We start from the raw sequence: 576,716 nt of genomic DNA, 5'->3' as shown, positions 1-576,716 counted from the left end.
CTTACTGCTGTGGTGAGGTTATTATTTGTTTTAAGGCTCATCTCTTCCCTGGAAAGAAAAGGGCCCTAGTTCTTTCTCTGGTTCCCCTTGCCCACTCTGTCTCCATTTCCCATGCTCCAAATCCCCAACTTGGGGAAGCTGAAATAACCATTACACTCTGTTTCACTCCTATGTGTTCAGATCATAAAAGACAGACACACTGTAGCCTTTGATACTTGACCTTCATCATAGCCCTATCAAGTTACCTATTCCGCACAGCTTGATACAAAGCTAAACTGTGTGAACAAAAGAATGCAGAAACAAACAACTGTTATCAGGCCCGAGAAGTAAGCAAAGATAATATACATCATTGTAAAGACTCCCAGTTCTGTTTCCGTGGTAAAGATGTGCCTGAAGCTCTCAACCACCAGGTCCACTGGAACCTGAGGAAATGATCATGTTGACGCTTTCTGAACCTTGGGACTTTCAGTCAACTTAAAGCTTGGACTCTGTCAACCTTTGCCCCATTCTATGCTGAATTCTTCTCTGCTCAAGCTCCTTCATGAATATGCATGGACCCTTAGCTTAAAACTTCAGTTTTGCTGTTTGAGGAGAGACTGCTTTGGAAAAGATCCTCAGCATTCTCCTTACTTGCTGTAAGTAATAAATCCTTCCTTCTCCTGCTCTTTGGCTTGGCTGTGTCTTCTGGCTCGACACACACCAAGAGGCAAACCCAGTTTGGGGGGTAACACTCTCTCATGCTTGTGCTTATATAATGGAAATCTTGTATATGTATTTTGTATTGTGTAGTTTTTGCTTTGAAAACATAAGAAAGTTAAGTTAATCTTGCATGAAATATGATAAACAGAGTATCTGCCACAGCGAACACTCTGTCACTTGTCCTAACCATAATTGGTACAAATGGTATTTTACATTGCTCTCCTCATGCTACTATAAATGCCTATTTTATTTTAGACACGCTCAATAAATGTTTCTCTCGCTAACTCGATTACAGAACCCAGGTAAATGAAATCAAAAGCAACTTGGATTCATTGTTTTCCTAATAACTGTGTAGCAGGATCCTCTGATATTTGTAGGCTACACGTTTTTAATTAATTGCAATCAAGATACACAGAAAACTCAATCAGGAATCAGGCTCTAAGAACAAAACAGGAAGCTATTTGAGCTGCTGTGGATGACTGCATGGGTGGTCTGATGAAGCCATGTCCACAAATCCAACAGAAAACATTCAAAGGAAAATCAAGAATCAGTTTCAGAGGAGGCACGCACCTGCACTGTTATTTTGTCTACAAACTCCGAGAGAGCTGGGCATCTCCCAAAGCTTGTGTCAGAAGGAGAGTGAAGGGGAAACAGGAAATGCCAGAGGGAGATGGACCATTTCTCTGTGTCAGGGGTCATCTTAGCTGAATTCAGGAGGACACAGCAATTTTTTTTTCATATATAGCATTTTTTAATCTATTTATTCATTTATTTATTTTTGGCTGTGTTGGGTCTTGGTTTCTGCACACAGCCTTTCTCTAGTTGCTACGAGCGGGGGCTACTCTTCCTTGCAGTGTGTGGGCCTCTCAGTGTGTTGGCTTCTCTTATTGTGGAGCATGGGCTCTAGGCGCGCAGGATTCAGTAGTTGCGGTATGTGGGCTCAGTAGTTGTGGCCCGTGGGCTCTAGAGCACAGGCTCAGTAGTTGTGGCGCATGGGCTTACTTGCTCTGTGGCATGTGGGATCATCCTGGACCAGGGCTCGAACCCCTGTCCCCTGCATTGACAGGCAGATTCTTAACCACTGTGCTACCAGGGAAGTCCAGGACACAGCAATCTAAGAAAAAGAATCAGCAAAAATCAAATAGTTTAAAAAAGAAGAAGAAGAATTTCACCAGATTTTAATTTGCTCAGACAAGGTGTTCCTTCCTTTGCTCACTGCTCACTGGAACGGAACCTAAGGGGCCCATCTTGGAGCTTCCCTGTCTTCTTGTTTCTAATCCTTTATTCAGTTTGTAAATAGGACCATACTCCTCAAACACTATAGTTCTTCCCACTGAGACAGGAGGGAAGGGGCCGGGGCGCAACCATCAAAAAAATGACACAGGGCTTCCCTGGTGGCGCAGTGGTTGAGAGTCCGCCTGCCGATGCAGGGGACACGGGTTCGTGCCCAGGTCCGGGAGGATCCCACATGCCGCAGAGCGGCTGGGCCTGTGAGCCATGGCCGCTGAGCCTGCGCGTCCGGAGCCTGTGCTCCGCAGCGGGAGAGGCCACAGCAGTGAGAGGCCCGCATACCACAAAAAAAAGAAAAAAAAAGAATGACACAGCTGTTGAGGAGACAACAAAAACTGGTTAGAACCTACTAGACCCCATTCTCTCTCATGTCCCATTCTCCTGCAATGCCATTTGTCTTTTTTTAACCAAATTGAATTGTAAATTCATGAAATAAAAATTCGTTTTCTAAGGCAAGTCAAGGATAATTTGAACATAAAAATGTTTCTCTGCCCTTTGGCCTCCTCTCTCCCCTCTGCTGTGCATTGGGTATTTGCATTTTGCATCGACCAGACCTCCCCTTTGGCAGATATACCTGCTCAGCCATAAAGAACAACAGTTCTCCTAGCATCAACAAGATAACTCCTTAGGAGGTAACCTTCCTGCTTAATCTCGTAAGGGACCACAATGACCCATGACCCACTACTCGCTTTGTACAAATAGACCCGGACTGTGTAAACTGTCAATAATACATCACTGAACATACAGCCTAGTGTCTCAAAACCTTATATAACTGTGCTTTGACGTCTAACGGGTGGAACAGTTCTCAGAGCTTTCTGAGAGCCTCTTCCCGGGGTTATAATCCTCAATTTGGCTAGAATAAAATGTTCTATTTCTTTCTTAGATCAACTGATTCATTTTTTTGTACAAAATCAACTCAAATCTCCTATTAATAAGTAGCATCATATTAATAACCATGGAGGCTGCCCAGTGAACAGTGCTTCCCCAGCTCCAGCCAGCTCTCTGGCTGCTGCCTTTCTTCTGGTTCTGACAAAACAAGCCCCAGCCTATCAAAAGGACCTTTCCTCACCCTCAGTCCCCTGTACCCATTTGGTCCTATCTCTACCTCCCAAGGGACACAAGTCATCCCCCACAGGACCTCAAAATACTATTTTTTTTAGTGAATAGCAAATGGCAGAACGCTGTGTGTAGTATGACCTCATTTTCATAATAAATTTTTTTCAATAGATAATCAAGTATGTGTTAAAAAGTTGCAGGGCTTTTGTACAACGCAATGGGAAGGCGTGGTAACATGGGAAACTTTCACTTTCATTCGTGATATTTAAACTTCATATATATTTATACATCTGTCATCTTTAAAATAAAGATCAATTTTTTTCTAAGACAACCTCTTCTGATTACTCTTTTTTAACACTATTCACACTCCTCATTTCTGTAATGTTTTTGACAGCTGGATATTTTTGCCACTGTTTAAATGTATATGTATATATATATATATATATATATATATGTATATATATATGTATATATAGTTATGCATATATTTTTCCTTCTTTCTTTTTTCTATCTGTTATTGTCCTCTCTCCTCCCTTATATTAAAAATCTCCTTAAGATTAATGTAAATTTTATATCAGATAATAGACGAGATTGTCTACAATCAAGAGACATGAATGCCTCTTTTAATACTCCCTAGAGCCCAGTTCATGGTAGACACTCTGTTGAATAACTAAATGAGGAGTGAGTATGTATAGTAATGAAGGAATCACACCAGCTCTTGGACCTATGTAAAACCTGCTTTAATATTCATTTTTTTCCTCAGCAGTTGTATATTTTCTCCAAAATATATATAACATGTATTAAATTATATAAGCCCTAGTAATTCTCGAAAACCTCCTTCTCTTTGTTTACAGCTGCCAACAAATTTACCAAAGCCAGATTTTCTTACCAACAATTTCGGTCACTCCTGACGACTGGTCAAAAACCCAGGACCGGGCTTCCCTGGTGGCGCAGTGGTTGAGAGTCCGCCTGCCGATGCAGGGGACACTGGTTCGTGCCCCGGTCAGGGAAGATCCCACATGCCACGGAGCAGCTGGGTCCGTGAGCCTTGGCCGCTGAGCCTGTGCGTCCGGAGCCTGTGCTCCGCAACGGGAGAGGCCACAACAGTGAGAGGCCCGCGTACCGCAAAAAAAAAAAAAAAAAAAAAAACAACCCAGGACCCTTTTCAAACGATCAAGAGATGTGGCGATTTAAGAATTGCTGTGCTGGGCTTCCCTGGTGGCGCAATGGTTGAGAGTCCGCCTGCCTGATGCAGGAAACACGGGTTCATGCCCCGGTCTGGGAGGATCCCACATGCCATGGAGTGGCTGGGCCCGTGAGCCACGGCCGCTGAGCCTGCACGTCCGGACCCTGTGCTCTGCAACAGGAGAGGCCACAACAATGAGAGGCCCGGGTACCTCAAAAAAAAAAAAAAAAAAGAATTGCCATGCTAATGCAAACTCAGCCAGGGTCAATAGTGACGGATTCCACTTAGCTTTCTCAGGTTGGATGAAACAAGATTTTACAGCTTTTTATATCACCTGCTTTTCCAGCCTTGTGTTTCTCTATCAACATTTAATTGTACTTCCAATGGCTGGAGACAAACCATCTTTTCTTCTTTCCAAATGAGAATTTGTAGGTGTTTTCTAGTCCCATTTGCCACCAAGTGCTCATCAGAAGATGAACATCCTAGCGGGAGGTCAGTGATAACGAAGGAAAAAGAGAGTTCGGCTCCCAGGCCCAGTGATGGAACCAGCAGAGGGCCTTACCCAGCTCAAGTTGCCATGGCAAACCGCCTAATGAAAAAATGCTTCCATTCTGAACTCATCACCAGAGGGTGATTAGAATGTAAATAATGGTGAGATATGTAGGTGATAGCATGTTTCTATTAAAAGAAATACGATGCAAAGCACATTCCCTTTGATTAGTCACCTGCAGTAGGAGTGGCTACTGTTTATCCCACACTGAAGCCCTGAAGCCTTTTACAAAACCTACTGTTTTCCATCAGATCTTTCTGTAAACTCCCATTATACTGCATAAAAAATATGCAATAATTAAGGCAATTTAAAATTTAAATGGTTTTGGGGCAATTAGAGTGAAGTCTGTCATTTTTCTCACTGTAGGGTATGCATAGTGTATGGGTTAGCATCTGTTCTCAGTAATTCCTCCAATTCAATTACATCACATTTGGAAACTGCAGGCAGATGCAAGGCATCGCTTGAATCACAATTTACCTTTTTTAAAATTTTAATTTATTTATTCACATAAAATTCAGGATATGTATCCCTAACGAAAAGTGGGAATTTTACATTTTCCATTCTCATATATAAAATGCCCACAGTATTGAAAACCACACAGCCCACTGCGGTAACAGCCCTCTTGTTAAACACAGCTGTTGCCTTCTGGATTACCTGGACACCTACCACAGGAAGTCGTCTCCTGCATTGGGAAAAGTCACACTATTACTTCATTTTGGCATTGAGATGAGGTGAGCAGGGTGAACAGAGGCATCAGCATGCTGAATAATCCAAAGAAAAAGAGCTCGGTGTGTTTGGGGCACTCATTTATGTCTTTGTGCATGTGTTCATTTGATAAGCATTGCCTGAACACCTAGTATAACTGTCATCTGTAGAGTAGGACTGGGTGTGTCAATTAAGCCTTATACACTTGGCCAAAGGCAAGGGGCTACCTTCTCAAAGTTTATCACCATTCTCTTTGTCCATGACCTCACAACAGGTAATAAATCTCATCCTGTAACTCTACCTACATACCGCCACTGATGCTACAAAATAAAGTTTAGTTCAGTGACCTAATTCTCTCCAAGGTTGCAGCCGTGAGTCACTGCTAGCATTAAGTCACATTTGTGACAACTACAAAGTGGCACCCGCTGAATGAGTAAACTACAAAAGCCACTCCTTTCTCAGGATTTTAGCGCCCACCTTCCCCCTCCACCAAGCTACTTTGACCACGTGCTATCTGCATACTGCAGAGGGATGATGGTTCCTTCCCACTAGTCCAGATCTGGCCCCATCTGCCCCAGCAGAGGCCATTTCCTGCACATCCTGTGTCTCTGGGGACTAATGCTACCTTGACTGCTCTACCCAATCCCTGACTTCCTGTGGCTGCCACACCCCCTGCCTCCTTGGTCTAAAACTGTCCCTGGCTTCCCAGGTGTTTTCTGAAAGGCATCTTGGTTGATCCTTACAACTGTTCTCAGTGGATTCCTCCTCCTTTTTGAGAGACCCTCCATACCCCAAAATGCTTTGAGGTTTTGTTGCAGGGAAGAGAGTGGGGCGCGAGAGGATGGTCATAACCCAGGTCTCGGGCAAGTCCCTGGGACGGCTGCCTAGGGTGTGTTCTTGGCTTCGCACAGGAAAGGATTCAAGAGTGAGACATAGTAAAGAGAAAGAAGGTTTATTCAGGGAGAAACAGAGTGTGGGCCATCTCAGAAGGAGAGAGAGGCACCAGGGTAGGGGTGGTCAGTTTTAATAGGGGTGGGTAATTTCATAGGCTAATGAGTGGGAGGAGTATTCCAGCTATTTTGGGGAAGGGGTGGGGATTTCCAGGAATTGGGCCACTGCCCACTTTTTGGCCTTTTATGGTCCGCCTTGGAACTGTTATGGAACCTGTGGGTGTGTCATTTAGCTTGCTGATGTGTTACAATGAGCATATATTGAGGTTCAAGGTCTAGTGGAAGTCAATCGTCCGCCATCTTGGATCTAGTTGGTTCTAACCAGTTTATGTTGTGTTCTTAGGCTATGTCATTCTTTTAGAGGTTGGGCCCTGCTCCCTTCCTGTCTCAGTGTAACAGTGGAAGTGCCCTTGATTCTTTACATAGCTCACAGGATGCCTGCCTCACCCCAAACTTATACTTCTAACTCCATTGATGGAAGGTAGACCCATCAATAGGTAGACCCCATCTCCACACCTGACAGAAGTATGATACAAAACAAAACCCCACAGGAATTAGCCTATGGAGACCAGATGGTCATTGTGCTAAGAGCATGGGCTTGAGAAACCTGGAGGAAGATGGTGGTTTGAGTGTGGGTCTCAGATCCCTCTCCATCTCAACTCCAGAGCAACACAACACCAGTCAATCTGGAAGAGTCTGGAGGGTGCACTGGAGGCCATGGGTTCCCCCAACATCTCTGAAAAAGAGATGTCTCTTCTCCTCGGTGTCTGGGGAGAACCAAGGAGCCTGTAGCTGAATAGAAGGGGAGTTTAGCAACTCGAAGTGGGGTATTCCTTAGGCGCCAGAGCCTGGATTGTTTTCAGGGAAATTCTTTATCTGCCCATTTGTATCACAGGTTCTGGAAGAATGTGCACATTCCTGTTGACCATGAAAGCTGAGGTGATTTGCTAAGTCCTTTGCTGGGGAAGGCTGTCACTGGAATCACTCTCAGAGAGACATTCCAACATTCTAGTTTTGTTCATAGAGGGATCACCAGCTTGACACTGCTCAGGAGGCCTCGACATCCTGACCAGTGTGAGCGCTGAAGGAACAACCAAAGTGAGCAGGGTAAAAATATATAAATTTGTATCTAAAAGGACTCAGTAACCTAGGAAAGGGAGAGAGAAAGGCAGGGAAGAAGGCCAGGTCATGGAATATCTGGATAGTGGCTCCCACTGGAGGAGAACTAGGGAAGACCCACAGGATAACTTTGAACAGACGACTAATAAGAAGCCTAAGGAGATTTAAGTAGAATACCTGAAGTACATTCTGGAAGTTTAAGAGAGAAAAAAGAAAACTTGATGCTATGGACTGAATTGTACCTCTTCACAACCCCCCTCAAAAAAAATTTATGTTGAAGCCCTCACCCACAATGTGACAGTATTTGGAGATGGGGTCTTTGGGAGCTAATTAAGTTTAGATGAGATTATGAGGGTGGGGCCCTCATGATAGGAGTAGTGTCCTTAGAAGAAGAGATACCAGAGAGCTGAGCTCCCTCTCTCCCTCTCTCCCTCTCTCTCTCTCTTCCTCTCTCCTCCCCCACCCCCATGTGAGGACACAGAGAGAAGGCAGTCTTCTATAAGCCAGGAAGACAGCTCTCACCAGAACCCAACCATGCTGGCCCTTGATCTTGGACTTCCAGCCTCCCAGTGTGTGAGAAAATAAACTCCTTTTGTTTAACAGCCCCCCACCCACCCACCCAGCCTAAGGTATTTTGTTGTGGTAGCCTGAGCTAATTAAGACACTTGACATCTTTATTTTAAAATTCAATATATGAATTGGAAAAGAAGATGATCATGGCTGAGAACCAAATTAATGGTCCACAAGATCAAGAACTCATAACCCAAAGCAAAAACACAATGAGATGAGAATCCCAAGGGAAAATACAAGAGGTTCAGAGAAGCAATCAGGCCTTGATATCGCTCAGATTTCAGGGCAAATGTATATTTTCACACCTGCAAGGATATATACCATCAATGTTCCCTAGCCAAGGAAAATAGGAAGTACTTACCCAAATGCCAATTGACTGAGATCAGACACCCCAAGAGAGGAAAAGATGAGGGGAGAGGAAATGGTAGTGAGCAATGATTCTTTCAATTGATAGCTGCACTAAATGGATACTGCTAGTTTGTCAGGGAATCTATACTATGAACGGCATAGGAGAAAACTTCACATAGAAGGGATATGCTTAATGGAAATATAAGGACAACTTTTACAATACTGTAACAGGAGAGTGTAACATACATCTTTCAGTATTTGACAAATCAAGCAGAGAAAAATCAATAATAATAGAGAGGACTTGAAAAATATAATCACCAAGAACAATTTAATAAGTATAGAGAACTGTGCTTTCCAGAGAATACAACTTTCTCTTGTATCCGTGTTATAAAAATTAATCATGTGCTTAACCACAAAGAAAACCTCCCCAAAGTAGAAATCTCACAAGCCATATGCTTAGTTCCTACTCTAACAAAATGAGAAATAAGCAATAAGAAGATGATCCCAAAACTTACATTATTAGAATTAAGGAACACTCCCTTAATCAATCTTTTATCAAAAGCATATCAAAATTTGTTTGCAACTTACCTGAAAAGGCATCCAAAAACTAAGCAAGATTGATGGATGGACAGAGGAATGCGTAGTTGGGTGCATATGTGATCCAGTAAATAAAGGAAAATGTTCATTGTAGAATTTGGTCGTGATGTTCACTGTATGATTCTTTCAACTTCTCTGTATGTTTGAGCCATTCTGTAATAAAATATTGGAAGAAATGTATAAAAAACTAAAATAAACAATCATCTAGAAAGTACTGAAAGGAAGGTTTTATACCAAAACCATAGCTTAAAATGTTTTTTCTAAATAATGTGATCCCCTTATTTATTATTTAAAGGGGCTCATTTGTTTTCTTTCCAAATATTTTTATCAAGTAGGTACTATGTGCCAGGCACTTTCCTAAGAGCTTACATATATTAACTCATTTAATCTTCACAACAACCCATTTTACAGAGCAGAAAACTAAGGTACAGAGAGTTTAAGTAACTTGCCCAAGGTCACACAGCTTATAAATGGCAAAACCAGGCTTTGAACAAAAGCAGCTAGTGTTCAGTCCATGTACTTAATCACTGCATTAGATTGTCTCTTCTAAGTTTTTCAAATTAAGAAAATAGATGAAAATTGTTCAAAAACAGAGCTAAAAGGATTGATTTAAAAAGATAAAAGCTGGGGCTTCCCTGGTGGCGCAGTGGTTGAGAGTCCACCTGCCGATGCAGGGGACGCGGGTTTGGGCCCCGGTCTGAGAAGATCCCACATGCCGCGGAGCGGCTGGTCTCGTGAGCCGTGGCCGCTGAGCCTGCGTGTCCGGAGCCTGTGCTCCACAATGGGAGAGGCCACAACAGTGAGAGGTCCGTGTACAGCAAAAAAAAATAAAAATAAAAATAAAAGCTGAAATAAATCAACTATACTTCAATTAAAAAATAATAAAAATAAGGACATTTCATCAATTTTAAAAAGATAAAAGCTGAAATTAATTAAATAAATATTATGGAAAAAAGATAAAAACTAAAACTTGTCACTTAAATAGATTTCTAAGATAGAAAATCGCTAGAAAGCATAATTACCAAAAAAGAGAAAGCTAATATATAATTCTTATAAATGAATAAGTCAATTTTATTACAGGTGTGGAGTAAATTAAAATATCAGAAAATATTAGCTGCCCTTTAGTAATAAATTTGAATATCTAAAAGCAAATTAGTATAACAAAAGTCAATCAAGAATAAAGAGAACACCTAAACAGACCAATAATGAGAGATGACATGAGAATATTAAAGTGCTCCTATTTAGAAAGGCACTTGGTCCATTTGGTTTTCTTGCTGCTCTCAAACTTTTGAATAAAAGTAAATTTTTTCTGTTTTGGCCACGCTGTGCGGCTTGCAGTATGTTAGTTCCTCGACCAGGGACTGAACCTGGACCACGGCAGTGAAAGCACCGAGTCCTAACCACTGGACTGCCAAGGAACTCCCCAAAGTAAATTTTTATTTCTTAGTCTTTTCTAGGTCTTTGAAAAAGATGGAAGATAACCTTAATATAAGTTTCAGAGAACTATGCAAACAGTATGTTTGTTCCATTTTCATAAAAGTGAACAAAAATGTAAACATTACTCATGGGCATATATTTTGTTCAGGCATAAAAAGCATTGTGAACAGTGACAACCAGGTTGCCAGAGTTGTTTATTTCAAGAGGATGAAAATCGGGAGGGGTGGAAGTTAAACTGGGCTTTGAAGTCAGCCAGACCCGCATTTGGGTCCCAGCTCTGCCATCTACTCCTTGTGTGACCTCATTCATTTGTGTAACCTCTGTCTTCATAAAGGGCTTATAGTGATCAATCAACATAATGCATTTAAAAGCCTGATCCATATATGGTAGTAAAGAAACTCTGGCTATCAGAGCTAGAATTCCCTTTTCCTCCTAATGTGCTCGTCCATCGTAGCAGTAAGAAGTGAATGTCTGTGTCACCCAGGTTCACACCTCTAAATGTCAGCTATATCCTGAAATTCATATTCTGCATGTTTCAGAAGGCACATAGGCTTTCTAAAGTTTCCTACATGGTGCCATTAACTTGAAAATTTCCAAACCATGTCACTGAGACCCAAAACTAATGGGGGGTTGGTCCCACAAGATCTAAATGGGACTCATGGAGGAGGGTTGCCGTCAAACAGAATATGTCTGTTTCCAGTTCTGCAAAAATCCATCCCCATGAATCTGCAAAGAGAAAAAATCTGGTTAACTGCCCCCTTTCTACCATTTTTAGAGATGTGGGTACAAGTCCTGGCCTCCACAATCACAAGGTCTATTTAGGTATACTTCTTCCCCAGGGATGGACTGAATTTTGTTTCCCCCCCCAATTTTTTTTTTTTTTTTTTTGCGGTATGCGGGCCTCTCACTGTTGTGGCCTCTCCCGTTGCGGAGCACAGGCTCCGGATGCACAGGCTCAGCGGCCATGGCTCACGGGCCCAGCCGCTCCGTGGCATGTGGGATCTTCCCGGACTGGGGCATGAACCCGTGTCCCCTGCGTCAGCAGGCAGACTCTCAACCACTGCGCCACCAGGGAAGCCCCTCCCCAAAATTTTATATGTTGAAATCTTAATCTTCAGGGCGAGGTTTTAGGAGGTGGGGCCTTTGGGGAGTGATTAGATCGTGAGGGTGGAGTCTGCATGATGGGATTAGTCCTATAAAAGAGGTTCCCACAGAGCACTCTCGAAACTTCCGCCAGGTGAGGTTATAGCAAAAGACTGCCATCTAGGAAGCAGGCTCTCTTGCCAGACACCAAATAGGCTGGCGCTTTGATCTCAGACTTCTGAGCCTCCAGAACTGTGAGAAATATTGGGTTTTTGTTGTTCTTGTTGTTTGTTTGTTTATAGGCCACCAGTCTATGGGATTCCGTTAGAGCAGCCCAAACGGACAGAGGCACCCACTAAAGACCATGCCTCCACCCAGACATCAAAGGCCAGTGAGGCTTTACAAATACACCTTCACAACTCTCACCAAAGACAATCAAATGTGAAGCACAACTTAATTTTTGGTAGAACACAAATGCCTTGCATGCGTACGTACTTCTAACACACGATATATTGGAAACTCAGAGTGTAAAAGAACTGGAGGGAGTTGGTGATAAGCTAAAGGCACACCTTCTAGGGGAAATGCTTCTGGAAGCAGTTTTGTTCCGGAAATATGGGCCCTCTCTCCAAATGCCAAATAAACTGAGGAGATGAACCATATAATTCCAAGTTCCCAATTACTTTCACTAGAAGGAAATATCCTGCTGATCGGGCAAAAGTGTTTTCTGTGAGTTGAATAATGTGGGTAATTTCCTTAACTCTATTCCATTTTGCCCCTTTCCATGCCATCCAATCAGCAACATGTGATCTCACTAAAGCTTCAAGTCCATTGCAGCGCAAAGGTTGTCTTCTCTCCGCACAAATCAGCTCCAAATGACCATGAACGGCTCGTCGCTGCTGCGGGGAGCCTGCGGTACTGGAAAGCAGCCAGCAGCTGTCACAGATAGCACAACAGCTCGTGGTCCTCGGTCAATGCCTGTTCCACAGACCCTTAACTTCGGGGACGCGCCGTTCGTCCCGGCACCAGCTGGCACGGTGACAGGTCTGTCTGTGGAGGGGTCTTCGCTAGTGCCGTCCTCTCGGCAGGGTTTTGGAGGACGAGGTGCTGCAGACACTCATCTTTCAGTTCAGGACATGTCATCCTGCTAAATGAAGAAGCCCAACCCCCTTTGGGGTTCCCTGGATCTCCAGCACAGAGGGACACAGGTACCATCACCTTCAGCGGCTCCACCCGGCCTTGTGAACAGCTGCTGTCCAGCAGCAGAAGCAGCCTGACTGCCTGGCACCCCCCTCACGGTGGACGTAGGGGTCACGGCCCCCATGCCACTAGGTGAAAGGTTTTGTGACCCCCCTACAGCTTGAGACCATCAGCAAAGGCCGCGAGGAGATGGACGCCCGGTGAGGAAGCAAAGGGCGCAGCGCTGACATGAAGCACCGCTGAGGAAAATGAAAAACGATGTTTCGCTGACCTCAGCCCAACCCTCTGTCCATGGTCTTGGAAGCGTTCCAAGCTTGCAGGCTTCGGAGGAAGCTCCGGCAGACGCCCGATGTGCTCTGTGTGCTCAGAAGTTCATCAGGGTCTCTCCTTGCTGTCCCGGGCCCCCGGAAGGAGCGGTGGGGCTACAAGCAGGTTCCAGGGTGCGGGATGCAGGGGCCAGGGAGTGAGTGAGGGGAGAATGGAGATGTTTCAGGAAGGGGACCCCTTCCAGGCCCCGAGAGTGGGCGCTTGTCTAACACTCGGAAATGAACTGTCCGAGGAGGCACACGTGCTGACAAAGCAAGAGACTTTATGGGGAAGGGGCGCCTGGGGGCGGAGAGCAGGAGGGTGAGGAGACCCCAGGAGGACGGCTCTGCCATGTGGCGCGCAGTCTCGGGTTTTATGGTCACGGGGTTAGCTTCCGGTTGTCTCTGGCCAGTCACTCCGACTCAGGGTTCTTCCTTGGGGCCCGAGCATCACTCAGCCAAGATGGATTCCAGCGAGGAGGATTCTGGGACGTTGGTAAGACATATGGACTGGCGTCTCCTCTCTCCTTTTGACCTTTCCCGAATTCTTCTGGTTGGTGGTAGCTTGTTAGTTCCACATCCCTTACCAGGACCTCCTGTTTAAGATAACTCATGCAAGTGGTTACTATGGTGCCTGGCCAGGGTGGGCGGTTTTGGTCAGTGGTTCCCTAACAGAGTGGGGTGTAGGCTGAGAAGAGGCAGCGCGGTACCTTTTTAGACCCCCAGGGAGGCTGTAGATGGGGAGAGGGGGGCGGGTGACGTGCAGGACGACGGAAGCCAACGGAGAGTAAGAAAATAGGCTATGTGTCATTTATTTTTGCCCAAGTCCCAGCTGGGTAGCAGCCTAGAAGCTCACAGAGGGCTGCAGACTTGCTCCTTTGCAACAAAACCCAGTAGGGATGGCTTGATTTACAGTTGAAAAGGTAGCAGAAGAAAGGATTTGTCTTTTTTTTTTTTTAACAACAACAACAACAAGAGGTTTTCTAAATCACTGTTCAAAGCTAAGAGCCTGAGTCAGGGAATGAGAAACACATTGATCTGAAATCAAACCACCATAATGGCTATCTTTGGGCAGCAGTGTGTGAGTGTGTGTATATTTGTGAGTGTGTGTGTGTGTGTGAGTCTGTGTGTGTGTAGCCTGGAGGTAAGCAGGGACAGGATGTTATTTGTGTTGGATAAGATAATTTTCAGATATTCTTTGCAGGGGTAAGAGGGAATCTTTGTTTCACATGTGGGTGAATTTCTTGCTTTCATAACATGAAATGCCAGCACCTTGCTACCCAGATCCTGTAAATCTGAGCAAGATTCACTGACATGACCTATGAGGGCTACTCATAGGTAGTAGCCTCCCCTCCGCTCTCACCCCAGGCCACCCAGTCCCTGGCAGCACTGTGTTAAGAAAAACAAGCATAGACCTAAGAAGGTACACAGGCCAATTCATAACCACTGCAAAAGTTGGGTGATTAACCCAAACTCCTGGTCCTCACATAGAGTCTATTCACTGAAGTTTAGAAATGGGTCTAAAAATTGTACTCTGCACCGTGCTAGGCTCTAGATATATAATAGTAAACACGAGTGACGAGATGCTTCCCCCCATGCAGCCTGTGGTCTAGCTGGGGAGAAAGACTTTATACAAATGAATATGGAATTTAAAACGTGGATAGCCAAACAGAGAAAGATAAATACCATATGATATTACATATATGTGGAATATATGTGGAATCTTAAAAAAAAAAGATATAAATGAACTTATTTACAAAACAGAAACAGACCCACAGACACAGAAAACAAACTTATGGTTACCAAAGGGGAAAGGACGGTGGGAAGGATAAATTAGGAGGTCGGGATTAACAGATACACACTACTATATATAAAATAGATAAACAACAAGGACCTACTGTATAGCACAGGGAACTAGACTCAATATTTTGTAATAGTGTATAAGGGAAAAGAATCTGAACAAGAATATAAATATATATAACTGAATCACTGTGCTGTACACCAGAAACTAACACAACATTGTATTTCAACTATACATCAATAAAATAAAATTTTAAAATGTAATTAAAAAAAATTTTTTAATGTGATGAAGAAAAAGTGCAGGACATTTTGGGAAAGATTTGTATGAGAACTTTGTTTAGGTTGTGAGGCCCACAAAGGCTGAGGCCTAAATAATAGAGAGCCAGCCAGGCAAAGGGGGTGGGAAGGGTGGTCCCGGCAGAGGGCACAGCATGAGCAAAGGCCCTGAGGTAGGAAGGAGATTGGAGAATTTGAGGAACTGTAAGAAAGGAAGAGTAGAAGGAGATAGAGACGTAGAGGAAAAGAGAGGCCAGATCACATAGGGCCCTTTAGTCATGGTACCATTTTTGTATTTTGAAAATAGTAGCTTCACAGTGAAAAAACCTGACAGACACGGGTTCGAGCCCTGGTCCAGGAAGATCCCACATGCCACAGAGCAACTAAGCCTGTGCACCACAGTTACTGAGCCTGGGCTCTAGAGCCCACAAGCCACAACTACTGAGACCACATGCCACAGCTACTGGAGCCCGTGCTCTGCAACAAGAGAAGCTGCCACACTGAGAGGCCCGCACACTGCAGCAAAGAGTAGCTCCCGCTCGCCACAGCTAGAGAAAAGCCCGCATGCAGTAACGAAGACCCAACACAGCCAAAAATAAATAAATAAATAAATAAATAATTTTTTAAAAATTGGGGGAAGCTGGGAGAAGAGCCTATAGGAATTATTTGTATTATTTTTGCAAGTATTCTTTAAGTCTGAAATTATTTCAAAGTGAAAAGTTAAAAAATAAATTGAAAGAAACGTTAAATTAAAAAAAATTTTTTTAAGTTTTAGATTTCAAGGGAATGTTTAGGTTTTTAAACATCTGTCTGACCAGTGCATGGGAAATGGATTGGGGGCAGGACCACAAGGCGGTGGTCATGGTGCCAGGAGTTTTGAGTAAATGGCATCAATTTCCTCAGCTGTCAAATGAGAGGGTCCAGCTATCTGTATTTACAAGGCAGGTTCACGACTTACCTGCATTGGAGTCACCTGGGGAACTTCAGACCTTCCAATCCCTGGGACCCACCCCTTCATGCTGATCAGCAAGAGAATAGTGGTGTCTTGGTCAACTCCAGCTGCTGCAACAAACTACCACAGATGCAGGGGCTTAAACAACAGACGTTTACTTCTCATAGTTCTGAGGCCGAGAAGTCCAAGATCAAGGGTCCTGGTGAGAGCCCTCCTCCGGCTTGTAGACGGCCACCTTCTCACTGTGTCCTCACTTGGCAGAGAGAGAGTTCTGGAGCCCCTCCTCTTCTTATAAGGGCACCAGACCTATCAGGTTAGGGCCCCACCCTTATGTCCTCATTTAACCTTATCTCCTTATAAGCCCTATTGTTACCCAAGAACTGGGTTCCCCTCTTGGTGGGTGTCAAGCCAAAAGACACAACCAAGCCAAAGATCGGGAGAAGGATTTATTCCTTGCAGCAAGTAAGGAGAACACCGGGGATCTTTCCCAAAGCAGAATCTCCATGAACAGCGAAATTGGGGAAGTTTTAAGCTAAGGGTTCATGCATATTCATGAAAGGGCTTGAGCAGAGAAAAATTCAGCATAGCATTGGGGCAAAGGTCGACAGAGTCCAAGTCTTGGTTGATTGAAGTCAGGAGGGTCAACATCATCATTCCATCCTCCACGTGGGTGGGGGCCTGAATTCTGCAGAACTCAAAGATATATTAGTACGTCTAACCCTTGAGGAGGTACTAGACTCTGCTTTATCCCTGCACTGTTGTTTGACTGCCTTCTCTCCATTCCTGCATTCCTTCGTTCCCTCAAGTTCGTTGATTACTGAGACCTGTTCAAGGCCAAGCATTGTGGCCAGGCTTAGATCACAGAATGGCTTAGGACAAAATGGCTTCTCTTATGTCAAAGAAAGCCATTCCTGGTTCTCTTTCTCTGGGGACCCCCTGACCTATCTGCTTACTCTTATCTTCAAATACAGTCACATCGTAGGGGTTAGAGCTTCAACATATGAATTTGGGGGTAGGAGGGATACACTTCAGTCAATAGCACATGGAGCCTGGGAACCTGTCATCTTGTATTAGAAACTTTCCCAGGCAATTCTGATGTTCCGCTGAGATTGGCACCTGGTGGCTCCGGGTTGGGGAATTCTGTAATTCCCCACCTTCATCCCCACTGTGAGCGCTGCAGGCCCTTGAGGGCTGCTTGCTGTGCCTCATAACCCATCTTGCTCAGTCCGCTGCATTTCGTCAGAGCGCACAGTGTGGCTTCAGGCTCTGCCACCACCCTCCTGCTCACCAGCCGTGTGAACCCGGGAAGGTCACTACCTTCTCGTGGCCTCAGTTTCCTCATCTGAATAGTGAGGGGATTGCACAGATGATCTCTGCAAGATCCCTATGTGCTATAAAACTCTGATCCCTGAGACTAATGTTCCAGAGGCTTCCATTAGGCCCAATTCAGGGGTTAGCAGAGAATTTTAAAAAGCACTCAGGATCCCTCACCCCGTGGCAACTAAGAATATTCTATCTCCCATGCAAAATCCACCCCCTCAAAAAAAAAAAGGAGCCTCTGGCATATTACCACCTTGTAAAATCTAGGTATCAGGGAAACCTCAAAACAGAAGTTCTCCCCTTGTTTTGAAGTGCTACATGTCAGCTGTCCTTACCCAGAGTCAGAAATCCTCCTCTGCCTTGAGCTCAGGTCTTACGTTTCTCTGGCCTCCCAGGGCTCATGGATTTGCTGCCCTAAACAAAGAACGGTGCTTCTCCACAACACCCCACAGCCTACTGTGATGGACAGGGAACATGGGGAAGGATACTTAAGCATTTTAACAGCATGGATAAGCAATACCTAAGACATACAGTACCCACGTCAGAATGCCAAGAGGGGCTGAGCCGGGAGAGGAGCTAGTCTCTGCTTTTGCCGCCTCTGTCCAGCTTAAGTATCGCCCCATCCAGGAAAGCCTTCTCTGAACCACTCCTGTCTACACGATCTTCCCCTTCTATCAATTATTGTGGCATTTACGATCCCCGATCATCATCCCTCCTGTCTTCGAAGCCCAGAGAAGCTAAGACCGTGTGGGTTTTGCACAGCACTGAATCCCTGGTGTCCTACAGATTGCCTGGCCCAGAGCGAGTGCACAGTAAATATTTGTGAGATAAGTGGATGAGCCATTTTTAGCTGATGGACCTGCCTCCTGTTTCAGTCTGTTTCAGGGACCGTGTTTTCATGTCTCCTTCCTAAGACAGGCATAGTCCCTTCCCTTTTTTTTCTTTTTATCCCCAACACCTGCAAAGAGCCTGGTCCATTGGTAGCACTTCACAAACGCTCCCGTGAAGGAATGGAGACTTATGAGCAAACTAGGGGTTAGCACTGAAGGGGGACACCTCCGCGGAGGTCTCCGGCAGAAATGAGAAGAGGCGCTGGCGTGCGGAGAGCGGACACCCACCAACACGCAGCACCCAGACGGCCTGGGCTGGTGAGGGCTCAACGGCATGGCCAAGCTGGAGCTTCTAACAGAAGGGTTTATTGGACAGATTAAGCAGGTGCCTCTTGGGCCCGCGTCACCTCGGATTCCTGCTGCAGCTGCGGACAGCCGTTCTGAGTCCCTTCCACTCCATTTACTGTTTTCCCAGAGTCTTCAGTCTCACCCTACACCTCTCTGAGACCTGGAAAGGGGCCCACTTTGTCCACCTCCATGCAGAGCATATGGCAGTTCTGGGGAAAGTTCTATGCCTCCGGGGCAGCCCAGGATGGGAGCCGCAGAGAGATGCTTCTCCAAGACCATCCTCGGGTGGACAGTTTGCTCCAGGTCCTCGGAAGGGCTGGTAGGACTGCGTCCAGTTGCCCACAGCAGCGACCAGCCCAGTAATCTTCCCTTCCAATGACTTCTCCTCCTCTTTCACTCTCCCTGGCCCCTCACTTCTACTCTTTGACTTTGGAAAATGAGTAGGTTTAGACAGAGAGAAGAGAGCACATCTTAAGCAGAAAGAAAGGCAGAGCGGAGGCAAAAAGGGAGGGAGGCTAGAAAGACAAAGGACGAGAGACATCATGGTTTGCTGTAGTTACGTGCGAGATTCAGGGTGGAGCCTGTAACCCAGATCGTGGGACAAATGAATGCAGGTACCAGACCCACACTGGTTATCAAACGCTGTCAACGTGGCAGGAGAGGCGGGGGAGAGGAGGATCACAAAACAGCCTAGACACGTGTGTGTGAGGCCGCAACCCCGGCAGAGAAAGTCACCAACCTGGGTCCTCTCCTGTTTCAGAACGTGAAGCTGCATCGCCAGAGCTGTTCATTGCACAGCTTGCAGCTTTCCAATCAGCTCCACATGGGCTCCATCAGTCCCCAACAAGAAGACCACTGTGCCACTCTCATGTACCAGGACATAAATATGTAAGCAGTTCGATATTAGCATTCATTAGCAGGGAGAGCCTGGAAATGCTTCACCTAACGCCAGGAAGTGCTGATGGAACTGTGCATCTTGTTCCTGTCGCAGGAGTCGTCAAGAATCATGCATAATGTAAAAGCACAGAGTGCAGCTGTAGCAGCAGGCTGCATCACAGGAGGTTATTTCAACGTGTTTTTATGATCATGAAGAACTACCTTTCAATCAGGTGTCCCGAAGCGTATACTATCCTACAGCCCTGGGGTGGTACTGGGTGGTGCGGAATCGTAATACACAACAGTAAACACCCATCCCGCTCAGAGGCCCCAAAGCTGGCTCTTTATTGATGTTCAGTCCATATTTATAGAGTCTAGGAGTGCAGTGGTAGCAACATAAAGCAGGTGCCACCTGACCAGCTCTGAGGCTGATTCGGACGCATGGACGAGCCATCCTCTGGCAGAGAGCTGCTCAGCCCAGGAAAGCCGAAATTGTTCAGACTCGGAAACGATGAGCCACAGCTGAGGAAACCCTGTTTCATGGTGTCAGCTCACCTCCTGGTCCTAGAGCTTCTGTGGGTTAGAGCATCTCCGAGGAAAAGTGAGGAAAATCCCAAGGGGGCTGCTCAGTGTAGCCTGTTGTTTATTGCCCTCCTTTTCTCAACCACTATGGGTTTGGGGTTTTTTTTCCCCAACAGCTTTATTGGGATATAAATCACATCCCATACAACTCACACATTTAAAGTGTATAATTGAATGTGTTTTGGTATATTATTCATTTTTTAACTTGTGGTAAAATTTATATATAACAAAATCTGTCATTTTAATCATTTGGGGTAGAATAATTTTTATTGTGGTAAAATATACATAAAATTTGCTATTTTAACCATTTTCAGGCATACAGTTCCCTGCCATTAAGTACAATTCAAATCTTTTAACCATCACCACCATCCATCTCCAGAACTTTTCATCACCCCAGACATAAACTCTCTACTCATTAAACAATAACTCTGCATTCTCTCCTCTTCCCCCAGCCCCTGGTAACCTTGAATCTATTTTCTGTCTCTATGAATTTGGCTATTCTAGATATATCATGTGAGTGGAATCATGCAATATTTGTCTTTTCGTGCCTGGCTTATTTGACATAGCGTAATACCTTCAAGGTTCAGCCATGTTGTAGCATGAATTAAAATTTCATTCCTAATAATGCCATTTGCAGCACATGGATAGACCTAGAGATTATCATACTAAGTGAAGTAAATCAAACACAAATATCATATGACATCACTTATATGTGGAATCTAAAAAAATGATACAAATGAACTTATTTACAAAACAGAAACAGACTCACAGACATAGAAAACAAACTTACAGTTACCAAAGGGGAAAGGGGGGAGGGATAAATTAGGAATGTGGAATTAACAGGTACACACTACTATATATAAAATAGATAAACAACAAGGACCTACTCCGTAGCACAGGTAACTATATTCAATATCTTGTAGTAACCTATAAAGGAAAAGAATCTGAAAAAGAATATATATATGTATGTGTGTGTGTATCTGAAGCACTTTGCTGTACACTAACACAACATTGTAAATCAACTATACTTCAATTTTTAAAAATTCATTCCTCTTTATAGCTGAATAGCACTCCATAATATGTAGGTACCACATTTTGTTTATCCATTTATTTGTTGGTGGATACTTCAGTTATTTCCACCTTTTACCTGCTGTGAATATTGCTGCTATGAACACTGGCCTGCAAGAATCTGTGTGAGTCCCTTACCAATTATTTTGGGTATGTACCTAAAAGTGGAATTGCTGGATTATATGTTAATTTAGCTTTTTGAGAAACCACCAATCTGTTTTCATCCATAGCAGCCATTTTACATTCCCACCAGCAATATATGAGGGTTCCAATAGACTTCTTATTCTCCGTTTGTTTTTTTTTTAATTATAGCCATCCTAGTAGTTGTAAAGTGGTTTCTTGTGGTTTTGATTTTCATTTTTCTGATGACTGGTGATATTGACCATCTTTTCATGTACTTATTGGCCATTTGTATAGCTTTCTTTGGAAAAATGTGGTATTAGTTTGCTAGGACAGCCATAACCAAATGCCAAAGACAGGGTGGCTTAAACAACAGAAATTTATTCTCTCCCAGTTCTGGTGGCTGGAGGTTCAAGATCAGAGTGTCAGCAGGTTTCGTTTTTCTGAGGCCTCTCACTAAGCGTTGTAGACAGCCACCTTCTCCCTGTGTCTTCATATGGACTTTCTTATGTGCCTGTCTGTGGCCTAATCCTCTTGTAAGGACACCAGTCCTATTGCATTAGGGCTCACCCCGATGACCTCATTTAACCTTAATCACCTCTTTATAGACCCCTATCCCCAAATACTGTCACATTATGAGGAACTGGGAGTTACGCCAACATATTAATGTGGGAGAAGGGGGGACACAACTCAGCCCATAGCAGGTAACAAATGTCTACTTAAATCCTTTGCCCATTTTTAAAAATTGGGTTGTAACCACTGAGTTTCGATATTGAATGAGTGGTTTAATTTTTATCTTAGAGGGGTGAAGTTCAGGTTAGGAAAAGAGAGAGAAAGGTGATTACTAGGTTTTAATCTCAAAATTTTTTTCATTTGATCAGACCTAAGCACACTCACACTGTCCCAAAGGACATATGTCTCTTTCTCTCCATAGAGCTTCAACCATACTAGCACTAAAATAATACAATACTATCCATCAGCGGTAAGCAAAAAATCACTAGATTATGCCTCAGTCATATAGTAAATCAGTTTTCAAATGCCTGCTAGACTGTAAGTTACTTGAAGGCAAGCATTATTTTGTACTTAACTTTGATTCTGGCTCCATGTTTGTTGAGTAAGTCATAGTCCCAGGCCATAACAACATTTTTTTCATGTAGTAAACACAATAACCCATGTGGTAGGTATTATTATCCCCATTCCACAGATGATGAAATAGGGGCTCAGAGAAATCAAGAGGCTTGCCAAAGGACACACAGTAAGCAGCAGAAGGAAAATGTGTGCCTGGATCTAGCCAACTCTTCTTTCCACTCTACTATGATTCCTTTCTCCATAAAGGTGGAAATAAAATATAAGTGAACTGTAAGTGAGAAGCATTTATTCCAATGAGATTTCTGACTGAGCTGAGCCCATCTCCAAAAGGTAAATGTTTGCCTTTTAGAAGGTATCATTGTCTGTCTTCACAAAGGTTTTTCTTCCTTTCCTTACTTCCTAAATTTTTATTTTAGGCCTTGCTAAAATCCAGGAGAATCACATCTTTGGGCTAGATTTGCCTACCAAAGGGGCTTAACAAAATAATGGGTCCTAAATAGTTGTGCAGTGTGTTAAAAAATAGTCTCCTGTCTTCGGTGGTAGAAAAAAACAACTGTCTAATCAGGCCAATTTCTCCATATTGCTTCAATTTCATACATTCACTGACAAGAATCCTCTTAGTATTGATACCATAAGCCAAAATTATTTTTTGAACTAAAGTTTTCTAATGTCAATCATAAAGGAGTATGTTTTAATTTCTTATGTACGTATGAATTAAATAAATATTATATTAATAAACAAGAACTCAATTTCAATCAATATGCTTTATTCATGGTAAGTGTAATAAAGACAGAGGATTTTTTTTAATCAAAATTGATAGGATGGAGGGCAAAAGGTTATGAGATGAAATTTTAATACACCAAGAAATTGAAAATAGTCAACGATTATTGTACTTTTTAAGAAGTCTCAATCTAAGACAACAATAACATTCACAGATTATCCACACTGGTTTCAGCCCTCTGCTGGTGAGATGAATTTCTGTTTTTGCAAACATCCAAGTAGGCCTGGGCTTTTCTTGGTCATGGAATAAGAAGCTTTTGCAGGCAAGTCACAGCCCTCTCCCAGGGTGCTATGGAGCTGTTTCACACAGGGAAGTGTCTGACCTCTTTATGTCCCCCATGGTGGTAACTGGAGCCATGGTGAATCCAATCAACACTCTCACCTCATCTGATGAGGTCTAATGGACAACCCTTCTCCAATGGCTCCATTAACCATCAGTCACCAAAATTGTTAGACCAAGGAGAAATCCATCTAAGGAATTTTGCAAATGTTACGTGTTCTTCCCTTTCTGAGATAGTTATCTTGTGAGGAAGGGCATACAGAACCTTGTGGTCCCTTGTTTAATAGAGTTTGTTCATTCTATCTTTTTTTTCCTTAAGGGGAAGAAAATAATCGCATGTATAGAACATGTCAATGAAGTCCTTGGTTCCTAAAGAAGAATCTGACCAAGGAAATCCCAGAGCATCTTTTTATGTCTATATGTGTTTTTATTTTGTGCTTTGCTTTACTTTATGTTGCCAACACGCTAGCTGCTCCATGAGGCATAATCCACTATAGCACACAGTGGGGAATGTCAGGAAGACACATTACACTCTCAGTGCCAGAAAGATCTCTTGGTAGCATGTAGCCAGCTCTGATTGGTTGGGGTCATATACTCTGGTCATATACAGTTTTATAGACCAAATCACACATGCTCTATCAAAATCATCTGGTTGTTAGTTTTCTATAGTTCTTCTGGTGAGGGACAATTTGGGGGGGGGGGTTCAGTAACCAGCGGGGTAAGATTAACTTCTCTGATCCAGTTGGACAATTGCTCACAGTGCTAGATTCAAAGTCTGGCTTCATGTGTGGGCTTCTGAGAACAGGGATTCTAGAGCAATCCTAAAAGCTGGTTTGGGCTGGGCAGTCAAGCAGTCCCCGTGGTTCTTATTTTCTTACCCTAGTTCCCCCTTGACCCCACTCAACCAATGGTGTGCTGATAAATGTTCAACAGCTCTCAAAAAAACATCAGATATATGTACAAAAATCTACTGCCTTTTAAAAATGTATCTGTTTTTAAAAGATGTGTAACACACAATGTTCAAATGATAAAGTATACAGTATTCTTCATTGTAAATTCCATTTAGTCGACTGATTCTCAGAACGCTTTCCTTGATCTTTTTCCAAACTCTCGTATCTCTAGTCAACCCACGCTTGCAGCTGATAAATGATGTAATTTTGACAAGAATGTTGGTTGACATTTTTGTTTACATTAATGAGTAAGGTGAAACAATGAAGATGTCGAAGGTTCACCTGATCGTCAACAACACGATCAACTTCTTTGATGAATCAGATAATTTTCTAATGCTGGAAGAATAATAGTTCCTCAAATTTTTGAGCTATTCACAATGTAACAGTCATGGATGTGACAATCTTAAAGTTTACTCTGCATTATTAATATTTTCCCCATCTCATCCTAAGTCTAGACAGTCATTAAACTAACAAATCAAGCCCTACCTTGTAGCAGTTGTCAACTTCCACGGCAGATTTCAAGCTATGAAAGTGACATTGAACGTGGATTTGGGAAGAGAAGCACAGTATCACACGATCATATGCTACTTGCATCACATAAACACGATAGATGTCAATAACCTCAAACGTAAGGTAGTAAAATAAGTTGGAAGTGATGAGTTTTTCTTAATACAATTGATTTAATGATAAATATATATAATTTAATTTTTAATAATGGCTCTGTTTAACAACTGATTCCTGGGAATTCCCTGGTGGTGCCGTAGTTAGGGCTCCGCACTCCCACTGCAGGGGTACGGGTTCGATCCCTGGTTGGGGAAATAAGATCCCACATGCCACACAGCCCAGTCGAAAAAAAAAAAATGGTTCTCAAAATTTCTGAATTTAACAATCAGCTCCTGCAAACTGGTAGCAGCCAGATCCCTCACACCACTTCACCCAGCCCTCAAAAGATTAGGTTATAATACCAACACTGAGAATGCTTTAAACTACAGGTAACAGTATCTGGCTAATTGTGGCTAGCATGTAGCTCCATGAGGATAAGGATCTTTGTTCACTGATGTCTTTAAAGTACTTTAAAGTGCTGAGCATATTATAGATGCTCAATAAACATTACTGAGTTAAATTTATTGAAATAACAGAAGCATTTAGTTATCACACATAGTGAGAAGTCTAGATACGGGTGGTTCCAGAGCTGATCCATCCAGGGCACTGGGTCAACCACTCTGTGAGGTTCTGGTCTTTTCCTTATGGCTGGCAAGGTGGCTGCTACAGCCCATCAGACCCTCACAGCACAATGTTGAAGGAAGGAAGCAGCCCCAACCAGGCCATGAGAGACATCTCCTCCAGTGTTTTCCTGTTTTCTCAAGTAGGTAGAACACAATCTGCAGCAAGGAGGCTGGGAATGCCAACAACCCTCTTTTTAGACTCTGTGATGGCAGGTGGATAAAGAAAATTAAGGTCAGGTATCGTTATGACAGCCAAATAATTTCCTTGGTTTCCTGCCAGACCAATTCAATGCAAGGAATCAAGTAGTACAAATATCTACTTTGGTTCAGGTGTCTTGTGAATAAGGTATAATCATTGCTCTGGAACTTTCTGGATTTTTTTGTTTGTTTGTTTGGTTTTTGTGGTACGTGGGCCACTCACTGTTGTGGCCTCTCCCGTTGCGGAGCACAGGGTCCGGACGCGCAGGCTCAGCGGCCATGGCTCATGGGCCCAGCCACTCCGCGGCACGTGGGATCCTCCCGGACCGGGGCACGAACCCGCGTCCCCTGCATCGGCAGGCGGACTCTCAACCACTGCGCCACCGGGGAAGCCCTGGAACTTTCTGTTTTAATTGAGTTCCTTGAAGTATTGTTTTAAAGTAAAATCTATGATGATTCTTCCTTTTGAAGGACATTTAGGAAGACTAAGTTTTATGTCCAATTTGACTAAACAAGGTCTGTATCAGATTATCGCAAGTCAGATTCCTGGTATAATAAACACAACTACAAAGAAAAAAAACCTCCCTTGTGAAAATTCACTAGTCCATAGAACATTCCAACAAAATACAATAAAATTCCGCAGGGAATTTAGACAGTTCTTTGGAGCATATTTCCCTGGGTTTTGATCCACATTAGTATTACTAACAAAGAGAACAGCTGAAAACCATTCGCGCACAAAATGCTTGTATTCAAGCAATGCTCAAATATTTTGAGGAGCCTCCTTCCACCTAATGTTCAGAGTCCAAGGAAACAGAAGCAGCTGACTTGGGGCTCCCAAGGCTGTCGGGACAGATTCTGGTCACCGAAGAAGATTCTTTCCCATCTGTCACTGTCCAGACACATCTGTGGCAGGGAGAGTCCCTGAGTTCAGGGAAAGGCAGCAAATAAATGTCAGAAATAATAGTGTCTGGGGTTGACTCTTTTCAGACTCAGAAAAGAATCACAGGACTTAGAACTGCAGCAGACTCTAGGGAGTATGTTTTTCGCTGACACCTAAAACTGCGTTCTCCACGGTCATTCATTCTGGGAAATGGTTTTATACAGAAGAAATGGGGTTTTTTTAAATTGAGACCTTTCAGGGGACTTGTGTGCTGTAAATCTCAAAACAAAACAACCATAATGCCTAGATTTTCCAAACATGATGTAAGCATGGAACAATCTCCTTTTGTTTCGAAATGAGCATGTTTTTTTAAATTTTTAAAATTTAATTATGGTAAAATATATATAACAACATTTACCGTTTTAACCATTTCAAGTGTACAGTTCAGTATATTCACATTTTATGCAAATGACTTCCAGAACTTTTCCATCTCGCAAAACTGAAAGTTTATATCCACTAAACAGCAACTCCCTGCTTTCCCTCAACACCTGATAACCATCATTCTGCTTGGTTTCTATGAATTTGATTTTTCTAGGTACCTCATGTAAGTGAAATAGTACAGTATTTGTCCTTTTGTGTCTGGCTTACTTCACGTAACATAATGTCCTCAAGGTTCATCCATGTTGTAGCATGTGTCAGAATTTACTTCCTTTTTTTTTTCTTTTCTTTTTTTTTTCTGTACGCGGGCCTCTCACTGTTGTGGCCTCTCCCGTTGCGGAGCACAGGCTCCGGACGCGCAGGCTCAGCGGCCATGGCTCACGGGCCCAGCCGCTCCGCGGCATGTGGGATCTTCCCGGACCGGGGCACGAACCCACGTCCCCTGCATCAGCAGGCAGACTCTCAACCACTGCGCCACCAGGGAAGCCCAGAATTTACTTCCTTTTTCAGCCTGAATAATATTCTATTCTATGCATAGACCACATTTTGTTTATCCATTCAGCCATTGATGGACGACTGGTTTGTTGCCACCTCTTGCCTATTATGAATCATGCTACTAAGAACCAAGGTGTGCAAATACCCAAGAACCTGCTTTAAATTCTTTTGGATATATATCCAGAGTGGAAATTCTGGATGTCGAAGTTCTATTTTTAATTTTCTAAGGAGTTGTCATACTGTTTTCCATAGCAGCTTCACCATTTGACTTTCCACCAGCAATGCTCAAGGGTGGAACCCCTTTTTCAAAGAACTCTTAAGGTGGAACAAAGTTGGGAAACACCTGTCTCATCCAAAGCCATCATTTTGCAAATGAAGAAATGGAAACCCAAGAGGTAAAGGCTTTATGCAATAGGACACAACTCTGATAGTGAGTCAGCCAGAGGCTCAGCCAGAAACATGGAGTGCTCAGATGAAATTATGGAGAGCGTTTAATGTGAGAATTATTTACAGAGTTATGGGCATCCTTGAGGGACCAGTAATGAATAGGAAGACACCCAGGAGGAACAGTGAGAAGTAGTTCCCACCCCTCACCCACAGAGGAAGAGGGAGGAAATGATGTAACTGAGCCCAGGGAGACTTACCATCGTGAGGTACGGCAGTCACCTCCAGAGTCACGGCACCGACAGACAGGGAGAGAAATACCCCACCCACTCCCTCCTCCAGCCCATCATCTCCAGCCAGTTCCTGCACTGGCCAAACCCAAGCAGAAGCCAGATGGCAGGAGGACTGAATAGGTAGGGTCAGTCCTCAGGGCCAGGAGGGGAGCAGAGAAGAATAAGGAAGAAAAAGGGTAAAAGAAGGGAGGATGGGTATTGGGTAGAAAATCCATGGTGTTTGACACAGAGGGCATCACAGGTGACTTTTTTATTGTAGAAAATTGAAAGATTGGAACGTTCAGGCCATTATAAAAAATGAAAAAAAAGAAAAAACGACGACCAATAATCTCATTCCCCACAGATATCTAGGTTAACATTTTTGCCTCTAGTGTCTAGTGTATGGCAAGGTACTCGAGGTTTTAGGTTGGGTTTGTGGCAGCTCCAGAGCCTCTCCCCAGGAGGGGCCACATGGCTAAAGGGGGGCTAGGAATGAACCTCGATGCCATGCTTGCACCAAGCACGCTGGTTTTAATCAGATTGTATGCTTATTTGGGGGCCTTTCTGGGGCAGCTGATAGCTCTGTCTTTTTTCTACTACTCTGAAGACATTTCTAATACTTCTAGCATCTGCAGAGATGCTGATTTTACTTAGATGGCATGTTTATTTTGGGTAGGTCTCAGGAGGAAGATTATGATGTATGTGGTAGGCAAAACTCTCCTACTCAAGCCTCCTCTTGACAATGCTGTTGAAGACCTAATATAGGGGCTCCTGGGGAAGAGAGGGAATATATTTACATGTGGAAGGAAGATGAATTGTTGTGGCCAAAGGGCAGCCTCTGCCAGATGGTATTTTCCAAACATTGCCACCACAAAGTGTCTTATCCCATGTGTTCTTCGTACAATGTTTCCTCCCATGGTGGGTCGGTCCCCTCCCCTTTGACCACCTTTACCAATATAGTAAGTGCACCTTGTGACTTCCAAGGCTTGACAACGCCATACATTCCTGCCTTGAGAGGCTGGTACTTGGAACCCAGGCACCATGCTGTGAGGAAGCCCAAACTAGCCCATGCGGAGAGATGCTATGAAAAGGACAAGTATAGGTGTCTGTCCTAATAACTTAGCTGAGATCCTAAGCTAAGTTGATGGCCAGCACCAACAACCAAACATATTACTGAAGATGCTGCCACATGATCCTAGCCCCTGGCCTTGGATTACCTTATCGATAGCCTCCAATCTTCCCAGCTGAGCATCTAGGCGTCATGGAGCAAAGACAAGCCATCCCTGTTTTTCCTGTCCAAATTCCTGATCCACAGAATCTGTGAACACCACCGAGTTTTGTGGTTCGTTACAAGGCCATAGTAACTGGAACAAATAAGGTTGAAAACTATGTATTTTATTCTCTGGATTTTTCCTTGCCCACTCCAGGGAAGCCTTTGTGCTCCCTTTCCATAGAAGTAGACTTTTCTGGAACCCTATCACTCTTCTGCAGATTAGATCCTGAGTATGGAAAGGAAGGAAAATGAGTGTCTGGAGTGGGGGGGAGGGGCGGTTTTGTAGAAGGAATGAAAAAAAAAATAAGGGTGAGTCCCCTAAACTAGAAAACTAGAGCAGGGACAAAGGCTGGAGCTTACAGCCCAGCACCACCAAGTCCCCCATAATGACCACGGAAGGTGGCCAGACCTCGGGGGGAAGTCTGATGTCGTGCACGAAGAGACCGGGCCCCAGGCACAGGGCACAGCATTGGCAAGACCTCTGTCCACGGCGGCACAGAAGTAGCAGAAGGTGCAGTGGGCTTCTCAGGCATAGCCAGGGCAGGCCGAAGATCAGCTCCCGGAATAACTATCTCTGCATACGACACCCCCAGGACTTTGCTGTATAATGAAGTTACCCCAAAATGACTGAATGAGTTTTTTGCCTACCAGATAAGATGGTGGCTTGAAGTTCAATTTGATATCAAGAAAATGTTTTATGACAGACTGTCAATCCCTCCTATATGAAATTCATAGAAATTAGACATTAAAAAGTAAACAATACATAGTCATGATGGAAAAGAAAGGAAACTCCAGATCAACCAGAAACTGCGAAGAAAGTAGGCAAGAATAGATTAAAGAGGAAAAAGTACAGCCCAGGATGAAGGTGGAAGAGTTCTGCTAAAAGCCTGAAGGGTCCCCCAGACCGAGAGGGTGTGGAATCCAGCAGAAGGAAGAAGCAGCTCAGAGCCACCAAGATTTGCAGGGCAGGCAGGTCAGCCCTGAGCATCGTACCTCTTCCCTGGGCGGGGCAGCAGGCAGCAGTGTAGGGGGGTCCTCACCCCACAAGGCAGTGGGCACAGGAACTCTGGGAGCGAGAGAGGCATAGTGTCCGGTGTGTCTTAAAGACCATCTTATCCTGATGTATCCCAGAAGCCTCTGGCCCACTCACTAACAACAGTGCCTACAAGCCCAGTGACAGTCCCCGCACCCCTTCAGCCAACCTGCATGAATTGTTACAGATTTTGTAACAGGGAATCTTAACATTAAGGCACATCATCAAGAATCAACTATTTGGGGAGAACCAACATCATAGGATAGAGGCGGGGAAAATGAACAGAAAAAGGAAAACTAAAGAAGCAGACTGAATAGTGCCATCACAGAAGTTTGTTTGTTTGTTTGTTTTAGACAACTATATCAAGGTTGAAGGAAATAGTGCAGGTGAAAGAATACAGAAAGAACCAATAAAAGCTACTAGGCATTAAAATTATAGTTATTGGAGTTGAAAACTTAACATGATGGGTAACAAAACAAAAAACAAAACAGAATGGGCAACAGCTGAGGAGCAAATCAATCAGAAAATGGAGCCACAGAATTTGCTGAAAAGACAAGATTAAGGGGGTTGTTGAATAAATCTAGCTCCAACATCCATATAATAGGAATTACAAGAGCCTAGAGAAAATAAAATTTAAAGAAATAATTGATTAGAAATTTACAGAACTGAAGCAAGACATGAGGTCTCTGAAAAAAGCTCATTACCTAGCAGGATAATTTTTTAATTAATCCGACACAGCTGAGAATAGAGAACAGTTCATTGTATTTACATAGCTTAACTATTGGGACCAAGAACTAAGACCACCTGTTCCAGCATGACTTATTTGTTCCAGGAAATCCTTGCCCAGAAAGATAAGGCTGTAAATCAACAAATAATTGCTGTTTACCTCAGGAAGTTCCTGAAAACCAAATTGTCTGGGCAAATGGCTTGTACATCAGGGCAGACAGTTTTTCCTCTCTGGATAATATGTGTCTACACCTGAGCAAACAGCTCATTTACCAAACAGTTTACATGTCAATTCTTGCTTTGAGCTTCACTGTGTCTACCAAACCTAAACTAATAGTTAGGAGCTTTGCCCAGTCCCAATCAGTTCCCCACCTTGAAAGTCCTGACCTAAATCCCTAAATCACATGAACTCTGACCCCCCCAAATGCTGTAAATAAACTCCCCCTGACTGTCTCCTTCCAAGACATTGCTCAGATCCTCTCAAGGTGATGGTCTCTTACTGCAGTAGGTTTAATAACCATTTTTGCTTTATCAAAAAGTTACTTTCAATAGACAATTTGTGGGAGTTGGCAGTTGAAAATCCATGGAGAAACTTCATTAAAATAAAAGAGAACCCTAAAACCCTTCTAGAGAGGAATAAACTAGTTATCTGTAAGGAAAAAGAATCTGGTTTTTCTAGCAACAACAGTGGATACAGGGAGATATTGGAAGAATTCTCTTCAATTTCTAAAGGAAAATAACTCGGGACCTAAAATTCTGTATCCAGATTCTATATCCTTTAAAACTGAAGTCAGCAAACCATGGCTAGTGGACCAGACACCTGTTTTTATAAATAAACTTTTACTGGAACATGGCCATACCTATTCATTAATGTGTTGTCTTTATATATATAGTCTAGGGCTGCTTTTGCACTAAATGGCAGAGTTGAGTAGTTGTAACAGGCCTTATGGCCTGCAAACCTAAAGTACTTATTTGGACCATTAAAAAATGGTTCCTGAGGGGCTTCCCCGGTGGCACAGTGGTTGGGAGTCTGCCCGCCGATGCAGGGGACACGGGCTCGTGCCCCGGTCCGGGAGGATCCCACGTGCCGCGGAGTGGCTGGGCCCGTGAGCCATGGCCGCTGAGCCTGCGTGTCCGGAGCCTGTGCTCCGCAACAGGAGAGGCCACAACAGTGAGAGGCCCGCATACCGAAAAAAAAAAAAAAAAAAAAAAAAAAAAAGTTCCTGACAAATTCTTTAACATAAAGATATTTACAGATATAAGGTCTCAAAGTTTGCTACCCAGTGATCTTCCTTGGAAGAATCACTATGAAAATTATGGAGGTGGGGAGAAGGGAGGAAGAGGTGAGGTTTATAAAGGAACAAGTCACAAACACAGAAGTAAAATGTATTGTTACATTTTTTAAAGTATTAAAAAACCGTGAATTCCTTGGCGGTCTAGTGGTTAGGACTCTGAGCTTCCACTGCAGGGAGCACGGGTTCGATCCCTGGTCGGGGAACTAAGAACCCGCATGCTGTGCAGCACGGCCAAAAAAAAGAGTATTAAATAATTAAGTTTTAAATAGAATGTCCCATACAGCGTGACATTCCATGGAGGCAGGGGACATTGCAAGTAGGGAAACTAAAAAGGACAACAAAGTTCTTATCTTTTTGGTGGGAGGGAGGAGGGCAGAGGATAAATATAATTCCAAAGTTTATTAATTCTTGATTATTTCTAGATAATTATTCATTCTAGACAATGTTAAATACTTATGGATAAGTAGTAGAAGATTGGATGTGAGATGTATACATTTCCAAAAGGAAAAATGAAAAAAAAAAATGCTGATTAGCTCAGTTAAAGGCAACTAGACAGGGCTTCCCTGGTGGCGCAGTGGTTGAGAGTCCGCCTGCCGATGCAGGGGACACGGGTTCGTGCCCCGGTTCGGGAAGATCCCACATGCTGCGGAGCAGCTGGGCCTGTGAGCCATGGCCGCTGGGCCTGCGTGTCTGGAGCCTGTGCTCCGCAATGGAAGAGGCCACAACAGTGAGAGGCCCGCGTACCGCAAAAAAAAGAAAAAAAGGGGCAACTAGACAGCATAGTAAGAGAAACACAAGTTCAGACAGCAGGAATAAACCCAAACATATCAGTGAAATCAGTAAGTATTGATTACACTGGTGCTTTTAGTTCAACTTCCTATTTACTACATGCATAATTTGTGGCTGGTATTATTATAGACACTAGATAGACAAATAACAGCTCTCATGAAGCTTATGTTCCACTAAAGAAACAGACGGTAAACCACTACGTATGTAATATAATCTCAGATATAAGTGCTATTTTCAAAAGGAAATAAATCACAGTAAAGGGCTGGAGAGTGATTTAAGTTGGTCACCTTGGAGGCTACTGCATCAGTCCAGGCAGTATGTGATGGGGGCTCAATTAGGGTGGTATTTGTAGAAGCAACAGCAAGTGATAGAATGGGGGCAGGGGTGGTTAACGAGAAAGATGAGAGGATTTGCTGATGGAATCCATACGATGTGGGGGAGGAGTCAGGGTATATTACAAGGAACATTCAGTTTTGTGTTAAAACACATTCAGACAAGCATATACTCAACTATATCTAGTTTACAATAGAAATGCTGCAAATGCCAAGGGGATCTCACCCACACCTCTTTTCAGCTGGTGCGTCCACCCCACTGCTGTGAGTGTCGGTCCTCAGGCCGCCTCCCTTCCCTGAGGAACTGCTGATGGAAGATGCCTCACCTGGGTGGTTATCCAACCAAAAAACCCTCCAGGTGCCAAACAAAAGAGATTTCTCCAAAGATCAGATGCCACACATACATGCATACGTACACACACACACACACACACACACACACACACACGCACACCATAGAGCCCCCTGGCTTTCCTGCATTGTACACATTTCTGTTAACTGTTCTCTCGTAAGAAAGTAAGAATTTTGAGCCTAGTTGGGGCATTCTGAATTTAGATAGGGAGTGGACGGTCACCGTGAGAATAAAACATTTCCTATCTATGTTGCCTCTAATATCCCAGACCATCGTCAAAGGATGTATTGGGCTTGAAGGAGAGTTCTCAGGAAAGCAAAGCAGAGAGCTTTGTGAGAAATATTGCATGCAAAAAATGGCTTTTACTCTTATTTTTAAATGTAAGCATTTCCTTTCGGCTGCTCTCAATACCCGTGCCTAGGATATTTTAGTAGCTAGAAAGAAAAACATCCAAATAGTGAAAGCTGCAAGTGCTGTGATTTTTTTTAATGTAACTGGATTTTTTCTGGAAATACTACATTTTTCAACATGTTTCTGACAAAATTCACAAGTGAAGTTTTACGTGATTTCTTGCAGATCGAGGCAGTTACAAAATTTCATGAAATCACACTATGAAATTTTTATTCCAACTATAGTCACTCATGCTAGTTTATATTTAAAGTTTTCTTTAAAATTCTCTAGTTCCTATTAAAAGAAATAAAAATGAAATTGATGCCGCACCCTCTCTCATTTTAGCAATAGATTATATTCATCTATCAGATTCGCTTCCTATTGCTGCTGTAACAAATTTCCACAAATTTAGTAGCTTAAAACAAGGGCTCATGTCTCCTCCCTACAACGTGAACACCCATCTGAGAAGCTGGTTCTTCTCCCTGCTCCCAAGGAGCTTGCCTATAGGCTAGTGTTGTGCTACAGCTGAACAGCACTCCAGGAACTGACTGCCACCCCCTAAAATCTTCCTTCCTGGTCAATTGGCCTTTGCCATGCCCTGCCCCCAGGATCCGGTACCAACAATTGCCAGAATCATACCTCAGCCTCCATTCCCTCCCCACTACAGCCACAGCTGGTGGCAGAAGAACAGGAATAATTATGGGTAACAAAGTTTCGGGTCACCTATGTAAGGCATAAATCAGGACCAGTTAGTTTTTCTGTTGGAAATCCAATCCAATATTTTTCATGAAATCACATTTTGTAATTTGTAGATGTAGGTGATATGTTCCCCTAAATCTCGCCTGTTTTGCAACATCTGTCCCCCAAAAGAAATACGTTCTAGCTCTCTTTTCTCTAAGCCCAGGTAACATAAACACACCAAGAATTCCTGTAATAAAGATTTAATGTGTCCCCACCTCCTCATCATTTCTGCTTTGCTTCCTACTGCTACTCAATGCATTTCCCTGAGGAAACGTCTTACTTCTTATTTTTAACTTCTTACCCGATTCACAAACAGAATCTTGACACCAAGAACAGGTGCAAAATCTGTCATAAGAAAAAGGGAGAGAAAGAGCAAAGAAATCTGCCCACAACGGGAAACTGGTGTGCTTCTTGACACCACCTAGCACCTGGTGCCTAGATAATAGAACTATCTATCTCCCCTACTTGGTCTCCATCTGCCCAAGACATGAGTGTTTCCATACACACAGTCCACCCTGAACTTGTACACACACACAATGTGAGGTGACGTGTAAGTATTGATTCTATGGTCGTTTTGGTTTTGTTTACTTCATGTAAGTATCATGTTCATACATGAATCACAGTCCACAAACTCAGGTGCAAGAAACACCCCATCTAGATATAAATCAGCCTGATTTCTGATTCCAATGCCAACAATGCAAGGCTGGTAGAAAATGTAACATCAACCACTTTCAGAGTTTCCAGACGGTTCCCTGGAGCTATCAAAATGTTATAGAGGTTTGTCATGGTTCCGTGACCAGCCCTCTGTGCTAGCTTCGGGTGGTTCACACAGGTTATGGCTGAGACATCCTCTTCTCCCTGCAATGCCGGGCAGGTCCATGGGGCTCCGCTGCTGCTGTCCGCATGTGGGATTCCACCTGCCCACGTGAGCTGTGTAGCCACAGTCACTTCCCCCTTGGGTCCTCCAGTGCCTCCAGGTACTTCCAGGGAAGCTATACCCAGGACCCCCTCCTCAAAGCCCCCCAGGCTCCCCGCTCTTCTTACCAAACTCTTTCTAATCCATGGTGTGAAGTGTCTCAGGTGGACCGGGGGACCCTCCACCATACCTCTCCCTCCTGATTCTCCATAACATCAGATCTCCGAGCAGACCCCTCTTATTGGAGGTTCCCCCCAGGGATGGACAGCCTTATCTCCTCAATGAGTTTATGTTTTGGAAACAAATCAATCAGTCACAAGCCTGCTCTGGACAGGGAACATCAGCAACTACTGTCTGTTTGAATAAGGGGGATAAAGGGAAAAAATTGGTCTGAAAAACCATAATTATCTCAAAATGCCGTTTAGCCAATAGTAATGAAAACACTGTCCTTTTCACCCAAACAGAGTGACTCACCTCCAACAGAGAGTTTCTGAAGTCTATTGAGCCCCCGCCAGTTGCGGTGATTCAAGTTTGTCATCGAGTCCTGAGCTAGGAGGGTGGATCAAAGCCGTAGCCGCCAGGATTACTCTTTTCCTTTGGAGGTCAAACAGCATCTCTTCCCTTCGTGAAAAGTCTACAAGTTACTTTAGCATTAATGTCCAAGAATTTAAAAGAGAAATAATTTAGGAGTGTATGGGTGTTTCTCAGCTGGTTGCTGCAACTTTGCTTTCCCAACTTTCTCCACCAGGATGAATTACTCTTTCCTTTATTCCCACACAGTGTGAAATTTGTAGGTATTTTTGGCACTGACTTTATTCTGCCTTCTCTCTGTGGAAATAAATGAAGACCACCCAAATGGGAACAGGCAAAGACTGTTTATTCAGCACTTGCTGTAGCAGGAAGTCAGCCACCATCCCTTGTCTTTGGCAGAGACTCAAGGGCAGGCAGGGCAGGGGGAGAGCTTCATAAAGGTGAAAACAGAAGGCTCCACCTGGGCCCTGATTGGAGGCTATTGGCCTGAGGAAGCTGGGGGCGGGACAACTAGGAACAGGGCCTCTATGTGATTGGTTAGGTGATTATTTGGCTTTCTCTGATTGGTGGGGAGGTGGAAGCAGAGACAAAAAATAATTAGGGAAACTGTCAGATATTAATCAAGCCCTGGCCATTTGGGGCTGATCACTATAAGGGTTACTGTTTGGCTTCCTGGACTGGTTGCTAGGGATAGTGGTCTTACTTCCTACAAGTCTAACTTACAGATAGCAGCTGGCTTTCTGAGCCAGTCACTGTAGATAGTGGACTGGTTTCCTGGGCTGATTGCTACAGATTTGGGGTCAGAATGTTATCTTTATAAATTTTACACCATAGGTCTGGCCATTGTCCATTTGTATATTGTGTCTCATCTATTAGAGCTGGCTATTTCTATTCATGATGACAAGCTCCTTGAGGATAGAGATGAACTCTTTGTATTTCAATACACAGGGTCTATGACACACATATTTTGAAAATAAAATTGGACCCATACCTCTTTGTGGAAGTAAACTGAATACATTTCATTTTCCCAAGTACAGTCATTGGGTTTATTTTTCCCTTTAGCATGAAATTCTAAATAGACAGTATTGCACTAAATTCCATTTAAAGCAAGGATCCCCCCACAGGCTAAGTCTCCAAACTCCACTTATGACCAATCTGCCCTCAATTACATCTCTATCCTTTCATCAACTTCCCATGTCTTCCCTGGCCTGGATTCTGTCTAAATTAAGGCAACAGGCCATGAGATGTTGGGTGTGTCCATCAGCATTTTATTGTTGTTAGGAAATTGAAGTGTGTCTACCTTTCCCACATTGGCTTAAAAACGAGATGCATTTGTATTGAACCAACACTTTCCAGGTATAATTTTTTTCTGGAACATATTTTCATTAAACTATACATTTTCATGTTTCAGTTTTGACTGCCTATGTTGGACTTACGTACCCTCTCTGAGCAAAATAAGATAGGATGGTTTCAGGGACAGAAGAGGTGTTTCAGAGATTTTTAACATTTTTTCTCTTTATTTTTCCACATAGATATCCACGCCAGAAACCTGGGAGGAATCCTAGTCTCTCTCCCCTCCCTCATTACCCACATACAGGCATCAAATTCTGCCATGTTCACCTAAATATTTCAGACAGTTCCCTTCTCTTTCTTCCCACTGCCACGGCCTTAGCATGGCAGGCAGCCCTCAGCCTCATCCTAGACGGCTGTAAATGCATCCTGGCTGGCCCCCTGACTCCAATCTACTTGCCACACTGGCAAAGAGGATTTTTCTACAATGAAAATCTAGGGACATCACTACTCTGCCTATAGCCTATAGGGGTTCCCCACCACCTGCCAAATAAACCAAAATTTTGGCCATGGTCTTGGTGACTGGCACCCACTGACCCTTCTTTGGTCTCTTCACATCCCCAGAAGCACCCAACTTCAGCCACATGGGACTGAGTGCTGTTCTCTGAAAAGACACAGATTCTCTTGCTCACTTGCCTTTGTACATCACTTCTATTCTATTTCATAATTCAGATTAATGACTAGTCTTCCTGACCCCCCTTTCCCCAAGACTGAGTTCTATGTGTTTTTTAGTTCCTAGTGCTTTGCAAAGTCCCTAAGGCAGAAGAGGCAATCACTATATGTATTTCTTTGATATATAAATAATAAATGAATCCATAATTCACTATCATCTTATCACCTAAAGCAGGAACTCATTAGACATCTTTCCTCCGACTCCCCTAACTTTCTGATCCCCATCCAATCAAACCTCAAAAATTATGCCTGCCCTCGAAAGATCTGCCCTGATTTGTAGCATCTTCCAATTACTATAGTGTAAATTCTCTCACCCAGGACCAGCTACATAATTTCTAGGGCCCAGTACAAAATTAAAATGTAGGGTTACTTGTTTAAAAATGATTCAGAATTTCAAGACAGCAGCAAGAGAGCATTAAACCAAGCACAGGGCTCTGTGCAAATACCCAGGCTGTACGTCCATGAAGCCCCTGCTATGGCCAATTTCAAGGGACCAATGTGACATCACCGAACTCAGAGTTGGGAGATATGTACAATCAGCTTGTGCACAGGTGAGCTCTTTCTTGAACACCACTGCCTTCAGGATTCCTTAGCATCACATAAAAAGCCCTCCGTTCCTATCCCTACAGCCCCATCTTCCGGTCCCTGTCTCACCTTCTCATTCAGTCACAATCACCTGCTTGTGCCTCCTCCAATCCACCATGTTTGTGAGGAATCTTCTCTTTCAAAAGGAGTGCCCAATCCAGTTGAAACACGCAGGTAAGGAGGGAGACCTGGAATGGGCTTTCAAATGACCTCCGAGCGCTCCCTCCTCTCTGCAGCCGGGTGAGACCTCCGGGTACCCATTTCACGCTGTAACCTCGACCAGCCTACAAGTCCCTCTCGGGCAGGGGCCACACTTCATCATCTGTGTAAGCCGAGTGTTTAGTGTTTAGCGCTACGTCTAGCACATAAGGGTTGATGAGTCTAAATCAGTTCACGAATAATTAAACTAATTAAGGCATCATTCGATCCGAGGCTTGGTCCTCGTCTTCGAACACAAGACTGTTCCTCGGGTTTCCCACGGAGAGCTGCTGCTAGGGCACAGCACCATCATCCAACAGGAGGATCAAGTAAATCCGGATGGAAATAAACCCCGGATACCCTGACAATGATGGTGACGTCTCCACTCTGTACCTTTCACTTGGGTTTAAGTGAAAAGTGAACGCCTTTGAGAATTTCCCATTTCTTAGTACCAGAGCTCATCATCTTAAGCAAAATACAGCCTCAGATAACACTGACAGTACAGGGCAGTACTGTGTCTGTAAGAAAAATGATTCCAGTGATACACTGGTTATATTGTGTCTTTATTGCTCAGAATTTCTGGGTCTGCAAAGTCACCCATCCTGCTTCTGCAGAATGGTGAGTGTACCATAGGAGTGTGAAGGCCACAGTTAACTTTTTAAATATGCAGGAAACTCAGCTCTTCTGTTAACTGTAACCATTTAACAGCTCAGTTCTCACCGCTGACTGCTGGGCTGGCATTAGGTGTTATCTGAATGCCGTGCCTGCCACTCAAGAACCTAGAATAGAAGCCAACACACGGCTCTGTGTAACTTGCTGTCACTGCAGTGAGATCTCTCTTTTCCCCCCTGTAAACTCTCCCTTGATGTTGAAGAGCTGAGGCTAAAAATGATCGAACACCAATTAAACCATAGCGATCTAAGAATTAGGCAAGATGATGACTTGGAAAGGACTGTCTGCTCCTGAAAGATAAATCGAGAAGCACGCAAGGGAAAGAAATCTTAATTCCAGATTAAAACGTGTGACTTCAGTGTGGCAGACCATACTCAGAGACCAAATTCACCATTTCTTTCTAAGTCAGCCCTTCTTTCTGTGTTTCCCATCTCTGTACCTGGCGCCCCGTCTCCCCACACACCGAGACTCGGGACTCGGCATCAGTTTTGATGCCTTCGCCCCTCTTGTCCTCAGAGTCAGTTTCCGTATCGTGCCGATACAGCCTCCCAAATCGCGCCCGTGGGTCCCTATCCCTCACCTCCTGCTGCCGCATCCTACAAACCTATTTGAAGCCTTCGGTAACTCAGGATTATTAAAACAGCCTTCGAGCTGGCTTATTGCCTCCAAATTCCCTCCACTCTGACTTCTTTATTAATCCCCTTCACACACAGGCTGATTCAGAGCTGAGAAACTGCTAATGACCTCCCGTCTCCTGGGGGATAAACCACTCCTGCCTGGCCTGGCGTTCAAGGCTCTGTGCCCTGACTTACCTTTCTTCTCTGAAGTTAACGCAAGCTATTTCTCTTCCCCACACGCATTCCTACCATCTTAGGTGGGATTCCCCAGGGCCCTTGAGTTGAGAATTCATGTGCAGGCGACTTATTGAGGAAGCTAGACAGGGGAGGGGACAAAGTCAAGAACGGGGTTGATTTCTGACACAGGGGAGAAGAGGGAGCCCAGGCCTGACCTGGGCAGGGAAGTCTGGACTTTACACTAAGCCTCAGAGGCTAAGTTTGCTGGAGCCTCCGGCTCTCGTAGTAGCCAGCTGCTGGCGAAGGGCTGGGTGGGTGGGGAGGGAAGCTGAGTGCTGACCCCCACCCCCCCGCACCTGGCGCCTCGGGGAACTCTGTGTGAGGAAGCAACTCTGGCTCCAGCAGTCCGAAGGCAGCCTATCAGGGTCACAGGGGCAGAGCCGCTGGAAGCAAAGCACACCAAAGTGTGTATAGAGGGCGGGAGCGGGGTGGAAGAAGAGGAAAGGTAAAGGGACCGAGAGGACTTGGGTGAATGGTGACAGTCTGCCTCACCCACTTCCCTGGCTGGAGTCTCACTCAGGTCACCAGGAAAGACCTTCTCAACTCCACTTGCCCCAATCCTGACCAGTTTCACAGCCCAGCTCAAAAACATCAACAAGCCTTCCCCAGCTAACACACACACACACACACACACACACACACACACAGAAGGAGGTGGGCCCAGCCAACCCTGGTGTGTCAGCCAAGTAAACAAGGCACAGAGCATTCCCAGTCCCAGCCCAGAGATGGTGGGCGTCTGAGACATAAGGGGGAGCAGGCAGCCCAGCAGGTGTCCTTATAAGAAAAGGACACTTGGACACAAAAAGAGACACCACAGGGCAGAAATAAAGTCACGGATGTAGAGAATGGACTTGAGGACACGGGGTGGATGGGGAAGCTGGGACGAAGGAGAGAGTGGCATGGACTTATATACACTACCAAATGTAAAACAGATGACTAGTGGGAAGCAGCCACATAGCACAGGGAGATCAGCTCGGTGCTTTGTGACCACCCAGAGGGATGGGATAGGGAGGGTGGGAGGGAGACGCAAGAAGGAGGGGATGTGGGGATATATGTGTATGTATAGCTGATTCACTTTGTTCTAAAGCAGCAACTAACACAACAATGTAAAGCAATTATACTCCAATAAAGATACATTAAAGAAAAAAAAAAAAAAAAAAACGAGAGAGAGACACCAGAGCTGTGCACAAAGATCACAGGAGGACACAGCAATCTGCAGCCACAGAAAATGGTCTCAGAAGAAACCCAACAGGCGACACGGTGATCTCAGACTTCCAGCCTCCAGACCTGTGAGAAAATAAATGTCTGTTGCTTAACCCACCCAGCCTGTTGTATTTTGCTATGGCAGCGCCAGCAAACTAATGGACCAGCCTTTCTTACCCGCCTCAGAGTTGGCTCACAGCCTGCAGGAGTTGGTTTGAAATGTGTGCCCACAATATGACTGTCTTCATTTTCCCACCTAGGATGCCAGAAATCAGGGCGGTAAAGTCCACTAATATCCCTTTACATGGGAGAGGCACACGGGAGAACAGACCATCCGTGAACCACAGAGATAATACACTGGCGTCCATTAAGATCTGAGCCTAAGCCCCCCGCTCTTGTGTGATTGAGGGAAGACAGCAGATACCAGAGGCATTGGCTCTTCCAGATGAGAAGCTGGCTCTCCTTGATAAAGTATATACGTCAGCACTTAAACGCATCAGCCCTGATGGTTGATCTAATTGGAATCACACAAGTATTAGGCACCAGTGATGTACTGTCAGTTGCAAACCCCACCGTCGATAAAGGCAGGACCCACTGGAGGAAATATAAAATGGGTGAGATAGAGTTGGCAGATTTTATGTGAGTTTTGTTGCCAAAGTTAAGAGCTACAATCCTTTTCTACTTATTTGGAAATATACTGCTGCACGTTATGGAAACCTGATAACATTCTGGCAGGTCTTATGAAAGTGACTGAATAGTATTTGCTTCATTAGATTAATTGCCGGCTATAATTATCTGGAGAAAGTCTTCATCCTTATCTCCCTTCTTTCTTCTCATCTCTTTCCTTCCAGAGTGTTTACCAGTGGGTGGTATGTTCGAGATTACAGGATACTTGGAGACTGGGAGAGGGAAACAATTACTGAGACACTCGTCACTCTGAAGACATTTGCCTAAGCTCCTTCCCTTCCGCTGTACACCTCTGGGTCCCAGGGCTCCACCTCCAAGGAAGCCAGTATCACCTCTGGGAGAGACATAGGGTTTGATTTACAGCTGGAAATGAAGGGGAAGCCAGTCTGGGGTAGAGGTGCCTGAGGATGGAGGATACAGATGTGCGGACAAAAGGGGAAAGTTATGAATGGGGAGGAGAAGCTTAATCAGAGGGCAGGAGAAAGGAGAGTTGTGGGTTGAATTGTGACCACCCCCAAAAAACCCATGTTGAGGTCCTAACCCCCGTTCCTGTGAAGGTGACCTTATTTGGAAATAGGGTCTTTGCTGACATCATCAGGTAAAGACGAGGTTATACTGGAGTAGGGTGGGTCCTAATCCAACGTGACTGGTGTCCTTCTAAGAAGAGGAACATTTGGGTACAGATAGACACAGAGGGAAGACAGCCGTGAGAAGGTGGAGGCAGAGACTGGAGTGACGCTGCCACAAGCCGAGGAAAGCCTGGAGCCGCCAGAAGCTGGAAGAGGCAAGGATGGACTCTCCCCTAGAGGTTTCAGAAGGAGCACCATCTGCCAGGACCTTGATTTTGGACTTCTGGCCTCCAAAACTACAAGAGAATAAATTTCTGTTGTTTTTAGCCCCCAGTTTGTGGTACTTTGTTACCATGGCCCTAGGAAACAGATACAAGGAAAGAGTGTAAAGAAAGGAGTTTCCTAAAGGCACCTACTTCTATAGTGCCTGGTACACTGGGAAGGCTCAGGAAATGTGTTTGAATTAACAAAGTAGAACAAGAGTTACTGGGATTGTACACAGGGTGTTGAGAACAAACATGGGAGAGGAAATAAAGTGAGAACCAATTTCATATATATATATATATATATTTTTTTTTTTTTTTGCAGTTACGCGGGCCTCTCACTGTTGTGGCCTCTCCCGTTGCGGAGCACAGGCTCTGGACGCGCAGGCTTAGCGGCCATGGCTCACGGGCCCAGCCGCTCCGCGGCATGTGGGATCTTCCCGGACCGGGGCACGAACCCGTGTCCCCTGCATCGGCAGGTGGACTCTCAACCACTGCACCACCAGGGAAGCCCCAATTTCATATATCTTTTATTTCTTCCCCGTTGGCTAGCTCAGTGCCTTGCAGAAAATAGGTGTTTAACAAATGTGTTAATCCACTGATGAATTCATTTCCATCATCATCTAACACTTATTCATAGACTCTGTGTGCACAGTTCTGCAGTGAGGTCATTTGTTTTTTGGAATTAGAACAGTGATTGATCTGAAAAAAATGACTGGACATCTCATCATTGATAATTTTATCTCCTCAAGCTGTACAAAGGGATGAAAGAAAGGAGAACCAGGAGTCAGGAACAGAAGAAGAAGAAGAAGAGGAAAGAGACGGGAGAGGATGGAAAAGGAAAAGGAAGAGAAGAAGTTGTTTCAGCCTTGAATGTAGGAGAAGTGGTGAGTGTAGCTTACGCATGGTTCATTGGTAGAGAACATTTCACTCGCCACAATCTTCCTTCAAGTGAGAACTGAGTTTATTTGGAAGAATGCCTCAGTAGGTTCCTGCCCACTGAGAACCTGGCTCAGCAGACATCAAGTTTTCAGAGCAGGGAAAGATATTTTAAATGAGACCAGGGGAGGAATTGTGCCAGTTTGCCTCTTGAAAGGAAGAGAAGTGATGGTGGTGGTGGGGAGGAGGACTAGAGATGGGGAGAGGATGGGTGAGGGCCATGAGGGATGAGGGATAAACTCAGGGATTGGACGGCTGCTTCCAGTATGTATTGCTCTCTAACACTCCCCCCAAGTCTGGACTCACCTGAGAGTTTCTTTTGCCCCAGATGATGTGATCTGGGTCTGAAGGCATCTAGGAGTTCAACTGACATCTTAGCCAAATTCATAAGTTCATTAGATTTTTTTTTTCCATTTTCACATCATCACAGGCAGCTGGAGCTGCAAACATGTGGGTCCTCAACTAGACTGGAATGTCCAAGATGGCGCACTCACATGGCTGGCAGTGGATGCTGGTAGTTTGATTGGGGGTTCAAATGGGCACATGTTGCCTGGAGCTTCTCACATCATGGTGGCTGGGTTTCAAGAGGGGGCATCCCAAGGACAAGCATTCTAAGAGAGAGGAAGCAGAAGCTGCCAGTCCTCAGAGAAACCGACACTTCTTAATTTCTACTGCATTCTCTTGGTTAAACCATCACCAGGCCAGCCCAGATTCAAGGGGAGGAGAAATAAACCCCACCTTCTAACAGGATGGGAAATGACAAAGAATTTGTTGCCACCTTTAATTTTAACTGCAAGCAGCTGATGAGGCTTTTAAAAACAGGAACGCATTCTATGCCCATTAAACTTGTTTGCTTTGCTTCAATATGTATTTATCTCCAGTCTTCTTCAGGAATGTACATTGTTTATAAAAAACTGTGTGAGTGGATTTTTAAAAAATCTAAACATATATTGACTTCTACCTCTATATTAATGTGGGATAAAATAGATACAGCCAGAGTTAATGCAGAAAAACAGAGGCAGAAAGGACTATAAGAACATATGTCCCTCATAATTCAATGGAAGTTAATACGTTCTCTACCACTTAATAAATAAATATAGATATAACAGTATTATCTTAAGTCACAGAAGTAGTCATTATGAATAATAACAATAGAAATACTTGAAATAAGGGATCTTAGGGAGTAGAACTGGATCTCAAGATAAGACAGAAGACATATGAATTTAAAATTCTTAAATATTTAATGACAATATGACTGGAGTCCTAATAAGAGAGGACACCAGGGAAGACACACAGGGAAGAACACCGCATTATGACAGAGGCAGAGAGGTGATGTGCCTACAAGCCAAGCAACACCAAGCATTGCCAGCCATCACCAGCAGCTAGAGGAGAAGTGTGGATTCTCCCTCACAGCCTCCAGAAAGAACCAACGCTGGTGACACTTTGATTTCAGACTTCTATTCTCTTGAACTGTGAGAGAATAAATTTTATGTGGTTTTAAGCCACCCAGTTTGTGGTAATTTGTTACAGCAGCTCTAAGAAGCTAATACACTGGGGCATTGTTTAACAGGCTTGTCCACATATTAACTTTTTTAGAGGACTGTCACTGTATTTGCTTCTTCTACTTACTATTAGGTAAGGGCTCTAATCTCTGTGAAGTTACATGTTAACCTGTAGACCTTGTCCAGTGGAGATGCAAATCATTTCTGTCTGGTAAAAAAGATAACCCTAAAGGTTACAATTTTATTGCCTTGAGGGACATTAACTAGTTTCATCTCAAACTCAGCAAAGTTATATCAGAATGTTTTATATATATGTGTGTTGTATCTGGTGGAGATAATTCTTATTCCTCTAATTCTTACTGAACTGGTTTTACCATGTCTCTAGTTGCCTCATCGAAGGGTTGAATAAACCCTTTAACACTACTTCATTCTTTACATGTATGGGAGTCATGTTTTCAACTTTTGGGAAATTATTCTTTAACAGCACCAGAACTATTAAAATCAAAACACCCTTCAGAGGTCATCTGATTCAATATACTTCTGAATGCAGGAAAGAATTCCTCCCTCAGTACATTTGTCACAGACTTGTTCAGCCTATGCTTGAAAACTCTACTTGATGAGGAACTCATGACTGTTTTTAAGGTAACCTGTTCTATTATTAGATACTCACTATTAGAAAGTTAATTCTTAAACTGAGACAAAATGTCCTTCCAACTTTTACCCACTAGTTTACATTGTGCTTAACTGAGCACAGAATCTGACAGGCCTTGGGATATTTAAGCTCCTACCCTCCTTGGTATTTTCTTCCCCAGGCTAAACATACTTAGATCCCTATGTGCACTAGAGTATTCCTCACAGGTAATTCTACTGAATTTGGAAGTTAAGTTCAACAAACATTTCTGAGTTTCTACCGTGTTAGGCCTTGAGAACATAGAAAGGGAATCAGATACCATCCAACTCCTAGAGAAAACTCTACATTTATGAAGAACAAATAAAGAATTTGTAAGAACAATTAATAGGTTGGAAAGATTCTCACAACTTTGTGGAGGACATGATTCATTCTTCCTGGGGGTTTGAGAAAGGCAGGCTTCACAAAGAAAGTACTGCTTGAACTAGGTCCTGAAGGTTACGTGGGAAGTCTCCAGGAGGTCAAGATATGATGGACATCCCAGACGAAGGTACAAAGTAGTATGAACAGAAAAGCCAGGAGAAAATCTTCAAATAATCACAAGGTATTAGAGTGCCCTCCAAATTCCATGAGAGCTGCAAAAATATAAATGTAATTCATAAAAAATAAACAATAATCACAGAAACGTAGCCCATTACTAAAAATGTAGGCAGGAGGGTGGTGGTCTGCACAAGGACCATAAAACTTGAGCTAAAGAGCAAGAATTTGACAACCCAAAGAAAGGGGAGCAGATTGGGAAGATTCTAGTATTTTGGAGGGGAAAAGCAAAATATGAAGAAACAGTAACCAAATGGGAGGCAGTCCTGTGTAATGATTCAAAACATGGGATCTGGTGTCATGCTGTCCAGTGCAAATCTCAGCTCGACTCTTAATTTCCACGTGACTTTGAGCAAACTACTTAACATCTCTAAGATTCAACTTCCCCATCCATAAAATCGGTAATAATAGAACACTCCAAGGGGATACTAGGTTCATATAAAATAATCCATGAAAGCATGTATCATGGTCCTGACACATACTAGGCTGTCAGTGAGGATTAACTGTTATTATTATTAATTATTACTTTATCATAATATTTATTTTTTGTTGAATGAATAAAGAGGTGAATAAAGAGGTAAATAAATAATTAGCCCACTATTTAAGAAAATCTGATTTCACACAGACAAGAGTACTACACTCTTGGAATCTGCAAGGTAAAAAAAAAGAAAATTTATTTAAGCTTAAGAGTGAAATAAAGTCAAATAAAGGTGATTCATTAAAGAACACACCTGTTTTAAATATTGAAGCAATGCAATTTGCCACGACTTGAGCTGAAAGAAATTGCAGAGTTTATTCGTAGGAAAAGATGGTTGTGTTCATTACATTTTACTGAAGAACATGGAAATGTCAATGTAAAAAAATATGGTGTGGTTTCAAGTGACGAGGAGAGAGTTAGTGGGCAAAACATCCTAATATCTGGAAGTTCCAGGCTGCGGACGCACCACAAGTGAAGTACAGGATTACCTGTAGGATGCGATACAATGTGGTACAAGGCTTATTATAGGCGCCTGCCTGCCCGCACGTACTTTCTCCACCCACTCGCCAGGTGGCTCCACTCTCCTACTTGCCTTGAAATGCCCCCATTGGCCATCCTCTGCTTTCGGTGCGGCCATCACTGTCAAGTGCATGTATGTTACCCAGGGGTGGTGGGAACAGGCTGAGTTGGCTAAGAATGAAATGCCTTTGTCCCTTCTCAGTGCAAATGTCAAAAGGTGTTGGAGGGAGATGGGCCATTTGAGCCTTTTGGGAGGTAACTACTCTCAGCTGGTTTGGTAACGGATCGTGACGCGTGGGGCTGAGATGTTTTGGCTTCTGGGAAGTCTTGGGGCTCTGAAGTGTGTACACATGGGGTGCCTTGCCATTTGTGTCCACGGAGCCCTCTGGAGCTGTGCAGGGCACAGCTCTCACAGGTGTACACAGCCTCGTTTGATTTGGAGGACTCTTTTTTTTTTTTTTTTTTGCGGTATGTGGGCCTCTCACTGTTGTGGCCTCTCCCGTTGCGGAGCACAGGCTCCGGACGCGCAGGCTCAGCGCCCATGGCTCATGGGCCCAGCCGCTCTGCGGCACGTGGGATCTTCCTGGACCGAGGCACGAACCCGTGTCCCCTGCATCGGCAGGCGGACTCTCAACCACTGCGCCACCAGGGAAGCCCTGATTTGGGGGACCCTTGATGAGCTCCCCTTGACCCCGGAAAGAGCGTGTATGTCTATATATACACACGTGTGTATTATAAATATTACAAATGTTTATAAATGTTATAAACGACATACAGGATTTTAGTACACAGTTTACAAGTAACGATAAAATATGCAAATACTTTCCTGCAAATTCCACATGGTAGATGGATTCTCACGGGATGCTTTTGTTGATTTTTGTTAAAGGCTCATATCTGTATCCAACCGATGCTTGTAATGCAACCACGATTTCACAAATGGAATTGCATCTCAATCTGCCCTTTTCCCAATACATTTATTGTCATTAAATCTGATGTGTGAGGGACCTCCCTAGAAGTCCAGTGGTTAAGACTGCATGCTCCCAATGCAGGGGGCTTGGGTGTGATCCCTGGTCCAGGAACTAAGATCCCACGTGCCACGTGGCACAGCCAGGAAAAAAAAAAATGTGATGTGTGATGAGCTCGACTATTTTCCCCTCCGTCGTCAGATGATGAACTGGCACCTGACGCTGCAGCCTCGGCTTCCCCAGCGTGGTGCAGTCACAGGGATGGCAGGAGTGGACACCTGCGTCTGAAAGAGACGTGTCCAGGGGAGCCATTTCCAGGCCTGCTGGTCAGGAGCCCTCCCTGAGGATGTTGTCAGAGTGAACTCTGACTCCACAGCATAACAAACACCACAGATGTGGGAGGGGGAGGGGGAGGCTTAAAACCACAGAAACGTATTTCTCCCAGCTCTGGAGCTTCGAAATCCCAGTGTTGGCAGGCCTGGGCTCCCCCTTCCCAGCGTCTGGTGGTGGCTGGTGTTCCTTGGCTTGTAGCTACACCACTGCTACCCCTGCCTCCGTCACACGGCTGCCTTCTCCTGTGACTTCATGTTGTCTTCCCTCTGTCTGTTTGTGTCCAAATTCCCCCTTTTGATAAGAACACCAGCCGTATTAGATGCGGCCCACCAAATGACCTTATCTAAGCTTGATTATCCCTCTAAAGACCCTATTTCCAAATGAGGTGACCTTCTGATGTGCTGGGGGTTTGGACTTCAATATATCATAACTGATATGTGATCAGCTCAACTATGTCTCACCCTTGTACAAATTAAACCCATTAAACTAAAATCTTTTCATGTCAGCACTAAGTGCAGTAGTCTGTTCGTAAATTAAGTTTAAGTTTAATCTGCATTATTATTTCCTCCATCGCTTTCTTTCGTCTAGCAAAAAAGACAGTCAGCAAAACACCAAATCAAGCTCCGATTTGCATTTGCCAATTTCCACAGTGTAAATACTCCCACAGTGGCCAACTGCAATCTACCAATGTGACATCACTGAATGTGGGTTACCAAGACACACACAGCAGCACAGCACTGAATGCAGCAGCGGAAATGGAAAGAAGTGTTCACGTTTGACAGACATGTAGCAAGGAGAATCCTGGTGACTTGTTAACATGCCAAGGGTGAATGCAGAATTGGGGAACTACTGGACCCATCACTATGACAGGGAGACCTGAAGAGGAGCAAGCGGTGAGAGCACACGTCCCATTTTGCATGTGTTCCATGCGAGGTTCTTGTGACAACCAAGTGGAGAAGCTGAATAGGAAGCTAGATACTCGGGTTGGGTTTGGAGCTCAGAGAAGTCAGGATCCGAACTGCAAATTTGGAAGATATTCATTGAAATGTCGGAGGTGTGTTAAATCATGCAGGGAAAAGCTTTAGCTTGTGAGGAAAGGGCGAAGACCTTTAAAATATGTCATTTGGAGGTTATCAAGAAGCAGATAAGCAAGCCAAGGAGACTGGGGCAAAACAGGATGCAGAGTACCGCTGTCACCAAAAGTGTTCTAAGGAGGAAGAACGAACTTTGCTAAGAGATCAGGTAAAATGAAGTAGGAGAGTGTGCTTTGTATTTAGTGATTGGGGGTGTTTTTGGAGACGATAGCCAAGGCAGTTTCAGTGGAATGTGGAAAGCCAGTGAATGAGAGTTAGGAAGCTAGAAAAGTGTGGGCAACCTTTCAACAGCTTCAGCTGTGGAGAGTAGAAGTAAGGCAGGGGGGCAGCTGAAAGGGTACGTGGAGGAGAGAGGAAGGCTTGGGGCTGATAAATGCTGATGACACAGATCCAGTCGAGAGGGAGATACTGAGCTTAGATCGGACTCTGTGATACTGGGGGAAAAGGCGGGATGGGGGGAGGGTTCAGAATCCGTGTTTTTAGGAGTAGTTTTGTAGGTTTGGCGGTGGAAAGTGGGGAAAGTTTCTCTTATTCTTAAAGCAGGAGACAGAGTAATCTACTAAGAATGGGGGTTATGAAATGCGCGGAGTGGCAATGCAGTTGGGAGTGGAAGTTTAGGTCACAATGACTTGGTGAATGGCCGATGGATGGATGGCGGATCTGGCCAGGTGAAGGGCCACAGCAGGGTTCGTGGGTCAGCAGGAGAATAAAGACCAGGGCCGTGGAACAGGATCTGCTAAAAACAAAAGCCCGGGGGCTTCCCTGGTGGCGCAGTGGTTGAGAGTCCGCCTGCCGATGCAAGGGACATGGGTTCGTGCCCCGGTCCGGGAAGATCCCACATGCCGCGGAGCAGCTGGGCCCGTGAGCCATGGCCACTGAGCCTGCGCGTCCGCAGCCTGTGCTCCGCAACGGAGAGGCCAGAACAGTGAGAGGCCCGCGTATCGAAAAAAAAACAAAAACAAAAAAACCCCAAAAGCCCGGGCAGCAGGACCTTGGATGGAAGAACGCAGTTTCAGTTCTTTCCTGAGAGGCAGAAAGTGGAGACACACACTTGAAACAACTCCTCCCAGACAGGAAGAAGTCTAGAGTTCTGGTCGCTCCGACCCAGCTCCTTTTCCTGCAGGGACCCTGCAGTACCTCCGCCGAGCGCCACCGACAGCGAGAGGACCGCGAGACAGGCCAGGAATAGCCTCCTGCAAGGCGGACAGCAGAAAGGAGGGAGATATGCCTGCGGCGGCCGGCTCGGACCAGCTCCCGCAGTCCGCCTCCCGGGGCCAGGCGGGGGCCGCCCCTTCCCGCCCCGGCCCCGCCCCGGCCCCGCCCAAGCTCGGCGCCCAGAACTCCGCTTCCTCCTTGGCCACCTAGTCAGTCTGCCCCTGCGACTCCTCCGCCGCGACTAGGGCCCTCTGTCCTGACGTCACTGGCGCGTCCACCAGTGAGCTGAAGAGGGACCGGCGGCAGCGTGAAAGTGACGGCAGAAGCAGCCAGTGGCCGCGAGGAGGGGGCGGGCCGAGGCGGGAGCGAGAGAGTGATCGCCAGTACGCGTGGGGAGTTGAGGACTGTGCGGGAGGCGCGGGGCGCCGAGGGGGGGCGGGGGGCGGAGAGCGGGGAGCGGCGCGGGAGGCCCCTCCCCCTGCCCGGCTCCGGGCTGGTACCGAGAGCCGCCGGACTTTCAGCGCCCAGGAGGGAGATGTGGCCGCCGCTCGGGCTCCTTGCAGGTAACGGGCGGGGCGGCCCCTGCAGGGCCGAGCGCGGCCGAGCGCCGTGGCGCGAGCGGAGTTGGGTGCGGAGCGGACGCGGGGTCCTTCCTCATAGCCGCCGCGCCCCGAGCCCCGCGGAACGGCCCGGGCCGGGCGGCGGCGCTGCTGGAGGAGTTGGCTCCGGGACCCGGGCTGTGGCTGGGACAGGGGTCACCGGGGATGCGGGCCCCGTCGCCATGCGCCCGGGTGTAAGCAGCACGCGGGACAAAGGGCGCGGTGTGGAGGGTGCACGCTCCGCCTGCCCGCGCCCCTGCGCTCTCGTCGCCGCCCCTGCTCGCTCCAGCAGCGTGGCGCTCCGACGACCCCGGGTGCACGGGCGCCTTTGGCGTGTCCCCGGAGCGGCCACCGGGCCGCGGGGCCCGCGCCACCCCGCGCCTGGCCGCCAGCTGGCCGCACTGCGGGCGGTGGCTGGGCGCAGGCGGGCCGCTCGGCCTCCTGCTCTGGGTTAAAGGCGGCTCCCCTGCAGCGCCGCGAGTGCCAGCCACTCGGCGCTGGCTGCCGGGCAGAGCGGCGTGCCCTGGGTCGGGGCGCCCGGGACCACCGAGCTGCCACTTCTCTGCCCGGGCTTGGAGTTTGGGGAAGCAGAGCAGGTGGCGCAACCGCCGTCTCACCTCCAGCGAACTCCGCGGGGCTTCTGGTCTTGTTGATGTTATGACTGTAGGCTGTGTGTGTTTTCTTTTTTTTTTCACCACACACAAAAGAAGGGAGGAGTTAGAGGAAAGATCTAGCCAGAGCGCTGTGAATCGTCCCACACTGCTCTTTCTCTCGGAGAGAGATGGATGGGGAGAATTTCTTGAGAAACAATTAACAGTGAGGACTGACTGGATCCCCTCCCTGTCCCGTCTTCCCGCAGTCCCGACCGTGCCTGGCGCGCCCCAGATGGAGGTGGGGTAAAGTGATACCGGCCGACTTAGATGGGAAAATGGCTACAAGCTAGCAAGCTGGAAACTTTCTGGGACAGTGGAACTGTGAATGTCGAACCTCCGCAGTCATTTTTAGCTATTGGCAGGCATGGCCCTCATGTGTTACTGAATTAAGAAACTGGGAAGGCAAGCCCAAGAGGAAGATACCTCGAGTAGCATTGTGTTCAGCTCTGCGTGGTGGAGAGGTGGAGAGCGGTAGAGGTGATTGTCTCCCGTGCCTTGGGGGCCCCAAGAGAGGAGCAGCCAACTCAGGTCTCCACGTGCTGGGTCAGAAACGACTGTGTTCTTTATTCTGATTTCCAGAGGCACTGTCTCATCTCAGCCTGGCAGAGGGCAACTGGTGTGTGGATGGATTGTTACTGATGAGGTAGAAAGGCTAGCCTGATGCGAGAAGGCCCTTCAATGTAGGGGGAAGAATATTCTTTAGTAGGTGGTTGCTGCTGATTTTTCCATGGATCACTTAGGTTTGATCTGCCATCCTCTTTACTGCAGTCCAGGCTGCTGTGTCAGCTGTCACCAGGTCCCCAGGGTTCGCAGCTCAGTGACTGATGTTTGTTTGCTTTTGAGGGGTGGCGTGGGATCCCTGTTCGAGGTCTTTTTGACCTTTTCATTGATGATCGGTTAATTTGTTTTAACCCCTTGAAAATAGAGGCTTGATATAAGGAGTCTGAGAAATTGAGACTAAAGAGACTTCTGCTTCGTTCCAAATCCAACTACTCATAGGCGCCAGTCAATTCTCAACACAGTGGGAGATCGGCACAGGAGTCAGATAGGAATGGGAACACCAGCATTGTCACTGGTAAAACTGGCTGGAGCTCTGCTTGGGCTGAGCCTGAGGCCACTGTGTTGCTCCATTATTCTCAGTCCGTAAGGCAAACTTACTATCCAGCCATGGCCCAGGAGCCGGGGCTCCCAGGCAGGACATCCCCTGGAGAAGAGGAATGGCGCCATGCCTCCCAGGGCCCATCAAGAGAGAAACAGATCGTGTGCCTTCCTGGTTCATGGCCTGGATACAAAAAAGGTGGAGGGGACCCGTCTCCCTCCATGTACCACCTCATGCCGGCAGGGCTTCTTTTACCTGAGCACCAAGCCTGGCTGGGAACATTGCAGAAAAAAGGCCATCTACTGTTGGAGGAAGAGGATCAGAGTGTACAACCGTGCACTTTATGCAGGACATACAGATGCCTGGCCAGGGAAGCAGTGCACCGGGTCTGCCCAAAAGAAGGGTGCCCTTTTCTCAATTGCATCAGGTCACCTGATGGGCTACTGCTGGCCTTGGTTGGTTAGCGCAGCTTCAGAAATGGCAACACTGGTGATCCCAGGACAGGAGGTCAGGGGCTGGTCACTTGGTACTAATCTCTCCACAATGATTACAGACATGGGAGCTAACTGTTCCCATATATGCTCTTATTTAATCCTTAGCTGGAGTCAGTAGTGATACCCTATTGTGCTGATGAGGAATGGATCCTTAGAAAGACTAGGTAGCTCAAGGTCATGCCAGTAGCCAGTCCAAATCTGTGTGCCTCCAGAGCCTGTGCTCTTAACCACTGGGCTGGACCGAGGTTCCTAACGCACTCTACCTGTATCGCATTTGCTAATGCACAATATTTTCCGAACTATCCTCCGATACCCATTAACAATCACGCCTGAAGTGGAAAGGGCATTTGTGAGTGTTCTCTGGGGCAGCAGAGATGTGAGAATCTTGGCAACCAGGGGAGGGACGCAGCAATGAGGAGGGAAGAGCCAGCCGGGGTGGGGACGGGACCGATGCTAGGCTCCCTGATGTCCCTGCCAGAGAAGAGGGGGAGCTCATTCTGAGATTGCCTCACCCTCACCCATCCTGCTGACTCCCCCAGGAGTCCAGGCCTGGCCCCCCGGGCACCCCAGATGTTTGGGTCTGTAGTCTGCCTTCCGTCTGCCTTGGCTGTTGCCTGAGTACCAAAGTGATTGGTTTGTGTTACGAACAATCTGAGATGAAAAGGGAGGCTCAGCAACTCATTTAGGAGCACAGATTATTTCCTGACCCAGTATTCTTCCTGGAGGGCCATTTGAACCTCACAGACCGCTTGTGAAACACTATTCAAATATTTGGGCCTGAAGCAGATAACATCAAGACCAGTTATGGGGCCGTTTGTCAGCTCACAGCTCTATTTTGCATTTAAAATTGATAAAGAGTATTTGCTTTCCTTCACATTCACTTTGTAAATCAAAGAACGCTTTTATTCCCTCCATGTTAAGTCAGGGTAACTTCCTAACCCTTCAGTCCTTTTCACTTATTTATTTCATTTTTAGTAGCAGGGGTAATTTCTTTAGCTGAAATGTACACACAGTGGTTGGGGCCTGCGTGGTGACCTCTGTCAGTGTTTGCAACTGTGATTTGGATTTGACCAGTGGTTTATCCTTTGAGTGAAAACAAACAACAAAAAAGCAGCAGATAGTGGCTGGAATATTCCCTCCCCCACCCCCCGCACTTGCTGAGAGCATGAGTTACATCAGGTGGTCTGCTCTAGAGCCCAGTGCTGAGAGAATTGCAGAGCCTTTCATTTCCGGATTGTACACTTGAACCGCTTTCCAGCACCTGTGACCTTGGATGGCCTCTTGGGCTGACTTACTGATTCCATAACCTGGGGTATTTCCTTGGAGACCTGGAAACAAATACAGTTGACCCTTGAACAACACGGTGTGGGTGCACTTACATGCAGATTATTTTCTGTAGCAAAGACTACAGTACTAAAACAAAACAGAACTGCAGGGGGCGTGGGTTTGATCCCTGGTCTGGGAACTAAGATCCTGCATGCCCCATTTTTTAGCGAGGCTAAAAAATAAAAAAAAGACTACATTACTACAAGATCTGTGGTTAGTTGAGTCCCCGGATGGGGAGGCACCACAGATACGAACTTATAATAAGTTATACATAGATTTTCAACTGCGAGGAAGGTCAGTGCCCCTAACGCCTGAGTTGTTCAAGGGTCAGCTGTACATCTAAACTGCCTCTCCAGTCAAGGGGCCTGGGGTTTTCTTCCATCTCAGCATGAAGGAGTGGGGCCCTGCTCCCTTACTGGGGAGGACGAGAGCCTCAGTACCAGTACACCAAATCCTCCGGGGGATTCTCCAAAGAGAATAGTTCTGTGCCTGTGTTTTCTCCCTCTTTGAAAAAAGTACTAGTAATAACAGGTAACCTTCCCTCGGCGTTCATTAAACCCAGGCAGTGTTTTTAAGCACTTTAGGTGGGTGTGTTGCTTAACCTTCATGACGACCATGTAAGGTGGGCCCCGTTATCATCCCCATTTTAGAGGTGAGGAAACTGAGGCCCAGAGAGGTGAAGTAACTTGGCCAAAGTTACACAGGATTGGAACCTCTAAGCAGTTTGACCCAGACGTGATCCTGGTAGAACCAAAGGAAGTGCCTATTGAGGGTGTGGGGAATGGGGACAGATGCAGAGTGATTGGAGAGGAGGGGGAGTTTGATATTTGTTTGGGCAAATTCCGAGTCAGGAAGCTCTTAGGCACCTCTCGCTGCTGGAAAGTTCTTTTGGTTTGCAAAGTACACAAGAAGTGGACTCTTAAGGATAGGTGGCACACACAGGGCCACAGAACTAAGAAATGGCAAGGCTGAGAAACGAAATTTCTGGCTTTAACGTTTGCCCCTTTGAAAGAAAAGTTAAAAGACGTGTCTGTTGTTTTTTTTTTTTTTTTTTTTTTGCGGTACGTGGGCCTCTCACTGCTGTGGCCTCTCCCGTTGCGGAGCACAGGCTCCGGACGCACAGGCTCAGCGGCCATGGCTCACGGGCCCAGCCGCTCCGCGGCATGTGCGATCTTCCCAGACCGGGGCACGAACCTGTGTCCCCTGCATCGGCAGGCAGACCCTCAACCACTGCACCCCCAGGGAAGCCCTACGTGTCTGTTTTTAACTTGACTCCTTTACCACTATTGGAGGTCGTGTCCTCACCTGGAATAGCTCCCACTGTTCTCCTTTAGGGTACAGTTCCTCCTTCTGGAATGATGCCGTCCCCAGCCAGTCTGCAGTGTGCCCTCCTTCCCCTGTCTGTCCCCTGTGTGGGAACCACGGTCGTGTGCCTTGCGACCTCACCTCTATTAAACTGTCTCCCAGATTTTCATTTAACTGGCAGGAGTGTCTGTTCTGCAGATAGACTGTAAGCTCCTTCAGAATCAGGACCACGCTTCACGCACACACACGAACACACACAATATGCTAAGACCCAACAATGAATATTTATTGATTTTTCGTGGTTGGAAGAAGCAAGATGGTACCTGGTTTTTTTTTTTAACTTTGTAAACTGGTTCAAGGACTATAAAAATGATTTGCCTTATGGGGCTGATAAACATAGGATTCCCTTAAATCAATGTTTCTCAAGGATAATCCAGCATCAGAAGCCCAAGGACTTCTGACTTGGTAGGTTGCATTTGGGCCCAGGAGAATCTACATGTGTCCCACGTGATTTTTCTGTCCACTCGAGTTTTGAAACCACGATGTAAAGCTGTTAATGATCACATCCTATAAACTCACAGCATAAATGAATAAGACTATCTAGCTCTTTTTCACTTGAGGTAAACATGTCTACTGTATAAACATTCCTAACAAGGCATTGGTGAATATTTATGTCGTGTCACTTTTCTTGCAGGTTTCTAGCCAGCATAATGCTGGAGCAAGAGGCCGGCGGCCCGCAGTTTTCAGGATGGCCGAGTGGGATGCCGATCTGGATCACATCATCCCGTCTTCTGTTCTTCCTCCTCTCTGGGCTAAGTTACTTGTGGGATTTGCTTCCCTCGTGTGTTTCGCACGTAGCTACGATGGAGACTTTGTCTTTGACGACTCTGAAGCGATTGTTAACAATAAGGTTCGTATCTTAATGTCTCTTTGGTAAACTGACATTAACCACTTGCCTACGTCCCAGCGATGCTCTGCATCGGTGTTGAATTATTCTCTACTGAACTTCGGCTGAGCCTTTGCCTGGGCCCCCATCGTGCTCTGGATTTCCCATCTCTTTTAGAGAGCGTCTCCTTGATTTAGGGCCCCTTTTATCACTGGCAGCAGGGTCTCCAAGCCCTGCCTAACCTCAAGCTTTACCCTGGCTGTGTGCCCTACATGAGGCCCCAGTCCACGCACGTATCAGAGAGACCGTTATTCTAAGATGACAAGGCCAGGGTTTTGCAGGGCATTGCAGACTATTTCAGGTTTTGTGACAGATTTCCAGAACTCTAGGCCGGAACAGTCGCCCCTCACACACACACACACACACACACACACACACAGATCGTGCGTTTTTCCCCTGCCGAAGGGGCATCCTCAGCAGCAGGCAGCGAGCTGGCTTCTTTGTCCGTCGCTGAGAGCATCAGGACAGCCTGCTGACAGCTGCGGAGGACCAGGATTTTGCTGCCCGCAGAAGCTGCAGTTCCTGCTCATTTCATGTTTGGAGACTCAGGTTTGCGGAGTTTGCAAAATCCCAGCCAGTTTTTGCTCACCAGTAGGCGCGGGGAAAATGATATTCTCCTTCACTCGCTGACTAGAGGTAGGGAAGAAGAAATACGTTTGTGGGCAGGGAAGAAAAAAGGTCTCAGCGAGCTAAAAGAAAATCAGAACAAGAACCTTGGAGGCAGGGAGAGCCCAGAGGAGAAAGAACGTGGACGCAGCACAGGTTAGAGCCTTTGTGTGTCTCACCACTCAGCAGATACTCTGTGTGCGCCTTAAGGGGCGAAGAGAACCTGAAGGAATTTACTAATCTCTTTCTCTAGTAGATGAAATTGCAGCATCTTTTTGTAACACTGTCCTCAAATCCTCCTAAAAGTTTGAAGTCATGGATTTCCCAAATTCGGAAAGAGTCGTTTTCATATTGAAAGTGTTGAGAAAAATTCTCTATGTAACAAACAGGTATTCTGTGGGCCGGGGAAGAGAGGGTGAGGGGTAAGGAGATGACTGTTTTGCAGATATTTTATTTGTAACATATTCTAAATGATTTTCTGATTTTCTGGATTTCGACGGCAGACTCCAGCCTTGTTGATGTTTATTTTGAATCCAGGTTCTTCACCTGTAATTTCCCTCAAGTTCACCCAGCAGTTTACTGCAGATGTTTCTGTTTCAGTTCTTTTTGAAACAGTGCTTAAAACAAAAAGAAGTGTGTAGCTCTAAGCAACTATGTCACATGGGTGGCTTAATAGCTACAGAATTGCTTTTCTAACAGGCATATGAGGCTATGCCTTTATTTTTAAAATTCCATTTGTTGAGAGTTTCTTGACTCTTCCGCTCTTATAAAGTAGAGGATATATATAAAGTCTTAACTCAGGACCCATGTCAAAGAACTTTGGTGAGCGAGGCAGGGGAGACAGGAGCCGTGTTGTACATCAGATGCCCGGGTATGAGGTTGTAATTCTCTTTCCTTCCTGTGAGGAAAGGCAGATGAAGCCATTTTGTGGCCCTACATTGTCTTGGCAGTGTTTTCTAGAGCATCACACTGTGCCCCTTTGTTAACTTGCTAGCCCCCTTTCTTGCCTTTCCTGTTTAATGAAAGGCCCTCCTCTGTTCACTGGCACCATGCCTACAGTAATGTGAAACAGGCTGTTACTGGATTTTATTGGTGTTGAAGACTGTTTTCCAGATGCTTCCATGTAGTGTTGAGTTGCCTTTTTTCATTGAGATGATGATTTTCTTTGAGACCGTGGAGTTAGCAAGAATTTCAGACATGACACATCTTTTCCATAAATCATTAGGAGGAAGAATTAACCTTTCTTGCTGTGGCGTGCCCTGCTGTGTGTAGGCTACACCTAATCAAATATTTAGAGCTTTGCTGGTGTTCATTTTCTGCTCAAATGGAGGGAAAGATCTTCCGCTGAATTCCTTCACAACTGAGCAGGTACTTCTGGGACAATGCAAAAGTACATGGACTTCCAACATGGTAATGGAGTAAACTAAGTTAGTGGGTGGATCCCACGACCTTCATGAATTATCAAATCAACTCTTAGAGGGAGGTCCAGACACTCAAGGCCTCTGAAGCTGATACCCAATGGAAGTGAAATTCACCCTCAAAGTGGGTGTCAGGTGACCAGCTCACCTCTGCTGCCTGTCCCCAAGCTTTTCCCTTTGAGTCATTAAGCTCCTCAGTAACAAATACCCACTGAATGCCAGTGTGTGTCGGACACTGGTTGCTCTCTTAGGCTGCCCATGATGATGTGACACACTTCTTCCATTTGGGGCCTTCTCCATCTTCAAATACTTGTGAGCTGCAAAGACTGTCCAGTTTTTTTTTTTTTTTTTTTTTTTTTTTTTTTTTTTTTTTTTTTTTTTTTTTGCGGTACGCGGGCCTCCCACCGTTGTGGCCTCTCCCGTTGCGGAGCACAGGCTCCGGACACGCAGGCTCAGCGGCCATGGCTCACGGGCCCAGCCGCTCCGCAGCATATGGGATCCTCCCGGCCCGGGGCACGAACCCGTGTCCCCTGCATCGGCAGGCGGACTCCCAACCACTGCGCCACCAGGGAAGCCCCAGACTGTCCAGTTTGGATGCAGACCCAGGCAAAGGCGCTCCTATCAGATACGCCCACCTGTTGGAGCCAGGAGCTAGTCATACAGAGAAGAGGGGTCTGCGGGCAGCCAGGCAGCCTCAGCAAGATGTTCAGCGGTCTGATTTGTTGGTGCCCTTCTGGCTGCACAGCCCCAAACTAGGTTTTCCAGCCCACCTGGGAGTCGTTGGGCCTTGTGATCTTTTTTAAGGCATTCCTTTTTTCACTTAAGGTAATCAGGGTTGTTTTGGTTACTGTACTGAAGAATCTTGACTGCTACACCATGCAGTGCTTATTACATCATAATTTCTAGATCCTAAAATATTCCTGTTTAATTGTGCTGTGAAGAGAAAATTAACATTCAGTTTTGATACCTACTGCAAGTACCATTCTTCTTGTTAAACACAGTTTAAGTAATCTAGTTTCATATTTAAATGTAAAAAAAAAAAAGATTCATTTTAAAGTATCTGTAGTTCAGTACCAAGTTAAACTACCCTGTACGGTAGGTATCATTTTAACATATTTAGTAATTTTTATCCTTAAAAATTAGATGGAGGGCTTCCCTGGTGGCGCAGTGGTTGGGAGTCCGCCTGCCAATGCAGGGGACATGAGTTCGTGCCCCGGTCCGGGAGGATCCCACATGCCGCGGAGCGGCTGGGCACGTGAGCCGTGGCCGCTGAGCCTGCGCGTCCGGAGCCTGTGCTCCGCAGCGGGAGAGGCCACAGCAGTGAGGGGCCCGCGTACCATAAAAAAAAAAATTAGATGGAAATTGTTTTTTCTGTAATTTTACTATCTGCTTAGCTCATGATCAAAAATGGGAAACTTTAAAATCTATATGCTTACTCTTATGTTTGAACTGGGATGTTTTTGGTAAATTACCTTGTGTATTGGATATGAGAGAGGGTAATAGTGATCTCACTTAGCTATATGGTCCATTCATGCATTCCGCATGGATTGAGCACCTTCTGTGTACTCCCACCAAACGCAGGGAAGCCTAGGCCTCGAGGAGCCCCAGTCCAGTGGGGCAGACAGATAGGGGTCACATGATTATAAACTGCCCTGCAGCAGGTGCTGTGAGGACAGGCGCGAGATGCCCCAAAGGGAAGGGAATCGCATCAGCTCGAGAAGGTCGTAGCCCAGGGGCCGAGATCCGAAGAGCGGAAGCAGCTGAGGGGTGGCGGTCTGGGCAGAGACCTGCGCGCGCACAGCCTTGAGGTGGGCAGCAGCAGGAGTCGTGTGGGGACCCGACGAAGGCCAGGAGCACAGCACAGTCTGCGAGATGAGCCTGCAGAATTCAGCAGGAGCCAGGGCCCCGCACACTGGAGTCCGTGTCAGGACGTCAGCTTTGTCCTGGAAGGGGAGGGTGGGTGGGGTGACACGATTTGCATCTTGGAGGGATTACTGGAGAACAGGCAGAGGGCGCAGTGCACCCGCGAGGAGGCCTGTCTGGGTCCTGGGTGAGGGTGACGGTGGCTTGACCCAGGACTGGTGGGAGAGATGGAGAAGAGAGGACTTCCGCCCAGGGTGAGGGAGGAGCCCCGATCCCTCTTCTGGTGTGTTCCCGCAGGACCTCCGAGCAGAAACACCCCTCGGGGACCTGTGGCATCATGACTTCTGGGGCAATCGGCTGAGCAGCAACACCAGTCACAAGTCCTACCGACCCCTTACGGTGCTGATTTTCAGGTGAGGTGCTACAGGACGGCGGTATGGGAGGGGCACCCAAGGCTTGTGCGTGATGTTGTACCAGGTGGTATGTGACAAGGTTCCTGGGTCAGTGGTCCGGAGGGACGTATAAGCCACTCACTCCGTGGGTCTCCAAGAAGTACATGCTAATTGCAGCCCTTAGGAGTTAGGTTGCAGGAGCATGGAGAGAACATGCCTGAGGAAGCATCGCTTTAGGGTGATGCTGCTCTGCCGGTGCAGACACTGACAGTGGAACCACACCCAGAAGATTAGCCTGGGTCTGGGCAAGGATAACTTGGCGAAGTGGTCCGTGTTTTTGCACAGTTCTTGGAGGTGGGACCCTTTGTGAGTGAATACTGAGGAAACAATATGTCAAGGCAACATGTAGCATCTAATGAAATTGAGATTTTTTTTTTCATTATAAAAAACTAAGGTATAAATCCTCCTCCTGTGACCACATCAATATGCAAAAACAAAGTGAAGCTTAAAACAGTCTCCCCACCCCCCATTAATCAGGGAGCTATTTGCGTTAAATAGATTTGTTCGTCTCACAAAAGTTCCCACGCGTAGCTCTTTCTTGGATACGTTAGGTACCTGTGTGTAGATCTCTCAAAGAAGCATGGAAATGATGAATTGGAACCACTGGTGATTGACAAGCAACAGAAATAAGAATCCCTGACTGGGCTTCCCTGGTGGCACAGTGGTTGGGAGTCTGCCTGCCGATGCAGGGGACACGGGTTTGAGCCCTGGTCCGGGAGGATCCCGCGTGCCGCGGAGCGACTGGGCCCGTGAGCCACAACTACTGAGCCTGCGCGTCTGGAGCCTGTGCTCCACAACAAGAGAGGCCGTGATAGTGAGAAGCCCGTGCACCGCGATGAAGAGTGGTCCCCACTTGCCACAACTGGAGAAAGCCCTCACACAGAAACGAAGACCCAACACAGCCAAAAATAAATATACATTAAAAAAAGTGGTCCCCGACATTTAAAAAAAAAAAAAAAGTGTTTAAAAAAAAAAAAAGAATCCCTGACTATAAGGAAGTAGCTCCATTGTCTGGAAGGCTGGTGGACAAACTGTCAAGGAGTATTTGTGGGGGGTGGGGACCGGGTGGGGTGGGGGGAAATCAGCAAGTCACGTGACTATCTTAAATCCGGGTCCCTGTGGGGTAACCTGAGTAATGTGTGGTCTGTTACATCTTCCTGGGAGACAGTCTTGCCTTTATTGCACCTAAAAAACTGTCTAGCTTTCCTTTCGTATTTTCTGTCCCACTCCTCTGAGATGCCCTTACCTTACATTTTCCGCTCTGCAGTTAATTATGTTCTTACCTCTTCTCCAGCCTTCTTAGCTCGACAGGCATTATTTATCTTGACGCCACTTTTGTCAAGCTTGCACACTTTCTCTTCTCCCTTTAGTATTTTCACGCACCGGGGTTTTCCTTCAGCTGGCTCTCATTTTGTCGCGCGTGCTGCTGGACCTCTGGTGTGAACACCCTTCTTTCACTGCAGGATGAACTGCTATTTGTCGGGAGGCTTCCACCCCGTGAGTTTCCACGTGGTCAACATCCTCCTGCACGGCGGCATCTCCATCCTCTTGGTGGACGTCTTCTCCGTGCTGTTTGGGGGCCTGCAGTACACGAGTAAGGGCCGGAGGCTAAACCTGGCCCCCAGGTCGTCCCTGCTGGCTGCCCTGCTGTTTGCTGTGCACCCGGTGCACACCGAGTGTGTAAGTATCGTCCGCCCACCGCCTCTGCGCTGGTGTAAGGAGGACAGGCCGTCCCCGTATCGGCTCGTTCCCTAAAACAGGCTTCCCTCGGATACTCGTATGGCTGTAGAAAGCCCAAGCTTTCAGACATTTGGAACGATGATTTGTAGGGCTAACAGGTCTCTCTTAGGGCAAACACAGGGTCCCCTATGGGCGAAGACTGTATAATGATCATGTGGCATGATCTCTGGTGATACTTTCTGTTTCCTTATATGACTACATTGTGAAGGTATGAATGTTGAGTCTTGCCCAGCTTTGGGGTCTAAAAACCAGAGTCTGAGATTACTTTTCTTCCAGGTTGGGTCTGATTCAACTTTCAGATGTTAGCTGAGAGCTTTATAACTTCCTAAATACTTTCTTATACTTAATATGATTGTCACCAAAACTCCACGGAATCAGCTGGGGCGGCATAACAATTTCCACTTTACAGAAGAGGAAGCAGCCTGGGAGGACAAATTAAGGACTTACCAAGGTCAGTCACGTAGCTGGGTGATGCAGGGATAGAACTTAAGATCCGGTCATCCGAGCCTGAGCCCAGGAGAGACCAGCATGCTTTGAGTTGACCTGGAAAGCGGGTCCCCGCGTCCTGCTGGGACTTGCTCCTGGATTCTCCCCACCTGGCTTCTCAGCCCATGTAGTCAGGCAGCTCCTGCTTTTAATCCGTTGAGCTGCTGCTGAATGTGTTCGGTGCAAACTCCGTTGGGATTTAACCAAACACTTGTGAGGTTTTCAGGAACCACCCTACCCCACCGCCATGGAACCCTTTGAAAATGTAAGTCCGCATGTTTGACTTTAGTGATTCGTTCTGTAAGTGTGAAGTACCTAGTATAAAATAGCACATGGACCTTCTTGCTTCTCCACAATAGATTTCTGCATTCGGTATGTATTTAAGTACCTGCATTTTGACCAGTTGCATTGAGCATCTTGAAGTCAGTTTCAAAATATTGGGCGGAATTCCTGCCTTTAGCATCTGATTTTGTTAATATTATGAAACTCTCTGTTCTTTGGTATTAAAAAGATTGCAGGATTGTTCTCACAACCTCCTTCTAATATCTTACTACTTGAAAGCTTTTTTAAAAGTCTCATAATTTTTTTACTTCGGCAAATTCAGAGGACTTAAGGGATTGGGAACTATCGTAAGATAAATACCGATAGATAGATAGATAGATAGATAGATAGATTTGTGATCAAATTAGAATTTGTTTCCATGCAAGTTCTCTTTATGGTCTAAATAATAGTGTTGTGCACATTGATCAGAAATAAGGGAATTTCTGGCAAAAATACTGATTTACTGTTTCGGTCCTTGTCTAATTTTGTGTAATCTTAAAAAGCAAAATGAAATACTTGAATTGTTAACCAAAGAAATGTTTCTAAAATTCTGCTTTTAAATATGAGAAGTTAGTTGACAGAAAAACTTGAAGTGCTGACAAGTATAACTGGATGTGTGCAAACACACACACACACACACACACACACACACACACACACACACACACACACACACACCTCTAAATGCAATGTGGGAACATGTTAACCCAAGGGAGGTCCAGCTGTAGGAGAAAAGAGAATATCTGAAAAATGTCTTCATCTCTCCTCTCCCTCCTTTACATGAAAGCCATGCAAACTCAAATTGTAAGAAAAAGTTACGGGTCCTGGAACAATAGCATTTCTAAAACAGATCATTTGTATGTTCACCTTCCCTCGTTTTGGCAAATAGTCGGTATTCTGTTTTCACCCTCTCTATACCCTGCTGTTATTTCCCGCTCTACATTTAACCCACTTTAACAGTGAGCAAAAACCAGGCCCACCCAAGGAAACCCTGGAAGGAGAGTTCCTCAGAGCTTTCTGGGCCAGTACTGAGGAAGCGCCCTGTGCTCTGGGCTGTGGGTTGGATCACCAAGCGAGGGAGAAGAGCTAAGAGAGGGGGTTTCCTTCCCTCTTGTCTGTTTAGAGACCAGGATGGAGGCCCCAGGGAGTTCACACCAGTGTTATTGTAGGTTTTCCTTTTCCACCAAGCATTGGTGAAAATTTCCAATTACTTGAATTCGGGTATCAAAGAGGGAAGCTTGGGTCTCCTTAATAACCCTGCCCATCCAATAAACCCAGAGTTTAACACTGAAGGAATTAGATGGTGGAACATTCCCCCTTTCCCCTTCCCCTCATTCCTTCCATGGCCCCAGTGCAAATTGTTCCCTGTGGGGAAACTCCACCACCTCCTGCTGTATGGATTCGGGGAGTTGCAGTGACTTCTCTAGAAAACTCTCATGTGAGTGCTTCAGGTGATTTGTAAGAAAAAAAATTAGCCTTTGTAAATAACTTTGCCTGAAAAGACATACGCAAATATCTGAAAAGAAAAATAAAATCTCTCCGTACCCATGCCCATTCCCCAAACAGTTAAACTCAGTGCCTCCTTGGGTAGCCTTTAAAATTTTTTTTCTATGAAATCTCTCTTTAATTACTATGCCAAAAATTCACTGAAGGACTAAATACTCTTTACTCTGAAACACTTGCCATACTTTTTAAAACTTGTTTTTCTTCTGGTCAGACAATGTGACGTACATTGCTTAAGACTTGGGAGTATCTTCAGTGAGCCAAAGGCAGGCTGTTTGCTTTAAAGTGAGTTTATGAAGTTTAAAGTTCATTTTAGTGGGAGTCTTATTTTTTTTTCAGGTTTAGTTGATTTACAATATTATATACGTTAGTGGGAGTCTTTAATGTACCTCAGCCACTCAGATAACAAGTGGTTTAGGCTGGCCTTTTGGGCCCCTATTCCTGGTGTTTATCCAAACCACTTCCCTCCCCCTCACTCAGTTCAAGAAACCTTGTTCCCTGACCCTCCATATCCCCCAGCCCCTGCTTCCTCGACCCCCTTGCTCTAAGGACCTTTTTGGATACACTTCTCTGGGTTGGCTTTGCTCACTTTATCCTCTGAAAGGCTTTGGGGTTCCCCGCCATCCTCAGGCCCTGTAGACAGCCACAGCTCCCACCCGTCTCTGGTCCTGATGGGGGGCCCAGAGCACCAACCACTCTCTCCATCACTCACCCCGGAGCTGCAGAGCCCGTACCTGCTTCACCCTGAGCTGCTGTGTCCTCTGTCCGCTGCTTTCTGCCCCGCCTCTGCCACCCACCCCCCCACCCTCCCAGTGTTTACAGAAGCATCTTTGGGATTCACGCAGCAACGGACAGTGACCCAGCACCCACTGTGTGCCCGGCTCTGTGTTGGGTCTCGCTGCATCCCCGATTTCACGGTGTCTCTGAGTGAGTGAGTTACAGGCCAGAGGATTCCAGAAATCTTATTACATAGTCACTGCCTTCATGAAGTAATGTAACCCCTCTGGCATGCTGGCATACTTGGCATGAAGTAACCCTCTGGCATGCTGGCATACTTGGCCCAGATCTGTTGAACCTTTGTTTGCCCTTAGCTTCTTTCCCGGGAGGTTGTTTCACGTGCGTGGCATTCACAGGTTGGACTCATCTGTCAGTCTTCTTAGCGATCACGTGACCCCCTGGGCTGCCACGTGCCCCTCCATCAGCAGTTCACCATCGGAATGGATGATTGCCTCAGAATGTCATATCTAACCAGCGTAGCAGGAAACTGCTTCTAAAAGGCATTCCTTTTAGCTATTGCTTGTAGACGCACCTGGGAATCGTATGTAAATACAGTACTTTTCATATTCATTGTATACTCCCTCATCTCCATCTGTAGGATAGTCTTTACTCTGTGTCTGACTTATCATATATCTCACTTTAAGAAAAGATGAACTTCCCAGCCCTTAAAGTGATACCTAGAGAATCACAGTGAAAGGTTTGACGTATGTCCCATCCAGGTGCTAGTTAGTCAAGAACGCCATGTAAACTAAACTCATGAGCGGAATTCTGGGTCTTTCGTTGCCATGAAAATCTTTAAAGCAATTATTGGAATAATCAGCTTCAAAGAGATGAAGCACAGATTTTATATTGCTTCATTGTCACTAAGGTGGAGAAGGGAAGGACAGTCGTCAGATGTAGAAGATGCGGGGTGGGGAAGAAATGGTAGAAATTGCATTCTTTTTTTCATCTGGCTCATCAGCCACTTTTGAAGCGTTCTGCTTTCCAGGTTAACCCACTTCATTGGTTTTGGTCTGAAGGGAGGAAAACATGGCAGAGGCAGCTTTCAACGTTATCCCTGTGTCTTATTCTCTCTGCCTGATGACTTGTAACATGGACTTCCCACCTTTCCTTCATGTTTCCAATCAAGGTTTCTTTTTTAAATATCGTGCCCTTTGAGCTGATACCATTTTCCAGTTGAAAATTCGCCATGGGGACCTGATCAGAGCAGAGGCCTCTGGAGCTGTGGGCGCAGCGTGCTGAGTCCCGTGGGCATCGCTGGCTGTGTGTGGCCCACAAAAGAACCTTCCCTGGGTTCGAGCCAACCCAGCCTTCCTGTGGAAGCGGCTGACCCAAGTCCTAGACCAAAAGTGAAAAGAAAATCAGTTGTCAGATCAGACCCCAGGGAAGCGTCACAGTTGCGGGGATTGTTTCAATAGATGGCCGAGTCTGATAAGGTTTTTGTGTTCTATTTCTAAGGGGTTGTTTGTGTGTTTCCAAAGTTCTGTTTAAATGTTTTTTACAGACATCTTTTCTTCTGCCCTTTTTAAGGTTGCTGCTGTTGTCGGCTGTGCAGACCTCCTGGCTGCCCTGTTTTTTCTGTTATCTTTCCTTGGCTACTGTAAAGCACTTAGAGAAAGTAAGCATGACATTTTGCCTTCTTAATTTTGCATCTTCTTCGTGTTTCTGTCCTGCTGAGCGGTGTTCTAACAGATGGGGAAATGTCGGTTTATGTAAGTTTATCGCTTTGAAGGAATGTGGGTCAAAGATATCAGCTCTTTTTAGTGATGTCTGTAACTCCATTGCTTTTTTAATAATACGAAGGCTTGTGCTTCCATGGTCACAGTATTCAGGGAGCACCTTGTTGGGTCCTGAAACCCAGAGCTTCTGCTCTTGGTGCTGAAGCGGTTGTGATTGATTTTTGTGGTTTTTATTTCCAGCAAAATTGAAGGGGGAGGGAAGAAACTTAAGATTTTTTTAAAAATTAAAACCTGTTGGCGAAAAACCTTGAAAACTGGTAAAATGTGTAGCTATGAATATGCACCTGGACTGTGAGGTTCTTATTTTTTCATTGTTGCGTCATTGATACTTAAAGAGAAAGTCGTTGTTGGAAACAACAGAGTTGAAATGACCAGTTTGTATGTGTGTGGAGGGGAGAGGGGGAATTGCCTGGTTATTAGTAGCAGTGCAGCCGTGCACTGATAGAGTTCTAGGAGAATCCCTGTACAGCTCTACTCATCCGGGTTCTGATTCCCTCCAAGTCAGACCATACCTTCCAGATTGCTTTGTAGTGGCAATTGGATACAGTACATTCAGCTTACATAGCATTTATACGTGCCGGCCCCAGCAATGGTGTTATGCATTCAACTTCTGTTATAAAGTCAGTTCCTGAGCCTCCCTGGTGGCGCAGTGGTTAAGAGTCCGCCTGCTGATGCAGGGGATACGGGTTCGTGCCCCGGTCTGGGAGGATCCCATATGCCGCGGAGCGGCTGGGCCCGTGGGCCATGGCCGCTGGGCCTGCGCATCCGGAGCCTGTGCTCCGCAACGGGAGAGGCCACAACAGTGAGAGGCCCGCATACCGAAAAAAAAAAAGAAAAAAAAAAAAAAAAAAAAAAAAAAGTCAGTTCCTGACTGTAGAACTCTCCTTATATATCACAGTCAATTTATATTTGGGGGGAAGAGGGGAAGAAAAGGGAAGGTGAGAGGGATAATCCCTATGGAATGCTCAAGCAGGGCCGTTTCAGCTGACACTGATGTACCTGGGTTTCCTTGAGTCTCTTCCACAGTATTTCTCAAAGCTTAGGTTCAGTCCCCTGCCAGGCCTTAATGTTATTGTTCATGTACTAATGCTTGTACTTGGATTCCTCCGGTAAATTGCCGTCTTATTCATGAGGAAGGGCAGACCACTCCTTCAGGATTTTGTGTCCGCTGGGGCTGGTGAAGTGGGCTCACTCGGGGTTGGTAAACAGGGGCCCCTGAGCCAAATCCAGCCCCCAAGCTGACAATGATTTTTTCCGGTTTTAAATGATTGGGGGTAAAAATCCCACGAGAATAGTGTTTGGTGATGTATTAGAAGTTACATGAGGGCTTCCCTGGTGGCGCAGTGGTTGAGAGAGTGCCTGCTGATGCAGGGGACACCGGTTCGTGCCCCGATCCGGGAGGATTCCACATGCCGCAGAGCGGCTGGGCCCGTGAGCCGTGGCCGCTGAGCCTGCGCGTCCGGAGCCTGTGCTCCGCAACAGGAGAGGCCACAACAGTGAGAGGCCCGCGTACCGCAAAAAAAAAATAAAATAAAATAAAGTTACATGAAATTCACATTTCAGTGACTATATATGAAGTTTTATGGGAACATAGGCACATCCATTTGTTTTTGCAGAGTTAGGAGTTTCAGCAGAGGCCTCCTGGCCTGTAGAGCCTAACTGTCCTTTGCAAAGTTTGCCAACCCCTGGGACATGACAGACAGGTAACTGTCACCATCCTAGTGGTTCCAAAAGGTTTTTTAGTAAAGAGTAATAGGGAGTTCCCAGCAGGAAGTATTTTTACTTATGAAGGTAGATGTTTGCTGTTAATATAATAGTTGCCATTTATTGACTATCTACTGGCACATGTGTGCGTGTGCGTGTGTGTATATTTTTCTCATTTAATTATGTTACAGTCTTTAAGATAGGTTGACTTGCTTTCCCTGTTTTTCAGATGTAAGACTCAGAGTTTATGTAACTTACCCAGTATCACACAGCTATTTATGGCAGAACTGGGTTCACCTTTGAGTCTTAACTCACTTCAAAGCCAGCGCCAACTACATTGTGTTCTGCTTCCCTGTACTCAAGGGACCAGCGAGTCAAGCCTGTCAAAACAATCTTTAAAAATAAATAGGAGGTCCATTCAATTCTATTAATGAATTGTTAAAATGTTAGGTGTAATAGTGCATCGAAGGTATGTGTTAAAAACAATCCCTTTCTTGTAGAGACACATGCTCTGAAATATTTATGGATGAAATGGTATAAAGTCTGGGATTTGTCTCAAAATAATCTGAGAGGAAGCAGGAAGCATGTTGGCATTTAGTTGAAGCCAGACTGGTCAGGAGTCAATGTTGAAGCCAAGTGATGGAGACATGAGTTCCTGTATCAGCATCTCTACTTAAATATGTTTTTCGCTCTTTACAAAAGGTGTTTTTTAAAAAGAGCAATAGATAACTTTTAACCCTTTATGTTTTTTCTACAAAAAGACTTAGGCAGGGCTGCAAACTCTTCCAGGGCAGGCTATACTGTTTTGATGCTCTAGGTATTCATAGTTATATACCTAGAACATCTGTATGAAACTATCCATAGTTTCCAAGGGTCGATTGGGAAGGGCCTCTCCTCCATCCTGTCCTGGACAGCTGAACACAGGGCTCAGGTTGTATATCTCAAAGTACCTGTTCCCTCAAACCTGCGACTCTACTAAGACACAGTGCAAGGGTGACTCCAATGGGCCCACACCTCCATGCTCACTCAGGACTGGGTCATACCCACCCACTCCCCATCCTCTCTTATTATTATTATTTTATCATACCACCACTTTTTCCTGTGACTCATCATTTTTCTGATATGGCAGAGAGTTTGGGGACAGCTAAATAGAACAGCTTCAAGAACAGAAAATTGTGGGCGTAACTTTTCTTCCTGAGACTGAAAGTTAACTTAGCGATGAGGCATGTCCAGCTCTTCTGGGCTTGAAGCTCTTCTGGATCTCCCCACCTGTGATGATTGTAAAACTCCCAAGAGACACACAGCCCCCAGGGGTCTGGGGGTGGGAGATGGGGAATTGCACCAGCCCCAGCCGTTTCCATAGGTAATGGGAGAGGGAGCGGGTTCATTTACTTCTCACCATCGTAATCATTACAAACAGTGGTATTGTTTGCATTGTTACAGTTTTTTTTTTTTTTTTGCATTTTATGTATTTGTATTGTTATATTGTGTTCTTAAGATGGCAATTAAATCTGAATTTGCAGTTAGGTAGGATAACAACTTATCAGTAGTTGTATTTTTCTTGAAGAAAATTAAAAATTAAGTCTGTTGGCTTTTCTCCTAGACATCTCAAAAGTTTGGTGCAGTATCATTTTATTAATTTTAACATATCTTCCCTTAAAGTAACTACTCCCTTATTCTGAATGGATTTCAAAGAAATCAAAAGAGCTTTTTGAAGAACGTACTAAATGTTGATAGATTCAGCGTTCAAACACACATCATTTAGGAGATGTAATAAAATTTCTCACTACTTCTAAAGGTTGCTCTTATTGAAATGATGGAAAAATTATCAGAAGACTAAAAATTCTTCTAGCAAGTGAACTGATGCATTTATTGGCCTCCTTTAATGGAGTGTCCTCACAGGATGGCGAAACACTACAGACATGTTATATTCTTTCCCTGGATCCTTTTGCTAACCTTTTCTGTGTTCCAATTCACAAATGTACATATTCTGAACTATATGTCTTTTTTTCATTTGTTTGTAAATTATAAAATTATTTCCAAGAGCCATCCACACAAAAGATAGATTTTTAAAATAAGGCCTTTGGAAACTGATACCAAAGGAAAAAGTGCTTAATATATGATGTTTTTTCAGTTAATACTTTGATTCATGAGAAATTGATGAAGTATATTTTAGTACTAATGGAACTCTAGTATATTAACTCTTAGTAGTGATATAACTTTTCGTTTTTGGTCTGGTAGCATTCTTTTAACATTTGTAGCATGTTTACTTTTAAATTGGAAAGAGATTTTGTAAAGAGATTGTTATAGGCCTTTAATGTTAAGTATGTAAATGTTTTCGAGAAAGCTCACCTGGAAATACTTAATGTTCGCACACCTGTGGCCGTGGTAGGCATGGCTTTTGTGGAAAGCTTTTAAGAATATGAACAGATTTTCATTTGGTTGAGTTACTTGGAATGGTAAGAAGATGAATAGATCGATTAGGAAGCCTTTGAAGAAGACTCTCCGTTGACCTCTTGTTTACAGGCTGTCCCACCTTCCCATGCACCTGAACCCCCTTTAGGAAAAGGAAGGAGTCAATTAAAGTGGGACCAAGGGACCCACCTCCAGACTGGTACCACCCTTTGCCGTCCCCCGCAGCTTGTTTAGTCTTTGGAAAATGCAAAGCTACAGGAGGTTACCTGTCTGCACACAGCCAGACCTCAGTGTCTTGCCCCAGAAAGTTATTATTGGCCGTGGACTTTTGTGTCTTCTCTGTCCTCTGACTGTGCCCACCTGCCCACACAGGCTTTGAGTTGCAGATCATAATCGTTCTTTCTTGGGAGTTTAAAGTTGATGGAGGAGAACAGCCATCCCTCAACTGCACTCTCTAGCGTTTGAGTTGGTTTTCACTGTTATTTCCAGTGCCCACTCACTGTTTCCACATCACAGACTCTCAAAGGAATGGTTGAATTCTATCTCCCAAGTTCGTTGCTGGTCTTGAGGCACAGAGTGACCTGATTCTTTTTTTTTTTTTTTTTAATTAGGGTATAATCAATTTACAATGTTGTGTTAGTTTCAGGCATACAGCAAAGTTAATCCGTTATGCATATACATCTATCCACTCTTTTTTTGATTCTTTTCCCACATAGGCCATTACAGAGTACTGAGTAGAGTTTCCTGTGCTATACAGTAGGTCCTTATTAGTTACCTGTTTTATATATAGTAGTGTTTATATGTTGATCCCAGTTCTTCCAATTTACCCCTCCCCCCTTACCCCCTGGTAATCATAAGTTTATTTTCTACATCTGTAACTCTATTTCTGTTTTGTAGATAAGTTCATCTGCACCCTTTTTTTAGACTCCACATATAAGTGATATCGTATGGTATTTGTCTTTCTCTGTCTGACTTACTTCACTCAGTATGACAATCTCCAGGTCCATCCATGTTGCTGCAAATGACATTAGTTCCTTCTTTTTCATGGCTGAGTAATATTCCATTGTATATATGTACCACATCTTTATCCATTCCTCTATTAATGGACATTTAAGTTGCTTCCACGTCCTGCCTATTGTAAATAGTGCTGCAGTGAACATTGGGGTGCATGTATCTTTTCGAATTATGGTTTTCCCTGGATATATGCCCAGGAGTGGGATTGCTGGGTCATATGCCTGATTCTTGAGAGAGAGACTTACATTCAGTTACTAGCCAGCTTGGGGGAAGCCCTGTGTCCCACACCTCAAGCACTTCTCTGACCCCTCCTGACAAGGTCCTGTGCCCTGAGCCCCACCTGCTGTAACCTCAGGACTGCAGAGCAGGGCAGGACATTGGGACCTGATGCCCAGCCCTGTCCACCTTGCTCCGCTCGGCCGGGCAGCACCGAACAGCCCCTCCACTCTGCCAGCCTCCTCCCTCCGTTCCCCAACTCCAAAATCCCCCTTTGTCTCAATACCCTGGAACCACTGCTAAAGTCTGGTAGCACCTTTCTTGGTCTCTGTGGATAGTCACTGTTTTCAGCAACTCTTCTGTGTTTTAGATTTTCCATCCTTTTTCAACAGGCTTAGAACAGAGACTACTTGTTTTATAGAGAACAACTCTCTAGAATAATTCTTAAACATCATGTTAATGTTCAACTTCATAAATATGGGGGCTGAGAGTCCTTTTTTAAGCTGAGCAAGGGCTTCAAAACTAATAATACCTTTACAGAGAAGAAGCAGTAATATCCCTACCCATTCATGATAAGACACTGTTTCTGATTCTGTTCTAGAATCACGTAGAGGCTCATCAGTTTGGGTCATGCATTCGTTTACCAATGATTAATCAAACTTTAAGGGCATCCTGTACCAGGCCCTGTGTCAGAGACATAGTTTTTGCCCTCGAAGGGCTCAGAGCTCAGTGTATTTTGATTGAAAGGAAGTGTCCATTATTCAGAGTGCTCAAGAAGAGGGCTCTGGTTCTCCTTTCTCCCCTGTTCTCTTTTCCCCACTGTGACCACCTCAGAGCAAGCACTCCGTCAGTATCCCCTTCTTTTCTTAGTGCATTTATGCAGAATTGATGACTGTAACCTTGGGACTGCCGGTTTCTCTTTTTGTTTGTTTGCCGTGGAATGTACGTTTCATTATTTTTCTTTTTTATGAAGATATAATTGACATATAATATTGTATTAGTTTTAGGTATAAAACCTAATGATTTGATATATGTACATATTGTGAAATGGTCACCACAATAAGTCTAGCTAAGATCCATCACCACACAGAGTTACAGAATTTTTTGTCTTCTGATGAGAACTTTTAAGGTCTACTCTCTTAGCGTCTTTCATAGGTACAATACAGTATTGTTAACTATATAGTCACCATGCTGTACATTACATCCCCAGGACTCATTATTTATCATGTAACTGGAAGTTTATACCTTTTGACCATTTTCACCCATTTCATACTGCTCCCCCATCTGTTCTCTATCTATGAGTTCAGTTTTGTGGGTTTTTTTTTTTAAGATTCCACATATATGTTAGATCATACAGTATTTGTCTTTCTCTGTTTAACTTATCTCACGTAGCATAATGCCCTCAAGGTCTACCCATGTTGTCGCAAATGGCAAGGTTTCCTTCTTTTTATGGCTGAGTAATATTCCATTGTGTGTTGTTGTGTGTGTACATATTTTCTTTCTTTATTCATCTGTCTATAGAGACATTGTTTTTGTATCTTGCCTGTTGTAAATAATGCTGCAACGAACATGGGGATCCAGATATCTTTTTTTTTTTTAATTTAGTTGTTTTTGGCTGCGTTGGGTCTTCATTGCTGCGCACGGGCTTTCTCTAGTTGTGATGAGCGGGGGCTACTCTTCGTTGCGGTGTGCGAGCTTCTCATTGCGGTGGCTTCTCTTGTTGTGGAGCACGGGCTCTAGGTGCACGGGCTTCGGTAGTTGTATCATGTGGGCTCACTAGTTGGGGCTCGCGTGCTCTAGAGCACAGGCTCAGTAGTTGTGGCGCATGGGCTTAGTTGCTCCATGGCATGTGGGATCTTCCCAGACCAGGGCTCGAACCCGTGTCCCCTGCATTGGCAGGCAGATTCTTAACCACTGCTCCACCAGGGAAGCCCCAGATATCTTTTTGAAGTAGTGATTTCATTTCCTTAGGGTAAATACCCAGAAGTGGAATTGCTGGACCATATGGTAGTTCTGTATTAAAATGCTAATTTCTCTTATCCACTCTCTATTAAATTTCCTTCAGTGCAGTAAAGCAGGACCCTTGATACTAATGAACATTCAGGTGTGTATATTTTCATTTGGACTTTGCGATACCCTAAGAAATGGTCACACGTCTTTATTTTCTGCTGTCTTGTCAGCGTGGATTGTACAAAAAGCCAAGGGCAAACACGTGTCATGGTAGCAATGAGTCCTCGCCCCAGCGACTCAGGTCGCCCACATGTTTGTAAGTGTGCAGCTGAGAATCAAAACTTTTTTGTGGTAGAAGTTCAGTCCGGTACTTATTGGATACAAATAATAATAAACACTGTTTATTGTTTAAACTTAGTTTAAAGTGACCTGGTCTTTGTTCTATTTGGACCTGAACATAAATTCAAAGAAAGGTCTAGCATTCATTACTCATAAAATTGAAGTTTAAGAAAAGGGTTTTTACAGAAGAACAGATTTAATATTTTTTATAAGGGAACAAAAAATTGAGTGCTCTGAAATTAATGATTTAACTTGTTAGAAAACTCTTTCAGAGGATACATTTCTTTTTGATAACCCCATTAGCTTTCTTTATAGATGCAGTATCTTTATTATAAAGCTCTGGACAATTTTTAATTGCCTGAGTTTATTACCAAGCAATTCTGTGCTAACCTCTGGAATCCTAGCATTTTTAGAGAGTGAAAAAAAAAATCTCGTGTAGCATTTCTGTCAGCCTCTTTTTTTTTTCTTTTTTTTGATGCTTACATAGAATATCTCCAAGCAACATCTTTTGGAACAGAATCTTTTTTTAAATAAGAAAATATCCTTATAAAGAAAGGATAATTATTCTTTAAAAAAAATAAAGAAAGAAAAACGCTAAGTCAGATGAAGTTGATGGTGCACTGGTTATTTTTTCTGAATGCCCGAAACAACAAGTATTATTCTGATGATAAGACATCCTATCAACATTTCTCTCTGTTAAAGCCTAGTACATATTTTGGATTGGAAACAGGTAATCTCTTTGCACGATAAACTTGGTAGAATAGCCAGAAACAATTTCTTTTATAAACGAATACCTTAAAATATTGTTTCATGGGAGTTCAGACAAAGAAGAGAAATTTCATTAGTCTCATTTATAGTGGGAAGGAGAGAATCTTTTCAAGAGGTGAAGGAATTTGCTACAAACCTAGAATAACCATTTTAAATTCTAAACTATTATGAAACACAAGATCTCAGATCACTGTTCTAAGTTCTTAAACTTTATTTGTTGTGTTGCTCTCCTTACCATAGTTCAGGCAGCTAAAACAGGATAACTCTTGATTCTTGGGGTCTCATTTCCTCCTGCTTTCCACTGTGATTCAAGACATGTTTTTCTTTGACTTAGAATTACACTGCTTAAAAGAAATTCGGGCAATCGTGTAACTCACATAGTCTAGGACACTTGTTTTTAGATTTGGGGTCGTTGCCATCTGAATTGTGACATCAGTATTCATGTGTGTTCTCTTTTCTCTCTTTCGTGTTTCGTGGTTCGTACATTGCTCGATTCTCCCAAAACGGTCTTGTATTTTAGGACGGCAGCGTCTGACTTCTCTCATTCTGCGGGTGGAAGCACTGCTTGGTTGGCTCCCACTTCTGGAACGAGAATCTGATGCTCATTGTGTCGCTCTGGCAGAGGGAGTTGGGGCCACCTGTCAGGGTGGAGTGATTCCCACACACACACACCACGCCGTGCCAGTTTTAAGGCAGCAGAGATGCCAGGCGTCGAGTGGTGAAGAGGGTAGCTCCTACAATGTGATGCTTTTTTCTGAAAGAAGAGCCTCCCACTTGAAAGCAGTGCCAAATCCGAGGCGCAGCGCTTCATTAAATTGATCACATCTGTTGGCACTTGTGGGTGTTGGCACTGACAAGTGTCTTTCTGTTAGTGCGTGTGGGTGTTTTATTCCTGCCCCACCCCCCGCCCCGTGCTCCTTCCCCCACCCCCATCCCCACTGCCTATTAGCCTTTGCCTCCCTTTACCTAAGTGATTGGATTATCTCAGGTAACAGAGACATATACTGAAACAAAGAAAACACTTTCTAAACCAGTCTTTATTAAGTTCTGGATTATAAAGTGTTGATGTTTGCGAATGCTGCACAATTGTCCTAGTTGTGTTCTTAAGTGATGAGAGATGTTGCGTGGTGTAAGAATAGCTTTTTAGGGTTTTTAAAAAAATTTCCTCTCCTGGGTCATTGGTGCTTAAAATTTAGCAGACTGGATGGAGATGAGATGGAGAACTCTGTCTGAGCCTGAGATGCTTACACAGAGCTATGCACCAGTTAGAATTCCCTATTTGGGGAAGATATTTTTGAATAAAAATAATTCATAAATGCAACTGCACTGGAGGCGATATCTGCCTCTCAGGATATTTATTTTTACTGTTTTTAACAGTTAATTCTAAATTTAAAACTAAAATAATCAGTTTCTCTTATGCCTTTTTAATATTACTTATGTCATTTTTTAAAAATAATTTATTTTAGGGAATGCCCTGGCGGTCCAGTGGTTAGGACTCCGCACACTCACTGCCGAGGGCCCGGGTTCAATCCCTGGTCGGGGAACTAAGTTCCCACAAGCTGTGCAGTGCAGCCAAAAAAATTAAAGTAAAATAAATAAATTTTAAAAATAATAATTTATTTTGGGCCTCCCTGGTGGCGCAGTGGTTGGGAGTCCGCCTGCCGATGCAGGGGACGCGGGTTCGTGCCCCGGTCCCGGAGGATCCCACGTGCCGCGGAGCGGCTGGGCCCGCGAGCCATGGCCGCGGGGCCTGTGTGTCCGGAGCCTGTGCTCCGCAACGGGAGAGGCCACAGCAGTGAGAGGCCCGCGTACAGCAAAAAAAAAAAAAAAAAAAAAAAAAAAAAATAATAATTTATTTTGAAAAAGAGTCTCTTACATGATGGAGATTCTTTCCTTATGAGGGGGTTCAAAGACTAAATTAAAAGTGAAAAGACTTGGGCTTCCCTGGTGGCGCAGTGGTTGACAGTCCGCCTGCCGATGCAGGGGATGCGGGTTCGTGCCCCGGTCTGGGAGGATCCCACATGCCGCGGAGCGGCTGGGCCCGTGAGCCATGGCCGCTGAACCTGCGCGTCCGGAGCCTGTGCTCTGCAGTGGGAGAGGCCACAAGAGTGAGAGGCCCGTGTACCGCAAAAAAAAAAAAAAAAAAAAAAAAAAAAGTGAAAAGACTTGACTTCTGGCTGTATTTGTTCACATTAACAAATTAATAACTTTTTGGTATTAAATACCATCTCATAATTGCCTTCAAAATATAGTAATATAGTAAGGCTTCTAATAGACATGGAAATAAATGAAACCATTGACTCAACAAATATTTACTGAGTGCCAGCTGTATGCAAGGTGGCCTCCTGTTATCTGTTTCAGTTGCCTTATTAAAATGCTCAAAGTTGGAAATAAAAGAGTAGCTTGCATTAGTTATTAAGTAAAAACATATAAAAACACAAGTCCAAGTTTATCTAGATTAGCTGTATATATTGGCAATTATTAGCGTTAGTCACCTTGACAAATTAATACTCAAAGAAAATCTTAAATTGGGGAATTACATGGGTAAAACTGTGCTAGAGGAGGTCTTATTACCAGAAGTCTGCTAGGCTGGGCTGTCCCCAAACTCAGGACCACTTTCCCAGTTGATTAATTTTTATGAGGCCTTTCTTGATTGCCCCCAGTAGTAGAAACACTTTATCAATGCTGTGTAGGCTGGCCTTGGTTTATCATGCACCCATATACAACACATTCGTAAAGAGGACCCCTTTGATTTATATGAAATAGTTTAAAGCTACAGTTAGCTCTTGAACAGCATGGGTGTGAACTGCACGGGTGCACTTGTAGGCAGAGTTTTTTCAATACGCACTTCAGTACTACAGGACTGGAAGTTGGTTGAATCCGCGGATGTGGAACCTTGGATACCGAGGAACATGGGGCGCTGACTGTGAAGTTACACCGAGGTGTCGGGCCCTGAATCTCCAGTTCAAGAGTCAACTGTATTAGTTGCACCCAGCTTTCTAGTTTGGATTGTGGGAAAACTGAAGTGTATGTGCATGCTTAGTCTTATGACTCCTGATAACATATCAAGTGCTAATCTGGTAGGGATTGGGGAGAAATAATTGGATTTAAATAGGCAACGAATTTCGTATTTTCCGAGTTTTTCAAAGGCAGACTTGGAATACAAACACAGCTGTGCAGATCATTTCTTAAATGAGCTGGGTCTCAGCACATGGTGTAAATAGTGCTGTGCAATAGGAAATACAGTGTGAGCCATTCAGGTCATAACAAAATTTCTGCTGGCCACATGATAAAAAGAAACAGGTTAGATGAATTTTAACTATACATTTTTAGCCCGATATATCAAAAATATTATAATTTCAGCATGTAATCAGTGTACAAATGATGAAGTGTTTAACATTCTTTTTTTCATACGGAGTCTTCAAAATCAGGTGTGTGTTTGACCCTTCCAGCACATCTCAATAGGTTAAGAGGTAAATTTCAGGTGTTCAGTAACTGCCACACCTCCTCTTGGGCAGTGGCGGTCTAGAATTTGGTTTTCTGAATGTGAAGCCATCACTGGGTTTATAACTGGTCCCTGAAATTGCCACTGTTGAGAAGTGACACTCATATTTAATAAACACTGAAACGGAAGAAACTTCTTCAGCAAAGACTCATCTTCATCTTTCGCACGTTTCCACACTGGACATGTTTGAACAAAATCAGAAGTATAAGAGAAAAGTAAAGAGTAGGGCTGTCCCAGAGGAACTGTGAGAAAGATTGGAGAGTTGGAGGGAGTCTGAGTCCCTTGTGGTGAAATTATGGGGTGAGATTAGGGAGAAGGCTATCAGTGAACCTGAAGGTTGTGTTTTTTATACGTTATTTTTCTATATTCAGTGAAATCTCTGATTTAGCCAACTAAGGAAAAAATCCATTTTAAATTCCAGACAAGTGGAACGTGAGCCCATCACTTCCACAGCCCTGTAGTAATTTAACTTTGTGTTAATGCAGTACTTTCAAGAGCAGTCCTTTGGGTGTTTTAATGGAGGAACTGGGAATTTTTTTCCTATCCAAAACCACTGGTCCGTGGGGGGGAAATTAATCCCTGTTACAGTCAAGTAAAACACAAGCTAATTCAGTTTTTCTAGGAAGAAATATAAAATAATCAAGGGACTTGCTTTTAATGTTAAGAACAGGGAACATTACGTTGGGAAATCATATTCTGTTTCCTTAAGAGGTATGAACACAGATTGTGGGGGTAGAAGCTTAAAAAATCAAATCCAGGTAAAGGGGCGAGGAAGGGAGAAGTCCATTTGGTTTTTTTTTTTTGGTCGCACTGCACAGCTTGCAGGCTCTTAGTTCCCCGACCAGGGATCGAACCCATGCCCCCTGCAGTGGAAGCGCAGAGTCCCAACCACTGGACCACCAGGGAAGTCCCTCCATTTGGTATCTAGTGAACTACTGAACCTGATGCTTGGTGGACATGAAAACAAATGGCTGAGGTCAGCCTACACTGCCATCTCCCATGCAGGGAGGTGTGGAGCCGGTAGGGGCATAGGAGCTGGGGTTGGGGTGTCTTTTACCCTGTGGAAGAGACTCCATGGTAATTAATGGGTTCGTTTAAGGGTTCTATTTGCATATAAACTGCTGATACGAGAAAATCCTGGAAGTGGTTGGACGCAGACTCAGGACGACGTGTTACCAGAGGAAGGGCTAAGTGAACACACATATGCCAGGATGGAGAGGACAAGCCTTACACTGTCACCCTCCATCCATCACTGTCGTATGTCAGAAGGCATGGGCGTACCCATGCTCTGGCATGGAGCATTGTGAATGTCATCACCTCTGCTTTGCCAGCTGGACCCTTGTGCTCACCTGCTAAAACATGTGAGGCCTTTCTTTAAATCATATCCTAAAAGGAATTAACTAATACGTTAGCTTTAGGGTTATTTTGGCTTTTTTTTTTTTTTTTTTTTAAAGCCTTGGTGTCTGTGAACACTTGTCTGCTAATGATTGCTACCAAATGCCCAAAGAAAATAATAAATTCCTGGGGCTTCCCTGGCGGTCCAGGGGTTAAAACTCCACACTTCCAATGCGGGGAGTGCGGGTTCAACCCCTGGTTGGGGAACTAAGATCCCACATGCCAAGCGGCAGGGCCAAAAAACAATAATAAATTCCAATAAATATGTAAACACCCCAGTGCAGTCATGTCTAAGGTAACAAGGCTCTGTCGTTGTGGCTCGTAACTGTGATCTCTTGGTATTACATATAAAACGTAATTAATTTCTACAAGTGAAATTATCCATAGTTTGCTTGATGGAACTAAATATTCCGATATACAGTGGTTTGCGATAAAGAGAACTTGGCTCCCAGGCACTGTGCCACCTGGGCTACTGGAGAGGCACTGCTCTAGGGCAGCAGGAGGTGGGGGGAGGCTGGCGTGGGCTCGCTGTAAGAAAGCGTGTTACACGACCCAAAGTTAAAACCGAAATGGGCTGTCACGGAAAGTGACACCCATCACTGACGGTCCTGAAGTCAAGGCCCCGTGGCCCCCTGCTGGAAACATCTTGGAAGGGATTCCGGCCTTCCCATCACTGCAAGGGAGATTATAGGCACAGCCTCCAAAAGCGCTCCAGCTACTCCTACACTGTTGTTCTGTGATTCGTCAGCTCCTCGCCCCTTCCGGTAGATAATCAGGTGCTGCGGATTCTGGAGCTTGGAGGAGTTGCTCCAAAGAGCCAGGCCTGGTGCCCGGGATGCAGCGGTGAGCAAGCTTCCCACCTAGGGTGATGCTCCTTGACCTTTAGCATCAGAATCACCTTGGGGGCTGGTTCAAAGGCTTACAGCTGGGCTCCACCCTCGAGTTTCTGAGTCCGAGGTTCTGGGTGGGGCCTGAGAGTCTGCCTTCCTTACAAGATTCAGGGCGGGTCCATGGACCACACGCTGTGAGTGGCACTGGGTTAGTGCAGTGGTCTCAACTGGGCGTGATCCCCTCCCACCCCCCAGGACATCTGACAAAGTCTGACCTGCTTGCTGGTCACCACTGAGGGCCGGAACTGCTACTGACATCTCATGGGTAGAAACAAGGGAGGCTCTAAACATCCTACAATGCAGAGAACTGACCCACCCAAACATCAGCAGTGCCAAGGGTGAGAAACCCCATCTGGGGAAAATACAGAAAAATCAAGCATGTGCAATAAAATGTGAGGCGAACGTAGCGATTGATTGTGCTGAGGGCAGTTTAGGTGCTACGCTGGGCCTAACTTGATCTAGGGGGTCAGTTAGGGGCACCGGGGTGTGTGAGAGACAGACCCTGCCCTTGGGCAGTCAGGCGTGCACACAGTAGGACCACTTGCTGTTCTAACTGTGAATAAAGCCCAGTGAATTGGGAAGGGAGGCTGCCCGAGAGAGAGGGGGTGGGTCGCACAGCCTGAGTGACCTTTGGCAGCTGAATAAGACGGCAGGATTCTGCCGGGAACGTTCTAGCCTAAGAGAGTGGAATGTGCAAAGCCCAGTGAGCAGGTTGACCCGTGTGCCTGGAATATAGACCGAGGGAACCCGGAGAGAGGCTGTGTCGCCCAGCAGCAAGGCCTTAAATGCCATTCTCAGCATTGGGACCCTTTTATCATGTCAGCAGCAGGAAGGATTGGAAAGGCTTACAGCAAGAGTGTTCGTTGTGTTTTATGGGACAATGGATTCCAAATCGGTGAGGCTTTCTTCTTTGTTGATCATTTGGCCTGGTGAAAAGCCTTCTGATGCCTCAACTATACAGCCAAATAAAACTTTTCTGTATTCTATTAATTCTGCCTGTTTGTACATTAAATTAGGAAATTTGACATACGGAGAGTCCTAAGAAAAGCCGAAAGGGTCAGAAAATGTTGGCCTTTGTGTCCTTTTGCTTGACTTCCGAATCTCTCCAGCCATCATAGCCTGTTTGTGACTAGGACACTTTCCCCGCCAGCCTGCTGGGCCCTTGGCAGCATGGGGATCAGTCCTGTTCATGGTTTGTTGAGAGACCAGGGGGCTTGGCTGGATGCAGACCCTCGATATGTTGAGAGGAGTCTCCACCCACACGTAGAAAGTTCAAGGCTCGCAGCACTTCCCAACCCAGACCCCACAGCTGTTTCAGGACAGGGAGCCCAGGACTTTCATCCTGGGGTTTTGCTGATGATTCTTACATATTCACTTCACTCAGGATCTGCATCTCACACACACACACACACACACACCCCTTAATTGTTGGTTTCTTGCTCAAGCAGTTTAATGAGAACCAAGGTGCATCTTTTCACTGAACAACAAGCTTGGCACATTTTGGTGACAAGGTGAGAGATCAGCCACCCCCTTGCATCAAAGCCCCATTGGAAGACCCTCTCCCTCAAACCTGGGGTGGTTTTGCTGATTCATGTGCAACAAACACTGAATGCTTTCTGGGGTCCCGGCACTATACCAAGTGATTTCTCTTTTTTTTTTTTTTTTTTTTGCGGTACGCGGACCTCTCACCACTGTGGCCTCTCCCGTTGCGGAGCACAGGCTCCGGACGTGCAGGCCCAGCGGCCATGGCTCACGGGCCCAGCTGCTCCGCGGCATGTGGAATCTTCCCAAACCGGGGCACGAACCCGCGTCCCCTGCATCGGCAGGCGGACTCTCAACCACTGCGCCACCAGGGAAGCCCCCAAGTGATTTCTTTTAATGTGTAGTTTTTAGTATGGTTTTTAATACATGCACATAGTTAAGAAAATTTAGACAGTATAAAACATTACCCGGTGAAAAGTAAGACTTCCTCCCTTTAATTTTTCTTCTTAAAACTGTTCAGAAACTACTGTAGTTAGTTTCTTGTGTGTTCTCCAGAGATATGTTTTGCATTTACAAGCATAGTTATGTAACTTTTAACACAAGTGGCCAGGTATTTCTATATATTTTTTCTCTCTCAAGTAGGGAATATATAGGTAATGTTGCCCCCATTTTATTGATGAAGTCACTGAGACGGTTAGTAAAAGTAACTTGCCCAAGGTTACTTGGTAAATGGCAGAGCTGGAATTTAGACCAGGAGTTCTGGTTTTAAGCAGAGGTGACCCAAGATTAATGGGCACCTCCTCCAAGCAGGTTCACTTTGCCCGACCTCAAACTTAAGGGTGTTTTTAATTTTTATTTTATTTTTTTAATTAATTTTTTAAATTGAAGTATAGTTGATTTACAATGTTGTGTTGATTTCTGCTGTACAGCAAAGTGATTCAGTTATATATACGTTCTTTTTAAAATATTTTCCATTATGGTTTATCACAGGATATTGAATATAGTTCCCTGTGCTATAGAGTAGGACCTTGTTGTTTATCCATCCTATATATAAAAGCTCACATCTGCTCACCCCAACCTCCCCCTCCGTCCCTCCCCCAACCTCCTCTCCCTTGGCAACCACCAGTCTGTCCTCTATGTCCATGATTCTGTTTCTGTTTCATAGGTAGGTTCATTTGTGTCGTATTTTAAATTCCATATATAGGTGATAACATATGGTGTTTGTCTTTCTCTCTTTTTTTTTGTAAATTTATTTATTTATTTCTGGCTATGTTGGGTCTTCGTTGCTGCACGCGGGCTTTTCTCTAGTTGCGGCGAGCGGGGGCTACTCTTTGTAGCGGTGCGCGAGCTTCTCACTGCGGCAGCTTCTCGTTGCGGAGCACGGGCTCTAGGCATGCGGGCTTCAGTAGTTGTGGCACACGGGCTTAGTTGCTCCGCGGCATGTGGGATCTTCCCGGACCAGGGCTCGAACACGTGTCCCCTGCATTGGCAGGCAGATTCTTAACCACTGCGCCCCCAGGGAAGTCCCATGTCTTTCTCTTTCTGACTTACTTCACTTAGTATGATCATCTCTAGGTCCATCCATGTTGCTGCAAATGGCATTATTTCATTCTTTTTTATGGCTGAGTAATATTGTGTATATTACTCAAATACTGTATATATTGTGTATACACATCGTGTATATATACCACATCTTCTTTATCCATTCATCTGTCAGTGGACATTTAGCTTGTTTCCATGTCTTGGCTGTTGTGAACAGTGCTGCTGTGAACATAGGGGTGCTAAACTTAGGTCTTTTTTAAATGTTTGTTCACCATCTCCCTCAATGAGGAGGTGAGGGTATCACAGAGGAACAGAGAGGAGCATCACTGTGCCCTTTCTTCTCCGCCTGAGCAGTTCAGCTCTGGCCCCCAACTTGCATCCACCAGCCACCCGCCAGTGGATAGCAGACCCTCCCTCCTCAGAAGCCCATTTAGGGACCATCACTTATCACTGGAGCTCATCCCCACCCAAGCTGCTTACTACAGCAGTCACATTTCTGGTGATGCTTTGGCTTCCCATTGATGCTTGAGTGTCCATGCATGTGGGCTCACTGGTCCTGCATCCTGCATCCTTCAGAGCTATTCCACGATGGTAGCAGAGCAGAGGTTCCTAAGCCACCAGGTGTTCAGAGAGCCCAGACTCCACCTGGAAGGGGTGGACACTCTCAGAGCAGTGCTGGACTCCAACCCTGGGAGTGGTCGAGATTCTCAGAGCAGATTGGGGATTCCCGTCGCCCCCTGTTGGGACAGCAGCAGCGACTGCTGGGTCCTGTGCAACCAGATGCAGTGCATACACCCCCAATGGGAGTTCTCGGCACGCCCTGTCAGAATGGCCTGTTAGGTGACTGGCCAGGTGGGAAGAAGGAACTTGCCCCCTGGGGACTCTGCCTTGAGATGTCTTTGTGGCCAGGGCTGCATTACAGTGCCTCCCAAAGGCTCTGGGCACCTGCTGGGGTCCCCTTGAGAAGGGGATGTGTGTGCCATGTAGAGGGTGCTGTCTAACCAGAAATGGGGGTCTAACACACTCACCCACAGAGAAATGCTGTCCGAAGACCAAACTGTTTTTAAATTGTGGCTATTGAAGGTGCATGCTTAGAATTTTAGTTCCAGGTGTTAACAAGACTGAGCTATGTCGCATGACTTTTGTATTTGTGATTTCTCCTGACTGGCAGCTAACAAGGAGGGGACGCGTTCCACGTTCTGGGTGTTGCTAAGTATCCTTCTGGGAGCAGTGGCCATGCTGTGCAAAGAGCAAGGGATCACTGTGCTGGTAAGACCCGAGGTGCCGTCGGGGCCTGTCTCCCTACACCCCCTTTCCCTCCCGTAAGGACATTTGGGGCTGCCCTGCCCCTGTGACCTCCTCTACTGCACCCCGTTACCGGCCTTCAGTCCTACACCGTTCTGGACCAATTAATTACCTGTGCTGTCCTGCCCCTGGCGGTTTGCGTGGGAATTGACTGTCTCAGTTGCCTCTCATCAGAACTGGTGGACACGGAGTGGGGACAGTTCGTGAAAAGCGGTGATTAGCCCTCTTGGAGAGGTCCTAGGGAAAAGAGAAACAAGACTGCTGTGGCTTTTCTGGGGTGCTCTCGTGTTTCGGCAGTCCTAAATAAAGCAGTGTTCTAAATACAGCAGTGTTCTGACCCCACCTCTGCTCCTGGTCCCGATTAAACACGCATTGATGTGCGTTATGTTACACCCAGCTTCCCCCGGAGACATCAGAGGGGAGACGAGAGGGCTCCGAAGAGTCCAGGCATGCGCCTCCTATGTCCGATCTAAGTTGAAGCCCCAAAAAGAGAGAGGCATTGAAATGCACTCTCCTTTTTCTCCATTCCAGCCAGTTTCCCACCTTACATTATTACAGGGAAACTGAGACATTAGGGCTGTGCACGGATGTAGAGAAATGGAAAACAGAGATGTGGGGGGGGGGGGTGTGGCTCGTATCGGAAGCTGTGGGAAAGAAAGAGCGGTCCGAGCTCTTTGGGGTCTGACACCAGCCGAGGCAAAGATCAGTGGTTTTATTGGGCTTGGTCTGTAAGATTAAGGTTAGCCAGCTAGGAAATGGCATAGAATTACTGTGCAAAGATACCTGAATTTCATGAGTTATTTTTTTAAAGTTTGCTCTAAACCAGTGTCTCTCAACCTTGGCAGCGCCGGTATTTGGGGATGAATCATTCTTTCTTTGGGGCGTGTCCTGTGTGTCATAGGATATGTTCCTGGTCTCTACCCACTAGATGCCAGAAGGACACCCACCCTCAGTTGTGACAACCTAGCATGTCTCCAGACATTGCCAGCCACCCCCTGGTGGGAGGGGGAGGACGAAGTCAACCTGCGGGAAACACCGCCGTAAACCCGTGCTTGTCTCCAAGTGTGGGTTTTGAGGACCAGTAGCAGCTGCGCCACCTGGGAGGGTATTAGAAATTCATGATCTCAGACCCCACCCCAGGCCTGCTGAATCAGAATCTCCCCTTAACAAGGCCCCCAGGTGACTCCTACGTCCATCAATGTTTGAGAAGCACTACAAAATTAGGTTGAATTTACATGAATCAAGATACGGTGAAATTGAGCAGCTTTCAAAAATATCTGACTAGAATGTGGACATTTCAATGATGAATTTCCACGGGAAGGAGGAGGGAGTGCCAGACTCGTGTTTGGCTCAGTCCTCGTGACGACATGACCCCGTCATCCCTGGGTGACGGTCCTATAGCTCCCAGGCAGAAGAACAAACGGTATAAGAAGACAGCGCAGCTCAACAGGGAGCGTCTGCCTTCTAGAAAATGGTTCAGGCCCAGGCAGAAATGGCCCTCTGTGACCCACTAAAATCATTCATCCAATGGGTGGATAAAATCAGGATTCTATGAAGTGATTAACGCAGCACTGGCCTGTGTATTGGATCATTAATGGCTCCCAGCATTTGTGGGAGGGGGTTACGTAGGGAAGCCACCCTTGCTCTGAAAACCACAAATTACCACTGGCTTCTCATGATTTATGATCTTTGCCACGAAGCCCCATACTAAAAAGAGCCCCGTCATCGAGGGACAGCTTGAACCGTCTACGCAGTGTATGTTCTGACCACTTCACCTGCTTCCGGCAGGGAGTTCGGCCACATGACGTTGCTTGCGGTGGCCACGTTTGTAGGAAGTCCACTGCAGGGTAGAGAGTAGAGTCCAAGGCCAGATGAGCCTTCAGCCTGTGACTGTGGGTGTCGTAGCTTCAAGGGCAGCCATCACCTGCTAGAAAAGAACTATCGTGATGCTACTGGAAGCTGTTGGCCTCAGCGGAGCTGCAGTACCACACTCCCAAGGGCCAGTGGCTCCACGTAATTGGAGTTATTTGTCATCCCCCTAAAAGTTGTGGGCAGAGGTGGCTGTCCTCCACGCAGTGGGGTCAGGCTGGCCGAGGCTCTGCCGTCTTCAGGGTGTGGTTTCCAGTGTCACTCTGAATATCTCCATCATCTCTGCCACAGCAGGACAGGAAACCGAGGGGGTCGGGTGCCCCAGTCTATGCCCAAACCTCCAAGATGGCACGTTATCACTTCTGCCCGCATCCCATAGGCTGGAACTCAGTCACGTGACCGTGCCTTCCTGCAGGGCTGGCTGTGTGCCCGGCAGGAAGGGAGATCTAGCGGACAACCAGGAGTGTGAACCTGGGAGGTCTCCGGAGCCCCACCGGAGACTCTGCCTTCTGCTCCCTCTCTTCCGTGGCATTTGCCCAAATCAGGCAGCACCTGGGGTTCCTGAAGTGTAATTACTTACTTGGCTGGAGTTTCAAGCTTGATGACTGCCTTCATCTCCTTAGGCGTGACCACTACACAGGTGTTGGCTCTTACAACTAAGGGACTTTTATAGTAAAGAAAAAAATGGAAGAACTGCAGAACTTCTCCTGGGAACCCCAAAGGTCTAGCTCTCCTGCATCTTATAGTACTCAAATGTGCAGACTAACGGGGATTTACTGGATAATGAATTTGATATAATACATGAGCTCATTTCATAGGAGCGATAGGATTTTTTGGTTTTGTTTTTAGAGCTAAAGAGGTCATCTGTGATGATCTAATCCAGGACATTTCTTGTCTAGATTCAGCAATAAAATTGTGACGGATAATTGTTACCTAATCAGAGTTAGGCTGTCCCATCGCTGATTCCTTGCTTTGCTCTCTTAGGGTTTGAATGCCGTCTTTGACATCTTGGTGATAGGCAAATTAAATGTTCTGGAAATGGTCCGGAAGGTACTACATAAGGACAGATCATTAGAGGTGAGTATCTGCTTTGGTCTCCAGCCCAGATGTGTTAAATGTCAAGTACCAGCAGATTTAAAATGCCATTTTCAAAGTATTTCTTGCGACTTTGAATTCTAAAATAGCCAGCCCTTTAAAGCACGGTGTCGGTGCGGTTCAGCCAGAACTGCTGCACCTTTGTACCTGGCGTGGCCTGAAAGCTCTGAGACGTCAGGGGCCTTGCGGTGTCCTTCCAGAACACTGGCGTGCTCAGGACTGAGGGCCTCCTCTTCAGAATGAGTCTCCTGGCCTTGGGGGGAACAGGGGTGCTCTATGTGCGCTGGAAGATCATGGGCACCGGCCCTCCGGCCTTCACCGAAGTCGACAACCCTGCCTCCTTCGCCAGTAGCATGCTGGTCAGGGTGAGTCCTGAGTCTGCCCTCCGATGGGTCCTCTTCTTTGCCCACCAGATTCCCAGCTCTCCCCTCCCTCCCTCCCCAGCACCCACAAAAGCTCCCATAAGCAGAACACCTCCACGTGTGTTTCCTCTCCCCAAGGATGTTCTAGGATGAAACCAGGTTTTTATTAGGGCGTTGAGAAGGTATAAACCCTTTGTATTTCCTTTCTAAACGAAATTAAGGAGGAGCGGTTTAGAAAATGTCAGGTTTCTTGCCAGCCTCCTTAAATTGTCCCCTAACCCCATCACTTTGGTTATCAAGGAAATTGACATGGTGGGGTTAAGATAAAATATAACCAGATCGGCAGTATCTTTTTATTTTTATTTTTTTTGGCCACACCTCGCAGCATGTGGGATCTTAGTTCCCGACCAGGGATCAAACCCGTGCCCCCTGCAATGGAAGCATGGAGTCCTGACCACCCCCTGTGGTCTCTTTAAAAGTCTATGGTGTCCAGACTTTTTTGTAAAGGTTTGCTTTTTCTGAAGGCCAAGCTGTGCCTTCAGAGACAGAAATCAAGGACCGTAGGACCCTATACTTATGTTGTCAGGCACGTGGGTGACCCCTCGGCCTCAGATTTCCTGGGTCACAGACTTTGGGCATCAGTGAGTAATCAGGGCATAGTGTCACCAGAAATATAACAAATGTATAGCAGAGTCTGGTGGCTTTGCTGTATTTTTATCTATTAAAAATCTCAATGCATCGAGTAAACTGCACACTACAGCCCGTGCCCAGGTAGAACGTGGCAATATCTTATTTGATACAACTGCTCTCCTTGAGCAGAAACATGGATGCCTCCACAGTGAAGCTAGGATATATTTTTTTTCCAAGTTCAGTATCAAATAAATGTTTGTTTTTCTTTTGACTGACAGGCTGTAAACTATAATTACTACTATTCCTTGAATGCCTGGTTGCTGCTGTGCCCCTGGTGGCTGTGTTTTGATTGGTCAATGGGCTGCATCCCCCTCATTAAGTCAGTCGGGGACTGGAGGGTAATTGCTCTAGCAGCACTCTGGTTTTGCCTAATTGGCCTGATATGCCAAGCCCTGTGCTCTGAAGACAGCCACAAGAGACGGTAAGAGGCCGAGCTGAATTTTAACTTCCACCCTGGGTGGAGTCGGAGCATTTTGCTAAATCCAGCACTGATCATTTTAACGATTTTGTGGAAGTGATATCTAAGGACCTTTATTTCAAATACATGTTTATGGCCAGGATGAGTTCTATCCATTTGGAATCCATGGCTGGCTTCAACTAGTGGGGAGTGAACTTGGAGCGGGGGGTTGCAGATGACTGCTTTATCTCTCCCTCCCTCTTTCCCCGTGAAGCAGCATTTTGAGATCCTTTTCGCTGTAGGTGGTAAAGAGTAATTTATGGTCAGAACTGAGAGTGTAATTGATGTGTGTTGTGCCCATTATTTCACAATTCTGCTTCAGAAAACCCTAGTGGATGCTACAGTGATTCCTTTTCTTGTTATTTGGTACAAAATAAATTGCCACCCCAAAGAGCCTATTCTTTCTCACACCCAGAAAAGGGAAAAAAAGGTTATTGAGAAAATAATTGGGAGAAAAACAAATGTGTTTTATGAGGAAGAAAACTATTTAAGATGATTTCCTTTAAGCATAAGTGTTGATGGAATTAGATTAGTAATTTCTCAAAATAAATTCAGTTTTAAGTTTACCTGTGGCTTAAATTGGTACGTAATTCTAAAGGGCGACAAACCATAGTCCCAATCCACTATACACGTGCAATAGGATTTTTCTAGTACTACAGGCACAGGGTCTGGGAAGGAGCCACCAAATTTGACCTGCCTTCTTTTTTTTGTTTGTTTCTTAATTTTATTGAAGTATAGTTGAGTTACAATGTTATGTTAATTTCTGCTGTACAGCAGAGTGATTGAGTTATATTCATATTCTTTGCCATTATGGTTTATCACAGGATATTGAATATAGTTCCCTGTGCTGTACAGTAGGACCTTGTTGTTTGACCTTGCTTCTTAATTCATCCTCTTACATCTGTGGGAGATTGGGAATGATTGCCTACTTCCAGAAGTGTTCCATTGCTCTTGGCTTTCTTTTTACTTGACTGAAATTTATGCCATAGCACCCAAAAATGATACTAGTTTATTTCAGATTTCATGAAGTTTAAACCAGTTAAGTAGCATTACTTCTGTTAAGTTTGGTGGGGAGCGGGGACTAAATTGGTCTAATTGGGACCAATATCCATTGAGCTATTCAACGCCTACACAGTTTAAGGTATAGTTAGGGGCAGGTGCATTCATAGGCCTCGCAAAGTAATCATTCTAACTTTATTCATATGAATTTTGTGACTTGTAAGTTTAATCCTTATGCTTGACGCTAAGTGCCTTAGTAAGATTTTTATATCTTATCCTAATGCTGCCTGGTTAGACCCTCTCTACTGATGCCATTTCTCAGTTGCTGGCATGAAAAAAAAAGGGGAGGGGGACCTTTATTGTGAATTTAATGTTAAGGAGGACCTCTTTCTTGAACAGTCTAAAAGTAACCATTGTAATTCTCATCTTCCAGGATCCTCACACTGGGCCTGGGATTTCTCATTATCCCATTTCTTCCTGCGAGTAACCTGTTCTTCCGAGTGGGCTTCGTGGTGGCAGAGAGGGTCCTGTACCTCCCCAGCGCTGGGTACTGCATGCTGCTGACTTTCGGATTTGGAGTTCTCAGTAAACATACTAAGAAAAAGGTATTGGCCCAGAGCGGTGGTGCCATTCCTGACCAAGACGATGGGTGGATTTTACTAATGTCATTTCCCATGTCCCTCTCTTCTTAAGAAACTGATTGCTGCTTTCGTCCTGGGAATTTTATTCATAAACACGCTGAGATGCGTGATCCGCAGCGGCGAGTGGCGGAATGAGGAACAGCTTTTCAGAAGCGCCCTGTCTGTGTGTCCTCTCAATGCCAAGGTACGTTGGCTGCCATGTTTTAAGTTCGACAGCTGAGTGAGGAGAATGGTTACCTTCACACGGAATCCGGCACATGACCTTGATCATATACTTGGGGTTTTTCTTTTTTTTTTTTTTAAATGATTTTGACAAAATTTATTAAAATTGCACTTAGCCAAAATAATACAAAAGAAATCATTAAAACCAGACAATGTCAGTGAAACAGCAGATTACCTAAACAAGTTTTTACTCGTCTTCCAGTTGGTCCAAATCATGGATTAAAGTGGTGGCAGGGAAGGTAACTCCACATATCTAGTCTGGGGTCCGGGGAGGCCCACAGTCGAACCGTTTAGAGCACACTTTTCAAAACACGTGCTCCGGCCTCCTGAAATCTATAACTGGAAGATGATGATCCCTGTGAGTGGACAGCAGTTCAGTTCAGGAAGTTTAAAGGACCCTCTGGGGTGTTCAGGAGCACACATTTCTGTCACCTGTGGCTTCTCTACTTGGGATTCTTTTTGCCAGATTAGGTAAAAATAAATGTACAGACTTTAAAATTGGCAGTGTTTTTGTTGACACAGTCTGGTACGAGTTTGTTTCACTCGTATCCTTGATGAAGTCAGTCTCTTCACTTACCCAGCTGTGCCTCTTTGGGCAAAGGGGCGGGGGGATTGGTGGGGGTGGGACACGGGACGACAGTGCCTATCTCCTGGGTTTGTTGTGAGGCTTTAATGAAATGTGGCCTCTGAAGTGCCCTGACATGGTACTTAGAACATGGCAGGTGATCCAGAAATGTTTGCTTTCATAGGCTCCTTTTAGTTTTGGTTTTGGTTGTCCCATTAAATGAAAAGAAGGGAATACTTGCTCAAAATGGGAGGCCAAGGAGTTAGGTTAGAAGAATTCTCTGTTAGTATAGATCATTATTATTAAAGAACAGTCCCGTTCTCCTTTGGTGTCATCAGAGTTGGAGCTTCCTAGGATGCTTAATTGTGATGGGGGAGTGGGGGGGGATAAAAACTCCATGGAGTTCTGTCTCATTTCCACATTCTATATTTAAGAGAAAATGGTGATTTCAGGCAAAACTATATGAAGAAATCTAATGAATAGTTGATGTCTTATTGTGACCGTGGAGTGAGGGATAGTATAAAAGGTGCTGACTCCTTGTTTGTCTTTTCCTTGGATTAAAAAAAAACTTGTTCGTGTTTTATAGTTAGCGGCTGAGATTGAGTGAATTATTTCAAGCTTTTCTTGTTAATTTGATTTGCTGACCTAGCCATTTATTGTATGCTATTAAAAATAGATTGCCTGTGATTTAATTTCATAATGTTAATCGATTTGCTTTATTTTTACTTTTCTGTTTGAATGGCAGTAATTACCCCTTCTATTTATATAGTTCTTCCCCAGAAGGAACTCAAGATTTCTTCGTAGAGGCTCTATCACTAATCTCCATTATCCTCCCTCGAAGGTTGTCAGAGAGAGGTTATTTTCTTTAATTTTCCAAATGAAAGAAACTGAGGCATGGAAATATGGAGCTGACTTTATCTAAGTTAGTAACTTTGGTGGTAGATAGAGGCCTGGTATAGTGCTGTGCCCAGGTTACCCTAGTAAATGAGGGGGTTTAGGACATATGTGATGTTTGAGCCTATACATCTGCCTTATGATCTCATATGTTATAGGCTAGAAGACACAGGGGCTGTGCAGATGGTCATGCACATAATCATATGTCTGTGTGTGTGGTTTTCTCTTTTGAATTTACAACATACACACAAGACCTCATCTTCAGAATGGACCCAGTAATGATAAGCCTTTCCAAGAACATTTTTCAGTGCTGCTGTTCAGTATGAGCAAGATAGGTTTTTTTTCTTTTTTTTTTTTTTTTTTTTTTTTACTTCCCACTATAAACTGAAGTATAATAAAGTTCTCCTTTTTTGCGGGGGGTGGGGAGCTAGGTTGATTTCAGGGAAGAGATCTCATTTAGAAAGACTGGTTTCATTCAACTCTATTGCGGGAGATACATTTGATGCACTCATTTTCACTTTACATTCACTGACTATTAAGTAAGCTATTGGCACCTGGCTGTCAATTAGGCCCAGGTTTACAAATGAGACTCAGTGCTGTGCCTGGTCTGCATTTGAATTACCCACAGTCCCTTGCATATGGTAGGAACTCGGTCTTAGTGACTGAATGGAGACAATAGAAATTAAATTCCTACTATGGATGAGACACCAAGTATCTGATTGTATTTGCAGCCATTCTTAGTTTCCGAGGCTTGAAAGTGTGTGACACTTCGTATCAACCCTGGGATACAATTCTAAATTCTTTTAACAATGAAAGGGATCATATACCACAATGAGGTATTTCCTTAAGGATGAGCCAGGATGGGTTATAGGATTTTTATGTGTTTAAAACATTTTAAGTTTAACATGAAGTTTTAACAGGAAATTTGAAACAAACTGGTTTTAGCATTGCTGTTGAATGTACCTCCTTCCCTTATGGATGCTTTCGCTTCGTTTGCATTTACATATCCTTGGGTTGTAATGGTGGGTTTTCTCTGTGGCTTCTGTGCTGGTTCGTTGCCTCAGCGTATGAATCACAAAGGCAGGAGGGAAAGTTCAAGGATAAATAGGCTTTTTCAATCCTTTACATTCCCGGGAAACAAAAATCACTCATTCTTTAAACTCTAGTTTAGGTAAACTTTCATAGGGGTTTGCTTTGGTTTTTCACAATGGGTTATCTAGGCAGCTGTTTTCTATTCAAATACTTCCCTCCACGTCACCCATAGGATAAGGCTGGCCTCTGGGTAAACTTGTTTACCAGTCTTAATTATGGACAGCTTGTCTTCTAGGGGGCTATCCAGTTTTTAACTAGTTCCATTGAATTCACTGCAGTCTGATTTTGCGAAGCAACCCTCCTCCCTCCCCTGATCTCCTGGTCGGTGGCGTCGGGTCTAACAGAACAGCGGCTCTACTGCAGAGGGCATTTCAGCTCTTTGTCTGAGCTTTTTATTGAGAAAACAGAATTTCCCCGTAACAAAGGAAAGCAGCAGGAGCTCAGGGGCGGAAGAGGCAGGAGCTGTGTTAAAGTCTGCATAGAAGCTGTGTTTGTATTCTGGGGACCGCAGGCACATACGTCCTCACTCACAGGTTGGAGTCTCCAGATTCGGTCCCTTTGTGTGTGGGGCGTGAGGGAGTGGGTAAACACTTCCAGACTGGGGCTGGGGGAGGCACAAAATCAATCCACTTTGAGCCCACTTTTCAAAACCCACGATCGAGCCATAGCATTAACTAGTCTCCTGCAAGCTATAACATAAAGATGGTTGGGCTTCCCTGATGGCGCAGTGGTTGAGAGTCCGCCTGCCGATGCAGGGGACACGGGTTCGTGCCCCGGTCCGGGAGGATCCCACATGCCGCGGAGCGGCTGGGCCTGTGAGCCATGGCCGCTGAGCCTGCGTGTTCGGAGCCTGTGCTCTGCAACGGGAGAGGCCGCGACAGTGAGAGGCCCGCGTACCGCAAAAAAAAAAAAAAAAAAAAAAAGATGGTAACACCTACAGATGGACAGTAATTTGGTTTAGGAAGTTTAAATTATACGGGGTGTACTGCACAATATTATACATTTCTATCGCCTGTGATTTCCCCGTTTGTGATTCCTTTTGTCCGATGAGGTAAAAATAGATGTATAGAGTTTAAAATTGGCAGTTAAAAAACAAATCTTGGGCTTCCCTGGTGACGCAGTGGATAAGAATCCACCTGCCAATGCAGAGGACACGGGTTTGAGCCCTGGTCCGGGAAGATCCCACATGCCGCGGAGCAGCTAAGCCCGTGAGCCACAACTCCTGAGCCTGCACTCTAGAGCCCGCGAGCCACGACTGCTGAGCTCACGTGCCACAACTACTGAAGCCGGTGCATCTAGAGCCCGTGCACTGCAATAAGAGAAGGCACCACACCGCAATGAAGAGTAGCCCCCACTCGCCGCAACTGGAGAAAGCCCGGTGCAGCAACAAGGACCCAACGCAGCCAAAAATAAATAAATAAACTTATTTAAAAAAAAACATCTCTGGTACGTATGTGCTTAAAGAATGTCACAGTGCGCTATACCCTTCCAGAAATATCAGTATTTTTGAAGACGTGCTGTCACTAGGTTAAGATTGATAAGGCAGGATGTGATTATTCTTTTAAAAGGGGTTTTGAATGTTCAGATACAATGCTACTTGATTGTGCTCAAACCATTATTGTAATTCACCATGTATCAGTCTGCTAGGGTTGCCATAAGAAACTACAATGGACTGGGTGGCTTAAACAACAGAATTTTATTTTCTCCCAGCTCTGGAGGCCAGAAGTCCGGGATCAAGGCATCAGAAGAGCTGGTTTCTCCTGAGGCCTCTCTCCTTGGCTTGCAGATGGCCACCTTCTTGCTGTGTCCTCACACGGCCTTTCATCTGTGTGCAGGCATCTCTGGTGTTTTCTGTGTGTCCACATTTCCTTCTCTTCTGAGGCCATCAGTCAGATTGGATTAGGGCCCCGAAGAGCCTCATTTCAACTTAATGACCTCTTTAAAGACCCCCATCTTTCAATACAGTCACATTCTGGGGTGCTGGGGTCTAGGACTTCAACATATGAATTTTGGGGTCACAATGCAGCCCTTAACACCCAAAAGAAACTTCTTTTACCTTAAAAAATAATACATGGGGTAGATGAGTGGGTCTAGAAATTGTCTTGAGCAGCCCGGCCCCGTTTTCACCCAGCACCTTAACAAATGGGTGTGGTAAATGGGTGTGATATAATGAGAAGAAACACAGGCTTTGGAGCCTGGGTTCAAATCTAGTACCACAACCTAGGGCAAGACACTTAATGGTGCCAAAGCACCCCCTCAGTACCTGCCAGCCACTGCTGATAGTTATCATTAGTCACCCTGCACACACCCAGTTGAATGAATTTCTGTAGCATCATCTCCTCTGAGATTGCTGTTGGCCTAAAGGCCAACTGTAAGCCTCCAAAAGGAGCGTTTGACGATTGGTAAATACTTCTGGTAATAGTCCTCACGAGTCCATTTAGTTCTGCTGCCCTGGGCTCTTTGCTTCTTCAGTGTTCCTCAGACGCCCCCACTTTTTCACCACCTCCCAGCTCCGTCCGCCATCCTCGCTCTTGGGGCCCAGCTCTCCCTGGACCCCCAGCATTGGCTTTTCCCGGACTCACGTGAGTTTCCCAGTGTGACTTATTTTACATTAACCTAAGTCTGATTCTGACCTTCTGCCACCCTCCTACCCCTGGCTTTTGTTATGGGTTGAATTGTGCCCCCCCCCCCGCCGCCCTGCTCCCAAGATGTGTTCAAATCCTAGGCCCTGTTTATTTAGGAAGGGGGGGTCCTTGCCGATGTCATTCAGATGTAAGTTAAGATGAGGTTATACTGGAATAGGGTGGACCCTTAATCCACTATGACTGGTGTCCTTATAAGAGAAAGCAGAGACAAGGACACACAGCGGGGAGAGGGCCACGTGAACACAGAGGCAGAGATTCGAGTGCTGCAGCCGCAGAGCAAGGTACACCAAGGATGGCCGGCCATGGTCGGAAGACGAGACAAGTGTGGAAGTTTTCCTCAGAGCCTCCAGTGGGAACCAGCCTGGCTGCTGCTAGTTTCTGTCTCCAGAACTACGGCGGAATACATTTCTGTTGTCTCTAAGCCCCCAGCTTGTGGTCCTTTGTTACCGCAGCCCTAGGAAACTCAGGCACTTACGGACCCCGCACTGGCCTCCCACTTCTCTTGGGGCAAAGACTAAACGGGACCCAACGCCTCTCGGGGTTCCCTGTGTAGCCTGGTCTCCCCTGCCGTCTGCACTCAGCGACGCCAGGCTGCCTGTAGCTGCTCAGCCAAATGTACCAGGCTTCCTCTAGGCCGGGGACCCTGCCCCGTGCTGCTCCACCTTGGACGCTTGCTCCACGGCAGCCCCTTGACCGGGTGACCCCCATTCAGGTCTCTGCTGGAAGGCCCTTTATAGGACAGCCTTCCTGACACTCAACCAGGTGCCGTCCTCAGACTCACCTTCCTCCAGAGCCCCGGCCCCTTCGAGTGACACATTTACTAATGAGGGCATTTGACTCCCATCCAGGGCTCAGGAGGCAGGGGTCTGAATGGTTTGCCCACCATTGTATCTGTAGCTGCCGACATGGTGCCTGGGGTGCAGTCATTACCTAAAGGAACGAGGGAGGGGGAATTTGATTAGTGTCAAGTGGAATGCTAGTATTGCTACAGAAGAAAGGTGACATACAAGAAAGTGCTGTATTTGTTTAAAGTACAGAATCATCACTGTTTCCTCACATGCACGTGTGGTTGGACTTTGCAGCTCAGCCCTAGTGGGTGCAGGTGTGTGAGAAGGAGGGGCCGTCAGGGTTTCACAGTGAAACCAGCCCAGCTTCCTAACTTCCCAGTTTTCTCTGTTGAGTTCTTTAGTCAATATCCTGCTGTCACATTTTAGTGTTACCATCTGCTTGTCACCTCCCTTTCCTCGAATCTTTTCTTACAGGGCAGGGCACTAAAGCACCAGCAAGCTCGGCCCAGCCTCTGTAGGGGTTTAGCTAAAGTTCTGGTAAGGGCTTGTTTTTTTAATACCATTATCTTTTTTTTTTTTTTTTTTTTTTTTTTTTTGCCGTACGTACACGGGCCTCTCACTGTTGTGGCCTCTCCCGTTGCGGAGCACAGGCTCCGGACGTGCAGGCTCAGTGGCCATGGCTCACGGGCCTAGCCGCTCCGCGGCATGTGGGATCTTCCCGGACCGGGGCATGAACCCGCATCCCCTGCATCAGCAGGCGGACTCTCAACCACTGCGCCACCATGGAAGCCCAATACCATTATCTTTTGCTTTCATTTAGAAGGTATGATAGGCATCCCAGCTCTGAACAAAGAAGTCTGGCAGCTGATGGCCAATTTTTCTCTCTCTTTTCAGGTTCACTACAATGTGGGCAAAAACCTGGCTGATAAAGGCAATCAGACAGCTGCCATTAGATATTACCGGGAAGCTGTGAGGTACTGCAAGCATCCTGTCTCACAGAAGAAATGCCGTCTTTACAGTACACATGTCTTATTTTAACTTTCTAGCGTTAAACACCTGTCCCCATGAGGACCCCAGCTTTAAGACACATTTGCCAATTCCTGAGAGTTTAGTGAAGACTACAGGCTTGGTGTCTCTCTCCACTTCCAGATTAAATCCGAAGTACGTTCATGCCATGAATAATCTGGGAAATATCTTAAAAGAAAGGAATGAGCTCCAGGAAGCAGAGCGGCTGCTGTCCTTGGCTGTACAGATACAGTAAGCGCTGTTGTATCACCACGCTCAGGGCATGGAGATGCGCTCCAGCGTTCTGGGAGCTAAGCCCTTCTTTTCCTTGATTATCTTCCAGGCCAGACTTCGCTGCCGCGTGGATGAATTTAGGCATCGTGCAAAACAGCCTGAAACGGTTCCAGGCTGCAGAGCAAAGTTACCGGACGGCGATCAAGCACAGGAGGAAATACCCAGATTGTTACTACAACCTTGGGCGTATGGTAAGCACATGGTGCCCTGTGGCTGCGGAAGAAAAGCTTGCTTTTGTGTCCTTCTTTATAATAAAGTGAGAAGAGCAACACCCATTCTAACCCTCTACATCTTACGAAGCTCTTTCACGTACGTTTATCTCAGTTGAAGGTAGCTATTTGATTTCCTCATATGTAGGTTTTTTTAGCTCTAATTAGAGAGCAAGCCAACTTGAATTAGCCAAGTTTGAGAGATCATAAAGGCAACAGGTTAAACTAAGGAATAAATTACAATTTTTAGAGTCCCTTTGTGCCCTGTAAAACAGTATTCCAAGGGGTTACTTCCTGATAAACATTGGTCTCTCTGTTTTTAAAACACCAATTGAATAAAAACAAATTGAAAAAAAGCGAACCCATAATGTGACTTCTGAGCTTTCCTCTTCTGGTGCCTCAAGGGACTGTTCCTGCATTTTTACAGGTAACTATCCCCCCATAAAAGAAAGCTCAGGAGCCCACAAAAGGGCTTTGAGATTATTCAATGGAAGTAGAACATAATGTGTTCCGTAGAGACTTTCTCGTTTTGGTTACTAACAGGATATTTATAAAGCTGTTATTGTGCTTGACTTTCTTTTTTTAAATATAGTTTCTTTCTTCAAATAAATAATACAGCAGTAGCTCATACAGTAAGTTCAATAATCTTAAAATCTGAAAGCGTGGGGCTTCCCTGGTGGCACAGTGGTTAAGAATCTGCCTGCTAGTGCAGGGGACACAGATTTGAGCCCTGGTCCGGGAAGATCCAACAGGCTGCAGAGCAGCTAAGCCCATGCGCCACAACTACTGAGCCCACGTGCCACAACTACTGAAGCCCGTGCACCTAGAGCCCATGCTCCGCAACAAGAGAAGCCACCGCAGTGAGAAGCCCGCGCACCGCAATGAAGAGTAGCCCCGCTCACCACAACTAGAGAAAGCCCGTGGGCAGCAACAGAGACCCAATGCAGCCAAAAATAAGATTAATTAATTACTTTAAAAAAAATCTGAAAGCATATATTGCTAATGATAGTGAAATAGATTTTGTCATCATTTCTGAAAGGCCTCCATGAGGACGCACAGCTTAATTATTAAAGCTCTTGCTTTTCTTAATAAAGAAAATAAGCACACAACCAAAAGGTAGTTCTGTGAGGTGATTGAGGTGGTAACGAGAAAAACAGAGTTTATTACCGTGTTCAGCGGGCAGACAAGTGGGGTAACTCAAAGGGATGGTTAGAACTTGGGCTTATGTAGCATCTTAGCAGAGAACTATGTATTTGTAGAGAAATGACAAGACAAAGAAAGAGGTTTCAGGCTTCCAAGCTGACGAACTGTGGGAAGGTAAATATATGGGGGAAACCTCACATATATAATGAAGTGAGGTGTGTTTGTGTAGCTTTGTCTTCTCCATAGCCATAAACTTCCCCAGGAGGGGAGGCCGTCCTCCTTTCTCAGAAGTTTCTGCTTTTAGTCAGATCAGGGAAGCTCCAGGAAAGCTGCTTTCTGCATCTGTTGACTCTCAAATGCCTTCAGTGCAATAGTCTTTATGCCAAAATGGTATATTTGGGGTGGGATTTTCGGGTCCTCTATCTTGTTTTCTTGGAGTAGGGGAGAGACAGTAAAACTCCACTGTAATAATAGAGACCAGAAAATCCAGTCACACACAGAGCAGGGTGGGTCCTTGCAAAGTTAATGAAGTGAGAATGGGATCTGGGAACAAATTGGGTATTATCCAAATACTTGCATTGGTGGTTATTGCAGGGATGACTGTTTCTATTTACTGTGTCTACACTAGGACTTGCGTGACATATTATACTTGAGATGCACACGAATTCTTTCATTCTTTTTTTTTTTTCTTTTTTGGAGGCAGCTCTTTTTTCAGGGTATTGTTTGTGAAGTGAGTGTATCTGCCTGGAGCCCTCAGTTATACTTTAAAGCTCTAATACTTAGAGGTCTTCTTCCTTCCTCCAGTAGCTGCCTGTCACTGCAATTCCTTGGGGTTTGGAAAATTGAGAATTAATGCTAAATGAGCCAAGTTACGTCCAAAGAAAGGAAGACAGAATGCAAAATAGAAGATTTTAACATGTGCTCCAGGCCCTGGAACTCATCCCCACTCTCACATAGAAGAGCATCTGTAGTATTGACGATACTGAGCCCTTGTACTGTTCTCTGTGTACTGTTTACTAATTATGCTACCGTGAAGTAATCTTTCTGTGTTCCCTCCTGCCGACTGTTCCTGCTTATTTAAAGATTTTGCTCTCCTTTGTTGTTTAATTATCCAGCTTTTGCCTGCTTGACAGCTTAAAAACATTAAGAGCTTAATCTTTAACGGCTCAACCAGTATATTTTTATATCGGCAAATAATAGGAACTTAAAACTGAAGAGTTTCCTTTTTGAAAAAATCTTCCTCAGTCACTCTTCAGTAGTGGGAGACAGAAATGTGTTTTGATTTCTGGATACAGGAAAGAAGGGACTATAATGAACTTCTCTTGTGACGTAGGAAATTGGGAAGAGCTGGATTATTTGGGACACATTACTAACATTAGAAAATTACGGTAATAGTGACTGGAGACAGTTCATTTTGCAAGGACTCATTGCATCAGGCAGGATCCATTCATGAAAACCAAAACCATGCTAAGTATGTTTTTAAAAAATAATCTCTCTCTTTTTAAAACATATTTATTTGTTTATTTATTTTGGTTGCACTGGGTCTTAGTTGTGGCATGCGGGATCTTTAGTTGCGGCATGCAAACTCTTAGTTGCAGCATGCATGCATGTGGGATCTAGTTCCCCAACCAGTGATCGAACCCCGGCCCCCTGAATTGGGAGCACAGGGTCTTACCCACTGGACCACCAGGGAAGTCCCCATGCTAAGTATTTTAAATAGAGAAGATTCAATACAAGGAATGGGTTAGACAGTTGTTGGAAGAACACACATGGAAAGGTGACATTAACTCAGTAAAAGGAAACCCTGTAGGGTTAGGGGAACAAATGGAACGAAGGGATGCCACCAGAATTTAAGAGCTCAGAGAAGGCACCACATCTCAGGAGCTACCATCACCTGAAGGCTGAGATTGTGACAGAAGGACCACAGTCCAGCCCTGGGACTGTGGAGGGAGGGGACATGGCCACTGTAGAGACACTGCCAAGGACAAGGAAGGAGAGAGCGAGAATGGGGGGAAAGCGCTACTCCCTCTTCCGACTCTCTGATCATCACCTGTGACTTCTGTTGGCAGAGAGACTTGACGGGGGCCAAGTAGCAAAGCACCATGGGAAATGTAGTTTGCAGAGCATAGAAGGATGAGCATAGGACTAATAGGTAAATAACATACTTATTACCTGTCCACTTTCAGAATGGGTAGTTCTTGCTAAATCACCATTTTTCTCTGTTTCCCTTAAAGTGCTTGTTCACTTTGTATAGGTGGTATAAAAGGTAAAGTTCAAGGCAAAATAGGAGTAAGTGTTACCTGGTTCAGGCTGGTGGTGTTCTTCAATAAATAGTAATGAAAAAAAATAAAATAAAATATGTAAAGAATGTTTTTGTTGTGTCAACGAAGTTATGTTGGTTTACCTGGGTGCCTTTGAAAGAATGTCACCACAGATCATCTCCACGTGACTCAAATGCCTGTCACTTGCTGGAGAGAACTGGCTGAGAAATCAATGGAACATCAAATATAAAGAGAATTAAATGCTGGTATAATTAGGCATCCTAAATTATTTTAAGTCTTTGAACTTTACATAGTTCCTCATTTAAGGGCTAAAATATTGTAACTTGAGTTTCTGAGTCTCATGGGAAATTCCGACATCTTTAGCAAATGGATATTCACAAATGTTTCTGTAATTCCCTAAACCTTTCTTTTTCTTAGGTACTGTGCCACCTGTTTGCTGTGTGTGGGGTCATGGGGCAAGTCACAATGTTTCTGTTGTCTAATGAAAAGACAGACTTGACAGTAAATAAGGAAATAGCCTTAAACTCTGATAAATTGTAATCTTGTGTACTTTTTTGCAGAGTTAAGGGAACCATGTTCATTCAGATGAGTTGTGCATTTGAACTGAGTTAAAGAGGGCAAGAGGGTCACCTGTTAAACAATCCATCACTTTCCCCCTCTGCGTGCTTTTATTAACTATGCAGATTGACAGCCAGCCATTTCATATTGTTACCGATGTTAACATTCCCTCTCAAAAGAAAGCAACAGATCATTGTCTCCTTCCTGAAAGAGGCAAACAGGCTCCAAATTGGCCAAGAGGTTTACATTTACCGCTTAAGACTTTTCCAACCAGTTCATAAAGTATGTCTGATATACTCACACTTTTTTTTTTTTTTTTTTTTTTTTTTTTTTTTTTGCGGTATGCGGGCCTCTCACTGTCGTGGCCTCTCCCGTTGCGGAGCACAGGCTCCGGATGCGCAGGCCCAGCGGCCATGGCTCACGGGCCCAGCCGCTCCGCGGCATATGGGATCCTCCCAGATCGGGGCACGAACCCGTATCCCCTGCATCGGCAGGCGGACTCTCAATCACTGCGCCACCAGGGAGGCCCTATACTCACACTTTTATAGGAAGCTTAGATGTAGGCAGGAAGACCATTCTTCACAAGGTGAATTTGGCACATAGAGCTTTTAATCACATTAAATATTTTGTTGACCATTTTAAATAATACCTTATCAAAGATAGACTATGTGAAGTCTTTCTGGAAAAATACTAAGGATTAGGTTTTTTCCTTAACCTCTCTTCAGTAGTCTGAAACATGCTTTGACACCTGGAATCACTAAATTATGGGTTGTAGTTAAAAGGTTGTAGGCTCAGGAGCTAGACCACCTGGTCTCAGTCCCTGCTCTCCCATTTCTAGCTATGGCGCTTTGGGCACGTTACTTCCTTTCTCTGTGCCTCAGTTATTGACTTCGTCTGTAAAACGGGGATAGTCCTCTCCTTCACTGAGATTGTTTGGACGGCTAAATGAGTTAATATGAAAAATTAGAAGCTCGATAAATACAAGTTCGGTTCGGTTTGGTTTGGGGTTTGGTATGGTTATATCTTGGAGAAAGAAAGCAAAAAAAGAGAACTGGAGTATTGATTGGGGGTGTCCCTGCTTTCTGTTCAGTACGCAGATCTGAATCGTCACGTTGATGCGCTGAACGCGTGGAGGAACGCGACCGCACTGAAGCCAGAGCACAGCCTGGCCTGGAACAACATGATTATCCTCCTTGATAACACAGGTGTGGAGAAGCGATTTGGTCAGCCCACAGTGTAGTGCCGTCGGGTAATTAGGAAACAGATGCTTATGCTTTTTTTTTTCCTAGTGTGTGTGAGAGTTTTTTTTTTTTTTAATTAATATGGGCTTCAATATTTTACGTGACACATATGTGTGTACTTCTAGAATATGGAGTTTCCTTTGACATATTGCAATAGGAATGTTTGGGAAGGTGACACTTCACTTAGAGTTGGTGTTGAGTAATGGGGACAGGTGTGCACTCGCATCTGATTTCTCCTGAAGCCTGTCTTCTGGCAATGGCCGTCATCTAGGATGCTGGAGGTACCTGGAAGTAAGTAAGAATGGCTTCTGGGCTTATGAGATGGGTGGCGCTAGGTCCATGCTCTAAAGTTCATGAACGGTACTCAGAGGAGGTGCTCTCACACCTACACTCAGATTCTTATTTTCGATATAATGGTAATAAATTTGGTGACCTGGTTTCTTAGCCCGTGCGAGACTCAATCAATTAGAAGTTTCTCTGTTCCCCTACTTTTAAAAATCCAGCCATCCCATAGGAAATGATAGTTTTCATTTGGCAGAATTTAAAGCTAGTAAGCCATCTACTCAGTGTGGAGGGTGATAATGCATCTTGTTCCTAATGAAAGTGTAGAATGTGAGCTTCAATACTATAAATATTCAGTTATTAAACTGTTGCTGTGATATTCTTATTCTGCAGACTTGTTTTCTCTGATTTGGGTATAACTGGTATTGGGGGAAATTGAAATTAGATTTTACATGCTTTGACAGAATTTAATCAAAAGCTGTTGGTATGTTATGTCAGAATTGTGCTGGACTGCAGTGGCTTTGCAACTGATAGGTCGTGTGTGTGTGTTGAGTGTTGTATATGTGTGTGTGTATTACATTTTCTACATTGATCTTAAGTAGTTTATTCATAATCATTGTACATAATGCACATAAGCCCTGTTAATTAGAGAGAGAGACTAAAATACTAGTGCAATGCAAACATGTTTTTTAAGTTTTCCATTGTTCACCCACAGGTAATTTAGCCCAAGCTGAAGCTGTTGGAAGAGAGGCACTGGAATTAATACCTAATGACCACTCTCTGATGTTCTCCTTGGCAAACGTGCTGGGAAAGTCCCAGAAATACAAGGTGTGTGAACTGCAGGCCGTGATTTCTTGCAGTGAATGCCAGCATCTGACAGGAGCCATTGATGTAATGTCTGCCCAGTTAAATTCAGAATTAGGCCCAACCAGTGGTAGTTGTGTACCAGTGTGGCTCAGTCAGTTTGCTTTGAGAAGTTGCCCAAGAGATGAATTTGTGGACTCAGACTCCACATGCTTTCTGGTCAGAATTCACCAGCATTGCTCAAACGTGGGAGGGGAGGAGAAGCCAAAAAAATCCTAGCAGATGCCCCAGCTCCTGGCATGGAGCTATGATTCTGTCTCTGGTGCTGGGGCTTGTCCACTTCTGCACAAAGAGTACCAGCCCGTGGAGAATATAGGATGGGTTCTCGCTGCTTCCAAGTTTTTCATCACCTACAGGAAGTTACAGGTCATCTGCAAAGCCCTAGAAGTTTCTGACCAACGAAAACCACAAGATATTGCATCAGGCCTCTAACTAACTGGGGTCCCAGGGTGGGCCAGGAGTAGACCGTGAATCAGAAGGCACGTAACTCCCTGGATATTGAAGGGGACTCTGTTCCTAATAGCACTGATCTCAGGTTTTAGTTTTGTGTATCAGAACCACCGAGGGAGCCTGTGAGAATACAGATGCCCGTATTTCTCCCCGTGGCTCCGTTGGGTAAGGGTCAGGGAGTATGCATTCTAACCAGCATCCCGGCTTCCTAGCGCAGATGTTACAGAAAACACACTTTTAGAAGCAGTGTCTTCGTCCTTTCATGAGAGAAATATTTCCTTTTTGAATCAGGGGCCATATCTGATTTTGATCACACTCGGCCTAATGGTAGTGATTAATTCATACTTCTTCTGTTCGGCTCATTAGATACCATTATCGGTATAATTTTCTGTAACAATACAGTAGTAAGATGTCTCATGCATTTCTACCCTTTTTGAATTGAATAATCAGGGAGTTTAATAGCATCAGAATACATTTTTGAATTTCTAGATTTTGCCCCCAAATAACCTTTTGAGGGGTTTCGTTTTATTTTTTACAGACCTACTTGTGTAGAGGGGAGGGAGGTGAGGTGTGTAGGTTCCTTTCTAATGACTTTCCAGCCATCTGTCAGCCTGGGACGGGGTGGGAGTGTCCAGTGACCATCTTTGAGATGCAGCTTATGTAATCATGTGCTGATTTTTCTATCATCCCACAGCTTATAAACTGGAATTCCTAGTAAGGTGACAGACTTGGGGTTGATTTGGGTTCCGGTTCACAGTGGTGTTTTGTGTGGTTTTTTTTTCCAGATAAAGTAGAAAATACTCCATAAAGCGGAATGGAGAAATAGGTTTCCTGTTTCTCTACACATTTTGCATCCTAACTGTCTAGGCCAGGGTGCTGAGCCTAAGATAGGAAAACAGGATGAAATCTGAAATAAGGAACTGAACTTTGGGCACTGGGCGGGGACGCTTGGGTGAAGAGGTGACGTGGTGGTGACTTGCAGGGGTGGGGCAAGCAGACGTTGCAGCTGGGCCACCATCCCCATCAGGACAGGTGTCTGCGGTCTGTGCATCTCCCTTTCCACCTAGGCATTTGCTGTTGTAGATTATCACTAACTCCTGGTCAATGTCCATAGTGAGCCTGGAGGCTCCTTGAGGCTGGAGTCTTAAGTCCCATTTTTGTGTCTCCATTGCCGCTCCACCCCTCCCCCACCACTGGGCATTTTGTAAGTGCCCAGTGCACCATTGTGAAATGATGGAACACATCCCACGTTCGGTTCTGAAACGTTCAGGCTTCCGGAATCTATTTTGAGACTTTGATGTGAGCATTCTCATTACATCCACGTGATTATGGGGCACCTTTTTTTTTTTTTTGCGGTGCTCGGGCCTCTCACTCCTGTGGCTTCTCCCGCTGCGGAGCACAGGCTCCGGACGCACAGGCTCAGCGGCCATGGCTCACGGGCCCAGCCGCTCCGCGGCATGTGGGATCCTCCCAGACCGGGGCACGAACCCGTGTCCCCTGCATCAGCAGGCGGACTCTCAACCACTGCGCCACCAGGGAAGCCCATGGGGCACCTTTTTAATCCGAGCAGCGCTTTTACCCAACAGCCATCATTTAACCACTCCTCAGTTTATTCTTCTGTAAAATGGAGATGGTGCTAAGAAAGAAGTGCACAAGAAGGTAATTTATAACTATGAAACATTGTATACATGTATACATACACAGCAGTAATTTTAGTCTAGTGATTATTGAATGAAACTCGAAGGATCATGAAAATCCATTAGCATTTATAATGCCTATTGCCGTTTAATTTCCAAAAGTGATGTTTTTCAGTGGTGAACATTGCCTCTCGTGCTGATTCTCTCTCTGCATCACCTGTTCCCCGGGCCCTGAGTTTAAGAGCAGATTACGTTTAGAGAACAGTTTCCCCAACTCCAGACATTTATGTCATACCCTTGCGAATTTTCTTTTTTGCCCGCATCTAGATACTACTTATTATTCACTTGATCTATTTCTTTAAATAGATTTTAAACACAAATGGTAATTAAAGTGGACACATGCTATCTTTACTAGAAATATAAGGTAACTGAAAATAGCATAATTTTACTAAATCTCAGGTAGGTACTATTACTGGCCCAGGCTCTGAGCCTGAGGGTGAACCCTGGGTTAGCCTCAAAGGGAGATTGGAAGGTGTTGGGGGGTGACCCCAAACCACCACCAAACGGAGACTTTGTCTCAACTGAACTGGAAGAAAGGAAGGTGAATTGAAGAGGGAGCTATTCTTGCTATGTGACTCATGGTTTCAACTTCACGTTGGACCACCCGCATTCCCTTCCCAACCAGAGTGGTCTGCAGGGTGTTCCTCGTGAAAGGCTGTCTGGGGGAATAGACGTGGGTTTAAGATGCTGCTGAGATGCTGGTGGCACCCCGGCGGCCGGCGTGGCTGAAATGACCTCCGACTGCCCAGTCCTCGCCGCCTACACAGACAGACCCTCACTTGCTCCTTTGCAAGACCTTGCTCCGTCCCCGGTGTTACCCTAAACCTTGGTCTTACGCATTTTGTCTAACACACTTTAGAAAACAACACGTTACTTTACCTGTCTGTTGATGAAAAACAATCCCCGATTTTAAACGTGAGTTTCTTTATTAGTTCCTTGGCATAAGTCAGCTCGTTACCTGCGTCTTGAAGCATCCTTGAACCTCCACAGAAGGTCAGTCTGTGAATAGTTCATCCCTTCCCAGAGCAGGGCCATTAAAAAGCCTGATTTACTAGATGAGCCCTTCATGGGCTTTGAATACCTGCGGGCGTTCGTGTTCTAACGAGGCCTCCAGCCTGTCCTGCCTCCCAGGAGCCACTGAAGCATCCTCTCAGGACTGTCCCAACGTTACCCAAGATGGAGCATGTCTAACCCACACTCACGGTGCCCCACAAACCTGACGCCCCTTCTTTTTTCAACGTGCCATTGTTTTTCTGTCTTCCAGGCTTGGAAACTTTTTTTTTTTTTTTTTTGGCCACGCTTTGAGGCATATGGGATCTTAGTTCCCCGATCAGGGATCGAACCTGTGCCTCCAGCATTGGAAGCACGGAGTCTTAACCACTGGACCGCCAGGGAAGTCCCCAGGCTTGGAAACTTTGACTCCTTTTTTTCTTCCCCTATTACCTCCCTGAACGATGTCCGCACTTGTGGGCGCTTGAGAAATGAGTTGAATGAATCAAAACGTGAATCTAGCATCCCCTAGAGAACTCCTCACTTGCCTTTTATCTCTACGTCTGTCGTCTCCAAATAACACTGCTTCCTTTGCCTGTGGGGGAGCATTTTAAAGTAGATTGAGGTTCCTCAGCCTTTCCATTTCTTATATTTGAGGTTTTAAATGGAAACATTTGAAAATCATCAGAAAGAGCACAGCTACAGATCTACACAATCCATTTGATTTTGGGTTTGTTTGCATTGTTTTCACTTTTGTTTCCAGCATACCTAACATAGCGGGAAAACTTAGACTTCCTTGAAGGAGTTTCCTCTCCCCAAACTCGGAATGTAGACCCTGACTTTGAACTGAGTTCTGAGAGTGACGTTTGCTGACATCCTGCGTGTCATCCTGACATCTTCATTCATTACCTCACAGACCACATTTCTAAAGTACAGATTTTTCTCTGCCAGCTCTGTCTAAAAGGTGGTGTCAGAGATGTTTGCCCAGCCAGCACAAGGCAAAGGAAACTGGTCTCCCTGCACTTTATAAAACATGTGATCCTGGGTATGGGAGGCCCCCTGGGAGAAGCTCATGTAGGGCACAGATAGGAGGTAAAAACCTGTCCCCAAACCCCCAGCCTTGGTTGTTGAAGCTGAGCCTGTGACCCTGATTAAAGCATGAGTGGTCCTTTAGGGACACGAATGTAGATGGTGTGATAGTCACCCCCAGCAGCTGTTGCTAAGAACAATGGGGCATCTTTAATTTTTCAACATTCTGGTAAAAAGGGGCCATGCAGTCGGCCACGGTCCCACGATGAGCAGGCTAGAAAACACTTAGCCGTGTTTCTCTGGCTGGGTTGGAAGTGAATACCGTATGGGGGAAATGCAAGTCTCTCCGAGAATCGGTTCCGCACTTCAGGGGCATTTGGTCACACTCACATACAGTCCTGCAGTGGCTGAGGTGACAGGTGGCTGTTTGTCCCTCATTCTCTCTGCTCATCTCCTCCAGCTGAATGGGCTGCTTCTGGGTCGCTGAGGGGGGGTGTGCGTCCTTAGGGCAGGTTAAGCAGACTCCACCTCCTACCTTGAGAATCCTAGAAATGAGCTCGTCGATGCTGACCAGAAATGACATTTGCCTGGGTGTCCTCAGCAGCCCGGCACTTTCCTGCCTGACCTGTGCTCATCCTGCCCGACCTGTGCTCATCCTGCCCTGCACCCTGAACCAAGCTACTTGCTTAAGGTTGCAGAATTCCCGCCACTTCAGGGAGGCCGGTGGCAGAGTCATTAGCATATTCATCCTCTCTGCGGCCACCATCCCCTGACTACTGCCCTGTCACCTTTGCCCAGTCACACACTGCCCCAATGGATCATCCTTCCGAGCCTCTTCTCAACAGGGTGTGGCCCTGCTGGGCCTCCCAGATGTTTCCGGAAGAAGGATTTGGTGGAGCACAACAAACACGTTCAAAGTTTGAAACCCATAGATGATAAAACTGCATAAAACTTTTGCATCGTCTGGAGTACCTTATTTTTTATGTATTTCGTTTTTTAGGAATCTGAAGCTTTATTCCTCAAAGCAATTAAAGGTCATCCAAATACTGCAAGTTACCATGGCAATTTGGGTAAGGAAATTTTTCAATTTGAATCATATCGAAATTCTGTGTCATTTTAATGAAACAGGTGCATTTTTGGAAAATCACTGTTGGGAGAGTTGTTATTCAAATCTAACCTGTATTGGCCTTTATAATCTGGTTCTAAAATACGGCATTTTAGGGAAATTATCACATTAATAAGGTAGTTAAGTAACAGTCATATTTACAAATCTTAATTGCATGATCAGAACAACTCCTAAAATCCCCCACTAGTTAATCGCCTTCTGATGTTAAAACTCAGATTTTCTTTCTTTGAGTGAAGAGCCCTAGATAAACTGAGAAGTAGTTTGGAAGTTTGCCGTCTGACATGTGCCCTTTTGCCTCTTCTGTAGTGGACCTTCCTTATCTAGCCTGGTCTTCCCTGCATTCTTCTGTTCTGTGTCTTGGCTAAGAATGTATTCACAATGACTTATTCCCTAGAATTCCTTTCTTTCATTTTTACATCTCAATAATTCAGATTCTTAGAACATAGCATGTTGATGTTGGAAGGCTCAGTCATGTATTTTTCCACCAGATCTCTTCTCTATAGACTCTGTAGCTTCTCCTTGGAGAAGTGATGAAGCATCAGTGGTTGCTGTACTGCCCACGCAGAAAGATAGTTTTACTTAGAGAATCATTGTAATAGTCAGAGGCTTACCATTCTAATGAGTAGATTTCTTGGGACTTCCCATGTGGTCCAGTGGTAAAGAATCTGCCTTACAATGCAGGGGACTCGGGTTCGATCCCTGGTCAGGGAACTAGGATCCCACATGCCGCGGGGCAACGAGGTCTGCACCCCACAGCTACTGAGCTCGCACGCCTCAACTAGAGCCCACGCACACTGGAACCCGTGCGCCACAACTACAAAGCCCACGTGCCCTGGAGCCTGCACCCCACAGCTGCTGAGCTCACGCGCCTCAACTAGAGAGAAGCGCACACTCCGCAACAAAAGATCCCGTGTGCCTCAACGAAGATCCCGCGTGCCGCAACTAAGACCCGACGCAGCCAAAAAAAAAAAAAAAGTAGATTTCTTTAACTATCATTTTATGGTCAGATCTTGATGTTAGAGCCCTGAATTCCAGCTGGCAACAAACAAGCTATTATTTTGCCAAAAGGTATAGGAGACTCTTTGTTAAAGTAAACGGCTGGTCTTCTACATGGTCAGAGCGCTAAGCAGTGCTGGAGCCCAGCCCTGTGCAGCCTGGCTTTCGGGAAATTTCCTGGCAGCATCAAGAAACTTAGTGTACTCTTCCTTTTGCTTCTTTATGTAACAGTGTTGCTGTAGGGAGATGGATCACGCCTAACGATAAGAAGAGCCCTGGGAGTAACCGGGGGTGGTTAAACAGACAGTCACCAGGGAGTGTGATTACAATCAATAAAGTTGGCAGTACAAACAATATTGTTTTAAACAATGATTTTTGAAAACTGCTTGCAGAGGTTCTGTAATATTTCTTTGTACAAGTGGTTGGGAATCCTGCAAGTTATTCAGAAGCATTTCCAATGAAATTGATCTCTTGCTATTTCAGCTGTGCTTTATCATCGTTGGGGACATCTAGACTTGGCCAAAAAACACTATGAGATCTCTCTGCGGCTTGACCCAATGGCATCGGGAACTAAGGAGAATTATGGTCTTCTAAGAAGAAAGCTGGAACAAGTGCAAAAGAAAAACGTTTGAGCCTTTTTCCTTCATTTTTTGAGTGTGTGTGTGTGTGTGTGCATGAGGCAGATCATTAATATCATGTGCTTACGTTTAACCATTTAAAAGTCTTACATGTTGTTTATTTTATCATTTTTTTTCTATGAAAACAAAGACATGGCAAAAAGATTACAGCACCAGCAATATACTCTTGAATGCTTGATGTGGTTTTTGCATTGAAATTGTATTTTTTCAGACAACTCAAACATAAATTCTAAAATTCCAAGGATGAAGTCTTTTTTTAATTAAAAAGAAAAAAAGAAAAAAATTATCTTGAGTGACTTACAGCAGAATTAAACCTGCATTTGGGATGTGAGTCATGTTGTTGTAAAGAGTCATATTATTAAACATGGATTGTGAACAGGAAATGACAAACTGACTCCTACAATTTATATAAATATCTAATGTGTCTGTATATTAGAATTTTTATTTAATGACAAGAAAGAGTAAATTAAGATTTTTTTTAATCTTTTTTTTTTCCAAACAATGTGCTATGAACATCATTTGTAAGGAAATATTTATTTGTATTTTTTTTTGAATGGGGCAAATAATTGAATGAAGAGTGGAAATTTTAACATCTAGTGTATCTACATCTTTTCCGTAGGAAGAAATTCACTCCTGCAATATTTTTTGGATTCTTCGACTTGTGCTGTTTCATAACATAGGAAATTATGTAGTATCCTACATAAACTGTCACTATTGATAGAAAATTAAAGCCATGCTTTAGGCAAAAGCAGGCAGCCTGATGTCTTTATTTTTGTTACATCCAGTATTAAGAGGGCTACACACCTCTGTGTAAGTTGTTTTTTGTGTGTTTTTTGACTGGAAAGCAGTTTTCCATTTAGTTTCATGGAACCATAGTCATTACTAGATCCAAAAAATGCAAGAGGTAAATTTTCTCCCCAAAAGAACCACATTTGGGGAGTTTGTGGTATTTTTAAGAATTGGACTCTCCTGTTTTATTGGGTCAGAATCATCATGTTCGTTTTGTTTTATCCTCCTATGTGTGCTGTTGACCTATTGGTTTATGCAAAATCCCTGTCATTTCTTATGCAGTAAAATTATTACAGAAACTGGTATACAAGTGTCGTGGTGCCTCCTATTAACCATCTATTAAGATGATTTTCAAGTTATTTGACTCTCCTCTTTCCGTTAAAATGAAATCAAAGTGACTGATTCATCCTTGTAGAATGTGGCTTCGATTTGGTTTTAGGGACCATTTAATAGAATCGCACTGTGGAGTCCTCCAGGTTCTAAAATACAAGCTGAGTGGATCCCACATGGAGATGAATTTGATTCTCTACACTCACTTTGTGGGGGGCCGGGGGCAGACCTGCGTAGAGTTGTAAATCAGTAATTGTAACCTACAGTGGTTGAGATACTTCAGAAAAGAAAGTGCTGTGTTTCAAACATTTCAGAAATGGTCCCCAAACCACAGTAACAATTTATAGAGCTCTTAGGGGCAGGAGCTGCCTTGTTCTTTTATTTCTTTTTCTTTTTTTCGTTTGCGGTACGCAGGCCTCTCACTGTTGTGGCCTCTCCCGTTGCGGAGCACAGGCTCCGGACGCGCAGGCTCAGCGGCCATGGCTCACGGGCCCAGCCGCTCCGCGGCATGTGGGATCTTCCCGGACCGGGGCACGAACCCGTATCCCCTGCATCGGCAGGCAGGCTCTCAACCACTGCACCACCAGGGAAGCCCTGACTTGTTCTTATTTACGTCCCTATAGCACTTAGCTTGGCAGATAATAGAGGTACTATATGCTTGTTGACTTTTTTTTATTTAAGCAAATTTCTCTCTTTGAAACAGTGCTTATCTTTTGAGAATGAAGAAAAAAATATTTCTGGTAAAAGCCCCTTCAAGATTTTTTTTTTCTTTTTGTACTGATACTAAAACTTGAGTGTCAAATCAAGACATGCAAATCTGGGACCCCTGCCTACAGAACGAATCCCCTTAGCTTTCACTGCTCCATCTCAGGATTTCCATCGCAGCTGCCTTCCGTCCAGAGAAAACAGTCATTCATTTGACTGATATTTCAGGGAGTCTTTTATCTCGGCCGAGTTTGGAAGTACGCCGCGCTGTTCCTCTTTTCTTCCTTCTTTTTTCCATCTTAAGGCAGCCACCCTGTAATTTATTTCTTGGGTTTCCTTTCTAACAAGACTGAAGTGGAAATCTGTCTCCCAGTTCCCCTCTTATTTGGTATTTTTTTCTAAACTTTGTTTTTGTTGCTAATCACAGTAGGGGATTGGGTTTGGGGTGGGGTGTCAGAACAAACATAGGGATTGTTGCCATTTTGGGAAATCTGAGAGGCAGAATCATCCTCCTTCCCCTCCCTGATAGCGAACGTCACGAAATCCTGGAATGTGGTCTGGGGTTATTTTTTGTTTGTTTATCTGCTACATTTCTTCCCTGTTTAGATACCCTCTTACATTTCTTAAAAATTCCACCCTATAGATGTAGCCTACTGTGCCTTCACAGAGCTCTTTGGGGTTCTGATTCTATCACATTTCTTAAGCATGGTCTTTACATTTTATTTCAAATTACTGAGTTTAAATATCATACAGAATAGAAGACCAAGCCCCACAGCAGAGCATTGGACGTCTGTGTTCACATTCACACCTGTCAGCTTGGACTTTGGGGTGAGAAAACATAGGTTTGGGTCTTGGCTCTAGTGTTTTGATGTCATTGGCAGGTCATTTAGTATTGCGTAAGTTCCAGTTTCCCATCTGTAAAATGGACATGATAAGACATAAGACCGCCCTCTCAGTAATGAGGTACTTGGCTCAGTACTTGCCTCAGTAAACGATAGACTAGACTTCTGGAGTAAGGTGTAGATTTTGCAGCAGACAGGTGTGACCTTAAATGCATTCATTCCCTCATTCAACAAATACGAAGTGGCAGATACTCTCCCAGGCACTGGGAATACAGTGATGAGGGAAGTGGACATGGTCCCTGGCCCTCGTGCAGCAGACAGTGCAGTGAGAAACAGTAGTTGTCAGTCATATAATTAATAACCGAAGCGGGAGACTGGGTCTAGCCTGAAGTGTCAGGAAAGGGTTCCCTGAGAAGGTGACTTCTGAACTGAGATTTGATAACAGACAGGAAGATCACTCTAGGCCAGTGGTTCTCAACAGGGGAGATTTTGACCCCTAGGGGACAGTTGGCAATGCCTGGAGATGTTTTTGGCTGTCACAACTGATGGGGGTGGGAAGATGCTACTGTACACCTTACAAAGCACAGGACAAACCCCTACCAAAAAGAATGATCTGTCCCCAAATGCCAGTAGTGCTGTTGTTGAGAAAACCTGGACTGCACACAAAGAAGAAACAGCATATGCAAAGGGCCTGTGGTGAGAAAGCTAAAGTACTTGGTGAACAAAGTCCAAGGGAGAGGGGGAGGGGTGCTTGATGGAGTCGGTAAAGGTGACGAGGTCCAGGCTATGCCAGGGTTTGCAGACCACGCGGTCTTTATCTTAAGCCATGGGAGGATTCAAAACGAAGGAAATTATCAGATCTATGTTTTGAAAATATCACTTTGGCTGTTGGTAGAGAAGGAATTGGAGGGAGGCAAAGAAGACGTGAGCAGATCAGTAAACAGACCATTGCACGTATCCAGGGTAGAGATGAAGGTGGCTTGGTGTAGACAGGCCGTCAAGTTGATGAAATGTGGACTGACCTGAGAAATACATAGGAATCAATTGGTGCTGGATAGGAGGTGGATCGGTAAGGGGATGAGACCCATCGTTTCATCATCCAGATAGATCAGTGCCATTGAGAGGGAGAGGCTGGCTATAAACTAGAGAGGGAATAAGGTCCTTGAGAAGAAAGGAAGGGATGGGACCCCAAATCAAGTGGAATTTGACCCTAGCAAAGAGAAAATAAAGCCCCTGTATGTTACGAGGTCTAGATGGGGACAGATGTGGACATATTAGTCTTTACTTCTCATCTTTGTCCCTTAGGCTTTCCTAAGTGGACTAGTCAGATGCCCTTCTGAAGACTGGATACAGTATGCCTATCACAATTACATGGTTACCAAATAGCCATAGCTGATGAGGGAAAATAGTCTTCTCTATAGACTGATGAAAGCCAATAAATGTTGAAAGAATGGCAATCAGAAAATCATCCCTTTTTTTTTTCTCCAATGAATTAATTGATTCAGGCAAAGATCAGCAGTGAATAAAATTATTAGATGAAAGATCAGTGAAGAGCTTTTTAGTGGAAGGGATGGAATCTGTGCGATTTTGTCACATGTAGATTTGTGAGGTCACCACAGTCAAGATAAAGAGCAGTCCCATCCCAAGGATCCCTTGTACCACTTTTATGCTATTACCTTTTTCAAAATATCTCGAGGGGCACAGACTGTGCAATGGCAGTGTGCTAGCTGCTGGGGATATGATGAAAAATGAGAACAGATGATTCCTGCCCCGTGGAGCTTGCCATCCATGTTATCTCACCCTTGTTGTGTGCCCAGGTTGGGCATGCTGGTGTCGTCGACTCGGGGGCTGAGCACTGTTACCAGCCCCCATTTCCAGGGGACTCCTGGGGAGTCAGCAGGCCCCTCGTGACTCATTCACATCTTTATATTTGCAGCTGTTCCAGGGTCACAGGTTGTCAGGACATTTCTCCTGTGTTCAAAGTTCTCCATTAGTTGGTGAATCTCTTTTTTCCTGGAGGCAGTGAAACATCAAATCAAGTTGACTTTTCTATTTCATACGAACAGATATTGGTTCAATTGCCTCTACCTTCTCCTTTGGGCCTCATATTTATGGTAAAAACTTCACCAGGTATCCTGGGGAAATAAGTTATATTGAGACATAAACTCCATTGAAGAGTCAGCTGTATTGAATAAAGACAAGGGGACTCTGGGATGTTCTTGCCATGTTGACCCAAATAGAAGGATCCTAAGTGTTGAGTAACCCTGATTTTCAGTGAAGTGAGACATTTCATGTTACTTGAAATATTCATTAATAAATACCAAATATAATTATAGAACACTACAGCCTCATTTTAAAATCACACAGAGTCTTGTCTTAATCTCTCGTGCCTTTAAAATTCTACCAAGAAGATATTAATTTGGCTATGGCCTCTTTTCAGATAATGTTCCTCACAAAATGAAAATCAGAAGCTGGTTTCTAGTTCAAAGGAAGAGAAACAAAGGCCCCGTGTGGGACAGTTTGGTTGGGATGAAGGAGACAAGAAAATACAATGGAGGAGACAGGAGCCGAGGGAACGCTGTCAAATATTAAGGTGTTTCCCTTGTTCTCTCATATTCCAATCTCTTTTCTTTAAAGGTACAGGAATTACAGCTTATACTGATATTCACATGAGCTGTTTCTGAGCAAGAAGAAGTAAGGAGGAGAGAGACTCTTCACCTACTTTGTAAATCGCTGCATTATTTGAAATAATTTTTTTTTTCTAAAGCAAGGACCATGTGTGACATCACAGAGAAATCTTTCTTCAAGAGAGCCATGGATGGGTTCGTAATAAAGCTGTGATAAGGCACATTGGTGGAAAGGAGACGCCACGTGGGAAACTCAGGTAACCAAATGTAGTCACTAAATGGCTTTGCCCAGCAGGTGGGAGAGGCGCTGGGGAGCCTGTGTCTCCAGAGTCACGCTGAGTGAACAGAACTCGGGAGGCGTCATTGCTCAGATTGTTGGCTGAACTATGAGTGCGCAAGGCAGACTCCTTCCTGAAGCATGCCTTTCACTTCTCACGAAACTCTGTATGCTGGGTGACTCTCTTGGTGGTCGTCTGGAAATAACTGGCATTTGGGGGGACATAAAGCTTGAGTGTGAAAGGAAAATCTGCGTTACACTCAGGTTGGAACGTTGTTCTTCCTCCATTTACCAGACCTTAGGCAAGTGTAGTGGTTGGATAGTGTCCCCCCCAAAATTCGTGTCCACCCAGAACTTCAGAATGTGACTGTATTTTTGGAAATCAGGTCTTCAGATCTAATTAGTTAAGGATCTTGAGAGGAAACCGTCCTGGATTTAGGGTGGGCCGAAACCAATGATTGGTGTTTTCTAAAAAGAGGAGAGGATACATAGAGGCACACAGAGAAAAGAAGGCCATGAGGAGGTGGAGACAGAGACTGGAGTGATGCTGCTACAAGCCAAGGAACGCCAGGAGCCACCAGAAGCTGGAAGAGGCAAGGAAGAATCCTCCCCTAGAGCCTTCGAAGGAGTGTGGCCCTGCCAACACCCTGACTTCAGACCCCTGGCCTCCAGAACATTTCTGTTATTAAAGCCACCCGGTTTGTGGCCATGCCTGGCCCCCCTAGGAATCCAGTAGAGCAAGTAACTTAGTCTTTTAGCAGCTCAGAACCTCATCTGTAAAATGGGGGATAATACTACCTTTTTCACAGACTTATTGGAAAGTTTAAATGAGAAAAGGTAAGTAAAGCCCTAGACCCATGCTTGGCACATAATACTATTCAATAAATAATTGAAGGAGGAATAACCCTCACTTTTCTTGAGGTTTTTAATCCTGTAATTAAATGACCCAGAAACAGTCTCAGGTTTGTATTTTTATCACTTGTGTTCTAAGTCTGATTAGTTCTATCAATACAAGTACTTTAAATCTGTTACACTGTTTATCAAAACTGCCTTGAGTGTCCTGCATTTCTAATCATTTTGCTTTTAAATATGTGGTGTTTTTCCAGGGCCAATAAAGCTTTCTGCTTCCTACTTGTGTTTGAGGAAACGTTTTCCCTGTAGATTTAAATTGCAGTTTTATCCATCATTTAGAAACAGTTCTGTTTCAGCAGTTACGTTTCAATAGCATTCATTTTGCTGAATAGACTTGAGATGTGTCAAAACTGCTCATTTCTAGAACTTTCTGATAATGTATATGGATGACAGCTTTTACAGTACTTGGTCTAGGAATCTGCAGACATCAGCAAGCAAGGTGATAAGGTGGAAAGAACAGAGACCAGGAGTGTGAGATCTACCCTAGGGCCAGCTTCACTACCGTAAGTCATTTTTTTAAGCTTCCACAATTCAATTAGATAGAAACACTTCCAATCCTGTCATTAGTTACCAGGACCCTGGAATGAGTCACCTAATTACTGCATGCCTCAGTTGCTTCTAATGAAAATAATGGTGGTGGTGGTTGCTTTTGCTGTTAATTTCTCCTCCATGAAATGAGAGAGTTGGACAAAACCAGTGTTCTTCAAATAGCCTTAGATGCTTAACCTTTTTAAAAACAAAACACAAAAAACAAAAAAAACTAAATCTTGTACAGAAGTCCACTATAAAAATTTGCGAAGTGACCTTCTTTGGGTGCTTATGTAAACCCTCATTAAAAAAATCTGTTGTGTAATGTAAGAATGTTTGAAATTCCAGCGCTCTGTGGAAATAAAATATTGTGAAGCTTTCTAGTCCTGATACATTCGGGTAAGGTAAAAAGTCCCTCAGACTGAAAAAAGTCCAATTCTGCTCTGCCATTCATCAGGCTGACATAGCACAGATTAAGGCAGCTGGGAAGTGAGCAGGAAACCACATTTCTCCCATAGCCACAATGAAGTTGTAATGTGTCAAGGAACCCACTTCTAAGGGTGACTGCTGCTTTATTACTCTTGGAGAAACCTTCTGGGAGACCACTATCAGAAATGTTGCTGTTTGAAATCATCAGGAAGAATGAAACATCCTGCTCCACCTGGAGGGTCCAAGGCACTTTGACATGACAAGCAGCCTCAGTTTCCAACCCACGTGCAGAAGTTCATTTAAAGCATTTCTGGATACACCCGTTCACGTCTATCCAAACTTTTAGTCTCTAAGTACATAAGCCCCTGGGTCTGTTCTGCTGTCCACACCTGATACTGACCATTGGCACGCATCCCTCTTTTGCCTTCAGCCTGTAAAAACACTATTACCTTTAAGTTCCTCCCCCCGCCCAAACCGCCTAACTACTACATCTTTGTTTGGTGAGGCATCTCAGATCTCCATGGGTGTGTGGTCTCCCCCATGGCAACGAGCCAATAAGTCCAATGATGGTTTTGTACTGGAGATATTTGATTGGGCTAAGACAGGGCACAGTTAATCGTATGACCCTGGTCAGGCCATCCAACCTCTTTACCTCATCTGTAAAGTGGAGGAAATTCTCTACCTGGCCTTTATTGTGCAGTGCAGGGGTATGGATCAGATGGGATCATGTATGTGAAAGCTCTTCATGGGTAGAACCATATGTACAGCATTATCCATTGGAACTAGCACTTTGAACAGAGAGGTTCCAAAATAGAATTATTAGTGCAGATAACACACATTTCAGCACATATGACCCAGCTACCTTGTTTTCGCCCTTATGTTACAGAGCATGAGTTTCAGGTTCAGCTGGATATGGACACTCTTATTTCCTGGCAGCATGTCTTCGAGGGGGTTATTGAACCTCATGGAGCCGATTCATATGTAGACCAGGAATGATAATATCTGCTTCATACTATGGTTCAAAGGGTAATGTGAGGAAAGCGTCATACTGCACCAGGCACATAGGAGCACTCAATATGTGTTCATTTCCTGCATCGACGGCTCAAGGGAATCAAGCCACATTTCCCCTTTTAATGTCCACACTGCCGGGCACCAGACAACCATTATTTCCTTTAAAAAGTTGCTGTTTGGAGAACAGGACCAAATAACTTGATTCTGGCTTTAAGCAGGACAATGGCAGCAATGTTACAGGGTTAGAGATTGGTCTGTGGCCTCTTTGCAATGTAATTAGCTTCCTCCATGGTGGATGGCGTATCTGGTTGGTCAGATTACTTCCTTCTGGGAGTTCTTTCAGTTATCCTCCTATTTGTGATAAGGGATTTATTCACCAAAACAATCTCATATAGTGCTTTACTCTGGTCTTTGCTTGTTATCCCCAAAATTACAGAAGGTAAGCAAGAAGAGCATAAACCATCTGAACCGCAATTGCTTGGAAAATTCCGTCGCCTTTTTAGATAAGACATTGCCTATCTTTTGTGGAGAAAAGGTCAATGCCTTATTTTTAAATATCTGACAGCAGCGCACATCATCTTTAAAACAATAATTCCAGAAATACCAGGATTGCATTTAACGTGAATGAACTTAGCTTCATGAGGTTGGTTTTCTCCTCTCATTAATTTCTTTGCCGTGGAAATTGTTTAGCAATGAGACCTGTTGTACTAATTAAAATAACTCAACAGAATGACAAGGAAAACACAACTCTGCCACTTTCAAATTTAACAACAAATTTTTAAAACCTGGTTTAGAAAATGGAAGCAAGGAATCCCATTATTTGCAGAATTTTTAAATTCTATTTTGTTACATACAAATTTTCTAAATTATCCTGATTAATGGATCCTATGTTGATTTTTTTTGTCAAGTTCATATTGATTTACATAGGGGAAATGATCAAAAAATAAAGTTCAATGAAATAAATATTACTGAGTACCTACTCTGGGTACCATGGTGGGAAGTGCTGGAAACATCCACAGGAGACAGGTCTGACCTCATGGAACTCAGCCCAGGAGGGAGGTAGTCATAAACCAACTATCACAGAATGAAGAGGCAGGGATTATAATGGTGGCTGGAGCAAAAGACTATGGAGCAGTGTAGACAAACTTTTTCTGTGAAAGGACAGAGAGAAAATACTGTAGGCTTTGCAGGCCACCTTGTATCAGTGGTGGCTACTCAGCTCTGCTGCTATCACAAAAAAGCAGCCATAGAGGGACTTCCCTGGTGGCGCAGTGGTTAAGAATCTGCCTGCCAACACAGGGGACATGGGTTCGGGCCCTGGCCCGGGAAGATCCCACATGCCGCAGAGCAACTAAGCCCGTGCACCACAACTACTGAGCCTGCGCTCTAGAGCCTGCGAGCCACAACTACTGAGCCCACGAGCCACAACTACTGAAGCCTGCACTCTAGAGCCCGCGAGCCACAACTGCTGAGCCCGCGTGCCTAGAGCCTGTGCCTCACAACAAGAGAATCCACCGCAGTGAGAAGCCCACACACCATGACGAAGAGTAGCCCCCACTCACTGCAACTCGAGAGAGCCTGCTTGCAGCAACGAAGACCCAACACAACCAAAAATAAGTAAATAAATAAATACATTTTTTTAAAAGAAAAGTTTGTCATTTATTTTTTTAAAAAAAGCCATAGACAACCCATAAATGAGTCAGCATGACTGTGTTTTCAGTAAAACTCTATAGACACTGAAATTTGAATTTCATAATTTTCATGTGTCATGAAGTTTTATTTCTTCTTTGGATTTTTTTCAAGCACTTAAAAATGTAAAACTCATTCTTAGCTTACAAAAACAAGTGGTGGGCTGGATTTAGTCTGCAGGTTATTTAGGGCCAAAGATGATTATTTGTAATAATTTACTAGAATAATTTGATAATATTTCAGTAGATTTTATAGTGTTATCCAGTTAGACTTGAAGCTCTGTATATAGCACGCTGGTTCTGTTGCTTATTTCACATTATAAGCATCTTTTCAAGAGATGCAGAAGACATTTTCCCATCTATTGTGTGGTCCTTGCAATTCTGGAGACTTGTGGGAGGGGTAACAAGGAGATGAGGTTGACTTCTTTTGCATAATACTAAGTAGCAGTGCATTCAGTCAAATGTAAATTAGGCATCTAACACCAAAGTCTAGAAAACAGAGCTTGGCAATTACCTGCTGGTATTTAGAAAACAAAAATGGCCAAACTGGATAATTCCACTGAAAGACAATTTGTTAGTCTAAATCCTTTGAGTTGATAAAGGAAATGTTTGTGCCCGAGCTTTGAACCCGGGCATAGCATTTTGCCAGCTGCTTGACCTTGAGCCTGGAGGGTATAGGAGATTGTGGACCGCAGAGCAACAGACCAGAAAAACAGCTGATGGTGGGCTGAAAACTTTTCGGTGAGGGACTCACCTATACCATTTGCATGCAACTGACAGCCTCCATGAGTCAACTCAGTTCCTAAAACCCACCAGAGTAGTTGGCTTGCTAAGGGCTCCTGTGTAACCCACCAAACTTGTCTACACTGACCAGTTTCCTTGAGAAACTGTGACTTTTTTTCTAACACAGTTTTGTAGGTCAATTACACTTCAAAAACAAACAAAAGAACATACAAACAAACAGTGAAATATGGATCAGATTTGTAGTTACCGGGGGTGGAAGGTGGGGCGATTGGATGAAAGCAGTTAAAAGGTACTGCAAACTTCAGGTTGTAAGATAAGTACTAGGGATGTAATGGACAACATGATAAATATAATTAACACTGCTGTATGCTATATATGAAAGTTGTTAAGAAAGTAAATCCTAAGAGTTCTCATCACACAATAAATTTTTTTCTATTTAATTGTATCTATATAAGATGATGGATGTTCAGTAACATTTTTGTGATAATCATGTCATGATATATGTCAAATCATTATGCTGTACACCTTAAACTTATACAGTGCTTTAAGTCCATTATATCTCAATAAAACTGGGAAAAAATAAATTACCATTATAAAAAAAAAAGTACTTGTTAACGTGTATTTCTTTCACTGGGCCCACCCCCCAGAGTTGCTTATTCAGAAGGTCTGGGGTGTGGCCTGTGAGATCGCATTTCTAAATTTCCAGGTGCTGCTAATGCAGCCCATCTGGGACCACATTTTGAAAATTACTACTCTATTTGCCTATGGGTTATTTTTTGACAGTTAAGCTGAAGATCTCATCCCACAGAGTCTAATCTATGTTGGATCAGATTCTCCTAGCCTTATCTGGCACTAAATGCACTTTAACACTCACCTTGTTACCATCTTTAATTTTCCTTTATTGGAAGAATTATTCATGTATTTTCCTCACACTTTCTTTTGCTGACATGATCTTCCTCCCTCAAAGAAAAAGAATAAATAAATAAAATGGAACCATTCTGCCTTTTGAAAAAAATTAAGATGCTACTGTTACTCTTTAAAAATAGTATGTTAAAAATATACACCAGACCAGATTTTTAATAAATTTAAATTTAATCATGAGCTTCCCCAAACAAGAAAGAACTCTGTGAAAATTATAGCTTATGAATCTGATCTTTTAGATTTCTTTAGGAAAATCTGTTCAAAACACAACCACAGGGCTTCCCTGGTGGTGCAGTGGTTGAGAGTCTGCCTGCTGATGCAGGGGACACGGGTTCGTGCCCCGGTCCGGGAAGATCCCACATGCTGCGGAGCGGCTAGGCCCGTGAACCATGGCCACTGAGCCTGCGTGTCCGGAGCCTGTGCTCCGCAACGAGAGAGGCCACAACAGTGAGAGACCCGCGTACCGCAAAAAAAAAAAAAACACAACCACAGGGCTTCCCTGGTGGCGCAGTGGTTGAGAGTCTGCCTGCCGATGCAGGGGACGCGGGTTCGTGCCCCGGTCCGGGAAGATCCCACATGCCACGGAGCGGCTGGGCCCGTGAGCCATGGCCGCTGAGCCTGCGCGTCCGGAGCCTGTGCTCCGCAACGGGAGAGGCCACAACAGTGAGAGGCCCGCGTACCGCAAAAAAAAAAAAAAAAAAAAACCCACAACCACATCAGCATTACTGGAAATCTTTGAATAGAAACCAGACTGTAAAAACCACGTGGATCCAGCCCACCTACATGAGAAAGTGGAAAGGCAGACAGTGAGTTAGGGGGATTATTGCTCCTCCAACGACTAGTACTTGGGAGGGGGAGGAGCAGAAGGGGCCCCTTCTCTCTCGCTGTGCCATTCTTGTCATCTGGGTCCCCAAAGTAGCCTTGCTTAAGCCCAGAATGAACACAGTCTCTAGAAAAAATTCTCCTTCAGCTTTTGGTCTTCACTCCTCTAATTTCTGGGGCTCAAATTCAGTCCTAGGATCCAGGAACAGACGGTAAGTCATTACTTCCATTGTCCCCTACAACCACAGTTTTAACTGAAAATGGAGAATTGGTAAATAAGTGGCAGTATCAAGACTACATGATTATCTGTATCCAGTATGGTATCGGAGCTGAGTGGATGCCGGAGTGTGAGGCCTTGGTCATCACCTTGTGCATCTGCCCTACAAGATGCAGCCCCAGGTGTTGGCTCATTTCTAAGCGTGTGAGTGTGTACATCTGACGCGGTGTGTCCCCAGGTGTATCGGGGTCCAACATGGACGCAGAAGGCTGACCCTGGACGCCCCGGTGGGACGCGTTAGAGCGTGTGCGCCCGTCTGGTTCCCGGCGCGTGCCCAGGTGTGCGCGCGGCCCGCGCAGGCAGGTACACCGTCCCTCCTCCAGGGGGCGCCGCCGGGGGCGGCCTCCCGGGGCGGCCGCGCCAGCCTCGGCCAGGATTTCCGCTCCGCCTCCCGGGATCGCTCTCCCCGACGGCGCCGCGCTCCGAGGCAGGTGAGGCGCTGGGCTCGGGCCGAGCCGGGGTCCCTGTCCCCCCCCCCCCGCCGCGAGGGTGCCCTAGAGCCCCCGGGGACTCGGGGTGTTGCTGCCGGCGCGTCGCGCCAGGGCGGAGTCCGGGGCCCGCGTGAGTCGGGGAGGGAGGGTGGGGGATGGAGCGGGGAGGGACGGCGGTTGGGGGGCGAGGGGCGGAGGCAGAGCCTGGGCCGTGAAGGGACGCGGGCGCCTGCGGGACCCGCTGGAAATTCGGGGACACGGGGCCTCTATGCGCGTCCACACGTTGCTCCGCGCAGCGCGAGGCGGACGCCACTGCCAGAACGACTGGGGGCAGGAAGAGTTGGGAATTGCCTGCAGGTGTGCACGCTGCCCCTTCCTAGTAAGGAAGAAGCGATGACCATTTTAGGAGGTAGTTTTAAAAGAATCTCGCAGTATAATGAGGCCGACACTTTCGAGAAATTCTGTTTTTAACTGGAGATTCTTGTTTGCGAGGAGACCAGAAGCTGCAAAAGAAAAAAAACAAAACTTCTGGCGTTTGTCAGTTTCTGAGCTCAGGTTCCTTTGGAGCCGTTAGTGACACAGCTGAGTTTTTGGAGAATTTCTCTTACTGCCTTGATTACGAAATATGGTTACTGAGCTTTCACTCTGTTGGCCAAAGAGAGCACCGCAGCTGCCCTGGAAACCCTAAATAGGTGCAAGGTTATTTGAACACACCTTTCTGACTCCAGGCTGACTGTTAATATTGAACTGATAAGAAAATGAGACTTGTGGCCACGTCTTCTCAAAGCAGGTTATTAATTTTGCTCAATGTCCCAGGGAGAAATCCTGTATTAAAAACTAAAGTGTCTCTCTAAGGGTGTGGAGAAAAGGGAACCCTCTTGCACTGTTGGTGGGAATGTCAATTGATACAGCCACTATGGAGAACAGTATGGAGGTTCCTTAAAAAACTAAAAATAGAACTACCATACCACCCAGCAATCCCACTACTGGGCATATACCCTGAGGAAACCATTATTCAAAAAGAGTCATGTACCAAAATGTTCATTGCAGCTCTGTTTACAATAGCCAGAACATGGAAGCAACCTGTGTCCATTGACAGGTGAATGGATAAAGAAAATGTGGCACATATATACAATGGAATATTACTTAGCCATAAAAAGAAACGAAATTGAGTTATTTGTAGTGAGGTGGATGGACCTAGAGTCTGTCATACAGAGTGAAGTAAGTCAGAAAGAGAAAAACAAATACCATATGCTAACACATATATATGGAATCTAAGAAAAAAAATGCTTCTGAAGAACCTAGGGGCAGGACAGGAATAAAGAGACAGACGTAGAGAATGGACTTGAGGACACGGGGAGGGGGAAGGGTAAGCTGGGACGAAGTGAGAGAGTCACATGGACATATATACACTACGAAATGTAAAATAGATAGCTAGTGGGAAGCAGCCACATAGCACAGGGAGATCAGCTCAGTGCTTTGTGACCTCCTAGAGGGCTGGGATGGGGAGGGTGGGAGGGAGACGCAAGAGGGAGGAGATATGGGGATATATGTATATGCATAGATGATTCATTTTGTTATAAAGCAGAAACTAACACACCACTGTAAAGTAATTATATGCCAATAAAGATGTTAAAAAAAAAACCCCAAAAACTGAAGGGTCTCTTAAATCAGTTGGATTGACCCAATATAAAGAGTAGGTCTTTTTTTAATATATAATTTTATTTATTTATTTATTTTTGGCTGCGTTGGGTCTTCGTTGCTGCATGCAGGCTTTCTCTGGTTGTGGCAAGCGGGGGCTACTCTTCGTTGTGGTGTGTGGGCTTCTCATTGCGGTGGCTTATCTTGTTGCGGAGCATGGGCTCTAGGCGCGCGGGCTTCAGTAGTTGTGGCTCGCGGGCTCTAGAGCACAGGCTCAGTAGTTGTGGCGCACGGGCTTAGTTGCTCCGCGGCATGTGGGATCTTCCTGGACCAGGGCTCGAACCCGTGTCCCCTGCATTGGCATGTGTATTCTTAACCACTGCACCACCTGGTCTCACTCACTTAATTGAAATGCTAATATGGAGAGCCCCCGCAGGTTGCCCGCATTCTCCCAAAATGCCTTGTTTTCCTGAACTGACTCCCAGGAGACGCCAGAAGTCCCTGAATAAGCAGGCTGCCCGGGTAGAGAGCATTGTATTTCAAACGCTGAGTTTGCAAAGGTAAATTAATTTCTAATTGGTGGACCTTTGTACAGAAGTGTTTTGGACTAGCTGACCTCGAAAACAAGGGTGCTGACGATTAGCACTAGTCCTAGAGAAGGTGTTTATTCACGCTGGCCTTAGGTAGCCGGCAGCAGGAAGTATATAGAATAGAGCAGGGATAGAAACCGATACTGTTGAAGTTTTTTAATTACCTGTACATTTCCCTCTTAATTTATGTAGTAAGATCTCTTGAACGTTCCAATCTGGGTCAGCTCTTCCAAGTGGAGTCATTGAAGGGCTTTGTACCCACAGTCAGCCGGGCCTTTCCGAGGGGGTAGGGGAACCCCTGCAGGCCGGCGTGGAGGTGAGTGCTGCAGTGTTTGCAGACGGACTGGTCCCAAGGAAGGGTATAACAGGAGGACAAAATTCAAGTGATCTTAGCAGTCTTTTCTAGAACCTCCTCCATCCAGAGGGATTTTATTAAGAGAGTGTTGGTTAAACAGGGCCAGCATCTTGTTTAACAGGAATTTGGTCTTTAATTGAAGGTCTCTCGGTCGGTGAAACTGCTCAGGGCAAGTCAGCCTTGCCTCGGTTGGATCTGAGAGCTGTGTAGGCAGAGCTTACACTGTGAAAGGTGTTATTATTACCCTCCCCCCCCACACACACACAATGGGGTTTACAGAGAAGACCAAGTTACTAGAAGTCTCTGGGTTTGTATGGCATCATGAGGTAATAGACATGGTCAATAGCTAAAATGTTAAGGAGGATGAAGCATAATAAATGCCCAACGGCGGTTGGAGCCCAGGGAGATGAATTCCCTGCGGAGGACTCGGGGAGGTCACGTTTGGGCTTTACCTTGGGCCCAGAGTAGAATTTTTATAGGCAGAGGAGTGGAATGGGGGCGGGCATTCCTGGTGGTGGATGCCTGGAGCAAGATAAGAAGCTTAAAAGGTAGCCATTGTGAGAGAGATGGGCGAAACTCTGTAAGGAGGGTGGGAGGCCTGTCTAGAGAGAAAGGCTGTCTGGAGATAAATTCTACTTTTTGATCAAAGCTCTGATTTTTCCCCCCTTTTTATTAAAGCAAATATAAAAGTAAAGGGGATAGTATAATGAACTTCCATATATCCATCAAATAGATTTAACAGTTGGTTAAAACGATTTCTCTTTTTGGCCATATCTGCTTCATCTTCTTGTTGAAGCAGTTTAAATTGCAGATAACAATATTCACCCCTAAGCAGTGTGGTGTGCACCTCCAGAAAAGGGCATTTTCTTGTATAAGCATAATACCATTGTCACCTCCTAATCAAATTGAGGATAATTCCTTAATGTTTTCTAAAACCCAGTCCACAGATTTCCTTGATTGCCTCAGCAATGCACTTTTACTGTTGGTTTGTGTGAATCATAATGGGCCACACGTGGTGTTTTGTTGAGTATCTGTTGCCTCTTAATCTAGGACAGGGGGTTGGCAAATTTAATGAAAAGGGCCAGTTACTAACTCTTTAGGCTTTTCAGGCCATGTGGGCTCCATTGCAGCTACTCAGCTGTGCTGTCCTACAGAAGCAGCCATGGATGATACGAACATAAGTGAATGAGCATGGCTGTGTTCCAATAAAATTTTGTTTTCAAAGTTTTTTGTTTTAAACTCCACCAGCAGGCAGCAGTTATCCGAGGGCCAAAGTTTGCTGACCCTGGTCTAGAGCAGTCCTGTGGGCTTCTTTAATGCCAGTGATTTACTGGCATTGCTCGGTTGGCTATGGGTGGCTCTCATTCCGGATTTACTCAGCTTTCTGTGTAGTGTGTTCCTCTGGCCCCTGTATCTCCTGTAAACTGGAAGGTAGATCTAAAGGCTTAATTAGAGTCAGAGTCACCATTCACGGCAAGTATACTTCAGATGTGGTTTGGTGGTTCGAATTTTTTTTTTTTTTTTTTTTGCGGTACGCGGGCCTCCCACCGCCGCGGCCCCTCCCGCAGCGGAGCACAGGCTCCGGACGCACGCGCAGGCTCAGCGGCCATGGCTCACGGGCCCAGCCGCTCCGCGGCACGCGGGACCCTCCCGGACCGGGGCACGAACCTGCGCCCCCTAGCACAGGCAGGCGGACTCTCAACCACTGCGCCACCAGGGAAGCCCCGAATTTTTTTTTAAAATAAATTTATGGCTTCAAAAGACTCGGAAACCCCCATTCAGGAAGCTCCATATTCCTAAAATAAGCTTTGCCTGATGGCTGAAGATACACTTTTTTTCCGTTCTCATTTTCCTTACTTGAAGGAGAGGATGTAGCTGCTATTTCTCAAGAAAGTCCAGAACTTTGAACCCCTCTGCTAGGCCGGTGCGAGCTTCCTGCTCTTCTAGGCATCCTGCGGCCCCTTGGGCTGGTGGATCCCGTTTTTGCACTGAATGGCAGTTCCCTCCATGGCCCACCCCCAAGGTCTGAGACGCCATCCAGGGGGCTGGGTGAAGTGCTTTTGTCTTTTAAGCCCCTCGTCTCTTAAACTCTCAGGTTTCTTCACTCCCCTTCCTCTTCATCTCACCCCTGGCAGGACTGAGAACTGGATACTTGTCCATGGGCTCCTGGTCACGCTGTGAGGCGGGACGGCTTCTGGTGTCCTGTTCAGAAGGATTCTGCGGTCAAACGCTTTTCAGACTCCGACTCACTATGATGTGGGATTCCAGGGCAACACGGTTTTGAAGAAACAAGCTTACAGGTGAGAGTTGTTTTTTCCTCTGTTCTGGAGTGTTTGCTGTTCCTAAACTGTAGAACACCAGAGGAGGTATCTTGATAAGAGTGTCAGTTGGGAGTCCTGTCTTTTTGTCTTTTAGGAATAGTAGGGAAACTGTTCTTCCCTGAACACATGTTTCCAGATAATGTGCCTTTGGTCTTTTTCTTACTGATGTGTAAGAATTCTTTATACATTGAGGGTGCTAATCTTTTGTCATATATGTTACACCCCCCCCCTTTTTTTTTTACTTTGTTTACAGTACTTACACTCTGCAGAAACATTTAATTTTAACATAGGGAAAAAATGTCAATCTCCCCTTTACAGTTTCTTTGTTTTGCTTGGAAAGACCTGCCCATTTCAAGATCTTTTTTTAAAACTCTGTGTTAGGGCTTCCCTGGTGGTGCAGTGGTTGAGAGTCCGCCTGCCGATGCGGGGGACACGGGTTCGTGCCCCGGTCCGGGAGGATCCCACATGCCGCGGAGCGGCTGGGCCCATGAGCCATGGCCGCTGAGCCTGCGCGTCCGGAGCCTGTGCTCCTCAACGGGAGAGGCCACGACGGTGAGAGGCCCGGGTACCACAAAAAATAAATAAATAAAATAAAAATAAATAAAAGTCTGTGTTAACACAGATAAATGATGAAAACTAGGAACATGTGATTCTGATAAAGAAGAATACTGAAGGGGGCCCTTTCTACCAAAGAGTGTAATATTTTGGCTTTAAAATGGGCCCTACATGGATAAGTCTTGAAGTTGGGAGATGGGTATTTGGGGGAATCATGATATCATTATTTCTGTATATATTTGACTTCCCAAAGTAAAAAAGTTTCTGAAAAAAAAGAACAGTAGGCGGAAAAGCCGTTTTGTCCCATTCATTCACATTCAGCAACTGTTATCTACTGTGTGCTGAATACTGGGAGTATTTTGTCAATAAAGGCACCAGATCTCGGAACTTACATTTTTCACATAAGAGGCACATGTTAATGTCATGGCTGAGGACACCAACTCCTGCCTGGCTTCAACACCTGGCTCTGCCACATACTGGCTGGGTGATTTTGGACTTTTTAATTTAAAACATGTGGGATAATAACCGTGTCTACCTGATAGGGTTTTGGGGAGGCTTGAATGGGAAAACGCAGGAAAATTCCTTTGCGTGGTACTTAGCATTTTGTAAACGCTCAAGTGTAAACTCTGAGGAAGAGGATACAGTAACTTCAGTCAAGCCAGGGCCACGGGAGAGGAGCAGGTGCTGAGAGCTGTGTGGAGTGGGGTCATGACCTCGCCTGGGCTGCTTAAGTAGGGCTGGGAGAACTGGTCAGAGGAGCAGACTTCTGAGTGGAGATGTGAGACGTGGAAAACACGTCTCTTAATCAAAAGTGCCCTCCTTTGTGGCGAAATGAGGAGGGCAAGGTGACAGCAGAGAAAGGGCCCAGGTGAGGGCTTGGCGACTGGAGGAAGCAGGTTTGACTTTGTCTTAGTTTCCTGGTGCTGCCAGAGCAAGTGCCACCAACTCCGTGGCCAGAAACCACCCCGATTGGTTGTCCTGTTCTTCAGGCCAAGAGTCCAGCTGGGTGTCACTGGGCTGAAATTAGGGGCTGTGTCCCCCCTGGAGGCTCTAGAGGAGAATGTGTTTTCTTGACTCTGCATCTCCCGCTTGAGAGGGAGCAAGCACCGCTGCGTCCCTCGGACACCCCCTCCCGCCCCGGCCCCCGCCCGCTCACGGTTCCCTGCACCCAGCCAGGAAAGCGGCTGGGTAGTTCTGGTGATGGAACTGCTCTGTATGGTTACAGGAATCAGTCAACTGTAAAACTCATAGAATTATACAACAAAAAAGGTCATTTTACTTTATATAAATTCAAATAATAATAATAATACAGAATGAAAGCATGAGAGCATGCAACTATTGTAAAACACTGAGTTAAAAATAGAAGGTAGACATCAGAATAAGAGCATTCTGAATTAAGCTAAGATGGCACACATCCACTATTATTATTAAAGGAGACTTCAGCAAGATACAAACCAAAGACAATGAAAGAGCTTTGTTTTGACCTTGCTTTGAAAAAATCAGCCGCACAGGCTATTTTAGACAACTGGGGAAATATGAATACAGCATATTAAGGATTTTTTGTTCATTGTTAGGTAAGATTGTAGTTATTTAAAAACCTAAACTTTTGGGCTTCCCTGGTGGTGCAGTGGTTAACAATCCACCTGCCAATGCAAGGAAGCACAGGTTCAAACCCTGGTCCGGGAAGATCCCACATGCCACAGAGCAACTAAGCCCGTGCGCCACAACTACGGAGCCTGCACTCTAGAGCCCGCGAGCCACAACTACTGAGCCCACCTGCCGCAACTACTGAAGCCCACGCGCCTAGAGCCTGTGCTCCTCAACAAGAGAAGCCACTGCAATGAGAAGCCCACGCACCACAATGAAGAGTAGCCTCCGCTCGCCGCAACTAGAGAAAGCCCACGTGCAGCAACGAAGACCCAATGCAGCCAAAAATTAATAATAAATAAATAAATAAATTTATTTAAAAAATAAAAACTAAACTTTTAAGTAAAATTCAGTACCAAAATATTTAGGGGTGAAATGACATAGTTTCAGGTATTCAGAATTCTCCAGAAGCATGCAAATGGACAAAAACTCAAAAAACAAAGAAAGGAGGGCAAATGCAACAAGTATGGCAAACCCAGGATGGTGCATGGATCCTGATGCTGTGTGAGTACACGAGGGCTTACTGTGCTCTGCTTTTGAAAAGGGCTGGAAACGTTTATAATAAAATGACAAGAAAAAAGAAACCAGTGCCTTATTTTTCATAAATGCTCCGAAGAATGCCATCTAACTGTTCTTTATTCATTTAGAAGATATTCTAATTTCCCCTCACAGCTTTTATTAGGCTTTTATAATCTGCATCTAACTTTACAGAAAACCAAATCAAGGGAGAAAGAGTAATTCAAAGCAGTTGTGATTCTTCTCAAAAATAAGGGCTTAAAGAATGCTTTTCTTTCTTTTTTTTTTTTTTTTTTTTTTTTGGTGGCACGCGGGCCTCTCACTGTTGTGGCCTCTCCCGTTGCGGAGCACAGGCTCTGGACGCACAGGCTCAGCGGCCATGGCTCACGGGCCCAGCCGCTCTGCGGCATGTGGGATCCTCCCAGACCGGGGCACAAACCCACGTCCCCTGCATCGGCAGGCGGACTCCCAACCACTGCGCCACCAGGGAAGCCCAAGAATGCTTTTCAGAACTCATTTAATGCTCATAAATTATTAAGACCATCATGAGATATAGAAATATTAATAATTTTCATTAATTTATCTGCTATATCCTCCTAAGTGCAGATGACAATGGCAGGAAGGGGTAATTAACGCTCAAATATTTTAAATAAATTGAATGTTACTGAATTAAATTTATATATCTTATAAATATTTTTGGTTTTCTGGTGATGTTCTACATTTAAATATGTTAAATATTCTATATTGGGAAATAAGTAAATTAAAACCATATTATTTTATATAGATAAGGTCTTTCTTGACTCTCACCAGCTGACATATCATAGTTGGCAGAGGATTACAGAATAGTGTCTGGGTACACGATCCATTTTGCGGTGATCCATTGTATCACCGCGTACATATGTATTTTGTGCATGTCTCCTTCCTGTTTTACCGTTAGCACCGTGATTGCTCTTCCCGTCAGTTTTATGCTGGATTACATTGATGGGTGAATAGTTAATGACACGAGAGCAGATGGACATAAACAGAGAGTAATTTCTTTGAATGCCTGTTAGCTGTGGTGAACACTGTTGTAGTTTAAAAATGGACTGCTTCCATATGTCTGAGGCCGTAGGAAAAGCTTGCGTTTCAATCCCTTTTTCCTATTAAAGCATGTCGAGCTCAAGGAAGAAAACCATTTGAAATTTGTGAAATAAAGCTCATACATCTCCCTTTGGCTGATTTAGGGACCATGGTCACTGGTCACTGTTGCTTGAAAGTGTGGAGTTGACTCCTGGACTAATTTCCAGTATGTCCCTGCTGTTGTCGTCACCTCACCGCTAGCATTAGGTGAAACTGTGGAGTCTCAGCGTGGACAAGGCCATTGCTGAGGGAGGGCCTATCTTTAAATTCAAGTCTCGCCCATTAGCTGCTGTGGTTTGAGCTTCCAGTGGGTAGTATTATCGTTTAAAATGAGTGGACATTACTGTCATCTAATTGGAAGAATGGTGTCCATATAGGTTTTGCTTTGTGACTAGAACCTCTCTGCTTTTGCTTCTGAAAAGTTGCTGGAGGGTTAGGCCTATTGACAGACCTTCCCTTGTGACATAGGGCATCAGAAAGAAAAGCCGAGCCTGACAGACGAAGGGAGAGGTGGCCAGAGGGCTTGAGGACAGGTGGCCAGATGGGCTTGAGGTTGCTGTGGTCTAAAGCCTTGGAGGCCAAATACTAGGAAAATTCGGTTCAAAATGTAAACAAAAGGCATGGGTTTCTATGGTTAAGTCATTTTGGTTTAAAACTAGCATATGGGGACTTCCCTGGTGGCACAGTGGTTAAGAATCCGCCTGCCAATGCAGGGGACGCAAGTTTGATCCCTGGTCCGGGAAGATCCCACATGTCGTTGAGCAACTAAGCCCGTGTGCCACAACTACAGACCCCCGTGCACCACAACTACTGAAGCCCGTGCGCCTAGACCCCATGCTCCGCAACAAGAGAAGCTGTCGCAGTGAGAAGCCCGCGCACCACGACAAAGAGTAGCCCCCGCTCGCCACAACTAGAGAAAGCCTGCACGCAGCAACGAAGACCCAATGTAGCCCAAAAAACCCACAAAAAACTAATATGAATTGGCCCTTACATCAATTAGGATTGGAGTAAGTCAAAAATACTGAAGGATTAGTAAGGATGTTGCCTCCATTGGACCCAGGTCTTTGTTTTAAGAGTTGTTACGGATGTTCTTTAAATTTGATGCTTGTTGACATTCATTAAGTCTTAGGTATATTTTTTTTGGAGGAGGGTTGGAGGAAGGCATAATGGAAATGTATTGGGGCTTTAAGTCCAGGGTTTGGAACACCAGGCTAATACACCTCCTGCCCCCTGGTGGCAGCGTATTAAATAGTGCAGTTCAGAGGTGAGGAATTCTGGAGAGCTTAAGTCCACTGTATTGATAGAAGTGGATGGTAGAGGGAGCCAGGAGATGGTTTCTCTTTCCACCTCTTATAATTTCTACCTGTACTTATGATCTTAGGCAAATAATTTAGTTCGGTTAAGTCTAGATTTCACTTTATTCTACTTTAAAAAGTAATTTCTAAAGTTTCTTCCTATTTTAACGTCTTAAAATTCTCCAATGGTAATGACAAATAATATTTAGTGAAAGATATCAAGTTCCACTTTTTCCTTTACCAGCTGAATTTTTAAAAATCCAAGATATTTATTCAAGAAAGCGGACTCCAGAACAACTCCTGAGTACGGATTTGGCTCTGGACTGCAGGCTGCATAGATCTATCTGCAGCACAGTCCATAATGAATCAGCATGATGACCCTGTGTTATTATGAGCACCTACAAGGTGCATCATTTAAAAATTAATTTTCTTATATTTAATAGTGGTTAAAAAAACATAAAATTTACCATCATATTTAGTGTACAGTTCAGTAGTGTTAAGTATAGTCACGTTGTTGTACAACAGATCTCCGGAACTATTTCATCCTGCAAAACTGCAACTCTGTACCCACTAAATGACAACTCCCCGCTCCTTTCTCTCTGCAGCCCTCAGCAACCATCATTCTTCTTTGTCTCTATGTATTTGATGACTCTGGGTACCTGGTATAAGTGGAATCACACAGTATTTGTCTTCTTATGACTCACTTATTTCACTTAGTATAATGTCCTCAAGGTTCATCCATGTTGTAGCATGTGCCGGGAGTCCTTTCCGTTTTTATTCTTTTTTTTTTTTTTTTGCGGTACGCAGGCCTCTCACTGTTGTGGCCTCTCCCGTTGCGGAGCACAGGCTCTGGATGCGCAGGCTCAGCGGCCATGGCTCACGGGCCCAGCCGCTCCGCGACATGTGGGATCTTCCCGGACCGGGGCACGAACCCGTGTCCCCTGCATCGGCAGGTGGACTCTCAACCACTGCGCCACCAGGGAAGCCCAGTCCTTTTCTTTTTAAGGCTGAATATCATATGTAGAGACCACATTTGTTTATTTGTTCATCTGTTGATGAACACTTGGGTGGCTTCCACCTCTTAGCTATTATAATATTATTATAATTATCTTTATAATTATATATTATATTACTAATGCAGAGAGGTTTTATTTATACAATTTCTTTTCTGTGTATAAAAGGTCAAACTTCATTATAAAGAACACCATTCAACCACGCTAGATAACTAGGATATGGCTTTTTGTGTGGATAAGTTAAAAAGGAGCTAACGTCTGTTGGACACAAGCTCTGTGCCAGGCACTTATATATCTGTGATACATTCTGTTGTTTAGTCCTTATAATAATTCTGTAATTTACCCTCTCTCAGAAGGGGACCAATACTTATTAAAATCACCACGTGCCAGAATTTTGATATATATTACCTCATATAATCCTCATACGTCAGTCCTTGAGGTGGGCATTATTATCCCCTTTTTAAAAAGTATTTATTTATTTATTTGGTTGCACTGGGTCTTAGTTCCAGCAGGCGGGCTCCTTAGTTGTGGCTCCAGGGCTCCTTAGTTGCGGCAGGCCAGCTCCTTAGTTGCGGCTTGTGGGCTCCTTTATTGCAGCATGCAAGCTCTTAGTTGCAGCATGCATGTGGGATCTAGTTCCCTGACCAGGGATTGAACACGGGCCCCCGGCATTGGGAGCACGGAGTCTTATCCACTGCGCCACCAGGGAAGCCCTATCCCCATTTTTTAGGTGGCGTTAACTGAGGTTCAGAGGGATGGAACACCTTGAACGAGGTTTCACCACTAAAGGCAGCAGGGTTTCACCTGATTGGAAATGAAACATGTCCAGTTCAAAAGCATGTGTCCTTCAGCCTACACCCTGCTCCCCCGCTGCCTGGAGTAACACCTACACCTGTGATCCAAAGGATGTGGGAACAGTATCAAGAAATTACACTGCTGTCCGAATTTATAAGTAGAGAAACTTCTATAGTGTCTTCCCATTAAATAAACAGCCTTGGGCTTCCCTGGTGGCGCAGTGGTTGAGAGTCCGCCTGCCGAAGCAGGGGACACGGGTTCGTGCCCTGGTCCGGGAAGATCCCATATGCTGCAGAGCGACTGGGCCTGTGAGCCATGGCCGCTGAGCCTGCGCGTCCGGAGCCTGTGCTCCGCAACAGGAGAGGCCACAGCAGTGAGAGGCCCGTGTACCGCAAAAAGATAAAATAAAATAAAATAAAAATAAAATAAAATAAACAGCCCTTTGGGTTTTCCTTGCAGAGATTCAGATGAATCTGAATCTGAAACACAACAAGCCTGGCCTCCCGGCTGATTTTGCAGTCTGCCTAGTACTTCCAAAAGAGTGGTTCTCATGTCCAGTCCCCCCATTCCTGAGGTTATTTTTCGCTTTCTCCCTTTGGCTTGGTGGCGAGCCGGGACCGTTTTCGCTGCTGTGAGCTGCCACCTCTCTTGAATGCTGTGGTGTTTGGGGCCGGAGCTTTGATCTGCTCCCTGCATAGTGAGCAGGAGGGGGTCCTCAACTGTCCTTGTAGATGGTGGTTTTCTTGGGGACTCAGCAAGCTCTTGGAGAGGCCCAGTGCAACATTTCCTCACGTAGGGGAATACAGATACAGACGGATAATTGAACAACTGGCAAGCTTGATGGTAAATGAGATTTTTACCTAGTTTCAAAGTATCTCCTTATGAAATTTTCATCAACTTGTGTCAGGCGGGGCTTGGGGGAGAATAACTTCACCGTGAAGCTGGGAGCAGCCTGGCAGTCACCATTTTCGCTGGGTGACCGGAGTGAGTGTCATCAATGACGGGACAGATTGGAGTCATGTGCCATCCAATAGGCAGTGAGAAGAGCACAGCATCATTTCCAGAAGATTCCTGCTGAAGATGGGTGACCTGAATCTAACCATGAGGCAAAGCCGGAAAAAAACAAGTTGAGGAACAGAAACAGGTGGCCTGAAATCATTAAAAGAGCATGAAAATCAAAGTCAAAGAAAGACCGAGGGATCGTTTCAGGTTGGAGGAGATTGAAGGACAAGACGAGGAACGCATTTGGAATTCTGCACGGGGTCCTTCGCTGTAAAGAACATCACTGGACAAGTGACAGAACTTGACAGGGGTCTGAGAGAGGGTGGTCAAGTGCCTGCGCTGATGTCCTGCTGTTGAGGGCTGTGGCGTGGGTGTATGAGGGGGTCCTGGTGGGGAACGGACATGAACACATGGCGGGAGGGCCGTCAGGTTGGCAGCTCTCCTAGCAAACGTCTCCTGGATGCCCGCCCTGTCTCTTGTCCGAGGGCTGAAGGCTGAGTGTCTGGGCCTCCTAGCAGATGGGGAGACAGACCTGGTGGACCTGCGATGAAGGCAAAGGGGCTGCCTGTTCTGGGGTCAGTTCTGCCCCCGAGGGAGGGTGTTTGAGGTGACCTGGCAACCTTGCAGGCTGAGTGGAATTTTGCACACGGAGGCCTGAGGAGTGGCCGGAGGCAGTGGCAGCCTTGTGAGCAGAGCGGGGCACAGGTCGCACCCCCAGGGCAGTGTGAGGCCTGGCCTGGATGAGGCGGGGAGAGACGGGTCTGGACGGTGAGCCAGCGCGAAGAGCCTTGGACTTGACCCTTCGGACGTGTTACCTGTAGCTGCGGAACAGATGACCCCAGCATCGGTGGCTGCAAACAACAGACACCCTCCCACGGTTGGGGGTGAGACTCACTGGGTAGCTCCGGCCCTGCTGGTGGGGCTGGGGTCTCTGGGGGCTGACCTGGGCGCGTCTGAGCTCGCTCACGAGACAGCCAGCAGGCCTTGGGCCCTTTCCGTCTGTCTTGGGAGACCTCAGCTCCTCTCCACGTGGCAAGGGTCCCGCGTACTTCTGCGAATTTAACCTTGTGGTGGGGCCTGTGAGGCAGGCAAGATGGGAGTTTGCTCCCAGTGAGGCTGAGTGAGGTCACCCAGGGGCTGCCCCGGACCCAGTCCCTTTGAAGCCCGCTGCCGCATACGGCCAGGAAGACGCCCCAGGCAGCAAGGCTCCGTTTCCGCTGTCTTCTCAGGGCAGGGAGACTCTGGAGGGTGATCTTTTGAGCAGAACTAATAATTTTTTATTTGTTGTTTATGTCATTCAGAATAACTCTACTACCTGTGGCCTGAAGGTTTGTGTCCCCCCAAGGTTCATATGTTGAAATCCTAACCTCCAGTGCGTGTGATGGTTATTTGGATCTTGGGCCTTAGGGAGGTGATTATGTCACTAGGTTGGGGCCCTTATGTATGGGATTAGTGCCCTTATAAAGGGACCCCAGGGAGCTCCCTGGCCCCTTTTGCCAGGTGAGGACACAGTGAGAAGATGCCCTCTGTGAACCAGAAGGTGGGCCCTCACTAAACACTGAATCTGCAGGTGCCTTAATCTCAGACTTCTCAGCCTCCAGAGCTGTGAGAAATAAATGTTTGTGGTTTATAAGTCATTCCGTTCATGGTAATTTTGTTATAGCAGCCCGAGCAGACTCAGACAGACTCCATTTGCTGGGTGCCTGCACGTGGAAGGCTCCGAGCTGGATGCTCTCCCGTGCTGTCACCCTTCTCTGTGACGTACGGCTGAGCGATTGGGCAGAGAAGGAGGTGACAGAGGCCCAGAGGTTCTGTCATCTGCCAGCGTTGCTGCCTGGGCCTGTCTGATCCCGAAGCCAGTCCCCCCCACCCCGGCACCGCTTCTGCCACCTGGGGCCCCAGGTGGAGGTGTGAACAGCATCCTCGGGCAGCACCGTGGCTGAGTTCTTCTAAGTAAGGGGATGTTGACACACAGATTTGCTTTTCTTTTGACAATAGCAAAAGAGGACCACGTGGAGCCTGCACTGTGCACGTTTCAAAATCACATTGTTCGGGTGTTCGTATCACCCGGGAAGAGAGGCCTCGTGTCTCAGAAGAGCCCTCAGTGGCGAGACAGGCTCCCAACTGGGTCAGGAATGGGAGGAGTGAGGCAAGAGGTGGGTCTTACCTCTTAACAACAATCAGGAATGAGCAGCTCACTGGGGCAGCTTGTAACTAATAGGGAACTTTTGCGTGTATGAGAAAAAGAAAACCAGTAAAACAGAGTTCAAGGAAGTTTAGATAATTAATGGTGAGTTCAAGGAGGTTTAGATAAGCAATGGTGAGTTAATAAGAGAAATATAACTTGAAATACTGAAACTGAGAGATAAAAGTGTCCCAGGAATATTAACGTTTAATGAGACATAGGTGAGTATAGCCAAGGGCTCACCAATGAGTGTGGAGTCGAAAGTCAGGGAGGGAAGAGAGGACTGTTTCTTGGGACGGGGTAGATGAGACCGTGCATGACTGATGGGGTCTGGAGGCGTGTGCTTGGGATGAAATGACCCCCACGATGCCGAGCCCTGGAGGAGATGGGGGAGGGGTGCAGCCTGGGCCGTGGAGATATTCTGGATATCAAAGATTTCTCCACATACACATCAGTCTTGCTAGATCACATTTCCTGGTTCTTTAGAAAATAACTTCGTTGTACTTTAGGACACTCTGTCCCAGGACCACACTTAAACATAAACAGAAAACTTGGACAGGAGTCTAGCAAAACAAAGATCTATTATGTGAAATGGAAATGCCTATAACAAACAGAACCAAAAACGCAGGCAAGCCAAAGGGATCTAATGGGGTCAAGTGATGCTGGCAGGTGAAGTGGTTGTGAGTCTTTAACTGGGAGGGTCATCTGGGGAGAACAGTAGAGACAGGCATGGTCAGCAGGCCTTGCAGGTTCTTGCTTGATGTCCTGGGGACGTTTTCTTCCTGAGGGCCTGGCTGAGGAAGGGGTTTTCACCCAGCCGGGAAGTGCGATGCCGCACAGGCTGGAACTTGACTCCAGGGTGATTCACGTTGTCTCTGGAAATGGACTTCAGTGAAGCTCCCCTGGGTAGCAGCTAAAAGAGAAAAGGCTTCTCAGCCATCTTCATTCACATTGGAGCAGAGAGGAATGGGTGGGTCACTTTGGCAAAGAAAAGGCCTAAAGTTTATGGAGTACGAATGTTTTACAAGAAGCAAGTAAAATGGTGGATAAAAGGACTTTGTTCGGGCTTCCCTGGTGGCGCAGTGGTTGAGAGTCCGCCTGCCGATGCAGGGGACACGGGTTCGTGCCCCGGTCCGGGAAGATCCCACATGCCGTAGAGCGGCTGGGCCCGTGAGCCATGGCCGCTGAGCCTGTGCGTCCGGAGCCTGTGCTCCACAACGGGAGAGGCCACAACAGTGAGAGGCCCGCGTACCGCAAAAAAAAAAAAAAAAAAAAAAAAGGACTTTGTTCAAATGCTGATGTTTGATAGCCTTTAAAAAATAGATAGGCTTTATTGATTTGCATGTGATAAAATATACCCATTTAATATTTCAAGTTTAATGAATTTTTTAAAATTTCAATGAATGTTTATAAATGTATGTACTCATGGAATCACTACCATAATCAGATATGGAACATTTCCATCCACCCAGAAAGTACCTCATGCCCCTTTGCGTCAGTTTTCTCTCCCCTGTGCTCAGCCCCCAGCAGCCGCAGCTCTGTTTTCTGTCGCTGTGATTTGCTTTTTCCAGAACGTCACTGGAATCATATGGCACGTGGTCTTATGTGTCTGGCTTCTTTCACTCAGCATATGCGTTTCAGATTTATGCATATCATTATATCTACATCCCTCAATTTGTCTATGGATTCTCAAGTTTATGGACATTTGGGTTGTTTCTAACTATTGCCTATTATGAATAGAACTGCTATAAACATTTAGGTATAGGTCTTTATGTGAATATATGAAATCATTTATGGCAGGTGTATTCCCAGGAGTGAGATTGCTAGGTTATATGGTAAAAATATGTTTACTTTTAAGATTGTTTTCTAAAGTGGCTGCACCATTTTGATTCCCAGAAGCCACGTTATAAGAGTTTCAGTTACCCTACATCTTTGCCACCAATACTTGATATTAGCAGTGTTTTCAATTTTGCCCATTCTAGTAGGTGCATGATGGTATACTTTGTGGTTTTTATTTTCATTTCCCTAATGATGATGTTGAGCATCTTTTCGGGTGCTTACTTGAGATTCATGTATCGTTAGTAACGTGTCAGTTTAAATCTTTTGCCCATTTTTAATTGGGTTGTTTTGCTTCTTCCTGAGTTTTAGGAGTTCCTTGTATATTCTGGATACAAGTCATTTATCAGATATGTAGTATTTGTTTTGCAGATAGTTTCTCCCAGTCTGTGTTTGCCTTTTCATGTAATCATGGGTACCTTTTGAGAGCAAACATTTCTGATTTTGATGAAGTCCAGCTTATCCATGTTTTCTTTTTATTTACTTTTTGTTTCCTAATAAAAGGTTTTTCTTCTAGAATTTTAGCTCTTGCAATTGGATACATTTTGAGTTTATTGAAGTATATTTATGTGGTGTGAGATAAGAGTTGTAGTTCTTTTTTTTTTTTTTTGTATATGGGTATCCTATTTTTCAGCACCGTTTGTTTCAAAGACTGTCCATTCACCTTGAATTACCTTGGCACTTTTATCAGAAACAGTTGGCCATACAAGTGTGGGTCTACCTCTGGACTCTATTCTATTCTGATTTATTTTTACCAGTTATTTTTATTGAGATATAAATCACATACCATAAAATTTACCATATCAAAGTGTACAATTCATTGGTTTTTAGTATGTTCACAAAATTGTGCAACCACCAGCACTGTCTAATTTTACATATTCATCACCCCCAAAAGAATATTTCATTGATTTTTTTCCAGCTTTGTTGAGATATAATTGACATATAACATTTTATAAGTTTAAGGTATAATGTGTTGATCTGATACACTTATATATTGCAATATGACTACCATCTTAGTGTCAGCTAACACGTTTATCGTGTCACTTAATTACATTTCTTTTTTGTGGTGACAACATTTAAGATCTACTCTCTTAACAACTTTCAAGTATATAATACAGTATTGTTAACTATATTCACAATGCTGTGTGTTACATCTCCAGAACTTACTTGTCTTCTAACTGGATATTTATATCCTTTGACCAACATCTACCCATTTCCCCCAACCCCCCAGCCCCTGGTAACCACCATTCTACTCACTGTTTCTACAAGGTTGGCTTTTTAAAATTCCACATATAAGTGAGATCATACAATACTTGTCTTTCCTCTGTCTGACTTATTTCACTTAGCATAAGGTCCTTAAGGTCCATGCATGTTGTTGCAAATGGCAGGATTTCCTTCTTTCTCATGGCTAAATAATATTACACACACACACACACACACACACACACACACACACACACACACACACAAAACCTTCTTTATCTGTTCACGTGTTGACAGACACTTAGGTTGTTTCCATATCTTGGCTGTTGTGAAAAATGCTGCAATGAACATGGGAGTGCAGGTATTTCTTCGCTATCCTGTCTTCACTTCCTTTGCATATTTACCCAGAAGTGGAATTACTGGATCTTATGGTAGTTCTATTTTTGACTTTTTGAGGAGGCTCCATATTGTTTTCCATAGTGGCTGAACCAATGTACATTCCTACCAACAGTGTACAAGGGTTCCCTTCTCTCCACATCCTCACTTGTTATCTCTTCTTGATGATAGCCATTCTAACAGGTGTGAGGTGATATCTCATTATGGTTTTGATTTGCATTTCCCTGATGATGAGTGATGTTGAGCACCTTTTCATGTACCTGTTGGCCATCTGTATGCCTTTGGAAAAATGTCTATTCAGTTCCTCTGCCCATTTAAAAATTGGATTTTTGTTGTTGTTGAGTTGTATAAATTCTTTATATATTTTGGATATTAACCCCTTATCAGATATATAGTTTGCAAATATTTTCTCCCCTTCCGTAGGTTGCCTTTTCATTCTGTGGACTGTTTCCTTTGCTGTACAGAAGCTTTTTAGTTTGATGTAGTTCCACTTAACTGATTTTTTGCTTTTGTTGCTTTGTGCTTTTGGTATCATATCTAAAAAACTGTTGCCAAGACCAGCGTCAAGGAGTTTTTGCCCTGTGTTTTCTTGTAGGAGTTATACAGTTTTAGGTCTTATGTTTAAGTCTTTAATCCATTTCAAGTTGATTTTTGTGAGTAGTGTAAGATAAGGGTCCAATATTATTTTTCTGCTTGTGATTATCCAGTTTTCCTAACACCGTTTATTGAAGAGACTATCCTTTCCCAGTTGTGTATTCTTGGCTCCTTGTCAATATTACTTGACAGTATATGCTGGGATTTATTTCCGGGCTCTCAACTGTGTTCCATTTGTCTTTGTGCTTATTTTTATGCCACTACCATACTGTTTTAATTACTGTAGCTTTGTAGTATAGTTTGAAATCAGGCAGTATGATGCTCCCAGTTTTGTTTTTCTTTCTCAGGACAGCTTTGACTACTTGGGGTCTTTTGTGGTTCCATACAGGTTTTAGGATTTTTTTTTTCTATTTCTGTGAAAAATGCCATTGGGACTTTGATAGGGATTCCATTGAATCTACACATAGCTTTGGGAAGAGTGGACTCTTGTGATCCTGTGTATTTCTGTGGAATCAGTTATAATGTCTTTCATTTTATTTACTAGAGTCTTCTCTCTTTTTTTCTTAGTCCAACTAAAGGTTTGTCAATTTTATCTTTTAGAAAGACAGGTTTTAACTTTTGTTGTTCTATTATTTTTCTGGTATCTATTTTATTTATTTTTGCTCTGATCTTTGTTATTCCTTTTTTCTTCAAACTTTGGGTTTAATTTGTTTTTCTTTTCCACATTCCTTGAGGTGTAGAGTTAGTTGTTTGAGATCTTTCTTTTTTCTTACTATAGGCATTTATCACTGTAAACTTAAAACTGCTTTTGCAGTGTCCCATAGATTTTGGTATGTTGTGTTTCCATTTTCATTTATTTGCTTGAAGATTGAAAATTTTTTTCTTTGGATTTCTTTGACTAACTGGTTGTTCAAGAGGGTATTGCTTAATTTCCACATATTTATAAATTTTTCCAGGTTTTGTCTTGTTGTTGCTTTCTAGTTTCATACCACTGTGGTCAGAAAAGATACTTGCTATGATTTCAATCTTCTTAAATTTGTTAAGACTTGTTTTGTGACCTAACATATAATCTATCCTAAAGAAAGTTCCATGTGTGCTTGAGAAGATTGTATATTCTGCCACTGTTGGATGGAATGTTCTATATATGTTTGTTAGTCCATTTGGTCGAATCTGTGGTTCAAGTCCAATGCTTCTTTGTTGATTTTCTGTCTGCATGATCTATCCATTGACGAAAGTGGGGTATTGAAGTCACCTACTATTATTGTGGTTTTGTCTATTTCACCATTCAGATCTGTTCCTATTTGCTTAACATATTTAAGTGCTCCCATGTTGGGTGCATAATATCTTTTTCCATCCCTTCACTTTGAGCTTATGTGTGACCTTAAAGCTGAAGTGAATCTCTTGTAGGTGGCATATAGTTGGGTCTCGTTTTTTTTAATCCCATCCAGGCACTCCATGTCTTTTGATTGGAAAATGCAATCTACATTTTAGGTAATGGTTGGTAGGTAAGCAGTTACTAATGCCATCTTATTGTTTTCTGGCTGTTTTATAGTTCCCTTGTTTCTTTCTTCCTTTCTTGGTGCCTTTCTGTGGTGGTATGCTCCAATTCCTTTCTCTTTATATTTTGTGAATTTACTGTAGGCTTTTGCTTGTGGTTACCATGGGACTCACATAAAACATCTTATAGATGTAACTGTCTATTAGTACTCTGCCATTTAACCTTTGTACCACAGTTAAGTGGTTAACACACCATATTACAGTATTAGAGTGTTCTAAATTGGGCTATGTATTTACTTTTACCAGTGTATTGTATATTTTCATGTGTTTTCATGCTACTGATTAGAGTCTGTTCGTTTCAGCTTGAAGAACTAAAGCATTTCTAATAAGGCAGGTCTAGTGATGAATTCTCTCAGCTTTTGGCTGTTTGGATAATTCCTTATTTTCCCTTCATTTCTTTTTTTTTTTTTTTTAAGAATTTATTTATTTTAGGCTGCGTTGGGTCTTTGCTGCTGCATGTGGGCTTTCTCTAGTTGTAGTGAGCGGGGGCTACTCTTTGTTGTGGTGTTCATGTTTCTCATTGCGGTGGCTTCTCTTGTGGAGCACGGGCTCTAGGCATGCGGGCTTCAGTAGTTGTGGTACGCGGGCTCAGTAGTTGTGGCTCGCGGGCTCTAGAGCACAGGCTCAGTAGTTGTGGCACACGAGCTTAGCTGCTCCGTGGCATGTGGGATCTTCCCGGATCAGGGCTCAAACCCGTGTCCCCTGCATTGGCAAGCAGATTCTTAACCACTGCACCACCAGGGAAGTCCTCTCTTCAATTCTGAAGGATAACTTTGCCAGATAGGGTATTCTTCATTGGCAGGGTTTTTTTTTTTTCCTTTCATCACTTTGAATATATTATTCCACGCTCTCCTGGCCTGTAAGGTTTCTAATGAGAAATACATGATAGCTTATTTGGGTATCCCTTTATAGATTACAATCTCCTTTTCTCTTGCTGCTTTTAGGATTTTCACTTTGTCTTTGATTTTTGACAGTTTCATATAGCGTGTCTTAGAGAAGATCATTTTGGATTGAAATAATGGGGTGATCTATATCTTTATGAATGTGGATGTCCAGATTTTTCCCCCAGGTTTGGGAAGTTCTCAGCCATTATTTCTTTAAATAAGTTTTCTACCCCCTTCTCCCTCTCTTCTCTTTCTGGAACTCCAGTAATTCATATATCAGTCCTTTTGATGGTGTCCTACGATTCTCCTAGGCTCTCTTCTCTGTTTTTCATTCTTTCCTCTTCATTCTCTTCTCACTGGGTTATTTCAAAGTTCCTATCTCACTCACAGATTCTTTCTTCTCTGTGGTCTCTTCTGCTGTTGGTACTCTCTGTTGCAGTTTTCATTTCTTTCTTCGAGTTCTTCAGCTCCAGAATTTCTCTTTGGTTCTTTTTTATAATTTCTGTCTCTCTGTTAATTTTCTCATCTTGTTTGCATATTGTTTTTCTGATTTCAATTTTTTGAATTGCCCTTCTGGGTTTTCTTGTAGCTCACATTCCCTCAGAACAATTATTTTTCATTCTTTATTGAGTAAATTGTAGATCTCCATGTATTTGGATTTGGTTACTGGGAAATTATTGTGATCCTTTGGTGATGTCACATTTCCTTGATTTTTCATGTTCCTTAGAGTTTGTGTTCCTGTTTTCATATTTGGGGTAGCAGTCACCTCCTCCAGTCTTTCCTAACTGCCTTTAGGAGAGATTCTGAAGCTTCCTTACACCTTGTATGAATACACCTGCTCCACACCTCCCGCTTTCCTTTATGGCAGAATTCTTAGGCTTGTGTGTCTTCTCCTGATCTTACAAACAACGCACTAGGCTGGCTGTTGATAGCCTCTCGTTTTCACAAAATAGGTGCTGCAGCTCAAGTTTGTGGTTTCTCCCTAGCCTTCTACCACATCTCGTTCTCAGGAGGATGTAAAGGGAGCTAGCCTGAGAGTGGGAGGAGGTGTGGGTGAGGCACGCGGGGTGCTGGGGGTGCTCGCAGGCCAGTTGGGAGAATCCTTGAGTGAGGCTTCCCCAGGGCTTGTGGACAGGCTTCCTGATGGAGTCCATGATGTAGACAGCCATGAATGACCTCCGAGAATCTAAGCGGCTCTTCCTCCCATCTGCTCCCTGCCTCCAGTCATGGAGCCCCTGATTTAATACTCTGGATTCTGTGAGAGAGAAATGAGCCTCTTTGGCTGTGTCCCTACAGCTGGGGAAGCTGGGTGCTCACTCACCCTCTCCCTTTTCCCCAGGGGAGAAATCATGGGCTGAGAAGGTCTTGTTTAGCCATGAGTGTTCCACCTTGGGGGAGGGGTGATGCTGGCGTAGTCAAGCTGTTCCTCTGACGTGACCAGTGTGTCCAAACACATTGTTTTCTGCTCTGGTGGCGTGCTGGCACCTCTCCTCTGGGAACCTGGATTACACCAGGGCTCTCTCATCCGTGGGTGATTGCCCAGGTCAGTGTTCTCCAGGTGCTCCGAGATGGCGGCTGAGTGGGGCTGGAGCTACTCACAGGTTCCTGCTGGTTCCACAGCCCCTATTACCTGATGTGCAGGTGGGCAAGACTCCACCTGAGTCCCTTGGCGAATGGCGCTGGATCCCACAGCTCCCACAGAGGTGCTTTTGTTTGTGGATGGATGCTAATTTTTGTTGTTGGCGGGGGGGTGGGGTGGACAAAATTGAGGGACATCTTGTGACTCAGTACAACGTTGATCTTGATGTCTATAATTTCTCTAATTCCACAGTCTTCTGTGTACAGCTCTATAGTAAGTATTGAAATACAAGCTTTGTTCAGCTTTTTCAATATTGTTTTCGCTATTCTGTTTGCTACTTTGAGCTTTTATATACGTTTTAGAATCAGCTCATCAATTTCTACCAAAAAAAACCCAATAAAAAAACCCAGAACCTACTGTGACTTTCATTAAGATTATGTTGAATCTATAATTCAATTTGGGGAGAATTACCATTTTTACAATATTGAGTTCTGATCCATGAAAACATGGTATATCTCTCCACTTGCTATATATTTCTCTCAACAGTGTTTTAAATTTTTAGCTACAGGTCGTGCACATATTTTGTTAATCTCCATAAGTATTTCAGATTTTTTGGTGCTATTGCAAATGATACTGGATTTTAAAATTTCAAGTTCCCACTTTTTTGGGGAGGGGGCGGGTACACGGGCCTCTCACTGTTGTGGCCTCTCCCATTGCGGAGCACAGACTCCGGATGCGCAGGCTCAGCGGCCATGGCTCACAGGCCCAGCCGCTCCGCGGCATGTGGGATCTTCCCGGACGGGGGCACCAACCCATGTCCCCTGCATCGGCAGGCAGACTCTCAACCACTGCGCCACCAGGGAAGCCCCTCAAATTCCCACTTTTTAATATATTTTATATTTTAAAATATACTAGTTCTCTGGTAGTATACACAAATACAGTTGATTTTCACATATGGATCCTGTGGCCTAAGACTCTGCTAAATTCACTTATTAGTTCCAGTAGCTTTTTTGTCTGTTTTTAGGATTTTCTATACAATCATGTCAATTGCAAACAAAGGTAGTTTTATTTCTTCCTCAGGTGTATGCCTTTTATTCTTTTCTTCTTTATTACCCTGGCTAGGCTGCACTATCCCATGTTGAATAGAAGTAGGGAGAGTGGAATCACTGCCTTGTTTCCAATCTGAAGGGGGAAGTGTTTGATTATGCGCCATTAAAAAGGGTGTTAGCTGTAGGTTTTTCATAGATGCTGTTTATCAGATTGAGGAAGTTCTATTCCTAGTTTGCTGGTAATTTTTATCATGAATTGTTGAATTTTGTCAAATAACTTGTCCTGCATCTATTGAGATCATTGTAAGGTTTTTCTGTTCGAATCTGTTAATATGGTGATTCGTTGATTAGTTTTGAAATATTAAACTTACATTCCTTGGATGAAACAGTCCTTGGTACTGATGTATGATCCTTTTTATATATTGCTGGATTTGATTTGCTAATATTTATTTGTTCAGGACTTTTTTGCATTTATGTTCGTAAGAGGTATCTGGCCTGTAGTTTTCTTTTCTATGAATGTCTTTATTTGGTTTTGTTATTAGGGTAATATTGACCTCATAAAAGGAGTTGTGAAGTATTCCTTCCTCTTCTGTTCTCTGGAAAAGTTTATTTAATATTGGCATTATTTATTCCTTAAATGTTTGGTAGAATTCACCAGTGAAGCCATCTATCTCTCTGAGTAAAAGTTATAGAAAAGTTATAGTTATTTTTTCTTTAGTGAGCTTTGGTAGTTTGTGCCTTTAATGGAACTTTTCCACTTTAAGTTGTAAAACTTACTGGTATAAAGTTGTTCACTGTTTTCCCTTATTACCCTTTAATGTTTGTAATATGTATAGCGATGTCCTGTCTTTGATTTCTTATGTTGGCAATTCATATTTTCTCTCTATTTTGGCAAGGGGCATAAAGGTAGAGCAACTAGTACAATGATTCTCATATATCTATCACCCAGAGTCAATAATGATCAACATTTTGCCACATATGCTTCATTGATCCTTTTTTTTTAACTTGAATATTTTATTTATTTATTTTTAAAAGATGCTTTATTTTTTTCGTTTGTTTTTGTTTTTTTGGCTGCATTGGGTCTTTGTTGTGGTGCGTGGACTTCTCATTGCAGTGGCTTCTCTTGTTGTGGAGCATGGGCTCTAAGCATGTGGGCTTCAGTAGTTGCAGCACGTGGGCTCAGTAGTCGCGGCACGCAGGCCCTAGAGCGCACGGGCTTCATTAGTTGTGGCGCACGGGCTCAGTAGTTGGCGGCGTGCGGACTCTAGAGCGCAGGCTCAGTAGTTGTGGCGTATGGGCTTAGTTGCTCCATGGCAAGTGGGATCCTCCTGGACCAGGGATCCAATCCATGCCCACTCTATTGGCAGGTGGATTCTTAACCCCTGCACCACCAGGCAAGTCCCTACTTGAAGTGTTTTAAAGTCCTACACATTATGATATTTCACAACCCCCAGATACTTCCATATGCATCTCTTAAAAGTAAGTTTTTTTTTAATAGAACCATATGCCATTATCCATTCCTAAAAATATTAACTGTGATTCCTTGGTGTCATCTTTTACCTAGGCATATGCCTATAGGATTTTCCTGATTGTCTCAGAAATGTCATTTTATAGTTGATATGTTCAAATCAGAATCCAGACAAGGTCCACACCTTACCCAGGGCTGTTATGTATCTTAGGTCTCTTAATCCAGGGCAAATCACCCTTACTTTTATTTTTTATTTTTTTATTTTAATTAATTAATTAATTAATTAATTAATTTTGGCTGCGTTGGGTCTTCATTGCTGCGCACAGGCTTTCTCTAGTTGCGGTGAGCAGGGTCTACTCTTCGTCGTGGTGTGCGGGCTTCTCGTTCCAGTGGCTTCTCTTGTTGTGGAGCATGGGCTCTAGACACTCGGGCGTCAGTAGTTGCGGCACGTGGGCTCAGTAGTTGTGGCTTGCAGCCCTGGAACGTGGGCTCAGTAGTTGTGGCGCACGGGCTTAGTTGCTCTGCGGCATGTGGGATCTTCCCGGACCAGGGATGGAACCCATGTCCCCTGCATTGGCCGGTGGAATCTTAACCACTGCGCCACCAGGGAATTCCCACCCTTACTTTCAAAAAAATTTCTCCCACAGAATGTTTCACATTCTGGGTTTATCTGTTTGCTTCCAGTTGGTATCATTTGACTCTTCCATGATAGGAGTTTCTTCAAGCTGAGAGTAACTGTGATATGCCTTGGAGCCTCCGTTCCCCTGGGGATCCCTCCTTAGCTCTTATGCCCTGGAGGGGTGTGGAGTAGGGGCATCTCCCATTTCACGGCCTGGGGAACATCTGCTTCTCTGTCCAGCTCAGGCCAGGCCACTTCTATGAAGCCTGGGTCTCCCTCACCTCTGACCTCCACTAACTTACGTGTAGCACTTAATTATGTATCTTTGTTTTGTACGCTCTGGTTTTCCTGTGTGTTTTAAGTCTTGTCCTCACAAATCTGTTCTCTACTCTGTTACTGTATGTGTTCTTTAAATGTAATGTAATATTTTATGAAAGCATAACACACATCAGAGAAGTGTAGAAATCAGATAGCCTGATGGATTTTCATAACTGGAGCACACCCATGCACCCAGCCCCTAGATCAGGTGTCCTCATGACCTTCCAGGCATCGCTTTCCTCCTAGCGGTAACCTCTGTCCTGACATCCAGCAGCAGAGATTAGTCGGGCTGTGATTTACCTCTGTGTAAATACAATCATGGGAGTTCCCTGGCAGTCCAGTGGTTAGGACTTGGTGGTTTCACTGCCACGGGCCTGGGTTCAATCCCTGGTCAGGGAACTAAGATCCCGCAAGCCTCACGGTGCAGCCAAAAAAATGAATGAACTCATTCATTTTTTTTTTAAAGTAAATGTATAATCACTCAGTATGTGCTGTTTTTGTCTGCCTCTCACTCAGCATTGCTTTGAGGTTTATGCGTGTTACACAGAACAGCCTTGTCCGTTCTCATTGCTGTAGCATTTTTCTCAGTTTACCGCTGTTCATTAGCCCACTTTACTGTTGAGGGACATTTAGGTGGTGTCTGGTTTTGGGCCATTCTAAATGGTGCTGACCGGAATATTCTCGTGTCTTTCTGGTGAACGTGCGTCCGCCTTTCTGCGGCGCCTCTGCCTGGAGTGGAGCTGCCGGGCGGCTGGGTCTGCAGAGGCTTAGCTTCTACAGATGCCGCCGAATGGTCTCCCACTGCGGTGGCACTAGATCATTGTTTAAAACACAGAATCCTGCCCGGTCACTTCCCAGGCTTGCCTGCTGTCCGTCATTACCCCCATCACGTGGAGTGAAATCCAGAGCCCCAGCCTCCCTCCTTGGCCCCTTCTCCAGTGCTCCCGGGCCCCAGGGGTGCCCAGCTGTCCCCGCGACTCACACCACCCTGACCCGTGCCTGCCTGTTGCCTGTATCTCCTGGCAGCCTCTGCTCTTCAGGCAATGCTCTCCTTCAGGACATGCGCTGCCTGCTTCCCCGTACATGTCTCCTCCCTCCTCCCCCACCCCCTGCCCACAGTTTGTCTTATAATCATCTTTTAGTGTATCTGCCTCCTCAGGCCGCGGCTCCTTAAAGACAAGGGCTGTTTCGTTGATCATCGTGCTCCTGGCGCTTAGCACAAGGCCTGGCCCAAGCAGTTGCTCAGAAGCTACTGAATGAGTGGGTGAATGAATAACCTTCGACTAGCCTGGAAGTCCTGAACGCTGGGCAGGTGACAGTAACAGAAACTTGGCGGCTGGTGGATCACTCCTTGCCTTACGAAAACTTTAAACTTGGCTCTGGTCTGCCAGCTGAAAAGAGCAGGGCTTCAAGCCCAGCCCCTCCCCCAGGAGTGACAGGTGGGGAGTCGCCACGCAGTTGATCGTCTTTCACATTTCACAGCCGTCGTTTGCTATGGACACCCATGAGAGCGTCAGTATTTCTGCCTCTAAGAAACGGCAGCAGCGTGTGCTTCTCCTGGTTGACCGCAGCGTGTACTGGGAGGAGTTGTAGAGATTTGGCATTAAGCCTTGACCTGAAATCCAGGCCCTTCCGTTTAACAGCTGTGCTGTTCTGGTTAAATAACTCTTCTGAGCTTCAGTTTCTACGTGTGAAATGGGACAATAATATGTACCTTGTGGGGCTGCCGGAGGATTGGCGAGTTCTTGGAGATCCGTGGACAGTCCGCATAACGACAAAGTCTCTTCCCTTCTCCCAGGGCAGTAGGTGAAAGTAACAAACTGCGCTTCAGCCAGTTTCTGCTGGGCTGTGTCTTCCCTGAAGATCTGGGCGGAGCTGGATTGCACTGGCACCTCTCCTTTTCGTGGAGGAGAGGACGGTTCAGCCTGCAGCTCGGGTAGAGAGCGGATAGGAGGACAGGGCCCCTCAGCTGCGGGGGTGGGGGGGGCAAGCGGCTGCAGAGCTCGGTCTCAGGCCCCCAGGGGGACACCGGGCCAGGAAACATCTCCTTTCCTCTTGGGTGCTAGCACCTGGGGAGGAGATGTAGCCCCCTGGGCAGTGTGGTCCCTGTGAGTTAGGGACCAGTGCTCTGGAGAATTGTCGTTAGTCCAAGATGGGTGAGCAGGAGGGGAGAGAGAAATTCCTTAACTCAAAAATAATTGAAATCATTATTGTACTGAAACAGTTTACGTGGATTTTGAAGGATTAGCTCCCCGCTGCCTCTGCACTAGGTCCACACTGGACAGCAGAGCCCGGGTCCTGGTTCTTAGGGGCCCATTCAGAGGACCGGCAGAGAGTGCATTGTTTTTAGGGGCTTCAACTAGGACTTTGGTAACCCTTAGACAGTTTTGTGAAGCATGGCCCTCTGGGGGGAATTGCTTTTTTCCTCTTTTGGGAGGAATTCCTGAGATACCAGGGAAATCTAGTAATACCAGCACAGGAGGGGAAGAATATACAGCTCATCCCACTGACCACTGGCTGGACCCACGACAGATGAGAGCGCTGATTTTCTTGCCCTTGGCTGACATTGCTTTGTTTGGGTTTTTTTTTAAGGAAACTAACTTTCTTTCTTTCTTTCTTTCTTTCTTTCTTTCTTTTTCTTTCTTTATTGATTGATTGATTGATTGATTGATTGATTGATTGCTGCGTTGGGTCTTCGTTGCTGCACGCGGGCTTTCTCTAGTTGTGACGAGCCGGGGATACTCTTCATTGTGGTGCATGGGCTTCTCATTGCAGTGGCTTCTCTTATTGTGGAGCACAGGCTCTACGTGTGCAGGTTTCAGTAGTTGTGGCGTGTGGGCTCAGCAGTTGTGGCTTGCAGGCTTACTTGCTCTGTGGCATGTGGGATCTTCCCGGACCAGGGCTCGGACCTGTGTCCCCTGCATTGGCAGGTGGATTCTTAACCACTGCACCACCAGGGAAGCCTGCTTTGTTTGTTTTTTTATAAGAAAGTTGTTTGGTAACTAAAATGCTTGGGCTATTCGATTAGGAAGATGGCTGAATAAGCCCAGTGGAGGTTCCCTGAGTCCTTCTCTTTATTATGATCGAAAGAACACTGTAAACTTAATTAAAAAAAAGGAAAATCCCCATGATGAAAAACAGTTCTGTTGTTTTTGAAACAAGTTTGAAAAAGTGATTAAACTGAATGTAGCAGCGTCTCTTCTCTGATGACCACAGGGCGCTAACAAGGGCTTTTTACATTTTAACTGGATTTTGCTCTCCTAGGAGTAGACCGCGTGTTGTCTTTTAAGTGCTTTTCAGAAGCCAAGTATAGACCAAATTGGGCTTTTTAGTAATATTTCGGGTCCTGGGATACACCCCCAAACACCAGAGGCCGAGGTGTGTGAAGCCGGGGAAGGCTGGTGTCAGCCTCCAGCCAGTCCCAGTAGCTTTTAAGGTAGGGTTTTGCTTTGCTTGTTTGGGTGGGGATATAGTTTCTAAGAGGGTTGGATTCACTTGGTTTAGCGCATCCAGTTCCTTCAAAGCCCCAGTCACTCCAACTAAATATATTTTTCTGGGAATTTTGGACTCAAAGTATTCTGACTTCCATCAGCAAGCAGTGACCAGCTGCGTGTTCAGGACTCACGGGAATGTGAGTAAATGGATCCACTTTATGTAAAGTATTTAAAAGCATGTTCAACTGGAATATTACTCAGCCATAAAAAGAAGTAAAATTGAGTTATTTGTAGTGAGGTGGATGGACCTAGAGTGTCATACAGAGTGAAGTAAGTCGGAAAGAGAAAAACAAATACCGTATGCTAACACATATGTATGGAATCTAGGAAAAAAAATGGTTCTGAAGAACCTAGGGGTAGGACAGGAATAAAGATGCAGACGTAGAGAATGGACTTGAGGACACGGGGAGGGGGAAGGGTAAGCTGGGACGAAGTGAGAGAGTGGCATGGACATATATACACTACCAAATGTAAAATAGATGGCTAGTGGGAAGCAGCCGCATAGCACAGGGAGATCAGCTCGGTGCTTTGTGACCACCTAGAGGGGTGGGATAGGGAGGGTGGGAGGGAGGGAGATGCAAGAGGAAGGAGATATGGGAACATATATATATGTATAACTGATTCACTCTATTCTACAGCAGAAACTAACACACCACTGTAAAGCAATTATACTCCAATAAAGGTGTTAGAAAAATAAATAAAAAATAAAAGCATGTTCAGCAACATGCCCTTAAGTTCCTCCCTTACTCCCTTTTTACTTGTCATTCAGAGTTTCAACTTCTCTCTCAGCTGTTTTAGTTGAATTTTACTTGGGTTAGAAAAGCACTGAAAGGATTTGAATGCTTTGGGAACACTTAATTAATCAAAAAACCCATCAGGCTTAATTTTGAGTTCTGTGTTTTCATTTTTTAAAAGGCTTCTTTTTAAAAAAAGTCTTTAAAACTGGAGTTATGTGTGTGTTGGAAGTGGTTCCTCCTCCGGGCGCTCTGAGGAAGGTGTTGACTTTTCTCGGTTCGCACTCCTCTTGGCCACCTGACTGCCTCTAGGTAGCCAACATCTTGTTAGAGAACTTAAGCTGGTTTTTAATAGTAATCTTAGCAAAAGGTAATTCTGAAGGTGAATCTGTTATCGCTACTGCAAGCATTGAGTCCTGGACTCCAGAGGCCCTGGAAACGGAGTTCGGGTTGTTCCTGATTTGCTGGGGCCGGCAGTGCCAACCAGCTGGGGCCGCCGTGCTGGTGGTTTCTGAGCGGTGCTCGGGGTTCCCTTTGTAGTGGAGGTGCTGTCCCGGGGTTTGGGGTTTGACGTCTTGCAGTCGTACTTGGCGGTCATCTGCCAGAGCCTTCCCAACTCATTCATTTTGTCCCGTGGCGTTGGCCCCTGGAAGGCTCTCGACGGGAGCCGAGCTCCTGTTGCCCACATCTCCCACTGCCTGCTGTGGCCTTGCCCCCTTGGCCTGGGTGAGGCAGGCCCCTGCGAGGTGGGCAGTGGCCTGGCCTTGACCTTCGATCCCTCTTGTTCCTCCAAAGCTATGGAATGTTACATTAAATACAGGGGGCCTAGCCTAGCCGGGGCCTTACCTGCATTTGTAACTAGTTTATTCACTTTCGGGTAGGCCTGACTTCTAAAATGGTTGACTTCTAAAATGCTTATCTAGGAGTTGTTGAAATGGGTGTATTTCTCTTCTTTCTAGGACATTTTGTTAGCCAACGGCCTAGGAGGGAATGGCTTTGTGTGATATTTTCTAATTGTTCTTCTGTGCTGCTTCTAACTTAACGTTGCATTCCCAAACTCCCACTTCTCTCCTAAGAAAGCAAAAGAGTCAAATAAAACTCATTTTAAGTTACACATTTCAGTCTTAAAATGTTTCTGAAAGACAAAACCTTTTAAATTGTCCACTAATGGGTAGTCATTCCCGTTCCCTCCACTGCTTTCTGCCTGAGTTGTCTTCAAGAGGAAAAAGAAAGATCTTTGTGGGGCATACAACGTAGGGTGGGAGTTACCTGCCTTCACCCAGACCTGCTGGCCCTTCCGATGCCCTGCAGAGGGGTGGGGCTGGGGGCAGACCTAGACTCCTGGCTCTTCCCCGTTGACTTGCTCCAGGCAGAATAAACATGCTTTGAGCAACTGCCAGCAAGCAAGTTAAAAGCTGCTCCTCTAGCTGGCCTGCAAAAAATATTCTAAAAGGCAAAGCACTTGCAGCATTTCCTAGGCGGCAACTGTGGGAAGTCTCTGCTTGGTCAGCAGCCAGTGCAGACGGGCCCTGGGTGGCTAATGACAGCTGGCGAGGCCCGATCTTAATCCCATTCCCCACCCCTTGGAGGCCCCTGCATTCTGGGCCACACCTAGGAACCCAGGTAACAGTCACAGAGAAGTCTGTCTTGCTTCATTGTATGTTGGATTCCAGACAATAATTGAGTTTAAGGGAGGCCACTACAAAGCTGTTCTAGAAATACTTTGGAAACACTCAGATGATGGTGGAAATCGAAATGAAAGATGCTAAGTTTTTGCTGCTGATGAGGGATTGTGAAGTGTGTTGAACTCAGATAAAAATGTAAACTGGTAATAATTACGGAGTGAGTAGCCTACGGATTGCCTTCTTTCCGTGATCCCATTTAATCTTTTTTTTAGCTCAACTTTCTTTGATGTGTGATTTACACACAAGAAAACTCACATGAAGTACAGATGGATGATTCTGACAAATGTGTACGCCCATGGAACTACTGCCCTAATAGAGATAAGGAACCCCCCGACCCCACACTGGCTGGTCTGAGCACTGTCCCTAGAGGTTGGTTTTGCAGGTTCTGGATGATGGCCTTTTGCCGGGCATGGGTGTTTACAGCTGCCCTGCTCCCGGGAAGGCTGGGAGGCAGTGCCTGGCCCTGAGTCATAGTCCGAGTCCAGAGCACTCCACTCTCCCTGGCCCTTTGCATCCGTGTCTGGGCGTCTGAAGGAAGTGCTCGTGGAGCCACAGGACTGGATGTGACGTCCATCGATGTGCACCCTGAGCAGTAATCTGAACCTGTGGTTTCTGTGACAGAGAAATTGAGAGATTCCAAACAGGCTGAAGGCCTGCAGGACCTCTTTGGGAATCTGGACTGAGAGGGAAATCCCTTGGTTTACTGCAGCAAGTATTTATTAAGTGGCTACTGCATGCACTGAACTGTGCTGGCTGACGTGGAAGACGTGAAATGCAGTTTAGGCCCCCCACCCTTGAGGAGCTTTGTGGTTCCAAGAAACAGTTTAGAAAGAATGATTCCAGGCAAGACAGTGCAAAATGAAAATGCGGGGTCCCTTGTTCAGAAGGCAGGAGAAGGTACTGTTGAAGTTCCTAAAATAGGCAGCCTTTTCCTTTCTTCAGTCTCTCTTGACTTGTCACTGTGTTTTTCAGTTGCTATTTTATTATTTATTATTAATCTTTTATTTAATTATATATTATTTTATTATTTATTGTTATCCTACATTCTCAGCCTTGAGTTTTTCATTTATGTTGCACAACTTCAGTTTTAAGTTTAAATGCAAACATAGGAACACTGAACTCACATGTATGACAGTATTTTGTAACTTGTGCACGCCTATGTACTTTATTCTTACCAGAACTGGAAGCTCTGCTCAAAACTGTCTCAACGGTATTGATTTCCCTTCTTGACACGTGCCAACTCTACCAACGCTGTCTGCCTTCGGCGCCTGGTGCTGGAGCGGAGACTGAGGACGGGAACCCGGGGGCTCTGCGGGTCGCCCTTGCCCCCCATATGTGTCTCGTGTGTGTGGCTGGCCTGTTGGGAGAGGCACCCAAGGAAGGAAGGAGAGGGTAGAGTTTCTGGCCTGCTGGTGTTTCTATGAACGCGGTTGTTGCGTCTTTCTTGCGTTCAGAGCCGGTTCTGCTTGGAATGGAAAGGTGGCCTCTCCCGGCTGCGCCAGGCGTCGATGTCGCTCGCGCCTCAGCCTCGCTCGGAGTCTTGCTGATCCCACCGGTCGTGGGTCCGCCGGGATCCGGTGCTCCTGGGTCGTGGGGAACCCAGTGAGCCGCTGGGGCTGCACGGACCTCCTCTGCTGGCGAGTAGGCGCTCGTGCCCTCATCACTTACGCAACACACGTCCAGATACGATTGCTAACCGTCCTGGGATGGGGCCGCTTCTGGGTGCTCATTCCCCGGGCAGGCTACCCTGTTGTGTGCTCCGCGCCTGCGGAACACCTGCGGGCACCTTAGGGACGAGGATGAAAATGGAACCTGGTGGGGGGCGTTCCCGGGCCATGGCTGCCGGGAGCCCTTTGGGGGCTGGGAGTTGTTCCTGTTCTGCGTCTGCGCAGGAGGCAGGCGAGGACACCTCCTCCTGGAGCCGGCGGAGCCCCTGCGTGAAGGCAGGTCTTCAGCCTGGCCATCTGTGTACATCGTCTCATCTCCTAGTTTCCCCGTCTGTAAAGTGGACAGCGGTGGGGAGTGAGGCGATCTTGCTTTGAGTGTTAGCGTAAGCGAAGCATCTAGCATCTAACACGGTAAAAATGCCCTCAGTCCTGGGGGTGGTATTATTCAAATTTTCCCCTCTGAGCCTGAAGCCACGCCCACCGGGCAGGTGGGCTCTTGGTGATGATGACTGTACCGGGGGTCCGACTCGCCAGGACACGAGCGGTGGCGAGTCCTGGGAGCCCGCCGCGGGCAGCGCCTCCGCTCTAGCCGCCCGCTCCGCATCCCACCGTCCCCTGCGGCCCTTTCCCGGCGGCGCCGGGCCTGTCCAGCTGCTCCTGACGGGCCTCAGGGTGCGCCTGGCGGGGGCCGGCCATCACATCTCCCTTGTGGTCACTGTATATTTAAAAGATGTCAACACAGTGGCCTTTAAAATGGTGTGGCATTAAAAGTTTTCTTTTTCTTCAAAGAATTTCTGGCGTGGGCAAAGCGTAAAAGCCCGCGGGACGGTTGCCAGGCAGCACTCGGAGGCCCCGTGGGGCATCAGGACCGGGACGCGCCGCTTGTCATCACGGACCCGCGAAGGTTCGGAGTCTGGGGGGACTGCGAGTGTGAACCCAGCCTCTGGATTTCAGAGGCACTGCGTCGCCCGGGCCGCTGGGCTCACGTCAGGAGGGTGTCCTGCCATACACGTTTCTGGGGTCCCCAGCGGGGCGGCGGGCAGGAAGCCCTGGCGGCCGCTGCAAAGAAGGCAGCGTGAGGGGGCGAGGGGGGAGCATCAAAGCGGCCGCAGGACGCGCGGCCTCCCTGGCAGCGCCCGGCCCAGGAGAGGCTGACCGAGCTCCAGGGCAGAGGTCGAGGCGGCTTGTTTTTTCACCTGTTTCCTACAGCCCTAGAAACCTCTGAAGAATGACCGTGTAACTATAGCAGACACTGAGTCGTCTCTCCGGGGACAGGAACGTTACAGTAGGAAGGGAGGGCGGTTCCTATACAAGGAGAAGCGAGCACACATCACACGTGCCTTTACCGACGTTCGGCGGCCCTGAGTAACATCTGCTGAGGCCGTGCCCGGGCCCCTGGCCACACGAGGTCCGGGGCAGCGCGTGGCTTCGCTGAAGCTGGTCCTCGCTGTGACAGGGGCCGTCACGGGTTTGGTGGGAGCCAACTTTGACACACGATGGTGGACGAGAAAAGCTACTCATACAGCAGGCAGGTGGGGAGGCAGAGATGCGGGGCCGCTGGGCATCCAGCCAGGGGCGAGCGGCAGAGCCGTAACTTGGTGCGACCGAAGCCGTCGTTTCACCTGTCTTTTCTAGCACAGTCTGGCCTCTACAGCAGGCAGGCAGTGTTCACGGCTTAAGGATTTATCACTTAGAGAAAACAGTAAAATCTGTATGTCATCATTTCCAGCTGTCTAGCATTTCCTCCTGTCATTAAATATTAATACAGGATGAATATTTTTGTGGAGACACCTTTTTTCATTTTTAAAGGTTGTTTTCACGTTAGAAGCTGGTGTCCATTTAGATCCTCTGGCAGCTGGTATGTGTGTGTGTTTCTAAATATGGCCCCAGTGTGTGCAGTAGTTAATTTGTAAACCAGCAGATTAAACTCTGAAATGAAGTCCTGCCTTTTACACTCTTGCCACCAGGTGGCTAAGAAAAAATATTAAGCAGGAAAACCCCAATAATTATGCGAAGGACTCATAATGACTTTCAATTTCTGCTTCAGCGATGAAATATGAAACTCTAGATGGACTGTGTTTCAGTAAGAAAACTGCTGAATAAGTGACAGAGGCATTTCAAGCAGTGCCAGGCCAGATGGACATTTCCATGAGTGTTTTTGTTTTCTTAAATATTGACAATGTTAAACTAACCAAATTTTGCTGAAATAAAACTTTTTGAGACTCTCTCTGAGCCTCTTCCACCTCTGGGCTGACCCCTGGATGTCCACATTATTCCTAACTAGTTGGGTTTGAGACAAGGGTTCAGCTTTTGGGCTTTAAGACTCCCAAGGGGAGGGTGACTAAGTCCTGATCACAGCAGGGCCTCCCAATCAGGAAAGTTGCTTGCAAAGGCATTGCTTGAGTTCATTTAGAATCAGTTCTAAAACCCAAAAGTAAAATGCATCAAGTTGAATGTTAATATATCTTGTATGTCTCTTCCATAGTCTTTTATTAATGATAAGATATTATAGGGAAATCTATGCATGGGGGGGTGACATAATAGGGTGGAAACACCTTTAGGCTTCTCTTCATGGAATGCACCTATTAAAGGCAGCACCATGTGGCAGAAACTGTACCCCCCACCCCGTCCCACGTTGCTACGGCATCTTGAGACGGTGGATCTTGTCCAGTGAATTCAAAACCCAGTTTTGAATACAAAAACCAGTTTCCTCGCCGGTGCTCATGTGGCCACTCAACTTCTGTGCTTTCCACTTTGCCCTTCAGTTCTCTAATTTATTAACTTTGACAAGTAACCTCTTGGTTGTACATGATTTTATTCACAATTCATTTTTCTGACTCAAAGTGAACATGAGTGCCTTAATCCTCTAATGGGAATTAATTGCTTGTTTCAGTGCTTAACTCTGATCCTTTCTCAATCCCCACAGGGATGAGGCTCTTCCTGAAGGATCTGTGTTTGTTGTTCAAAACACAATCAGAAAGGTAATGATGTTTTTCTTGTGAAAGGAGCCAGAAATGCAGATTATTAGTTTTCTTTTTTATTACATAAGTAGTATTCTCAAACTAATATTATAAAGGATAAAATTCAGTAGATAAAATGTAGAAAACTATAATTTCATCATCATTCTGTGAGGCTACATTATTTCCTAGAAAAGTTTAAATTTTTATTGCCAGGTCTGTTTGTTTTTTTTTTAATGGAAATAAGCTATCATTGTCTGTGGAAGAAAGTTACTGAACTGATTTTCCACAGAGTTGGAATCAACACCCTGTGGCTTAACCATGATCATTTCTATGTAATATCAATCACCTTCCCAGGTATTTGCTTTGGCTCTGAAAAATTAAGGCCACAACTAATGCTTGATATGGCTTGATTCCCTCTCCCATTTACTATGTAGAATATTCTTTTTTGTTTTATTTATAAGGGGCTTCCTTGAGAAGAATATAAGCTAGTAGATATATAAGATCTTTATAAAGGAAGGCGTTGGGGTGGAGAACTTAGGCGGGAACAGGGTCAAGGGGAAAAGGGAATTAGTTAACCTTCATCGGGTCCTGAGGCCTGGCCCACAGTTGGCAGTCAGTAGTGATTAGCTCTTAGGGAGACAGGATGAATGCAGTTTTAAAGAACAGGCATAGAAGTTCAGAGAGTTTAAATAACTTGCCCAGAGACCCACAGTTGTTTGTTAGGTGGTGGAGGTGGGAATTTGATTCAGGCCTGTCACCGTACCACAGTGTCCTCCTTTACACTTACTGTGCGTGCATTGTGCCCCTTAATGGCCATCTGGCCCAATGATGTTCCCTGCAGGGGCTGGCCTGACCTGACCATCAGTGTCCTAGAACAGGCCTACCTGGGAGCATCTACTTCACATTAAAGCAGAGATGCAACCGCTCCTGATGGGCACTCTTCAAGTTGCTCTGGAAAAGCCCAGATGGCTCACCTACAGCTGTTTCTATCCATTATTTATTTAATCAAGTACTTGCATTTTATTCAGGACTCCAACCATACCCCATTGCCGTGGAAGGAACTACTACCTGGCAGGAGGAGAAGGGGGCAGCAGACAGACTGTAATGTATGAGCCTCAGAGGCAGCATCCCTTCTGCACTGGCAGTAGCTACCCTCTCGTAGCCTGGCCCAGAGGTGTTGTGTGTCAGGAGGGGCCCAGTGTGTTTGTTTCTGGCCTGAGTGAATCACAGGCCTATTTTGAGTTAGCCCTGGCTGTGGTCTGAGCGGATCTGGCCAATGCAATAGTCTTTTCGCATGTTCTGATGGCTGTGACCTTCACAGCAGCCCTTGGAAATCAGCTGAACATGACGTACAAGGAACCAGGAGTATAGGGCGATAAGGAACTCGAAAAAGAAAAACTAAACCCAAAGCTAGCAGAGGAAGGAAATAATACAGATGAGAACAGAGATGAATAGAGAAAAATCAATGAAAGCAAGAGTTGATTTTCTTAAGAGCAACAAACTTTTTTAGCTAGATTAACTAAGAAAAAGAAGATGCAAATAACTAAAATCAAAAAATGAAAGCAAGAACATTAAAACCCATTTTACAAAAATATAAAGGACTGTAAGAGAATACTGTGAACAACTGTATGGCAACAAATTGGTAACCTAAATGAAATGGATAAATTCCTAGAAACACACACCTTACTAAGACTGAATCATGATGAAATAGAAAATCTGAACAGACCTATAACTAGTAAGAAGATTGACTCAGTAATCAAAAGTCTCTCCACAATGAAAATTCCAGAACAAGATGGCTTCACTGGTGAAGTCTACCAAACATGTAAAGAGAATCAACATGAGTTCTCCTCAAACTCTTCCCAAAAATTTAAAAGGAAGGAACACTTCCAAACTCATTCAATGAGGCCAGCACAACCCCGATAACTGAAGCCAGAAGACACTATAAGAAAAGTACAGACTAATATCTCTGATGAAGATTGATGCAAAAATTCTAAACAAAATACTAGCAAAGAGAATTCAATAACACATTAAAAGGATTATACCATGACCAAGGGGGATTTATTCTTGGAATGCAAGGATGGTTCAACATATGAAAAGCAGTCAATATTGTACACTACTTTCACAGAATGAAGGAAAAAAAAACCTATCTCAATTGATACAGAAAATCATCTGACAAGATTCAACACCACTTCATGGTAAAAACAAACTAGGAATAGAAGGAAATTACCTCAACCTAATAAAGGCTGTATATGACAAGCCCATAGCTAACATCACACTTAATGGTGAAAAAGCTTTTTATAGATAGGGATGTTTGCTTTTACCACTTTTATCCAATATAGTGATAAAAGTTATACATGGATAATCAGGCAAGAAAAAGTAATAAAAGACATCCAAATTGGAAAGGAAGAAGTAGGATTCTGTCTGTTCACATGATCTTATGTAGAAAATCCTAACATTTCTATAAGAAAACTATTAAAACTAGTAAATGAATTCAGCAAAGTTGCAGGGTACAAAATCAGTGTACAAAAATCAGTTGCATTTCAATATGTTAATGATGAACAATCCAAAAAAAATTTTTAAACAATTCTACTTACAATAACATCAAAAAGAATAAAATACTTAGGAAACTTAACCAAGCAGATGAAAGACTTGTACACTGAAAACTACAAAACATTGTTGAAAGAAATTAAATAGAAAGACCTCTTCATGGATTGGAAGGCTTAATATTGTTAAGATGTCAGTACCACCTAAACAGATTTAATGCTATTCTTGTCAAAATTCCCAATAGTGTTTTTCTTTCAGGGAAAGAAAAAAAAAAAAAACCCATCCTGAAATTCATACGGAATTTCAAGGGACCCCAAGTGAGCAAAGCAATCTTGAGGGAAAAAAAAAAACAATAAAGCTGGAGATCTCATATGTCCTGATTTAAAAACATACTGCAAAGCTACAGCAATCCTACAGCAATCAAAACAGCATGATATTGACATTCAGACAGATATGTAGATCAATTGAACACAATAGAGAATGTAGAAATAACCCAGAAATAAATCCTTAGATATATGGTCAAATGATTTTTGAAAAAGGTGGAAAGACCAACAGGGAGGGAACAGACGTTCTTTTCAACAATTGGAAAACTAGATATTTATATGCAAAAGAATGAAGTTGGGGCCTTACTTTACACTGTATACAAAGATTAACTCAACATGGATAAAAGCGCTCAACATAAGAGCTAAAACTATAAAACTCTTAGGAGAAGACACAGGGCAAAAGCTTCATGACACTGGGCTTGGCAAGGGTTTCTTGGATATGACACCAGAATGACAGGCAATAAAAGCAAAAATTGGGTGACATCAAAATTTAAAACTTCTGTGCAGCAAAAAACACAATCAGCAGAGTAAAAAGGCAACCTCAACCTATGAAATGGGGGAAAATATTTGCAAATCATATATCTAATAAGAGGTTAATATCCAGAAGATACAGAGAACTGCAGTAACTCAACAAAGAAAAAAAATCTGATTAAAAAATAGGCAATGGGGCTTCCCTGGTGGCACAGTGTTTAAGAACCCTCCTCCCAATGCAGGGGACATGGGTTCTAGCCCTGGTCAGGGAACTAGATCCCACATGCATGCCACAACTAAGAGTTTGCATGCCACAACTAAGGAGCCAGTGAGCCGCAACTGAAGGAGCCAGCGAGCCGCAACTAAGGAGCCCCGCCTGCTGCAACTAAAACCCAGCACAACCAAAATAAATTTAAAAAAACAACAACAAAAGAAAAAACAGGCAAAGGACTTAAAGAGACATTTCTCCAAAGAAGATACACAATGGCCAACATGAAAAGATGTTCAACATCACTAATCACTACAGAAATGCAAATTAAGACTCACAATGAAACAAAATGAAAAGACAACCCACAGCATGGGAGAAAATATTTGCAAACGAAGTGACCAACAAGGGAATTAATCTCCAAAATATACAAACATGTCATGCAGCTCAATATCAAAAAAACAACCCGATCAAAAAATGGGCAGAAGACCTAAATAGACACTTCTCCAAAGGAGACATACAGGTGGCCAAAAAGCACATGAAACGATGCTCAACGTCGGTAATCATTAGAGAAAATGCAAATCAAAACTATCATGAGGTGTCACCTCACACAGGTCAGAATGGCCGTCATCAAAAAGTCTACAAATAATAAATGCTGGAGAGGGTGTGGAGAAAAGGGAACCCCCTTACACTGTTGGCAGGAATGTAAATTGGTACAACCACTATGGAGAACAGTATGGAGGTTCCTTAAAAGCTAAAAACAGTACTACCATATGATCCAGCAATCCCACTCCTGGGCATATATCCAAAGAAAACCGTAATTCGAAAAGATACATGCACCCCAATGTTCATTGCAGCACTATTTACAATAGCCAAGACATGAAAGCAACCTACATGTCCATCGACAGAGGAGTGGATAAAGAAGATGTGGTGTGTATATACAATGCAATATTACTCAGCCATAAAAAAAAGAATGAAATAATGCCATTTGCAGCAACAGGGATGGACCAAGATCATACTAAGTGAAGTAAATCAGAAAGAGAAAGACATATATAATATCGCTCATGTGGACTCTCATTTAAAAAAAGGATACAAATGAACTTATTTACAAAACAGAAACAGATTCACAGATTTCAAAAACATTATGGTTACCAAAGGGGAAACGGGTTGGGGGGTATAAATTAGGAGTTTGGGATTAACATACACACACTACTATATATAAAATAGATAACCAACAAGGACCTACTGTATAGCACAGGGAACTCTCCTCAGTATTCTGTAATAACCTATATGGGTAAAGAATCTGAAAAAGAATGAATATATGAATATGTATAACTGAATCACTTTGCTGTACACCTGAAACACACATTGTAAATCAACTATATACTCCAATAAAAAAATTTTTTTAAAAACGCCACAGTGAAATACCACCCCACACCCTTTAGGATGGCCATAAAAAAAAAGAGAGAAGGGAGGAAATAACAAGTAGCAGTGAGGATGTGGAGAAACTGGAACCCTTGTGCACTGTAGGTGGGAGTGTAAACTGGCCGTCACCAGCCTCTCTGGTCCCCAGAGTTGCTACATTACTGGCTTTCTCTTGGCGACACACTCCCGTCACCGGTACCCTAGTGAAGAACTCGTCTCACCACCCGTCTAAGCAAGCAGCTCCCGAGGCACTGCTGCTTCCTGTCCCACGTTGAGCCTCCAGAAGGACACAGTGGCCGAGCCGGGGGCCCCGTGAGGGAAGGCCCGGTGGTGCGGTGGTGCGAGGAACAGGCTCCTTTATCTCCGCTCTGTCCCCAAAGGCCACCCCCCGTGACCCATGAAGACAACAGATGGGAGAGGGCAACGAGATTCTGGAAGATAGAACAGAGAGACGAGCGCTGGCTGACTCAGCAGCCTCGAGACACCGGAAACCTAAATCCCTGCTGGGGAGCCCGCCAGCGGCGCCCCGGACGCCAGGGAAGCTCCCACTGCCGCCCTGTAGGCGTGTGAGGGCGGGGTGAGGGGTGGAAAAGGAGGCAGCGGCCGTCTGAGCGGGGAGCAGAGACCCCGACCGTCCCTCTGCCCAGCAGGGCAAGGGTGGGCTACTGTCCGGGGAGGCTTAGCGGGAAGCCTGGTGTCGGGAGGCCCAGGCCCAGCCGAGGGTGCGGGCGAGGGGCACCCCAAAGACGGGCAGGGAGGCGAGTCCACATTCCCGTGGATTCCGTTATCCAGCCCCCACGCCAGGCCGGCCAGTCGACAGGCTCCCACTCACTCACAGCTTCCTGCGTGGTGTCCCACTTTCCACATGAAAGGCCAGCCAAGGATACCGAGACGCTTGAAGAAAACCTCTTAAAGAAACATAAAACAAGGAGAAGAGAGGAATTCAGGAGAAGGAGAGGCAATACTGGGAAAGATAAAAACTTAAAACCCCTCCAGATTCATGATGAGGAGAGATGGGGTTATGCTGGGAAAGGACAGGATGCTAACGAAATGAGGGAACAGGGAGAAGATCTTGGAAATAAATACAGTGGCAAAAATATTTTTCAAAATAATAGAAGTGTTGGGAGATAAAGTAGGCTACAAAAAGAAAATTGGGAGATTAATCCAGGATATGCAACATCTGAGTTCTGGAGACCCAGAAGGAGAACAGGAAGGAAGGAGAGGGAAGAAAATTCCTAGGACCCACGATACTGAGTCTTCAGATGGAAGTTTCTGACACAGTGAATGAAACAGTCCCACATGGAGACTCCTCATCATAGACCCTCACAATCCAGGGGCGAAAAGAAGACCCTAGGAGCCTCCAGAGAAGAACCTGAGTCCCGTACAAAGGGCCGTGGGTCCCAATGGCCCTGGACGTCTCAGCATGAACAGGGGCACCAGAAGACAAGGGAGAAATGCCTTCAAAATTCTGGAAGAAGGCAGTGAGAAATCTCACCTAGTTACCCTGTTAATTGAGGTGGGGAAAGAACGAGCTTCAGTAAAATGAGGGAGTCAACCAAGAAGGGGCCGTGGGACGCAGGGCCGGGGCTCTGGGAGAAGCGTGGGAGGCACCGCAGACCAGGCTGGAGCACGAGGGCCGCCCGGAGCCACAGCTCCTGGGAGGAATGGAAGCCGCGGGGGGTCAGGGCCGGAAGGGTTCTTCAGGCGCCTTCAGAAGACATGAGGCCGGAGGGCTGTCAGAGGAACTGGAGCAAAGGGCAAAAAAGGGGGGAAAAAAGGCCGAAGCAACTTTCAATTCCAAAAAAAACAAGAAGTTGTCCAAGAAAGGAAATTAATCATAGTACACTATGTGCCTTATCTGAGAACAGTGTCTACATAGTTCTAATGCTGAACTGAATATGGATTTGACCAAAAATTGTGATGTGAGCCTATTGGAGGAATGTGGGGCGAGAGGCAGGCGCCAGGCTCTACAGCAGGAACATCTGACGCAGCCTTACCGAGCGGGCGGGACCGGCCCAGGCCTCAACTCCTGCACCACCACAGCAGTCCTCCAGGCAGGTGGCTGTCTGCCTCCTCTGACAGTCCAGGAAGCCGGGGCACAGAGAGGTTAAGTTGTTTGCCTAAAGCCACACAGCTAAGTGGCAGAGCCAGGATTTCAAGCCAGGGAAGTTGGTTCTAAAGTCCGTGCTTTAAACCGCTGTGCTCACCTGCTTTGGGTAGGAAGGCAGACAACTTAAAACATCGGGAAGCAGTGGTATAACCAACAACGTAGAGACAAATACCAAACGCAACAACAGTTCAGGGGCTTCAACGGGTCTCTTCAAGGGAGTGGGAATGGGTAGGGATTTTACTATCCTTGTAAAGTTACTTGACTTTACCTTATGGACACGTGTTGCTTTAAAACCTAATCAAAGGGCGGGGAGATGAGAGCACCAGCCATCAGGAGAGCAAAGACGACACCTCCAGTGTCAACTGGTCTGGCCCCAGCCCAGCTGTGCGGCCTCAGTCCTCACCGACCCGAGACTCGGCCTTGAGGGGCTGGGTGGTTTCGCTGCACTCTCTCAACTCTTCACGTTCTGGTAGCGAACAAGGCAAGCAGTGGTTTAGAGAACATGCGCTGCGAAGAGAGCCAACCAGGGTGACGGAGGCCAGAGGGCTGGGGTGGGTGCCGCTCAGGGAGGGTGTCACCTGGGCAGGGAGGCGATTGCTCATGGCCACAGGCCCCGACGGGCCGAGCCCTGGAGAGGGTGCGGCCAGGCCCCTGGGGGCTGCACGGGGACAGGCTGGAGGGACCAGGCAGCGGGCCCACCAGGGTTCTGGGGGACGGTCCCGGCGAGGGTGGGAGCCATGCATCCCGCTTCAACCTGGAGTTGTTATTGCCAGAACGTGCTGGAAGGCGGATGCAAGTGTGGGGGAGGGAAGGTGGGGCTGGCTGGGCTCCCGCCCGCCCTAGGCGCCCCCCCCCCACCCGTCTCTCCATCTTCCCAGGCACGCCCTCCCCCAGCAGCAGTGGGCCTGCCGCCTGCCCGGCCCCTCGGCCCCTGCGCTCTCCTCGTTCACAGCTGGACCTGCACACCTGGGCAGCCGCCGCTCAAGCCCCGCCCCTCCGGCCTGCCCTTCCTCCACTGTCCGTCCCTGCAATGACAGCTCCCATCCCGTCTCTGTCCTGCTCAAGGCTGGCGGCTGAGACCGAGGCGGCAGAGAGGAAGAGTGGGCAGCTGTGATGGCCTGTGGGCACCGCCTATCCTCCCCGGAGGAGGTGGGGCGAGGCCCAGACCCCCAGACCAGCCCGTGTTTGCTGGGAAGAAAGTCGAGTCCTGTGAGTTAAGTGTGACTTTTCCAAGGGCCACCTGGCCATGTGACTGGCGGCAGAGCCCTCTTGGCACACCGGGGCCATGTCCCTCGGTGTCTGAAGGGCTGGGGGCAAGCGGGGCAGCTAGATGCCAGGCTTGGAAGAGGGGCCCAGACATTTAACTTTCCGTTTCCATTTTTGTTTGAGTCCCTCTTACACAAATCACTTTGGTCGGTTATGTAATCATCTGTGGCCCAGACCCAGGAAGCGGGGTAAATATTTACCTTCTCTCTCACTGGAGCCATGGTCGGTCGCTGGGCTGAGTCACAGGGAGGCCGTGTCACCCTCTAGGACCTTGAAGAAAGAAGGGACACAGAAAGGTGCAGCTAACGTTTTGCTGCGTCTTGCCGGGGCCAGAATGTAAATGTAGTGCTGAAACCGGAATTCTCTTTGGTAGCTGATGACAGGTGATTATTCATGTATATAGATATACACGTATATATATATATATATATGTTTCTATTTGTTTATCGTTATTTTTACTTTTCTGTAATATTTACTGTTTAAAGTCCTCTTAAGAGATTGAAAACTAACTGCTCTACAAAACCGCGCTTCTACAGGGCTTGCCGCCACGACAGGCTGCCTCATCCGACACGAGTCGCTCTTCCTGGAACCCGGCCTGGTCGGGAGTGGAGGCCCCGGGCGAGGCCGCCCGTTTCCCCGCCGTGCGGGACCTGTGCGTCCGTCCTCGCTCGCTCGCAGCTCCCGGCCGCATGGCCCACGTGTTCGTGTACGGGACCCTGAAGACGGGCCAGCCCAACCACGGGGTCCTGCTGGAGGGCGCCCACGGCCGCGCGGCCTTCCGGGGCTGGGGTCGCACGGTCGAGCCGTACCCGCTGGTGATCGCGGGGCAGCGCAACATCCCGTGGCTGCTGAACCTGCCGGGCCGGGGGCGCCGAGTGTCTGGGGAGGTCTACGCCGTGGACGAGCAGATGCTGTGCTTCCTGGACGAGTTCGAAGGCTGCCCGGACATGTACCAGCGCACCCGGGTGACAGTCACTGTTGAGGGGGCGGGCGGGACCCTGCAGTGCTTCGTGTACAGCACGGCCACCTACCCGCCTGAGTGGGTCCACCTCCCGTACCACGACAATTACGACTCGCAGGGGGAGCACGGGCTTCGCTATAGTCCGCGGGAAAGCAGATGAGAAGTGCGAGGGGAGCGGCCGCCCGAGGACCAAGAGCCTGGTGGTTGGAGGATGGCCTCGCTGGGTCCGCACTCGCTGAATACAAAAGCCTGTGAACACCCTTTGAAACAAACATTTATAAATCTCTATGGGGGGGTGGGGGGGTGGGGAGGTGAGGGGGGAGTGTCTTCTTCAGTGGCAGCCGATTTCCCAAATAATTTTGACATGACTAATAACAAGATTGCTTCCTGAAATCTGTCTTGCTGATGCTGCTTTACTGCTTGCTGCTTAAACAGCATCATGGGCTTGAACGTCCTGGATGAGAAAAACTCAGGATTTTAATTCCCCTAAGTGACATTTTGAAAACTCATGTTATGCTTTTCTTATTATGTTGGTGTTTTTTGTTTTTTTCTTTGCTTCAGTCTGAAGATAACATTTAAAATGAATATAAAGACTTGTGTGTGGCAGCTGGATTTTAACAGCCCTGCTGTATCAGTTCTGTCTGACCTGTAGCACTGAGAAATTTTTTTAAAGCTGATTTTAGACGTCTCAATGTAATAAAAGAACCTCAAAAAAAACACGCTGTATTTTAGAGTACTTCTGAATATATATATAATATCATTCTTAATTTTCAGATCAGGCTTATTACAGAGATTATGTATTAAAGATCATTTAAAGTTAAACTAGATGTTTTGGGAAATCAAATATAAAAGTATTGGTGCTATTGTTGGCCTTTTTGAGTCTACTTATTTGGTAGAAGGTTCTTTTCATTCTCATCTAGCAAAATAGCAAGCGCCCACTTGTTGGCAGAGCAGCTGAACACCCCAGTTTCAGACGGAAGCTCACGGGAGCGCAGGGCAGGCGCGGTCCCTGCCCCCCACCCCCCACCAAGGGAGCAGCGTTTGGGGGCGGGCCTTTTGGAGAAGAACCAACACATTAGTCATTTGTTCTTCAGGCCTGACAGAAAGCTTCGCTTCCAAATACAAACAGCACCTACACTAATTTTAGCAAGGCACGAAGTGCCAATTACTACCCACCTCCGTCCGATAACCTGTCAGGGTCAGCGTCGGATCAGCGCACGACTCCGCCTCTGCTTCCTCACCAGCAAAGTACGAGGTGTATTCTGCGAATTTCAGAGCCAGGTGAAAACGCAGCTGCTGGTCCCAAGTAACCTCGTTCTCCGTTGGGAGAGCTCACTCGCTCTCCAACTTAACGGTAGACTGTGAGCTTTAACTGCATCTGGCACAAAAGCATGATTGTGATTTTTAGCCCTTTTTTCTTAATTGGAAACTTGCTTCACAAAAACACAGAAAGGCGGGTATGGATGTCAGCTATGGCAGCCCTGCCCACCACCACTGGGCCAGGGGAGCCCCGAGGGGTACCCGCGCTGGTGCCCTGGGATGGGTAAGGGGGTCGCCCCTGAGGACTCGGGGTCCGCACTCACCGTTAGAGCCACACAGGAGGGACTTCCAGGACCGTCATCGGCGCTGTCTGGGCTTCGGGAGGTTATGAACGACCGGAAGCAGGAGTTAGGTCCTCAAGCAGGATGAAGCAGGTAATCGGGTTACAAAGTGGCAAATGCTAACTTAACGAAACTGACGGCCAAGAACTGGTATTTCTATAAATGTTTAAAAAGGATCCCAATGAAACGCCAGTATTTAAAGTCTACTGGCACAGCCCATAGCCTCTTATGTACATTGTCTTCTTCGTTCAAAAAAAGGGCAAACTAATATTTAGACAAATGTTCAGTTTTATTGATTTAATTTTGACACTAGGAAATCTCACAGCAGAAGTACAAATCGTATGTACAAGTATTTATATCAATAAAAATTTCCATTGGTGATTTTTTGGCAGAATGTTGGTTTTGACTATATGTGGAATAAATATGACCATGTAAAATCTGCTACACAGGGGTGTTCCTGCAAAACGCTTGAATAAATTGAGTGTGCAAGAACAATAATACAAATGGCTAATTAAATCGGGTGATGACTGAAAGGCTATAAATACTTCATTCCAGTTCCACAAGCAGATCTCCTTCTCCAACTGTGTCTCCAGCTTTACAATGCACCGATTTCACCTTGAATTTAAAAAAAAAAAAAAAAAGGGTGGGGGGAGAGTAAGAATTATTAACTAGACCAGGAGGAAGCCATCTCGTCATCCATTTCTGGAAATGACGGGACAGCCTGGCGGGCTGTGGAGCACAGATAGAACATTCAGAGGTAGGGCGTCCACCAGAGGGGACCTCGGGCACAGGGGCGTCCTCGCCGCCGTGGGCTGTGAGCCGCCACCTTCCCCTCCTTCTCTTTGTCGGTCCTAAAAGCTGCTGGTCGCAGGGCCTCTGTGCTGTCCTTTGCACAGGTGCCCTCGGGGGTCTCAGCTGGCAGTGATTATGCTGGATGAGTCTCCACACCCGGGAGAGTTAATGGTGTACTTAGTGTTAAACAAACAAACAGACAGACCCACTCACAATTATACAAGAGTCAAAACAGGTACTAATTAACAGGAGAAATTCCCTAGCCTGACCAGAAGCTGCCTTCTGAAGGGAAATGAAATTCCTCAGAGAACGAGCGCTGCTCCTGGCGGTGCGACGTGCGGCAGGCACTGGGCTCCCGTGACGCTGCCGCCGTGCCCTTTCACCGCACTGATTTCTCCCGATTTTAGTCAGCTTTTGCTTTCCCAAATTTGTGTTCACTTTTAAAACTAGAGACAGTCATTTGACCTGGAAGTTCTTGCCGGGGCGTGAAGATGAATGATGGGTTGGAATTGGCCGTCTGGGCAAGCGGCAAACAGGAAAAGTGCCAGAGACGTGGGGCTGGGTGCCCTGGCCGGTGTCCCCGCGGCTCTGCCATGAGCCAGCAGCGGCAAGAAGGGCCTCCTTCTCCCTGGAGTTCCAGCCCGGGGTCTCTCGGGACGAAGAGAAGCTGTGCAGTGACACTTGAAAGGCCTCGTTCCGCAGGAGCTATTTGCCCTGAAGTGGCTGCTTTTCATCATCTGAAGCCGCTGGTGTCTTTCTAGGACGTATTGGTCATGACGCTGCGATTCCAGAGTGGAGGATCTGCTGCCACTGTGAACGGGCCCCCGGGAGGAAAACCGGCCTCTCAAAGCGAAACCTGCCAGCCCCAGGCTCAGGGGCCCGGTCCTCCTCGCCCTGTGGGGCAGGACTCGAGCTGACAGGGCAGGGCCAACGTGCGAGTTCACCCAGAGCCCATCACCACCCTGACAGCACCAGGGCCTCCCCAGGAGACCCAGGCCCCGAGGACACAGACCACGCAGACGGGCAGGCTCCTTGCTCCTTCAGGGAGCTCAGGCCACGTTCATTCTGGCGTCAGTGCCTCAGGCCAGCACACGGGCCGCTGGTGTGCATCTGATGTATATTCCGGGTCCCCCAAATGAGGCCAGGTGCTCATCACAGAGGGGAAAGCTCACGACAGTAATGCAGCGTAAATGTTGACTAATCCCAAGGGACAAATAGAACCATTTTTACAAGAGCAGAAACCAGCACTTTCCTGTTCACTTCTTTTTTTTTTTTTTTTTTTGCCGTACGCGGGCCTCTCACTGTTGTGGCCTCTCCCGTTGCGGAGCACAGGCTCCGGATGCGCAGGCTCAGCGGCCATGGCTCACGGGCCCAGCCGCTCCGCGGCATATGGGATCCTCCCAGACCGGGGCACGAACCCGTATCCCCTGCATCAGCAGGCGGACTCTCAATCACTGCGCCACCAGGGAGGCCCTCCTGTTCACTTCTTAAAGGGTCATCAGGTATGAGAAGCAGTATTCCCCCAAAGCCGCAGAGCGTGCCGATCTCCTCTCCCAGACCCCGAGGAGACTGGGTGCAGCCGTCCGATGCCCCTCCAGGCTGGTCACACGCTGGGCCTCTGCCCTCCTGGCTGGGGCTGGACCGGGGCGTCCCCCTCGGCCTGTTCTCTGAACATCAGTTCCATTTCCTTTGCGGGAGGCAACTGGAGGCTGTGTCTCTCTGATGCAGACTTCACTGGCAGCTGACAGTACCTTCTGCCAGGACACCCACTGTCCCCAAGGCTCAATCGCGCCTTCCAGGCATGGCCACAGTGCAGGACACAGCCAGCCTACACTGCTGTCCCCACCCCACCCGACCTGCCCCGCCTCTCCTCGCTCCACTGTGTGGTACTTTCAAACCAAACCATCCTTCAGAAAAGGATCATTCCGCTACAAGTAGTGCCTTTCTAGTCGCAGGAAGAATTATGAAGTTATTGCTTAAAAAAGCTTTTCTATTTTCTTCAATGAGAAAATTCAATTAAGAAGTTTTACTCTTAACAGATTTCAGTACTAATACATCTTTTTTTCTCCCTAAATCGTTAAGTCCCACGCGTGGATGTGGGTCTTTCAGCTTTTTCTTTTTTTAATTTATTACCTATTTACGTATTTTTGGCTGTGCCAGGTCTTCGTTGTGGTACGCGGGATCTTTAGTTGCAGTATGCGGGCTTAGTTGCAGCATGCGGACTCTTAGTTGTGGCACGCAAGCAGGATCTAGTTCCCCAACTGGGGATCGAACCCGGGCCTCCTGCACTGGGAGCACAGAGTCTTACCCACTGGACCACGAGGGAAGTCCCCCTTTCAGCTCATCTTGATCTAAAAGTGAATTGTTCTCTTTGTGGAGAAATTATCTTGAAGAGTTGCATGAATTTTTACAAAATCTCTAAAACCATTTCGTGCTGTGTCACCTGAGTCTCAGATAACTAACTGCCTCTAAGACAGATGTAAACATTAAAAGTTAAAGACCCCTTAATTCGAAAGACATTAAGGTGAAGAACAGTTGTTCTTCGACTCCCTGGATGTCACACAGGCTCTCCTGGAAGGCCTGCACGTCACATGGATGCAGAGCACAGGGAGCCCCGATCGCAGCGCCCTCGTCCGCAGGAGGGAGAGGCTGGGAGAGGCCCCGCCCGCCGTCCCCCGCAGGCCCCAACCGTCCAAGATTCCAAGGTGGAGGTTCTGCCTCCTGTCACAGCGGCCTGGGCTGGTGGGACCTTGGGGACATACCTTGCCAGTTTTCCCAGCTGTCATACTGTTCTGCATCTTCATGGCTTCAATCACACAAATTTCCTGACCTTCTGCTACCTGGGAAATGAACAATGTTCAAGAGTGAGGCCATTAAGAGAATCTTCTTGTCAAATGCTCTGAAATATAATCCAAACAGCAGCAATAGCCTCTAATACTTCATATTCCAAGTGCATCTTTGGGGACCGCAGAGAAAGGCCATTCCCTCTATCATCAAGTCCTTGTTAGAAAAACATCCCTGATATTGGAGGCTTTAGGTGCTGCTTGTGGGGCCTCCCCTGGGAATCTCTGAATCTGCCTCTGCCACAGAGCTGTGGCAGAAATGGAATGCCTTCCTTCCACTTACGTGAAACGTCCAGGATTAGCACGTCTCTACGGACAGAAAGATCTGTGGTTTCCAGGGGCGGAGGGGAAGGGGGAGTGCTTGCGGGTGGGTGCAGGGGTTCTGCAGGGGTGATGAAGTGCTCTAAGATTGACTGTGGCGATGGTTGCACAATTCTGTGAACAGACAAAAACCACTGAAGTGCACGCGTTAAAGGGGTGATTGTATTGTACTGTGAACTTTCTCTCAGTAAAGCTGTAAGCAAAAAATGGAGTTTCTGTCTGTAGCCCTGGGGGGCTGGGAACAACAGCCAAGCACCCAGGCCACGGGGGCCACTCTCCCAGCCTTTGCACGGCATGCCAAGGACTGACAACCAGGTGGCTCCCAGAAAGCGCCTTCAGGGAGTGATTTCTGGAGCTCCACCCATTCCTTGCAAGGAGGCCGGTAGCTCCCAGGGGCACTGACTCAAGCTTCGTGCTCAGCTGTTTGCCTTCTGGGGTGAGGGAAGTCCAGGCGGAGCTGGGTATAAATCCCTTGGGGTTAAACCTGGGACTCCCACCCAGGAGTCAGCTGTGACTAAAGGCCCTTCTATCTATTCTCCTTTCTCCGCCCTTGATGGGTAAGCACCAGGGAGCTGGGCTGGCATTTTTCTCCTATCTTTGTGAAAAGGGCCTTGAAGTCTTTGAAATGGGAAAGTTGAATTTCCTGGGGCACCCGGCTGTGTGGGGTGCTGGTGGGCATCCTGGCGTGGGGCTCCTGGACCCTTGTGCTCAGCCAGCGTTGCAGAAGTGCCTGGAGAATGTTCTTTCCTGAAATCCCCAGATTATCTCCAAGCCCCCCTCCCGGCCCCCTGTGGGGCACAAGCTGTCTCGCTGGCATCGGGACCGCCGGAGCCCTACGCGTTCCTCTCCTCTGCTGGTCAGGTGGTGGGCTGCTTTTTCCTGGCACAGAAATATAGGAAGAGAGGGGATGCCAAAGCTCTGGTGCTGGCACGGAGGCGACACTGCGCTGGAGAGCTGGGCACACGCGCCGCGCTCGCGGCCCTTTGTGACTCCCCGTCCCCTGGCACCTGCATTCCAGAGAGCGGAGAACTCACTTTAGGGTCGCTCTTCAACACGCAGGAGGAGAGCAGTGAGGGAGGCTCCCGGGCAACGCGGGACCCGGTTGGGGGTCAGAACAGCCAGCCCTCAAGGCGTCCTTTCCGAGCCTTTTTCTCCCTTTTTCAAAGGCAGGCAGGGACCAGGCAAGATGGGAGGAGGGCCCGTCCCAGAAGTAGCGCCTGCCGTGTACCTCCACACACAAAATGCTGGCGGGCCCGGGGCACGGCTCTCAGGCAGAGGCTGAGGGTCCAGAGCTGGCCTCACGCAGCAGCATCCCCACTCAGAGACGGGGCATCCCGGCATCAGGGCCCGTGGCTTTCTGGGAGATGGATCTGATATTCAGCCACGGAAATTCCATCCAACAATCAGTGATCGGCTCTGGGAACTCCTTCCTCCCCGATGGACCAGTGCCCGCAGTGGGCGGCTGCGTGCATTCGCCTCGCCCCCTCCCCCAGCCGGGCTTCCTGTGCTGGCGTCTGAGCGCCCGGGGCCCGTCTGACCAGCCCCAGCCCCACGGGCTTCTCTTGGGCGGGCGAGAGCTTGCCCTCCTGCAGCTGCTCGGCCCACTGCTCAGCGCCGCTGGCCAGAATGCTCTGTGGGATCTTTAAGTAAGTGAATTCGCAGTTAACGAGACTATGAAAAAGAAACGAATGAAGCTGGGAGATTTCCAGCGGTCACTAAGGGGGCGGAGACCAAACTGACAGTGATGCCCGTAAGAAACACGCAGGATGGCCGGGCCCCGGGCCACAGCCCCACTCCAGGCTCGAGCTGGCCAGGCTGGAGGTGAGTGAGAGCAGGGCCCGAGAGCCTGGGAGCCGTGGGAGACACACGTGAAGTTTCTGGGGCTCCACTGTCGCTGTCCACTGACCGCCTTTCCTGGCAGCTCTGCGTGCTTGTGGCGAGGGTGATCTGCAAAGAGGTGACTTGCAGGCAACTGCGGGTGGTCGGTCCCCAATCATCCATCAGAAAAACAAAACCTCTGATTTAGCCGGAGACAATCCGGGAGACGTGGGAAAGTCCCCCAGGTAAAAACACCCCCTTCTCTCAGATTGTGTCACTCTGGCAATTTGATTAAAAGGGCTTCAGAGAAAGTGCCTGCGGATTGGAAGTGCCAATCTGCTGCCAGACGGGCAGCGCTGGCTGCCCTGAATCTGGAACCATCCTCACGGCTCTGTCGGCCTTTCCTTTCCTGTTTCCTCTCCCTAGTTTCTTTCCCTGTTTCTGCTGGTCTCTACTTATATTATTTGGTGGAAATTTAAGTAACGTGTTTCTCTTTCTCCGTTCACTCACAGCAATCCGCTTTGTCGTTTGTTTTTGTTCATTCATCCCTAAAAGAGAAACAACTCTTGGAAGTTGATCCTTGATGTTCCACCAAATAGTGAAACACATTTCGGTCAGCAGAAACATGTTATACGTGCACGCACGCAAACACACATACACACATGAACTTGACCTAAATTCAAGCTATTTCATCCCTCAAAAACCCAAGTCAGGGAAGCAAATACAGTAAAACCGTACGTCAAAGAACACAGACGGGGCTGTAACTGGGGGCTGCTCCACCAACCTGCTGGGCCCCCAAGGGCCGCAGTTCCAACAATAGCCCGGACAAAATGACACAGGCCTCTCACCTCAACAATCTGGAAGCCTCCTTGTCCAGAGGTGCCTGCCCCCATCCCCTGCCCTCCCCGAGCTCCGGAAGGCACTGGAAACACCGCCTGGATTCCCCTGTGTGCTCAGAAAGTGGGGACATTAACTGGGTGAGCAGAGAGGGCGCCTCCCCGGCCAAGTCTCCCTCGGACAGCGCGCACGCGGGGTGCAGCCACTGCAGGGTTTGTGGGCGCACACTTCCCCAACACTCTCGTGAATCACTGCATAACAACTTAATGATTGTGACAGGATGTCTCCAACATCGGGCTTACAAAATGGTCACAAGCCTCGCAAGTCTCTTTGATAAACCTACTCAGCCTGATGTACTTCTCCGCTCCCTGTCTAATTGGTGTAAAGTTTGGAGGTCTGAATCCTGTATCTTTCATCCGGCTTATTGCGTCCTCTCCTTTGACATGGGGTCAAGGTTCACATTCGCATCTGATTATCGGAGCGCACTCATTAAGCGGGAGCCTGCCTTGCCCCAAAATGAGTAAAGCTGGGGAGAAACCTCAGCCCATTTACTCAGCAGATTTGAGCATGCTTGGGAGGCCTGAATGTCACCCGGCACAGCTCTGTGCTGCAGAGTTTCAGACATCTCCAGCTGATGATTAATTGTGAGTGACGGGAAATAAAATCCAGTAAAGCCAGCTGCTTGCCACGGTCGGCAAAATGGCTCTGATGGATACAGGCTGCCAATTTTCCAGTTTTACTGGCAAGTCTTGCAAGTGTAATTAAGGGAAGTTATAAATGATATGGAAATCTATCAAGTTCCATTTATTTTCAGAGGACTCTTTCCCCAGAGACTTTCATCTTCAAGCTTATAGTCCGCTTTGTTGTGCTAATGATTTAAACCACTTCTTATTTCTGACTAAAGCCCCCAATATCCTCTACCAAGTTTGCTTTACTCCTTCCCCAGAGATTAAAAGACACAGAACCTTCTCCAGCACATGTCCCTCTGGGACAACATGCTAAGGCTGGGACACATTTGGCAACTTGTATAGTTCAAACTGCAAATGCGTGAAGAAAGCCCCAAGAAGGTGCACGAAGAGGAAGAGAAGAGAAGGGGGGAGGAAGATCTCCACCAAACATAAAAGGAAGTCCCCAAAGTACAGACTTGAAAGCTGTGCTCAGGACCAGATATTCATCAGAAGGTGGTGTAGCTCACTAATGTTATTTGATTTGGAATAAAAGCATGAAAATGATGGCAAAGGCCTAAAATTGGAGATGTAAAGGATGACTGCACAGTATTCCATTTCTCAATTTCATCCTTCAGAGCCACAAAATGGGGGTGATACAGTGACGGGATGAGATTTACAGTAACAGCTGTGGTCTTCCCACACAAGGGAGGCCCTTCTAATGGGCTAAGGTCTGTTTTGAACAGACGGGGAGGAACAAAACAAGGTTCCCTATTAAGAGTGTACAGTCATATTTCTGATAAAGAAAATGATTATGGGAGTCAGATTTCCTCCAAGACAGTCCCTAACCCTCTTTTGTCGTCCACAACCAGGGCTGTTTTAAAGGTGTTATCATTTAGATATAGGAAAGAGGCCGTAAACGGCGTGGAGGGTTTTTCCCCTGTAAGCCTACTCTCTAGCAACTGTAAAGGATGCATAGGAAACTGTGCCAGTGGCATATGGCTTTCTACTGTGCTAAACATTCATACAAAAGACAGGTTCATCAGTCATTGGAGTATCTGGGTAAAAAATTAGCTCCTGATGGATGGAATTTTGAGCTTACCTGCTGCTAGTACATTACCAGAGAAACACAGATTTTGAAACCCACATGACATTAGAAACTGCAGACCATGAAATACGACACGTGCAGGAGCACATAATGTACGCCAGATTATACAAAATAATAAATAAGCTATTTAAACCCTCTGCCTAAAATTGGGCCCACTGCAAGGAACCCTGGGTCACTTCTACACAGGCCAATTAATGCACAGCATCTGCTGTATAGAAGCCGGGCATGAAGCACTTCCGAATGATTTCAGCAATTAAAAGAGAACTGTTTCCTGCCTGTTCAGACAGCAACTGTTTCAATGCAAGAGTGAGCACCAAATCACTGTGTGCAGCTGAAAAATTAAGTCCCCTCTTTTGGGGAAGAGGGGTGGGTGGGAGGAAGAATTTTTATGGAAAAAGGAGCCTCCTTTTGTTGTCCTACATTCTGTGTTTTCTGCCAGATTAGACAGAAGGCTCGGCGGGCGCAGCGGCCCGCCGCAGTCTCCCCTTCTGCTGCATCGGCCACCCGAAAGCAGGGATCAATATCAACCCTGCTGCCGACTCCACAAAAGTGAAAATCCTTCAATTACGTTTTTTAAGGTTGTGCTACTTAGAACACAGGTGCCTGAATGAAATGCATTTTAAGGCCCTTAGATCTGAAGAAAGACGCAGTTAACAGCCACAAGGAAAAGGCATCTCAGATTTGGTTAAAAGGCACTGCGAGGGGCTTCCCTGGTGGCGCAGTGGTTGAGAGTCCGCCTGCCGATGCAGGGGACACAGGTTCGTGCCCCGGTCCGGGAAGATCCCACGTGCCGTGGAGCGGCTGGGCCCGTGAGCCATGGCCGCTGAGCCTGCGCGTCCGGAGCCTGTGCTCCGCAACAGGAGGGGCCACAGCAGTGAGAGGCCCACGTACCACAAAAAAAAAAAAAAAAAAAAGGCACTGGGAGGATTGAGTATAATAACTTCCTCTTTCTGAGCCGGTAAGATAGGCTGGTTAACATCTCCTGACATTTCGTGAAGAAGAAACATGCGTTCCCATCCCAAGATCTTCGCGTAAAGAGGCGGGGAGAAGAGACCCGGGGAGACGGCAGTATGTAAGCAGTGAGGGAAGGAACCATCATTGAATGACAGAGAAACGCGAGGGCAGGTGATAGCAGCGCTGCCAAGCCCCGGGTCTGCGGTGTAAGGCCTCCCCGCACGGGTCTCATCACCAGCAACTCACTCGGGAGGGTGCTGCTGGGGCTTCCTCCCTGGATGGGCCTGGGCGTCAGAGCGGGAGCCCAGAGGCTGGGGACGGAACACAGGGAGGCGGCCAGTATACAACGAGCCCAGTTTTCCCTAAAATTCCTTAAAATGAAGAAAATGACGACTCCCTTCCACCCTCTAAGTTAGCTCAAAACTGGAGCCAGAACCTCTAAGTTACAAAGAGAACCAGTTAAAATTGATGTCATTTATAGTACTTTTAACAAATCAGTCTGGATCCTCGACCTCTGTGAAGTAGGCTGCTTTAAAGGACTCAGTGAAATAATGATTTTTTAAATTTGTTAATTTTTTTTTTTTGTTTTTTTTAGCAAGAAGGTGAGAGGAGATATTTTGAACCTTGTTAAGGTTGGGGACTGTCATCTTCAACAGTGTTTAAAACAAAGATAACATACCCTCTAATTCCAAGTAGATCCTCCCTTGAAAAATAAAATCAAATGCCAAACTTGTAGAAGACTTGTCTACAATATTTATTGATTGATCTATAAAAATATTTTATCTTATATTGATAATTATCATTAAGTTAAACTGTAAAAATTCCCAAATTGTTACCACCAACAAAAATTTATCATAACATTCAAAAATAAATGTCATCTGGAAAAGATAAAAAGGCCAAATTCAGGATAGCCATTACCTCTGAAGAGGGCAGGACAGGATTTCTCCTGGGGAGAGGCCACGGGGCAAGTTCACCATATAAGCAATGTTTTATTGTTAAATAAAATCTGAAGCAAATATGGTAAACGTGAGCAGAGAGCATATGAGTACTTGTATTATTCTCTACAACTTTCTGTATGTTTGTAATATTTCATAACTTAAAGTTTAAAAATGTTACATAATGAATGCATGAAGCTATATACCTGCTTTGGAATACAATCTGAGGTGTGGGTGAAAAACTGGCACCTTGTCAAATAAACCATTTGAATAACCACTGCTATAAAATATGGAAGTTTAATCACTGCAATTACTCCACGAGTGTAAATCAACATCCAGAAACTGGAAAATCTATCAAACAGCGGAGCCAGGACCTCTGCCAGGGAAAGATGCAGCTACCGATACTGGGCCGCGTGAAGCCCACGGGTCACTGCCAGACAGGCACGTCAGGAAGGCCCCACCCGGCCCTTCCCATGGGGAAGACCTAAGGCCAAGGGAGGCTTCAAATGCTGCTTCTTCCAGAAATGAAAAGAAAGGTCTCATGCCAAGTTTATTCTCAATTTCCCCTACATCAGCTGTAAGCTCAGTTACAGATGGTTTAGGGACAAAGGGCAGGTGTGAATATCGTTCTCTGAAACAGGGCACCTGTGTCTCCAAAGCGGTGGTGTCCCCCTGCCTGGAGGCCTCTCCCCAAAGGAGCACATGCACGGAGGAATATCAATCAGGGCGAGATCTGGGTGGTTCTCCCAGGAATCATTACACAGCTTCTGTTCTCCTTGGCGCATTTTTATAGTATATACCACTTTTGCCTAAGACATTGTTCATGAGAACAGCAATCTCGAACAGCTAATTACCCTTCTGCTGCTAAAGGTCAATTCCATCATCAGGCAGATCTTCCTCATCTTAGCCCTGCAAAAATACTCCAAATTCTGTCTTACTAATATCAAACAGACTAAGTGGTAAGAAAAAGCAGCAACAGGTGCTTAATCTCCATCTATTATTTTACCTGGTCTTACAAACTAATAACTCACAATATAATAATTAAGAAAGAAGGAAATGTAAACGGGTATACAGCCTGCTTCTGGTTCATGTCTCACTTAATTTGTGATGTTATTAAATAAGATGAATATTTCTGATGCAAAGCTGAGATGACTGCAGAATCTAAACGTAACTAGAAACCATCTTAATTAAATGCAATATTAAAATATCCCCATGGGTTGCCTCATTTTTATTTTTTGTTTTGTTTCGGATATCAAAGTCAAAATGAAAATTGTGCCACAAACTCAGCAGCTGTAAGTCTAATGCTGGGAAAAAAATGTATTCAGCATTATTCTGAAAGAATATATATTTTTAATATTTTTGTTCAAGGAATCATAAAGATAGAAGTTTAAAAACTTAATACAAGTTATTTTTTAAATGCTTTGATTATAGAAGTGCCCCTGGTTTATATTATTAAATGTACAGAAAAATAGGTATTTTTCAAACTGAAATGAAAATCAGTTATTGTAGAAATATTTTCAGAAGGCAGGCAAAAAAGGCACATAGGAAAGGCATATAAAAGTCATTCTTGGCAACTGTTTCCTCAATTACATGTGTGATTCTAGATGTTCTCAATCCACTCCGACGTCATTTCTTTCTGGTTTGCGTGCTTGTATGCAATTTACTGCTTATGAACTGGCATCCCTTCCCGACATACTCAAAGAGGTTATTATACAATCATTTCAGAAATGATTTTCCTACCACATTTAATGTTAAATAGCAGGCAACAGACACTGAAAAAGTATTAGCGACGTTTGCTGGGTGAACTTGAAACAAGCACTTAGAGTAAAACCCAGCTCCTGAGCTGAGAGGGAGGGGGACCTCTCCCCAGAAAGTCTCTGAGCACACTGACCGCTTCCAAATGGCCACCTCGGATTATTTCGTCCTGAGCTTCTTAAGCTCTGTGAACGCTATTTACTTCACAGGGCAGATCTGTCCCTTTATTGTCTATGACACTTTTGTGGAGCAGGTTATTGCCAGGCTCACCATTGTAAGATTTGTCAAGTTTTACTTATGCTAAATATAAAAATTACAGACAACTGGGATTTAAACTATAAAAAATAACATGACAAAGAAAAATAGAATACTTGTAGGCCCTTAGCTGTGTTTTTGGTCCTTGTTTTCCTTGAAAATACATAGAGATGACTGATTCTGTTATCTTCCTACTGATAAGAGTGGAACCTGGCTCAGCTAGTGTTATTGCTAAGGACAAGACAACACGTCCTACAGTGTTAAAATAATCTTCAACCGCAAAACTTAAAAGCTACAAGTGTTATTTTCTTATAATGGCCTCAAGTATGTGCCGCGCCTTAGGTCCAAGGAAATTCTCGACTGTTTTAATTACACAAAGCAGATTTAACTCTAGAAGTTGTTATAAGAGCCGACGATTAAACATCCCACCCCCTGCTTTTGGTTTAGCTATTAGCAGTTTGGGACACTTTTCACAAATAATAACTCAAGGGAAAATACTGTCTTATGAAAACACAAGGGTACAGAATATGGAAGGAAGTTCGGCCAGGACCAAAAGTGGCCCTGGAAGCCGGAGAGAGGGATGAAAGCAGGCCTTCCGTGACCAGCCCAGGCACATGCGTGTGCAGAGCATTTATTTACAAGGAAGGGGACCCGGAGACCAGGAGGCGGTTCAGCAACCCACCCCCGCAACCCCCCACAGTGTGCTCTGACTTTAGAGAAATACATAAAATAGAGGCCCCAGGTCCTTCTCAAACCAAACCAGTCTTGAATACCCACGTTTAATTAACAGTGGTGGTTTCCAATGTCTGAGCTCCCCCCACGAACCAAGGACCCACACCACACTGTTCCATGTCACCAAAACGCCTAGCTTTCCCACGTTAACCTATTAAGCAGGAAATGGAAAATACGAAGGCTAAGCCCTTCTGGTGTCTGGAGCAGCTGCTGGCAGCAAGGAGTCTGCAGGCCCCCTGCTCTCCGGGGAGGGGGGCCGACGGCCTGAACTGCGCCCCCCCAGGCTCCCAGCAGGGGCTGCCACCCCCTCCTCCTCCCTCCTCTCAGGGTCTGACTCAGGTGTTGGAAAAGTGAGGATTGCAGTGAAATGTGTATTTTTCTTTTTCTAAGCACAAATGTGATTTTATAATTAAAGCCACACAGTTAGGACCAACAAGCTCAGGATGGCTGTACACAGCCTCTGTGGCTTGCAGAATAAGCTTAAGGAGGAAAATGGAAAAAACAACAAAAACCCCTCCCGCTGTTTACCAACCTACACTTCTAGTCACTAGGAGATTGTCCTGACTGCCCTGGTCATGTAGTGAGCGTAGACATTCTTAACGTCAAGGCCAAGGGGCTGTCATCTCAGGGCCCTAATCCTTCAGAACCAACAGAAACAAGACAAACCCCTCCCCGACATTCAACACGGAATCTGCATTAAGCATCGCCTCTCCCAAATCCTTAACACTAGCGTGTTTGACAATCTTAATGAGTGTTTTCTTCCAGCAATGTCAATGCTTTCAAAGTAAGCCTAACAATTCACAGCTCCTGAACCTCTTTTATGCTCTTCTAGAAAACCTGGTAGTTGTTCCGTTTCTATATCATCAGGTAAAGCAACTGTTGAGTCAGTTTTCCAACTTCACATATCAGTTTCAGGGCTAATCATTTAAACAGCTGAAATGGATCATTTTTTCTTAATATTCATCTACTGTAAATACTTTTCTAGAAGCTAATGCCAACCAACTACATGAGTTTTCCTCAACTTTATTTTACTTACGTTAATAAAGAAATACAAGGCAGTTTTAATGTAATCTTTATAGGAGAATATATAAACTCCTGTGACATAACAAATACAAAATGGAATCACCGTATCATCCATTAAAGACTGTCATGTTTGGTTGTTATCTTCCGGCACATAAACAAAAATGTGGGGACTTAAGCGCTCCCTAGAAACCTTCTGGTTGCATCTTTGTCTTCTATTTACTTTTGCTGCTGATCAGTAGATTTCTATCTATGCGCTGCTACTGTGAATGTATCCTTTTGTCCATAGCATGCTACCTTGAGACTGAACATGTGAGGAAATATTAACATAGCTTTGATTTGTGCCTTGATGTCACAAGGTCAAGATGAAAAAATTCAAACTGTGATCCTAAATTTTATTTCGGAAGTGCTCTGGTACTATACAGATTACGGAATTAACTTTCCTTAGTACCCTTCCTATTTATTCCAGAATATGTGCAAAAAATTCCCCCATCGGGGGATCATTTCTTGGCATGACTTCTCTAAGGATGCTTAAACCACAGAGAGCTAGAGAGTAAACAGAAATTTTAAATGAAACGCTTCCTGAAACACTAAATTTGCCAAAAAAACAATGAATCTGGCCTTATTTCTGTTCCAGTCCCCGGCCATTTGGGAGGAGAGGCACTCAGAGATATTGTTACTAACCTAATTCAGATGTGAAACTGTTGGACAAAGAATGCACAAAAGCTCCTCTGCTGTTTTGTGGGGTAGTATGACTCAAGAACGAGATCCTGCTTCAGTCCGCAACAGCCCCGAGACACACACACAGACACACAGACACACACAGAAGTACGGTCCTTACCAGGTCCCCAGGCTTGACAGAGACGGCCACCACCACGCCAGGCATTGGGGTGCGCAGAATACTGCTTGTGTCCTCAGCCGCTTTTTCCAGCATAAATTTGTTCAATTCTGCGGCGAGTTTGGTTAGGATATGCATCTTGTACTTAAAGGGAAAAGAAAGTGAGATTAAATGATGAACTTTTCCTCCAATGTAGCATTCATTCAAAATCAGCTTTTAGCTTTTAAATTACACCATCTCTCAAGTCAAGTGGTTTTTCACGACTGAACACAAAAGCAAAATATATTGGTTTGTTCCTGCCATATGTTGCGAGCCGGTTGTTTAAGAAATTTCTTGGAAGTAGAACTACTCCAGTAATTAATTAGTGATAAATAGTAATCACCCTGTATCTTTTAAGAAAAACACCTCAAAACTTTATAAAGAAAACAGTGAGAATTTCCTTGTATTCCCTTCACCACTTACAAACTTATCCCAATTGACACAAATACCACGGCTGGGCCAGCCCACGGGAGCAAGGGGTGCTGCCCGCAGACACCAGTAGGTGGCAGCAGACAGCCGTGTCACACTGCCTGCCCCCCCAAGACAGCGGCTGGACTGTGTACCAGTAAAGTAAGACAAAGGGTTTGGGGGTCCATTTTGGGCAAAATAATACTTAAAAATGCACATTTTTTCCAGTGACATAAAATGTTATGTTCACGATTGAAAAAGTTAGAAAAGCTTTTTAGGCACAACACTACGTGGTCTTTCCAATGTAACATGACGGTTAGAGTTGATAGAGATGAAATATAATGTGAATATCCTCTGCACTAAGAGGCAATAATTCTAGATTTTAAAACCACGGACAGAAACATGATCTGCGGGGCTTCCCTGGTGGCGCAGTGGTTAAGAATCCGCCTGCCAACGCAGGGGACACGGGTTCGAGCCCTGGTCCGGGAAGATCCCACATGCCGCGGATCAACTAAGCCTGTGCGCCACAACTACTGAGCCTGCGCTCTAGAGCCCACGAGCCACAACTACTGAGCCCACGCGCCTAGAGCCTGTGCTCCGCAACAAGAGAAGCCACCACCGCAATGAGAAGTCCCTGCTCGCCGCAACTAGAGAAAGCCCGTGTATGGCAAAGACCCAACGCAGCCAAAAATAAATAAATTTTAAAAATAAAAATAAATAAATAAATAAAAGATCTGCACAGCCCAGTACTCTAATGGCACGTTTTGTAGGTGGCTCTCAAATAATGAGGGGTACGTTAAAGGCAGTTCAGTCAAACAGAACATTTCTAATAAAGGGAATTTCTGCCTGGCGGGAAAAATCCTAGATCTCTGTGAATAAACACATGAGCCACAGTTTGCTCTGTTCAAACAGAAACAAAATAACCTGGCCGGAGGAAGTGTTACTTGGTGAACGTGGAACCACCACCTGAAGATTTTCAAATTTCTACCAAAGTGCATTTCCCTGGGGGAAGACAGATGCAGTATCCAGGCAGCTCCATTTTGTTCGGAAAAAGCTGCTGTAACTCAAAGCCTCCTGTGGGCATCGTGATGGCAGGGAGGCACAAGCAAAATGGAATCACCCTTAACTCTGTCCAGGGGCGATGAAATCTCTTAAGTGTGCTCTCTCCGGGGCCTGGTTTCAAAAGGCGTGGCGGGAGGGCCCACAGAAGAGCTTCGATGGCCTCAGTTCCAAGCAGGTTTGCGACACTGTGACAGGTTGAATAATAACATCTTTTGCATGTTTCTTTACTCCTGAGTGTGTGTTTTGCAATCAAGAGGTACAAGTGTCTGCCAGTTTTGGAAGGATATGATCCTTGAGTGAAATTACAGTGCAAATAAAAGCTTTTTGCTCCTATTAAAATTCATCTGAGTCATAAGTGGTGAGGGAAAAAAGCAAGGAGAGTGCATTCTGCTGTCAGTCTAATATTAAACATTCTGGGCAGAGGGGCTATTTATCAACGACAAATTGTACCTCAAAGTCCTTCATTCAATCTACGGGAGGGGGGCTACGGGGAGAGGGGAGAATATAATCGTACCAAATTGCACAGTTTTCGTATCTGTGCTCAGTCAGTCTGCCTTGGAGAAGAAACTCCAACATCACCAGAAGCATCGGGGTCAACAAAAAAAAGTTCCTTTCCTGGCTGGCACCACCCTGTGCAGCTCCTCCTCGTGACTGCTCAGCATTGGGCCCAGTTGGCTGGTTTTCCCCGGAGCGTACAGATCTTTTTTCTTCTTGTTTTTCGCACAACTTGACTTCAAAATGCGAACTCAGGGAAAGTATCTTTCTACACTGAGGACAATATGACTTATCACATTTCACCACAGTGGATATATACCCTTAAAAACTAATTTTAGCTATATCACAAACGAGCCTTAATATAAATAAAATGCTAAGACTGTCCCAAGCTCCATGTCTCCCCAGAAATGACAAGATCCTGACTAAAACTGGATCCTTTTACTATTTTTATAATTTTCATATCTTTGGATTCCTTTCTCTGTAGGACTCCTGCTTTGCTTGGAAAGAGATGTAAAAGAGTCACAAAACTCAATGCCTTTAGATGCAGTCTTTGTTATTGATGAGATGTTCCTTTTCCTTTTGTATTTGTTTATTGTTCTTAAATCTGTTTGGGGGATAAGCGACTTATTGTAATCACAAGTAAAAAATAACAACGGCCTAAGTGCCTCAGGAGAGGCCCTGTTGCACATAGTTGGCTGAGACATGACCTTTCTGAATATAAAAAGCGGCGGCAGAGAGAAGGTTCTCTTTTTAAGACTACCTTTGATGTTGCCCTGACCTTCAGCGTGCCCACACAAACACGGCTTCTGGAAACAACCCCTTGGCTGGCGCTGCAGCGGGGCACGGGGCGCAGGCCAGGATGGGAGCTGAGCGGAGAGCAGCATATGGGCCCATCAGAATGAACTGCCTGGTGAGAACCGTAAAAGCTTTTCGATGCCTCAGAAAAGAAGTCATTTAAGAATGTACACTAGGGCTTTCAGAGCTTGTGATCAAAACTGCTATTTATTGGTTCCTCTGAATTCTTCGGGGGCACAAGCAGAGCAGCCAACGGGGTGAGAGATTTCAGGAAAATGCCCCATGACCTGTGCAGACTTTGATTTGATGCTAAGTATTTGAATATTCCTCATGGGCTCCGTAGAACTTTCCTGGAGAGTTTTGATTTTCAGTTGTTGTTGTTACTGTTTTCAAGCAGAGAGACCACCAACTCGATGTTTTGGGGGTGGGAGGCCAAGATGTTAAAGGCTCGTTGACAGGACAGAGAAGCACAGTCCTGGCAGAAGCCAGAAGGTTCTCCCCTCTGCGAGGTCGGGAGAGATGTCAGCAATCAGGGTTCGAGCCTGCCTGCTGGTGGGGCCGGAAGCTGAGCTGCTCCCGGGCTCATGAGGATGGAACCCCATCCCGGGGGCGGGGGGGTAGGGAGGTACTCTCCAAACCACAGTCAAATGATTAAGTTCTTGAAAACACACCTCGCAATGTAAGCTGGAGCAGAGAACAGGTGCTCCCGGGCTCCGGCTCCCCGACCCACAGGGCACCAACAGGTGGGAAAGAGGCCTTACCTAATAACCTAGCTATGGTCAAATAACCCCAGGCCCGGCTTCTAAGCAAATTAATTTTGTGGTGTCTGCAATGTAAAACCATGTCTAACAAGAAAATTTCTCCCAAAAAGTTCAAAAGAAAGAGAGAAAAATCATACCAGACGTAAACAGAATCAGGAAGAAAACTGCAAGAGATGGACAATTAAAAGGAACACAATGGAATTGTTACAAAAATGAACATACAGCTCTTAACAGGGAACCTGACCACGGGGAAAAGGTGGGGGTCAGAGCCAGGCAGCTGCTGGCGGAGGAGAGGGCCAGTCCTGGCTTTGGGGTGAGAGACGGCTTCTGAACCAGGCTTGGTTAACGAAAAAGTCCTGTCAATGGGCATGCCCAGCCGTGCCCTGCACACACCCCACTCGGCGCCCTCATGGTGGACACGCTGCCCTCAGATGGTCGCACGACACACCGTCCTGCTGGTGTCCGTGTTAGTTTAGCACATGCATCTCCTCATGGGGCTTAAACCCCTGCTCTCCCCAAGGCCTCCAGATCTACCGGCGGTGTAACACATCCCACGTGCTCACGTGCTTGTCAGGCTCAGGGGTCTGGGGGCCCCTCCAAGAGGAGTGCGTCCAGTTTGTTTATGTATTTTTTCAGTCGTGATTTCAGAGCCTCTCCTGTCTTTCCTCGTAAAGTAGGCTCAGCTCCGGTTTTCTTCCCTACGTCATTCTCCCCATAATGAGGAGCGTACACATGTACAGCTGATGCACTGCTCATGCTTTTTCACATCGACTGTGGGCCCGCTCAGCCAACACGGACTCAAGATAAATGACGAAGCTTCACTGTCAATTACTTTTCATCAATTATCTTAACATCCTGAAGCACTGGCCCTAGACTGTACATCGATCCTCACTAAGTAAGGTGGCAAAAACATTTCTTCAAATACAAGGATCTCCAACCCTTAAGCTGTGTCTTCATTTCCACCGCGTGGCAGGGAGAGCTAACGCTCAAATGCTCCTCTAAAAGTCTACTTTCCTAACTCTGAGCCAGAGGTAAACTGTCAATGTTTTTAAAGTGACAGAAATGACTAGATGCAAAAATGAGGATGCATCTTTGAAAACATCGGTGTTTCAGAAAAATAGGGGAAAAAAACCCACAAGATATAAAGCATTTAGGTGGAACTAGAACTGTAATTCAACCTTGTTTTCCTTTCCTACAGTCTTCGTGGGATACATAATGAACACTGGCAGAAGAACAAAGCGAGGGTTCCAAGCCAGGCAAAATACATTCCCCCTCTGCTTCATTCAGCATCGGGCCCCGCAAAACCAAACCAACAAAAATGTTCATGCAACAATACTGAAAGCACACAGAATTAAAGCTGGAGCTGTCCTGCTGGAGGTACACCCAGGCAAAGAAGGGGGAATGAAGAGACGGCAGTTAGAGAGCCTGGCACCGCCGCAGTCACCGGGCCGGCCTGTTAGCATAACGCCGTGACAGCTCCATCGGGACGGTCTCAAGGTAGCTGTCAATCAAGGATGCATCATTTAATCCAGCAGCACTCGGAGGACTTTCTCCGACAACCCACATGACAGCATATCTACAGCTCTATTTATATCAGCACCCAGTTGTGTTTACAATGCTGCTGTAATTAGAAAAGATGCAACAGGCAGCAATAGTACTGAGATCCCCATTTTGCAGTACTGCCCTGTAAAGTGTGATCTTGCTTCACAGAGTCACGCTAAATGACAAAAGGCTATTTTCTTCAATCTCCCGGCTCAGACAGCACTTCATTTGCAGCTATCTATAATTAGATTAATGGTGTAGTGCAGTACAAAGCAGGCCCACTTCACATCAGATAGCATATGAATTAGGACAAACACTTATTTCAATTCCAGGCAGAGAAAGCAATGACTGGGGTATTTAGCATACCCTTTATGGTGGAATGAGATGTTAATTGTGTACCATTACCTCTAAACTGCTTGCTTGTTGTATAAATCACTGTGCTAATTGATGCAGAGATAGAAATGTAGCCACAGGCAAGAAAGCAAAGGAATGAGGGCTGAAGATGGTGGATAAAGGATTATCGAGTAAAACCATATGGAGATGAGGTTCCTTTGAAACCTCTCCTTTCTGCCCATGAACAGGATCTCTTAAAAATACAGAAGAACTCTTGAATCAGGAAAGAAAATTTAATTTTTCGCATTTCTTTTTAAAAACACAAATTTCTTTTAAAAGTTCCTAGCTGCCAGAAATCCAAATAAGAGGCAGGTGGAATTAATCTGAATATACGCTTATAAAAATACGGAACGTGTAGTTTTCAAATAGTTGGAGCACCTTAACAGGGTTTTTGGATCATAGGTTACTAAGTAACACTTGGAAACTACCTGAAGCAGATGTTTCTGACACATCCACAGGGCAAAAATAAGTTTTTCCCAAGACTTGAGGTTGTCCTTACAGACCAAAGCAAAATACAAAACAAACCTGTGCTGGTTTAGGAGTGTGAAAATGAAACCGCACAACTCAGATGGGACTTGAAACCATGGTTTTTTAATTGAGATCACACATCTCGTCTCAGGACTTAATGAAGCTCAGGTTCTTTAAGTCTCATCGCAGAAAGAATTCAGTGAGAGACAGAGTGATAGGTAAGAAGTGGATTTATTACATTATAAAGAAAATACTCCAATAAAGATGTTAAAGAAAAAAAAGAGAGAGGTGGATTTATTTAGAGAGATACACATTCCATAGACAGAATGCAGTCTGTCTCAAAAGGCAAGAATGGCCTTGGGAGAAACACACTCCACAGACAGAGTGTGAGCCATCTCAGAAGGAGAAAGGCCCCGAAATATGGGGTGGTTAGTTTTTATGGGCTGGGTAATCTCATAGGCTAATGAGTGGGAGGATTATTCAGGGAGGGGCGGAGATTTCCAGGAGGTGGGCCACTGCCCACTTTTTGATCTTTGATGGTGGGCCTCGAAACTGCCATGGTGCTGGTGGGCGTGTGGTTTAGCATGCTAATGTATTACGATGAGCGTATAATGAGGTTTAAGGATTTACTGGAAGTCCAATCTCCCGCCATCTTGGACCTAGTTGGTTCTAACCAGTTTTTGTCATGTCCTGTGTCTATGTCTCACTCTTCTGAAGGTTGTACCCTGCCCCCTTCCCTCCCATTTCAATAAGATTTTAATGATGTAGAAGCATTTACTGAGGATGTGAAGCCAACAGAAGAGAACCATTTTTATCTGCCATTGAAACAATGGCAATGCCATCACCAAAACACTCAAATCCGACTACTGCAGTTTGTGATTTCACATCGATAGGGAGGAACGAGAAAGGAGATCTTTATTCTTGTTTTTCCCTAAAACTAGCAAAAAATAATAAACAAAAGCACACAGTGATTTAAAATGCTGCTCCTTCCTTGTTAAAATCCCCATTCAGCACGCAACAGCTCTTATCAGGGTAAAATGAGCGTCTCAGAAGCACAAATACAGACACCAAATGCTATACTCAAGAAGTCCAGCTGTTAAAGATCCATACATAAACGTGCTCTTCAGAAGCTCATGTGTTCACAATTTTTTTTAATAGCAAAGCAACAATAAGGTGCAAATTACTGCTGTGCACTTTTTCACAAATGCAGCTGCTTAGTAATTAGCACCGTTATAACAAAACTTTATTACAGTAAAGTTAATAGTTCAAACTCTCCACTTGATAGTAACAGTTAATATATCCATCTATTGCAAATGCACATCTAAGAAATACTATATACGGTTTAGCCTTGTGAAATACAAATACCATATTAACGTGCAAGACAATAAAACAAGGTCCAAAGAAACTAGAACGTCTCATTCAAGTTATCACCTCTGCAACTTGGGGGGGAAAGTCTGGCAGCTCCTTGGTTGGGGGCAACAGAACACCTGTATTGCAACTGCAAAGTCAACAGTTTAAGGTCTGGGTCATGATGCTAAATACTACTTAAAAAAAAAAAAAAGGCAACTCTGAAGAAACATCAAGGGCTCTTGAAATGGAAACAAATGCCAGCAAAGTAAAGAGTGTAAGCTACTCTGACATAAGGCCTCCCAAGTGGGCAGCAAGGTGACAGAAATGGAAACGCACTGAAGGAAAGCTCTGGAAGCAGGGTAAGGGCCCGCTCCTGATCATTAATCACTTGTTTAGACCACTTAAACTAGAGCAGCCCAGCCTACAGCAAAACTCCAACACACCCCTCACTTGTGGGTCAGCAACGCTGGTGTTAACAGGAGAAAATATATGGCTTCTGATATTGCGTCCCAGTTCCTCAGCATTTGCTCCCTTTAATCGAAAAACGCAGTTAAACACAAAGTAAATCATTCAGTTAGGTTAGCTGTTTAAGGACATGCAATTGACACTGTCAATATGCTGCAGTGACATAATGTGTCACTTTCAACACGTCCAGCTACATCTATGAATCAATCTAGCCTCAAGGTTTCATTTTTTAACTTCTAAGTTGGTTCTTGAACTTCAATGCGCCACAAGGAGCCTCGACAGCAGTAAGCAACAATCTCATTAAGGGCAGCGTTTGAGGTAAGAATTACAAAAATAGAGACGGGAGGAACATTCTAACAAAATAAGACAACAAAAATGCATGAAGTCCATTTCAGCAACTCACCTTTCAAAATGCTGGCTAAAAAGGGAAAGGTTTCCAGAAAAAAACTTAAGGCTAATAACAAAACCTTCGATGAAATGAGTTAGTAAGTTTGTGTACATCTCCAGCTAGTTCCTAAAACACAACGTCCTCTGGAGAGGGGATGTTGGTCAACAGTGCAAAAATCTAACCTCATTTTTCTTATTGTGTGTTTTAATCACAAGGGTCCTTCCAATTCTAATATCCTAAGGTAAGCAACTTTCCTTTTTTAACAATAGTGCTGAAAATTAAACTGAAATTAATTAAACATTAAACATGAAATCCAGCACTTAATAATAGGATTTATTTCCTCAGTTGGGCTCCACTGAGGTTACTTTCCTTGTAATTTGAAACACTTGTGTCTTAATACGAACCCCAAAATGATGGAAAAGAGAAAAAGCTACTGTCCGGGGAGCCAGCCCCATTCCCGGTCTGCAGGGCAGGGGAGCTTGGAACGCAAGTCATCAGCGGGTTCCTGAAGGAGTCTGTTAATGGGACAACTTCCCTGGAGCTGGGCGCCGTGGGACGCTGTGTGCGGGTGCGCCCTGATAAAGGCGCCCAGCCTCTGCTTCGCCCAGGTGCCCACACGCTAACAGATGCCACAAAGGTCATTTGCTGGGATAAGTGGCACCTTCCCATCCACAAAGGCAAGTCCATTGACAATGCACTGTACAGAACCCACAAAACAGAACATGTGCGTTCTGTTTGAGCAGGAGCCTCCGTGACACGTTATGACTATAATGAGTCATTTCTTTCTATTCTACACAAGAAAAATATTATAGATCTTTGAAAGCCTTGTACCCAAATAGTACCAGCTAACATCTGTTAACATTACAGGCTGTTTCTATTCTGCATCCCGAATTGCTTTATGTAATTACGAGTTTATAAGGTATTTGGTAAACCAGTTAAAGAAGGTGCCTTTTTAAAGCACTGTATAATTTGGGGTACAACGAAACGTTCTCTTGAAAATCTATAATTAGGGCAGCATCAGCTTACAGGAAATGTTATAAAAACACAACTATGTAAAGAAGCACACAGGTGGGGAAGTGGACCATTTTGCTATGTCCCCACGTTTCTCTTCTCTGTGAATTATTCTTTGCTCATCTCAAGTTAAAGTAATGCCGTCTACAGGGTGCAGAATAAGCAAACTTTGGGGAAAAGACTTTGGGGAGCTTGGCCTTCCCTTGCAAGTTCTTCAGTGCTGAGTCGGAGCACCAGAGGCCTGGGAAGTGTGCCAATGCCGGGCCCTCTTGAACAATGCTTTGACTTTACAAGGATTTTTTAAATGATAAAATATTTTTGCTATTACACATTCACTGAAGAAACTCAGAATCTAATACACCAAAATGCTGGCTTATATGGGTCAGAAATGCAGAAACTAAAACATGTAAAGATAAAGCAAACAAAGCTCAAGATGACAGTACTACCATGTAGTAAACTGCTGACCTAGAAGATCAAAGCAGAAAACAACGAAAGAGAATTATAGCATGCCTCCCCAAGATATGCCCCTTTTGGTAAAAGGACTGTTTTGAGCTGAAAGCAATTAGCTCTCTATCCTCCCCTTCCTGTCTAAAAGTTGGACATAAATGTCCTTTGTAAAGGTGTCTCCCTCTCCCACACTGGGAGAACCACCACTCCAAAGACAACTCTTATCACCGGAGAGGACTCTTTGTATAATAAACCTGACTAAACGGCCTCTTTAAAATCACACATTTCCTAGTTATCTTCTCACAACTTACCCTACCCCAGAAGCCCCAAACCCCTGTGTCCAACCTCTTCTCCACACTGTATTGCCCTTTGTTGAGATGGTATACAGCCCCAAATTCTCACTGCCTCAAGCGACATTTCTTTATGAACTCCCGTGTACACGTAATATAATCTACTTTTTCCCCTCTTGTTAATCTGCCTTGTTAGTTTAAGTTACAAGGCTCTAGGCACTGAATGTAAGAAGACAGAAGAGAAAGTTTTCCTTCCCTACACAGCCCAGCAACCACGGGTCCAAACTACTGGGAATGATCTCTATCAGGGGATCTCTACTGCTTAGCAATTTTACAGCTTAGAATTCTGACATATCTTAGAAAATTTAACCAGGGCTACTAAATGGACTTCTGATATGCTACATATTGTGCATTACAAAGAACATACAACACTGAAGGTAGATGAGACCTGAAAAGCCATGTGCCAATCGAGGGAACAGGAGGTATGGCTGTCGCACTGGAAATGGCAAAAGTGAAAAACACAAGTCTCTGAAGCCAAATGACCTGAGTCTGACATCACCTTTTGGTCTACTGACCTAACTCCTCAGAACAAATTTCTTCATTTCTAAAATCAAGATAATAATTAAATGATTAAATCAACAAAGATTTGCAAAGTAACTAGGAAATGCCTGACAGTAACTATTCACCAAATATTATTTCCTGTCTCCTTCTCAAACATCTCAGATTGTCATCGTGGATCAGTAACTTCTAACTGTTATAGTTCTAGCTCTGTGGTTCCACATTTGGGAACAAACAGATTCAATTTTGCAAACACCACATCTGACTCTAAGATCAAAGAAAGTAAGTTGGGTTTGGTATTAAGAGACCTTCTAGATAAGGCAGTGCAGGGCTCTGTGGTTCTCCTCGCCTTCGAGACTTAAAGAGGTGCGTGGTGAACTAGAGAAACAGTTTGGTTCATTCACTCAAAAACATTTATTAAGCATACCTGGGCAACCTGAGTATACAAAATCAACAGGGGAAAAAGTGGCTCCTGACCTCAAACACCATAATCTGGCCAGACAGAAAAGACATTCATGAATGACACAATATAAATATAAACACAAATATAAGTATAAATGAGTCCTACAAAGGATGTGATCAGTATGAGGTAGGCTTTTTGATTTTAGTGCCGCTCTTAAAGACATCCTCCCAGGTTGGGATTCAGGGGAGAACAATGATTTAACTTTTAGGATCTGGAGTCAGATACTTAAAACTTCTAACTCCCCCACCTAGGAGCCTGGAAACAGAACTTAAACTTCCAAATCTTGAATTCCTTGTTTATAAACTGCGGATCTTAATGGTGCCTACTACAAAAGGTTGTTGTGAGAAACAACCAACGGATCACTGAAGAAATCAAACAAGAAACCAAAAAGTACCTAGAGACACGTGAAAATTAAAACACGATGATCTAAAACCTATGGAACACAGCAAAAAGCAGTTCTAAGAGGGAAGTTTATAGCAATACAAGCTTACCTCAGGAAACAAGAAGAATCGCAAACAACCTAACCTTACACCCAAAGGAACTAGAGTAAGAAGAGCAAACAAACCCAAAGTTAGTAGGAGGAAAGAAATCATAAAGATCAGAGCAGAAATAAATGAAATAGAAACTAAAAAATAATAGGGAAGATCAATAAAACTAAAAGCTGGTTCTTTGAAAAGATAAACAAAATGGATAAACCTTTAGCCAGACCCACCAAGAAAAAAGGGGGAGGGCCCAAATCAATAAAATCATAAACGAAAAAGGAGAAGTTACAACCAACACCACAGAAATGCAAAGGATCGTAAGAGGATATGACGAATAACTATCAATATATGCCAATAAAATGGACAACCTAGAAGAAATGGACATATTCTTAGAAAGGGACAAGACTGAACCAGGAAGAAATAGAAAATATGAGCATACCAGGCACAAGGAATGAAACTGAATCAGTCATTTTAAAACTCTCAACAAGCAAAAGTTCAAGACCAGATGGTTTCACAGAAGAATTCTACCAAACATTTAGGGCAGAGTTAACACCTATCCTTTTCAAACTCTTCCAAAAGGCTGTTATGAGGATTAAGTGAATTGTCTTATGAGGAATGCTCAAATCACAGGAAATGCCACATTAGTATTTAACAGCCATTATTACTACTGTTTTTGTTGTTTTTATTATTAATACATGTCTACAGATAGTGGGGAATTTAAGTAAAAGGGAAAAGAACCCACTTCTTTTTCATACTCTACTCAGAATATTTCTGGCCACTGAATGTGTGGGCATCCCCACCCCGCCCCACCCCCACCCCACCCCCACCCCTGGCAAAGCAATTCTCCAGCTCTCTTTGAATGTCAACTGGGTGTCCCTACAATTCAATTCAGTTCTGATGCTATGATTCCGCACGTTAAGGGCTCAGTCTCACGAGCCTGCCCCCCACTTCAGACGCCAATTGCAAGTCCAGGTTGTCACCTGTGCTTCTGACAGACTGGCTATAAACTGGAGGTTCCCACAACCCTCTCCTTTGTTTCGATAATTTGTCAGAATGGCCCACCGAACTCAAAATCAGTTTACTTCCTGGATTACTGGTTTATTATAAAAAGGTTATAAAGGAACAGCCAGATATGAGATGCCTAGGACAAAGCAGGGGGAAGAGGTACAGCACGTCCATGCCTCTGCAGGTGTGTCCCCTCCTGGCACCTCCACGTGTTCACCAATCCAGAAGCTCTCCAAACCCCTTCGGTTAAGAGAGTTTTTAAACGGAGGCTTCATTACACAGAAACGGGTGGATTAAATCACTGGACATTAGTGATAACGTCAACTTCCAGCCTCTCTCCCCTCCCCGAGGCTGGGGGTGAGGCTCAGAGCTCCAACTCTTCAATCGCCCGGTTGGTTCCCTGCCTACCAGCCCTCCACCTCAGGGGCATTAACCTAAGCTCCCGTGTGGTTGAGAGGGGCTCCTTATAAATCACAAAAGACACTCCTTTTACCTTTATCACTCACTTCACTTAGGAAATTCCAAGGGTTTTAGGAGCTCTGTGCCAGGAATGGGACAAAGACCAAACACATACTTCTTATTTATATCACAATATCTCAAAAGTCAGAACTCAGACGCCAGAATTCTTGGGCGTGTTCCCTGGGAAGACACTGGAGGCTGCTCTGGGTAGGTCTAGAATTAATGAAAACACAAGGACCTAAATCTCTCTCAAAGAGCACATATCTCACAGATACATAGCTTATTAATCCTTCACGGAAATTCACTTGGAATTTCCTCTGATAAAATTGTCAGCCTAATAATTTGGCCTTCTATTCAATCCTCCTGAGTTCTCTCCTGACCAGAAACTTTACCCTACCTATGCTGATCCGACTACCAAAATCTTTCCCCAGACTTTGGGTCTGTGTTTCTAATTCCGCATGGCAGGAGAAGTCATATTTGAGGAACTTGAGATTTACTAGGAAAAGAGAACTGGGGACTCAGTGAACCTTGAAAGCTCTTATAAAATTTAAGATGTATTTTATGGACTTAACAACAGTTACAGGCTGGCTGTACAAGTCCTACAATATAAGAGGTGTGCAGAACAAGCTAACAATCCCCTCTCTCCTCCAATCTCACTCCCCAGAAGTCACAGTAATCATTTGTATTGAGAAATCTACTCACATAAATCTATAAAAACATAAACACTCACATCCATGTTTATAAATGCTTTTACACTGGGCAGAATACAACAATGATGTCAGCCTATCTGAGAAGGGGGAAATCCATGATGTTTTGCCATTTGCCATCCTTGACTCACTCTGTAAACTTTTAAACACAAGGATGTTTAAGACAGAAAGAACTTTAGGTCACTTTTTTCTTTTCACAGGCTTAGCTCATCTGAAGCAGAGGGAAAATCCCCAGCCCCCTCTGTAACACACAGACTCGGCCCTGGACAACTCCAGAATGTCGCCGAAGAGCCCCAACTGGCCCCGCCAGGCCCTCGTCCCCAGGGCTCCGCTCCCTTGTCCCCAGGTGTTATAAGCCCAGTTGTAAATATGACCTGAAGGCCCTGGGGGTGCTCCCGGCTCAGCTCCTCCAACCCTTCCCAACGCTGCATGGACACGTCACGCATTCTGCCATCTGTTCTACCTCCCTCTCCTTTTCTCAAATTTGTTTCCTTTTTTCCTAATGATCCCCGACAGCGTGACTTGTTATCTGTATATAACAGATAACTCTGCCTGGTTGCAATGACTCCACGATAATTTCTCGCAAGTCTCTGTCCTTCACCCGCATAAAGGTGCATATTGTGTCAAATACTAATGCTCATACCAATCATCATAAAGTTCTCTTAAATTTACAAATGGTCACCACTCAGTGCTTTAGAGTCTGGAAGGCCAGAGATGCCAAAAGCAATCACCAAGACCTTCAGTCACAGAAGTTAAGATCTTTTCCCTGTGGACTAATTTGTAAGTGATAGCTGTCTAATCAAGTTGAAAAAAGGTCTACCTAACTTTTAGCATTACTGTTAAATAATGCTACACAGTAGCTGTGAAATAACGCTAGAAATATTTCACTTGTATAATCTGGAGACCAGGAGTACTGAATCTCAGATATTCTTTGCTGACCTGCAGTTCTTTGCTCTGGGTTGCAAATACTGGAAAGAGAGAGTCCCATGAAGACGGGACGGGACGGCTGCCGTCGAGCAGCCTCACTCCACGGCATCCACCTTAGTGAAGCCATCCTGAATCAGGTTCTGGGCCTCCGTTACACAGGCTTAGAAACCACACTTCCTCCAATAAGCTTAGAATGGATCATTCTCAGCTAGACGGATTCACTGTCAAGCTCACGAGGAACTGATGTGTAAACCATCTTATGAATTTACAACCTGAAATATATTCATAAAGGGAACTAGCACACCCCCTAACTGTAGTGTGGGTCCATAAATTATGGTCAGTGGTTGTTTGATAAATATGGAATGAGCAGAAGGGGCATCAGTGGATCAAAGGCAATGCCTTCCACTAAGTTAGCTTGAGCAGTGGTTTTCAAATGAGAAGCATCAAGACTCGCCTGGAGGGCTCGTTAAAACCCAGAGTGCTGGGCCCCACCTCCAGAGTTTCCGATGCAGGACTGGGTTGGAGCCTGCATTTCTAACAGGTTCCCAGGAGCCACACTTGGAGAAGCATGGACGCAAGACACCCTTCTCCACTACTGGAACAGCCTTTCTAATGGGACTATCTTAGACCATTTGGGCTGCTGTAACAGAATACTATAGACTCATGGCTCATAAACGATAGACACTGTCCTGGGGGTTGGGAATCCAAGATCAAGGCACTGGCAGATCTGGGGTCTGGTGAGACCCACTTCCTGGTTCACAGATGGCCGTCTTTTTGCTGTGTCCTCATAATGGTAGAAGGGGCAAGGGATCCCTCTGGGGTCCCTTTTATAAAGCACTAATCCCATTCATGTCCTAGTCAACTCCAAAATGCTCCACTTCCAAATACCATCACATTGGAAGTTAGGTTTCAACATATGAACTTGGGTGGGGAGGCAATCATTCTGTTTATAGCAAGGACCCTAGCTCATGTCCACTGAGAAGCCTTTCTCTCTCTAGACTCAGCTGAACTAGGGAGAACTACACTGCTATGACTCTTGTTCTAGCTAGACTTTGACTCTTTGACTCTTGTTCTAGCTAGAAAAATCTTCTAACATATTCTTTCTTCATAAAACTGGGGTTCAGTTTCTGACTTTGTGTGGCCTATGATTGTCACCTCACTTTCTAGTCTCATTTCCTCAACCAACAGAAGCGGGAGAATATTGCTTGTCTTATAGAATTTTTTTTTAAATTGTGTAAGAAAACTTACAGATCTATTTTAAGATTTGAATGAGATAACGTATGTGAATTATCTGGCACAATTTCCAGCACACAAAGTGCCCCGTGAATGGTAAATACTGCCATGACTCTTGTCATGAAGTGAACTGTGTCTCCCCAAATTCTACATGTTGAAGTCCCTAACCCCCAATGTGATTATATGTGGAGACAGGGCCTTTAAGGAGGTAATTAAGGTTAAATGAGGTCATAAGGGTGGGGCTCAATGCAGTAGGACTGGTGCCCTTATAAGAAGAGGAAGAAACACAAGGAGTGCACCCACACAGAGGAAAGACCATGTGAGGACACAGGGAAAACGACAGCCATCTGCAAGCCAAGGAGAGAGGCCTCAGAAGAAACTGAAACCCAGCAGGACCCTGCAGGGCCCTCCTGAGTACAAAAGCCCCTCTGTGTTCCCTGTTTCTTGTCTGTAGAAAAAGGCTTTAGGGACTTCCCTGGCAGTCCAGTGGTTAAGACTCCATGCTTCCAATGCAAGGGGACTGGGTTTGATCCCTGGTGGGGGAACTAAGATCCCACATGCTGCGCGGTGGCCAAGAAAATTAAAAAAAAAAAAAAAAGAAAAAGGAAAAGGTTTTAGTCTCCTACAACTTCCCTGAGTTCCAAAGAACAGACTCAGTTACTCATAAGGGAAGCGAGGGAATGCAGAAACAAAGGAAAAGCAGTCAAGCAAAAAAAGTAATGAGAGCTTAAACAATAGTTCAGCAATAAAACAGAGTCCTAGCTCCTCCTCAAGGGATACACACAACAATCTGATGCATATCTTTGAGCTGTTCTGCAAAAACTAAGACTCCCCCCCCCACCCAGGTGGAGGACAGTGACTACCTGCTGACCTAGACCCCAGGCTGATGGAAACCAGAAGGTTGATTAGTAAGATTCCTGAAACATCACCCTGTTACCTCATCACCAACCAATCAAAAAAAAAAGTCCACAAGCTTCAACCCTCACCCCAAGTGTTGCCTTTAAAAACCCTCCCCTGAGGGCCTCCCTGGTGGCGCAGTGGTTGAGAGTCCGCCTGCCGATGCAGGGGATGCGGGTTCGTGCCCCGGTCTGGGAGGATCCCATATGCCGCGGAGCGGCTGGGCCCGTGAGCCATGGCCGCTGGGCCTGCGCGTCCGGAGCCTGTGCTCCGCAATGGGAGAGGCCACAACAGTGAGAGGCCCGCATACCGCAAAAAAAAAAAAAAAAACCTCCCCTGAAAGCCACCGAGGAGTTCAGGTCTTTGGAACATTAGCTGCCCATTCTCCTTGCTCGGCACGGTGCAATAAACACTGCACTTTCCTTCACCACAACCCGGTGTCAGTAGACTGGCTTTGCTGTGTGGTGGGGGAGTGGACCCGAGTCCAGTTTGGTAACAGAAACAAACCTGCTGACACCCTGATCTTGGACTTCCAGTCTCCACAACTGTGGGAAAATAAATTTCTGCTATTTAAGCCACCCGGTCTGTGGTCCTTGGTTATTGCAGTCTGAGCTGACTAATAACCCTGTTCACGGAAGGAACATCTTTAATGTATCTTTTGCATGTATTCAGTCTTGCCTATTTGATGTTTCAAAGTTTTGGTGTCTACAGTTCCTCTCTCTCGTTAATTTTTCTTTGACCTCAGTGTTGCTGTCCCTGAGTTAGACCGCATACATTATTAGAAGGGTGAGATGAGGAAAAGAAACACGTTTGGATAGGTGGAAGGACTCTCTGGTTCCATAAGTAACCTTCTGAGGTTGGAGAACAGCACTGGGCTCAAAGTGTCTCCTGGAGAGGGGTTCTCTTTAAATGCGTACACATTTTAGATGGACTGAAACCAGGCCTAACTGCCCAATATCTGGGCAACTGGGGCAGTGTTCATTTGATCTCTTGGTTTTTTAAAAACTATGGCGAAGCTAAAAAGTCCTAGAAAAGTTGGCAAGGTAACTTCAAATGCAATGCATATGTTATTGAACAAACTTATTAAGTACAAAACCCTTGAAAAGAAACCTTAATATTAAAAAAATTATAATACACCCGAAGAAGAATTCTATCTAGTCTCAACAAATGACAACAAATGTAGCGCTAGGTCGCTATTGCCTTTGGTCTGGCATCTGCAAGAGAAAGTTATACACTGAACAAGTTTGACTTTTAACTTTCCACCTTTCTACAACCTTACTAGAATATGGAGAGTCCAGTAACTCCATTTGTTTTAAAATTAATCACCTCAATCTGAAAAAGTCCCCAGGAGAAAATGGATTGAACCAGACTGTTTAGATCCTCTCCTGGGCAGGACTCCATTCTTACCCAATGTCTTACTTCGGTTAACTTCAGAGGTGATTTGAGACCTAGAGTAATCTGAAGATGGGTTTCAAATATTGTCTATCTTATTTTTTAAAAATGAATCTGTTATTCATTCCCCCTGAATGACAGAAGCATGATTTAAATGAATATTCCTTCAAAACTCTTCATTAGAGACTCTTAACTTGGGGAGACAATAAAATACTAGCACCTCCAGTAAACTCTCAGGCCACCTGTGATTCAGAAACACACAAAATATTTTTTCCTGGCTTCTTCTGTTTTGTTTTGAAAATCATCTTCTGTGAAAGAAAAGACTTGTTGAAAACGTCAAATATATTTAAAATTTGTTTACGTCAGGAAGTATGACAAAGTTCCCATGAGCTCTGGTCTTACCTTTGTCAACATGATGGGCCAATGTGCTACTCTGTGGCAAAGTGCTCGGCAGTGGAAGTGTGGAAGCCGGAGCGTCAGCCCCCTCGGGAACACTGGCCACTGCGCTCTCCCGGGAGAAAGCACAGCACAAAAGGCTGGAGCCAACTCTACTAAAATGTTACTTGTCCCAACATGAAAGTCTGTCTTGAGGCATCCTGGATGCCTTGCCTATCATCCTGCCAAATAAAAGAGGTCACCTAGTACTAGAGAGCTGAGGATAAAGCTGAGTGGCCTAGAAATAGTGATGCCTGGGCCAGGAAACAAAAAAAAAAAAAAAAAAGGAACAGTTTCTCTGTCAAACATTGGAAGTCATCATTATCAGAATTACAACTATTTTACTAATATCTTATATCGCAAGGAATGGATAGATAAGCCATTTATTTCAGCCCAACATCCCAATAGGACGACGACCATCTCCCAGGGCGATAAGCTCTAGTGTCTCCAGTACGTGAACACTGATGCTGACAAAGGAAAAAGTCTTATTTTCTAAGCCTTTTTTGGGAAGAGCAAAGGCTACTGATATTTTAGAACCGGTGAAGCAGTTCCAAGCTGAGCAATGGAAGCAAACTCAGTGTTCTATGCACAGACTTTGCACCTCTAGTTTCTACCTGTGACGAGTGGAGGCCTCCCCGTCATCCCAACTCGTGGTTTTCCACATGTCATGAAGTGACAGCAATCACTTTGCCCACAGTGCCGGTGGAAGCCTTGCTGGCTGTCGCTGCCGAGTTCTCAGAAGCAGAGAAGTGAGTCAGCGCCTTGTTGAAAGGTTTCAGCAAGGTGTGGGGCAAAAGACATTTTTCTCTACCGCAAAGAAGTGTGCGACATCACGGAGCTGGGTCTTCAAACTGCTCCCACCCCAGAAACACCACTGTGAAAAACAGTTCAACAGGGAGGAGTTAATTTTCAAACGTACTTAAAGAATACAGCTGGCGATGGAACATTACTCAGCCATAAACAGGAGCGCTGCTACATGGCACAACACGCGAACCGCAAAAACGATTATGCCAAGGGAAGGAAACCCAGCACAAAAAGTCACATATTATATGATTCCCTTTACATGAAACATCTGGAGTAGGGTGATCCAGAGAGAGAAGGCAGACTAGTGGTCACCAGAGTCAGGGGAGAGAGGGAAATGAGGAGTGACTGCTTAGAGGGTACTGAGTACCCTTTGGGAGTACTTTGGGACAAAAATGCACCGGGAATAGAGACAACAACACTGCTCGTGTGCTAAACGCCACAGAACAGTACATTTTTCAATGGTTAATTTTACGTTACGTGAATTTGAACTCAATGTTTAAAACAGAATACATCTGGCCACATGAACATTGTAACACTTTCCTTTTAAGGCTCTTTAGTTATGAGTATGGATGCTGCTGATTTGTGGCTGGCCCCCCTCTTTTTTTTTTTTTTTTTTTTTTTTTTGCGATACGCGGGCCTCTCACTGCTGTGGCCTCTCCCCGTTGCGGAGCACAGGCTCCGGACGCGCAGGCTCAGCGGCCATGGCTCACGGGCCCAGCCGCTCCGCGGCATGTGGGATCTTCCCGGACCGGGGCACGAACCCGTGTCCCCTGCATCAGCAGGCGGACTCTCAACCACTGCGCCACCAGGGAAGCCCTGGCCCCCCTCTTTTTTAGTGTCTTCTCCAATAGACAGTAATAACCTCCAGAAGGTAGAGATCACAGTGTCTGGTACATAGAAGACACTCAATTTTGCAGATGAAAAAGGAAGAGAATCTATCATCTTTGGGCCAAGCTACACACGAGTCCACACGGGCCAGAGGAGGCAAAAAGTGGCCGCTGTGAGAAGTCCCAATGCTGAAGAATCAAATGCCATGAGCCTCAGACCTGACAATTTCCCTACAGAGAAATTTATGGGGTCTTGGAAACCTCAAGGAATTCTTTTGAAAATTTATTTCTGCCTAGACATCACTGAAATTTAGACAGAGGTTCATACTCTTTTTCTTGCCGACAGTATCACTAATGTTCACCTTGCAAAGATGACCTCACTGATAGGAGAACAAAGGAAACGTCTTGGTATGAATTTAATTTGAAGACTCTTAGAGAGTCAGTTTGTTGACAGGAGCCTGGAAAAGTCCTGGCCGCTTTCACTCTATCTGCTGCCCCTTGCCTGGGTAAGTCAGCATGTGTTGCCACTAAAGTTTAAAAAAAAAAAAGAAAAAATTTTAATAGACTGAGTGTCAGAGAAGAGAGAGAGGCTACACTGCTTTACCATTTCACCATTTTAACTTCTTATTCAAGCTAAAGGATAGCCAGCTTCTCAGATATATACTTCAAAGCCAAAATCAGGTTAATTTTTTGTTTCATTTGCACAATTTTTCATATTTTTATTTTCATTAATTTTTACACTCAAAAAATGAGAGGAAAAAGTGACAATTCTTGGCAAAGATAATGTTTATCTTCTATGAAAAGAAAATTGATTTCAAGGGCAATAAAATAAAATGTACATCTGAATGATATAACTTCTGTGACTATCAAATACTGTGATTCCTCCCCCCACCCCCAAACCCCCATCTTTCTGCTATTTTTGGCTCTGTGTAAATTAGGGGAGAGAGGACTATGAAATTCAGAGACAAAAGAGACCCCACAAATCCTGAGAGACAAAGAGCACCGCCTCTGCTTCCAGCTTCCCATGAGACCTTGTGCCCTCAGATTTCCATCCTGGGAATTCCATGGTTTGAGAATTAAATCCTAGAACTCAAGTTGCCAACCCTTGTAGTTTCCTGAACACACTATGCAGTTTCATGGCTCGATGGCTGTGTTTGTAGTATCATATCCTTCTAGAATATTCTCCCCATTTTCCTTTGCTTGCCTGACTCACAATCATTTCTTAAGTCTCAGTCAAGGTGTCATCAAGTCAGGAGCCTTCCCCAAATTCCACTTATTGGCTCCTATGGCACCCTGGCTAACTGTCGGTCTTATCTACCATATTATGTTGAAATTACCAGTTTAGGTGTCTATCTCCTTTACCAGACAAACAGAAAAAGGAAAAGCAGTAACTTTCCAGTGGAGAAACCAAACACCACCTTAACCAAGTAATCAGCGTAATGGCACCAGTAACGGGGAAAACAGAAACATACTCCTTCTCCTGATGTGATATGCTGAGAAGGACACAGCATCTCTTCCATGCTATCCCTGCCAAAAATGTGTAACTTAATGTGATGATGAGGGAACACCAGACAAATCTAAATTGAGGGACATGTGACAGAATAACTGGCCTGTCTTTAAAAATGTAAAGATCATCAAAGACAAAGAAAGACTCTAGAACTGTTCCAGACTAAAGGAGACTAAAAGGACATGAAAACTAAATGCAACGTGATTCTGAATTAGATCCTGGACCAGGAAAAAAAATTTTTTTTCTCTTGCTATAAAAGACATCAGTAGGAAAACCAGAAAAAATTTGAAAGGCTTATAGGTTAGACAATGGTACTGTAGCAATGTTAATTCCTGCTCTGTGATTATATAAGGGAATAGTTGTCTTCTCATTAGAAAATACCCACTTAAGTGTTGTTAGCAACTTACTGAAATGGTTCAGAGAAAAACAATCATACAGAGAGAGTGAGAGAACACGATAAAGCAACCATGGTAACATGTTAACACTTAAATTGATGAAATTATATGGACATTCTTTGGACTATTTTCGCAACTTTTTCCAGAAGTCTTAAGTTATATCAAGGTAAGTTAAAATTTTTTTAAAGCATAAAAATCTAAAGAGGGCCTCCCTGGTGGCGCAGTGGTTGAGAGTCCGCCTGCCGATGCAGGGGATACGGGTTCGTGCCCCGGTCTGGGAGGATCCCATATGCCGCGGAGCGGCTGGGCCCGTGAGCCATGGCCGCTGGGCCTGCGCGTCCGGAGCCTGTGCTCCGCAACGGGAGAGGCCACAACAGTGAGAGGCCCACATAACGCAAAAAAAAAAAAAAAATCTAAAGAAAATTTTCCTTTTAGATGAGAAGAATAAACTATGGGATTAGAAAAGTATATGTTATGTTCACGGTGGGTAAGAAAACCTGCAGTAATTACTTTTAAAGTGAAAGCAGTGGTTACACAGGGTGCTAATTGGAAGTTGGCACAATTCCAGGTCACTGACACTATCTCCCAAATTAACCCAACAAACTGGACAGCAGAGCAGTAAAAGATATTATCTACCTGCTTTACAAATAAAGATTTTTCTCAGAGACTCAACAAACTAAAAAACCCATCTCTGCCTTAAAAGGCAACCATCCTACAAACACCCTACACAAAATATAAGGGACAACACGTTGTACCAGGATTACCACTGGTGTAATGTAATGTAATACAATGTCTGTGGATGCTCTCTGCCAGCAGTGGTACCATCTCTAGGGGGCTGGTCATTTTAGAGAGTTAGCATTTTCTACCACAAGATGAACTGTACTAGCTACAGGGCTGTGAAACATGGAAGAGTAAGACTTCCATGAAGAGTAAGACTTTGTATCTGCCATCAGGAAGTTTGCCCTGACATTTGGGGAAGATGCACCAGTAGAGGTAGGTTGTGGAACCAGGCATAACGTAGAGACGAGGGAGGGACGTGGGAACTGCCAGGAATCACAAGGGGGCTCTCTATAAACACCCCAAGGAAGGGAAAGAAATCGATTTATTGGCCCAGACCAGACACAGAAGACAGATTCCAACCCAACAGAGGGAAACAATTTCTAACGGAGTTCTCCAACAACTGAATGGGTGGCTTGTGAAGCAGCGAGCCTTTTCACCACTGACTATATTCAAGTATACCCAGGATTTCCTCTTCAGGCACTACAAGGATATAGATTCTTACGTCATCTAGGCCCAATCTAGCAACACTGAAGGTCGGGTTTCTCAATGGCAGCATGCCTGGCCTACCCACCAGATGTCACAGGTCCCACCTCCAGGTCTGACCACCAAAACTGTCTCCAGACATTGCCACGTGTCCCGGGAGTAAAACTGCCCCCAGCGGAGGCGCTCCTAACAGCAAACTTCTCTGCGTCTGTGTGTTAAGAAAATGAAATACTACAGAATTTCAGAGGGAAGGGCCTAAGGTAGTCCGAGGAAGACTCGTGGAGAAGATCGGATTTGCGATAAGCCTTGGAGTAAAAGAATTCCAAAGCAAGGCAGAGGTAACAAGTGAGCTTTCTTGGACAGGGAAGGTATGATTCAGGTGTGCAGGAGGTCGGAGAGGGCAGACTGTCATGGGATCATTAAGAAGCCAGTTGGCCAAGTAGAAAAGTTCACCAGCAGGTAAGGCTAGAAGTATCCGTCATGTCGTGATGCGTTGAAGGAATTTCCAATCTAAAGTCAAGGTTGCTTAGGTTGGCATCTTGACCTGTCCACGTCATAGGCAAGTCAACGCTGAACGCAGCCCTGGAAGAGGCAATGCTCTGAGAGAAGGCTGGGGTTCTGGAGAGTCAGGGACGCACCATATCACCTACTCCTGTTTAACGTTTGCTTTCTCACCTGCCACTGCTCTCTGAATGACCGGGAACTGACTCTCATTTTAAAGTCTCCTTTGAAGAGAAGCTGAAAGCAAGCAAGTGGGGGGCTGGGGGAGGAGGAGAATAGCACTCTCCAGGCACGGGACCGAAGGGCATGTTTCCTGAAAGACGGAGGACTGGGTAACATCCTGCAATATTCAAGCAGCACTCACGCCCAGGAGGTTGGGGTTTGCACACGTGTGGATGACCAATACCTTCAGCTTTTACTCCGACTGGTTCTAAATATCCAAACCCGGACCACAGGAGAGTTTTCCCAAGTTACACCGGGAGTGTGAGACAGCGGAGGTTCTGGTACTGACCCACAGAGTTAACGGAAGCTGAAGGCTAACGGGGACTCGAGCTTGTCTTGCACAGCAACAGATAGGGGAACGGCTTCTTGAAACCCACCTGCCTGTAAACTGCCTTCACTGAGGAGGTTCACTCTAGTTACTTTTTCTTTCTTTTTTTCCCTCTCTTTCGTCGCATACCTTCCCAGCTTCAGGGAGCCCACGTGTTTTACAGGAACTGGGAGGCAGCTCGCCTTTCCCCGCCTCCCCTCCCCTTTCTCCAGGCCTACAACCACCCTGCTTACCCCATAAACGTCCCAACCTCCTCGCCTTCAGGGAGGCGGATCTGAGACTTGTTCTCCTGTCTCCTCGCTTGGCTGCCTTGTGACTAAACTCTTTCTGGGCTGCAAACCCGGGGGTCTCAGCATTTGGCTTGCTGTGCGTCGGGCAGACACACCTGGTTCGGTAACAGCATCTGTAGGGGTGGCCGGGTTTGACCAAGGCGAGCGTTAGCCTTAAGAACCACGTTACCTTTGAGTGGCTTAGTTCTCTCCTTGGTCTGTGGCTCTCATGTACTGAGAAGGGCTCTGGAAAGGCTCTGTTCTGAGGGGCTCTGAAGGCTCCAAAAGGGGTATTTCTAGTCTACCGCCTCTGGACAGGCGCTGGCTGGCGGCGCAGCAGGGCAGGCCTCCAAGGCACCCTGTGTCCATCCAAGAGGCCTCTGGAGGTCCGAGAATGCCAGGAGAGTCCCCACCCACGGTCAGAAGTTCAAGGGGGCCGGGCCTAGGGCCACTTCAGTTGTGCACGCCACCGCGCGAGACAGCCGACACCCTTCTGCTGACTCCACCGTTTTGGGCTGTTTAGAAAAATGACGGTCTGTGTGAGCCGTTACTAAGGAGCGGGAAGCTGCTGGCTTCTTGTGAGAACATATCGGACCCCCTCCTCTCCCAGCAAGTGAACCTTTTCTAAGTAAGTCTTCCCCTGCATTCCTAAAAACTTCTGAAGTGCGACCTCCAATTGACCTTTGCCCAGGTCCTTGATGGGTTCTAATTCCGCATCCCTCTGTGGTGTCATCTACTGCTTCCGCTTCGTCTTTTAGGAGGGACGAGAAGCCACCAACTCACCTTTATGTAGACTCATATTCACTAACATATTTTGATTTTAAAAAACAGAGAAAAAGACACCAAAATATTTACATTTAGATTAGAGGAGATTTAAAATGAAAGTGTTACAAATGCAAACGAGTCTGTACCAACGGAGACCTTTCGATTGGGCCTCCGGCTCAGCCAGCTGCTGAACTGCAGGCATCTCGCGTCGAAGGGAGGAGCCTTCTCCAGGGCTAAGGAAAGTTACGAGGAGGGTAAGCGTTGGCCGTTATTTCACAACTGAGTGAACCTCTATCCCAAGGGCAACACTTTGCAGCTGTCTGCAGTGGGTCAGTACTTTCTTTTCAGTCTTTCTTTTTTCTTGTATTTGGGTAAATTACCCTTTCCATTTTTGCCTGTGACTAGAGGCATAAGGACAAAGCTTGGGTCTGCTTCTTGGCTGTTGTGATAGCTGCCTACTTTTTAAAAGGCAGAAATGGAAATAGCAGAGTCACGTGATGTTCATTCATTCGAACTAAAAGTTACAAAATGATCGACAAATAAGGTGCACGCACACAAAACAGGCCGCGATGCCACTGCAAAGGTGATTGCAAACCTCAATTTTCGGACGGTAGTTAGTGGTTATGATTATAATTTACTCTCATAGCATACATTTCCTTCCCCTAGAACTAGGGATATTTGCTTGCCAAGAATACTTTGGTACAGACTGGGCCAAGCATACAAAACAGACCCATCGCAAGGGTGATTATTTCTCACGATGTTTGAGGTTGTATAGACAAGTGGTTCTCAAAGCAGGGTCCCCTGACCAGCAGCACCAGCAAGAACTTGTTGTAAGTGCAGATTTGGGGGCTTCACCCCAGTCAGAAGGAACCAGGAATTCTGAGGGCGGCCCGGCTGTCTGTGTCCTAGCAAGCCCTCAGGTGATTCTCATGTGCGTGTGCGCAGGTCTGGGGCGGCTCAGAGGGCTCGGGCTCCTCCTGACAGCCTGGGCTCTCCCTGCCTCACTTTCTTCCCCAGTAAAACCGAGATGATGATAGTAACCTATCTTACAGGATTGCCACGAGGAGTAAAGTAGTTAATAAATATAAAATGTTTATAGTGATTGCCTGGGGCTGGCGGTGGGAGCAGAGAGTGGCTGCAAACAGGCAGAAAGGAACTTTGGGGTGATGGAAACCTTCTAAAACTAGATTGTGGTGACAGCTGCACGACTCTATAAATTTACTAAAAATCAATAGCTTGTAACTCACAAGGGTAAAGGGTAAATGTTATTGCCTGTGAAGTGTACTTCGAAAAAACTTTAAAATGTTTAGAAGAGTACCTAGTTCCTAGTAATCGGATGACGGCTCTTATCATTTAAGCTATTCCAACAGACTTATCATATACATGTTCTACACCAAGGGAGGAAAGCAGCGCAAGGTGGGAGGGAGATTGGGATTGACATATAGACACTAATATGTATGAAATGGATAACTAATAAGAACCTGCTGTATAAAAAAATAAATAAAATAAAATTCAAGAAAAAAATTATACATGTTCTAAAAGGCACTAACCTCCCTTCAAAGTGTGAGGGTCTTATTCTGCCTTAATGTCTTGTAAGGGATCTGTGCTGTTGCCTGTGACTGATTCAAAAAGTGAATTAGGCCTATGGCAATCATGCTTATTATGAAGATTTTACAGATGGATAAAATGATAGTAATATCACAGAAATATATCAATGGCAAACTGATATGTAACCAATCCCACTATATTACTCCACAGATATCACTTTCCTTTTAAAAAAAATTGGAAGTATATATTTGCTCTAATTCATAATTGCTATCTCTATTTCAATAAACAATGACTTATAAACTGTACTGACTATGATACAGGCAAGAGAAGTGATGGAAGGCAAAATACAGAAAGAGACAGAAGTGGCCTTGGATAAGACCTTAGAAAACAACCATATTTTAGTGCCCAAACTACATATAAGCGGGTATTCAATAGTATTTACTGATTTGGTTAACAACTGACAATGCTGAATTTTCCCCGAGCCCTGTGCCTCTGGAAGAGAAGAACAGTTACAGAAGCCTCCACTCCTCTGCATCTGAGAAACGGCTGAGGGCAAAGAGCCACTCTCCCCAAACAAAGTCATGCAAGACCCACGGTTCACTCTTCCTTGTGAATCCCACGAGGCTTGCAATGCCCCTCGTGTAACTGCCTCTGTACCACACAAGCCCTTCCTTTCCTTTGAGACATTCCTCATTAATAACCATTCTCCCTCTTGCAATTGCCTGAATAAAATTATCTTCTTGATTGTCCGGTGCATTTTGTTTTGACACAATAAATATAATGAACAAGTCCGGCTGTTGGTTAACAATGTTATTTGACACTTGATGTTTTACAATATTTTAAAATATATACAATATGCACACGCATACATGTACCTATATTAGCTTTTTAATTGCATGTATTAACGCTAGAGTACAAAACGGAGAGAGTAAAATTAATCTGCACATACACCTACCTACAACTAATCATCTAGGGCAGAGACGGACACACTTTTTCTATAAAGGGCCAGACAGATAGTAAATATTTTAGGCTTTGCATGTCATACTGTGTCTGTCTAAACTACTCAGCTCTGCCACAGTGTGAAAGCAGCCACAGAGAAATCATAAATGAATGGCTGTGACGATGTTCCAGTAGAACTTTATTTACAAAAGCAAGTGGTAGGCTGTAGTTTGCTCCCATCTAGAGCAGTGCCTCCCGAAGGTATTCCAAGGAATACTACTTTTAGGGCTTGGTAATAGGTAATATGAAAAAAATTAAAGATGGGGATAAGGAAGTCACGCATGGCAAAACAGATTTGGGAAAATCTGGGAAGCAGGTTTCTTTACTACAGCACTTTTCAACGACTTAAAAATGCTAATGTGCACTGTGAATCCCCAGAAAGATCCCTCGCAAAAGTTTTCCAAACCTTAACTCAGAGTTATTATTTCCTTTTTTTTTTTTTTTTTTGCGGTACGCGGGCCTCTCACTGTTGTGGCCTCTTCCGCCGCGGAGTACAGGCTCCGGATTCACAGGCTCAGCGGCCATGGCTCACGGGCCCAGCCGCTCCACGGCACGTGGGATCTTCCCGGACTGGGGCACGAACCCGTGTCCCCTGCATCGGCAGGCGGACTCAACCACTGCGCCACCAGGGAAGCCCCAGAGTTATTACGTCTTAAGAGTATTTTTAAAAATCTATAGAATCATTAGTAAGCCAATACATATACATATGTATTTTTTCAAATACTAATTATATTTTTAAAGTACTTACATATTTGAAACATTTGGGTGGGGTCACCTTTCTGCAATGTATTATATAATTTCTACTTATAGAAGTATCAATATAATATAGAGAACATAGTTTATTCTAATTGAGACAAGTTCCCATAAATCCTGCTACTGTACTTCCTATAAGATTATACTGTAGTTTTGTGGGGGGCTTTTTGGTGGGGAGAGGGGTCTCTTTTTCCAAGTCATTGGAGTTTCAGCTATAATTTCTGTTCTCAGTCCTTTCTGCCATCCTGATTCCTTCAATTCCTAATTTAAAAGGTCCCAAGGCAGCATCTCCTATGTTTTCTACAAAACTAGTTTTAGGAAAGGGCTAATACACACCCAATGAATAAAAGGATTCAGTGGACGAAATAAGTTTGAGAAATACTGCATTCCATATTCCCTTCTGGAGACTCAAACTGATTATCAGTTTAGTACTGAGAAGTCCTGAAGTAAAAAACATTGTTCAACTGACCTAGCATTTCCCAAATTTATCTGAAATAGAATATCTATTTTTGGAGTGCTACTACTATTTACACTGCTTGGCAAAAATTGTCCTAAACACACACAGACCGATCAGCTAATGGAAATTCTTAGAATTCTAGGTAAGAGTCGATAAAGTGATGAACTAAATGACACCTCATCCAGTGATTCTCAAGTTTTTTCCAGTTATTCCCAGTAAGAAAAAAATCCATGGTGAGATACTTCCAGATACCAGAAATCTGGAATGTTACTGTATTAAAGAAATGTGTTTTCCTTTTATCTCCTTAGTAATAACACTGCCTTTTAACTAAGTTCACACGTTTATGCCCCCTTAATTTATTCTATTATATGGGTAAACATAATTATTTGTAGTTTGTAGCCTCTTTGTCTTATTTTCATTGTTTTCTTCCTCAAAAATCAGTATTTTTCATGTCAGCTACTTTTCATCATAGGATTTCTGTACCTTGAAATGTCTGTCGAACATGCTGAACATATAAGCAATATATGTTCATTATTTTTTAAAAAACAAATGTTCCCAGAAGAGTGTGATAAAGATTCTATCCAAACTGAACAACTCTTAGTATTCCTGGATTCAATCTTCCAAGTTTGGGTTTTCAAAACAAAATATCCGACACATATCATTTTAACCCTTTTTTTCTATGTCATAGTCTAGTTCATATTGTATCTTTCCACGTTAATAAATATTGACCTACTCATAATCTTAATGGCTACGTATTAGTATTCTACCATATGGAATACCATAATTTCTTTAATCAAACCCCTGTTGATGGACAGTCTGATAGTTTGTAATGATTTTGCTAATGTAAGTATCACAGACAAATAGCTTTGGGAACTCATCCAATTAGTTCTCATGGTGGGCTTCACTCTTGGGACCTTTCCCATCAGTCGTCCTAGGTGGCAGCCCACAGCATCACGTAAGCCTCACCTCCTATCCCTGGTATTGGCTGATGGGATTAAAAGTCAGCCAACCTTGGCTTATCCACTGATCCACCAAACATCTAGGTGAGAAAAGATGAGATGGGCCAATCAGAGTCTCTCTCTCAGGAATGAAGCAGTTTCCAGGGAGTGCATGACTTAGAGGACGGCTGATGAGGCTATGACAGGGGGTGATCTGCCATACGCAGTCCTCAGTTAAAAGGCAGAAACCGTAGCCAGTAGAGGAAGGGAAAGCCACGGGTGGATGGAGGCAGACCTGGGGTCGGGGGGAACTGTCACATTAATGGTGGTGCAGAGTGAGAAGATTTAGGAGCTGCGTTTTCTTTTTTTTTTTTTTTTAACATCCTTATTGGAGTATAACTGCTTTACAATGCTGTGTCAGTTTCTGCTGTATAACAAAGTGAATCAGCTGTATGTATACATCTATCCCCATATCCCCTCCCACCTTCGTCTCCCTCCCACCCTCTCTATCCCACCCCTCTGGGTGGTCACAAAGCACCGAGCTGGTCTCCCTGTGCTATGCGGCTGCTTCCCACTAGCTATCTGTTTGACATTTGGTAGTGTGTATACATCCATGCCACTCTCTCACTTTGTCCCAGCTTCCCCTCCCCCCTCCCCGTGTCCTTAAGTCCATGCTCTACGTCTGCGTCCTTATTCCAGGAGCTGCTCTTGATGAGCTTCTGGATCCCAGCTTTGCCATTGGAGAGCCCTCAGGCCAAGTCCTGTTTGCGGTACAGGCTATGTGACCCTGGAAGGCTACTTAACATCTGTACGTTTCAAGTCCTTCATTTCAAAAGCAAATAGTAACAGTATTTACCTCACGAGAAGATTAAATGAGGAGGCAATCCAAAATGCCTCATATATATGCTGTGCTCAATATATGTCAGCGCTCATGATTACAGTATTATTATCTGATCTGAGAAAACCACAAGTGAATGCATTCCCTTGGGCCTGGACGACCGGCCTTTTCCAAAGGTCTCTGTACACAAACCCTGGTAATAAGTTTAGGAAACCTGAATGAATCTCCTGAAAGCCAAAGAACCTAACTAAAACAATTCCTGAAGATAAATTCCTAGAGCTGGGATTGTCAGGTTGAAGAGGAGTATAACTGTCTTGGATAAACTCCTATTACAAGTTACTCTCATGCTGGACAGTGGTGTGGGCTGCCCCTCTGAAGGACTGACCCACGGATTACTAACTAGTAATGCTTGAACCCAGGACTTGAAGATTTGTAAACGACTGTTGTTACCATATGGTTACCTGTGTTCAAGTTCAATATGGGGCTCAGGAGCCACAACTAGAAACAAACAGAGCACCCCACCTCCCCACCAGAGGGGCCACAGAGAGCTGGTTCTGGGTAAGGACTCAAGGATACAAAGGATGGGGGGAAAAGAGGTGGCTCCGTTAGCCAGGGCTTTAAAGAACAACGTGGCTAATGCAGAAACACAGGCCCAATCCATAAACCCCTTCCACTACCGAGTGAGCGCAATGGGGTGGGGCGGTTTCTCCCTCCCACACACTCCCTCCCTCCCTCCCCCACCACCCCCATTCACCCCTTAGCCCCTCTGCTTAGAGGGCTAGATCTTAGAGCAATGCGTTCTCTTCAGTTTTGAGCAGAGAGAGAGAGAGCGCGCGCTCGAGTAAGAGGAAAGAATAGGAATGGAAGGGGGAGTAAGCCGGTGTGAAACTGTCTCAAGTCTACGTATCTTAGAATGGCCCTAGGTCCTATCACTGAGCCAATGCTGAGCGATAAAAAATAAACAAAACAAGATCATACCCAACAAGAAGTTACAGGAGTGATTTTACAGAGATATTCACCAGAATCACTGGGGGAGCCTCTTCAAAACGGATTCAGCCAGGTTCCACCCAGACCCAAAATACTGCTGGGTTAAAATTTATAGAGAAAAGAAACAATAGTGTTTTCTGAGTTCCTGTAGTTTATTTTGAGTTCCATCTGTCTATCTGCTATCTGGTAATATCTGGAAGAAACTGATATAATAGTGGACTCTCAAATTCTACATATGCCAAATATACCTACAGGAAGAAAAAGAAAAATTCAAACATCTCCAGTGATCTTTGTAACCTCAGGCTTTTATCTCAAGGATATTGAACATGGTGTTTAGAAGTTTAGAATGGGAGTACGGGAGGGATCACAATACATCAAAAACTTTACGTACATTTTGATGCGTTTTTCTAGTCCTTCCTTAGTAAGTTTAGTTTTCTATTTTTGGAGGACATGATCACGTGCATACTGCTTACAGCGTCTGAGCACTTTCCTTAAGATGTGTCAAAGTGTCAAGGGCTTCGGGAGAGCCTCGATCAGTTCCTGCAGACCACTGTGTACTTGCTATTGACTTAAAATAGGGCCACAGTTCTTACAGTTTCAGCGTTAGGATCATAAACACAAATGACCACCTGAGACCACAGAGGACCGGATATGAGCTACTTAGAGTAAAACTGAACCAGAAACAAGAATAGCAGGAAAGCTGCCTATTTTCTTGTAGTGAAGCCCTTTGAAGTAAACTATTTATTAAACATCACATCACAGTGTTCAGGACAAAAATCTTTGAAGGCAGGCTATCCTACTCTGCACAGTGGCCCACTGCTAACGAATTGCTTCCTTTTCCTTTTAGATTTTGTTTTTCCATTTGTGAAACTGAAACTTGGATTGTTTTCTTCCATCTATGAAACTAGCTGGCACCAAGCACCACTTCTGGCAATGATGTCAATCTATAGAAAGGGCATTAAAAACATACACCAACCCGTCACCTTCTCACCATCACAATGTAAGAAGATGTGCTCATCAAGAAGTTGTTATATAAGTATAAAATAGGTAACTAGTAATACTCTGTAATGACTATATGGGAAAAGAATCTAAAAAAAGAGTGTATATATGTATACGTATAACTGATTCACTTTGCTGTACACCTGAAACTAACACAACATTGGAAGTCAACTGTACTCCAATCAAAAAATTTTTTAGAAGATTAAATATGAGGAAGAAAATAACAGAAGAAAACCAAAACAACAAAAAAGTTGTTACACAAAGTTCAGCACCCTAACATAAAGCTAGGTTACAAGAAATGATGAAATAAAAGGAATAAAAATGGCAAGAATTCAAACAATAGGATTTTTTTAATTTAAAAGCAAAACTTATCTACTGCATTTCATATTTCAAAACTACAGATGAATATGACTTTTTTCAACTAGCATTTTTCTACTTCTCAATAAAGCCCCCTAGATATACCAATGACAGTTGCATCTTAAAGAAATATTCAAAAGAAGAGCAAAAGGGCAATATAGTTTATTTTTCCAAACCAATCATTAACTTAAGAATCTTTGCCCTTAATCAACTATACTCCAATATAAAATGAAATTTTAAAAAAAAAGAATCTTTGCCTGGAGAAGGAGTACTGGGCAGTGAAACTCCCATTGGGCCAACACCTGTGGAAATACATCCCGGATGCAATGGTCCAGCCCTGGCCGTTCGTGGACAGTGTCTCTAGCTCAGCACGTGCTAAGGAGAAAAGGACAGCGGCATTGCTGGACACGTGACTGGGTCTGTCTCAACGTGGCGGGAACAACGGGAAGCTTTGTAAAATCTAGAAATACATCAAAGGGCTCATGCAGATTAAGCCCTGCTCCGTTCTTTCCTGAAAGGCTCACTTTTGTTCCTAATATAAAGACTTAGATGGTATTTCTTTAGATCATAAAGCAAGTTGTACTTTTAATGATGGATTAAAAATTATAAAAGTAAAAGATGGCTTGTTCTCCTCTGTTCTTTCTTTTTTTTTTCTTTTTTTCCCCCCCTTTTTAAGTGATGAATGCAGAAAAAGACCAGTCTGGGCCAAATTTATCTCTTGCTGACCTTCAGGGATGTTGAGTAAGCCAAGCATGATGTTAGTACAAAGTCAAATTTGGATAATTTAGTCACCTTTTTGTTAATTCCATTATTAGACACATTAGGTAATAAATAAAAAATAGCACCTATGGTATATTTAGCTTTAAAAATAGTATGAATCTTCACTCTAAATTAGTGTAAAGTAAAATACACTGTGCTTACACTGGTCTTTTAAAATAGAAAAGCTTGTTATAGCAATAGAATAACTATTACTAAATGGATTAACACTTTCACAAAGGAGAATAGAGCCCGCTGGGCTCCCTACACAGCCTGCTGCCCTACAAACTTCCCTAGATCCGCACCCATTGCCAGCCAGAGAGGGAGCACTCTTCCTGTTCGCCTTGGGCACTCAGGACGCCTGGCCTGTCCCTCCCCCCTTCACTGGGACCCTGCTTCATCAGCTGTACTCTTTCTTCCTCCCAACTGGCTCCTCCTCCTCAGCCTGAGAACAAGCTTGGGTCTCCCCTGACTCCTCGTCCCTTCCGGTCCCCCCCTTCCCTGCGGCAGGCCTGCCCTAGTCGTCACCAGTACCCTCCACTCTCGCCAAGTCTGCTGCAGGGCGCTGTCACCCCGCCACTCTACCCAGCTGACGACCTAGCTGAGGCATCCACACACTAGATATTCAGGGGAAAAGACTGTGTTATAGAAATGTTCATATTAGAAAGAAGAAACAGAAAACAAGTCACACTGAGTGAGTTACAGGCTGTAGGTCTAAATTAGTTGCCCTTGGGAAACAGCTGTGGCAACTAGAAAGTTCCCAGGATCATGTTTCATAAAGGCGAATAAAACTTTATTCCTGGGTATGAACTATATTTCCACAATACTAGTTAAATTTACTGAGTGATTACTTTGTGCCAGGAACTACACTAAGTGCCTCGCCCGCATTCTCTCACTTAATTCTCACAACAGCCAATGAAGGAGATGCTGTCATTATGACTCTTATTTTACAGACCAGGAAACTGGTCTTAGAGGGAGTAAATAAAGCTAAGATCAAATAGCCAATCAATAAGTGTCCGTCCGCCTGACTTTAAAACGTAAGTGCCCTCAATCACCACCCGGTAAATTACATTTTAAAAACCAGACTTTTAGAACAGTTTTTTAGGTTTAAGCAAAATTAAGCAAAAGATACAATTTCCTATATACCCCTTGCCCCACACATGTATAACCTCCCTTGTTATCAACGTGTAAATTACTTTTTGTGCACAAACAGAAGGGGTATACATAATTGAAGTAACAGATATAGAAGCCAACATGAAATTTAAGAAAGGAAGCAAGATCTTTACATTTGTGGAAAGAGACTTAGGACAACAGAATGAAAAAATGGCTCTTAACTTTAAAAAGGGAGAATAACGTGACAAACATCAGAGTCCAAAGGCTTCACTCCCCCTATTTTGGGACTTCCCTGCCCCACCCTAACAGGGTACTCTGAGAACTGACCTCAGTGTCCTCCAGTTTTGCTACGAGGAGCTACGAAAGGTGATTTTTGTGGACATGCCAATATTCACTTACTACGCTGTATACACCAGCTGGTTGCCACTGGATACCTATTTGTGATTCACACTTCTGTCCTATTGAAATTGGTCCACTTCCCTAGTAACTAGAACATGGTTTGGCACATAATAGCACCCAACAAAAACTTGTTGAGTGAAAGAATGAATGAACGAGGAAATGGATCACAAATTTCCACAGCTGTGCAAAATAACAGTGCAACATAGACAAGGACTTTTTCCTCCAAGCTTCTGCTAATTTCGAACTAGTGACTTGGAAAGATACTTAATATGTTTTTTCCTTCTACACAATATTAGTGCTAATTAAATACAGTGTCAGTTATTACAGCCCTTACAAACACATGTAGGTGGTCTACAGAACAAGATTAATACCTAAATGACTAAAGAATTAAAGCACTGGTATTTGAAGTGTTGACAAATATTTTCACTATCTGAGTTTCCAAAGCAAAACATCAGCTCACAGGCAACAAGAGGGGAATGCTCAGGAGTGTGCAAAAAATATTATTAGTTGGTTTAAATCTCAAAACGTTACAAGATGCCTATTAAAAAATTATACGAACAGCATTAACTTTCTCTTTGATGCTGGATATTCTTTTTTCCTCTCTTTATGTAATGACCTTCCTGCACAGTATGTGCTACCATTAAAAAAAAAAAAAAAAAAAAAAGCCTAGGGAAATAAAAGGAACTGCTTGCTTAGTATAAAAAACATTTTATTTGAGGAACAGTCAGCAATGTAACAGAAAACATATAATAATTAAAATTATATGCTTTGTTGTTTTGTTAGGGGTTAATTTGTTTTAATAAACAAAACAACTAATACACACTTTTGGATACTCTTGCATTTATCATGAGTTCTAGGAAAAAGGAGGAACCCTGCATAGAAAATATTTTAAAATGAGTCCTGTCCTCATACCTACTAGGTGGCTAGAATCAAAAAGACATTAGATGTCAACTAGACTTACTGTGGTGACCATTTAACAATACGTACCAAAACTGAATCATTACGCTGTACACCTGAAACTAGTATAATATTATATATCAATTATATTCCAAAAACCACAAAAAGACAGCAACACATGTTGGCAAGGATGTGGAGAAATTAAATAACTCATACATCGCTGAGGGGAATGTAAAATTCCCCTCAGCAATGTATGGGTGTAGCTGCTTTGGAAAAGTCTAGCAGTTCCTCAAAAAGTGAAACACAGCAGTGCCACATGACCCAGAAATCCCACTGGTAGGTATACACTCAAGAAAAATGAAAACATATATCCACACAAAAACATATATAAAGGAATGTTCACAGCAGCATAATGGGTTGGCCAAAAATTTCGTTCAGGTTTTTCGACGTCACGAACTTTTTGGCCAATGCGATATATAATAGCTTTTAAGACAAACAATGCAGATGTCCATTCTGAAGGAAAAATTGTGGTATATCCATAAACTGGAATATTATTTGGCAAAAAAAAAAATGAAGTACTGATGCTACAACATGTATGAATCTTTGAAAACATGCTAAGTGAAAGAAGCCAGTCACAAAAGACCACATATTGAATGATTTTGTTTATATGAAATGTCCAGAACAGGTAAATATATATAGACAGAGAGTAAATTAGTGGCTGCCAGGGGTTGACAGGGTTGAAGGAAATGGGGAATGCCTGCTAATGGGTTTGGGGCTTCTTTTTGGGGTGATGAAAGTGCTCTAAAACTGACTGTGGTGATGGGTGCACAGCTCTGTGAATAGACTAAAACATACTGAATTGTACTCTTGGAACAATGGGTAAGTTGTGTGGAATGGGAATTATAGCTCAATAAAACCATTTTGTGTGTGTGTGTGCGTGTGTGTGTGTGTGTGTGTGTGTGTGTGTTTTAAAGGCTTCAGACGCAGCCATTTGAAAATTCTCTATAAATCAAGCACCTACATTCCAGCCAGAGGCAAAAGGTACAATTGGACACACAGGAGAAGAAAATAGTAAACATGCAAAATATCTACAAGAGCAACAACAAAAATAGCAATGTTGTAAAAAATGTAAGTATTTGCTCCTAAGGGCAAATACTTAGAATTATGTAGTAAGCAGAATGTTGACAATTCCAGTCAAAAATAACTACTTTTTACACATATAAAAGAACAATGTGGGCCTCCCTGGTGGCGCAGTGGTTGAGAGTCCGCCTGCCGATGCAGGGGATACGGGTTCGTGCCCCGGGCTGGGAGGATCCCATATGCCGCGGAGCGGCTGGGCCCGTGAGCCATGGCCGCTGGGCCTGCGCGTCCGGAGCCTGTGCTCCGCAACGGGGGAGGCCACAACAGTGAGAGGCCCACATACCGCAAAAAAAATAATAATAATAAAAAAATAATAAAAAAATTAAAAAAAAAAAAGAACAATGTGAGTCTGTACCTTGGAAATTCCACTTAGAAGTCAAATGAACTTATTTGCATTTGAAATTGAAGAACAAAAGAGGTTTAGTTTCTAACAGTTTTGACCTATTTTAGAGAGATATTTATTAAATATTTATTAAAATGCTTTAGCTTGAAATACTATAGGCACCAGAAAGCAAACAAATATGAGCAATTCAATTCTATACCTTCTGTTCAATAAAACTCGCTTCTCCATGGCAGGTGGTACAGAGAACACTACCCAGGGGGTTAATCAAAATTCCCTTAGAATCACTGAAAAGCATCTGCATTTTTTTCCCCCAGAAACCACAAAAACAAAAGTCACAGTAAGCAGAACATATAATCTTGATTATTAGCACTAAGCCTGTAGCAGCACAATGTGCTGTCCCCAGAAATCAAGTGACAGGACACAAGAGCAGTATGTGAGAAGCCAGTGATGTCTGCCCGCATGAGACTCAAGGAAATTTTTTAAAAATCAAAATCAAAAGATAGACAATGATAATAAGTTGCGCATGTGATGTTCTGCTACTGCTGCAAAGCCAACTGCGCATTGTGACAAATGTAATCATTCTCAGAGCAGGAACGGTGCCAGGAAAGACCTTGGAGGTCACCGACCTCGACCTTTCATTTTACAACAAAGAAAACAGGTTTAGGAAGGTCACACAACCAGTTTAAAAGCATTACCGGGGCTAGAAATGAGATCTTTCAGGGCTCTTTCCGTAAAAAAAAAAGAAAGAAAAGAAAAGAAAAGAAATTTTCTGAGTATATATACTGCAGAGGGTGTTACCAAAGAAATGGAAGATTCTTAGGAACTTCTGAGAGCCGTGCTGGTCAAACTCCACACAGAAGTGCTACACTAACCACTGATGAAAGTGCACGACCATAGAGTTTTGGGGACACTCAAAATTTCAATCCAAGGGATGTGCACATCAGCCCGAGGGAAGGAGAACTACGTTCTATGCCGTATAGGTCCGTGATGGTTTGGGTAGCTGCAGCCTGACTGACTGCGCGGGTCCTTTCTGCAGGAAGATGACAGTAACGCTAAGGCATAGAAAAGGGAGAAGGCAAGGAGGTGGGCCCCAGAGGGTGTCCTGGGCGAAGGTTAGAAGTGATCTGCAGGTTTCAGCACAGCATAGGTACACTCAGTCTCCCTTCGCTCTTGTTAGCATGTAACCCAGACCAGCTCTAAAATTATTCTGACTAACTAGCTTCCTAATTATTCTAGTACCGCCACTCAGTCAACATTCTGGAGGGCAGATTTAAAGATCTGGTCACTGGAAGAAATCTTCCTCACCTCAAATCAATATAAACGCATTCTGGTTTAGACATCAGTCTTCGTGAGTTTAGTTACTGGACCTCAGTTCCCCCGATTCTGTTACCAGGTTCTCTGTGTATTAATCATGGTTTTTTTAAATTTTCTGTATATCTCGGGGGTCTTACAGGCCTGAGAGCGCCTGCCCCCCCACAGGGTCGGCTAACTCCTAAAGACAGTGAGGTTCTCATATGCAACCAGCCACCCCCTTTATCTAACTCACACACCAAGACACAGTTTCCTGCCCCAAATCACCCTAAGGCCAGGGACCAGACAACTGGAGACCACCCCTGGAGCCCAAAGCCTACCGACATTATTCAAACCAGCCAATCCTAAACGGTTTACCCTCCACTACTTGGCCTTTCCTGCAGAAACCCCAGTAAAGGCTCCCACCCATGCTTTCTCCTCATTCCTTTTTTGTTTCCTGACCAGCCTGAGGCTTTCCCAGTGGCCCTGTGTGGCATGGGAGACCTCCTTCTCTTAGGAGATGTAAGTAATAAATTCTTTCAGTAGCATTAACCTCTCTGTGCTGGCACTAAGTCACCTTTATAAATTAAAATCCTGCAGGTACATTTCAGAACCCCCTGCCAAGTGAAGACCAGGCCAGCAGACCCACTGAGGGCCAGGATGCAGACTGCACGGAGTGGAGGTGGGGGGAAGTTATCAATGAGCAGTGAGGCCACCACTCTCACCTCCTCACAAGCTGGCCTTCAAACCCCAAGAGCTGCCAGTTGGAAGATACAGGCTTTGTCAAAAGCTCAGACATGCTGTGTGCACACGTGGATCCCACAGCATGTATTTATATAGGTTTATTTTCAACAAATTGATAAACTGATACAACAATATCTAATTGATCTTTTACTCTAAGTAGCTGTGGCATTAACAAAGATGATCCAACAAGAAAACTCTACTGATGGGCGAGCGTGAACTATAAAAACTTTGTTCTTTTTGAAAAGAAATGTAGGTACAATCAAGAATATAAAAAACCAATGTCAAAGCCCTTTGGATCATAACTGCAGACACTGATTAAGAGAAAACTTCATTTATAAAATTGATATATTGGTCAAAGTTTTGTGAAGACACAAATGCACACAAAAGAGAGTCATCAATATTAGGAAAAAATAGTAAAACATTATATATGACACACATGTACATGGGGCCCAGCTCTTCCTCTAGTATAATCAAGACGCCTGCAGTTCTTTCGATTTACAAAGTAAGGCTTCATGAGATAACACAGAATGGACAGGGTGGAATGGCTGTGGACTCCTCATCCAGGGGCATGTTAAGGGTAAGTTTGCAGAGCGCTAGGGAGCTCTGTGAAGGGCTGAGGAGATGGTCACAGACGTTTACAGGTCCTTCCATAATTACTGTCTGGACGCAGACCCTTTGGCACTACCGACATTTTAAGTCAGATAATTCTTTTGCAGGGGGCTGTCTTATTTACCGTAGGATGTTTCAGAAGCCTCCTTGGTTGGTGATGCTCGCAATAAACTTAACGACATTTGCCTGTTAGATTCCAGTAGCAGCCCAGCACTTGTAACAACCAAAATGTCTCCAGACACTGCCAAAGGTCCCCCAGGGGGCAGAATCAGCCGGGCTGAGAACCACTGGTTTAGACTTGCAATTCTGCAAAATATCGCCAGGCATCTATATTTCAAAACCCACCTGCGTTATTCCTAAAACCCTTCAAGGGGACTCAGAGTTTGGTTGAATAAAGTAGCAGAGGGTAGAGAATCAGAGGTTAAATACTTAAACTAGAACAATTGATCTTTCACGACACATGTTAACATGTATTCCACACCCCAATCACCTTAAGTGTCAGCTGAGGTCGTCTTACATTCTCACTGAAAGGCTTTATATCAAATGTATATCAAATTACCATTTTAATTTATTTTTAATATCTACAATAACTACTTGGATAGAGATCACCTTTTCTAAGAGAAAGCGCCCGCCCTCGGCCCCAGTGTGAAAGTAATTCACAAGGGGAAGCTGAAGGACACAGATCTTCAACACTAGCTGTTAAGTGGCTGGGCTCTAAGTTCAAACACAGAGGAAGAGGAGGGTGAGTCCCCCGACCTCCGCACAAGCTGCTCTCCACCAGGTGGTCAGGAATCATACGGAAGTGCGGAGGGCCACGGAAGGACCTAAATCCCAGCCACGCACGTGCTGGTGTGAGGAAGCCAAGGTCTGTCGCCCGGTCCAGGTACGACACTATGGCTGCTCACCGTACGAGCCATTCTGACAAATCACAGCAGAGGCATCGCTTCATCTGTGAGGTGGGAGGCATGCTGATGATCTCAACGGTTGTGGGAAGCGAACGAGGTGACCAGCCGAAAGCAGCAGGCTTACTGCAGGTGCTCAGGGCACACTGTCTCCCGGCCACCCCTGTTTTAAAAGGCCACTCTGCCGAGCAGCTGAGACAGGAAAGGGGTGGTCTGAGCTCTAGGACACAGTGGACTCCAAGGGTGACTGTTAGAACTTACACATGAATTATCTCCCCACCCTTAAATTAGGCAGGGCTTCCATTTCACACAAGGTCACTGGGCAGTTTCACATGTCCCCTGATCCCTGGTAATTACCTACGTGATTAACACTGATACCTTAGTCATTACCTCAGCTGTCCCCCACAATCTTGAGAATTTACACCAAACAAAACATATGCCAGCCTGGGAAAGCTACCTCTCAGAATACATACCTGAGCCACTAATGACTACTGGACTTTGCCATGCCTTGCCAGGCATCCTGCCATAAACTTTCCACACACAGGGCAAGTGCCACAGAATACTACAGAGCTAGGCAACTAAATGCTAGCTGAAAAAGCACAGAAAAGTACTTCTTCACCGATGCCACTGTGAGGGGATGCATGTAACGTACTCTACTTGATGCATCTCACTAGGATGATGACAGGCAAAGTGGAGCCCATGGAAGAGCAGTGGCTTCTACCATCAGGTGGTAACTGTACACTCTCGCTGTGGACTCAGGATGGGAGGGTCTCAAGTGAACAGTAACAGTACGACTATTCCAACGGTTAAAAGGATCCGAATAAACAGAATGCAATTACACAAACTAGAACTTGGCCTGCCTTTCAGGAATGGCTGTCCAGGACAGATCTGGTTTACGATCCAATATGAGGAAGACTAAGAACAAGTAACCCACACAGCCAGTAGTCAAGCATGTTCCTAAGTCAAATCAAGCATCAGGCTAGCTAAAGTTCACTGTTATTTTCTTTGCATAAGGCATTTGAGTAGGTCAGGATGTATAAGCATGTATATATAAGACCTTGTAAGCTTCAGGCCACTGAGAAGTATCACATTTGTTCTAGAGAACTCAGCTCTAGAACATTATATTTATTAGTGAAATGAGAAAAGAAAACTCTGAAATCCCAACTACTACATAGAGTCTAGGCCAATGGTTCTCACCTAGGGATGATTTTGCCCCCTCCCTATTCCCAGGGCCATTTGGCAATGTCTGGAGACAATTTTGGTTGTTCTATCTGGGGAGGTGTTCTGGCCTCTAGTGGGCAGAAGCCAGGGAGGCTGCTAAACATCTCACAGTGCACAGAGCAGTCGCCCACAACAAAAAATTATCCATTTCAGAATGTCATTATTGACAAGACTGAAAAACCCTGATCTAGGCCAAAAATAAAAATTGTCACTGTCCTGTGGGTCTAACTAAGACTTGGAATAATTCAGACTAAATCTAAAAGACTGCAGCTGATAAGTAAACTTAAAAGATACAGTTGATGATACTATGGATTTAATTATACTTTAGGTCCTATCATGTCCCTACCTGATTAAAAAATATGTATTATGAACACATAATCAATTGTTTCAAATAATCAACTGCTTGTCCTATCCCCTTACTATAACAAGAAACAACCAGAACATTGTTCCTATGCTCGACTCATAAGACCAGTAATACAATGTAGTTTTTGGTATCAATTTTCTAAACTAGATACTAATTCTACATTAAGTGTGAAAATAGGCCCTACTCAAAGCTAGAGAATCAGCTTCACTGGAACCTGGGGATTTGCATTCTCAGCAAGTTTTCCAGGTGATTCTTACACATGCTCAAGTTTGAGAACCACTGTCTCTGACTTGGCTTCCATGAGAAAGAGCTGCCATTTCCACATCATTCCCACCATAAGGTAAATAACAACAATCAATTAATTTTATGTATGAAAGATCAGCAATACGTAGGCCATTGTGGTGTACCACAATGGCCTTAAATGGTTTTCCTAAACTAAAATCCTTTCGAAGTGAGGCTGGTTTATGAAGTCCCATAAGCACCATCATAACAGGTCCTATATCAAAAGTACATTGCCTTTCAAACGCAAGACACCAAAGCCAAGGCTGTTCTTGGTGAACTTCATTACGCTTCAAGGAAGCAGATGTTCTTAAGCATCTTGCTGCCACAGGTGCAGGTTTAAATACGTGCTTCATATTTAGCATTCAATGACAAATGGTATGCTAACTGTGTGAGGCGGTCAGAAATCACAGGATGAACAAAAATCAGACTTTCCAAATAAAACAGAAGTATTTTCCTTCTGAATATTTTGATAGATTGCCTACCAAGTGTGATCTCAGTTGAGATTACAATTTCAGATGACAGCATGTCTCCAAAGCAAGCAAGAAAAAGGAGGGAAAAAAGCGAGGTAAAATGACTGCAAAGGGAGAGTGTATTCCATATTTTCAGGGGCTATAAAAATAGTTGAGCCACTATATGCTAAGTTCCTACTATTTTCAAACATTTTACCAATATTTTCTTATTCAACCATTACCAATTCCATGAAAGTAGATATTTTGCTGATGAGAAAACTGAGGACCAGAAAGGTTAAGTAACTTGTTCAAACTCACAAAGCTGGTAAGTGGGAGATATGAGATTCAAACACAAGAAATCAAGCTTTATTTAGTATACTTTCCCCAAACCCCTCACCTCAAAATTCACTAACATCCTGGTAGTTTACAGAAATTTCTTGTGAACATATAACTGAGTAACTGCAAATATTTTAAATTGACAACATTTCAAAGAGTGTTGTGTGTAATTTTTACTACTAACTCTAAGGTGCTATATGGCCGATCTTGGAAACTGAATGCAATCAAACAAGCATTCTAAAATCCTAAAGCGTCGCACAAATATAAGGCATTCTGTTATTCATTGAAATCAATTTTAGTTTGAGGATCTTTGGCAGACAGCAGCAGGATTTTGAGATACTATGAAATAATTAGAGACACCCTAGGATACTGTGAAATCAGGCTTGAGGTGGCACTAAATTGGCTTCAATAGCCACACATAATAGAAATGATTTGGACAATAGATAATGTCATTTTAAAATGATTATATTAGAGATGCTAGATGCCTCCCCCGGGTGTGGGCATTGCCCAGGGGTCCATTCTGGGCCGGTCCCTTCACCATCCCCTCAGGCGACATCACCTACTGCAGGCTTCAGATTATCACCTCTTCATGCCCACAAAGCACCCACTGACATGCTCACCCTTCATCATTTTCCCTGTCTTTCCCTTACATCATCGAGGTCCCTCTGGCATTTCAAACTTAAGATGGTCAAAAACCCAATTCATTATCTATTCCACCTTTCCTCTTGTGTAATCCTTCCTTCGCTTCCTCCTCTTTTGCTCCCACAGTTAATTGCATCTAGAAACCTCAGCATCATCTTCAGTTCTGCCTAATACATAAAACTAGACTCTGGATCCTTAAGAGGAGACTCTCAAATGGATCTCTTCTTTTTTTTTTTTTTTTTTTTTGGCGGTACGTGGGCCTCTCACTGTTGTGGCCTCTCCCGTTGCGGAGCACAGGCTCCAGACGCACAGGCTCAGTGGCCATGGCTCACGGGCCCAGCCGCTCCACGGCATGTGGGATCCTCCCAGACCGGGGCACGAACCCGTGCCCCCTGCATCGGCAGGTAGACTCCCAACCACTGCGCCACCAGGGAAGCCCATGGACCTCTTCTTTATTTGCTCACTCTCTCAAAATCTCTTTAAAATCAAGACAAAACAAAATACACCTCAGGTGATACTGAGATTCTCTTCTTTCAAAGTCTAAAGAGTAGAGTCCAATCTCCTTAGCATGGTCCTGCAACACCCAGCTCCTGCCATTCTAGTTTCATCTCCCACACAGACCTTTGCCACCTGCCTGCCACCCTCACTAGCCAACCTGCTCTTCCTTAAACCCACAGGCAACCTCATGCTTCTCAACTTTCATTTATTCCCTGTGCTTTCTCCACCATCATCACAGAGCAGTTTCTGAACATGCTGTCTCAGGGACTTTGCAGATGCTGTTCCCTTTTATCTGAAATGCCCTTCCCTGCCTGCAAATTCTGTTCATCCTTAGAGTCTAAGCATGAGCTGGACATATTCACTGGGGAGCTTTTCGCAATTCCCCATTTCCTTTTTCCAAGCCCCAGAATACCTCTCCTTCATACAAACGCCTATCATCACTCTCATCACACTCCTATTTCTATATCCTCAGCTGACAGTGGGTCACTGCTGGCAGAGGTGTCTTTTTCCTGTGGATTGCCAGAACTCAATGTCATCACATAATAGATGCTCAATCGATGTGAGATGACCGACTACCATGACTACCAATAAATGCCAGGCTTTATGTATGCTCATTAAAAAATGTAATGACTAACAGGATATGAAATGTAGATTCTTATTCAAAGAGCTATGCCCTATGGTCTATACTTTATCTACTGATACAAATAGTTTTTCTATCAGAAGGGAGAAAGTAAAGCTAAGAGATCTATAATTTTCTCTGTCAGCACATTAGCCTCTGTATAACCCATCTCAGCATTTACCGTGTACTCATGATACTGGTTTGTCTGTGTTTCCCTGCAGCCAGTGTGCTATTGAAGAACAGAGGCCAAGTCGTGTTCATCTGTCACACTTCCTAGCATGTAGCGGAGCAGGCAGTCCACAATTTCTTTTAAATTTGTATTCAAAATGCATCACACAATGGGATATTAACAACTGCACTTTCAAATTATATTCAGCCTATTTCAAAAGGCTAGAAAGTAAACTTATAGTCTAAAAGTTAATGCTTAAGTTGGTCACAGGATACACAGAACATATGTTACCACGAAAACAATATTCAAGATTAAGATTGCATACAGAGCCCATCTCATAAAATCTTATTTTACCCATATTTTTAGCTGAAATTTTGAATATTGGAGGGAAATGCTGGATGGGATGCTACAGATTTGTTTTCTTCTTAGCATTATAAAATGCATTAAAAAAAAACTAGAGAGACTTCATCAACCCTCCACAAAACGTCTAGCCTGTGGCCACCACCTGCTTTCTATGGCTGGAGGGGAAGAGGGTCAGGAATAAGGACAGCTTGACCCAGTGGGGATGGAGCCCTGTGTATACAGGGTGGACGTGGCTGTCTGATGAAGGGTCTGGGGTTCTATGCTAGACACTTCCCAGTCCCCTCTCTTTTCCCCATCCAAGGAAATTGGGACCAGTGCAGCTTAGGTTAAGTGGGGCAAGTCCCAGGGTTAATTCAGTCAGATGTCCTGCAGAGGGGTAAGCACACAGGGAAATAGGCCTCCGGGTAGCTGCAAAGGCTAGGACACGGGACCACCATGCAAGAAATCCCAATAAGCCATCGTGCCCCTCCTGAAACCCCAGGGATACAGAGAAAGGGATGGAACAGAGAAGGGATAAAAAGGCAAATGAAGACTAGAGATGAGTCAGACATGTAAAGAGAGGGATTTATAAGGTACAGAAGACCAAAGAAGTTCTCTGGATGTTTATTTTTCGAAGACAATAATAAGCGAAAACGCATGACATAATTTACTTCTCTAAAGAGTACTGGTAAAGAAAAACAATAATAAACCTAGTTCATTTTCCAATTATTTGGATTTTAAACAAGTGGGAGTTTACTCTATTAAAATTCCATATCCATAAGTGAGTTTGCGGAAAAAGTAAAACTTTTTGATGGTGTTCCTATATCTATATATATGAATGATGCAGATTTGGGGTCCTATGATATCAGATGACAAGATTCAGCCCAAGCTTCAGCTCTTGCTAATTAAACAAATCAATTAAGAGACTACAGTTGCAACTGTGTAGCTGCTGTTCTACAGTGGCAATAACAACCCCAGGGGGAGGTCTTTCACTACATTAAAATGCTGTCCTCCACAACTCCATCTGATATTATTAGAAACAGTTATTTGTGTCTTGCTGTCATATTAGTAGCAAAGGCAAATTATGGAAATATGCAGACCAGAATGGTCCCAGTATGAGATCAGGTTGGGTTTTCAGCCTCCAAGGGAACAATTGCTGAAATTCCGAAGCTCCCCAAAGTTCTTTAATGGAACTGATAAATCTATCAGCACAGCATCCACTTAGAAACTAGGTAAGGGTCACGTATTTACATACTTCCCTGCTAAGCTGATACAATTCAACCAGATGAATTATCATATTAAGTTTACCCTCCTGAGTTAAACTGATGGAGTTCAAAATTGTTTTCGATGGTTGTCATTAATCGCTGTTACTTCGTGAATGCTTACTTTGAAATCTTATTGTGCTAGTGTAACAAGGGTCATATTAATACCATTCTTCATGGTAAATCTTTGTAAAACATGTTTATTCTACAGATATTGTTACTCAAGCTTTCAAGGCTAATAAGAAATAAAGTATATTTATTATCAATAAAAACTTAATTTAAAATGTACAATCTGAGATTTAAACTAGCCTTAAGAACTTCAGCATGGTTTAGTTTCATTAAGATCTCTGGCTAAGCTTCAAGACGTATAATTTGATAGCTCCTCAAGAGTCCTTGGGTAAATGCCAAAAGCACAGCTATGAAGAAGCTGCTCAGTGTAGGCTAAGCTTATTCTCTCTTTCGGGCAATACGTATTGTTTTCACAAGAAAAAAAATTCCATCTTACTGAGATATATGTTTGTCTTAATATTACGGCGTTTTAAAGATAATGGAACTTTAAAAAAATTAAATATAAACTGATTGCAATACAAGATTTGGAATAAAACAGTAACTTCTGCATTCTTCAAGTCATAACAAAATATTCTTCCTTATTGTGAAGCACAGTTCAAGTAAGGAAGTCAGGTTACATAAAATACTGGACCTTTTCCACTTCTCTGTGAGCTTATACTATCTGACATACACAAACTCACAGCTTCACCAAAAAACATGCAAACAAAACAAACCCAGACAATTTACTATTTGAAATAGGCTCAGACATCCTGGAAGAGTTCTGGGGTATGTAGCTCTACCAAGTGTATACTGTGAACTAAATGTTTGTGTCCCCCCCAAATTCATACGTTTAACTACAATCCCCAATATCACGGTATCTGGAGGTGCCACCTTTGGGAGGTAATGAGGCTTGGGTGAGGCCATGAGTGAGGCAAATGACGAAGCCCTGGCACCTGTGCCCGACACCTTTCAAGAAGAGCAACAGGTCGGCTAAGTTGATGTATATTTTAGAAGGATCACTTTAACTGCTATATTAATGATAAAGCAGGGAGCAGGGGTGGAGGTGGGAAGACTGGCTGCTGCAAGAATCTGGACAGGAGATGAGGAAGACTGTGGTCAGGATGGAGGGCAGTGGGAGTGGTGGACGAAAGAGGGGAATCAAGGAAAAGACAAGGTTTTAGCTTAAGCTGCCATTTTCTGAGACAGGAAAAACTGCCTGGAGAAACTTTATGTTGGTTTGGTTTCTTTGCAGGTTGTGGCTATCAAGAAGTCAGTTTTCAGTATCTGAGCCCTGAGAAATCTATTGGAATCCAAGGAGAGATATCAAGCAGCAGAGACAGCATAAGTGCCCTTTCTAGCATGAGCACAGAGGTACAGAAAAACCTTCACATAATATAATTCCAGGTAGCTGTGAAAAAGAATGACATGGATCTTTATGTAATGACTTAGAAAGATATCCACAATTTATTCTTGCATGAAAAGATGTATAAATCTATTTCTGGAAGCATATGTCTATTGTTAAAAACTTAAATACCTCTAGGGAATAAAATGAATACTTCCGTGATGGTTAATTTTATGTGTCAACTTGGCTAGGCAACAGTATTCAAATATTTGGCCAAACATTATTCTAGATGTTTCTACGAAGGTATTTTTTTAGATGAGATTAACACTTAAATCAGTAGACTTTGAGTAAAGCAGATGACCCTCTAATAATATCGGTGGGCTCATTCACTCAGTTGAAGAAAAAGGACTGAGCTCCCAAGCAAGAGGGAATCCTTCAAGCACACTGACTTTGGACTTGAACTGCAACTCTCCCCTGGTCTACCCTGCAGGTTTTGGACTTGCATCCACAATCTCGTGAACCAACTGCTTAAAATCAATCACTCACTCAATCAATCTCTCTCTCTGTAATACATAAAAATATAACACACACACACATCATGTTGGTTCTGTTTCTTTGGAGAACCCTAATACAATTTTTTATGACATGCATTTAAATAATATTTAAATTTTCTAATTAAAAAAATAAGCATGTGTAGTACTTATTAATCAGAAAAACAAGGATAACCACAAGTCTTAGGAGCAATACTAAAAGTTTACATCACGTCGGGCAGGTGCCTATACATATACTTGAATATGTAAACTTTACTACACCTCTATACATATACAAAGCACACAGTAAATGCACATTAGTACTAATATCCTTCCTATCTCAATAGCTGCAAAATCACTCTTCTTTTGATCTAAGCCACAGGTCTGTCCTCTGATATTCTCAACACACGGACCTAACAGAAATACCCAGTGTGAATTTACAACCTGAACAAGGTACCCAAAGGACATGAACAGACATTTTACAGATTATAAATGATACCTAGCAAGTGAATACATGGAGAAATATTCAAATATAGCAATAAGCAGAGAAAGGCTAATTAAAACAATAAGGTACCTTTTTCAACAAATTATTTTGAAAATTATAACTAATACTACTAATATGATCATTATAAACCTATAAGTAAAAATAATAACTATAAATTAAATTTATTTTCACCAGGTAGAGTTAAATAGGGATCTTAGTTCCCTGAAGAGGGATGGCACCCCGGCCCTCGGCAGTGAGAGCACGGAGTCTTAACCACTGGACTGCCAGGGAATTCCCAAGGTCACTATTTTCAAAAGCATCTTTTTAAAATATGTTCTTATTTTTATTAAAAATGGGGAGAAAGTCCCCAGTGAAAAAAGTACTTTAAAGACTCAACAAACTACAGATAATTTAAAAAACTATTTTGTCTCTCATAAGAAATAGCTAAAATTACTCTATCATGGAATCTTTTCCCACGCATTAAAGAACCCATTTCTTATACAAAGACATCTCATTTAACGGCAAAACAAACCCATGATGAAGCCAAGTTCAAACACATGGGCTATAACTACTAGTCAATCACGTTTTCTCTCTGTAAATTAAGAGAATATACAAAATAATAATTCTTTCAGACTTACCACAGTACCAAGAAACTGAATGCTCATGTTGCCACCTGCTTCTCGAGAAAGACACTGGGGGAAAAAAAAGAGAGGTATAAAATGAATTTTCATCCATACAAAAACATGTACATGAATTTTCAGAGCAGCATTATTCCTAATAGCTGAATAACCCAAATGTCCATCAACTGATAAATGGATAAACAAAATATGGTATATTCATACAATGGAATATTATTTGGCCATAAAAAGGAACGAGGTACTGATACATGCTACAACAGCAGTCAGTCACAAAGGAGCACATATTATATGATTCCATTTAACATGAAATGTCCAGAAGAGGCAAATCCATAGGGACAGGAAGTAGACTGCTGTAGTTTGGCTCTTCTTTGCAGGAAAACTCTCAGCCACCTGGAAGATTTCCAGGTTGTCAATAACTCCTCAGGCCCCAGCTAGCACAGGTTACAGGTATTTTCTTAGTCTGCTGCCTAAGAATATACCATATAACACATCTTTTCACCAGTATAGATTACTTTATATCACTTTGTCAAAGAAAGGACTAGAAGAATTTTCTGATGACCCAAAGAGTTAGGGGGAATAAAAATCGAAAGTTGGAGCTTCATGGGCCTGTTGGCAATTAAGGAATGGAAGTAATGAAGGTGTACATAAACTCTGGTGTGTCCTACTGAAAAAAGAAACATGTTCCTAACTCTAGAGCAGGAGGACGGGTGGGAGAGACTGCCAATGCCAAGTTCAGAACGGTTAGAAAAGGTAGTGGATTCCATGGATGCATTTTTTTTTTTTTTTAAACGTTTGGCTGTGTTGGGTCCTTATTGCTACACATGGCTTTCTCTAGTTGCAGCGAGCGGGGGCTACTCTTCGTTGTGGTGCGCAGGCTTCCCATTGTGGTGGCTTCTCTTGTTGTGGAGCTTGGGCTCTAGGTGCGTGGGCTTAAGTAGTTGTGGCACGCAGGCTCAGCAGCTCTGGCTCACGGGCTCTAGAGCGCAGGCTCAGTAGTTGTGGCACATGGGCTTAGTTGCTCCGCGGCATGTGGTATCTTAGTTGCCCGACGAGGGATCGAACCCGAGTCCCCTGCATTGGAAGGCCGATTCTCAACCACTGGACCAGCAGGGAAGTTCCCATGGATGCATTTAAGTTGTCCAGGGAAGAGAAGATGCCCTAAGCCTTTTTCAGATTGCTCAGGGAAAAGCTAGACCTGGTGCCTGGATAAAAGACATCAGTGGGGGAACTGCCTGGTGGTCCAGTGGTTAGGACTCGGGGAGGGGAGGGGAGGGAAGGGAAGGATTTGAATGGTGGTTGATTGGGGAAAGGACGGTTGGGAGGATATGGGGAATGATTTGCTAATTCGTATGAGGTTTCTTTTGGGGGGCATGAAAATGTTCTAAAATTGACTGTGGTGATGACTGCACAACTCTGTGAAGAGACTAAAAAACACTGAATTGTACACTTTGGGTGAATTGTATGATATGTGAATTATATCTCAATAAAGTTGTTATAAAAATGAGTTAGCATTTGTTTAAAATAACAATAAGGGGCTTCCCTGATGGCGCAGTGGTTGAGAGTCCACCTGCCGATGCAGGGGACATGGGTTCGTGCCCCGGTCCGGGAAAATCCCATATGCCACGGAGCGGCTGGGCCCGTGAGCCATGGCCGCTGAGCCTGCGCGTCCGGAGCCTGTGCTCCACAACGGGAGAGGCCCGCCTACCACAAAAAAACAAACAAACAAAAAACAATAAGAACAATGCAATTCTTCTATGTCCAGAGAGTAGTAAAAAAAAGAAATAACCTCGGGCTTCCCTGGTGGCGCAGTGGTTGAGAGTCCGCCTGCCAATGCAGGGGACACGGGTTCGTGCCCCGGTCCGGAAAGATCCCACATGCCGCGGAGTGGCTGGGCCCGTGAGCCATGGCTGCTGAGCCTGTGCATCCGGAGCCTGTGCTCCGCAATGGGAGAGGCCACAACGGTGAGAGGCCCGCGTACCGCAAAAAAAAAAAAAAAAAAAAAGAAAGAAAGAAATAACCTCTGTGTTATGCATTTATTTGTAAATAAATTATGTTCAAAGTGAATACAATATTATTTATGCATATCTTCCTTGTTTGAATTTTACTTTACTAAAAATGGATGATTAAATAGTACACTGGAAGTAAATTATACTTTTTCAGATAATTCTCACTTATAAAATTGTTCTCGTTATTCCTAACCTGTTCTTCAAAATTCTTCCTCTCCTGTGCTAATCAGAGAGGGCTCAGTGGCTTCAAAGACTACACAGATAAATCAAGCAGTTCTAACGAAGCAGCTATGATTTTTTTTTGTAAGTTCTCCGACGTAGCCCTGGAGAAAGTATTAGTAGTCTCCACTCTACTGCATGCCATGAACTAATTCTAGACATATTCTAACTGTATTCCTTTTAAAGAAGTGGAGGTTTACCAACTCTGATCTTTATGATCACTAAAGTCACAGAACCCAGACTAAACCTCTAGAATTCAGGCTGAACCCCTGGTTCCTTGACTGAGGGAAGTCAAATCAATAAGAAGAAAAGCAGTTTAATGCACAATGATACCAAAATGTTTACCCCTACCTGCAAATACTGCCAAGTGACTTGAGTAACCTGACTGGCATACTCAAGGTAGTGTGGTATAGAGTAGAAAATTCAGAGTCAGTATTTTTATCCAATAATTTCACTTCTAAGAATTTATCTTAAGGAAAAAAGTCATGAGTGGGTAGAAAAATAAAGCTATGAAAATGTCATCACAGTGTAGTTTACAGAATCTAAAAATTTCAAGCAATCTAAATGATGAAGAAAAGTGGGACTTCCCTGGTGGTCCAGCTGTTAAGTGGGTTAATCCTCACTCCCAATGCAGGGGGCGCGGGTTCGATCCCTGGTCAGAGAACTAGATCCTGCATGCCACAACAAAAAAAGATCCTGCACATGGCAACGAAGATTGCACATGCTGCAACTAAGGCCCGGCGCAGCCAATAAGTAAACAAATATTTTTTAAAAAGTAAATAAATGATGAAGAAAAGAAATCAGTTAAATAAATTATGGTATACCCATATAGCCATTTAAAAATTTTAGCAACATGAAAAATGTGTATTGTATACTTCTAAATGCAAAAAGAACAGTATGTTCAGAATAAATCTTGTTTAAAAATTCTATACATTACAGATAAAACTCTAGAATAAATAATGCACATTAAACAGTTAACTTATTTCTGGAAGATACTGGTTGACTTTTCATTTTAGCCTATCTGTTATTCCTATTATGGACATGTATAACTTAATAAGGCAAAAAGAGATATAACACAGGATGGAATAAAATCTCTTCCCCTCAGTGGGGAAGAGATTAACAATTGAGGCTTGAATCCTAGGTTCTGATGCTGGCACTTGTACTTTAAGTCATCCAGCTAGCCAACCATCTGTCCAACAGCTATGTATTGAGCACTGCTAGCTGAATTAAGACCCACCTTTCAGGAGACCAAAGGAAAGAACGGAATTCTAAAATAAGTTATAATTCAATATGATAAATCCATAGTACAAAACGTACAGTGTTACAGGATAAGAGGCCAGACCAGCTAAATGTCCAGAAAGATTAAGGAAGATGTGAGGTTAACAGAAGAGATGGGTATTAAAAAATGAGCGGGAATTCTCCAAATGGGAAGTAAAAGAGAAACTTTAGGTCTGATGGGACAGTTTGTGCAAATTTCAGATTAAGAAAATGCATGGTGAGTTTAAGGAATGGTAAGTAGTTCAGCATGGCCAGAGATAGGTTTGGCTGATGGAGGGAAGTAGCAAGAAAGGAAACTGAGAAGTAATTACAGAGCCAGGTCACATCTTGCCCAGAGGGAGTGCCAACTTTACAAAGTTCTTATAGTTAAGAATGGGGAGTGACATGTTTATGTTTTAGAACGACTGACGGCCTGAGTTAAGGTTGAAGCTATACAGAAATGTGGGAGGGACTGGACTGGGAGGACAAGGAAATGCTACTGCAATCACTCAGGGAGGAGGGCTCAAGGACTAAGCGAACACAACAGTAGAACTAAACCTGATTCAGTGACAGAACTTTAGAATTTGGAGGGCAAACAGATCTGAAGATCTACATTTTGTTTATGAGGAAACTAAAGGTGCAGGAATGTAAAATGCAATTTGCCTACCTCGCAGGGGGAGAGCAAGAATCCCAACCCAAGTACTTTGACTGTACAGGATAGAGTATCTCCACACTGTCTTAGACTAGGTCATCAATTAGATGGTGAGTTCCTTAAGGGCAAGGACCATTCCTTGTACTTCCTCCTTAATCCCACAAACATATAAGTCAGTGCTGCAGAAATGGAAATGTAAGGTCAGTCTTCACCAAGAATTCTTAAGTTTTCCATATTATGAAAGATAAGAGTGACTTTCTTATTTCTCACTCTTTGCCTAGCAGAAGTTTTAGCTGGGGGAGAATTCGTAGTGTAGCTGTCGAGAAACCAGGGAAAGGAACAGTGCAGAACAATTCAGATTGTGGGTAGGCAGCCCAACAACCTGGTGGATTCTACGCGGCTGAGGTTTTCAGAGTCGTGAGGAGGAAACCTCCCCTGAAGCATCCCCGTGACCACCAGACCAGGACCTCATGCCAGTGGTTAAACGTTCCCTCCTCAGAAGCCTGTCGCAGGAGAGCCACAGGGTCCAGGCCGTACTTCCCAGTAAAGACTCAGCAGAGTCAATCACCTTTATACGACAGCGGTGGACCCAATCACAGCAATTCTTCAGAATGAGAAAACTTCTCATTGCAAAGTGAGGCTAGGGCTTCCCTGCTGGCGCAGCGGTTGAGAGTCCGCCTGCCGAGGCAGGGGACACGGGTTCGTGCCCCGGTCCGGGAAGATCCCACATGCCGCGGAGCGGCTGGGCCCGTGAGCCATGGCCGCTGAGCCTGCACGTCCGTAGCCTGTGCTCCACGACGGGAGAGGCCACAGCAGTGAGAGGCCCGCGTACGCAAAAAAAAAAAACAAAAAAGAAAAGTGAGGCTACTGGATTCTGGTAACATGTCAGTGGTGGCGTAGTGTCTGAACCCTCCCCAGAAACAATGAAAAGGCCTCACAGCAACAAGCACCCCCGGCACCCCAACTGTTATCTACAAATACCATTTCCGCCTCAAAGAAGTCAAGGCTTCTTGGGAAAATGGCTGAACCCAGGTCTGGGGCGGAAACGAGGCTTCTCTATCTTGTCATATCAGAAAGCAAGGGAGCTATCAAAGACAGTGGTCAGGTCAAAAAGACTCAGGAACCAACCTGAAGAAACTCCCTCTGGACAAAGATGGGATACTTTGACAATCAGTAAGGATGTGAACTGCAATGGAATAAAACATATCAAGTATGTTTAAACCTGGTGAGTGCAAAATGGAGACCAAAAGCAAAAACAACACCCCAACTGAGTCACTTTTGAAGAATGACAGGGAAGCCACTCTTTGAGAACTGGTAAATAAAAGGAGAGGGTCAAACATTAATTTTATCTTTCCTAGGCAAAGACTCCTGGGTAACCTAAGAAGTAGCTGAGGTGGAGTTTCTCTTTAAAGAATTGTTCCAGGTAATAAATGACGAGAAAGAATGGCAAAATTAGAATATTATCATTTTGTAAACCTTGATGAATGTATTGACCTAAACTTGAACATCAACAGGATGACCCGATAGTAGGGCCTCTTCGGGAGGCACTCCGTACCACTCATGGTTCGGTCCTGCCAAAGATAATGGCACCTGAATCTGATTACATCTTTAAGCTCCAAGTATCAGATTACAGGAAACAGAGGAGGAAGCACATGTTGAACGACACTACTGGGATGCCATCAGCTACGTCCTGGCAACACACAACTCCACAGGGCAAATGACTCAGTTTCTTCAATAAACAAAACACAAAGAATAAAAAAAGTTTCCACAGACATTTCTCTCAAGCTAGCCCATTTCTGCTCCTTCAAAGCAAGATACCTTGAAAAGCTGTCTATCTTCACGGTCTCCACTTCTTCACTTTTCATTCACGTTTAAACCTACACCCATCTGGCTTTTGTCCCCGCTAATCTTCTGTAGCCATTCTTGTCAAGGTCATCTACAATTTCCATCTTGCCGTATCTACTGGTCAGCTGTCATCTTATTCACCTACACTATAGACGGGTGACAATGCCCTTTCCCAAACACCTCTTTCACAGGCTTCATGGACATCTCATGCGCCGTGTTCTTCTCCCGCCTCCTTGGCAGCTCTTTCTTAGCCTCGTTTGCCAGCTTTGCCTCTGCATTCAATTTCTAACTGCTGGAGCGCCCCAGGACCCAGGCCTCAGGGTCCTTTACCACTTTACCACTTTAACCATTTAACCTCTTCTCTTTCCATCTATGTTCTTCCTCTGTGTGCTCTCATCCAGATCCATGCTTCTCTCTCCCTCCCCTGATACTTACTTTTAAAAAGTGTACTTCATGGAAGTCTAATTTATGTACCAAAACCCCAGCATTCTATTTAAAGTATAGAATTCTATAACTTTTGATGGCTGTACAAAACCACCACCACAATCAAGATACAGAACATTTCCATCACCTCCAAAAGATGCTTCCTACTCTTTTGCAGGCCAACCCCGGTCCCCGCCTAGAGGCAACCACTGACCTGCTAATAAATGTGTTCCTCTTTTCCCCAAATGGATATTTACTTCTTCCAGCACCATTTGTTTCAGAGCATTTTCTACTGAATTCCTTGGTGCTTTTGCCAAACACCAACTGACCATTCTCATCTGGATCTTCTTCTAGACTCTCTGCTGTTCGGCTGATGTGCATGTCTACCTACCAATACCACACTGTCTGGATACTCCTGTCTCATAGTCTTGAAATCAGGTGGTATAAACCCTCCAACTTTGTGTTTCTGTTTAAAAAGTGCTTTGGCTCTTACGATTTTCAATTAATGGAGCTTTTATTGTGTTAAAAAATAACAAACTTTACCACTTTAACCATTTTAAGTATATCGTTCAGTACTGTTAAGTGTACTTACATTGCTGTGAAATAGATCTCCAGAACTTTCTTCATCTTGCAGATCTGAAACTCCACACCCACTGAACAAAAACACCCCTCCTTCCCCTCCCCCAAGGCCCTAGTCACTACCATTCTACTTTCTATTCCTATTAATTCGACGACTTTAGTAGGTGCTTTAGATACCTCATACAACGGGATTCATATAGTATTTGTCTTTTGGGGACTGGCTTATTTCACTTAGCACAATGTCCTCAAGGTTCATCCATGTTGTAGCATGTGACAGGATTTCTTGACTTTTTACGGCTGAATAATATTTCACTGTATGTATGTACCACAGTTTGTTTACTCATCCATCCATCAATGGACATTTTGGTTGCTTGGCTCCTGTGAATAGTGCTGCAATGAACATGGGTGCACAAATATCTCTTCAAGACCCTACTTTTAATTCCTTTGGATATATATTGCAATATCTAGAAGTGGGATTGCTGGATCATATGGTAGTACTATTGATTTTTTTTTAATTTTTTATTTATTTATTTTATTTTTGGCTGCGTTGGGTCTTTGTTGCTGCGCGCCGGCTTTTCTCTAGTTGCGGCGAGCGGGGGTTACTCTTCATTGTGGTGCGCCAGCTTCTCATTGCGGTGGCTTCTCTTGTTGCAGAGCACGGGCTCTAAGCACGTGGGCTTCAGTAGTTGTGGCTTGCGCGCTCTAGAGTGCAGGCTCAGTAGTTGTGGCTCACGGGCTTAGTTGCTCCGTGGCATGTGGGATCTTCCCGGACCAGGGCCCGAACCTGTGTTCCCTGCATTGGCAGGCGGATTGTTAACCACTGAGCCACCATGGAGGCCCTATTCTTGATTTTTTGAGGACCCTCCATGCTGTTTTCCATAGCAGGTGCACCATTTTGTAATTCTACCAAAAGGGCACACAGGTTCCAGTTTTTCCACATTCTCACCAACAGTTGTTATTTTCTTTTTTTGATAGTACCCATCCTAACGGGTATGAGGTGATATCTCACTGTGGTTTTGACTTGCACTTCTCTTTCGATTAGTGATGTCAAGCATCTTTTCATATGCGTGCTGCACATTTGTGTATCATCATTGGAGAAGTGTCTATTCAAGGCCTTTGTCCACTTCTTAATCAGGTTATTTAATTTTTTGTTGTTAAGGTACAAGAGTTCTTTATATATTCTGGATATTAACCCCTTGTTAGATGTATGACTTCCACATAGTTCTCCCATTTCACAGGATGCCTCTTCACTCCACTGTGTCCTTTGATACACAAAGTTTTTAAGTTTGATGTAGTCCAATTTGTCTATGTTTGCTTTTGTGCCTATGATTTTGGTGTTATATCCAAGAAATCGCTGTCAAGTCCAAAGTCATGAAGCTTTTTGCTTACATTTTCTTTTAGAAGTTTTATAGTTTTAGGTGTTACATTTAGGTCTTTAATCCACTTTGAGTTAATTTTTGTATCTAGTTTAAGATAAGGGTCCAACTTTAACCGTTTGTATGTGGCAGACCCATGCTTAAAGAGAAAATCTACATGAATACGACTATCAAATTTATGTTTTCAACTCCCATTTGTCTTCTGAGTTCAAAACTCATATAGTCAACTGTTAACTGGACATCAACACTCGGATATCTAATGCACATATTAAACCTACCAAGTCCAAACAGAATTCTTGATCTGCATCCCCAAACCTGCTTCTCCCCTAGCCTTCTCATCTCAGTAAATATCACCATCATTCACTCACCTTTAATTCTTTAACTTCCTTCATACCCAGTATCTAATCCACCTGCCATTCTTTTCTGCCTTCCCTCAAAAATATATGTCAAGTTGTTAGGGGAACCACTGACCAAAACTCCCCGCCCTGGCCAGGCAAGATAGTAACCACTTGCATGAGTTATCTTACAACAGGAGGTCCTGGTAAGAAATATGGAACTGACAAGCTACCACCAACCAGAAGAATTCGGGAAAGGTCAAAAGGAGAGAGGAGACGCCAGTCCATATGTCTTACCAACGTCCCAGAATCCTCCTTGCTGGAATCCATCTTGGCTGAGTGATGCTCGGGCCCCAAGGAAGGACCCTGAGTCAGAGTGATTGGCCAGAGACAACCGGAAGCTAACCCCGTGACCATAAAACCCGAGACTGCGAGCCACGTAGCAGAGCAGTTCTCCTGGGCTCCCTCACCCTCCTGCTCTCTGCCCAGGCGCCCCTTCCCCATAAAGTCTCTTGCTTTGTCAGCACGTGTGCCTCCTCGGACAATTCATTTCCAGGTGTTAGACAAGAGCCCGCTCTCGGGCCCTGGAAGGGGTCCCCTTCCTGCAACGAAATTAGTTCACTTCAAGCCATCTCCATTGCTACCATCTTAGTCTAAGCCAAGGGTTGGCCATTTTTTTCCCCCGAAGGGCCAGATTTTGCTAGATTCTTCTCTTGATATTTGCCTTTAGCATAACATATTGTAGTTTAATCACTTCCAGTTGAAGGTTGAGTGGAAGATTCTCAATTGCACAGTTATACAGACTTTGAAATATGGAAATTTCTTTTGCTTTTGTAAAAATGCTGCTGGAACTGTAGTCCACTTCTTGCTTTAATCTTCTGACAGCCTAGGAAGTAAAAAAGCAGCTTGCCATCAGTTGCAACTCAAATATTATTTGTCAAAATGACTTTACCACAGTATGCATCTTGCATGTAAATGCTGTTTTGCCTTGCAATTTCCGGTTGACTTCATTAAGAAACATTATCAAGTCTGCAACACAAGCTAATTTTCAAAGCCATTCAATGTTTGACGTTCCGTAATAGTGGTTGAGGACAGTTCTTTTTTGTTCAGAAAAATTTCAATCTTGGTCCTGCGTCAAAAAAAATCTCAACAAACTCCTAAGCTACTGAACTGCTGTGTGATAGAGGCAAATCAGGGCATTAAGCTTCTATGTAAAATAACAACTCCAAAAGCAGCCACGGACAGATGAAAATGAATAAATGCGGCTGTGTTCTGGTAAAACTCCATTTACGGACCTGAAATTTGAATCTCATATACTTTTCATGTGCCATGAAACATTCTTCTTCTTTTAATTTTTTCCAACCATTTAAAATGTAATGCTTGCAAACTTTAAAAAACCAGTCAACTTGTGAGCAGTACAAAGACTGGCAGTGGGCTGGGTTTGGCCAGCTCCTTGTCTAAACCATCATCAGCACCTCTCGTGTGGATGACTGCAATGATCATACAAGGGACTTCCCTGTCTCCACCACTGGTCCCCTGTGGTCCATCCCTCCTCACAGCAGTAACTTTAAATCACATCATACCATTCTTCTACTCTAACCCTTCAAAAGCTTCGCAATAGGAATCGAATAAAAACCAAATTCCCTGGCCTATATGACCTGGTCCCGGCCTATCTTTGTCCACTCTCCTTGAGTGTCCACTCAAGGAGGCACTGGCCTTCCTCCTGGCTTCCAGACAAACCAAATGTGTTCCTATCTCAGGGCCTTTGCACGTGCCATTCCTTCTACTTGAGACTTTCCTCCCCCAGATTTTTGCATGGCTTCCTCCTACTCCTCACAGGTTGCAACTCAATGTTAATTATTCAGAGAGGACTTCCTAACCCTACCTAAAGCTACTTCCTCCTAATTGCCTTCTATGAATTATCCTGTTACCTTTTTAACGTGGTCATCAAGTGTTTGGTATCTACATCCCCCTGCTGCAGTGTAAGTCTTGGTCATTGCTGTATCTCCAGAGTCTAGAACACTGCCTAGGTCGTATCAGAATTGCCTTCTATGTAAGGGATGTTAAAAAAATGTAACAGTTCCTTTTCCTTACCCTACGTGGGTTGGACTGATTCCCAGGCAAACAGAAGTAATTCTGCAGTATGTAAAATGGAAACAGGTTTAGAAACTTTTTTTTCACATTAAAGATACAACTAAAGTGTAACAATGAATACGGAAACCACAGATATAAGTACCAGTAAGTTACCCTTAACTTTGCATTCAATTTAAAGGTTAAAATTACGTACATAATGAGTATCAGATATTCCCCCACCACAGCTACCACAGTCTGTTTTTGTGCACTGAAAGAAAGAACCCAAACCTGACATATCTCAGCAATAAGGATTGATGTAACAGAAAATAGGGAAATAAGATTTCATTCAAAACTGGAATTTACTTCTACACAGGAAACAGGAATACACACTTTTCCCACAGTCTAGGATTAAGACAATTCAGTTTTAGAATCCACGAAGAACAAAGTACTCAATGCCTACAATCAATCTGAGGTATGCCAGAAACAAATACGAACTGGCCCCTTGGTAAGCTAAGAGAAAAAAGCAAAATAAAATAAAAATGAAAACTTTCATCTTCATGAAACATATTCTGTCCTAAAATATTTTACCCCCTTTTCTATTTTAAGTGGCACTTCACAGCTAAATTACAACGTCCTTCTTTTCTTATTCTGATAGTCTGCTCCAACATTTACAAAACATACTCCTTTTTTTCTTTCTTTAAGGAAAAAAGTACTTAGGAAGACTTTGTTAACAAAATAATGTCAACATTTGTTAGAATCAAATTCATACAAAATTAGCAAGATTGCTCACTCAAAAAAAGCAAAAACATTCACAAAATTTTAAAATGTTCCAAAAATATCTTCCTAAGATAATAAAATCAAAGGCAATTTCACCTTTAAAAGTAATCTCACTGAACAGTATGGGGAAGAAACAGTAATAGTTTTCTTTTTTCCCTCACTGATTTCCAACTTGATAATATGTTTTAAAGGCCATTACTATGGGATTTGTCTTATCAGACTGCAGTGCAGCTGCTTGTATTATTTTCCATGTTTTCCATAATCAGTGTTTATACTATTCAAAATCCTCTTCTTCTGGCAGCTACTAAAACATAATTTTCTAGTTAACAGAGAGTAGAAGAGAAAAAGTATGTGTGTGTGGGGAGGGGATACAGAAAGACATTCTCCCATTAAATTTTTAAAAGCAACTCCAAATCATAAAACGCATGCCACTAGAGACAAGAAAATGGCTAAGCTTCTAGACTACACTACAAAAGCAGGTAGACTTGCATCAAAATTAATATTTTAAATTATAGTTGTAAATACATCCCAGCTGTTAAACAGTGATTAGATTTTTTGGAGCATAGTGAAAGGAGTTATTTCTGTTCTACTGGTGGGCTTGTTTCTAAGATGTGTGACTGTAATTGATGTTTTCAGGAATGTGAAAAGGAGTGGTTAATAATTACTCTTTCATTTTCTACTTCATTAGGAAAAAATACCATCCTCTACTTCTTCTAAGTTATATATTTATATATCCTATATATCCTAAATAGATGGTTTCCTATTACATTTGATGAGTCTAGGGTAATCACATGAATATAGGACAAAACAGCTAGTTACTGCTAAGGGGGTGGGGGGGTGTGGAGAAACATCAAAAAAACATGGGATACATTTATTTGGGGACTGAAAACTAAGATGATTACTTCCAAATCCACTTTTTTTTTTTTTTTGTACTGGCAAAGTATAAGCAAAAATGTAAGTCGCTTCATTTAATTTTCTAATTAAAATATTATTAACATTTATTTTAGCATCTATACACATACATTTATTAGGATTAAAACTAAAGTTTGTTCTCGGAAGTTGTGGGAGTTATTTTAATCTGAAAAACAGAAAAAAGAAAATAACATTTTAAACTTCTCTCCTGAAGTGGTGAAAAAATCCATTCATTTTTTTCAAAAACAGAAAATCAAGGTTAAATTTTTAAAATCTATTCAAATTCCGTGTGGACAAGAATTTGCAAATATATCACAGATACACATTCTACAAACATAACATCTCTTCTATTACATTCATGTGCTTGTGTAATATTCTATTTTACAAAGGTCCACTGAGCATTTTAAGTTATCATGTTATATAATCTATTTAACACTGCAATCAATTCACAAGTAATCCATTTAATCTGGTATTCTGTAGTAAATAACATGAGATTCATGTGACACTATTCCAAATTTGTCTGCTTTAACAAAGAAAATTAGTTCCACTTAGTTGAATATCAATGACCTATTCAATGCAGAATGCGATAGTGCTGCAATCAGCTTTGTACTGTTATTTATAATAAATTTATCTTCTCTTGAAAATATTTAAGCAAGAATATGAGAAATAAAAAGAAAAAAGCCTTCAAAGGTACACCATGAATAGCTTCACATCACACAAATGCGGAAATTGTTAGACGTTCGCAGGATCTCAAGATATTTTCAAAAGTATTTAGCTACTCTTCAGGCCTGTGGACAACCTGCTGTGAGCAGGTGGAGAGAAGAAATCGTGCCACACAAAGAAACAGGCCAATAGCAGTTAGTCGGCTCTGCTTGCAAATGTTCAAACAACGTGACTATGCAAAATGAAAATCCAGCACGTAAAACACTAACGAGAAACAGTATATTAAATCCCAGCAGACAAATTACCTTGTAAGAAACCGAAATCTATTTGAGTTGTTCAGAGTAAAATTAAAGAGTCTCTTCCAGGTTAAAAAAAATTTACTTCACAGGAATACAGTCATAGGAATAATAAAAAAGTTCTATTCATCCAAGCACGTTCCATAGTCGGAAGGTGCTTGGATGTGTGAAGAAAGCAGTGTTAAGAAAGCAGTGAGCTTAACACATATAGAACAGCAAAACCTTTTGTTTTGTTTCAACACTTTAGTTACATGCTCCAGATAGGAAATCATTCCACTTTTTAAAAATAGTTCTAATTTTTGTTAAGCTTCTAAATTAAAATTTTAAAAGGTTGTCACCTAGATGAGAAATTCACCTTCTGTTTTAAAATGAATTTAATTCATCTATTTCTAACTTTAAATGATAAAAACCAAAACTGTGGTTGACACATGGGGGGAGCCCTTTACAAAAATGTGTTTTTTCTTCTGTAAACACTGTCTGACTTACAAAAGGTTCTGTTTCTGAGCTATCTAACTAGCCACACATGGCCATTAAGAACTTGAAATGTGACTAGTGCAACTGAGAAACTAAATTTATAACTTTATTTAATTTTAAATACAGAAGTAGTATGATGTATTTTCCCTTTTAAACACAACTTCACTGTTTCAGTACATTCCACTTTAATCGTTCCACTACTTATGTTATTGTTGTCATATACGCGTCAGGAGTATGTTTCATTTCCAGTATCCCACTAATAATTTGTGTTTCATGTAGAAATGCTAACAGTTTGGATATAGTGGGTTAAATAAACTGGATTATAAAAATGAACCTCACTTGTGCTTACTTTCTTAACGTGGCTACTAAGAAACTTAAACTGCAAATATGGCTCGTATTAGATTTCTACTGGACAATCTGTTTCATTCCACAACTTTTTAAATTGGTAATTTGGAAATCAGAATATATCTTTCCACAAAAGAATGAGAAAAGATTGTTAGTTTCTCAGATTATACCATTAAGACATATTTAATAAGTGCCATTACTGAGGGACTCTACATATGCAATGAAAACAGTAGGAATGTGCTGGTATATAACCAACAATAAAAAAATAAATAAATATAAAATACTATCATTTTATTTTCCTTGAATGATAATATCTGAGGGGAAATGGTTTCATTGTTCGATGAAGAAACAGATTAAAAACTTTAAAAAATTCTAAAGGCGGCCTTTTAGTATCTTCAAGAGTTTTCAAGGTTTATATTCCCAGTTCTTTATTATAAATTATTTCATTTCAAAATATATGACCTCTTCCCCCAGTCAGATAAATACATCACTAGCTCTATACTTAAAGTTATTAATAATGACTAGAATTTGTGTCCAAGAGCATGATTTTCTTGAAGAGAAAAAGACGTAAAGCAGCTCGCACATATACTGGAGTAAGAGATGGTGTGAAGTAGACTCAACTGAGCCGTGAATAATCAGTGCCACTGGGGGAAAGAGAGTGCAAACAAGGTGTGCACACACCTTGCGAAGGCGGAAATGACGAACAGCCTGAGGTGGACCCTTTTCAATACCTACCAATACCTATCAATACGTGGTACTGTTAGCCTTCAGCAGCTCAGGGGCTCCCACAGCAAATGAAGGCAAACAGGAAAGCCACATGCTTGACTGGAAAGAGTCGTGCTACATAAGCAAGAGACTTCTGTGGGCAGGTCCTCGGGAGCCCTCTTGTCTCTCTTTGCTCTCAAAGGAGCTGCAGTGATTCTGTATGGGCAGAGATCAACCAGTCATGTTACCTAATAGAGCATGGATTTTGCGAATGTTGGAAAATCAGGAATTAAAGAGAACTGATAAAATGGCTAGGAAGGCTATCTGATAAACATAGCTTAGTATGACGATGGCTTAGAACAAACAAAATCTAAATCTTAAAATGAAAGTATAGATAAGGCAGATTTATTTCTGAGATTACAAAAACACAAGATGACTATCCATTCATCCACCCACTTAGCCATTCATCCAGTTACTGAGCTTCCACATGGGCCAGGAACTCAGCAAGACAGTGGAAATCCAAGGTCAAATAAAAACGGAAACAGGTAATTTACATCAATTAAAAGAATTTAGTAATTTATAAAATTCATTATCCAAATAATGTACATGCCAAAATATCATTTATTTTTAAAGAAATTAATGGATAATATTAAGCTCATGAGGTTTACCAATGAAAACTGGGAAAGTGAACAGACAAATGTAATCTGATTGGATAAACAGGGAGCTAATTACTAAAACAAAGGTAATGCTTCCTCCCCAAGTAATTTCGTCTAATCAGATAAAGGTTTTAAGTGCTACTTTCCGTGTAGTCACAGGGATTCAGCAATAAAACTAAATAGGAACTAAATACCCACATATCCTTAAGTAAGATGCTAGACCAAGCCACCTACTAGGACATGCTAAGAAACTATGAAACCAGCAAGAGAATATGAAGGACATTAAAAACTAATTAGAGGGGCCTCCCTGGTGGCGCAAGTGGTTGAGAGTCCGCCTGCCGATGCAGGGGATGCGGGTTCGTGCCCCGGTCTGGGAGGATCCCATATGCCGCGGAGCGGCTGGGCCCGTGAGCCATGGCCGCTGAGCCTGCGCGTCCGGAGCCTGTGCTCCGCAACGGGGGAGGCCACAACAGTGAGAGGCCCGCATACCGCAAAAAAAAAAAAAAAAAAACTAATTAGAGGAGGTGGAATTCTTAAGCTAAGAAATCAAGGTTGAACACTTTACGCCAAGTGAAAGGAATTCATGAGAATGATTTGATTTTCTGTATCTCCTGGATCGTGAGGGACACCTAGGGAAGATAAGCAATGCTTCTGGTGACAGAGAAAGAAGACTTTGGGGAGGCAAGGATTTATAACTATTTCTTGTGGCCCAGATGTGGATCATGGAAAAGAGACCCAGGCTGGGTCATTATGGGAAACCCTGCCTATCGAGAGGAATAGGAATCAGGAAAAGACAGAGCAGGCATTAAGGGTTCTACAGGTGAGGAATTCTCCCAAACCCACAAAAATGTCCTAGAAGATGCCAGCCAGCTTTGGACATCTGTCATTCCCCAAAAGAATGAATACCAGATTGTATCTGCCCTGGTCAACCTAGCTCCTCCAGCCGTGTGCCACTCATTCTTACACCATACTGCAACTCTGGAGAGACCCCAGGTAACAGGTGGGAAGTGGAAGAGGACATAAAGCAAGAAAGAAAAAAGCAACACTCTCATCTTCCCTATAAACATTTCTCAGTCTGAGAAATTTTACCAGTTTTTACCAGGAGAGGTTTTACCAGTCTTGACATTACAATGAACTAGACTTTTAAACACACTCTCTGCCAAATAGACTATGACTTGCTTACTACCTGGTAGCAAGTTTACAAACTGTGAGAATTGTACATGAGTTTATGCAGGGGAGGAAAGAACTGTAAAGCAATTACACTCCCCCCACCCCCCCCCACCTCCGGCAAAAAAAAGAATAAGTTGAGAGAATGAGTTTGAAAGAACAGTTGTAAGAAAGTTGCTTCTATTGGCACTAAAAAAGCTCCATTTATCAGTTTTACACAGTAAAACTGATAAAGAAATGGCAAGTATTGGGAAGTACCCTGAGTGCTTTCTCAATAATTATCCCACAAAATCCTGTTCCACAATGAGATACCACTTCATATCCATTAGGTTAGCTACTACAAAAACGAGAGCAGTAACCAGAAAATATCAAGTGTTGGTGAAAATGTGGAGAAATTAGAATCCTTGTGTGTTGCTGGTAGGAATGTAAAACGGTGCAGCTGCTGTTAAAAACAAAATGGAGGTTCTTCAAAAAATTAAACTAGAATTACTGTATGATCCGGCAATTCCACTCGTGTGTATACACCCCAAAGAACTAAAAGCAGGGACTAGAAGAGGTATTTGCACACCCATGTTCATAGCAACATTAGTCACAACAGCCAAAAGGTAGAAACAACCCAAATGTCCATCAACAGATGAATGGATAAATAAAAGGAAAGAAATTTTGACACATGCCACAACACAGATAAACCTTAAAGATATTACGCTAAGTGAAATAAGCCAGTCGCAAACATATAAATACTATATGAATCCACTTACATGAGGTACCTAGAGTAGTCAAATTCATAGGGACAGTTGCCAAGCAGTGCTGGGAGGGGGGAATAGGGAGTTAGTGTTAAATGGGAACCGAGTACCAGTTTGGGATGACAAAAAAGTTCTAGAGATGGACAGGGGTGATGGCTGCACAACAGTGTGAATGTACTTAATGTCACTGAACTATACACCTAAAATTGGTTAAAATGGTAAATTTCGTATTTTTTAATTTATGTAGATTTTACCACAATTTAAAAAATTCTGTTAAGGTTTCAAAATAGTGTTGAAGGAAGAAAAATCTAATTAAAGTGCAGCAGATTTAATCCCAGATTGGCATAGAACTCTGAATTTCTATCCTTTTTTCCCTGCTTTTAGAAATTGGTAGATGATGGGTGGCTTGGTATGTAAAAGCACAGAATGCAGGGTTCACTTTCAAAACCTTGCTTTTAAGAGGATAACCACCTAACGATAGGGAAGGCCATAAAAACCTATTAGAAAAAAAATTTTTAATGGTCAAAGCAGAGGACCAGTGTTCGTTGGAGACAGAATTTTGAGGTCGCTATGGTACCCCACTGTACGCATAGAGAATTCAACAAATTGTGTCAAGTTTAATCAGCAACTTCTCCCAAACCCAACCCCCTCATTTCTGTGCACTGCCAGCACCCCAGTTTAGGGTCCATTACCTCATGAGTGAAGTAATAGGAAATATCTTCTAAATGAACTCCTTTCCCACTTCCCCCTTCAATTCCTTAACCCCTCTTTTATTATAAAGACACCCTAACCTCCCACAACAGCATTTTTTTTTCTTGGCTCAACAGCGTTTTGATGGACATTACTTCCCTCTACAAAAAGTTTCAATAACATCTCCACTGGTGATTGAAAAGCATAGGCTCCTTAGCCTCCCATTCATAACTTGGCTCCTCCAATCTGTTTTCCACGCTTAGCTCACATTACTTCCCTATTTGAATGATTCCCAATCTACCTCCCATTTCATGAACATGCTTTTCTAAGGTGTATCTCAAATATCATCTGAGACCCTGGTCCTGCAAAACACCCACCCACACACCCACACCCACACCCTCTTTAAGTGGCTAGGGATTCCCCAGAGATAAATGACAAATGAAAGTAATCGACAGAGAGCTCATGAAAGCATATAGAGTGACCAGAACTTCATATTAAGGAAAAAGTCACCTTTTTGTTTACAATTAATTGAGAAATATTTCACAGAAACAATAAGCCTTTTAAAGAATTTTGGGGTTGGAAAGGTGAGAAGGTGGCAAACTAGTTAGGGAAAGAAAAGCAGGTTTGTAAGTAGTGCTGGCGCAACTGGTTATCTATATTTTAAAAACTAAACCTGGACCTTTCTTAACTCACACCATATGTAATATTCAATCCCAGAAGGATTAACAGTTTAAATATGAAAAAGCACAACATAAAAGGTTTAAAAGAAAATAGAGCCAAGTATCTTTATGAGCTTGAGAGTAGAAGAGGATTGTTTAAACAAATACAAAATACACAAACCATAAAGGAAAAGACTGAAAATTCTCATATGAAATCTCAGATTTAAAACTTCACTCATGTAAATTAAAAAGGGAAAAATACAAGCTACAAACTGGGAGAAGTTGTTTGTAACACATATAACTGACAGAGGGTCAGGACACACAATATGAAGAACATTTATGAACCAGTAAGAAAAAGACAAACAATCCAATAAAAAATTGGGCAAAAGCCATGAACAGGTATTTTGCAGAAGAGAAAACAGGACTGTCAATAAATATATTTTTTAAATGCTCACTGTCATTACTAATCAGGGAAATATAGTATACATTAAAACCACTGAGAGATTATTTAAACCCACCAGTCAGGAAAAACTTAAGTCATTTGGATACCAAGGGTTCATAGGACATGAAGAAAAACTGTTAAGGGCACAGATTCCTGGCTTCAAATTCTGGCTCTTCCATTTACTAGCAGAATGCCTTGGGCAAGCAATTTAGCCTCTGTAAGCCTCAGTTTCTCCAACTACAAAATGAGAAATAATACTAGCACATACTTTATTTACTTGCTGTGAGGATTAAATAAATTAATGCAAAGAAGTGCTTAGAAAAGTCAGTGCCCAGCATAGCAAGAATACAATAAAGTCAGCTTGTTGTTCATACTGCTAATGTCACCGTCTTCATCACTACTGTTAGCATGTAAATTGGTACAACCGCATAGGGAAAACCATTCGGCAACACCGTGTCGGGTTAAGGGTGCATATTCCCTAAACCCAGCCATTCTACTGGCATATTCCTTGAAGAAACACTTATTTCAAGAGGAAATACGTAGTAGAAAAATGTTCACAGAAGCATTGTTTGTGATAACAAAATAAATAATACAAATGTCTACCTAGGGGAAAAAGAATAAACAAACTGTGGTAATTAACATGATTTAATAACATATAGCATGGAAATAAACTAAACTACATTCATTAACATAGACCAAACTCACAAATATAACACTGAGGAAAAAGCAACTTAGAGAAGCATAGAGAGTATGATCCCATTTATATCAAGTTCAAGAACACGAGTAACTAAATAATACATTGTTTACAGTTTTACTCTATATGTAAATATCCATAAAGGAAAGGAAGTGCTAAGTTTAAAAATCGGGATGGTGGTTACCTCTGGGGCAGGAGGAAGGAGGATTTACTCAGGGGATGCACAGAGGAAAGTCGATAGCATTGGTAAGGTTTCCTTATTTAATCTGGATGGTGGGTAAACAGACTCATTAAGCTATTCTTTACCTCTTATACGACTAATACGTGTTACTTTGTGTATATAAACTGTTTCAATAATAAAAAGTTTAAATGTATATACAAAAATCCAAGGAAAAAAGAACAGCAGTTATTACTATAAAATCGCTTTTGAAAAACACCTGTGGTAATATCCATCCCACAGTTCTTCTCTGAATTTACCATAAACAAGGGCAACAGAAATACAAACAAACACATTTTCATAGCTATTTGCTTGGAGGTAATGAGCTCAAACTCTTGGGCAATGCAGCCCAGGAAGTCAGCATAGAGACAAAAGGAGTTAGGAATAAACACTGAAGATCTAACCATGCTTCAGGGCAGGTGCAAGAGAAATCAACAAAGATCACGGTGAGGCCACCGGTTCTTTCTGTCCTGTGGTTCTTTCAGACCCCTTCCTCATACAGTGCTCTCCATCCTGACTGTTGCTAATATTTTCCAGGCAGAATGATTTCCCATTTTTCTGATACCTCCTAATTCCTCTCTTTGCCTCCAATCTCACTCTTCTTCGATCCATTCTCCACAATGTAACCCAAAAAAGCTCTTTCCAAACTCCAATTCTGTTCACACCATCACTTCCTTAGTTATAACTCTTTCATGGGTCCCGCTGGCCTAAGAACACAGCAGAATCTATACTATGTAAATGACAAGTCTTCAAACGACTTGGCTCCTACGTAAGTCACTTTGCTCATCACTCTCAGCTTATCTTCTGATTACAAAAGGTTAAAGCAGTGGTTCTCAAACTCTGGCCCCTACAGCATCAGCAGTACCTAGGAACTTAGAAATGCATGCCTAGCCCAGACCTACTAAATCAGAGTAAACTCTGTAGGTGGGTCCAACAATCTGAGTTTTAACAAATCTTTTAGTTGATTCTGAAGCACACTAAATAAAGTCTGAGCAGCACTGGTTTACAGCACAAATGAGAGGTAAATTAGTATCTGAAGAACTCTATGGGAAAATTGAAAAGTACCGTACAGGGGCTTCCCTGGTGGCGCAGTGGTTGAGAGTCCGCCTGCCGATGCAGGGGACACGGGTTCGTGCCCCGGTCTGGGAAGATCCCACATGCCGCAGAGCAGCTGGGTCCGTGAGCCATGGCCGCTGAGCCTGCGCATCCGGAGCCTGTGCCCCACAATGGGAGAGGCCACGGCAGTGAGAAGCCCGCGGACCACACACACACACACACAAAAAAGTACCGTACAGCATAGTGGTTAGAAGCACACAACCTGGGGTCACAGTGCCAGGGTTCACATTTCTGCTCAGCTTCTGCCTGGTTTTGTAATCACAGGGAAATTACGTGGCCTGCCTTAGCATAGTGTGGTGGCTGACGGATCCTACAGCCAGGCTGCTCGGATTTCAATCTTGGCTCCATCCCCCATTAGCTATGTGACCCTGAGCAAGTCACCTACTATCTCTGAGCCTCAGCTACCTCATTTACAAAAGCATAAATAATAGCACCTGCTTCATATAGTTGTTGTGAAGATGAAATGAGTTAATATACGTACTATGCTTAGAACTGTACCTGATACACATTAAGCACTATTTATTATTATTATAATTATTATTAATTTCACAGGGACCACATTATATTTTGGAGATAGAGAGTCAACACTGAGTGCTAATGCCCACAGAAAGTAAGTAAAACTCACCTGTTCTGATGAGGAAAAATTTTCCTCATCTTTTCTTATGGAAGAGACTTTTTCTCTTTTTTTCCCCCAGTATACCATCCATCTCTCTGAGTTTGTTTTTTCCAATGACAGAGCAGTTAATTGGAAGCAATGACCTCCTCCAAAGAGTCACGGGGTCTGCCTTGAGGGCCATTTGTTTCACAATAATACTTCTTTTTTTAAGCAAAGCACTTACAAGAATGAAAAGGGATTTACTGAGCATTATCCCTATGCTAGTGAAAATACTTCTGGGGATAATTCCAAATACATACCCAGTGTTAATTTACCTGGAAACTCTACATGTAAAAGTGCTACTAAGACACTCATCTGCACAGTCATTAAGAACACTGAAAATAACATAATATACAAAGATTTGGAAAGCAGAACTTTGTATCTCTCTCTCCTCACTACCAAGAGGTCCTACTATGTCCCCCAGACCAAAACACATGAATGTCAGCCACAGTACGTCCAGTGCAGAGTATATTCTATTAACATAAACAAGTGTAACAAAACCATGTTTTCTGAAGACATAATAACTGGATCTCAGTGATATGAAATTATGCAGTGAAATTTTTCCAAGGGTCTCCAAGTGTTTAACCTCATACTTAGAACATGAAAGAAAATATGAGAGAGAGAAAATATACTGGAGCAAGTCACAAAACCAAAGTCAAAATAAAGGGTTCATTGCTGAGAGTTCAATGCTTCTTGTGACCATAAAGGTAATATACTAATTGATACTGAAAATTAGTTTAGTCATTAATATTTACTGAGATTCTGGAATCCTCCATCCCACGGTTTCTAACAGAAGTATATATGAACCTGGTGTACAGTCATCTTTAGATGTGATTTTCCTGATTTCTCTAGGGTTACAAATTCAGTTTCCCGTGTCAAATCAACATAAGGGAATGTGAAAAGATTTCCATAGAAAAGAAAAAAGAATGAGCATTTAATGCTATGGAGAGTTTAGGATTTTTATCTGCATGTGATAGCCACATGTTCTGTGCTGTTTTGTTTTGCTTTTCCTGGACCTCAACTATGTGGTGAGGTAAAGGAATTTTGGCAGAACCTCTTTTCATGATTTTCTACTTTCAAATGAAGGACACTGCTTACAAAGAACATTCAATCAACTCTGGATTTCAAGGCACCTCCTCAATACAACAGATTTTATATTGGGGGGAAAAAGAAAGGTTAACAAATTAAGATTACTTAATTTTTAAAAGGCATTGAGGGACCTCCCTGGTGGCGCAGTGGTTAAGAATCCGCCTTCCAATGCAGGGGACACGGGTTCGAGTCCTGGTCCAGGAAGATCCCACATGCCACAGAGCAATGAAGCCTGTGCGCCACAACTACTGAGCCTGTGCTCTAGAGCCCGTGAGCCACAACTGCTGAGCCCGTGTGCCACAACTACTGCAGCCCACACGCCTAGAGCCTGTACTGCAGAACAAGAGAAGCCACCACGAGAAGCCCACGCGCCGCAACTAGAGAAAGCCCGTGCGCAGCAACGAAGATCCAACACAGCCCAAAACTAACTAACTAACTAAATTAATTAATTAATTTAAAAAGGCATCGATGTGCTATGGCAAGTCAACCTGAACAGCTCTGCTTCTGCTAACTTAATACCACACAATTTCAATTACAGAGGAAAGAAAGGTAATGAAGTCAGTCATATTTTACAACTAAAAACCCACAACGGCAAAGAAAACTGCTAATCTTCCGATATTTTTAGAAAAGCACGCAGGATGCTTTATAACAAAGTATAATACATAACTTTCCCAGACTGCCTGAAAAAGGAACACATTGATTCCTCAGAATAGGACTTAACTCAAGATCCTCTAAAATAAGAAAAAACGTTTTCAACTATAAAATGTATGAGGTGGATAAAATGTAGGTTTTCCATACTCTATCTGTAAGTATTAACCACACAGGTATTGGTAACGATTCTGGACTTGGTGGAGCCCTCTAAGTACCTCACCAGAACATTTACCTGTATCATCCTTGGAGTGCCATCAACGTTGACAGACAATAAGGGTGAAGCCAGGTTCCACGCGCTGGTCACATTTAGTTTCGACTCATCAACTTCCACCTGTTGTGACACCAAATAAGACTGTTACCATGAAGAAAGACAGAAAACTGATCTCAAGTTCACTGCTGCATACAAAGCAGCAGCCATTTTAAACAGATGGCTCCCCAAACAACCTGTCATGTTTACTGCTCTCACCATGAAAGACAGGGTCCAACGAGAGTCTTCTCAGCCATCTCTGGGGAGAGGTGAGGACCTGGGCACAGCTGCCTCTGGGTACTAAGGTTTCAAGTGATTTCCAGTAAGTAACAAGCAGCCTTCTAAGTCTAACCCTATCCGGCATGCTACATTTACTGCAATTAGACGAGTAATGCATATAAATGCCAGTGACATTTTGCGACCCACACAACAGGACTTGCACATAATATCCTCTCCAAGGACCAACAAAGAACTTTTTCTGTGTTAATTTTAATGAAGGACTATGCATTGTTATCTTAATTAAACAGAAGCTTTAATTAGGCAGAAGTTTTTGGCGTTGAAATCAAAAGTCTATTTGAACTTTGCAACTTCTGTCCTATTTTTTTTTTTTTTTCTTTTTGCGGTATGTGGGCCTCTCACTGTTGTGGCCTCTCCCGTTGCGGAGCACAGGCTCCGGATGCGCAGGCCCAGCGGCCATGGCTCACGGGCCCAGCCGCTCCGCGGCATATGGGATCCTCCCAGACCGGGGCACGAACCCGTATCCCCTGCATCGGCAGGCGGACTCTCAACCACTTGCGCCACCAGGGAGGCCCCCTTCTGTCCTATTTTTGTCCATCATAAATGACTGATTTCATCCAGGCATCATTCATGAAGTTACCCCCAAAAGCCCATAATCTTTTAAAACAGATATTCTTAACAGAAAAATTTTATTATCCAAATAAATAAAAGTAATTGAAAGAGAAAAACCCTCAAAGCTAACTTAAAAGTACCATTCCTTACTTCTTCCATTTCATTCACTCATTTGCTAACTCTTCAATACGAGAGGTAAGCGAAAATAACACTACTTTAAGTCTACAGTAAACAACCTAACAAAGAGAGATTTAAGTTTGCTGAAGTTTCAAAATAAGCCTGTGGCACAGCCAATATACATGATCCTTAACAATTCTTTCACTATCAATTCTCTTAAAAGATACTCACTCACTAAAATCAAAGTCACACAGACTTAACACTGTTTAGAAGAATACATGTGTACCTATATATTTAGATGTATATGTTTGGATAGGTATTTATGTATATATATTTCCGCAAAGATATGTTATTGGCTATGTACTGAAATATCAGTAGGACATATATCACACACTGGCTTGCGTTTCTGGGTTTAGTGGCCTCTCTGTACTCACAGTACAATCCAGTTACAGGGAAGAAAAAACAATGGCTTTGGGGGCTTCCCTGGTGGCGCAGTGGTTGAGAGTCCGCCTGCTGATGCAGGGGACGCGGGTTCGTGCCCCGGTCCGGGAGGATCCCACGTGCCGCGGAGCGGCTGGGCCCGTGAGCCATGGCCGCTGAGCCTGTGCATCCGGAGCCTGTGCTCCGCAACAGGAGAGGCCACAACAGTGAGAGGCCTGCGTACAGCAAAAAAAAAAAAAAAAAAAAAACAATGGCTTTGGAATCACTCTGACTTGGGTCTCACTTGACACTGCTGCTTTATCAAGTGAAAGGTGTTTACTAACTTGGAGTATTTAACCTCTCTGAGCTTCAGTTTCCAAACCATAACACAGTAAAAATAGCTATCTGAGAGGGGGGTGCTCTAAAGATTAAATAAGTTAACATATGAAAGTCTCTACCAATATGCTTGTCATGGTAGGTCCTAAATATTTTCTCTCTTCCCCTGTCTCTAGTAATTTTACTGTCTTACCTTTAAACTAGTTTTAACAATAAGGTCAGATAACCATACTATCTCATAGATTACTTACTATTAAAATACTACATGATAAAGATCTGAGAAGCAGAAAAGGTTATAGTTTTGATTAAAGCAGCACTGATACATTTTAAATGATCTTATTTAGCCCTTGCCCCCCAAATTAAGTATCTCCTTAGGCAATGAAAGATTTCCAAAAGAAGCTCTTAGCAGGTAGAGTTTTACAAATATTAAATGCTAAAAAGATCTTCTAAAACTGAAATATTGCTTTAAAATGTTTCTAAGTTTAAAAAAGCTCAATAATCAATTATAAAAGTTTTATTTGTTAAAAAAAGTTAGAGGTTAAAAAGAAATATTTTGAATGATAATCACTTAAAATTTGTTATTTGATATTAATTTCCAATCAACAGGGCTGACAATGAAACCGTAATTGCTATCTTTGGGGCACATGAAGGGGAACTGAGGAAAGAATCTAATCTACTCAAATCACGTTAGAGGAAGAACCAAGTTGTTACACCCTGAAATAAACCATTTTTATGAATGTCAAAACAAAATGTGATATATCCATATGGTGGAATATTATTTGGCAATTTAAAAAGGATGAAATACTAACACATGCTACAACACAGATGAACCCTGAAAACATAGTAACTGCAAGAAGACAGTCACAGAGGACCACAAATTATATAGTTCCACTTACAGGAAATCCAGAATAGAAAAATCTGGAAGAGACAGGAAGCAAACCAGCAGCTGTGGTAAGCAGGAGTCGGGAGGGGAATGGACTGGGGCGGGGAGGTTGAGGGGTGATGGCTATGGGTAACAGGCTTTCTTGTTGGACATGATGAAACTGTTCTAAAATTGACTGGTGATGGTGGCACAACTCCATGAATATACTACACTCTACTGAATTATACTCAAATGGGTAAATTACACGGTATGTGAATTATATCTCAATAAAGCTGTTAAAAAACAAGTAACAAATGAAAACATGGGGGGTGGACTTTATTTTTTCAAAAACCAGAAGCATTACTTTATGAGAAATTAAAGAAGACCTAAAAAATGGAGACATATATCATGTTCATGAATTAGAAGAGTTTTAGTGTCTATTAAGATACAATTTCTCTCCCAAATTGATCCATATATTCAATGTAATTCCAATCGAAATCACAGTAGACTTTTTTTTTTGGTAGAATTGATAAGCTGATTCTAAAATATATACAGAAAAGCAAAGGATATAGGATAGTGAAGACAATTTTGAAAAATAAGCAAATGTGGAGAACTCATGCCACTTGATTTTAAGACTTCCCATAAAGCTACAGTAATCAAGACACTGGTGTAAGAACAGACATATTCATTAATAGAACAAAATTGAGAGTTCAGAGACCCACATATAAATGCCTAGTTGATTTTCAAAAAAGGTGCCAAGATATTAAATAAAGTATAGTTTATCAACAACAATTGAACATTCATATTTTGAAAAATAAACCCTGGTCCTTAGCCCATACCATTAAAAAGAAAAATCAATTCAAAACAATTAAAACTAAATGCAGGGCTTCCCTGGTGGCGCAGTGGTTGGGAGTCCGCCTGCCGATGCAGGGGACACGGGTTCGTGCCCCAGTCCGGGAGGATCCCACATGCCGCGGAGCGGCTAAGCCCATGAGCCATGGCCGCTGAGCCTGCACGTAGAGAAGCCACAACTGTGAGAGGCCCACATACTGCAAAAAAAAAAAAAAAAAACTAAATGCAAAGCCTAAAACTATAAAACTTTTGGAAAACATGAGAGAAAATCTTTATGACTTGGGGCCAGGCAAAGATTTCTTAGGATACAAAAAATGCAAATCTTATGAGAAAAAACAGACGAATTTAACTTCATCAAAATTAAAAACTTCTGTTTGAAAGACACTTCTAAGAAAAGGAAAGTCAAGCCACAGGTTGTGAAAAAATATATGCAAAATAATGGACTTGTATCCAAAATATATAAAGAACTTATAACGCAAAAACAAAACCAACTCATTTTGTTTTTAATGGACGAAAGATTTGAATAGACACTTCATCAAAGGAGACGGATGACAAGCACATGAAAAGATGCTCAAAATAATGAAATGGTCATTAGGGAAAGGCAAAATAAAGTTATAATGAAACAGTGTTCCACATCCACTAGAGTGGCTAAAATTAAACAGAGTGGTAATACTAGGAGCTGGTATACACATGGAGCAATTGAAACTTTCATACATTGCTGGCAGGAATGCAAAATAGTAGACCCACTTTAGGAACCCCCAGAGAATTGAAAGGCTATGTACACACAAAGACCTATCCATGAAAGCTCATAGAAGCTTGTTTATGATAGCAGAATATATATAGCAGAATGTTTACATCAGCCTCAAACTGGAAAAACCCTAGAAGTCCAAATGAACTGAACAATGGATAAACAAATATGGTATATCCACACAATGATCTGTAACTAGCAATAAGCATTTCAAAAACATTACGCTAAGTGAAAGAAGGCTGACACAAAAGAATACACACTGTGTGATCCCATGTATATGACATTATATGGCAGAAATCAGACCAGTGGTTGGTAGGAGCCAAGGGTAGGAGGGTGACTGACTAGGAAGGGGCATGAGGGAAATTTTTGTCCTAAATCTTGATATTGGCGCTGATTACACAACTATATATTTTGTCAAAACTCAACCAAACCACATAATTAAAAAGAGTAAATTTTATACAGATTATACCTCAATAAATCTGACTCTTAAAAAATGAAAACCTAAGGAAAAAACATACCTCTTCAAAAACTGAAAACAGTATTTTTGAACTACCTTTATCTTCCCTTTCTGATAAGTCGACTTCTCTCCCTGTATCCTCTGCTACTGGATGAGTGGATGTGAATGTTACCTTGGCGAGAAGGACAGAACGCAAGCTCCTTCCAGACACAAACATGAAAATTAAATTATATGAAGGAAAGACAGAAGACGGAGAGATCACAGCAGCCCCATTTCCTCTTTGTCATGGATCCTTGGGAACAGGCATGGGGTGGCAGTAGAGAGAGATGGTATTCTGACTGGTATCAAGTACCCTAAAAATATCTGGGCTAGAGGTCTACTTCTGGAACATACTGGGAATAACAATATAGCACTGATGGAGACACAGGCTGGAAGGATGATCCCAGTACATCATAGTAGTAGGAATCTAAAAGTTTCTACCTGTCCTACTGAGATGACTAGAGAGAGCCTGGGTCAGGATAAAGACCACATAGAACTGGGGACTCCATGACTGAACACAAACAGTAACCAGGACCACGGGGAGCAGAAGCCTCTTTGATGACAAATAGGATCAACAGTCACCGGTCCAGGTCCTCGCAGCAAAGCCTCACAAGGACACTGTGGGTCTGAGTTCTCTGTCCCACCTCCGTGGTTATGAGACCAACGTGACTGCATCCCCAGAGGCCCCTCTCACATTCACCCGGAATCCACACCTTAGTGGAAGGGGGAGGGAGAGGAAGAAACCTGAAGTACTATAGTACCTGAAAGAAACTAGTTAAACCAAAAGAGACCAAGATCCTGCTTATTAGCGCGTTTTTCTTCCCCCTCGCCCCCTACTAAAGATCATATGTGATTAAAAAAAAAAAAACTACATTTCCTTATACACCTGGTAAGTAATGAGTCTGAATTTGCAGCTTCACTATATAACTGAAGGGATAAGCTCTAAATCCTAAGCTATGAAACATATCAGCAAATTTTAAATGAGGGAAGAGAACATGCTGAAAGCCATCACATGCCTTGTCAGGCCTCAAGCAATAAACAGATTTCTAAACAACAAAAACAACCAACAAAACAAAACTCCCATAGTTCTGAACAGTAGATGCAATGATTCTACTGATGCTATCATTAGGTGAGTGGAAGCTAGATGTGAGTATAAGCCGTAGGAGAGGTAGGGAATGTCTCTTTAAACCACAGTGTAATACCATAAAAAGATGGAGGCAGACCACTGAAGAATTCTTGTTACTGTGCCGTACATATTGTTCACACCTAACTCTTCAGCCAAGGGGACTGAAGCAGCAGATGCAGAGTGTACGTGGCATCTCACTGTCACGACACTGAGAACCTGACACAAAGAACCACCCTCTCTTTTCAGTGCCAAAACGAATGGGAAATGAAATCTAGGGCAAAGGAAATAACAGAGATGGTGAGAGGGTTATGAGGGTAACAAGCCTGACAAGGAAAAGCTGTAGGCTGCCCATGCTTATAACCAACCACTTACCTTACTGCAACATAAATAATAATCAGAAAACAATCAATACTGAATCTTTGCATACAATTCTCAAAAAAAAATTGTAAAAAGAAAAAGGTAAATAAAGAGCATGTAACACAAGAACTCCTCAAAGAAACACAGGAAGAGTTCAGATAAATAATTCTCCAAAGTCTCAAAGACAACCATAGGAAACGTGACCCTTCTTTAAAAAAAATGAGCTCAAAGAAGAAAAACAAAGGTTCAAAGAAGAGATTGAACAACAACAGAAGGAAATGAAAATCAAGCTGGCAGAACTCAGAAAAAAATGAAGAGAAAAATAACATTATAGAGATAAAAGCCACATTAAGAAGCACTAAAAATAGAATAAATGTGACTAAAAAGAAAGCAAAGGACATACAGAAATCATATAAAACAAAGTGGAAAAGACCAACAATATAAAAACAATTTATAAAGAAGACAATAGATATGGAGGAGGGAGAAATGGGATCCAAAGTATATACAAATTCTCCTTCGAAAATGCTATAAAGAAAGAACAGGGAATTTCCTGGCAGTCCAGAGGTTAGGACTCAGCGCTTTCACTGGTGAGGGCCTGGGTTCAATCCCTGGTTGGGAGAACTAAGATCCCACAAGCTGCGTGGCATGGCCCCCCCAAAAAAAAGGAAAGAAAGAAAGAAGAGTAAATGTAGATTAATTTAGGGTAAAGCTTTGCAAAATAAATAAAACCTTGAATTTGTAGATCAATGATGATATGGAACTTTAAGAATAAAGAAAGAATTAAGTGGCTATTTAGGCAAAAATAAGAAATCATGCACAAGCAAGGAAAAAACTCAGGTCAGCCTAACTTCTCAAGAGCAACACTGATACAGAAGACCACAGAGCAATGTGGTATAAGTACAAAAAAAATGTTGCCCCTCAACATTCTCTTTTTATACCCAGCCAAGCTGTCCTTAAAGTGTATCATATAAACATAACCTGCAGCATATAAGGACCTAGTGCGCCTTCTTTAAAAATGAGGCATCTCTATACATACTGATATGAAACCATCCCCAAGAAAATAGAGAATACTATATAAAATATGGTATCATTTATTAAGGAAAAACCTTTTAAGTGTGTGTTTTAAATGCATAGAATATCGCTGGACAAATGTATACGAGGAGCAGAGTGTCTGAGGGACAGGGATGGAAGGGAAGCTTGCTTTTCACTGCAAACCCACTCACACTGTTTGAATTTTATATATGTATAAAATTGTGTATGGGGCTTCCCTGGTGGCGCAGTGGTTGAGAGTCCGCCTGCCGATGCAGGGGACACGGGTTCGTGCCCCGGTCTGGGAAGATCCCACATGCCGTGGAGCGGCCAGGCCCGTGAGCCATGGCTGCTGAGCCTGCGCGTCCGGAGCCTGTGCTGCACTACGGGAGAGGCCACAACAGTGAGAGGCCCGCGTGCCGCAAAAAAAAAAAAAAAAAAAAAAAAAAAAATTGTGTGTATATATATGTATTTTATAAAAAATTTTTAAGTGAGGAGAAGTGTAAGTGCCTAATTCCTCTTTCATTATAGCATACAATCAATACCTACATTAGATCTTTCACTACCAGCACACAGTAAATAGTAGCTGTTGTTTTAAAACTTCATTTTGGTTAACAGAGCAATACTCTTTTCAATTTCTCTGGTTGTAGATTTACTGATTTCATCTACAACACCCAAGTTGACAACACATTTCAGACAATCTCTCTTTCTCAACTCTCATTCTCATCTGAAAATGAGGGAGTTAAACCAGCAATGGTGAAGATCTCTTCTAGGTCTCAAATTCTACAGTTTGATGGCTGCAAAGCCCTTTTATTTAAGATATATTTAGAGAGTTAATTTCTGATATGGCAAATTCTAATACAGGAAAGGGCTTTTTGTTTTGCTCAAAGACCTCTGTTTGCGGTTGGAAGTTTTTAAGATCCTTCCTTTAATAGGCAATAAAAGTTAACAAATTAAGTAAAATTCAGTGTGGGGATAAGAGAGACCAAGAGTGAAGTGACAAATGACATAAAACTCTGGGGCTCAAATAAAATTTCACACCTTTCAAGGCAGACAATATTGTTGAATTGTCCTAGCACCATGAAAACACTATAATATTTTAAATTATTTTAAAACTCTGTATTTAAAAAACAATCCAAAGACTCAACACCTCTATTTAGAAACACTAACTCAAACATAAAGATTTTATGTCTTTAAACAGGCATAGGACTCAAATGCACAACTTTACATTAATTATCATCTAATACTGACCCACACTCTTGGCAGATGACCTCCTCTTCTCTTTGCCAAAACTGAAGCCATGAGACATAAGTCCTGTTACTTTCATGCATCATCAACCATCTTCTTTCCTCTACTGACATTCACACACTGGCCGCTTCCCCTGTTTTCAAGCACACACAGGATTCCCATATTTTCAAAACACGTGCACTTGGCCCACTATGCCCTCCAGCCACCAAACTATTTATTCTCCTCTTCTCTCTGACAGGTTCTAGAATAAGTTGCTCTGTATCTACTTTCTTACCACATACCTTTTCCCTTAACCTTCTACAATCTGGCTGCTAAAACTGTATTCTGAAAGGTCACAAATCTTCTTCAGCAATTTTTATACTCTCTTCTTATCCTCATTACTCTTCACTTCTCAGCAGGAAGGAAGACCTCTCTAAGGAGGTGATCTTTAAGCTAAGATCTGAAGAGTGAGTGGGAGTTAATGTGGTAGTGGTAGGTGGGAATATCCAGAGAGAATATCATGTAGAAGAAAAATCCCTGAGGCAAGAAAGAGCTTAGCTTATTTGAAACCAGTGTGTAGAAGACAGGAAACCAAGGAGAACATGGCACCCAGAGAGAGAATGGAACAGTGGGAAACACTAAAGGATTCCAACTGGAGAGTGACATCATTAGCTTTGTATTTTTAAAGGATCATTCTGGCTACAGCTTGGAGAATGCATTAGATGAAACAAAAATAAAAATTATAGGGACCAGGTCTAGACTATTGGTCATGGAGAGAAGTAGGATATTCAGGAGTAATATAAACTGGGGAAGGAAACTGGGAACTGGGAACACAGAGGTCAAGGTATGAAATAGTCACTGAGGAAAAGGGAGAAGAGTGACCTTCTGGAAAAACAGCAAAAGGGCCACACGGGGTTCAAAGCGCAGCTGCAGTGAGACACTGTGCCCAGGTAACGGTATGGACCATCCTCCAGCAATGCTCAGGGACCTTGTTTGAGATGGGCATAAAGAAAGCAAGAGGTTGAGTTCATTTGAGGTTGGTACTGATGGAAGCATGACGGGGTTGAAGAAGTTAAGGGTATTTGTTAAGTGAATGACTACAATTATAGGCCAGGGAATCTAAGCTGGATAAATGACAGAAAAACGGGAGTGGATTCATGAATGGAGGGAAAACGTAAGGACTAATGGTTGTGTTGAGGCAGAGAGACAGACCATGAACTGGTTGCTACTCTTCAGTTGCAGGGGGAGGGATGCAGGGGAGGCAACGTGAAGGTTGACAAGAGGAAGGGGAGGTGGTGATGTAGACCAATGAAAGTGAGCTTCAAAGAACAAGGGTTTTATAAGAGGGAGGGGAACAGTTATCTAGAGTGACACCAGGAGGAAAACATTCCCAACTCCCATCTCTGAGGTGCATGCAGTATGAGAGCAAATCTCCCGCCAGGTTTCTTTCTGTTTCTTTCTGTTAAGGCGGAACATTCAGAGAAAAGGCTGAGAATCCAGGGGACTTGGTTGATGACAAAGCAAGAGATACAGAAGGCACAGTGGAAAAAAGGTTGAGAGCAAGTAGAGAGATTATGCCGAAGAGCATAGGAAATAGGTTTAGGAGTAACAGATGACTCAGAAGGCTTTCAAACTGCCCAGCTTCTCTGCATCTGCACCACTACCGCCTTACCCAAACCTGCCACCAACTCGCACTTGGATTACTGAGAAAGACACATCTTCCCACATATATTCTTCCATATCTACAATTGGTTCCCCTCACCATAAGCAGAATAATCATAAAACTAATCATTTACAACAACAGAGATAAAGGGGAAATAAAGATAATGTGAGAACATCCAAATGGAGGTCCTGCCAGCTTTCGAAAAGTGTAAACTCTAAAAAGACATGTAACACTGTAATCTTTAGTATAAGGACACCACATTTCACACCATTCTGTAATCATTTCAAGATTAAATTCTATTTAAAATATTGACGTTCTAAATTTAAATTAATCAGAGTAAGGCTATGGTGGGTGGAATTCACGAAATTCATCTCAACAGACTCTATTTTCTGATAACTTTCCCCTGGCTTAATCAAAGAGATCAGTGTAGATGAAAATTATTCATAATAACAATATTTATGATGTTTGAAACAACTGTTCAAAAACACAATTTCCTTCCTATTTCAAGAAAGCATTTTCTCATATTTAACAATCTACCTGTAACTTTGTATTCCATTAAAAGCATTTAACTGCATTTGTGGTACAAACAATGTTGATGTGGAATATTTTCCATGAGTTGTTTGGAACATTCAATTTTCCTACCTACGTAATCATAAGGGAAAAAGAAAGTACACACCCTAAATTAATCTGACATTTGAGAGAGATTACTTACATCCTTTACCATTAAAAAACAAAAAAGGCACTTCCTCAGAGATACCTCATGACACAGTTATAGCTTCTATTGGAGCAGGCACCTGCTAAACAATTTTTTTCAACATTAGGAATGTAAAACTTACAAAACAAAATATTTGCCAAAAGGCATTTCCAAAAATAATAAAAATTGGGGACAATGCAGGCTGTAAGAAGTATTTTTGATTCACCATACGAGTCTTCTTTTTTGTCATACACAAATTCTAAATTCTTTTTTTTATCATCAAATGTTAAGATGATTAGCATTACTTAGAATTAAATCTAAGATAAAAATCAAGGTATTCCACCAGTTTAAAAAGACTCTGATTGAATATCTTGCTTCTATTTCTGAAAACAATACCAAGGATGAAAAAGACTTGCTTGTTAATCAAGCCATAACTAATTTTCAGAAATGAATAATTAGTTCCTGCACCTTTAATAGGCTTTCAGAGTTTACCTTAAAAATAATTAATCTGCATAAAAAATGGAAAAAGAGCTGCAGTTTTCTGATTTGACTATAAAGCTGGAAAGGATCTTGGAAATAATATACTGCAGCCCAACCCTCTCTTCCTTCTATTTCATATATAAGGAAATTATAGAGCCATATAAATTATGTAAGTTATAGAAGCAATTATCTTGCAATTCTCCTCAGAGTATATCACTTAAATCCACATGTCAAAAGCAAAAGTAACAAATGTAAATCTAAATACTAAGATAAAGTGCTTGTACAGAGTAGTCACTCAGTGCATATTTTACCTTGAAAGAAAAGAAGACTGTTTTAGAGATAAAGATATTTATTGGATCTTTTGGTTCTTATCTCTTTAACTATTGCTAACAAAAATATGATTATTAGCTGTATATCAAACAGATGAGGTATATTCACACTCCCCAGTAACAAAGGAATCTGTATGTCATGCAGTTAATTAGAGTGGGATATTACCACCACCCAACATTACCATAGTTCACTGGCTTCTACATAAACTGCTGTTGGATATGTAGAATACAAATATACTTCTTAAAAAAATTCTAAAAGTTAAGATATTGACAATAAGAAGCACATAATTTTCCTATTATTTATATCTAATAATTTTGCTAAGTTATTTGCCTCAACATTTACTTCTCAGGTAAACTATAAGAAAAATAACTCAAATATTTTATTCTATTATAATAATGAATAATTCTTAATATTTTAATATGAACTATAACACAGTCTTATATCTTAATATAACACAAAGAGAGCAGGTTTTCTTTATCCTGTTCTTCTATTTACTAAAATACTTTATTATTCCAGAATATAGTTAGGATACCTCTCGTGCCCTTCTAGAGGGAAATGAGAAAACTTGTTTTCTGAAAACAAAAGGAGACGACCATTTTTCATAAGTTTCTTCTTTATCACTATCACCTTGGAAACAGTCTTTTATTTCTCTCCCAAATATATATGTAATAATGACAAAAACATCAAGAGGAATTAGACATAAGGATGGTGAAGGTCTGTTAATCTGTCACAAAAGATTGTATTAAGTATGCATGTGTTATAAATGTAATTAAATATATCTCAAAGGATGTGAAATGCAAAGACAAATTTTAGGTACTGATCTACAATCAGCCATGTTGACTAGTTTCTGTTTAATTATCGCCTCATTAATTGATCAATAACAACTTGGATTTCAGTTGGATGGTTTTTTAAAAATTCTACATTATTTTGCCCACAGTTTAATTATAGTAGTACTTTCTTTTGGATTGGTGTGAAAAGGTCATTCTCTGCAGATAATACTGTAAATTATATCAGCTGAATGAGTAACTCTAGGTGGATGAGCTTAACATAAGGAGCAACTGAAGCTGCCTTTACTTCACCTACCAAATCTGCCAAATCATGGTGGAATCCTGTTTTTTTTACGTAGTATTGTCGATAGTCAGAATGCTTGCATCTGAACCTCAGCTCCACACAAGTTACCCAAGTATTCATGTCTGTTTCTTCATATGTAAAATCTATTCTCATAGAGTGGTTGAGGAAAGAAGCCAAGCACTTAGAACAGTATCTGGCACACAATAAGTCCTAAATAAATTCTATTTGTTGTTGGTAGTTCAATTTACTGGTACCATGTGCTCTTCCCACAATAATGATTATTCTCAATCTATTTTTCTCCTTTTCCAAGCATACCTGCTTTTGCTTGTTCTTCCATTAATTCCTCCTCCATTATTTAGCCTTTTAATTTCAGCTGATTTCTATCAGCATTTATTTTGCATTTCATATGTATTTTGCTACCACAGACGTCCCCGATAAAATCCCATTATCTAAGCTGGTCGTTCACCACCACAGAACCCACGCATGAACTAAGCAGGCTATGGGACTTTACGGCAATGTCTAAGTCTTCCCACCCCTAAATTCCTATACACTGCAATTGTGACGTGCTATTTCTTTATCTTACCTACATTATGTAATATCTATCTGTGACTGTTTAACATTCTAGTACTATCCTTAGACACACAGTTTGTCCTAATATACTCTTTCCCCTGGCCCAAAACAAACGTATTTGATATTCTGTTTTCCATGTTCCCACCTACCAAAGAGTATTCAGCAATTCTGTCTTCTCTTCTCAGCCTCTGCGGCCTTCAGTGACATTATTCCTAATAGATATACTGAGATATTTTTATCTCTTTTTTTACAGTGTAATACCAGTAACATATATTTGATAGTTTTATGTTTGTATCTTAAAATTATAGTAGCAAATTTACTCCCCCAAAATTAGTATACATTTTATGTCCTTAAAATGTTTCATGAGGTACAAATCTAATAACAGAATGTTTTATAAGGATGAACAATAAAATAACTTCTCTCCTTTTTTTTCCTATCATGGTTTATACCAGTTTCTTTGATAGGTAAAGGTCAGATTCATGAACTGACACCCAAGACCAACACATCAAACCCATTCAGTGAATAATCTAACAATCAGCCTTTTACTCTGCAAGTATCCGTTATATCTCAAGGAAGACCCTGGTAAAAATCTGTCTATTAAATTGATTGTAATAAACAATGCACTTGCAAAGAGTCAATAACGCAGCTTATCAGCTCTATAAACCATTGGCATAACCCTACCGGTAAGTAAGGTTAACAGAGTTACCAATATTCCTTCATTGGTCCTAAAAGGAAATAGGAAAAAGGTGCAATCAAGTTCTACCATTCTAATGAATGGCCTGGGAAAGTATTTTTTATGTTGTTCCTTTTCTGTGAAATAAGTTCAAATATACATAATAATTATAGCAATAGTATATCAAGCTTAGATTTCCCAGTTGTTAATTATTTTGTCAGTAAAGAATAAGTGTTATGATGTTTCATTGCCCTTTAATTCTCCTAAGTAGGAGGATGCTCTCTGTACACAGCACAGTACAACCAGCAAAATCAAGAAGCTAATATGGATCCAATATTACTACTGAATCCACAAACCCTATTCAAATATTGCCAATTGCCCCAATAATGACCTTTATGGTATGTCCAGTTTCTAATTTAGGTTCCTGCATTTAGTTGTCAAGTCTCTCTCTCTCTCTCTCTCTCTCTCTCTCTCTCTCCCCTCTCTCTCTCTCTCTCTTCTCTCTCTCTCTCTCTCTCTCCCCCACCCCCGCCGCTCCCCACCCAGCCTTTTTTTTTTTTTTTTTTGCAGGTTTTAAAAATAACATTCATTTTTGTCAGGTCTCTTTGGTCTCTGTCCATCTGGAACATTTCCTTGAATTTGGTTTGTCTTTCATGAGCTTGAACTTTTTGAAGAATAGGGACCAGTTACTTGGCAGAGCATCTCTCCATTTGGGAGAATGCTTCCTCATGTTAATTAATTTTTACCAGGACCACTACAGAAGTGATGTTGTGTTTTATTTAGCATCATACCAGGAGACACATGATGTCAACCTGTCCCATTACCAATGAGGTGACTTTGTCACTGATTGAGATGGTTTCTGCCAAGTTTGTGCACTGTAACATTAAGCACTTAGTAAAGGCACCTAGGTCTGTTTTTACATCTACCTATAAAAACATCCTGAGTTCACACTGATCCCTCTGATTCCAGTCCTAGTCTCCCCAATTCTACGTTTGCATCTCTCTTCTCTGACAGTGAAAACCAGCTTTCTATTATCCACCTAACAATAAGTTTGCTACTTTTGTCTTTCTCAGTTTGTCCAACATACACATGTATCTTCTTCCCTAAATATATTTCAGGTGCTTCAACTTTTAAACGGTCAACTGATTTAATACTGATGTGAAATTTAAAAAGAAATAGGTTTCCCTTTGGATAAAAAAGGAACAGTGTACTAGATGCCGATACAGGTTTGCAAATTTAGGACACTGGAAGATCTTCTGCAACACAACAACCCCCTCCCCAAAAAAAGCATCGATTTGTAGAATATGCGATATCTGCCTTAAAATACTCCAGGTAAATTTTTAAAAGGTGAGCAAAGCTAGGTAAAACAAAAATGGTGCATGGTACTCATTGTACTATTCTCTCAATTTTGTGATACTTCTAATTTTCCATAAAAAGTTAAAGAAAATAGATCTTCGGGTCAGGCCAACTATTTGGACAGCCCTGCTTGGTACCAAAGAATTCCAGTCCACACTGTCAATTAATCAAGCCAACGTGGCCACAGGGAGAGACGGTTTACAGACTGAGTCATGTCACAAGTGGGGCTGACAAAAGCTGACTCATCCTGAAAATTACTCCATCCACTAAGTCTGACTTGCTTGGCCCTTTCTCCTCCCACTACTGCTGACATCCCACTAGTCTACTCCTCCCCAAATTCTGTTATCAACCACTAGGCTAAATACAAACTCTCTTCCTTTCTTTCTTTTCCTGCTCTCAACCCATCCAAACAGAAAACCTTCCCAAAGCCCTATCACCCGTCTTCTACAATTCTATTTACTTCCACTAACCAGTCAATAATGTGGCTTTATTGTGTCTTATGAGTTTTCTCAGCTCAAAATCTTTCTTGGCTTCTGGTTGCTTAATAAATACAATTTTAACTTCTCAACGTGGCCCTCAAGGTCTTGTGTACTAATGGTCTCCATCTAGTGACCTATCGTTCCAATTTTTCTCCCCTCTTTCTCTTACATTCAACAAACGTGCACAGACCCTATACCCTGATCTTTATTCCCACTATTTCCTAAACTTGGAACAGTCAGCTCAGCCTAACAGATGTCTACCGTCCGTTCATTACCTATGATATTAAGTTCTTTATTGTGTCCGTTTGCCCTTGACTTTCTGCTCCATCCCCCCTGAAGCCAGTTACGTCATCTGTAGTCCTCTGCTAGACTGGACAGTATTTTTCCTTTTTTTCTTTTTGAATTTCTATAACACTTTGTATCTCTATGCACTTATCAGATTATGCCTTATATCACAATCATTAGTGCACTGACCCCAACACCTCCCAAGCAACCTCACGAAGGCTGGTTGATGTCTTGTTCCTTTATGTCCCTCATGAAGAGCCTAGCACAGTGCTTTGATGGTGAAGATCGGTGTGTCCTAGATGAGTACCTGTTGTATTAAAAATTATCTAATTCTGGGAGACAGAAAATCTTTTATTTTCATGATTACAGAATTACTGGAAAGGTCCCAAAGCTATGTTTTTAACTTAAATAGCACAACATAAAGCAGATAAAAGCATAATGACTTGCTTTCATACTCTTACTACATGTCATACAGATAAGTGGCTTTTATTATAGACTGTTGACCACTGACAATATAGTTCTGATTCAAAACACCCAAGACAGCTTTTGGTAAGACCAATAAAGTAACTTCTAAGTAAAAATATGTTTAGTCACAATGTCCTATAAACTGTTGTTAATACCTGTATTTTAAAAATCCATATGTGCTTATAATAGCAGATTACAGTTATCCAACAACATAAAGGACTCCATCAGCCCTCTGATGAAACAAAATCTACAAAGGATGTAGTATTTCAGAGGTGAACACCCCAAACCTTACTCGCAGGTACGCATCCAAGCACATTTAACAGAGGTCATTTAGAGGCAGACAGACAAGAGTTTCAAAACAAATTTTAAATGCTATTTAAAATTCTATCCCATTCACTTTCATGTCCACACAAATAAAATCATCCATTCAAATTGTTAGATAAATCCTTTTAATTCTGATGATTACAAAGTAAGACCATTCTATTATTTGTAAAGCTATGCTCCCAAACAGAAAGGAGAATAAGCCTGGCACTTTTCCAGGAGCCTTGACAAAAGGCCAGGGCTAATATAACACATCAGTTCTGATAGCAGTTACTAGACATAATACACCTATCATGGCTATACTAAAAGCTAACAAGAAAAGGGATGAATGGAGAACAATCGAGAATAGTACAGGAGATTAATGAGCAAACAACATTCATTCCTCCAGAGCTACAAACTAAAAAAGAAATAGTGAAATTGTTTTTACATTTCAGTTCCTTAGAAAGCTATTAAAAATCTAAAATATTTCAAGCAATGCTACTTTGAAATAAGGATCAACCCAAATCAATCCTCTGGACAGCCCAAAAGCATGGAAAAAGCAGCAAGAGCCTAAAAATTTATCTTGGCTTCTCCACTTCTTACTAGTCAAGAATTAACATCTTAAACACCTTCTAAAAAGTTTATGTTTACTTGATTGTAATAAATCTCAAGGGAACTTTGATTAGAAGCAGAGTACAAAATTTATCTAAACTACTCATCTACGTAATAACCAGCAGACAGAAGGAAGGGTGACAGTGACTGTTTTCAGCCCTTAACTTTCAAGCTGAAGCCTCTAGCAAGCTTCTCCCCCTAGATACTCCTTTGCAAAAGGGACCTCTGAGTGAATGAAACAAGACTCAACTCTACTTTTTAACACAGGTAATTCTAAATCATTTGGAGGAGGTGGAGAGGGGACAAAAAACACATAGAAATACCTACAGGAGCAAACATAAGGCAAACAAGAGTCACACCATCTCCTAACTCACATAAAGAAAAACACTCTCTTTATGGAAAGTATTTCTACTGAAGGAAAATACATCATTATCTCTAGGACAAAAATGCTAAGAACAAGCATTATACAACCTTACAATTGTTAATACTCTGTGAGGGGTGGTCCTCATACAGACAGAACAGGCACAAAGACCCACCCCAGTGATTAAAAATTCCATCCGGGAGTCATTCCTTTCGATTAAGGAAGTGTCTTTAGAAAGCTCCTGTTATAATCACACTGCCTAGAAATTAACTCATTTGTGCATGAGCACACAGATTAGTTTATTAGGTTATGTAGCTCTCTCTTTAGATGAGTCATTTTTGATAAAAAGAATCAGGAAAAAATTTTAAAACACATACCGGGATGGAACTGGCCAAATACAGAAGACCTTATAATAGTAGGGGGTAAGGTCAGTGAGCATATGAAACCAACCAACAAACAAGCACCCTTCTGTAGCGGAAAATTTCAAACATATGCAGAAACAGCTAGAATAGCTTAATAAACCTCTGTGGTTCCATCACCCAAGTTCAGAACTTACCCACTTAAAGCCAATCTTGTTTCATCTATATCCCCACTGATTTGCCCACCTGCTCCAAGACCATTTAGAAGCAAATCCCAGACTTCTTGTTTCATCCATAAACTCAACGAATATGTTTTATTAAGTTTAGCCTAAAGTACTGACACTCATCCAGCTTTTGGCAAAAAAAAAAAAAAATCAATCAAAAAATTACTTTAATATTCAGTCATAATAGTTATCTCCTTTTTATTCCACACATATCCTTTGGTTTCTTTGAGCCCTGGAAGGCGGGTGGGGAGAGGTGGGAAGTGGGTAATAGAGCAAAGAACTGTAAAAGGTTACCTGAAAAACCATCAGTAATCACACACACACACTGCATATTATGCTTTCTATAATTTCTGTTCATTGAAGGATGAGGTCAGAATTAAGTGTTCCTGTTAGTCTGGGTCACAAAAGTAATTCAAGATGCATATAAAAATGCTTATTATCATTCAAGTTCTCTAAATCCATTCAACCATTCAGCCCTTTGCTTTCTGATAAGACTGCCAACAACTATGCCAATTAGTGTCAATTGCGATGTTAGATTTTGTAATATTTGCACCTGCCTACCAGTTGGTTTAGTGGGCAGAAAGGACTGATGGTTACAAGTTTCAGCAACACCAAACCCTAACTGTTTTTGTGTTAACATTTGCAAGTCTACAAATTCACCAATCCGCTTTTTAAAAAAAACATTTTGCATATTAGTTTCAATAGAGGATTTCTTCTATTACAGGGAGAGGGCATGTTTAGCCACTATATTATGAACTATAAGAGTAATAATAATTTTTAAAATCCTAAAGTTTTATAAGTAGGGACAATGTAATTTATAAGAAACTTAGTGAATTATACATTTACTTCAAAGTTTCACTAATGCTAAATTCACGGATTTCATTTGAACACATGATTAATTTTTTAAAAACCACCTATTCATATTTTGAATGAGATGTTTCTCACTTTAGAACAAGATTTTTGGTTAAAACTTCTCTTTTAGAATTTGTAAGCCAAAAATTAAAGCACATATAAAAGAGCAAAGTATATTTAACATAGAAGAAATCATGAACATCTGGAATTTCATCTTAATGTCTTCCTACTAATTAATGTGTATATTTCATCCTTACTTTTAAAATTTTAAGTAATTGTCCCTAATTTAAAAACATGAAATACTTTGGAAATACCCGAAGCAAAATACAGTTGTTAACTTATCCTCAGATCAAAATGCTTCACTTTGGTTTATTATAATTAATAACACCATATTTTTTTCAATTTCACAATTGAAGGAAATTGCCTGTAGCTAATGAAAGCTACTGGAAGTAATATAGTGGTTAAAGGCAAAGTGCATTACTAAAGAGAAATAAAAATTGCATGGCAATATCTATAAGTATGGGAGATGTATACAACGTACCACATTCTACCTAGTGTCATTACTTAAACTGCTGCTTTTCCTCAGCAATCTATTCTCCAGCTCTAGCAAGCAGAATAAACGGTCATTTTACCTGCCAAATTTGGCACAAAAAAGGACAAGCAACTTCATGAACAGAACAATGCTTTCAATATGATGTTTTTCCTTCTTCCACCCAGTGCCAAGTAGCAGAACAATTCAAATCAAGAAATCTAAGCAAAATTACCTCCTCTTGTTGAAGTTTTACTGCTTGAATAAGCAAATGATACATACGGAGTGCTAGCAAGAGTATCCTCCTGGTAAATTAGTATATTTCTTGTATTGAGGCTTAACTCCAAGCTGGTATGCTGAACTCAACAAAAAAGAAACACCTCTCCGCTGAGGTAAAGTTCTTAATGTATGGTGTGGCGTAGTGTGGATATGTAATTTAAAACCCAACGGAAAAATGAAACCTAAAAGACTTGATTTAGATCAAACTTTAGGTTGCAACATCCATCAGTGTACCTAAAGCAGTATGTGGAATGAAATGAAAGAGATCTTTCTTCAATCTTTGATAAGTTAAACTAATGGAAAACAACACCCACCACCAGCAACCTTGCCAGTCACCACTGCTCTCACACTTCACTGGTGTTTTCGGTAGCTGGCTATAAACAAAATCATAAATTCTTCTAAACTCGCTTCCAAATCTGATCATAAAAACAATAAGCAACAACAATTCCTCTATTAATCAAGCTGAACCTGTATGATTAAAGAGATACATTTAAGTTAGTTCTCAAGTAGCCATCATTAGATTTTAAAAGCTAAACATAAGTACTTTTTGTCTAATTGGGTGAATTTGCTAGCCACTCACAAGTTTGTCCATGGCTATTTACAACAGAGGATTGTGCTATGTTTAATCTCCAGCTGCTTTCCTTACTCTTGTTCCATAAGAAACTGTACATTGCACATCTAAACATACTCAGCATGTTTTATAAAAAGCCAGGTAAAAAAAATAGGCAAGCACAGTATAAACCCATCATCATGCTGGCATGGCAATAGGCTAAGAGCAAATCTATCCACACAAAATGTACCCAAAGTCATTTGCACTAAATCTTAATATTTCAAGCAATATCTACCTTTGTGAGATTTAAACACTGAGAAACAAGAGGCATGATTTATTTTGTAATTCTACCTTAGAAATAAACTGCCTTTAAAAAAGAAAACAATAAACAGAAAATCCTAAAGATGCCACCAGAAAACTACCAGAACTAATCAATGAATTTGGTAAAGTTGCAGGATACAAAATCAATGCAGAGAAATCTCTTGCATTCCTATACACTAACAGTGAAAGATCAGAAAGAGAAATTAAGGAAATAATCCCATTTACCATCGCAGCAAAAAGAATAAAATACCTAGGAATAAACCCACCTAAGGAGGCAAAAGACCTGTACTCAGAAAACTATAAAACACTGATGAAAGAAATCAAAGATAACATAAACAGATGGAGAGATATACCATGCTCCCGGATTGGATGAATCAATATTGTAAAAATGACTATACTACCCACAGCAATCTACAGGTTCAATGCAATCCCTATCAAATTACCAAAGGCACTTTTCACAGAACTAGAACAAGAAATTTTACAATTTGTATGGAAACACAAAAGACTCTGAAGAGCCAAAGCAATATTAAGAAAAATGGAGCTGGAGGAATCAGGCTCCCTGACTTCAGACTATACTACAGAGCTACAGTAATCAGAACAGTATGGTACTGGCACAAAAACAGAAATATAGATCAATGAAAAAGGACATAAAGCCCAGAGATAAACCCACGCACCTTATCTTTGACAAAGGAGGCAAGAATATACAATGGAGAAAAGACAGCCTCTTCAGTGAGTGGTGCTGGGAAAAATGGATAGATACATGTAAAAGAATGAAATTAGAACACACCCTAACAGCATACACAAAAATACACTTCTAAATAACATAAACAATACATAACATACACAATAATAAATTCCTTAAAGACCTAAATGTAAGGCCAGACACTATAAAACTCTTAAGAGGAAAACGTAGGGAGAACACTCTATGACATAAATCACAGCAAGATCCCTTCTGACCCACCTCCTAGAGTAAGGGAAATAAAAACAAAAATAAACAAATGGGACCTAATGAAACTTCAAAGCTTTTGCACAGCAAAGGAAACCATAAACACAACGAAAAGACAACCCTTAGAATGGGAGAAAATATTTGCAAATGAATATTCTGCAACTGACAAAGGATTAATCTCCCAAATAGACAAGTAGCTCATGCAGCTCAATATCAAAAAAACAAACAACCCAATCCAAAAATGGGCAGAAGACCTAAACAGACATTTCTCCAAAGAAGACATACAGATGGCCAACAAATACATGAAAAGATGCTCAATATCACTGATCATTAGAGAAATGCAAATCAAAACCACAATGAGGTATCACCTCACACCGTTCAGAATGGCCATCGTCAAAAAATCTAGAAACAATAAATGCTGGAGAGAGTGTGGAGAAAAGGGAAACCCTCCCGCACTGTTGGTGGGAATGTAAATTGATAGAGCCACTATGGAGAACAGTATGGAGGTTCCTTAAAAAACTAAAAAGAGAACTACCAGATGACCCAGCAATGCCACTACTGGGCATATACCCTGAGAAAACCATAATTCAAACAGACACATGCACCCCAGTGTTCACTGCAGCACTATTTACAATAGCCAGGACATGGAAGTAACCTAAATGTCCATCAACAGATGAATGGATACAGAAGATGTGGCACATATATACAATGGAATATCAATCAGCCATAAAAAGGAACGAAATTGAGTTACTTGCAGTGAGGTGGATGGACCTAGAGTCTGTCATACAGAGCGAAGTAAGTCAGAAAAGAGAAAAGCAAATACCGTATGCTAACACATATATATGGAATCTTCAAAAGCGGTACTGATGAACCTAGTGGCAGGGCAGGAATAAAGATGCAGACGTAGAGAACAGACTTGAGGGCACAGGCAGGGAGGGGAGGCTGGGATGAAGTGAGAGAGTAGCACTGACATGTATACACGACCAAGTGTAAAATGGACGGCTAGTGGGAAGCTGCTGCATAGCACAGGGAGATCAACTCGATGCTTTGTGACGACCTAGAGGGGTGGGATAGGGAGGGTGGGAGGGAGGCTCAAGAGGGAGGGGATATGGGGATAGATGTATACATATAGCTGATTCACTTTGTTGTACAGCAGAAAGTAACACACCATTGTAAAGCATTTACACTCCAATAAAGATGTGAAAAAGAAAGAAAGAAAGGAAAGAGAGGAGAGGAAGGAGAGGAAGGAAGGGAGGGAGGGAGGGAGGGAGGGAGGAAGAGAAAACAACACTGAAACAGACTAGAAACTCCTAATGGTAATATCCAGATTATGAATGCCCCTTGGTGTTCTTTGCAGCCAAGTTTTTGTCACTTGTTCAGAAAAATGAGTCAAAATCAAAGAAAGGGAACACTTAGCACTGAGTGGGCTAACATCTAGCAGATATTTTAATAAACATTAAACTCACTGAATCCTCAGAGTAATCCTACAACGGGGATGTTATTAACCACATTTTATAGATGCCAAATCTGAGGTTCAGGGAAGTTAAAACAACTGCACAAAGTCCCACGGTAGCAAAGGAGCACATCCAGCCCTGGGTCGGTCTGATTACCTCAACTGAGCCAGTTCACATATCTGTTGGTAAATTCATCTGGAGGGAAAATACAGTAACAAAGGTCAATATTTTATTGCAAAGCATGGTCACTGTAATACTTGGTGTGGTAATTCCATGATGCCTGGAGTTTTTAACAACGGGCGGAGTATCCATGGATAAGAGAAAGGCTTTGGAAGAAGGGAAAGATCCCCCATCGAGCCTGATCCCGCCAGCCCCGCACTTCGAACAGTGAAGACGTGCCTGATAGCGGGGGAAGGAGGAAGTGCAGACCCCGTGGGATCTGAAACCACAGCCGGGTCCCAAGGGCAGCAAGAGGGAGGGGAAGGCAACCGCAGTGATTGGCTCACTGAACAAAATTTCCCAGAGTGAAAGGCGAGAGGCGAAGACTACCTCTGTAACTACTCTCCAGGTATTCTGCGGTGGCCTCAAAAAGGGCTTCATAAGATAAATGAAGAATGTAATTCTAAGCAAAGAATATTAGAATCTTAGAATATTAATTGATACCCACAAGCCTCGCCAAAGTACGTGTGTACGTTTTTAGTCTTATTTTTTAAACTTTCCACAAATTTTTCACAGAAGAGAAAGCACTGCTTGCAAAGTAAAAGCTACTTTAGATTCTTTTGAAAAGCAAAATGTCAATATTTAAGGGGGAAGGGAGATGGTTTCTTGAGTACCTACTACATGCCAGCCACTGTACTAGAGACTTTACATACATTATCTTATTTGATTTTAACAAAACCCTGGAGACTATTATCCCTATGTTATAGATGAGGAAAATGAAGACTCAGAAAAGATAACTAACTGCTACTGCTTTGACAGTCAGCAGTCTCAGGGCTGGTATTTACACTCAAGTCCATTTGACTCAAGGCCTTTATGCTTTCCTCTGTACCAGCATTTATACAAAATACTATTACTGCAATGGCTCAGAGAGGTTAAGTAACTTTTCCAAAGGTTAAGGACTGTATGTCTTCAAAAACTGTTCTTTTAAATACAATGTTACATTATTGTTTCTCTACCACCCCCTTACCTAGCCCCAAACAAAACCCTGTTAGTAAATGCAGACAGTTAATTTTTACATCATTTTTAAAACTGAAGATAATGGAGGAAGAATATGATTGCCTATGTCCCTGTATCCAATGTGATAGGTGTTTCTTTTTTATAAGACAGCCCAGTCTGAAGAATAGAAAATGGTATAACTGTAATATGTTACTTACCATCTTCAAATACTAGAAGTAAGGTTCCCTAACAAATGGTCTTGCAAATTTATATAAAAAACAATTCACAAATGTTCTGTCTTTTGTATTTGAGATTTTCTATTTCCACCAAGATTTGTAAGAAATAAAAACACTGCAAAACTACGTAACACTGTACGAAAGATGGAACTATTAAAAGAACTCCTGGAGTAAATCACATCCATAAAATTGTTTAAAATTATAATATTTACATAAATGTAACAAGATATTCCTGAGCCACATGTCCATAATTCTCCCAACACGAGGATTTCCACAATATAGTCACAAGTCACAAAACATATATAATCAAGAACACAGATCAATTCCCAACAGTATGTTGGCCCTTTCAGTGAAATCTCTTTCTGACTTATTGTGAGCACGGATCAAAATATTTTTTTTTAAGAACTGGTTTTAAGCCTTTGTCTATCTTTTTCACATATCTTCAATGGTGGAACATGCCTGACCTTTGAGTTTTAGAAACTGGCACAGTTATATAGAACTGAATCTGGTGAATAAGATGGGAAAGATCACTTATGGCTTTCACAAGGCAGAAACATAAGCCTAAGACTCTACAGATTCTTGGATGGAATACTGAAACAAGACACCAAAAGAATTTGTGGGATATGTATTTTTCAGTGTGATGTATGGCTCTGGGACAATTTTAAGCTTCAACAGTCTAATTTAACTTGGTCTTTCCATTCAAAGGAAAGAGGAATAAGAAGTTAAAGAGTATCTTTTAGGATTTTTATACAAATCAGGATGTTGGAGCAAGAGAAGCTTTTAGAGATGCAAAACCTGTGCCCATGAGCGAATAGCCCCCAAACCCCCTGAAGCACTTCATCCTAAATACCATGAATGACCAGGATTGTGGGAGAGATTACAACCCCCTAAAATGTAGTTAGAATTGTGGGCATGGGCGATAAAAGCTGCCTTGATGATGAAGCATGCCAGACCCTCAGAGGACACACTAACTGGAAAACAGAAGAAAGTGCATTATTTTCAGAGTAAATTCAAGTAGCTCTTCTAATAAAATGTGAAGCTTTATGGATAATTTTTTAGAAAATAGTAGTAGTAGGATACATGTTTTTTAAATATATAATTTTACTGTAGAGAATACGTTTTCATTCTTTCAACATATTTACTGAAAGCATACCATGAGCTTACACTGCAGGCAGAGTAAATCAAAATTACAATTACTATGAATTACGGCAACTCTAGTTAGTTGATTAGCTCTGCTTTTGTGGTTAATATTATAAGCTTCTAAATCAAACAACTGCCCTATTAACATATTCAGTACTGGTTTTCACCTTACACTGCATTCAGACTTCGGGTTTAGAGAAATTATTTCACAAGTTTATGCCACATTTTCACTTCATACCTCTCCTAAGCAAAATATGCAAACACACAGCTGCTCTAATAGTCTGACAGAGCAAGATCTACTCCACAGATCTCTGACTTCCACCAATAACCAGCAATGATACAAAAGGACCCTCGTGAAGAAAGCTATGTTTTCTTAATAATAACAGTTGTATAAACATAAGGTCTTCTCAGTTAAAGGGAAACCAACATCAAAAAGCAGTAAAACATAGAACCCTAAACCCTTCTTTCTTTGAAGAAACCCGTTTGAAGCGAGGTGTTTCTAGTTATGGGTGAATGAAATGAGAATTCAGCTGCAACAAACGGACATCCAGTCCTATGAAGGACTAATTAAATCCATCTGAGAAGCTGCATCTAAAACTGCCTCACATGTTTCAAAGTACGCACCAGTCTGCCTTTTGCAAAGCCATCAAAACCTTCAGCCACAAATGACGCACATCGAGGCTCTACAACAATGCTGTTTTTATGGACTACAAAGCTCCATAAAAGGAATGTTAAGAGTTTACACTATTTCATTACTGAAAAATCAGAGTTAGGGCAGAACATGTTTACTTATCACTATCTGAAATTTCTCTCCGGCTTCCATCTCTAGTTTTGTGGATCTTCTCCAAGACCTCGAAAATAAAACAGGAGATGCATCAGTGTTTAAAGTGCTTCATATACTTGTTGACCAGAAGTGGTTAAAAAAATTAATACAAGAATTAACCACAGCTGCACAGTTACCTTTTTCTTTCTGATACATAAAACCAGGATTTTGATGTTCTGTTCAGATCTTGAGTAGTTAATAAAAGCCAGCAGAAGGAGCACAAAACTTAAAAAACTCATTGGTTTGACAAAATATTCCATTTAGTAACCATTATTTGGCCTATGAAGTGGTAGAAAAAAAGTTACATTCAGAATTTGGAATGTTATCCCAACAGAATGAAACAGTCTCAGTGTCTATGTCTATCTTACCAAGCCTTTCAAACCTTCTATAATTGGTTTTGGGGAGCTCATATAATCATACTGAGGAGTCACATTTTTTTAAGTAGTATCATAAATACATATATATATTCTTTTTTCTTAAGGAACACTATTAGACGTGACAGTAGGCAACAAGCTCCCTAAATAGGACAAAGTCAATACTTCAATTTTTTTCAATATATTATAGAGATAAAACTAACACCATGCGCCTAATTGCTAAACTCAGAGTTTCTTCCCATTGCAGAGAGCTCAATATAAAGAGACGGGACTAGCCATCAGGAGACCCAGGGCTTCTGGCTTTGCTCTCTTTGATCACTGAGCCACCATGGATGAGGCACTCAATCCCCCAGGCCTAGTGTGTTCTCTGCTTTTCCACAAGGAGTTGGCCTAGGGGAGCCAAATTCTAATCACTCCTAAAATTCTGTAATTTTTCTTTTTTCTTCAAACATGAACTCATGAAAATACTAAATAGATTCTGTTTGGAATCCTATGTACAGTTATTCACACCACAGAAACATACTAACCCCCCAGTTCTCTGCTACCTTCTTTGTCCCAAGAAAATTCTGGGCATACCATAGCAATTTAGAAAATTAACTCCAACTCAAAGATGTCAGTTCAGAGGAAATTTCATAGCAGAGAAAAAATTCCTGGAAACAAATACACACTGCTATATTACTGACAGAGAAAAAAAACAGCTTAAAAAGAAATACATCTTTTTTTCCCTAAATACTGGTAATATGAAGTGGGTTTTTTTTTTCTAGGTAGCAACAAAAAAATTGTAAAGGCATTTTCTCTCTACCAAGAAGAACATGATTTCAACCTCTTAGAGGGTAAATTTAAGGAGCATAGCCAATCTGATTAGTTTCAATTGTGCTCTTAGAAAAAGTTAACCATTAAAGCAAACTCAATATTACACTTGGTCATAGGTAAAAATCAGCACCTTGAATCATACCAAGAGATTAATCAACAGTGGAAACTACAGGTGTAATGACTTCCTGTGAGAAAAAGGAAATAGTGTTAATATGGCATATTATTGTAACAGGAGGGCAACTGGTCCATTCAAATATGTTACCTGCCTACTTAAATTCTGTAACCTATTATTCATATTAGCATTTTACTTTGTCTTTTACTAAGAGTGAGGAAATCTGAAGTACTGTAAGAATGTATCATTCAACACCTTCTTGTATCCTAACAAATGTTAGCAGTTTTACAAATCTAAATGTATTTCAGTTTTTGGTTTTTCCTCAAAAATGATTAGGTAACATTCTCTAAAAATGTACTTCACACTGATAAAGTTAGAATATAACTCTTATCAAAACAAGTTAACCTCTTAAGTTCAAGTGAACTTTACTAATAACTTCATTGAAAATTTAATAAAATATAAAATTCAAAGAAATATGTTTCAGTGTAAAGATTTTCAAAACTTTCAAACAAAATATGCAGCGGATATTTATCCTGCATTTAACCTACTCATAAAAGTGTTTTGTTTCTTCAAAAGCACACTACTGGTATATTAAGCAACTTTCTTTTTAACAAAAATTAGTGTTTTTCAAACCAACTGGTCTCTTGCAAGGAGGTGCACAATAAGACTGCCATCTCCCATCCTCTAAAGGAGGGGCACAGTCACATGACCTGCTTTCACCACTGGAACGCGAGCGGAAGGGTGCTGGCTGAAGCTCTAAGAACCAGTCATGACTCCCTATGCTCATTCTTTTCCTTTGTCAGGGCGACTAGCAACAAGGCAGCCTGAGCCTCCTAGTAAGGATGCACCCCAGCAGACACGCAAAGGACATCTAACATGTGTAACAAACAAACTTTTGTTGTTTTAAGCCCCTGCAATATTAGGGTGACTGTTACTTGCAGGATATCCTAGCCAACTCCGAACGATAAATGAAGCTGTGTGTTGAGTCACGTTACATCAGTAATGTGGGTTTTTCTTCTTTCCACCAAAGTCCTATGCGAGGAAAAAAACCAAAAACTAATGGTATATGAAGATTCATTTGAATCTGTACCTAATGTCAGTAATGTTAAATTGATCCTTTAGAAAATGATCTTTTACAAAACATCTGATCTGCTCATTCCTAGCTCTAGTGGCAGACTAAAGCTTGGCAATTAAAACTCAGTTTGCAAATCAAAAATTGACTTTTACTGCTAATAACATTTAATTAACCAAAAAGATTTTTCAACCTATTTACTGCACAGATGAGTACTGTATTTACAAAAAGAATAAAACTGATTATTTTTTAAGGTCAAACCCAACTTTCTGCACTGTGTTCAAGTTCTAGAGTGTGGAGGACACCACATTCACTGCAAGCAAGCTGTCACCACTCAGCTCATTGTCCCATCCGTCCCACAGTCCCACCGTCCCACCGTCCCACCGTAGGAGGCATTCCTCCCTCTCCCTTTTCCTCCCTTCTCCTCCCTCCCTCCCTTTCTTCTTCCCCTCTTCCCACCCCCCTCACTCAGCAAATACTTGCTGAGAAGTACAAGGCATAAACAACAAGACAAGGCCCCCATCCTTATAAAGCTTATATTTTAGTGTGAAGAGATGGAAATTAATCAAGTGGGCAAAGAAATAAAGAAAATATAAAGTTTATGATAAATGCAATGAAGGAATTAAACACTGTCATATGATAGCAAGTAACTAAGGGGTCACTTTAGAGACCTAAGACCTGTTCCTGCTCCTCAGGTAAAAACAACAATGAAGACAAAACAAAACAGTAACCATAACCAAAAAACCTCTCAACTTCCCCAGAAGCAGTAAGAGAATCTGATTTCAAACACGAGTTTACTAAAACTATGACACAAATTTATTCATTCATAACAGTGATCAAGGAACAGAGTCCATTAATTCTCACAAGATATCAATTTAAGCACAATTTAGGCTTTCTAAAAATCTGTCAATCAACAGTATTCTCTAGACCACACTTGTAAACTGCTCTGATAAGAGGTGGCTAGAACAACAAACAACTCAGAGCATTATTACCACACACTAAATGCTGTGTAGCTGACTACATTTTAACTCTGCTATCCATCCATTTTCTCCCACTGCCATAAGAACCACAGTTGAGGTCACTAGTACCTCCTACTTGCATTCTGCCTCAGTAGATGCTAACAGGCCTCCTTCACTCTGCACTCCTCCAAGCTATTCTGCATAATGCAGGCAGATTGATCTTTCTCGCAGGCAACTCTCATCAGTTTCCTGAGGGAAGGCCTTCTCTGGTTCTCCCTGCCCTCCAGATAAATCCAGACCATTGAACATGGCTCACAGATGTCCACATCGTCAGGTCTCTGCTTGCTTCATTACGGCCTTTTCCTTCACATAGCTCCTCTCACCACCCTCCCTCCCTGCCACCAGGTCCCCTACCTTCAAGCTTTCCACATCCCAGCCGCATATCAATGCTTCCAGTTCCTCAGATACCTCACACAATCTTTTAGCCCTTTTTATACTTTGTACATCTGTTTTCAAACTCTGACCCCCGCCTAGCCCACCCTCCCCCCGCCTTCTGTAGGCCTCAGCTTGGCCTTTCTTTCTGCCCTAAGGCTGCACACAGCCACCTCCACTTCCAGGTTGGGGCTCCCCCAGCTGTTCTCCGCAGTGCCCGCCTCCCCGTCATCACTCACTCATGGCTCTACCTGACACAGCCTTGGTCCTTGCCACCCTCCACAGATGACAAACTCTACAAGGAGTCAGATGTCATCTCTCCTGATTACTATTTATTCTCCAGGACCTATGTCATTTGAGGTACTTAATAAACAGCTATTAAACTATGTTACAACTAAATGATAAACGTAGAGTGGCTACAAATACATTGAAATTCATCTAATGGTCGAGTCACTCAGCAAAGGCACTTTAACTGTTTGCTTCACCATTCACTGTATTCATAAATAAGTTTGAGGGGCCAATAATATTATGCCAAAATGAATAAAATAACTTCCAATAAATTTCTGTGGTAGAAATTTTACCAGTGCCCATAACAGACTACTAGACTACTATGGATTATTTATAAGGGCTTATAAAATTGAACTGAACTCAACCTGAATATCTGGTGTCAACATTGAAAGTTCTATTCCAAATAAAATTCTTCAGAAAGTAGCTGAAACCAGGCGATAATACTAAAAATCACTTGAAGTCTTAATTACAGTATTTGCCAACCCTAATATGATAACAACTGATACCATTTAGTGATTTTCATTTCCAAAGTAGCTGGCTTTTATAACTTATTTTTTTCTTCATTTAGTCACATAAGAAGTTACTTGACTCTTGGGCACACCATGACTGAGTCATTCAAGAGGGTCCAGGTACAACTGTGCACCCAATCAGACAAGCAGTTTTCCAGATTACATAAGCAGGAGCCTCACCTCTTTATGAAATGCAGTCCTATGGTTCAAAAGAGCATTACCAGACCCACTGAACAAGGTGGCATTTAAAAAGTAAACAGATCAAGCTGTGCAAGGTTACTCTTCAGACCTGATTCTTCTACAACCTCATTTATCTGAACCCTTCCTATCAGACATCAAGCTGATCTGGATGAGTTCGCTTTGAAAGGATATTCTTGGGAGTTCCCTGGTGGTCTAGTGGTTGGGATTTGCTACTTTCAATCCCTGGTTGGGGAACTGAGATCCCGCAAGCCACGCAGAGCAGCCCACACCGCACCCCCGCCCCCGCCAAAAAAAAAAGGATATTCTTTAGCCTGAAGTAAAGAAGTCACATTGAAAAGCAAGTTAGTTTTGGACCTTCTTCCTGAAAACAAGAGGAAGGGAGAATAATTCCATTCTACCAGTGATGTTTCAGGACCAATGAAGTTACTATGAATTCTGGGACACGGAGCAAAACTTCTGGAATGAGCTCTCACTACCTTTTGCTATTTAGCAAAACATACACGTCTCTAACTCTGCTATGTAGTCATCTCTCTGGCTAGTTTATAGACCTAAAGAAGGAAAAATGAGAGGCTACTGGAGGGGTGTCCAAGTCTACTCTGACTCAACTTCTTTTGTCTCACCCATGGTACAGACCTTTCTTTGCTTTTTCCAGTGTCTTAATTCAGATGAGATCAACCTCTTGACACAGCCTAGTAAGTGATCTCCAGCAACTACCTCCAAGTTCAGTGCGCTAGCAGAAGGAGTTGCAGTAACTGCACTTGAGGTACTTACATGTGTAACACCAGAGTTCTTTATTCAATGAGCCGGTTGTTCATCTACTTCCCCGGATGGCCCAAGCACTGCAGAAGTTTCGTGGTAGGTGACTAAAATTCCATTATTTCAACAGTCTCCTATCTTCCAGACCCTTCCACTGCAAACTCTTGAAACCTCTTTTTTTTGGGGGGGAGTGGGTATTCGGTAATACATATACAGGGTTCAAAATTCAAAAAGTACTAACAAGACTTCTATTAATAGTATATGGTATGTATCCTTCTTACTTCTGTCACGGGGTCAGCCATCCAGATCCCAATTCAAAGGCAACCACAATTACTAGTTTCTTGTGGTTCCTTCCAAAGATACTTTATACACATAAGAAGCATAAATATATACATTGTTTTTTACACAAATAAAAGTATACTGCTTCTGTCACTTAATATATCAGCACATACGGAACATTCAGATCCTTTTTAATGGCTATACAGTAGTTCAAGAATATGGATGTACTTACACACACTGTAATTATGTACTATACTTATTTAATTATCCCATTTTTATGGGGATTTCAGTTGTCTCCAGCCTTCTGCTGTTACACACAATATACGCTATGAACATACTTGTGTATCTCTCACGTGTGAACATATCCTGTAGTATAAATTCACTGTCAAATTGTTCTCCATGGAGGCTTTTATCAATTTATATGTCTACCAATAATATATGTGGGCCTATTTTCCTACAACCTAATAAAATCAGAAATTATCAAAATTTTCATGTTTGTCAAAATGTAGCTGGAAAATAGTATTTTAACTTGAATTTCTCTGTATAGTTTAGCACATTCTGTCATTGTCCAGGAGCCATTTATATTTCCTTTGCTACAAATCATCTTTGAACATTTTTTGCCTGGGTGGTTCGTCTTTTTCATATTGATTTGTAAGAGTTCTTTATACACTAAGAACATTCCCCCTTTGTCACTAAAATAAGCTACAAACTTTCCCTCTGGCCTGCTGACTTCTGTATTGGCTTTACTTTTATGATGGTTTTATATTTTTAGCAGAAAAATTTAACTTTTTTTTAGCATTACCTTGACTTATCTTCTCAGTAATTTTTTTCTCAAATGGACAAGTAATCTTATCAGGAGAACAAATGTTTTTGCCAAAGTGAAAGAATTCCATTTTCATATAATACTATGTGTTTCCATTAAAAAAATCCATTAACAGAAAATATTTTCCTCAAATAGGATAATATTTTTTGTTGCTTTGTCTAGGACAGCTTTAAAAACTGGGGGGGGAAAGGTCCAAGTGAAAAAATTACCTAATAAGAGAAGTAGTTTACATGATCATAACACTGGATTACTGTCACAAGAAAAAAAAAATGAAATGTTTTAAATATAAAATATTGCATAACTTTGAAAACTTGCTTCAATTTGCTATCATTTATCATGCACTATAAGTAAATTTTCTAAATAGGATTATAGTCTTTTATTATAAGCCTCTAACAGTGCTATGGTATTCATTTTATTATTATTATTTTTGCTGCTCCGTGTGGCATGTGGGATATTAGTTTCCCAACCAAGGATTGAACCCTTGCCTCCTGCAGTAGAAGTGTGGAGTCCTAACCACTGGACCGTCAGGGAATTCCCCACTCTGGTATTCATTTTAAAATGCTACTACAAAAATGTTCTTTTCTTTTTCTGTTTGCCTACTGTACACTTAAGCCATAGATAAATTTTTATTAAAAAGTCTACCATAGATATAAATGTAATAGTTATCTGACTTTGTTTGCTATTGTCCTTTTTATGTTCAAGAATAAGAGTCTATTCTAAAAATTGACCATAGAGGCAAAGGGACAGATATAATAATGGTTTTTCCCTAAGAAGGGTATTTGAAAATTATTTCTTTAAAAGAACAACCATGATTCTTACCATGTCCCTATACAAATTCCAGTAACTGCATGATTTAGCATTACTCTCTACAAATGGGATAAAAGAAACAGATTATGACGTACAACGCAGGTATAAACTCTACTGAAGATACATTTAAGGTTCTTTTCATTAATATTTGAAAACATAAAGAAAATGTTAATTTGTGCACAAGATTATTTATTGGTATACGCTAAGTTCATTTAATTCTTCATCTTTATGAAAATGTTACATAAAAAATACTTAAATAGCTTTACTTAAAACCACAATTTCAAAATGCTCTCTGAATATCAAAACAAACTGGTGGAATGTTTTCTTAGTCAAGAAATCTAGAACAAAATGCACGGTGGTAGAACAAATGGGAAAGGGTTGGCTATATTAGAGAAAGAAAAACCTCAAACAATGCGTATATAATTATTTCTTATTATGCATCCGTATGTAATTATTATTTTTTATTCTTATGTTCATCACCATATTCTTTCTTTGAGAAGAAAAATATAGGTTGGTAATTTCAATGATATGACTACTACAAAACATTTCCCTCCCTCCACCACAAGCATCTAAAGTTGAGACAATTTTACATCAAGCAAAATGAACATTATTAAAACAAAATCTTTTAGATGCAAAAAATCTTACCTATTTCAAACCTTGTATGGCTCTAAAAATTTATTACTTACTTGGACAAGACTGTAAAATCACCACTAAAAATCAATATTTTGAATTTTAACATAATTTGAAAAATACGTTAACATCTACAAGAGGTAATAAGATATTAAAAATGCTTTCTGACAGTTACTCTTAACCAGTATCTCTAATTGTATATTTTGTAAAACTGTACACTGTGTGTGTAATACTGTGTGATTCATTCATGTCCTTGCAATGCCTTCTATGCTTCCTTTAAATGGTATGACTTGAGCCTCAATGTTCAACAATCACAAAGAAAATTCCTCTTATCATGTGACAAAACTGTTGTGGCTAGAAGTAAGTGTATTATTCCTTATATTAACAAAGATTTATCCACAGTCTGACAGAGCTAATTTTCCATGTCAGTGCTACTATTTCTCAGAATTTTCTCTAGCAAAACTACTTTGTAAGGTTAGATACAGAGAAGTACTAGTTCACAGGCCTTGGAATCATACTGACCTGCGTTTAATCTTAGATTCTACACTCCCAAGCTGTGTCACTTCAGCTACCTTACTTAGTATTTCTGAACCTCAGTTTCCAACTCTTCTGTAAACTAAGGCTAATAACATCTACCTTGTGGCTTACCACCATCTCATTTAGAACAACATATGTAAAGTGTTTACCACAGTGCTTGAGACAAGGAACATACTCAATAGAATAGACCAGAGTAATCAGTTGCCTCATGAAAATGCCTTTGAATAGGCTAAAATATGAATCAAAAACAATAATACAGGGGGCTTCCCTGGTGGCGCAGTGGTTGAGAGTCCGCCTGCTGATGCAGGGGACGCGGGTTCGTGCCCTGGTCCAGGAGGATCCAACATGCTGTGGAGCGGCTGGGCCCGTGAGCCATGGCCGCTGAGCCTGCGTGTCCAGGGCCTGTGCTCCGCAACGGGAGAGGCCACAGCAGTGAGATGCCCGCATACCGCAAAAAAAATAAAAAATAAAAAAAAATCACTTGATTATAGGGACTTCCCTGGTGGTACAGTGGTTAAGAATCCGCCTGCCAATGCAGGGGACAAGGGTTCAAGCCCTGGTCTGGGAAGATCCCACATGCCGCAGAGCAACTAAGCCTGTGCTCCACAACAAAAGAAGCCACCACAATGAGAAGCCCTCGCACCGCAACAAAGAGTAGCCCCTGCTCGCTGCAACTAGAGAAAAGCCCGCACACAGCAACAAAAACCCAATGCAGCCAAAAATAATAAATAATAAATTTATTTTTTAAAAATCACTTGATTATATATCCAAGGGTTTATTTTTGGCTCTCAATTCTATTCTGTTGGTCTATGTGTCTGTCTTACTAGTGTACCAGTTTTGATTACTGCAGTTTTGTAATAAATCTTGAAATCAGGAAGTGTGAGCTCTCCAACTTTGTTCTTCTTTTTCAAAATTGTTTTAACTATTTGGGGTCCCTTGAGATTCCATATGAATTTCTGGATTTTTTTCCATTTCTGCAAAAACTCAGTTGGGATTTTGATAGGGATGACACTGAATCTGTAGATCGCTTTGGATAATATTAACATTTATAGCAACATTAAGTCTCCAATACATGAACATGAGATGGATTTCCATTTATTTGTGTCCTCTTTAATTTCTTTCAGCAACATTTTTGTTGTTTCCAGTGTACAAGTCTTTGTCCTCTACGTCTTAAGTTTATTCCTAAGTAATCTTATTCTTTTTGGTGCTATTGTAAATTGAACTGTTTTTGCTTTGTGTGTTTTTAAATCTTACATAAATGGTATCATTAAATATATATATTTTTCACAATTTTCTTTTTCACTATGATTATGGTACATGAAATGTTTCACTATTATTATGGCACAATGAAGTGTAACAACATGTACAAGAAAGACACATGATACCTTAAGGACAGCTGTCATCGCTAGGCAGGAAGAGGCAGATGGGATGATGTAAAGAAGAGATTTCGCTGTATCTAGGGGTGTTTTTCTGTTGTAATAGTAGACTCTATATAGCAGATTTGTACATTTGCTATATTTTCCTCACTTGAAATACCTTATAATTTTTTAAAAGTTTTTAATAAAAGAACTTTAGAAAACGTGAACACATTACTGTGAGGTAAACAAGTATGTACTACCTCTTGGGTCATTAACCTGGACTGTCACCTCTAGGCTGATTAATTTTCTGTTGATGTGGCAGAGGGTGACACTATTCAGCTTGTCTCCTTTCATAATACTGATGTCAAATGAAGCTCAGTCCAAATACAGTTAGGAAAAAGGGATATACTATCAGTAATAATCCATTTTTATTAGGTTTGATGCTTCTGATAGTAGCTAAGCCAATACATACAGGAAGTAGTTTTTTTTTTTTTTTTTTTTTTTTGTGGTATGCGGGCCTCTCACTGTTGTGGCCTCCCCCGTTGCGGAGCACAGGCTCCGGACGCGCAGGCTCCGGACGCGCAGGCTCAGCGGCCATGGCTCACGGGCCCAGCCGCTCCGCGGCATATGGGATCCTCCCAGACCGGGGCACGAACCCGTATCCCCTGCATCGGCAGGCGGACTCTCAACCACTTGCGCCACCAGGGAGGCCCAGGAAGTAGTTTTTGATACTATATATCAAGGTGGATATTTTCCAGGGAAATTTTTAATGCATTAATTTTGATGTGTTTTTTGAATAAACCTACTTTCTTCATGAGCTAAAAAGTAAAACAGGGGGTAATTCTACAGGAAAAATTCAAAAGACACCACTTGAGCTGTCAAGCCAATGGCCTCTAGCTTTCCAACACAGAATCTGAAACAAGCCCAAAGAAATAACAGCTCTAAGAAGTAATCTAGGCAGTTTTCTTATTAAGGCAAGGCACTGCTTAGAGAAACATTGTATCAGAGTATCAGATTAAGAATAACACTTCAGTGGTGACTCAGTACAGAACTGAAAATTATGCTAAAGTCTACATTTTTGTAGAGTTAACCTTCCCTGAGGAAAATGCTACACTATAATATTTTTTACTATTCAATACATGTAACTTGTTACTCAACCTGGTGTACAGTTAAGTGTCCACTTACAAAGCTATTTTTAAAAATAATCAGATAGAAAGGAGGAACATAAAGAATCACATAAATTCATACAAAATATATTATAAGACCACTGTTTAACTCTATCATAGTTTTCGTTTTAAGACAGCTAAGCGAAATATCTTTTAGTAACAAATGCTTTAGCAATTTTGGCATACAGAATGAATCACAAAATTTAAAGACAACCAAGGAGACCACCCTTAATTCAGGAATTAATCTCATTTACTTGTGACTCTGATGATCACAGAGAATGTCACCTTCTCCAGTGTAACAGCCTCATACTTACCTAGCACACGGTAGGCATGTAATAAGTATTTGCTGAATAAATGAATTCTCATTAAATCTTTTTTTTTTTTTTTTTTTTTTTTGCGGTACGCGGGCCTCTCACTGCTGTGGCCTCTCCCATTGCGGAGCGCAGGCTCAGTGGCCATGGCTCACCGGCCTAGCCGCTCCGCGGCATGTGGGATCTTCCCGGACCGGGGCACGAACCCAGGTCCCCTGCATCGGCAGGCGGACTCTCAACCACTGCGCCACCAGGGAACCCCAATTCTCATTAATTCTCGATGCAGTATTTTCTACCTGGGATCAAGAATCTGCCAAATACTTCAAGCCTCTCCAGGTGTTGTTTCAGTGAAATTATATTACTTTGATTTTCATATCCTGTTTAAATCTTTTGATGAAAAGTCATTTTCCCCCCAATAAAATGACATTTCAATGCAACTTAGCCATGAGGAGAAATGTAGATTAATATTCATTATACTAACTTATATACTACATATAATGAACATATAATATTCATTAATACTAACTATATAACTATATAACAGCTTCTGTGGGTTCATGCTCAAAGTATAAAAGGACCCAAGTTATAACAGTAACTCTTGGGAATTCCCTGGCGATCCAGTGGTTAGGACTCGGCACTTTCACTGCTGGGGCCTGGGTTCAATCCCTGTGGGGAACTAATATCCCACAAGCCATGTGGCATGCATGCATGCATGCATGAATGAATGAATAAATAAATAAAGCAGTAACTCTTCATGGTATTTTTCTGGCAATCTTAAACCATAGAATTTAAACATGTCATTCATATCACAGAAGATCAATATTAAACTAAAGCAGTTCTGTCATGGATACTATCCAAGGCGTTTAAGTTCTTCTAAACAAAAGGAACGTCACTGTCAGGTAAATTTAGCCTAAAGAATGTCTCACAACATGAAATCTCAAGAAAATGTTATATGAGGCTTCAGATTACTTGTTTTAAAAGAAACACAGCTATCATACATTTGGAATTATCATTAAAGATGCTCTTCTCTATAACAAAAGCAAAAGTATTACTTTTCAATAACAAAAGAAAAATGAAGCAGGTGTCAGGAAGCGGGTTTAGAATGTGGCTAAGTCTGGGAATATATTTTCTCTTTAACATAAGAGACAAAAATTTCCATTTACATTCAGCTTCCTAAAGAAGATGAAACAGATACATAGCTATGTCGTAGATTCAAAAGATGAGACTCATGGAATGTGTTAAAAATTGTTTTAAATATTCACAGGTAATTTCAAGATTATCAAAAATAAAAAAATAAAACTCACAGAGAATGTTGGCCCACTGTTGGACGCTACCACAGTATAAACTTCATCATGCAATTTTACTGAGAGCTCCCAGTTGGCCACTTGTGGTTTTACAATAGGCACTCTGAAGTAGAAAGAAAAGAAAAAGAGTTAATAATTTTATATTATTCTCTCTCAGTAAACTGATTTTCCTTTGACATTAAGTGTGCAAAGTAAAACCACCAAACCCTGCATTTCAGAACACTTTATTTCACAAGGTTCTATCCTTGGAAAAAAGCTTTAAGATGGAAACTAGAGAGATTAAAACCGAAAAAGAACACAGACACACATACACACATACACACACACTCCAAAGACAACAGCATTCTGAAATAATTGTGGTACCATCACCTTGCCTATGAATTTGAGCTGCTTAATTTTGACAGTCCTTCAAAAATTAACCTCCTTTAAGCAATGTTAATTTCTTTTCAATATTTGGTCATTATTCAAGACTGTTTTTAAAACCTTACAATGCTAATCTTTTCTTTTTTTCAGGTTGAGTTATAATTCGTATGCAGAAAGCTGCACATGTATACAATTTGATGCAGTTGGACATATTTATTCACTCATGTTAACATCACCACAATCAAGGTAATAAACATATCCATCACCTCCAAAAGTTTCCTTGTGTCTAAATGTTTTGTTTCAGTTTCTTGTTTGTTTGTTTGTTTGTCTGGGTGAGAAAACAACATCAGTGATGCTAGTCTTAACACACAGGTCTTTTCCTGTGAGTGATCGATATTACGTGCTCCAGAAAAACTGGGACAAGCAGCCAGAGACAAAAAACATTTTTGGAATACAAATGTTTCTCCCCAATTTTTAAAGTAACAAAATTTTAATGATTTCTGAATTAACCTAATTTAAGTATGGCATATTTACATTATTTATAGTTGTGAAGTAATATTGACTAAGCACTAAACGTGTAGTATCAAGACTCTGGCTCAATTCTTAGTTCTAAAAAAATGTTGCAGGCTACGTTTTAATATAACACCCTCCTGAATTTCAAAGGAGTCTCTGTGTAGTCAATAAAAAAAGTCATAGTCAAAAAAATTATGATTAGAATCAAATCACCTCTAGTCACGATGTCTAACGGAGGATGATTAATAAATTTAGGTGAATATTTGTATTCAGCACACTACTTATTGAATTATTTTCTGAAGATGAAGAAACTGTTTTTAATACTACACAGATAAAAATTAAAGTTAAAAAATGCATAAACAGGGCCTCCCTGGTGGCGCAGTGGTTAAGAGTCCGCCTGCCGATGCAGGGGATACGGGTTCGTGCCCCGGTCTGGGAGGATCCCATATGCCGCGGAGCGGCTGGGCCCGTGAGCCATGGCCGCTGGGCCTGCGCATCCGGAGCCTGTGCTTCGCAATGGGAGAGGCCACAACAGTGAGAGGCCCGCATACCGCAAAAAGAAAAAAAGAAAAAAAAAAAATGCATAAACAAATCAAGACTAATGCACACTGTAGGTCTGGAAGATTCTTTTTTGGCAATTTGAAGAGGATTGTTTCAGAGGACAGAGCTTCACGCATGAGAGCTTGAAAAAACAACAGGGAGGAGAGAGGAGGGACAGGAGGCGGGGGGGTGGGGAGAGAGAGAGAGAAGGCATATGGGGCAGAGAGGAGGGAAAGGAGGAGGGTGACTCTGTGATCCAGGCTGGCCTCTGTTGGCATCTTGTCCACAGGGCATTTGTTTGTTCATGTTAGTCTCCCCCATTGGCCTGTGAGCTCCTAAAAGCCCAAGATCATGCCTTATTTTATATCCCCAAACCTCAGCACAGGCTGGGGAGAAAGGGCTGAGGGGGAAAGTGGGAAAGAAGCAGTGGAGCATCTACTAGGTGCCAAGCCCCTCACAGGAGACACCGTGTCTCCCCAGGGACACATCATGAGCCACTGAAGGAGAGCGGGCTCCCCCGGGCTGCCTGGGACTGTGTGGATGACCTCACTAGGCTCACCTGGTTCAACTTCAAATGAGGTTAACACCCCATCCTCTCAGGAGTACTGCGATGACAGAAACAACCTCACAGCTAGATTACTGTGCAGCCTGGCTTTCTGGACTCTGCTATCCTCGATAATTAGATCACTTTCCTGTTCAAGACTGTTCCGTGGTTTTCTATTTTACAACAGGTTAAACCTTAACTAATCAACCTATCATTCAAGTTTCTTAAAAAATAAGTCCCCACTCTTTGCATTTCATTTTATTTCTGATTATTCTCTGACTTGTATATCCGGCTGGGCCAAGGCCTGAAATTCCTTCACAAACCGAACTGAGCCAAGCTGACATAAGCGGGGGAACAAAGCACAGTGGCTACAAGCTCAGGCACCAGTGACTTGCCGAAGTTGGCAGAAAACCCAGCTCTGTCATTAATCAGCTCTGACCTTGAGCAAAAGTCTGTTTCCTTATGTATAAAATTAAGGTATAATAGCGTCTGCATCATAGTGATGTATTGAGGATAAAATTAAATAATGCATATAAGTGTTCATTTTTATTATGATGATTAGTCCCAACTCTAGGCCTATACTCTTGTTTTCCCCCATAACTGAAATCCCATTAAGGAAACTTTAGATTCCTTCTCTCTGCTTCTCAAACTAACAGATTTTTCAAAAAGAATATTTATCTTCCTCACCTAATTATAGTACAAACTTCAGTGATCCCCCTTCTACTTAACCTCTAGTATACGCCTAATACTTTTCACAATTCAGTGGCCCAATAAGTTTTTCAAGTAAATGTGGAGCCCAATTTCCCAAGAGGCTTCTTGGGAAGTTGTTGATCCTGACATCCTGTTCAAAAGCAGAACACATTTTCCCACAGAAAGCAATCTTACAGATGGTGGCGAGATGTAGTCGCCACTCTTTGGAACCTAACTACTATTTATTTTTCCACTGTTTTATTTTGATCCACATCTGTTTCATATGTGTTAGAACCTGCCCCAAGAGGACCTGTAGAGAGAGCATAGGCTCTTCTGAGTTGAAAGGCTGAGGTCTAATCTCAGCCCATTCTCTTACTAGCATTGTACCAGGAGCTCATTCAATCCTTTTGAACCAAAATTTCCACACCTGTAAAATAAGGATCGGAGCAGAGTTGGTGAGGTAACAGGGGAAAGCTGCTGCTGCTTCTGAGCACATGACTCCTGAAGCAGCACTTTTCTAACCATATAGAAAGAGGCTTCTCTGTGAAAGCAAGACCTTGAGACACCAAGAAAAGAGGGACAAACTGTGGAATCTCTTTATATGAGTTCACTCTTCTACGAACAAAGTTTGCTAAGATTCCTTCTGGCCTTACATAAGTTTGAAAGTAGTTTGTTTTGTTTTGTTTTTGAATAAAATGGATGGGGTTGGGCATATATGCCCAATATAAATATCAATAAGCTCTACAATAGAAATAAACTGTAACTATAAATAAAGATAATAATACATATCAACCTGAAAGTATATGTGCTCTATTTCTGCAAAATTATTGAACCAGATTAACAAGAATTATTTCGAAACAATGAAATTAACTCCACCAGCACAAACATGTCTATAATGATAATAATTACCTAAAGTTATATTTTAAATTTTAAAAAACAATTATATTTATTCACTAAATCCAAAATAGTCTCAAAGAAGATTTTATGAACAACTCTCTGAAGGGGGGGAGGGGCGGGAGTCTTGGAGCTTTACTCAACTCACTGTAGTAATGATATACAGAAAACAGCCCCCTCTACTGAAGTGTCTGTCTAGTGAAAGAGGCTGCCATCTGATCAAAAATTTCATCTATGTGACTTACTAGTTAACTGGAAAGCTGATACCATTTAAGCTACTACTTCAAAAACAAACAAACAAACCAGTAAAAAGGAATTCACATAAACAGCTACTCACAAAGCAAATCAAATAACAGCTCTTACCCAGACCTGTCCACTTTGATTATCATCAGTCAGCCAAAATGAATATGCTCAATTAAACTAAATTTTTCTACATTTTATGGTAAAAAGCTGTCAGCTGACTGTCACAAATGTTAATGCTAATATATTTAAACTTACTGGAACATTTTACTCAAAAAGGTGCAAGGAATACTAACTCAAGTATGTTGCTATTGCATGTCATTTGTTAAAGCAGATTTTGTGTAAACATAACTAACAGCATCTTTAGTTATCAAGGATTATAAGCATCTCAAAACCATAGTATCAGACACTCAGAAATGCTGGTTTACAATTGTGCCATTACCTATTTAGGAGTGAAATACTGAGTTAAAACAATGTTAGTGGTCAAAGAATCATTAAGCAATCCTTCATCATAACTTTCACAGTGGGTGGTCTGTAAAATGATCAAGAATAATATGCTGCATTCCACGGCTGCAGAGGTCAGCTTCTGCATACAAATCTTTGCAGGAAGAAAAAGGCCTTCAGAAAAGTGGGCCATTCATCTGCACCAAGTTCAGAGAATTTCCAGCATGGTGAAAAGATATGTTATGCAAGCACATAGATGTATTCAGTGGGGGTAGACAGACCCAGCTACATGGAGACTACAAAGGAGCCCTCCCATGGCTCATGAATAAGTCGAGGAAATGATCAGAAAAAAAAGGAGAGAGATGTTTAGACAGATGGCCCACTTAAAATGCCTGAGACAGGGTATAAGCAATTTTAATGAAACTTTAGATCTAGCGTATGAATTGTGTCTTACTTCCTCCAGAAAAAAAAAAAAAAACCCAAAGAAGACAAAAATTCAACAATTCGCTGAAAACCTCACTTTTAGCAAGTTGGGATGGAGGAAGAGTTTTATTAGTGTGATAAATTCACATAAAATTCTTCACAGAGCCATCAGCTATCAAAATGAATACACAAAGCATGGAATGAACAGATTAAAAGAATTTTAAACAGAAGTCTACTGCCAAACCAAACAAAAATCTAAGCCTTATTATGTGAGAACTTACAACACTCCAACATTAAAGTTCATCACTGCAGAAGAAAGATAAAAGCAGCATTTTCAGAGAACCTCTTCAAAGCTAGAACTTGTCATAGTGGAGGAACAGACTTCTGACTGTATGCAGTTTAAAATATGTACATTAGAATGTAGGAGACTGTGTAGAAGAATGTGTATCACAAAATAGTGCTAGAAAGAGTTAAGGAACATTACCAAGTCTGGAGTCTTAGCATTACACAAATGACACCTGAATCTAGAAGTGGATAGTATGACTTATAATCTTAAACACATTTTAATATTATGCAAACCCTATTTTCTTCTTCCACCAGTAAGGGTTTATGGTTCTCAATTTGAACTTCGGGCACAACTAGTGAAGGAAGGCAATGATGGTGGTGATTAACCATCACCCCTGCAGGCCCTGGTGTCTGACTGATCACTGACCACAAAAGCTACATGACCTTGACAAGTTACTGTACTCCTTGTGCCTCAGCTTCCTTATCAGTAAGACAAAGACAATAAGAATACTTAATTCACATGTTGATTAAATGAAATAAAAGGTATAAAATGGTTAGACTGGTGCTTGGCACATAAAGGCTAAATAAGAGACACTATCATCATTATCATAATTTGGTGCAATAATATCCGAAGTCTGCCTCTATTATTTCAACAACCTGTTATTCAATATTAATATACAATTTACATACAGTGAAATTCAAAAACCTTAAGTTCCATCATTTATCTTCCCCACAACAGTTCAACAAAAGTGTCACATAAACAAACTTCAAAAATATGCACTCTCGTGTGTGGTTTTTGCCCACTATAATTCTTCTGAGGTTCATTCAAGTTGAATCATTCATTCTTTTTCGATTGCGGAGTAGTACTCCACTGTATAATACAAGCATACTAAAATGCGTTCACCCTTTTGTTGACGGCCATTTGGGTTGTTTCCAGTTTGGGACTTATGAACAAAGCCGCTATAAACATTCTTTGTACAAGTCTTTTTTGAGGACTTAGGTTTTCATTTCTTGTGGGTAAAAAATCTAAGAGTGGAAATTCTACGGTGAATGTATGTTTAATTTTACAAAAACTGCCAAACTGTTTTCCAAAGTATTAAAACATACCTATACTCCCATCAGCAATGGGGTTTGCTCCACAGCCTTGCCACCATTTGCTGGTGTTAGTCCTTCTACTTCTAGCCAGACTGGAGGCTGAGAAACCACAACTCTTCATAGTTTAATATGCATTTCCCTTAGGACTAATAATGTTGAACACCTACACATTAGTGCTTATTGGCCACTTGTATTCAAGTTTTTGCCCATTTTGTATTAGGATGTTGGCCTTATTATTACTGATTTGCAGGAGTTCTTTACTTCAGATAGAAAGCCTTTGTGAGATTTATGTATTATTAATATGTTCTCCCCCTCTGTGGCTTGCTTATTAATTTTCTTTAAAAATCTCACCTTCAGGAGATTTTTTAATTAAAAAATTAATTTTTAATCTTTTACAGCAGTTTAAGGTTTTCAGAAAACGTCAGCAGGAAGTACAAAGATTTTCCTAAACATACCCTCACTCACCCCACCCGACACAGTATCCCTGTTAATTAACATCCTGCATTAGTGCAGTACATCTGTTACAACTGATGAACCGAAGCTGATACATTATTATTATTAACTAATGTCCATAGGGATCACTGTTTGTGTCGTACATTCTAGGGTCTGAACAACTGTATAAGGACATGTATCTACCATTAAAGTATCATAGAGGATAGTTTCACTGCCCTACAAAATCCCGTGGCCCTACCTATTCAACCTCCCGTCCTCACCCCCGCCGAATCCCTGACAACCACTGATCTTTACTGTCTCCACAATTCTGCCTTTTCCAGAATGTTGTACAGCTAGAATCATACGGAACGTAGCCTTTTCAGATTGGCTTCTTTTCATTTAGTATTATGCATTTAAGGTTCCTCCATGTCTTTTGTAATTACAGAAGAAATATTCTTAAAGAAAACGCCATCATGCTAGAAGATACAATGATGTCTCATTTTAATTCCTAAAATTTGAACTTCTATTACACCATCAGGAAAATAAATTCTTAAATATAAAATATATAATAATTTTTAAACATCGTAAACAGCTTTAGTGACATAAAATTCACACATCATAAACTGAACTCACCTGAAGTGTACAATGCATTGGTGTTTAGTATATTCACAGAGTTGTGTATCCATCACCACAACCAATTTTAAAACATTTTCGTAACCCCAAAAGGAAACTTTGGACCCATTAGCGGTCATTTCACATTTCCCCCTCTGGCCTATGCAGCCCTATGCAGCTACTAATGTACACTCTATTTCTACACTTTGCTTATTCTAGACATTTCATATATAATGAATCATAAAATTTGCAGTCTCTTGTGTCTGCCTTATTTCATTTAGCATAGTGTTTTCAAATTTCACTCATGTTGCATGAAGTATCTCTTTTATTTTTATTACTGAATAATATTCCATTCTATAAATACACATTTTATTGAACATTATATATCTATTAATCACTTCATGGACGTTTCCACTGCCTGCTTATTATGAAAAATGCCCACTATGAACATTTGTATACAACATTCGTGTGGACATATGGGTTAATCTCCCTTGGGTATATATAGCTGAGAGTGGAATAGCTGGGTCATGGGATGCTGTCTTACATTTTGAGAAACTGCCGAATTATTTCCAGGTTTGCATAATTTTACTCATAAATTTGCACCAGGAATGTATAAGTGTCCCAATTTCTCCACATGATCAGCAACACTTTGTTATTGTCTTTTTGATTACAGTCAGCCTAGTGTATGTAAGTGGTATCTCATTTTGATTTTGATTTGCATTTCCCTAATAACTAGTGATGCTGAGCATCTTTTCATGGGCTTGTTGACCATCTGTGTATCTCCGCTGGAAAAATTTCTATTCATTCCTTTGCCCATTTTTTAATTGGGTTGTCTTTTTTATTATTGAGTTATAAGAATTCTTTATATATTCTAGACACAAATCTCTTATCAAATATATGATTTGCAAGTATTTTCCTCCAATCTGTAGGCCGTCTTTTCACTTACTGTCCTTTAAAACACAAAAACTCTTAATTTTGATGAAATACAATTTATCTATTTTTTTCTTTTGTTGCTTATGCATTTGGCTCTTACATAAGAAATCACTGACTAACCAAAAGTAACGAAGATTAACTCCTATGTTTCCTTCTAAGAGTTTTGTAGTTTCGCTCTTTGTTTCATGCTTTTTTTTAAAGTTCATTTTTGTGCACAGTGTAGGGAGGGATCCAACTTCAATTTTTGACATGGAGATATCCAGCTACCCCAGCAGCATTTATTGAAAACAATTATTCTTTACCCATTGGATTGTCTTCATAACACTTGTTGAAATCAACTGATCATACTGTAACAATTTATTTCTGGACTCTTAGTTCTACTCCATTGATCAACACATCTACTATTCCTCTGCCAGTACCACACTGTCTTGATTATTGTAACTTTGTACTAAGTTTTGAAATTGGGAAGTATGAGTCCCCCAGGTTTGTTCTTCGTTTTTGAGATTGTTTTGGTTATGCTGAGTCTCTTGCATTTTTGTACAAATTTTGGAATATGATTATTTCCGCAGAAAAACACAGCTGGGGTTTAATAGGGATTGCATCAAATCTGTATGTCATTAATATTAGGTCCTCTGATCTGTGAATGTGGGATGCTAACCCATTTATTTAAATTGTCTTTATTTCAACCATTGTTTTGTAGCTTTCGGTACACAAGTCTTACACTTCTTTTTAAAAAAATTTGTGCTTAAGTATTGTATTCTTTTTGGTGCTTCTGTAAAATAAAATTGTTTTGTTAATTTTATTTTTGGTTTGTAACACTGCTATTGCATAAAAATAAAATTGATATTTATATATCATTCTTATATTCCACAACCTTGCAAAAGTCATTTATTAGTTCTAATAGGATTTTTTGTGAATTCCTTAAGATTTTCTACATACAAGATCATGTCACCTGCGAACAGAGATAGTTTTACTTCTCCCCATTTGATACTTTTAATTCTTCTTGACAAACTGCCCAAGCTAGAACTCTAGTACAATGTTGAAAAAAGTAACAGCAAACTTCCTTGTCTTGTTCCTGACCTTAGCAGAAAAAACATTCAGTTTTATACCATTAAATATGATGTTAGCTGTGGATTTTTCGTAGATGGACTTCATTAGGTTGAGGAAGTTCCCTTCTATTTCTAATTGGTTTTGGGTGTTTTTTTTTTTTTTAAACTAGATTTATTTATTTATTTTGGCTGCATTGGGTCTTCGCTGTTGCATACAGGCTTTCTCTCTAGTTGTGGCGAGCGGAGGCTACTCTTCGTTGCGGTGCACGGGCTTCTCATTGCAGTAGCTTCTCTTGCTGTGGAGCACGGGCTCTAGGCACACGGGCTTCAGTAGTTGTGGCACGTGGGCTCAGTAGTTGTGGCTTGCAGGCTCTAGAGTGGAGGCTCAGTAGTTGTGACGCACGGGCTTCACTGCTCCGCGGCACGTGGGGTCTTCCCGGACCAGGGCTCGAACCCGTGTCCCCTGTATTGGCAGGCGGATTCTTAACCACTGCACCACCAGGAAAATTCCTGGTTGAGTGTTTTTATCATGAAAGGCTGCTGGATTTTGCCAAACGTTTTTCCTGCATTTATTGAGATAATTCTGTGATTTTTCCCCTTTACTCTATTAACATGATTTATCACATTGATTGGTTTTTGGATGTTAAACCAACTGTGTATACGTAGGATAAAACTCACTTGGTTATGGCATATATTCGTTTTATATATTCATGAAGTTTGCTAGTATTTTGTTGAGGATTTTTTGCATTAATATATATGAGGGATATTGGTCTTCAGCTTTCTTTTAACATCTTTATCTGGATTTGGTATCATGGTAATACTGGCCATGGAGAATGAGTTGCAAATTTTATCCTTCTTTTCTATTTTTGGAAGAGTCTGTGAAAGATTAGTATTAATTTCTTTCTAAATACTTCACTGAATTCACCAGTGAAGCCATCTAATCCTGGGTTCTTCTTTCTGGGAAGTTTTGTGATGACTAATTCAATCTCTTTCAGGTCTATTCAGATTTTCTATTTCCTCTTGAGTTAGTGTCAGTAGCTTGCATCTTTCTCCAAATTTCTCCATTTTATCTAAGTTGGCATGCAATTGTTCACATTATTTCCTTATAATCCTTTTAATTTCTGTAAGGTCTGTATGTATAATCCCTATTTCATTACTGATTTTAGCTATTTGAGTCTCTTTCTCTCTTGGCCAGTCTACCTAAAAGTTTGTCATTTCTGCTGATCTTCCCAAGGACAAAATTCTGCTTTTACTGATCTCTTCTATTGTTGTTCTATTCTCTATTTCATTTATTTCCTCTCTGATCTTTAGTATTTTCTTCCCTCTGCTTGCTTTGGGTTTAGTTTGCTCTTCTTTTCCTATTTTCCTAAAGTGGAAGGAGAGGTGACTGATATGAGATCTTCTTTTTTAATATGTGTTTACAGCTCTAAATTTCCCTCTAACCACTGCTTTAGATGCATCCCTTAAGTTTTTGAATGTTCTGATCTTGTTTTAATTCATTTCAAAGTATTTTACAATTTCTTTGTGATTTCTTCTTCATTCTATTAGTTATTTAGGAGTGAATTATTTAATTTCCACAAATTTGTGAATTTCCAAAAATTTCCTTTTTTGTTGATTTCTAATTTCATTCAACTGTGGTTGGAGAACATCTGTAAGATTTCAATCTCATTGAATTTATCAAGGCTTGTTCTGTGGCCTAGCATATGACATGGTTTCTCTTGGAAAATGTTACCCATGTACTTGAGAAGTTGCATGTTCTCCAGTTGAATGTACTGTTCTAAATAGACAACTATTAGATCTATTTGGTTTATAGTGTTGTACAAGTCTTCTACTTCCTTGTTGATGATCGTATCTAGTTGTTCTGTCCATTATTGAAAGTGGAGTATTAAAGTCTCCAACTATTATTGTTGAATCGTTAATCTCTCCTTTCAGTTGTCTCAGTTTTGCTTCATATATTTGGGGATGGCATTATTGGGTAACATATATGCTCAAAATCGTTATAGCTTTCTCAAGGATTGATTGTTTTGTCATTATAAAATATCCCTCTGTCTCCAGTAACAATTTTTGTCTTAAAATTATGTTGACTGATATTAGTATTATTAATAATAATTATACTAGTATTACAAACATAGTATGTCTGATAACTCTCTCCTTTTACCTTCAGCCTACTGTGTCTTTGAGTCAAAGTATATCTATTGATGAAAGCATATAATTTGATCTTTTTTTTTAACATCTTTATTGGAATATAATTGCTTTACAATGGTGTGTTAGTTTCTGCTTTATAACAAAGTGAATCAGCTACTGATCTTGTTTTTTATCCCCTATACCAATATCTGCCCTTGACTGGGGTGCTTATTCTATTTATTGATACGTTAAATATACTTCCTCATTAAGCAGGATTTATTTTTTGCTTTTACATTTACTTCTTGCTTTCTATCTCACATCTTTTTTATTCTTCTATTCCTCCATCACTGCCTTCTTTTGTTTAAATAGATATTTCCTAGTGTACCAATTTAATTCCCTTGATGGTTCATATACTATTTTCAAAAGCTATTTTCTTAGTGGTTACCTTAGGGATTACAATTAGCATCTTATATTTAGCCACCATAGTTTGGATTAATGCTAACTTAATTGCAAAAGGATATAGAAAATTTGCTCCGATATAGCTTTGTTTTCTCTACCGTTTGTCTTCCTGTTGTCATACAAATTATATCTGTACATATTGTGCACCTATCAACTTAGAATTATAATTACTGCATTATGCAGTTGTCTTTTAAATCAGATAGAAAACAAAAAGATATTACAAAGTAAAAATACATTTATATTGTCTTTTATATTTACTGGTGTAGTAATCTTTAACCAGTGCTCTTTTTTTTTTTTTTGGAGGGTTTTCATTTTTGTTTTTAATGATTAATCTTCTTTTTGTCACTTGGTAACCAGTGCTCTTTTTAATTCACATGTATTTAACAGTTTCTGTTTAATGTCTTTTCATTTCACCCTGAAGAACTTCCTTTCGTATTTCTTGTTGGATAGGTCTGCTAGCATTGGATTCTCTTGGGTTTTGTTCAGAATGTCTTAATGTCTCCTTCATGTTTAAAAGATAGTTTTGCTGGATATAGTGTTTGTTATTGACATTCCTTTTTTTTTTTTTTTTTTAATTCTTCAGCACTTTATATGTACCATCCCATTCTCTTCTGGACAACCTGGTGATGTCCAGAAGAGAATGGGAGCTCTTAACCTTATTGAGGATCTCGTTTACATGATGAGCCATTTTTCTCATGCTGCTTTTAACATTCTTTTTGGGTTTTGACAGTTTGACTATGCTGTGTGTAGGTGTAGATATCTTTGAGCTTATTCTACCTTGGAGCTTACTAAGCTTCTTGAATGTGCAGATTAATGTTTTCCATCAAATTTGGGATGTTTTCAGTCACGCTTTCTTTTTTTTTTTTTAATAATTCTACAGCATTTCTATTGATTGACTGATTGATTGATTGGCTGTGTTGGGTCTTCGTTTCTGTGCGAGGGCTTTCTCTAGTTGTGGCGAGCGGGGGCCACTCTTCATCGCGGTGCACGGGCCTCTCACTGTCACGGCCTCTCTTGTTGCGGAGCACAGGCTCCAGACGCACCGGCTCAGCAGTTGTGGCTCACAGGCCTAGTTGCTCCGCGGCATGTGGGATCTTCCCAGACCAGGAACCCACGTCCCCTGCACCGGCCGGCAGACTCTCAACCACTGTGCCAACAGGGAAGCCCTCAGTCACACTTTCTTTAAATATTCTTTCTCCTCCTTTATCTTTCTTCTCTTCTGCTTCTGGGACTCTCAGCATGTATGTTGGTATATCTGATGGTGTCCTAAAGATCTCTGAGGCTCTGTTCATTTTTCTTCAGTTTTCTTTCTGTTCCTCACACTGGATAATCTCAATTGATATGTCTTCAAATTTGCTGATTGCTTCTTCTGCCACTCAAATCTACTGTTGAGTTCCTCAGTGCATTTTTTCACTGTGGGCACTGTACTTTCATCTCTAGAATTTTTATTTGCTTTAAAAAAAAATCATTTCTATCTTTTATTGATATTTTCTATTTGGTGAGATATGATTGCCCTACTTTCCCTTAATTCTTCATATCGGATTTCCTTCAGTTCTTTCAACATTTTTTTTTTTTTTGCAGTATGCGGGCCTCTAACTGTTGTGGCCACTCCCGTTGTGGAGCACAGGCTCAGCGGCCGTGGCTCACGGGCCTAGCTGCTCCGCGGCATGTGGGATCTTCCGGGACCAGGGCACAAACCCGTGTGCCCTGCAATCAGCAGGCAGACTCTCAACCACTGCGCCACCAGGGAAGCCCCTTCAACATATTTTTAACAGGTTATTAAAGATCACTGTATAATAAGTACAACATTTGGGCCCGTCTCGGGCAGTTTCTATTGACTTTTTATCCTGTGAATGGGCCATACTTGCATGTTTCTTCACGTCTTGTAATTTTTTTTTATTGAAAATGGGCCATTTAGATAATGTGACACACCTGCAAATGATATTCTTGTCCCCTCACCAGGACAATCTGGACTTTTCCTCTAGCCGTCTTCAGAGTTGATAATTATCTGTTTAATGTCTACATATCACATTCTATTTTAAGCTTCCTAAAGGGCAGAAACTGTTTTATTATTACTCTAAGCCCAAGCATCTTATCACAAGGAGTACTATTTGTTATCTTTGGAACAATCTAATAACTCTAATTCTAAAGGTAGAAAGTTATCATTGTAATACATATTCAGGAAATTACTCTAATGACAGAAAGTGACCTTTGTAAAGTAGATGATCAGGATATTGGTCATCTAAACCAATGTTATCTAGATTCAGGGCTGTTAGTTACATATGAACATTCAAGGTATGAAATTAGTCTGACACTCTGAGAAAATAGAAATCCCAAAGAGCACGAAATCATAAACAACTTTTTAAAAGAAAAAAATAGGCAGCTTAATTCTGAGTTTATCCTACAGATTAATGTGAAAACTTCAGTGATTGTAATAATGGAATATAAGGATACTTAAATAGCTACTATGCTAACATCTTTTAAAAATAACAATGTTTTCAAACAACATGGGTTACTAGTCTCTGCCTTTCCTTTTCTTACACATTTCTTTATATTTCTCAGAATATTCCAAATTTCATAAAATTTATTCACAGAACAAATTTTACTGAAACTATTATTTGGGATAAAGATGTAAAGGTAGCTCTGTAAGTAGAAATTCAAATCTATTCAAATCAAAGAATCAAGATGTAAACATAATGCATTTTCAATGTTCAGTAATACATAATACACACGCAGAAAAAAACATTTTACTGAAAAATCATGTAATGTCTTCAAGAGATATATTTCTCCATTTGCACCAATTCCATTACTCTTGCATTTTTACTTAACTCAAAATCTCTCTAAACCACCTTTAAAGCTTTTTTTGAAACAAGGCTGAACATAAATATACAAATATTCCTCCATTACCTACAGCAAATTGCCTTACACAGATCAGCTCACTTGGATTTTTAATAATAATTTTTGAATTATGTAAATTAATCATTTGACATTTTACTATGAATGCAGTGATAGTGTTGATTTAGTTTCAATTCCAAAATCAAGGATTTCATTATCCTATAAAACATATCCAGAGTTCAAAGTATTTAAGGGGGGTTAAACAAAATGCAAACATTTAATGCAATATTAAGCATGTGAAATAAAAACTTGATGGCCTAAAGAAAGCATGCTATGCTGTTACCCTGGTGACAGGTTAAAAAAGGGATTGTGAGCTGAATAGCTGTATGATATGAAATTAAAATGTTTCACATTGAACAATCCAAAATGAATTGGGAAAGGTTAGAGTAAAGGAGAGAGAAATCAATTCTCCAATGGCAATGGGTGAATGGGAAAGAAGTATGAATAGGATTTGCCAGTGGGGTGCAACAGCTGCCAAATATCCTGCAGCCAAAGAATTACAATAATAGTGATGAAGTGTGCAAGAGCTTTTGGAATCATTGCAGGGAACAGAGAAATTCTCCTTCAACAATGAGGCTATTCAGTCTTCCATTCAGCTCTTATAGTAGAATTTTTAAAAAAAGAAAGAAAAATATTTTAAAATGTAATATTTAGCAAAAAGTGTGTAAATATGACATCCACTTAATATTTTGCGCTTAGTCTCAGATAGGTTTCTAAATCGTCCAAGACACAGTCATATTAAGTAACTGAAAATACTGCAACAGAGATATTAAAAAGTAAGGCTAGCGTAAAGGATGATGATTGAATTGACATTTTTTTCCCTCTTGGAGCTTTTAGGGGACTTATTTGCTTAAATGAAAGTAGATATTTCCAGAAGCACAGTATAGCTATGTATGTTCGTGAGCATACACCCAAAGTACTGTTGTTAATTATATACTTAGTTATCAGAACACCAATTTCATTGTCATAATGAAGTAGCTTATCTGAGAACATAAATGAAACAAGTATGATATAAAAGTTGTCATTTGTTGTCACAGATGGTATAAATGTGTTAATAATTTGATATGTCCTTTTAAATTCAGAAATACTTAAGTAAAAGAATCAATATGCACTGTCCACAGTACTTGCTCTTCCTTGGGAATTACTTTCACATGGCTATTTTTTTCTGTTTCTTTCCCCAGTTATATTTCATTGATTATGATCATATTTCAAAACCTTAAACTTTTATCATCTAACTGAAAACTTAATAATGGGTGAATGAATTATAAATCTAAAACCAGGAAACAACATTCTTTTTTAACAGCAGGGGAAAAAAAAAACACACAGATAATTGCATCTGTCAGGTAAAAATCAGTAAAAAATTGATTCTCCATTTTATCAGGAAGCCAGATGAGGAAAGAAAATACCATACAAATGTAGACACAATGACTGCAATTCAAGTGACTGTACTTTCCCATTATGCTACTGTGACTAAAAGAGTTAAACTGATGACAGGCTATGTAGCCAGTCAAGATACTAGATAATATATATGTTCTACTCAGTAAGAGCTCAAAGTGGTGGTTGTACACTGACTCCATATACCCAAAGTAATCCTCCACAAAAGAGAACGCTACATTTTTAAAAACCTTTCAGACTGAAGTCTTTTCATCAGTATTATCACAGGCCATAGTGAAGGTGTTCCATTTCCTAAGTCTTTAACTTCTGCTCAAATATCAAGAGAGAAAATAGAGGGTTTAAGTAGAAACCAGAAAGTAAAAGGGTCAGCCTCATGCAATCCAATTAGGATCAGAGCTGAAAAAGATTTCAGGAGGACTCAACCAATCCAACACTGCCATTTCTCAGAGGAGGAAACTGAAGTCAAAAGTTGAAGCATTTTGCACAAAGACTTTTACCACCTTGATACTCAGTAGTGGTGCTGGGACCAAAATCCTGACTCCTGACACCTTACTCGGTGCTGGTCCCACTACACCACACCAAATACTGTGACATTTCAGTGCCAGATGAAGGAGCCAAAAGAACCAAAGATGATACAATTTTCCTAGCCTGAATGACTGAATAGAAGGACTGCCATAAATAAAAGAAGCTACACAGAATTCTGTGTACATATCTACAGTGTTGAATAGACGTGGGGTGCACCATCACACTCTGCACTGCCAGGGACCACCAATATCACATAGCCTAATGCAAATTAATTCGCAGATTCATCACTGCTATATGAGCAAGATTTTCCATTGTATGTTAATTTTTTTTAAAGTACTAATGTTGCACAGTCCTGGAAAACCACTTTTCCAAAAACCAATACAGAGGAATGTGGACAACATAACAGTATGTAAAAAAAAAAAGACACTCTTTCAAAGAGAATGGTCCATTTTCTGTAAAATCTAAATAATACATTAACTACATGTACATAAATATAGAAACCCTAAGAGTTGCCAGTACTTGCAGTCTCCAATTTCTCTCTTCCCATGTTTTCTTGAACCCTCATCAACTCAACTTTAACGACCACGTCCCACTCAACATTCCTGAAAACTGCTTGTCAAGGTCTCCTATGACCCCCACATTGAGAAATTCAATGGTCAATAGTCATTCTCGTATGTGACATATTTCAGTTGAACACTCTTTTCTTCTCTTGGTTCTCTGAACTCCACCTCCGCCTACTTTTCTATCTATCTCCTCTGCCGTTCCTTCTCAGTCTCCTTTGCTGGATATGCCTGATCTTCCTGACTTGTTAATGTGGGGTATCCCAGGGCAGGCCCAGGACCTCTGCTCCCAACTGGTCTCCCAGCTTCCGCTGTTACCCCTTTTGAGGCATTTACAGCAATGCAGGCACAATGATCTTGTTATTACATATGTCACATCAAGCTCTGCTTTGCTGAAGACCCTGCAAGGGCTCCCCGTTCCTAGAAGACCACCCAACACAACTCCATCTCTACTACTCTATGGCTTCCTCCCTCCTCTCAAATTGCATTTGCCTCCTTGCCATTTCTCAAACAGGCCGACATACTTGACCTCAGGTGCTTTTTACATTAGCTGTCTCCTCTGATCAGAAGGTCCTTCCTCCAGATATTCACATGACTCACTCCTTTCCTCCTTCACGTCTTTGATCTAATGTGAACCTTCCCATCCTGCTAATCCATCCTGCCATCCACTTCCCTGCCATCCAAAGTAAAACTACAACTAGCCCACCATCCACCCCAGGATGTTCTATATCCCTTCCCTGTTTTGTTTTTCACCAAAGTATTTATCATCATTTGAGGTATTGCTACATCTGTTTTGTCTATCTTCTACTTAAATGTAAGCTCTATGGGGGCAGGATTTTTTTTTAATCATTTTGTTCCCTGCTAATTTCTCTAAATTTTCTAACTCAATTCTTATAATGATCAATAGGTAATTTTAAAAGACGTGATTATATTTAATACCCATATCTGACTTTCTTATTCAGTAAGGAATGGAAGGCTACATCTTTAATGTAAGAAGAAAGATTTCAAACCAATAGCTAATGTACCCGTTGATGTTGAAACACTCAAAGCATTCGAGTGACTCAGGAATAAAACGAGTATATATCACTGCCACTACCCTTGCAATAGAATCTTTGTCATCAGAGATTTTAGAAAAAGAAAATTACGGCGGGACAACTAAAACTTAGTGAGCATCATGTTAAGTATTTTATATCTCATCTGACATCGACAAACCCTCTTTCTTTAAGAACTGCTATGATCTCCATATTACAGGTGAGGAAACTAAGTCCAAGAGAGGCAAAATAATTTATCCTAAAATAGTAGCTAGGGATCAGCAAAACCAGGGAGAAATCCAAGTCTCTGGAACAAAAGCCTGTGCCCTTAAACATGAAACTATACTGGTAGTTCTAGCCAGTAGAACACGACAAGAAAAATAAATACTGGGTTGGCCAAAAAGTTCGCTCAGGTTTTTCCATAAGCTCTTATGGAAAAACCCGAACAAACTTTTTCGCCAACCCAATATTACATCCCATACAAAGGAAGGCAGGGAGTTATTCTTAGAAAATGTACTGGTCACTTTACTTGATTCCTCAACATCTATTTCACACCAGAAAATGGGTCCCAGACAAACACGACAATCCAATTCCCTTTGCAGCGACTGGTTTAGGAATGGGATGAGTTCTCTCTGGTCAATGAGAACTGAGAAGCAGCTGGTTGGGTAACACTTGGGAGAGATTTCCTCACTTCTTAGGGACAGACACAGTCTGGATTTGACTCCTGAAACTTCTACAGCTATCCTGCTATCACAGCCTTATGATAAAGCACAGAAGAAAGCAAGGCTAAGGAACTACAGAGAAGCAACATCAGCAGATGCACTTCCTGAGCCTTGTCCTTGCCGTTCTCTGAGCCTCCTGTTCAACAAAGATGTGTCAGTTTGAATAAGGGTTAATGTTACTTGTACCCAAAAGCACCCCAAGTGATTCAGGAGGTTTTACGATTGCCCTTTTTGAAATCAAGTAATAAGTTATTACAATGGCAGAGGTGGACCTGAACCAGAGTAAAGTAAGAGGAGGGTCGAAGATCAGAAAGGTGAATCCTGACCAGTGAACAACATTTGGATCTAAGGAAAACAGGCATTTTGACCAAACCTAAATGAAAGATTACTGAAAGAAACTAAATTTTTTTCTTTACTAGATTTTCCTCCAATCATTAGCAGTTAGTGAAACAAATTATTATACCAAACCACAATGCCAACAAAATAATTTTAGCTTCAAATAACATGAAGCAGTTGTTTAACACAACTTTTAATGATTCATTTCTGTCAATAAAAGTGTTTAGGAAAAGAATGATTACAAAGAAAAATAACTCCATGCTAAGACAGTATGTATTTATGTAAAAACTTAATTCACTTCATTTACAGTCAAAGAAAAATTGTTATTGTTTCTGACATTAACTGTTCTCTTTTTCTAAAATACACTATCTTTTTACTATCCAAATACTATGGGTACATATTATTAAAGTTTTTTCCAAGTCATAAATGATGAAAGCGTAAAACCCATGGAGAAATTGGGAAAATAAGACCAGCAGCCAAAACAAGCAGCACAAAGGAAGTGCTGCAGGCTACTGGGTTGGGAAGCAGAACGGTACATGAGCACACCCATGACACAGCAACATGCAGCCACACCCGGAGGCTGACTTTGGACTCCATTCCCCAGGCAATAATGAAAACACGACTGTGAAGCCAAAATGTGAAGAGCTAACCACTTTACACCATTTCTGGTGTCAGGGACCTCTTCAGCAAATAAGCAAAAATAGCTTCGGTTCACCTGTGCCTAAACAAGATTACGCTTTGTTGAAAAAGACCAGTATATTTTGTTAAACGTTATAGGTCTCTGGTGGTAGCAACTTTACGGTAAACTGGCCTACTAGATAAACGATAAGTTCAATAGAAAATAAATGTACCAAAAATAAAATAATTGTTTGTTATATAGGTAATACGTGCACAATTATCTACATAACTGAACTTCTGGCCGACATATTTTATGAATCTAACTTCTTCCCAAGTTCTAAAGGGTAATGAATTCAACAGTAATATACGAGGAGGGGGATTCTAGGAAGATGACAGAATAGGAAGCACCAAGAATCTCTCTCCCCACCTAGACAACAGTCACACTGGCAGAATCTGTCTGATATAACTCTTGTGGAACCTTCAGAAGAAGGCTTGGGGGTAACTGTGTTAACTTGTGGTCAACTTCAGCTTTAGCACAGCAGCAGATCCCCATCCCCCACTCCTAGCCTCCTGGGCGCAACTGTGGGTGTGTTCACTGGAGCAGCCTGCACACAGCTTGTGGAAGCCAGGGTGGGCAGAACAGAACCCTGTCCTCCAAATACTAAGGATCTGTGCTCCGACTGCTAGCTGCTGCTTCTGATCACAAAGGTGCAGACAGAAAGGCAGGCAGCCAGCTACTGCACCTCCCTCACTGCTGCAAGCCCCTCCCCCTCTGACCTGAGTGACTTCCAGGAGATTTAAGGGTCTAGTGCTTCCCTAACCACCCTCCCACCTTCACTTCCCCCACCCCCTTTCAGGAGCTAGGCCTTAAAGGCTAAGACATTCAGAAACAACTACATATACAAGGAAAATTGGAAAGTGACTGCACATGCCCAGGGAAAGTCTAGGAAAAGACCAGAAAACACCTTAAGTTTACACCTCAGGCTGATGATTGGCACAGAGGCAGCCTACGATAATCAGAAAAACAAAAACGATAAACAAAGACAGTAACATAAACCACTAAACCCTGGGGAAGGAGGAGAATCTGATTTCCAAAGTTACCACATCATTGGGCTTCCCTGGTGGCGCAGTGGTTGAGAGTCCGCCTGCTGGTGCAGGGGACACGGGTTCGTGCCCCGGTCCGGGAAGATCCCACATGCCACGGAGCGGCTAGGCCCGTGAGCCATGGCCGCTGAGCCTGTGCGTCCGGAGCCTGTGCTCCGCAGCGGGAGAGGCCACAACAGTGAGAGGCCCGTGTACCGCAAAAAAAAAAAAAAAACAACAACAAAGTTACCACATCATTGGATTGAAATGTCCGGTGTTCAACCAAAAATTCGGAAGTCATACAAATAAACAAGAAAGTATGGCCTACTCAAAGGAAAAAAAAAAAATCAACAGAACATATCCCTGAAAAAGACCTAATGGCAGATATATCAGACAAAGACTTTAAAACAACTATCTTAAAGATGCTAAAAGAACTAAAGGAAGATGTGGAGAAAGTCAAGAAAACAATGTGTAAACAAAATAAAAATATCAATAAAAAGACAGAAAACCTAAAAAGAAATGAAATTCTGGAGCTGAAAAGCACAATAATTGAAATGAAAAACTCACTAGAGTAATTCAAAGGCAGATCTGACCAGACAGAAGGAAAAAATCAGTCAACATGAAGACAGGACAATAGAATTATCAAGTCTGAAGAACAGAAAGAAAAAATATCAAAGTAAAGTGAACAGACCCTAAGGGTCCTGTGGGGATACCATCAAGTAGACCAATGTATACATCATGAAAGTCCCAGAAGGAGAAAGAGAAAGGGGCAAAGAGGATATTTGAAGAAATAACAACCAAAAACTTCCCAAATTTGATGATAGACATGAACATAAACATTCAAAAAGCTCAACAAACTCCAGATAAGATGAACTCAAAGACCCAGACCAAGACACATAGTCAAACCTTCAAAAGCTGAAGACAGAATCTTGAAAGAGAGGAACGAATTTTCAAGTACAAATAAGATTATCAGCAGATTTCTCATCAGAAACTCTGCAGGCCAGAGGCAGTGGGCTGATATATTCAAAGTGCTAAAAGAAAAAAAAACCATCAACCAAGAATCCTAAATCCAGCAAAAACGTCCTTCAAAACTGAGGCAGAAGTTAACACCTTCCCAGATAAACAAAAGCTGAAGGAGTTTGTGACTAGACCTGCCCTACAAAAAATTCTAAAGGAAGTCCAGCAGGGTGGAATGAAAGGACACTAGACAGTACTAAGAAACCACATGAAGAAATAAGTATCTCACTAAAGACAAATACATGGACAATCATAAAAGCTAGTATTATTGTAACAATAGCTTGTAACTCCACTTTTTGTTCTCTATATGATTTAAGGATCTAATGCATTTTAAAAATTATTAAAGTGAAAGCTAGTATCATCTTAACTTTGTTTTGTTTTCTACATAATTTAAGAGACTAATGCATTTAAAATAATTATTGGTTTATAGTTTTGGACATAGACTGTATAAAGGTGTAATTCTGTGATGTCAACACCTGCACCCAGGCAATCACTGATCTTTTTTCTGTCTTTTATACTTCCATCCTTCCTAGAAATTCCAAATAAATGAAACTGTACATTATATAGTCTTCTCTAACTGGTTTCTTCCTCTTAGCATGATTTTCTTTTTAGGTTTATGCATGTATCAGTACTGCATTTCTTTTTATTGCTAAATAGTATTCCATTGTATGGATATACCACATTTATTTTTCTACTCACCACTTGATGTACACTATTCTCCCAGGTGTGTGGTGGTGTACCACTGTGATTTTAGTTTGTATTTTTCTAATGATTAATGATGTTAAACATATTTTCATGGACTTATTTGCCATTCATATAACTTCTTTGTAAAAGAGGCCATGCCAAATCTTCTATTTTTTTTTAATTCAGTTGTTTGGCTCATTTTTTAGTTGTAAGAATTATTTATACATTATAGATTCAAGTCCTTTATTGGACATGTATCTCTGAATACGTTCTGTTTTATAATATTCTTGATGGTGTTTTTAAGAGCAGTTATTTTGCATATATTTTAAATTCACTATAATAGAAATTTTAAATGTGCTTTCAAAGACTAGTGAATAAAGAGAAGAAATAGTCACAATATAATATGAAATTTTAAAAAGTAAAATTCAAATGACATTTCCAGTATGACTCTAATTATGTAGACTATATACACTACAAGTATGGATATGTATAAACATACACACGTATACACTTGGAAAGGAATATATTAAAATATTAAAAGTGGTTATTGTGGGATTACAGGAAATTTTTATCCTTTTATTTATTTATTTATTTTTTCTTCTTTTATTTTTTAAAACTTCTTCAGATTCTTACCAATGTTAAGTCAGCACACTCTGAAAATAACTAGAATACACTGCTTAAAGATCAAACCAGTTCATCATTAGCTATACTCAGGACTTGTAAAATAGTCAAGATCCAAGTAATACCTGAAGCTAAAGGAATAAAGATATGCATATTGTATTTACCAAAAAAATAATAAGAATATTATTCATACAAGGTATGATTCTGGCTTTAAAGCAAAAGCTTAGATCTCTCCTACACACACATCACTCCAAAACAGCACAGTCCAACAAAACTTGACAGAAATACAACAGCGATGATGGAAAGGTTCTTTCTGTTACCTGATACGGTAGCCACTGACCACGGTACAGTAGTGGCTATGGAGCACTGCAACTGTGGGTAGTGACTATACTGACATTGACATGTGACTGAGAAACTGAGTTTTTAATTTAATTTTAATTCAAATAGGCACACATGGCTAGTGGCTTCCACACTGGGGAGCACGACTTTAGGGGGAAAACAAACGAACCAACCAGATTCCTGGCTCTACTGACCATTTTCCTCCTTCCATTCATTCAGTAATTTACAGAAATTCAATATCCTCTCATCTCTCCCTAGACAGTCACCAAATTCACTTCAAAAAAAGATCGTACATTAAGCTTTTTGTACTTTCCCTTGAGGATAAGAACAAATGAAAAGTACCGGTTACTTGGGATTCGTCCCAAGTTCACAAGAATGGTTCAACATATGCAAATCAATCAATGTGATACACCACATAAAAAAAAGACAAAAAACACGTGATCATCTCAATAGATACAGAAAAAGCATTTGACAAAATTCAACATCCATTCATGATAAAAACTCTTACCAAAATGGGTAGAGATGGAACATATCTCAACATAATAAAAGCTATTTATGACAAACCCACAGCCAATATAGTACTCAATGGTGAAAAGCTTAAGGCGTTCCCACTAAAATCTGGAATAAGACAAGGATGCCCACTCTCGCCTCTTCTATTCAACATAGAATCGGAAGCCCTAGCCACAGCAATCAGACAAGAAAAAGAAACAGAACGTATCCAAATTGGAAGGGAAGAGGTAACACTGTCATTATATGCAGATGACATGATACTATTATAAATATAGGAAACCCTAAAGACTCCACACAAAAACTACTAGAACTGATAAACGAATTCAGCAAGGAAACAGGATACAAAATTAACATACAGAAATCGGTTGCATGTCTTTACACTAACAATGAAATGTCAGAAGGGGAATGTAAAAAAACAGTATCTTTTAAAAATCACACTCCCCAAAATAAAATGCTTAGGAATAAACCTGACCAAGGAGGTGAAAGACTTATACACTGAGAAATATAAAACATTAATAAAGTAAACTGAAGATGAATCAAAGAAATGGAAAGATATCCCAGGACCTTGAATTGGAAGAATTAATATTGTTAAAATGGCCATACTACCCAAAGCAATCTACAGATCTAATGGGATCCCTATCAAATTACCCATGATATTTTTCACAGAATTACAACAAATAATCCTAAAATTTATATGGAACCATAAAAGACCCAGAGAATTGCCAAAGCAATCCTGAAGAAAAAGAACAAAGCAGGAGGCATAACCCTCCCAGACTTCAGACACTACTACGAAAGCTACAGTAATCAAAATGGTGTGGTATTGGCACAAAAACAGACATATGGATCAACAGAACAGAATAGAGAGCCCAGAAATAAACCCACACACCTACAGCCAATTAATCTTTGACAAAGAAGGCGAGAATATACAATGGAAAAAAGAAGAACCTTCAGCCAGTGGTGTCGGGAAAGTTGGACAGCCGCATGTAAATCAATGAAGTTAGAACACACCCTCACACCATACACAAAAATAAACTCAAAATGGCTTAAGGACTTAAACATAAGACATGACACCACAAAACTCCTAGAAGAGATCACAGGCAAAACATTCTCTGACATAAATCATAGCAATGTTTTCTTAGGTCAGTCTCTTAAGGCAATAGAAACAAAAACAGAAATAAAAAATGGGACCTAATCAAACTTACAAGTTTTTGCACAGCAAAGGAAACCATAAACAAAACGAAAAGGCAACCTACAGAATGGGAGAAGATGTCTGCAAACTATGCAACCGACAAGGGCTTAATTTCCAAAATATACAAACAGCTCATACAGCTCAACAACAACAACAACAACAAACAAACAACCCAATCGAAAAATGAGAAGACCTAAATAGACATTTCTCCAAAGAAGAAATACAGACAGCCAATAAGCACAGAAAAAGATGTTTGATGTCACTAATTATTGGAGAAATGCAAATCAAAACTACAATGAGGTATCACCTCACACCAGTCAGAACGGCCATCGTTAAAAAGTCTACAAATAACAAATAATGGAGAGGGTGTGGAGAAAAGGGAACCCTCCCACACTGTTGGTGGGAATGTAAGTTGGTGCAGCGGTTACGGAAAACAGTATGGAGGTTCCACAGAAAACTAACAACAGAATTACCATATGATCCAGCAATCTCACTCCTGGGCATATATCCAGACAAAACTCTTATTCAAAAAGATACATGCTCCCTCCCCTATATTCATAGCAGCACTATTCACAATAGCCGAGACATGGAAACAAGCTAAATGTCCATTGACAGATGAACAGATAGATGCAGATGTGCAGCAACTTGGATGCAACTAGAGATGATCACACTAAGTGAAGTAAGTCAGAAAAAGAGAGACAAATACCATATGGTATCACTTATATGTGGAATCTAAAATAGGACACAAATGAACCTACGTATGAAACAGAAACAGACTCATAAACATAAAGAACAGACTTGTGGTTGCCAAGGGGGAGGGGGCTGGGGAGGGATGGAGTGGAAGGTTGGGGTGAGCAGGTGTAAGCTTTTATATACAGGATGGATAAACAACAAGGTCCTACTCTATAGCACAGGGAACTGTAGTCAATATGCTATGATGCAGAAGAACATTTAAAACAAGAATGTATATATATGTGTAACTAAACCACTTTGCAGTACCGCAGAAATTATCACAACATTGTACATCAACTATACTCCAATAAAAATTTTAAAAAAGAGAAGTTCTGGTTACTCAGATTTTCTGAGTAAAACCACATTAGCCACGCATATATAGCCTGAGACCAATTTAGTTTTCCTTCTACCTAATTCTTCAGGAGTAACCTGAGTTTCTGATCTGTGCTCTTCAGAGCTGCTCGGTCATCTGCCATCTTTTTTCTAATCTTTATTCTTCCTCTTGAGGAAAAGTAAAAAGAAAGGAAAAGGACTTGACGTAACACAATTTTATCAACTGCCTCTCTAGCAAGTAATGGACTACACTTGCTAAGTAGGATTACTCTAGCAAATGCACAGACATTCATAATAAATAATCCTGTCACTCAGAAGCATGAATGTCACAATGATTTTTGTACTTGCCCGGGTATAAAGCATGTTTTCCCTTTTGCTTAGGTTATTAGGAAGCTAAAAGGTACACTTAGGGCTCACACATAACTAACTCAACCTGTTGTTAATTCTTTCTTATAGCTTATAAACAAGTTTCTTATATACATATTTTTAACTGTTCAGGTTATTTCCTAAAGTTTAGTACTATAACACTTCTCAAAACATTTTTCCAGTAAGAAAACAAAAGTAATAAATACAAATTACTTGAACAGATTTCCTATAAGGTTTCAGGGTACTTTCTCCAATAATGTCCAATTTTTTCTGCTCATTTATTCTGTTTTAAATGATCTCACATACCTTGAATTTTCACCTTCTTGAAAATGATGTGCTCTTAATTGGGATGCCACAAACAAGGATGAAGCTATTGCCAGTAACTGGTTTCTCTCAGTCTCTGTTAACTGGTGTCCTGAGGGAAATCAATCAATCAATCAATCACATGCATAATGCTAACATCTGTGCTTCTATATTACAGAGTTATTAGTCATTCAAACAAGTATTTTATCAAGCATCTCTTATGGAGCTAGTCTTGTACCAGACACTGGGTTGTGCCAGAGGGAAAGGAGGGAGCAAGATGGTTCAAATAAAACAAAGACCCCTGCTCACTGGAAGTTTATAGTCCAATTTGGGAAAGAAGATATTAAACAGATGCACAGAACAAAACAATTGCAAATAAGAAAACTACTCACAGAGATCTCTAGGAAAAACTTAGGGCTCCTCATATCTGCTTCTCCTTATCACTCCCCACCCCAAATTTTACTTCTAAGGAGAGAGAGGATAAAATGAGGAAAAGGAGTGTTGCCGGTCAAGGACAGTGGCTGGGCCATGTTTTCTAACATGAAGGACTAAAAGAAAATAAATACGTGATTCTCTTGCCTCTATACTTACAGTCAGGGTTTGAATCCCAGTCAATCAACCAACCAACAAAGCGATTTCTCTCTCCCTCTTTAATTCACTCTTCTTACAGTAATACAGCTGGACCTGGGGGCAGTGGTCTAGCCTGACAAGCCCGGGGAAGACGCCCTGGTCTGGCTGAGTGTGGTGCAGAGGGGAAATCTGCTCTATGTGCATGATAATTCCTCAAGAAGTGGGTGAGTCAAGGCGGAACTGGATACTCCAGGGTCTGCCAGCAAACACATCCCCTTGAGTGCTGTGTAATCTCACCACAACTTCTAACACTGTCTATTTACCACCATGCTATACACAGATAATAGAGTTCATCAGATGGTACAGTACAGTCAACTGGAGTGCTGGATCATCAGCACGAAGATGCTACTTGTACAATTCGAAAGAGAAAAATCGATCAGGTAGTTATTTAAGTTTATCGGAAAGAAATGAAGTAATTTCAACACTGTGTCTTAAAAAATTATTCAGAACAGAAATAAGACTAAAAATATTCACAACTAGAATATAAAGACTTTCCAGATCGGCAGCACATTTTTCTATGGGGAGGCGTTCTGCGAAAATGAAAGGTGTTGTTTCATGACACTGAAGGGGAAGGAAAGCCCCAGTAACCCATTCTTCGAGACAAACCGAGGAGCACCATAAACTATAACACCAATGTGGGACGTCTCGTTGGTCTGGGAATTCAGTGACAGAACCCTCAATGGCCTAAGAAACCACATTCCTACAGGCTTTGAAAAGTTCCTAATCATCCCCAACACTTAAGCAGTGATGGAAACATTCCATATGCTTCCATAATGAACTACCCTACATGAGGATTACAGAAATTTGGTCTCAGTCTTCTCAAAAACATACCATCTACACAAGAGCGGTTCTCAAAGTATGGCCTGGGGATTACTGGGAGTCCCCAAGAGCCCTTCGGGGGTTCTGCAAGGTCAAAACTATTTTCGTAATAATGCTAAGATTTATTTGCTTTTTCACCTCTCCGTTTTTCAGGAGTATATTGTGGAGGTTCCCTGATCCAAGAGGTATGACCTGTGATGACATCATTACTCTGATGTCAACATATAATGGATCTACTATTGTTACTCTGAAAATGAATTAATAATTATTTTTAAAGTTCCTAAGTTTTAATTGACAACATAGCAAGTAAATAACCACAAAAGCTCTTTGGGGGATAAAGAGCACCAGTGCCTCTCAAACCTCACTGTGCATCAGAATCGCCTGGATTAAAGCACAGATTCCAGAGCTCCACCTGCAGAGAATGACAGGTAGTAAGTCTGAGGTGGGGCCCAGTAATTTGCATTTCCAAGAAGCTCCAGAGTGCTGCTGAAGCCACATGTCTACAGATCTCACTGTGAACAGAAGTGGTTTAGACTCATGTTTATCAAACTGTGAAATACAAACCACTTAGTAGCTCATGAAACCAGTTCGGTGGGTCAGACCAGCAAAACAAGTTATGAGAGCACTTTGCTCACACTATTTTTCACGAGTGTGTGTATCCTAAGTCATGCTGTAAAATATATTTACTACAGTGGTTCACAAAGTTGTTACGTCTCTAGACACATCTGCATATCATGTATCGCCAACAGAAAAAAAGGCAAAATGTGGGAATCCTTTAAACTGTAAGATGATAATTCCGTGTTTCATTTGTCTAACAAATTATTAGATGTACTGACTCAGACAATATTAAGGAGAATCCCAAATAAAATCGAACATCATCACATCTCACAGGCAAATTGATACAATACATAGCAACTTTAACCCTTTTATTGATACTGGAACAGATTCTCCAATTTTACCAATGGCTAATTCTCAATAAATTTGTCTGATGTAAGCGTGCTAAAGATTTCTTGTCTTCTACAATTGAACTAAATTTGTTTCAACAATTTTTTAAAGAATCTCAGGTAATTTTAATAGGGAAGTACTGCAAATATCGTCTACTCTATATCCTCCATGCAGTGTGGGTGGTCTCTTCTACTGCAATGTTGGACAGATCGCTATATATGACCTACAGAACCCCTACAATATAGGAAAATGAAAAGTTCTTACAAGGATTTCTAAATCATTAGCCAGTTACTTCTCATACTGCGTTACACTGTTTCTTTGTGACTTCCACCCATCCATCTGACTTTTCCAACCTAAAGTAACACTGAATAATTCTATTCCCTCTTACACTTGTACAACACCAATCTAGACTGCAGTTACACATCCTGAAACTCGTTAAATAAAAGAACTATTATATCCGGACCACTCCTGGGGTACTCTGGCCATGTCAAAAGAGGGGTATTCAGGTCCAAAAAGGCAAGGCATCAGAGATTCTATCATAACCAAGGATCTCTTATCCTTTATATTGTACTTTTTAGATGTAGAGGCTTTGCAGTATGTTTTAATATACGGAAGCCAATTTTCCTCTTTACTTTTCATAATCTTCTTGGCTGTTCTTGGAAATCTATGATTACATATAAGCTTTTAAATCACTTATGTAGTAAGCCTTGTGAATCTAACTGGAATTACATAAAATCTGTGTATTAATCTGGGAAAGACTGGCACTCATATATACTGAGTCCCCCCCAAAAAAATAACTGATTTTTCCCCCATGTTTTCAGATTGTGTTTCTTGTTCCTTGACAAGATTTTACAGTTGTCTCCATATAGGTTCTATGTCTTTCCTATTAAATTTTCTCTACAGTCTTACAAGATATTACAAGATATTAATAAGAAAAGCTTTGGTTTTTTCCCTTTTCATTTCAAGCTAGCTTTCACACACAAAAAAGAGTCACTGACTTGGCATACTTTTCTTGTTGCATTCAGCCACCTTGCCAAATTTGCTTATTAAGTCTAGAAGTTTTTAGTAGGATCTTCTGGGTTTTCTAGGAATATAATCATATCTGGGGGAAAAAAAAGACTTCATCTCTTCTTTTAAAAATATTTACACCAACTACTTCCTTTTTTCCCTTTTTATCCTCTAAAACAATATTTAATAATAATGGTAATTTTATAGTAGACCTCATTTTGTTCCTGATTTTAAGGGAAATGATTTTAGCATTTCATCATGCAAAATGAAGCTTTTTATTAATTTTCAGTAAGTAGCCTTTTAATCAAATTTAATCAGTTTACTTTTTATTAGAAATGGGCTATTAGAAAAGAGTTTCATTAGAAATGGCTACTGAATTTTTATCAAATACCTTTCTAACATCTACTTTTTTATAAGCCATCAGGAGTTTTGATTTTAACTGCAATGGATACCCATTAACAGAGGTGGGTTTTTTTTAACTTTGAGGTATAATTTGCATATAATAAATGCATCCATTTTAAGTGTACAGTTCAGTGAATTTTGACAAATGTATATGCCCACATAAACACCACCATCTATACAGAATTTTCCATCACCCTAAAATGTTCCCTCGCACCTCTTCCCAGTCAACATCCCTGTCTCTGCTTTCCCTCTGTGGCCCCAGGTTACCAGATTCTTTTCTGGTTTCATAAAAATGGAGTCGGATAGTAAGTGTTCCCTTGTGTCTGACTTCTTTTGCATATAATATTTCTGGGATTCATCCATGCTGTTGAATGACTCAGTAGTCTGTTCCACGTTAATGCTGAGTAGTTCTCCACAGCATGGGCATACCGCCGTTTGTTTAGCCATTCACTCACTGAGGGCTTCCAAAGTAAGGGAGAAGCTTTGATTTGGTTCTAAAAGTTAACCTTAGCTGCTGAATGAAGAGTAAATTGGAATGTGCAATGGCAGCAGGAAGGAGGCCAATGAAGAGGCTCTTCTGAGTCTAGGCAAAAGTACAGCAGCCCAGGCTAGCTTGGTGTTGAGTCAGTCACTCTTGCATTCAATTTCTGCTCCAGGCGAATAAGTTGAGGCGAGCGCACTTCATTCATGTTTCTGAGCATATTCTCGCCTGTAAAACACTGCAGAGTTGCTAGGAGGGGAGCTGAGAATGCACGCTGCCTGCTAACTCACTGCAATGTAAGTCCCGTGAGGGCAGCAAGTTCTTTTGCTGACTGATAAATCCTAAGCATCTAGAAGTTTGGGACCTAAATGAGTGTATTTAAATTCTTCCTGTCCTTTTGTCAAGTGTGAATGTAAACTAAGAGAGCTGTACAATTCGACACCTGTTTTTCACCTCTCTGCCAACCCTGGTTGGGAAGACTCACGGGCATGACTCTGGGAGTCTGCAGGAGGCAGAAGAGGTTGAGACCCTCCAGCCTTGCACACACGACAGATGCAGCCCCAAGCGCTCTCGCAGCTGAGGTCTTCAGCAGGTGAAGGTCTAAGGTTTCTCAAACCCACCTCTTGAGAGCATTAAAGCTTAAAACCCCTTCTGCAATGTCAGCGAGTCAGGGAGCAGGGGCTCTCTGGTGAAGACATGGCTGGAAAAAGGTGTGTCTCTTGGTTTTAGAAAGCCTTTGGCTTTTTAAAAATAATTTTACCTCTAGAGCTTAGACTACTGCCTTTGATGTAGTGGGTTCAGCAAATATTTGCAACTGAAAGGAGAACACCTTCCTCACAATTAACGCTCACCTTCTTAACCTTTCGGAGGGACAATTTCAAACAAAGCCCGAAGCCCTAAACGATGTCTCTGGTCTCCACTCCAGTGGTTACTGGAGGCCAACCCCCTGTGGCAGCATCTGTGTGATGTGCCTCTGTAAACCTCACGCTATTACCCACCTTCATTTGCATGACCCAGTTTCTAAGAAGCCAGACCTGTGTTCTCCTAAGTGGTTTTAGTCCTATTGTCTATTTTTAATACTCATTTGGTGGTTCCTTTAAAATCTAGTGTAGTATGAAACATTTTTGATAGGTGTCCTGATACTGATCCATGCATGTTCTCTCTTTGTGGGATGCAGCTTTGTTGACCATTGGCTTCATGGGTAGGGGAATCTGGTGGGATCATTTTGTTGGGGGAATCTTTGGGTAATCTCTCTAAGGCCTGCTTAGATTTCTCAGAGAAAGATATTCTGCTATTGTGCCTGTGCCTGTCTGCCTGCCAGCACTCTGGGAACCAAGTGGAGAACAGGGCTGGGAGCAGAAGGTGTCACCACATTATGTCCATATTCACTTGATCCTCCGCCAACTCTGCCTGGTGTCGCTCAGTACAAAGACTGTTTTGTTCTCTACAGGGAAGAACCTCCAAGCTTTTGCCAGGGTGGAGGAGACAGTGTCACCCTGCTTTGAAGAATGAGGAAGGTGATATGGAGAAAATCTTCCAGAGATTTTAAACCAATATTCCCTCCTTTGGGAGTTTTCCAAGTTACTGGAACTAATAATTACTGAGACTTCTGAAGGGTTCCACAGTGACAAAGAGCTACTTCTCAGTTTTTCATATTGTCAGCTTAGGATTCAACATTTTTAGGTTGCTAAGTTAGTTAAGATTAACCCTTCAGCTTTACATTTTCTAAAATCATCTCTCTTTTTTCCTTGTGGGCTTGTGTCTTTAAAAAACTCAATTTAGGGAGTTTTGGGATGAGGAAAAAGGTGTATATTTAAGCTATCATCTTAACCACAAACTGGTTAAAGTATTTTCTTCAGTAATTTCCTCAAAAAAGGTATATGTGATGGTACATCTCTGAACTTTTATTTTAAAATCTCTCTTTTCACATTGACACATGAGGGATATCTTAGTTGGGTATAGTACTCTTGGAACAAGTTCTTTCTTATGGAACAGATACTCAGTTTAAGGTTTTCTAATCTCCAGTTTATAGAGCCTGAAGATGATTTCATTCTACATTCTTTGCATATAACTTTTTTCTTTCTAGAAGCTTTAAAAAGTTTTTTGTTCTTCATAAGCCTAGAATAGTTATTCTTTTTCATTAATCCTGTCTGAAACTCAGTGAGTCTTTCCAACAACATCTCAAGTCTTTCTTAAGAACAGTGAAAAAAAAAAATCTCCCTTATTATTTCTTTTAAAACTAACCTTTCCTTGTTGATTTCATTTCATGAAACTCTTACTATTTACACATACAATCTCTTGGCACTTCTCTCTACATCTCTCATCATGTCGCACATTTCATTCTACCTTTCTGCTCTATTTTTTTTTCTGCTACATATTTTGAGATACTTCTTCCATGTATTTTTTGGGGTCACTATAATTTTGTTCTTAGCAGTCCTTTCACTTTGCTGAAATGTTTCATTTCTAAAAGTCACAGTTTTTTGTACTCCCCTAATACCTTTAAGTGTTCTCACACTTTTTCAGTCAGCACAGTCATCTCCCTCCCATACCTGCAGGTCTAAAACTGAATACTCCCCTTCAGGGATTCTTCCAGGTCTCCCTCCCTAGATAGGTAATCTTCTTCCTTTGTATGCAATGACTCTGTTTGCTCCCAATAGTCAGGTCAAAGTATAGGCAGGGGTTTGCTGGTAAATGTTTAATAACCAACTGGGGTGTGAAGGAAGAAGTGCGGTAGCGTGCAGCATCTGCCAATTTCCTTACTGTAAGTACTTTCTCCAAGGCTGATTTCAAACCACCAACATCACATCAAAGAAGATGGATTAGGAAGAGATACACACAGTGGCTCTCCTGGGGCAGTACAACAGCGCCTGCACCTACACAAGAGAGTCCTTGGAGAGGTGTTTCAATAGTCTACACCACCTCGTCCTTGAAGCCATCCTTGATTCCCCAAACGGCAACTAGTTTCTTTGTTCTCCGCTCCAAGACACTTTGCTTATATCTTCACCTTAGCACTTCATTTATTCTGTCCTGTAGTGTAGTTAGTTCTCTACCTGTTTATTTCCCTAATGATATAACCACTTTAAGAACAGGGAAAATATATTTATTATTTCTCTTTGATTTTCTTCTAGAGTCTACACCAATTATTTGTTGAATGATTTTAAAGACTGAATTTTTAAAGGCAACACTTTAGTCACATATTTACCACTGTTAAAGGTACAGAAATACTTGACTAAATTCAAAGGGAAAAACTAAAGAGAAGTGTAATTAACAGTAGACTTCTTGTGCTAAATCAAAGTTGTCTAAACATTCCACAATGAAGAGAAAGATATTTCTAATGATTTCTTTTGATGGGGCTGGTGGTTCAAGTGTAGCAAGGCAGCAGAGAAATAAGTCCAAAATGTCCATTCTAGGCTATCTGAAATTATACTGCTTAAAATATCTTCTTCTTCAATTTTCCCTTTATTTCAAAATCAAAATATCTACTTCTCCATTTTCCATTTATTTTTCAGAATCAAAGGAAAATACCTTTTCAACATCAGCATCTAATAAGTTGACGTGAAGAACAAATTCTTGTGTATTCTGTTTTTAAATTGTAGACACAATCATTTCAAAGTTCAGTCTAAGAGACTTTAGTAACACTGTCCTAGTCTACAAATAAACTTGGGATAATATACATATATAATAAAAAAATGTAATGCAGTCATAAAAACAGGCACTTGCCTATGAATAGTGTCTAGGATAGCTGGACAGATGGGAAGCAGATGGGTAATCCCAAAGGGGCAAAGTGACTCAGCCTCAAACATATGGACAAGATCCTGGATTAACTTCAGTTGCCACTTCCTGCCGTCTCTTTCAGGCACATATATCAAACAATCAAAGATGATACAGTTTAATATATCTAAGACATGCTCTGGGGGAAAATCGGGAAGGAGAAATACAGTAATCTGAAGAAGAAGAACAAGAGGCAGTAGCCATTCAGAGAAGAAAGGACGGACATGAAAATAATATGAAGGAATAAAATAAGCAGTAGACATTAAGAATGGCAAATACAGGTGTGTACGTTTAAACTGTCATATCGTACAGACCATGTGACACATACAGCATACTCTGAAAACTTCGGTGGTTTATGAGTTTGAATCCTAGCACAGCTGAATGAGTACTGAAACAGAAGTTGAAACCACTAAGTTCAACACTAAGTTTAATTTCTGGCTTTATTATATGACTGGTCACTTAGCCTTATCAGTCTTTCTGGGCTTTGGTTTCCTCACCTGTAAAATGAGGGGTGCGACTAAAAATTGCTAAAGGCCTTCTAACAACTTATAACAATTTAAAAATTGTTATGCATAAGAAACAGAATTATGGTGTCTGTGCTGATAACTGCCTGCCAAAAAAAGAAATGTAATATTTAAGTTTATTACAGCAAACTGCAATATCAGTTTTAAGAAAATTTCTGAGTTCTCTTAAGAATTTGGAACAGTTTCAACTGCTGCTAAATGTAGAGCACATAGGACCCAACTCCAATTAGAAATTTTAAATGCTCCATTTTCTTTTCCATGGTAATGGGATATCATACCAAATGTGCATAAACACATGTATAAATGTGTGTCTGTATATACAAGTAACCATGCACACATACAATGTGTGTGCTCTAAAGGTCCCCTTAAACTTTGACCTGTTGTCTCCTGCCTACTGTTTCACGTAAGCCAGGCAGACACAAAAGCACATGGAAATCTGAGTCCATTTCACAACTGACAGTAACGTTTAATGAAAACTTCGGAAAGGACAAGAAGCCAAAACGTCAGGACCAAAATAAAACCAATTTGTAATCTGGGCACATGTACAGTTAAGTTAAAATAGTCAAGGTAATACCTTCTCACCCATACTATGAACAAGATTCTTCTCCCTTACTGAAAACCATTGAATTGTACACTTTTAATTGTATGGTATGTGAATCATATCTCAGTAAAGCTATGATAAAAATAAAAAGAATCATCTAAATAAAAAAAAACATTATTTAATGTCTGTTTTACTTGCTAGTGAAACAATAAAAAATAAAAAACAATAAAAAGCAATAACATTAAGTGGTTCCTGGCTTCATGCGACCAAAAGATATTAATGAAATAATCACACAAGAACAAAAGTGCAATCATGTTAAGGTTGTCATTTATATTTTTAGAAATTCAAAAGTTCAGGAAAAAGAACCTGATGATTCATTAGTCTCTGTTTTAAGTTCCGAAATAAAACGCATTCTTTATTTTTCTTGGTACGAATGGTAAAGCCCTTTGACACTAAAGTTGTGAAAGAACAATCAAGTCAGTAATCTCCAGTTATTCTTATGAAAACTCTGTATTATAAATTCTGATGTAATAAGTTGCTTTGTAAATGTATTCAATGAAGCTGACCTGAATCTATATACAGCTCCTAAAATAAAGGAGTCGTTTCATATACTAAAACACTTTAAATGGATATAAAGAACACTTAAAATTTGTGAGAGAAGACCTAATCTTCATATGTCTCCAAGCTCATTAGAAACATATGTAGAGCCTTTCACGTGAGTAACATTTCTGGTAAGTCTCACATTAAGTCCTGTCAGTGTCTTAACACCATGTTAACCATGTTTTCAATGCTCACTCAAGGGTTTTCTCTGTCTCTCACTTAATGAGCAATTTTTGTACTACCTGGAAACACTCACTGATAACTTTGCAGTGCTAAGTTTCACAGTGCACTCATTACTTTATTCAAAATTCATTTTTCAGAATAAAGCCATCATCTTCTTAGACATCTCCATTTTCAGTAATAGGAACAGCACCTATTAGCCTGAAATTTTCCGTGCTCATTTTCATAAAGATACAGTTTTAGTATTAAAGAAGAGTTCCTGTATATACTCCTATCAGCGAGGAATAGAAACATGTATTGACTTTCAGAAACACAACATCCCACATTACTAGTTGAATTTCTCACTCAACAAAATTACAGTTTATTACACATTCATGAGTCACTCATGAATACTCAAAATCATGAATGTCTACAGTCTAGGATACTCTAAGTATATCAATAAATCAAGTACAATATAGGCCCAAGGCCCTAATTTCAGAATAAAGTATACACTGTAATAAAGTATAAAAAAAAATAACTTTAATACACTAAAATACTTCCATATATACAAACCTTTAAAGCCATCAGGATACACATCAGAAAGAAATTTAGTGTTGATGTCTCCTTTTACAAAGCGTGAGTTGATTATCACCTCTCGAAGTAATGCAATATTATGTGTAACACCTAAAAATAAAATGATAACAGGCTGAATTAAAAACATTGAGTCTGTTAAAAATCTAATTCCTATTATCTGGAGAAATGTATCATCAGTGTCCTATGGCCTAGCAAAGAACCATGCAAGATCACTTACCTCCTTGATTTCAACTGACAACAGAAACATGTCTGAACTTGAGGCAGCAATAAAACTCTGAATGAAAATTTAAGAGATTCAGGGGGGAAATCAATGTCTTTTCAATAAATGTGAGGACTACTAGATACACATTTGGGAAAACAGAAAATGAACCTCAACCCTAATTCACGGCATACATAAAAACTGACTCAATTTGGGTCACAAACCTAAAACTGTAAGACTTATAGAAGGAAATCAGGAGAAAAATCTGTGACCTTGAGGTAGGGAACAGGGTCTTAGATAGTACACAAAACCCATGAACCATGAAAAGAATATCAACCAATTATACTCAATCAGAATTTAAGAGTCTGCTCTTCAAAGGATGTAATTAAGAAAATGAAAAGAAAGCCACAGAGAAAATATTCACAACACATATCTCAAATATAGAACTTGTATCTGGTATATATAAAGAATGCTAACAATATAAAAATAAGATGACAAGCAAACCAGGTGAAAAAAGACAGGCAAAAGATCTAAGGAGACATTTCACAAAATATATACAAATGGCCAGTAAGCACAGGAAAAGATGTTCAACATCACCGTCAAAGAAATACAATGGGATATACCCAAACACCAATTTAAGGGGTTAAAGGTTGAAAGGCAGATAATACTAAGTGTCGGCAAGAATGTGCAACAAGTGGAACTGTCACCACCTGTGTGGGTGACAGGGAATAAATTGGTACATTTTACAGTTTACTTCCACTTTGGACTGTCTGGCAGTTTCTTCAAAAGTTAAACATATACTCACCATATGATTCAGACAATTCACTCCTAAGTATTTATCCAAGTTAAAATAAAAGCATATGCCTATACAAACACTTACACACAGAGGTTAACAGCTTTATTTGCAAAGTCAAAAACTGGAAACAATCTAAATGTCCATCAACAGTGAATGGATTAACAAAATGTGGTTTGTCCATATAATGGAAATCTACTCAGCAACAAAAGGAAGCGAGTCCCCCAATACACATAACAAGGATGAATCTCAAAATATTATGCTGAATTAAAGAAGCAAGACCAAAAACAATGCATACTGAATGCAACCTACAGAAAGTGGATCATGTGGCTGCATTAGGACAGGGTCGGAGAGAGGGTGGAGAGGCAAAGGCCATGAGGAAACTTTGGGAGATGACAAAAATGTTCAGTATTTTGACTGTGGTGATGGTTTCACAGGTGTGTACATACATATGTCAAAACTCATCAAATTGAATACTTTAAATATGAGTTTATTATATGTCAAGTATACTTCAAAATAAGTAGAGAAGGAGAAGGAGGGCTGGGGCAGGGGGCAGGGGCAGTGGGACGGGAGGGGAGGAGGGAAAGGGAGAGGACCAAGAGGACGAGGAGAAGAAAAAAGCCTGTGATCAAGTAGGAAAAACTGAGCCTAGTACACAGTGACTATTCCAAAGTGAAGTTTAAACAGGTAACTACCACAAGAGGGATAGGAATGGTATGAGGAGGAGTCTGTGATATAGAAAGACTTTATGAAGGGAGTAGATTACAAAGACATTAAACGGGAGTAAAAGGTAAAGCGAAGAGGCATCTCAAAACCAGGGAAAGAGGAATTAGAGTAGGCGTCCACTAGAAGGATGACTGGAGCATAAGAGAGCTGACGTTGAAGTAAACAGAGAGGTCTGCTCATTCCTGCCAATTCTTTAACCCACTCTTGCATAGCTCTAATTTGTCCCACTATACTTCGTAACAAACCTAGAAAGCCTGATTCTGTTCTTGCTTGTTCTTGATCTGATTCAAGTCTTATAGAATCCTCACTTATACAAGAATAATTACAAAGTAAGCAAAGAATCACTCAGGTTCAAGCACCTGATCTACCTCTCACCTTGAGTAAGCTATTTAAACTCCCGAAGTTTTAGTTTCCTCATTTGTGAAATGGTGATAATAATAGTCTAGTTAGTATGATTGTCATGAGGTACAAATGAAATAGTGTTTAACACAATGCCAGGCACTCAAAAAGGTGCATTATTATTGTGCTCATTATTATACTTTTATATGAGAATAAATATAGGGCAGAAGACATGTAATAAACAAACATCAGACAGAAGCTGTACAGCATCCTAAGCCTCAGCACTGACCTACCTACCTAACTTGTAGTTAATATTCTGTAAGAATGAAGCTCCACAAATTTAAGCTTATTGCTATTTCCATCTGGAGGGTGTACCCATCCTATAAGGCAAGGAAGGATCAGCGAACTATGGCTTGCAGGTCAAATTGTAAATAAGGTTTTATTGAAACCCAGCAGTATTTATATACGGTTGTCTTCATGCTAAACAGTAGAGCCCAGTAGTTGGAACAGAGACCATGTGACCCACAAAGTCTAAGATATTTATTCTCTGGCCCTTTACCAAAAGTTTGCCACATCTGCTGTGAAGTTTTAACAACTCTGATGTTCTGAGCAGATTAATCTCTCTCTCTCTCAACATCTTCTCCATACCTACTACTCATGCAGGAGTTAGATATCACAGGAAGGAACACGAAAGCAAGCAGTATGGTACATGCTTTGGGGGAACTTTCAGTAACCAGTTATAGAATAAGAATATTACAAGGCAAAAGGAGACAAAAATAAGAAAATTGTGATCCAGAGAGACTGAATCATTCATCTAATGTTTAGTACAATATAAGTTACAACAGTAATATAGGTAAAAAGAAAAAAAATTTTAATACAGAAGTATATTGTGACAGACTACAGGTTTCCTCTAAAATTTGCTTTTTATTTTTTCCACAATAGAATCTTAGCTGAACAAAAGACCACCCAGACACAGACTCCATTTCCCCATCTATCTTACAGCTAGACATGGCAAACCAATTCCTAGACAAGAGACTACAGTTAAAGTGATGTATCCGACTCCAGCCTCATTTACATGAAAAAAAGAACTGCCAGAACTTCCTTTCCTTCCCTTTTCCTAAGGGCTTCCTGACAGAGCAGGAACTCAGCTTTGGCAACGCGGATGAAGAGGAGCAACAGGGTAAGTGTGGGGATGAACAGAGGGGAAAGAGACAGATGTGTGTGTGTCTCCTGAAATGAGCACAGGAAACTAACTCGCCCCATCAGCACGGACCAGCCAGACCGTTAAGGGAGAAGTGAATAAATTTCTATCTTATTTATACTACTGGATTTAAGAATCTTTGTTACAGCAGGTTACCCTGTACCCTAATGTGTACATATGGGGGAGAAGGTCATACTTTTTGATATGACTTCCTATCTCTGAGCCAACAAATGTTAACAAGTTAATACAGCCTTCCAGGAATTTTTCTATGCATCCCTTTGTACTAGACCGTACTAGCAACCATATGAAAAATTCTGAGCAACTCTCTTCCTGACACAGAAGATATTACGTGTCTACAATTTTATAAAATCCAATTTCCAATCTATTCAAACTACTTCAAAACATTTAGAGAAAGTTCCAAAATTCAAATTTTAATGCTATTCTTTTAGCTACACAAATATTCCATGGGAGAAGTTATCCTAGACAATGATCTAATAAATATCTTTCACAGCACATGCCCAGGAGAAATGCACAGTTATCCCAACCTTGCTTTGTGGATAATGACTTGGCCCATATTCAATAACTAACATTTTGAGGGACTTTTGTAATTATGTATATTTCTATGAGGAATTACTGAAAGGTATAAAAACTTCTGACTGCATCAATATATCTAACAAATCACTGCAAAAAGTTGAAATTTGCCTATATTATAGGTGATTTTTTTTTTTTTTCTTTTTGCAGTATGCGAGCCTCTCACTGTTGTGGCCCCTCCCGTTGCGGAGCACAGGCTCCGGATGCGCAGGCCCAGCGGCCATGGCTCACGGGCCCAGCCGCTCCGCGGCATATGGGATCCTCCCAGCCCGGGGCACGAACCCGTATCCCCTGCATCGGCAGGCGGACTCTCAACCACTGCGCCACCAGGGAGGCCCTATAGGTGATATTTTGATAGACAAAAATGAAGAGCAATTAATTAAAAGCAAAGTGTTAGGATGCTTAGAAAGACAAACTAGGTAGGCAAGAATTTAAATAGAATATTCCTTGAAAAGAGTTCAGGCTATAAAAGGGAAATGAATCCCTCTGTCATATGTTTTACAAACAGACAAAACTAAACCACTTTAGAAGAAGAAAAGAGTTACAACTTGCCAGAGAGATTTATATGCAGAGTAAACAACAGATGTGGTGTTCCAGGAAGAGGAAAGTGTTTGTGACTTACACAAACTTTCCTGGCTGGGAAAGAAAATAGAGAAAGATGCAGAAGGACACAAAGATGGGTAATATTAGGGAGGAACTTTAAGTATCCAAGACCTTTCATTGTGGTAAAAAGTAAGTGGATACCACCAGGTATTTCTATGAAGAGGATTGAAAGAAGGACACCATGGCCAAAGTGTATGAGCAAAGAAAATGGTGCACCGGGAAAGTCAAACAGGGGCATTCAGGGTCTGACAGCCACGCAAAGATTTCAGTTTACCTTGAGAGCACCCAGAGTGGTTGAAAGCGGGTAGACGTGACTAGATTTGTGCATTCGAGGAACCTCTGGCTGCTACTGCAAAAGGGACTGGGAAGAGTCGAGACCGAAGATGGGAAGAAGCAAGCTGACAATTGCAGGAGACAAGCTGGAAAATGGTCAGGCCTCAGACCACAGCTAGGGAGTGGACCATACAGAAGGAGAAAAGCAGCCAGAGTTGAAAGATATCTCGGAGGCAGACAGGGCTTGGTGATTCAGTGGATGTAAGGACGGGAGAGGTGAGTCAAGTGCCAACACCCGAACTTCTGGCTCTGCAACATCACTGAAGATAGTATTTACAGAAAAGGAAAAGGTTGAAAGGAAAAAACCTGATGCATCTTTTGCAAGTTAAATTAGAGATGCCTGTGAGATGAGACTGATAATGTCTAAATGATTAGAGTTCAGACTAGCACGCAGATTAGAATGTGTATACATCAGAATATAGACGTCATGGAGGTGGACATTCACATGAAGGAATCCAGAACAGAATGTGAAACACAGAAATGCAAGACAAATCCAGCAATCTGTATATAATAACTGAAGTTCTGGAAAAAAAAAAAAGATCCTAAAGGAGGGACTGGACAGGATGAATGTTAGAAGATCAAGGTGTGGCTATAATTTTATTTCCAAAATACAATGTTCTTATGTACAAATTAACGATTCAGAATGTTTCCATTTATAAGCTTTTTTGCGTAAACAGTAAATAACTTAGAAAGGATTTCTGTCCTTTCTTCCTCCAGTTAAATAAAAATAACACTGCTCACTTTACAGGCACCATATTCTGTATTTAAACTTTACTGGCTTTCCTGTTACAGCCTAATGCTGGTATAAATTGCCTTGCTCTCTGTGTGGCCAATGCCAGAATAGTTGGCATCAGACTCTGTCTTCAGTAAAATACAACATAACTTTCAGAAATAGTTAATGATAATTTGAACAAAAATAAGATTATTTTCTGATGCCAGTGATCAATTCATGACCATGACATCCAAAAAACTTAAATGCATGCAGTTTTACAGGATAAATGATGCTCTACTTTAATTCTATATTCAAAGTTGAAAAAGAGGTGATTTTAGAAAATGTAACTCAAAAGAATCATAAGCAAATATTAATTTACATTTTGGACATCAAAGAACAGAGCTGCTCAAGCACACAAACGAAGCATGGGCTTTTAAAAATCTTTCTACTTGAACAGTAAATACAGCATGAAAATATAGAATTTTACCTTGCTAAATAGTGTTTCAGGAATAAAATTAATACACAAGAGCATTTTCCCTTTAATGTTCTCTGAGTAAAATATTACATATTACTATGCAATATTATATATTACTAGTCATTACCTATTATTCTTTCCTGAGGACCGTAAGGTAAAACAATGGCTAATGGCAGACAACCAAAATCTAGATCCCTCAACTGACTGCTCCATAAACTACTTTATATTAATTAATTCTAAAGCCAAATAAGGGAATAATCAAAAATTATTATATATCTAAAAGCTCAAAAGATCAGATAAATGATAAAAAAAGCACTGAACTGTTAAAAGATATCCTACATATCTGAAAGTTACTATTTTGTATTTAGTTTACTTTCCATGTTTCAGTTAAGACAATGCTATTATATAAACTGATCTTGTTCAAACAATAAGCAGATAGTAGAGGTACTCTCAGGCTTAGTTTGTAACTTTTACGGTATTATTAATCACATACTCATAAAAATTATGACTCTGAGATTTGGACTGGGAATTGAGGATGACCTGTGCCAAAGTTCATGAGGTCCCATCTGTATGGGAAATCACGACCAGGCCACAGAAGAGAGAGGACCCCTAGGAGCAGCTTTCTCCTGACTGCCTGCTGGTTCCAAAACACTGGCCAGACATTAGCTGCACACACTGCCAGGATCAAACAGAGGCCAAAAGCCACTGCGTATTTCATGGGGACTCAGAAATTAACTTTAACCAAATTACATTTTTGCTCTAAAGAATCTTTATCTTAACAAAAGCTCACAATCAGCTCGGGAAAAAAGAAAAAATCATTTGAACAACTAAACAGTTATCAAACTAAACAGTAAACTGTCCACTTTCTGTTCTTCGTAAAACAATTTTTTAACCCCTCTATCCTTTAGTCAGATGAATGATATTTAACTACAAATCACAAATGCTTCTCTGTTTTTATTCCTTGAATGTTAGCTTTGGGAGGAGGGGAGCACGTGCTCCTCTTCACTTATTTTTTAAAACTTTTCATTCTGGAGTATTTTCAGAATTATAGAAAATTCACAAAAACAGTACAAAGAGTTACTATATGTCCTTTACCCAGATTCTCCAAATGTTAATATCTGACCACATTTACTTGCTTTGTCATTTATTGTCTCTTTCTCTCTATGTATACACACACACAATTTTTTTTCTTAAACATTTGAGGGTAAGTTGCAGATAAGACGTATTTTACCTCTAAATACTTCAGCGTACATTTCCTAAAACCAAGTTGAGTCTCTTCTGTAATCACAGTACAATGACCAGATCAAAAAATTAACACTGATAGTAGTATCATTATCTAGTCTACAGACCTTATTCAAATTTCACCAGTTGTCCTATTTATGACCTTTACTACAAAAGGAAAACTTTTTTTCTGGTCCAGGAACTAATCCAGGATCACACGTTGCATTTAGTTGTCATGTGTCCTTAGTTTCCTTTGATGTAGATAAATTGATCCATTTTTTTGTTTTCTGACCTTGACATTTTCAAGAGTACAACCCATTTATATTGTACACTTTCTTTCAGTTTGGTTTGTCTGTTTCCTCGTGATTATATTCATGTTACACATTTTTTGGCAAGAATATCACAGAAAGAATGTGTACTTTTCAGTGCATCATATCAAGAGGTGCATATTGATTTGTCCCATTACCAGTGATATTAATTTTAATCATTTGGGTAGGTTGCTAGGTTTCTCCATTTTAAAGGTATTATTTGTCCCACTGTAATTAATTAGTTATCACCTGAGGTGATATTATGAAACTAAGAAAATACCTGTCTCTCATCATACTTTCATCCACTGATTTTAGCATCAATCATTGATGATTCTTACCCAAACAATTTGGTGTTTGCCAAGTACTGATTTTTCTACCCTTGTTAGTTTAAAATCTACTGTAAGGAAGAGCTCTGAGCTCCACCCTCATGTATCTTTCTTACCTATTTGTATCAGTACAAACTCATGGACTTAGATTTTATTTCATGGGTTTTAATCTATTGCTAGCATTATTCATTTTGTTGCTGAGGTTTTTCCCAGATTGGCCAGCGGAAGCCCCAGAAAGCTGGTTCCTGTGTCTTTTTGACACATCACCATTTTTTGAACACTTGATTACGTTCTTATATAAGATCTTTCAGGCTCATCTTATACTCTTCCTGAAAGGAGCCATTTTGTCAAGGAGTGCAGGTTCCATTTATGGGGGACGGTATTCAGACAACAAGACCTGGGTGCTTGGTGTGCTCCGTGCTCTGGGGGTCGCTGCTGCTATGACCTCTCGGCAGGACAGCAGTTCTCAATCATTTGGCATGACTGTCCCCTCAGGGGACGTACGGCAATGTCTGGAAGTATGTGGTTGTCACGCCTGAGGCGACGCTGCTGTCATTTAGTGGGTAGAGGCCAAGGGTGTTGCTAAACACCCTACAATGTACAGGACAGGACAGCGCTCCCCGCAGCAAAGGTGTGTCTACCCCAGACGTCAGTGGTGCTGCAGTTGAGAAATCCTCAGCTAGAGGGCATGTGTATGTATGTACACACACACAATTACAAATGCGGTAACATATAGTTATATATTTATCCTTCAATCTAGGTTAAGAAGTATGAATTCACACTGAACTTCCAATTCAACACCATGGGGTTCATTCCACACTTTTCCATTCCCATATCTGTAACTCCTTTCTCCGACAGTGAGAAACTTGGCTCTTCTTATCCACCATACATGTGTTTATTTCCTCAGTCCCAGAATATACATAAACTGGTTTCAGAACTGCTAACCGATGAACTAGGAAAAACAAACCTACTAACTAGAGTTTAATATTTGTTTATACATATTTTATCTCTGCCTTAAGGGTTTCCAGTAAAAATACTATTAAAAGTTATTTAGATTAGCTTTTTTTGTCCCCCTCCTTCAGCATGATTGTATTATTCATACAGTCCTGTCCATTTGTTTGTATTCCATTTTGAGTTTTTTCCACCAGAACATTAATGATTTTATTTATTTATTTTTAAATATTAAAATGGATTTAAAAGTCAGAAATATACACAAATGTATAATCAAAGAAGTCTTTCCCTTTCATCGCATGTACTGCTTCCCATCCCCCAATCACTTCCACCAGATCCTCCCTCCACCTCCTATAGGTATGTCATCTTATTAGTTCTGGTCTTCTGTACGTGTGTGTGTTTCCAAAAATGAGCAGATACATGTATATATTCTTATTTTTCCTAGTTGTCTACCAATATCTATCTTCCTTTCCTTCCTTTAATAAGAGAAATGCTACACTCTACCTGAGGATATGGCTACATATCAACTACATCTCCCATTTTCCAAGCATCTAGGCATGACCACCTAGACTAACCACCAATAGGACAAGAGTAGAAATAAAGGGTGCTTTCTAGGTTATGCCCTGAAAAACAGTGAGCGTGAACTCCCCTGTCCCTGCTCTCTTCCTGCTGAGGCTGGATGATGGGCATGAAAGCAGTCACTTTGGGCCCCAAAATGAAAACCATCTGCTGTGAATGTGTGAGTCACCCTACTGGCCCTTGACAACCCCTTTCTCAACTGTTACATGGAAGAGAAATTAAACTGTATCTTTCTTAGGTCACTGCATTTTTGATTCTCACTGTCACAACTGCTTAGACTAGCTTAACTATGAAAGGTCTTCAGGTGGGAAGAAGACGGTGCATACCAGTAAACGAAGACAACAATCAAGCAGGAAAAAAGGGGGCCTGAGAGAAAGTGGTATAAATCAGACTGCAGAGTCCATGCAGAGGCAATGGGAAGACACTAAAGCAGGGAAGTGATCACTGGCTTTGTACTTTAGAAATATTATTCTGTGCATACTGAAGAATGGACTGATGCAGGAAAGAGTACTTGTAGAGAACCCAATCAGGAAGCTACTGCACTCATCCATGATACAGATAGTGTTGGCTTGGGACTACAGGGCCAGAGGAAAATAAACAGACTCAAAAGTTAACTAGATGAAGTATACAGACCCAGCCCCCTCAGAATGCCTTTGAGACCACTTTTCTGAGCCCAAGTGCTCACTGCCGTTACTTCAGGGTCTCTGCATCCATTACCAGAAGTACAAGCTTCCCTGCCCATCCTCGGAACCTCAGGTAACTCAACTACCTCCTCCCTCCCCAAACACCTGCTCCCTCTTTTCCAGACCTCTCCACAATACCTTCTGAGAGCGCACTCCGTGATCAGTTGGGTCTACCACGGAGCCGGCATCTTCATGGGACATTCCACTCACCTCCTTCCCTCACCTGAAATACTCAACGCCCTCAACCCTCACTGCCACTTACAAAACATTACCTCTTGTAATCCTTGGAAAAACTTCCGTTTCCTTGAGGTTTATTTTCTCTGGTCAGGAAAACCTTCTCCAATTCTCTGTCATCTATCAACATCCTTGCCACAGTGCAACATTCTCTAAAGAATTTATGTTACCAACTCATGACCTTCCCTCTGCTCCGAACTCATACCACCCATGCGGATGATCCACACAGCACTATCTCGGCTCTGTTCTTAGGATCTCATGTCAAATAATCTGTTCTTCCACTTTAGCCACCTGGTCCCATAATCACACCCTGAAATCACCTAATGTTCAGTAACTGCACCACTTTCAAAATCACCAATTCAAAATACATCACTTTCCAACGGCAATCCCCGTCTTTCCAGCTTACTTCCCAAGTGCCTTCTCTGGGTCAATACTGAAACTTCCAATCTAGAATGTAAGACATTCTATATGTCAACTGCCCCTGACTCTTCTGAAGAGTTAATGTTAAGACATACAAAGAGGGCAAGAAAATAAAGAGACATAACCAATATAAACTTTGATTGGACCATGCTGGGGCTAAAAAGCAGGTAAAAAACACACTGTGGCGAACAATTGGGGAAATTCCAATACGGACAGTACATTAGATGATATTATGAGATTGCTGCTAATTTTCCTTTGGTGAGATAATGGTATTGTGGTTTTGGAGGAACATAATCTTACCCCCAAGATGCATTCTGAAGTATTTAGGAGTGATATGTCATAACGTCTGAAACTTTCTGTCAAATAGTTCAGGAAAAAAAACAGGAGAGAAGGGTGAAAGGGAGGGAGAAGACAAAGAAAGGAAGAGATGGAGAAAAAAAGCAAATGTAGAAAAGCTTAACAATTCATCTAGATGAAGCGTGTACCAATGTGCAAAGTACTATCCATTCATCTTTTCTCTAGGTTTGAAAATGCCTATAATTTAGAAGTCTGGGGGCTATGTATCAAGAACTACCTCCCTCTTTTGAGCTAAAAAAATAATATATATTTCAATATGATGTGTATATATCCACATCTTTCTCTCTGCTCATCCAAACATAACTAAAAATATTTTAGGACAAGAAGGTTTTAACTAAAAGCTTGCATTACTCTCCAAACTGCTTTTCTACTTTAATAATACATACAGACATGACTTCAAGTCACAGCTGCACAGTATTTTATAATGAATGTATGTCCATTTGGTGGACACTGCAGCTGGTCAGAATTTTGGCTACTACAAACAAGGCTGCTGTAAATGTCCTTGTAAACAGCATCTCACAATTCAGTCTTTTAACACTATAGGGTAGATTCCCAAAAACTGAACAGCTAGGTGAAAGGACATGTACTTTTAACACCTAGTGCCAGTTTATTTTCCCAGAAGACAGCAGCAGGTCATACTTCAGAGATGCCTGAGTGCGCCCATCACCTTTACTTCACCAACACGGTAAGTTACCAGTCTTTTTAAAAATACTGCTCCTCTGATGAGTCGTTTTAAGGAAGCACAAGTAAAATATTCTCAAAAGAGTCGCCTATGAGCCCTAAAGCAGTACTCACATTACTTTCAAAGGACAAAAAGGGAGAGGTGTGAGAAGAAAGATACCCTCTCCACCTCTGAATTCCCACTATACTTTTTCACTCCACTATTATGGCACCTATGAATTTATATTATACTTATGTATTTTCCATACCAAGTACACTAGAAACTCTTTGAAATAAAGTAGTATCTCTCACTCATTCATTCACTCATTCAACAAACATTTATTAATCACCTACCATGTATCAGGAACTGCTAAGCACCAGTAATACACAAATAAACAAGATAAACACCATCACTGCCCTCATGTACCTAATACTCTTATGGGAAAATCCAACATTTATCAATTAATTATACAACTAATGCTTTAATTACAGTTATGGTAAATGCTTTGAATAAGCAGTAGAATGGGGTACAATGAAAGCATATAACTCAGCACACAGTACTGGGAATGGCCTAAAATGGGCTTTCAATATGGCTTATCCACAGTTTAATAAATTTCACATGACACCAACTGACTGATAATGATTTATGACATACAGTTTTTAAACCTGTGGTTTTGCAACTATAATGAGAGAGGGAGAAGAGAAGATGGGAACGAAAGTTACTGAACTCCACAAGGCAGCACTGTTGCCAAGCCCTTCTACATATCGAACCTCATTTAACCCTCACCACTAATTTATAAGGCAGAGACTCACACTCCATCTCTTAATTGTGGAGAGTGAGATTCAGAGACACATAGTTACTAAATGGCATCCAGGACAGGATATGAATCCAGGCCTGTCTGATTTCTATCTATTCTATCACAGTAAATCAAGGTAGAAATTTCAGACCAAGCCTGGAAAAATCTATCTGCACAGTAAAATATATCTTGCTTTATACATGATACATTTTAAGTTAGGAGAATAATAGCAAGCCTACTTTGTATTTAAGTCACTGAATTAAAAAATATAGTAACTTGTGTACTTATACATAAAGTATAATAAATAAATTAGTGGAAAACATGTTCATTTTAAAATATAAATATATGGGGCTTCCCTGGTGGCACAGTGGTTGAGAGTCCGCCTGACGATGCAGGGGACATGGGTTCATGCCCCGGTCCGGGAAGATCCCACATGCCACAGAGCAGCTGGGCCCGTGAGCCGTGGCCGCTGAGCCTGCGCATCCAGAGCCTGTGCTCCACAACGGGAGAGGCCACAACAGTGAGAGGCCCGTGTACCGCAAAAAAAAAACAAAAAAAAAAAAAAGAAAAAAGAAAAAAAGGTGTATTCTGTAAATATAAAAGAATATTCCTTTCAGAAGCCAGACACAGTAGAAGAAAAACTTTTAGGTGGGACCAATGCTAATTTAATATTTTGACAAACTGCCCATATGCCATGCCACTATGTTATACCAAATCAAAGTTTCACAGGGAGATCAGCTCGGTGCTTGGTGACCGCCTGGAGGGGTGGGATAGGGAGGGTGGGAGGTAGGGAGACGCAAGAGGGAAGGGATGTGGGAACAGATGTATATGTATGACTGATTCACTTTGTTATAGAGCAGAAACTAATAAAAAAAATCAAAGTTTAATAGAGATATGATACGACAAAATATTCTTACTCAGATTGACTATCTCAGATTCATGAATTTACCATTCAAGCTCATTAGAATGAAACCTAAATTAACCACCATCTAATAATTCAACAACCACAATAAAAAATTCAATGATAGGGCGGGGGCGGGGGGAACATATAGAAAACTCTTACAAATACTTTAAAGGCCTCTGGGAATAATCTTGCCAAGCGCCTTGTTTATGTCTATGTATGTATGTATAGTTAAACACACACACACACACACACACACACACACAAATTAGATGTGTGCTCCAAACATGCACGAGAATAATTCTGTGGCAATATTATTTCTGTAGGGCAACAGACCTCTCAAGGCCTACTTAACCAACGTACAGCTAAAATATGCATCTGCTGCTTATGGTAGAACACAGCAGAGTTATAAAACCAGAAAATACTCTACCGTTAAGGCTAAAAAGGAGCTAGAGAAATAGCCAGAAAGAATGTGAAGGGAAATTCTCAAGTTCTTAGAGGCTCTGGATGTTAATGGTCCTTCTTAAAATTACACCTAGGTTCACTTGAAAGCTTTCCTTTCGTGGATGGAGGTGAATCACTAGCACGAGATTAGATACAATCACCGTCACGAATTAACAGATGGGAAGAGAAGAGGGTGACAGTAAAAGGGAAGGGAGGGAAGAAAGTTCTCCTGACCTAACAAAAGAAAAGCTGGAAGAGAAAACACGACGACAAGTGAGGATTGCATGACTTATCTACCAACAGATGAAAATTAGCAGGGCAAGGTAGATGTGTAAAAACAGAGTCACTGAATTGTCCTGGGCCGCTATCGTACAGTTGTCCAAACTGTTCACTGCACAAAGGAAGCTGGTCAGAGGGGCAGAGTAAGGGTCTGACATGCTCCACTGCTAAGCTGGGCTCCCTGTCTCAGGGCTGGAGACATCCAGAGAATAGAGCACTTTTTCTAATTCACACGAAGCTGCAGTCACTTGTCAAGACTTTCGACCTACGGGCTGTATCCACTCAAAAGGAGGCTTTTTGAAATTGCAGAATAGCTCCATGTGGGCTTGAAACGGGCTGGGTAGTCATACTCCACCACCGTCCCACCCCTTTGGCCTCCAAAATATAGCCTCCCAGCCTCACTGCTATATTTAGTGAGCCACCAGAAAAGAGCCAAACTATACAGCCAGTCTTTCTTACGGATGTTCTTAGACCCACAGTATTCATTCACAATTCAAAGTGAACTTATATTTCACACTTTAAATTTGATATTAAACTCCATTATTCTGAAGCTGATGATAATTTATGTTGGGCTAAAGTAAAATGATCTTTTCATTACTAATGAAAGTTGCTAATAAAATTTATCCTGTAATTCACTCCTTAAAGGAAACAAGTGTAACTTTAATTATTTAAATTTAATGGCTCCTCCTAATACCATTATCATTACACACCCTAAAGGCTTGTAGGATCACACTTCGTTACACATTAGAATTATCCTGTATGTACGTGAGGTAAGAGAATTGCATTTGCTAGAAAATATTTTATAGTTTGCTCTAATTCAAAGAAGCAAAGAACCATTCCCTCTACTCTCAAAGTAGTCAAATGTGGTTCACTATGGTTTAAATCTCCATACATTTTTAAGTTTCATACTTCAAAACTATACAAGCAAAAAAACAAAGACAATAATAGAGCAAACTGGCTGTCAAGCTGCACTAGACAATAAAAGTCTCCAGAATGAAGAGTCTATAAAATACTAAATGCTCATCCAGGAAAAGTTATAAATCATAAGTTTAATTAAATAACTTAATTTCAGATGTATATGGAAAGTATATGATTGCTACAGAAGATGAAATACCTATTCTTAATTAGTATGTCAGTTTAATTCAAGCTTTTATTTCTATTTAAACGCATAGTAAGCAAATGTTCTATCGAATTCTCTAATTAATAAATCTTCAAGCTGTTTTCTAGACCTGGACTCAATGTATAATAACATAACCTCAAATGTTTGTTTTTACCTCGAATAACATAATTATCCAGTGCATCTTCCATTCTTTTCAGTGCTTCCCTTCTATCAGAACCATATGTGATTAGCTAAAAGCAAGCAAACAAACAAAACAGTTTATATATAGATCAATCTCTCTGTAAGTCAAACATTTTATCCTAGTAAAAATTAAAATATTTCATAACAGATTTCCAGAAAATATTTTGAAATTTCACAGTGGTTCAGTTTTTAGTACAAACGATGTCAATTAAGATTTTTTTTAAGTAAACAAATAGTAGAATCAAGCTATTTCAGACTTTTCTCCGAGATTTCACTATCACAGAAAAGAGCTATTTGAGGTAAACCAAAATGTAACAAAAACAAGCATATAAAAATTTAAGATGAAAGATATCAAAATTGTGAACATTTAGGATGGGATATAAACATCTGGGATAGTGGAGGATTAGGCAAGATTTCTTTTATCTCTCCTTTCAAGTATGACGCCCTGAATAGCTAATTTTACACAAAATATATAGCACAGAAGCAAAGGGTTCTTATATTAGAAAAACAGAAAGATCTTACTGTTCTATGTGATTTTGTGCCTATTTATATGTGTTAGACCTTTTATAAATTAGCAATAAGAACTATTCGTAAAATATTTTTCTGGTTACTATGTTAGTCAATCTACAGTTTCCAATTTTTTGTTACATTTAATTAGCTGTTCAATATCAAGCCAGGTTGAAAATTAATTTGCAGGCCATTTTTTCTGAACAGAAATGTATTCATCTAAAAATGGAACCCTATATCTATAATATTTTATTGTATTTTTTATTTTTTAATTAAATAGTATTTCTCTAACAAACAAAATACCTAAAGTCCACTTTAACAATATTAGTATAAAAACTTAAGTGAAAAAAGAAAAATGAAAAAAATGGGTTGTTTACTACAACTACATAAAAAAGTACACTTGGAAGGAAGAAAAATCTTAAGAAATAGGAGTTGGGAATTCGCTGGTGGTCCAGTGGTTAGGACTCCGAGCTTTCACTGCTGGGGCCTGGGTTCAATCCCTAGTCAGGAAACCTAAGATTCCGCAAGCCACTCGTCATGGTCAAAAAAAAAAAAGGAAAGAAAAAGAAATAGAGGTTTTAGTAAAGAAGTCATCCTTCAATACAGGTCTATTACTTTAGAAAAAAATAGGATATTCTAAATAAAATCCAGTTTCAACCACTATAGTAAGAATTTTACACTTTATAAGATCATAAGATTTGAAAATGTCAAAAGATCTAAAATTTTAAGTAGACTGGTTAATATATTCTGAAAAGTCAAATTTCAAAAAGGGAGCAAAAAGACATCTTATAGTCTTACACAAAATTTAATTATCTTAAATCTACATAAGTAATTAGTAATTCATAAAAACTGAAGAGAAAAGGTGAAAAGTCCTTTAACAAACACAGCCTATCACCTCAACTCCTTGACATCACCTGCATTCATACTTTCATCTTGGACAATGTTCAGTGGCCAGAAAGCAACGTAATTCCTCCCTGCAGCGGACTGGGTTGGTGCCACTGGTTAGCTAAGCTTGTTACTGTGGTGGCTGGGGTGATGGGGTGATTTCACTGGGGAGGAGGGAGTGTTGCCAACTAACATGATGTCGAAATTTCTCTTAAGAGAAAGAAAAGCTTCTCAGTTTTCACTTTTCCATCTGTGGCCATCATTATTTGTTTAATTATAGCACATGATTCAGATAAAGTACCCATTCCAGACTTTTTCTTTTCCCAGACTTTTAAATTATATATGTCCATTGTCTCTTCAGAAGAAAACTGAAAGAAACCATTAAGAAGTCGAACTAACTTTTGAAATCATTGGATCATAATATATGCTAATATCACTTCCTGGTTGGATGCCACTATCAACCCGGACCTGGGAGGAAGAAAGAAAAGAAAAGAAAGTTCATATTATGAAGCTATCTTTCTAACAACAAATTTAATTTCCATGAAGAAGATGGATAATTTCAATCTCAAATAACATTTCAGCTTCCAGTAAGTAGAAAAACAATCTAAAAATATAGAGACCAAACTATCTTGATCTGTTATTATACAGTACAACACATATTTTTTTTCTCCCACTAAACGAAGGAACTAAGAAAGAGCAAAAAAAAACCCAAACAAACTAAAAAAACTTTATACATCACTTTCGTGGGATGTGTTTGTAGCTATTTGAGGGTGTCTTCCAACTGAAGGAGAGCATGAACGATGCCCCTTCTAATCACACTCCCCACGCTGCTCTTCCGAGAGTTCCAGTGCAGACCCCAGTCAAACCATGCAGCAGGGCCCGGGAGCTCTGCTCACCAGCTCCATAGGAGCACTGGTCCTGTGGCTGTCATGTCTGTAACACTTTCCTTTTTTGCCTCACCCTCTCAACTGTAAAACGCGGTTTTTTTCTGTTACTGTTAGTCCCCCGAGACTTTAATGTTTATACAGCTTTTCTCATGGCTTTCCTTTGTAAGGACACAGCCCCAATTAGAGTTCTGATTTTGTGATTTTCATGGGGGGAAAAAAAATAGCACAAGTTCAAAATATTCTTTTGAAGAACCTGATTGCTGTTAACCAGCCAACAAGTTAGCTAGTACATCGCTGATTCTTGTTTTCATCTCCCTGTTTGATACCAGCAGTAAGGCACAGAGGTTAGCCATGTAAAACTTTAAAATGAGCAGTTGCTGAGGATGAAATATTTGTTAAATTATTGTGCTTAAGTTTTGGAATCTGAAGTATTTAAAAGCTAATCAAAATAGTTAAGATAGTCCAGCATGTCCTAGGGGGTGTGAGGATAGAAGAATTTAATGGAAGCTGCTAGAAGAGCAGGACTTTGATGCCCAACATGGTAAAGGGGTGGGAAGAGAAGAGCAAAGCTCACACAGCTCTTCACCTGTGGGAAGAAGCCTTCCTAATAAACAGCAGCTCATCTGTCTGCAGCAAGGCAGAAAAAGGTCAACACAGCGGCTGTTAGGCCTTTAATATTTTAATTTAGGCAATTATCAAGGGACCACATGTAGAACCTCTTGTCTAGGATATCCACATGAGGGTTCGATGATGGCTTTATTATACGATGACATCAAAAGATAAGCCACAGTTTCATTCTCTTAAAAAAAAAATCATACTACTGTTATTCTCTTTGTAAGGTTTTAGAAGATAACACATACCCAGAATGCTTTTATTTCTGTATTTGCAAACAACTCATGAAAAAATATGGATATTTATATTTGCATTCATAATATATGAAAATCTTCATTCTAAATGAAAATCATTCAGCACACTTAAAACATATATTTGGCTTTCTATTTTCTGAAAACACACTTCAGGACATCAACTGAAGTTCTATGAAATTCACAGTGTTTATAAAAACTAGAAAAGAATTAATGGGGCAGCTGTGAAAGCAATAATATCATAATCTACCTCCTAGACACATTTAAATTGCCCCAAAATGACAACTGGTGATCAAGTTACATCACAGAAAAGACATCTCTGAACTTGCATTTTTTTAATTGTAGTAGCAAAAAGTTAAAGAGCTAATTTTACCACCATGTATTATTTAAAACCATAGCATGCTTGCTAAAGCTGTGTTTAAAACTGAGATTGGTACAAGTTCTAAAACTTTTGACTTAAAACATATGCTACTATTTGCTACATAAACTGCTACAAAGCTAGTGTGGAACTTTGATGTTCAACCCACTAGTAAAATAACAGACAATAAAGAATATTTTTTTACATTCTCCTATAGTAACTTAAAACTTTAGTTACCTTGAATAACACCAGACTAAAAGTTAAGTTACCTAGGGCTCTTAGATATAACTATGTCTTTGTTATTTAATAAAATTATCATCACAGAAGGTATGTCATTTTAATTTAAAAATATATATGGTAAAATAAAGATGTATTAAATATAATCAACACATATCTTTGTATAAGCAAATCATCATTTCCAATTTAAAACTGTAACAAAGCATGAAAACTGACTTACAATTTACTGTCTATGCAGCTTTTTCCAAATGATAATCAGAATTCAAAAAAAAGTCTAACAAATGAATTAAAATTAAGTCTCCATTCCTCCACTGAAACAAAGCCTATACCAAAAAATATATTTTAGCTTTTGCACTAAAAGCTTTAAGAATAAAGTCAAGTGGAATTGTAACCAAATTTCTAAGCAGAAAAAAAATTGCAGTCTGAAAATAACAAATTTACAAAATACAGTGATCAAAGATAAGAAAATCTTCATCTTTGCCACATAAGCTAATAGGAGGCTTAGAGAAGAATGTGAAAAACACAAACCAGAAGTTAACTCTGAAGTATGTATTCCTGTGATCAAAAACGGTTAAGAGCTGCAAAGGATCTCCTGAGTTAAAACTAATCTAGTTTAAGAAGGCAAGGAAGAAAAACTACCACCACCACCACCCAAGCACCTGTGTATGAGTCTCAAACCATTGCTCAGAAACCTCGGGCATAATTTAAATGTCTTTCTTCACACAGTGGACCCTGTGAAACTATCAGCCAGCTCCCACCCTTCATTCTTGATTCACCTCTCCCCCTCAGCACAACTCCCAGCCCGCCATGTCTACCTGACAAGTGACAGCCCAATCTGATTAAATGCTTCCAAGGGAGGGGACTCATGGGCCTCCATGACAGGCCAAAAGTGATCACCATGGAGATACATAATTACAGCTGTCAGTGCATCTACTGTCCTGCTGACATCAATTTGATTGCTCCCAGCAATAATGATAGACAAAGCTTAGTGTGCACTCTCCCGCACCCAATCACTTTATCTATTCCTTGGTCCATTTAGCTGACATGCAACATTCACACAAGCAAATAACAGCAGTAAGCAGAACATTTAAGGCATTTTAATTGTTTTTTCTTTCTATGGATGGCTCACAACTGCAAATGTTATTACATAAAGCTCCTGCTGCAGCATTAATTGAAGAAAGATTTGGTGGGACAAAGACTGTAGGGGGTACAGTTTGTCCATTATCACTTGTACTTTCAACAGGTCTCACGTTTGAAAATTGCAAATTGCAAAAACTTGCGAGGGCAAAATGTTTGACATCCTGTTAGCTATTACAACATGGTGAAAACTTCTAACAACTAGAGTAATCATTATGAATTCTTATTTAATACTTTTTTGTTTGATTAAAAAAATGTTTAGATATGTCCCTATGATACTTGTTTTCTCATCTGCTATTTAATGTCACATAATGCCTGTTAAATCTTTACAATTTTTCTTCTGCCTTCAGGCTTTGAACACAGCATGGAGTCTCTGAGCCTAGAAAGGGTCAAGTCCCTTTAGAAAGCACATGGGCAAAAACAATTTAAAAAGTGAAATAAATCATATATCCAGTAACATCTTCAAATTTAGAATTCTTCCTGTAATCTTTCACCATCTTCATGCCAGTAATCAAACTGAATAATCATATTCACAGATGGTACAGCCTTGTCATCCACTAGCTAACATAATGTCATATATATATGCACTTATTACCTTGATTAAGATAAAGGGTATGTCCTTGTTCTTTTCATGCAACAAAACTATTTAAAGAACAGCTATTAAACAAGAAGTATAAATAAAGTGGACAGTGATCACTTTTCTTTAACTGGTGTATATAATATGTACTTCTTAAAGCCTTTGACACTTAATAGAAAGAGGTACATTTTGTTTTCCTTAATCCGTTTAGATTAACGAGCTGATTTTGTGCTTGATTTCTTGACATCTGACTATACAGGGAAGCAGGATTAGATTTATTGAAAAGATTAAATTGTAACACGGAAATGTCATTTCCCATTCTTAGGATTCCATGAATCTTCTTCACTACGATTTTCAGAAGAATTGGGAACACTGTAAACTATCATTTATTTAGAAGTCAGATGTCTCCAGACTTGCCCTGTTAGGTGAATTCTGACTTTCCTGAACATCATACAGTACAAAATATGAAAAAACAAAAAACTGTGATTCCCCATGAATTTCACTTGTCATCCAATTTACACCCTTTGGTGTTGACATGCTTTAACATAAAAGTGTGACATAAATCAAGATTTTTAACCCCTCACTTCATATTACAGCTTAATGACTTACACCAGGTAGATGTATTGGTTCTTGGTACTGAGACAATCTCCCAATAGACGGTAAACCAAAAGACTTGTAGGGGTCCTGAAAGTTCAAAGGACAGGAAGCACAGTCTTTGAAATATAAATCAGCACAAGTAAGGTTACATATTTATACAATGAAGAAGCATTTATAGGCCTATTTACCAAATCACAGATTTCAGAATATTACTGTCTTATCCTCACTCTAGACAACTTAGAAATGCATTTAAAAATCAAACAGAACTGTAACCAGAATTTAGCCTGACCTTGATCATACTTTATTGAAACTGGTAAAATTCCAACTTTCTATAAATCTTCTTAGAATGCCTTGGGCAAGAATAAAATAACCTAGGAGCTACATCAAAACATACTCAAGTTCAGAACAACAAATGTAGTGCACTAAAGATATTTGTTTTTCTTACTCTCAAAACAGCTCACATATGGTAAAATTTGAGCATTTTAGTTCTTCAAAGACCTGAAAAGTAACTTTGCATGTGCGACTAGATATATGCTCCATTTGTAAATATCTTAGATCAGAATAAATAGTAAGTTCAGTGTTATAACAATAGGAAAGAAAAGAATACCACTTAAAATATAATATAACCAAGCCATAGATATTTCTCAAGATCCTTAAAAAATTTTCAAAAAAACTTCCAGAATTTTAAACACAGATACTACTGATTTGTTTTTTATTTTACAGATAGGCTTCAATGTCTAAAAGTAAAAGATGGTATAAATGTTTCCTTGCATTTTTGTTTTAACCATTTGAAAAAAAAGCATTTTCAGATGTTGACTGCTTTATCTGATTAATTATAAAATAATATTAAAGTATTTAACTGAGAGTTTTTGAGTTAAATCCATAATTAAAACTATGCATTGAAGCTTTGCAGTTTAAATTTTAGTTGTTATTTTTACATAATCATAAGAGATAAAATTACTAGGGAAAAAACTGTTGGAAAAAATTTAAACACTGAATTAACAACTGATGTGTAACTAAGGTAGCTCTTTAAAACACACACACACACACACACACACACACACACACACAGAGAAACAAATGTCCCTTTTCATTTCGAATGTGGTTTGAAAATAAGCAAAAACAAAAACCATGGTCCATTCAAGCACAACAATATTTAACTAATGCTTTCTTTCTCCTTAAACTGATTAGTAGTTATTCCTCCAACCAGAAAAAAACACATGAAAATTAATTAAACTCAATCCTTTAAAACTATTTTGAGTTACGTTAAAATGATCTAACCTTTTTTTCTGGTTCATTTCTGGATTACATAATCAAATCCTTGACACAAGGTATAAAACCCTAAGTTTACCTTGCTGTTTAGCTATATGTGGTCCCATAACTCAGGACACAACCACCATCCTTCCTCCCAACATCATTCATTTTACCTCGGCATAAACCCGACATTCAACTGCCCAGCCGTTGATGGGAATATCAGCTTGTTTGTGCCTGAGAGGGTAACCCTTGGCAACACGGATCATTTCTTGGACTAGGTCCAGGCCAGTAATGCATTCTGTGACAGGATGCTCAACCTGCAAGGCCGAGATGTGCCAGTCAACAGTTGTAGGAAAAGGTAAATAAATAGAAATAAGCAAGCACAATGTCAACAATTTCTGGGTAAAATGAGGTTAATTATATTTAATATTTAATCATATTTGACTATTTTTTAAATTTTTTATTTTATTTTATTTTTCAGCTGCACTGGGTCTTAGTTGTGGCACACGGGATCTTTAGTTGGGGCATGCATACTTCTTAGTTGCAGGACACATGGAGGATCTAGCTCCCAGACCAGGGATCAAATCCGGGCCCCGTGCACTGGGAGCGCACTGGATTGGTGGTCTTACCCACTGGACCACCAAGGAAGTCCCCATATTTGACTTTAAAACGATCTAAGAGAATAAAATTAAAGAATCAACACCATATAGTACAAAGCTGGGTAAGAAAAATGACACCCCAAAATTATTTGTAAACTATCTGTACTACTTTTCCCAGTTTTTATTTAGATGTGGTCCAACAATGTTTAACACTTTTAATTTTGAAACTAATTCTTACCTGAAAATTACATATTTAGCTACAATCCTCAATGTGGCTGATAATCAACCTATTCTGCTACACTTAGCATGGCATCTATAGAGGCAGCTTATGATTTTCCAAAGCACTCGTCTCTCCTGAGTTTTACCCACTTGCATGCTTTCACTAACCTGTCCTGACAAGCAACCAGACTTGCGTACTCTTACATCAAGGCAGCATAGCAGAAACGAGCAGATGGGTCCTGCAGGTTGTTTTCCCTCCAGACCTACGTGGGGAGTGCTTAGCATGCACAGTAACAAACCTGAGCCAGTGAAATCACTGCTCCCTCAGCAAACTGCTGATAACTACTTTGGAGGATGCTGTCATGGGGATCCCCGGCCTTCCACACTACCACACGGGGTACACATATACAGAAACAGGCAGAGACACACAGGAATACTAACAGACATACACATCCTTAGAAATCTGATCGACTGCTTACAAGATCCTAAACTTAACTGAGCTAAAATAAAGCCACTTTGGCACTGGTCAAGAGTAGATAACCTGTCATGTAAAACCTTGAATACGTTTTGAAAATTTAAATTAAACTTTGGCCACATCTGCTGCTTTGATACCAATTTCTTTTCTCATAAAAATTACGCATGTTCTAAATGCACTTCACAATAGTGTCTTTATCATGACATGTCATATTTCATACACTCTGACACAGGAAAAGGTCAATGAACAAACGAACTGTCTTCCCATCTTCAACTACACTAATTGAAGGACAGGACTTGGTCATTATAATAATCTTGAAGCTTATCATAAGCAGACAATGCCATGGTCTTTAAAAAAAAAAAAGCTTTGTAAAAATAAACAGATGGGATCCATAATTAGCTCTGTGTGTGTTATGAGTTTGTTTACAGTTTCAACAACATTTTAAGACATTTTGACATAATTTTAATGACAAATCATCACTAAAATAAGCATCGACCCTTTGTAAAATAAATATGACACTAAGAAAAGATCTTATTAGATAGTTTAGAATATATCAATATATTTTTGGAAGCAAACTATGGTTTTGAGAGAAACAAGATTTTTAAATTTATTTATTTATTTTATTTTTTCGCTGCATTGCAGCGAGCGGGGCTACTCTTCGTTGCAGTGTGCAGGCTTCTCATTGCAGTGGCTTCTCTTGCTGTGGAGCATGGGCTCTAGGCACACGGGCTACAGTAGTTGTGGCACGCGGGCTCAGTAGTTGTGGCTCGCAGGCTCTAGAGCACAGGCTCCGTAGCCATGGTGCACGGGCTTAGCTGCTCAGCGGCATGTGGGATCTTCCCAGACCAGGGCTTGAACCCATGTCCCCTGCATTGGCAGGCAGATTCTTAAGCACTGCACTACCAGGGAAGTCCGAAGAAACAAGATTCTATATGATAAATATAATAAGAAAGGAACGATTGTAAAGCCCCTCTACTAGTGCTAGAAACAAATTTCATGTGAGAAAGCATCTTACCACCATAACTATTCAAGAGCTGAACCTACTATGTGCCCAAGGGCTCTATATCAGTACTATCCACATATCTTTGTTAAGTGAGGAAACAATTTTGAAAGCTCAGAGAATGATTTAATTTCATTCTTCTACGTCTAGTGCCCAGAAAAGTACATACTATATAGTAGACAAATAAATATACATTGAATGAATGAGCAGCAAATCCAGAGTCACACCTACAGTAAGTGGTAGAGGCAGGGTTGGAATTTATGTCACTCCAGAGGCGATACGGCCTTCCTGTTCTTCCTCGTGGAAAAATGTATATGAAAGAACGTAGTTAACATAAATAGCTATATAATTATGAGCTGCTGTCTTTTACAAAATACATTATTACAAAGTCTAAAGATTTGGTCAGTCGAAAATTCATTGTAAGCCTCTGTTTCACCTTAGAAGAGCTCCCTATAATGTGCAGGGAAAAAAAGTTTATTAGACCTGTATTGAATAGAATCTAAAAATGGACCCACTTTAATCCAACTTAGAGTTACATAACAGTAACACAACATTTTACGATCTTAATTAGTGAGCTGCAAGTATTTCAAAATAAAGTAAGTAGATAACTAAACTAATAACTAGCTGCTAAAGACAAAATCATTAAAGAATTTTTAAAAAAATATCCACTTAGGTTCAAGTATTCTTAAAGTATACAAAATAGTCTGACGTACCTGAATTTTTCAGGTAACAGTAATATGTCTTTTTAAAGTAAAACAATTTTCAACATTTTTGAAAGAAATCTTTCTAAATACATTTTAATAGAATTCTGAAGTTATCTAATAGGATGTGTAAAACATTTCCTTTAGACCCTGTATTATTATTATTATCATCAGGAATCTTGTAAATGTAACACTGATTAAATAACCATGTCTATCCCCCATCCCTGAGAATTCAGGCATAGTTTCCCTGTGCAAGTTAAACTCAACGCTTAAGAGATAAGAGCAGAAGTTACAAAGAGACAAAATGGCTGACAGGCCAAAATATAATTCAATGAATGATTTAAAAATATCATTAAAATACTATCCTCTAGCCCTTGAATAAAAATCTACTGTTTAAAGACAAAAGGCCAGGGATACCCTGTTCTTGCCTGGAAAACCTACCCCTGCAGGACTTTGAGGCCCAAAAGTCAACCCAGGAAGAAGAATGAAAGGCCTGGAAGCTTCCGAAATGCTGAGATATAAAAAAATGACTGTGAACTCTCTGAGCACGCAGCCTGTTGTCCCTTATTTATCCTCAGATATTCCAAATGTTTCCCTTGTTTATCCACAGAAAATAAAACTAGTGAACTACGAAAAAAAGAAAGAAAGAAAAGGAAAGGAAAAAGGAAGGGAGGGAGGTAAGATCAATGGAAAGTAAAGGTGGCTAACTGGAACAAAAGGTTATAAAAAGAAAAAAAGACTCCAAGACTGGCCCCTGGCAAGCCAACAAGTTTACCTTGTCCAACCGAGAAGAAAAAACTACCTCTGAAAGTATGATGCTAATAAACATCTATTCTGAGGGCTAGTATGTGGGGGGAGGGGTGGGGGACAAGGTTTCTGAGTGACTTCTCTCTGAGAAACACTGAGTTACCTGAAGTTAAACAGGCTTATTTAAGAAAAGACTCCTCAGACCCACACTAATCTGTGAATATGCCTCGGGACTCTAGGAGGAGACTGTCCAGCACTCATGTCACCACATAACTTCTTTTGCAGACTATCTTTATGGACTGAGACTTCCACAGAACACAGGCTTAGAAACAATGCCTTTTCTAAAGGTTCAAAACACAAACATTCAAAATACAAAACTCAATTCCCTTATGTGACTCTGTGCTCACCAACAAATTTGTGGTCTTCATACATGATTTCCCTATTCAACAGAAATGTGTGCTAGTTCCAAGAAACATATGAATGAGGGATCCACCAGACAGTATGATTGTGCATTAGAGATGAATATATTGACATTCTAGTATATAAATCTTGTGATTTAGTCAGCAAAAGTAATACCTAGCCATAGATAGACAGACAGACAGACAGAGAGAATACATACACATACAAGCCCATCCAAGTTAGAATTTCTGAATCCTCAAAGGCAAATTATTGAATGGGATATATTCATCAAGTCAGTGCTACTCTGCAGGTTCTATTAGTAGCTTATAAATCAGTTTGTACTGGCAATGCCCCTATCTCGCCATGAATCTTTTGTTCAAACAGATACAAACAACCACAATCATCAAATGCCTTATTATGATACATAATCACACTCAAGATCTAGAATGAGTATGTATAGTTCTAGACACCTACATTAGATGGTCACAGTCAGCCAGCTTTTTATAGATCTATTTGCTATTTTAATTTAGTCTTCTTAGTCACCATCAAACTGTCACTATCGTCAGTGTTTGTGTAGACCTCTTGCCACTCTGTCTTACTAATTTGTTGCTTCAGATGCATTTCTCAAAAAAATAAATAGCTGAGCTTATCAAATGCAATGGTGAGGTAAACTAGGTTTTGCTTCACCTGAGTTCTTGATGTATCCAATTTCAATAGTAATAAATTTAGAAAAGCTAAATCTTTCTGGCATTGTGTTGTCATTATCTACCTTATGATTCTAAAAGTTATAATAGTAAATTCTGCCACTGCCACTGTAGTGTTTAGCCTTATTCCTCCTTAAATACAAACTAGGAGGTATCTAAAACTAATGAAGGAGAGAATGAGATATGTCCAGAGTCTCAAAGTATCTCCCTATAAGATACCTTCATTAATGACAAGGGGAGAAACACGAACACTACAGTGGGGAAGTGCAAGAGATGCCACCTTTTTTTTTTTTTAATTGGAGTTTAGTTGCCTTACAATGTTGGGTTAGTTTCTGCTGTGCAGCAAAGTGAATCAGCTATACGTATACTTACTATCTACTCTTTTGTAGATTTCCTTTCCATTTAGGTCACCAAAGAGTACTGAGTAGAGTTCGCTGTGCTACACAGTAGGTTCTCATTAGTTATCTGTTTTACACATAATAGTGTATACATGTCAATCTCAGTCTCTCAATTCATCCCACCCACCCCTTCCCTGCTTGGTAACCATAAGTTCGTAAGAGATGCCACGTTAACTAAGCCAACATTACCAGTAATGGGATAAACAGACATTGCATGCCTCCTATATGGTGTTCAGGGAAAAACAATAGCATTTCTGTAGTATTCTTGCCAAAAATGCAAAGCCTGAATATAATCAAGAGAAAAAAGGCAAATGCAAAATGCAGGACACTCTAGAAAATAAATGGCCTGTACTCATAAAAAAATGTAAAGATCAGGGCTTCCCTGGTGGCGCAGTGATTGAGAGTCCACCTGCCGATGCAGGGGACACGGGTTCGTGCCCCGGTCCAGGAGGATCCCACAGGCCGCGGAGCGGCTGGGCCCGTGAGCCATGGCCGCTGAGCCTGCGCGTCCGGAGCCTGTGCTCCGCAATGGGAGAGGCCACAACAGTGAGAGGCCGGCGTACCGCAAAACAAACAAACAAACAACAACAAAATGTAAAGATCATACTTGACGAAAAAAAGAAAAAAAAGATTAAGGAACTGTTCCAGATGGAGAGAGATTAAAGAGGCATGACAAGTAAATGTAACATAGGATCCTGAACCAGAAAAATGTTGTATTTTACTGTAAAAGACAATAGTGAACAACTGGTGAAATGTGAATATGATCTGTAGACTGGATGATAGTAATATGTCAATGTTAATATTCTGATGTTGATAATGGTACTGTGGTAATGTAAAAGAATTTTCTTGTTTTTAGGAAATACATATTTAGGGGTAAAGAGGCACCAGGCCTGCAATTTACTCTGAAATGTTTCAGGTAAAGAAGATAGATACAGAGAAACAAAGACGCAGATATAGATACAAGGATAAAGCAAATATAAATCTTAGTAAAGGGTGTTCAGAAATTCTTTGTAATGTTTTGCAGTTTTTCTGAACATCTGAAATAACTCCAAAATAAAAATTAATAAAAATTAAAACAATGTCACTAGAATTTTTGTTTTTATATTACAAAACATTATTAAAATAAAGATATCTGACTTGATCAACATTATTTTCTCTTCAATCAGAACCCTCTCATTGTGCTAAATAAAAATAATCAACAACAGATAATTTGTTCAATATATTTTCTCTAACTTAAACTTCTAAATATTGTGTTGATGACCTAATAATTCTAAAGATTTTAAGAATGGGTAACTAGGGCCTCCCTGGTGGCGCAGTGGTTAGGAGTCCGCCTGCCGATGCAGGGGATATGGGTTCGTGCCCCGGTCTGGGAGGATCCCATATGCCGCGGAGCGGCTGGGCCCGTGAGCCATGGCCGCTGGGCCTGCGCATCCGGAGCCTGTGCTCCGCAACGGGAGAGGCCACAACAGTGAGAGGCCCACATACCGCAAAAAGAAAAAAAAAAAAAAAAAGAATGGGTAACTAGATAACAGGCAAGTATTCTTCGAGGAGAAGATGATTCAGGCAAATTTTAATGACACACTAAAGTTAACTTCAAATGAACATTAACACTGAGGCAAGTTTAAAAGAGGAGAAAGTCCCAAAAAGTGTGGAGAGAAGTCAGATCAATGAAATTATGTGTTACCTTGGCCATTACAGAGAAGGAGGGTGATAAAAAGTATTCCAAGTTCCTTGAATGGAGGGTAATTGTTTTTCAGGTGGTAAGTGGAGGCCCAACTGCTTAGTCAAAGCAGAAGCTGTCCCTAAAAGCAGAAGACCCATGTACACACCACAACTAACATCTCTATGGCACTGAAATTTACCAAATCCCTCCAAATGCACGACCTTGTTCCCTATTCCACTGTCATTTTACAGACAAGGTACAAGAGATACTCACAAGGGGTATAAGGTAAGTAAATATTAAGAATTTTCTAATATTCAAATAATGTTATTTTAAATTAACATAATTTAAAGTAACTTCCTTATTAAATATGTCTAAACAAGATATTACAAAGACTTAGTGTGTGAAAGACATCTTTTGTAAGCAGAACTTGTTTAATTCAACTCAGCAAAGCAGTACAGGTATGATTACCTGTTGAAAGGTGAGGAAACTGTCCTGTTATATAAAATCGGGTTTCATAATGGTATTTGGCATAATAGGTCTTTTTCGTTTGTTGTTATTCTGGCCTGAAAGGATAACTGATGTCATTATTTTTGGTTTTGCTCTTTCAGTTCAGAGAGAGTCTTTGTCCAGAACAGAATCTAACATATACCTATTAAAATTCTGAAACTCTACCTCCTGAGAATACAGGGTTTCAAAATAAAGATCTAAAGTTATTAGATTTTGATCCACAGGACTCACGGATAAAAAGCATGTTTGGAAATAGGCCCCAACACACCATCCTGGTAAACTCACCTTGAAAATAATGGCTATATTCAAGAGTGGCAGTGAAAACTGAATAGTTTCTATTATAGAGCTTTCCTGTTGACCCCAACACAAATACTCAGATGAAGAAAGGATAAGAGAACTGTTTAGGCGCTGAACTGCATCTCCTCTGCCCAATTCATATCTTTAAATCCTAACCCTTAGTACCTCAGAATATGACTGTGTTTGGAGATACGGTCTTTAAAGAGGCAATTAAGTTAAAATAAGGTCATTAGGGTGGGCCCTAACCCAACATGACTGATGCCCTTATAAGAAGAGATTAGGACACAGACAACACACAGCACAGAAAAAAAAGACCATGTGAAGACACAAGAAGATGACGTCCATCTGAAGACCAAAGAGAAAGGCCTCCAGAAGAAACCCATCCTGCCGACACCTCGATTTTAGACTTCTGCCTCCAGAAGTGTAAGAAAATAAATGTTGTTTAAGCCATCCAGTCTGTGGTAACTTGTCATGATAGCCCTAAAAAACTAATACAGTAACAAATTTGAAAAGTTAAAATCTAGATAAGAATCCAGAACTCAAAGACATCAAAATAGTTTATAAAATGCTTTAAAACAAAAAACTGGCCCCGGAGGAAGATGGCGGAAGAGTAAGACGCGGAGATCACCTTCCTCCCCACAGATACATCAGAAATTCATCTACACGTGGAACAACTCCTACAGAACACCTACTGAACGCTGACAGAAGACCTCAGACCCCCCAAAAGGCAAGAAACTCCCCACATACCTGGGTAGGGCAAAAGAAAAAAAGAATAAACAGAGACAATAGGATAGGGACGGGACCTGCACCAGTGGGAGGGAGCCGTGAAGGAGGGAAGGTTTCTACACACTACAAGCCCCTTCGCGGGCGGAGACTGCAGGTGGCGGAGGGGGAAAGCTTCGGAGTAGCGGAGGAGAGCACAGCAACAGGGGTGTGGAGGGCAAAGCGGAGAGATTCTGGCACAGAGGATCGGTGCCCTCAGGCACACACCAGCCCGAGAGGCTTGTCTGCTTGGCCACTGGGGCGGGCGGGGCTGGGAGCTGAGGCTCAGGTATCGGCTTTCAGTCGGAGCGCAGGGAGAGGACTGGGGCTGGCGGCAGGAAGAGAGCCTGAGGGGGTTAGTGCACCACGGCTAGCCCGGAGGGAGTCCGGGGGAAAAAGTCTGGAGCTGCCGAAGAGGCAAGAGACTTTTTCTTCCCTTTTGTTTCCTGATGCGCACGAGGAGAGGGGATTAAGAGGGCTGCTTTGGGAAGCGCCGGAGACGGGCTCGAGCCGAGGCTAAAGGCGCGGACCCCGGAGACGGGCGTGGGACGCTGGGGCTGCTGCTGCCGCCGCTGCGGGGCCTGTGTGCGAGCGCGGGTCGCTGTCCGCCCCGCCTTCCGGGGGGCCTGTGCACCCCGCCACTGCCGGGGTCCCGGAACCCGGGGACGGCTTTCCCGGGAAAGCGCACGGAGCGCCTCGGTCTGGTGCAACGTCATGCCGGCCTCTGCCGCCGCAGGCCTGCCCCACACTGCGCGCCCCTCCCTCCCCTCTGCCTGAGTGAGCCAGAGCCCCCGAATCAGCGGCTCCTTTAAACCCGTCCTGTCTGAGCGAAGAACGGACGCCCTCCGGCGACCTACGCGCAGAGGCGGGGCCGGTCCAAGGCTGAGACCCGGGAGCTGTGAGAGCAGAGAAGAGACAGGAAAATCTCTCTGTGCAGCCTCGGAGGCAGCGGATTAAAGCTCCACGGTCCACTTGATGTGCCCTGCGTCTGTGGAGTGCATAAATGGACAGCGAATCATCCCAAATTGAGGAAGTGGACTTTGAAGACAAGATTTAAGACTTTCCCCCCTTTTCCTCTTTTTACAACGAATTATCCCAAATTAAGGACGTGGACTTTGAGAGCAAGATTTCAGGCTTTTCCCCCTTTTCCTCTTTTTACAACGAATTATCCCAAATTGAGGAGGTGGACTTTGAGAGCAAGATTTTCGATTTTTCCCCCTGCTCTCTTTTTGTGAATGTGTATGTGTATGCTTCTGTGTGAGATTTTCTCTATATAGCTTTGCTTCCACCATATGTCCCAGGGTTCTATCTGTCCGTTTTTTTTTTCAATAATTACTTTTTAATTTTAATAACGCTACTATATTTTATACTTTATTTTACTTTACCTGCTCTTTCTTTTTTTCCTACCTTCCCTTCCTCCCTCCCTCCCTCCGCCCCTCCTTTCCTTCTTTCTTTCTTTCCTCCCTCCCTCACTCCCTGCTTCCTTTCACTCTTTTTCTTTCCTTCCTCCCTCCCTCCCACCCTTCTTCCTTTCACTCTTTTTCTTTCCTTCCTCCCTCCCTCCTTTCTTTCATTCTTTCTTTCTTTCCTTCCTCCCTCCCTCCCTTCTTCCATTCACTCTTCCTTTTTCTTTCCTTCCTCCCTCCCTCCTTTCTTTCTTTCTTTCCGTCCTTCCTCCCTCCCTCCTTTCTTTCTTTCTTCCTTCCTCCCTTCCTTTCTTTCCCTCTTCCTTTCTTTCTTTCTTCTACTAATTCTTTCTTTCTACTTTTTCTCCCTTTTATTCTGAGCCGGGTAGATGAAAGGCGCTTGGTGCTGCAGCCAGGAGTCAGTGCTGTGCCTCTGAAGTGGGAGAGCCAACTTCAGGACAGGGGTCCACAAGAGACCTCCCAGCTCCACATAATATCAAGCAGCGAAAATCTATCAGAGATCTCCATCTCAACACCAGCACCCAGCTTCAGTCAATGACCAGCAAGCTACAGTGCTGGTCACCCTATGCCAAGCAACTAGCAAGGCAGGAACACGACCCCACCCATTAGCAGAGAGGCTGCCTAAAAACATAATAAGGCCACAGGCACCCCAAAACACACCACCAGACGTGGACCTGTCCACCAGAAAGACAAGATCGAGCCTCAACCACCAGAACACAGGCACTAGTCCCCCCGACCAGGAAGCCTACACAACCTACTGAAACCACCTTAGCCACTGGGGACAGACACCAAAAACAACGGGAACTACGAACCTGCAGCCTGCAATAAGGAGACCCCAAACACAGTAAGATAAGCAAAATGAGAAGACAGAAAAACACACAGCAGGTGAAGGAGCAAGATAAAAACCTACCAGACCTAACAAATGAAGAGGTAATAGGCAGTCTACCTGAAAAACAATTCAGAATAATGATAGTAAAGATGATCCAAGATTCTATTTCCAAGATCCAAAATCTTGGAAACAGAATAGACAAAATGCAAGAAACAGTTAACAAGGACCTAGAAGAACTAAAGATGAATCAAGCATCGATTAAAAACACAATAAATGAAATGAAAAATACTCTAGATGGGATCAATAGCAGAATAACTGAGGCAGAAGAACGGATAAGTGAGGTGGAAGATAAAATAGTGGAAATAACTGATGCAGAGCAAAATAAAGAAAAAAGAATGAAAAGAACAGAGGAGAGTCTCAGAGACCTCTGGGACAACATTAAACGCACCAACATTCGAATTATAGGGGTTCCAGAAGAAGAAGAGAAAAAGAAAGGGACTGAGAAAATATTTGAAGAGATTATAGTTGAAAACTTCCCTAATATGGGAAAGGAAATAGTTAATCAAGTCCAGGAGGCACAGAGAGTCCCATACAGAATAAATCCAAGGAGAAATACACCAAGACACATATTAATCAAACTGTCAAAAATTAAACACAAAGAAATCATATTAAAAGCAGCAAGGGAAAAAAAACAAATAACACACAAGGGAATCCCCATCAGGTTAACAGCTGATCTCTCAGCAGAAACTCTACAAGCCAGAAGGGAGTGGCAGGACATAATTAAAGTGATGAAGGAGAGAAACCTACAGCCAAGATTACTCTACCCAGCAAGGATCTCATTCAGATTTGATGGAGAAATTAAAACCTTTACAGACAAGCAAAAGCTGAGAGAGTTCAGCACCACCAAACCAGCTTTACAACAAATGCTAAAGGAACTTCTCTAGGCAAGAAACACAACAGAAGGAATATACCTACAATAACAAACCCAAAGCAATTAAGGAAATGGGAATAGGAACATACATATCAATAATTACCTTAAATGTAAATGGACTAAATGCTCCCACCAAAAGACACAGATTGGCTGAATGGATACAAAAACAAGACCCATATATATGCTGTCTACAAGAGACCCACTTCAGACCTAGAGACACATACAGATTGAAAGTAAGGGGATGGAAAAAGATATTCCATGCAAATGGAAATCAAAAGAAAGCTGGAGTAGCAATTCTCATATCAGACAAAATAGACTTTAAAATAAAGACTATTAGAAGAGACAAAGAAGGACACTACATAATGATCAAGGGATCGATCCAAGAAGAAGATGTAACAATTGTAAATATTTATGCACCCAACATAGGAGCACCTCAATACATAAGGCAAATACTAACAGCCATAAAAGGGGAAATCGACAGTAACACAATCATAGTAGGGGACTTTAACACCCCACTTTCACCAATGGACAGATCATCCAAAATGAAAATAAATAAGGAAACACAAGCTTTAAATGATACATTAAACAAGATGGACTTAATTGATATTTATAGGACATTCCATCCAAAAACAACAGAATACACATTTTTCTCAAGTGCTCATGGAACATTCTCCAGGATAGATCATATCTTGGGTCACAAATCAAGCCTTGGTAAATTTAAGAAAATTGAAATTGTATCAAGTATCTTTTCTGACCACAATGCTATGAGACTAAACATCAATTACAGGAAAAGATCTGTAAAAAATACAAACACATGGAGGCTAAACAATATACTACTCAATAACGAAGTGATCACTGAAGAAATCAAAGAGGAAATAAAAAAATACCTAGAAACAAATGACAATGGAGACACGACGACCCAAAACCTATGGGACGCAGCAAAAGCAGTTCTAACGGGGAAGTTTATAGCAATACAATCCCACCTTAAGAAACAGGAAACATCTCGAGTAAACAACCTGACCCTGCACCTAAAGCAATTAGAGAAAGAAGAACAAAAAACCCCCAAAGTGGGCTTCCCTGGTGGCGCAGTGGTTGAGAATCTGCCTGCCGATGCAGGGGACATGGGTTCGTGCCCCGGTCTGGGAAGATCCCGCATGCCGCGGAGCGGCTGGGCCCGTGAGCCATGGCCGCTGAGCCTGCACGTCTGGAGCCTGTGCTCCGCAACAGGAGAGGCCACAACAGTGAGAGGCCCGCATACCGCAAAAAAAAAAAAAAAAAAAAAAAAAAAAAATACCCCAAAGTTAGCAGAAGGAAAGAAATCATAAAGATCAGATCAGAAATAAATGAAAAAGAAATGAAGGAAACTATAGCAAAGATCAATGAAACTAAAACCTGGTTCTTTGAGAAGATAAACAAAATTGACAAACCATTAGCCAGACTCATCAAAAAAAAAGGGAGAAGACTCAAATCAATAGAATTAGAAATGAAAAAGGAGAAGTAACAACTGACACTGCAGAAATACAAAAGATCATGAGAGATTACTACAAGCAACTCTATGCCAATAAAATGGACAACCTGGAAGAAATGGACAAATTCTTAGAAATGCACAACCTGCGAAGACTGAATCAGGAAGAAATAGAAAATATGAATAGACCAATCACAAGCACTGAAACTGAGACTGATTAAAAATCTTCCAACAAACAAAAGCCCAGGACCAGGTGGCTTCAGAGGCGAATTCTATCACACATTTAGAGAAGATCTAACACCTATCCTTCTCAAACTCTTCCAAAATACAGCAGAGGGAGGAACACTCCCAAACTCATTCTATGAGGCCACCATCACCCTGATACCAAAACCACACAAAGATGTCACAAAGAAAGAAAACTACAGGCCAATATCACTGATAAACATAGATGCAACAATCCTCAACAAAATACTGGCAAACAGAATCCAACAGCATATTAAAAGGATCATACACCATGATCAAGTGGGGTTTATTCCAGGAATGCAAGGATTCTTCAATATACACAAATCAATCAATGTGATACACCATATTAACGAACTGAAGGAGAAAAACCGTATGATCATCTCAACAGATGCAGAGTAAGCTTTCAACAAAATTCAACACCCAATTATGATAAAAAACCCTCCAGAAAGTAGGCATAGAGGGAACTTACCTCAACATAATAAAGGCCATATATGACAAACCCACAGCCAACATCATCCTCAATGGTGAAAAACTGAAACCATTTCCACGAAGATCAGGAAAAAGACAAGGTTGCCTACTCTCACCACTATTATTCAACATAGTTTTGGAAGTTTTAGCCACAGCAATCAGAGAGGAAAAAGAAATAAAAGGAATCCAAATAGGAAAAGAACAGGTAAAGCTGTCACTGTTTGCAGATGACATGATACTATACATAGAGAATCCTAAAGATGCTACCAGAAAACTACTAGACCTAATCAATGAATTTAGTAAAGTAGCAAGATACAAAATTAATGCACAAAAATCTCTTGCATTCCTATACACTGATGATGAAAAATCTGAAAGTGAAATTAAGAAAACACTCTCATTAACCACTGCAACAAAAAGAATAAAATATCTAAGAATAAACCTACCTAAGGAGACAAAAGACCTGTATGCAGAAAATTATAAGACACTGATGAAAAAATTAAAGATGATACAAATAGATGGAGAGATATACTGTGTTCTTGGATTGGAAGAATCAACAGTGTGAAAATCACTATACTACCCAAAGCAATCTACAGATTCAACGCAATCCCTATCAAAGTACCACTGGCATTTTTCACAGAACTAGAACAAAAAACCTCACAATTTGTATGGACACACAAAAGACTCTGAATAGCCAAAGCAACCTTGAGAAAGAAAAATGGAGCTGGAGGAATAAGGCTCCCTAACTTCAGACTATACTACAAAGCTACAGTAATCAAGACAGTATGGTACTGGCACAAAAACAAAAATGTAGATCAATGGAACAGAATAGAAAGCCCAGAGGTAAACCCATGCACCTATGGTCACCTTATCTTTGATAAAGGAGTCAAGAATATACACTGGAGAAAAGACAGCCTCTTCCGTAAGTGGTGCTGGGAAAACTGGACAGCTACTGGTAAAAGAATGATATTAGAACACTCCCTAACACCATACACAAAAATGAACTCAAAACGGATTAAAGACCTAAATGTAAGGCCAGACACTAAAAAACTGTTAGAGGAAAACATAGGCAGAAGACTCCATGACATAAATCACAGCAAGATCCTTTTTGACCCACCTCCTAGAGAAATGGAAATAAAAACAAAAATAAACAAATGGGACCTAACGAAACTTAAAAGCTTTTGCACAGCAAAGGAAACCATAAACAAGACGAAAAGACAACCCTTAGATTGGGAGAAAATATTTGCAAATGAAGCAACTGACAAAGGATTAATCTCCAAAATTTACAAGCAGCTCATGCAGCTCAATATCAAAAAAAACAAACAACCCAATCCAAAAATGGACAGAAGACCTAAACAGACATTTCTCCAAAGAAGATACACAGATTGACAACAAACACATGAAAGAACGTTTAACATCATTAATCATTAGAGAAATGCAAATCAAAACTACAATGAGATATCATCTCACACCAGTCAGAATGGCCATCATCAAAAATCTACAAACAATAAATGCTGGAGAGGGTGTGGAGAAAAGGGAACCTCTTGCACTGTTGGTGGGAATGTAAATTGATACAGCCACTATGGAGAACAGTATGGAGGTTCCTTAACAAACTAAAACGGGAACTACCATACGACCCAGCAATCCCACTACTGGGCATATACCCTGAGAAAACCATAATTCAAAGGGAGTCATGTACCACAATGTTCATTGCAGGTCTATTTACAATAGCCAGGACATGGAAGCAACCTAAGTGTCCATCATCAGATGAATGGATAAAGAAGATGTGGCACATATATACAATGGAATATCACTCAGCCATAAATAGAAACAAAACTGAGTTATTTGTAGTGAGGTGGATGGACCTAGAGTCTGTCATACAGAGTGAAGTAAGTTAGAAAGAGAAAAACAAATACCGTATGCTAACACATATATATGGAATCTAAGGAAAAAAACAAAAAAAAATGGTCATGAAGAACCCGGGGGCAAGACGGGAAAAAAGACACAGACCTACTAGAGAACGGAGCTGATGATATGGGGAGGGGGAAGGGTAAGCTGGGACAAAGCGAGAGAGTGGCATGGACATATATACACTACCAAATGTAAAATAGATAGCTAGTGGGAAGCAGCCACACAGCACAGGGAGATCAGCTCAGTGCTTTGTGACCACCTAGAGTGGTAGGATAGGGAGGGTGGGAGGGAGACGCAAGAGGGAGGAGATATGGGGATATATGCATATGTACAGATGATTCACTTTTTTTTTTTTTTTTTTTGCGGTATGTGGGCCTCTCACTGTTGTGGCCTCTCCCACTGCAGAGCACAGGCTCCGGACGCACAGGCCTAGCGGCCATGGCTCACGGGCCCAGCCGCTCCACAGCATGTGGGATCTTCCCAGACCGGGGCACGAACCCGTGTCTGCTGTATCGGCAGGCGGACTCTCAACCACTGCGCCACCAGGGAAGCCCCTAGATGATTCACTTTGATATAAAGCAGAAACTAACACACCACTGTAAAACAATTACACTCCAATAAAGATGTTAAAAAAAAAACCACTTCACATAGAAAAGTAAGAGTAATCAGAAAGAATATTCCTACTGGATACTGTATTATAATAAAAAGATATAACATCTAAAATAGTGTGGTACCAGCACATGAATAAACAGAAAGGTTAAAAAAAGAAAACAGTAAACATCTGCATACATGAGAATTCAGTACATAATGAAAATGACTTCTAATTAATGTTGAAAAGAATGATTATTCAATAATGGCTGTGACAAACAGGTAACCATTTGAAAAAAATAAAATAAAATAAATTCCAGATGAAGTGAAAATTTCACCAAGGAAGATGAAATTAGTGCTAAGGAGAACATGGAAGAAAAATGTTTCAATTATAATTGAGTAGGAAAAGTCTAAGTGTATTACAACATCAGAAATGATAAAGAGATTTAGAGGGCTTCCCTGGTGGCGCAGTGGTTGACAGTCCACCTGCCGATGCAGGGGACACGGGTTCGTGCCCCGGTCCGGGAAGATCCCACATGCCATGGAGCGGCTGGGCCCGTGAGCCATGGCCGCTGAGCCTGCACGTCCAGAGCCTGCGCTCCGCCAACGGGAGATGCCACAACAGTGAGAGGCCCGCGTACCGCAAAAAAAAAAAAAAAAAAAAAAAAAGAGATTTAGAAATTCAACTGCAAAATTTAAAACAAATATTTTCTCCCTAGGAAGAAAAAATATATACAAAGTCAAAAAGACAGGCAACAGGTGATAGAAAAGTAGCCACAAATCATATCTGTATATTTTATATCTACATTCATTTGTTAATCCTGCCATGAAACAAACACAGTTCCTGGACTGGAGAAGAAACAATTGTTTACTCACAGAGCATCTTCACACCATTTCTCACACCCCAATTCCCCATGCATCTAACGTCCCTGTGCGTGCAGAGGGTTGTGCACCTATCACAGGGGCAGAACCCAAAAAATATTTATCTCAGAGCTTATATAAGAGTTGCTGGGGACTTCCCTGGTTGCGCAGTGGGTAAGAATCCGCCTTTCAATGTAGGGGACACAGGTTCGAGCCCTGGTCCAGGAAGATCCCACATGCCACAGAGCAACTAAGTCCGTGAGCCACAACTACTGAGCCTGCACTCTAGAGCCCGCGAGCCACAACTACTGAGCCTGTGCACCTAGAGCTCATGTTCCGCAACAAAGAGAAGACACCACAATGAGAAGCCCGCGCACCGTAACAAAGAGTAGCCCCCACTTGCCACAACGAGAGAAAGCCCATGCACAGCAATGAAGACCCAACACAGCCATAAATGAATGAATGAATGAATGAATGAATGAATTTTTTAAAAAAAGAGTTCCTGGCATGTCTGCCCTTCTTCATCTCTGGAGAGAGAGCAAACTTGGCTCTGGGAAGTAAACAAATCCTTCTGGGGAGAGAGGAGGAAGGCCTCTATTTACCAATCTGGTATGTCAACAAATGGCTCTGGGGAAAGATAAGGCTTTCTCTCTAGCACTCTATCTTTAAAGCTGTTATCATTTAATCAGGTGCCAGAGGACTTTGGTTAGAAAGCCCTCACTCTTTAAAAATGTGAAAATATTCATGGAGCAGTGCTTCCTGATGATATCACAAATGGCTAATTTCTCCAAAAAATAAAAACATCTGTAAGTCAATAAGAAAACCCAAAGAGCAAAGGAAATGTAAAGGAATCTATGAAGAAAAATTCATCCTCACTCATAATAAGAAAAATGAAAATGTGATACATTTTTCACTACCATACAAAGATCCAAAGGCAAAACTTGCCTTTTGGCCAGGCAAGTTCTTCTATAAAAGGCAACTTGATAATATTTCACTAAATTATAAAAGGACATATCACTTTCCAGGCAATTCTACTTCCACATGTGCAAAATGATGACGTATAGGGTCTTTCAATAATTGCACTATTTGCTAGAGCAGAATACTGCAAAAATTATCACTAGGAAACCAATGAAATTATATGACTGTACATCCATACAACTGAATATTAAAAATCACAAAAATGAAGAAGATAATGCTTTAAATTAGGTATGGAATACTAGAAAAGATATATTTTTAAGTAAAACAAAGGTTGTCTCTACAGGAAAAATACATGATTGTGGTAACAAAAATGTGGTATGGGAAGTTGTTTTTCCAATGTATACTCTTCTGAACAATTTAGATTTTCTTTTAACCAAGTATTACCAATTCTTAGTATTTCAATTCAATGAAGTAGGAAACTAAAGTTATTCAAGCAAAATTACATATCATTTATTTCATTAAAATAACATTTTAATAAAATTGTATTTTTTGGTAAAGTATCCATCTATCTATCCATCTTTCAAATGAAGACAGAAGGGAACAGGTGAGCATGGGTGGATACATATGTGCACTCCTACCAGGAGAAATGAACAGAGACCATTCCAGGCAAAGGGGTAACATGATAAAGGCACACAGACGTCAAACAGGGAAAAGAAAGAAGAGACTAAGGCCACAGAGAAAAGGGACTTGTAATGCAAAAGCATTTGAATTTTATCTTTCAGCAAAAGCAAACAATGACTTTAAAAACAAACATATATGGGGATAGCATAGATAATCCTGATACATAAATTCTGACCAGACTGAGAACAAAACCAGTATTTATGCACCAAACCTGGTGACTTTCTCAGTGTTTCTCTTTAAGGAGAAACAGTATTTATTTCAAATATCGCGCTTAAGAAAATCCAGCAAAGTGAAGGTGCTACTCACATTTCTGTTACCAGGAAAAAATGTACAAGTACTAAAGCTGGAAAAAGTGACAGTTCAATCAGGAAATTTCAAGGAAAAAAAAAACACAAAGAAAATTATAGCTCTTCAGGCTCAAACTGAAACACTAATTAGAGATAACATATATCTTAGAAGATAAACAATGTGGTGAATGTGCCTTAAGTATTATAATTTAAGGTTAGCAAAGAAATTTGAAACAGAAAATCTACTATTAAAAGGACATTTGAATTGCTTAAACAATATCAGAAAGACATCATTGAAATATCTAAGAATGTCTTTCTGAATACTATGAAATCCAAGATCCTTTTTTCATGCTCCCATTCAGTTTCACCCTCCACCAGCAAATATCCCTCCATCACACAGATGCTTCTTAAAAAAATCAAAATTAATTTGTCTGGTAACTGACAAGATTACTGCCACTGGAAGCAAATGCAAGAGAGAAAAGAGATACTGTTACACATTAAATGGGAGACAAATTATAAAAGTGCCATTAAACAGCATAAAATTAGGTACTATGAGATCTAATATGATAAAATTCTTTATGAATTTCATTTTTTCCTGAAATTCATTTATAATCTTTTTTGAGGGTACTGAACATAATTTCCTGGCAAGCCATCCATGAAACAAACTATAAACGTAGGTACCTAAATGATTTAGACAGCCTACACAGAATTATTTGATAATAAATATCAACTTTTGGAAGTCTTATACCAAAAACAACCATGGGCCAAACTTTAAAAAACTTACAGGCTGAGATAAATGAGCCAGAAACAAATAAAAAATAAATAGATTGAAAAAAAATTAGAACATAGTAACAAAGTGCCCTAGACAAACACTGGTTATTAATTTTGCAAATTCTGTTAAGTACCCCAACTAAACCATCTAGCATTCATTCTGCCTTGAATAAAATAAAAATATACTGTAGTCACTTCAAATTACGTTCAGGATCGTATTACAAGCTATTAGTCTCATCATGACATAATAGTCTCCATCTTAATCAAAAACATAGTTTCCCAGCTAATTATCTAATTAGACATTTTCATTATAAAGACATATTTTTAGTCAAAATCAAACAAATCTTTAAAAGGCAAAATTCTGCCACTTCTAAAGATGTTCACAAGAATAGAATACAAGCTAAAAAAGTTATTTCAAGCAGGAGTATCGTAAGTTTTGAGCAAAAACTACTGAGGTTAATACCTATACAAACTCTAAATATGTATTACCATTGGTCTCAAAATGCATCTACATACATAAATTCTGCCACAGTAAATGAAAATCAGTCTCATGGTATAATCTCATAAGCACAATGTTGAGAAAAGAAACCAAATATAAAAACCATACAATATGATCCCACTGATCTAAAGTTTAAAAAAGAAACAGGCAAAATTAATTCTATTTCCTAGGTGTGCATAAATAAAAGGAAGAACTATCCAGAAATATAAGGAGATGTTTAGAATTCAGTCAGAAGAGTAAATAAGAAGATGGACGCGGAATCACGGAGAAGGAGAAGAAGCTGAGGGGCGGGGGTAAGAAGCGCTGGGCGTTTTGGTACTTCCCGATCCTACTGAGGCTTACGTGAACTCTTGCTTTTAATAATTTTTTCAACTACACATTTGTATTCTATGTAATGTTCTGTATGTGTATGTTAGTTTACAATTTAAATCAAAGAAAAGGGGGAAGAAGGAAGGAAATAAAGCCACTAGTTACAGCACCAGTGGCTTCCAGAGACCTTGACTGAAACTGAGGAAGCATGTCCCTAAAGTCAAGTTCCAGGGCAGCCGCTTGATTTCTCCACCTCTTACCTGTGGCAGAGGCGTCAGTTCCTCTAGGAGCCAGGTTGGGTGGTACAGTTCTGAGAGTCATTCCTGCAAGTTCACTCTAGATACCCTTCCTTCCTCCATCCCTTCCAATGATTGGTAAGCCCTTAATCCCTTTCTATTTATCATATCTAGAGTAGTTTCTCTTATCAGCATATGAACCCTAACTAATGCACTTCATCAAGAAAGTTCAAGAAAAAAAAAACCCGAATTTCCAATATGAAGTATTAACAGTAACAAAGCAGAAGGCTAGACACTGACTATTAAATTAACCTGATACTTATCTGTCATTTCCAACAGATTTCCTAGCACAAACATAAAAACGAAATATTTAACACTTTAAGGAGTTGATTTTCAGGTTTTATAACACAAGTAGGGGTGGTGAAGAAGGGAAAAGTATAGAGGCGTGGAGAGGAATGAAAACCAGCGTTTCTGTTACCTGGAGTCTTGTATTCATTTCCAAGAAATAAAAATTCTTTTTTGAGTCCACAAGGAATTCTACGGTTCCAGCAGAAGAATAATTTACTGCTCTGGCAAGGGCTACAGCTTGTTCTCCCATTGCTCTTCGAGTCTCAGAATCCAGAAAAAGGCTGCAAATAAGAAAGAGTAATTTCCTACATTTTGAACAAAAATTAAGTAATCTTTTGTGTGCATTATAGAAAAATTTTAAAGTTTACTCAGATATGATCATCTGTATCAACTTAAGATTTCATATTATATGCTTTATATATGCTTATAATGTAGGCTTATTGTGTTATTAAGCATAACATGTTTAAATAAATCAACTTAAGATTTTTATAAAACATCTGAACTTTCCACACTACACTGCAACTTCAATCTATAAAATATACAGTTATTTTAGCACAAGTAGTTGTTTTCTACGAGTAAAATTTAACATATGTATTCATAATTTCTCCAAGTAAGACTAGAAGTCGTGCCCTATAGAGAAAATGTGTGTTAGGTGAGCTTCCTTCAGGCAAGCATTATAGCGCTGCTGGCCAAGATGGTGAGTTCAAGGTTAATGAATCAATACTATGTATTAAAATAAGGTGTCTTTCAACAGAAACACATACAAAACAAGGTTATGTATTAATCAGTTGATGAAAATGTTCTGACCAGAGGCTCACAGAAACTTAATTCTGTGTTTTACCTAGGAGCAATGCTTCAGTATTTATTAATTCAGTGTTCACAGTGACTTTATAAAACATAACTACCACAGGACTTCCCTGGTGGTGCAGTGGTTAAGAATCCGCCTGCCAGTGCAGGAGACACGTGTTCAAGCCCTGGTCCGGGAAGATCCCACATGCCACAGAGCAACTAAGCCCATGTGCCGCAAATACTGAGCCTGTACTCTAGAGCCCGCGAGCTGCAACTACTGAAGTCCTCGTGCCTAGAGCCTGTGCTCTGCAACAAGAGAAGCCACCGCAATGAGAAGCCCATGCACTGCAACAAAGAGTGGACCCTGCTCACTGCCAACTAGAGAAAGCCTGCCGCAGCAACGAAGACCCAACAGAGCCAAAAATTAATTAATTAATTTTTAAAAAGCCATAACTACTACAAATAACAAGAATCCACTGTACATCTAATAAATCCTCAAAACTTTTGTTTCACAATAAAAAAGTACCTTCCAACGGGCAAGTAAAGGGTTTCAATGAACCCTGAAAAGAATATTAGCAAATCATTTCTGCATTTTCACATATTTTGCTTCTATGCAAAAAAAGCCTCTGAGAAATAAAACACTGACTACTTTTCTATTTGTGGATTAAAATTATTCTCAAATGTGTAAGATTTCGATGACATTTCATGAACTTCTTATTATGGAAGAATATAATGAACTTGCACATACCTGTTTCCCATATGTAACAATTATTACTACATAGCTATTCTTGTTTTGTCTATGCTGCATGTCCACTTTTCTACCAGCTCCCCCCCCTTTTTTTTTGGCTGTGTCACGCAGCTTATGGGATCTCAGTTCCCCAACTGGGGACTGAACCCAGGCCACGGCAGTGAAAGCCCGGAATCCTAACTAATAGGCCATCAGGGAACTCCCCCATTTTTTTTTTTTTTTAAAGCAAATCCCAAATTAGGTATCGCTTCTTCCATAAAAAAAACTTCCATATCTGTTTCTATAAGTACTCTTTTATAACATAATCACACTTTTAAAATTAACAAGAACTCCTTAATAGCTTTAATATCCAGTTAGTATTCAAATTTCCTGGATTATCTCATAAATATCTTTTTAGAGCTAATATCTTTGAATCAGGATCCAAATAAGATCTAGCCACTGCATTTGACTGGTTTTTACATCTTTATGATTCTTTTAACTTGTAATGCCCTCTTCTTTTTTTTTTAAGCCAAGGATCTGGTCATTTTCCTGTCTCATTCCTCTACATGCAATGTCCGCAAGGTCTTTCAACATCCATATTACATTTCTATTTCTTGTAAACTGCTGATTAGATCTAGAGCCTTGAATAGATTCAGGTTTGACTGGTTGAAGGGGAGGCAAGGATACTTCACAGGTGGGAAGTGTACTTCATACTGTCTCCCCGTTGACGACATTAGGATTCATCACTGGATTCGGATGTTATGAATCTTATCTACCTATTATAAATTAACAGTTCTGCATTAACCTAACAAATACAGGCATAGATGACATTTCAACAATAATGGCTGACAAAATTAATGCAACCAAAAAGAAAAAAAAGGAAATGCAACTAAAGATTAACATCGTAACATTTGGATAATCTCAAGCACAGGTGAGGAAAACTATTTTTGTCCTGTCTGGTCTTATTCTTTCCCTTGTCATAAACTCTGCTAGTGACACTCAGAGCTGCAAGCAAGCTCACCACTGCACTCAAAGCACAGAGGGAGATTCTTACTCCAGGAATTGAAAACTGCATATTCCATTTATTTTAATATTTCACAATACACAAATACATATCAAGTCACTATTAACAATCGGTTCTAGTTTCTTTTCCTACTGCTTTAAGTTTTCCTTGGATTTTTCTCTCAATTAATAGATGAGATGTTCATATGAAAAACTTATATTTCTAGAGAAAGAAAGGAAACAAATAAAAATCATGATTCAAGGTTCCCAGTCTGTGAAAGATTTCTATCCCAGGTAAGACTTGAGTGGATTTCCAATAAAAAGAGAAAGTTAATTATATTGGAAGTGTTAAGACAAGAAGATAAGAAAACATAAGACTGCAAAAGTGGTGTGTCAGAGACTATTACTGTTCTACCATCATCCCCTGTCCCCTTTTTCCATTCAACTAGCTGGGCACATGGTTACTTCGGGAAAACAGACATATCCCAGACTCCCTAGAAGAGTACCTAACTTCGGATCACTGCCAAGTCAACAACGCTGGCAGGTTCTAGGACTCTTCCTAAAGACATAGACAGAAGATTCCTTTTGGTTCTCTTCTTCCACTCGTCTTACATCCTGGTTCTGGGCCAAGAGATAAAGGGCTACACTCCCTGTAGGCCACAAAGGGCTGTTCTTCACAGCATGGTGAAGATGGGAAAGACTCTGACAGGTACATGTTTTGGGGGAGGAAATCAGGGTATGAAGATGGACAAATGAAGGTTGAGATGCCCATTAGATATCAAAATGTAGGTGTTGAGTAGACTGCTGGATATTTAAATCTATAATTTGGGGGGGATATAGGATTTGATTTTTACTAATACTCTGTGATTTTAAAAATCCACTCATATTCAGACCTAATCTTTTCAAAAATCACACACGCACATTTTTTCAAGGCACACTGGCTATGCTGATTAAGCTACAATTGGTTATATTCCTTAATGTCTGGTTACTAAAAATACCAATGAACACTCAACTGGGGATTTTTAAGAGGAAACCAGAATATATATAAATACCAACCTAGCGTCAAAGTAGAAACGAAGCTCCATGAAATTGCTACACCAAACACATGACAGGTGGCTTGGAGAAGTGCCCAAAGTAGTTCTGATGAATCAAGGTATCTCTGAGAACCATGTCCCAAAAGCCTTTTCATGGTAGGATAAACTCGGGAAATTCAGGATCAACTTTATGAAACTTTTGCCAACCGGAGAGCCTAGAAGGTAGGTATCCCAGAAATTCCACATGCTCAGACACACCAACAGGGTCCAGGCTACCTAGAAGACTATGGGAGTCAGAGTGGGTTATCACCCCACTGTTTCCTCTAATAAAACCCCAACTTCCTGTTCAAGTATTCTCTCACTTTCATGCACTGAAGTACTGAGAAAGATCAAGTGGCAAATTCTTAATTATAAAAATATACATTAAGACCACTTCAAACTAAAAAGCTTCTACACAGCCACGAAAACTATCAACAAAATGAAAAGGTAACCTACTGAATAGAAGAAAATATTTGCAAATCACATGTCTGATAAGGGGTTAGTACTCAATATACATAAAGAATTCATACAACCCAATAACAGGAAAAAATCTGATTTTAAAATGGGCAAAAGATCTAAATAGACACTTTTCCAAAGAAAACACACAGATCGTCAACGCGTAAATGTAAAGGTGCTCAACATCACTGATCATCAGGGAAATGTACATCAAAACCACAATGAGATATCACCTCACACCTGCTAGGATGGCTATTATCAGAAAGACAAGAAATAACAAGTGTTGGCAAGGATGTGAAGAAAAGGGAACCCTTGTGCACTGTTGGTAGGAATGTAAATTGGTGCAGCCGTTATGGAAAACAGTATACTTTAAAAGTTAAAAACAGAACTACCATATTATCCAGCAATTCCACTTCTGGGTATTTAACCGAAGAAAACAAAAACACAAACTTGAAAGGAAACATGCACCCCCATGTTCACTGCAGCATTATTTATAATAGCCAAGACATGGAAACAACCTAAGTGTCCACTGATGTATGGATGAAGAAATGTGGTATATATATATATGTATGTATATTATATATATGTATATATATACATACACACACGCAGTGGAATATTATTCAACCATAAAAAAGAATGAAATCTTGGGAATTCCCTGGCAGTCCAGTGGTTAGGACTCCGTGCTTTCACTGCCAAGGGTGCACGTTCGATCCCTGGTCAGGGAACTAAGATTCTACGAGCTGCATAGCCAAAAAAAAACCCCCAAAAAACAAAAAAGGAATGAAATCTCGCCATTTGTGACAACATGGATGGACTTTGAGGGCATTATGCTAACCGAAATAAGTCAGACAGAGAAAGACAAACACTGTATGATCTCACTTATACGTGGAATCTTTAAAAAAAAAAAAAACAACAACAACAAGCTCATAGCTGCAGAAATCAGATTGACAGTTGAGGGGGAGGGGGACATAAACAGTACAAACTTCCAGTTATAAATAAGTCGCTGAGATGCAATGTACAGCATGGTGACTATAGATGATAATACTGTATTGCTTATTTGACAGTTGCTAAGAGAGTAGATCTTAAAAGTTCTCATTACAAAAAAAAAAATTCTGTAACTATATATGGTGACAGATGTTAACTAGACTTCCTATGGTGATTTCACAATATACACAAATATCGAATCGTTATATTGTAAACCTTAAACTAATATAATATAGTTGACCCCTGAACAACACAGGTCTGAACTGCAAGGATCCACTTATACTTTTCAATACTAAATATTACAGTACTACGAGATCCAAGGTCAGTTGACTGCAGATACAGAGGAACCACATGTACAGAGGGCCTACTTTAAACGTTATATGTGGATTTCAATTGCATGGAGGGTCTGCATCCTTAACAACTGTGCTGTTCAAGAGATAATTATGTGTCAATTATACCTCAATGAGGAAAATTTTTAATATATACACACTAATAGATTCTACTATTACTATTAAAGCAATTTTAGCTAATAAAATGGGAAAGAAATATGTGAAATATATAAAAATCAGACTACTATAAAGTTTCCTTGGGAGAAGCTCTTACCTTGGTGCTTCCTCTACCACCTTCTGATTTCTTCGCTGAATTGAGCACTCTCTTTCATTGAGCCACAAAGCATTCCCATGTTTATCACCTAAAACCTGAAAGAGCAATAAATAGTACCACTTGAAAAATTATAGAACCATCTCCATAGCATATGTGCCCAATTAACATTTTCTCCATGCAACACCCCTTGGATTTTAATATTCCAACCTCATAAAACATATGTACCTCTCAAATACAGTCTTCTTTTGGTTGACATTAGTGGAGGAAAATTTTATATTTACCACTCCAAAAGTCAACTGAACACTTTTATTAAAGACTTGAGGAAAAAATTCTCATCTTACATTTCCAATACACTGGGTAAAATATCAGAATCAACTGTACCAATTTTGTGAGGGACAATGAGCATCAATAAAGGGAATACATTCTAGATTTCAGTGGCACGTAGGAGAGCCATAAGTATTATTACAAACATCTGTTTGTTAATATTATCATGTCTGTTGATCAGGAAATGCTATTTCACTTACAACCAGTATGTGGTCTGTCACTTATATATGGATATTCTTACTGTGCTTTATTTTTGTTATAAGAAACTGGTAAAAGTTCTGGGGTTAATATATAACATTATTCTTTTTCCCATGTGTAATAATGGGAAATAAACTGGAATTTTAAATTTTAATAAAAATTTTAATAAAAATATATCCCAAATACTGAATGGGACATACTTTTACTTAAAAAAAAAAAAATCACTGTTTATCTGAAATTCAAATTTAACATATATCTTATTAGCTAAATCTGGAAACAGTAAAACATGCTCTTTATTAATGTTTTTGCATAGAATATTTGATCAGAAATAGATTAATCTATTTTCATGATTAAGGAGTACATGCATATTATTGAATGCATATATTTAAGTTCACGGAGGTAAAAGCTCTTCTAGAAGCCAAAAACAAGGCACTAACTTAAGCTCCAAACAGCTATGCCACCTCTCTGGGCAAGTCACTGTTTTCCCATGCATTATAAATAGTAGACAATATCATCTTAATATTTTACATGGCTGCTGAAAACATCAAATCAAAAGAGATCATGGTTTAACAAGTATAATAAACTATAAAATGAACAGTTAATAAATGACTACAAGGTTAATTTTTAGGAATAAAACCTACCTAAACCTCAAGAATGCTTCCAAACAAAGGAAAACATTACAGTAATGAAATGCCAGTAAGTTGGAATTTTATTTCTAAGACTCAAAGGTGACTGCATGAAGTACATCTAGAACTATTTTTAATCGTTAAATTTATTCTACCTCCTTTTTTATTCTAATTGACGTGGAAGTGAAAGTAGACTTAGTCTCCAAGAAATAAAGCCACAATAACCAAGAATTCTTAGAAACATTTTCAACTGTAAAATATTAGATTCAAATATACACAGAATCAAGTTTGTTTTTCCCTGAAGTCTGTGTAACTGTGCCACGCAGCTTGTGGGATCTTAGTTCCCAGACCAGGGACTGAACCCAGGCCAGGGCAGTGAAAGTGCCAAGTCCTAACCACCGGACAACCAGGGAATTCCATTAATCAAATGAAGAGACAAAGTAACCAGAAAACATTATAAATAAAAAGTGCTTCTAAGGGAAGTTAATACTTAAACACATCATGAGTTTTTTAAACTTTTAATATAGCCCTTTACAGATATGCACGTACTGAATATGGAAAGATCTCCCAGATATACTGCTTACTGAAAAAGCTTTATCATAATAGACTGCTCCACAAAATGGCAAGCCCTTTAACATCCATGGATCCAGCCCATAAAATGCCATCAGTGCCCTGGTTTAAACCACACAGAGCTGTGCCATTCCTATTGCCAGTACACAGTTTCAGCACGAGAAAGAACACAGTATGTGATAGCTCGTGTGAAAAACAATAGTTGATATACATGTATATACTTCACAGACTATGGCAGGATATTCAAAAAACAGTAACAGTGCCTGCTTCTAGGGATAGAAACCAGGGGACTTGGAGACAAGGGTGAAAGAAGGCTTACTTTTCATTGAATACCCTTTATCATGTGCACAAATTATCTAACATTAATTAATTAAAACTGAAGAAAATAAGCAAAAAACCTTCCAAGTATAGATCAGATATGGGAAACATCTGTGTTGCCTACTTAAGTTACTGGGAGATATTTTCACCTAAGTTTAAAAATATCGGCTAGGATATACGCCATGGTTAATTAAAATAAACTAAAAGCTTATGTAGAAATATAATGATTTAAAACAATTGAACAAACATTTACTGAGTATTAGTAATGTGAAGGACACTGCCTGGTTGCTAGGGACAACAAATGAGTAAGATCCAGCCTCTGTCCTCAAGGACTTCTTCGTGTATGAGGAAAGTCTGATAGCTAAAGATAAAATGGTGTAAGTGGTCTTCGAATGGCACAAATAAGTGCTAGATGGGGAATACAGAAAAGGGGGGAAAATTAATTTTGCCTCTAGGATCTTACGGGAAGGGTAGCCCAAATATCTCCCCTAAATTACAGACTTAAATATCCAACAGGCTACTCAACACCTACATTTTGATATCTAGTGGGCATCTCAACCTTCATTGGTCCAACTTCATACCCCGATTTCCTCCCCCAAAACATTTACCTCTCAGTCTTTCCCTTCTCAGTAAGACAGTCCCATTCTTATAATTCATCAGGCCAAAAGCCTAAAACTATCTTTGATGCCTTATTTTTTTCTTGTACATCACATCCGATCTTTAGAAAATCCGGTCTACCTTCACAAAATATCCAGAATTCAATCACGTCTCACCACCTCCACCACACGCTGGCCCAAGGTGCTACCCTCTCCCACTAGAATTATTACAAAACCCTCCAAAGGGATCTCTCAGCTTGAATTTCTGGGTTTCGATTGCTAAGAACCACTGAATACTGTGTGCCTCCCTTTTTCTACCTTGTTGAATAGGGGGTATTCATTGCAGTGTCATATCCTTTTCTTATCATTGTATTTTTGATAAGTGAGTGTCACACTGTCTTTAAATAAAGAGATCTTCACATCACAAAAACTGCTCTTGAAAAACCATACACAAGAAGTCTCATCCATACCTGAACCAAGTCTGAATACGAGATTCTGGTCTTGGAAGGAAGGTAGGTATATTCTGCCTATGGAAGGACATGGCCACTGGGGGCCGTAGAAAGGGTTGTGATAACTAGTATCCAAAAACAGCCCTGAATATAACAAACCATGGTATGCACACCCTTGCATAAGCACTTATGGCAATGATTCTAGGCTGGCCAAGTGACTTGCAAAATGCAACAAAAGTGATCCTGTGCCACCTAAACTTTAAAAGGCAGAATGGGGCTTCCCTGGTGGCGCAGTGGTTGAGAGTCCGCCTGCCGATGCAGGGGACACAGGTTCGTGCCCCAGTCCAGGAAGATCCCACATGCTGCAGAGCGGCTAGGACTGTGAGCCATGGCCGCTGAGCCTGCGCGTCCGGAGCCTGTGCTCTGCAACGGGAGAGGCCACAACAGTGAGAGGCCCACATACTGCAAAAAAAATATAATCCAAATCCCGGGGCTTCCCTGGTGGCGCAGTGGCTGAGAGTCCGCCTGCCGATGCAGGGGACACGGGTTCGTGCCCCGGTCCGGGGGGATCCCACGTGCCGCGGAGCAGCTGGGTCTGTGAGCCATGGCTGCTGGGCCTGCGCGTCCGGAGCCTGTGCTCCGCAGCGGGAGAGGCCACAGCAGTGAGAGGCCCGCGTACAGCAAAAAACAAAACAAAACAAAAAAAACAAACCAAATCCCATCTGATGTGGGGGGAGGGTGAGAGTGTAGGTAGAAGGTAGAGACAGATTGACAAGACAAAGTCTAAAGGTTACATGGAAACTCAAAGAATCTAAAAAAAAGCCAACATTATCTGAAGAAAAGCAATAAATTTAGAGCACTTACAGTACCAAATTTTTACACTTACTACAAAACCAAAATAATTAAGACAGTGACCAAGTGTCACTTAATTTACAGCAAATGTACACCACAATAAATGATGCTGGAAAAATTGGGTATGAGAATGTAAGAAAATTTACTTTGACTCCACCTCATATCAAACAAACAAAAAATTCAAAGAGAGTAACAGGCCTAAATACCAAACCTAAAACAATCAAGCTCCTAACTTGGGTACGCAAATTGGACTTAAACAAAATTGAGAACTTCTATTCCTTGAAAGACATTATTAATAAAGTGAATAGGTAAGTCACAGATGGGGGAAGATATGGGGGGTGTGTGTGTGTGTGTGTGTGTGTGTGTGCGTGCATGTGTGTGGTGAAGGACTCATAATCAAAATAGATATAGAACCCTGAAAACTCAATAATTCCAAAAAATCTAATTTGAAAAAGGGGGGCAAGGGTGAGACTTGAGCAGTCGCTTCACAAGAAAAGATATCCAGTTTTGGTCAATCAACGTATAAAAACATGCTCAGCATCAATATTCATCAGAGAAATGCAAATTAAAACAAAGATACGATTACATGTCCAACAAAATGGCTAAACATTAAAAAACTAAGAACACCAAACGCTGGAAAAGATGGCTGAACTGGAAACATTCATATATCATGGGCAGGAGTATATATTATTGATAGAACAACCACAGTATCTATTAGAACTAAACATAACCTGACCATGTAATCCAACAATCCCTCTCCTCAGTATATGCAAAAGTATGTATGTTCATAAAAAGACATAGCAGTTTATTCATAATATCAAAAAATGGAAACAACCTAAAGGTTCACCATCAGAAAAATGGATAAATTGCAGGTTATTCAAATAATGGAACACCACAGAGCAATTTTTGAGTGAATGATAATGCACAGCCTCATGAACCTCAGATATGATGTTGTGTGGAAGAAGCCAGCACAAGCAAGTATGTATCATATGATTCCATTTATCTGTAGTTTAAGAAGAAACAAAAACAATCTATGGTATTAGATGTCAGAACAGCAGTTAATTTTGGTGGCCAAGGAGAAGGACTGACTGGAAGTGGTATGAAAGAATCTTTTGATATAACGGAAATGATCCATATACAGATCTGGATGGCGGTTACACAGTTATATATGTATATAAATAAATTTTTACTAAATTGTACACTTAGGTGGACTTCACTGTATATGTGATATTTCAATTTAGAATATCTAAAAAGAAAAACTAACAAACAAAACAAAATCTGCTAGCCTCAGAAAGAAATACATTACATTCAATGTTTTAAAAATATAAATGGATTATATGTTTGCAATTTGTTTTTTCCACTCTGGAAGATTTGAGGATCTACATGAAGATTTCCTAACTAAAAATAATATCTATGTAAAGTGATAATTAAACTTAAAAACAGGGCTTCCCTGGTAGCGCAGTGGTTGAGAGTCCGCCTGCCAATGCAGGGGACACGGGTTCGTGCCCCGGTCCGGGAAGATCCCACATGCCGTGGAGTGGCTGGGCCCGTGAGCCATGGCGGCTGAGCCTGCGCATCCGGAGCCTGTGCTCCGCCACAGGAGAGACCACAACAGTGAGAGGGCCGTGTACGGCAAAAAAAAAAAAAACTTAGAAAACACAGTGACAAAATCTAAGACTTTGTTTTATTATGCCCCATCAGAAGTTACAAGGGCAGCAAATAATCTTTTATTAATTTTCTGGAACTCTATCCACACAAAATTAAGAAAAAAAAAATAATACTTTCATTTCAATATGATTTCTAATCTGATATTTATATTTTATCAATTTCAATTGTTACATATCAATTCATAGCCACAATGTGTAAAATTAGCACAAGGCATTTCTGACAGAAAAACGAAACTTTCGGCAGACTTTCCTTCTTCATCTGTGTTTTATTTCAGAAAAAACCATTTTATTTTGCTGAAAGCCACACCTCCACAACCACTTTAACAGATGGATTACAATCTTAATCTGAGTAGAAGAGATGATTTATTCATCTCTATCCAATAGCAGAATGCCTGCCACAATAAGCCACACAGACATCTGTGAACTGAAATGATACAAGAGTCCAGGTCAGGCACTTTTCTTTTAAAAATGCCCCAAAGTGGCCCAGTATCAGAAGGGGACTGAGTGCGCCTCTAGGTAGAATATATTCGGCCTGGATGGACATCTTGTGACTACTGCTTTCTGGAGCTGGGCTTCTGTATCATTCCCCATCCAATCAACATTCTGGCACTTTGAAAAAAGGATACCAGACTCCTAAGGGAGGTGATCAACTTATGTACATTCTCTATTTCATACTTATTCAAACATACCAGAACTTTCACAATCATTCTAAATGTAAGAAAGGATGTGTTTTTAATAGGAGTAAGCAATATTATTTTAAAGTTATAATAATTCAAAAGATATCTTAAAATGTACCAACCTGGACTTCTATATGACGAGGGTTATCAATAAATTTTTCTATTAGTAGCCTATCATCACCAAAACTAGAAGCAGCTTCTTGAGATGAAAATCTAAAACCATCCCTGTAAAGAAAAACAGAACAGTCAAATGAACACAAAACAAATACAGCCCTCGATATAAAAGAAAACTAATTAAAGGTTTATTTGTGCTTACTTCTGCACAAAGCGGAGAAAAATTCACTTAAGATACCAATAACTCAATTATTTTTGGTTGAACAACTCTTCTACTCACTAGCTCTGTGACTCCGGATGAATGCTTTAATTTCCCTGATCCTAGATTTTTATAGAAACAGGAATACCAATACTTATTTCACCAACTGTTAAAAATGAGGTATTTTTAATAAACCATATAAATCATATAAAATTTCATTTCTTTGACCTTACTATACCTTAATTCCACTAATAAAAATATATAAAAATGCATATACATTTGACTCAAAAGTCAGAAGATGCACACAAAAATGTAAAGGACCTAGACAGACAACTGCACAACTGGGGCAAAGCCACAGCAAGTATACTCAGTAAGAATACAAAAGGAGGGTCCTCAAGAAGACTCCCTGAAGCAGCCGCATAGCACAGGGAGATCAGCTCGGTTCTTTGTGACTGCCTGGAGGGGTGGGATAGGGAGGGTGGGAGGGAGACGCAAAAGGGAGGGGATATGGGAACATATGTATATGTATAACTGATTAAATTTGTAAAATAAAAAAATAAATAAATAAATAAATAAATAAATAAATAAAAACCAACCCCCCCAAAAAATAAATAAATAAATAAAAAGAAGACTCCCTGATATTTTAAATACACAACTTTAAAAGCAATGACCTCCCACACATCTATACAGATCACTACAATTTTATCTTCTTTAAAATTGTTCAAAAATAATAATTAAAAGAGAAAAGTTCGATTTTTTTAATAAAAATATGAATTTAATTATTGCTTTGTATATTTTATTTTCAAACTATAACTTAAACATTATCATTATTAAAATATGCTTACTAAAGTCATACACTTTGAAATTTCACTCAGTCTATTAAAAACTCAAACTTGCTTACCTAACACTAACTAGAATATGTTATATTCCATTCACTGATATACTCAAGAGTATAAAATTTAATCCCTTTTATATGTAATTAATAGTTTCTTAATCTTCAGATCAAATACCTGTATTTAATGTTCAACATTAAAATTCTTTTAATCCTTTCATTTGCAAACACTCCATCTGGCAATATTAGAAATAACTATCTCATTTGTTTGTGTGATTGGAAAATACAACACTGCAAGTAAACACAGACTAGAAGGATAAATTTGAAAACATATGGCAAAAATTTCTATTTCTCAGCATTCTCAGAGAAAAGGTATCACGTTTTCTTAGTCCTCCATTACTCCCTTGATTTTAGGGAATGGAGTTTAGATCTCAGGAGACTACAAACCTCCAAGAAACGAAAGCACAATGAATCATTGTTTTCAATACCATATAACTAACTTTTTATTAGGTGGGATACAATGATTCACAAGGAAAAAACATAGTACTTTACAGTTTGTCTCTGCTCTAACGATTTTAAAGTTTTCATTTTGCATTTAAATCAAAAATTCCAAAAATTTAAAAAATCAAAGTCACCCAAATAAATTATCAGGTTTGAAAGCATTACCAACATGTTTTGGAGCTCATGGAAAACTGCATTTAGATCATGTGTAGCACTCAGTAATACATTCATTCAATAAATACTTACTGCTCATGAAACTATGTGCCTGGTGCATATATATATGTGATGGAAATACAAAATTAAAACAGAAACTGCCCTTACAACACCTAAAGTCTAGTGGGGTTACTCCAAAATGTAGACATGATCAATTTTCCGTGTATGCCATAACATTTCATTTAAATTGGCAATAAGGCAGCAATCCCACTACTGGCATATACCCTGAGAAAACCGTAATTCAAAAAGAGTCATGTACCACAGTGTTCACTGCAGCTCTATTTACAATAGCCAGGACATGGAAGCAACCTAAGTGTCCATCAACAGATGAATGGATAAAGAAGACGTGGCACATATATACAATGGAATATACTCAGCCATAAAAAGAAACGAAAAAAACAAATACCGTATGCTAACACATATACATGGAATCTAAAAAAAAAAAAAAAAAAAAGTGGTTCTGAAGAACCTAGGGGTAGGACAGGAATAAAGACGCAGACGTAGAGAATGGACCTGAGGACACGGGGAGGGCGAAGGGTAAACTTGGACGAAGTGAGAGAGTGGCATGGACATATATACACTACCAAATGTAAAATAGCTAGTGGGAAGCAGCCGCATGGCACACGGAGATTAGCTCGGTGCTTTGTGTCCACCTAGAGGGGTGGGGTAGGGAGGGTGGGAGGGACACCCAAGAGGGAGGAGATATGGGGATATATGTATATGTACAGCTGATTCACTTTGTTATACAGCAGAAACTAACAAACCATTGTAAAGCAATTATACTCCAAAAAAGATGTTAAATAAATAAATAGGGATAAGGAAAAGAAAGCCAGAGATTATTATGAAAATATCTGAGTCTACTTTCAACAACCTCCATGACTCTTACCCTAATTTATTATACAATACAACAAACACTATACTTTTTAAAATCTTTCAGATGTTCTAAAGATTCTAAGATAAGTATAGATGCTACTTCCCTGAAGATGTTACAAGAGGGACACACTCCTTAAGATAGAAGAATAAAGCAAAATTATAAAGCAGAAACTAACACACCATTGTAAAGCAATTATACTCCAATAACGACGTTAAAAAAAAAAGAATAAAGCAATTAATGGCTACTAAGTTTTCCATCTGAAGAATGTTAAAATTTTTGTGGATTATGCACAAAAATGTCTTCCTCGAGGGAAGAAAGAGTAAATGCAGTGCAGCACGATATTAACAGTTGGTGACACCAGAAGACAAATATATGGGTGCTTTCTGGACTGTTCTCTCAATTTTCCCAAAGTTTTGATTTTTCCAAATTAACAGAGGATACAGAGCAAATTTTTTAAATGAGGGTCCTGTATCATTATATCAACTAATGTTATACTTTTGTTAATTTCAACAAAGTTTTAGAGATGGCTTATTTATCTAGTTGAAAAGAGTAATTTTAGGTAGAAAATTGTTTATGTATGTATTTTTACTAATTATATGAAAATATTTTGAAACAATGTGACATTTACTGACCAAGAAAGGGTTAACTTATTTACCAAAGATGCCCAATATATGAATAGATACAGAGATTTTCAAAAACAATGAATTCTAAATTAAAATCCATTGGTTAAAAGCAGCATAGCAAATCTCATTGCCAAGAAACTGAAGAGTAATCCTACCATAGAAGAATATGTTACTAAGAGTAGCCCTGGACAAATGACTGATAAGAAATATGAGATCATAAGAACAATAATGAAAAATAAGTGCTAAGGCTTTCAGTGAAATGGCTATATAAGTGCCATATAAAAGGGAAAAACACTGATAAAAAAGAATTAGAGTTCACAAAATACACATCTCTTATAAAACCATTAAACTGTGTTTAACATCTTTATTACCTCATTCTTTACTACAAATAGACTGTAGCAGATTGTCTTTTCCAAACATGGCCACAACAGCATCTCCCATTCCATATGCTCTACTAAGAAACCTGCCACTCCTTCACAAGGAAGTGAAGTCTAATGCCCCTCCCCTTGAATTCAGGTAGAATTTGTGCTCACTGGTAATCAACAAAATACGGTAAAGGCAAGCTGTGTGACTTATGAGACTGGATCATGAAAAGTGATACAGCTTCCACTTGGATTTGAAACAAATACTCTTGGACCCCCGGGTCACTATGTAAGAAGTCTAAAGTCGCCATCCCGTGAGGAAGCCCAACCAAACCATGGAGACGTCCACTAACTCACAGGGCTTACAAATAAAGCACAAAAGACAGCTTCAACACCTGAACTTCAAAAGTCAAATAGGACGAATTACGTGTTAAAAATGGGGCTAAGTATGCCTCCTACCCTTATGCCTGCTTCCACCCACACACAACAACTAGCCAGCCCAACTTCAAACATCTCACACAGTTAACCAATGCTCTGCAAGTCTCCACTATCAAAAGGAACCACGCCAGGCCAAGAGTTCCAGAGAGAGACTAAGAAGCAGACCATTCTTCAATTAAGCATCTCAATTCTGAAGATAAACGCCCTCACTCTGACCTTAACTTCTCGGCATTTCCCAAGAAATTTTCAAGTGAATTAGTGTTGCAGCAGATCCATTTAATTCTTATAAATCAACACTAAGGCCAAAGAGAGAATAAGAGCAAAAAAATAAGATAACTTAAACAGGGCCTGCAAGTCATCCTCAAGTACTCAAACTCTATATCCAATCACTCAGAAAATCCTGTTGCCTCTACTTTCAGAATTAAACTCTTTCTTACCATTTCCACCATTACACTGGTGAAAGCCACCACCACCATTATTTTGCGTGGATTATTTCAACAGCCTCCCAACTGGTTTCCCTGATTCCAGAGTTCATGATTCTGCCCCCTGTTAAGTCTATTGCCAAGAGAGCAACCAGTGATCCTTTGAAAACTTAAGTCACAAAATCTTGACAATTGGTAAATCTGGATGATACGTATATAGAAGTTCATTGTGTTCTTCTACATCTTTGCACATTTGAAAATTTTTATAATTCAAAACATGTAAACAATGTTAGGAGTTTGTTGAAGTTCCATGATTGTGACTTCTCTACTCAAACCCTCCAGTAGCCCCCCATCTCACTAAGAATGGCCTACGAGGTCCTAGACAATCGGCTCCCCATTTCCTTCTACTCCTCCCCCTGCCCCCACCGGCTGGCCAGCCCTGGATCTCTCGAGACACGCTACTGCATCACTGCCTCCACACTTGCTCTTCCCTTGCCTGGATCCTAATCCCCACACTCTTCCCTCCTCGCTCAAATGTGCCTTCTCAGTGAGGACGGCCCTGACAATCCTGCTTAGAATGGGAATTCCCTCCAACACTCCCCATGTCTCTTCCTTTCCTCCTTGACTTTTCTTATATTGCTTATCACCTTCCACAACAGGATGTGATTTACTTTGATCTTGTTCATTGTTTGTCTCTTCCTACGGGAATGGGTTTCTGAACCTTGTTTATGTCGTGGATGCCTTTGGCAGTATCATGCAGCATAGGAACTTCTTAGTCAAAATAAGGTTCAAAGTGATTTAAAATGTAGAAAAGAATATACATAGGATTGCATAAGAAACAAATTATACTGAAATACAGGTATCAAAGTATTTTTTAAAAACAAATTTGGGGGGCTTCCCTGGTGGCGCAGTGGTTGAGAATCTGCCTGCCAATGCAGGGGACACGGGTTCGAGCCCTGGTCTGGGAAGATCCCACATGCCGCGGAGCGACTGGCCCCGTGAGCCACAATTACTGAGCCTGCGCGTCTGGAGCCTGTGCTCTGCAACAAGAGAGGCCGCGATAGTGAGAGGCCCGCGCACCGTGATGAGGAGTGGCCCTCACTTGCTGCAACTAGAGAAAGCCCTCACACAGAAACGAAGAGCCAACACAGCCATAAAGAAATAAATAAATAAATATTAAAAAAAAAAATTGGGGGTATCATGCACTTGGTTCTTTATTCGTTAATAAGCTCCAACAACAAGTCTCACAATCACTGCAACTTAGAGATACCTGCAACAATGTAATGTGATAATATAAGGGATCTCTTAAAGGGTGAAAAGTCCCACAGATACTACTACCATTGTAGCTTGTCTATATTGGAGGAAACACTAAATTCCAGTTAGAGGCTAGTAAAAGAAATATGTACTTTTTTTCCTTATCCAGGCGCACAAACGTCCCTGAACTTTACGGGTCTGTGAATTCAAAGGTTAAGAACTCCTGATCCAGTTATGTACTGGGTATAGAGGAATACAGAGAGAGAACTGCATAGAGGAGTGGATTATTTTGTCTGTTTCTGTTCATTGCTGTATTCCTGGAACCTTCCTAAAACACTGCCCGTCACACAGGAGGCTCTCAGTATCAAATATCTCAATAACAAATATCACCAATCCATGCAATGAGTTTATTTATGCTGGTAAGTGTAAGATGGGAGAGGAGAATCTGACGTTACCTCAGTCAGTATCTGGTATCAGTGCCACACCGAACGTGAGACTGGGGCTGAAAGGTCTGTATTGGGCACATATTATCACCTCACCTCTAACACACAACCAAAGAAACAATGGTGTCCTGAGACAACTGTCTTCTAGAGTTAAAACTATCTGTACAAGTCTGCAGTGTGGTGTCTTCCCCTCAGATTTTAAAGGGTAATATATTGCCTCTAGGAGATTTTTACCTTGTATGTTCACTTTAGAACCTAATTTCTGAATTATATTTGTATTGCATGACTTTCACACCAACTACTCCAGATTTCTCTCTTTCAGAGATTTCAGGGAATAGGAAGAAAGGGAAAAGAAAGGGAGAAAACAGAACTAACCATTTGGACGATCAAATTACTTTTGGGTAGAGAAAGGGCAGGAAAGGCAACATTAACAATAATAATTCAGTGATTTTTTAAATTCCCCTCCTTCAAAAAATGACATAAATCTCTCTTGCTGCCAAACCTTGAAGTATGTAATACAAATCTGAATAGAGTCCCTTGAAACCTGCTTGTACTAGGCAGTTGTTCAAAAAAATTATTTTCTAATCCCCATGATGTTATCAATACATTAGGCTTTCAAATTTTTGTTTTAAAAGTTTCTTTTGATTTCTGAAACTACTACTAAGAAAGTGTTCTAAATTCATAACAGAGTGCACTGCATATAAAGGACATACAATAATTTCAAATTCAAAAGGAAATATATTTCACACTATAAAGTTATAATAGTAGTTCACTGTTTTTATAGACAAGCAAAGGGAAGCAAATGTATACTAATACATAAACAGATAAAATTATGACTGCTTTCAAATATATATGGCTCAAATCTTTGATCACATTCAGAATTACATAGCCAAACGTTAGTAATTTTTGCCTAGAAGACAAAATCATGACTATAATTTTTAAAAATACACTGTAAAAAAGAGATAATCCTTTATTAATGTTTAAGAAAGTAAAAACCTTTCGATAATAGGATAATCATCATCAAAATATAAATAAAATTTTCTGCATAATTTCAATTTTTCCCATCTAGAAGAGTAAAAATTAGATGATTATTATAACTATTCCATTATGTTTCTGGTATCTGTTTACTTGTCAGTTTAATAAAACTCTAGTAACTGCAATTTTCATCAAAAGTATATTTTGGACAGAATCTCACCTGGTCTCTTCATCATCCCAAGCGATTCGCATGCCTTTCCCACCACCACCTGCTGAGGCCTTGATCATAACAGGGTAGCCTAACAGCAGGGAAGAATTAGACAGAAGTTCAGACTTTGATCATTTGGATGCATGAACATGACAACTGACCACATGTTCGATAACACAGAAGACAATAACTAATTTATTTAAAAGTTCCTTTCTTTAGAGTCAGGAAAATAATATCAGTGTAATGATCTTACATATATTTTTTAAATGAATGTGATCATTTTAAAAGAAAAAGACTATTTGCATCAATAAATATAACATTTTCCCCAATAATGAAATAAAAAGCTAAGAAAATGTAATTTGACAGTGGATTCCAAAAATGGAAATAGATACAGTATTAATTAACCAAGGATATAAGAAACAACTTTTATAGCATTAAGGAAACACACACGCGCGTGCACACACACACCCACACACACACATTCTTTTGATTCCCCAAAACTGCTGTTTGCATACATAACAAATTAAATTCCCTTTTTTCCAAAAGTAATGGTTTACAGGGACTTGAGGTATTTTCATCTGAAAAATCACAGGGAACCCCTGCAGCTTTTATCTGCAAGAACTGACATGATGGCTTTGGGAAACATCAAGCCATGGCTGATACATTCTGCCTGGAGCACAAGATGCAGGGCTCGCTGGTATCAGTGGAGACCCTACGGCACTACTCCACGCAGTCAACAGGCCATGACATATCTAGACTTAGGGAATATTGTGAAAATACAAAGTCAGGCCCAAAACAAAGGACATTTCCAGCCGAAGTTTTGTAAGAGAAAATTAATAAAATGGTTGTTAGCAAAGAGGATTGCGTAGTTAGAGTAGTTATTATAAAGTAAAATTTCTGACAGCATGAGTCATCTACAATGATTTATCCAGAAACGCTGTGAAGTCTCTTTGTTTACAGGTTCTCCGACAATAAGGTGGAGATACTCGTGGCTGAGACCACTTGTTTATGATCTTTTCTGAAGAAAGACGAGGTCAGTGAGCCCTTAAAGGACTCCTCCTGACCTGTGATGCTCTAACAGCACTACACTCTAGCTATAGGATCTTCACGAAAAGGGAAGACAGGGCTGAATGTCACAGACCTTTGACCCCCAAACCACAAAACATCACTTAACTTCAACTTAGTTAAAATGGCACTTGCTTCCTAAGTGATTCATAAGTAATTAAATTTTTAAAATTCTGATGTTGGTTACGTTTACGTGAGAGAGACTTATGTGGGACAGCATTTTAAAAGCAATACGAAGTGCAGTAAGAACAAGAAGGATGAACACAGTACTTTCACACTGGAAGCCTTATCATCTAGGAAGAAAGAGGGAAAGTACCCAAATAATTCTCTCAATGAGAATTCAGAAAAGAATCACAGGAAGGTAAGAGAAAGGGGATTAAGAAAAGCATATTACAGATAGGGCCATTTACACGAGGCTAGGCAGGGCGAGCAGGACATGAACATGTTAGGCAGGAACAGCAGAAACGGAGGCGGGGGAAGCACAGGGCAGGTTGAAGAAAGGACTGAAACAATGTGCAGCACACAGAGTGTCTGCAGGACGGCAGAGGAAAAGAGAACTCAAAGCACACACCGGGAGCACATTACGCTACACACTCCTGCGTGCTACCGGTCCTGCTGGAGAGTAATAAGCACGGCGCCTGTCTTGCTCAGTGCTGCAGGCTTACAATGAGTACCACAGAAAGGAATTAGACTGAGATCCGTAAAGAAGAATTGAGCAGTGAAGAAACAATATCTAAACATCAGAAACCAGCATGCCTGAGAAATCCTTTTAAAAACAACTTAAGGTCTTTTTTATCCCCAAAAAACATGTCATCAATTCACCATCAAAAACTATTTATCCATGTGAACAGGAAACCACGAGAGGTATGATAGCCACATCCCATATCTCTACTATTTTCAGTTCCCGCTGAGGATTAGGAAATTTGCAGTTATTCTGATTCCAGTATTAACCTCATCTTAGTCATTTATTCATCTACGGACCCTGGACTATATAGGGATTTGTAAGGTTCAAAGTAAGATTGGGAAATTGTCCTTGGTAACAAGGAACTAGATGGCAAAACAAAACACATAAAATAATTTGTCAACAAGAAACTAATGTATGTTCAGAAAAGGTGAGAAATTGTCAGGCAACAGGGCAATATATAATAAGACAATTGCAATATGGTCCCTCCAAAGGAGGCAATGCAGCATTAGACATGTGAATACATATAACCCAGAAAAGAAGACTCCCTGACAAAAATTTAACAAGCCAAATATTAGGGCTTCCCTGGTGGCGCAGTGGTTGAGAGTCCGCCTGCCGATGCAGGGGACACGGGTTCGTGCCCCGGTCCGGGAAGATCCACATGCCGCAGAGCGGCTGGGCCCGTGAGCCGTGGCCGCTAAGCCTGCGCATCCATCCGAAGCCTGCGCTCCACAAAGGGAAAGGCCACAACAGTGAGCGGCCCGCGTATCGCCAAAAAAAAAAAAAAATTTAACAAGCCAAATATTAAACAACTGGGAGAGAGGGAGAAACTGGTAGAAGTTAGGGACATTACAGTCACAAACTCAATATAATTTTTGAGCTATAATTGAAAATAATATAATGGTAAGGTATTCTACTCAATTTCTTACGCCAAGTAAGTCATTAAATTTCAGACAGTACATTTTTTTTTTTTTTTTTTTTTTCCGGTACGCGGGCCTCTCACTGCTGCGGCCTCTCCCGTTGCGGAGCACAGGCTCCGGACGCGCAGGCTCAGCGGCCATGGCTCACGGGCCCAGCCCGCTCCGCGGCATGTGGGATCTTCCCGCACCGGGGCACGAACCCGTGTCCCCTGCATCGGCAGGCGGACTCTCAACCACTGCACCACCAGGGAAGCCCGACAGTACATATTTTTATGCTGTCACTATGCCATGGAGAAATGAGATCTAGCTATTTGGAAAGCAGGGGAAAAAATATTCCACACAGATGATATTAAATAATATCAAAAAGCCCAGTCCGTCATCCCTACTTTCTTATTGTGCCTGTGGCTCTAATTAGGGTAAGCCATGGGGTGCCAGGAACTGGACGAAAAAGAAAAAAAAAAAAGATTCAGTCAAAAGTTGACATTCCCGGAAAAATCAGAAATGATCAAGTTGATGGCTATTGCTTCCTCTCTTTTCCCAGTCTGGGTATGAAATATCCACTAATGTTCTCTCACATTTTTTTTTAAATCCATTGGAGTACTTACTCTTCTGTTCAACTTTTGTGTAGAACACATTTCTTTAATTTCATATTCTTCAGTTGACATATGTTGGAAACAGAACAACCTTCCTTATCATAACAAAACAAAATTCTCCAAGGTTTTTAAAAGGAGACGAATCTCCTGGTATGATAAGATGGCTTAAAAAACAAAACAAAAAACCCTCAGGTCCTAGTGCTGTTCACAGATATTTCCTCACCTTTACCATCCTCTCATTGAATGCCTACTCCCCACTACCTGATCTCCCCTCCCAGACCCAGAGATACATGCCCCTCTCCTTCTAACACCCCAACTCCAACATGCACAAAGTCTCCATTCCTTATTCCCCTTCTGCATGATGCTTCCAAAAAGATATCTACTAAGTACTATGTGAGAAAAATGTTAAATTTTTTTTTAAAAAAAAAACAGAAACTTAGTACCAAAGTACTAAAAGGTTTCTATTCCTACTTTTCTGTACTCAACCTTCAAGGTTTGTTTTTTTTTTTTTTTTTTTTTTGCAGTTCGCGGGCCTCTCACTGCCGTGGCCCCTCCCATTGCGGAGCACAGGCTCCGGACGCGCAGGCCCAGCGGCCATGGCTCACGGGCCCAGTCGCTCCGCGGCATGTGGGATCCTCCCAGACCGGGACACGAACCCGTGTCCCCTGCATCGGCAAGGCGGACTCTCAACCACTGCGCCACCAGGGAAGCCCAACCTTCAAGGTTTAACTGCAGGACAAGATAACTTCTCTGGTTTCCTTTCCTCCCAGCAATCAGTATGGCTTACTTTCTACCATAAGCAGCAATCCTCTTTCTAACTCTACCATCAAATTTTCATTCATCAACTCAAAAATATTCACTGAATAAATACTTTGTGCCAAACACTGATTTGGCTCCAGGGGATACAAAGATGAACAATTCAGGAAAGTATCTGCTCTTGTGGCACTTACTATATTTGGTATCTAGTAGAGAACTATATATAAATATACACACACCTAAGTGTTTGTGTGTGTGTGAAACACATTAAGTGGTGATAGTTGCTACAATAAAAACAACAGAGGGATGTGATTCAGAATGATTAATGATACTTTTCCCTGAAAAGGCTTCTCTGAGAAAACTGATATTTAAACTGAGACTTAAATTGACAAGCTAGAGCAAGTCCTCTGAAAAATCAATGAGGGCAGAATATTCCTGACGGAAAGAACAAGTTGGAAAGGTTATATAGGAGAGGACATTGACCTAATGTAGTCCTAATTTTTTAAGATCACTTTGGCTGCTCTGCAAGGTATGAATTGAAAAAGGGCGAAGATGGGAGAAAGGAGACTGATTAGGAAGCTTTGTGGTGGTCCAGGAGAGAGCGAGCTGTAACCTGGACTTGGCTGTAGATACAGAGAGAGAGAGAAAGAGACTTGAAGGTTGTTTTAGAGGTAGAGTCAGCATGACATGTTGATAGTTAGGATATGGATGACGGGGAATGAATGAAGCCTCTAGGAGCTTAGGTGCTTTCCCATTTAGTAACAGTTATGGATTCCAAACCTAAAGAAACAATTTTTCTTGACGAACTAACAGCACCATGTTGAGCTACACAAGACACACACTACATAACCCCCCGGAACCCAACCCCCTTCAAGCAAAACCTGCTCCTGTACAGGGTGGCATAAACTGATAACTTAAAGGCTGATGAAATGACATCTTAATGATATAAAAATCATGAGTCATGTAATAATCTTAAGTAGCTTTTTCACCTACAGTTTCTTGAATAAAAATTTCATAGAATATAATGACTGATGGAGAAAGAAAAGTTAAAAGAAGGAAACAGTGAAATATTTCTTGGGAAATGTCCTAATTCCTAATTTGGTGGCACTAACCAGAAATTTCTCAAGGGCCAAACAGAAGGTGTGATTTTTTTTTTTTTTTGGTCTTCTTTTAAAAACAATTAGGGGACTTCCCTGGTGGCACAGTGGTTAAGAATCCACCTGCCAGTGCAGGGGACATGGGTTTGAGACCTGGTCCGGGAGGATCCCACATGCCACGGAGCAACTAAGCCCGTGCGCCACAACTACTGAGCCTGCACTCTAGAGCCTGCGAGCCATAACTACTGAGCCTGAGTGCCACAACTACTGAAGCCCGCATGCCTAGAGCCCGTGCTCCACAACAAGAGAAGCCACCGCAATGAGAAGCCCGCTCAGCGCAATGAAGAGTAGCCCCCACTCGCCGCAACTGGAGAAAAGCCCGCGCACAGCAACAAAGACCCAGCGCAGCCAAAAATTAATTAATTAATTAAAAAAAAAAAAAACAATTAGGAAACACTTATACAAGGTCTTTATTTCCCTGAAGAAAAGGTTCAAAGCAAAAGGAAATGAAAGTTGTTTCAGAGAGTAAAACAGTCCTCTAGATGGGCAGAACAGGCTCTGATAACGGAACGTCAGAAGAGAGAACCAAAAAATCAGGGGGGAAAAAGCCTAAGACAGACAGGAAGGAAATCCCCAGATGAAAATTATAAATACAAGTATTATGCATTATATTAATATTTGTTGTATTCCTTTACTCTAATGTAAAACAGTTCACTTACACCTTTTTGGGTTGGGGGAGGGGAATTTTTGAAAAATCCGAGGTGCTTTTTGTATAGAGTGGTCCACAATTTGAATTTACCTGATTGTTATCTCATTATTAGAGTCAGAATTTTTTTAAAAATTTAATACTATACAGCTGATGCTATACCCTCAGTCTTAAATTACACAAGAAAGCAAAGCAAAGAAAAAAAGTCCATTTGTCCTTTTCCTCACAAAGTTAGGTTTGACTACTTGATTAAGATGGTGTCCATTAAATTTCCTCATGAAATAACATTTTCCATTTGCAATTAACAAATGATCTGTAGACTGGAAACTTGGAAACTGTGAATATCCTATACTCAATATTTCAACCAATAGTAATAGTAAACATTAATGATTCTTGCTTTAACTAATTTCTACATTGTTTGAAGTAAAATGAGTTTAAAAAATGAAGATACAGTTTTTTTGCCTTCCTCAGTATTGCTTCTCCAGTAGCTAAGAGAGTGCCTGAAGAATAGCATGCAAAATAATAATCACTAAGTAAATGTACTAATTAATTTCAGTAGTTGCAAATCATTTGTTTTTACTGATGTGAAATACTTCACAGTATAAGCATATTGAAGCATTATTCATTCTACTGTGAGTGAACATTCAGATCTATACACACAATGCTCCCATGAATATTTTTGCAGGCATTGCTTGGAATACTGTGCAAGAGGTTCCTGGAGTGTATGTCTAGGAGTGCAACTGCTGGATGGTACGCAACTCTTATGAAGTCTTTATTTTTAAAAAGTCCAATTTCTCCAATCTTATCTCCATTATCACTGTACTTAACACAAACGACCACATCTCCTCACAGAACCCCTGTAGCAGCCTCCTAACAGAGCTCCCTACCAGTACAATTGGTCCCATCAAACTACAAAGACGTCAGCAAAATTTCTTTAAAAAAAATATATATATATATCTATATATATATATAGATATAAAATAAATAAATATAGGATCACCTCTCTCTCCTGCCTAAAATGCTAAGGGTTTACATGGATGAATAACCCATACATGTAAGAACCATAGATGTATAATGAAATAGAAATTATGAACTCACAGATAGGAAGTGTAGAAGGTAAAGAGAGATAGCCTAACATATACTTGTTGAATCAGAATACCACAAAAAAGGTATGTTAGACTTGCCCTAAGAAAGCTTTAAAAAAAAGCCTAAAAGGTATCAATCTGAACATCAATTAACTTATCTATCAAACAAAATAAACTTGAACATCTTTTAAGTAGAAATAAGAAAATCCAAACACAATATTTAACATTCACAATGTCTACAATCCAATAAAAAATTAAGAGACATGTTTGGAGGCAAAATGTGATCCACACAGAAGGAAAATAGTCAACAGAAACAAACCCAGAAATGAAGAACTTTAAAACAGCTATTACAATCCTATTACAAATTACAGTCATTACAAACACTGTAAGCATAGAAACGGAGTTAAAGGAAAAATGATCAAGATGAGGAGAGAAACAGAAAATATTTAGAAATTAAAAATGGAATTTCCAGGTTTAAAAATAAAATGACTGAAAAGAAAAATGCAACAGTGTATAGAAAGAATTATACCATCACCAAATGGGATTTATGCCAGGTATGCAAGGCTAGTTCCACGTTCAAAAACCAGTTAATCTACCTCATCAATAGGTTAAAGAAGAAAAACTATATGACCATATCAGCAGATGCAGAAAAGGCATTTCACAAAATCCAACGGCCATTGAGTTCAGCAAGCTAGGAATAAAAGGAAACTTCTTAAACTTCATAAAGAACATCTACGAAATACCTACAGCTAACCTCATACTTAATGGTGAGAATCTAGATGCTTTCCCCCAAAGATCAGGAACAAGGTAAGGATGTCCTTTCTTACCACTCCTATTCAGTATCTTACTACAGGACCTACCTTATGCAATAAGACAAGAAAAAGGTAAACAAATCGGGAAGAAAGAAATACAACTTCATTAGCAGGAAATAAAACTGTCTATGAAGAAAATCTCAAAGAATCAACAAAGACTACCACCAAAACAAATCTTCTAAAACTAATGTGATTATAGCCAAGCTGCAGGACACAAGGTTAACGTACAAAAGTTGACTGCATTCCCAAATACCAGCAATTAAAACATGAAATTAAAAACACCGTACCATTTACATTAGCCCCCTCCAAAATACAATACTTAGGCATAAATCTAACAAAATATGTACAGTATCTATATGTGGAAAACTACAAAATGCTGATAAATGAAATTAAGGAAGATCTAAATAAATGGAGAAAGATTCCATATGCATGGATAGGAAGACTCAATACTGTTGAGATACCAATTCTCCCCAAACTGATCTATAGATTCAATGCAATCCCAACCAAAATCCCAGCACGTTATTTTGTGTATATCAACAAAAAGACTTTAACATTTATATAGAAAAGCAGGAGACCCATAATGGCCAACACAATATTAAAAGAGGGTAACAAACATGAAAGACTGACATTACCCAACTTCAAGACTTACTATAAAGCTAAGTAATAAAACCACCATGATATTGGTAAAAGAACAGACAAATCAATCAGTGGAATAGCATAAAAAGCCTGGAAATAAACCCACACAAATACAGTCAACTGATCCTTGACAAGAAAGCAAAAGCAGCTCAATGGAGAAAGGACAGTCTCTTCAACAAATGGTACTAGAACAACTGGACATCCATAGGCAAAAAAATGAATCTAGACACAGTCCTTATACATTTCACAAAAGTTAACTCAAAGCAGATTGTAGACCCAACTATACAATGCTAAACAATAAAATTTCTAGAAAATAAGAGAAAATCTAGGTGACCTTTGGTTTGGTGATAAGTTTTTACAAACACCAAAAGTACAATCCATGAAAGAAAAACATTGATAAATTGGACTTGATTAAAATTAAACACTTCTGCTCTGCAAAAACACTCTTAAGAGAATGCAGACCCAAGTCACAGCCTAAGAGAAAATAACTGTAAAACATATCTGATAGAGAATTTATATCTAAAATATACAGAGCTCTTAAAACTCAAATAAGCATATGAAAAGATGTTCAACATCCTATGTCATCAGGGAAATGCAAATTGAAACAACAATGAGATACTATTACACACCTATTAGAATGGCTAATATCCAAAATACTGACAATACCAAATGCTATCAAAGATGCAGAGCAACAGGAAACTTACTCTCGGATGGTGGGAATGCAAAGTGATCCTACCTAAAGCTAAATATAGTCTTACCATGTGACTCAGCAGTTACAGTCCTAGATACTTACCCAACTGAGTTGAAAATTTATGTCCACACAAAAACTTGTGCACAAATGTTTATAGCACCTCTATTCATAGTCGCCAAAACCTAGAAACAACCAAGATATGCCCAACTTGAGACAACTATAAAAGACCAACCAATATGCAGAATTCTCTCTAGGATTAGCTAAGGCCTTTGTTGAGTCTGCATCTCAACTCAATTCAACTTCTCCTTCAATCCAGTTTCTTTCACTCCCTCACATGTGTTGGTCCCAATAAAATTCCAGAGTCTGCTTCTAGGACAGATGTCCCATCTGTGGCAGAGGAGCACATGTGGAAGGCTATTACAGTGACCTAGGCAAGAGATGACACTACCTTAAACAAAGACAACAGCAGGATAAATGGAGAGAAGCTGATGAATTCAAGATTCAGGAAAGGCTGACAACGATATGCAAATGGCAGGACCACATAACGCAATATAATAGTGAACGCTGAGCCACAGAGAAAGCCTCACTGCTGGTCACAATCGAGACCCTTCTACTTCCTACCTCTGTGATCCAGGCCATTTCAGATGGCACACAACTCCTCCCCACCCCACAATCTTACCAATGGGAAATAAACATGTAGGATAAAGAAAAAGTAAATTTTTGTTGTTTAAGGTCACAGGCGAAGGGCAATACAAGTACGAAATACTGGAGCTCTGATAAACTAATGACAATTGCATAGACTCAAATAAAAATTAGCACATGACTAAGTTTTCCGAGGAAATGTAATTCAAAATCTACTAGGCAATTTGGCTGTCATGCAACACTTGGCTACACTGAAAAGTTCCTATTGTGAATACAAAGAGATAGTTCCAAGCAATTTGGGAAAATAAATTCCATCATCAATGCATTTCCCATGTTGTGTTTATTTGGTCATAATTTTCCACTTTTTACTGTTGTCTTTTAATTACAAATTAGTTATATAGTTCATTTAGTTTTATCATTATCAATTTAGTTTTGGTATATCTTTGGTTTAGCACACTTCAGACTGAGGTGATGCATATTTGTATCTATCTGTGGTCTATAATTATCCAGTAGCTAGAATGTAAACATATATGTGTTGCAATCCAACTATGAATTATTCGTATCTACTACTACCACAGATATACACAACCTCTAAAAAAGGTATGTGTAGGTGATATTTATTATCACTGAGTTTTTACCACTGGAAAATGAAAAAGGGTGAAGTGGGCACAGGATATTTTGCCTTTCCTAAGATAGCCATGCACACATAAATACATAACTATATACATACACTGAGTTTAAATAAGAATGAACTAATATTATACACATAAAGATATAATCAAGCTGTGTTATAAGAAAGTAAACCAATACATAACAGTACTTTGTTTTAATATGGCAAAGAAAGGCAATTACATATTTTTGGGAAAAACTGATCTGGTCTACCTATTTCCCTCTATTTGGGCAAATAAAAAATACTAGATCCCTAACTCTGATCCAGGGATCAGAAATCAAGCACATGTCAGTGTATAGGTTAGAGCAGAATGGGTTCACAGACAGAAAGTTTCCAAACAAAAACCAGTCTTAATGTCTTCACATTAGTGTCCAACACTACGCAGAGCCTTTTTCAATAGAGTAATAGAAAAAAGAAAAGGCATGCAAGAATGAACTACAATAAAACCAAGAGAGGGGGCTTCCCTGGTGGCGCAGTGGCTGAGAGTCCGCCTGCCGATGCAGGGGACACGGGTTCGTGCCCCGATCCCGGAAGATCCCACATGCCGCGGAGCGGCTGGGCCCGCGAGCCATGGCCGCGGAGCCTGTGTGTCCAGAGCCTGTGCTCCGCAACAGGAGAGGCCACAGCAGTGAGAGGCCCGCGTACAGCCAAAAAAAAAAAAAAAAAACCAAGAGAGGGAGGCAGTGGAAACAAATATGACATGGTAAAATACAGAGAGAGAACTTGTGAAGTCATGCTTAAACCCAAGATGTGGATACTGGCGTAATAAAAGAAAATGTAAGTACCCAAGTGACAATGGGAAAGAAAGAAGGGACACGGAATACACGTTCCCAACTCCCAGGTACTATCATTCTAACCTTAAATGACTGCATTACTTCAACAATAGGAAAACTGCAAAATGAAAACCTCATTCTTTTTTTTTTTTTTTTTTTTGTGGTACGCAGGCCTCTCACTGTTGTGGCCTCTCCTGTTGCGGAGCACAGGCTCCGGACGCGCAGGCTCAGCGGCCATGGCTCACGGGCCCAGCCGCTCCGCGGCATGTGGGATCTTCCCAGACCGGGGCACGAACCTGTGTCCCCTGCATCGGCAGGCGGACTCTCAACCACTGCACCACCGGGGAAGCCCGAAAACCTCATTCTTTAATGAATTTTACAAAGAATACTTTAACACCATTTTCTTCAACCTTAGGCATTTCTTAATAAATCTCATAAACAAATAGATAGATAGATAGATAGATAGATAAGATAGTAAATGTGTCTTCTACTGAGGACCAAATTGGAAAATGAATTAACGTTACCTAAGATTATGAAAAAGGTATAAATTGTAATATCTTTTCAAAGGCTTCCTCAATATATCTTTAACCACAAAGTCATATACTACATGTGAAAAGTTTTCTAAGCAGCATGAAATAAATAAAAGAAATAAAAGATTTCAGGGCTTAGCTAAGTATTTCTATCCCTCTTTAGCATGAAAAATTTGTTCTTCTATATTTAAAAAAAAAAAAAAAAGAGCAACCTTTTTTAACGTTATACCATGCCAAAAGAAAGATGAGAAGAAGAGGCAAAGGACAAGGAAAAAAATAGCCAGGGCAGAGAAGAAAAGACAAAGCAATTCCTATACACTTATCAGAGACAGAGGCCAAGGCATATGGGAGAGCATAACTTGCAAAGAACGTTAAGATGTCACGTCAACAGTTAGTGTGAAGGCAATGAGGTTCAGGAAAAGACTCTCATACATTTAAATCTTAGATTCCAAAAAACTTCCTTTAGTCCTGCCTAGTGAATCCAAGCACAGCCTATATGAATTGATGAGCTATAGTCATTAACAACCACAAACTAAATTTACTTGAATAATTCTAGATTTTTGTGTGTGTGTGTGTGTGTGTGTGTGTGTGTGTGCGGTATGCGGGCCTCTCATTGTTGTGGCCTCTCCCGCTGCGGAGCACAGGCTCCGGACGCGCAGGCTCAGCGGTCATGGCTCACGGGCCTAGCCGCTCCGCGGCACGTGGGATCTTCCCGGACCAAGGCACGAACCCGTGTCCCCTGCATCGGCAGGCGGACTCTCAACCACTGCGCCACCAGGGAAGCCCCACTCTTCCTTTTAATAGAGAATTACTTGAGAAAAATACGTATTCTATTGTTGGGTAGAGTGTTCTATATATATATCTATAAGGTCTCATTGGTTTAAAGTGTTAAGATCTCTACTTCCTTACTGATCTTCTCTGTAGATATCCTACCCAATATTTAAATGGTACTATTGAAGTCCCCAACTATTATTGTAGAACAATCTATTTCTCCTTTCAATTCTGTCAATGTTTACCTCATATATTTTGCATCTCTGCAGTTTGGTGCATAGATGTTTATAATAGTCAATATGTTTAAAATAATCAATGTATAATGTCTTTGTCTCTTATGACAGTTTTAGGCTTAAAGTCTGTTTTGTCTGATATTAGTATAGCCACCCTAGCTCTCTTTTGATTACTATTTGCATGGGATATCTTTTTCCATCCTTTTGCTTTTAATGTATTTCTGTCTCTGGATCTAAAGTGAGTTTCTCATAGACAGCAAAGAGTTGGATCATGTTTTTTATCCATTCTGCCAATGTCTGGCACAGTGAGATACCATTTCACACATACTAGGATGGCCATAATATTTTTTTAAAAAAGAAAGAAAAAAGAAAGTAACAAGTATTGGCAAGGATGTGAAGAAATTGGAAACCTCATACATTGCTAGTAGGAATGTAAAATGATTCAGCCACTGTGGAAAACAGTTTGGAGGTTCCTCAAAAAGTTAAACCTAGATTTACCATATAAACCAGCAATTCCACAACTAGGTACATACCAAAATAATTGAAAACAGGTACGCAAACATATACATGTATATGCATATTCACAGCAGCACTATCTACAACAGTCAACAGCTGGAAACAAACCAACGTCCATCCGCAGGTGAATGGATAAACAAAATGTGGTACAAACACACAATGGAATATTAATTTGGTCATAAAAGGAATGAAGTACTGATATATGGTAAAACATGGATGAACTCTGAAAACATAAAAGATACAAAAGGTCACATGTTTTATGATTCCATTTATATGAAATATCCAGAATAGGTAAATCCATAGAAACAGAAAGTAAATTGGTGATTGTCAGGGGCCAGGAAATAAGGAGTGAATATTAATGGATAGAGAGTTTCTTTTAGGCGTAATGAAAATGTTCTAGAATTAGCCTGTGGTGATGGTTCATTAATCCTGTGCATATACTAAAAAACACTGAATTGTACACTTTGAGAGGCCAGATTTTATACTATTTAAATTTTACCTCAATTTTTTTAAATCAAATAATTAGTATAAAAATTTAGAACAGGTTGTCTCTAAACCTGAGGGGGTGATACTGACATGGAAGGAGTATGAGGGAACTTTCTGGGGTGACAGTAATGTCCAACGTCTTAGTGGGGTTTTGGGTTACACAGGGTGGGTATGCATACATCAAAATCAGCAAATGCACACTTCAGACCTGTTCATGTTACTGTATATAAATTTTGCCTCAAGATAGCCAAATTGTATACAAATACTTAATTAAGTTAAAGACATCTATGTTGAAGTATTTAGTGGGATGCATACTGATACTTGCAATGTACTTTGAAATGCACCAAAATTAAAATGGATTAACCAATGGATAGATAAGCGATAAAGCAAACCTAGCAAAAGATTAATAGTGGAGTGTTGGTGTTGGGTATATAGGTATACACTGTAAAAGTCTTTCAAAATGTTGTATGATTTAAAATTTTCAAAATAACACATTGAGGAAAAAGTTAAAAAACAAGAAAAATATCCAAAAGGCATGAGTACTTTGCAGAAATTTGGAATATGGTTATAAAACAGAATTACTGAGTGGTAATGTTAGAGTGTCTTCTCTTGAAGACATGACATTTAAGCCAAGATATGAAAGGCTACAAGGAGCCATCTATGTGAAGATATCAGCAAGAGTATTCCAGGCTTCCCACCCCACCCCCAAAAAATCTTATTCTAAGGTCCTGAAGTTTGATGTAATCAAGAAAGCCAGTGTAGGGACTTCCCTGGTGGCGCAGTGGTTACGAATCCGCCTGCCAATGCAGGGGACACAGGTTCAAGCCCTGGTCCGGGAAGATGCCACATGCCGCGGAGCAACTAAGCCCCTGTGCCACAACTACTGAGCCTGCGCTCTAGAGCCCGCGAGCCACAACTAGAGAAAGACCACGCGCAGCCACGAAGATCCAACGCAGCCAAAAATAAATAAAATAAATAAATTTAAAAAGAAAGCCAGTGTGACTGAAGTATGGCAGGCAAGGAAGGGAGGAGTATAAAATGAGATTGGAGAGAAAGGCTGGTGTCAAATCATCTGGGGCTTGTAGTCACAGGAAGGAATTTTAATTTTATCTAAGTGCAATGGAAAGCCATTAACGGGTTTAAAGCTGGGATCAATTGGGTGGGATGAGATGGGGTGTGTCCGTATTATTTAGAGTTTTAAAATATCACACTGACTGCTATGTGGAGAATGGCTTTGAAGTGTTTAAGAAAAGAAGTAGGAAAACCATTATCCTAGTCCCTGCAAGAACAATGGTAGTCTGGAGGAGAGTGTTGGGAGTCAAGATAGTGAGTAGTGAATATGGGAGATATTTTGAATGAAGACTTGACAGTATCTATTGATAGACTGACAACAGGATGACAGGGGAAAAGGCACCAGGATAGATCTTGGGTTTTAACTTGCTAGCCACTGAGTGAATGGAGTGACATCTACCGAGATGTAGAAACCGTGGGAGAAACAGGTTTGGAGCATGGGGGATCTGAGGATCAAAAAAAATTTTCTTAAATTGGGTACGATTTGTGACTGTAAGGAAGACAGGCAGAAGAAAAGAAAACAATCAGAATAATCTGGAAGTTGTTAAAGAACAGGGTTTCGATTTACAAATTCTTTTCCTTTTAAGAATCAGTTTTGGCTTGATTGTATTAAGGACCTTTGATCCAGTAAAAAGCTCAAACTTTAATGCAAATCAAGCTTACTGATTGCTGTTGCCTATCTCTGGGGTTAAAGATAAACTGGGGATCAATAGCCCTGTATCTTTAAACTTAAGAGAGGTCAAAAGGAAAAAATCAGGAGTGAGAATGAGGGAGACAAGGAAGGCCAAAAAACAAGGACATAGAAGTAACATATTAAGTCTTAACTGTCTCTCACCCTGTCAATGGTAAGGGGCTGTCTGATTCTTAAATTCCACATATAACATGATTAAGTGCCTTATACTATTTTACACAAAGTGGTAACTCAAATTTTAGCTCTCAACCTCTAATACCATTAGTTTTCCAAAGTATAGTGAAAAATCCATGCTCTTTGGAGCTAAATGACCCTAAATTTAAAGTAGCCCACCACTCAGTAGCTCTGTGACCTTGAGCAAATTACTTACCATTTCTAATCCTTAGTTTCTTAAATGTAAATGAAAATAATTAACCCAAGAATTAGCATTAGAAATAACATTCACAAAGTGCCTGCTACATGGAAAAAATGCTCCATAAACAAGAGCTACTATTATGCAAAAGGCACCTAATTCATCAATGCTCAACGCGGTAGTTTCCTCCTTAGGCAGCCCAGATCCCTGTTTCCAGAAAAGAAGTACAGATGTGAGAGAGAAGGGAACCACAGAAAAGACAATCAATTTCATTTTCACCATGTAACACAGAAAGAGGTAAAACAGAAATCTGTGAATAGGCATGACAAATGGACCATCCGCAACCTACAAATGGATAGGTTCAAAGGTTGATTATAATTCAGTTGTTTAGAACTGGGAATGTATTTTCCCAGGGAATCAATGTTCAATTCAACTCTTAGACAAACTCACAAGAAGTCATCAAAATCATAATGTAGTTAAAATGTGATATATCTCAATAAAATTAGTAGAAAAGTGATGAATCAACCGAACAATACAGAAAACCAAGAAACTTTAATAATGTGTAATTTAACTTATTTTAGAAGCTGGCACTTGAGGGAAAAGGTTTTATGGGAGGTTTCAGTAGTGACTCAGAGGGGGTTTTCAGGGAAATTTCAAAAGCTTTATAAGGCTGATGACCCTGGTTCTTTATTATGTTTTACTTCGCCTCAAATTTTATGGCTTCCCTTTCTTTCAGCATAAGCAAAACACTAGCACTCTTATACTTAATAGCCATGATTGCGATCATTCATTTCACGAATGAGAAGGAGCAACTGAGGAAGAACTAGAGGAAAGACAGGAAAGAAGAAGGACCATAACGGATGTGCCCAAATATAAAGAAAAGAGCCTTCATTGAATTAGATAAACTTAGTAAGTAAAAAACTGAAGGGTGTTGAGGGTGGTTAAGTACAGCACTAAAATAGTAAGGGAGGAAAAAGCCAAGTGATGACAACTGGTCCGAGTCCCACCATGATTCACTGGTTATTTTAAAGGTCACAATTTTTTTTTTCCTTAAAGTGGAAGACAAAGAGCAAGCAAAGCAACCTGCCATTTATACAAAGGGAATTCTCAAGAGCTGAAGATTCATGATTCAAATTGTGACACACCAACGGAATTCAAGATTTTCTCCTAACCCCTTTTTATTTCTCTAAACTTCTCCAAATATTCTGTTCTTTTTATGTAGATACTATTGTGATAACAGTATTATTATGTCCTGTTATACAGATGATAATAATATCTAAACTAGAACTAGAAAGATGACTTTTGACATTTGCAAGTACACAACAAAATAAAATTATTTTAGGAAAGTCTCCTCAAAAGCCAGCAGACATGTTATAGCCTCTTAGGCTATGAGGAATGCAGTGATTTCAAACCACAGAGAGAAGCTTTTGATTTTCTTAAAGACATAAACCACAAATCAGTTCCATGTAGTCCAACCTATATTCAGAATCTAGCAAATCTTCCTGAGAAGTACTGAGATGCTTTTTGATGCTTTTTGAAGCCTGAAGAAATGATTAATGAAGAGATGTTATAGTCAGATAAAATAAGATTTTCTAGGGCCTGGTCTTAAGTCCAGGACCTATATCAGTCAAATCAGCCAAAGTAAATGCTCTCCAAATGAATAAAATAATTCTAAATAATCAGAGAAAAGAAATATTAATGTGGGATGCTGAAAAGCTTGGCCCCATCAGTGCAGGAATGCTAAGATGCTGTGAATTCCTAACTACCAAGCATTGGCTAATTTCTCTCATCTACCTACAAATTTCTGTCAAATGTAATCAAATATGAACTGATTAATAAACTGTAAAGTTATTTAATAGCATTACTAATCTATGATAAAAGTATGCCCATGCATTTTCTTAATTAACAGGTATTGAAAATACAATGTCAAGAGTGCCAGGAATATTTTTGAAAATAAAAAGTCAGGAAGCACTGCCCCAGTATAATTATACATACAACAGGCAAGTAAAACAGTCATTAAGACATCCTTCAGTTTACCTTTTACTCCAATTTAGAATATTCTGTTCTCATTTCTCACATTCTATTTTCTCTTTCCTAGCAAGATTTTTAAGTTGATACTTAAATTCTTAGGAAAAGGTAAAAACGTGAAGAGCCTTGTCAAATACGAAATCTTCATGTTAATCATGTATGTCCTTTAGTAAGTTGCATTCAACTACATATATATAAATTTATATTACATCCAATCTCAAGAACTATTAAGACAATTCCTTCTTTTAATTAGCCAGTGATTTTCTCTTACAAAGGAACTATAATTAAGGTCAAATTACTCCTTAAAGTTCCCTTTCATAATAGAATATGGTAATTCCGCTGATAAATTCTTCCAGAGGAACAAGTAATCAGAAACCTGAAACTATTAAACTATTATTTGCTCCTCGGGAATTACGTATTACATGTTTACTCAACCATATCTGCTAAAAGACATAGAAATCCTACCAAAATTGAGAACTTACCAATTTCCCTTGCAATTCTGACAGCTTCATCTGCATCCTGTAAAAGCAGGAAATGAGACCCAACATTAATCCCATCAACCATTGCACAATGTCTTTAGGGCAGTCATATATTGCACTGCTGCTTCCTCCGATTCATTGAATGTTCAAGTTTACAACCTTCTAACTCTTTTTATTCAGAGAAATGTAAAATTAATACCATAAGTGGAATGTAAATTCTACCTCATCCTTATTATATTAAGAAACTCAAAGCAGTTTGAAATGAGCTGGCAGGAAGCACTACCAGAATTGCCAAGTGATTTGGTGCAGTTGCTGGAATTTAACGGCAGAATTGAGATGTTTACAATCAATACTGAACCATAAATCAGATCATTAAAGCTTGTCCACAGCCAGCTTGTTTCTGTCTCTGATATTTATATGTCATGTTTTCCTTGATTCTGTCAGCAGGGGGAGTTGATTCTCTATTGTTTGGGAGGAGATCAACAGATTTTCCAGAAACAAAAAAGTAAGTTTCTCGTATCTATAGGAATTGCCAATTGTTCCCCTCAAAAAATTCCTTTAGTAATCTGCATTACTTTTTCTTTTTTCTTTCACCCTTTTTTTGGGTACATATTTTACCTTTACCAGTTACATCTTGTTAACATAAATTAAAACCTGAAATTCAATGAACCATCTAGTGGGGGGAAAACTACCAAAAAGCCAAGGAAAGAAAAGGCATTCTAAAACAGTACAAGGTAACACTGTAAATCAACTATACTTCAATAAAAATTTTAAAAATAAAAATAAATAAAACAGCACAAGGTAAAAGTTTATGAATGTAAGGATTACTTACTGCTAAATATCAACCAATGCCACTGAATGGACCAAAACTTCCCTTGAATCTAAACCATTTCATTGATCATTAATTCTCACCTAACACGTCCAACACAGGACATTTCCCCCAGATAACAGTAAAGAGAAAGCTGAAAAGATTTTAAATCCAAGTAAATCCTAGTAAATTTAACTTTTTAAATAATTCAGTGACATAAACTAAACTATCACAGGGAATGACAATAATGTTTTGAAACCATTAGCTGGTAAGAATGCCTGAATTTTTAGAAAATAACTTTAAAATATCAAAGTAAAGGTTGGTATTTTTTAAGCTTTTAAGCTAATACTTCAAAAATGTAGAGTAACCATGTCAGAATCCTCCCCCAAAATGGGAGGGCGGGGGATGTTTATAACTGCTTCATTCATGTCTAATAAAAAAAAAAAATCTTCCTTAAAAGTCTTCAGTACCTAATAACGTCCCCTGAATAAGGAGGTTGGCAGGGGAAGTTGTCAGAAAAATTTAATTTCCTTTCATTAGCCAGTCTGCTCCACAAATAGGTGCTTGTTAAGTTCAAAGCAGTCCTGAAAGCAACATCAGTTTTCAGTCTTTTTTTTTTTTTTAACTCCAAGCAGTCACATCTGCTAATGAGATTTTCCAAATAACAATTGTTTTCAAGTAAGAGATAAATCTATACTTCCCATTCTACCGGCAAAACATCCAGGTTTACTGCTTTATTACACCTTGCTGTTTTCACTGACCTTACATTCTCCAAATTTTAGCTTAAAGGGATAAAAATCCATGAAAAGGGTCATTTAATAATGTTAGTGGTTTCCACACATTGAGTTTGAAGGTTCTTTGTTCAAGCCAGTGACAGTTACTGGAGGAGAACACTTGCCCTTAATAGCCTCCCTGTCAGGAAGTGTTAAACCTGCCAAATGCGGACAATTAGTGCCTCGCGAACAAAATACAGGAAGAGTGCTGGCTGATGGAGACTGGATTATAAGAAGCCTAGGAGGAAACTTTTAACATGTCTTTTCTTTCAAACGTGTAATAGTATATTTGCAAAAGATATTCAGAGAGAAAAAACCCTGCTATCTAAAAGGTTCATGACCTTGAGAGAACTAACAGGCAATGTTAGTTCATTAGTAATATTTTAATACGTATTTATATATACATACTATGGATGGACTGTGTACAGAGAGATATGTTTACACAAAGCAAAACTTCTAAAAATTCTTTAGCTGCTACAAATCCAACACTTCGATAAACTGCCACAAAACAATCTTGTGTTTTTAACTAATCAGTATGCTTAAGTTTTCTTACTATGAAAAGCAAATTCTACTAAATGACCTTCCAAGTAAAATCAAACTGTCTTTAAAATTAATTTTTCACTTCTCATTCATTCATCCCAAAATATTTAATTAAGCATATATTATGTACTAGACATTAAAAATCTCTATCATCAGTTTTAACAATAAACAATTAAGTACACCTAGCTCCAATATGTTCTTTCAGCACATATACTAAACTACTTTTAAAGAGATAAAAAGGTCCTATATATTGGGGTTGGCCAAAAAGTTCGTTCGGGTTTTGCCGCATGATGTTACAGAAAAACCCAAATGAACTTTTTGGCCAGCCCAATAGCTCCAAATTCAATGGCACTGACACATCCCACAGTGTAACTTCCCTGTAGGGCTACAGGTAGAAAAAAATTTTGTAGTAAAAAAAAAAAAAAGACCAACAATTCATCTGACAAGGAAAGGGTTGCAGGAAAGTATTAAGCTATATGATTCTAAAACAGCAGCAGTTCAAGAAATGGAGAAAGAGGAAAGAAGCCAACAGAACCAGTAACCATTTCTTCTACTCCTCTATTTCAGCACAGCTTACATTAAGTGAGCTCTATCATCCAACTGAAGAATAAAACAGTAAAATATTCTGTTTTACAGAGAGTATGAGGTAGGTGATGTTGCTATAACCAATAAGTAGATCGCAACAATGTTAAAAGGAGCTAAAAAAAACTGGATGCTTTTTCTGCAGGCCCAATTTATCTGTTAATGGCCTGTAGCACCCACCTGTGAGGCAGCAAAGCCCAGCAGCTTAGAACATAGATACTGGAGCCCAAAGGCATGGCTTCAATGCTGGCTCAGTGACAGTGAACGCATTACCTACCAGTATGCCTCTATGGAATTAGGTTTCCTCATCTGTAAGATGGACATAATATCTCATAGGGTTATTAAGAAGATGAGATTAGTAACAGCTGAAACACACTAGAACAGAGTCTGGCAAATGGTAAGCACTCAGTTAAGGTTGGCAATATGTGATAAAATGGGCAGCCCGCACCCCCAACTATCAAGTTTGTTCCTTTCCTGCCTGCCCTTGGTTGTCCTATCCTGTGGTCATCACTCATTCTCTGAACCTGTATGATACAGAACTAATACTGGCGCTACAATACTGCAAAAATGTGCACGTGCACGTCCAGTGCCCTTCACTGGATCAGATGATCCGAGTACTCTTTACAGCTGGTAAGCAGGGTTCTTCTTGGGCAGGGAAGGGAAGTAAAATCTGTAACAAAGACAGGCAAATTCAAGTGGTCCTCCCTGATGTTAAACACCCAATTTATTTCTACAGTGACAGTAGTGTCCAATACTGGCTCCACCACCCACGATTCAGGCCACACCTCTCCCTTCTCACTTGCTACATACAGCCTACTTACCAACCCTGAATTCTGTACTCGCTGGATGAGAGTCCTGCTACTCATCAGTATGGGAAGCTACTTAGTTTACTTCCCTCAGCTGGTTCTGAACAAATCAGTGACTGTTTCTGAAGAAAACAAAATAATCATTGCTTCAAGACACTATGGGCATGGGACTTCCCTGGCAGTCCAGTGGTTAAGACTTCGCCTTCCAGTGCAGGGGGTGCGGGTTCAATCCCTGGTTGGAAGCTAAGATCCCACATGCATGCCTCAGTGGCCAAAAAAACAAAACATAAAACAGAAGCAATACTGTAACAAATTCAATAAAGACTTTAAAAATGGCCCACATCAGAAAAAAAAAAAAAAAAAAGACACCATGGGTAAAAGCTCTATCTGTACACAAAAAACATCCTCAAACTATTCTGCATTCATATACAAAGTACAGCAAAACTTTCAACAATCCTGGGTTCAGGAGATAGGTTCCAGCTGATTCTATTTTCCAGATAATTCCAAGTCAAACAGAAGACTCTTTCTGTTTAATTTATTGATATTTTCAAATCTAAAATTTAGTACACGTTTCTCTTATTGTAAAACAGCATGATAAACATAACTGGACCCTTTTCAAAAATATAAAACCTTAAAGCCTTTGAAGCATCATCAGGAAAGTTATTCTCGGTTTAGCAGGGAAAAAAGATACTGATGTCTAATATTGTACTTCTTAATTACTAGGACACAGCTTTCCGATTTTTTGGTTTTTTAAATGATTCCTTTCACACTAGTTTGTTGTTGTTATTATTGGCTCTTTCTGCTAAAGCAGAAGTGCAGTGTTTAAAATCTGGCTAACTAGGTGATAAGAACAATTACTACTTTAAACCTACACTGCATAATTTATAAACCTCACTCAAAGATACTACCATACTCTGCTCTGAGATGTAAATATTACTATTCTCTCTTACAGAACAAGAGAAACTCAGAGAAGTGTAATAAATTTCCTGGTAAACTGGTAGGTATTAGAACCAAATGCAGCAATTTAATCTTTGTTGATTTCTCCCTCTGCTTCACACCTGACATCTAACAGATCACAAAATCTTACAGATTCAACTTTCAGCGTCTCCCTATACCATCTACTTTGCTCCATCCTAATACCTTATTTTAGGCCCCTAACATTTCTTGTCTGGGTTAAAGGAAGAGCATTCTAATTTGTCTGCCAACCTCAAGTTTTGCACTGCTCCAATCCATTTTCCACATCATAATCAAAATAAGTTTTCTAATTCCACAATTTTTATCATGTTAACTCTTCTGCATGAAACCATTCAGAGGCTCCCAAAGCCACAAAAATAACCTCCACGTCCAGATGCACAGCATTCAAAGTCATACATATCTGGATCCTAATTCTCTCTCCAGCCCTGTCTAACTACAGCCCCTCACACTTGCATACCTGCAGTTTGCTAAAGTTCCCATGGTCTCCCAGCTCCAAGCTTTTACAAGATATTTTCACTGACCATAATGCTGCATCTCCATCAATTCCCCTCACTTTTTAGCTAACTCACTACTACTCAGACTTCAGGTTATCACTTAAATATCGTTCCGCTGGAAGTTCTACCATGACACCCTTAAACTAGGTTAGGTGACCCTCCTACATGGGCCCAACATACTCTGAGCTTCACATTATTAAAATGTATTAAATTGCCTGTCTATCTGTAGGTCTCCCTAAGGGGACTTGAAGCTCTTTGAAATCAGGGTCTGCGGCTTGTTATTTTTCGCTAAACAAGTGGGCTGGGATTCCAACCCTGTCTTCCAACAGCTTCAGATGAACACTCTTCATTCATTCTGCTCTCAAGTTCCTGAGATCAAGTTAATAAGATAGTGAAGAAAATGAAAGGCAAATACTTCATACCAGATGACTACTTGAATACTTGACTACTTTAAATGACACTTTAAAACAACATTAGTTTCTCTCTAATGAAAAGGGTGACTCAAGAACAAGACAATAGGAAACCGTTCCAGAAGACTCCTTAAGTACCACACACAACGTTTTAAAAGAATGTGGGAAACCATCTCCATATAACGTCCAGATAACATTCAAAATAATCAAATGGAAAAGGAACAAATGTTTTAAGGAGAAATATAACAAACTGAAACCACATTAATTTACTCAAGTACTTGGAGGAAAAATAGTAGACTATAGTTGCCAAGAAAATAATTGCTTTAAAAATACCATAGAGAATCCGCCTGCCGATGCAGGGGACATGGGTTCGTGCCCCGGTCTGGGAAGATTCCACATGCCGCGGAGCGGCTAGGCCCGTGAGCCATGGCCACTGAGCCTGCACGTCCGGAGCCTGTGCTCCGCAACGGGAGAGGCCACAACAGTGAGAGGCCCGCATACCGCAAAAAAAAAAAAAAAAAACAAAAAACATAGATCAATGGGAGAAAAAAAAAGTATGGATTTTTAAAAGATGGAATTATCTATAATTAGAACATATAGTCTTCCAATGCAAAAGTATTGCTTAATGCAGTTGCTAAAACCACAAGGTATTCCAAAAATTTACACTATCTGCATCAGCAAACCTCTATCTGCATAGATACCATCAAAAGCAATCTTTTACCTAACAAATGTAAACTACAAAATGTGAAAAGTAGTGTAGTTCCAAATGAATGTGGAATTACTACACAAGGATTCTAAAATAACCCAATTTAAAAGAAAAAAAATGTACAGTCTCATATCAGAAATAATTAAAAGCAAACTAGAAATAAAACTAGTATTAACATTTGTCTGAAAAACAAAGGAGCATTTCTTAAAATTATTTTTAAATGCTTATCTGAAAACTACATCCTGCAGGTTCAGTTGTGGTTTAACAAATTAACTCAGACAAGAGGTGTTAGGAACTGTATACCATACTTAAGTTAACACAGGTAATGAGAATCTATCATCATCTGAGAGTGTGACAGGATCTTAGAAATCACCTAAGGCATACAAGAAGACAACGCTGACAAGACAGTGGATTTACTTTCTTCAACTTTTCTACTTTTCCCTATTTTCCAAATTAACCGAGGTTGGAAATTCAAATGCAGATTGTCAAATGCAGCCTCCCTGAAAAGACAACCAAAAAAACCTGTTGATCAAGCAAAACCAAGTTTACTACCTACTACAGTAAAGGATACCATCGCTTTGAGGCAATCTTGGAGGCTCCACTGGAATCAGTTCAAGACCTACTAAAAGCCACAGTTCAAGATCCTAGCTTCAAAAACTGCAGTGCTCCTCTGATGCCCACTGAGCCCCCCACGCTCAGGGGTCTCCCCAGCCACAATGGTGAGAAAAATCTCACATTGGGGAGAGCTCCAAAAAATCCTCAACATTTTTTGTTCTGAGCCCGTAATACAAAGTTCAAATGGAAGAAGACAAGCATAGGACCTATAAGTTCATGTTCATGTGTCCAGGAGCCAGTGACTTCAGAAGGTTTCAAGGGTATCCAAATAGGACAAAATTTGCCTTGAAACCCATATCAAAACCTTGAAAACTTTCCCCTGTCTTGACTTATTTTTTTGTCCATGGGAGTCTGGGTCTGGAAGATATCTCCCCTCCAAATCCTAAACCACCAAGGCACTGCACACTGTCAGGTCTGCAGTTAGAGATGGCCAACCATTATTTGGTAAGCCACTGCAAGACTTTTGTAAACAGGTTTGTCTCAGGCTGCCTGTGCTGTAAGTCAGACTACTCCTCAAATGTATTAAATCTGTAACTCAAATTCATGTTCTTATCTTTCTAGATGGCATAATTTCACCAAGGATAGTTTAGAATTATAACAGACTCTTTCATAAGCTTTTGGTATGAATGATTCATCTGAGAGGCGCACCTTAGGGAAAAACAGGGAAGCAAACTCTCAAACACCTAGTGTTCTGCATGACTAGGTGCAGAATAAACGAATGGCCTTACAGATAAAATCAGATGCTCCCGCTCCAGAAATGAATATCAGTCTTTTGATAAGACACCTGCAGATTTTGCAACCAGAAGTAACAATGAGTAAACAATTGTTCTGTATTAGCCAAGAAAATGAGGGAAAAAAATATAACAGGCTATGTTCCAAAAGTGAATCAAGTACCCATTTCAGTCATCAACTCAAAAGGAGAAATTTCACTAATTATCACTTATTGATACTGGCGGTACACTATCAAACTTAAATCCCTCCATCATTACAGAAGCTCTCTCTCAGCCTCAACCAATTACTCAGATAATGGTTATCTCTAATATTTCTCACATTTCCCATGTCCCAGACCCCAACTGTCATCTTTGAACCTTTATTCAAGGAACATTCCTTCCTCCTATGAGACATTATACACACTGACTTCATACGAAAGAATCTACAATGCAAATAGAATCTCCAGATCAAATGCTCTCCTAATGACCTTGTCCTTGAACTCCTGAGGACTCTGCTACTAATCATCAAGACAGAATTAATTTGGACTCTGACTCATCACTACCCTTGTGGCTAAATCAAGCCCAAACTGACGATCTCAAGAAGGCCAGATTTCTTGCTCGGGGTGTGGTGGGGGGTGGGGGGGGGCGGTGCTGGAGTACAATTATACCGGCAGAAGTATTAGGGCTGAATAGACCAAGGCTCATAAAACCACTACCCAAACTCTCTAAGATGAGAATGTAAAGAAGGACTAAAACCCAATAGTTGAAAGCCTAATAAAGAAAAGACTTGTCATACTCTGCTCAGGGCCTTTCAAGGCTGCAATCAAGGTATGGGCTAGACTGCATTTGCATTTGGAGGCTCAACTGGGGACAAATCCAAGTTCATTCAGGTGACTGGCAGAATTTATTTCCTTGAGGCTGTATGACTGATGGCCCCACCATCTTGCTGGCTCTCGAATGGAGATCATCTTTACTTAGATCCTCCGAAGCTGTCTGCAGTTCACTGCCATGTGGGTTTCCTCAATACGGCTGTTCCCTTCATCAAGCCAGCACCTAGAATCTGTTCTCTAGTCTCCTAAAATGGAGTCTTTTATAATAAAACATAATCACAGGAGCGACACTCAATTACTTTGCCTTATTAATGTAAGTGAATGCAGTGATATTCCATCACCTTTGCCATATAATGTAACTTAATTAAGGGAGTGACATGCCATCACCCTTTGCCATATTCTCTTAGAGAAGCGAATCACAGGTTTTACCCAAACTGAAGAGGAGTGGATTACACAAAGGCTTGGATGCCTGGAAGTTCCTCAAGAAGTTAAGCACAGACTTATCATATGACCCAGCAATTCTACTCTGAGTATATACCCAAAAGAACTTAAAACAGGTATTCAAACAACAGGTATCCTACCCTCCAACATTCCCTCTCCCTGTTCCCTGTCTTATATTTCTTATTTTATTATTTATTATTTGTCTCCTTTTTCTATAGCATAAGCTCAATGAGGGCAGGAATATTTTTTTGTTTTGGTCTGCTTTGATCCCTACTATATCCATAGCACTTCAATGTTAGACAAACAGTGTGCACTTGTTATTTACTGAATAGATGAGTAAACAAATAATTTTAAATGTGGTAAGTGAAGTACAGGATATTAAGGGAAAATTCAGTAGAGGGCCTAATCTAATACATGCAGTCAAGGAATGCCTCTGTGAGAAATGTATGTTTAAGCCAAGACCTAAACTATGTGTAGAAGACAGTCAGGAGTGAAGACCGAAGCAGAATCAACACACATGTGTCAGAATTAAGAACAGAAGTTTCAAAAATCTGAAAGATGTCATATATGGTTGGTACATCCAGTGCAAAGGGTAAGCTGGCACAGTATCAGTTTGAAGAGAGAAACAAAGGTCAGCTATTCAAAGGATTTAAATGAGTAGTCATTCAAGAGTTTAAACACAGGCATGTGATCAAATCTGGATTTCTGAAACATCACTCAAGCTTTAGTGTCGAAATTTAACTGGACGGGACCAAGACCAAGACTGGCTACAAGGGGACTTCCCTGGTGGTCCAGAGGCTAGGACCCCGTGCTCCCAGTGCAAGGGGCCCGGGTTCGATCCCTGGTCAGGGAACTAGATCCCACATGCCGCAACTAAGAGTTCACATGCCGCAACTAAAGATCCCATGTGCCCTGACTAGGACTCGGCGCAGCCAAATAAATAAATATTTTTAAAATAAAAATAAAAAAGACTGGCTACAGGGAGAGCAATTAGAAGGCTGGTGAAGTAATCCAGACTATATGATGTTAGTTGGAACTTGGAGTTAGTGTGAGGAAAAAAATAAAAGTAATAGATCAGAAAGGTATTTAAGTGAATTCTCTGTAGCGGTATTTATTAGGAACTCCAAGTTTCTAGCTTGTGAAATGGTGTGGAAAATGCCAGCATCTTCTCAGGCAGGAAAGGAAAAAATGAGAAGTTTACAGCAGGAGTCAGCAATCTTTTTCTGAATAGGCCAGGTAGTAAATATTCCAGACTTTGTGGGTCTCTGACACAATTACTCAACTCAGCCATTATCATGGAAAAGCAGCCATGGACAACATATAAAGGAAAGAGCATGGCTGTGTACCAATAAAATTTTATTTACAAAAACAGGAGTGTCTGGAGCCACAGAATGCCAGTCCCTGGCTAGAGAGAAAATGATGAGTTAAGCTTCAACTTGTTACTTTTATGGTGCCTCAAAGGCATCAGGCAGACCTGTTTAAGAAACAACTGGATATGTAGTTCTAAGGCAATATCTAGAACAGATATACAGGTTTGAGATGTGAAGCCATAAAAATAAGTTATATTGCTTAGAATGAGTTTGTCCAAGAAGAGAAAACCCATAATAAAACCAACATTTAAGGGACAAAGGTAGGAAGAACATCAGCATAGAAACTAAGAAGCATTTAATTTAAAGCCAAAAATACAAAAACAAAACTGGAACTGAGTAATGTGCCAGAAGTGAGTATTTCGAGGAAGAAAAGTAACCAAGAGACTGAAATGCTCTGAAGAGACTGAGAAGACCAGGATTAAAGATTACACACTGGATTTCATGAGAGGGGGAGGTTGCTGGTAGCCTTTTCAAGAGAAATTTCGGTGGGAATGAGGAAAGAAGCCAGATGTAGACTAAAGATAAGGGGGAAAGTGTGGAAATGAAAGCAAGTGGGGACAATTCTTCTAAGACGTTTGGCTGTGAAAGGAAACAGAACTAAGGCGGCAGCTGTGGGGTGACAAGGGGCTACTGTGCTCTCTGAAGACGAGGAACACATACTTCTTTCCACTAAACGGGAAGCGCCATGATGTGAGGGGCCACAGGTTTCTTTCATCATCAGGTGCTTCCCACTTAGCTCAGGGATGAGTACAGTTTTGACTGATTGAGCTTTTTTTTTTTTTTTTTTTTTGCTGTACACGGGCCTCTCACTGTTGTGGCCTCTCCCGTTGCAGAGCACAGGCTCCGGACGCGCAGGCTCCGCGGCCATGGCTCATGGGCCCAGCCGCTCCGCGGCATGTGGGATCTTCCTGGACCGGGGCACGAACCCATGTCCCCTGCATCAGCAGGCGGACTCTCAACCACTGCGCCACCAGGGAAGCCCTGATTGAGCATTTTTAATAGCAATAATAATGGAAAGGCGTTAAAAGACAAGGAGAATTTTAAGACACAGAAGAGAGGAAAGATAATGAGTGAAGACTGTAGCCCGTGAAGTCTATAAAGGGTACATCTGGAGCATAAGAGGAGGAATTGGCTTTACAGAGGATAGGGAACATCTATTCTTTGTAAGATGAGAGAAGGAAAAAAAATGGATGAATACATATCGAGTAAATATAGGTAAATATGGGCAAGAAGCTGAGGATGTTTACTAACCAGGGGCCATGCTTGCTAACTGTCCTGTAATTCATGAAATAATCCAGCACAATGAAGAACTGCCCAGCCCAGAAGGTACAATAAGAAACACTGAGATGAAGAGTTCCTGCAGACTAATTCAAGTCTACATAGGGACTCTTTTCTCATGAGAAAAAAAATGAATAATTTTTCCTTGGCAGTGGGGAGGAGCACAGAGAGGAAGGAGAGACACATACTCCAATTTCTGCATGTCTTCCTTAGAAGACTTCAGCTGCAAAAGCAGCTTGCTGGTTGAGGAGTTGTGCTTGGGATCTATAGTGACACACAGCTATACCAAACAAGTTTACAATTCGCATTTTATGCATATGGACAGGAGCCCACCATATGGACAGGAGCTCACCGTAAAGGTACAGAGAACATCATAATGTTTCAAACATTAAATATATACCACCAACAAATGAAATCCACACATCTAACAGCACATTTTTATATCACCAAGCTTTCTCCTATGAAAGTAAAAGTCAACACTGATGATTAAATACAATGCTTCAGGGGCTTCTTGCTCTTTTTAACTTACGCCATTCAAAATAATCCAAGTGTAAACAACATTGATTTTTTTAATCTATACATGAATATTTTAAAAAGCAAAATTTGCATTTTATCTTACACTTTTGACAAAATGTTTGACTTCGGGACATGTACTATAAAGATTAGAGTAAAACAGTTTCTCACCTTGACCACTCCATCAAAGCCAGGGATTGTGTTAACCTTGGCGTTCTTAGCTAATAATTTGCTTTCAATCTTGTCACCCATGGCTTGAATAGCATGTGTATCAGGTCCAATGAAAATGACATCTTCTGCTGCCTGTGAAGAAATGCCAGTAGAAATTTATAACAGAAACATTTCAGTGCTTGATATGGAGTCACAATTTTATAAAAAGAAAAACCCGTATGTATATTTACTAGTTACTCACAGACCAAGAACAACTTAAAAGCAAGCATTTGAGCCAATATATTACAATATATAATACTGTGTTGCATACAGTATATGTGTACAAAGATATATGAAAGTCAGGTCAAAGAAAAATAACAAAAAGTAATGAAGAACTCCTACTTGATATTAACAGTATTCTTTGGAAAAGCAACTTCTATGGTGGTGTAGTTATATCTAGTATTCTGCCACCCAATCTAAACAGTAAGTTCACCTTTAAAAAGCCTTATAAATCTTTGTATTCTCAATACCCTGCAGCACAGCACCTAGTTTAACATGCCAACTTTGTGCCAGGCTTTGAGCTAAGTGTAGGGGATAACATGGATGAAAACCACAGAATATCAACTAATCCAAGGGAACATGAAACAGATCACCAGTACCTCAGAGAAACAGACAAAATAAAGTATGCAATGTTTACATCCTTGTGATATAAGAAATGAGTAAAGAATACAGTGGGAATTTACCAGGTAAGAGTTATGATTTCAATCAAAACTACTCTACATAAATCACCATTAGTTCCCCAGCAATCGGTCCACCTCTCTGTGTATATGATATTAAAGTAAACAAAATGCTAATGAATACTAATTAGGAACAGAAAAAAATACCGATGGAGTTAGTTCCACTGTATGGCATGGTCCAGAGAAGTGAAAAGGGGGTTTGCTAAGGTAAAGAATCAGGTCATTAGGTAAAGAACGGAAGTTAACTATGAAAAAGGAAAAATCAGATTGTATGCAGGGCATCATAAGAGTAAGTTACCTAACTGTTGATTCTCCCATGACCTTTGGTCAGGGTCAGTATAACGAATAAATCATTTAATTTACATCTCATATTCTATCTACTGGCACTGCTGCCTGAAAAGACTCTTGGCTTTAGAAAGGAGCTTCATTATCCTTATGAGAATATCATCCAGAGTAGCTACTGCAGTGTGGTGTTTGGATTGCTCTCAGCCATTGTGAGCAAAGAGGATTAAACCCACCCAGAGCAGGAGGTGGAAACAGAGCAGGGACACAACAGGAGGAATATATGAAGAGATAAATATTTGGGAGATGATATGACAGTTTCAACTTTACACATGCTGAGGCGAGATGCCTGTGGGATAGTCAAGTGCCCCTGTTCAGGAGACAGACAGAGAGGTCCAGAGGTTAGAAGATAGGTCCAGGCTGAGATACGGATTTTTAAAGGCATCAAATAAAGGACGGAATTAAAAATTGTAGATGAAATCATTCAGATAAAATGTACAGAAAAGCCAATGCCTTTAAACTCAGGATGTATACCTTCCCTCCTGCCCAAAAGCAAGACAGAAGGGGAATTTTTAGATTTTGAGTTTAAAGCCTCTTTTCTTTGTGTGACAAGAGGGTAAATAACAACCATGCAAGTTTGATTTAAGGACTGAATAAATAATAATATAAAACACCAAGCTGAGTGCCACAACTGTTAGTTCTTGTCCCCTACCCAGAAGTCCTGAAAAAAAGGAACACTAGAATAAGACAGCTAGGTCCATAGGACCCCAAAATATGTTACAGGAACCCAAATACCAACACTTACCAGTGTTACGATAACAGAATGCTGGATAAGAAACCTCTTCAGCCATAACAGATGCTCATTAAGTACCTCTCCAACAAATGTTTGTACGTAGTTTTAACAGAACCTCATTTTCTTTAAAAAAGAAAAAACTTTATGTGAAACCCCCAAGATGTAAAGCACATAAAAAAATGGAACTGCTCTGTAAGAGGGGAAAGTGGTAGTAAGACTACACCTCCACATACTCTGTGTCTCTAGCTGAATAAACTAGTCATTTTGGACCAGAGCAATAATCACACTCACTTCTCTTTATCCCAAACCTACAACCCAATAAACACTAAGTCAAGAGGAAACAATCATGTTTCAACTACCAACTGTCTTTCCATATTCTCATTTTACTTGCTAAGATGGAGGAATTTTTATCATAAATGCTGTTTTAAATACCACTATGCCAGGCAGATGTAATCAAGGAATCAGAATACCTACACAAAGAGTTGAAGAAATACATAAATGAGAACATCCAAAATACATTATGATTACACAGTAAAACTTCTGATTAACAAGAGCCCAGCGACCAGGAACCACTGATTAACCAGACTTTTTCATGCATTCTAATTTGAGGAAAATTACTCACCCCAAAATGCGAAATTACCAAGAAATAAAGCTCACATCAAGCATTTAGTGACTATTCTTTCTCCCATCCAACACAAAGAAAAATAGCCAATAGTACACTGAGTAACTACTCAAACAGATGTTTCAGTAAACTAACTTCCTTTCTATCTTTATCTTTTGATGTTTTGGTAGTACTCCCTGGGTTTAGCCTTTAAATGTAATTAAGGCAAATTAAGGAAGCAGTATCATAGCTCTGACTCCTGTTAATTCTTTGACCAAAAAAGCAAGGATAAGACAGTATGGTAATTGCAAAGTGATGAAGCATGTTTCAAAAGTCCTGAGTTCTTGACCAGAGTGATTTGTGTGACTTAGAACTTAAGGCCAAAATTTATGCACTAATAACCTTTCAATACTCTACTGTTAACCCTGTATCTTTTTTTTTTTTTTTTTTTTTGCGGTATGCGGGCCTCTCACTGTTGTGGCCTCCCCCGCTGCGGAGCACAGGCTCCGGACGCGCAGGCTCCGGACGCGCAGGCTCAGCGGCCATGGCTCACGGGCCCAGCCGCTCCGCGGCATATGGGATCCTCCCAGACCGGGGCACGAACCCGTATCCCCTGCATCGGCAGGCGGACTCCCAACCACTTGCGCCACCAGGGAGGCCCTTAACCCTGTATCTTTTGCTACCCATTTTCCCTAATCACCAGTAAGTCTCTTCAGCATGCCATAGCAAAAAAATTTACTTCTCAAACTATGCTTTTCAAGGAACTTGTAAATTTACCATGAATGATAAATATAATACCTAAATACAGGTAAATGTATAATGGTCGTGAAAAAAGTGGGAATTTTTTCATCATCACTGGAAACATTTTTGTAGTGATACCTAAGAAAGAAATTACAAAAAGCTGAAATCACTGCTCTAAGACTGAAGAAAAAAAAAAAGACTGTTTTCACTTTCTAAATTCTGTGATTTTATGGTTCTGGTCATATTTTGATAAAAGAATGGGGAAAAGAGTTGGGTTTGAGCAATGTGTTAGGGAAAGAGATTTAATTTACAACAGGCTTTATGTTGCAAATGCAGAAATAATCATTATCTGTAAAAATTAAAATGTATGATACATAATTCATTCTTAGAAATACCATGACAATTAGTAAATTGCTAAGCTATGAATCCAGTTTTTTTTTTAACGTATACATTTTAGGTTCATAAGGAATTACTACTTGGATAACTGTAAAACTAAGGTCAGACAGACATGAGTCACAGCCATGGAAAAACTGCTAAACTGCCTGAAGGACCTAGACTCTGGACTTTAATTTTTATTCCGTGATAAAAGAAAAAAGAATTTCTAGTAGAAAAGACCAGTTTCAGGACTGCTGCAGAGAAGTTAGCACATGAGATAAAAAACTGAGTCAGTGAGAAAGCTTTCAAAAATTAATATAGTTATCTCAAAAGCACATATTAGTGCTACCCACTGAATGTGTTGATAACAATATGAGTATCAAAAAGAATAAAAGGAATTACAAGGTTAATTCTTTTCAAGACCTGGAAAAAATCTTTTCCTGCTATCTCTGTTCAAGTATTTGAACTTCTCAGACATGTATCACTGATTTTAAAAAATATGTAGCTCTTTAAAAAGCAACATAGAGGAAAACTAATTTCACACATAAAACTAAGCAAAATAGAAGTGTCAAGGTAAAATCCTATACGCTGTTTTTATAAGAAAAAAATAAGAACTAGAAAAACATCCATGGAGGGAAAAAAGCACAAGAAAGACATGCTAACACAGCAGATCAAACTGTCATCTATTATTTCAAAACAAGCTGAAATACATTTTAAAATAAGAAAACATGAAATAAGATATCAGAATTAGAAATGCTCTGAAATGAGGTGACAGACCTAAGGATAGAATTAGAAATGCAAAAGAAAATAATTTTGGAAGTGAAGACTAAACTAGAGGGAAAATAAGAGTGAATAAAGAAAACAAATAATGCCTTACAAGAAATAGAAAGTCAAAGGAAGAAACTTTTTAAAAATTTAAATATAAAAAAAAGAAATTTTTTCTAAAATGCAAGAGAAAATGGCAAATACTAAAGATAAACAAAGAACATCCAACATACGGATAAAAGGAGTCTTTGGCCCAGGGGGTGGGGGGATGGCGCAGGGGGTCGGGGAGACTAAAACAACGAAAAAATACTAAAAACCATAACTCAAGCAAACTTTCTTAAAACTGAAAATACATATTAAACATACTACAGTATACCTGAAAAATTCAACCCAGAATGAACAGTACCATGATACATTCCAGGAATACTCCTAAAGGAAAAAAAAAAAAGAATATGTGACTTGTACAAAAGGAAAGTTTAAATTCTCACCAGACTGGGGCTTCCCTGGTGGCACAGTGGTTAAGAATCCGCCTGCCAACGCAGGGGACATGGGTTCGAGCCCTGGTCCAGGAAGATCTCACATGCCGCGGAGCAACTAAGCCCGTGTGCCACAACTACTGAGCCTGAGCCCATGAGCCACAACTACTGAGCCCGCATGCTGCAACTACTGAAGCCCGCGCACCTAGAGCCCATGCTCTGCAACAAGAGAAGCCACTGCAATGAGAAGCCTGAGCACCGCAATGAAGAGAAGCCCCCGCTTGCCGCAACTGGAGAAAGCCCATGCGCAGGAACAAAGACCCAACGCAGCCAGAAATAAATAAATGAAATAAATAAAACAAACAAACAAAGAAACCAATGCATCTTAGAAAGGTGGCTGATTAAAGGCCTGAAGCAAGAAATGTAAAACATGAGCCTAGAATATCTTGTCAGATCAGAGAGCAAGGAAGCTATAAAAGATTCTGAGGGTCAAGTCCAAAAGACCATGAGCCAACTTAGGTCCCCCTGGCCAAAGAGGGACAACTTGAGATTCACTAGTAACTCCAACAGATTTAAACCTACAAAATACGTTTAAATCTATGACTTCATAATGATACTTTTAAAAAGAACTGGTTAACTGGTTAACCAATTTACTCAAAAACTAGTAAATAAAGGTAAAGAATGATACACTCATCTTGCTCTTTCTATATGAATTACACCCCTAGGAAACCAAACAATAAATGAGGGGAAGAGTCTCTTTATAAATATATTCCAATTAATTAATGAAAAAGATGTTAGAATTAAAATATCACCATTTTGCAATCTAATGAAGCAGAAGCTATAGACAGTAAGCTTCAAAGGCTGCTTAGATCTTAAAAAGCAGTAACAAGACATGTGCCTCCTACAGTCTTGGTCAAAGGAATTGAAACCTAAGTCTGATCCCCATCTCTGAAGCCAGTTTGCCAATCTGTAGGAAATGCCAAAAATGGAGGGAAATGCAGAACTGCACCGTGATTATGCAATCAGCTAAGTCAAGACTGAGAGACACTCTACCGGTCAAACAGCCCAAGGTTCATCAACAGATAAACTGCAGGGAAGAGAAATGTATGTGAGGAGAACCTATGGATTGAGAGACATTTAGAAGACCTATCAGAGGTGAAAATAAATGGGCAAGACAAATCACAGTGTCTAGGGATGCACATTTGGACCACAGAATTATTTTACAATGCATGAAAATGATTACTATGTAAGTCAAAGTAGTGGATACATCCGGGGAGAGACCAGAGGTTAGGACTGAGATGGGTCACACGGACAGGCCTTCTGGGATTCAGGGCAAATGTCTCATGACTGAACCTACGTAATGGCTACAAGATTCCTCTCCTTACGCAAGCCCACACTGGTTCTGCATAGTTTTTTTCTGTATCTGTCTTTTATTCTACAATAAAAACTCTGAAAACATTCTCAGAGTAGCCACCAGCTTATAGGAGTAAAACCAACACCTAGAACAGGAGCAGCCACAGCAGCAGCACCCACAGCCAGGGAGGCGTTTCTCAGGCCGGTTTGCTAACCTCTTCAGGGGACTTTTTTGGCTTTTAAAAAAAAAAAGAGAGAGAGAGAGAGAGAGAGAGAGAAAGAAAGTGCATTCTCATGTTCGGCTGGGATGCTTCAGTAGATGGTTATTTTGCACAAAGTGAAGCCTGATGAAGTGGTAACAACTACTGCCACTATAGGTTAAATGTGAAAACTATCAAGTACAAAACATCACCTTTGCTGGCTCAACCGGACAGCATCCAACCTCTGCAGCATCACTACTTCCAAAACACTCATAGTTTGCTCTTCGTATGCGGTCCAAGAAGAGCTCATGAGGATGGTGGCGGAAGGGTTGATCTGGGATTCCGTCTGACTAGTGTCTGTTTGCAAAGAAAAAAGATCTTCCTGTTGCCATGAGCACTGCTGAAATCACAGATGAGCTTGGACTGACTTCTCTGAGCAACAGAAGCTGGTCCATCAGGCCACCTGTGGCAGTGGAGGACTAGATTGCTGTCCAATCCGTGATGAAACCAGAACTCCTCAGGGAGAACTCATCTTCCTCCTGCTTTCCTCCTCTCCCTTTCACTACCTCCCCTTAACTCACCTGTGGCACACTGCGCTCACTGTGGACTGAGCACCTGAAGCTGTATTTCATTACACTTTTGGTCACAGTATATTACACTATACTGTAAATGTAACAGGTGCAACCTGTAAACTGATTTCTTATTTAATGTAAATAGTTTTTGCTTCCAATGAGACCACTTCTGGTATTTGATACAATATTACTCAGCCCTTTTTTCTTTTTTTTCTTAACTTAAAAACAAAAAACTCAGTTCAGTCCCAAGAAGGAATTTCAGCCAAGCTGGCACTCGGGCTCTAACAAGTTACTGTGTAAAAGAGGGAAGGCTTCTCCTCTTGGCTTATGACATCGGCGTTGAACCTTGTTTTGGTGGTTAGCTTTTAACCTGCACTCAGTGTACTTTTCAAAATAATGATTAGAAATAAAAGATAAGGACAACATTTGAACACACAGATGGGAGAAACATTCCTAGTGTAGTTTCCATGGTCATCAGTAAATACCAGTTGGCTGGGTCTTTACCCCAAGACTGGGTACAAGGTACGGACGAGCACTTACTGGAAGTCCCAGGCTGTGCAGTGGGAATGATTAGAGAAGACCAGAATGTGAAACCTCGTTCATTTTCCTCAACACTAACTGTGGGACATCCATAAAGGGAGGTACAGAACAACCCTGGCAGAAGGTGCCATCAGCCTCCAACCCCCTACATATATAGGAGTCATTTTCTTTAAGTGCTAGTCTGCTCCTTGCAAATTAAGAACCCAATTTATGCAACTCACTGGGAACAGAACCTTAAAGAACTTGACTGCTGTGGAAGAAGGGTAGTGGAAGGGAGACAAAGACTTTTTAAAATTCTAAACATAAATTTATAAACCAGCACAGCTTTTCAATTTGTTTGGGATGCTAATTGCAAGATCGATTGAAATCTAATGACATGCTTACAAACTGCATTTAACTTATGATACACTGTACATGTTGTGAGTTAGTTTAACCAAAGGAATCTGTGTCTTTCTCTGTCAGTATTACTAGTATCTGGATTTCATTCAGTCTAATGTATATTCTGTATTAAGTGTCCAGTTGGCACAATGCACTCAAGTCATATTATTACTTCCAGATGATAGCCACGCACAATATTTAGTTAGAGAAACAGTTTCCACACTGTAACCATTGGCAGAAGTCAGGTTTTCTAGTTAAGGAATATTGTTAAATACAAAACCTTGTTTTTCACACATAGGAAGTGAACAATACAGCAGTAGGACACCTTCCATTTCTAATATTTGACAGCGGAATGGTTTTCATTTCTATTTTTCAGCTATTATTAAGTCCAAAAAGTTGTTAAATTTTTTTTATTAAATGTTCTGGGTTTCTGACAAAGGTACTTAGGGCAAAGAAGAGGTTTTTGGTACTTATTAATTTCATAGAAACCATTTAAATAAACAAACTATAAATCTCTGAGTATCTTTGTACTTTTGGGGTAAGCTTTTCATGTGGAAAATAGTTTACTTTTAAAACTTCTAGTTACTGTAGTCTATGTTAATTTTGTAAATGTTCTTTCCCTTTTAAAAGACTAAGATTGAAGTCTGTTAGTGTTTGCCATTTTTGTGTGCATATCTGATTTCTTTTTATTTCCCTGTAATCAGCACTGATACCTATTTCCCGAGTCTCCTTGACTGCTAAGAAGAAAGAGGCTGGGCGTTCAGCGTCCACATTCTACACTCTTTGTGCAGATCAGGACACTAAAAAGACATGAGTTAACAGAAACCTGAGTGGGCTGTTAACCTTTTTTTTTCTTCGGGAAATGTAGATGCAATAACATTTCCAGCTGAAAGACTCAGATTCTAAGTTCCTAATGTTTAAGAATGCAAATGAAGTATTCTGTCTTTTCTGAGCCTGGAGGTGTTCTGGGAGAAAACAGAAAGAGGTTTCTAGGATTAGCTCCACAGATTTCCTTTATCATGTAAAATCTTAGACTGGTTGCACTGGCAAGAATCAAAGAAAAGCAATACAGAAGATACCCAGAGAAAATGAATTCAATAACTTCTTTAGCAATAACACAGAAAATTAGAGTTAACTAAAAAGTCAGCCTTTTGGATAAATTTTAGCCTTCCTCCTTTAAATAAATTCTAGTTTTAATATTAGAACATTTTTAAAAAATATATTAGCAAAATATTGATGATCAAGTCAATGACACTAAATTTTCTTGGATGAAATTGTTAAGTTTATCACTCAGCTACCTGGCATTTTCAAGAAGTTAAGCTTATTTTTGCTTTGTAATACAATAGTAATAATGCTTTAATTAAAGATGCAAGTACAGCTGTGAACTTCTTGTTGAATTTTCATATAAATTGATCTTCTTGATGTTTGAAATAGGATTTTATGTTGAAATGATTTTTAAAAAATAAAATAAAACTTGAATATATAAAAATTTTTATTTGTTTATATAAAATTATTTATGTAAAATCTTGAACTCTTTTAATAATTTCAATTGGATTGAACAAAGTAGGACATTCATGATTCGAGGTCCCAATGATCTAAAACCCACAAGGAATTCTATTTCAAATACAATAATTATATAAGGTTTAATGCATATTGAACGGGGCTACCTGTGGGAATGCGTTTGTGTTCCAGTAATTCTAATAAATGTTACTGTAAAACAAAAATTTTTTAAAAGATGTAGGCACAAATGTTAAAGTATTTCTTCTAGATGTATTTTTTAAGAGGATAAGGTAAGAAGCTTCATATTTAAATATGGTTGTGTATTGCTAAGGTTCTCCTTATATAAACTGGTCATAGGAATTATTTAGTTATGAAGTTGTAATTTCCTTCTTTTGTACTTCCCATAAAATACTTTTAATTTTATATCTCAACAATTTGGATATTAAAAATGAGTTGTTTTCATTTCTCCCTGATCCAATTATTTTTATTGTTTCATGAATACTAAAATTAATTGGTACTTTCGGATTGAAAACTAATTTCTCCAGTTCAATTTTGGAATATACCTTATAACAACTATGGAATTAGATGAGTGATTTTACAGTTTAAGTCTTAAAAACGATTTAATAATGCTTCAATTAGCATGAGGGAATGTTAACGTAGATGCCTCCTGACTCACCTTCCTGTTCATTCCTCACAGTCCATTAATATTTACTGCTAGTAGTAAGCTGGTAAACTGGTGAAAGGCTAGAGATCTTGTGTTTAGTCCAAACACTGGATACTAACTTTAATTTTTAAATGTTTAAAATTGGTCTGGGATATTATCTGAATTATGTACTCTTTCTATTTCCTTTGATAATATGAATTTTTTAAAAACTTGCTACAAGTAGAAGTCCTTCCACACTCTGTGCTTAATTTACTGCTTTCTGGAACACATCAAGTTCTCGATACCACCGCTGGATGGAAATCAGAGTCATGTGGTTTGAATAAAGCATGCTCTACCTACAGTTGGGATATTCTTTTTTGTTAGCACATTTAATTGCTGTGCTCTAGTACAGCCTACATTATAAAGCTTATTTCAAATAACGAATGGAATGCTAAAAAAGCAGAGATCATGATTTCCAGTTAATTGCCTCGAGCAGCTAATTCCTCACACTACTCAGTCCAACAGGCCAACCTGCTACTTTCACCCTTTATTTTGGCTATTAACAAGGATGCAATGAAGTGAAAGTGACAATAAGATGTAGTGGAATGACCCAAGTAGAGATTAATTTATCTCTAGGTAGGAAACTTTTTTTTTATAAAGTTTGAAGGGAGTAAAAGAACAAGGAATGCATTAATATTAACAAGAACAGGGCCTCCCTGGTGGCGCAAGTGGTTGAGAGTCCGCCTGCCGATGCAGGGGATACGGGTTCGTGCCCCGGTCTGGGAGGATCCCATATGCCGCGGAGCGGCTGGGCCCGTGAGCCATGGCCGCTGAGCCTGCGCGTCCGGAGCCTGTGCTCCGCAACGGGGGAGGCCACAACAGTGAGAGGCCCGCATACCGCAAAAAAAAAAAAAAAAAAAAAAAAAAAAAAAAAAAAAAATATTAACAAGAACAACAATATGTATTTTACTTACTTATTTAGCACCATCTAAAAGGCACTGTATTAAGGCTCACTTTACCCTAAAAACCATTTTGTACCTAGATAAACATTTCAGTCATCGGGTTCTAGTTGGTTTACAAAGTTAGAAAGTCTTCAATTTATTCTAGAATTACATAGTAAAATATCTTAACTAACATTCCACAGTTTTTTAAGTTTTTTTTTACATTTTTTTAATTGAGGTAGTTGATTTACATTGTATTACTTTTAGGTGTACAACACAGTGATTCAAAATTTTTACAGATTATACTCCATTTATAGTTACTATAAAATATTGGCTATATTTCCTACGCTGTAAAATATATCCTTTTAGCTAGCTTACTTATTTTATACATAGTAGTTTGTACCCCTATTTTGTCCCTCTCCCGTTTCCTCTCCCCACTGGTAATCACTAGTTTGTTCTCTATATCTGTGAGTCTCTTTCTTTTTTGTTATATTCACTAGTTTTTGAGATTCCACATAGAAGTGATAATATACAGTATTTGTCTTTCTCTTACTTTACTAAGCATCATATCCTCCAGGTCCATCCATGTTGCTGCAAATGACAAAACTGCATTCTTTTTTATGGCTGAGTGGTATTCTATTGAGTATCTACACCACATCTTCCATATCCATTCATCTGTTGATGGACACTTAGGTTGCTTCCATATCTTGGCTACCGTAAATAATGCTGCTATGAACACTGGGGTGTATTATCTTTTCCAATTAGTGTTTTTTAATCATTTTTCCTCCAAAAAAAATGGGGCTACGAATCTAGCAGGACATAAATAGTCATTTCTACTTAACATGTCAGTAAAATTAGGATCTGAGAGATGAAATCAAATGCCCACCACACCTAAACAGGTAAAGTGATAGAAATAAGATAAGATCCAGGGGCTTCCCTGGTGGCGCAGTGGTTGAGAGTCCGCCTGCCAATGCAGGGCACACGGGTTCTAGCCCTGGTTTGGGAAGATCCCACATGCCATGGAGCAGCTGGCCCCGTGAGCCACAACTACTGAGCCTGCGCGTCTGGAGCCTGTGCTCCGCAACAAGAGAGGCCGCGATAGTGAGAGGCCCGCGCACCGCGATGAGGAGTGGTCCCCACTTGCACAACTAGAGAAAGTCCTCGCACAGAAACGAAGACCCAACACAGCAATAAATAAATAAATAGATAGATAGATAGATAGATAGATAAATAAATAAATAAAAGATAAGATCCAAACCAGTGGTTTTATCTGCAGCTCTGCTGCCTTCTCATGTCCCAGGTTCAGGTGGCATGTGCTGACCACTGGGAAGTGTCATACATAAGTCTGTCTGACACAGTCCCAGGACACACCTATTTCCTCAGCACCCATCTGACTAGTGCCTCTTTTCACTCTCCAAAGCATGCTTGTTTGGACAGACCTGGTTTCTGAATGCAAAGAGTTTACAGTCTAGTAGAACAAATGACACATACCAAACAATAAAAACAATAAATGGTAGAGAGTAGTAAATGCACTAAAAGAGGTTAAAATAAAAAATCAGGCACTGTGAACAGAGTCCAACAGAGGAATCAGGAAGGCGTCACAAAAAGGGTAGCATTTGAAGGAAAAAAGACAACTAGGATTTGAAAAGGCAGCATGGAAAAACAAACATTTAAATATTCAGGAAAACAGTCCTCCCACCGGTCTGTAAAAGGTTCTAGGATCTTCAGAGAATCATGATGAAGCTACACGCAACCAGTGTTCCTCCTAAAGGGTCACCCCCCCTTCTCTTAAGCCTTACAACAACCAGACCTCAACTGCATACTTCAGTAGACAGGTAAAGCCATGCATTCACTCTACAAATACCTGCTAAGCACCCACTCTGTGTCAGGCACTGTGTTAAGTCTAGGGAAACACTGATGCACAAGACGAAGATGTACCACTGCCCTCTTTTAGTTGACAAACCAACTGGGAAGACAGGACACAACAAGCAATTAAAATCGCAAGAAAGCATGGGTGCTGTGACAGAGAAGTACAGTAGTATACTCTGGGAAACTAATGGTAATTAGAATAAAGCATACAGGGATGGAAACTGTCAGCCAAATCAACAGAAGTTTATTGCAATGATACCTCTACATATGAAGTGGCAATATTTCAATCATCAACTGCATAAACAATAGAAGACAAGGGGATTCTTTCCAGACAGAGATTCCCTCCCCTTTGCATCAGAGAATTTTTCCCTTCTGTTCACATTAAATTTTGCTACAATTTTAACATGCTCAAGTCACCTGATATGTCTGTCTTTCTCAGAAAGTCCAACCAGGGCCTTTCTAACCTGCTAGATAAATAAGACTTGAGAATGCAATCTTCTCCTTTCAATTCAAGCCTTGTAACTGATGAGGGCGAAAATGGACATCATATATAGTAGATGAAGCATTATTTTATATCAACTACCAATAAGCATAAACATTAATTTCAGTAAAATTATCTTCTTAAAACATTTTACCAGCCTGTGCGACCCCTTGAAATGTACGCTATCACCACCTTACGTAGCCTTTTGAAGTTTTCAAGTTATGACTGACACCACCTATAAACTCCACACCTCCCATGGCTCTTGAATCATATAAAACAACTGTCAAGCAGGGTTTTAAATTATATTCTTGTATTTTAAAAAGGCAGGAATTAGAAGCAGCAGAGTGTAATGGTTAAGAGCAGGAGGCTGCCTAAACTCCAGTTCTACCATAAACTACCTGGGTGGCCTTGGACAAGTTTCTTAACTACTCTGTGCCTCAGTTTCTGTATCTGTGAGGATTAAATGAATTAATATATGCAAAGCACCTGGGACAGAGGGGACCCTAATGACTGCTGTCTAGCTGTGAAGGGATTCAGAAGGCACAGCTGGCTGTAGCTGTGACTGGTGAGGACTCCCCGCCCGCCTTCCCGCGTGCAGGTGTTTAATGCATTCCAGGAGCCTTGTTCCTGAGAAGGCAACCCTTCCTGAAGAGGCTGAACCTACTTCTCCCCCACACCCTTCATCTCCTCCTCTCAACCGGCTCCTTCCTCTCACCCTAAAACCCTGCTTGCGTGTAGACTTGCTCATCCTTCCATCACACGGCTAAAGTTGAGGCAAGCAAGCAAGCCACGGCTCTCAAAGGAGAAAAGATGTCGCTCAGACAAAATTTTAAATGCCCACCCAATCACAGCAGCCAGCCAGCCAGCCAGCCTCTGGTAACAGAAATTACAGCAGGGCAAGCACAGATAGTGCTGGAAGGCAGGCAGAAATGAAACTATTGTGCATGCCAGCTTGAGGAATACAGGCTCTACAGACAACAGTAAGCCACTGAAGGATTCTGAAGTACTTCAGGAAGATCAGTCTGGCTCCACGACTGACCAGGCTCCAAGGAGGAAAGATTGAGAGGAAGCGATCAGTGGTCCAGGAGAAAGACATGAGTGAGGAAGTAATATGACAGCAGTGGGAATTCAGTAGAGAGAAAAGCAGTGAGAAAAGCTGCAGTAATACTAATGAATAGTACACCTGGCAATGGATTTAGGGAGAATGACTGGAAGTGCAAGGGAGGGGAATGGTCAAAGTTGACTATAAGATTTGCAGACCAGAAAACAATTCAAACAGGAAACCGAAAAGCAGGTTCTGTTACAAGGATAAGTTCCACTTTGCACATAAGTGACCTGTTAGCAGGACAACCAGAGGAGACTTCCATGGGAGACACTCTCACACGGACCTGGCAATGTCTTCAGTAAAAAACAGACACCAAAGCAAATACAATTTCTTGGGATAAACTACCCTGCTGCACTTGAAACCTTAAAAAGTTTATGATATCACATTTACCTGTATAATCACTACAGTCATGAGCTGTGAAATACTTCTGAGAGATTTTAAATATTTTACTCATGTTATTACTACATTAAATACTTCACTTCCAAATCAAAAAGGGTTTTTGGAGTACTACTGTTCATGCTCTGTGCCTCAGAATGCTTTTCAGTTTCAAAAGCTCAATTTTGACACAGCAGTTACTCTACTTGACCAAAGACTTCAACTCTGATTTAATAATGCTATTTAATAACAAATAAACTTCAAAAGTCTCTTTGAATTTTTTGGCTTCAATATCCACACTAGAAATTGCATAAAGAGAACACTGGAAGTCAGCAGAACACATAAACGAGCCATCAAAGATGAACTCCATGATCTGGGATGACGTGCCGAGGCATTTTCACAGAACACTAAGGCCCACCCACCATACCAGTCAGAAAACAGCACTCTGACGCTGTAATATTAATCCGCCATAGGCTATTTCCAACTATCCTAAGAGGAGGCTAGACTCTAGTTAAGACCTACCAAGAAATAAAAGTAATTTGAAGTAAGTCTTCTATCTTCTTTAGGTTACCTATAATAAAGCCCTAAAGAGATTCAGTCCGCTTCCCATATGGTTGTCCAGTCTAGTAAAGAATTTTCAAATTAACAACAATGGAAACTGATTTCAGGGTTTTTTGGATAAGAGGACGGCATAGAAATGATCTTAGGCTGAAAAAGGCATAATTTATGGGTTTAAAATAAAAACCGTACAGTACTGGAAAACAAAACATTATAATCCTTTTTGGTACTATTAAACGGTCAAGATATGAGCAAAATAATTGTTTTAAACTCATTCATCGACAAATTTTTAAGTAATTTAAAATAATTTAACTCTATTTTCAACAACTCGGGATGATGTCACAGGTCATCCAGAGACTACATACAATATATTATCCCCACCTTGTGGTCAGCTTCATGAAAATGAACACACTAAAAATAGCAACAATCCCTGTACCTGTCTAAAAACCTCTCCTACCATTTATTTCACAGATTTGACTTGTATTTCCAAGAATTTCTTCTTCCTGTGTTACTCTCAACATGAAAAGACATAATTCTTATTTTTTCTTACATGTTTACCCTCTTTGTCTAATTTTTCATCACAGAAGATAATACCTAATCCATAAATTTAAACATTAACAATCAACAGGTATTAATTTATTATATACCCACAGAATGGTTTGTTGTTTTTTTTTTAGCGGTACGCGGGCCTCTCACTGTTGTGGCCTCTCCCGTTGCGGAGTACAGGCTCCAGACATGCCGGCTCAGCAGCCATGGCTGACGGGCCCAGCCGCTCCGCGGCATGTGGGATCTTCCCGGACCAGGGCACGAACCCGTGTCCCCTGCATCGGCAGGCGGACTCTCAACCACTGCGCCACCAAGGAAGCCCAGAATGGGGTATTTTTAAATCTCTGTGTGTTTCAATTTTACATGTTAGGTTGCCAAATCCTGCACCACTATATTGGGGGTTGGGGGAGTGAATCCCTTGCCTCTTCTACAGCATAATTCAAATTTTGGGGGAAAACCAGAAAGTTTATAAATCTAATCCAACACTAATGTTTACGTATGTTACTATATTTTACAAATATTTTATCAGTGTGATTCTCACTTATCCACAAAAATTTTTTAATTCTGAAAGCAATTCCTCCACAGCATTTATGAATTAACTGCCCACATTCTCAACTGATATGCACTAAAGGGAATGTAAATCTAATGTTATTGAATATAATTACTAATCACTTCTTGGCCTTTAGGTTAAGATCAAGTAAATATAATCAGTAGGCCCTATACATTTAAACTATATGACACATTCTCAGATTACTTTTATGTCATCCCTATCTATCTTTAATTTTCCATGTTACTACACCCTGCCCCCATGTATTAGCAGAAATAACTGTGCCATGTGCTTTTTTATTCACAGTGTCACACAGAGTCTCTTTCCAGTGGCTCTAACCACATGTGTGCTTATGAACAAGATAGTGAAATGTGTATTAAACTAAATATATTCATACAGGTGTGTAGCTGTTTCAAACACCATACTTTGACTATAGAGTAGTCAATCTCCGTCCAAGTACAATAAAAAGGAACATTTGTAAATAGTTGAAAAAAATATATTTCATGACATGTTAAAAATCACATAAAATTCTAGTTTTAGTGTTCATAAATAAAGTTTTATTGAAATACAGCCATACCCATTATGTTCACGTACCTATACTTGAGGGCTGTTTTCATGCTACAACTGCAGAGTTATATAGTTAACAACTGAGTTGAATAGTTCTGACGGTATGGCCTGCAAAGTCTAAAATATTTATTACCTGGCCCTTTACAGAAAAAGTTTGCCAAACACTGGGCTATATGATAAAACGGTTTAAAATTCTAGTGATTATACGCATGAGCAGCAGCCGAACAGCCATCTTGCAAAGATAATAGAAGTGATTTCTGTATTTATAAACATCTGCCTACTTTGAATTTAGGGTATCAAATCTATCCCATGAATGGCCCAAAAATAGAGCTAGACAATCCACCTCTTACCCATTTATTTGCTTATTAAGCAAATATATACAAGCCAGATACTGTTCGAGGCACTGAGGAAACAGTATGATCACAAGGAGGGGGGGACTCCTGTGGTTGTGTAGGTTACATTCCAGTGGGAGAGAAAGACAGACAAAATAAAGTATGTATCAGGCTGAAGTGAATACTTTAGAGAAAAGTAAGTTAGGAAATGGGAACTGAGAATGTGAGGTGATAGGAGAATAATAACTAGCAATTTTAGTTAGGATAGTCAGGGTAGGCATCTTTGAGAAAATGACTTTGAATGGCCTAAAGAAGGCACATCTGGAGATGCTGTGTTCTAGGCAAAGAAACTAGCGGGTGAAAAGGCCCTGAGGTTGTACGCATACCTTACCTCAAGGAAGAGGTAAAATGCAGTAAGCAAGAGAGCAAAATAGTTAGGTCAGAAAGGGGGATGGGGGCTTAAAGCACTGGTTCTTACTCTAAATGAAATGAGAAGCTATTAAATGTACTTTGTTGCTTGGTTTTTAGCAGAGAAGCTGATATTTGAAATATCAAATATTTGGATATTACTTGTCCAGGGATCACTCCGACTGGGTTTTGAGACTACTCTAGAGGGACATAAACATGGACGCTTGGAGATCAAGTAGGAAGCTAACTTTATGATGCAGCTGAGAGATGCTGGCAGCTGGAATAAACGGCAGGACTGACAGTAGTGAGAAGTGACCAGATTCTAAATTAATCTTGAAGGTATTAGAGCCAAGAAAAGTAATCCCCTTCCTGAGAAGGTCTTCCCCTGTTTTTTAATCTCCATTCTTCTCCCCAATCACCTTCGCTATGTAAACACACTCCTGTTTTCAAGATCCACTTCAAATGCCACCTTCTTCCTGAGACTTTTCCAGACACTCCTCCCCCATCAAAAGTAAGCCCTTCATTCTCTGACTTCCCCACAAGGCCACCTCTGACTCTCATGAGTTAAACTCCTCCCTAGGTCTCCTCCCTGTTGCATCTCCTCTCTATAAACTTCTTCAGGGTAGTGAATCTGCTTCATCTTTGTATCCACTGGTATCTGCCACATCAAGAGATATACGCCAAACAATCAAATTAGATAAGTTCTAAGTTTCCTCTTGGCTCAAAAAGTCCATGATTTTCTTCTCTCTGTGTACTTTATAACTCCAATAATGCCACAATTATGAAACTCAGCTTTATAGGGGTACAGAGTTTTTAGGACAGGAGTAAATTCCTAGGGAGGAAACCAATAGCTATACAAATACAAAACACTCTTCACTAATCCTTTCATACACACCCACGCCTCTCTTATTAGAAATGAGACAACTGTCTCTCCAGCTATACCCAACCCCTAAACTACCAGAATTAACCATTACCTTCATGCAGCACCTACACAAGACATACTTTGATAGCTGCGATGACCACACTGCCCTGTAATTACGTGGTATAACAGACATTTTGTGGAAAAGTTAGCCAGCCCGCAACTCCCTGAGCTGCACTTTTCCCAACCACAGCAAAAGACCCCTCAACTGCAGCCCTTTTGGGGTTTTGTTTGTTTGCTTGTTTGTTTTGGCCGCACCGCACGGCATGTGGGATCTTAGTTCCCCCACCAACCCGCGTCCCCTCTCATGGAATTAACCACTGGACCCCAGGGAAGTCCCTGCAGCCCTTTTGCAGGATGTGATCTGGCTCCCTGAATACAGATGACTGCAGCAAAAAGCAGCTAACCCAAACTCGATCTATCGCAGTCCCTTTCCCAGGAATGGGGACCAAGAGAAAAAAGAGGCTTTCCTCTTTTCAGGAGGCCAGACCTAAAACACATAAGCTCAGAGGCTATGGAGTCAGCATGTACCATGGGACCACTGGAGCAGAGAAGCAGAGGATGAAAGTGGACAGGCTGACCGAAAGATTTCGAAGAATGAATCAGAAACACAGAGCAAAAGGACCTGACAGCTGGCTAGTCTGTTTCCAATAGTTTCCTCAAGCCTCCCTATCTTTTCACTCTTGGATTCCTCAAAACACCCATGTATAATACGCACAAAGTTCTAGCTGCCCAGCAACATCGTTAAAGCAACTCATAGCCTTGACATTGTTTTCCTTACTTACTAACATAAGGGTTAAGGCTTTAAGCTCTGGTTCTAAAAGTTTTAACTGAATAGTAACAACTGAGTGTTCTTTCAGTCCCCAAGACCAATACAAGGGACAATCACAGAAGGAGTCAAAATCTAATACCCATAAATAAGTTGCTTGGAAAAGCAAGTTTTGTGCCCTACTTTATTTTTTAACTAAGTTTCTCAGTCTCTAGCACAGTGGGATAAGAAAACTGTTCAATAAATGTCTGATAAAGAACAAAAGACTGTCAACCCACTAAACATCCCAACTCTCCCCGCCCCCAGCACACAGCCCACTCCAACACCCACAGAAATTCTTCTGAAAGCACTGAAACATCTCCCAGTTCTGGGTTTCTCTGCCGTTCTCTCAGACCTGTCCCACTCTGCAAGTCAGCTCTGCCCTTGGCTAGCTGTCCTCACAGTCACAAAATGGCTGCCAGCAGCACCAACCCCTCTCACTCACAGAAGGGTGGGCGTGGGGGGCCGATGTGGAGCTTAAGCACCAAAGCCTCTCTAATGAATGAGAAAGTTTCTCTCCCAGGAATCCCCAAAAAAGCCTCACATTCTGTTTCAGCGGGTCCAAACTGGCTTAAGCCTTCACTGAGTCATCCTTGAATAATAATTGTCAGAAGAGGTAACATGATTATAACTGGCTTAAACAAATCACCAGTGGTGGAAAGAATGTTAGAGAGGCAAACTGGCCACTGGAACGTGAGTCTACGTGTGCACACGTGCATGCCTACCAGATACAAGCATTCACTGAAGCCTATTTGCTTGGTATAACCATCACCTGCTAGCCAGACAAAAAGTTAAAGAAGCTTACCAGTAATTAACACTTGGCAGAAAGATATCCAAGGAGACAGAATTTCAAGTGGCCCCCTTGAACTGTGGTGCCATATATTGTCCCCTTTGTATCCAAACCTTCCCCCTAACTGTTCTCCAGACCTGAAGGGTGAAATGTTACCACGTACAGTCTTACTAGAGTGTTTTTCAAGACTGAATAATCGAGACTTAGGGAACTAAACCATTGTGAGAAGAGGAATGATTCTTGGTATCAGATTAATCTCTAAGTAAGGGCAGGGTTTACTGAAAAGTAGATGATTTGCAAAGTACAAATCAGAAGATAGCTTCGTGTCCTGACAACCGTAGGACAAAACTAAGGGGTGAAGCCTTCTATAGGAAGGCCAGCATGAGACTTTTAACGTCTTCTAAGGCATTGTTTCTTATCATGTGTAGCTTGCATTTTTCTACTCCTGTTATCATAGTGGCTTTTAATTACATAATTCTTCAGTCTGGTATGCATTCTTGTTATAGTTAATATAGAAATACATCACATTACGTCACCCACCACATGCTTAAAATTCCCCCCAGTGGCTCCCCAAGGCTGCTGAAAGTAAAATCCCAGCTTCTTACAATGGCCCTCGTTGATGTGCCCTGAGCCTATCTTTCCAACCGCATCCTGTACCACACACCTCCTCATTCATCATTCTCCTGCCATGCCAGCTTCCTTCTCTCTATCGACAAGCTAATCTTCCTGCCTCAGAACATTCACACGTGCTCATTCTCTCGGCCTGGGGAGGGTTTACCGCAGATCCTCACGTGCTGGCCGCTGCTCCTTCTCATCCTTCAGTTACTTCAGTGCAAATGTCACACCCTCCCCGCACCCGAGCACCACCCACAACCCCGCCACACACACCCCCATCCGCACCCGCACATCCTGGGCCATGGCCCTTCTACAGATGACCGCCTCTGGGTCAGACACTAATCCCCGATCCAATCAGTTGTCAACAGAGTGACAGGCTCACGTGATAAAGAAAGCTTGGTAATTTAAACAGCAACTACAAGCAATGAGGCGAAGAGAAGCAAGAATGTAAGGAACAAGTCAAGTATTAGTGACCAAACTGAGCTGAAAACACAGAAATGGTTAACAAGTCAAGCCTACCATGATCTCAGTTTCCTAAAAGATCATGAGAGTATTTAGGGGCAAAAAATTAATTATTACCCCAATTCAAATACTAGCCATAGGCTTTAGTCTTCTTTCCAATAAAATAGACGTATCAACTATTTCCCTCATTCCTTAACGAGAGCGCAAGCACGAAAGGATGACGCAGAAGTCACTTTGAGCACCTCCAGAGAATGCACACCTGAAGTAATATTATTCATCAGTATATAAATCGCATTTACTAATAATATCAAAGTTATTTACAGAAGCAATAATTGCTTTATGATACATCAAGGTACAAATATTTATCTTTACTATTAAAATTATTAAATTATTAAAATTCAAGATAAAAAAGATCATACAAACCAAAATTTAAGTTAACAGTGAAAAAAATATGGTTAAATGTTGTGTCTAAATTATTTTTTAAAAGAAACAGGCATTAAAACAGGATTCAAAGAAAGAAAGATATCATAGAAAAACAGTAATTCTGTATCTGAAAAGAAAAACACCTTAGCATTTGCCCAGAAGACACTGCCTGAACCTCCCATCCATCCTTCTAAATTTGGGGAGTCTTAAGAAATCCTGTGTCAGCAATCAAAGCCAGTGCTGTAACCCAACTATAGCAATCCACTTTCAAAATTCTTAAAAAACCCATTTGGGGTTTGTCGGTAGGAGGTAAATTAAAGCCTTATGTACTGAGAAGCAAATAATTTGAAAAATGTAAAGGGGCAATGAACCCTGAAGTTATCAGGCATCGAAATGACTATAAAAGTGTTTTGTATAGTTTACCAAGAAGATCTAAATTTTCCATTTTTCATCTATTTTCTAAAAATGTATAAGAACTGTTAAACTTGGCCCTTGGGCTTAAAAACGCTACTTATCAAGCATCTTTTCTAGTTTTTAAGTTGAAATAAAATCTATACGACATCCAAGTAACTGAACAGGACAGATTTTTCTGAATCAAATTAAACAATGCAATGATTTTCTGGTAGCAAAAATACGTTACTACATAAAACATTTATCAGGTAAGTATTCTTAAGTGGACAATAAAAAAGAAACCTGAATTAAACTGAAGTCTAGTAATATTAAGGAACTAATCTCAGAAATGTTGCTACAAGTCCTAACCACTTTCAAAACAGAATTCTACCTCCAATATACAGATCTATTCAAATAGGAAAAGGAAAAAATCTACTTTCATATTAATGATTAGGCAAAAAAAAAAATCATCTTCGTAGTTGAATTTTTAAAGATGCTTTCTATAAAGAGACTACTTAGTACCATGCTGAAATTTTCAGAAACTAGAAAATTTAAATGTAGTCAGTATGATGGGAGTATGTTCTTTGGTTTCTTTCAGGTCTGAGAATGTTTGAAGTCTTGAGTTATTTTTACATGCTCTTCTCGAAGGAACTGATTTCTCTACCCTTAAGTTTTGTGTCTTAAAATGTGTGAGAAATGGTGAAAACAGAAATAATCAATTTTCTTTTTCAACAGGGGGGTCCATGCAAGGCTACCTTTGTCAAGAGTATGTATAAGAGAATACCATCTTAAAGCTCATTTTTAGAGTTTTTTCAATTGTTTTACTATAAAGAATTTAACAAAGCAATTTACTAAATAAATAACAGACTTGAGAAACAGAAGAATTCTATAATGCCTTATCCGACCCCAAGACTACTAGCCCAAGCATCACTAAAACTAGTTAAATGCTAATTATACAAGAGGCAATTTGCCAGTAACTGAAAAAAAGCCTACAAAATTAACAAGTGAATACTATCTGACACAAGAAAGCTGGCAATGGTTATAGAGGCTTTTGCCTTCTAAAACCAGAATCAGAACTCAAGACGATTAATCAACATTTTAACACTTCCCATCTGTAAGCTCAAGGTAGTGCTTACTGTCACTTGACAAGTTGCTTAGCATTGCAAAATTTGATAATTCATGTCTTACTGAATTTTTACTGACTTGGAAGAAAATAAAACACCAATTAAAAGCAGATGTCACCTTTAATTCTAACTGGCTGACAAAGTTCTAATTTTTTTACCCAGTGCAGAGACAGAATGCCTGTAGATGACAGTTTGGACAGTTAAATATTTAAAGTCACTGATATCCCCCCACAAATTTGCAAGTGATTTTCCAGAACTTAATCCCATGGGGCTTTTTTATCTGGCAAACATCCAAAAGGAATAGTTTCAAGTAGACATCTAGAAGGTAAATTTATTGTTACATTTTTGCAAAGGCTACAAATACTGATCAGAACATTACCAAGCTAATATCCTCAAGATTCCCAGCTTTATCTTCATAAACATAAAAAATTTTCCAAAAACCACATTGCTCCACGTTGCTCCTCTATTAAAATCTAGCTTAAAAAAAACACAAAAAACAAAAAACTAATATAAAGATTTAATAAACTGTGCTTAACATACATTCATGTTTAAACGATCCAAGGGCTGGGCTTCCCTGGTGGCGCAGTGGTTGAGAGTCCTCCTGCCGATGCAGGGGACGCGGGTTCATGCCCCAGTCCAGGAAGATCCCACATGCCGCGGAGCGGCTGGGCCCGTGAGCCATGGCCGCTGACCCTGTGCATCTGGAGCCTGTGCTCCGCAATGGGAGAGGCCACAGCAGTGAGAGGCCCGCGTACCGCAAAAAAAAAAAAAAAAAAAAAAAAAAAGATCCAAGGGCTAAATCATATCCAAATGAACTTACCATAACATAATAACAATCTGATTTGAGTATTGGTATTTTTCAATGTCTTTCAATACTGTATTGTCAGTCATAAATTCACTCACTTTTGCTTCTACTGAATTCTGAACAAAACTTCTTAAATTCAATGTTTTGAAAAACACCACAAAAATAAATAAGTAGACAGATGACCATACTAACACCCATCTGACAACATTAATATCTACTTTCCTTCAATAAACCCAAATTTCCATATATATGTAAATAAACTTAAAATGTATAAACAATTACAACAATTACAACCAATTATTAACCTTCTAAAAAAGATAGCTAGGCTAGTGTTTCCTAATGCTACTGTTTCTATGCATAAAGTAACAGAATAAAATCCTGAGGTCTAAAAATGCTTCATTATAATACAATAGGTTTTTCTACAAGAAGAAAACTTTCAGATTTTCCCAAACATCCCAATTTCAAAGACACTATAATAAGAGCCCCGGCCCAATGTCCAGCAACACTGACCACGGCCTCCACAGCTCACCCCTGAACGATCTAAGCGAGCTTTCAAAAGCCAGAACAAGCTGCTACCAATCAGGCAAAGAGGGAAAATGAATCCCAGAAGGAATCACCACAGAGATCCCAGTCATAATAACAGGGTCCCTAGGAGCTGTAAAGGCCTAGCAAGGCTTTGCTTGCGTCTACTCTTTACATAACAATCAGACTTGGCTTAGCAGTCAGAAGGGGTAAAGGAACCAGGTTGATCCTCTATTCACCTCCTAGGTCTAACGGAGTATTTGCACTTTAACAGAAAGTCTGTCATGAAAGAAGAATTTGAGGAAGATGAAATGGAAAGGTGGTCACAAAAAGGGGATTTAAGGGAGTGGCCTACCTGTGACAACTTTTGTAGACCTAATCTTTGCATTTCCATCCTGCTTCATGCATTGCTAATCAGAGATCCACTGGAAGCTTCAGAACCACCTGAAAGGCCTGGCAGGGTATTTGGCTTTCCATTCTTCTACTCTGTTTATTCCCAATATATATTCATCAGGCTTAGAAACAACTCTTGAACAAGGGCAGCCACTCAGCAATGAAATGTAAATTACTGACATGTGCTGAAACCTGGACTTGCCACCACTAATGAGCACATTAAAGGAAAAATGCTCACTAGATGACTGCAACCTTTGTACTGAACCCTGTGTGCATGGAAAGCCACAATTCAACATCAATTAAAAGAGCTGGCTGCAAAACAGTAACAGAGCAGCCCTGTCACCACTTTTAATACCTCAGAGACCAAAAAGCTAAGACAAACACGAAATTTTTACACTTCATCGACTAAAAATGTTGTGCAAAACATTATCGTAAATGTGGTCCACTGCGGTTAAGATTTGTGAATCATTATTTCAAACAGTTTCTTAAGAGTGAAGAAAATAAGATCTCTGGTGGTTTAAAAAAAATCAACAAGGTATTAATCTATTGCTTTATTCATTAATGCAGTCAACAAATTCTAGACTTAGTGATCTAAAACTCACCAGAAACTTGGCAAGACTAAAATTATATAAAGCTTGTCAAGAAAAAAATTATAAACAATAAACTAATGATTTAGATCTCAAAATAAGCAAAATATTTGGTTTATATGTGAGCAGGGCCTCATATATAGAGAGGCAAAGACTATTATTCATCATAATCTAATCTGCCATTTAAAATGGAACGTTCTGAAGTAAAATGTGAACAGACATCTAGTAGCTATTATTAACTTTTAAAATATAATTTTCACAGTTAAAATAAATTTTTAATCAAAATTTCAAAGTAAATGTAGCAATAGAACGAATGAATAAAGGTATCATTAGTTAATTTACTATTAAGTTATTGTGTGACAAATATTTTTCCAAAGAATACTATAATACAAGTCAGCACTCGTAGTATTAACATGTTTGAATATAATTTTATCTTTCTTTGATGACCTAAAAAGCATAGCAGATTCTTAAATGCCCTAAAAAATTAATAACAACAAATAGTGTACAACAATGTTAAAAATCTGGTTATTTTCTCTTTGTGGTTTCTGGCTAAATTTAAGTTTTCTATATAATGCTGTGCAGTTAAACTCCAGCTTTTTAGAACCCTCAGGGCTTGAAAACACAACAGGCTTTAATCAAAAGAACTGATAACCTACTAGTATGTGATTAGGAAAATCATTTTATTTCTGATTCAGTTTCTTCATCTAAAATTTAGAGATAATGATACTGCAGAATATACACAGGTGGGGGGAGCACATGTGAAACCACTTTTTATACTATTTGACAGTCCCCTAAACAAGAGATTCATTAGTTCACTAGGAACCCAAGACCTCATCCCTCCCCTATCAGAAACCCATTTAACAAAGTCTTCTCTCTTATTCAGAAGCATACTTGCATATCCATCAGGAATCCAGGAGCTTTGACTTTCTTCTTCCTTGAAGAAAAGGTACACTTGTCCAGGTGATTTCCTCAGAGGATATAAGTATGTGTCTACCTTGTACAGGAGACATACTTTGGCATTACTGGTTACTTTTTGACACCTCAGAAGGATTATTTTATCATCTATCTCTTCTTATTCCTTATTTGATATCTTTTAGTATCTGTAGTTCCTCATCCCCACTGCTGTTTTTAACCTCTACCAACTTCTGTTATTGCTACGAAGACCCATACACGCCACTCACTAGAACTGTACTGGTCAAGGCCTCAGAAAAGGGAGGCCTCCAACACGTGTGTCCCTGGTGGCTGAAGCAGCTGCCACATGCTGACTCACCCAGGACAGGCACACCTCAGACTCCACTTCAAACTACCACCACTGCTTTCCACTGTTCTCTTTTTTTTTTTTCCCTATGTGCTTTTCTTCTTATTTCAACTGCTTCTTTTCCTCACTTCCAGCTTTTAGGGGGAAAGGTTTAACTTTTGCAGACAACTCTTTATACAGTCCCTTTATCAAGAGGTCTAACAAATTATAATTATAAAATTATATAGTTATAGTCTGCCAGGAAAAAATAATGATGGGTGAGAAAAAAAAAAAAGTTGAAAACTTAAGGTTTTATTTTGTTTTGCTCTACAATGAGTTGTACAATCTCTTCTTCAGAGGTAGTACAGCCCAGAAAATAGGAGTACAGGTGATGCTTGGGTTCAAATCCTTGCCCAGACACTAAGAGCTGTGTGAGCAACTTGCTTAAACCCAACTTCCTTTTGCTTCTTTTACCTATAAAGACAGTACTATCCACTTGTAGGGCTATTATGAAAAGCAAATGAGTTAGTACATGTACAGTGCTTGGAACAGTGTCTGGCACACAGTAAATACTCAAAAAAGTTAATTTGCTGAAGGTAGAAATCTCATCAATTTATATCATGGTCACAATCAACCTTGCTGCTTGTACTCTTATCTAAATTCACATTTCCTGTTTGTCTTTCTCTACTATTAACTTTTAAAATTCCTTTTGCTTTTAAATGGTGTGATAAAGAATGATAACAGCAGGAATGATGATAAAAATCACAGAGAGTCTTTATACACTATACTAATGAGTACAGGCACAAATTAAAACTCCAAAGCATAAAGACGGCCAAACAAATTTACCATTATATATATACGGAAGACATCAGACTTCCCTGGCGGTCCAGTGGTTAAAACTTCACGCCTCCACTGTAGGAGATGTGGGTTTGATCCCTGGTTGGGGAACCAAGATCCCGCATGCCACACAGCACAGACAATCAATCAATCAAGACATAGCCACATTATACTCAAAGTCATACACTTTTACATATACAAAAATATATGATTTTCTTTCATGCAAAAGGAATTAACAGGAAATAATATATCCTAACAAATACTTGTTAATTTTTTTAAGCAATAAAAATATATTTCAAATTAGCTTGGTGTGAACAGCAAAGAGGTTAAGCCTATTTCTAAAAGTCTGTCTCATTTGTTTGGAAATGTATGTAAGCGATTCCATTAAAACTGAAGAACTGGGACTTCCCTGGTGGCACAGTGGTTAAGAATCCGCCTGCCCATTCAGGGGACATGGGTTTGATCCCTGGTCCGGGAAGATCCCACATACCGCACAGCAACTAAGCCCGTGCACCACAACTACTGAGCCTGTGCTTTAGAGCCCACGAGCCACAACTACTGAAGACGGCGTACACTACAGCCCATGTGCCACAACTACTGCCCCCATGCACCGCAACTACTGAAGCCCGCGTGCTCTAGGGCCCACATGCTGCAACTACTGAAGCCCGTGCGCCTAGAGCCCATGCTCCACAACAAGAGAAGCCACCGCAATGAGAAGACCGCGCACCGCAAGGAGGAGTAGCCCCCGCTCACCGCAACTAGAGAAAGCCTGCATGGAGCAATGAAGACCCAATGCAGCCAAAAATAAAAATAAAATAAAGTGGTTAATTGAAAAAAAACAAAACACAAAAACTGAAGAATTATTAACGATTGGTAAAATGGTAGATAACAGGAATTCAGAAATGAGTTACGTAAAGGTCCTTGACTGACATCTAACTGATTATAAAGCCAGAAGAGGATGTGGCAGTGGGTTGGGAAGGGCAGTCAGAGAAGTCTTGCTCTTTCTGCCTAGAATGCTCTTCTCCCGTGAAGTCCCAGTGTACAGGTCACCTTCTCAGAGAGGTTTTTTTGGTACCACTTTATCTAAAGAGGCCACCCGTTCACCTTCTGGCACAGTGTTTCTCAAACTTTTTGGGACCAGAATCTCTTTACAGTTTTTAAAAAAACTGATGATCTCAGAAAGCTTTTGCTTATGTGTGTTATATCTATCAGTATTTACCATATTAAAATGAAGAAAATGTTTAAATATTTATTATTTTTAAAAGAATAAACCCATTTAAATTTAACAATTAGAATTAACAAATAAATGAGTAAGAGTGGAAATGTTTTATATTTTTTGCAAATCTCTACCATCTGGCTTAATAGAACACAGCTGGATTCTCCTATCTGGTTCTGCATTCAATCTGTTGTGATAACATACATCATGTAGCCGCTGAAAAACTCTACTGCACAATCGTGAGAGAATGAGGGGGAAACTATTTTGAAAACAGTTTTTACTTGGCAGAGTCTGTGAAAGAGTCTCAGGGATCCCCACATGCCAGTACTCTATTGCATCATCCACTTGTGTTTTCTTTATAGCACTCATCATGATCTGAGTCTGATTCATTTATTATATGCCTCCCTGTACTAGAAAATAACCCCATGAAAACTCAGATTTTTGTCATGTTCACCCTGGATATATGTAGTATCTAGAACAGTGATTGGTACCTTGGCACTCATGCCAGAAAGTATGAGGTAAACCTCCTCTGTAAATGGAATGGTCTCTCTTCCATTTTTGTAATCCATCCAAAAATAATCCACATAGATTCTAACCTTGCTAGGTAAGCTCACTTGAGTTCACCTGTTTGGTTCCTCGCAATTAGAAATCACATATGCCATCAGTTGAAGTGGCTCATCCTACTGTACTACATCATTTTTCCAAACTGTGCCAAGTGTTAACAGATATTCTGTGAGGGTAGGGAATTAACGGTCTAATGAAGTAACATGACAAAGTAAGGACTTCTCAAATTTTTCTTCTATTGTAAACAAAACATAATGAATCAAAATGTGATTATCTCTTTGAGCAGCTAATCTGTCTTGGAGATAATTTTCTTTGTCTTCTTTAATCCAAACACACATCATAAGAATAGAGCATGGTAAGAGCTCTTTGAGAAATGCAGTTCTATGTAATAGTCTTCACAGAAGTAGCCTATCATCATAAGACATAAAGCATAAATACTTTAATGTGATACCTAGAATAATAAAAGTTACTTTATTTATTTATTTTTTTTGCGGTACACGGGCCTCTCACTGTTGTGGCCTCTCCCGTTGCGGAGCACAGGCTCCGGATGCGCAGGCTCAGCGGCCATGGCTCACGGGCCCAGCTGCTCCACGGCATGTGGGATCTTCCCGGACCGGGGCACGAACCCGTGTCCCCTGCATCGGCAGGCGGACTCTCAACCACTGTGCCACCAGGGAAGCCCCTAAAAGTTACTTTTTATTGCTCTAGGTTAAGCCCTTTTAACAAGTGGATTTTTCTTTTTTGTATCCGATATTACACAGGAGGGAGTTTCTTAGTTATCTACCCTCTAGTCTAATAACCAGTTTATACACATGAGGATACTTCTCATGACTCTTTGTGATGGCCATGCTTGCACCAACATGAGATAAACCAAAACGAGCTTGAAAAACTTAATGTTTTTAGATACCATACTTTGACTTTAATTTGGTGTCTACTCTATTAATCTTAAAGGATAAACACAAAACATTGTTCTATTTCTTCTGCTCATGAAAATATCAAGTATAATTAATGAAGATGACTAAAAGCAGACATTTTGGTAACAAAGGAACATTCCAAAGACAAAGGCTGAAATCCCCTCATACTGGATGTGAAGAAGAAGCTCTAATGTCTCCCGCGTTTAATATGTTCTCCAAGACAATCAAGTTAACACTGAACCCATTATATACTGTATGATATTCCAGCCTCTCAGAACAATATAAGATCTAAAAAAAAAAAACAAGGGCTTCCCTGGTGGAGCAGTGGTTGAGAGTCCGCCTGCCGATACAGCGGACGCGGGTTCGTGCCCCGGTCTGGGAAGATCCCACATGCCGCAGAGCAGCTGGGCCCGTGAGCCATGGCCGCTGAGCCTGCGCGTCCGGAGCCTGTGCTCCGCAACGGGAGAGGCCACAACAGTGAGAGGCCCGCGTACCGCAAAAAAAAAAAAAAAAACTATTTCTTCTGAGCTTAATGTATTTCCTTTCATGGATTTCTTTTCATGAAAAGCTTCAAACATAAGCAAAAGTAGACAGATGGTATAATAAATTCCCAGTTATTCATCACCCAGATTCAATTATTTTAAAACTGATATTAAATTTGTATTTCAGCAATATTGTAACCAAGTTAGCCTTCTAAATATCATGCCATTGTACAATAATATCAAACACTGAGCTAATACATGATACCCTAGTGAAATATACTGACATTTTATATATAACATATAAATATATAACTGATTCTGTCTATACACTCAATATATTTTATATAAACTGTGGCGTTCTAATCAACAGCAGCATCTATCATTTATTATCAAAACATTTCTTTATAAATAAAGTATAACGGTTAAGAAATGTAACATAATTTCTATCTAATGATATGTTATTTCTCTTAACAACTGTATTCCACAACCAACTACTACATGAAAGACTGAATAAAAAGCTAAGAAAATGCACACATCAGCAAATACGCCCTAAGTACTTTGGGAAGTACACACGTACACAAGAAAGGAATACTCTCTGCTAATGAAAATTAGCATATCACACATTGTATTCAATATGGTACCTCAGAATCTTTGTAACAATATCTTTAAATAAGGTCCAGTCCAAAAACAAAGCCCCAGAAATGATCTCATTATTTCTGCCTCTTTGCCCATTTTAGATAGCGTGCACTTAAAAGCATAATTTTAGAATGTATCTGGGGCAGTAAGAATCATTAAGTATATGTAACCGTGATAATTAATATCACTTCATTTAATCCAATAAAATCCTCAATCTATTGCCTTTATTAAAACAACAACCACCTTTCCTACTAAATTCGAAGCATAAATGGATAAAAATAAATGGATAAAAATAAATTTTAAGAGATTACAAAGTTACTGTAAGTTAAAAATAGCATTACAACATTAAAACACAGAGAGGCTACTCAAAGTGCCCCACCTACATTTATTTCCAGAATTCCAAATTTTAATTCAGCAACTTCTCTCATCTAATGAAGAGTTAACTAGCATGTACTGAAAGGCTGCTCAGAGATACAGAAGATTTTGAAAGTATAATTTCCACCTTCTACTCGTGTACAAGTTGGGTGACAATCAACAGATAAACAAGATGTCGTATATCCATACAGCAGACTATTATTCAGCCTTAAAAAGGAAGGAAATTCTGACACATGCTACAACATGGATGGAGTTTGAGGACATTATGCTAAGTGAAATAAGCCAGTCACAAAAGGACAAATATTGTATGATTCCACTTATGAATTACCCAGAGTAGTTAAATTCAGAGACAAAGTATAACAGACATTACCAGGAGGTGGGGGTAGGGGAAACAGAATGTTACTATTTAATGGGTACAGAGTTTCAGTTCTGGATGATGAAAGAATTCTGGAGATGAATACTAGTGACAGTTATACAATGTATCAATAAATGTACTTAATGCCACTAAACTGTACACTTAAAAATGGATAAAAGGGGAATTCCCTGGTGGCACAGTGGTTGAGAGTCCGCCCGGCGATGCAGGGGACGCAGGTTCGTACCCTGGTCCGGGAAGATCCCACATGCCGCGGAGCGGCTGGGCCCGTGAGGCATGGCCGCTGAGCCTGCGCGTCCGGAGCCTGTGCTCCGCAACGGGAGAGGCCACAAGAGTGAGAAGCCCGAGTACCACAAAAAAAAAAAACAAAAAATGGATAAAAGGGTAAATTTTATGTTATGTATGATTTACCACATTTAAACATAAAAATAAACTTAAAAAAAAAATTCTTCTACATAACCTAAAAATGGACCAAAATAAAAATCAATATTAATTTCAACTGAATGATATTTGGGTCATTAATGAAGGAAATATCTTAACTCATTTCAAACATGTTTAAAGGAAAAATTATGATTTTCCATGGGATTTATAATATATGCAGATGAAATACATATGACAACTCTTAACATAGAGGATGGAGATGGAGAGAGAGGGAAAGTGGGCTACGTGACTGCAAAATTTCTACATTGCACACAAAATGGTAAAATACTAAGTTCAAGTAGACCATACAAAGTTAAGGATGTATACTGTAACCCCTAGGAAAACCAATAAAAAATGTAAAAGACAGATCCAGTAGATAAATTTAAATGGAATTCCAACAATTAAAATAATCCAAAGAAGATAGGAAAGGAAGCAGAAGGAAAAAAGAGGAGACAACCTGAAAACAAATTTTAAAAAAAGGGTAGACGGGCCTCCCTGGTGGCGCAGTGGTTGAGAGTCCGCCTGCCGATGCAGGGGACACGGGTTAGTGCCCCGATCCCGGAGGATCCCACATGCCGCGGAGCGGCTGGGCCCGCGAGCCATGGCCGCGGAGCCTGTGTGTCCGGAGCCTGTGCTCCGCAACGGGAGAGGCCACAGCAGTGAGAGGCCCGCGTACAGCAAAAAAATAAATAAATAAATAAATAAAAATAAAAAATAAAAAAAGGGTAGACATAAGTCCAGCCACATCAGTAATTTATTAAATGGTAATAGATTCTACTGAAATTGCACAGTGGTGATAGTTACATAACTTGGTGAATAAACAAAAAAAAATCAGACTTTTACATTATAAAAGGGTGCGTGTTATGATGTAAACGGTATCTCAGAAAAAGCTATTATTAAAGAAAATAAATTAAGGCAACCCAAAAAGCTTCAAAGACCAAACACCACAATTAAAAAATACAGATTATCAGAATGATTAAAAAAGCATGGCCCTCCAAAAATGGACAGAAGACCTAAATAGACATTTCTCCAAAGAAGACATACAGATTGCCAACAAACACATGAAAGGATGCTCAACATCACTAATCATTAGAGAAATGCAAATCAAAACTACAATGAGATATCATCTCACACCAGTCAGAATGGCCATCATCAAAAAATCTAGAAACAGGGCCTCCCTGGTGGCGCAGTGGTTAAGAGTCCGCCTGCCGATGCAGGGGATACGGGTTCGTGCCCCGGTCTGGGAGGATCCCATATGCCGCGGAGCGGCTGGGCCCGTGAGCCATGGCCGCTGGGCCTGCGCATCCGGAGCCTGTGCTCCGCAACGGGAGAGGCCACAACAGTGAGAGGCCCACATACCGCAAAAAGGAAAAAAAAAAAAATCTAGAAACAGTAAATGCTGGAGAGGGTGCGGAGAAAAGGGAACCCTCTCGCACTGTTGGTGGGAATGTAAATAGATACAGCCACTATGGAGAAGAGTACGGAGGTTCCTTAAAAAACTAAAAATAGAACTACCATATGATCCAGCAATCCTACTACTGGGCATATACCCTGAGAAAACATAATTCAAAAAGAGTCATGTACCACAATGTTCACTGCAGCTCTATTTACAATAGCCAGGACATGGAAGCAACCTAAGTGTCCATCGACAGATGAATGGATAAAGAAGATGTGGCACATATATACAATGGAATATTACTCAGCCATAAAAAGAAATGAAATTGAGTTATTTGTAGTGAGGTGGATGGACCTAGAGTCTGTCATACAGAGTGAAGTCAGAAAGAGAAAAACAAATACCGTATGCTAACACATATATATGGAATCTAAAAAAAAATGGTTCTGAAGAACCTAAGGGCAGGACAGGAATAAAGACGCAGACATAGAGAATGGACTTGAGGACATGGGGAGGGGGAAGGGTAAGCTGGGACGAAGTGAGAGAGTGGCATGGACATATATATACTACCAAATGTAAAATAGATAGCTAGTGGGAAGCAGCCGCATAGCACAGGGAGATCAGCTGGTGCTTTGTGACCACCCAGAGGGGTGGGAGGGAGACGCAAGAGGGAGGAGATATGGGGATATATGTATATGTATAGCTGATTCACTTTGATATAAAGCAGAAACTAACACACCACTGTAAAGCAATTATACTCCAAGATGTTAAAAAAAAAAAAAAAAAAAAAAAAAAGCATGACCCAACTACATGCTGGCTACAGGAGACATGTTTTCAATATAAAGAGTCAGATGGAGAAAAACAAATCCTGCCAACAGTAAGCATAAGACACTTGAGAGTCTTCAGAGTCAAACATTAAGCAACTTGTCCAAGACCACAGGGATATGAAGTGGCGGAGCAAGAATTTTAACTCTGACCCCAGACTGTGCTAATAACTGCAGGGGAGTGAAAGGAGAGGGAGAAGGAAAGCTCGAGTATAAAATTCAAACTATTTTAACCTCAAGCAAAGGGCAGAAAATCCCAGCCTCATCAAATCCCAGATTCTTAACCTTCCTATTGAAATCACCCGCCAAACCCCACAACTCTAAATATATTTGCCTTATCTACATCCTTAAAGACTCCCTAAAAATAGAAGATTTTTCTTTTTCAGGTATCCACTTTAGAGCATTTCTACTCAGCATCATCTTAAAATTCTTCAACAAACAGTCTAGAAGCTGAACTCTAATCCAGCATGTTCTCAAACATCTCAAGGGACATTCTGTTATGATAAGGGTTTTATGAAGCTTGTTTCATAGGTATTCATTAAGCCTTTTGAACATGACATATTTAAAGTCACAATTTAAAACATATTACAAAATTGCTGTCAAAAGGATAGAGTCACCAAATTTCTCCTCTAAATTCAGGGAGACATTATTAATTCAACATAAGAGTATCCCAGAGAGGAAAAAGGCATCAGTGACTCTTCTGTAGCTCTACCAGCTCACTCAAGTATTGTACTTTACCTATAAAGTCAGCAAAACCAAGTGAAGACAGTTACTTTCACTGGCATCCAAGATCACAAGACCAAAAAAACAAAAGAAATATTCTGTTTTTAGACCTTAACAATGGTACACCAATGAGGGGGGAAAAGGGAGCAGAAAGAGAACAACTTCCACCAATAGTAAAAAAAAAAAAAAAAAAAAAAAAGATGCCAGCCAAAGCTATCAATTAAAAACAAAACAAAACACTAACAATCCAGTCTAGTTCCAATTCATCTTAGAAGTAGTTTGGAACATTTACTGAGCATGGGATTTACAGTCAAAGACTTTTGTAAGAAACTATACTCTCATTTTCTAGCTATGTGACATTGGGCAAGGCATTTATTCTGAGATTGTTCTCTCTTCTATAAATCATAATACACCACAGATTGTCATAAAGATTAAATAAGAATGTTGCAAGTGTATCTGCAAGTAGGTGTTCCACACCTATTTTTAAGAGCCTGGGGAAGGGAAGAAAAGTTCTGTGCCACTTCTTTTCTTATGAACAAACAAAATCCTACTTCAGCAAATAAGAGTACCCTGTATAACAAATCTATGGCAAATTCTAGCAGGCAAACACACATGCATGCGTGCACTCCACAGGAATATGAATTTGGTAGCAGTGGTAGTCTCTAGGAATTTAAACTGGGGGCTGGGGTCAGAGGTTCACAGATGGAAGAAACCTTATTTTTCAATGTATACGTGTGGCTTAAGTTTCTGAAGATTTTACATTCCCTAATTTTTTTCACTTTAACATAATAAAATCAAAGACCTGTGTCCAAAATGGAAATTCTAATAATGTTAATGGTAAGAATATCTATGTAGTTAAAACTAGATGTCTACAAAACACAGTGTAGTATTAACCTTTCTTAAGCCACGACATATATGTCACACACAAAACGTACTTCCAGGAGCTACCCAGATCACAGCCTATGTAGATAAAATAGGAGTTATAAACAACTTTGGGCTTGCAAGGTCCACGGCTCTCTTTTTTTTTTTCCTACTCAAAAAAAATTTTTTTTCAACTATGAGTGAATAGGGTATCATATTGATCGTTTTAAATTCACTCTAAACTATTTTAAGAACAAAAATATTGTTAAATAAAATCATTAGCAAACTTGCTAACTTCATAATTTTAGTATCAGTTGCCAAGGACTTAAAGCACATTTCACAACTCTGACACACCATGGATTACAACCTCACAACAGAAGACCAATGACCTAGCAAAAGGCTTTCTTCAAACTTCTATTTCACAACCTGATCACGTGCTGCCTCTGTTATTATCAAGTGCGGAACAGATCTCCATGGGCTTTGGCTAAGTTCCCTACAGTTACTTGGTTTTCACTGTTTGGTTTCTCACTCTTTCCAACTAAGCAAACCAGGGTACAGTATTTTTTTAAGTGTTCTGTAGTTATGGTCAGCCAACCTAGGTCAAGTCCTGATTCTATTACTTACCAATATAGTGTGATTGTTGGTAAGTCACTGCACCTGAGTCTCCGTTTTCTTTTTGTTAAATGGTTGCATGAATTAAATGAAATCATATACGTCAAAGTATCTTGTAAACTACATTATCATGCGTGTGGGTATAGGAATAGAATATTATCAGATTATTAATCTCAACAGGAAAAAAATCTAAACTCACAAAATACACATGAAAACTATCAATTTCCCCAAAATGCTAATTTTAACTATCTCATTCTCAAAAACACACACACACACAAAAAAAAAAACACAACTCTTCAGTAGCTCTCCCCATCTACTGGAGTACTAATTATTAACTAACACCTGTAATGATAAGGTGATCTGCCTGGCAATGCCAGATTCTGTGCTAAATTCTTTATACATGTTGTTTCTAACTTTCACAACAACCCTACAGGGTAGGTGCCATTCTCTTCATTTTAAAGATGAAAAAACTTGAGCTATTTCCCAATTTCGCTATTACGAACAACCTTACAATGAACATTTTTAAAGTACACCTTTGCAGGTGAAATTCTTAAGAGTGGAACTGTTGAGTCAAAGAATATATACGTTTTAAATTTTGGTAATACCAGCAAATTTCTGGAACAAAAAAAAAGTAAAAGGGGGCTGAAATAATTTATACTCCCAAGAACAAGACACTTCCTGTACACTTGTCTACACTGGATGCTACAGCTATTTTTTAAGTTTGGTTTAATCCAATGGATAAAAAAAATCTCATTATTGTTTTTGAAGTAGTTACATTCCTTACCTTGCTAAAAAGTCTCCAACAAAAGGAGATAAAAAATATAATCATCAAACCTCAACTGCTTCCCACAGTTCTCTTCTCCACCCTCAATGCTGAGCATTCTGGATAGAACATACTATCTGTATGCATATATACACATATCTTCTAAACACATGGAAAAGACCCATACATGAAACACAAATTATTAAATCTAACATAAATTTCTCATAAAGGTAACTACTGTAACTTATAATGCTGTGCTGCATTAAAATATGATACGATAACATGACAAAACATACACAGAAAAACCAGAAAGATAACTAAAAACACTATGAAATCTCTTTAAATCTCATTTAATCTTTAAACCACTTTTTCCAGGGGCAGATGGTTTAACTTTTCAAACCTCTTTCGTAAACTCCAAAAGAATTTCTTTTCTTAACCCTAACAGTCCTCACAGCCTTCCACCACTGTTCCTTTACTGCTCAGGATACAAGGAGCCCAGAGGGGAAATACAGAATGAAAAACATTTTGGAAATAAAATGTGTGCTCAGCATATTAAAATTACTGAAAATTACTATTCTTTACGAGGATTATTTGTAGCTTTGAATTTTCCATTAATTAAGCAAAGACAAACAAGACATGATTTTGTTTAAATCATGTACAGTAAGGATTCTATATAATCTGATCCCATTTCGTGTAAATTAAGCGTAAAGAATAATTAGTCTTGTGCTTCCCTGGTGGCGCAGTGGTTGAGAGTCCGCCTGCCGATGCAGGGGACACGGGTTCATGCCCTGGTCCGGGTAGATCCCACATGCCACGGAGTGGCTGGGCCCGTGAGCCATGGCCGCTGGGCCTGCACGTCCGGAGCCTGTGCTCCGCAGCGGGAGAGGCCACAGCAGTGAGAGGCCCGCATACCGCAAAAAAAATAATAATAATAATTAGTCTTGTAAAGAAAACATACAAAGTTTAGGATGCTTTTAACATTTGGCTTATGGTACTTTCTAAAGCAAATAAATAGCACAAACTCAGAAAAAAATTCGAGAAATCATCTTATTCAAAGCTGTTAACTAAAAACAATATACCAGATGATAAGGCACAAATAGTTTTTCTGTAAACAAAGTAAATATTATGCTGATCTTTGAACAGCAATTTAAAGAAAAAGAAAAAAAAACAGAACCAGAAATTAATGGGGGGGGAACCTCCACATTTGATTACATTTCAAACATAAGTTACAGCACACATAAGTTATAGTAAAAGGAACTCCACGGTATTAAACTTAAAAAATTTCTTTTCCAGACTTCCCTGGTGGTGCAGTGGTTAAGAATCCGCCTGCCAATGCAGGAGACATGGCTTGGAACCCTGGTCCGGGAAGATTCCACAAGCCGCGGAGTAACTAAGCCCGTGCGCCACAACTACTGAGGCTGCACTCTAGAGCCCGCGAGCCACAACTACTGAAGCCCACACGCCTAGAGCCCATGCACCGCAAGGAAGAGTAGACCCTGCTCACCGCAACTAGAGAAAGCCCGCGTGCAGCAACGAGGACCCAATGGCAGCCAAAAATAAAATAAACTTTAAAAAAATTTTATTTTCCATATTCTGCTCATCTTTCTTGCCAAAAGTTGCTTCCAACATAGTAATCTATTACCACTATCTTAGAAATCAGATTCTAAGAATATTCCCAGTTTGAGACAATAACTATCAAATTTCAATGGTTCGTCACCAACCACACAATGTTGATATGCATAACAAAATCTGTATGCAATTTTATTTCACTGTTATTTTTATGGAACTCACCAGCTATAGCCAGATATTTCAAAAGGTGCAATTTAAATGGCATACTCCAATGGGAAAAGTTTTTAAGCTAGGAAAATTATATCCCAAATAAGAATGTTGCCATGATGCACAAAAAGAGAAGGTTAGTTATCACCAGCTACATATTTTCATGGTGAATAAAAACACATGGCAATACCGCTTTCTAGTTACAAAACAGTCCCTTCTGTGACAGGAGGAAAGTTTTCTTGCAGGTTATTGTTCCATAATTCTTAATCTAATAATATTTACTTAATCTTTCCATAACATTCATTGAACTCACTACGTAGAAATCATTAGGATATAAAACAAAAGGGAAACAAAGAATGAGACGACCAAGTCTCTTACTTTAAGAGGAGATTAAAATACAGAAACAGTTTTTACATAATATGGAAGGTGGTATGCCACATAAGGAAAAAAAATTTTTTTTTAATGCTCTAGAAGACAGAGGAAAGAGATTACTTCTCACCAGAAGAACAAGGAAAACTAGCCTGGTAGGGGTAACATGAACTGTGCTTTTAAGAATAGACAGTAGTAAGAAGTGTGGGACCACAGGACAGGTGTGACCACTGAGGAGAGCGATGGAAAAGACAGAACAGGAGAGAACCAGCCACGTTTGGGAATAGAATGCAGTCTGGTTTGCCTAAAGCATAGCATTGATAAAGGAAAATGGAGGAGATAAAATTAGAAAAGCAAATGAGAAAGGAAGGTAGTCATACATTTTATACACTTTTCTCTAACATGAAACCCCTGATGGCACAATCTTATCTTCATTTACGGAGAATGTGAACTTCTTCATAATATTGTTTTCCCTGAAGTCATTTGTGTAGCTGCCTTATTGTCCACAACAGGAGTGTGAGCTCCTCATGAGCAGGAGGCACATCCAGTTCATCTTTATATCCTTCTCAAAGGCCTTGAACATAGCTATCAAATAAGCCCTTTTCAATGACTGAATAAATGCATGAATAAATATACTTGCCATATAATTTCACTTCTCCTGGACTCAGATATTCATCTATACCAGGAGCCAGCAAACTTTTTCTATAAAGGGCCATACAGTGAATATTTATTTACAGGCCATTCGGTCTCTGCTATGGCTACGTAACTCTGCTGTTCTAGAGCAAAAGCAGCCACAGACAACAGTTAAGTGAACAAGCAGGGCTGTGTGCCAATAAAACGTTAACTTACAAAAACAGGCGGCAGCTGCATTTGGCCCGTGGACCACAGTTTAGAGACCCCTCACCTATACAAACTTAGATATATTATATTGTACAAATACATTTAAAATGTATTATATTCAAATCATTTTCTTACATAATGACAGAACCTCGGCCAAAATTTCAAACTAGAAGATAATAAAAAGGGGTATAAACGGGACAATGTGGATTTACTGCACAAAACCTGATAAACCTTTGGATACTTACACCTAATATGCCCTCTCCAGACATGTGTTACTGTTAGCCACCTGCGTGACTTTACGTCACAACTTCTTTAGGCCTTAGTTTAATCTATAGGCCTTAGTTTTTAATCTATAAAGTAAATTGGTTAAAACAGATCATTCTGGGCTAGAATTCTATGATCTTAAGAAGTGTCCAAATTAAATTTATGAATTTTAAGTGAAAATTTCATCTTGAAAATGGTAATTGCATTCATAAATAATTTTGAATCCATGGAAGAACAAAATATAAGCATATCACAGAAACAAAGTATAATATATTAAAATATTAAGTTAACTTAATACCTGAGATAATTGATCTAATGAGCTTTTTGAAACATTATCAATATCATATTGTAGTACCTGCAAACTAAGGTTTCAGTACCATCTTGAATGTAGTTATAAATACACCTGGAAAATCAGTTTAATAGCAAATATAGGGTCATGCACCTAGTCAGGATGGTGGTATCAGGAGGATACTCCTATCATAAAAAAAAGAAAAAAAATTTCCCCAAATAGCGACAGCAGTCAGATTTGATAGTAAATGCCATAATATGCAAGAAAAGGGAAAAAACAGAATCTTACTTCTGGCTTCACAGTCTATGCTCATGGTAAATAATTAGTGAATCACTGGACTCCCTGACGTAGTGAGCTAAAAGTCTGAAATGTTTAATTTTAAAAGTCAAAGTCCACACAACATGTTATGAACTAGGTATCATTCATAAGGTGTGATGGTGATTTTACAACTTTTCCATTTTCACGCTTCAAATCAAGACTTAGGTTACAGAATAAAAGTCTTCACTTTTCCCAAACTATTTTCAAAGAATCGTTGGGTCAATGAGAAGTCTGTAACTCATCACTACCCACATTTACAAAAGCAACACCATTACACTGCTTTCTGAAAAATAAGTTAACAGTTTCTGGTTCCTTACAAACTTACCAAACATTTGGCAAATTCTTTATTTTCTGAAAGAAATCCATAACCTGGATGTACCTTAGAAATGAAAACAAAAAGCACTTTCAGTTTTATCAATTTGCAAAACCTTTACAGTAAGCACGACAGAAAGAGCATTAACGTGTTTATTGTTCAAGGGCCCTGGAGTAAGGTTACTGACTCTAACATACTGATCAGCTCTAACTTGGTTCTCCTGAGTTCGGACCCAAACGCCAAGAAATCGCCTACTTCATACTCACTTGTAGCACGCTACCTGTCTTAACCACAGTCGGGGCCGTCTCCCATCACGCCTGCCTGTCCACCTGCACTTGGCTATGCAGTTCAACCCAACCCAAACTCTCCCCACTTTTTCTTTGACTAACTTTGGCCACAAGTCTGGAGAATTTTCTAACAGCTGGTGGGTCAAAGAATTATGTTAAAGGAAACCTTTCACAAGATGGATGAAAAACTCTTATTTCCCCTTTCTTTACTGAACCAGGAACTACTTTCCCAAACCCTGGCTACTAAGCCAATGAACAAATTTTATTCCTGACAATATTAATATATTCAGCCACTACCCAATGAACAGTTTTTGTCAAACCTAACTAAAATTGAAGTTTGGCTTTACCTTTTCATCATTCTCTGAATTTATTTTTCTTCTAATATCTACTCTTCTTTCCCTCCTCATCCCACTCAGCCAGTCACAACCACTTCACGCTCTCCTCTCTCACAAGCCACGTTGCAACAATTTAAATTCTACCATCCTGTTCTAACCAAGTAACTTTTGACCAAACATAAATTTAGCCACCCTATTATCAGTCAGTATTGAATATGTTTCTAGGAAAATAATTCTGCTATAAGTCAAATTTCTAAATGAGTCAATATCATAATCTAATCTAGAAGTATCTACACATTTAAGATTATTTTAAATGCCAGACTAAGCTTTATGAACATGGTACAGAATAATTTACACTACTACATCACAGGAAAAGAGTTTTACTCCAACAGTCTCATTTCATATAAACATTCAACTCAAGATTGTACTCTGATAATCTATAGTTAAAAGGTTGAAAGAGTTTTACCTTCATTAACTCTGCTAGTAAACTGTAACATCTATAATATGGGTTCATGAATTAAGTTTTTTATTTAAACATGCATCTTACTAAAACATTTCTTTCAAAAGAAATGTGAACACTAACTGAAGCACTCCAGGCTAACTGCTGGTGTTGGCTGCTTCCATCCAATTTTAGAGATAACTCTACATAGTTTTTTTTAACATTACATGTAATTAGTTCTCTGATAAAAACATACATACACACACACACACACACATACACACACAACAACAACAACTATAACAAAACACTATTCCTGATGTCAGAACCCTGTTTTTTCCTTGTATTCCACTCCAAACAGAATTGGGGGTGGGGAGAATTACTGATTTCTCCATGTAAATTATGTATATTCCATTGACACTATCAAACTAAAATAATTACCAATTGCATCATTTTTATTTCTGGAAGTATAACGAGGCATACATAATTTTTAAATGATTAAAATAGAATTTAAAACAGGGTCTTTTGGATCCTGTTTATAATACAGATGTTTTTTAATATTCTTATTACACTGAAAGGGTTAATTCTCAAAATTAATTGGGATTTCTTTTTTTTTTTTTCCCCCTAGCAAATTTGGAAATGAACTGAAACTGCTCCCTGGTGTGAAAGCTGAATCCAGCAGCCACCTGCAGGATCAGTAACCAACACTGCCAGATGCTACAAAGCCTCTGATTTCCAGTAGCGAATTCGGCCACATTTAACTCATGTGACATGAAATGCAACAGCATTTTCAATCATTCTTTCTTATTTTTTTTTTTAAATACAAACTCTAGTGTTCTGCTCACTACATATGAAACAGCTGCAGTAGACAGATTCATTCAGACTCACAGCTTGGGCCCCGGTTTTCTTAATGGCTTCCATGATGGCATCCATGTTGAGGTAGCTTTTACTGGTGGGAGCTGGGCCAACACAGACCGCCTCATCCGCCATTTTCACGTGAACCTGAAGAGACAAATCTCTGCATTAACAGATCCTCCCAACAAAAAGAACTATCTTCATCTTCAAGTATACACAAAATTGCAAATCTGAGTGTTTCCCACATCATTTATGTAGTCAGATCTCCCTCTGAATATGCACTAAGAAATTACAATGTAACAAATAAGCTCAGGAGCTATATTAACCATGATTTCATTTATTACAAGGCTAATCCACTGTCTAACTAGATAATTTCCATAATATTCCATACCAATTTGATTAAGTAAAATCACAGCAAACAACTTTAGCCTTCTATTCAGTTCATCTATACGTAAACCTTGTATCAAAAACTACTCTGTTACATGTAGCCAGGGTAGCCCAATATTTTCATAACAAGCACTCATGCCCAGTTCTAAGCAAGCTCCCCAGGAAGTGGGGATAATTAGAGAAACTGAATGAAGGGATGCAGTGAGTATCCCTGCACAGCATCAGGTCAGCACCAGGCACAAATTAAAGCCCAGGACTAAAGAGTTCAGTATCACTACACATGAGCCAGAAAATCTTGAGAATTGTTTAAATACTCTCACATTTGATCCTCACCCATTTTAACCTTTATTCCTAAAAGAACCGATATGTGCATTCAGTTCTAAACCTACTCCAAATTCAGGGATATATGCTCCATTTTTAAGACTACTTACTACACAATGTTTCAAATCTATTTTTGCTTAAGAAAGGCTAGGCATTCAATACAGAATAGAGTAAATTGCTTACTTCTAAAAGAAATCTATTCTTTTAAAATGATGAAAGGGATTCATGTATTTTTGAAACGGCTTTTCCTAACAGTTTTCCAGTGTAAGTTTAAATAAATTTAAACTCCGTTTAAATTTTACAAGGCAGGCATTAAAAACTGGAACACATTCATATACCTGGACATGTATGACCCTCCTCCAAAAAGTCTAAGGTGGAAAATACTCGAGCATTGCTAAGTTATACTCTTCAGCTGTAAAGTAGTTTTGAAAGAAGCAATTTGTTTTAAATGAGGTCTATCAAAAAAAAAAAAAAAATCAAGTCATCTTTTAGAAAGCCCTGAGTTCTCTTTATCTATTCAATAAATATTTTCAAACTAAGTAAAAAATTATACTGTGTATTGAAAGGTTAAAGATACCTGCTACCCAAGGGATTAACATATCAATATCTTAATATAAAAGATTCAAATCTATGCAGTTTAATTTCTTTAATAACACCCAAGGAAAGGCAGCCAAGCTCGCAAAAGGATCCTACATATTCCCATTTCAAAGCAAGGCTCTCCTTTGTACCTTGCTTATCCCCAACTTCCAGTTGCTCTCCTCCCCTCAGACCAGAATGCCCCCTCTTCTACTGCCCTCTGCCCAGTTCAGCAATTTTTTTACAACAGCAATTTTGTTTTTGTAATTGTGGTTGTGGATTTTTTCTATAAGAAAGAAACTGAATACTGAACAATCCTTTGAAAAAAATGCATTAGTCAGGGAGCTTCCCTGGTGGCACAGTGCTTGAGAGTCCGCCTGCCGATGCAGGGGACACGGGTTCATGCTCCGGTCCGGGAAGGTCCCACATGCCGCGGAGCAGCTGGGCCCGTGAGCCATGGCTGCTGGGCCTGCGCGTCCGGAGCCTGTGCTCCGCAACGGGAGAGGCCACAACAGTGAGAGGCCCGTGTACCGCAAAGAAACAAACAAGCAAACAAAAAACTAGTACGGAATCATTTTTCATTAGATATAAAACTGTTTTTTTAGCTCCATTCTTTTGTGTCCCAGCTCCCAAGTAATTCCACGTCTGCAGTAGCGATGGTAAAAATGGGGGCCTACAGGAGCCAAAACAGTCATAGAAGGAACAATCTTCTCTAATCAATGAAACTGTGGTCCCAAGAGGATGGGTAAATTTCCCCTGCTTTTGTCACGTAGGAACACATATGCATTTGGTCTCTGCCACCAGCTCCTGACACAAGCTCCTAAAACACTTGTCAGTTCCTGATGATAGGGGTGCTAGGAGCATCTTTTGTTCTAATAGTTGGTCTTTGACCCCAGTTCCTGACAAGAGCTTCTAAGACCCTTGGAATCTCCGGAGTGCTAAGAGCATCTTTTTGTATGCTAATGAGATGACTGGTGGCTGGAAGCCCCTAGATAGCTGCAGGATGGGGGCTGGTCACCAGAACAACCAAGACTCCATTAGAGGGTTGGAACTTTCAGTTCCATCCCCTGAACTCAGGGGAGAGGGGAGGGGATAGAGGTTGAGTTAATCACTGATGATCAAAGACTTAACCAATCATGCCTACACAACGGAGACTCCATGAAAGCTCTACCCAACAGGGTTTGGAGAGCTCTGGGTTGCTGAGCACCTCCACATGCCAGAAAGGTGGCACACCCCAACTCCATGGGACAGAAGTTCCTGTGCTCAGGACCCTTCCAGACCTTGCCCTATATACCTCTTCAATTAGCTGTTCATTTGTATCTTTTATAGTGTCATTTATAGTAAACCAGTAAATATTAAGTAAAGTGTTTGCCTGAGTTCTGTGGGTCATTATAAACTGAGGAGGGGGTTACGGAAACCCCTGATTTACATACAGCTGGTTGGTGAAAAGTACAGATGACAACCCAGCACTTGAGACCAGCATCTGAAATGAGGGCAATCTGTGGATCGGACCCTTTAACTCATGGAATCTGAGCTAACCGCAGGTAGTTAGTGTAGGAATTGAATTAAATTGTAGGACACCCAGCTGGTGTCCAGAGAGTTGGAAAACTGGTGGTTAGTATGAGAAAAAATCCTACACATTTGGTGTCAGCAGCATTGTGAGGAAACCAACAGTTTTCTTTAGGTTCCTCTGTATTCCCCATACCTGGCCATGGACACAGTGTGTGCAGCAGTGCAAGGTAACTAAATTCCCAGCCTTTTAAACAAGAGGAAAAAAACGGGAAGGCCAAAGGAATAAGAGGAGATAATAGGAGAAGCTAGCTAGCATGGAAAAGTGACTCAATAAAGTTGTTTATGAACTCCTGGGCTCATTCTTAGGTTGGGCATGTATAGATATGATCCTAGTAAGCAGACCAAAGAATTTAAAAACTGAACAAAGAAGACCACATATGTCAGACTGACCAGTGGGTTATATACATGTGAGACAGTATGAATAGCATTACAAAAACCCACAGCACACAGAAAAAGGATAAGAACATGCACTCTGAAGCCAACCATGTCAACTGCTGCTAAAACAAAAATATCAACATTCTCTAAAGGATTTAAGCAACATTCACAGTCTCATAATATTCAAAATATAATCCAAAATTACTTTGCACACCAAGAACCAGGTAAATCTTAACTCTTATAGGAAAAAATCAACAGACACCAAGGCCAAGATGACAAAATTGTCACAATTATCTGACAGAGACTTTAAGGAAGCTATTATAAAAATATTCCAGCAAGCAACTGTGAACACTCTTAGAACAAATCAAAAACTAGAAAGTATCAGAAAACAGAATTGCTAAAAAGAAATCCATGAAAAACTCTAGAACTGAAATATACCTTTTTTAAAAAAAAAAAAAAAAACAATGGATAGGCTCAACAGCAGAGGAAAGAATCAACAGACTTGAAGGTAAGTTAAAAGAAAGTATCCAATCTGAGTCAGAAAGAACAGAGATTGGAAAAAATTAACAAAGCTTCAAGGAACTATGGAACAATCACAAAAGGTCTAATATACATGTTACCAGAGAAAAAGAAGAACAAAATAGCATGGTGCTGAGAAAATATTTTTAAGAAATAATGGCTGAAAATTCCCTAACTTTGTTAAAGACATAAACCTACAGATTCAGGAACCTCAAAGAATCCCAAACAGGATAACAACAGAAATTGATGACCAAACACATATAATCAAACCACTGAAAACTAAAGACAAAGAAAAAATTCTGAAAGCAAAGAAAAACAACACATTAACTATAGGGGAACTCAGAAGCTAGAGAGACCAGAAAGAAGTATTCAATATTCTTAAACTGCTAGAAAGAAAGAAGTGTCAACCCAAAATTCTATATGCAAAACAATATCAGAATGAAGGTGAAATAAAGACATTCTCAGATGAAGGAAAGCTAAGAGAATTAACTGCCAGCAAATCAGCTCTACAAGAAGTGCTAAAGGAAGTTCTTCAAACAGAAAGGAAATGACATTAGAAACTTGGAACATCAGGAGTGAAGGATTAACAACAGAAATGGTAAATATCTGGGTGAATATAATAAACAATTTTCCCCCTCTTAGTTCTTTAAAACATGTTTGACTATTGAAAGTAAAAATCTTAACAATGTCTGATGCAGTTTTCAATGTATGTAGATAAAATACGTAAGAAAACGATAACATTAAAGGGAAAGAATAAAGATACCTATATGGTAGAAAGATTTCTACATTCCAACTGAGGTGGGAAAATATGGATTCTAAATAGATTATGAAAACCCTGGTGGTGCAGTGGTTAAGAATCCGTCTGCCAAGGGCTTCCCTGGTGGCACAGTGGTTAAGAATCCACCTGCCAATGCAGGGGACACGGGTTCGATCCCTGGTCCGGGAAGATTCCCACATACCATGGAGCAACTAAGCCCGTGTGCCACAACTACTGAGCCTGCGCTCTAGAGCCTGCGAGCCACAACTACTAAGCCCACATGCTGCAACTACTGAAGCCCACACGCCTAGAGCCCGTGCTCTGCAACAAGAAGCCACCGCAATGAGAAGCCCACGCACCACAACAAAGAGCAGCCCCCACTTGCCATAACTAGAGAAATTCCACGCACAGCAATGAAGACCCAAAGCAGCCAAATAAATAAATAAATAGGAAAAAAAGAATGTCTATTGTAATCCATAGAGTAACCATTAAAAAAAAAAACAAGATATAGTCAGAAACACAGCAGATGAACTAACAAGGAATACTAAAAAAGGTTCAAATAACCCAAAAGATGACACAAAATGGGTAAAAGGAACAAAAACTAGATGGAAAAACAGGAAATAATAAAATGGCAGCCTGAGACCCAAACATATCAATAATTAATCATAAGTGTCTAAATATACGAATTAAAAGATACAGTCAAATGGTTTCTTTAATATGACCAAACTATATGCTGCCTGCAAGAAATTCACTTTAAATATAACGATATAGGTAGTTTAAAAGCAAGATAGTGGGGAAAACATACCATGCAACATTCAACGAAAGAAGGCTGGAATGCTGGTATTAGTATCAGACAAAGCAGACTTCAGAGCAAAGAAAGTTCCAAGCGATAAAGAAGACTATTACATGATAATGAGGGTGAATCTGACAAAAAGATATAATAATTCTTAATGTGTAGGTACCTAAAAACAGTACTGGAGAAACAAACACCCAATTGTTGTTGGAGATTCCAACACGCTTCTCTCAATAACAAACTAGTAGTAGAAAATTAGCATGAATAGAGAGAAACTGGACAATACTATCAATCATCTGTATCCAACTGACATTTATACACTACTGCACCCAACAAAAGAAGATGAAACAATGTTTTCAAGTACACATGAAACAGTCACCAAGATAAACCATACCTACATCATGAAACAAACCTTAACGCACTGAAAAGAAACAAAACAAACAAATGTGTCCTCTGGCCATAAAGGAATTAAACTGGAAATCAGTAACAAATAACAGAAAAATCTCCGAACGCTTGGAAATTAAACAATTGTAAATAACCCATGAATAAAACAGGAAAATTAGAAAATATTTTTAACAAAAGTGAAAATACAATATATCAAAAATTATTAGATGTACCTAAAGCAGTGCTTACAGAGGAAATTACAGCATTAAATGTTATATACTAAAATATATCTCAAATCAGTCATCTAAGCTCCCACCTTAACAAATCAGAAAAAGAGGGGGAAAAAAACCTGAAGCAAATAGTAAGAAGAAAATAATAAAGAACAGATATCAATGAAATTGAAAGGAGAAACACAATAGGAAAAAATCAAACATAAAGCTAGTTCTTCAAAAATATCAGTAAAATTGATAAACCTCAAACAAGACTAACGAAAAGAGAAGGTACAAGTTATTATCAATATCCGAAATGAAAGACGGATTATCACTACAAACTACACAGACATCAAAAGGATAATAAAGAAATTCCAAGAACAACTCCATGCATATAAACTGGACAACTCAGGTGAAATAAACCAGTTCCTTGAAAACAACATACTAAGAAAACACACTCAACATGAAATAGATACCTGAATAATCCTATAACTATTGAAGAAATCGAATTCATAGTTTAAGATCTTCTGAATAAGAAATCTCCAGGCTCAGTTGATTTCACTGGAAAATTCTACCAAATATTTAAAGATATGAAACCAATTCTATACACGCTTATCCAGAAAAAAAAATGAGAAGGAACATTTCCCAGTTCATTTTGTAAAGCCAGCATTATCCTGATACCAAAGAGAATACACAAAGAGAAAACTGCAGACCAAGATCCCTCATACCAGTGATGAAAAAACTAGTAATAAAATATTAAGAAATCTAATCTAAAGGTAAGACTTGAGGAACACTGGCTGACAAGTTGGAAATAATTGTTTGGTACAATCAGAAAAAGATTTCCCTAAGGATAGTTCAAGGGTGATTTTAATGGGTTTAAAGTAATCTGAAGTAGCTGGTTCTGATTACCAGTTTTTTATTCTTTTTCTAAGAATAATACACCACAATCAAGCAGGGTTTATGCCCAAAACACAAGATTGGTTCAATATTTAAAAACCAGCCACTCAATGTAAAATATCATATTACAATCAAAAGAAAAAAATACACATAAACATGTCAATTGATTCAGAAAAAGCATTCATGATGAAAAAAAAAAAAAACTCTTGGAAAACCAGAAGTAGACAGGATCTTCCTCACCCTGATAAAGAGCATCTACAAAAATCTACGACTAACACCAAACTTCAATACTGGCCAACTGAATGCTTTTCCACTAGATTGGAAAATATGCACTATCACCACTCTAATACCAAATCATAATGTAGCGCTCTCAGCCAGTGCAATAGGGAAAGAAAAAGAAATGAGGCATACAGATCATAAAAGAAGAAATAAAACTGTTACTGTTCACACACAGCATAATTGTCTTCATAAAAAATCCAAAGGGATCTACCAAAATCCTCCTAGAACTAGTGAGTTTAGCAAAATCACAAGATACAAGATCAACATGTAAATATTAATCATGCATCTACTATTAGCAATGTACACTGGAAACCTAAATTTTAAAAAAGAACATTTTAAGAACCTCACAAAAAAATGAAATACTTAGGTATAAAATCTAACAAAATATGTACAGGATCTGCATGCTGAAAACTAAAAATGCTGATGAAAGAAATCAAAGGAGACCTAAATAAAATAAGAGACCTCCCATGTTCATGGATAGAAAGCCTCATCATAGTAAAGAAGTCAATTCTCCCCAAACTGATACAATTACAATCAAAATTCCAGACGGATTTTTAGTAAATATAGACAAAATTCTCAAATTTATTTGGGAAAGCATAGAAACTAGACTAGCTAAAACAATTCTGGATAAAAAAGAATAAAGCTGGAGGAATCCAATTTTAACACTGATGATAAAACTACAGTAATCAAGACAATGTAGTATTACCAAATGGACAGACAGATACAGATCAATGGACTAGAAAATAGAGTCCAGAAATAGAATCATACAAGTCACTATTTGATTTTCCACACAGGTACAAAGCAGTACAATAGGGAAATGATAGTCCTTTAGTCCTTTCAACAAATGGTTGGAACAGCTCAACATCTATATGCAAACAAAACAACATGAACATAGATGCAAAACTCCTCAACAACATACTAGCAAATTGAATCTAACAATGTATTAAAAAAAATTATACACCACAACCAAGTGAGATTTATCCCTAGGCATGCAAGACTGGTTGAACATTCGAAAATCAATTAATGTAAACCATCATATCAACAAGCTAAAAAAAGAAAAATCACATGATTATATCAATAAAAGCAGGAAAAGCATTTGACAAAATCCAACACCTGTTCATAATAAAGACCTCTCAGTAAACTAGAAATAAAGGGGACTTTCTCAAGTTGATAGACTATCTACGAAAAACCTACAGCTAACATCATATTTACTGATGAGAAACTCTAAACATTCCCATTAAGATCAGGAACAAGGCAAGGATGTTCCCTTACCACTGCTTTTCAGCATCATACTGGAAGTCTCAGCCAATGCAGTAAGACAAGGAAATAAGTGTACAGATTGGGAAGGAACATATAAAACTATCTTTGTTCACAGATAACATGATCATCTAATAGCAAGAATGCAGGATACAAGATTAATATAGAAAAGTCAATTTGTTTTCCTATATACCAACAATGAACAAGTGCAATTTGAAATTTGAAACACAATACCATTTACATTAGCACCCAAAAAATGAAATACTTAAGGATAGGTCTAATAAAATATGTACAAGATCTATATGAGGAATATTACAAAACTCTGATGAAATCAAAGAAAAACTAAATAAACGGAGAGAAATTCTATCTCCATGGATAGACTCAATATTGTCAAGATGTCAGTTCTTCCCAAGTTGATCTATAAATTCAATGCAAAATCCCACCAAGTTATTTTGTGAATATCAACAAACCTATTCTAAAGTTTATATGAGAGGCTAAAGACCACAACAGCCAACACAATACTGAAGAACAAAGTTGGAATATTAACACTCAACATCAAAACTTACTGTAAAGCTACAGTAAGCAAGACAGTGTGATAATCAGCAAAAGATCAAATAGATCAATGGAATAGAATTGAGGACCCATAAATATACCCCCATAAACAGAGACAACTGATCTTTGACAAAAGAGAAAAAGCAATACAATGGAGCAAAGATAGCCTTTTCAACAAATGGTGCTGGCATAACTGAACATCCACATGCAAAAAAATTATAATCTAGACACAGACCTTACACTCTTTACAAATATTAGCTCAAAATGGTCCATAGACCCCAATGTGAAACACAAAACTATAAAACTCCTAGAAGATAACAAAGGAGAAATCCTAGATGACCTTGGGTATGGCAATACCTTTTTAGATAAACAACACCAAAGGCACAGTCCATGAAAGAAAGAATAAGCTAGACTTTATTAAAATTAATAACTTCTCTGCAAAGACAATGTCAAGAGAATTAGAAGACAAGCCACAGACTGAAAGAAAATATATGCAAAAGCCACATCTTTTAAAGGACTATTATCCAAAATATACAAAGAACTCTTAAACTCACCAATAGGAAAACAAACAACTCAATTAAAAAATGAGCCCAAGACCTTAATAGACACCTCACCAAAGAAGATATACAGATGGCAAATAAGCACTTGGAAAGATGCTCCACATCACATATCAGGAAAATGCTAATTAAAACAAGATACCACCACACACCTATTAGAATGACCAAAATCCAGAACACTGACAACATCGAATGCTGATGAGGATGTGGAACAACAGGAACTCTCATTCACTGCCACTGGGAATGCAAAATGGTACAGCTACTTCAGAAGATAGTTTGGTGATTTGTTACAAAACTAAACATGGGGCTTCCCTGGTGGCGCAGTGGTTGAGAGTCTGCCTGCCGATGCAGGGGACACGGGTTCGTGCCCCAGTCCGGGAGGACCCCACATGCCGCGGAGCGGCTGGGCCCGTGGGCCATGGCCGCTGAGCCTGCGCGTCCGGAGCCTGTGCTCTGCAATGGGAGAGGCCACAACAGTGAGAGGCCCGCATACCGCAAAAAAAAAAAAAAAAAAAAAAAAAAAAAAACAAACAAAAACTAAACATGATCCTACCATATGATCTGGCAATCACACCCCCATGTCCACACAGAAACCTACACACATTTATACCAGCTTTATTCATAACTGCCAAAAGCAAACGAGATGTCCTTCGGTAGGTGAATGAATGAATAAACTGTAGTAATCTAAACAACAGAATTATTATTCAGCACTAAAAAGAAATGAGCTATCAAGCTATGAAAAGACACAGAGAAACCTTAACTTCATACTACTAAGTGAAAGAAGCCAATCTGAAAAAGCTACATACTCTACGATTCCAATTATATGACATTCTGGAAAAGGCAAAACTATGGAGACAGTAAAAAGGCTGGTGGTTGTCAGGGTTTGGGGGGATGGCAAGGGATGAACAGGCAGAGCACAGAGGATTTTTAGAGCAGTGAAAATACTCTGTATCATACTGTAATGATAGATACATGTCATTATACATTTGCCTAAACCTATAGAATGTACAACACCAAGAGTGAACCCTAATGTAAACTACGCACTTTGGGTAATTATGATATGTCAATGTAAGCTCATTCACTTGCAATATATGCACCACTCTGATGGTAGACGTTGATAATGGAGAGGCCATGCATGTGTGGAGACAGCGGGTGTATCGGAAATCTCTACACTTTCCTCTCAATTTTGCTATGAACCTAAAACTGCTCTTTTTTAAAAAAGTAGTTGGAAAAAAGTATATGTGAAAGCATTTCTTATCAAGAGGAAAAATTACATGAAACCCTTCACAAATAGGTTTGTGTAGTTTTGAAACGGTTCTCCCCTATAAAGACCATCCCTGTTGAGTTTCATCAGTGTAGCGTAGGGATCTGTAATACTTAATTGAAATAGCTCGCTGAAGTTACTTTGCTATATTTAATTATAAATTCCCTTTTACTAAAATATCTAGCAACCATTTAAGGAATACATTATAGACCTGGGAACTAAACTAATATATGACTACTTCACAGGAAGACTTGGAAGGCACTCGACAGTTATTTACAAAATAAGACATTTACAAATACTATCTGTATCAGTTTTACCCGTACTGTCCGCCACATAGAAAGACATGGTTCCTGCCCTTTGTCCCACACCTACAAGCTTCCGCTGACAGACCACACCTCACTCCCAGCATCTAGACAGCGCTTTGCAATAAACATATTGGATGGATACATGACTGAAGATGGCAATAATAGAATTTATCTGAATTGGAGCCTCTCTTCCTTAGGATAGGCTTTGACTCAAATAAGTTGATATATCAGATATAAATCTACTACTGCCATTCAGACAACCTTATATCTTCCTGAAGATGCCTCCTGGACTCCTCCTTTTGCTACTCCAAATGGGCAGTTGCCATTGTGACAACTGAGAAAAGAGGAGCAGCAAGTACCAAAAGAAGCCGTCCCAAGTAGGGTCAATGCACTGGCTGTCGCTAGAGATAGCTAGCAAATGAGTACCTACACAAGCTGAGCAGTGCTGATTCACAGATTAGGAACCAGTCTACTGGATTGGCTCAGGACCTTTGCACACACTGCACCATTTGCCTAGCTAATAGCGGACTCTCATCTCTCAGGTCTCACCTTACATTTTACCCCCTTCAAAGAACTTCCCTGACCACCATTATTCTCTCTCAGAAACTAGTCTGTTTCCTTCATAACACTTACCACAATTTGTAATTATTTGTTTGCATGTTTTCTTTTTTTTTTTTTTTTTTTTTGCGGTACGCGGGCCTCCCACTGCCGCGGCCCCTCCCGCCGCGGAGCACAGGCTCCGGACGCGCAGGCCCAGAGACCACGGCTCACGGGCCCAGCCGCTCCGCAGCACGCGGGATCCCCCCAGACCGGGGCACGAACCCGCGCCCCCCGCATCGGCAGGCGGACCCCCAACCACTGCGCCACCAGGGAAGCCCTGCACGTTTTCTTATTTTATATCTGTCTCTACCACTAGACTCTAAGTGCCATGAGAGCAAAAATCATGTTTCTCCTGGTCACTATTCTAATTTCAACAACTAGCATAGCATCTGGCCCACAACAGGCACTAATAAACAGTGGCCTTCAAGGTAATAAACCTGACTTTCTTTGGGGGAGGAAAGGGACTTTTTCATATACTTAGCATGGGAAGTAATATGCTACAATGGGAAGAGTACAATTTGGGAACCACACATAATTAGAACCTCAGCTCCATTGCTTACCTAGCTAAATGATCTCTGACAACCTATTTTATATCTTGAAGCCCCAATTTTCTCAAAACAATGACAGTAATACTTCCCTTACATAATCACTCTGATTCTCTAGTATACTGTAGATATGCAATAAGTGATAGCTATTAGTACTTCTTAAAATGATCATCCTTCCATCCACTAAGAGTTCTTAAATGAGTGACACTACAACAGAAACGAATCAAGTCAAAGTCTTATAAACACGGCAATATCAAAAATACTATATTTATAAGGTAAGCTGTATTTTCAAACCTTTTATTTAACGTATGCTTTTTCAGTAAGACTACAGAACTTCTAAACCTGCTTCAGTAGATGTTTAGAGAAAACTAAATCCACGATTAGGTATTTTTTCATACCATCGGGTACTAACTACATGGAAACCCATAATGTTCTTTTTCAAACCATGCTGTTTGAAGTCACCAGGAACTTTCAAAAACACAAAAACAGAAGGTAAACTCACAATATTTCACTGTTTTGTTTTTAAACTTTTAGTATCAATAAAAGGATAAAGGTCTTACTAACAAAAATTAAGGACTTAGGGACACCCTTTTCATTTTACAAATGAAAATTTTCACAAGTCACTTTCCACAGATTAAAAATTGGAATGTTTTTATTAAACAGCAAGTATACAAACATATATACGAATAAAATAATTCATACATAAAGATACTGATATAAATCCTTTTTTTTTTTCCCTGCCCAAATGTAATTTTTGCCTTGCTGCTAAATAGTCACAGTCCTTCCTTACTGGAATGATTGGTTTATCTTTAACTCCACAGAGCTTAAACTATCAGTCTTTTAAGAAGCTTTGACAGATTTTGACGATTTAACCTGCTGAGCTCACAGCACCCAAGGGAGGGTCCTGGTTGCAAGTTTTATTTCTAATACAGCTGACCACTAATACCGACTCCACAGATAATGGATTTCAATAACCACCACCCACAGGTTAACACTTCAAGTAGTACCCATAATATTGCTTTAATTAAGTTAATACATGAAGGTCACAGTTTGGTATAAAGTTTTATTACATTTGGCAGTGCTTACAATAAAAAAAAAAGGAACTGTATGTGTTCATCTATACAGTAACTCTAAATTTGCCTATAGATATAATCCAGTTTGCTCATAGATTTATACACCATTTCAATTTATTTTCTAAAAGGAATTCAGTTTATTAGTTCCATTTCCCAAAATATGTACATTTCTAGCATTTCTAACCAGTAGTTTCTCTAACCATGCTGGGCACAGAATGGGTCTACCTGGCACAAAGAGGCCACCCACTAGAGCAAAAAGATTCCTACCACTACCATGCCCACCCCCTGATTTTGGAGCATTGTGATGGTAGAAAAGATTAATGCTTTGATTTGTCTTGTGTCTAATGATTAGCTTCATGTGTTAAATATTAATGTCTTCCGGACAGAATGAAATTATTTTTTCATTTTGAAAAATAAAGATATATAAAATTTGTTTTTGAACCTAAACACTTTATGCAGTAGAAAACAAGCCAAAGAGTCTTTTTACAACAAATATCATGAAAAGGCAAAGCAAACAAATGTTTAAATGAATCTGAAATTAAAGGTTCACTCTAAAGTGTTAAAATGAGATACTGTATTTTAATACACAAATCACATAGTCAGCAGGGTTGATATATTTTTCTATTTTTATATGTAGTATTAGGTAATTTGAGGTTATTTTAGAGAAAAGCAAAAAAATGGTGGCTGAATTTAAACATATTGAATTCAGCAATAATTGTATTTTTTAAATACACAACCTGACAGGCACTATGGTAGATAATAATGAATCAGCATGGGAGCCATTTAATATACTTCTTGATTAACTCATTGCCTGTCCACTTTGCACACAGACATGCTTACATGTCATAATCGTCATAATTCCCATCATCCCCACTGCTAACACTCAAGCTCCTTGATTAGTGCACAACTCCCAGACGAGCCATTGCTAATGCTAAATAATTCTCTTCAGCCTCCTGCTACTATTCTGCAGGATCTCCAATTAAATATAATGTCCCTGATGAGCCATATTAATGTGAACAAATTCCTACCAGGAATCCTATCTTATTCCATTTTCCCCAAAAATGTAGAGAAAGTAATTTAGCCAAGCCAAAGATAATCAAAACATTTTAAACTGATATAGTATAATGTCTCGGCAAAATATGTTACTCCAAAGACAATAAAAGAAAAAGGGTGGAAAAAGTAATGTCTAAACATGTTAAATGCTTTCTTCTCCTGATTAATTTGTTCTTCACTGAAAAGTCTAGTGTTTTAAATATGCACAGGTAGATACATTGCATTCTTAATCCAAAAAGGTTACTGAAAGCTAAGTTTTATGAGAAAAGTGAGCAGTAGCAAGTTTTAAAGCAAATATGCCATTTAAAAACCCTTTAATTATCTAATTACCAGAACTCCAAGGTCCATAATCACATTAATGAAACCAATTCCTTCCTTCCCATTAAATGCAGTATTACAGTCACTATCAGAGGCTTTGCCATGGAATTTTATGTTGCTGGTAAGAAAACTTCATCTTGAACAATGACAACTATAAGTATTTTTTGTAAGAATGAATTAAGAATCTTATAGATTTTCTATTGCAATCTAAAAGACTGGGAAGGCTTCTGACCTAATTAAGACTAACTGGGAAACATGGACTATGATGGCCACCATCTTAAAATATTCTGTACTAGTAAAAGCAATTTAAGAAAATGTTATTTAAATATACCATCTCAACTACACACACACATATAACAAAAGGTCACCTGATTTTTCAGTTACCACCCCCAAAAAGTTTTACAAACTTCACTCTGGTCATTTATTCCTATTTGAGGATTAATAATTACATTAGCTGAAAATAAGTCCATTAACAGATTTTGTGAAATAATTTTTTAAAAATTAAGAACTTTAACTCCTTTTCTTTTTTTTTTTTCTTTTTTTTTTTTTTGCGGTATGCGGGCCTCTCACTGTTGTGGCCTCTCCCGTTGCGGAGCACAGGCTCCGGATGCGCAGGCCCAGCGGCCATGGCTCACGGGCCCAGCCGCTCCGCGGCATATGGGATCCTCCCAGACCGGGGCACGAACCCGTATCCCCTGCATCGGCAGGCGGACTCTCAACCACTGCGCCACCAGGGAGGCCCTCCTTTTCAAATTAAAAAAATAAGGTTGAAAAATATCCTGAAAAGTAAATCATGTAAATGAGAAAAGGTAAATGGTTTTGACACTTAAATTGCTTTCAACTCTATGTACACCTAGGATAAAAGTGAAGATATTCTAACAAAAATATAAACAGATAAGTTTATTAAAAGATATATATATATATGAAAAGATATAAAATAAAGATATTTTAACAACCCCATAAAATTTTTATAAGGTTTTCCCTAAGGTCTTTTATACCTTCGCCTACATTAATGTATTCCATCTCCATTTACCTGATCATTACCCTCCAGTTTGTTCAGCTGGAACCAACATACACTAATTACATAGACATCATGAAGTCCTATTTGTCCTCAGTACCTCCCCAGACAGCAGGGAAATCATATCAAGGGTAGGCACGCTAAGTGATGATTCCCCCCACCTTACTGTCAATCATCCCAGAGTGCTCACAGGAAACCCCACTCAACCTCATTACTGAATCCTAAGGGTAAGACTACAATACTCACCAGGAATCATACTTCAAACAGCAGGCTGCCTGGCCAAGATGTGAGTCACAATGACTACTTCCCTGATTTTAGGTTTTGGTGTTAATGCAGTAAATACCAAGTATTTCTCATTTCAATCCAATGTTACTATACACAGACAAAGCAACAAAATATTGGTAAGTTCAGTTTAGGAGTCCAGCTAGGAAATATAGTCAAAGGTTGAAGTACAGAATCATTTAATCTCATTTAAAAAAAAAATCAAAACCCTAACTTCAGAGGTTTAAAACAAATATAACAATATTTTGCTACTTCTTATGGAAAGGCTTACTAGTCTTTTTACTTGAAAACACACATACATACATAAAGTAAGTTATCATAAAAGTAAAGAAAGTTATCTAACAACCATTTTGAGAAGTACCAACACAACAATCTCTAAATTCTCATAATTATTTGTTCCCACTATTCACCAAACTAATGAAGTAAGACCTACCTACCCATTTAAAAAGTCCCAGTCACCAAAACCATCAAACATTTCTCATTCCTTATTATTTCTTAACTTCTCTGGGACTACCTAAAATCACAGTACATTAGTGGCATAAAACCCTACAATCCACCTGTCCTGCCTTCTAAGTCAATATAATATTAATAAGGTCCTCTTAAACAAATAAAATCTCCCACATCAGCCCTCTACCTAAAATCTAATCAATTTATTTCATAAATGTCTCTTCTTGCTCCAAAATTTTATGTAATGGTCCCAATAATTTTCACTTTATAAGGTATTACAATTTTTTTTTTTTTGGCCACACTGTGTGGCATGCACAATCTTAGTTCCCTGACCAGGGATCAAACCTATGCTCCGTGCAGTGAAAGCGTGGAGTCTTAACCACTGGGTCGCCAGGAAAGTACCCAATATTTCTTTAATATCTGCTAGTACAGTTCCCTCTTCAATTTTCCTCAAAATTGTCTAGGCCATTCTTGCATATTTACTCCTTTGTCAATCCCCCCCACCACTGTTACATTATTACATTTATTAGGATTTAATACAAAAACGTAGATCTAGAAATAACTAGCATTGACAATATTGTTTCCTTATATAAAAATAAGTTCTCATATAAGTTATATGAATGCATTTTAAATTCATATCATAAAGTGTTTTATCTTTGCCACCACTTCCATGAGGTTAAATTTTCTTAAGTTGTATTTTCTATCTTGTTGATATTTAAGAAAGCTACAGATTTCTTTGTATTTATTTTTTAACTACCACAGAGACTTTTCTTACTGTTTCTAAAGAGTTGTTCAGTTGCCGGTATAACTAGAAACTCGATACAATCTTATCATTTCTGCCTTTCCTGTCCACCACTTTATAACTCTTGCCTAACTGCATTGCCGAGCACTTCTAGGATGCTATTAAATACTAGTGGTGACAGTAAATGTATGGGTCTTCATCCTGACTTCCATGAGAATGCTTCCTATGAGGTATGACGTTTTCATTCTGGGAGGGCAGTATTTATTTAATCCTGTTTTACTAAGGATTTTACAAGGAGAAGACAGTGAATTTCTTTTACATGACATCTAGGCTTCCATCAAGATGATCATAAAGTTTTCCTCCACTAACCTATTAGTATATTTAATTAAATTAATAGTGTCTAATATTGAACCATACTGAAATGTCATGAATACACTCTGCATGACTGCAGCATATTAAATAAATTTTATTCTATTTCCTATTACTTAGGATTTCTTCTATCAATATATAATTACAGTCATTGTAATTTTATTTTTTGCTTACTATCTTTGCCCAGATTTTGATTTCTGAGTTACTATACTATGCTGGTTTCATAAAAAGAAATGGAAATCTATTTTTCTTTCTCTAAGTCTAGAGCAATTTAAATAGTGTCAAAATTTCTTAAAAAAAAAAATTTCTTGCTTCCTGAAAATTTCAAAGAATCCTTGCAAGAATCTCTAGGCCTGGACACTCAGAGTCCTTTAGTCAATTATTTCCTACCTTATTCAGGTGCTTTCATGCACAGAGTTGCAGGCCTATACATAATTATTTGTCACCAGTTTTGTAAACTGAGCAAAACAAAATAACTACCTAACATTTTTTAAAGGCTTTTTTTCTTTTTTTTTTTGGCCGTACACGGGCGTCTCAGTGCTGTGGCCTCTCCCGTTGCGGAGCACAGGCTCCAGACGCGCAGGCTCAGCAGCCATGGCTCACGGGCCCAGCCGCTCCACGGCATGTGGGATCTTCCCGGACCAGGGCACAAACCCGCGTCCCCTGCATCGGCAGGCGGACTCTCAACCACTGTGCCACCAGGGAAGCCCTAAAGGCTTTTAAAACCAGGTTAAACCCCACTTTCAATAATGAACAGAACAACCAGAAGATCAGCCATGAAACAGATGACTTAAATATCCCTATGAGCCAACCAGTCCTAAAAGACATCTATAGAACACTCCACCCAGCAGCAGCAGAACACACATTCTTAAGTTCACATGGAACATTCTCCAGGACAGATCATATGCTAGTCCATAAAACAAACATCAAAAACTTTTAAAGGATAGAAACAGTAGAAAACACATTCTCTGACCAAAAAAGAAGGAAATTAGAAATCAGTAATAGAAAGAAACTTGGGAAACTCGTAAATATGTGGAATTAAACAACAAACTCCTAAATAACAAGTGGGTCAAAGAAGAAATCAAAAGGGCAACCAGAAATTACTTTCAGAAATGAAAATGAAGATACAGTATGTCAAAACAGGGGATGCAGCTAAAACAATAGAGAAAAATGAACGGTTAAACACCTATATTAAAAAGACCCCAAAACAACCTAGTTTTCTACTTTAAGAAACTATTTTTTAAAAGAGCAAACTAAACCCAGAGTGAGCAGAATGAAGGAAACAAAAACTAGTGTAAATAGAAATGAAGTAGAGAATTTAAAAAGAGAGAAATCAATGATACCAAAAGTCGGTTCTTTGAAAAGGTCAATGAAACTGAAAACCGTTAGCTAAAATGACAAAGAAAAAATGAAAAAACTCAAATAACTAAAACCAGGAATGAAAGAGACATTACTGCCAGCCTTATAGAAATAAAAATGATAAAGAAATACTATAAACAATCGCATAGCAATAAATGATAACTTAAGATGAAACTGACAAATTCCTAGAAAGACAAACTATAGACACTAACTAACTCAGGAAGAAACAGAAAATCTCAATAAATCTACAAGAGACTGAATTAGTAATCAAACAACTACCCACAGAGAAAAGCTCAGACCCAGATGGCTTCACTGGTGAATTCCACCAAACATTTAAGGAATAATTAATACCAATTCTTCACAAACTCTTCCAAAACAACAGAAGATGAGAGAACACTTCCCATCTTATACTATGAGGCCAGTATCACTCTGACACCAAAAACAAAAACATCAAACGAAAAGAAATCTATAGACCAATATCTCTTATAAACACGGATGAATAATTCTCTACAAAACACCAGCAAACTGAATCCAGCAATATACACAAAGGACTATACATCATGACCAAGTGTGATTTATCCCAGGAATGCAAGGCTAGTTTAACATCCAAAAGTTAATTAATGTAATATACCATATCAATGGAATAAAGGATAAAAACCACATTATCATCTCAGTAGACACAGCAAAACCATTTGAAAAAATCCAACACCCAATCATGACAAAAACTCTCAACAAACTAGGAACAACAGGGCACTTCCTCAACCTAATAATGGGAATTTATGAAAATCCCAGAGCCTAAATCAAACTTAGTTGTGGAATACTGAATGTTTTCCCCCTAAGACGAGGAACAAAACAGGATGTCTGCTCTCACCACTCCTTTTCAGTATCATTCTGGAAATTAAAGCAAGGGAAATCAGGCAAGACTATGAAATAAAAAGCATCCAGTTAGAAAAGAAAGAAGTAAACCTATCTCTCTTTACACATGACATGATCTTCTAGAGAGAATCCTAAGGAATCTATTATATTTTTTAAAACTATTAGAACTAATAAACAAGTTCAGCAAGGTTGCAGGACACAAAATCACTATAAAAAATCAATTGTAGGGCCTCCCTGGTGGCGCAAGTGGTTGAGAGTCTGCCTGCCGATGCAGGGGATACGGGTTCGTGCCCCGGTCTGGGAGGATCCCATATGCCGCGGAGCGGCTGGGCCCGTGAGCCATGGCCGCTGAGCCTGCGCGTCCGGAGCCTGCGCGTCCGGAGCCTGTGCTCTGCGACGGGGGAGGCCACAACAGTGAGAGGCCCGCATACCGCAAAAAAAAAAAAAAAAAAAAAAAAAATCAATTGTATTCCTATACACCTGCAATTAACAATAAAAATTGAAATTAAAAAATTGCAATTCTAGGGAATTCCCTGGTGGTCCAGTGGTTAGGACGTCACTCTTCCACCGTAGGGGGCACGGGTTCAATCCCTGGTTAGGGAATGAAGATCCTGCAAGCCGCATGGTGTGGCCAAAAAAAAAAAAAAATGAGGATGAAATTGCAATTCTAATAGCCTCAGAAATAATATTAAAATACTTAGGAATAAATATAGCAAAGTAAGTGCAAAACTTATACTGTGAAAACTACAAAACATTGTTGACAGAAATTAAAGCAACGTAGATAAGTGGAACAACATCAAACGGAATATCCATGCTCACGTATAGGAGGACTTAAAAATGTTGAGATAAAGATATTTCTCAAACTGATATACAGATAAAACACAATGCCTATCACAATCCCAGCAGGATACAGTTTTCCACTAGGACCATTTTCCCCTCATAAACCATTGTCTACAAATCTTTTCAAAGAATAATAAGGGCCTGGAGAATGACACATAAAAGACAATTCATGACTTGATAAGAGGCTTAACCCCTATTTTGCTCTCTCTGGCCCTGACCATTTCCCACTGGAGTACTTTACATTGCTTGTTGACTCTGGCCTCATCCCCTGGATGCAGCTGCACTAATCTCATCAATACGTATGAACTGTTTTCCTGGGTAAAGCCTGACTTTGAGACTGCTCTGGGTCAGTCTTCTCAAAGAAAGCAAGAGAACTTCCTCAACAGAGAACAGGATATCATACTATTTTAAGACAATCCAACAATAAGCAAACTAGACTGATAACTGCAAATCCTCCCTAGAAGCACCTAAAAATCCCAGATTAAATATAACAAACTTCTTTAAATGAAGTTTGGCTTACAAGAACCACAAGCAATCCCTAGGGATCAAGAAGAAGCTAAAAGCCAGACAGTATCCACTAGAGCTGATACCACTAATCTTGGAGAGTATAAGTGGGGATCTGAATAACCTAGAGAACTGAGTTTTAACTCTCAGAGAAAGGAACCAATTGTGAGCTGAAGATCTGAAGGAAAACTCCTACATAAGGCCATGTTGTTCAAAGGTTACATCCTCAGGACTTCCCTGGTGCTCCAGTGGCTAAGACTCCACGCTCCAGTGCAGGGGGCCCGGGTTCGACCCCTGGTTGGGGAGCTAGATCCCACATGGCACAACAAGGACTACATCCTCAGTGAAGGGGGGTGAGGTTTATAATCTACTAAGTAGGGAGAAGACATACTTACTATCAGCTGTGCTTCAAAGTAAAGGAGAAAGTCTCCTCAGGAAACTAGAAACCATGGGCCTATTTAACAGAGGGAGGGAGGGTGTGTGTGGGTGTGGGTGTGGGTGGGTGTGTGGGTGGGTGTGTGGTTTCATCTGGTTTTGCCCCATCCTCATAATTCAGCAACCTTCGTGCCAAGAAATTAATATAAAAATTAGTCAGTGATACCCCGGACAACCCAAACCATGTGGAGTTCAACAATAAAGATACCAAATATGAGGTCACAAGACAAAATCTACACATGTGAGGAAACAATCCATCGTAAGGAAGAGTCAGAAATAGAAATAGATACATAAGATCTTGAAGTAAAATAACAAAATGAAAGAACCTTTAAAATAAGTATGCTATAAATAAGACACGAAACGACTCAAATACGTTAAGAAAAAAGACAAAACAAAAATCAGGCAGGGCACAGTGGTTGACAGTCCGCCTGCCAATGCAGGGGACACGGGTTCGTGCCCCGGTCCGGAAAGATCCCACGTGCCATGGAGCGGCTGGGCCCGTGAGCCACGGCCGTTGGGCCTGTGCATCCGGAGCCTTTGCCCCGTAACGGGAGAGGCCACAACAGTGAGAGGCCCGCGTACCGCAAAAAAAAAAAAAAAAAAATCAGGCAGGGAATTTCCTGGCAGTCTAGGGGTTAGTACTCCGCACTTTCACTGCCAAGGGCACGGGCTCAATCCCTGGTCAGGGAACTAAGATCCCGCAAGCCACATGGCGCAGCCAAAAATAAAAATAAAATGTGCTTTAAAAAAAAAACACAGGGCTTCCCTGGTGGCACAGTGGTTGAGAGTCCGCCTGCCGATGCAGGGGGCGTGGGTTCGTGCCCTGGTCCAGGAAGATCCCACATGCCGCGGAGTGGCTGGGCCCGTGAGCCATGGCCGCTGAGCCTGCGCGTCCGGAGCCTGTGCTCCGCAACGGGAGAGGCCACAACAGTGAGAGGACCGCGTACCACAAAAAAAAAAAAAAAAAAAAAAAAACAGGCAGATTCAAAAAGGAGCAGTAGACCCAACAGATTCCTCAAAAGACAGCAAAGATGACAAATGCAACCAAAATAATCACAGTGTCAGGCAATATTCATTGGTGAATGCAAAAATGTTAGATGAGAGGTTGTTGTGGGACAAAACCTGCACGTGGATTTGACGATTCACCCCCCGCAAAATTAATTTTAAAAGGGGGGGGAATGGGGCTTCCCTGGTGGCGCAGTGGTTGAGAATCTGCCTGCCAATGCAGGGGACACGGGTTCGAGCCCTGGTCTGGGAGGATCCCGCATGCCGCGGAGCAGGTAGGCCCGTGAGCCACAACTACTGAGCCTGCGCGTCTGGAGCCTGTGCTCCGCAACGGGAGAGGCCGCGATGGTGAGAGGCCCGCGCACGGTGATGAAGAGTGGCCCCCGCTTGCCACAACTAGAGAAAGCCCTCACGCAGAAACGAAGACCCAACACAGCCCTAAATAAATAAATAAGTAAATAAATTTAAAAATAAAATAAAATAAAATAAAATAAAATAAAAGGGGGGGGAATGGACCATTTTAATGGAAGGGACCAATGGAAGAAAACTGCATAATCGTCTTTAAAAGCCAACTTTTTCCCATTCAACATTCATTGTTTACAAGTTACTTGGCTTTCCTTCTTTGTGTGACTTACCACTTAATAGTTGTAATAACTGTTAGTCTTCTTCCCCTGATTAACTGCTTAAAAATTGGTTTTTAGGGCTTCCCTGGTGGCGCAGTGGTTGGGAGTCCGCCTGCCGATGCAGGGGACACGGGTTCAAGCCCTGGCCTGGGAGGATCCCACATGCCACGGAGCAACTCAGCCTGCACTCTAGAGCCTGTGCTCTGCAACAAGAGAAGCCAAGACAATGAGAAGCCCGCGTACCGCAACGAAGAGTAGCCCCTGCTTGCCTCAACTAGAGAAAGCCCATGAGCAGCAACAAAGACCCAATACAGCCAAAAATAAAAACAAATTAATAAATAAATTTAAAAAAAAAAAAAAAAATTGGTTTTTAACATAAAATAGTTTTCACAATCAACTGTTGCAGTATTTTCCTACTATAATAGTATTTACATTTCAATTTATGAAATTAACACATGAAGCATGTAAGATTTTTTTACTCCAAGTAACACTGAAAATGCTCACCTCTTGAAAATCAATATTGAAACATTTATAATACATCTGAATAGCATGCCTTGTTCATAATACCGATATTATACAGTTCATTAGATATGATGGTAACCTTTGTGATCACATGTTAAAGAAGCAAATATGCTGTTAGAGGAATTCACCTTTTTGTCTTTCTTGAGGCTGAAGCAGAAACCAAATAGCAAATCTGGCCCTATTTCTAAGGCTTAAATCAAACTTTGAACATTCTAACCATCATTACTATCCTGCTTTTACTTATAGTATCTTTCTAGAAACCGATTTACAGGAGGTCATATGAAGAGGAAGTTTTGACCAAGCATGCATTGCTTGCTTCCCATCATGGGGCCTGGCAAATCTTATTTTAAACTATATATCATAATCTCTGGTTTTAAAAAAAAAAAAAAGTGGCTAAAAGTCTTTAAAATATAAAAACTACCACGTCTGCTTCAGGAAGGATAAATGACAAAGACTTAAAACTCAAACCAACTCTTTTGAAACCAGTTTTGCCAAAGTCTGGAAAGTGACTGTCCACAAAGCTAGAAATTTATCAGTGAGAAAAGTCAGTCATGCTCTTTGGAGCAACAGCTTACAGAAGATTATTCTGTAATACCACATTGAAATATAAACAAATAGGAAAAAGCTGACATATAAATAATTTTGGCTATATGCCAACAGTCACCTCTATGAGAACACAGCATAGAGAATTAACTATATACTGTGATATGAAAAAAAAATTACAAGTGAAAGGTTGTTGTTAGGCTTGAAATAAAAACAGTGACTGTCCACAATTCAAACATTTTTCTCTCAATTTACCCATGAATGAAAACACAGCCTGAGCTAATACACTGAAAAATAAACACAAGATGAGAAGAGTGAATTTTAAATCTACTACTAGCTTGACAGTAACACAAACTTTTTTCTGAAGTAGCTTTACTATTGGTAAATGCCTTAGTTTACCAATCAAGAATGACATTAAAGCAACAGTTTTCTCATTATTTCATGAATATTTTGTGAGGAATATAAACTACTGAAACTATCACAGTTAAAACAGATTATTAGTAGAGAAGCCAGAAACTAATATTCAAAAAAAATCAAACAGTATATACGCAAAACAAGTTTTTTTAACTGCTTAATTACTTTTAAAGTAAAGGATAAATATTTTAAATGTACCAGCCAAATAAACTAGATAATATAAATACTTAACCTTTATTCTGGGGAAATTAGAGTAGCTTGCAATCATTTCCATTTTGCTTTTTAAAAAAGGAAGAGAGTCACAATAAGACAACAGGAACAACATACTTCTAGATAAAATTTTAAAATCACAAAGACTGAAAATTCTTTGCATTAAATTACTATACAATAAAAGCTGACATTACCAATAGGTCCTGTTATCAGAAGTTGTGTGAAAGAATGAAAAACAGTAACTTATATCTAAGGACAACTACTTACATTTCATTTCATACAGTTCCAATAATTCATACACTTTTCCCACGGGATTTTTTTCTACTCATTCATAGTTTATTACTGCTAAAAATGCCTGTTTTGATAAAAATCCCCAATAAAATTATATATCAGCCCCTGCTTTACTCTATACCTTCTTTTGTTCATGCCCAATTAGCATTAGCCTATCTTTGATTTATCAAACTTTCAGCTGCACACGGTAAAGCATTTAGGAAGGTTAAACAATTACAGCATCCCAAGTGACAGTGGAGTTACCCTGTGCGGAAATGTGCTCCCATAAGGCAGCACTGTATAAATATTTCATTAGGGCTTCCCTGGTGGCGCAGTGGTTAAGAATCCACCTGCCAATGCAGGGGACCGGATTCGAGCCCTGGTCGGGGAAGATCCCACAGGCCGCGGAGCAAGTAAGCCCGTGCGCCACAACTACTGAGCCTGTGCTCTAGAGCCCACGAGCCACAACTAATGAAGCCTGCACGCTTAGAGCCCATGCTCCGCAACAAGAGAAGCCACCGCAATGAGAAGCCCGCACACCACAACAAAGAGTAGCCCTCGCTCGCTGCAACTAGAGAAAGCCTGCGCTCAGTAACAAAGACACAACTCAGCCAAAAATAAATAAAATAAATTTAAAAAAAACATTTCATTAATCTTTGAATCTAACTTTCTCATGCTTTGCTTAAATGTACTTGGTGACCAGAATCAGTTTACCAAATTTTTATTCTATTCTAGGCTTTTAAAGCTCGAAAATAAGAGTTAAGACACATATTGAAGACCTTATGATGCTCCCATTTTGCTTAATACAAGAGTGAGTAATTAAACAGGTTTTTTTTTTAATTGTGTACCTTTTCAGGCCAACAAAAAAACCCCCTACATCTTTCACTTTTTTTCTATTTGATCCAAAATAAGGTCCTGATTCAAACAAAGCAAATATACTTACAGAACTAGCATCAACATCACTGTGGATGGCAACCGTCTTAATGCCCATCTTCTTGCAAGTTTTAATAACCTATATTAAAGTACATTAATGTTATCTGTTAATAGTAATTCATATTTAAAGGGATTAAATAATAATAAAATTCAGAGTAAAATGGAAAATATGATTAAAATTCCACTCACCCTACATGCAATTTCTCCTCTGTTCGCAACAAGAATTTTATCAAAAGTCTAAAAAGAGAAAAAACACATAAGAAATTGTTACTCTCGCTTTGGGACCAGAGAACACCAAGCTTTTCCACAATTACCATTGGGCATGATCCTAATAAACATTACTTCCTACAGTAGTATTAAATACCATACATACGTTCATTTACAACCAGGCTGCTACTAAACTCATCTGGTAGGATCTGGCGTTATAATTATCCTCTTAAAGCATCAATTGACTAGGTTAGATAATTCATAAGGGGACTAAATTCTCTTGCCAAAAGATAATCTTCAAATGATATTTCAGAATACTAGAAACTTTAGAAGAAACTGCTTGAGAATTTACTTGATTATTTTCTAAATTCAGGGAAATTCTAAGTGTCATGTTTATCAAAGCGAAGTCTGATATAATTTATATGCTATCTCTTTGGGATTGGGCCACAGCATTAAATGATACTTTTGATAAATGAGAACAGATACTATTTATGCTTATTTCCAAAGATTCCCAGACAAAGCAGGTTATGCTATTTGAGTACAATGTTAAGTCTGAATAACCACCAAATGTTTAAATAGCTGAGGCCATATAATAGAAAAAGAAGTTCCATTCTGTGTGGGGCTAGAGACCTAAATTCTAAGCCCAGCTTTGCCATTAATGATCTATTTGACTCTAAGCAAATCAATCTCTGTAAATTGAAATCTCTTGACTTCCCCATATATAAATTGATAGCATTCTAATGGGAAACTATTTAACAAGGTTCTCTCCCTACTCTAAAACTGTACAGGTTAATCCTTTTAAAGAAATGCACACAAACAATTATAAGTAATTTGGATGCAACACATTTTAGTACACAACGATTGCTAGGTTAGTGAATTGTTACACATTAAACGGAACTATTTTTTTAAGTTTTAGTTATATTTCTAAAAGAAAAGTTAAAGTTATATATGATCTTAAAAGTACTCATATAACTTAAAGCTATATTTTAACCCAACAGGTAATCACAGAATCTCAGAACTGGAATAGGTCTTTAAAGTCTTGATTTAACCTTTATATTACACATGGCTTATTCCACCAAACTGAGACAAGCCTCTACCTTAAAACTGGTAAATTCCTAATTTGATAGAATCCTGAGTCATTCAGAGCCCTGAGCAGATGGGCCCTTAAAATATCCTAATCTCACCTCAGGCGTGAGGCTATAAAATCATCTGCCTTTCTATTCTCATCTGCTCATGGTAAATTCCTGTTAAACAATAAGCATATTCTAAGAAAAAAAATGTTCATACTTCCTTGAACTGCATTTTACTCTTTTTTTTTTGCATCACGCAGGCCTCTCACTGCCGTGGCCTCTCCCGTTGCGGAGCACAGGCTCCGGACGCGCAGGCTCAGCAGCCACGGCTCACGGGCCCAGCCGCTCCGTGGCATGTGGGATCTTCCCGGACCGGGGCACGAACCCGTGTCCCCTGCATTGGCAGGCGGACTCTCAACCACTGCGCCACCAGGGAAGCCCCTGAACTGCATTTTAAGATGTGAATTTTTATTAAGTATTAAACAGACTACACCTGATAAAAGCAGCACAAACAATGGAAGTTACATATTAAGCAACTGTTACAGCAAATATAACAAATTATTGACATCATAATATTACAGGGAGTACAAATTCCACCCTAATTCCTATCCAAGAAGCCGAATAATGGTTAAGAGCCAGTCTGGAGCCACACTGTCCAGGTTGGAATCCCAACACTACCATGTGTTCTTCTGTGGACAAGTCGTCCTCCTGAACCCTCATTTCCTGGTATGTAAAATGAGAGTAAGAACAGCACCTGCCACGAGAGGTTGCGGGAATATGATAAACACCCTTAAAGTGTTTAGAGTAGTGCCTAGCACATAATATATACTCAGTAGGCGTTAGCTAGAGTATTGTTATTCGCTCCTTTGGGCCACAAACCAGATGACAAACCCAGGAGTGTGATTCCAACAGGGATAAATCTGTACCAAAATGATCACTGCACCTCACACATTTCTATTCATCTCTGTTCAGGGCTTGTGATGGCTAGTTTTATGTGCACTTGATTGGTCCACAGGGTGTTCAGATTAAACGTTTTTTCTGCGGTGTCTTTGGGCGTGTTTCTAGATGAGACTAACATTGAATCAGTGGACTCAGTAAAGCAGACAGCCCTCCCCAATGTGGGTGGGCATCATCCAGTCCACTGAGGGCCTGACAGACTAAAAAGTGGAGGAAGGGAGGATTAGTTCTGCCTGCCGGATTGAGCTGGAACCCTGGTCTCCTCCTAGCCTTGGACTGGAACTTACACCATCAGCTCCCCTGGTTCCCAGACCTTGAACCTGGACTAGAATTTCAGTACCAGCTTTCCTGGGTCTCCAGCTTGCCACAGCAGATTGTGGTGGGACTTCTCAGCCTCCATAATTACGTGAGCCAGTAAAAAAAATCTCCCTATGTCTCCTATTGGTTCTGTTTCTCTGAAGAACCCTGACTAATACAGGACTATTAATGGATTACCAATTAGTACACAAGCTCAATAAAGCTAATATCAATTAATCTTCCATACCTAAGATTTTCTTTTAACTAAGTAACAGATGAATATGGTTCCGAATTTAGAAGGTACACAAGGGGACACACTGTAGGGACACCTAGGCCCTTGCCCCAAAGGCAACTACTACTAGTTTCCTGAATATTCTTCTGGGTAGGCTATGCATATAAAAGAATATATATACAAATAATTTTTTTAATTAGCCTTTGTTTTTTTTTTTTTGGCCGCACCATGCTTCATGCAGGATCTTAGTTCCCAGAACCAGGGATCAAACCCGCGCCTCCTGCAGTGGAAGCGTGGAGTCTTAACCACTGGACCGCCAGAGAAGTCCCCATACAAATAAATTTAAACCAACTTTTTTGGGGGGAGAGCCGCACCATGTGGCTTGTGGGATCTTAGTTCCCAGACCAGGGACTGAACCTGGGCCGCTGGCAATAGGAGCACAGAGTTTTAACCACTGGACCGCCAGGGAATTCCCTAAACCAATCTCTCCCTCTACATCAACAATTACAGGTAAACATCAAGTGCATTCGATAACTTCAGTGTACAATATGGCACAACCACAACAAAATGTGTTAAGCGCTACAACACGGCTGTGTTAAGTGCAGCAAAGGGAGAGAGTGAACAGCATGCGTTAAGGCAGTGACATTGAAAGCAGACGGTAGCACTGAAAAACTACAAGTAATTTTTAAGACAGCTCAAGCACAAAACAAGCATGGGGGCACTGTGGCAAATAAAGCTGGGGTAAAAAGGCCAGATTAAGGAAGGACCGTCTTTCATTTCATTTCATCTCGTTCATGTCATTTAAAGACCTGGGACTTTATCCTGTATCTGGAGAGCCGTATACAAGACACTCCGAAGATACTCTAAGGGGAAAAACAAAAACAACAACTTTAAGCCAGGAACCTGAATCCTTGAAGCCGGGGGGCTTTCAGGTACCACGAGAGATAAAGAACTTTTGCAGAAACTGTTTATTTGTTTTTCTAATTTTTTATTTTTACACAATTTTTTTTTTTTTTTTTTTTGCTGTACGCGGGCCTCTCACCGTCGTGGCCTCTCCTGTTGCGGAGCACAGGCTCCGGACGCGCAGGCTCCGCGGCCATGGCTCATGGGCCCAGCCGCTCCGCGGCATGTGGGATCTTCCCGGACCGGGGCACGAACCCATGTCCCCTGCATCGGCAGGCGGACTCTCAACCACTGCGCCACCAGGGAAGCCCTACACAATTTTTAAAGGTTACTTTCCATTTACAGTTGTTACAAAATATTGGCTATATTCCCTGTGTTGTACAATACATCCTTGAGCCTGTTGGGTACTGAGGTAAACTACTGGGTACTGAGGTACCCAATGGTCTGTACCTCCCACTTCTGCACCCCTATGTTGCCCCCAACACAGGTACCACTACTTTGTTCTCTGTATCTGTGAGTCTGCTTCTTCTACGTTAGATTCACTAGTTTGTTGTATCTTTTAGATTCCACATATAAGTGATATCATATAGTATTTGTCTTTCTCTGTCTGACATTTCACTCAGCAAAATGCCCTCCAAGTCCATCCATGTTGGTGCAAATGGTCAATTTTCATTCCTTTTTATGGCTGAGTAGTATTCCATTGTGTACATATACCACATCTTCTTTATCCATTCATCTGGTGATAGACACGTAGGTTGTTTCCATGGGTTGACAACTGTAAGTAATGCTTCTATGAACACTGGGGTGTGTAGCGACTGTTTTATACCTTTGCTATTACTGTCATGGGGTAAAAAACACACTGGAAGTTTCATGACAATTTTTGAAGTTATTTTCTTTTAACCCGTTCTCTCTCTACCCCTCCTTCCTTTTTTCCCTTCCCTATGTTTAGATCATAGCTGGCATCTAAAACCACCAAGGACACTTCTCTCCATTCAGGGACCAAGAGAAGGGCTGAGCTGGCCTGTTCCACTGAGTATTTGGAGGGATGACGGCAGAACTCTAGATCCCGAGTCACTCACCAAGCACTTCCGAGAAGGAGGACAGCACAGTGGGTAAACCCACCAGCTCAGGACAAAGACAGTCTTGCGTTTACACCCAGCTTACACTTACTATTGTGGGTTTTGAGCTTCAGTTTCCAAATGTACAAAACTGAATGAACAGAACAGTCAAGGATAATGTTAAGCAGCTGACATCTGGGGCACACGCTTTCTATATGCCGGGTACTGTGGCAAACCCCTTCTGCGTACTACCTATTTAATCCTCGTAAGAGTCCTTTGAGGTCAGTTTTGATAAAATCCCAATTTTAAAATGAGAAAATTGAGGCTTGATGAAGCATGATCACTTGCCTAAGTCACCGGCAAAGTTAACTAGCGGTAAAGCCAGAGTTCACACCTGGGTATTTGTGTCAAAACACACCATGATGTGACATAATAAGAGTATAATGGTGTAAGTTTTAAACACTGTATTATCAATGCCAGGACTTCCCTGGGATCCAGTGGTTAAGACTCTGTGCTTCCAATGCACGGGGCACAGGTTCAATCCCTGGTCGGGGAACTAAGATCCCTCATGCCTTGTGGCACAGCCAAAACATAAAAAATAATGAAATAAAATACATTAAAGTTAATTTCACCTGTTGCTTTTTAATGTGGCTATTAGAAAATATAAAATTACATATGCCCTACAATTGTGTCCACAATGTATTTCTTTTGAACTGCAGTGATATACACCCTTTTTCCCCCCGAGCCTCCAGATTCTTTTGAGTAGTTTTGCATACGTCAACAGACAAGTTAGAAGACTATTTCATTCGCAGATAATCATTCACATTAGTTCTGCTTTAATGACATTCAACTTGAACCGTCTCTTCTTAACCAAAACGCTTCTTCTCCCTTCTTTGATACCTTTATTGTCACCACATCATGTTTTACCTCCAATCACCACTTCTAGTTCCTTTATCTCTCCTCTTACAAGCCTCAAACATTATCATACATCAAGATTTTAAGGGACTTCCCTGGTGGCGCAGTGGTTAAGAATCCACCTGGCAGTGCAGGGGACAAGGGTTCAATCCCTGGTCCGGGAAGATCCCACATGCTGCAGAGCAACTAAGCCCATGCGCCACAACTATTGAGCCCACATGCCGCAACTACTGAAGCCTACGTGCTGCAACTACTGAAGCCCGTGGGCCTAGAGTCCATGCTCTGCAACAAGAGAAGCCACCACAATGAGAAGCACGTGCACCGCGACGAAGAGTGGCCCCCACTCGCTGCAACTAGAGAAAGCCCGCGCGCGCACAGCAACGAAAACCCAGCACAGCCAAAAATAAATAAATAAATAAAATTAAAAAAATAATAATTCTAAAAAAAAAAAAGATTTTAACTGGAATTTCCCTGTCCCAAAATTTACAATACCCATAATTGCCTTCACTCCAAATGAATCCTACAAATATTAAGTAAATGAAAAAAAAACCCAATAGTTTAATCAAAATCTCTCAACTGCCTAGTCTAAGAAAGAATGTTGTATTAGTGATCCTGCTGAAAACAAGGGAAACACATTGTAAATTTATTCGATTTGTGGTATAGGTAAAAATACAAAATTTAAAGACTCAGGTTGTGGCCCACAGTGAAAAAAGGAACAAAGATTGAGCACTTATAAAACCTATGATGTAGAGCAATAAATAATTACACAGCATCAATAAAATTTCATCTGCCCAGTGAACATACCGTGGAGACAACAAAGGAAAACCATTATAACGTAGCTGTTAAAAGTATTTGTTAAATACTTACTTTTTCATTAGAATCATATCCCGCTGAACAGAGACTACGAGACACCACTAAATGCTGTCTTGAATAACGTGGAACGTGCTACCAAAAGACAAAAAAGAAAGTGAAATAGACTACAGATACGTGAATGAACTTTTCAAGTTTATTTTCAAGTCAATAGTTTTCAGGGTAATTCTTCCAGTATGCTTCTAGCTACAGTGTTTCATCAATCAATATATGTAGTTCTAAGCAACATACCATAACTATAGAAGGTAAATCGTAACTAGACACATCCCCTTGGCATACATGAGGAAACCAAAGGCATCAAAACAATCTCCAGAAAAGTATAAGAGCCAATGGGTCAAGTAAAATTAGGAGAAAGGACTTTCTGATCATGCAGACTGATATGGCAGGATCAGAATGTCACATACCATGCAGAACTTTATACAACATAAAACAAGCGACTTGGCCTTCAAAGAGCTTCCATTTTAACAGCGGTCAGAAAACAACAAAATATTATTTTTTAGTTGCTAATGTCTTAAACATGATTTCTTATTTTACTTATTCTGGTATAAACGTGGTTTGGCAAATAAAAATGAAAAGGTAATACTAATAATCAAGTTCACTTCTAATTCATTACCATAAATGTTTGGGGAAAAAGTATATCTTGGGGGTTTCCCTGGTGGCACAGTGGCTGAGAGTCCACCTGCTGATGCAGGGGACATGGGTTCGTGCCCCGGTCCGGGAAGATCCCACATGCCGCGGAGCGGCTGGACCCGTGAGCCATGGCCGCGGAGCCTGCGCGTCCAGAGCCTGTGCTCCGCAACGGGAGAGGCCGCAACAGTGAGAGGCCCGCGTACCACAAAAAAAAAAAAAAAAAGTATATCTTAAGCCTTTAAAACAGTAATAATAATCACTAATAAAGGTTATAGCCAAAGTTTAAGAAAATAATTTAGCCAGTAGTCACTGATGAAGGTAGACCAAGAAAAAAAAAGGCGGTGGGGGACTTCCCTGGTGGTCCAGTGGTTAAGAATCCACCTGCCAATGCAGGGGACACAGGTTCGATCCCTGGTCCGGGAAGATCCCATGTCCTGAGGGGCAACTAAGCCCATGCACCAGAACTACTGAGCCTGTGCTCTAGAGCCCGTGAGCCCCAACTACTGAGCCCATATGCTGCGACTACTGAAGCCCGCACGCCTAGAGCCCATGCTCCGCACAAAGAGAAGCCACCACAATGAGAAGCCCACACATCTCAAGGAAGAGTAGCCCCTGCTCGCTGCAACTAAAGCCCCTGCTCACTGCAATAAAGACCCTGCGAGCAGCAACCAAGATCCAGCGCAGCCAAAAAAAAAAAAAGGAGGGCGGTGGGGGACAGGGGCAAAAGGCAACAGGTACTACGTCGGAGAATTTTCTAGTAGCATAACTCAAATAGGAAGCAAAAAATTTTTATAACAACATTTTAAAATGAAAAAGATGTATACAGTTATTTTTTTAGAAGTATATAGCCCCAGATTACAAAATGTAATCTTTATGCAAAAGTGAAGGTAGTAGATACAAAAGATACACTTTACAAAACAAGACCTACATTACCAAGTAAAAAGGACTGGTGATGAACAATGAACTGAGAATGGGAAGAAAACTGACTTTATTACTGTGTCTCTTTCACAGACCAAAACTCACTCTCATAGTCATGCAAGCATCCCTGTGAGTTCAAGAGTATTAGTCCCAATTTTAAAAATGAGAAAACTGAGTCTCAAGAATTTTAATTTTTCAAGTCACAAGGGCTAGGCTGTAAGGGTAACAAGATTTAAGCACAGATCTATTAAAAGCATTCTGAAGTTTTTTATTTTGAGACAATACAAATAGTGGCACTTCCCACATTAACAATAACATCTGTGCAAAGATATGATATGGGGTAAAAAACAATCTACCAAGGGGGTCTCACCACTCCTATGTGTTCAAACAAAAATTCAGTCTTCCACTGCCCTCAGCAGAATAGCTATAATCTGCGAACCTTACTCTCATATCAAACTTAATAGGATAAAGATAATACTCCCTCCCCTAAAAATCATATCTTGTGTTTACAGCCTCAGCCAACGCAGAAAGCAAACTCTAAAAATAAAGAAAAGCAAAACCTACCTGGGAATTTCTCACATTTATTCTGCTGCAAAGTAGCGCGAGGATATTTACAGAAGAAAGTAAATAGCATACCAGCTTCCTATCAATTTTATAAAATGAAACAGAACAGTTTACAGTTTTACACATTTTTCCTAATATCATAAGGCACATAATGGTCTGTTGTAGGAACATGTCAACATATCCTTTTACAAAAGGCAAAATCATACATGTGTCTTTAGTCACTAACAAATAAAGGGCGTAACTGATTCCTGATGGCAAAAACCAAATGTGACAAAACACAATCTGGGGTAGACATTTTAGGTATTCTAATTAGCTTTGGAGAGAGAGAATAAACAGCGATGTTGATGTCTGGGGAAGGGAACACGTCCCAGGATACCGCCTGGGAAAGAACTCTGGGAGAAGAAAACAAGGAACCTGAGTTCTAACCCTAGCTCAGCTGACACTATTTCTAGGACTTGAGCAAACCACTTTCACTCCTCTGCCCTCCACTGAGAAATGAAAGCTCAGATGAGTTTTCTCTTAAGGTCCCTACTAACCTACACCACTATTATTCAAAAAACAAGAGCTTAGTACAGGGATTCTAACATGTGCAAGCATCGGACAATTATGAAGGATATGCAGTTAATCCAAACTGAACATGTGGGCCAAGAAGATGGTGACACGGATATCACCGCTGAACCGCTCCGAGAGCAACAAACGCTGAGCTATTTGGTGGAAATAGAGCTAATTTCAGAGATTTGAATAAATATGAATTAAGTTTCTAGAATACCTTTGGGAATAAAAACCTCAGGACTCTATCTCATCAGATGGTCTCATGAAAAATGGACTAAGCTAAACTTGGTCCCAACAGAACAGTTTCTAACCTAGAACAATTCAAGCTCTGAGAAATGTTTGGGTCAGCTGACTCAATGTAATACACATTTACTTTCAGGAAACTACCAATAACATAAAACTCAAAAATGTCTATACCACACAGTTCTTAAAACTAAATCAACTCTTACAAATTACACCTGACCAAAATGTAGGAGAAGAACTAGCACTACACCTAACTGATCAAATTGGGGCTTTTTAAATCTTTTTATTACTATTTTTAAATAGTTGGTTCTGAAGATCTAAGATTATATTTTACCACCATTATCAAAAAAAAGAAAGCATACAGCTTGTACACATATGAATTTGTGATAATGTGGTCCCAAAATTAAAAAAAACATAGATGCCCCTAGTTAGCCAAGGAACTAAAAGTAGAAACTGTACAAGCAATCAGAACCAACTACTGAGGAAAAACAAGAGTTTGAGCCATTCCCACAGCAAGTCCAAACTGGTTTGCAGTCAGCCCCGCTATGGCTCTCTTGTGTTCCTGTTTACTCCTGGCAGACCTTCATGGAAGTTCAAAGTTATAAAGAACACAAGTCAAAAATCAGATAATTTTGTAGAGCTACAACATAATTTTTTTTTAATACAAGGGACAAGTTAGTAGAACTCTGCTAATTTGGACCTCTACATAGCATTTTTAATGTTATTTTCCTTAAGCATATAAAAAACTGGCTACAAGCCCAGTCCAAAATTCTTTTAAGATACTTCCTAGAACAAGCATTAGAAGGAGAAACTTTAATCAACTCTATTTATAAAGACTATTTAGCCTATGACAGCCAAAAGGAGAAAGGTCAGGGTATGCAAAATGACTTCCCAATAATGTACTGCATTGGTTCTCTTCTGCAAGAATAAAGATTTCCTATATTTTCCACACTTAGAAAAGAAATGCCAGTTAACAACGTGGCACGTGGGAAGTAGCGCGACCTTCAGAGCCACAAGACCTGGGTTAACTCTTAGCTCCACTGCTTCATAGGTATGAAACATGGAGCCAATAATTTCTCTGGACTCCAGCTTCCATCTATAAAATGTACTAGATGACACCTCCCTTGCTTTCCTACAGGGCTGTTGAAAAAAAAAAAAATCAAGCCTTTATAAATGGTAAAGCACCAAGAAAATGGAAGATATTACACAAAAACTAAATCCAATTATGCAGCTGTAGCTTTCTTTCTTAAAATTATACCAGGCCAGGGATTCCCTGGTGGCGCAGCAGTTAAGAATCCGCCTGCCAATGCAGGGGACATGGGTTCGAGCCCTGGTCCGGGAGGATCCCACATGCCACGGAGCAACTAAGCCCGTGCGCCACAACTACTGAGCCTGTGCTCTAGAGCCCGCGAGCCACAACTACTGAAGCCCACGCGCCTAGAGCCAATGTGAAGCCCACACACTGCAACAAAGAGTAGCCCCCGCTCGCCGCAACTAGAGAAAGCCTGCGGGCAGCAACGAAGACCCGCCGCAACTAGAGAAAGCCCGCGGGCAGCAATGAAGACCCAACGCAGCCATAAAAAAACAAACAAATAAATAAATGAATAAATAAATAAATAAAACCAGGCCATTTGGGAGTTCCCATAAAAGTAATAATATAGTAATTAAGAGCTGTGATCTAGACTCAGATTCAGACCCCGGTTCAAATGCTGGCTGTGACATTTCTTAAACATAATTTTCCTCACATATTATCTGGGCATAAAAACTACTTATCTAGGACATAAGGCTGCCATGAGGATTAAATGAGAATGTGTAAAATGCCTAGCACAGTTTTGCATGTGTTAAAGTAAGCATACAATAACTGTTAACCAAAAAAAGGGGTACAGCTTTTACACAAGCTGTTCACATGCCTTCCGGCCACTGCCAACAAGGACTGCCCTTTTCCATCTACTTTCACATTCTGGATGTGGCCTCAGGTGGCAGCCCAAACTGGTAAATCCACTAGACTCATGTTTAAAGAAGAACTTAAACACTAATCCTGCCAAACCAAAAGTATTCCTCTTAACATAACCACAGCGGCTTTCAGGTGCATAATACTAAAACAATTCTGTTGACAGGTTAATTCATTATCAGGATGCATGCCATTGGGGTTGGCCAAAAAGTTCATTCGGGTTTTACTGTGTTACGGAAAACCCCGAACAAACTTTTTGGCCAACCAATACTTAAAGAAACCATCCTCAAAATTGTGGATTAATGGAGCCATAACATGCTCTTACCAAGTAAAAGTAAATATTTGATAGTGCTTCATCTTCAAAACTTCCAGGCGAAGGTCCTCTCTTCCACATTTCACGACACAGAGCTGGGACACACCAGCCAAGTATTTCTTTCAGCATTTTAACAGAAACACAGTGACCAGAAAAATCCCCCTTTAAAAACACTGCCAGAAGTCAGGCTTTTTCACTTAAGCACAGCTTTTCCTTCACAGACACTGACTATTTAGCCTTCAGGACCTCACCAGCCATCCCGATCTTCAACTGCCTGCCAAGACCTTCTGTTACAAGCTAGGCTGAATACCTAACATTTGAGAGAGATGATCAAATCTCAAGATTCATGTCAATCACTTCTCAATAAAACTGGGGGAAGAAGGCTCAAGATTCTCCAGCGCTGCCTCCAGAGTAAAAGCTGGAGCACCAGAGAACTACATACGTCAACGTTAACGCTTCCTCATTCCACCACAGCTCCCCAACCAGGCCATTCCTCCCACCCCACCTGCAGCAGATGTTGCTGGTGTACATCCAGAACCTGTTCACCAGGCGGTGAAGGCCCCCAGTTGGTGTACTCTGTACATGTATCCTACTCATGGCTCACCCCTGCTCCCTAGTTTGCCCCATTTGCCTCAACTAGACGGGACTTCTCCATCAAGCCTGGGAGCTACATCCCTCCCAGACCACAGCCAACGACTGACTCACACAGGGTTCAAAAGGCTGCCCCCGCCCCTCATCTCAAGGTGGGTCCAATTAAGTATTGCAATCTGTGCTTTAGTGCTGGCTGTCCAATATGGCGGCCACTAGCCACAGGCAGCTTCTGAGCACTTGAAATATGCCAGTCCAAATTCCAATGTGCTCCAAGTGTATAATACACACCAGATTTGAAGACTTAATACCAAAAACAAACAAACAACAACAAAAAACCTTGTTAATTTTTTACATTAACATATTGAAATATTTTAAATATACTGGGTTAAATAAAATACATTAATATTTAACCTTTTAAAAAAAATTTTAATGTGAGTGCTAGAAAATATTAAATTACATTTGCAGCTCACATTTTATGTTTATTGCACAGGGCTGAACTAGAACAGTTCTTCTCAAACCTGACTGTGCATCAGTATCACCTGGAGAAGGGCTTGTTAAAACAGATGGCTGGACTCTAACCCCGGATTTTCAAACTTGGCAGGTCTAGGGTGGAGCTAGAAGATGTGCATTCCTAGCAAGTACCCAGGTAATGCTGCCGTCGCCGCTGTCGCTGCTGGCTGGAGTCCCCTGCTTTGAGAACTACTGCTCCAGGGCTCCCCTGTGGGATGAAACTGAATCTAGTTTCCATGTGGAGCCCCTTCCTTGCCTAGATTTTTTTCCCCTGCTCTAGCCTGCTTTCTTCATTCTTCTCAACTTACTACCACCTGCACAAAATCCCTCTTCAGGCTCTGCTTCTAGGAAACCTAACCATCCCACTGCCATAGAACAGTTCTTACACACTGTAACTTTCACAAAGTGCCAGATTAATAGCAACCAATGAGATGTGAACTATCACTGCATCTTTTGTAAAACAGTAACAAAGAACTTTTTATTGGATTGTTAGTTGCCCTTATATAATGAATTCTACACATTCAGTGCTAGGACAAGGTTTGTTTATCCTGATTAACGAACGCTCCTTACTGTAGGGAAGGCTAATAACCCTTTTCCATAACTGCTACGAAGCTCAAACTAGGTTTTGTCCCCCGAGATGTATAAATCCGACCTTTCTTATTTTTACGAAGTCTGTTAATACGGTATAATAAGAGTGTTGAAGTCAGATCTGAGTTTGAATCCTGGATCTATTGCTTAATTGTTGTGTAAGCTTGGGCACGTTACTTATCCTCAGCTGTAAAAATGAGAATCATCTGTAGGTTGTTTGATAATTAAACGCTAACACAGCTTTCCTCCTCCTCTTTTGCCATTTTCAGTAACCCCAGAATCATCTACCAACCTGAGAACGTGGTTTCTAACTCCTGCTCCTTTCCCGTACCTATTACATGATCCCACAAACAACAAATAAAATCACCACCCCTCTGTATTTCGTATATTCAATCAATTTATTGTAACGTGACTACTGTCCTGATCTTCCCTCCCAAGCTTCAGCCTTCCGCATCTCTAAAACACTACCACATCCAGGGGCTTAAGTCAAGGGCTTAAGAATCATTCTTTTTTTTTTTTTCAACTGAGATATAATTCACATACCATAAAATTCATTCTTTTAAAGTATACAACTCAGTGGTTTTTAGTATATTCACAAGGTTGATTCCAGAACAGTTTTTCTTCACCCCAAAGAGATACCCCTCAGTTGTTAGCGTCTCCTCCCTCATCCCTCTCCCTAGACCCTGGCAACCACTAACCTACTTTCTGTCTCTGTGGCTCTGCCTACCCTGGACATTTCACACTAATGGAATCATACAATATGTGGCCCTTCGCGTCTGCCTTTCAAAGGTCCTTGATTCCTCTCCTTCCTTTTACCTCCCTCCTAACCCAACATCAAGTACTATTGGTTCTAGCTCCAAAACACATCCCAAGGCTTACCAGTTCTCACCAACTCCAGGGCTTCCACCCTAGCACAAGTCACCGCGATGTTACCGGCTTGAGCTTCTACAACAGTCTCCTGACTGGTCTCCCGGCTCCTACTCTCCTTCCCAGCCCCCACGAGGACATTCTCCACACAGCAGAGTGGTCTTCCCAAAACATAAAGCCAACGTGCTTAAAACCCTCCAATGGACTCCCATTATTGGGATATATTCTGAATACAAGCCCCTACATGGCTGTCCTGTCTGTCTACCTTCATTCCCCCCTCATTCACTTTGCTCCAACCAGTGGCCAGGTAGACCCCTTGATCACACCAAACGCAACCTCACCTCAGAGCTGTTGCCTTGGCCTTCCTTTGGAATGCTAGTCCCCCAGGTCATCGCATGGTGGGCTGGGTCAGTTTTCTGATCAAATACCACATTCTTAGAAATATCCCCTCTCTTTTCCTTAGGTAACAACCCCCCAACACCACTACCACTTTTTATCCCATTATTCTATTTTTCTTTTTCCTTTCAGCACTTACACTCTTTGAACTTACGTATTCATGTGAATACTGTCAGTCTCCTGTAGTCAAATATAACCACAATGACGGCACAAATGTTCACTATTATATCCACAGCACTAAACAGTATCTGGCACATAGTAGGTGTAGTGGGCTGAAATGGTGGACTCCAAGATGATGTGTCCGTGTCCTAGAACCTGTGACTGTGACCTTTTTTTTCTTTTTCGGAAAAAAGGGTCTTTGCAGATATATTTAAGTAAAAGATCTCAGATGAGATCATCCTGGATCCTGCCAATCCCTAAATCCAGTGACAAGTGTCCTTATAAGAGAAAGAAGAGGACACACAGGGAGAAGGAAAAGAAGGCCAGGCTTCTGAAGAGAGAGGCTGAGACTGCAGTGATACGGCCACAAGCCAAGGAACAAGTGGAGCCACCAGAGGCAAGAAAGGATTCTTTACTAGAGCCCTCGGAGGGTCCATGGCCCTGCTGACATCCTAATTTCAGACTTCTGACCCCCACAACTGTGAGAGAACAAATTTGCATTGTCTTAAGCCACCAGCTGTGTCCCATGAATACCGTATTAGTTTTATTCACTGAAATTATAAGTCAACATCTTCCAACACGTTTGAAATTCACTTTTATTATACTGAGTCCCATCACAGTTTATGGTCTTATTTTTCTTAATGAAAATGTCAATAAGCACTTAAAATAAATAATTTTTTAAATCATACAGTAGCCTCATTTTTCAAAAAGGTACATATTTGCTTCAACTATTAGAGAGTAGCTTCAAAACAAAATAATACTTCTGCATATGACACTTCACCATGCTACTGAAATTACTCTCGTTAAAGACCAAAGACCTTGGGAATTCCCTGGCCGTCTAGTGGTTGGGACTCTATGCTTCCACTGCAGGGGGCCCAGGTTCGATCCCTAGTCGGGAAACTAGCATCCTGCAAGACTCGCAGCCAAAAAAAAAAAAAAGACCGAAGACCTTATCATAGTCTCCCTTCAATCTTTCTTTATTCCTCGACCTCCCTACACCTGGGACATGGTGAGGGAACATGTTTTCATTTCTTCTGGTCTCCTCCATGCATACCATAGTGCCAGCAACTTAGGAGATATTCCACAAACACTTTCTGAAAGACAGCTACATCTCTAGATAGATGAATGAATGAACGAATGCTATTTTGGCTCCTCTCAAAGCATTCCTCTAAATCCTATTGTCTCTTCTTCCTTCTTCCAAATCCAAATTTAGGGTAATAAGATTGAGTATTTACTCAATTAAATATTAACTTAACCAACCATATCCTTCAGAGTGCACACACTCCAACGTTTACCTCAGATCACTGACCCAAAAACCAGCCACTGATTTCCTTCTTTCTTCCCAGCAATTCAACCTGACTCTTGGAATCATCTAATTCCAGATACCTAAAAGGAAACACTACCCACCCCCCAAATTTTTCTTTCCTAAATTTCTTTTTTTCATCCCTGTTCTCCCATTTACCCACTTTTTAAAAAACTGGAATAACTTAAACAACTCCTATTCCTTCACTCACTTGATCAAAAATGTCACTATCTCTTCCCCTGATTTAGAAAAGGGTTTTACCAATCACTCCTCTGTTCTGAACCTCTTAAGGACAGAATAAAATCCAAAAAGGCAGATGTATAAATACACAAATGTCCATAAGCACTTTCTTAGGGCAAAAACTGATTTCTGTAATAATGTTAGAAGATTTTCTTCCCAAATGCTTGTCAGAAATCTATCAGCCTGTTGGAAAGATTTACCTCCAGGAAATTCTAAAGCATTCAGATTTGCTTAAACATTCTTATCCATGACTAGAAAAGAAAATCACGGATTATAAGGAACGTAGAGCTTGAGCATTTGAGCTTCACAAATGCACCATATAATGAGACCATGACTCAGGTGAGAGACATCTTGTAACTGGGAAAGTAAAGCTTTGGAATCATACCACCCAAGGTTCAACTTCTACCTCAGCCAATGTTTCCTTAAGCAAGTTACTTAACTGCTCTGAGCTTTGTTTCCTCTTCCGTATATTTGGGATTTTTTTTTTTTTACCTAGTTATTACAAGAATAAGAAGTAATATATGAAAATCATATAACGCATGTAGAAAAGTTCAATAAACTGTAGCAATTACCACAAGCTGAACATCCTGAAGCCACTGAAAAATGCAGACAGAAGAAAACAACTAGTTATTTAAAAAGCACACACAAAACAAATTAAGACTAAAAGGTGAACTGTATATATACCCTAAAAACAAACTCTATTAACTGGTTAAGAGAATGGTTAGAACTCTCTAGAGTTAGCAGCCTGCTTTCCAACCAACCAAACAATTTGCAGGGGTGGAGGGAGGAATGGGAGGAATAAAATCTTCAAAAGGTTCCGCTTCAAACAGACTCAATGGAGCACATTTCAAGTTCACAGAAAAGAAGCATGGAGAGGAGCTCAGCAGCTCCAGTTCCCCTAAAGTGACAGTGATCTTGAGAGCTTCCTCCCACTTGCAGGAGGAATTCTTTACTGGCACAAATATAACTCTCTACTCCAGTCAGTACTGCCACAAATTCAGCACTACTTTGTCAAACGCCGTGTTAAGAAAACAGAAATAGGGACTTCCCTGGTGGTCCAGTGGCTAAGGCTCTGCGCTCCCAGTGTAAGGGGCCCAGGTTCAATCCCTGGTCAGGGAACTAGATCCCACATGCCGCAACTAAGAGCCTGCATGCCACAACTAAAGATCCTGCACGCTGCAACTAAGACTCGGTGCAGCCAAATAAATAAATAAATATTTTTTAAAAAAGAAAGAAAACAGAAATAGACAAGATGCAGGCTCTGCCAACACATTAAAAGGAAGAAACTGGGTAAGAAAAATCAGTTTATATGTTGTACAGTAAATGTCCAACAGTAAATAGAGTAACAAGTTCCTTCTCTCTCAGCCTCTCCACACTAAAATATGTCAGTGTAATAATCCCTCCCAACTCCAACATGAATGGTTTCCCATAAAACCAAGCACGGCCTACAGCAAGGCCCAGCATGGTCTGACTCCTACCTACCTCCCCAGCACCATCTAATCTCGATACCAGAGCCTCAGAAGCCTTTTCTCAGGTCCCCTACCTAGTCATGCCCTCTGGCCCAGGACTTTTGTACGTGCTCCTCTCTCACATATAACGCTCACCTCTTTCTTCTCTCTTTGCCTAGAAAAAAGTCACTTTGTCCTTCAAAGCTTGTTTCAATTTTCACTTCCAAAGGAAAACTCCCTTACCTTAGGCATGGTTTGAGCAAGTCACATAAAACTGTGCCTCAATTTCTTCATCTGTAAATGGGGATCATATGGCTGTTGTGAGGACTGAATAAATGAGTTCACGCAGAGCACCAGAACAGTATCTAGGACGCAAAGCTCAAAATCTAGACTTGGTCAAATCCCTCCATTTTATTTTCTTCTATATAGCACTAGGACCTCTCCCCTAATAGCATTTTACACTTGTCTGTCTCCTTAACAGACTAAAATTTCTAAAAGAGAAATTATATTCATTTCATAGAGATGGAACACAGGAAGTAGAGAAAGACTTGCTGGAAAAAAAAAACAGCTGAAAGGAAGAAGCGGAGGCCCAAAGAGGTAACTTATTTAAAATACCAAGCTTCACCTGTGTGACTCCAAAGCCCATGCCTTCCCACCACACCATGCTGCCTCCGACACATCAATAAATGCATTCAGAGTTTTGCAACTGCAAGTGATGTGGCCAAAAAAGATTAAAAGATGAAAGAACACTGAAGATTAAGAAACAATAAATTGTGTGCCCACACAAACTTTGGGTTTTTTGAGAGTGGGCATTCTAAAGCTGACACTAAGCTAATGTACCTGCAGACTTACTTTCACTTCCATGTTCAGCTCTAGCTTAACATTTCTCACCTGGGCCTAAGCTCCCTCCTCTTTAGAAGAGTAGGATGGGCCAAATCATCTCTAACGTGTCTTCCAATTCTAAAAGTTCAATGACAATAAATCAAGTTATGTGCCTATTTTTTTAAAAGGAAGATAACAGGTGGTTTTCAGAGAAACCTTTGTTTTAAATAATTTGTTCAAGTGACAAACTCTGTCAATAAAGTAAGTGAGGTAGTCTTCGTTTAGAAATTACAAGAGACTCCATGTTGAAGAGAAAAAGTGTTAAGAGCCACACACAAACACTCCAACGTATAAGTCAAGGCTACCACCATGAAAACCCTAGAACATACAGTGCAGAGATGTGTTTAGAACAGCACAAACATCAGGCTAACCACTACAGAGAAGAGAAAAACTCACAAGATGCATATACAGTACATAATGTTATGTAATACAATTAAAATAGGCTCTCAACTCAAGCAAAGGTAGTAGCAATCCTGACATCTTATGAAATACACCTGGAAAGCTCAAGACAAGCCAAAACCTCACGGCCCAAGAGCGGGAGCACGGGCAATGCACGTACATTACAGCCAGGTGGCTGTCAGCCGCTCCCGAGAAAGCAGAAAACTCACGCCTACAGTCTCCTTGGGCCGCTCGGCCCTCCATGATACTCCGAGTAACAGCTGGGGCGAGGGACGCCGGCTCTGCCCGGCTCCAGGGCGAACTCCGGAGGGAGAGGGAGTTAGGGGCGCGGTCCGACGCGGAACCCGGCGCCGAGTGTCGCCCGGACACCTACGGAGCGCTCTCCGCAGCACTAGCCACCGCCTGGCGGTGCGGGGCTGGGAGCCCAGTGAGGCCCAGGCCCACGGGGAGTACCGGCGCTCCTTACCTTCAGGGTCCATAGCGCCGCGCTCCGCAACAGTGGCTGCGGCCACCGCCGTCCACGCCGTCCTGCTGTGAGCAGCGCTGCCTCCCCGGCCCAGAGCCCCGCCATTGTTGCCCCTGCAGACCGGAGCTCCGCTGACCTCTCACCCCGCGGAAGGTGGCGGGAAGGGGAGCGCCTAGGCTTCGGCCAATCACGAGCCTGGGATCCGTGGCCCCGCCCCTACTGCGGGGAAGGGAGGGACCGGGAGCGGGACTCGCCCAACCGCGGGAGCCGGGAGCCTGGCTGCTGGGCAAGCGCGTGCTGGGCCCGGGGGGAGGCTGGCCGAGCGGCCCAACAGGAGCCAGCTGGGGGCTGCCGGCCCGACACTATCCCGGCAATGAGCGAGGCAGGGAGGACACGCGTGTGTTCTGGTGGCGGTTGATCCGCGCCTGCTTGGGGTAAAGCCCGTATTGCGCCAGCTTCCACTTAGCAACCTACACGCAGTGCGGCCAGCGAACGTCAGTGAGGTACCTCCGCCCCTTGACCACCCCTCAGCCCAGGGCCACCCTACAGTCTCGAGGGTCCTAAGTTCCAGGCAGGTACCCAAACTAAGATCCTGTATGTTTGAAGGCGTAAGTTGCAAAGCGCCAAACCAAGGTAAGGTTTTGGACAAATGTGGTAACATAGAAAACGTTCTAGGTCTAGAAATCAGAGATCCCAGCTCAAGCCCTACCTCTTCTGCATATACTAACATCTGCGTGTCAGAGGAATTAGCCATAACCAAAGTCAGTTTCTGTTGCTTGCAAGTCGGCATGCTTATTAATACAACTACTAAGGGCTAGACCTTGTTAGATGCCTCAAATTTTATCTCTTTTAATCTTTACAAGAACCCTACTGGCCTATACAATTCCCATTTTAAGAAACTGAATTTATAGAGAGGAAAAGCCACCCAGCTAGTAAGTAGTGAAACTAGGGTTTGAACCCAGGTCTGGCTGTCGTCAGGGACTGGACTTTTGTTTTATTATGGACAGTTTTTAGCAGACACAAAAGAGAGAAAATAGTCTTATGATCACCCAGGCACCCATCACACAGCTTCAACAAATCAACATTTTGTCAATCTTGTTTCATCTATCCCCCTGCTTATTTTTTGCTGGAGTATTCTGAAGCAAATCTCAGACATCAGGTCCTCTCACCTATACATACGACAGCATCAGGGGCTCTCTCTTAACTATTTTGCTTCTCGTACAGAGTCACCTTGAGACAGTTAACAAAGCTAGGAATGACACAGAATGTCTTACAACATGGCAAACGCCAAAAGAGATACAAACTGTTTAAGGATAGCTGAGAGGTGACACAATAGAATTTTAAAATGTAAGCAGGAACCTGCATGACACACAATATAAAAATTTACATCAGTTTCACAGGATTTCTCACTTAGGTATCTAAGGCTGGGCTCATTTCCTACCCAGGAAACCTGCTTTTCTTTGTTCTTTTTTTCTCTTCCTTCCTCCCATGTTTACCCTTTGGGGTGATTCTCCTTAGATCCTATCTGTTTTGTCTTATAGAAGTTATTTTCTTGAACGGCAGTTGTGGCAGAAACTACTTGTTCCATAATATCTATTCTCCACTCCTTTCCTTAGTAAAAGAGCTCCTGAGCTTTAGCTGAGCACATGGCCACCCAGCTAAAGGCTGCACTATCCACCCTCCCTAACGACAACGTGTGGACATGTGAAGGTGTGCTTTATGGAATGTAAGAATTGTGCCCTTAAAGAGTAGAGGCATGCCTTCCATTTCCTCTTCCCTCCTTCCTGAAAGAAGACATACTGGTGGGTGCTGGAGCAACCATCTTAACTCGTGAGATAGGAGCCCCATGTTGAAAACAGCAGAGCAATAAGATAGGAGGAGCTAAGGTCCCCTACTCTGTGGCATCATCTTATCAGTCTTCTACTGCTTAATGCATGGACTGTTATGTGACAGAGAAATAAACTTTTATCTTGTTTAAATCATTGTTATTTCTGTCTTTACTAGAGCAGCCAGAGCTGTATCCTAATCAACTCACAAGTGAGGTGCTGACAAAATGAAACCTGATATATGTGGTGATAACTTAATGGTGACCGCCCCGATACAGCAAACCAGAATCTGAAAGCTGATGACCCCTGTTATGCCATGGTACCTCTTTAGTAAAATGGCTGCTTTCAAAGCCTGGGACAATATTGTTTTTGCTTTCTTTGATATAGCCTGTAATTCTAATACCGTGTTTTCAAGGGAATAAAATTGCCAGTTTTGAGCTGAACAGTTCCAGCTTCTCCGAGCTATGCCACGCATTTTGGGATGTTTATCATCTCCAAAACCCACTTCCTGTTACCGATGTCTGAAAATAATTGTTTCATATATTTTGTCCAATTTTCTATTTATCTATGGTGGGAGGGAACCAGCTACTCCATCTAGAACCAGTCTGGAACCAGTTACTCTGCCTTTGCTAGAAATAATAAATCTCCTCTCAGAATTCTGAAAACATTTTACATCATCTTCTAGCTTCCAGAGTTGCTCTTGAGAAGTCAGGTGCCAATCTCCCCTGTGATCCCCCGTATCCCGTTACAAGATACTGCCCTGCTGTTGCATGGTGTGCATGGAGCCGAGGGAAGCTGGGGTGTAAATCAGGGAATCATGAGCAGCCACATGAGCGATAAATAGCAAGACTGCACTCCACCTAGAGACCCTGAACTTTGAGCTACATACATATATTTGGCTCTCCCTGAGTTGGGAGCACATACAGAGTCGGTAGACTGGAGTGGAAATTATGTTTCTCCAATCCTCTGCCCTATATGGTTCCTGGTTAGAGTTAGCCAAAAGAGGACCTTGTAAGATATTTAGAAAGCAGGAGTGGGGGCTTCCCTGGTGGGGCAGTGGTTAGGAGTCCTCCTGCCATGCGGGGCACGGGTTCGAGCCCTGGTCCAGGAAGATCCCACGTGCCACAGAGCGGCTAAGCCCGCGTGCCTGGAGCCCGTGCTCCGCAACAGGGGGAGCCACCAGAGTGGGAGGCCCGCGCGCCGCAGCGAGGAGTGGGCCCCGCTCGCCGCAACTGGAGAGAGCCCACGCACAGCAACGAAGACCCAATGCAGCCAAAAATAATAAATTAATTAAATTAATTAAAAAAAAAAAAAGAAAGCAGGAGTGAAGTGGCAGCCAATACTCCCAGATTATTACCGTAAGGTCGGGAACACAGTTTCCTGGAAGACCACGTGTCCTCAGCCTCCACTCTGCATCCAGTTTGTTTTTCCCAACTGCTAGCCCTGCTGACCACCAGCAACCCCAGGCCCGCCACCAGACACTTGGCTGCAGACCCACAGAGGTGGTAGCTGTCCAGAAGCAATTGCTTCTCATGACCCCTTTCTGAGAGCCTTCCTCACATTCCTATCTGGCAGCCAGACATGCTTAGCTTCTCTGCTATCCCCCTTATCCAGCTTGTCCAACTTGTCTACCAATGCTTCAGGCAGACTCTTGTAATCACTCTCTGCCAGTAACCTGTAGCTACTGATGAATGTGAGTATGTACTACAGGAAGGGAAAATAACCAAAATTTTCAGGGATTACTGGACTCTAGCTCTGAACTGATGCTAATTCCTAGAGAGCCAAAATGCTATTGTATTCCCCCGGTAAAGGCAGAGTCTTACGGAGGTGTGCTTCCTTGGCTGAATCCTGACTGTTACACTAGTGAGAAGAGTAGTCGTGCAGAACTCTTTGAGTGATGAAGGCGTGGACTGTGGCAGAGACTGCGAGTTGTCCCCTAATACCCACCTTCCTCTTGCTTCTTTAGTAAAAGAACTCTCACAATTAGCTGAGTACATGGCCCTCAGGGAATAACTACATTTGCCAACTTCCATCACAGCAAGAGTGGCTAGGTTACTAAGTTTTGGCCAATGGGATGTAAGCAAAAGTGACATGGGTAACTTTTGGGTTGTGCCCCTAAAGGGAAGGGGCATGCCTTCCACTTTCCCTTCTCCTCTTCCCAGCTTGCCAGAATGTGGGCATAATGTTGGGGGCAAAGTTGTCATCTTAGATGATAAGAAGGAAGTCAGGCATTGAGGAAGACAAAACAATATCCAAGGAGCTCGAAGGTACTGACACTATGGAGCTGCTATATCAGCCCCGGAAGGTTTTGCTCAGATTTTTATGCAAAAGAGAAAAACACTGTATCTTATTTAAGTTACTGTGTTTTGTTTTGTTTTGCCTTTGTTACAGTAGCCGAATGTGTACCCTAACTAATAGAACACAACTCTATGCCTTTGCCCTCTCCACTTAAAGTTACACACTGTACTCAATAACAAACAAACAAAAAAAAATAAAAATATAAGCAGAAGATCTAAATAGACATTTCTCCAGAGAAGACATACAGATGGCCAATAGGCACATGGAAAGACGCTTGTCATTGATACTTATCAGAGAAATAAATGTAAATAAAACTATGATGAGTTATCACATCATACCAGTAAGAATGGCTATTGTCAAAAAGTTTACAAACAATAACTGCTGAAGAGGGTGTGGAGAAAAGGGGACCCTCCTACAGTGTTGGTGGGAATGTAAATTGGTGCAGCCACTATGGAAAACAGTATGGAGGTTCCTTTAAAAACTAAAAATAGAGCTACTATGTGATCCAGAAATCCCACTTTGGGGTATATATTCAAAGGAAATGAAAACAGAAAATTGAAGAGATATCTGTACTCCCATGTTGAAGCATTATTCACAACAGCCAAGGTATAGAAACAACCTAAGTGTCCATCAACAAATGACTGAATAAAGATATGGTATATAAAGTGAAATAACCCACAGGGAGAAGGACAAATACCACATGATGTCACTTATATGTGGAACCTAAAAAATAAGAAAAAATGTCAAACTCATAGACACAGAGTAGGAAAGTGCTTTCCAGGGGCTGGGGCAGGGGAGGAAACAGGGAGAGATTGGTAACAGGGTGCAAACTTTCAGCAATAAGATGAATAAGTTCTGAGGATCTAATGTAAAACATGGTGGCCATAGTTGATAACACCATATTATATAACTGAAATTTGCTAAGAGAGTATAACTTAATTGTTCTCACCATAAAAAAAAGTTATATAGGGCTTCCCTGGTGGCGCAGTGGTTGAGAGTCCGCCTGCCGATGCAGGGGACACGGGTTCGTGCCCCGGTCTGGGAGGATCCCACATGCCGTGCAGCGGCTAGGCCCGTGAGCCATGGCTGCTGAGCCTGCGCGTCCGGAGCCTGTGCTCCGCAGCGGGAGAGGCCACAACAGTGAGAGGCCCGCTTACCGCAAAAAAAAAAAAAGTTATATATATGAGGTGATGGATGTGTTAATTACCTAGATGGGTGGAAATCCTTTCACAATGTATACATATATCAAATCACCACAATGTAGACTTTAAATATCTTACAATTTTGTATGTCAATTATACCTCAATAAAGCTGAAATTTATAAATAGATAAATAAATAAATAATTTTTAAATACTCCTCAAAACTGTCAAGGTCATGAAAAACAAGGAAAGACAGAAACTATCACGGACCAGAGATGGCTAAGGACCTATGATGACTAAATGCAGTGCAATATCCTGGACTGGATACAAAAACTAAAAACTGTAAAACTTACTGAAATTCAGATAGAGTCTAGAGTTTAGTTAATAATAATGTACCAATGTTGTTTCCTTAGTTTTAACAAACGTACCATGGTACCATGGTAACGTAAGACATTAACATTAGGGGAAATTATGTGAGGAGTGCATGGGAACTCTGTATTTTGTCTTTACAACTTTCCTATAAATCTAAAATTATTCAAAAATAAAAAATTTATCACCATAAAAAAAGGATAATTGAAAGGTAGATAAATGGGGAGAAAATATCTGCAAACAAAGCAACTGACAAGGGATTAATCTCCAAAATATACAAACAGCTCATGCAGCTCAATATCAAAAAAACAAACAACCCAATCAAAAATTGGGCAGAAGACCTAAACAGACACTTGTCCAAAGAAGACATACAGATGGCCAAAAAGCACATGAAAAGATGCTCGACATCACTAATTATTAGAGAAATGCAAATCAAAACTACAGTGAGGGCTTCCCTGGTGGCGCAGTGGTTAAGAATCCACCTGCCAATGCAGGGGACATGGGTTCGATCCCTGGTCCAGGAAGATCCCACATGCCACGAAGCAACTAAGTCAGTGCACCACAACTACTGAGCCTGCGCTCTAGAGCCCACGAGCCACAACTACTAAGCATACATGCCACAACTACTGAAGCCTGAGCACCTACAGCCCATGCTCCACAAGAGAAGGCACCACAATGAGAAGCCCACTCATCTCAATGAAGGGTAGCCCCAACTCACCACAGCTAAAGAAAGCCCACATGCAGCAACAAAGACCCAATGCAGCTGAAAATAAAATAAATTAAATAAATAAGTTTATATATTAAAAAAAAAACCTACAATGAGGTATCACCTCACACCAGTCAGAATGACCATTATCAAAAAGTCTACAAACAATAAATGCTGGAGAGGGTGTGGAGAAAAGGGAACCCTCCTGCACTGTTGGTGGGAATGTAAATTGATACAGCCACTATGGAGAACAGTATCAAGGTTCCTTAAAAAAACTAAAAATAGAACTACCATATGACCCAGCAATCCCACTCCTAGGCATATACCCACAGAAAACCATAATTCAAAATGATACATGCACTCCAATGTTCATTGCAGCATTATTTATAATAGCCAGGACATGGAAGCAATCTAAATGTCCATCAACAGAGGAATGGATAAAGAAGATGTGATACATATATACACTGGAGTATTACTCAGCCAAAAGATATTTGTTCAAAAAGAACAAAATAATGTCATTTGCAGCAACATGGATGGACCTAGAGATTGTCATACTGAGTGAAGTTAAGTCAGACAAAGAAAGATAAATAACATATGATATCACTTATATATAGAATCTAAAAAAAAAGGTACAAATGAACTTATTTACAAAACAGAAGTAGAATCACGGATGTAGAAAACAAACTTATGGTTACCAGGGGATAAGGGGGGGGAGGAATAAATTGGAAGATTGGGACTGACACATACACACTACTATATATAAAATAGAAAACTAATAAGAACCTGCTGTATAACACAGGGAACTCTACTCAATACTCTGTAATGGCCTATATGGAAAAAGAGTCTAAAAAATAGAGTAAGTATATGTATATGTATAACTGATTCACCTTGCTGTACACCTGAAACTAACATAACATCGTAAATCAACTATACTCCAATAAAAAAAAAGTTTTTAAATATGTATAAAGGGCATTACCGGGGACAATTAACTAAATTTACATGTGACTGGATTAGATAATTGGGTTTTTCTATGCTAAATTTCCTGCTTTTGATCCTTGTACTGGGGTAATGTAAGAGAATGTCCTTGTTCCTAAAAATATATACTTTGAAGTATTAAGAAAAAAAAAAGAAAGGTAGATAAGTGGATATTCTAGGTAAAGGACTTACAAGCAGAGTGAATAGCATGTGTATGATAGTGAGCTGTGGGTCCAGCAGCATGCTTTCGTATCACAAATGGTATGACTTCAGCAAAGGAAGCATTTACAGACAAAACTGAAGGAATAGGAAAGGGCCAGATCCTGAAGAGAGTAAATATTATACTACAGAGTTGGGGGTTTTTATCTTCGAGGCCAGAAATCACACTGTGGCACAACAATGGGCCACATATGGCACAAGGCTAAGTTTGATTTTTAGCCCTGGGTGTGTGTGTGTGTTAAATTGAGTCAGTTAAAAAAAAAAAATTGAGTTAGTTAACTATATTCAAAATATGGCAGCTTTCACATAAAATTCCAAATTTTCTACTTCTCTTGAGAGATCAAAAGATTTAACAATGCAGGGATTCCCCAAATACACTCAAAGGCATCTCCCTTTGCCCACCAGGTCCTTTACTCATCCTCATTAGCTGCTTGTGTTTTGGGGTTTGTTTGTTTGTTTGTTTTTAAATTTTTATTGGGGTATAGCTGATTTATAATGTTGTGTTAGTTTCCAGTATACAGCAAAGTGAATCGGTTATACATACACATGTATCCACTCTTCTTTTTTTTTTAGATCCTTTTCCCATATAGGCCATTACAGACTATTGAGTAGAGTTTCCTGTGCTACACAGTAGGTCCTTATTAGTTATCTATTTTATACATAACTGCTTGTGTTTTTAATCGATGTTCTTTGAGGTAAGAAACCTGAAGCATCTTAATCCAGGAAGTGATACTGTATTTGCATTTTAGAAAGTATTGTGCATCATTCTAGAACTAGAGAAAAATATCCACATGAATAAATCTCACAGATATAAGATGAAGCAAAAAACAAAACAAAAAATAAAGGAAAACAAGCTGCAGAATACATACAGTTTGATACCATTTTTATAAAAGCTTTAAGATACGTGAAACAATCCCATATTATTGAAGACCACATACATAAATAATAAAGGATGAAATAATGTATGGGAATGCTGGCCTATGAAAATCTGAGAGACAGGTTGCCCTTCTTGAGGGAGGCTGTATTCATTTCCTAGGGCTGTCACAACAAAATACCACAGACTGGTAGCTTAAACAACAGAGCTTTTTTTCCTCACAGTTCTGGAGGCTAGAAGTCCAAGATGAAGGTGTTGGCCAATTCAGTTGGGGAGAGAGGTCTCTTCCTGGTTGTAGACAGCTGCCTTCTCATTGTGTTTTCACATGGCCTTTCCTCCATGAATGTGTGTGCAAGGAAGAAGAGAGAGAGCTCTCTGGTGTCTCTTCTTATAAGGTCACTAATCCTATCAGTTCAGGGTCCCACCCTTATGACTTCATCTAACCTTTCATTACTTCCATAAAGGTCCTGTTTCCAAATACAATCACACTGAAGGATTAGGGCTTCAACATATGAATCTGGGAGAAGCCCATAAGACTTTCCCATGAGGGGTCACACAGAGCATACTCTTCCCCCAGCAATGAAAATGCACATGTGTAATGTTTCTGCCCAGGGAAGACTACTAAAGACCCAGCGATCAACGTTTTTATTGGGAGGGCTAGTCATGTAGGTACTCTCTGCCTAGCACATACCAAAACTCCAGATTCCCAGAAAGAAAGCAGGCATTCCACATAAATTATTGAACACTGTACACTGTTTGCACAGTATAGCGGGCCACCCTTATCAGGGGGGAATGGTGGGAACACTCCCAAAATCCAGCCAAGGCCAACCCTGCAAGCAGGCCCTTCTAAAGAGAGTCACTCCAGGTTTGCTATGTTGACTTATGCACACTTACCAATGACCTCCTCAGTTCTGCTTCATTGCTCCCATCTCATGAATAAAGATTACTGAGCTAACCCAATTGCTAAGCACTGAAACTGGTTCAATAATTGTCAACAAATTATTTTGTTTCGAGGTTTCAATACCATTATCAATCAAGGACAATCATAGTACACTTTATGACTTAAAAAAGTCCCTGGAGATTCCTTGATGTCCTTACTGTCTAGAACATGTTCTCTCCCAAGGTAATCATTGATTATACCCTTCTAAGTTAATTGTGTGTCATATTTCCAGAGAGGATCCCACCCTCTTCCATTCCTGAAGTGCTGATTAACACAGCAGGTAAGCTCTCCAGTCTTATTACCATAGCCCAGATAGTTTGGCGACCATCTTAATCCTACAGTGGGGGTGGAAACACTTTAAAGCATAGTCAAGGATATTTCTAGAGTGTATCCTACCTGCCTGCAACAAAATCCTGGCCAAACTGTAAAGATAGAAAAGAGAATAGAGGGCTTCCCTGGTGGCTCAGTGGTTAAGAATCCGCCTGCCAATGCAGGGGACACAGGTTCGAGCCCTGGTCAGGGAAGATCCCACATGCCACACAGCAACTAAGCCCAGGCGCCACAACTACTGAGCCTGTGCTCTAGAGCCCATGAGACACAACTACTGAGCCCGTGTGCCACAACTACTGAAGCCCACGCACCTAGAGCCCGTGCTCTGCAACAAGAGAAGCCACCACAATGAGAAGCCCGCGCACCACAACGAAGAGTAGCCCCCACTCGCTGCAACTAGAGAAAGCCCACGCGCAGCAACAAAGACCCAACGCAGCCAAAAATAGATAAATAAAATTAAAATTTTTTTTAATTAATAAAAAAAAAAAACTAATTCCCCATTTTCCCCTCCCCCACCAGCCCCTGGCAACCACCAGTCTACTCTGTCTCTATGAATTTGACTATTCTAGGTACCTCATGTAAGTGGAATCTATATACAACTGTATCAACAGATGTGAGTAGCTTTTCCAAAACGTCCTTCAGAACAAGCCTGTTCACTCTTTAAAACTCAGAAGTTTCATCTTCTGAAAGAGACATCAGAAAAAGACTGCCCTTGACAGCAGTGGAAAGGACCTTACAGGCACTATTAACAACTAACACAGCAGTTAAAGTCTGTGGCTTCGATCCTTGTACCCTTGTTTGTTAATGAAGGAGAAATAAATCCCTCTTGAATCAGGAAGGCTGTTCCTGCCAGAGACCTCAACCTGAGAATTCTTAGGAATCCTCCAGAAGCAGAAAACAGCCTTCACTCAAGACTATCAACAAAGTAATGACTGTGTGAAGGAGACAGCCCAAGACATGGAAAGTCAAGGAGCTGGTGCTATATATTGTTACACTTCAATCTGTATGCAAGATTTCTTAATTTTCCTAGATATTTTCCTTCACCTTTGTTGCTTTAAGGTTCTGAATTGTTGATTACGTCTTAACTATGGTATCTGTAAGCAACAGTTTGCTGGAGCCAGATAGAACCAGCTTAGAAGAATCAATTGTTAAATTGTCAGGAAACTTGCCAGACAGTTGTTAAATTCCTAGTAGCTTGAAATCAGCCTGTGGAAATATTTACACAATGGAAATCAGAAAACACTACAAATCATGGCCCCGCTCACTCCTGCTCTCCCAGAGAATCTGCTGTTAAACATTTGTCAACACACCACTGCCTAAAAGGCACCTATCTTGATGTTGCCCCTTGGATCCTTAGTCACTGCTAGGCATATGTCCAATACTGGCTACAATCTGCTTATGACATGGCTAAAATATACACTTAAACCAACTGTTGAGTTTGTATTCACTTTCCTTTGGGGACCACCCAGCTTCACTTGGTATCAGTTCCTAGGTATCAGTTGGTTCCCTAGGTAATTGGACTTAACCACTAAGTGACTTTTTAGATGGCAAACACCTCAGTAGGCCAGACAACAAGAAATCTGAAACTCAGGACTTCCCTAGCAGTTCACTGGTTAAGACCCTGCACTTCCATTGCAGATGGCACGGGTTCAATCCCTGGTTGGGGAACTAATATCCCACATGCCAACTATAAAGATAGAAAAGAGAATAGAGGGCTTCCCTGGTGGCGCAGTGGTTAAGAATCTGCCTGCCAATGCAGGGGACACGGGTTCGAGCCCTGCTCTGGGAAGATCCCACATGCCACGGAGCAACTAAGCCCGTGAGCCACAGCTACTGAGCCTGCGCATCTAGAGCCCGTGCTCCACAACAAGAGAAGCCACGACAATGAGAAGCCCGCACACCGCGATGAAGAGTAGCCCCCGCTTGCCGCAACTAGAGAAAGCCTGCACACAGAAACGAAGACCCAACACAGCCAAAAATAAATAAATACATTTACTAAAAAAAAAAAAAAGAATCCTGTCTCAAGTTATGACATGGGTGCCCTTGAGGACATTATGCTAAGTGAAATAAGCCAGCCACGAAAGAACAAATACTGTATGAGGGACTAGGTTCTAGGCAAATGGACAGTCCTTGTTTAATGAGTATAATAGAGTGTCAGTTCTGGAGGTCCATTACCCAACAATGTGAGTATACATAACACTATTAAACTGAACACGTGAATACGGTAGAGATAGTAAATTTTATGTTGTGTTTTTTTACCACAAATTTAAAAAATGTTTAATGTTTTCAAATGAAATCTAAAGGAATATGTCATATGCAGGCTTGATTCTTAAGAACTAATAAAGAGAGTTATTCAAGCTGAAAGAACATGATCTCAGATGAAAGAATAGAACTGCTGGAAGAGATAAAGAGGTAAAACATATCGCTAAATTTAAATATGTTAAGGTTCAGAGGTTAAGTATAAGCAAATGTTGACTGCTTAAAACAACAACAATAAAATCTGTGGAACTTAAAACGCATGAAGTAAAATGACAGAAAGCAGGAAGAGGTAAATGAAGCAGACTGTTATAAGATTCTTGTATTCTTCAAAGTACTAACTTAAGTAGACCATACTAAGTCAAGGATGTACACTGTAATTTCTAGAGTGACCACTAAAAGAGTAATAAAAAGTTATTAGTAAAAAGAGAATATGGGACTTCCTTGGTGGCGCAGTGGTTAAGAATCCACCTGCCAATGCAAGGGACACAGGTTCAATCACTGGTCTGGGAAGATCCCACATGCCGCGGAGCAACGAAGCCCATGCACCACAACTACTGAAACTGCACTCTAGAGCCCGCGTGCCACAACTATTGAGCCCACACGCCATAATTACTGAAGCCCACGTGCTCTAGGGCCCATGTGCCACAACTACTGAGCCTGTGTGCTTCAACTACTGAAAGAGCCTGCTCTGCAACAAGAGAAGCCACCACAACGAGAAGCCTGCACACCACAACGAAGAATAGACCCCGCTCGCCACAACTAGAGAAAGCCCTCACGTAGCAACGAAGACTCAACACAGCCAAAAAATAATTAAAAAAGAAAAAAAAGAGAATAGAAAAGGGATTAATACAAATATTTCATTCATGTAAAGGAAGGCAAGAAAGTAGAAACAAAGGGACAAAAAAACAGAAAGAATCAATAGAAAACCAAGGAATAAACCCAATAAAATGAATAGACTTAGGGACTTCCCTGGTGGTCCCGTGGTTGAGAATCGGCCTTCCAATGTGGGGGATGTGGGTTCAAGCCCTGGTGGGGAAACTAAGATTCCACATGCTGAGGGGCAACTAAGCCCGTGTGCTCTAGAGCCCAAATGCCATAACTAGAGAGAAGCTCGTGCACTGCAACGAAGAGCCTGTGTGCAGCAACTAAGACCCGATGCAGCCAAAAAAATTAATTTTTTAAAAAATGAATAGACTTAAACTCAATTATAATAGTAACTATGTTATTTGTAAAAGGACTGTATAGTCCAATTCAAAGATGAAGATTTCAGATTGGATAAAAATATACCATATGCTATTTACAAGTTAAGTTTAAATATGAAAACATAAGTTGAAAGAAAAAGTATGAAAAAAGCATGCAAACACCAGCTAAAATAAAGCTGATATAGCATATTAATATCTGACAAGTAGACTTTTTTTAATCATGAAAGTGATTTAACTGATTATAAATAAAATAAAAACATATAAAAGAAATAGTCTAAAAATCAGAGTTATAACCTATTCAGTGAAAGGTCTTTTAAAAAGCTAAGTCATTCTTTTTTTCAGGATTCATAAACAAATATAATTGAATATGTGTCAAATATATTGTACAACATATAAAGAACTTTATCTATAGAAATGGCTGTACTCTTTTTCTTTCACTTTTACAAATCCATCTTTCTGTGGTTACAAAATTGATTTCCAATCATGATATGGATCAGCCAGATGAGAAAAAATTTTTTTTCCTTCTTTTTATTTTGAGATATGACAACCAGACTTTAAGGTAAAAAATATTACTGAAGATAAAGAGGGATGCTAGTGATGATAAAAGTACCAATTTGAATAAATATATAATAAACCTAATTTCTATTCACTGAAATCCTTTATTAGATAAATGTTTTGTTTTCTCCCAACTATTGGCTAGTCTGAAGTTTTTTTTTTTAAATAACAGCTTCATTGAATTTTAATTCACATACCATCCAATTTACCTATTTTAAGTGTACAAATCAAAGTGCTTTAGTATATTCACAGACTTGTGCAATCATCACCACAATGAATTTCAGAACATTTTCATCACCCCCTAAATAAACCTTGTGCCCATTAGCAGTCATGCACACACCCCACTCCAATCTCTAATCCTAGGTATGCACTGATCTATTTTCTCTGTATATTTGCCTCTTATGGACAGTCCCTGTAAGTGGAATCATATAATATGGGGTGCTTTGTGATCTGGCTGTTTTATCCAATTACAGCATCAGGCTCAAAGTCCAATTTTTGTGATCTATATCAGATCCAGTGCAGCTCCTTTGGTGTGGCTGCTCGAGACCCATGAACTAAAATCATCCGCCTCACGCACACCCAACATGCAATGGTGAGAAACAGAAAGGATAACCATGATAAAGAGTCCCATCATATAGGAGAAGAACGGGAGACACATGACAGTTACTTGTTCACAGCCCTTTTGTAACTCAGCTGGGCAATGTTGCCAGGATCTTCTACTCTGGTGGCAGAGAATGTTCCTTGATTAGGATCCTGTTTGTCTCCTTAGGAGTGGCTCCTAGTCTATTGTTCTATACTGCCCTTGGCTATATAGACTCAAATCCTGGTCAGATCCTCCCCAAGGAAACAGCCATAAGTGTGTGGCCCTGTGCTACTTCCCCATCCCCCTTTAACCTCTCATATGCTCAGTGCCCCCAAAACCCTCATCTCTTTTAAGATTCTTATTAAGCAAATTCTCCTGGGATAGTCATGCTATCAGAAACGTAGGCAAACTAAATTGCTTATCCTCTATAACATTTACTACTTAAAACAGGATTCACACACACACTTTCAAAACACCAGAAAAATAGGAGAGTAGCTACATAGGCTATATAGTAAGCCACATAACTCAGAACGCGGCTTAGAACACCCATGGTAAGTGGTAGTTGAAGAATCCTGAATATCCTGTGCAGCTGGAGCCCAGTTAAAACCTATAGTAATTTACTTCCTAGAATAATTACACTGGGTCTTCCCTCAAAGCCATTTTTTAAAAAGGATGGGAGAAACTGAGAAACACCATCCAATTCAAGTCCTGCAGCACCCTCACATACATTCCACAATATTCATTTGGCATTTAAAAAAAAAAAAACGTTTCTCCCACCCTACCTCTCTACCTGGCTCTCCTTTCTTCTCATCTCCGGCTTTGTCTTCTACTATGAAGCAGCAACACATTTCAGCTCCCAGTGACAGCTTCCCCAATTAAAATTACAACCACTGCATTGAACAAGCAAGATTCAAGGGATGAAATTAGAAGGTAATTTTATTTGTGTTCATTGTGTCCTCTTAAATTTTTTTTCCAGAAATGACCTTAAATATATGAAAAGATACACACCTTCTCTCCTAATAAGAAAGATGCAAATTAAAATTACATTGAGATGCCATTTCTCACCTACCAAACTAGCAAAATTCCAAAAGTTTAAAATGCATTGTTATTGAATTTGTGGGAAAACAAGCACTCTCATACATTGCTGGTGGGATTTATAAGGGTACAACTTCTATGGAGGGTCTTTTAGAAATATTCACCAAAACTGCAAATGCATTCACCCTTGATCTAGAAATTCCACTTTTAGAAATGAGTCCCACTGATATACCTGTGTATGTAACCTGTACATGTACAAATTTACACACACACACACACACACGGTTTTTCATTGCATCACTGTCTGTAATAGTGAAAGATTGTATAAAATCTAAGCACCCAGCAGTAGGTAACAGATTAAATAAACCATGGTACATCTACCATGAACTCTAGAATATTAGGTAGCTGTAAAGAGAATGAGGAATATCTCTATGTACTGATATACATATCAATAGAAAGATCTCCAGGCTATATTGTCAACTTTTTAAAAAAAGCAAATGCAAGGGGACTTCACAGAACGTATCCAGGAAACCATCCCTCTACCTAAACAACTACAGAACCAGCAGGAACTGTCTAAAGGTAAATATTTTGGAACTCTGGAGTTTAGTCAAACACTTGCAACATTTGTAGCAGAGCTTGACAAAGAGGTTGGTAAATTTTGGTGCATTTTAACCATTTGCATAACAGCCATCATGCCTCAGTCCCACAGCTGGCAGCCTTGCATACAACAACCCACATCCTAGGGAACATCTTCATGGCATTAGATGTGACAATGATTTGTTGGATGTGATACCAAAAGCACAGGCAAAATTAAGCTTTTGTACATCAAAGTACACTATTGAGAAAGTGAAAAGACAACCTACAGAATGGGAAAAAATATTTGCAAATTCTATATCTGATAAGGGGTTAATATCCAGAATATATAAAGAACTCCTGCAACTCAACAATACAAAACAACTAGCCCAATTCAAAAATGGAGAAAGAACTAGAATAGACATTTCTCCAGACAAGACAAACAAGTGGCCAAAAGGCACGTGAAAAGGCACATCATTAGTCATTAGGAAGTGCAAATCAAAACTACAATGAGGGGCTTCCCTGGTGGCGCAGTGGGTGAGAGTGAGAGTCCGCCTGCCGATGCGGGGGACGCGGGTTCGTGCCCCGGTCCGGGAAGATCCCACGTGCCGCGGAGCGGCTGGGCCCGTGAGCCATGGCCGCTGAGCCCGCGCGTCTGGAGCCTGTGCTCCGCAACGGGAGAGGCCACAACAGTGAGAGATCCACAAACCGCAAAAAAAAAAAAATTTCCTGCAGTTAATAACTGTACTGTGGTTATGTAACAGAATGTCCTTTTCTTCAGGAAATATACAATGAAGTATCTGGAGACAAAGGGGCATGATGTCTGCACCTTATTCTTTTTTTTTTTTTTTTTTTTTTTTTTTTGCGGTACGTGGGCCTCTCACTGTTGTGGCCTCTCCCGTTGCGGAGCACAGGCTCCGGACGCGCAGGCCCAGCGGCCATGGCTCACGGGCCCAGCCGCCCCGCGGCATGCGGGATCCTCCCTGACTGGGGCATAGAACCCGCGTCCCCTGCATCGGCAGGCGGACTCCCAACCACTGCGCCACCAGGGAAGCCCCAATTAAATGGATTTTTGAATGTTAAACTAATTTGCATTTCAGGGATGAATCCAATTTGGTCATGATGTATTTATCATTTTTATTCAACAGTGGATTCAATTTGCTAAGATATTACCTAGGATTTATAAATGAGATGTACCTATAAGTTTCTTTTTTCTTTTTTTTTTTTTTTGGCCACACCACACAGCATGCAGGATCTTAGTTCCCCAATGAGGGGAACTAAGCAACCTGAACCTGCACCCTCTGCAGTGAAGTCTTAACCACTGGACCACCAGGGAAGTCCCCTATAAGTTTCTTTTCTTGTACTATCTTTGTTAGCTTTTGGTGTTGCTCTAAGTCAATCTCTTTCATAAAGAATAATGAAAATTTCATAAAGAAACATTACTGACAGTGACAATAAATAAGATCCCTTATATTAAAATAATTACTCTCAGGCTTCCTTGGTGGCACAGTGGTTAAGAATCTGCCTGCCGATGCAAGGGACACGGGTTTGAGCCCTGGCCTGGGAATATCCCACGTGCCGCAGAGCAACTAAGCCCATGCGCCACAACTACTGAGCCTGAGCTCTACAGCCTGCAAGCCACAACTACGGAGCCCACGTGCCACAACTACTGAATCCTGCGTGCCTAGAGCCCATGCTCCGCAACAAGAGAAACCACGACAATGAGAAGCCCGCGCACCACAGCGAAGAGTAGCCCCCGCTCACCACAACTAGAGAAAGCCTGCGCACAGCAACGAAGACCCAATGCAGCCAAAAATAAATAAATTTATTTTTTAAAAAAATTACTCTCACCATCTTCCTACCCCCCCTTATACCCTCTTCTCATTTATAAGTAAAAGAATAATGATATATATTGTCACCTTTTTCTTCAAGTTTTCATATTTTGTAGAAATTGAGCAAGTACAGGAAAAATGTAAATAATGATTGATAGAATTAAATACTTAAGTTACAATTCCTAATTTCTAATCAAGCTATCTACCTAAAACAGTTTGCTTACTAATAAGGAGTAAAAATTATACCTTGGAGGGCTTTCCTGGTGGCGCAGTGGTTGAGAGTCCACCTGCCGATGCAGGGGACACGGGTTCGTGCCCCAGTCTGGGAGGATCCCACGTGCCGCGGAGCGGCTGGGCCCATGGGCCATGGCCGCTGAGCGTGCAGGTCCGGAGCCTGTGCTCCGCAATAGGAGAGGCCACAGCAGTGAGAGGCCCGTGTACCAAAAAAAAAAAAAAAAAATTATACTTTGGAAATAAATCATGTTCTAAAATTTTCCACTGAATTTGTTTTAAAATAAATAAATAAATTTATTTATTTATTTTTGGCTGCATTGGGTCTTTGTTGTTGCACACAGGCTTTCTCTAGTTGCGGTGAGCAGGGGCTACTCTTTGTTGTGGTGTACGGGCTTCTCATTGTGGTGGCTTCTCTTGTTGCAGAGCACGGGCTCTAGGCGCGTGGGGTTCAGTAGTTGTTGCTCAAGGGCTCTAGAGCGTAGGCTCAGTAGTTGTGGCACAAAGGATAAGCTGTTCCGCGGCATGTGGGATCTTCCTGGAGCAGGGATCGAACCCATGTCCCCTGCATTTGCAGGCGGATTCTTAACCACTGCGCCACCAGGGAAGTCCTCCATTGAATTCTTTATAATTGTTTCTTAATACCATGTCATGCCAACAGCTGCTATGTTATTCCACTTAGAAAGATATGTTAATGAATAAGCATGAAAAATAATTTTAAGAAATACTGATAGGAAAAAAATTAAAAATAAAAGCAAAGACCTATGTATTTTGCTGCTTCCTGCAAAAATGTAACTACAGCTGCTGAAAGTATTCATGTACTAGCTCCACAGTACAGGAGAGGAAAGTTGGACTTGAAGTAATTCCGTATTTGTTAAGTACAAACAAAACTGTTGATTCAGTTCTCAACAGGTAAGGGCAATGTCCTTGGCCCAGGAGTTCAAAACCTAAACCAAATGCTGTATAAACTACCAAATGACAATTTGAATGAAAATAAGGTAATTATGTTCTAATCTTTTAAGAATAGGAACCTAGGGGCTTCCCTGGTAGCGCAGTGGTTGAGAGTCCACCTGCCGATGCAGGGGACACAGGTTTGTGCCCCGGTGTGGGAAGATCCCACATGCTGTGGAGCAGCTGGGCCCGTGGGCCATGGCTGCTGAGCCTGCACGCCCGGAGCCTGTGCTCCGCAACGGGAGAGGCCACAACAGTGAGAGGCCCACGTACCGCAAAAAAAAAAAAGAATAGGAACCTAAAATAAATGTGTAAAAACTTTACCTCTTATTACCTTATCTTGAAACTGTGGAACATTATTTTCTGAGATTGCTATTTTAAAAGTTATAAAAGCAATATTAAATCTCTGAGTTAAAAATATACAGTGTAATTATTTAGGCATCAGTTCTCATACTCTGGATCCTTCCACATGTCACATGGCTACATGATATTCCCAAGTCATGGATTTTGCCGTTTGATCTCTGATGTACCTTGAAGATATTTCAGGGCTCCAGAAGCTAGGCAGTTCTCTGAATACACTAAGTATACACATGAAGCAGCTCAAATGTACAAGTGCTTCCATCAACAGTCACTTCAAAGGTCATTAATAACTTACAGGTGTGAGAGTGGAAATGCCCTCTGCACTCCCCTGCCCCTTCTTGAACTCTGGCTACTCTCTCTGGGCCATTTCTGTAACAGTGAATTCTTAACTTGATATTTCTCTTTCTCCATTTTCTCTTCCCTGGCCCTGGGGCTTTTACGATGACATTCCAAAATCTTCTAGGAAACACAAAAGCAGACAAAAATGCTTCAATGTATTCATTCTAGGGGTTTTTTCATCCTTATTTTATTAGTTTCTTGAGAGTAGAGGAAAACAATTTAAATCCTTCTGGAGAAGACACCTAAAAAGAAATGGAAAGACAGAACAGGTGGGTAGAAAAATCTGCCTGGTTTGAAACACGGGAAAATTCTGATGGAATCTAACATCTGCTTGGTTTCTACCATTGCTGAAGATAGGCTCTAAGACTTTACTAGCATCTCCAAAAAGGTCAATGAACTGTGTATGAGAACCTTAATTATACATGTAAATCAAAGTTTCTTAACAGTGAAATTATTCACATTCTGGACCAGAAATTCTTTGTGGGGGCTTTCCTGTGCATTGTAGGGTGCACAGCAGCATCCTTGGTCTCTACCCACTTGATGCCAGTAGCACGTACCCCTCCCAATTATGACAACCAAAAATATCTCCAGACACTGACAAACGTCCCCTAAGGGCAAAATCAACTCTATATCAGTTGAGAACCACTGATCTAGATGGAGGTGTCTTCTGATCTTGAGCCTATGAATATGAATCAACTCCACATCAGGGCAAGCCAGATAAGGCAGTTAAATGTATGCTTACTCAATGGGTGAAGGGATATTTGCACAGTGCTGAAGCATCACTCCACAGATTACTTGTAACAACAACGGAGAAAATGATAGAGAGAACTGGCAATCACCACCTTAACCAAGTGGCCAAATGTCGCATCACTAATAATGGGACAAGCTGACATTATATATTTAACCTAAAACTAATCAAGCCTCTAGACTTACATCAAGTTTATAGAAAAGAAAAGCGATAGAACAGGTTAAGTGACACTATGAGGAAACCAGCAGATAAACACAGAATGTGGGACATACTATAAGAAAAGCAGCCTGGACTGTTTAAAAACTTAATGTAATAAAAAGAAAATTAAAAGTGAGGGACTACACTAGATTTTAAAAAAATAACTAAAGAGACATAACAATGTGGGATCTTTCACTATATCTTTTTTTAAAGCTATAAAAGACATTTGTTGAAACAATTAGAGAAATCTGAGTATTAACTGAATATCAGATGGTACCTAAGTTGTAATAATGGTAATATATTTATACTGGAGAATATCCTCATTCTTAGCAGGTTCATGCTGACACTTTAGGAGTGAAATTTCATGATGTCACAGTACAGCCAAATATGTTTGAAATTTTTCAAAATAAAAGACTGGGGAAAAACAAACAACCCAATCAAAAAATGGGCAGAAGACCTAGATAGGTACTTCTCCAAAGAAGACATACAGATGGCCAATAGGCACATAAAAAGATGCTCAGTGTTGCTAATTATCAGAGAAATGCAAATAAAAACTACAATGAGGTACCACCTCACACCGGTCAGAATGGCCATCACTAAACAGTCTACAAATAACAAATGCTGGAGAGGGTGTGGAGAAAAGGGAACCCTCCTACACTGGGTGGGAATGTAAATTAGTGCAGCCACTATGGAAAACAGTATAAAGGTTCCCCAGAAAACTAAAAATAGAATTACCATATGATTCAGTAATCCCACTCCTGGGCATATATCCAGACAAAACTATAATTCAAAAAGATACACAGGGCTTCCCTGGTGGCACAGTGGTTGAGAGTCCGCCTGCCGATGCAGGGGACCCGGGTTCGTGCCCCGGTCTGGGAAGATCCCACATGCCACGGAGTGGCTGGGCCCGTGAGCCATGGCCGCTGAGCCTGCACGTCCGGAGCCTGTGCTCTGCAACGGGAGAGGCCACAACAGTGAGAGGCCCACGTACTGCAAAAAAAAAGATACACACACCCCTATGTTCACAGCAGCACTATTCACAGTAGCCAAGACAAGGAAACAACCTAAATGTCCATCAACAGATGCATGGATAAAGAAGATGTGGTACATATGTACCACAATGTTCACTGCAGCTCTATTTACAATAGCCAGGACATGGAAGCAACCTAAGTGTCCATCAACAGATGAATGGACAAAGAAGATGTGGCACATATATACAATGGAATATTACTTAGCCATAAAAAGAAACAAAATTGAGTTATTTGTAGTGAAGTAGATGGACCTAGAGTTTGTCATACAGAGTGAGATAAGTCAGAAAGAGAAAAATACCATATGCTAACACATATATATGGAATCTTAAAAAAAAATGGTCATGAAGAGCCTAGGGGCAAGACAGGAATAAAGACGCAGACATAGAGAATGGACTTGAGGACAAGGGGAGGGGAAAGGGTAAGCTGGGATGAAGTGAGAGAGTGGCATGGACTTATATATACTACCAAATGTAAAATAGATAGCTAGTGGGAAGCAGCCGCATAGCACAGGGAGATCAGCTCGGTGCTTTGTGACCACCTAGAGGGGTGGGACAGGGAGGGTGGTAGGGAGACACAAGAGGGAGGAGATATGGGGATATATGTATACCTGATTCACTTTGTTATAAAGCAGAAACTAACACACCATTGTAAAGCAATTATACTCCAATAAAGATGTTAAAAAAAAATGTGCTACATATAAACAATGGAATACTACTCAGCCATAAAAAAGAATGAAATAATGCCATTTGCATCAACATGGATGGACCCAGAGATTATCATACTAAGTGAAGTAAATCAGAAAGAGAAAGACAAATACCATATGATATCACTTATATGTGGAATCTAAGATACAACACAAATGAACTTATCTACAAAACAGACTCACTGACATAGAGAACAGACTTGTGGTTGCCAAGGGGGAGGGAGGTTGGAGGAGGGATGGATTGGGAGTTTGGGATTAGCAGATGTAAACTATCATATATAGAATGGATAAACAACAAGGTCCTACTGTATAGCACAGGGAACTACAGGGAACTATATTCAATATCCTGTAATAAACCACAATGGAAAGCAATATGAAAAGGAATATATATATATATATATATATATATATATATATATATGTATAACTGAATCACTTTGCTGTACAACAGAAATTAACACAACACTGTAAATCAACTACACTTCAGTAAAATAAAAACATTTTTTAAAGATTAGGGTAAAACAAAAGATAAAAGCATCGTTTTCCAGACAGGGCTAAACCAAAAACTAACGCATAGGTAAAACTCTCCTAGATAAAGCTTGCATTTGAGATCTTTCACCCTAATACCAAGCCCCAAGCAGTCAAATGCTTTCATGTGGCTCCTTAGTTGCCCAAGGACCCACTCCTAGAACATACTGTGCCCCATGATTGTGACACTGCCCAATCCCCCAGCTTCCAACAGAACTTTCCTGAGTATTCCATGAAACTAATGAACAAAACTTTAGATTCTAAAGTATATTAAATTATAAATGGATAATTATCTGCATTAGCAGGTTACACATTTACATTTTAACTAGGAACCACTGAACATAACCCCTTAGTTGAGGTCGACTCAAATTAGAAACCTCAGGCACTTTGGTGGCAGGCCAGTGGCTCACAGCCTCCTTAAAGTTAAGCCTTATAAACATTTGTCTAGAAAAAATAGCTGTCTAGTTCATGAGGTCTTATTTTTACTACATATTTTCCTGATTCAAAAAACAAAATAATACAAAAAAACTCACTGAGAAGTATCAGCTACTTCTCCAGTCCCCCTCATACTCATTTTCTGTGCTTCAATCCAGCATTTATTTATGACATAAGCAAAGTGTATTTTCTCCCTTATAAAAAAGGTAGAATAATATATAAACTTTTCAGCTCCTTTCTTTTTTCGCTTTTCAATATATCCTAGAGATCTCTGTACATACCAGTACAATGAGATCTTCCTCATTCTCTTTTACAGCTTCATTGTTTGTATTTTGTAGATACCCCATTGTTTATTTAACCAGTCCCCTATTACCAGACGCTTGCATTGTTTCCAATCTTTGGCTATTTATTATGAGCAATGATATCCTAATACACGCAGATGTTATCTGTAGGATAGGTTCCTAGAAGTGGAAATGGTAGGTCAGAGGGTGTGGTAGACAGAACAGGGGCCCCCCAAAGATGTGGACATCCTAACCCCAGGAAACTGCTACCTTACATTCAAAAGGAACTCTATAAATATGACTACGTTAAGGACCTCCTTACTTTCACCCCAAATTATCGGTAAGTGGATGTAATCACAGGGGTCTTCATAAGAGGGAGCCAGGTCAGAGAGGAGAGAAGCTGCTACACTACTGCCTTTGAAGATGGAGGAAGGGACCATGAACCCAGCAATGTAGATGGCCTCCAGAGCCTGGAAAAGGACAGGGAAACAAATACTCCCCTAGAGTCTCCAGGAAGAACGTAGCCCTACAGATCCATTTTACATTTATGACCTCCAGAATTGTAAAATAATAAATCTGGGTTATTTTAAGCCACTAAGTTTGTGGTATTTTGTAACACAAAGATATTGTATTTTGTTATAGTAGCAATCGGAAACTAATACAAAAGGTAGATACAATGTAAATTTTCTATATATTACCAAATCCTCTCCATAAAGTTCATACATTTTTGTACTTCTTCTAGCAATGTGCCTATTTTTCCACTATCTCTCCAACAAAATATTATATCAAACTTTTGAACTTTTGCCCATATAATAGGTGAGAAATGATTTATCTCGGTAGAGTTTTAATTCTCCAGTGAGGCTGATTTAAAAGATTTCTTTTGCTGAAACTATCTGTTAAAATATCTTCTACCTATCAACGAAGCAGAAACAGACTCACAGACGTAGAGAACAGACTTGTCGTTGCCAAGGGGTAGAAAGGAGGGATGGACTGGAAGTGTGGGGTTAGTAGATACAAACTATTACATATAAAATGGATGGACAAGGTCCTATTGTACAGCACAGGGACCTACATCCAATGTCCTGGGATGAACCATAATGCAAAAGAATATAAAAATAAATAAATAAATATATATATATATATATATATAACTGACTCACTTTGCTGTACAGCAGAAATTAAAATAACATTGTAAATCAACTATACTTTGATAAAAAAATTTTTAATGAAAATAATATTTTCTACATTTTTCTCCTGGGTTGTTACTTTGTTTTTAGATTTTTTTTCCTAAAAACTCTTTATATTTTATGGATCTTACTTCTTTGTAATATGAATTACAAATATTTTTCCCACTTGATCTTTTGTCTTTTTACATTGCTTCTGGTATTTATTGTCCTGCTTAAGTCTTTATTATTTGAATTTATTTTTACTTAATGTTTAAAGTTTTCCTCATATATGTCTCCATATTCAAAAGATTTCAGCATGGCCTGTTTTAGTATATCAATAATCCAATAAGACTGTCTCCTAATCTCAAGGGCCAAGTGTAGTGGTTGACTTGTTTACCTTTCTTATTTCTGCATAGATACTTCAAATGGAAGAAAATTCCAGTGTGAGAAATACACAGAAGATGGCAAAAGAAAATTCCAAGTAATCTAACACAATTTTTTTTTTTTTTTTTTTTTTTTTTTTTTTTTTTGTGGTAGGCGGGCTTCTCACTGCTGTGGCCTCTCCCGTTGCGGAGCACAGACTCCGGATGCGCAGGCTCAGCGGCCATGGCGCACGGACCCAGCCGCTCCGCGGCATGTGGGATCTTCCCAAACCGGGGCACGAACCCGTGTCCCCTGCATCGGCAGGCGGACTCTCAACCACTGCGCCACCAGGGAAGCCCTAACACAATTTTTAGCAATGCTTTACTGCTTTACTTAAATTCATTAAAATAAAAGAATTTAAAAATCCAAAAATTTGCTGAGAGAATTACAAAGTATCACGAGTACGTTTTTTATCCCAAGTGTATTCTTTTGAATTTTATTTTTGAGAAATCTATCCCTGTATTTACAGCAAGACATTCTTTCTCTTGTTTTTTAATTTTTGAGCTTTCTTTTTATTTTCTAAATTATTTTTTACATTCTTTTTTTTACATTATTTGCCATTACGTTTATCACAGGATATTGAATATAGTTCCCTGTGCTATACATTAGGACCTTGTTGTTTAAGACATCCTTTCTCTTAATGAAAATGAATTAAGAACCATTTCTGGATCACAATGAGGCAACATGTAACTGAGTTACTACTTACTAGGATGGAAATGTAAGCATCTTAAAAAATGGAAGCTGTGGGCTTCCCTCATGGCGCAGTGGTTGGGAGTCTGCCTGCCAATGCAAGGAACACAGGTTCATGCCCTGGTCCAGGAAGATCCCACATGCTGTGGAGCAGCTAGGCCTGTGAGCCATGGCCGCTGAGCCTGCGTGTCCGGAGCCTGTGCTCCACAATGGGAGAGGCCACAACAGTGAGAGGCTCGCGTACCGCAAAAAAAACTATTTTAAGTTTGTTTACAATTTAAACATTGTTGGAGATAGGAAAATATTGTGTTTACTTTTTACACTATGTTGCTTTCAAGTTTAAGTTTTCCAAAGAATGTTTATATAGTTGTGGGATTTTAAAAATTGTTTTGATGATAAAGTTATATACCTATGTATAAATTTTTTAAAAAACCTCTTTTTGTTGTTCTTGGGAGTGAGCCTATGTTAGCCTTTGCATTTGGGCCTATTTTTACTACTTAGAGTCTACTGAATGTTGGCCACCAGGCACTGAGACCAGAAAAGGAGGGCATGATCCCTAACACAACAAGCTGCAGCAAGCATCTCATCCACTCCTGTGATGTCAATGGCCATAAAGTGACTTTGAAGTCTGTGACCTGCCTCCTTAGCAGATGTGTACTTCCAGTTGCCTTCGTGGTATCTCCACTAGGATATTCCCAAAGAACTAAAATATGAATTTTAATAGCCCTAAGCTGAATGCATCATCTTCTCCTCCAAAACCCACAGCTCCTTCTGAATTGTATTTCAATTAGTGATCATTCTCTCATCTTTTGTCTCATCAATTTTATCTTGCACTCTTCTACTTTTTCACTCTAAATTAGCTGTTAAGCACTTTTTTTATTGAAGTATAGTTGATTTACAATGCTGCGTTAGTTTCAGCTGTATAGCAAAGTGATTCAGATATATATATATATATATATTATTTATAACCTTATAGGTTATTACAAAATATTGAATATAGTCCCCTGTGCTATAGGGTATGTCCTTGTTTATCTATTTTATATATAGTCATGTGTATCTGTTAATCCCAAATTCCTAATTTTCCTCCCCCCTCCCTTTCCCCTTTGGTAACCATAAGTTTGTTTTCTGTTTGTGATTTTTGAATCTTCCTATGAAATACATTTCAAGATCATAACAGCTTACAATTATTGTATTTCTCTAATATTTTAAAATCTTTTAATTGTAAGTTATTTCAAACATATAGAAAATATCAGAAAATTAAATGATACCTAAAGATATTACTATTTTGCCATATTTGATTCATATCAACTTTTTTTAAAAAAGGAAAGAATGTTACAGATTTTTTGGTCACGTCGCATGCAGGATCCCTGACCAGGGATCGAACCCACGCCCCCTGCATTGGAAGCACAGAGTCTTGTTTTTTGTGGGGTTTTTTGCGGTACGCTGGCCTCTCACTGTTGTGGCCTCTCCCATTGCGGAGCACAGGCTCCGGACGCACAGGCTCAGCGGCCATGGCTCATAGGCCCAGCCGCTCCGCGGCATGTGGGATCCTACCGGACCGGGGCACAAACCCGTGTCCCCTGCATCGGCAGGCAGACTCTCAACCACTGCGCCACCAGGGAAGCCTGGAAGCACAGAGTCTTAACCACTGGACCGCCAGGGAAGTCTCCACAACTGATGTCTTACCTTACCTGTGCCCTCTTTGCCTCCACAGAGATAACCACTATTTTTTTTTTTTTTGGAGTATAGTTGATTTACAATGTTGTGTTAGTTTCAGGTGTACAGCAAAGTGAATCAGTTATACATATACATATATCCACTCTTTTTAAAATTCTTTCCCCATATAGGTCATTCCAGAATATTGAGAAGAGTTCCCTGTGCTATACAGTAGGTCCTTATTAGTTATCTATTTTATATATAGTAGTGTATATATGTCAATCCCAATCCCCCCGGTAACCATAAGTTTGATAACCACTACCTTAAACTTAAGTGTGTATTCTTCTCATGCTTGTGTTTTGGTTTTACATGTTCACTACTGTTTTATGTTTTAGAAATTTATATAAATAATACACTGCATGTATCATTCTGAAACCTACTTTTTTCATATATATGTCTGAGATCCATGTAGATCATATAGATGCAGTTCATTCACTTTAAATGCTGTATGGTGGCCCACTGTATGAATAAACCACAATTTATGTCCTCATTTTCCTGTTGAGTGACAGATTATTTCCTGTATTTGCTATTATTGATATAAATAGTGATGCACTGAAATCCTTGAATATGTCTCCTTGCATAGACATGTAAAAATTTCTTTAGAGTAGACATTTTTGTATCAGAACTTAGCTAGAACTTAGTCACATGGCCACATCTACCTGAAAGAGAGGATGAGAAATGCAGTCCATGGACCTAACTAAAAATTAAGGTTTCTATTTCTAAGAAGAAGGGAAAAACACATAATGGCATTGTGGTAAGCAACTAGCAACCAGCAGCTGCTGCTATTTTAAGTATTTCCAAATGTCTTTGAAAACTTCAGAGGTTATTCCAATTTATATTCCCATCAACAATGAGTAAGAGGTCCAATTTCCCCATATGTTCTCCAATAACTTGGGCTATCAAATATATTAATTTACCAATCTGATGAACGTGAAATATTAGTATCTCCCTGTTGTTTTAATTTGCATTTCCCTGATTACTACCAAGCATAAACATCATTAACCATTCTAGTTTCCTATTCTTTGAAATGACTGTTTAATCATTTTTCTATTTGGTTGCCTGCTTATTTTTTATTGTAGAAGTCTACATATATTCTTGATACAAATTTGCTTTGAAAATAATTTCTACCAGTCTTTGGTTTGAGTATTCCATTTCTAGATGGTGTCTTTTATTATGAGAAATTGGGTTTTATTTATTTAAGTTATTTATTTATTTATTTGTTTATTTTTTGGCTGCATTGGGTCTTCGTTGCTGTGTGCGGGCTTTCTCTAGTTGCGGCGAGCAGAGGCTACTCTTCGTTGCCGTGCGCGGGCTTCTCATTGTGGTGGCTTCTCTTGTGGCGGAGCACGGGCTCTAGGCATGTGGGCTTCAGTAGTTGCGGCTCGCGGGCTCTAGAACGCAGGCTCAGTAGCTGTGGTGCATGGGCTTAGTTACTCCATGGCATGTGGGATCTCCCCGGACCAAGGCTTGAACCCATGTCCCCGGCACTGGCAGGCGGATTCTTAACCACTGCACCACCAGGGAAGTCCCTGAGAAATTGTTAATTTTAATGTAGCTATTGCAGAGATTGCTAGCTCTCTACCAAATTCCATTCTCTCTCTCTTCCACAATAATGGTGGGAGCTAGATACGTCTACTCAGCTAAGCTATATTTCCCAGGCTCCCTTGCAGCTTGGTGGTTAAGTTGCCAACACTGGAATGTACCTGTAAGTAACTTGTGCTGCTTCTGGATATAAGCCTTAAAATAATGGACGTGTGTTTGATCACTCTCTCTTCACGTTCTTCACACTGTCATGTTAAAGTTAAAATCCAGAGCAACTTCAGAATCCGCCTGCCAATGCAGGGGACACAGGTTCAAACCCTGGTTCTGGAAGATCCCACATGCTGCGGAGCAACTAAACCCGTGCACCGCAACTACAGAGCCTGCGCTCTGGAGCCCGTGAGCCACAACTACTGAGCCCACGTGCCACAACTACTGAAGCCCACGTGCCTAGAGACCGCGCTCCGCAACAAGAGAAGCCACCGCGATGAGAAGCTCGTGCACCACAACGAAGAGTAGCCCCCACTTGCCCCACTAGAGAAAGCCCGCACACAGCAGCGAAGACCCAACACAGCCATAAATTTATGTATGTATGTATGTATGTATGTATGTATGTATGTATATATTTTAAAAATCCAGAGCAACCTTGCAAGCTATATGTTGAGGATGACAAAGCCAACCAACTAGTCTGGGTCTCTGTGAGGGTTTCATGAAGCAAAGCCTATCTACCTACTCTGGACTATTACATCAAAGAGAAATTAATTTCTGTCTTATCAGCTGCTGCATTTGGGGTATTTTTTTTTTTTTTTACAGATACTTGGCCAAATATGCCAAATATGTTTAAGAAGCATTTCTTAGATGACAAACAAACAGTAATTATTTTAGGCTGATTTTTCTTTGTGTCTAGTATAAAAAGTCCCTCTTGAGATCATAAAAATTTTTGGAAAAATATGTAGCAGAATATTTTTAAGTTTTGCTTTTCAAATACAGGCTTTAATACTGAAATGTGGTTTGTGTATAGGTGAGATAAAGATTTATATTTTTATATGAGATTGGCCTGTTGTTTCAGCACTGTTTATTGAATATTCCATCCCATTGATTTATAATCACCTGTTATATACCAAATTATCATAGACACGTGACTGTCTTCTGTTCCACTGGTCTATGCTTATAACCTTGTGCCAAGGTCACACTACGATGATTACTAAAACTTTATACTGAATCTTGATATTTGGCTGGATAAATCTCTCAATATTTTTCAAAATTATCTTGGCAATTCTTGACATTTTACTCTTGCATTGAGTTTTAACATTCACCTATCAAATTACACACACACATATACATATACAACTATTAGGATTTATAATAGAACTGCACTGAATGCATGAACTGACACAGGAAGAAATTACATCTTTACAAAATTGAGTCTCCCATTCATGAGCATGTTATATCTATGTAATACATACACTTTTATAATTTTCTCCATAAAGATCCTCAACATCTTTTGTTAGATATATTCCAAGGCCCCTTAGGTTTTTGGTCATTTCATGTGGCATTTTTTTAAATTGCATTTTCAATTTGTTTGTTGTTGGCATATGGGAATGCTGTTAGTCTTTTTTATATTTACCCTATAACCTATAATTTTTCTGAATTCTCATTAATTTTAATGTTTTGGTTGTATTAGATTTTCTATACAGGCAGTCATGGTGAATAATAACAACTTTAATTTTCTTTTTTAGTCTTCATGTTTTTCATTCCTTTTCTTTTTTTATTGCCCTGGATAGAACCTTCAGTAAAATGTAGAAAGAAGTTGTGAGATTAGCATCTTTGTCTTGTTCCTGACTTAAAGGGGAACGCTTTCTAAGGCTTACTCTGAGTTTTACGGGATACTCTTTATCATGTTAACAGAATTCCTTTATTATTCCTACTTGGATAAACTTATAAGTATGTTTTAAATTTTATCAAAACTTTTTTCTGGGCTTCCCTGGTGGCGCAGTGGTTGAGAGTCCGCCTGCCAATGCAGGGGACACAGGTTCGTGTCCTGGTCTGGGAAGATCCCACATGCCACGGAGCGGCTGGGCCCATGAGCCATGGCTACTGAGCCTGCGCGTCTAGAGCCTGTGCTCTGCAACGGGAGAAGCCACAACAGTGAGAGGCCCGCGTACCGCAAAAACAAAAACAAAACAAAAAACTTTCTTCTGAATCTTTTGAGATGATCATATAATTTTCTTCCTCTAATTTGTAAATGTGGTAGATTATATCATTTTTTATAATATTACCCCCAAGCTTTTATTTATAATTTTATTTATTTTTTTTGGCTGCGTTGGGTCTTTGTTGCTGTGCGCAGGCTTTCTCTAGTTGTGGTGAGCAGGGGCTACTCTTACTTCAGTGCATGGGCTTCTCATTGCAGTGGCTTCCCTTGTGGAGCATGGGCTCTAGGCTTGCGGGCTCTAGAGCTCAGGTTCAGTAGTTGTGGCACATAGGCTTAGTTGTTCCACAGCATGTGGGATCTTCCTGGACCAGGGATCGAACCCATGTCCCCTGCATTGGCAGGTGGATCCCTAACCACTGCACCACCAGGGAAGCCCCACATTATATCATTAAATTTTTTACTTGTAAGACCATCCTTGAATTCCTGAGATAAATCCTCCTTAACTAAGACTGTGGTTTTTATACATGACACATTTGATCTGCTCATGTTTTATTTAGGATTTCTGCATTATAAACATAGAGTGAAACTAGATCACAATTTTTCTTTCTCTTACTATCCCTATTAAATTTTATCACCCTCATCAAATGAATTGGGAAACTTGCCTTCTTTTTTTAAATTTTATTAAACTGTGGGTATAAAATAGGAGTTATCTGTTCCTTGAACGTTAAAAATCATTATGAGCCTTAAAGGTTTAAAAGCATTATCAGCCTGGTGTGTTTTACTATGCAGATTTTTTAAAATAAATAATTACATTTGTTTAATGGTTGTATGTTCATTTAGGTCTTCTATTTCTTCTTAAAGCAATGACTCACATAAAGACTACATTAGGCTCCAGTACAATATTGAACAGAACTGGTGAGAGCTGGCATCCTTATCTTGTTTCCAATCTCACAGGAAAAATATTCAGTCTTTTCCTTTGAGGACTGTGTTAGCTGTGGTTTTTTTTGTAGATGTTTTTTATCTAGTTGAGAAAGATGACTTCTACATTTACTGAGAGTTTTTATCATGAACTACTCATATTTATTTTCTGTATGATATTCTCTCAGTTGTGTTCCCATGATATATATATATATTTTTTTTTTTTTTTTTTTTTTTGCGGTACGCGGGCCTCTCACTGTTGTGGCCTCTCCCGTTGCGGAGCACAGGCTCCGGACGTGCAGGCTCAGCGGCCATGGCTCACGGGACCAGATGCTCCACGGCATGTGGGATCTTCCCAGACCGGGGCACGAACCCGTGTCCCCTGCATCGGCAGGCGGACTCTCAACCACTGCGCCACCAGGGAAGCCCTCCCATGATATTTTTAAACGCCCTAAATTAGTCATTATCCTCATTATTTTATGTATACAATACTTGTTTCAACATTCCCACATATGGATGAACCTCTTCTCTTTGTACCGTTTCTTCGTGCTGTCTACTCTTTCCTTCTAGGTTTAACAGACTTCTTCCTCCTGTACCTCTTATAACTTTTATTATGATTATCAAAGATGAGTGGTAAATTCCCACACTTTTTTGTCTGAAAATGTTTTTATTTAGTCCTCACTTTTAAAAGCTTAGTTGGGTATGGCATTCTGAGTTATAGTTATTTTCTCACAGCCCTTTCAAAATATTATTCCTTTACCTTCAGATATCTCTTGTTAATGTTGAGAAGTATGCTACTAGCTTAAATGTTGTTTCCTTGTATATAATCTTTTACAGTTTCTGATGTTACCTCATTCATCTTTGAACACCCTAAAACAATTTATTGGCATTTCTTCTAAGGTACATGCTATACTTTATATTATTTAGTCAATCGCATACTTTAGTATTACTTACCTCATATTATTTAGTCATTTTACATAATTGCCTTAACTTCCCCATTATAGAACAAGCTACCTGATGCTGTACAAAATGCTATATGTCTTTTCCTATAAAGAAGCACCATGGGACTTCCCTGGAGGCACAGTGGTTAAGAATCCACCTGCCAATGCAGGGGACACAGGTTTGAGCCCTGGTCCGGGAAGACGCCACATGCCGCGGAGCAACTAAGCCCACGTGCCACAACTACTGAGCCTGCACTCTAAAACCAGCGAGCCACAACTACTGAAGCCCACGAGCCACAACTACTGAAGCCTGCGTGCCTAGAGCCCGTGCTCTGCAACAAGAGAAGCCACCACAGCGAGAAGCCCGCACACCACAACGAAGAGTAGCCCCGCTCACCGCAACTAGGGAAAGCCCGCAGACAGCAACCAAGACCCAACACAGCCAAAAATAAATAAATAAATTAATTAAAAATATATATATTAAAAAAAAAAAGAAGCACCATGCTCTCTTATGGAATGGGGAGTGGCACATTAAAAAAAAAAGATCAAAATGCGGAGTTTAGCAACAAAGGCTTGTCAACAAAGATATCAATCTGTTGACAATTGGCTAATGTTTAAGTACAAACAGCAAATGAGTAAATTACCTATGCACTGACTATTCTGTGCACAATTTATTGTTTGGCTTTCAACAGATGGTTAGCATTCTTATGAAAAATTGTTTAAACATCAAAAATATATTCATTAAGCTCAGCAAAGATTTCGTCTGTCAATATAGTAATTTATAGTGTGTATATAGATCTGACTCTGAGTGAATTTATTGTGAAGGGGAATAGTCCCAACTATTTCTAAATATACAATCTAAGCTGTTTCCATCACTGGGGTTCAAACGTATCTGAGCAATTTTGAAAGAACAGGAAAACAACCACCTGAAATCTATTTACATGAAAGACTGAGAAGCCTCCTGGGAGTAAACTTATTACCTTAAGCAAAGAGAAGATTAGGTAGCTTGGTCTTGAAACAAAGTCTTGGTGCCTAGAGGAGACATAGTTGTGAATGTACCATAGTTCCTGAGATTAGGCATTATCCCTAGTTCAGACCACTGTGGGTTCAAATCTCGGTTCTAAGGAGACAGAGGGCTATAAATAAAAATGAAAATACCTTTTTCTATTAAAACCACTGACAGAATACATTGTAGACCATTTTGGAACTCTCTTACAGAGTATATCACAGATAATCAACAATTGCAGAGCTTTGGCATCTCCATATTACCAGTACATTCATCACCAGCTGTATCCAAAAGCAGCAGCTACAATGCACACAGAAGGGATGCCTGACAAGAGGGACAACACCCAGCAAAACTAGCAACCAAAAGGCATGAAAAAACCCACAGAAGAAGGTAAATCTTTGGAGAATGGATTAAAAACATAAACTACTATTAAGTACTAAATCTGGCAGCTTACCAGACTTGTTACTGAAAATACCTACAATATCTCTTGAGCACCCTAGAAATTTGGATGGAATTTTACCAGATGCATACAGCGCAAGGAGCAGGGTTATTTTTAACAATATGGTCAAGTTATGAGAGAGAGGCATGCAGCCTCAAATTGAGAATGTCGGGGGACTACTATTTGGGAAGGTAAATTTGTAACCTATTCCTCACATCTGCAATGCAGTTGATTTTTGTTAATCACACTCACTATGATATGATATTTTAAAATTAAGATACTTCTGACTTTACAAAAACATCTGAGTATTTTAATAACTGAAAATTCCTACTTTTTCCTATAGTTTACACTTTTTTTTTTTTTTTTGGTTGTGCCGCACAGCATGCATTGTCTTAGTTCCCCCACCAGGGATCGAACCCGTGGCTCCTGCAGTGCAAGCAGGGAGTCCTAACCACTGGACTGCCAGGGAAGTTCCAGTTTACACTTGCTCACAGCTAGATATAGAATGTCCACAGAAATCTTTCACAGAACGACAACCAAGATGAAAAATGTCACGCAAGGAACTAAAGTATGGGGGTGGGGGTGGGGTAACTCTAAAGTGTAATCCAAAAAAATAAATAGAGGGTAATCCAATTTCAAAACAATATATGTCGTTTTACTATCAGATAGTACTTTGGACTCACCTTCCTCAGAGGTTCTCAGACCGTGTTAGGGCAACATCTTTTCCCAGCTTTTCTAGGTAAGAGAATGAATACAAAAACTTAAATGACTTACTAGCCCAGATCCCAAGTGAAAGCCCAGACCTCATCTCTCCTACTGTCTTTTTTGCCAGAAGCAGTACTAACCCTCTTCCCAACAAAGAGGGTGGGAGATGTCATAGCAATGTCGCAGCAGCAGCAGAAGCTTTGAACATGAGGAGGCTGAGAGGAAACGACAGAAAGGTGACTCCCAAATACTGAGGTGAGGATTAACCCTGTATTATACACACTCTGCAGATCAGCTGAACTTCTTTCGTGGGCTGGACAAAGGCATTTCTAGACAGGGCTGAGCGCAGACTCAAAGCGAGTAAGCTAAGAAAGGGAAAGGGCTCAAGGAGGTGACCAATAATCGCAGAGTAGTTTCCCTTCTACAACTCCGCGGCCAAAAATAACCCAACAGTGAAAGGCAGCTACACCAAGTACTTCAAGTATCAGTTAAATTTCCTCCTCTTCTTTATGAATTTGTATTATTTATTAGACACTTGACACACGTTTAAACACTTACATAGCTCCTCCGTTTCAGGAAATATGGCTCGTTCAGCTGAGGGGGAAAAAGAAGCATATAATGAGGGAGTTAACAAGGGCTGCTATTTTTTTACAACATTCTTTAAAAACTGAAAAACCTCTTTAAACACCAGGAACACCTTAAATAATTCACTCTAGGCCTGCGGCGCCCATGATGTGGAGGCTTCCCTCTCGGTTCCCTGTCTGGCCACGTGCTCCCCGGATTTCGGCCCAGACGGTGGGCCTCACGGGCGGCCCGTGCAGCCACGTGGGGCCTCGAGGCCTCCTCGCCGCCGTCCCCAGCGTTGGGGGCCCACGGTGGGTCGGCGCGCCCCGGGGAGGTCGGACCCCGGAAGGAGGGCCAGCGCCCTTTGACCTCGGACGCGCAGGACGCCGGGGGAGCAGTGAGAAGTGGGCCCCAGGCCCGTCGCGGCCCTTCGCGGCCTGGAGGCAGCGTCTCCGAGGCTGCCGGGCGGGCCTGGTGGGCGGCTGGGGGAGTCAAACGGTGCCCGAGGTGTTCTGTCGCCGGCCCTACCCCGGGGACATGTCCGACCGCTGTGGAGGATCCGGGAGGCCGCAGCCTCGGGCCCCCAGCCCCTTCTCCCTTGGCGGGCGGGAAACGGCGCCCCACGAAGAAAGGGTCCACGCGGAGGCCCTGGGGGCGCCCGTCGGCCGGCTCGGCGAACCTCTGGCCTTCGTGGCCGCTATGGTGCGGGGGGAAGGTGAACGCGAGCTGCGTTCTCTCAAGTCCCGCGCACTCCCGTGGGGAGGGGGAGGGGGAGGGGCGGGGAGGGGCGGGGCGGGAATTGGGAAGCGGGGCCTGAGGGCCCAGCCGGGAGGAAGGCGTGCGAAACACGGCCACCGAGTGCGGCCGGGACTGCGCCGGCTGCGGGGCTGCGGGGGCGAAGGGACGCACCTGCCTCCGCCCACCTGGGCCTCGAGGCCGCCGCCGCTGCAGAGCCATCCTCGCGGAGGTCGCCGGGGGCCGGTACCCGGAACCTCGCGGCCCTCGAGTGCTCCCCCTCCCTGGGGGCGACCCGAGTACCCTTGACCGAGCCCCGCTCCCCGGGGCTGAGGGAGTTCGACGCTCCCAAGGAGGGAGTCTCAATGCAGGAATTCCTCCTGCTTTGCTTCCAGAGTTGAAAGCCCGGAGGCCGTCGGTTCTGCAAAGAGGAGCAGTCGGGCGCGCAAGCAGCTGATGAAAATAATTGTCCTCGCACACAACCCTGCGGCCAGGGGCGCGTGCGCGCGCGCGCACACACGCACACGCGCGCACACACACACACACACACACACACACACACAACTTGCCTCATCTAGCTGCCCAACCTTAGTATTCCGGGCATGCGGTTTTCAACAACTTGCTTGACACAATAACAAAGACATTTAAATGCCAGGACGCAGACTTCACTTTTTAACCTGCTGAGAGGAGCTACTTTCAAAGCTTCCCCACCGCGAATAAACTGACAAAAAATATGGGGTGCACTTATAAATTAAACACCTTACTCTGAAAGCAACGTGCGTTAATCAGGTTTCTAAGGCAATAGCCATCTCTGTCTTTTCCTATTCACCCAAATAATGCCCCAAGAAGGAACCCCTTTACCCAAGAGAGAGCTGGGGAAAAAAAAAAAAAAAGAATTATACCCACTGCTAGTAAAAATCATCTTAAATCAATAGAGCACCACTTGAAGTTGAGTTTCCATTGTTTCACTGAATCATCAATGTTTTTAATTAAACAGCTACCCTTTCTGTTAAAACATTACATAAAAGGGTTAGGTTTCTACTTTTGTTGAGGCAGCTGGCGTTTGTTGGCTGTTGTGTTTGAGCAACAGACTGTTCAATAGAAGCGAGAAATAGCTCAACGCGCTCTTAATAGACCCGTTTCAACAATGTACCTTGAAAAGGAATACATTGTGTTATTGTGTTAGTTTGCTACAAACCTATTAAAAGAAAAATAGCATCCATCAGGTCTAACAAAACGCATTTGTATTATATGCACTTATCTGCTTCAAATACACTTCTTGGCACAATGTCTAGAATTCAACTAGATCACCAAGAGCTGGATGGAAGAACACATACCAGTTAGGTAATGATACACGGGCTAAAAATAATAATAAAGGAAGGTCTAAACAGACGGTAATTGCCACTTTTTGTTTGTTTATCATGAGAAATGCAGGCAACCCTACTTCAATTGAAAATATCTTGCAAAAGCATGGACTCCTATGACAAAAACAATTTAAAAAATATTTCCAGCGTGGGAATATTGATTCAGATCCCATATTTGGAACGAATCTGATACACTTTCGATAGTAATTTGTTTCAGAGAAGGATTCAGGGCAGAAGCGATGCATTTTAAAAGCAGAATTAAATAGCGCAAAGAGCTGGGTTCTTTAGGGAAATGCGTGAAACAAACAAATCGAAAGCAAGGGTTTCAGCCAAGAGGTTGGGGAGCAACGCTGTCTGGCAGTAAGAAAGAAGGTGCTTCTCGAAAGTGCTCTCTTTAAAATGATTTGTAACTTATTTTATTGTATTTTAAACACAGAACGAAACTTGAAGCAAAGAAACAGGCGACTTTGCCACTGTGAGACAGAAACTAACTATAGTATGTTTCAGGGAGGGCTGACACTTGGACCGCAAATCTTCGGAAACAGAGCTGCAAATGATGAAGCTAATTTAGCTCTGAGATCCCCTTAACGGAAAATACACCCAAAGTAGCATCTGTCAGAGGGAGACATCTTTTGCTCCCACAAAAGGCAATCGATTTAGTTTCCAACCTCAGAGTGCCCAACGTTCACTTTCAAGGGCAAAAATGTTGGGGGCATGAGAGAATAGTATACTGTCTACAACTGAACTCAATTGTCCATAAAAGAGAACTTACATAGATTACAACAGCACGCTTTGAGAGATGTCTATGTTAACAAGTAGATGAAGCAATATTCTGCCCAATGAAGTCAACTGTGTTTTACATTTCTGAATTAGTTAATTATCAGGTGAAGATTTAGAAAAATGTCACGCTGGAACTTTAGATGACAGTTTTGCCATATTGTGAAATAGCTATATTAGACTTTTCTAGAAGGCATTTGAAATCAAATAGCTGATATGACTGCTCTCCACAGTTAAGACAATTTTTTCCTCAAGAAGGGTGTGTGTATGCATGTGCTGGGAGGTAGCTGAGATGTGTTTGATTTATACTCTATGACTTCACTGATAATGTCTCCTCTCTAGACCAAATCAATTTTTGAATTAATTCCCTTGAATTTAAAAAATGGAAATGAAATCATAAACCCCAAATTGCATGTTATGAAATTAGTTTCTCATAAGATTGACAGAAGAGTTGACACTTTCAAGGTGAGATTTTTTGTTGTATCAAATAATCTACCAAAGATGAAAGAAGTTCACAATAAATTGGTTTGGCCATGATATGATATATTGTTACTAAGGCTTTCTAAAAAGTCTTTGATTTTTCATTTATAACTTTTAGAAATGTTTGTGTGACAGAAGTGAAGCTATCTAGGGGAAATATTCAATGATTTTAATTTGAAGAGATTGTTCAAACAAACAAAGAATCACCAAAGAGATCACTTGAAAACCCAGCAGAGGAAGAAATGTATTTTAGAGGAAGACTGTAATTTGATTCCTTGTTTTATTATTGGTCTTGAAAATCCTTGATTCTCCATTCTTGCAAAGAATTTTCAATAATATATGAATGCTAAATATTTTAATTTCTTTACCTAAGTAAAAAAAAATCCAAATAGTATGTAGTATAATTTGCCTCCCTTTGAAGAATAGAAAGAAGACCATATGTAGATTATTTTCTATATGCCCCCCCAAAAATCTCCCTCGAAAGAGACCTTTAGACTATTAATTTATTGTCACTCATATCTAGAAAAGTTTTAACCAGTCAAATCTTTAAAAAAAAATCTTTACTGCCATTCATCCTAAGCAGCATCTAATTTGAAAGATTCTGTAAAGTATAAGTTTCAAAGGATCTTCTCTTTTCAGTTTCTCGGTCTGCCTTAGGTAGGTAAATGAATATCATTTCAGATTTCCTTTTAGTTTCTCTTGCCCTTTAGCTCAGAAGTATGGGAAGTAAGAGAGGTTAATATTTTTTAAACATTTCTGCCACACGGAATTATTTCAATGCCATTCTCTGGTGTTGTGTCTGAAAAACGGGTGGCCGAGCCCACTGCCTGCAGCGCCAGACATTCAGCCGGATCCACCCCTGGGCACAGTCGTCAGAGGGAAAAGATTCAGCTTCCAAACTTGATTAAAAACAGCCTAACAGTCTCTGCACCGCTAAGGAACTGTGAGGCTTGAGAAGCTGAGTAAACTGCCTAGGAGCAGAGGTGGCTGAGGTCTAGATCCCTTTCAGATGGTTATTGAGAGAAGCTCAAAAAAAAAAAAAAAAGCAGTAGATAGTGGGCTGCAGAAGGACACCTTGTCCTCCCAGATCCGAAGTTGAAATCGACTTTACACAGTTTAGGCGCTGACAAAGAGTGATTCTACCTTGTAATGTTTCACCTTAATTTGAAGGGAGAACGGAAACACATGCACATACCAAAGACCTACTGAGATGCTGGGGAAATGTTAACCTGTTTCTGAGCTACTTTTTTTTTTTTTTGCTTCCTTTTGGCAAATACTTCAAAATATCCTTCTCCCCCTGAAGATATATTCTGGGAGATACAATTTAAAAAAAAATACCAAGATGGAAAACTGAAAGAGAAATGAGGAGTGTATAGGTTGGTGAATAAAATAGATGTCTGTCAGCATCTTCTTAAGAATATGTTGTCCTCGTTGTTTTTGCATGTGACATTTTTACAGTGAAAAACTAAAGACATCCAAACAGGAGTCCGAATATCAAGAGAAGTGGGAGGTTTCCTGATGTGTTTCAACAGTAAAATGAAAATTGTGTCTGTGTGTGCCTACGTGTTCTCCTTCGATTTGAAATTTTATTCCAGAACGTGGTGCAATTTGTTACTTTTTTTTTTTTTGTGGGCACAGGAGGAGGAAAATATGATACATTTGGGGATTTTTTCAGTAGTGCTATGTTTAGTTTTAATTTTCCTGTATTTTAAAATAAACACTTTGACCAAAGCATGTTTGATCTCTGCAAGAAGGAAATATACATTGTGAAGGAATGTGCAGCAGTTGGGTATGAAAATGGGGTTGTGACTCACAGCTGCAGGCAGAAAAAAAAGGCGTCATGGTGTCAGCCAGAGGTGTTCAGTCTAATAATTCAAGCTGTAAACTGTATCCCCTAAAATTACCTACATAATAAATCATTGTGTGAAGAAAAAAAAGTTTGGACTGAAAAGTGTAAGTGAAACAGAATCCTCAGGAGACTTCAATGCTGGGACCTATCGGCAATGATGTGAAATATGGGTTTATTTTGTCCAAAACTTTAAGAATCAGAACAATACTGGAAATTATTCTAGTAGAGCTGATTTTTTTTCTTTTTGCCTTGGGTTTTGACACATTTTTACATAGTCTGTTACAGAAATGGGTTGCACTTTTTCCCCTCTCCTGATCACACAGCCGAAGCTGCTTTATGGGATTTCCAGTCAATTTATACAGCTTCAAGAGAAAACTCAGTTCAAGAACGGCTTTATTTTCAGAAAAATAGTCTTACTAAGTTATCAAATACATATCAAGAATGGAGGCAGAAATCTTTCTGGAAATCACCTTAGGTTCCTGTCTCAGATTTCACTGTTGCTTATAGGTAGCAAAGAAAATATCACTTTTATGTAATCTGGTCGACTCACTTGCCTAGGAATTCACTGCAAATTGAAACACTTAGGCACTGTGGTTGGGAAAGCCAGTGTCAAATTCTGGAGACTTGAGAAACGGGAAACTTTGGGATGGAATGCACCCGTTTGGGGTAAAAAGGAGCTCAGTGCCCGGAGAAAAGATGCAATTGTCAAGAGGAAGTTTAAAGGCCAAGGACAGACGAAGTCTTTGAAACAATGAGGGTGAGGAAGTCAAGAAGCAGACTCACCAAAACCACATTGGAACAATTTATTTTATAGTCTCCCCTACATTTCCAGAATTAGTGAGCAGAGAAGCGCCACACTGGGAACGTGAGCTGTGAGCTCTAGCGTGCACACCGGCCCTGCGAGAGGGAGAAAGTCAAGTTGACACGGGTCTCTTTCGCCTGGGCATTTCAAATGAAAATATAAGGAGGAGGGCGGAGAGAGAAGGAAACAAAACGAAGCTCGAAAATACTGACTCCGAAGTCTGCAATAAAGATTAACTGGAAAAAAGGAAGTCCATAGCAATTAAAACTCCTACCCCGGCTCATTAGTATTCATGACCTTATGTCCAGCTTTTCTGTTTATCTTTCTCCCAGGATCAATATCGAAGCAGCGTGGGCCTGGGAGGAGCCCAAGCCGAGCCCCGCGTGCGCCCGACCTTTCGCGCCCTCCCTGCAGGTCAGAGCATCTTCAGAACCGCCCGGCCAACGCCCGCGCCCATGCTCATTAAAGCCACCATTCATCTGCCAGCGGGGAGAGGGAGGGGGAACAGGCCCGGGGCGGTGGAGTGGGGCGCGGGGGGGGGGAATGGGCAAACAGACCCAACTGACTCCAAAGAGTTTCGAGAAACCGCACGCGGCCGCACCAACCACCGTGGGCCCAGTGGGCCAGGAGTAAGAAAAGAAAAAGGATGAGCCGCGTCTGCAGCAAGAGTCCCAGCGCGGCTTCTGGCCAGGCCCTTGCTGGCTCGGCCTGGTTCCAGACCCCAGATTTTGTTAGGGGGAGGCAACATATAAGAGCCACCTTCATGCCCCCCCAAAGAGAACCCCACGCCCTTCCCAGCCCAACGTGGTCTGGAGCCTCCCCAGGCTTCCGCAGACGTCTGAGAAGCCACCCAATGTCAGAGCCTTAACTACAACTGTTATCTTTGAAATTATTATTATTATTATTTCCATCCCCCACCTTCTCTAGGGGCGCTGCGCTCCGTTCCGTTCCGCAGGACCACTGGCTTGGCCTCAGGGACAGAAAATAAAGCTGGCTTCGGAGGTTAGGCAAGGAAGACGCTGAGGCAGGGGTTGGAGAGTTGCGGTGTGTGCGTGCCCGGGGACAGTCAGCTCCTCCTGGTTTAACTGAGAGATGCGGCGCGACCTCCACCCACCCACACTCGGGGGTCAGAGGGTGCGCGGGCAGGCCGGATGGTCTGGCCCATCACGTTCCCAGGGAAGTGGGCCTGAGGGACCCCCGACGGTGGGTAGCTCCCACCCAACTTCGTTTCACGCTGGTGGCCACCTGCCCCAAATCTGTGCGGCTCAGGTCCACCCCACCCACGCGAGCCCGTGGCTGGGGGATGCCGGAGGAGGTGAGCATGTGTGAGTGCATGCGTGTGTGACTCGGTCTGTGTGTGTGCACGCGCGCGAGGGAAGAGGCGCCCCCAGCTCCCGCCTGGCGGCTGCGCTGGACCTCATCCCGAATGAGGGGCAGGCGAGATGCCAGATGCGGGGCGAGGGCGGGACGCAGGGCTGGAGACGAAGCGAAGTGTCACCTCTTCAAAAGCTCGTCGGCCCCTGGGAACAAAAGGGAAACTTGGGAGGGCGAAGAGGGAGCCCCAGCACGGACCCTTCCCCGACGGGGCCCGGGGGGGCGGGGCGGGAGTGGGAGGACCCGAGCCCCACGTACCCGCCCGAGATCTGGGTTGTGGCCGCGCAGGGGCGGGGCGGGGCGTGGACGCTGCGGCCCCAGTCGCCCCACAGCCTTGACCGTGAACTCGAATCCTCGGGCTGCCCTGGTTATGGTTTACAGGAGCTCTCACTGGTAACACCCCGTTCAGATTGCCGGCGCTGCCTTTTCGTTCTCAGGCGCCCAGCTGGTCGGGCCTGAGGGTTAATGCCAGATCACCCGATTCAGTCTGGAAGGATCTAGATTCTTCCCTAAAATAAAAACCCAGCAGCAATCTGTTGGAGGCCCGCGGTGGGGTTGGGGGTAGAGAAGAGGGCGACATTTCTCAGGCCCTGTTCTGAGCTGCCAGTTAAAAATAGAACCCATTCATTGCGTTCTGCTGGGGGTAGCCGTGGGCCGAGCCGCTGCAAGTTTCTGTGGAACGAGAGCCATATCAGACTGTAATCAATCAATCCACAAGTTTTTCTTTATTGAACGCCTACTTTGGATCCCGAGGGTCGCTTTCCGGGCCACGTGTCCGTTTAAGTGAAAACGCATCCAGTGGTTCAGCCAAGTCTTGGTGGGATGTTATTCTGAGGCCTTTATTTCTTAGCTCTTGGTGGCAGGCCTAGCGCTCCCTTTGGGTTATTTCTGTGACGTGATGTGGGGGAAGGTAGGACCCGAGTCCCTAGTGAGCACTCGGTGGGTCCCCTCGAGTCCCGCCATGCCACCGGTGCGCTCACCAGGGACCTACCAGAATCCCCTGCCCACCCCACTCCTGCCGACCTGGGTGGGCAACCAGTCGCCTGGAAAGCCCAGGCCTTCCAAGCCAACCCCAGGTTGCAAGAGAACAGTGGGGAGCACAGGGAAACCCGAACCTCCGGTCCAGCCTATGATCTGCCCTTGATCTCAGAGTTTTGTGCGGAAAATACACCACTCGAGACTGAAAACATCCGTCTGAAAAAGAGACAAAGGGACCAGGGGGTGGGGAGGAGGAGGAAGAGAGAAGGTGCCAGCAGAAAGGAAAGGGGCTGGGACAACGTGGGACGGAGGGTGCCGGGCCTGTGACCTGTTTCCTTTCGGTGCGGCCCGACGGGCCTCTGCCCTAGCAACCTCCCTTGCTCGCGCCCGGAGCACAACCGAGCTCCTGCTCCCGGAGTGACCTTCTCCCCCGCCCGCCCGGGGCTTCAGGGGACATCACTGAACCGGGAGATACTGATACCGATGCCAGTTATCATTGTGGTCATTAATAATGCAGTGAGGATCACGATAATTAATAATAATAATAATGATGGGCCTCCCGAGGGGGCTCCAGCTGCCTCCAGATAAAGCGACTCTCGTGTTGAGGGGAGTTACTCGGTGGTGGATGGAGCGGAGCGGAAAGGGAGCGAGTTGCGGGTTCTGAAGTTCAAGTTGACAGCATTGACCTGCAGGAACAGTCCCCCGGCCCGGCAGTCGGCCTCCCTGCGGGCGGCGAACCACAGCGCAGCTCTGGATCCCCTGAGGGAGGCGGAAACTGGCCTCAGTTTGGTGGTTCTGGAGGCAAGGCAGGGGCAGGTTAGATTCGGGTCCCTATAGGTGGGGGAGGGGAGACGCCTGCACCGCCCACTCCCAGGCCCAGGTACCTCGAGGCCGCGCGGGACCTTGGGCCGCCTGCCCCCCGCGCGCGTCTAAGTTGAGGCGTCCTGACATCTCTGATGCTCTCACACCTTCGCCGTCTCCCTCTCCCCCATCCTGTCTCCGGGAACGCGTAGGGCCGAAGTGAAAGGCGGAGACCGGGCCACACGGTCAGGTCTGTGACTTGTCTGGACAAAGCGGCGGGACGCAAGGGCTGCAGAACGGGGAGAGATTTCGCTGCAAAGCTGCTCCCACCCGCCCCCTCACACCCTAGGGTGGACTAGGAGGCCGCTCCCGGGCTGTCGTCCTCCTCACGCCAGGCCCCTTCCCAGTTTTATTTCCTGCTCACAACCAGGATCAGTGCCCCCGGACCTAAAAGGCCCCCGGCAGCTCTCCGACGTTCAGATCTGGAAAGCGATCCCGCCGACGCAAGGCTGGGACAGCGTCCTCTTCTTGCAGCCTTCCTTCTTCCCCCAAATGAGAAGAAAAGCCCCCAGGCCTTGAGTTGATACTAAGATCACACACACCCCCCTTCTGATCTTCTCCTTGGGCTCGGGAGGTTGTCTCAAAGCCAATAATTTCCACCAAAAAAAAAAAAAAAGTTTAAAACATTTAGAATAGACCATCTCATTCTTGCACAGGTTATGACATTTAATCAGATTCCTGCGCCCTCTCCCCCGGGGGCGGGGGACGTTGGAAAACTGTACACGTTTTCCTCACAGCTTATAATGTGTTCAATGAAATCTCCCAAGGATCACTAACATATGCCACTTATTTGAATAATTTTCCTTAATATTATTAGGGGTTATAAATTTGATTTTAATAAGGGATTGATTGCTTCAGGAGCTGGCGCTTAGGCATTTCGCTGGACCGTTGGGGAGGGCTGGCCCTGCGGCGACTGTCACCCTCTGGGACACACACACAGCCCCCAAGCTACAGTCTTTCCCTCCCCATTGAATGGGTAGCGTGGCCTCCAGGAGGTCAGGGTTGCCCTTCTCCCCAAGCAGCCCTCCAGCCTAGCCTGCCGGTCCCTGCGGCTCAGTCCAGGGCCAGAGGGGAAGGAGAGAAGCGCCGGCCGCCGCAGCCAGCCGCGCCATCGGTCTCCGCCAGGAGAGCCCTGCGCGCTGCTAGGCAGTCCTATGGGGGTGTCGCCGCTGACGTCCAAACCTTTTCACCGCTGGGGGGTGACTCCGGGACTGCCAGGGCCTCTCTGAGCAACCCTGGGACTCAGCAAGTTCTGGAAATGTCTTGATGGCTCAGGGATTTTAAAACAAATTCCCTCATTCCTACCCTTTGATTATTAAAATTATTTTTCCCTTCTTCCCCAGAGCATCTTGTTTGAAAACTCTTGCAGGGTAGGGGAGTGAGGCTGCCAACCTTAGAGAAAGCTGGTGGTCCGTCCTTTGCCTCACTTACTTCCACCTGGCCATTTTCATCTTTGTAGCTTATTCTATTTGATTTCACTGAATTCCTGAAGAGGTCCTCTTTTCATTGGGGGCCGATGGTTTGTTGCTTTCCTAAATCAAAATGTAGTCTATTTGTCACCTTCCTCCCTTGAACATCGTGCTTATTGGTGAGCAGCGGCTGGGCAGATAAGCAGGATTTCTTGAGCAAGCTCTCTGTTTAAAATTTCAAGAAAAAAACTTTTAGTAGAAAGGGGCCCTTAAACTATAATCATTGAGCCAAGTTCAAAAACAAAGTACTCAGCTCAGTTTTAAACGTGCAATTAAAAATAACTGTACCTCAGCTTTTCAGAGGGAGGGAAAGGAAAGGGGGCAGGGATGAGGGAAAACAAAGAATAAGGAAATGTTTAGTGCTCTTAAATCCAGTCCAAATAGCTGAAAGAAAGGCATTCCCTCAGATAATGGAGCCATTAGAAACCCTGAAGGTTCCTGCAGCCATTCCTTACAGGGGATTTCCAAAAATTTAATTCACTCTCAGCTACAACACAAAGGACAGAGAAAATAATTTTGAGACTTTCTGCCAAAGGGGTAGTTTGGCCCAGTTTCTAGCATACACCTTCCTCCCCAGAATGCGAGGTGGTGCCTCCCATTCAATAAGGCAGCTGATCCAGACCCATGTCAGCCGTCAGCTGCCTCCCCCCCATTTCCTTGAATAAGTTTGCTAGAAAAAAATAGTATGTTCATGCAGTTTCAACACATTTTATTATATTTCTGTATGCATTACTCTCAAAACATATCACAAGAAATGATCAAACCACTTAAAACCTTCAAATAAAAAATCTGAAACAGTTTATGCCCACAATTGTACATATTTATAGTTAAGAAACATTCTTTATAAATATTGTTTCCTCTGTAGCAAGTTAATACCATAATTTAATTACAAATGGATAAATATGGTAACGGGTATTTACAGAAGGAAGGGTGTTATTACGGAAAAAACTAACGGCACGACGTTTATTCCCCCCCCCCACCAAAATCTTTCATACAGGAACTAACAAATTGAACTTGCAAACGCACTAAAACATCACATGTAAACCCAGCTAACAGAAAAATACATTCACAAGCGTTGGTGGTGATGTGTATGTGAGTGCTGTGGATCAGCATGTTGAAGAAACAGAAGGGAGACTTTGGCACGGCTTGTATTTTCCAGTCTATAGTTGCATGAAGTTTACAATCAAGTTGCCTCATAAAAAGGAACACAATATTCAATACCACAATACAAAATAAACCATTTTCTTCCACATTACTTAAAAAGAAACCGGGGAAACTAAAAAGAGAAAAGAAAAAGCCCATCACTTGGGGAAGGGAAGGGAAGAAAGGCAGGAGGAACGCAATCCAGAGAATTACAAACGGACAAACTTCTATACACTAAAACCACGTCGGAGAAGGAAGGAGTCCGCTATGTACAGTTTGTCAGAAGCCTGGGAAAGGGGTGGGAAGGAAAGCGCGCATGGGGGAAGGCATGGGGGGGGGTGGTTCAATTTTTTTATGGTTTTTTAATTTTTTATTTCTTATTTTATATTTTTAGCTTCAGAGACTCCGGAAGGGATCTTTTTGTTTTTCATGCCTAGATTAGATTTAGAAAAAAAAAAAAAATTTAAAAACTCCTTCTGCTGGTAAAATCGTTTTCATCATCATAAAAATCAGATTCATAATTTTAACAACACGGTCACAGGACGCCCTGGGCGATCGCCAGCGGTGGGCCGCTGCGCCAGGGTGGGGACCGGGAGAGGGAGAGAGGCCCGGGCCTCTCACACGTACCATTCATTGAAGTTGGAGGAGAGGCCGCTGTGGCCTCCGGCCGTCCCGCCGCCCCCGCCAGAGCCGCCGCCGCCGCCGCCCCCGCCGCCCCCACCGCCGCCACCTCCACCGGAGCCTCCACCCGCGCCGCCGCCGCCGCCGCCCGAGCCTCCGCCCCGATGCACCGCGGACACTGCCGCCGCCGCTGCCGCCGCTGCCGCTGCAGCCGCCGCCGCCGGGGAGAGGTTGGAGCTGCTCTGGGGCTCGGCGCTGGGGGACACCAGCCCCGGGGGCGTGGACGACTCGTAGCCGGAGCTGGCGGCAGGGGAGGACTCGGAGCCCTGCGGGGAGGACTCATGGACCTTCAAGACAAAAGCCGGGAGGGGAGACCAAAGGGGACTGGGTGTGAGTGCAGCTGCTGTGGGGTCAGGCCCCTGGGAGGAGCACCCCCAGAAATGTCCCCCCGCGGCCCCGGGGAACCCTCGCCTTCCCGGGCCGGCCACCTCACCCTCCTCCCGGCCTCCCCGGTGGTACCTTCATGTGTTTCCGCAGCGAGCTGGGGTGCGTGTAGGACTTGTCGCACATCTTGCACAGATAGGGCTTATCGGAGGTGTGGACGTGCATATGCTTCTTCCTGTCGCTGCTGTTGGCGAAGCGCCGGTCACAGCCCTCGAACTCACACTGGAAAGGCTTCTCCCCTGTGGACACGAACATGGGCGCTTGCTGCCGACGCCCAGAGCCCCCCGGGACCCCCATCCACCCCGGAGGGGGCCAGGCCTCCGGGAGGAGAAAAGAGGGGCGATAAGGGCCTGGCTTCCTTAAACAAGGCGGATCCCTTCTGTGGCAGAACCAAGACGAAATTAACTGCCTTGCCACCTGACAGTCGTGCTCATGAATTTCGTGTTTTACTTTTCTTCCAGGCTGACCCGCATTTCCTCAAATTTATGACGAATGTGGGGAAGCACCCCACTCCTGCCTGCCTTTCTATAGGGCTTCTTGGATTCGCAGCTTCTAACAAGTTGGTCTCGCCCTGGAGAAGCTGTTATTATGACAAAATATTTGGGGCATTATCAGAATCACACAGGCTTCTGGGCTGCTGTCGGCTTCTCTCTGGGGCCAGTAGGCAATTACGTTTGGAGTTGCTGTGTGTTGTTTGGGGACTGTGCTATGGATAGTGACTGAGCCAGTATTTTTCGTCCAAAATTCTGCAAGTTGAATTAACCATAATCCTAGGCTCACTTCCAGTCTTTTTAAAGAGAAGTTGGGAAAGAGATAAATATCGGAGGTAAGGCAGCACCTGGCGATTGCAGAGAGGCACAGGCTGGGCAGTAGGTGTGGGAGGATCAGCAAAGGCTTTCAGAATCTCCCTGTTTAATTTTCTGGCGGTCCCTGCATCCTGTTGCCAGAATTCCAAATGCTTGGAGTCATTTAGAGGTGTGAGAACTCAAACATTGTTCCACTTGGAAAGGGGACCATTTAACGTTAAATTCCATTAGCACCTAAATTGTTTTTTAAAGACATCCGCTCAGACGCAGGACTCGAAAACGAGCATTTCATGCAAATAGATTTCTCAAATTTTAAACCTTGTTAAAAGCTTGTCTCGCACCTCGGTTCCCTCCCTTCCCGGAAGAGAACAATAGGCCGCTGGCGCATCCCCACTTCGGAGTAAATATTGACGGGGGAAGTTGCTAAAACATTTGGCTTTCTTTTAGGAAATCGTCTGGCACGATTTCGGCTGGGACCTGGTCATAGATGAATAATCTATGAGGCGAGAGGCGCGTTCTTTCTCGGCTCCCTCTCTCACGCGATTGCCCCGCGGGGCCTCGCTGCCCCGGGCTCTTGCTGACCCGGCTGTCGGTCCAAGTTTAGAATCGCAAACCCTCTGGTGCCCATTAGAGAATTTCACAAACTGCTGCGAACCCACCCTAAAGCCCCGCGACCCACCTCGAAATGGGCTTTAAAAACGAGAAACGCTTTACAGCTTCGGCTCACACCAGACTCATTTTTAATGGGAAACAGTCCGGGTAAGGACGTTTGGACCCCGAGTAAAATAAGTGGGAAAACACACAAGCCTCTCAAACGCACACACCCGGAGCAGAAAAGCACATTCGGACAAGCTGGCAGAATCCTCTCTAGGCTCGATTCCCGGGCACCAAGTTGGAGAGCCGTTTTATTTTGTGCGTTCTATTTAGGACGGAAATTATTAACCGGGGCTGAGCAGACCAAGCAACTGCCATCACCCAAAGCACACCTTTGATGTTACCGTGATCATTTAAAACTCAATTTCCGCACATGGAAGAACCCAACCCAATAACATTCTTTCATTCTCCAACAAAAACAAGCTGCTGGCTCTCTCGCACACACAAAAACATCTCCCAATCCAGGGCAGGGGCTGGCGGTCGGCGCATTTCTCCCAGCCAACCAACCACGGCCTCTCTTCCCCTCTACGCCCCGTCCCTGTCCCGACCCGCGGTTACCTGTGTGGGTCCTTTTGTGGATCTTGAGGTTCTCGGAGCGCGCGAAGACCTTGCCGCAGCCCGGGAAGGGGCAGGGGAAGGGCTTCTCGCCGGTGTGCACGCGGATGTGGTTGACCAGTTTGTATTTGGCCTTGAAGGGCTTGCCCTCGCGCGGACACTCCTCCCAGAAGCAGACGTGGTTGCTCTGCTCGGGGCCGCCCACGTGCTCCACGGAGACGTGGGTCACCAGCTCGTGCATGGTGCTGAAGGTCTTGTTGCAGCTCTTCTTGGGGTTGCTCAGCTGCTCCGGGTCGATCCACTTGCAGATGAGCTCCTGCTTGATGCACTGCTGCCGCATGTAGCGGAAAAAGGCACCAGGGTGGTGGTGGTGGTGATGGTGATGGGCGGCGGCCGCTGCCATGTTCATACCCATGTTCATATTCATGGGGCCGTATTGGTTGTGGAGCTGCGCCGCCGAGTAGGGGTCGGTCCGCGGGCTGGCCACCTGGCGGTACTGATCCGAGCGCCCGAACACCTCGCCGGGCAGCCCGAGGCGCATTTGCCCGTTGAGCACATTCTGCGAGCCGTGCGGCCCGTGCTGCTCCGGCAGGCCAGGAAAGAGGAGGTGACCCTGCGCGTCCGAGTGCGCGTGGTGC

The 576,716-nt window shown here is 41.4% G+C and overlaps 4 protein-coding genes and 1 pseudogene across 14 annotated transcripts in view; 3 read left to right on the top strand and 2 right to left on the bottom strand.

Moving 5' to 3' along the window:
- Positions 1 to 52,322: 52,322 nt before the first annotated feature.
- TMTC4 (transmembrane O-mannosyltransferase targeting cadherins 4) lies at positions 52,323 to 115,971 on the top strand. Of its 3 annotated transcripts, none has more exons than XM_060079799.1 (18): positions 52,323 to 52,460; positions 58,068 to 58,283; positions 62,504 to 62,619; positions 64,122 to 64,338; positions 69,016 to 69,103; positions 87,616 to 87,713; positions 90,603 to 90,695; positions 90,914 to 91,078; positions 91,984 to 92,186; positions 93,655 to 93,826; positions 93,915 to 94,046; positions 100,963 to 101,042; positions 101,218 to 101,325; positions 101,417 to 101,558; positions 106,650 to 106,764; positions 107,798 to 107,910; positions 113,113 to 113,182; positions 114,718 to 115,971. In XM_060079799.1, the coding sequence occupies exons 2-18, from the start codon at positions 58,122 to 58,124 to the stop codon at positions 114,864 to 114,866; spliced, it is 2,223 nt and encodes a 740-aa protein (XP_059935782.1). In that variant the 5' UTR covers positions 52,323 to 52,460; positions 58,068 to 58,121; the 3' UTR covers positions 114,867 to 115,971. The 3 variants fall into 3 exon arrangements, with proteins under 3 accessions (XP_059935782.1, XP_059935780.1, XP_059935781.1); XM_060079798.1 differs by lacking the exon at positions 52,323 to 52,460 and adding an exon at positions 60,151 to 60,293 and having other exon boundaries at positions 58,197 to 58,283; XM_060079797.1 differs by lacking the exon at positions 90,914 to 91,078 and having other exon boundaries at positions 52,378 to 52,460.
- A 12,148-nt stretch (positions 115,972 to 128,119) lies between these two features.
- GGACT (gamma-glutamylamine cyclotransferase) lies at positions 128,120 to 174,873 on the top strand. Of its 7 annotated transcripts, none has more exons than XM_060080293.1 (5): positions 133,057 to 133,091; positions 165,249 to 165,303; positions 166,311 to 166,388; positions 173,894 to 174,009; positions 174,163 to 174,873. In XM_060080293.1, the coding sequence occupies exon 5, from the start codon at positions 174,316 to 174,318 to the stop codon at positions 174,745 to 174,747; it is 432 nt and encodes a 143-aa protein (XP_059936276.1). In that variant the 5' UTR covers positions 133,057 to 133,091; positions 165,249 to 165,303; positions 166,311 to 166,388; positions 173,894 to 174,009; positions 174,163 to 174,315; the 3' UTR covers positions 174,748 to 174,873. The 7 variants fall into 7 exon arrangements, with proteins under 7 accessions (XP_059936275.1, XP_059936277.1, XP_059936279.1 ...); XM_060080289.1 differs by lacking the exon at positions 173,894 to 174,009 and adding an exon at positions 173,239 to 173,569; XM_060080290.1 differs by lacking the exons at positions 133,057 to 133,091; positions 173,894 to 174,009 and adding exons at positions 133,566 to 133,664; positions 173,239 to 173,569.
- Positions 174,874 to 176,474: 1,601 nt separating this feature from the next.
- PCCA (propionyl-CoA carboxylase subunit alpha) lies at positions 176,475 to 525,517 on the bottom strand. 3 transcript variants are annotated; one of them, XM_060080286.1, is made up of 24 exons: positions 525,387 to 525,517; positions 512,364 to 512,441; positions 506,047 to 506,094; positions 505,868 to 505,936; positions 479,906 to 480,019; positions 477,969 to 478,022; positions 436,056 to 436,187; positions 424,037 to 424,073; positions 405,761 to 405,839; positions 398,413 to 398,515; positions 392,014 to 392,108; positions 386,507 to 386,657; positions 365,310 to 365,453; positions 363,895 to 363,969; positions 359,626 to 359,694; positions 357,809 to 357,884; positions 342,382 to 342,492; positions 331,932 to 332,040; positions 305,030 to 305,132; positions 265,658 to 265,756; positions 241,710 to 241,763; positions 191,065 to 191,205; positions 179,743 to 179,820; positions 176,475 to 176,803 (listed from the first exon to the last, which is right to left on the bottom strand). In XM_060080286.1, exons 1-24 carry the CDS (start codon positions 525,489 to 525,491, stop codon positions 176,735 to 176,737), a joined length of 2,193 nt encoding a protein of 730 aa, XP_059936269.1. In that variant the 5' UTR covers positions 525,492 to 525,517; the 3' UTR covers positions 176,475 to 176,734. The 3 variants fall into 3 exon arrangements, with proteins under 3 accessions (XP_059936269.1, XP_059936270.1, XP_059936271.1); XM_060080287.1 differs by lacking the exons at positions 505,868 to 505,936; positions 506,047 to 506,094; positions 512,364 to 512,441; XM_060080288.1 differs by lacking the exons at positions 505,868 to 505,936; positions 506,047 to 506,094; positions 512,364 to 512,441; positions 525,387 to 525,517 and adding an exon at positions 502,978 to 503,136.
- Positions 241,958 to 242,960, top strand: LOC132477778 (large ribosomal subunit protein uL29m-like; annotated as a pseudogene).
- A 48,098-nt stretch (positions 525,518 to 573,615) lies between the features above and the next one.
- ZIC2 (Zic family member 2) overlaps positions 573,616 to 576,716 on the bottom strand; it is a 3,553-nt gene continuing 452 nt past the window's right edge. Inside the window, exons 1-3 of the mRNA XM_060080030.1 lie at positions 576,082 to 576,716; positions 574,139 to 574,302; positions 573,616 to 573,966 (exon numbers count right to left, since the gene is read on the bottom strand). The exon at positions 576,082 to 576,716 is cut by the window's right edge and continues 452 nt beyond it. Of these exons, the coding sequence (XP_059936013.1) occupies positions 573,616 to 573,966; positions 574,139 to 574,302; positions 576,082 to 576,716 (1,150 nt within the window). The remainder of the gene's footprint in view (positions 573,967 to 574,138; positions 574,303 to 576,081) is intronic.

Source organism: Mesoplodon densirostris, chromosome 17 (genome assembly GCF_025265405.1).
Source record: "Mesoplodon densirostris isolate mMesDen1 chromosome 17, mMesDen1 primary haplotype, whole genome shotgun sequence".
Classification (NCBI taxonomy): domain Eukaryota; kingdom Metazoa; phylum Chordata; class Mammalia; order Artiodactyla; family Ziphiidae; genus Mesoplodon; species Mesoplodon densirostris.
Note: the sequence above shows the minus strand (reverse complement) of the source record. Positions and strands in the feature narration are given on the sequence as shown.

Excerpts from the sequence above, each read along its gene's own strand:
- TMTC4 (XM_060079799.1), top strand. The coding sequence starts at position 58,122 with ATGGCCGAGTGGGATGCCGATCTGGATCACATCATCCCGTCTTCTGTT. Across the intron at positions 90,696-90,913 it reads ATAAGGACAGATCATTAGAG|AACACTGGCGTGCTCAGGAC; the intron begins GTGAGTATCTGC and ends GTGTCCTTCCAG. Across the intron at positions 101,559-106,649 it reads ACTACAACCTTGGGCGTATG|TACGCAGATCTGAATCGTCA; the intron begins GTAAGCACATGG and ends CTTTCTGTTCAG.
- GGACT (XM_060080289.1), top strand. The coding sequence starts at position 173,474 with ATGGCCTGTGGGCACCGCCTATCCTCCCCGGAGGAGGTGGGGCGAGGC. Across the intron at positions 173,570-174,162 it reads TGGGAAGAAAGTCGAGTCCT|GGCTTGCCGCCACGACAGGC; the intron begins GTGAGTTAAGTG and ends GCGCTTCTACAG.
- PCCA (XM_060080286.1), bottom strand. The coding sequence starts at position 525,491 with ATGGCGGGGCTCTGGGCCGGGGAGGCAGCGCTGCTCACAGCAGGACGG. Across the intron at positions 436,188-477,968 it reads AAGAATTTGCCAAATGTTTG|GCAGCAGAAGATGTCATTTT; the intron begins GTAAGTTTGTAA and ends ATTTCTTCACAG. Across the intron at positions 332,041-342,381 it reads GTATCCTGATGGCTTTAAAG|GACACCAGTTAACAGAGACT; the intron begins GTTTGTATATAT and ends GATTTCCCTCAG.